The 562,148-nt window shown below is 41.7% G+C and overlaps 3 protein-coding genes across 4 annotated transcripts; all 3 read left to right on the plus strand.

Moving 5' to 3' along the window:
• The first annotated feature begins 1,065 nt into the window (after positions 1 to 1,065).
• On the plus strand, positions 1,066 to 275,767 carry KIF6 (kinesin family member 6). Its single transcript, XM_063441552.1, has 22 exons — positions 1,066 to 1,143; positions 15,461 to 15,570; positions 16,350 to 16,424; positions 86,893 to 87,040; positions 87,689 to 87,798; positions 106,821 to 106,950; positions 114,609 to 114,815; positions 116,675 to 116,818; positions 120,094 to 120,180; positions 121,354 to 121,457; positions 129,342 to 129,447; positions 129,882 to 130,023; positions 133,760 to 133,969; positions 172,386 to 172,491; positions 181,895 to 181,950; positions 231,399 to 231,449; positions 240,986 to 241,070; positions 241,766 to 241,901; positions 257,793 to 257,866; positions 267,299 to 267,370; positions 267,809 to 267,915; positions 275,400 to 275,767. Exons 1-22 carry the CDS (start codon positions 1,066 to 1,068, stop codon positions 275,414 to 275,416), a joined length of 2,355 nt encoding a protein of 784 aa, XP_063297622.1. The 3' UTR covers positions 275,417 to 275,767.
• A 5,446-nt stretch (positions 275,768 to 281,213) lies between these two features.
• On the plus strand, positions 281,214 to 294,406 carry LOC134586450 (potassium channel subfamily K member 16-like). Its single transcript, XM_063441965.1, has 5 exons — positions 281,214 to 281,426; positions 287,140 to 287,254; positions 289,148 to 289,314; positions 292,206 to 292,371; positions 294,189 to 294,406. Exons 1-5 carry the CDS (start codon positions 281,214 to 281,216, stop codon positions 294,404 to 294,406), a joined length of 879 nt encoding a protein of 292 aa, XP_063298035.1.
• A 58,091-nt stretch (positions 294,407 to 352,497) lies between these two features.
• On the plus strand, positions 352,498 to 384,934 carry KCNK17 (potassium two pore domain channel subfamily K member 17). 2 transcript variants are annotated; one of them, XM_063441553.1, is made up of 5 exons: positions 352,498 to 352,812; positions 372,790 to 372,967; positions 380,345 to 380,511; positions 380,672 to 380,837; positions 383,398 to 384,934. In XM_063441553.1, the coding sequence occupies exons 1-5, from the start codon at positions 352,603 to 352,605 to the stop codon at positions 383,784 to 383,786; spliced, it is 1,110 nt and encodes a 369-aa protein (XP_063297623.1). In that variant the 5' UTR covers positions 352,498 to 352,602; the 3' UTR covers positions 383,787 to 384,934. The 2 variants fall into 2 exon arrangements, with proteins under 2 accessions (XP_063297623.1, XP_063297624.1); XM_063441554.1 differs by having other exon boundaries at positions 372,790 to 372,904.
• The last annotated feature ends 177,214 nt before the right edge of the window (positions 384,935 to 562,148 follow it).

Raw genomic sequence — 562,148 nt, forward strand, 5'->3', positions numbered from 1 at the left:
CAGTCTCTCTCTGTATAACACACAGTCTCTCTGTATAACACACAGTCTCTCTGTATAACACACATTCTCTCTGTATAACACACATTCTCTCTGTATAACACACATTCTCTCTCTGTATAACACACACAGTCTCTGTATAACACACAGTCTCTCTGTATAACACACACACAGTCTCTGTATAACACACACACAGTCTCTGTATAACACACACACAGTCTCTCTCTGTAGAACACACAGTCTCTCTCTGTAGAACACACACAGTCTCTCTCTGTAGAACACACACAGTCTCTCTCTGTATAACACACACAGTCTCTCTCTGTATAACACACACAGTCTCTGTAGAACACACAGTCTCTATATAACACACAGTCTCTCTGTATAACACACATTCTCTCTCTGTATAACACACACAGTCTCTGTATAACACACACACAGTCTCTGTATAACACACACACAGTCTCTGTATAACACACACAGTCTCTCTCTGTAGAACACACACAGTCTCTCTCTGTAGAACACACACAGTCTCTCTCTGTATAACACACACAGTCTCTCTCTGTATAACACACACAGTCTCTGTAGAACACACAGTCTCTGTATAACACAGTCTCTGTATAACACACAGTCTCTCTCTGTAGAACACACACAGTCTCTCTCTGTAGAACACACACAGTCTCTGTATAACACACAGTCTCTCTCTGTATAACACACACAGTCTCTCTCTGTATAACACACAGTCTCTGTAGAACACACAGTCTCTGTAGAACACACAGTCTCTCTCTGTATAACACACAGTCTCTGTATAACACACAGTCTCTCTCTGTATGACACACAGTCTCTCTCTGTATAACACACAGTCTCTCTCTGTATAACACAGTCTAGCAGTCACTGCTTGGTAATATAACCATAAAGAGGACAAGCCCCGCCTACTGGATACGCCCACTCCCCCTAGAACACACGCCGGCCCCGCCCCTAAATGTGTCTACTCCTCTTCCGTTTGCTGGTTGAGCGTCGCGCAGTGCACGTTGGGAAGAATACCGTAGTAACGGTTGCTAGGGAAGCAGAATGGCAAGTGTGAGAAACATGGTGAAACAAAGTATCCAGATCTTTTCCCGAATCAAACCCAGCAAGAGGCAGCCTGGGGTAATTCATATATTATTATTATTACTATATTATTATTATATATTATTATTATTATTATTATTATTATTATTATATCTTATTATTATATATTATTATATTATATTATATGTACACCAGCCTGGGGTAATTCATATATTATATTATTATTATTATTATTATTATATATTATTATATTATATGTACACCAGCCTGGGGTAATTCATATATTATATTATTATTATTATTATTATTATATATTATTATATATTATTATATTATATGTACACCAGCCTAGGGTAATTCATATATTATATTATTATTATTATATCTTATTATATTATTATTATTATTATTATTATTACTACTATTATTATATATTATTATATTATATGTACACCAGCCTAGGGTAATTCATATATTATATTATTATTATTATTATTATTATTATTATAAATTATTATATATTATTATATTATTTGTACACCAGCCTGGGGTAATTCATATATTATATTATTATTATTATTATATCTTATTATATTATTATTATTATTATTATATCTTATTATAATTATATATTATTATTATTATTATTTTATTATATTATATGTACAACAGCCTGGGGTAATTCATATATTATATTATTATTAATATTATATATTATTATATTATATGTACAACAGCCTGGGGTAATTCATATACAGATATATGGCTCGGTTACCGAACAACCGCACGAACCAGATACCACCCTGGAGCTTGTTAACACCTATTAACAACTTGTAACGTTTCTCACCGCATTGTTCTAATTGTTCGCCTGGGTGGCCACAATTTCTATGGACAACCACGAGGTGGCGGCCATCTTGTTCGCATGAACGCATGTAGCGATGTTTGGGCATGAATTTCAGACACAGAAACTCCCGAACACCGCTGGACTTCTATCAACGCCTGCGTTTGGTTCTATACAACTTAGAAGGGCACTGTTCGGTCATTTGTCTGGATGAGGGGAACAAGCTCCAGGGTAAGACTATTGACTCTGTTCGGTAGTTTGTTAGTTTTCAAACTACCGAACTTGACCGACCGCAAGCCCTGATTTTCTGGAACTGTTGTAGGCATGGGACCATGCCTGCAGTCAGTCAAATAAATGACTTCCAGGGAATTCCTGAACCCCTGAACTGATATGGGTGATTTTTGGATAAGTTGGTCACCCAGATCAGGGCTATCAGGGTATGTAACTTTTGTGGGGATTATGTGTGTTTTAACCCCTTAAGGACACATGACATGTGTGACATGTCATGTTTCCCTTTTATTCCAGAAGTTTGGTCCTTAAACTTTTGGGGTGTTTGTAAAAAAATTATGTTTTTTCTGTGCTTGGACATAATTAGATTAGATTAGTACAGTTCCTGATACAATTATCTCCCAGCACAGAGGAGGGATTATCTTATTTTGTATGGGAGTTTCCTGGACCTGAGAGCTAATGTGATTGCTTTATTTATATTGTGGTTTACTCTCTGGTCCAGGCGGGAGTGCCCCTTGCATGGTGACTGTCATAAAAGGCCAGTTGTGGCTACCATTAAACTGAGATTTGTTTTACCCTTCATGAAGTCTAGGCTCATGGTTGGGGGATTGGAGAGCTATATTCACACTCTGGGGATTGCTATAATCACTATACTCCTTTGGATCACAACATTTCAGTGTGTAGACTACCCACTGGAAGCTGGATCCTGGTCTTGGGTCCAAGGTGGGTGGAGGACAGTGAGACCCCAACCAAGCTGCGGCAGTTTGTGGGGTTTACGGTGGTTATGGTGTTCCAGTGCAGTGCTTGTTGTCCTCGCAAGTACTAGGAAGCAGCGATTGTCGGAGATACCTGGTTGGGGTGCCAGGAGGTCCGTCACATGCATATATCCCAGCATTCAAACATCAAAACTACATAAAAACACACTCCTACTATCAAATGACAAAACTACATGCAAACTCATCCCTGTAATCAAATACCAACACTACTGTGAAGGATTTTCCATGTACTTGCCTGTGGGCCCTCAGTTAAACCCTCTACCTGCTGTTTTAATGCCTGTATCCGTTCGGTTCAATATGTATAAAATAAATGTATTCGTTTACCGAACAGAGACCACACACCTTGGGTAGCAATCAGCATTAGAACACAGAGAAACCGCAACTTAACTTCTACTAGGTGGCCGCCATTCGACATACGAACACGTGGTGAGAACAAAGGATGGTGGCCATCTTAGAACTCACGAACGCGGTTAGCGGGACTTATGCAGGGATTGCCTGGAACTAATTTCGGCACGGCAACCATGCGAACGCCCGGTCCCCATGGAAGTCCTGCATGAATACGTTCCCCTCCACGAATCAAACTGGCGTTCGGTAGATAGAATCTACCGAATGAGGGGAACATTCACATGTAACCAGCTGCACCATACGAACGGTGGTTTTCGTGTAGTTAGATGCGAACGGAGACCGGCTCTTGCTACTGATTCTATGGAACTCTAGATCGGATACCTCCACATGGCAAGCCGGTCAAACTTCCACACGATGCGACACGGAAACTACCGAACGGAAATTCGTGAAATTTGTATATATGACCACCAGTATCCTCAGCTACCCAGGGATGTTGTATAAACATGTTTGTATGTTGTATAAAAAGTACTTTTCTGAAATTGTTAAAAACTGTAAATGTTCTGGCCAGCAGATAATTGAGCTGTGTGTATTGTTAAAACTCAATTATCTAGCCTGGCCCAGATGAGGAGTTTTATGTTGCATAAATTGTGAGTTCTGTGTGCCAGTAAATCAGTCTTGTTCCAGCATTAAGCTTTGGCTCATGTGTGGATTATTCGGCGATTCCAGGGATATTTCTACTCGTGGAATATTGGGTGATTTTCTTTTATGGGAAGAAGGGAATACTTGACGGAGTAACGGATTGTACCGTCACAACTACAGAAAAAACACAGTCCTACTATCAAATGCCAACACTACATACTGTACAAACACACCTGTGTAATCAAATACCAACACTACATACAAACACAGTCCTACTATCAAATGCCAACACTACACGCAAACACACTCCTGTAATCAAATACCAACACTACATACAAACACACTCCTACTATCAAATGCCAACACTACATACAAACACACCTCTGTAATCAAATACCAACACTACATACAAACACACCCCTGTAATCAAATACCAACACACTCCTACTATCAAATGCCAACATTACATGCAAACACACCCCTGTAATCAAATACCAACACTACATACAAACACACTCCTACTATCAAATGCCAACACTACATACAAACACACCCCTGTAATCAAATACCAACACTACATACAAACACACCCCTGTAATCAAATACCAACACTACATACAAACACACCCCTGTAATCAAATACCAACACTACATGCAAACACACCCCTGTAATCAAATACCAACACTACATACAAACACACCCCTGTAATCAAATACCAACACACTCCTACTATCAAATGCCAACACTACATGCAAACACACCCCTGTAATCAAATACCAACACCACATAGAAACACACCCCTGTAATCAAATACCAACACCACATACAAACACACCCCTGTTATCAAATACCAACACTACATACAAACACAGTCCTACTATCAAATGCCAACACTACATGCAAACACACCCCTGTAATCAAATACCAACACTACATACAAACACACCCCTGTAATCAAATACCAACACTACATACAAACACACCCCTGTAATCAAATACCAACACTACATACAAACACAGTCCTGCATTCAAACACCAACACTACATGCAATCACACCACTGCTTTTAAGAAGCAACAGTAAATATTAACACACAACTGCATTCAAATGCCAACACTATACACAAATAGACCCCTTCATTTCACACACACATACTCCATTTATAAACATGCTTATATCGTTGCGGAATGTGTTGGTGCTGGGGGCAGAATAATTTCTTGCACTGCGGCCCTATCTGCATCAGTTCCGCCTCTGTTTCAACATATGATCTCTTTAGCACTTACTTAAAATCCTGAACACATATTGTCTCATTAATACAGATGCTCTTACAAACTGTTATTGCTATGGTTGGGGAGCTGTATATAGTGTTCCCCCCAGTGACTGACTGCCGTATATCGTGACTTACAATGTACACTAGTCAATGTGTGATGTAATTCCAGTAAAATACAAGTTTAGCAGGCTAAGATTGCCACAAGGCATATGTATGTATATGTGTTTGTAGTATCAGTTAGTTAATTACACGTAGCTAAGATACTGTTATCACTGTACTGACCAGGTGCAGGAATGTAAGAACTGGAATTACGCGTCCCTCTCCTTTGTATCAGATGAGCCACGTGGTTAGACCGGATGGATGAGTTTAGACTCTATTCATTAAATAGGTTAAGGGTATGTGTGGGTGTAGTTAATTGTGGGAGGAGCTACAGTGCTATATAAGGAATGTACTCTATGTATTCAGTACTCAGACTTTGCTGTATTTTGGTGACGCTAGTCCCTCTGAGTCCCGATCGGTGATCCAATAAAGAATCTCTTCCTTCCTGAAGAAACCTGTGTCCATCTCTCTGTGCTTGGCTTCCGTCAGTTTCTCCGGTATCATTTGGTGCATTGGCCGGGAAGCTCATCGTTCAACGGTAGCTGAGAGGCAGAGGCGTGAGACGGTCTATCTTTGCCCACGTTCTCTACGGCTGCACCCCTGAACTTCTGCGTGGACCTCCCTTCGTCTCGGCGCCACTGGTCTGTTGTCCAGGAGATCATCGGCCTCTACGTGAGAAGTGCTGGGGTGTCCCCGTCGATGAGTGTGAACTCAGGTTCAGGAACGAGGAGGTAAGATAACTGCTGTTTTAGACGGCAGGACCCGCTAGGGGTATACCGATTGTGCGGTAGGCCCAAAGGGGTTTTTGAATCTGTATCTGCCCCCTCTGTCGGAGGGAAGGAGCGAAGGCGCACCGCTCGATCGAACGCTCTTTAGTCAGACCGTTTGATTTGGTTAGTCAGGCGGGGTCCTGGTGTAAGATAGCCCTAGCCGGACACCGGTGTCTTGTCTAGACTAGCGTTCTAGGGTGTATATTACGTTCGCTAGGTCGGAGGGACCGGGAGACTAAGCGGCGCCTGTGTAAATTCGGTTCGCTAGTTCTCATCCTATCTGGGCTAAGTGGGAAGGCGTGTAAATTTGGAACCCACTAGACTTTTGATAGTGCGACTAAGAGGCGCCTGTGTAAATTCGGTTCTCTAGCTCGCTATATATGTGGTGATTGGGCAGTGTGGCTAACCAAAACGGGTGTATATAGTTTTAGGTAGTCCATTCAAGGTACTGGCCAATAGTTTAGTTGGGAATTGTAAATGTGTTAACGATTGTTTTAGTAAAGTGTATATCTTGTTAGATAGCGCGAGCTCAGCCGTCTAGCGAGAGTGTTAATAGTGTGTTGCTGTATTATAGTGCACGGTACCATAACCCTGTATATTTACTGACATTATATAATAAGTACTAATCATTGTCGTCCATTGCATGTTTAACACCATAACCACTAATAATTGTATTGTGACCTTAACTTGTGCTTTGACCTATGCTAACCGTACTGTAACCGCTATTTGTAAAAGACGATGTTACTGGGGTGTGTTATAGACGGGTAATTCGTATATAGAGAATTATAGCGTGGGTGACTGTATAGTTACGCCAAAGGGCATAATATTGATTATATAGTGACTGGTGTAACAGCTGTGTGTGTACGGGAATTCCCTGAGTGTTTATTGTTATTGTGTACGTTTCACTTGGTAACCGTACCACGTGGTGCTGTTGCCAGAGGAAACGGGTGTGACTGTTGAATAGTACGCGTGTATAGTAATCGTTGTCGACGACGTTCCACTGTTAAATATGGGTGCGTCGCAGTCAACGATTCCGGATCCCTTAGGATGTATGGTTAAGAATTTTAAAAAGGGATTCAAAGTTTGTGATTTTGGGGTAAAGATGTCTCCTGTACGTTTGGTCACTTTGTGCACTAGGGAGTGGCCTACTTTGGTTGCGGCATGGCCGCCACGTGGCAGTTTGGATCCAACTCTGGTACAGCGCTTACACGTGGCTGTATCGGGTAGGCCTGAACTTTACGGCCAGTTTCCTTATATTGACTGTTGGAGACAGGCCGTAAATGACTCGCCAAAATGGCTCCAGACATGCCACGAGGAGCAGTGTCGCCTCATGGTAGCTAGGACTTGCTCGTCCACTAGGACTGGTGTTAGGCCCATTTTGGACACGCCCCCTGAGTCCGAGATCCCTTTGCCGCCCCCTTACTTTCCGTTAAGAAGAAGTGACGCAAACGCAGGAAGTCCTGCACCCCTCCCCTCATTACCCTCATCCACTTCCGCTTCCTCCTCCAGTACAGGATCCACCCCCCCTCGTACTAAATCTCCCCTTCCGGAACCAGAATCCACCCCCATTAGAAACGAATATCCTGATTTGGCGCCACTTCAGACTTCCGGTCAAGCTTCATCTAGCTCGGCCCGAAGTGTTCTATTTACGACCTTTTCCCAAAACCGACCTCCCACATCCCCATACCCTATCTCTCCCCGACCGGAACCCATGACTGACGCCTCTCTACGTAGCCCCATCCAAACCCGACAGTTGACTGGTGCCCAACAATTAAAGCACTATCAGATGCCTCTTCGTCTGAATCCCGGGTCAGCCTATATTAATGCCGCAGGTCAAATGGCACAAGCTGACCCTGTCTTCGTATATGTTCCCTTCACTACAACCGATCTTTTAAACTGGAAGACCCACAATTCCTCGTATACTGAGAAACCACAAGCCATGACTGATCTGTTCACCTCAATAGTACAGACGCATAATCCGACATGGGCTGATTGCCAGCAGTTACTAATGACTTTATTTAACAATGAGGAAAGGACAAGAATAAATCAAGCAGCCATTAAAGCATTAGAAGATAGAGCCCGTGCTTTGAATCAAGCTAATCCAGCAGCATGGGCCGCAACACATTATCCCAACACTGATCCCGATTGGAACGTAAATGGTGCTGATATGGTTCAACTCAGAGCCTATAGAGACGCTATAATTGCTGGCATGAAAGCCGGAGGAAAGAAAGCCATTAACAGGTCGAAGACAGTTGAGGTGATCCAGAAAAGCGATGAAGCGCCCAGTGTCTTTTATGACCGATTATTGGAGGCGTACCGCTTGTACACCCCCTTTAATCCGGAAGACGCAGACAATTCCCGAATGGTTAACTCCGCCTTTGTCAGCCAAGCTTACGGAGATATTAAGCGCAAGCTACAAAAGTTAGAAGGGTTTGCAGGTATGTCAATCTCCCAACTAATGGAGGTAGCTAATAAGGTCTATATGAATAGGGAAACAGAAAGCAAGAAAGAGGAGGAGCGCAAGATGCGTAAAAAGGCTGATATGCTAGCGGTAGCAATCGCAGGCGTAGATAAACGGGGCCCAGATAGAGGCGATAGTAGATGGAATAGGGAGCCTTTGAGTAGGGATCAATGCGCGTATTGCAAGGAAGAAGGGCATTGGAGGAACGAATGTCCGCAAAGAGAGCAGTACGAGAGAGACCAACCCAGGGCAGGCTACGGAAACTTTAGAGGTAGAGCGAGAGGTAGAGGAGGCCCCGGAGGGAGTAATGGTTATAGAGGGAGTAATGGGAACAGAGGAAGTGTTAGGGAAGACAGGTATATTCCAGCAGCGCAAAGGTCCCGCGATAGAGAAGGTAGGGACTTTGTAGGATTGGCTGACACTGTCATGGAGGACTATTGATACCGACCGGGCTCCATCCCCCTTGGTCGAGCGGAGCCTATGGTCGATGTATCAATAGGGGGGAAAAGGAGTGCGTTCATGATCGACACTGGTGCTGAACATTCAGTGGTGACTAATCTAGTTGCTCCTCCATCTGGAAGGACTATTACTGTGATAGGAGCAACTGGAAGAAGTGCTGAAAAACCGGTTCTTAAAAGTCGACTCTGTACATTGGGAGGCCACGTAGTAAAACACCAATTCCTTTATATGCCTGAATGTCCAGTCCAATTGCTGGGACGTGATATGCTATCCAAATTACAAGCGCAGATTACGTTCCTACCAGATGGAACAACATCTTTAAAGTTTAATGGACCTTCAGGTATTATGACTTTATCCGTACCAAAGGAAGAAGAGTGGCGACTTTATACAGTGTTGACTAGCCAAAACCCTAGGAGTGATGAGACATTGTTTAACATACCAGGAGTTTGGGCAGAGAACAACCCACCAGGACTGGCCCGCAATATTCCACCAATAAAAATTGAACTGAAACATGGGGTTTATCCAGTGAGCCTAAGACAATATCACATTCCGCAGAAGGCTAAGAAGAACATCCAATCCTATCTGGATAAGTTCATACGGTATGGTATCCTAAAATTCTGTACTTCCCCCTGGAACACCCCATTGCTGCCTGTTCAAAAGCCCGGTACAGATGAGTATCGACCTGTACAGGACTTAAGAGCAGTCAATGATGCGGTTGTTAGCATACATCCAGTTGTACCCAATCCATATAACCTGCTTGCTTTAATTCCGGGCGGGGCTACTTACTTCACAGTCTTAGATCTCAAAGATGCCTTCTTTTGCCTCCGAATTGCCGCAGAAAGTCAATGTATTTTCGCTTTCCAGTGGGAGAACGCTGTAACGGGCTCAAAACGCCAAATGACTTGGACAAGACTGCCCCAAGGGTTTAAAAATTCACCTACCCTATTTGGTTCAGCTCTAAGTCAAGATCTACTGGATTTCGAGTCTATCCCAGGAGAATGTGTATTGTTACAATATGTAGATGACTTGTTGATAGCAGCAGTTACAAAAGAAATCTGTCAGCAAGCAACGCACGATCTACTACACATTCTCTGGAAGGCAGGATACAAGGTGTCTAGAAAGAAGGCTCAGTTGTGTTTGCCAACTGTCAAGTATCTAGGATTCCATATCTCTGAAGGTCAAAGAATTATGGGGCCAGAGAGAAAAGAAGCTGTCTGCCAAATACCAATACCCAAGAATAGAAGACAAGTGCGAGAATTCTTGGGGGCAGCAGGCTTCTGTAGGATATGGATTCCCAGCTATGCGATACTAGCAAAACCTCTGTACGCAGCTATCAAAGGTACAGAGCACGACCCCTTCTTATGGACCCAAGAACAGCAAACGGCATTTGAAGATGTGAAGAAGGCTTTGATGAGTGCCCCAGCATTAGGTCTACCTGATCACACACGACCATTCTACTTATACGTACATGAGCAAAGAAGAATGGCTGTGGGAGTATTGACACAGTACTTGGGATCATGGCAAAGACCTGTTGCCTACATGTCTAAGCAACTGGATGCAGTGGCCAGCGGACTTCCACCTTGTCTAAGAGCAGTAGCTGCAGCCGCCCTGCTAGTAGCTGAAGCCGATAAACTCACTCTGGGTCAAGAACTTTATGTACGAGTCCCACATGCAGTACAGACGTTGTTGGATTACAAAGGAAATCATTGGTTTAGTAACAGCCGTATGACCAAGTATCAAGCAATGTTGTGTGAAAACCCAAGAGTGCATTTAGAGACTGTAAACACCTTAAATCCAGCTACCCTTTTGCCGCAACCTACTGAAAGTCAACATGATTGTTTGGAAGTAATGGATGAAGTATTTTCAAGTAGACCAGATCTTCGTGATTTTCCCATCCAGAACCCCGATGTTCAATATTACACCGACGGCAGTAGTTATGTGAAAGAAGGGATCCGCTATGCAGGATATGCAGTGACAACAATAGACAAGGTGATAGAAGCTCGGCCACTGGCGAAAGGAACATCAGCACAAAAGGCAGAATTAATAGCACTAACACGAGCGTTACAATTGGCTGAAGGTTTAAGAGTAAATATCTATACGGACTCTAAGTATGCGTTTTTAACCACTCATGCCCACGGAGCTTTGTATAAAGAAAGAGGACTACTGAATTCAGAAGGCAAAGAAATCAAGTACGCAGCCGAAATCCTACAACTATTGGAAGCAGTGTGGGAGCCGAAAGAAGTCGGTATCATACATTGTCGAGCGCATCTGAGAGGAGATGGTGATGTAACCAAGGGAAATCGGATGGCAGATAGTGCAGCTAAGCGTGCTGCTGAATCAGGAAGACAGGAGTATGTGGGGCATATAGCTGCTCTTATACCAACTCCACTGTCCCAATGGACTCCAGTTTATACAGCTCAAGAAGAGGAGTGGTTAAAGACTGAACCGGGAAAGTATTTGGAGAACAAGTGGTATCAGCTAGAAGATGGAAGAATAGTCATACCAGCATCACTAGCGGTAGAAATTGTCCAAAATTATCACAACGGGACACATTCTGGGAGAGACAGTACTGAAGAATCTCTCAGGAAACATTTCTACATACCAAGATTGTCCAACTTGACTCAGGCCATTGTACGCAGATGTGTAACGTGTGCTAAGAATAATGCAAGACAAGGACCAGTAAAGCCACCAGGAGTCCAGTTTATGGGGGGACTCCCCATGTCCGATCTACAAATAGACTTTACAGTAATGCCTAAATCGGGTGGACATCGTTACCTGTTGGTAATTGTGTGCACCTATTCAGGCTGGGTAGAAGCATGTCCTACTCGTACAGAGAAAGCAGGAGAAGTTGTAAGATTCCTGCTACGAGAAATAATACCCCGATATGGACTACCCTGTTCTATAGGATCGGACAATGGTCCAGCTTTTGTTCACCAGTGCCTACAACAACTGACTCATATGCTTGGTATAAAGTGGAGGCTTCATACTGCATATAGACCCCAGAGTTCTGGTAAGGTAGAGAGAATGAATAGAACTATAAAGAACCAGTTGGCTAAAATGTGTCAGGAAACCCAACTTAAGTGGAACGTTCTCTTACCCATAGCTTTATTGCGAATCCGCAGTACCCCTACCAGAAGGATGGGCCTCTCTCCTTTTGAAATCATGTATGGGCGACCACCTCCCGTACTTGGTAACTTAAGGGGGGACTTGAGTCAGTTGGGAGAAGGAATTACCCGGCAGCAGGTTGTAGAGTTGGGTAAGACTATGGAGGAGGTACAGAAATGGGTACAAGATAGATTACCTGTGAATATTTATCCCCCTGTTCATAGTTATCATCCAGGAGACCAAGTGTGGATTAAAGAGTGGAATAATGTACCGTTAGGGCCCAAGTGGAGAGGTCCTTATGTTGTTCTTTTGTCTACCCCTACAGCGATAAAAGTAGCAGAAGTGACTCCGTGGATACATCACTCCAGGGTTAAACCAGCAGCAGTCGATTCTTGGCAAATTACAGCAGATCCAGAGAATCCCTGCAAGATCCGGTTGAAACGCACTACTCAGTCGGAGTAACGAGGAATTATTGTGGATTACAAATTTTATTGTTACAGGTGTGAGTGAGAAGGCCATAATAAAGCCTGTCCGCTTACCAACACATAGTGTATAAGCCAGGAAAGTCTCGAAGGGACACCTGTGAAGATGAGCAGAACTCCATTCCCTGCAGCCCTCACATCCTGGAAGCTGAGGTTCCATCGCACGGACGAAGACTGAGGATGACGGCGAAAGATGTGCTTTTGATTGTGTTTATTTATATGTGTTTTTATATTCAGGAAGGTAGAGGTACCGACACTCCTAGCTGTGAGGTATGCATTAAGACTACGAGAACAGGTAACCATATTTCCCAAACCCTAATTTGGCATTCACAATACGAATGTAAAGGAGATGTATCGAGATGTAGATACTTAAATATAGATTATAGTGTGTGCCATTTAGGAGTAGGAGAACCTAAGTGCTTCAGTCCAGAGTATCAACCTCGTACAATCTGGTTGACTCTCAGGAATGGAGATCCTCAGGGGACCCTAATTAATAAAACGGTGTTAGAATCCGTACATTCTTCGGGTGTTCTGCTATTTGATGCGTGTAAAGCGATATCGAGTGGTAGAAAACCGTGGAATGTATGTGGGGATCTTAGATGGGAGAGGACGTATGGGTCTAATGATAAATATATTTGTCCCAGTAGTAAAAATAAATATGTGAGTCCTAGATGCCCAAATAAAGACTATAACTTTTGTCCATATTGGTCTTGTGTGGGGTGGGCGACTTGGGGACAGACAGTAGATAAAGACATGATAGTGACTAAGTTGCCGACTAGCCCTTATTGTAAGTCTATGGAATGCAACCCAGTCCATATACTTATTAATAACCCCGACAAGTTCCTAGATAAGTATGGAAATTTATTTGGGTTTCAGATATACGGGACGGGTTTAGATCCTGGGACATTATTGTTTATAGGAATAGAGACTGATACGGTATCCTCCCAGACTCATCAAGTATACCATTCCTTTTATGAAGAGATGAGTATAGATAATAAGATCCCCCATAACGCTAAAAACCTGTTCATTGACCTAGCTGAAAGTATTGCCGGTAGTCTTAATGTTACCAACTGCTATGTGTGTGGAGGTACTAACATGGGAGACCAATGGCCTTGGGAAGCAAAGGAGGTAATGTCCGGTTCTGAGGCAGTTGACCAATTAATATCTACACAAGCCGATTATCATTTGAGTGTTAGAGGTAAATCTGAGTGGAGATTAAAGACCTCCATCATAGGTTATGTTTGCATAGCAAGGAAAGGAATAATGTATAATACTTCTGTAGGAGAATTAACTTGTCTAGGGCAAAAAGCTTATGATGATGATACTAAAAATACAACTTGGTGGTCGGCTTCAAATGTCTCAGAACCATCTAACCCGTTTGCTAGATATGCCAATTTAAAGGATGTGTGGTTTGATCTATCCATCACATCTACCTGGAGAGCCCCAGCAAATTTGTACTGGATCTGTGGTAAGAAAGCCTATTCGGAGTTGCCACAGGACTGGGAAGGGGCATGTGTGTTGGGTATGCTCAAACCATCCTTCTTCTTGTTACCGATTGAAACAGGTGAGACTTTAGGTGTTAAAGTGTATGATGTGAATCATAGGAAGAAAAGGGGACCCATAGAGATAGGCGCCTGGGAAGATGATGAATGGCCTCCCCAGCGTATTATAGATTACTATGGGCCAGCCACGTGGGCTGAGGATGGTACCTTTGGTTATAGAACCCCTATTTATATGCTCAACCGTATTATAAGATTACAGGCGGTGGTTGAGATTATCACAAATGAGACATCACAAGCGCTCAATCTTCTAGCGAAGCATAACACCAGGATGAGGACAGCAGTCTACCAAAATAGATTAGCCTTGGATTACCTTTTGGCAGTAGAGGGAGGTGTATGTGGGAAGTTTAACCTAAGTAATTGCTGTCTTCAAATAGATGACGAAGGGCAAGCAATAGCTGAGCTTACTAGCCATATGGTTAAACTAGCGCATGTGCCTACTCAGGTATGGAAAGGGTACAATCCAAGTAGTTGGTTTGGTAGCTGGTATGAGTGGTTTGGAGGGCTTAAGGCAGTGGTAGGTGGAGTCCTACTGATTTTACTGTTGTGTCTACTCCTACCGTGTCTTATACCCTTAGTAGTTAGGTCTGTGCAAAGCCTGATAGGAAGTATAGCAGAGAGGAAGGCTGCTGCACAGATAATGGCGATATATAAGTATAAGGCTCTAGATCAGGGAGAACCAATGCAAGAAGATGAATGTTGAAGATTCACATCATAAGATAAGTCTGGTCTGGTTCATGGTAACCTGAGGTATATGCAAACCAAGGTTAAGTGATGCCTCAAGTAATTGTGAAATATCAGAGGCATCAAAGGGGGGAATGTGATGTAATTCCAGTAAAATACAAGTTTAGCAGGCTAAGATTGCCACAAGGCATATGTATGTATATGTGTTTGTAGTATCAGTTAGTTAATTACACGTAGCTAAGATACTGTTATCACTGTACTGACCAGGTGCAGGAATGTAAGAACTGGAATTACGCGTCCCTCTCCTTTGTATCAGATGAGCCACGTGGTTAGACCGGATGGATGAGTTTAGACTCTATTCATTAAATAGGTTAAGGGTATGTGTGGGTGTAGTTAATTGTGGGAGGAGCTACAGTGCTATATAAGGAATGTACTCTATGTATTCAGTACTCAGACTTTGCTGTATTTTGGTGACGCTAGTCCCTCTGAGTCCCGATCGGTGATCCAATAAAGAATCTCTTCCTTCCTGAAGAAACCTGTGTCCATCTCTCTGTGCTTGGCTTCCGTCAGTTTCTCCGGTATCAAATGTAAATGGCATTTAATAAGTGACATCTTTGTTTGGTCTATTGGTCGCTGTGTTTTGGGCAGACATCCACTTGTGCTGTTTATTTTTCCAGATATATTCCATTAATGATGAAGACAGCAGTGCTTCCTGTTTGGAAATCGTCGTACCACATGACCTGGCCGATGGATTTGTAAACAACAAGAGAGAAAGTTATAGGTTTAGGTATGTGAGTGTGTGCTTGTTTAATTATTGTTTGTCGTGTATATCAATATATATTTATGTATCATTAGTTGGACCGTATGGCTCCATTTCGTTGTGTTTAGGTCTACATGTTCTCTGAAAAGGCACAAATATGGCATTTCATGCAAATTAAAGGGAAACTCAAGTTTCCTGCAATGCTGAATGCACGGTACACTTTGGAGAGATAAATGCAACTCTACATGATACACAAACCTCTGTTAAAACGTTAAGAAGTGCTCCATAGTAGTAGTTCGTGTTTGTTTTTTTACTGATTGTGCTTGTATGATTTCAGGTTTTTTTCGCATATGTGTAAGGAACGTTTCTGTTAATTCTTTTATTGAGCCACAGCAAGTATTCCCCATAGCACTGGGTACATTATACTAGCAACTTTCCATTCAATGTGGGTAAAATGGCAGCCGCTCTCAGAATGTGTTTAATTTCCTCAGTTTGTTATCTCAGACTCTGAGCAAAGCCTGCTTCTGACCTGGACAAGTCTGTGCTCTGTTTCATAGAAGATTGTATGGGCATGAAGTATAAATAGCGTTTGAGACATTTCCTTAAAGTGAAACCGATTTGAGTGCCCAGACCTAATCTTCCATCAATGTGGGTCTGCTGTGTAAGCACAGGGCACACATTGTTTGATATTGTATGAAGTAAGAGATGACCAATTATGTCTTAGAAAAATAAGACTGTCTGCATGAATCGAGCTCTCTGTTACACAGCCAGGCGATAATGGCTCCTAATTGTTGGACATTTTGCAGATTTCAAGAAACATTCAGCCAAGAAGCCAAACAAGAGGCGATATTCGAGCGCATTGCAAAACCAGTAGCAGAAAGGTACGTTTTAATGGCAAGTGTCTATAGGTTATTTCATAAATAATTCCTGCTTTCCATCTGGAACCCAGCAGAACAGGGTTTTTTGACCCCATGTGCTGTGCTTAATAGCAGAATGTTCCTGGATTGGTTTCTGAGCAGCGTTTGATATTTTTTATTTCTTTCTATAAAAGATTGTACAGATAGACCAGCCTGCTTGAAATACAGCACACGTTTTGTACATTTATGACAAGTGAGCTAGCACTTTACAGATCATTTTGGTTTCAACAGTCTGTTTTTCCAGTAGAAAAAAAAAAACACAAGATATGGCAATATTTCATTGTTAATTGATTGTGTAATACAGGGTTTGAGGGTACCTTGCTGTATGAGGACCCCCTAATCTCAGTTTTCTGTAATACAGGGTTTGAGGGTACCTTGCTGTATGAGGGACCCCTAATTTCAGCATTCTATAATACAGGGTTTGATGGTACCTTGCTGTACAAGGACCCCCTAATCTCAGCATTCTGTAATACAGGGTTTGAGGGTACCTTGCTGTATGAGGACCCCCTAATCTCAGCATTCTGTAATACAGGGTTTGATGGTACCTTGCTGTATGAGGACCCCCTAATCTCAGCATTCTGTAATACAGGGTTTGAAGGTACCTTGCTGTATGAGGACCCCTAATCTCAGCATTCTGTAATACAGGGTTTGAGGGTACCTTGCTGTATGAGGACCCCTCTAATCTCAGCGTTCTGTAATACAGGGTTTGATGGTACCTTGCTGTATGAGGACCCCCCTAATCTCAGCGTTCTGTAATACAGGATTTGAGGGTACCTTGCTGTATGATGACCCCCTAATCTCAGCATTCTGTAATACAGGGTTTGAGGGTACCTTGCTGTATGAGGACCCCCTAATCTCAGCATTCTGTAATACAGGGTTTGAGGGTACCTTGCTGTATGAGGACCCCCTAATCTCAGCTCTCTGTAATACAGGCTTTGAGGGTACCTTGCTGTATGAGGACCCCCTAATCTCAGTTTTCTGTAATACAGGGTTTGATGGTACCTTGCTGTATGAGGACCCCCTAATCTCAGCATTCTGTAATACAGGGTTTGAGGGTACCTTGCTGTATGAGGACCCCCTAATCTCAGCGTTCTGTAATACAGGGTTTGAGGGTACCTTGCTGTACAAGGACCCCCTAATCTCAGCATTCTGTAATACAGGGTTTGAGGGTACCTTGCTGTATGAGGACCCCCTAATCTCAGCATTCTGTAATACAGGGTTTGATGGTACCTTGCTGTATGAGGACCCCTAATCTCAGCGTTCTGTAATACAGGATTTGAGGGTACCTTGCTGTATGATGACCCCCTAATCTCAGCATTCTGTAATACAGGGTTTGAGGGTACCTTGCTGTATGAGGACCCCCTAATCTCAGCATTCTGTAATACAGGGTTTGAGGGTACCTTGCTGTATGAGGACCCCTCATCTCAGCTTTCTGTAATACAGGGTTTGAGGGTACCTTGCTGTATGAGGACCCCCTAATCTCAGCTTTCTGTAATACACAGTTTGATGGTACCTTGCTGTATGAGGACCCCCTAATCTCAGCATTCTGTAATACAGGGTTTGAGGGTACCTTGCTGTATGAGGACCCCCTAATCTCAGCATTCTGTAATACAGGGTTTGAGGGTACCTTGCTGTATGAGGACCCCCTAATATCAGCGTTCTGTAATACAGGGTTTGAGGGTACCTTGCTGTACAAGGACCCCCTAATCTCAGCATTCTGTAATACAGGGTTTGAGGGTACCTTGCTGTATGAGGACCCCCTAATCTCAGCATTCTGTAATACAGGGTTTGATGGTACCTTGCTGTATGAGGACCCCTAATCTCAGCGTTCTGTAATACAGGATTTGAGGGTACCTTGCTGTATGATGACCCCCTAATCTCAGCATTCTGTAATACAGGGTTTGAGGGTACCTTGCTGTATGAGGACCCCCTAATCTCAGCATTCTGTAATACAGGGTTTGAGGGTACCTTGCTGTATGAGGACCCCTCATCTCAGCTTTCTGTAATACAGGGTTTGAGGGTACCTTGCTGTATGAGGACCCCCTAATCTCAGCTTTCTGTAATACACAGTTTGATGGTACCTTGCTGTATGAGGACCCCCTAATCTCAGCATTCTGTAATACAGGGTTTGAGGGTACCTTGCTGTATGAGGACCCCCTAATCTCAGCATTCTGTAATACGGGGTTTGAGGGTACCTTGCTGTATGAGGACCCCCTAATCTCAGCATTCTGTAATACAGGGTTTGAGGGTACCTTGCTGTATGAGGACCCCCTAATCTCAGCATTCTGTAATACAGGGTTTGAGGGTACCTTGCTGTATGAGGACCCCCTAATCTCAGCATTCTGTAATACAGGGTTTTAGGGTACCTTGCTGTATGAGGACCCCCTAATCTCAGCATTCTGTAATACAGGATTTGAGGGTACCTTGCTGTATGAGGACCCCCTAATCTCAGCTTTCTGTAATACACAGTTTGATGGTACCTTGCTGTATGAGGACCCCCTAATCTCAGCATTCTGTAATACAGGGTTTGAGGGTACCTTGCTGTGTGAGGACCCCCTAATCTCAGCTTTCTGTAATACACAGTTTGATGGTACCTTGCTGTATGAGGACCCCCTAATCTCAGCATTCTGTAATACAGGGTTTGAGGGTACCTTGCTGTATGAGGACCCCCTAATCTCAGCGTTCTGTAATACAGGGTTTGAGGGTACCTTGCTGTATGAGGACCCCCTAATCTCAGCTTTCTGTAATACACAGTTTGGTGGTACCTTGCTGTATGAGGACCCCCTAATCTCAGCATTCTGTAATACAGGGTTTGAAGGTACCTTGCTGTATGAGGACCCCCTAATCTCAGCATTCTGTAATACAGGGTTTGAGGGTACCTTGCTGTATGAGGACCCCCTAATCTCAGCATTCTGTAATACAGGGTTTGAGGGTACCTTGCTGTATGAGGACCCCCTAATCTCAGCATTCTGTAATACAGGGTTTGAGGGTACCTTGCTGTATGAGGACCCCCCAATCTCAGCATTCTGTAATACAGGGTTTGAGGGTACCTTGCTGTATGAGGACCCCCTAATCTCAGCATTCTGTAATACAGGGTTTGAGGGTACCTTGCTGTATGAAGACCCCCTAATCTCAGCATTCTGTAATACAGGATTTGAGGGTACCTTGCTGTATGAGGACCCCCTAATCTCAGAATTCTGTAATACAGGGTTTGAGGGTACCTTGCTGTATGAGGGAGCTTACGTCGGCGGGGGAGGAGAGGTCACCAGCGCCGAGGGAGCCCGGCTCTGGAGAAAGGTAAGCTGCTGAAGGGGTTTTAACCCCTTCAGCCCAGCGGAATGGGGGACCATGAGGGTGGGGGCACCCTCAGGGCACTATAGTGTCAGGAAAATCACTTAGTTTTCCTGACACTAGATGATCCTTTAATTTCTTTGCATAGCAGGTGCAGTACAGGAAGCAGGGTTAGTTACTACGGTGTGGGGAGGGAGAGCTATTCACAGTTCAATTAATATGGTTTCTCCTAAAGAAGTGCATTTTGAATGACCCTTTAAAGCAGGGGTTCTCAACCTTGTCCTCAAGGACCCCCTACCAGTCCAGGGTTTAGGGATTACCTGGGTGTCTAAGGTGTTTATTTTCCCTTTTTCCAAACACCTTAGACACACCCAGGTAATCCCTAAACCCTGGACTGGTAGGGGGTCCTTGAGGACAAGGTTGAGAACCCCTGCTTTCAAGGATCATTAAAAACAGTATTATAGTTGTAAGCGTATTATTGGAGATGTAATTTAAGACAATGTTGCTTACCTCTGGGGTAGGGTGTACCTAATGGCTTTTATATATAATGAGATTTGGGATATAAACAATATTAATTGATCTGCTATGTCCCCCAGGGTGGAAACAACAGAATAAGGCAGAGGGGTGTATGTGACACCTCCAATGCTAATAGAAATGTATAAAAGAGCCATTATTTAGTAACATAAATACGCTCTATTTCTTAATACACCTGCCAGAGATCCTTGGTAATACTAAGATAACAGGGTTTTTTCAGAAATGGTTGTCTTTACAGAAAATACAGTTTGGTTTGATATTGTTTTGGTGTCTTAGTTTCCATTCCTTTTCGTAGCTGATTAACGGCATGGTTAATCTAACATGTGGAATTGCTGTCGTTTTGTTTTTTCGTGCCTGCATATTATATGCTTTGATGTGTCATCTCTTTACATTGTTAGATGTATTTTTCGCTCTGGGAGTTCATTTGGCTCAACCGTTGTGTTAGTTAAGAAACGGGCTTTAGGAACCCAAGTTTCTTTTTTGATTACTGTATATTCTCACGTTTATCCATAGTATACATTCTATTTCTATAATACCGAGATCCTTACCACAATGTCCAGAAAGAATCCAGAACATAAAGCATAAAATATCATAGAAGCAAGGATAATTGCAGTGTTTACCCAAACTTCGAGCAAACTTGGGAGAATGTAGTACTACCATCAGGAAATGTAAATATGTTTGGAGAAAGCAGCTGTGGGATATAGTAGATAGGAGAACAGATTTATAGAACATGACAAGTGGCTTATTCAATGTAAACAATATTTGGAAGCTGGCTACACACTGCGCAATATTTATCTCAGAAAAACACAGACAATTCCAGGTAAAGCATACTGCAAACGAGGAGCTTAACCTGCAAAAATACAGATTTGGTAAATTTCAGTTAAATATGCTTTAAATATATAAGAAAAAACAGTGAGCTGAAATAATAAAAACATAAAAACGTTATCCACATTTGATTTGCTGTAAATCTTCAGGCTTTGCAGTATGTGCATTGAGCTCTGCAGAGACAAGGAAGTGACTTAACCAATCATGATGCTCTCTTAGCTGTCTGTGTCATTGGAAAGGTTATCACATCAATTCCTGCACTGCAACTGGGGTTTTTAAGAGTTGTTGTTCAATAGTCAGCATTCTGCTGGTTGTACCTCTTCACTTAATCGTTGAACTAAAAAGCCCACCCCCTCTAAATATAATTAATGCAATTAATAACGTGTGTGGAGTGTCCCTTTAATAATATAAACCCACCCAGTATAACTAACTGTAACCTAACCTACACAGTGCACCTAACGTGTGTGGGAGCCTGGAGTGTCCCTTTAATAATATAAACCCACCCAGTATAACTAACTGTAACCTAACCTACACAGTGCATCTAACGTGTGTGGGAGCCTGGAGTGTCCCTTTAATAATATAAACCCGCCCAGTATAACTAACTGTAACCTAACCTACACAGTGCACCTAACGTGTGTGGGAGCCTGGAGTGTCCCTTTAATAATATAAACCCACCCAGTATAACTAACTGTAACCTAACCTACACAGTGCATCTAACGTGTGTGGGAGCCTGGAGTGTCCCTTTAATAATATAAACCCACCCAGTATAACTAACTGTAACCTAACCTACACAGTGCATCTAACGTGTGTGAGAGCCTGGAGTGTCCCTGTAATAATATAAACCCACCTAGTATAACTAACTGTAACCTAACCTACACAGTGCATCTAACGAGTGTGGGAGCCTGGCGTGTCCCTTTAATAATATAAACCCACCCAGTATAACTAACTGTAACCTAACCTACACAGTGCATCTAACATGTGTGGGAGCCTGGAGTGTCCCTTTAATAATATAAACCCACCCAGTATAACTAACTGTAACCTAACCTACACAGTGCATCTAACATGTGTGGGAGCCTGGAGTGTCCCTTTAATAATATAAACCCACCCAGTATAACTAACTGTAACCTAACCTACACAGTGCACCTAACGTGTGTGGGAGCCTGGAGTGTCCCTTTAATAATATAAACCCACCCAGTATAACTAACTGTAACCTAACCTACACAGTGCATCTAACGTGTGTGGGAGCCTGGAGTGTCCCTTTAATAATATAAACCCGCCCAGTATAACTAACTGTAACCTAACCTACACAGTGCACCTAACGTGTGTGGGAGCCTGGAGTGTCCCTTTAATAATATAAACCCACCCAGTATAACTAACTGTAACCTAACCTACACAGTGCATCTAACGAGTGTGGGAGCCTGGCGTGTCCCTTTAATAATATAAACCCACCCAGTATAACTAACTGTAACCTAACCTACACAGTGCATCTAACATGTGTGGGAGCCTGGAGTGTCCCTTTAATAATATAAACCCACCCAGTATAACTAACTGTAACCTAACCTACACAGTGCATCTAACATGTGTGGGAGCCTGGAGTGTCCCTTTAATAATATAAACCCACCCAATATAACTAACTGTATCCTAACCTACACAGTGCATCTAACGTGTGTGGGAGCCTGGAGTGTCCCTTTAATAATATAAACCCACCCGGTATAACTAACTGTCACCTAACCCACACAGTGCACCTAACGTGTGTGGGAGCCTGGAGTGTCCCTTTAATAATATAAACCCACCCAGTATAACTGTAACCTAACCTACACAGTGCACCTAACGTGTGTGGGAGCCTGGAGTGTCCCTCTAATAATATAAACCCACCCAGTATAACTAACTGTAACCTAACCTACACAGTGCATCTAACGTGTGTGGGAGCCTGGAGTGTCCCTTTAATAATATAAACCCACCCAGTATAACTAACTGTAACCTAACCTACACAGGGCACCTAACGTGTGTGTGAGCCTGGAGTGTCCCTTTAATAATATAAACCCACCCGGTATAACTAACTGTAACCTAACCTACACAGTGCATCTAACGTGTGTGGGAGCCTGGAGTGTCCCTTTAATAATATAAACCCACCCAGTATAACTGTAACCTAACCTACACAGTGCATCTAACGTGTGTGGGAGCCTGGAGTGTCCCTTTAATAATATAAACCCACCCGGTATAACTAACTGTAACCTAACCTACACAGTGCATCTAACGTGTGTGGGAGCCTGGAGTGTCCCTTTAATAATATAAACCCACCCAGTATAACTGTAACCTAACCTACACAGTGCATCTAACGTGTGTGGGAGCCTGGAGTGTCCCTTTAATAATATAAACCCACCCAGTATAACTAACTGTAACCTAACCTACACAGTGCATCTAACGTGTGTGGGAGCCTGGAGTGTCCCTTTAATAATATAAACCCACTCAGTATAACTAACTGTAACCTAACCTACACAGTGCATCTAACGTGTGTGGGAGCCTGGAGTGTCCCTTTAATAATATAAACCCACCCAGTATAACTAACTGTAACCTAACCTACACAGTGCATCTAACGTGTGTGGGAGCCTGGAGTGTCCCTTTAATAATATAAACCCACCCGGTATAACTAACTGTAACCTAACCTACACAGTGCATCTAACGTGTGTCTGAGCCTGGAGTGTCCCTTTAATAATATAAACCCACCCTGTATAACTAACTGTAACCTAACCTTCACAGTGCATCTAACGTGTGTGGGAGCCTGGAGTGTCCCTTTAATAATATAAACCCACCCAGTAAAACTAACTGTAACCTAACCTACACAGTGCATCTAACGTGTGTGGGAGCCTGGAGTGTCCCTCTAATAATATAAACCCACCCAGAATAACTAACTGTAACCTAACCTACACAGTGCATCTAACGTGTGTGGGAGCCTGGAGAGTCCCTTTAATAATATAAACCCACCCGGTATAACTAACTGTAACCTAACCTACACAGTGCATCTAACGTGTGTCTGAGCCTGGAGTGTCCCTTTAATAATATAAACCCACCCTGTATAACTAACTGTAACCTAACCTTCACAGTGCATCTAACGTGTGTGGGAGCCTGGAGTGTCCCTTTAATAATATAAACCCACCCAGTATAACTAACTGTAACCTAACCTACACAGTGCATCTAACGTGTGTGGGAGCCTGGAGTGTCCCTCTAATAATATAAACCCACCCAGTATAACTAACTGTAACCTAACCTACACAGTGCATCTAACGTGTGTAGGAGCCTGGAGTGTCCCTTTAATAATATAAACCTACCCAGTATAACTAACTGTAACCTAACCTACACAGTGCACCTAACGTGTGTGGGAGCCTGGAGAGTCCCTTTATTAATATAAACCCACCCAGTATAACTAACTGTAACCTAACCTACACAGAGCATCTAACGTGTGTGGGAGCCTGGAGAGTCTCTTTAATAATATAAACCCGGGGGCGGGGCCTGGCCGCAGAGCTGAGTGGACGCAGGTTGGAGCTGCTCCTGCTCCTCGTGGCAAACTAGCCTGATTTAAAAGCCTTACACAGACCTCAATCTAGCTGAATGGACCACCAGCCAGGAGCTGATGGCAAGGGCTACATGCCGACACCAAACATGTGGCACCAACCGCAGGAATCCTGGCTCGGCGATCCAAGGCCTACCAGCATGACCGGCGCGGGGGAGGCGGCCGCTCCCCCGTCGCCTTCGATGGCTCACAGCTTGAATCTGGGCCCTTGTTCCCCCCCCTATGGACCGGTGGGGGTTATCCCGGTCCCAGGAGGGCCCCATCGGGCGGCGGGGCAACAATTCAAGCCGAGTCGACCCAGCCCCAATATGGCGGCGACCGGTCCTGAGCCGCGGAAAGCTGACTTCCTGGAGAGGCTGGATGCTTTATTCGAGGCCTTTTGGCGCAGACTAGACAACCGACAGGCTGCTACACACCCACAGATCGAGCACTCACCGACTGCAGCGCCCTCTCACGCGCAGATAATCAGCACGACAAGCCGAAAATGGCGCCGAAACCGGTGCAGCACCTCTCTAACACCCGGACCCATACGACGCGTGCACCGGACCACTGCTAAAGGACCAATTAGGTCGAAGCCAGCCTCCCTCCAGTCCTCACTAAAATCCAGCACCCTGAAGCACCGCGCACGCTGCCAACTTACACCCCATCGCGGGTGCTACGGTCCGCTGCGAGCACCTCCTGCAGGGACGATCGCCTGCAGGCACAATAGTGGGGAACCTCGAGCAGCATGGCAAAACCCAGCAACAGCCCGGAGGGCACTCCTAGACAGCGGAATGGCCCAGATGGTGAGAGCAAGCGGCAACCTCCGAGTTATGCCCATCAGAGGCATTGGGTGAAGTAACTGTGATAAGGGGACTGTCTGCTACCGGTTTGCCGAACATTCCAACAGATGACCAAACTCTAACTGTTTAGTATACTTCCATGTCTACCCATGTGCTTTAACTCATGTTTCCTTTCAATACCTAAGCATTTAGTTCCCTCTTGCATTGCTTAACTTGCCTTGCTAACCTCAGACCTAGCAGAGCGGCGCAGACGCTAATGGAGGGTTAAACTCTTCCTGCCAGTCTCTTCCCAGTTTGCTTAAATGGCTTGTATTCTCCTACTCTAGGGCTCAGTCTGCCAGAGCAACCAGTACGCCTGAATTATATAATCTAATCTGCCTATATACATGTCTAGATCGTTTAACCTTTGTAAACCTATGTTGGAAGCCTAACTTAGATGTGTACTCCAAGCATGTTTCCATAATCCTGGTACCAGTAATGAGTGAAGTACTCTAATACAACAGTTACGACTAATTTGTGTTATTATGCATACGAACTTACTCAAGTATTGATAACCTACCTGCTTAAACAAAAAATAGTGCATGTATTCTCAACTACCCCATTGTTATATGTGTCTCAACATTGCGTGAGGATTGCCGTTGGGGTACCCCACGCACGTGTGTTAACTAAATATGCACTGCAAAAATAAAGAATTTTTAAAAAAAAATTATATAAACCCACCCAGTATAACTAACTGTAACCTAACCTACACAGTGCACCTAACATGTGTGGGAGCCTGGAGTGTCCCTTTAATAATATAAACCCACCCAGTATAACTAACTGTAACCTAACCTACACAGTGCATCTAACGTGTGTGGGAGCCTGGAGTGCCCCTTTATTAATATAAACCCACCCAGTATAACTAACTGTAACCTAACCTACACAGTGCACCTAACATGTGTGGGAGCCTGGAGTGTCCCTTTAATAATATAAACCCACCCAGTATAACTAACTGTATCCTAACCTACACAGTGCATCTAACGTGTGTGGGAGCCTGGAGTGTCCCTTTAATAATATAAACCCACCCAGTATAACTAACTGTAACCTAACCTACACAGTGCACCTAACATGTGTGGGAGCCTGGAGTGTCCCTTTAATAATATAAACCCACCCAGTATAACTAACTGTAACCTAACCTACACAGTGCACCTAACGTGTGTGGGAGCCTGGAGTGTTCCTTTAATAATATAAACCCACCCAGTATAACTAACTGTAACCTAACCTACACCGTGCACGTAACGTGTGTGGGAGCCTGGAGTGTCCCTTTAATAATATAAACCCACCCAGTATAACTAACTGTAACCTAACCTACACAGTGCACCTAACATGTGTGGGAGCCTGGAGTGTCCCTTTAATAATATAAACCCACCCAGTATAACTAACTGTAACCTAACCTACACAGTGCACCTAACGTGTGTGGGAGCCTGGAGTGTCCCTTTAATAATATAAACCCACCCAGTATAACTAACTGTAACCTAACCTACACCGTGCACGTAACGTGTGTGGGAGCCTGGATTTTCCCTTTAATAATATAAACCCACCCAGTATAACTAACTGTAACCTAACCTACACAGTGCATCTAACGTGTGTGGGAGCCTGGAGAGTCCCTTTATTAATATAAACCCACCCAGTATAACTAACTGTAACCTAACCTACACAGTGCATCTAACGTGTGTGGGAGCCTGGAGTGTCCCTTTAATAATATAAACCCACCCGGTATAACTAACTGTAACCTAACCTACACAGTGCATCTAACGTGTGTGGGAGCCTGGAGTGTCCCTTTAATAATATAAACCCACCCAGTATAACTAACTGTAACCTAACCTACACAGTGCATCTAACGTGTGTGGGAGCCTGGAGTGTCCCTTTAATAATATAAACCCACCCAGTATAACTAACTGTAACCTAACCTACACAGTGCATCTAATGTGTGTGGGAGCTTGGAGTGTCGCTTTAATAATATAAACCCACCCAGTATAACTAACTGTAACCTAACCTACACAGTGCATCTAACGTGTGTGGGAGCCTGGAGTGTCCCTTTAATAATATAAACCCACCCAGTATAACTAACTGTAACCTAACCTACACAGTGCACCTAACATGTGTGGGAGCCTGGAGTGTCCCTTTAATAATATAAACCCACCCAGTATAACTAACTGTAACCTAACCTACACAGTGCACCTAACGTGTGTGGGAGCCTGGAGTGTCCCTTTAATAATATAAACCCACCCAGTATAACTAACTGTAACCTAACCTACACCGTGCACGTAACGTGTGTGGGAGTCTGGATTTTCCCTTTAATAATATAAACCCACCCAGTATAACTAACTGTAACCTAACCTACACAGTGCATCTAACGTGTGTGGGAGCCTGGAGAGTCCCTTTATTAATATAAACCCACCCAGTATAACTAACTGTAACCTAACCTACACAGTGCATCTAACGTGTGTGGGAGCCTGGAGTGTCCCTTTAATAATATAAACCCACCCGGTATAACTAACTGTAACCTAACCTACACAGTGCATCTAACGTGTGTGGGAGCCTGGAGTGTCCCTTTAATAATATAAACCCACCCAGTATAACTAACTGTAACCTAACCTACACAGTGCATCTAACGTGTGTGGGAGCCTGGAGTGTCCCTTTAATAATATAAACCCACCCAGTATAACTAACTGTAACCTAACCTACACAGTGCATCTAATGTGTGTGGGAGCTTGGAGTGTCCCTTTAATAATATAAACCCACCCAGTATAACTAACTGTAACCTAACCTACACAGTGCATCTAACGTGTGTGGGAGCCTGGAGTGTCCCTTTAATAATATAAACCCACCCAGTATAACTAACTGTAACCTAACCTACACAGTGCATCTAACATGTGTGGGAGCCTGGAGTGTCCCTTTAATAATATAAACCCACCCAGTATAACTAACTGTAACCTAACCTACACAGTGCATCTAACGTGTGTGGGAGCCTGGAGTGTCCCTTTAATAATATAAACCCACCCAGTAAAACTAACTGTAACCTAACCTACACAGTGCATCTAACGTGTGTGGGAGCCTGGAGTGTCCCTCTAATAATATAAACCCACCCAGAATAACTAACTGTAACCTAACCTACACAGTGCATCTAACGTGTGTGGGAGCCTGGAGAGTCCCTTTAATAATATAAACCCACCCGGTATAACTAACTGTAACCTAACCTACACAGTGCATCTAACGTGTGTCTGAGCCTGGAGTGTCCCTTTAATAATATAAACCCACCCTGTATAACTAACTGTAACCTAACCTTCACAGTGCATCTAACGTGTGTGGGAGCCTGGAGTGTCCCTTTAATAATATAAACCCACCCAGTATAACTAACTGTAACCTAACCTACACAGTGCATCTAACGTGTGTGGGAGCCTGGAGTGTCCCTCTAATAATATAAACCCACCCAGTATAACTAACTGTAACCTAACCTACACAGTGCATCTAACGTGTGTAGGAGCCTGGAGTGTCCCTTTAATAATATAAACCTACCCAGTATAACTAACTGTAACCTAACCTACACAGTGCACCTAACGTGTGTGGGAGCCTGGAGAGTCCCTTTATTAATATAAACCCACCCAGTATAACTAACTGTAACCTAACCTACACAGAGCATCTAACGTGTGTGGGAGCCTGGAGAGTCTCTTTAATAATATAAACCCGGGGGCGGGGCCTGGCCGCAGAGCTGAGTGGACGCAGGTTGGAGCTGCTCCTGCTCCTCGTGGCAAACTAGCCTGATTTAAAAGCCTTACACAGACCTCAATCTAGCTGAATGGACCACCAGCCAGGAGCTGATGGCAAGGGCTACATGCCGACACCAAACATGTGGCACCAACCGCAGGAATCCTGGCTCGGCGATCCAAGGCCTACCAGCATGACCGGCGCGGGGGAGGCGGCCGCTCCCCCGTCGCCTTCGATGGCTCACAGCTTGAATCTGGGCCCTTGTTCCCCCCCCTATGGACCGGTGGGGGTTATCCCGGTCCCAGGAGGGCCCCATCGGGCGGCGGGGCAACAATTCAAGCCGAGTCGACCCAGCCCCAATATGGCGGCGACCGGTCCTGAGCCGCGGAAAGCTGACTTCCTGGAGAGGCTGGATGCTTTATTCGAGGCCTTTTGGCGCAGACTAGACAACCGACAGGCTGCTACACACCCACAGATCGAGCACTCACCGACTGCAGCGCCCTCTCACGCGCAGATAATCAGCACGACAAGCCGAAAATGGCGCCGAAACCGGTGCAGCACCTCTCTAACACCCGGACCCATACGACGCGTGCACCGGACCACTGCTAAAGGACCAATTAGGTCGAAGCCAGCCTCCCTCCAGTCCTCACTAAAATCCAGCACCCTGAAGCACCGCGCACGCTGCCAACTTACACCCCATCGCGGGTGCTACGGTCCGCTGCGAGCACCTCCTGCAGGGACGATCGCCTGCAGGCACAATAGTGGGGAACCTCGAGCAGCATGGCAAAACCCAGCAACAGCCCGGAGGGCACTCCTAGACAGCGGAATGGCCCAGATGGTGAGAGCAAGCGGCAACCTCCGAGTTATGCCCATCAGAGGCATTGGGTGAAGTAACTGTGATAAGGGGACTGTCTGCTACCGGTTTGCCGAACATTCCAACAGATGACCAAACTCTAACTGTTTAGTATACTTCCATGTCTACCCATGTGCCTTAACTCATGTTTCCTTTCAATACCTAAGCATTTAGTTCCCTCTTGCATTGCTTAACTTGCCTTGCTAACCTCAGACCTAGCAGAGCGGCGCAGACGCTAATGGAGGGTTAAACTCTTCCTGCCAGTCTCTTCCCAGTTTGCTTAAATGGCTTGTATTCTCCTACTCTAGGGCTCAGTCTGCCAGAGCAACCAGTACGCCTGAATTATATAATCTAATCTGCCTATATACATGTCTAGATCGTTTAACCTTTGTAAACCTATGTTGGAAGCCTAACTTAGATGTGTACTCCAAGCATGTTTCCATAATCCTGGTACCAGTAATGAGTGAAGTACTCTAATACAACAGTTACGACTAATTTGTGTTATTATGCATACGAACTTACTCAAGTATTGATAACCTACCTGCTTAAACAAAAAATAGTGCATGTATTCTCAACTACCCCATTGTTATATGTGTCTCAACATTGCGTGAGGATTGCCGTTGGGGTACCCCACGCACGTGTGTTAACTAAATATGCACTGCAAAAATAAAGAATTTTTAAAAAAAAATTATATAAACCCACCCAGTATAACTAACTGTAACCTAACCTACACAGTGCACCTAACATGTGTGGGAGCCTGGAGTGTCCCTTTAATAATATAAACCCACCCAGTATAACTAACTGTAACCTAACCTACACAGTGCATCTAACGTGTGTGGGAGCCTGGAGTGCCCCTTTATTAATATAAACCCACCCAGTATAACTAACTGTAACCTAACCTACACAGTGCACCTAACATGTGTGGGAGCCTGGAGTGTCCCTTTAATAATATAAACCCACCCAGTATAACTAACTGTATCCTAACCTACACAGTGCATCTAACGTGTGTGGGAGCCTGGAGTGTCCCTTTAATAATATAAACCCACCCAGTATAACTAACTGTAACCTAACCTACACAGTGCACCTAACATGTGTGGGAGCCTGGAGTGTCCCTTTAATAATATAAACCCACCCAGTATAACTAACTGTAACCTAACCTACACAGTGCACCTAACGTGTGTGGGAGCCTGGAGTGTTCCTTTAATAATATAAACCCACCCAGTATAACTAACTGTAACCTAACCTACACCGTGCACGTAACGTGTGTGGGAGCCTGGAGTGTCCCTTTAATAATATAAACCCACCCAGTATAACTAACTGTAACCTAACCTACACAGTGCACCTAACATGTGTGGGAGCCTGGAGTGTCCCTTTAATAATATAAACCCACCCAGTATAACTAACTGTAACCTAACCTACACAGTGCACCTAACGTGTGTGGGAGCCTGGAGTGTCCCTTTAATAATATAAACCCACCCAGTATAACTAACTGTAACCTAACCTACACCGTGCACGTAACGTGTGTGGGAGCCTGGATTTTCCCTTTAATAATATAAACCCACCCAGTATAACTAACTGTAACCTAACCTACACAGTGCATCTAACGTGTGTGGGAGCCTGGAGAGTCCCTTTATTAATATAAACCCACCCAGTATAACTAACTGTAACCTAACCTACACAGTGCATCTAACGTGTGTGGGAGCCTGGAGTGTCCCTTTAATAATATAAACCCACCCGGTATAACTAACTGTAACCTAACCTACACAGTGCATCTAACGTGTGTGGGAGCCTGGAGTGTCCCTTTAATAATATAAACCCACCCAGTATAACTAACTGTAACCTAACCTACACAGTGCATCTAACGTGTGTGGGAGCCTGGAGTGTCCCTTTAATAATATAAACCCACCCAGTATAACTAACTGTAACCTAACCTACACAGTGCATCTAATGTGTGTGGGAGCTTGGAGTGTCGCTTTAATAATATAAACCCACCCAGTATAACTAACTGTAACCTAACCTACACAGTGCATCTAACGTGTGTGGGAGCCTGGAGTGTCCCTTTAATAATATAAACCCACCCAGTATAACTAACTGTAACCTAACCTACACAGTGCATCTAACGTGTGTGGCAGCCTGGAGAGTCCCTTTAATACTATAAACCCACCCGGTATAACTAACTATAACCTAACCTACACAGTGCATCTAACATGTGTGGGAGCCTGGAGTGTCCCTTTAATAATATAAACCCACCCAGTATAACTAACTGTAACCTAACCTACACAGTGCACCTAACGTGTGTGTGGGAGCCTGGAGTGTCCCTTTAATAATATAAACCCACTCAGTATAACTAACTGTAACCTAACCTACACAGTGCACCTAACGTGTGTGTGGGAGCCTGGAGTGTCCCTTTAATAATGTAAACCCACTCAGTATAACTAACTGTAACCTAACCTACACAGTGCATCTAACGTGTGTGGGAGCCTGGAGTGTCCCTTTATTAATATAAACCCACCCAGTATAACTAACTGTAACCTAACCTACACAGTGCATCTAATGTGTGTGGGAGCCTGGAGTGTCCCTTTAATAATGTAAACCCACCCAGTATAACTAACTGTAACCTAACCTACACAGTGCATCTAACGTGTGTGGGAGCCTGGAGTGTCCCTTTAATAATGTAAACCCACTCAGTATAACTAACTGTAACCTAACCTACACAGTGCATGGACGTTGCCTAGAATCTGCTAATTCAAGAAATCTCTCTATATAACTCTGGCACATGTGGCAGAATGGGAAAACACACATTTTGAGTCCCAGTTAATTTTTGTACTAATTTTCTTGGCTCTCAATGTGGAGTTCCGAGTAAAAAGGAAGCACACAAAAGCTATTCATCCAACTCTTTGGCTTTAATGGAGGGAATAAATGAATTGACTTGGTTATATATATATATATAACCTGCTTACATCTATTAATCTGTCATTAAATTGAAACTTTGCTAAAATAAATAAAAATTAGCCTTGCTAATTGGAAAGCAAACCACTTCAACTTCTGTGCGTGAGGGCAGGCTGCACAAGAAAAAAAGCTTTATTTAAAGGGCCCCTTATATGTTTCATTGTACACTGGTCAGCCACAAGATTAAACCCACTGACAGGTGAAGTGAATAACATTGATTATATCGTTACAATGGCACCTGCCAACGGGTGGGATATATTAGGCAGCAAGTGAACAGTCAGTTCTTGAATTTCATGCGTTGAAAGCAGAAAAAATGGGCAAGTGAAAAGATCTGAGTGACTTTTACAAGGTCCACATAGTGATGGCTAGAGGACTGGGTCAGAGAATCTCCAAAATGGCAAGTCTTGTGGGGTGTTCCCGATATGCATTGGTTAGTACCTACCAAAAGTTTTTCAGGGAAGGGCAACGGTGAACCAGCGTCAGGCTCATTGATGCTTGTGGGAAGCGAAAGATACAGCAAATACAAAAGATAGGATAAGCGCTAAGAAATTAAAGAATATAAACAGTGAAATGAGCTGCAAACACTAAATGTTAGGAATACCCCCAACACCTTACTGACAAGAAGCAAAACAATACAAAAAAACAGGCTGCGCTGAATACTGTTAATGCGCTGTGTGCATCTAGTCCAATAAAACTATTATTTTGTAGATCCTGGCTTGGAATCGCCCATGCTTCAATTGGTGAGGAGTATATATAACTAAACAGAAAATAACCAATAATAGTGAAGATAGTCACAGTGTAGGACACACAGCAAGGATATGTGGGATCACACTCACATTTGTTAGAGCTATAGACCAGCTCTGACTGAAACAGCGTGCAGCAGTATATTCCCCACTGGTGGACATGTAGCTCTTTAGAAGTAATCCAGTATCCAGATGAATATAAAAAAGGAAAACATAAAAAGCAAACAATAGTGCTGTCAGGTTAATTTGTGTATCAGTCAGGGGCATGTCACAGGCTGCCGTCACATTGCAGGATATTGGGGACCCCCCTACCAACTCTCAGCTTGTCCCCAGCGATTCTCACGCCAGCCGCGATAACCTCGCCTCCTTTTATTTCGCGACTAGTGAGCGCCGACGTCATGACGCTGAGAACTCCACGGCCCGCCAAGGTGTTCGAACTGAACCTACCTAAGTGAATACGGTATTTAAAGAGAAACCAGAGAGAGACTCATTGTCCTGTTGTGGTTCATGTTTGACCCAAGAGCTCGTATTCCGTATTGGTATTCTTGTATTCTGACATTGGCTTTGTTTGACTATTCCTTCTTCTGTGTTCCTTTGACCTCGGCTATTGCATTATTGTTGATCCTGATTTCTTGTACCCCTGACCTCGGCTCGCTATTTGACTACTCTTTGTGTGTGTAGTGTTAGTCCGGCCATCATAAGGTCCGGTATACATTACTAGTATTTGCATTCTGCGCGTAGGATCCCTGAACGTTCCTGTCAAGTGCTTACTGAGTAAAACCAAAAACAGGTAAAAATATAAATGGTGATTTACTTACATTTAATACACCCTGTTCCAAATTATTATGCACATTCTATTTAAGTGTCACAAAGATTAAATATTTAGTTTTTCAGTTTAACTCATGGATGGCATTGTGTCTCAGGGCTCTTTTGATCACTGAAAACAATCTCTGACACCTGTGATTATTAGATTGCCAGGTGAGCCCAATTTAAGGAAAAACTACTAAAGGAAGGTGTTCCACATTATTAAGCAGAGCACCATTTTCATGCAATATGGGGAAGAAAAAGGATCTCTCTGTTGCCGAAAAGAGTGAAATAGTTAAATGCCTTGGACGAGGTATGAAAACATTAGATATTTCACAAAAACTTAAGCGTGATCATCGCACTATTAAGAGATTTGTGGCTGATTCAGAGCACAGACGGGTTCGTGCAGATAAAGGCACATTGAGGAAGATTTCTGCCAGATCGGATCAAGAGAGCAGCTGCTAAAATACCATTACATAGCAGCAAACAGATATTTGGAACTGCTGGTGCCTCTGGAGTCCCACGGACATCAAGGTGTAGAGTCCTCCAGAGTCTTGCAACAGTGCATAAACCTTCTATTCGGCCACCACTAACCTAAGCAGAAACGGCTGAATTGGGCATAAAAATACATGAAGACTAATTTTCAAACAGTCCTGTTCACTGATGAGTGCCATGCAATCCTGAATGGTCCAGATGGACAGAGTAGTGGATGGTTGGTGGACGGCCACCCTGTTCCAACAAGGCTGCGACGTCAGCAAGGCGGTGGTGGAGTCATGTTTTGGGCCGGAATTATGGGAAGAGAGCTAGTCGGCCCCTTTGGGGTCCCTGAAGGTGTAAAGATGACCTCTGCAAAGTATGTGGAGTTTCCGACTGACCACTTTCTTCCCTGGTACAGAAGGAAGAACTATGCTTTCCGTAATAAAATAATCTTCATGCATGACAATGCACCATCTCATATTGCAAAGAATACCTCTGCTTTAATGGCTGCTATGGGGATAAAAGGAGAGAAAGTCATGGTGTGGCCTCCATCCTCCCCTGACCTCAATCGTATTGAGAACCTTTGGAGCAAAAGATCTATGAGGGTGGGAGGCAGTTTACATCCAAACAGCAGCTCTGGGAGGCTATTCTGACATCTTGCAAACAAATTTAAGCAGAAACTGTCCAAAATCTCACAAGTTCAATGGACACAAGACTTGTGAAGCTGCTTTAAAATAAGGGGTCCTATGTTAAAATGTAACGTGACCTGTTAAAATGTTTAAAAAGTTAAAATGTTGTTATAAGTTTGATTGAAATAGCTTTTGATTTCAGTAAATATGCTGCAAACACAACAAATGACAATTTTCAGTTCTTTACAACCTATAAAGTGTTTTGAAACTTACTGTGCGTAATAATTTGGAACAGTGCATTGTAAATTTTTTATGTTTAAAAACAATACTGTTATCATTAGGAGGTTTGTTCAATAAAATTTGAATTGTACTCTTAATAGTTGATAACATGAGAATTATGCTGACTTATTTACATCAATTATTTAGGTAAATGAGAAAAATATCATTTGCAAAATAATTTGGAACAGGATGTAGAGCAATAACACCTCTCAAGATATAGTGCTTGGGTGGTATGATCCCCACCAAGAATATAATGTTGAGTATGTTCTCCTGAAGGCAATCCTTGCCAGGGATTGGACGTAGAGCAGTGTTAATTTTGGTGGCAAATTTCAATTTAGTTTTAGTAATAGCCTTTTGATCATTTTAGTTTTAGTCGTATTTTAGTCATCTGAATTGTTTTAGTTTTAGTTTAGTTTTAGTCGATTAAATGCGACACATGGTGGGCAAGTCATTGAACTGTGATGTATATTTATCATTGCATAGGATAGAATAACACTCTATCTAATATTACTAGGTTGTGTCAATAAATTATCATTTAATAATATTTTCTTTAAATTAGAGTGTGGTATCCTTTTGGTATTTTTATTTTATTTGATTTTGGGTCTTTAGAGGTGATCTAGATACCTGCACCTTATGTGTGACTGAGTGCAAGGACTATTTTGGTTTGAACATTCTTAGTATTACATATAATGAGGTCCTTTATTTTAGATTTCTTCTTTGTTTGATTTGACATAAATTCAGAGATTTAGTTTGTTATAGGGTTTGTTGATTTACATACATCTTTTGCACTTATAGAAGCCTCTGAAGTTACATAAAGTGCTGACAGTATTTTTTCTTCATTGGTGTAGCTTTTTGTAAGATAGTTTTTCAGATTGGGCGCTCCCATAAAGATAATTTGGGGGGGGGTATAGGGAATAAAATTATTTAGAGCATCATCTTGTGTTAAAATGTGCCAGTGTTTTTTAACAATGCTTTTGATTTTTCTACTTGTGTTATTAAAATCAAATATGATAGGAAGTGGTGGAGCATCTTTGATATCTTTTGTTTTGTCTTGAAGAAAATTAGTCCTATCTGTTTGTTTCACTACTTCTATCATTGAATCTAAAAGTTCCTCTGGAATTTTTTTTTCTAAAAATAGTTTTTTACGTTTTCTTCTATTTCTTCTAAGCCTAAGGAATTGACTCTTAGAGATGCTATTAAAGGAACATTATAGTTGCCAAAAACATACCTGTTTTGAAAGTTTGATAATATTACTGACTGCTTTGTGACCCTTGCATGCGCATCCAGCACAGCGCTCAGCCAATCAAACTCTTCTCATAGAGATTCATGGACTACAATGAATCTCTATGGGAATCTTTTGAAGCGACGCCGCGTATGTACACGGTTTGCGCATTCACGAGCGGCGAACTGAGTGACATCTCAGCTCACCGCTCACTGTCCTCCTCTAGCCCACCTCGCATTCTAAACACAGAACCCAAACCTGCCCTCACTCTGCCTGGCATCTCACTACCCTACCGCAAGTCCAGGGAAGCAGCCTGCATGTAAGTAAATATATTTATTTTAAAATTATAATACAATATATATAGATATATATTAAATGGATTAAAGACATTCAAAAATATAATAAAACTGTACATACTGTCAACGTGCAGCCAGATTCCTTTGGGGAATATCCTCTTCAGCAGATTACTTTGGGCAAAATCTTCTTCAGCACGCTGTCTTCAGTGAGAGATTCTCTCTCTCACACTGGCCTCCGAGGAATCCAACTCAGCGCGTTCACAGCTCAGCATAGGCTATAATGCAGGCGCGCTTACATCTGAGCTGCCTGCATTACACATGAATAACGTTAGACGTCCTCTTGCAATGGATAAGGACGTATAACGTCAGCTAAGTGCGATCTGCTCAGTGAGGATCGCGGAAGCACCATCTAGTGGCTGTCTCAGAGACGGCCACTGGAGGTGGGAATAGGATTGGAAAAAAACACTTTACTCTGAAACGGCAGTGTATTTTGTCAAACTAATAAAAACACAGGGACCTGGCACCAAGACCACTTCATTGAGATGAAGTGGTCTGGGTGCCTCTAGTGGTCTCTTTAAGTTGTTTACGTGCCCCTGCGATATACATATCTTTTGGGAGGATAACTAACCCACCTCCATTTTTGGCAGGTTTAATGATAATATCTTTATTTTTCAGTAACTGTTTCAGGGCCTTTTACTTTTTTGATACCGTATATTCTAGGTCTTTTGTTGCTAGCTTTTCGAAAACCTTTAGAGGGCCTGATATGTATCGGCTCGATGGAATTTAGATTTTCTTTTAGGTTAGTTGGTACAAACTCAGCATTCAGTACCATTGCTTCCTCTTCAGTTTTATTTGTTGGTTGTGTAGTATTTTCTTGATTTTTTTTTTTACAGTGAAAAATCTTTTAAGTGTGGCTTTCATAAAAAATTGTTGCCATCTAGGTATGCTTGGAAAGACCTAAATGGATTAGTTGGGGCAAATGTTAAGCTTTGGCTTAGGAAGGATAATTGGGTGGCTGTTAAAACGTTTTGTGAAAGGTTAAAAATGCCTTTATCACGTTCCATTTGTGGGGAGCGAAGATTAGCCAGTCTCTAGTTCGATCCCACAGAAGAGCTACTATAGCTTAAATTGCTGAGAAACTTAATGCCGGCCATGACAGAAACATGCTAGAACACACAGTGCATCGCCGTTCGCTGAGTATAGGGCTGCCTAGCAGCACACCAGTCAGAGTGTCTATTGTGACCCCTGTCGATTGCTGAACGTGCCTTCAATGGGGACGTGAGTGTCAGCACTGGACCATGGAAAAAAGGAAGAAGATTGCCTGATCTGATGAATCACGTTTTCTTTTAGATCAGGTGGATGGCTGGCAGCTTTTTTGTTTTGTTATTGTTTTGTTTGTTCATTTTAAGGCTTATTTGCTTATTAATGTCTGATTTCCAAATGTAAGCCGTGCTTAATTCAAACCATGTGACTGTGCTTATAACTGAGTGGAATTGGCGAGGTGGGATACATGTGCGTTTGAGTTTCGGCTGATGGTATTGTGAGATAATCTAGAGAAACAACCATGTATGGACTTAAAGTCTGCTTTGTCTGGGTCTACGGTCATGGTCGGAGTTAGAAATATTACCATTTGTCTTTAAACAAATGGTCTATCCTGGATCCGTTATAAACCGTATTTACTAAAACCTCAGGACTGACTGTTTGTCTCTTTTTGTGTCTGTTGCAAAAAGTTTTGTTAGCTTTTATCTCAGTTCATTGGCGTTGGCCAAGTAGTTGGGGTATCAGATCTTGGGGAGCTTAGCACCTGTCTTTATAGAGTGATGTGTGCTCTCATAATAGGAGTTATAAAACAATATATTTAGGGATTGATACGGTTTAGGGCAAACATCACGTCTCTTGAAATTACACCCTTTAAAATAAAATAATAATATAATAAAATAATTTTAACTTTTCTTTCTTGTACCGCCTCTTGTTTTGTTAATTTATATTAAAGATTGACATCAATTGCACACAATCCAGTTCAAGCCAGGCACAGCCAAGGCACAAATGGTGTTAAAAGAGGAGGAGAAACAGGAAAAATGTTTCTATGTTTCCCCCTCTCTGTATGCTCTCCCTGTGCTGACTGACCAGAGCAAAGGGCAGAGTTTATAACAATGATTGACACGGAGCTAATAATTACAGTTATGTAAACAGCGTCAACAGATTCCGCAGTGCATTACAATGGTTAAACAGGACTAATTCTCACAAAACAAATATGCCCAAGCAAGCTTACACTCTAAAGTTATGATGGAGGCAGTCGTTCTAAGATTGAAGCAAATACAGTCAGTCATGGTGATACCGGAGAAACTGACGGAAGCCAAGCACAGAGAGATGGACACAGGTTTCTTCAGGAAGGAAGAGATTCTTTATTGGATCACCGATCGGGACTCAGAGGGACTAGCGTCACCAAAATACAGCAAAGTCTGAGTACTGAATACATAGAGTACATTCCTTATATAGCACTGTAGCTCCTCCCACAATTAACTACACCCACACATACCCTTAACCTATTTAATAAATAGAGTCTAAACTCATCCATCCGGTCTAACCACGTGGCTCATCTGATACAAAGGAGAGGGACGCGTAATTCCAGTTCTTACATTCCTGCACCTGGTCAGTACAGTGATAACAGTATCTTAGCTACGTGTAATTAACTAACTGATACTACAAACACATATACATACATATGCCTTGTGGCAATCTTAGCCTGCTAAACTTGTATTTTACTGGAATTACATCACATTCCCCCCTTTGATGCCTCTGATATTTCACAATTACTTGAGGCATCACTTAACCTTGGTTTGCATATACCTCAGGTTACCATGAACCAGACCAGACTTATCTTATGATGTGAATCTTTTAACACTCATCTTCCTGCATTGGTTCTCCTTGATCTAGAGCCTTATACTTATATATCGCCATTATCTGTGCAGCAGCCTTCCTCTCTGCTATACTTCCTATCAGGCTTTGCACAGACCTAACTACTAAGGGTATAAGACACGGTAGGAGTAGACACAACAGTAAAATCAGTAGGACTCCACCTACCACTGCCTTAAGCCCTCCAAACCACTCATACCAGCTACCAAACCAACTACTTGGATTGTACCCTTTCCATACCTGAGTAGGCACATGCACTAGTTTAACCATATGGCTAGTAAGCTCAGCTATTGCTTGCCCTTCGTCATCTATTTGAAGACAGCAATTGCTCAGGTTAAACTTCCCACATACACCTCCCTCTACTGCCAAAAGGTAATCCAAGGCTAATCTATTTTGGTACACTGCTGTCCTCATCCTGGTATTATGCTTCGCTAGAAGATTGAGTGCTTGTGAGGTCTCATTAGTAATAATCTCAACCACCGCCTGTAATCTTATAATACGGTTGAGCATATAAATTGGGGTTCTATAACCAAAGGTACCATCTTCTGCCCACGTGGCTGGCCCATAATAATCTATGATACGCTGGGGAGGCCATTCATTATCTTCCCAGGTGCCTATCTCTAAGGGTCCCCTTTTCTTCCTATGATTCACATCATACACTTTAACACCTAAAGTCTCACCTGTTTCAATCGGTAACAAGAAGAAGGATGGTTTGAGCATACCCAACACACATGCCCCTTCCCAGTCCTGTGGCAACTCCGAATAGGCTTTCTTACCACAGATCCAGTACAAATTTGCTGGGGCTCTCCAGGTAGATGTGATGGATAAATCAAACCACACATCCTTTAAACTGGCATATCTAGCAAACGGGTTAGATGGTTCTGAGACATTTGAAGCCGACCACCAAGTTGTATTTTTAGTATCATCATCATAAGCTTTTTGCCCTAGACAAGTTAATTCTCCTACAGAAGTATTATACATTATTCCTTTCCTTGCTATGCAAACATAACCTATGATGGAGGTCTTTAATCTCCACTCAGATTTACCTCTAACACTCAAATGATAATCGGCTTGTGTAGATATTAGTTGGTCAACTGCCTCAGAACCGGACATTACCTCCTTTGCTTCCCAAGGCCATTGGTCTCCCATGTTAGTACCTCCACACACATAGCAGTTGGTAACATTAAGACTACCGGCAATACTTTCAGCTAGGTCAATGAACAGGTTTTTAGCGTTATGGGGGATCTTATTATCTATACTCATCTCTTCATAAAAGGAATGGTATACTTGATGAGTCTGGGAGGATACCGTATCAGTCTCTATTCCTATAAACAATAATGTCCCAGGATCTAAACCCGTCCCGTATATCTGAAACCCAAATAAATTTCCATACTTATCTAGGAACTTGTCGGGGTTATTAATAAGTATATGGACTGGGTTGCATTCCATAGACTTACAATAAGGGCTAGTCGGCAACTTAGTCACTATCATGTCTTTATCTACTGTCTGTCCCCAAGTCGCCCACCCCACACAAGACCAATATGGACAAAAGTTATAGTCTTTATTTGGGCATCTAGGACTCACATATTTATTTTTACTACTGGGACAAATATATTTATCATTAGACCCATACGTCCTCTCCCATCTAAGATCCCCACATACATTCCACGGTTTTCTACCACTTGATATCGCCTTACATGCATCAAATAGCAGAACACCCGAAGAATGTACGGATTCTAACACCGTCTTATTAATTAGGGTCCCCTGAGGATCTCCATTCCTGAGAGTCAACCAAATTGTACGAGGTTGATACTCTGGACTGAAGCACTTAGGTTCTCCTACTCCTAAATGGCACACACTATAGTCTATATTTAGGTATCTACATCTTGATACCTCTCCTTTACATTCGTATTGTGAATGCCAAATTAGGGTTTGGGAAATATGGTTACCTGTTCTCGTAGTCTTAATGCATACCTCACAGCTAGGAGTGTCGGTACCTCTACCTTCCTGAATATAAAAACACATATAAATAAACACAATCAAAAGCACATCTTTCGCCGTCATCCTCAGTCTTCGTCCGTGCGATGGAACCTCAGCTTCCAGGATGTGAGGGCTGCAGGGAATGGAGTTCTGCTCGTCTTCACAGGTGTCCCTTCGAGACTTTCCTGGCTTATACACTATGTGTTGGTAAGCGGACAGGCTTTATTATGGCCTTCTCACTCACACCTGTAACAATAAAATTTGTAATCCACAATAATTCCTCGTTACTCCGACTGAGTAGTGCGTTTCAACCGGATCTTGCAGGGATTCTCTGGATCTGCTGTAATTTGCCAAGAATCGACTGCTGCTGGTTTAACCCTGGAGTGATGTATCCACGGAGTTACTTCGGCTACTTTTATCGCTGTAGGGGTAGACAAAAGAACAACATAAGGACCTCTCCACTTGGGCCCTAACGGTACATTATTCCACTCTTTAATCCACACTTGGTCTCCTGGATGATAACTATGAACAGGGGGATAAATATTCACAGGTAATCTATCTTGTACCCATTTCTGTACCTCCTCCATAGTCTTACCCAACTCTACAACCTGCTGCCGGGTAATTCCTTCTCCCAACTGACTCAAGTCCCCCCTTAAGTTACCAAGTACGGGAGGTGGTCGCCCATACATGATTTCAAAAGGAGAGAGGCCCATCCTTCTGGTAGGGGTACTGCGGATTCGCAATAAAGCTATGGGTAAGAGAACGTTCCACTTAAGTTGGGTTTCCTGACACATTTTAGCCAACTGGTTCTTTATAGTTCTATTCATTCTCTCTACCTTACCAGAACTCTGGGGTCTATATGCAGTATGAAGCCTCCACTTTATACCAAGCATATGAGTCAGTTGTTGTAGGCACTGATGAACAAAAGCTGGACCATTGTCCGATCCTATAGAACAGGGTAGTCCATATCGGGGTATTATTTCTCGTAGCAGGAATCTTACAACTTCTCCTGCTTTCTCTGTACGAGTAGGACATGCTTCTACCCAGCCTGAATAGGTGCACACAATTACCAACAGGTAACGATGTCCACCCGATTTAGGCATTACTGTAAAGTCTATTTGTAGATCGGACATGGGGAGTCCCCCCATAAACTGGACTCCTGGTGGCTTTACTGGTCCTTGTCTTGCATTATTCTTAGCACACGTTACACATCTGCGTACAATGGCCTGAGTCAAGTTGGACAATCTTGGTATGTAGAAATGTTTCCTGAGAGATTCTTCAGTACTGTCTCTCCCAGAATGTGTCCCGTTGTGATAATTTTGGACAATTTCTACCGCTAGTGATGCTGGTATGACTATTCTTCCATCTTCTAGCTGATACCACTTGTTCTCCAAATACTTTCCCGGTTCAGTCTTTAACCACTCCTCTTCTTGAGCTGTATAAACTGGAGTCCATTGGGACAGTGGAGTTGGTATAAGAGCAGCTATATGCCCCACATACTCCTGTCTTCCTGATTCAGCAGCACGCTTAGCTGCACTATCTGCCATCCGATTTCCCTTGGTTACATCACCATCTCCTCTCAGATGCGCTCGACAATGTATGATACCGACTTCTTTCGGCTCCCACACTGCTTCCAATAGTTGTAGGATTTCAGCTGCGTACTTGATTTCTTTGCCTTCTGAATTCAGTAGTCCTCTTTCTTTATACAAAGCTCCGTGGGCATGAGTGGTTAAAAACGCATACTTAGAGTCCGTATAGATATTTACTCTTAAACCTTCAGCCAATTGTAACGCTCGTGTTAGTGCTATTAATTCTGCCTTTTGTGCTGATGTTCCTTTCGCCAGTGGCCGAGCTTCTATCACCTTGTCTATTGTTGTCACTGCATATCCTGCATAGCGGATCCCTTCTTTCACATAACTACTGCCGTCGGTGTAATATTGAACATCGGGGTTCTGGATGGGAAAATCACGAAGATCTGGTCTACTTGAAAATACTTCATCCATTACTTCCAAACAATCATGTTGACTTTCAGTAGGTTGCGGCAAAAGGGTAGCTGGATTTAAGGTGTTTACAGTCTCTAAATGCACTCTTGGGTTTTCACACAACATTGCTTGATACTTGGTCATACGGCTGTTACTAAACCAATGATTTCCTTTGTAATCCAACAACGTCTGTACTGCATGTGGGACTCGTACATAAAGTTCTTGACCCAGAGTGAGTTTATCGGCTTCAGCTACTAGCAGGGCGGCTGCAGCTACGGCTCTTAGACAAGGTGGAAGTCCGCTGGCCACTGCATCCAGTTGCTTAGACATGTAGGCAACAGGTCTTTGCCATGATCCCAAGTACTGTGTCAATACTCCCACAGCCATTCTTCTTTGCTCGTGTACATATAAGTAGAATGGTCGTGTGTGATCAGGTAGACCTAATGCTGGGGCACTCATCAAAGCCTTCTTCACATCTTCAAATGCCGTTTGCTGTTCTTGGGTCCATAAGAAGGGGTCGTGCTCTGTACCTTTGATGGCTGCGTACAGAGGTTTTGCCAGTATCGCATAGCTGGGAATCCATATCCTACAGAAGCCTGCTGCCCCCAAGAATTCTCGCACTTGTCTTCTATTCTTGGGTATTGGTATTTGGCAGACAGCTTCTTTTCTCTCTGGCCCCATAATCCTTTGACCTTCAGAGATATGGAATCCCAGATACTTGACAGTTGGCAAACACAACTGAGCCTTCTTCCTGGACACCTTGTATCCTGCCTTCCAGAGAATATGTAGTAGATCGTGCGTTGCTTGCTGACATTTTTCTTTTGTAACTGCTGCTATCAACAAGTCATCTACATATTGTAACAATACACATTCTCCTGGGATAGACTCGAAATCCAGTAGATCTTGACTTAGAGCTGAACCAAATAGGGTAGGTGAATTTTTAAACCCTTGGGGCAGTCTTGTCCAAGTCATTTGGCGTTTTGAGCCCGTTACAGCGTTCTCCCATTGGAAAGCGAAAATACATTGGCTTTCTGCGGCAATTCGGAGGCAAAAGAAGGCATCTTTGAGATCTAAGACTGTGAAGTAAGTAGCCCCGCCCGGAATTAAAGCAAGCAGGTTATATGGATTGGGTACAACTGGATGTATGCTAACAACCGCATCATTGACTGCTCTTAAGTCCTGTACAGGTCGATACTCATCTGTACCGGGCTTTTGAACAGGCAGCAATGGGGTGTTCCAGGGGGAAGTACAGAATTTTAGGATACCATACCGTATGAACTTATCCAGATAGGATTGGATGTTCTTCTTAGCCTTCTGCGGAATGTGATATTGTCTTAGGCTCACTGGATAAACCCCATGTTTCAGTTCAATTTTTATTGGTGGAATATTGCGGGCCAGTCCTGGTGGGTTGTTCTCTGCCCAAACTCCTGGTATGTTAAACAATGTCTCATCACTCCTAGGGTTTTGGCTAGTCAACACTGTATAAAGTCGCCACTCTTCTTCCTTTGGTACGGATAAAGTCATAATACCTGAAGGTCCATTAAACTTTAAGGATGTTGTTCCATTTGGTAGGAACGTAATCTGCGCTTGTAATTTTGATAGCATATCACGTCCCAGCAATTGGACTGGACATTCAGGCATATAAAGGAATTGGTGTTTTACTACGTGGCCTCCCAATGTACAGAGTCGACTTTTAAGAACCGGTTTTTCAGCACTTCTTCCAGTTGCTCCTATCACAGTAATAGTCCTTCCAGATGGAGGAGCAACTAGATTAGTCACCACTGAATGTTCAGCACCAGTGTCGATCATGAACGCACTCCTTTTCCCCCCTATTGATACATCGACCATAGGCTCCGCTCGACCAAGGGGGATGGAGCCCGGTCGGTATCAATAGTCCTCCATGACAGTGTCAGCCAATCCTACAAAGTCCCTACCTTCTCTATCGCGGGACCTTTGCGCTGCTGGAATATACCTGTCTTCCCTAACACTTCCTCTGTTCCCATTACTCCCTCTATAACCATTACTCCCTCCGGGGCCTCCTCTACCTCTCGCTCTACCTCTAAAGTTTCCGTAGCCTGCCCTGGGTTGGTCTCTCTCGTACTGCTCTCTTTGCGGACATTCGTTCCTCCAATGCCCTTCTTCCTTGCAATACGCGCATTGATCCCTACCCAAAGGCTCCCTACTCCATCTATTATTGCCTCTATCTGGGCCCCGTTTATCTACGCCTGCGATCGCTACCGCTAGCATATCAGCCTTTTTACGCATCTTGCGCTCTTCCTCTTTCTTACTTTCTGTATCCCTGTTCATATAGACCTTATTTGCTACCTCCATTAGTTGGGTGATGGACATACCTGCAAACCCTTCTAACTTTTGTAGCTTGCGCTTAATATCTCCGTATGCTTGGCTGACAAAGGCGGAGTTAACCATTCGGGAATTGTCTGCGTCTTCCGGATTAAAGGGGGTATACAAGCGGTATGCCTCCAATAATCGGTCATAAAAGACACTGGGCGCTTCATCGCTTTTCTGGATCACCTCAACTGTCTTCGACATGTTAATGGCTTTCTTTCCTCCGGCTTTCATGCCAGCAATTATAGCGTCTCTATAGGCTCTGAGTTGAACCATATCAGCACCATTTACGTTCCAATCGGGATCGGTGTTGGGATAGTGTGTCGCGGCCCATGCTGCTGGATTGGCTTGGTTCAAAGCACGGGCTCTATCCTCTAATGCTTTAATGGCTGCTTGATTTATTCTTGTCCTTTCCTCATTGTTAAATAAAGTCATTAGTAACTGCTGGCAATCAGCCCATGTCGGATTATGCGTCTGTACTATTGAGGTGAACAGATCAGTCATAGCTTGTGGTTTCTCAGTATACGAGGAATTATGGGTCTTCCAGTTTAAAAGATCGGTTGTGGTAAATGGGACATATACGAAGACTGGGTCAGCGTGTGCCATTTGACCTGCGGCATCGATATAAGCTGACCCGGGATTCAGACGAAGAGGCATCTGATAGTGCTTTAATTGTTGGGCACCAGTCAACTGTCGGGTTTGGATGGGGCTACGTAGAGAGGCGTCAGTCATGGGTTCCGGTCGGGGAGAGATAGGGTATGGGGATGTGGGAGGTCGGTTTTGGGAAAAGGTCGTAAATAAAACACTTCGAGCCGAGCTAGATGAAGCTTGACCGGAAGTCTGAAGTGGCGCCAAATCAGGATATTCGTTTCTAATGGGGGTGGATTCTGGTTCCGGAAGGGGAGATTTAGTACGAGGGGGGGTGGATCCTGTACTGGAGGAGGAAGCGGAAGTGGATGAGGGTAATGAGGGGAGGGGTGCAGGACTTCCTGCGTTTGCGTCACTTCTTCTTAACGGAAAGTAAGGGGGCGGCAAAGGGATCTCGGACTCAGGGGGCGTGTCCAAAATGGGCCTAACACCAGTCCTAGTGGACGAGCAAGTCCTAGCTACCATGAGGCGACACTGCTCCTCGTGGCATGTCTGGAGCCATTTTGGCGAGTCATTTACGGCCTGTCTCCAACAGTCAATATAAGGAAACTGGCCGTAAAGTTCAGGCCTACCCGATACAGCCACGTGTAAGCGCTGTACCAGAGTTGGATCCAAACTGCCACGTGGCGGCCATGCCGCAACCAAAGTAGGCCACTCCCTAGTACACAAAGTGACCAAACGTACAGGAGACATCTTTACCCCAAAATCACAAACTTTGAATCCCTTTTTAAAATTCTTAACCATACATCCTAAGGGATCCGGAATCGTTGACTGCGACGCACCCATACTTAACAATGGAACGTCGTCGACAACGAATACTATACACGCGTACTATTCAACAGTCACACCCGTTTCCTCTGGCAACAGCACCACGTGGTACGGTTACCAAGTGAAACGTACACAATAACAATAAACACTCAGGGAATTCCCGTACACACACAGCTGTTACACCAGTCACTATATAATCAATATTATGCCCTTTGGCGTAACTATACAGTCACCCACGCTATAATTCTCTATATACGAATTACCCGTCTATAACACACCCCAGTAACATCGTCTTTTACAAATAGCGGTTACAGTACGGTTAGCATAGGTCAAAGCACAAGTTAAGGTCACAATACAATTATTAGTGGTTATGGTGTTAAACATGCAATGGACGACAATGATTAGTACTTATTATATAATGTCAGTAAATATACAGGGTTATGGTACCGTGCACTATAATACAGCAACACACTATTAACACTCTCGCTAGACGGCTGAGCTCGCGCTATCTAACAAGATATACACTTTACTAAAACAATCGTTAACACATTTACAATTCCCAACTAAACTATTGGCCAGTACCTTGAATGGACTACCTAAAACTATATACACCCGTTTTGGTTAGCCACACTGCCCAATCACCACATATATAGCGAGCTAGAGAACCGAATTTACACAGGCGCCTCTTAGTCGCACTATCAAAAGTCTAGTGGGTTCCAAATTTACACGCCTTCCCACTTAGCCCAGATAGGATGAGAACTAGCGAACCGAATTTACACAGGCGCCGCTTAGTCTCCCGGTCCCTCCGACCTAGCGAACGTAATATACACCCTAGAACGCTAGTCTAGACAAGACACCGGTGTCCGGCTAGGGCTATTTACACCAGGACCCCGCCTGACTAACCAAATCAAACGGTCTGACTAAAGAGCGTTCGATCGAGCGGTGCGCCTTCGCTCCTTCCCTCCGACAGAGGGGGCAGATACACAGATTCAAAACCCCTTTGGGCCTACCGCACAATCGGTATACCCCTAGTGGGTCCTGCCGTCTAAAACAGCAGTTGTCTTACCTCCTCGTTCCTGAACCTGAGTTCACACTCATCGACGGGGACACCCCAGCACTTCTCACGTAGAGGCCGATGATCTCCTGGACAACAGACCAGTGGCGCCGAGACGAAGGGAGGTCCACGCAGAAGTTCAGGGGTGCAGCCGTAGAGAACGTGGGCAAAGATAGACCGTCTCACGCCTCTGCCTCTCAGCTACCGTTGAACGATGAGCTTCCCGGCCAATGCACCAAATGATACCGGAGAAACTGACGGAAGCCAAGCACAGAGAGATGGACACAGGTTTCTTCAGGAAGGAAGAGATTCTTTATTGGATCACCGATCGGGACTCAGAGGGACTAGCGTCACCAAAATACAGCAAAGTCTGAGTACTGAATACATAGAGTACATTCCTTATATAGCACTGTAGCTCCTCCCACAATTAACTACACCCACACATACCCTTAACCTATTTAATAAATAGAGTCTAAACTCATCCATCCGGTCTAACCACGTGGCTCATCTGATACAAAGGAGAGGGACGCGTAATTCCAGTTCTTACATTCCTGCACCTGGTCAGTACAGTGATAACAGTATCTTAGCTACGTGTAATTAACTAACTGATACTACAAACACATATACATACATATGCCTTGTGGCAATCTTAGCCTGCTAAACTTGTATTTTACTGGAATTACATCACAATGGATTTTTATACACATTACACATTTAAATGTGCACATAAAATATTTACAAAACCTGGAAAGAGGCCGTTCTTGAATTCTATTCTGATCCTGTGGTTTAATATAAAGCACCTCTATGGTTTAGATCATTTAGAGTTGTTTTCTGTTAACCTGTGTCAGAGTGCAATTAATAACCTTCGGTACGTAGAGATGGTAATAATGAATTATGCATCCTGAGCTTGTATCTGCTAGTTACAGCTCTATTAAAGGGACATATCAAACCCATAAAGCACTTCAGCTTGTCCCTACAGTTTCATGTTTTCTTGTCCCAAGATTCTAATACTGATTTTAACGTTAGAATGTTCCTTTAATAAGGAACTCTGTAATGTAGGATCCTTTGCATTCGTGTGGACTGGATCTGTACTTGCCGAAGGTTTTAGCATTTTTGTTGTGTAATTTGTGTTGGAAGGCGCTGTATTAATAATGAGCAATATAATGTGGTTTTTAGGATTCCTTTCTTAAAAATTCAACTGTAGCAATCTTGTAAAGATTTGAACTCCAACAGAATGCTATAAATAATATGTTGTTTTCCTTTTAATGAGGATTAGAGCTACATCAATGAGCTTAAACATACGGTTTAGGAGTTGTTTTCAATTTATTGCCTTGGAGATCTACCAATAATAAAATGTTTAATATTTTAGGATTCCTTTCTAATTCTCTGCATCATAGCACTATTAATGGTATGCTTTTAATGTACTGTTTTAGGATCATTTTCTGTTCATTTGGGTTGGACCTCTGCTAATGTATGTTTTTTATAAGACACTATTTTGATATTTTCCTGTTAATGTCAGTTAGAACTTTATTAATTTAGGAATCTATTCAACTCTTGTGCAATCTTTTGAGATATTTTCTATTTGACAAGTCATCTGTTTTTTTATATCAAAAGGATGTTTTCTGTTCATTCTTTAACAGTGACTTCAAATGAGCTTTATACAGGGGAATATTTACTAAATACCAAACATTGTTATACAGGGGAATATTCACTAAATACCAAACATTGCTATATAGAGGAATATTCACTAAATGCCAAACATTGTTATACAGGGGAATATTCACTAAATGCCAAACATTGTTATATAGGGGAATATTCACTAAATGCCAAACATTGTTATACAGGGGAATATTTACTAAATACCAAACATTGTTATACAGGGGAATATTCACTAAATGCCAAACATTGTTATACAGGGGAATATTCACTAAATGCCAAACATTGTTATATAGGGGAATATTCACTAAATACCAAACATTGTTATATAGGGGAATATTCACTAAATACCAAACATTGTTATACAGGGGAATATTCACTAAATACCAAACATTGTTATACAGGGGAATATTCACTAAATACCAAACATTGTTATACAGGGGAATATTCACTAAATACCCAACATTGTTATACAGGGGAATATTTACTAAATACCAAACATTGTTATACAGGGGAATATTCACTAAATGTCAAACATTGTTATACAGGGGAATATTCACTAAATACCCAACATTGTTATACAGGGGAATATTCACTAAATGCCAAACATTGTTATATAGGGGAATATTCACTAAATACCAAACATTGTTATACAGGGGAATATTCACTAAATACCAAACATTGTTATACAGGGGAATATTCACTAAATACCAAACATTGTTATACAGGGGAATATTCACTAAATACCAAACATTGTTATACAGGGGGAATATTCACTAAATACCAAACATTGTTATATAGGGGAATATTCACTAAATGCCAAACATTGTTATACAGGGGAATATTCACTAAATGCCAAACATTGTTATATAGGGGAATATTCACTAAATGCCAAACATTGTTATACAGGGGGAATATTCACTAAATACCAAACATTGTTATATAGGGGAATATTCACTAAATGCCAAACATTGTTATACAGGGGAATATTCACTAAATGCCAAACATTGTTATACAGGGGAATATTCACTAAATGCCAAACATTGTTATATAGGGGAATATTCACTAAATACCAAACATTGTTATACAGGGGAATATTCACTAAATACCAAACATTGTTATACAGGGGGATATTCACTAAATACCAAACATTGTTATATAGGGGAATATTCACTAAATACAAAACATTGTTATACAGGAGAATATTCACTAAATATCAAACATTGTTATACAGGGGAATATTCACTAAATACCAAACATTGTTATACAGGGGAATATTCACTAAATACCAAACATTGTTATATAGGGGAATATTCACTAAATGCCAAACATTGTTATACAGGGGAATATTCACTAAATGCCAAACATTGTTATATAGGGGAATATTCACTAAATGCCAAACATTGTTATACAGGGGAATATTCACTAAATACCAAACATTGTTATATAGGGGAATATTCACTAAATGCCAAACATTGTTATACAGGGGAATATTCACTAAATACCAAACATTGTTACATAGGGGAATATTCACTAAATACCAAACATTGTTATATAGGGGAATATTCACTAAATACCAAACATTGTTATATAGGGACATATTCACTAAATGCCAAACATTATTATATAGGGGAATATTCACTAAATACCAAACATTGTTATATAGGGGAATATTCACTAAATACCAAACATTGTTATACAGGGGAATATTCACTAAATACCAAACATTGTTATACAGGGGAATATTCACTAAATGCCAAACATTGTTATACAGGGGAATATTCACTAAATACCAGACATTGTTATACAGGGGAATATTCACTAAATGCCAAACATTGTTATACAGGGGGAATATTCACTAAATACCAAACATTGTTATATAGGGGAATATTCACTAAATGCAAAACATTATTATACAGGAGAATATTCACTAAATGCCAAACATTGTTATATAGGGGGATATTCACTAAATGCCAAACATTGTTATACAGGGGAATATTCACTAAATACCAAACATTGTTATACAGGGAAATATTCACTAACTGCCAAACATTGTTATACAGGGGAATATTCACTAAATGCCAAACATTGTTATACAGGGGGAATATTCACTAAATACCAAACATTGTTATATAGGGGAATATTCACTAAATGCCCAACATTGTTATACAGGGGAATATTCACTAAATGCCCAACATTGTTATATAGGGGAATATTCACTAAATACCAAACATTGTTATATAGGGGAATATTCACTAAATGCCAAACATTGTTATACAGGGGAATATTCACTAAATACCAAACAGTGTTATACAGGGGAATATATAGGGGAATATTCACTAAATGCCAAACATTGTTATACAGGGGAATATTCACTAAATGCCAAACATTGTTATACAGGGGAATATTCACTAAATGCCAAACATTGTTATACAGGGGAATATTCACTAAATGCCAAACATTGTTATACAGGGGAATATTCACTAAATGCCAAACATTGTTATATAGGGGAATATTCACTAAATGCCAAACATTGTTATATAGGGGAATATTCACTAAATACCAAACATTGTTATACAGGGGAATATTCACTAAATGGCAAACATTGTTATATAGGGGAATATTCACTAAGTACCAAACATTGTTATACAGGGGAATATATAGGGGAATATTCACTAAATACCAAACATTGTTATATAGGGGAATATTCACTAAATGCCAAACATTGTTATACAGGGGAATATTCACTAAATACCAAACATTGTTATACAGGGGAATATTCACTAAATACCAAACATTGTTATACAGGGGAATATTCACTAAATGCCAAACATTGTTATACAGGGGAATATTCACTAAATGCCAAACATTGTTATACAGGGGAATATTCACTAAATACCAAACATTGTTATATAGGGGAATATTCACTAAATGCCAAACATTGTTATACAGGGGAATATTCACTAAATGCCAAACATTGTTATATAGGGGAATATTCACTAAATGCCAAACATTGTTATACAGGGGAATATTCACTAAATGCCAAACATTGTTATACAGGGGAATATTCACTAAATACCAAACATTGTTATACAGGGGAATATTCACTAAATGCCAAACATTGTTATACAGGGGAATATTCACTAAATGCCAAACATTGTTATACAGGGGAATATTCACTAAATGCCAAACATTGTTATATAGGGGAATATTCACTAAATGCCAAACATTGTTATACAGGGGAATATTCACTAAATGCCAAACATTGTTATACAGGGGAATATTCACTAAATGCCAAACATTGTTATACAGGGGAATATTCACTAAATGCCAAACATTGTTATACAGGGGAATATTCACTAAATGCCAAACATTGTTATACAGGGGAATATTCACTAAATGCCAAACATTGTTATATAGGGGAATATTCACTAAATACCAAACATTGTTACATAGGGGAATATTCACTAAATGCCAAACATTGTTATACAGGGTAATATTCACTAAATACCAAACATTGTTATACAGGGGAATATTCACTAAATACCAAACATTGTTATACAGGGGAATATTCACTAAATGCCAAACATTGTTATACAGGGGAATATTCACTAAATGCCAAACATTGTTATATAGGGGAATATTCACTAAATGCCAAACATTGTTATACAGGGGAATATTCACTAAATACCAAACATTGTTATACAGGGGAATATTCACTAAATACCAAACATTGTTATACAGGGGAATATTCACTAAATGCCAAACATTGTTATACAGGGGAATATTCACTAAATGCCAAACATTGTTATACAGGGGAATATTCACTAAATACCAAACATTGTTATATAGGGGAATATTCACTAAATGCCAAACATTGTTATACAGGGGAATATTCACTAAATGCCAAACATTATTATATAGGGGAATATTCACTAAATGCCAAACATTGTTATACAGGGGAATATTCACTAAATGCCAAACATTGTTATACAGGGGAATATTCACTAAATACCAAACATTGTTATACAGGGGAATATTCACTAAATGCCAAACATTGTTATAAAGGGGAATATTCACTAAATGCCAAACATTGTTATACAGGGGAATATTCACTAAATGCCAAACATTGTTATATAGGGGAATATTCACTAAATGCCAAACATTGTTATACAGGGGAATATTCACTAAATGCCAAACATTGTTATACAGGGGAATATTCACTAAATGCCAAACATTGTTATACAGGGGAATATTCACTAAATGCCAAACATTGTTATACAGGGGAATATTCACTAAATGCCAAACATTGTTATACAGGGTAATATTCACTAAATACCAAACATTGTTATACAGGGGAATATTCACTAAATGCCAAACATTGTTATACAGGGGAATATTCACTAAATGCCAAACATTGTTATACAGGGGAATATTCACTAAATGCCAAACATTGTTATACAGGGGAATATTCACTAAATGGCAAACATTGTTATACAGGGGAATATTCACTAAATACCAAACATTGTTATACAGGGGAATATTCACTAAATGCCAAACATTGTTATACAGGGGAATATTCACTAAATACCAAACATTGTTATACAGGGGAATATTCACGAAATACCAAACATTGTTATACAGGGGAATATTCACTAAATACCAAACATTGTTATACAGGGGAATATATAGGGGAATATTCACTAAATACCAAACATTGTTATATAGGGGAATATTCACTAAATGCCAAACATTGTTATATAGGGGAATATTCACTAAATGCCAAACATTGTTATATAGGGGAATATTCACTAAATGCCAAACATTGTTATACAGGGGGATATATAGGGGGATATTCACTAAATACCAAACATTGTTATACAATGGCTGGTTTAAGCCAATCAGAGTGCTCTTTGTCATTTTACACAGCGTGGGAAAATTCCAAAGAACTTTCCCACGCTGTGTAAAATGACACAAAGCACTCTGATTGGGTGGCTTGAAATCCATCCAATCACAGTGCTCTGTGTAATTTTACACAGCGTGGGAAAATTCCACAGAACTTTCCCACGCTGTGTAAAATTACACAGAGCACTGTGATTGGATGGATTTCAAGCCCACCAGTCAGAGTGCTCTGTCATTTTACACAGCGTGGGAAAATTCCAAAGAACCTTCCCACGCTCTGTAAAATGACACAGAGCACTGTGATTGGATAGTTTTCAAGCCATCCAATCACAGTGCTTTGTGTCATTTTACACAGCGTGGGAAAGTTCCAAAGAACTTTCCCACGCTGTGTAAAATGACAAAGAGCACTCTGATTGGCTTAAAACCACCAATCAGAGTGTTCTTAGCCTAATTGCAGGGCGGGGCAAGGCTTTATAAGCCTTCCCCCGCCCTGCGTAGCTCAGTCTGCGCGTAGCCCTCCATGGGTGAAGATTATTTTTTTGTGCTCTGGTTTTTTCTTTTTCGTCAGGTTTTTTTTTTTGCACTCAGGTTTTTTATTTTATTTTAAGTTCGTCGGGTATGATGGCTTTTTATTTGGCCTTTTTGGGGGCTGAAAAATTAAGATTTTAGAAAAAAGAAGGCGTCAAATGGTAAGTTTATTTTTTTTTTTTACAGGTTAGTTATTTTATTCCCCCCTCACTATTTTTTGGGTGAGGGGGGTAGGTAGGGGATAGCTTGTATTTGGGTGGGGGGGGGGGGGGGGGGGTGACTAGGGGCTTGGGACCCCTGATTGGGGGGGGATTTTCATTTAGGGCCCCCAGGGGTGGGGGGGGGACAGTTGGTCCCCCACCTTATTGTTTTTTTAGGGCCCCCACTCAAGGGGCCGGGGGGGAGGACGGTAGGTCCCCCCCCATTATTATCTAGGGCCCCCACCCACCGCTCAGGGGTGGGGGCTGGGGGGGGGGACAGTAGGTCCCCCCCTTATTGTTTTTTTAGGGCCCCCACCCACCACTCAGGGGTGGGGGACAGGGGGGAGGACGGTAGGTCCTCCCCCATCATTATTATCTAGGGCCCCCACCCACTGCTCAGGGGTGGGGGCCAGGGGGAGGACAGTAGGTCCCCCCTCTCTTTATTTAGGGCCCCCACCCAACGCTCAGGGGTGGGGGCCGGGGGGGGAACGGTAGGTCCCCCCCCTTATTGTTTTTTTAGGGCTCCCACCCACCACTCAGGGGTGGGGGACAGGGGGGAGGACGGTAGGTCCTCCCCCATCATTATTATCTAGGGCCCCCACCCACTGCTCAGGGGTGGGGGCTGGGGGGAGGACAGTAGGTCCCCCCCCTTATTGTTTTTTTAGGGCTCCCACCCACCACTCAGGGGTGGGGGCTGGGGGGGAGGACGGTAGGTCCCCCCCACCATTATTATCTAGGGCCCCCACCCACCGCTCAGGGGTGGGGATTGGGGGGGGACAGTAGGTCCCCCCCCTTATTGTTTTTTTAGGGCCCCCACCCACCGCTCAGAGGTGGAGGCCGGGGGGGACAGTAGGTCCCCCCTTATTGTTTTTTTAGGGCCCCCACCCACCACTCAGGGGTGGGGGACAGGGGGGAGGACGGTAGGTCCCCCCCCACCATTATTATCTAGGGCCCCCACCCAACGCTCAGGGGTGGGGGCCGGGGGGGACAGTAGGTTCCCCCCCCCTTATTGTTTTTTTAGGGCTCCCACCCACCACTCAGGGGTGGGGGACAGGGGGGAGGACGGTAGGTCCCCCCCCACCATTATTATCTATGGCCCCCACCCACCGCTCAGGGGTGGGGGCCGGGGGGAGGACAGTAGGTCCCCCCTCTCTTTATTTAGGGCCCCCACCCACCGCTCAGGTTGTTTTTTTAGGGCTTTTTTGTGGGTTTTAAAATTCGCCTGCCTATTGAAGTCTATGGCGGTTCGCTGGGTTCGCCTGTTCGCGAACATTTGCGGAAGTTCGCGTTCGCCGTTCGCGAACAGAACATTTTATGTTCGTGACATCACTACTAAAGAAATAATGTTTAAAGGCAGAGTGCTAGCATGCCCTAAGTACATGGGCCACCTGATGGGTCACCTCCTGCATGCGGGCCCTGGTGCAGCTGCACAGATTGGCAATTTTGTCGCTTAGGGGAGACATTATCGCTTTTATATTGTATATGACGTTGCTGGAGGCATTATTGGCACTCATGATGCATATCATGCTAGTGGAGGTGTTATTGGCAGTTGTGATGTACATGATACCTTAATGGCGACATTATTGGCTCTTGTCTTTTATATGATATTTTAGTGGCAACGTTATTGACTGTCGTCATGTATATATGTTATGTTAGTGGAGATGTTATTGGCTGTTGTAATGTACATGATAACTTAGTGGTGACATTATTGGCTCTCATGCTGTATATGATATGTGACGTTATTGGCTCTCGTGATGTATATGATGTTACTGGTGAGTGACGTTATTGGCTATCATGATTTATATGATATGTTAGTGGTGACATTATTGGCTCTCATGATTTATATGTTATGTTACTGAAGGCATCATTGGCTCTCATGATGTGTATGATATTTTAGTGGTGACGTTATTGGCTCTCATGATGTATATGATATGTTAGTGGTGATGTTATTGGCTCTCATGATGTATATGATATGTTAGTGGCAACGTTATTGGCTCTCATGATGTATATGATATGTTAGTGGTGACGTTATTGGCTCTCATGATGTATATGATATGTTACTGAAGGCATTATTGGCTCATGATGTATATGATATGTTAGTGGTGACGTTATTGGCTCTCATGTTGTATATGTTATGTTAGTGGCAACGTTATTGGCTCTCATGATGCGTATGATATGTTAGTGGCAACGTTATTGGCTCTCGTGATGCGTATGATATGTTAGTGGCAACGTTATTGGCTCTCGTGATGCATATGATCTATTAGTGGCAACGTTATTGGCTCTCGTGATGTATATGATATATTAGTGGCAACGTTATCAAAAACTACCTACTAAGCCCTCAGTGAATACTTTTCTAACAACCTACTTCATACTCCTACTTTTACCCCACTCCCTCTAGAATGTAAGCTCATTGAGCAGGGCCCTCAATCCCTCTGTTCCCGTTCGTCCAGTTGTCTGGTTACAATTACATGTTTGTTAGTCCACCCATTGTACAGCGGAATCCGATGGCGCTATATAAATAATAAAATAATAATATGATATCTTATTGGAGATGTTATTGGCTCTCGTGATGGATATGATATGTTACTGGAGACATTATTTGCTCTTGTGATGTATATGTTACTGGAGACGTTACGAGCTCTCGTGATGTATATGTTATGTTACTGGAGACGTTATGGGCTCTCGTGATGTATATGCTATGTTACTGGAGACATTATTGGCTCTCATGATGTATATTATATGTTATTGGAGACGTTAAGGGCTCTCGTGATGTATATTATATGTTATTGGAGACGTTATGGGATCTCGTGATGTATATTATATGTTACTGGAGACATTATTGGCTCTCGTGATGTATATTATATGTTATTGGAGACGTTATGGGCTCTTGTGATGTATATTATATGTTAGTGGTGATGCTATGGGCTCTCGTGGTGTATATTATATGTTATTGGAGACGTTATGGGCTCTCGTGATGTATATGTTATGTTATTGGAGACGTTATGGGCTCTTGTGATGTATATTATATGTTAGTGGTGACGTTATGGGCTCTCATGATGTATATGTTATGTTATTGGAGACGTTATGGGCTCTTGTGATGTATATTATATGTTAGTGGTGACGTTATGGGCTCTCGTGGTGTATATTATATGTTATCGTAGACGTTATGGGCTCTTGTGATGTGTATTATATGTTACTAGAGACATTATTGACTCTTGTGATGTGTACTTGTTACGGGAGACGTTATACGTTCTCGTGACATATATTATATGTTTTTGGAGACGTTTGGGCTCTTGTGATGTATATGTTATGTTACTGGAGACATTATTGACTCTTGTGATGTGCATTATATGTAACGTTGTGCATTAGATGTTTCAAGCGCTCGTGATGTTTATATGTTAAAGTTAATCTCACTCCTTTATATCTTCTTCTCACAATTCATATCTTATACGTTGAGGCATGGTGTTATTGGCAAACGCCCACCACAGCAGGAACGGGACAGCAGTCTACTGAGAGGTATCTAGCTGATTGGAGGAGGGAATAAGAGAAAAAATACCGACCAACTACTGTAGCTACTGAGAAAGCTTTTTCAAGAATTGATTGGCTAACCCTCTATATCTTCAAAATGAAAAAAGACAGAGATATTAATAGTGATTTCCATGTGATCTACATCATAATAATTAAGTTTTGTCTAAAGGATCAGCCGCTATAACCAACTGCATAGCTATTTATTTAAAAATAATCATTATTACTAGCAAAGATCTCCTGCTTTCACGTTAAACCCGTTTCCATAGATTTGTGGTATTTATTTGTTCTGTAGATAGAGATATTGCATAACAAATGATCAATCTGTTAATCACCTCATTCCTTGCACATTGTGCTTTGCAGTCCGTCAGCTGCAGTGTTACAGAGCACAGATTGCCTTGCTATTGGCATGGATTGTTCAAACTACTGCCCTGTTCCTGTTCAAAGAGAGACGACCCGTATGTATCACACGCTAGGACAGAACGTTTCTGGCAAGCATCTCACAGATACAAGACATTTATTAGGCAATGTTTTTTGCACTGATGTAGGTTCTATTCTGCGGAAATTTTATTATAGAAATAAAATAGTATAGATTTAGTTTGGCTGTTGAATAGCGTGTTATTCCAAGTAGCATACAGAATATTGATTTTATAAAATGGATTAAAAATGTTCTTGAATAAATATTCAGGGGAGTCTATCTTCTCTCTCCCTGGTGTCTAACAATATATAATATACAGATAAATAAAAATGGATGTGTGTAAATACGCTTGTGACCGAAGTTCCATGCCATGGACTTTTGGAGGGGCTTGAAGGCCAGTCTCCTGTCCTCAAATTATGGGCCTAATCCGAAGATCAAATAAAAGTGGCTATTGTCACTGTTGGGAGAGGTATGGGGGCCCTGACTGCTTACTGTGCTTCTCAGCCGAGACATGAGGACCTCTATGGATCACCTGGACTCGTTTTACACATCGAACGCCTGACCATGTGATACCCTGAAACACTCTGGAACTGTTCCTAGGATTGGGGCTGTGCCTCGGTCCGGGCAATCATTAAGTGGCTATCACTCAGTTCCCCAACATCCAAGTAGAGTGCTATTTTGAGGGAAGATCAGGAAGACATTTGAAGATACCTGGGACTTAAGAGAGCTCTGTGCCCCAGAGGTCCGGGAACCCCTTTTGTAAGACTGGGTCTAAGCCGCCACACTCCTGAAACTCCTCGCCAAATCGGAGAATAACTCAGTGCGGGTTCTTAGATCAGGGTGCTGTTTGGACAATGAGGGCGCTCGGTGTCAAGCTTTCCAGTTATATATATTGTGTGGGGGTACAATGCAGAGAAAGAGGGTTCTGGCGGACATCTTGTGTGCTGTGCCTCTAGGTCTTTAAGGTCCCAACAGAGAGTTGATTGTGTTAGCTGAGGATAACAGGCAATCAGATAAAACCACAATTTTTCCTCCATTTTTCAGAGTGTTTAAATGTATATTGGTTTCCATAGCAACGCCTGAGCTATGATGTCACACACTATCCTCAGATTGGCCAGAACAACGTGGCTTGCTAAGCTAGCTGTGTATGAGGTTTTTTTTTTTTACACTTTATATAACAGGAGAACAGGCGTTAAACTCATCCCGAGCTGTGGGTGCCGTAGGAGGACATGATTCACTAAATCCATGGTGTTCCTATATAAACATCGCAGGCCTGCTTCTCCGTGCCGGGCATTGCTTCCATTGCTAAAATGAGAATATTTACACAGCTTCCTTGTTGGTTTTCAGTGCCAAACAATACCAGTAAAAAACCTGAACCTTCCTTTTAATATAGAAATAGGAGACCAAATGTATTCTTAACATTGTGTGCATGTTAAAACACTTCCAACCCCCATGGAAAGTACTTAGCACTGACTGCTTTGGGCAGCTTTGTCGGCCCAGACACACAAACCTATAAATGGCAATGTTCTGATATAATGTTACAAAGCATAATATAGTTTGCTGATAATCTGGGTCCAGTGTCATTATTTTGGTTTCCAAGTGATTGGATGAGGCCTTTATTAAAGGGACACTATAGTCACCTGAACAACTTTAGCTTAATGAAGCAGTTTTGGTGTATAGATCATGCCCCTGCAGCCTCACTGCTCAATCCTCTGCCATTTAGGAGTTAAATCCCTTTGTTTATGAACCCTAGTCACACCTCCCTGCATGTGACTTGCACAGCCTTCCATAAACACTTCCTGTAAAGAGAGCCCTATTTAGGCTTTCTTTATTGCAAGTTCTGTTTAATTAAGATTTTCTTATCCCCTGCTATGTTAATAGCTTGCTATTATTAAATTGTAATAATTACATTGCAATACTAAATCCACCTCTAATGGCTAACTTCCTGAGTAAAACTCAGTGACGTCACTAGGAAACCATGAGGAGTATTGGCTTGAACCGTCATGGAGGAGGCCATCTCGCTTAGGGGGGGTGACCTTTAAAAAAACTAGGGATGGAGCACTATTGAGTTAGGAACACAGGTTTGCATTCCTAACGCTTTAGTGTTCCTTTAAGAATAGAGCACTGAATTATGTGTACAGGGGAAGAATGTGTTATACACCTTGAATTAATAGATTGGGTGTATATCCGAGAGCAACTCTGTTAAAGCGACACAATAGCCACCAAAAGCAAAACCGCTTAATGTAGTGGTTATGGTGTCTGTCCCTGGAAGTCTTTATAATATAAATGCTGCCTTTTCTGAAAATCTGACTATCGGATTATTTACTAAATTTTGAATTCAAATTGAATTTCAGATTTGAGACCAGCAAAGCTGAACTGAAAGCATGGCTGATTTAGGCCTCGATTTAATATTGTTGGATAAGTTTTACAAATTATTTTTAGAATCATTTTTTCAGCATTTTTAAATATTTTTAAAAAGTCATATATATATATATATCAAAGAATAGCAAAATATTACAAAGTTTCATATTTTTATACTATTAAGTCATTTCAAAATGTTATCCAAAAATATGAAATCATTTGGAAAGACTATCCAACAATATTAAACCGAGGCCATAGAAATGTTTTCTAGTTCAGCTTTAATTCTCACTCACCAATAATCCTGTGAAACTGGCAATCTCCTTGTCCTGACAAAAAAAAACTAAATTGTCCAAATCAAATGTGTCCAACCTCTACACATGTCCATCTTGCTGGTGGCACGTCGTTAAAACTTACGGTAGCAACCTTTCTCTAATAACCACCTGTCCGATATGTGAAGAGGCTGGATAAGTCTGATACGGATGTCATTTACAGCGCAGGCGATCACACTACACGATTACAGTCTTGTAGTAGCCAAGCATTGATTGCCTGCAGTATTTTAAAACTGCACGTTTGCTGCTGGAACTATATATCCCAGGCATCAGGGGATATCCTGTTCACATACTTGCTAATAGTGTGACTAAAAAGAAAAAAGTGAGAGGCACACAGCGGAGTTAGAAATAGCCCTGCCACTGTCTCTATGGGACCCATGGCTCCCAGTAGCCCCACTTTTGGTGGGACAGTCCTGATTTTGGGATCCTTTACTGCCGTCCTAATTTAGTTCCCTGGTGTGACTCATTTGGGGACCGCAGGAAACTGTCCCAGGACAGCATGGCGTGATCACATCATTAGACACGGTTGGCCGGGCGCCGGACACTAGAACCATGCAGAGAGCAATTTAGCAGCCGTCTCTCCATGGTCCTGTATGTTGGGGACCGGCCAAGAGGCTGCCTGTCTGCCTGGCGTGTTTGATGACAGGTTAGCACTCCCCTTCACCCCACCTGTTCCGAATCCATACCTCCCAGTGCATTACACTGCATTGTAAACATTTGCTTCCAGATTTTGCTGTCAATTTATATTTAGCTACAAGACATTTGTATTGTCCCAACAAAACACAATGGGCTGGAAACTGTTACATATGAGTCAGGGGAGGATATGGAGATTTTCAGATGATATGGTATAAAAGAATGGTGTTTTATTTACTTCCATAAATATTTTAAAGTGGGGAAAACATCTGGATGATCCTAGCATTTGCATGATATTTCCATAGAATTTTCCTGAGGTTTAACAGACCACACTTTATATAGCTGTACAGATGAATTGAGCCACATTCAACCACGGCTTTGTAAGTAGGGGGCTTATTCACTAAACAGGGACTTATAAACCAAATCGAAAAATTTAAAAATGTATGCAACTAAAATGTAATTTAGAAGAAGATCAATGTACCTTATTTACACAGACTGCTTTCTAAACACATTTATTGTAGCTTGAAGACACATTCATGGGAGTATTATTGCTGTGGAGCTCTGTTATACACTCAGACACATTACTGGGAGTATTATTGCTGTGGAGCTCTGTTATACACTCAGACACATTACTGGGAGCATTATTGCTGTGGAGCTCTGTTATACACTCAGACACATTACTAGGAGTATTATTGCTGTGGGGCTCTGTTATACACTCAGACACATTACTGGGAGTATTATTGCTGTGGAGCTCTGTTATACACTCAGACACATTACTGGGAGTATTATTGCTGTGGGGTTCTGTTATACACTCAGACACATTACTGGGAGTATTATTGCTGTGGGGCTCTGTTATACACCCAGACACATTACTGGGAGTATTATTGCTGTGGAGCTCTGTTATACACTCAGACACATTACTGGGAGTATTATTACTGTGGAGCTCTGTTATACACTCAGACACATTACTGGGAGTATTATTGCTGGGGAGCTCTGTTATACACTCAGACACATTACTGGGAGTATTATTGCTGTGGAGCTCTGTTATACACCCAGACACATTACTGGGAGTATTATTGCTGCGGAGCTCTGTTATACACTCAGACACATTACTGGGAGTATTATTGCCGTAGAGCTCTGTTATACACTCAGACACATTACTGGGAGTATTATTACTGTGGAGCTCTGTTATACACTCAGATACATTACTGGGAGTATTATTGCTGTGGAGCTCTGTTATACACTCAGACACATTACTGGGAGTATTATTGCTGTGGAGCTCTGTTATACACTCAGACACATTACTGGGAGTATTATTGCCGTGAAGCTCTGTTATACACTCAGACACATTACTGGGAGTATTATTGCCGTGAAGCTCTGTTATACACTCAGACACATTACTGGGAGTATTATTGCTGTGGAGCACTGTTATACACTCAGACACATTACTGGGAGTATTATTGCTGTGGAGCTATGTTATACACTCACATTACTGGGAGTATTATTGCCGTGAAGCTCTGTTATACACTCACATTACTGGGAGTATTATTGCCGTGAAGCTCTGTTATACACTCAGACACATTACTGGGAGTATTATTGCTGTGGAGCTCTGTTATACAATCAGACACATTACTGTGAGTATTGCTGTGGAGCTCTGTTATACACTCAGACACATTACTGGGAGTATTATTGCTGCGGAGCTCTGTTATACACTCAGACACATTACTGGGAGTATTATTGCTGTGGGGCTCTGTTATACACTCAGACACATTACTGGGAGTATTATTGCTGTGGAGCTCTGTTATACACTCAGACACATTACTGGGAGTATTATTGCTGTGGGGCTCAGTTATACTCAGACACATTACTGGGAGTATTATTGCTGTGGAGCTATGTTATACACTCAGACACATTACTGGGAGTATTATTGCTGTGGAGCTCTGTTATACACTGAGTCACATTACTGGGAGTATTATTGCTGAGGAGCTCTGTTATACACTCAGACACATTACTGGGAGTATTATTGCTGTGGAGCTCTGTTATACACTCAGACACATTACTGGGAGTATTATTGCTGCGGAGCTATGTTATACACACAGACACATTACTGGGAGTATTATTGCTGTGGAGCTATGTTATACACTCAGACATTACTGGGAGTATTATTGTTGTGGAGCTCTGTTATACACTCAGACACATTACTGGGAGTATTATTGCTGTGGAGCTCTGTTATACACTCAGACACATTACTGGGAGTATTATTGCTGTGGAGCTCTGTTGTACACTCAGACACATTACTGGGAGTATTATTGCTCTGGAGCTCTGTTATACACTCAGACGCATTACTGGGAGTACTATTGCTGTGGAGCTCTGTTATACACTCAGACACATTACTGGGAGTATTATTGCTGTGAAGCTCTGTTATATACTCAGACACATTACTGGGAGTATTATTGCTGTGAAGCTCTGTTATATACTCAGACACATTACTGGGAGTATTATTGCTGTGGAGCTCTGTTATATACTCAGACACATTACTGGGAGTATTATTGCTGTGGAGCTCTGTTATACACTCAGACACATTACTGGGAGTATTGCTGCTGTGGAGCTCTGTTATACTCTCAGACACATTACTGGGAGTATTATTGCTGTGGAGCTCTGTTACACACTCAGACACATTACTGGGAGTATTAATGCTGTGGGGCTCTGTTATACACTCAGACACATTACTGGGAGTATTATTGCTGGGGAGCTCTGTTATACACTCAGACACATTACTGGGAGTATTATTGCTGTGGAGCTCTGTTATACACTCAGACACATTACTGGGAGTATTATTACTGTGGGGCTCTGTTATACACTCAGACACATTGCTGGGAGTATTATTGCTGTGGAGCTCTGTTATACACTCAGACACATTACTGGGAGTATTATTGCTATGGAGCTCTGTTATACACTCAGACACATTACTGGGAGTATTATTGCTGCGGAGCTATGTTATACACACAGACACATTACTGGGAGTATTATTGCTGTGGAGCTCTGTTATACACTCAGACACATTGCTGGGAGTATTATTGCTGTGGAGCTCTGTTATACACTCAGACACATTACTGGGAGTATTATTGCTGTGGAGCTCTGTTATACACTCAGACACATTACTGGGAGTATTATTGCCGTGGAGCTCTGTTATACACTCAGGCACATTACTGGGAGTATTATTGCTGTGGAGCTCTGTTATACACTCAGACACATTACTGGGAGTATTATTGCTGTGGAGCTCTGTTATACACTCAGACACATTACTGGGAGTATTATTGCTGTGAAGCTCTGTTATATACTCAGACACATTACTGGGAGTATTATTGCTGTGGAGCTCTGTTATACACTCAGACACATTACTGGGAGTATTGCTGCTGTGGAGCTCTGTTATACTCTCAGACACATTACTGGGAGTATTATTGCTGTGGAGCTCTGTTACACACTCAGACACATTACTGGGAGTATTATTGCTGGGGAGCTCTGTTATACACTCAGGCACATTACTGGGAGTATTATTGCCGTGGAGCTCTGTTATACACTCAGGCACATTACTGGGAGTATTATTGCTGTGGAGCTCTGTTATACACTCAGACACATTACTGGGAGTATTATTGCTGTGGAGCTCTGTTATACACTCAGACACATTGCTGGGAGTATTATTGCTGTGGAGCTCTGTTATACACTCAGACACATTACTGGGAGTATTATTGCTGTGGAGCTCTGTTATACACTCAGACACATTGCTGGGAGTATTATTGCTGTGGAGCTCTGTTATACACTCAGAGACATTACTGGGAGTATTATTGCTGTGAAGCTCTGTTATACACTCAGACACATTACTGGGAGTATTATTGCCGTGGAGCTCTGTTATACACTCAGGCACATTACTGGGAGTATTATTGCTGTGGAGCTCTGTTATACACTCAGACACATTACTGGGAGTATTATTGCTGTGGAGCTCTGTTATACACTCAGACACATTGCTGGGAGTATTATTGCTGTGGAGCTCTGTTATACACACCAACAATATGGAGCTCCTAGAAAAGATGGATAAAGGGATAGAAAGGAGGGATATAGGGATTTGGTTGTAAAGTAGGGACTATCCCTCCTATACAGGGACACGTGGGATGTATGTCTGTAAAAAATGCTCAAATGATAAACAGATAAAAGACGAGAAATAGTCTGACTTGACATCTCTCATGCATGCGCTATAAAGGGAGAGAGTGGGTGCTGGGCTATATTCCTCCCCGTGTTCCTTGCCATGTAAAGGAGCAAGAATTTGTGCTCTGGGGCACAGATAGGCCATGATGTCACATGTGTAACGCTATGGGTTAATAGTCCTTTAACAAATCTGGTTTTGTTCGGTCTAAAAAACGAAATAACATTTTCACTGTAGTTACTTCTGTCCTGGAATTGGGTGCCTCCATCTTGACTCCCCGTCAGTCGTTGTTAATACCTCCTAAGTGGTCCTGCAAATTGGGATGTTGGTCGGAAGGTGGTACGTCTTTGTTTTTTGTTCTCTGTTCATCTATTTTGTTGTTCTGTTCATTAAATTATTTTAAAGATGGTCTAAAAAGTAAAACAAAAAAAAAAACTTCCAAATTTACAGAGGTGGGATAAAATAAGTGAAAAAAAAAAAAAAGAAAATGGCGGTAAAATTGACACATTTGTTTTATTGCCAACAAATGGTGTATATTCAGACATGACCGGATGTAACAGAAGCAAGAGATTAAAAAAAACCTGACAGATTTAACAAAAAGCAAGCAAAACTGTCTGCAACATTTTATTACCGTAAATCTTCCCGACTGTTCCTTCTCCTACAATGTAATGTGTGCCCTGCCACAGTGGTGGAACGGGTTCTCCTTTCAAGGAGCTCTTCCTTCAGTGCATTCTAACACTGCATGCCCCATCCCCTCTGAAAGTATGGCTAAGCAGGGATTACATACTGCATTCTAGCCATACCAATGTGTACCAGCAGTGGGCACTGTGATGGGCTGAAAGCAGTCAGCTGACACTCTCATCCAATCAAAGCTGCCCATTGCTGATAATTTGGATGCTTCCTCATTAACCCAAGCAGTACAGACAGGCGGGGCTGCTGGAAACTCTCTTTTAGCATGAAAACGTTTTAATGCTGAATGCAGTATCGGCACTAGGGAACTCGGGGTACAATAAACAAAGTAAGATGAGGCAGTTATAGTGTGCTTACAGTATGCCTTTAAGCATTCATTTTCAAAGTAGATGGTCCTTTAAGGTGGTTCTAGTCCAAGTTCACAATATCTATAAAATGACATTCACAGTGCCTGCCACCAACAGAATCCACTCCTTCCCTCTTACCGCTCTTCCGACACCTCTAATTGGGTTATTTTGTTTCTTCCTTTCCCGCTACTCAGCGCAAGCCTTTTATTGCCTTGGAAGAACATCCGACCCTCATTGCCAACTAGTACCAATTGTACTTTTTTGTTGCTTGTTTTAATTTATGATTGAAGGAATGCTTCAGATACAAACATAGCTGGAACATGTCTAATAAAAACATGGTGCGTCGCATTCTACCGGGGTTGCAGTTAGTCCGACCTATCCTTGGCAGTTGTGTCCACTTGGAAGCATTTTTAAGTGCATTGTAATGGAAAAGGCGTTATCACGAAGAGTAATTATTCTTTCTATTTTTACCATTTAAAACGTATTAGATGGAAATCTCTCAAAGCCTCTTTCATACTGGTTGTAAAATGTTCTTTGTTCTTGTTGTGAAGGGTTTGGGATGTAAATTTTCTGCCTGGAGGGGATTGCTGGAGAAAGGCTAATACAAATAATAAACAAAGTGCACTAATTGTGGCTCTGAGAAAGAAACAATGTGAATAACAGCTGTGATTGCAGCTTCTAGAGACTTGGGAATCCGAATAAAAAAATCCAAAGAAATGGTTTTAAGGAACTGATGTTTTCATTGACGGAATCCATGAAAGAACAAGGTGCACCTTAAATCCGTTTTCTGATTCCGCTGTTTCTTTACAGATGTGCAACACCTTAGTAAGTGGGACCTCAATGGGTCCATATTCACTGATCTCCTGCCCAGCCATGGCAAGTGTCGGCTGTGCCACAGGGATGTGAGACGTCTAAAAGAGAGCCCACTATTTGTCAGGCTTGACAATCCACTTGTGCTAATACAAAATAATTTAAAATGATTAGGTTTGGAGACTCTTCTAGGACATTGGTAGCATTATTCACTAAACTATTATTTAAAAAAAAAAAATGAAATCCAAATGGCAAAATGTGGAAAAATTCTCTAACTTGGCAATAGACACAATTATTGTATCAGTTTTATTGTCTCACCCCCGTGTGTGTATGGCTAGGTGTAATGAGTGTGTGTGTTGTGTGTATCGACTGGATGCATGTAATGTATTTGTGCTTTGCTAGCATACATAATGTGTGCGTGCTGGCTGTATATAATGTGTGTGTGTGTGTGGTATGTGCTAGCAGTATGTGTGTGTGAGTGATTAGCTTTCCTGGTGGGTTTTCCTGGATTCCTGGTGGTCGAGTCGGGGACATATTCCAAGGCAGTCTAGCAGGGATTCTAGATTCCTGGTTGTCTAGTGGAGAAGCATGAGGTCTGCACCTCCAGCAGGTGCAGACCTCAGTTATCACTGTGTGCCATTCCGGGTCCCAGTGTGTCAGAATGCATGCCTGGAATCCCAGTGGCTGCACTCTTACTCACTAGAGCAGGCATAGGCAACCCTCGGCACCGCAGATGTTTTGGACTTCACCTACCATGATGCTTTGCCAGCCTTATGGGTGTAAGAGCATTATGGGAGATGTAGTCCACAACATCTGGAGTGCCAAAGGTTGCCTACCCCTGCACTAGAGAGTACTAGACCATGAGAGAATGATTCATGAAGTCTGCACCTGCCGGAGGTACAGTCCTCATGCTCTCAACCCCAGACTTGTTTCCCTGCAGCAGCCTTGCCACTTGCCTGCTGCAAGCTACAAATCTACTGTCTGCCAAGAGCCTGGATCTGCATATCCCTAGTGTCGAGCCATACATATTCTACGTCCCTAGGGTCAGCACTGTGAATATGGTACATTTCTACATCTTTTCAAATTCGATGGATGAGTTTCTCCTGACATATTTACTGTTACTTGAATGTTTATGTAAGTACATGGAAAGGGAGACCCAATACACAGAGTGTAGCCAGAGATATGAATAAACATACATAACATTAGAGAATAGTCAAGGACAAGCCAGAGTTAGGGAAAGCAGAGGTCAAAAATAGCGAGGGGCAATAGCTGAGTCAAGGATTACAGAAAGGAGAAAAGTAAATTAGAGCTCAGACCAAAAGCAGGTAGACAATATTAAGTTTATAATGAGTTATTGGGAACCAAAGAACAACCACAACAGGGCATAAAACCAAGCCCTATCTAGCAATTTATAGTGTGACTCCTTAATTAGATAGCTGCGCCCCCAAAACATGCAGAAACTTCAACATTGATGTTGTGTGACGTCACCTGTGTCATGAGGTCATTATACACATATCCCATCATAAAAGGGGTGGAGTCATAGCGGCCAGCTATGACGAAATTTGGAAGAGAGTGATCACAGGAGAGTGATCCTCAGACCTCCAGGAGGGCGTGCCCCAATGACCTGGATGTTTCTACATGTCTGGCTCCAGGAACACAGATATGTCTGCCTGTAATTGTCAGCTTCATTGGGGAACGGTATTCTTTACAACACTTTCTCTCTCACAATGGCCAACTTCCCAGGGCAAGTATATTTATCATGATATCAGGGTGGGAGGCAAAATAACCAGGACATCGGCCAAGTGGAAAAAATGTTTTGTCCACACCCACATATATTGACTGAAGCCCCCTTCTAAACCAGTCTTATACCACATCCTTAGTCCAACATGCCCTGTAAATCACATATTATATACATATTTAAATGCATTGAGAGTAATATATAAACCTATATTTATACACGCCACACTTGGTTAAGTAGCCTTGCATCCCACTGCAATAAAACACTGCAACCAACGCAGCCCTGCACGCATCCCACTGCAATAAAACACTACAACCAACGCAGCCCTGCACGTATCCCACTGCAATAAAACACTACAACCAACGCAGCCCTGCACGCATCCCACTGCAATAAAACACTACAACCAACGCAGCCCTGCACTGCAATAAAACACTACAACCAACGCAGCCCTGCATGCATCCCACTGCAATAAAACACTACAACCAACGCAGCCCTGCACGTATCCCACTGCAATAAAACACTACAACCAACGCAGCCCTGCACTGCAATAAAACACTACAACCAACGCAGCCCTGCCCTGCATGCATCCCACTGCAATAAAACACTACAACCAACGCAGCCCTGCACTGCAATAAAACACTACAACCAACGCAGCCCTGCATGCATCCCACTGCAATAAAACACTACAACCAACGCAGCCCTGCACGTATCCCACTGCAATAAAACACTACAACCAACGCAGCCCTGCATGCATCCCACTGCAATAAAACACTACAACCAACGCAGCCCTGCACGCATCCCACTGCAATAAAACACTACAACCAACGCAGCCCTGCACGCATCCCACTGCAATAAAACACTACAACCAACGCAGCCCTGCATGCATCCCACTGCAATAAAACACTACAACCAACGCAGCCCTGCACGCATCCCACTGCAATAAAACACTATAACCAGCGCAGCCCTGCACGCATCCCACTGCAATAAAACACTGCAACCAACGCAGCCCTGCACGCATCCCACTGCAATAAAACACTATAACCAACGCAGCCCTGCACGCATCCCACTGCAATAAAACACTACAACCAACGCAGCCCTGCACGCATCCCACTGCAATAAAACACTACAACCAACGCAGCCCTGCATGCATCCCACTGCAATAAAACACTGCAACCAACGCAGCCCTGCATGCATCCCACTGCAATAAAACACTACAACCAACGCAGCCCTGCATGCATCCCACTGCAATAAAACACTACAACCAACGCAGCCCTGCACGCATCCCACTGCAATAAAACACTATAACCAGCGCAGCCCTGCATGCATCCCACTGCAATAAAACACTACAACCAACGCAGCCCTGCATGCATCCCACTGCAATAAAACACTATAACCAACGCAGCCCTGCACGCATCCCACTGCAATAAAACACTACAACCAACGCAGCCCTGCATGCATCCCACTGCAATAAAACACTACAACCAACGCAGCCCTGCATGCATCCCACTGCAATAAAACACTACAACCAACGCAGCCCTGCACGTATCCCACTGCAATAAAACACTACAACCAACGCAGCCCTGCACGCATCCCACTGCAATAAAACACTACAACCAACGCAGCCCTGCACGCATCCCACTGCAATAAAACACTGCAACCAACGCAGCCCTGCACGCATCCCACTGCAATAAAACACTACAACCAACGCAGCCCTGCACTGCAATAAAACACTACAACCAGCGCAGCCCTGCATGCATCCCACTGCAATAAAACACTACAACCAACGCAGCCCTGCACTGCAATAAAACACTACAACCAACGCAGCCCTGCATGCATCCCACTGCAATAAAACACTACAACCAACGCAGCCCTGCACGTATCCCACTGCAATAAAACACTACAACCAACGCAGCCCTGCAGTGCAATAAAACACTACAACCAACGCAGCCCTGCACGCATCCCACTGCAATAAAACACTACAACCAACGCAGCCCTGCACGCATCCCACTGCAATAAAACACTACAACCAACGCAGCCCTGCATGCATCCCACTGCAATAAAACACTACAACCAACGCAGCCCTGCACGCATCCCACTGCAATAAAACACTATAACCAGCGCAGCCCTGCATGCATCCCACTGCAATAAAACACTACAACCAACGCAGCCCTGCATGCATCCCACTGCAATAAAACACTACAACCAACGCAGCCCTGCACGCATCCCACTGCAATAAAACACTACAACCAACGCAGCCCTGCATGCATCCCACTGCAATAAAACACTACAACCAACGCAGCCCTGCATGCATCCCACTGCAATAAAACACTACAACCAACGCAGCCCTGCACGTATCCCACTGCAATAAAACACTACAACCAACGCAGCCCTGCAGTGCAATAAAACACTACAACCAACGCAGCCCTGCACGCATCCCACTGCAATAAAACACTACAACCAACGCAGCCCTGCACGCATCCCACTGCAATAAAACACTACAACCAACGCAGCCCTGCATGCATCCCACTGCAATAAAACACTACAACCAACGCAGCCCTGCATGCATCCCACTGCAATAAAACACTACAACCAACGCAGCCCTGCACGCATCCCACTGCAATAAAACACTATAACCAGCGCAGCCCTGCATGCATCCCACTGCAATAAAACACTACAACCAACGCAGCCCTGCATGCATCCCACTGCAATAAAACACTACAACCAACGCAGCCCTGCACGCATCCCACTGCAATAAAACACTACAACCAACGCAGCCCTGCATGCATCCCACTGCAATAAAACACTACAACCAACGCAGCCCTGCACGCATCCCACTGCAATAAAACACTATAACCAGCGCAGCCCTGCATGCATCCCACTGCAATAAAACACTACAACCAACGCAGCCCTGCATGCATCCCACTGCAATAAAACACTACAACCAACGCAGCCCTGCATGTATCCCACTGCAATAAAACACTACAACCAACGCAGCCCTGCTCTGCAATAAAACACTACAACCAACGCAGCCCTGCATGCATCCCACTGCAATAAAACACTACAACCAACGCAGCCCTGCACGTATCCCACTGCAATAAAACACTACAACCAATGCAGCCCTGCAGTGCAATAAAACACTACAACCAATGCAGCCCTGCACGTATCCCACTGCAATAAACCACTACAACCAATGCAGCCCTGCACTGCAATAAAACACTACAACCAACACAGCCCTGCACGCATCCCACTGCAATGAAACACTACAACCAACGCAGCCCTGCATGCATCCCACTGCAATAAAACACTACAACCAACGCAGCCCTGCACGCATCCCACTGCAATAAAACACTATAACCAACGCAGCCCTGCACGCATCCCACTGCAATAAAACACTACAACCAATGCAGCCCTGCACTGCAATAAAACACTACAACCAACACAGCCCTGCATGCATCCCACTGCAATAAAACACTACAACCAACGCAGCCCTGCACGTATCCCACTGCAATAAAACACTACAACCAACGCAGCCCTGCATGCATCCCACTGCAATAAAACACTACAACCAATGCAGCCCTGCATGCATCCCACTGCAATAAAACACTATAACCAACGCAGCCCTGCACGCATCCCACTGCAATAAAACACTATAACCAACGCAGCCCTGCACGCATCCCACTGCAATAAAACACTACAACCAACGCAGCCCTGCACGTATCCCACTGCAATAAAACACTATAACCAACGCAGCCCTGCACGCATCCCACTGCAATAAAACACTACAACCAACGCAGCCCTGCACGTATCCCACTGCAATAAACCACTACAACCAATGCAGCCCTGCACTGCAATAAAACACTACAACCAACACAGCCCTGCACGCATCCCACTGCAATGAAACACTACAACCAACGCAGCCCTGCATGCATCCCACTGCAATAAAACACTACAACCAACGCAGCCCTGCACGCATCCCACTGCAATAAAACACTATAACCAACGCAGCCCTGCACGCATCCCACTGCAATAAAACACTACAACCAACGCAGCCCTGCATGCATCCCACTGCAATAAAACACTACAACCAACGCAGCCCTGCACATATCCCACTGCAATAAAACACTACAACCAACGCAGCCCTGCTCTGCAATAAAACACTACAACCAACGCAGCCCTGCACTGCAATAAAACACTACAACCAACGCAGCCCTGCACGCATCCCACTGCTATAAAACACTACAACCAACGCAGCCCTGCACGCATCCCACTGCAATAAAACACTACAACCAATGCAGCCCTGCATGCATCCCACTGCAATAAAACACTATAACCAACGCAGCCCTGCACGCATCCCACTGCAATAAAACACTATAACCAACGCAACACTACAACCAACGCAGCCCTGCACGTATCCCACTGCAATAAAACACTATAACCAACGCAGCCCTGCACGCATCCCACTGCAATAAAACACTACAACCAACGCAGCCCTGCACGCATCCCACTGCAATAAAACACTACAACCAACGCAGCCCTGCATGTATCCCACTGCAATAAAACACTACAACCAACGCAGCCCTGCACTGTGCCGTGTAATCTACTCCAAGGATGGTGCATTAACCCCTTGAAGGACCAAACTTCTGGAATAAAAGGGAATCATGACATGTCACATATGTCATGTGTCCTTAAGGGGTTAAAGTGGCACTGTCACATATGAGATTGGAGATTTTTTATCTCGCTCTCAGTATTACATTGTTTGTGGGGCTAACACTGAAATGGAGCCATAATTAGATTGTGAGCTTTTCAGTACCCCACTCATGGCTCAAGCCCCTGTCAACCTCCCCCACACAACTCCGCTACTTGATGTAGTGAGAACGTCTTGGCATCACTCCTAATTATTTTTCCTTTCCATGTAGACACCTATCATTAGATTATTTACATAGCAGGGCCACACATCGGTAATCCTTCTTGGAATGCTGTCATAGAGTTCCTGAATTGTACCATAAAGGATAAAAAAGTGGGAAGTCTGGACTGAAAGCATAAAGATTCAATGATGTCTGGGGGGCGGGACCTGACTGCAGAGCTGGAAGGAAGCAAGCCTTAATAGCTCCAGCTATCTGAGACAATAAAAGTTGAATTTCACAACTAGAACAGCGATTACTCTACGCAAACAGGCCACCAAGGGAGAGGTGACATCCAGGGGCACAGAATGATGCCACACAAGCGACAGCCAAAGCAGCAAACACCTGGACCCATGGTGAGGCCTACCACCAGTATAGGCGCAGGAGGGACGGCCGCCCTCACACTGCTGCAACTCGCCGAAAATCAGCACGAGAGCCCCTGTTCCCCCCCCTTGGATCGGTGGGGGTTATCCCGGTCTACCCCCATAAGACACAAGCAAGGCAGAGCATGAGACGGAGCTCCGGCTTAACAAAATATTCCAAGCCTTCTGGCAGAAACTGCATGAACCCCTCTCCGCCAGAGACTTTGTCCACGAACCTACCACACTGCTTGCCCCGAAGGGACAAGCGGCGGGACACCATGACCCACCTTAATAACACCATCACGGCAGACAAGCACCCACAAGGGGCCACCTCTGGAGCACGCTCCCGGAACCGGCCTAACAAAAAGCGCCGCAGACCTCCTCATCCTCGAGCCTGGGAGCAGCAGGAGCCCCGGCAGGGTGAGGCTGACCCGAGTCGGCCGGAGCGGCGGACAAACGCAAGGCCCAAGCGTGCGGCAGAACACGGCAGGCCCTCCCAGAGTTCGGGCAGTCCGCAACAGTGCCACGAGGTGCGCCAGGCAAAAGAACCCGCAGGAAGGATCTCAAGCTTCTCCCGGAGCGCACTCCCGCCTTGCACAGTAACACGAGCAGCATCGAGGCATCCAACGAGCCGACACATCGACACACTCTGGGTTCAGAGGTCCCAGGGAATAGCCTCACAGAAACCACCAAACCAGCAGTGCTCACTCCGCTTGCCTGGCTGTCTTCGGACAACACGTCTCTCAAAGCTGGACTCAGAAGCACCCCAGCGGGAAATTGGCTGACCATGGGGCAGAGCATTGCAAATTTCCTTGACTGGCATCATACCACTACCCCTACCGTTACTTGATGAGTATATTTCTGATGTTCTCCGTGGTTATATTCTCCCTTGAGGGGTACATTTATGACATACCCGGGGGCCCATTGGGGGGCTTTATCACAATGTGTGACGCTCACTGTACCAACGACTTTCTATTTACAGCCTGTTGATAACTCAATGTCGTTTATACAAATAGTATAAAATCGTTTAGACATAACTGCCCAGTTTGTGGCGTCTGTCTATGCTTTGTAATCACCTGCACGTCAAAAAAAAAAGAATTAAAAAAAAAAAAAAAAAGATTCAATGATGTCTGTATCGGATGCTTGAGGAGATCATGGGAGGCATTTCAGTTTATCCAGGTGTCCGTATGGGGACGTCATTAAAGGACGGTGTCAGCACTTAGACTATATCTGTTGGCGCACATCACCCATTCTGTTTCTGAAGATTGACCTCACTAGAGGACCAGCCAGGACAGAGTTTACAAACACGTTTGACTGATGGATTGTGGGTGAATTAGCGTGAAACTGTTCTGCAAAATATGTTGGCGCTAAATAAATCATTGTAATATAAACTGTAGTCCTTGCTTTATATTATGTATAACTAAAAAAAAAATAACCAAGGCAAATTAAAAAAATAAATATGAAAAGGAGAAAAGAAAATTCAAAACAGGATTAAAAAAAGAAAACCACAAGAAACTGCAAAGCGACAGACAGTGCTGCTTTAAACGTGGTACAATTTCTGGAGTGAGATTTATTTTTTCCACAATTGAAATGAACTTCCTGACCTCTATTCCAATCTGCTTCTTGTGGCTGACAATGCCCATTCTACTTGGTCAAATTCTGGCCGTGTTCAGGCTGGACCTAGAACGTGCACAAAGCTCGGTACATTACTAGTTCCTGGTCAGTATTCTAAACATTTCATAAACATCCCACGCATGTCCTGTTTGAATTCATCTATTTACCCTTTTAGTGCAGAATTCTCAGCAGTCGTTACATTGCTTCCGTTTTTTATGCATTGAAGGGGAACGGCCATTTCTCAGGAATTTACACCATGAAATAAAACTTTGAAAAATGCCTAGAACGTGATAATTTAAAGATAAACATCATTTTATTTTACATTTATAATAAAAGATTTAGCAAATGGTTTCAGAGGGCATTTAAGACAAGACAAATCCAGAACAAACACAAACATTGGGGAAAAGTTATGGTCAAATTCCGATATTATTCTGATCCCACTTATTAAATAGTTCTAAACATTATCTAAAATGTGACTGTTTTCATCTAGTAAATTCCACCCATTTTCACAGAAATATCCATTTCAGAAGGCCGCCATTGTTAGAAAGGCAGAAAAAGAGTAGTGAAGGAATACATTTCTGTTGGAAAAAGTAGCAGAAGGACTGATCAATCCGTACATTGGTGTACTTTTACAAGTGATGGTTGGGGCGCAATACGAGCAAAAGATGAAAAAACCCTGACATAGTCAATAAATGATGTCTAATATTCGCTGACAATTAGATCTAAAAGTGTGAGCAACACTTTGTTAAATCTCCTGCATTATTTAAAGGAGCACTATAGGGTCAGGAACACATGTATTCCTGACCCTATAGTGTCAAAACCACCATCTAGCCCTCCTGGTCCCCTCTTGCCTCTGTAAATATAGTAAATATTACTTGTATTCAAGTCTGCAGCTGCTGGTTTTGCCCCTGTTTGCCTGTGAACTGCCTCTGTCATCATCAGAAGTGGTGGTCTGAGCCAATCACAGTGCGTCCCCATAGGATTGGTTGAGACTGTCAAGGAGGCAGATCAGGGACAGAGCCAGCACAAGTCAAACACAGTCCTGGCCAATCAGCATCTCATCATAGAGATGCATTGAATCAATGCACCTCTACGTGGAAAGGTTCAGTGTCTCCATGCAGAGGGTGCCGACACTGAATGGCAGTGACACTGTGCAGCACTGCCTCAGGAAGAAGCCATCTAAGGAGTGGCCAGTGGAGGAATCCATAGGATATAATGTAAACACTGCATTTTCTTTGAAACAAACAGTGTTTACAGCAAAAAGCGTGAAGGGAATGATTCTACTCACCAGAGCAAATGCAAAAAGCTGTAGTTGTTCTGGTGTAAATAGTGTCCCTTTAAGGGTTTCTAATAAGCCTGGGCATACTATGGACTAGTGAAGGATTTATAACGAGCCTGGGCATACTATGGGCTAGTGGAGGGTTTATAACGAGCCTGGGCATACTGTGGGAAATTGGAGGATTTCTAACGACCCTGGGCATAGTGTGGGCTAGTGAAAGATTTCTAACGAGCCTGGGCATACTGTTGGCTATTGAAGGATTTCTAACAAGCCTGGGCATACTGTGGGTTATTGGAGGAGTCCTAACAAGCCTGGGCATGCTGTGGACTATTGGAGAATTTGTAAGGAGCCTGGGCATACTGTGGGCTAATGGAGGATTTGTAATGAGCCTGGGCATACAATGGGCTAATAGAGGATTTTGAATGAGCCTGGGCATACTATGGGCTAATGGAGGATTTCTGACGAGCCTAGGCATACTATGGGCTAGTAGAGGATTTCTAACGAGCCTGGGAGTACTATGGGCAAGTGGAGGATTTTTTTTTTTTTTTTAAATCTTTATTTATAATGTCATGCATGTCTATTGGTTACAACAACATATAGGGTATAGGCTTATGTAGGTACACAAATATGTAACATTTGATATAGGTACATATATATTAACAATCAATGTTATAATAAGTAAAGAGTTACATAAACGGAGCTAGCGACAGTAAATATGAACAGTTTCAGTTATATGACCGTTATTGTAGAGTAGTTTGGTGGTTTGTTTCTCTATTACTAGGCTACTGACCCCTTGCAGAGTTGTGGCTTCGATCTTCGTTCCATGCCAGATATATATTTGCCGTCCATAGTCTACATTCCCGTGACAACTGTGTGCCCACTAGATTTACATATTTGTTGTTCATAGCCTAGCGGAGTGGTCCTATCTACCCTATGTGAACATGAACCTTTTTAGGAAATGACCCATAGATAGGCCAGACTGATAGGTAAGAAAGAAAGAAAGAAAGAGAGAAAAATGAATGCGGGGTCGGAAAAAAGGGGGGGGGGCAGGAGGGACAGGGCGGGTTTGATATTTTGCCAGAATGGGGTGGCCGGCACCCGGGGCCGCGTCCAGGTATTTACGAAAGGCATTTCGACCCTATGTCCAGTCAGTCATCAGCGGTTAGTATAGTCTTCCCATGGCTCCCATGTTTTGAGGAACAGGGGGTATGAGTCTCTTATTTGTGCTGTTAGTTTATCCATGAGATGGGCCTCTTTGATATTACGGATTACTTTTTCCATTTGTGGCATATCGGTGTGTAGCCAGGTTTGTGATATGGCTCTTCTAGCTGCTAGGGTTAGTTTGTTGAACAGTTTTTGTTATTTGTTTATCAGACTGTCTACTGGCCTAGCTATCAAGAATGACCAAGGGTCCGGTGTAAGCGTTTTGTGAAGCACTTCTGTCAGAAGTCGGGCTATTTCCTCCCAAAATGTCACTACTTTGGGGCATGTCCACCACATGTGTATATATGTGCCTTTCTCTCCACACCCCCTCCAGCATGTGTCAATGGTTGTTTTGCCCATGCGGTACAGTTTGACCGGGGTGGTGTACCACCTCATAAGTGTTTTGTAACATTGTTCTTGGTGTAGTACACATATGGATGCTTTTGTTGCTGCTTCCCATATGTCTTGCCATTCTCCCCCCTCTAGTGTTTGTTGTAGGTCGGTTTCCCATTGTGTGACATATGTGGGGGTGTATGTCTTATCCGATGGTGCGCTTAGTTGGGTATTAAGGAGGGTGGTGAGGCCGGTACATGGTCCATCGGACATGCACCGCGTTTCAAAGAAGGTTAGTTTGGCACTGGCTGCTTTCCTCACTTGTGCCCATCCTGCATAGTCCCGGAGTTGAATATATCTAAAGTGATCCTTAGTGGTTAGTGGGGCTAAGGTATTGAGGTCTTCAAATGTTCTGATAGCACCTGCATGGTATAGTTGGTGATATCTTTGGATTCCCGTGTTTTCACTGCCCTTAAAATCCCTAGCTGTCAGGCCGGGTGGGAAGGCCTTGTTGCGTAGGTACGGTGTGAGTGGTGAGATTGGGTGTGTTAAGGAGTATTTGTGGGCTGTAGAGTCCCATATCCTGATCGAGTTCAGGATTGCTGGGCAGGTCATGGAAATCTCCGGCCTGTCAGATTTGGGGACCCATATCAAATATTGTGGGAGATCCGTGTTCATAAGCAGTGTTTCTAGATCAACCCATCTGTGGGTGTCTGCCGGCGAGTGCCACTCTATTATTTGTGCTAATTGTGCCGCTATATAGTAATCCCAGCCCTCCTCTACTTTTGGGTGTATAGAGGGTTTGTCTCGCAATCCTGTGCCTCTTCCCTGCCCATATAAAGTCGTCTATGGCTGTTTGAGGTTTGAGGTCTCCTTTAGTGACCTGTACCGGTAGTGCTTGGAAGAAGAACAGGAGGCGCGGCAGTATGTTCATCTTGACGCTATGCACGATATGGGTTTGTCTTGCCACTTAGTAAGGTCTTTTATTAGGGTGGTCAGCAGGCGTTTGTGATTTTCCGTGTATAAGTCGTTGGGGTCGGGTGGGAGTGCAACCCCCAAGTATTCAATTGACCGTCGGCTAATGTTCAAGTTATAGGTGTGAGCCAGCCAGTTGGCGTCTGAATCGGAGAGTCCGATGGGCATGCCCACCGATTTATCAACGTTTATCTTGTACCCCGAGACGCGTTTATACGTTTCTAGTAGATCGAGGAGGTTTTTGGGTCGGTTAGGGTCAGCAATATATCATCGGCATAGGCCGAGACTTTAAACTCCTCCGTCGCTATCCTGACGCCCTTGATCCCTGGATATTCCCTTATGAGCCGCAGTAGAGGTTCGAGGGCCAAAATAAATAGGAGGGGGGGCAAGGGGCATCCCTGTCGTGTACCATTTTTGAGGGCAAAAGGGCGTTGCGTTGTTCCAGGCACAAGTGTCTGCACTCTGGGGTTTGTGTATAGGGCGTGGACTGAGGTGACGAATGTGTCCGGCAGATGCATGTCGCGCAGTAGCGTGAAAAGAAAGGGCCATAAGACCCTATCAAACGCCTTCTCCACATCCAAGGAGAGGATCAGAGTAGGCGTTTGTTTCCTCCCAGCCCTCCACATGAGATCTGCAGCCCTTCGTGTGTTCTCGTATAACTGCCTTGTGGGGACAAAGCCCACTTGGTCGGCATGTATGCATCTGGTGAAGAGTGGATTCAGTCGGTTGGCTAGTAGTTTAGCATATGCTTTAAGGTCAAAATTTATGAGGGATATGGGCCGGTAATTGGCGATGTGTGTGGTATCCTTATCTGGTTTAGGGATAAGGGTTATGTTTGCTGCCGAAAGGTCTTGATGCGGCTTTTCTCCCTCTGTCCATTGTTTGTACATTTTAGTTAGGTGTGGTGTTAGCTCGTCTTTGAAGGTCTTATAGTCAGTCTATTTGGTGTTCCCGTCCAGATCGGTGCTGTCCACCCCAGCAGGCGTATCCTCGAAGTCTAGCCTGTGCCAAATCTCGTGTGTATGGATAAGGGATGGGGGAGAGGGAGGACGGGGGCAGGGGGATAGGTTGAGATAGATAGGTGAGAGGTTGTAGTGAGTATACAACCTAAGAAGAAGCAGATGTATAAGTTAAATAAGCAAGTCAATAAACTTTGTGAACCAACCAAGTTCACTTTATGCTTTATATAGTAAAACAATCAATACAATTATCCGGGTCTTACCAATCGCCAGGAGCTATAGGGGGTGGGCGTCCACCACGCTGAGGGTATCTCCTCTAACGGGGGGAAGCTCAGCCGGTATGCACCCTGGCGAGGCTCAGACAAAGTATAAACAACCTGTGTCTTCTGGTCAACTTGGAGGGGGAGAGGGGTTGTCCACTAGTAACTTCCCTGCCTGTTCTGATCTTCTACGTTCTACATTCCCGTTTCTGGTGCCGGTTATCCCGTGGTTCGGTGGGGGGTTGTTCCAGGTGTAATATTTAGGTGAACGCATGTCATCTGCGGTGGGGGGGGGGGAGGGGGGTGGTAATGTCAGTTATTTTGTCAGGGCGACAGTGTCATCAGTATCCCCTGTTCACTATCTTTGTAGCTATTAATTCAGGTTCCTCTGTTGAACGTTGGGCCATATATTAGGGGTTCTGTGACATCTGGTCCCATGGGTATTAGTCTCAGGATTGTGCTGCTCATTTTAGGCTCAGTGGTATTATGTGGAACACGTGCCCCCTGTTAGTGCCTGTGTAGGCTGCCCGACCCATTATGTGTCCTCCCCATCCCTGCAGTCATTGGTACAGCCTTGTGACTTGGGAGGGGTGGTTCCCAGGGGGTGCGTTGCTGTCTGGGTGGGCCTTCCATTTTCTCTATCTTAATGCCGCTTTCCCGGGTTGAAGCGGACGCGCCAGGTCTCGTGACCCGAGACTCCCACTCTTCTGACAGTGGCATTATGTTAGGGCCATGGCAATTAATGGCCTCTGTCGTATGTCCTTAATATTACATGCATTGCAGTCCCACATTTTCCTCTGCATATAACATGTAGCCCAATGTGTTTAATCATAGCTAATTGTCTATTATCATTGTTTCTCCCACCTCTATTTCTTTTTTTTTCTACTCTACTTTTCTTTTATTTTTGTCCTCCCCTTTTTTCGGTTTCTCCCCCCCCCCCCCCCCCCCAACTTTGTGCCATAATGATGTTCAAGTGGATCAGTGTGTGGTGTGCTCATGTGTGCATGTGTGGGTAGGCGTAGGAGCTCCCATGTGGCCCTCGTCCTCCCAGGTTTCAGTGTTCTATAGGCCTCAGGTGTCTCCCTCTCCATTCCCCCATATCCCAGCGGTAATACATAACACCTTAATGTAACCCCCTGCCAATAGGCCCTAACTTAGAGCAACAATTTATAAAGTAACATAGAAGATGCTAGTTAACGTGTGCAAGTTCAGAGTTGTAAGATACATTACTATATGACCACGGTTCAGGTCGACCGGCAGTCGTGGTCCTCCCAGCTATCAGGCAAGGGTGGTAGGTCTGTGATGCCAGTTGCCGGTACTTGCAAGTCCTCCGGTACCAGTATATCCAGATCCTTCAGAAAGTCTCGGACGTTGGTAGAGGGCAGCAATATTGCCGGTGACGGTCCATTGAAGACTATGATCTTGAAGGGGTAGCCCCATGCAAATCGGATCCCTTTCTGTTGTAGTAGATCCGTGACTCGTTTCCATGCCCGTCTACGAAGGAGGGTTGCTGGAGCGATGTCCTGGTACAGTTGTAACTCGGCCCCTTCGTGTTGAAATGGTTTTGTTCTGCTGTGTTTAAGGATGGCTTCTTTCGTCGTGAAATAGTGCCATTTCATAATGACATCCCTTGGCGGGCTGGTCTTCGGGCCTTTGGCCCTGAGGGCTCTGTGTGCTCTATCCACCAACCAGAGGTGGTCTGGTATGTTTGGCAATTGTTGGCGGAAGTTTTGCATGAGCACTTGTTCTATGTCGTCTTCCTTTACCGTCTCCGGGAGGCCTCGGATACGTAGGTTGGTGCGTTGTGACCTGTTAGAAATGTCCTCCAGTTCAATCTCCAGGTCAGTAATTTTTTGCTGGAGGGTGTTGGTGAGCTTTGCAGTATCGTTTTGTGCCGTGACCATATGTGCCACTCTGCGCTCCGTTTCGGTTGTGCGGGCCCCAATGGCGTAAATTTTGGCCTTCACTTCGAGTTTAGGAGCTTTTGGTTCAGGTTGGTGCAGATTGCAGTGCGTTTTTGCGAGCCTCTGGTGCGGAGCTCAGACTTTAGGCGGCCATCACGGTCAGCAGTTAGACCACGCCCCCCTAGTGGAGGATTTTTAACGAGCCTGGGCATACTGTGGGCTAGTGAAGGATTTCTAACGAGCCTGGGCATACTATGGGCTAATGGAGGATTTCTAACGAGCCTGGGCATACTGTGTGCTAGTGGAGGATTTCTAATAAGCCTGGGCATACTATGGGCTGATGGAGGATTTGTAACAAGCCTGGGCATACTGTGGGCCAGTGGAGGATTTCTAGTGACCATGGCATACTGAGGGCTAGTGGAGGATTTGTAACAAGCCTGGGAATACTGTGGGCTAGTGGAGGATTTCTAATGACCATGGGCATACTGTGGGCTAGTGAAAGATTTCTAACGAGCCTGGGCATACTGTGGGCTAGTGGAGGATTTCTAATGACCATGGCATACTGGGGGCTACTGGAGAATTTGTAATGAGCCTGGGCATACTATGGGCTTATGGAGGATTTCTAACGAGCCTGGGCATACTGTGGGCTAGTGGAGGATTTCTAATGAGCCTGGGCATACTATGGGCTGATGGAGGATTTGTAACAAGCCTGGGCATACTGTGGGCCAGTGGAGGATTTCTAGTGACCATGGCATACTGAGGGCTACTGGCGAATTTGTAATGAGCCTGGGCATACTGTGGGCTAGTGGAGGATTTCTAATGACCATGGCATACTGAGGGCTACTGGAGAATTTGTAACGAGCCTGGGCTTACTGTGGGCTAACGGAGGATTTGTATGAACCTGGGCATACTATGGGCACGGCGAGAACACTGCATCAATTCAAAGCCAAAACACTGCACTTCCCTTTATGAGTGTCATGCAATGAGACCGAGAATGAAAACAGACAATCTTTATTGTGTATTTATTAAAATCTTTATTTTTCTTTCGATTTTATCAGGCAGTTTTCCCTGTGAAGTTTTAGACAGTTAATTGAGTTTTTCCACTACTACCAGTTAGCATGTATTGGGAGCCATTGCACAATGAAGAATGTCAGCATCGACTTTTATTTCTCTAATTGTTTGTTATAATGTAACATTAGCTTGTGAGGTGTAATCGAATTGCAAGATGGATGGTAAATCTGTACGATGGCTGTATTTCTGGAAGTCATCTTTTTTTTCACCACCCACATTCACTCATGTCGTTTTTCCTAAATTAAAGGATATTTCCATCGCCCCCTCTCTGAATCAGAGAATATCCTCTGACATGTGGCGGAGGATGTGATGATAACTGCTGCAATGTGTCTGCTTATAATATTACAAGTATAAGAATTAAATAATAAACACAAGTACAGATATGTGCTGTTATTTTATTTATCAAACGTATCAATCCAGTGCCTTCCATCCAAAGATAACTGATTGAAGTGGGGCTTGCAGTTTATTTTCCAGTAAGGAGTGAGTGATGTATTTTAACCCTTGGTGCTGTGCTAATTATCCCTCCTTTCTCCACAGTGTTCTTACAGGGTACAATGGCACCATATTTGCTTACGGACAGACAGGCAGTGGAAAGACCTTTACAATCACCGGGGGGGCAGAACGTTATAGTGACAGAGGAATTATCCCTCGGACGTTGTCTTACATTTTTGAACAATTTCAGAAGGTTTGTAATGGATTTGGGAAGCAGGAAAATAAAACTCAAAGTTATTGTAGCCCAAAATGCTTAGATGCACTGTCGTGAAAATGATGCGATGTAGAGCCATTTCTGGCCAGAGTAGGCATTCTGCTGTTTTTCCCTGGACTGGCCAGAGTAGGCATTCTGCTGGTTTTCCCTGAACTGGCCAGAGTATGCCTTCTGCTGTTGTTCGACAATAACATTGATATACACAACACATCAATTATTTTTGATGCAGCTGACTGATAGGATTGTTTATGTTTTTGGCTGATTTAATATCCCCACACATGAGTCTATACAAATATGTGATTGGTTTGTTGTGCAAATGACTTCCCCGGACAGGTCTACCCAGTGTTTGATGATTAGTGGGAAACACAAAGCACACAATCATATACTTAATAAAATCATTTTTAAAGTATGAGGCATCAGACTTTCTCCAATTTAAACGATTCTCAGGACCCTTCTTGGCACACTGGTTGGTGTCACTAGCCTGTATCGAGCTGGGCAATACCTTCTAAGTGTGAAGCTATTAGTCCATTACTTTGATGCTTCAATGTCAATTATTTCCAAAATCTCTGTTATTGAGCTTGGATGCCAAGCCGTCTCTAATAATCTGTTTGTGTTTTTATGCTCCAGGACAGCAGTAAAGTATACACTATACATATCTCCTACCTAGAGATTTACAACGAGTGTGGATATGATTTGCTGGATCCCAGACACGAGGCTTCTAAACTGGAAGATCTGCCGTAAGTGCTCAATTCACATATATTACAAAAGCACCTCACTATGTGGACCTACCATCCCTCCATCAGTAGCCTACACTCTTCCACTAATGGTGCCTGTTTGTAGATCATCTGTGCCATCACATACTGCAGTAATGAGAATAAAAGTGATGACACAGGGTTAACTCGCAGAATGCTACAAAACGTGTTATTTAAGTATTACAAAAACTACATAATATTAAGCATGCAAAAAAAAAATGCTGTATTAAGGCCAAAAACATAAAATGCATACACGTTGTTGGCTGCTTAGAGCGTACCCATAAGCAGTCACTAGACCTTAAAGTCTATAATGTGCCGATAATATGATACTGTGTGTAGTGTGTGCCTTTAGACAGTTACGGTCTCACTTCCACTGAGCTCTCTGGCCAGCAGCCGAGGCAGGGGATAACCACCTGATAGAAAAACACTCAATTTGTTGGAGATAAACATCAGAAATCATTCAGGGCCTTTCCTCCTATGTATAAACCACAAAATATAGCATGATTACGGCATGAATGGGAAAATCACAAAGCGTTTGGTGATCGAGAGCAGAAACAGCCATCTTTGTCATCACTTAAATAATCTTTAATTCTGCCAGCTGTGCTTCATGAAGACTTCAGACCATGCCGATTGAGAGGGAATGGCTCTCACACAGCCTCAAAAATGTCTTATTTTTATACCAATTCTTTTAGATAGGGGTATAATGACCACAAGTTACTCACCTGATATTTTTCATGTTTCCTAGCATAATCCTGAGAGAAAAAAATCATAAAATGTAAATTCATGGTAATGGTCGAATTATTCAATTCTGAATCGTCGTACTGGTGGAGTCTACAGATTAGATCATTTCGGAACTGATTGTTAACATGAATTTTTGGTGGACAAATTGCTTCTACTCTGAACTGGATTATGAAATCCTTGGCTTAATCTGTAACAGAAAATTAAAAGAAAAATTAGAGAAAAAATATATTATCACAGGTTATAGGCAATAGTGTTTCATTTAACGGTGTAAATTCCAGAGAAGTGTAAGCTCTTCTTTAAATTTATGCCACTGTTGGTCATCTTCTGGTAGCATGTAATGCGTGCTCACAACAGATGCCCAGATTTAACATTTTTTCACATTCGTGGCCGGCTGATGTCACTGGGAGTGGTAGAGTTACACTTCCGTCCACAAAGTGCATTTTCTGTGTTTCATATTGACTCCAAGCACCATAACCACTTCAAATCAGTGAGTGGCCATGTGCTAGGAGTAACTCGTGTTTATGTTCATTCTTTATTGCTGTAACATTGTTCAGATAGGAGCTGTATATCTGCCTCATTCACCTCATACAACCCTTAACAAAGAACAAGACTTGTGGTTACTATACAATCCCTACATATTTATAAGATAATATCCCTGCACACGCTGTCCTAGTCTCAACATTAATCCTCCTTGTCTACAATCGAAATATGTTTTTATTTCAAACTAAATAGAACTATTTTTATTTCCATGTTTTCCACGAAAGCCGACGGGCTGGATACAGTTGCTCAAAAGTTGACTAATGTTTCAAATTCAGTCATTTGACAACTTGACCCTAACAAGGTCTTTTTTACTCTTTATGAGGTGACCTATGATGGTTTCAAATTGATTTATTTCTTCAGCTACAGCAGTGTTATATTAGTATAAATATAGCACTTTGCAATTATAGAAAGGGGATATTTAGAGGAGAAGAAGACTCTGCTTAAACAAGCTTGCAATCTATGAACTGGTAGATGGATATATATCCTACGGTGTCTTGCCCAAGGACACTTACTGGTCAGGTGGTCGCAGTTCTAAGGCAGTGATGTTACTGCTGCTCTTACCAGATTACATACTTTTTGTAATTTTTTTTGTTTGCATCTTTTGTTTAGTTTATTCTGTCATGGTGTGAGATATTCACATCTTTAAAAATATTTTGACTCACCATATTCCATATATTTTCGTTCTCCTGGAATCGTCTCAACATGTGTATGAAGGTGGAAATCTAAGGAATTGGAGATCTGTTTTCAGGGCTAGTTTGCGATTGTCTTACACGAGCCCTGATATCTATTTTATTAACTCAGGCTGACCTGTGTTAATTTGAGGGGAGAGGGATCCCTAATATCGTTGTTATCTGACAGATGTGAAAATGTATGCTATAAAGAAGAAGTCTGACCTACCAGTAGCTACAGTTAAAGATCACCAGACATACCACATGCGTAAATTGCTGTTGGTTTCACGACAATGACTAAATATTATTTTAGAAGGCATAGGTCGTTCCCAGAATAGGAATATACTCTGCTGATGAAAAAGAGATAGCAAATTAGTATGAAGCCGCTCTTTAAAAAGCCTGGGCTTGTGGAATATCCACAAGTATTTCAATGAAATATGCTTTCTCACAGTATCTTGTTACTGGTAATAATGTGGAAAGTCAAGAAAATTACAGACGGCATAAAAGGTCCTATATTTATCGATGGTTTCTTTAGACATGGTTTAGACTAAAAGCTTCTATTTTGGGGATCCAGACACCCTTTTCTGCAATGACTCTTAATGTAATGCTTTATGGATTAATAGACGAGGAATGCAAATATCTCCCTCCACGTAATAACATAGGTTGGTGACATTAAACTAGCCGTTGCAAGCAAAGTTAAAAACAACAACCAACTTTCAAATGACAGGGCAGTAAATACCAAGAATGAAGGGAACCTGTCCTCCAGGAATAAATGGCTGTCAGATTCTGGAAACCTTTAATCTAGTAATGTGATTAGTCTGACTGTGACACATAAATCCCTCATGTGTCTAATGGGCATACGTGCAATAATGCCATCAGTCTCAGCGTTAAAAGGCGAGTCTGGATCTTTAAAAACAGTAGCTCTTGGGGGGCGTGGCCTGGCAGCTCACTGCGATGGTCGTGTGAGCCGTTAGCTCCTCCGAGGGATTGATATTACACAGCAATTAGTCTACAATCTTTTGCCCCTATTCACATCCACTGGGATCCACTACAAGCCAGAATACCATGGTGCAGAAATCGTCTAAAAAAACAAAGCTGAAATAAACAAATATAAAAGTTGCAGCTCTGAGGTCGCCAGCATACAAGGCCCAAGATGGTGCTGGAGACCCGCCGTCTCCCGCCGCCTACTCAGACACCAGCGACAACACCTCGATTTCCACTGCTCAGCTGTAGCAATTACGGAAGCGGCAGTACAAAGAATGCTACAGAACTTACAATCCAAACACCAAGCAGAATTCGCCAAATTGACCAAAGATGTCAGATTGGATGTCCAAGCTATTGGCAAACGTACAGCTCACCTCTAGGAAAAGACGGGCAAAATCATTGCGGCACATAACACTCTTGCTGCTGCCTATGAAAATATAAAAGCCCAACTGTCATCACTCACTGCTAAAATTGCCAATCATGAAGACAGAGATCGACATACCAGAAGTGTTTAAACCTGCGGACCTACCAGCATACGCTCTGGAACTATTCCAAGCCCTGCCTACCTGAACAAGATGGCATTCATCTTCTACTGTCACCAAAATTTCTCCTGACCATGCTACCCCGAGACGTCATATCGAGGGTGAAACATAGTGTCATGCAGGCCGCCAGCAATGCTACGGACTTACCTGACAAATTCCAGGAGTAAAGCTGTTTCTTGATCTCTCTTCTACAACGCTCCAGAGATGCAAAGAATTTGCTCCCATCACTGGAGCGCTACGGGACTATCAGGCGAAATGGAATAGACCACACAGTCCTCACGCCAGAAGAAGGTGTCAGATTGCTGAAGGACTAAAATATAACTCCGGCTGTAACACCTAGGGACCGAGCCAGCACATACAGTCCACCCAACAAGCAAGGAAATCTCTGGTCAAGATGTCCCAGGAGTAAAATGATGGCAAGGAACCGGACATGGCGCGGACGCGTCCTCTGCTACTTGGCCTGAGCCGCCTACATAGAAGGGTTCAGCGGTTACGTGTGCATACTAGTACCAGGGCTGGTCAAGCCTTTATCTATTATATTGGTTTATTTTTTACACCGTTATTTTTTATTAATAAGATGTTTACTATGTTTGACGATTATCTAATGATTCACACTGTTGAACCCTATGCAGATCCCACCCAGATACACCATAGGCAGGTCTCGCCATCCCGAGGGGGCTCGGCACTGAGGGACCCCCACAAACTGCCAAAACTTCAGGCCCATTTCTTTGCTCAATTGCGACACCAAATCCTCACTAGAGTCATCCATAATGATCATTTTGGCTTTGTCAAAACTAGACAGGGGTCGGATAACACCAGGGAAATATTGGATATCTTGGCTCATATGGAAACAGAGAACCTGGGAGGCCTTCTCCTGCACTACATGCTGAGAAGGGCTTTGATCGCTTTAACTGGCAATACATGGAACAGGTTAAGTATGGTTTTCCACCTTCCTTTCTAGCTGAAGTAATGGCTCTTCATAAATGCCCCTCAGCGCAAGTGGTAAATGCGGGATTTATTTCGAAACCATTCCACATTACAAATGGTACGTGTCAGGGTTGCCCCTTATTGCCATTGCTGGCATACCGAATCAGGCATCACCCGAGCATTGAGGTTATTGGCATACAATCTATGGAGTGCCGCCTCTCGATGTAAGCGGATGACATCTTACTAACACTTGGCAACTCCACAGAATCCCTTCCAGCCTTTTACATACTCTCAGGGAATATAGTACAGTGTCGGACTATAAATTCAACAAAGCAAAGACACAAGCGCTTCCAATACGCCTTCCCAACACCCAGATCCACACATTGAAAGCTGCACACAACCTCGACTGGAGGCATACACATATCACGTACCTAGGAGTGAAAACAGCTACCACATACCGACAGATTATAAACCATGGACCAATGGTGCCCACCATCAAATTTTTTTTGCATGATTGGAAACAAATTAACCTAAGCTGGCTTGGCAAAATCAATACTGTAAAGATGATCCTCCCAAAAGTTCTATACATATTTTGTATGCTCCCCTTATCGTTATCCTCATCTTTATGCAAGCAGATACAGACCACACTATCACTATTCATATGGGAGAAGAAAAAAACAAGATTGTCACTTGTTACAAACTAGATCACGTGAAGGAGGCCTTGGCTTCCCTAACATCATGGGATACTATAGAGCTTCCATTTTAGAAAATGCTATCAAACTACATGCACCTTACAGTGGGTAGACATAGAAAATAAATTTGCCCCCGCAAACTCTCTCATTGACATTCTATGGACACCAAAACACCTTAGCTGACACGAGAAACCATTCGTATATGGGACCACTTGAGGCAAACACATGGGCATGTGGACAAATTCCACCCCGGGGCACCTATCTCTGCCCTAAAATACGATACACAAGGGTTGAATATCAACATGTGGCAAAAGCTAGGTATCACACACCTAAAACACCTCTTAGACCATACCAAACTATTGACTTTCCAGGAACTACAGGCAAGCTACAAGATACCGAACTCATATGTCCTCTCCTATCTCCAACTATGGAGTGTACTTCACAATCAGATTCACCACTTGGGGACATCACCTACGGTCACTAAGAGTCATGTAGCATTGATGTACAAATGCTGCTGCACAACACCCATTATGCCCAAAGCCCTCTCACTACTGTTACGCCATACTGGATTATCTACCCCACCAAGAATTGTCTTTCGTTGCCCAATGGGCAAATGAATGAGACACAACCCTAGACACCAAACAATGTAAAAATATAATTCTTGCCCTGAATGGCCTAACTACATGCTACTCGCACATAGAAGTGCATAGAAAACTAATATATAGGTGGTACTTCACTCCCAGTCGCCTACACAAGATCTTTTCGACAACACCAGCTACTTGCTGGAGGTGCGGTGTGGAGGAAGCCATCATGACGCATATATGGTGGTCTTGTCTCACCATGCAGGCATTATGTTCCCGGGTCCACTTACTTTTCCAAAAAATGCACCTAAGTGATATCCCGGTCACTGCAACGACCTGTCTTTTCCTCTCATTCCTGCCACTTACCCCAATAGCAAGCAGAAAATTGGCAGCCTATATCGTATTGGCAGCACGCAATCACATAGCATCCTCATAAAAAAACAGACACTGCTTATAGAGAAGATCTAACATTACTATATATATATGACTCAATGAGTGACATCTTACTAATACATGGCAACCCCAACACACTCTAAACACCCTTGGAAACCCTGTTTAGAATATAGGGAATAATACAGGAACCAAACTCCTCACCTATCCCCACAAAGTGAGTGAACTGTGCTTCATTAAACACTCAAACAGGTCATCACGTTAAAAGTGAGTTATCACCCTCCCTTTGCCTTCCTCCTCTTCTTTCTGTCCCCAAGTTACCCTGTTACCACCGTTAGAAGATACACAAACAAACATTAAGGGAAAAGAAACTGCACAGCCACTCATGTCTACATTTATGTATACCTACCATTAGGTAAAGAAAACATACTATTCATGTCGATGATACATGTGCTTGGCGGAGATGTACCGTGTATGCTTCACCCTTTTTGTATTGCACTATATATGTTCCCCTCTTCCTTTCTGTACCACCTCTTTTTTTTACTTGAAAAAAATCAATAAACTTCTATTGAAAAAAAAACAAAAGCAGTAGCTCGTTTCTGTAACCACATGATAACACCCATATAGTATAGAAAAGGTAAAAGACAAACCTCCCTACAATAACACTGTGTATGGTGGTTACATACGCATGTATTTATGATATAAGTGAAGGTATTGGAGTTGGTGCTCTCCCACACAGCTGTCAGACTTGGAAAGCAAACTGCTAGATTTGCTGATTGCCACTCCTCCACAAATCTAACCAGAGGGAAATAAAAATAGGCATTTTTATAGAGCAAATTACTGGCTCTGATTTCAGTTGACCATGTAATTGTTTTGTTAGGAATCCACTGCTTCAAAACAGATGGGAGGGGTTCACAGCTTTCAATCCAGTTTGGCCATTAAGGGTCATTTAAAGAGATACAAAATAACAGTAACAATTATGAGCTGTGCACATCAACCAACACAATCCAAACTGTTTTACTTCTATCTGCCATTTAACATCTTACATATTAACTATTAGCATGTCTTTGATTAGTTACACTCCTGTAGGTGCAGAGCAGTAAAGGCTTCACACCTGACTAGACCATATCTCCCATGTGTCCCTGTTTAGGTGGGACAGTCCCTATTTTACAACCAAATCCCTCTGTCCCTCTTTTCTATCCTTTCTATCCTAATGTCTCTCTTTTCTAGGAGCTCCATATTGTTAATGTGTCTGAGTGTATAACAGAGCTCCTAATGCTCTAGTCGGTGGTGTATTCTGGTTTTGTGCGAGTGCCTTGACAGCCTCACGCTAGATACAGCGCTGGCTATAGTGTCACTAACACTATCTGATGTTTGAAGGATTAAAAACCCTTTTTTCATTGACCTTTTTTTAGTGCCGAGTCTCCCACAATGCTGGCTAGGTCTCCTCCTTTCACAAAGTTCAGAGAGTGTAGCAGGAATCAAGGGAGTATTGTGATATAGCAATCTCCACAGTGAATGTAGTTCTCCAATACCCAAACATGAGCCAAGACTTCATGAAGGGGTAAACAAATCTCAATTTAATGGGAGCCACACTTGGCCTTTTATGACAATCCCCATGCAAGGGGTACGCCTACATGAACCTTGTTGGGGACTCCAACACAAAGACACAGACCAATAAGAACAGTGATTATATACCCGACACTCCCATAACAAACATACAATCCCTCCTCCCTGCTTGGGAGATAATTGGATCAGTAACTGTACTAATTCTAATCCAATTATCTCCAAGCACAGAATATTTTCTTTTTTTTTCCTTAATATTTATTTTGGTTGTGACAGATAATATTACGCAGTTGTTGTAACAGTGTTACGGCTTACGCAGAAGCCATTGTTAGCATGGTATTGCTGTGTCGGTTCGTGCGCTCTCTGCAATATCATGTACTGTCACTTTTCAATTTTATAACATCATTAAAACACTAAAAACAAGCAAAAAAAAAAGAGGTATAGAAGAAGAAAAACATACTTTTTTTTTTTTTTTTTTTAAAACACCCCAAACGTACCATAAAAATGCATAAAAACCCCACAAGTATTACATCCCCTGATAGCCCTGATCTGGATGACCAACATATCCAAAAATCACCCAGATCAGTTCAGGGGTTCAGGAATTTCCTGAAAGTCATTTATTTGACCGACTGACCATAGCTGAAAATAGTTCCATAGAAGTGCCGCTGGAGGACCAACCGGGAACCGCAAGGTTTTCGTGCCGAAAATAGTTCCAGGGCATTTGCTGCTAAGTCCCCCTGAAGTCTATTCGCGGTTTTCGGCCATGCGAACAAGATGGCCGCCACCTTGTGGTCGGCATTAGGAATTGCAGCCACCCAGACGAACACTTAGACCACTGTGGTGGAAATTACAACAATGTATCAATTAAGCTTAACAAGCTCCAGGGTGGTCTCCGGTTCATGCCGCTGTTTGGTAAACGAACCATATAGTCCCAATTGTACAAACAGAGCCTGTATTTTAGCCAGGTATATTGCAGGGGCCATAGTCACAGGGTATGAGGTTGGCAAACAGGCCCCCCCGAAAACCAGTTATTTTCGTCACACTAGGCTTGACCACACTTCCACACACACCCAGAACAGCCAGCACCTTGGCCTCACCTCCACTCACAATCAGAACAGCCCTGTTCCTGGCCTTACTCCCCCCCTTACACCCAGAACAGCCCTGCCCCTGGCTCTCTCCCCCACTCACACTCAGAACAGAAACCCACTTCCTCATAAAAGCGTATCAATTAAACTGTTAATAGCTCCCGACTGATTCCTCTCTTGCAACTGTCATTATTCCAATACTATCTTTATCTTTTGTGTAACTTTACCCCACTCCTGTAAGCTCATTGAGCAGGGCCCTTAACCCCTCTGTTCCTGTGTGTCCAACTTGTCTGGTTACAAATACATGTCTGTTCGTCCACCCATTGTAAAGCGCTGCGGAATTTGATGGCGCTATATAAATAATAACATAATAATAATAATCCATGGGCATCCCCCCCCCACTCACACCCAGAACACCCCTGGCCACACCCCTACTCACACTTAGAACAGCCCCGTCCCTGGCCATACCCCCCACTCACACCCAGAACAGCTCTGCCCCTGGCCATACCTCCACTCACTCCCCTACAATTAAAGTGTCCCCCTCTTTCCATTTTAAATGCTAGACTCATAGGATTCTTTTTGTGGTCCCATAAAATGATGATTTTCTTGGCATTTACTTTCTAGAGCAGTTGCTGCTGCCTCGGCTGCAGATCCCTTAATTAATGGATTGATTAGTGTTCTGCATGGCATTCTCCATCCATCTATTACTGTCTCAGTGTTCTGCATGGCATTCTCCATCAATCTAGTACTGTCTCAGTGTTCTGCATGGCATTATCCATCAATCTAGTACTGTCTCAGTGTTCTGCATGGCATTATCCATCCATCTAGTACTGTCTCAGTGTTCTGCATGGTATTATCCATCAATCTATTACTGTCTCAATGTTCTGCATGGTATTATCCATCAATCTATTACTGTCTCAGTGTTCTGCGTGGCATTATCCATCAATCTATTACTGTCTCAGTGTTCTGCATGGCATTCTCCATCAATCTAGTACTGTCTCAGTGTTCTGCATGACATTATCCATCAATCTAGTACTGTCTCAGTGTTCTGCATCGCATTATCCATCCATCTAGTACTGTCTCAGTGTTCTGCATGGTATTATCCATCAATCTATTACTGTCTCAGTGTTCTGCATGGTATTATCCATCAATCTATTACTGTCTCAGTGTTCTGCATGGCATTATCCATCAATCTATTACTGTCTCAGTGTTCTGCATAGCATTATCCATCCATCTAGTACTGTTTCAGTGTTCTGCATGGCATTATCCATCCATCTAGTACTGTCTCAGTGTTCTGCATGGTATTATCCATCAATCTATTACTGTCTCGGTGTTCTGCATGGCATTCTCCATCAATCTATTACTGTCTCAGTGTTCTGCATGGCATTCTCCATCAATCTATTAATGTCTCAGTGTTCTGCGTGGCATTCTCCATCAATCTATTACTGTCTCAGTGTTCTGCGTGACATTCTCCATCAATCTATTACTGTCTCGGTGTTCTGCATGGCATTATCCATCAATCTATCACTGTCTCAGTGTTCTGCGTGGCATTATCAATCAATCTAGTACTGTGCCAGTGTTCTGCATGGCATTATCCATCAATCTATTACTATCTCAGTGTTCTACTTGGCATTATCCATCAATCTATTACTGTCTCAGTGTTCTGCATGGCATTATCCATCAATCTAGTACTGTGTCAGTGTTCTGCATGGCATTATCCATCAATCTATTAATGTCTCAGTGTTCTGCGTGGCATTATCCATCAATCTATTACTGTCTCAGTGTTCTGCGTGGCATTATCCATCAATCTATTACTGTCTCCGTGTTCTGCATGGCATTCTCCATCAATCTATTACTGTCTCAGTGTTCTGCATGGCATTATCCATCAATCTATCACTGTCTCAGTGTTCTGCATGGCATTATCCATCAATCTATTACTGTCTCAGTGTTCTGCGTGGCATTATCCATCAATCTATTACTGTCTCAGTGTTCTGCGTGGCATTATCCATCAATCTATTACTCTCTCAGTGTTCTGCGTGGCATTATCCATCAATCTATTACTGTCTCAGTGTTCTGCATGGCATTATCCATCAATCTATTACTGTCTCAGTGTTCTGCATGGCATTCTCCATCAATCTATTACTGTCTCGGTGTTCTGCATGTCATTATCCATCAATCTAGTACTGTCTCGGTGTTCTGCATGGCATTCTCCATCAATCTATTACTGTCTCAGTGTTCTGCATGGCATTATCCATCAATCTATTACTGTCTCGGTGTTCTGCATGGCATTATCCATCAATCTATCACTGTCTCAGTGTTCTACGTGGCATTATCAATCAATCTAGTACTGTGTCAGTGTTCTGCATGGCATTTATCCATCAATCTATTACTGTCTCAGTGTTCTGCATGGCATTCTCCATCAATCTATTACTGTCTCAGTGTTCTGCATGGCATTATCCATCAATCTAGTACTGTGTCAGTGTTCTGCTTGGCATTATCCATCAATCTATTAATGTCTCCGTGTTCTGCGTGGCATTATCCATCAATTTATCACTGTCTCAGTGTTCTGCATTGCATTATCCATCCATCTAGTACTGTCTCAGTGTTCTGCATGGCATTATCCATCAATCTATCACTGTCTCAGTGTTCTGCGTGGCATTATCAATCAATCTATTACGTTCTGCGTGGCATTATCCATCAATCTATTACTGTCTCAGTGTTCTGCATGGCATTATCCATCAATCTATTACTGTCTCAGTGTTCTGCATGGCATTATCCATCAATCTATCACTGTCTCCGTCTTCTGCATGGCATTCTCCATCAATCTATTACTGTCTCGGTGTTCTGCATGGCATTATCCATCAATCTAGTACTGTCTCGGTGTTCTGCATGGCATTCTCCATCAATCTATTACCGTCTCAGTGTTCTGCATGGCATTATCCATCAATCAATTACTGTCTCGGTGTTCTGCATGGCATTATCCATCAATCTATCACTGTCTCAGTGTTCTGCGTGGCATTATCAATCAATCTAGTACTGTGTCAGTGTTCTGCATATCGTCCCATATCCCTGCTCCCTTACTCATCAAAGCTTTTGGAAAGACTTGTCTTTACCCGTGTGTCTCACTTCCTTAATTCCAACTCTCTCCTTGACCCTCTTCAGTCTGGCTTCCGCCCTCTCCACTCTACTGAGACCGCTCTTATCAAAGTGACTAATGACCTAATCTCCGCTAAATCCAAAGGTCACTACTCCATATTAATTCTCCTTGACCTCTCTGCTGCCTTTGACACAGTTGATCATGCTCTCCTCCTTCAAACTCTTCAATCACTCGGTCTCTGTGACTCTGTCCTCTCTTGGTTTTCCTCCTATCTCTCCCAACGCTCATTTAGTGTCTCCTTTTCCAAGGATACCTCCTCCCCTCGCCCTGTCTCGGTTGGAGTTCCCCAAGACTCTGTCCTTGGTCCCCTTCTATTTTCTCTTTATACTGCCTCTCTTGGAAAACTTATTGCCTCTTTTGGATTCAACTACCACCTGTACGCTGATGGCACTCAGATATACCTCTCCTCACCGGACCTCTCCCCGGCCGTCCTGCAACGTGTCACTGCTTGCCTCTCTTCCATCTCTGACTGGATGTCGTCACGCTTTCTCAAACTTAACCTCTCTAAAACTGAACTCCTTGTCTTTCCTCCTCCTAATACTGATCCTCCTCTCTCACTCTCCCTTCAAGTCAGTGATATCCACATAAGTCCATCCCTACAAGCGCGCTGTCTTGGCGTCATACTTGACTCTGGTCTCACCTTTGAGTCTCACATCCAGTTTGTTGCCAAGTCCTGTAGGTTCCAACTCAAAAACATAGCCCGCATCCGCCCCTTTCTTACGCAAGATGCTACAAAGGAGCTTGTCCATGCTCTAGTAACTTCCCGCATGGATTACTGTAACCCTCTCCTGATTGGTCTCCCCAAAAGCCGCACTGCCCCGCTACAGTCTGTAATGAATGCTGCAGCTAGACTGATTTTCCTATCCAGTCGGTCCTCTCACACCTCGCCCCTCTGCCAGTCCTTACATTGGCTCCCTGTATCCTATAGGAGTCAATTCAAAGTGCTAACCCATACTTTAAAGCACTGAACAATTCCAGCCCCTCTTATATCTCTTCACTGATCCAGAGGTATGCCCCTCCTCGTACCCTCCGCTCTGCCCGCGACCACCTCCTGACCGCTGCTCGCACCCGTACGGCCAACTCACGCTTGCAGGACCTCTCACGGGCGGCTCCTCTCCTATGGAATAACTTGCCTACTGCCATCAGACTCTCCCCTAGTCTTCAATCATTTAAGAAGGGCCTTAAATCCCATCTCTTCAGGAAAGCGTATGGCTTCCCAGAGTAATCTCTCCCTTACATACCTGTCTCTTGCTCTCCTATGGGATAGTGCTTTGCTCTCTCCTCCAGCTCTGCTTCACTCCTACTTGATATTTCCTATCCTAATGTTTCTAATACCCCACCTCCTATAGACTGTAAGCTCATTTGAGCAGGGTCCTCTTCAACCTATTATTCCTGTAAGTTTTCTTGTAATTGTCTTATTTATTGTTACATCCCCCCCCTCTCAAAATATTGTAAAGCGCTACGGAATCTGTTGGCACTATATAAATGGCAATAATAATAATAATAATAATCTAGTACTATGTCAGTGTTCTGCATGGCATTATCCATCAATCTATTAATGTCTCAGTGTTCTGCATGGCATTCTCCATCAATCTATTACTGTCTCAGTGTTCTCCATGGCATTATCCATCAATCTATTACTGTCTCAGTGTTCTGCATGGCATTATCCATCAATCTATTACTGTCTGTGTTCTGCATGGCATTATCCATCAATCTATTACTGTCTCAGTGTTCTGCATGGCATTCTCCATCAATCTATCACTGTCTCAGTGTTCTGCATGGCATTATCCATCAATCTATCACTGTCTCAGTGTTCTGCATGGCATTATCCATCAATCTATTACTGTCTCAGTGTTCTGCATGGCATTATCCATCAATCTATTACTGTCTCAGTGTTCTGCATGGCATTATCCATCAATCTATTACTGTCTCTGTGTTCTGCATGGCATTATCCATCAATCTATTACTGTCTCAGTGTTCTGCATGGCATTATCCATCAATCTATTACTGTCTCAGTGTTCTGCGTGGCATTCTCCATCAATCTATTACTGTCTCTGTGTTCTGCATGGCATTATCCATCAATCTATTACTGTCTCAGTGTTCTGCATGGCATTATCCATCAATCTATTACTGTCTCAGTGTTCTGCATGGCATTATCCATCAACCTAGTACTGTCTCAGTGTTCTGCATGGCATTCTCCATCAATCTATTACTGTCTCAGTGTTCTGCATGGCATTATCCATCAATCTATTACTGTCTCAGTGTTCTGCGTGGTATTATCCATCAATCTATTACTGTCTCAGTATTCTGCATGGCATTATCCATCAATCTATTACTGTCTCTGTGTTCTGCATGGCATTATCCATCAATCTATTACTGTCTCAGTGTTCTGCATGGCATTATCCATCAATCTATTACTGTCTCTGTGTTCTGCATGGCATTATCCATCAATCTATTACTGTCTCAGTGTTCTGCATGGCATTCTCCATCAATCTATTACTGTCTCTGTGTTCTGCATGGCATTATCCATCAATCTATTACTGTCTCAGTGTTCTGCATGGCATTATCCATCAATCTATTACTGTCTCAGTGTTCTGCATGGCATTATCCATCAACCTAGTACTGTCTCAGTGTTCTGCATGGCATTCTCCATCAATCTATTACTGTCTCAGTGTTCTGCATGGCATTCTCCATCCATCTAGTACTGTCTCAGTGTTCTGCATGGCATTATCCATCAATCTATTACTGTATCTGTGTTCTGCATGGCATTATCCATCAATCTATTACTGTCTCAGTGTTCTGCATGGCATTTTCCATCAATCTATTACTGTCTCAGTGTTCTGCATGGCATTCTCCATCAATCTATTACTGTCTCAGTGTTCTGCATGGCATTCTCCATCCATCTAGTACTGTCTCAGTGTTCTGCATGGCATTATCCATCAATCTATTACTGTATCTGTGTTCTGCATGGCATTATCCATCAATCTATTACTGTCTCAGTGTTCTGCATGGCATTTTCCATCAATCTAGTACTGTCTCAGTAATCTGCATGGCATTATCCATCAATCTATTACTGTCTCAGTGTTCTGCATTGCATTATCCATCCATCTAGTACTGTCTCAGTGTTCTGCATGGCATTATCCATCAATCTATCACTGTCTCAGTGTTCTGCGTGGCATTATCAATCAATCTATTACGTTCTGCGTGGCATTATCCATCAATCTATTACTGTCTCAGTGTTCTGCATGGCATTATCCATCAATCTATTACTGTCTCCGTCTTCTGCATGGCATTCTCCATCAATCTATTACTGTCTCGGTGTTCTGAATGGCATTATCCATCAATCTAGTACTGTCTCGGTGTTCTGCATGGCATTCTCCATCAATCTATTACTGTCTCGGTGTTCTGCATGGCATTATCCATCAATCTATCACTGTCTCAGTGTTCTGCGTGGCATTATCCATCAATCTAGTACTGTGTCAGTGTTCTGCATATCGTCCCATATCCCTGCTCCCTTACTCATCAAAGCTTTTGGAAAGACTTGTCTTTACCCGTGTGTCTCACTTCCTTAATTCCAACTCTCTCCTTGACCCTCTTCAGTCTGGCTTCCGCCCTCTCCACTCTACTGAGACCGCTCTTATCAAAGTGACTAATGACCTAATCTCCGCTAAATCCAAAGGTCACTACTCCATATTAATTCTCCTTGACCTCTCTGCTGCCTTTGACACAGTTGATCATGCTCTCCTCCTTCAAACTCTTCAATCACTCGGTCTCTGTGACTCTGTCCTCTCTTGGTTTTCCTCCTATCTCTCCCAACGCTCATTTAGTGTCTCCTTTTCCAAGGATACCTCCTCCCCTCGCCCTGTCTCGGTTGGAGTTCCCCAAGGCTCTGTCCTTGGTCCCCTTCTATTTTCTCTTTATACTGCCTCTCTTGGGAAACTTATTGCCTCTTTTGGATTCAACTACCACCTGTACGCTGATGACACTCAGATATACCTCTCCTCACCGGACCTCTCCCCGGCCGTCCTGCAACGTGTCACTGCTTGCCTCTTTTCCATCTCTGACTGGATGTCGTCACGCTTTCTCAAACTTAACCTCTCTAAAACTGAACTCCTTGTCTTTCCTCCTCCTAATACTGATCCTCCTCTCTCACTCTCCCTTCAAGTCAGTGATATCCACATAAGTCCATCCCTACAAGCGCGCTGTCTTGGCGTCATACTTGACTCTGGTCTCACCTTTGAGTCTCACATCCAGTTTGTTGCCAAGTCCTGTAGGTTCCAACTCAAAAACATAGCCCGCATCCGCCCCTTTCTTACGCAAGATGCTACAAAGGAGCTTGTCCATGCTCTAGTAATTTCCCGCATGGATTACTGTAACCCTCTCCTGATTGGTCTCCCCAAAAGCCGTACTGCCCCGCTACAGTCTGTAATGAATGCTGCAGCTAGACTGATTTTCCTATCCAGTCGGTCCTCTCACACCTCGCCCCTCTGCCAGTCCTTACATTGGCTCCCTGTATCCTATAGGAGTCAATTCAAAGTGCTAACCCATACATTTAAAGCACTGAACAATTTCAGCCCCTCTTATATCTCTTCACTGATCCAGAGGTATGCCCCTCCTCGTACCCTCCGCTCTGCCCGCGACCACCTCCTGACCGCTGCTCGCACCCGTACGGCCAACTCACGCTTGCAGGACCTCTCACGGGCGGCTCCTCTCCTATGGAATAACTTGCCTACTGCCATCAGACTCTCCCCTAGTCTTCAATCATTTAAGAAGGGCCTTAAATCCCATCTCTTCAGGAAAGCGTATGGCCTCCCAGAGTAATCTCTCCCTTACATACCTGTCTCTTGCTCTCCTATGGGATAGTGCTTTGCTCTCTCCTCCAGCTCTGCTTCACTCCTACTTGATATTTCCTATCCTAATGTTTCTAATACCCCACCTCCTATAGACTGTAAGCTCATTTGAGCAGGGTCCTCTTCAACCTATTATTCCTGTAAGTTTTCTTGTAATTGTCTTATTTATTGTTACATCCCCCCCCTCTCAAAATATTGTAAAGCGCTACGGAATCTGTTGGCACTATATAAATGGCAATAATAATAATAATAATAATCTAGTACTATGTCAGTGTTCTGCATGGCATTATCCATCAATCTATTAATGTCTCAGTGTTCTGCATGGCATTCTCCATCAATCTATTACTGTCTCAGTGTTCTCCATGGCATTATCCATCAATCTATTACTGTCTCAGTGTTCTGCATGGCATTATCCATCAATCTATTACTGTCTGTGTTCTGCATGGCATTATCCATCAATCTATTACTGTCTCAGTGTTCTGCATGGCATTCTCCATCAATCTATCACTGTCTCAGTGTTCTGCATGGCATTATCCATCAATCTATCACTGTCTCAGTGTTCTGCATGGCATTATCCATCAATCTAGTACTGCCTCAGTGTTCTGCGTGGTATTATCCATCAATCTATTACTGTCTCGGTGTTCTGCATGGCATTATCCATCAATCTATTACTGTCTCTGTGTTCTGCATGGCATTATCCATCAATCTATTACTGTCTCAGTGTTCTGCATGGCATTATCCATCAATCTATTACTGTCTCAGTGTTCTGCGTGGCATTCTCCATCAATCTATTACTGTCTCAGTGTTCTGCATGGCATTATCCATCAATCTATTACTGTCTCAGTGTTCTGCATGGCATTATCCATCAATCTATTACTGTCTCAGTGTTCTGCATGGCATTATCCATCAATCTAGTACTGTCTCAGTGTTCTGCATGGCATTATCCATCAATCTATTACTGTCTCAGTGTTCTGCATGGCATTATCCATCAATCTAGTACTGTCTCAGTGTTCTGCATGGCATTCTCCATCAATCTATTACTGTCTCAGTGTTCTGCATGGCATTCTCCATCCATCTAGTACTGTCTCAGTGTTCTGCATGGCATTATCCATCAATCTATTACTGTATCTGTGTTCTGCATGGCATTATCCATCAATCTATTACTGTCTCAGTGTTCTGCATGGCATTTTCCATCAATCTAGTACTGTCTCAGTAATCTGCGTGGTATTATCCATCAATCTATTACTGTCTCAGTGTTGACAAGTAGTGACAGTTTCCTTAATGCCACTTCATATGACAGGCTTGCAGTTGAACCGTTTGTGACCTAGAATGGCAAGCTGTGGATTTCAGAATGGTTAATTCCACCAGCCATTGCAATATGTCTTCCTTAATATGTCCTTATTATATTGATGACACAGAGCTCTGTGTAACACTCAGTCTCAGTAAACACTGGACTCCTGCACATCTCGCAGTGTACGAGCTGTGAATAGTTCTACTTGGCATGAGGGCTCATTTAGATTCTATTGTTGTCCTTTTTCTGCATTGATTAACATACCTTTATTTATAACCTGGATGAAAGTGCTGTATGTCTAAGACAGACTCATACTGAAAGAGAATTGTTAATTTCCAGGATCTTTAGAATAATATTCTCTTATCCATATATTTAACAAATCTGTGTTTGTGAGGTTTGAAAAAGGAATACCGGTAAATGTAGAAACCCACAATGCTGGGCACCTGTCAATCACTGTTATAAGCTCCGCCCTTTGTGGAATCATTCAGCATATATAGAGGAATAAAACCAGAAACATTGTATCTTTCTCCTCTTGGAATGCAATATGTGCCCTGGTGTGCCAGGACTGAACTGGATTGTGATGGCAGTTGCTGTATCTTCAATATATATTTAAAATTAAATGAAGCATTCCATGAGAAATATTAACACACATTAAGGGGGATTTTCATTGTTTTTTCCAATGGTAACATTTGCAAAGAAATGACAATTACCCTTTATGAATGTAACTGTTTATACAACAAGTTCATAATTTTGATTGTAATTATAGTAAAGCTGTCCTTATAACAGTGTAGTGTTATTACAGTTCTGTGCTTCCGTATAAACCTAATGCTAGGGGGTAGGTTGACGATGGGAGGGTGGTGATTGAAGGATTGACTGATAAACATAAAGGAGTGACTGATAAACATAATAATAATAATAATACCCTGTTTGCATATCTACTTACAAATTCTCATGGATTTCAATAATGGTTTGTTTTATTATTTTACTGTCCAGGAAAGTGACCATAATGGAAGATCCTGATCAGAACATTCACCTGAAGAACTTGTCTCTCCAACAAGCGAATAACGAGGAGGAAGCATTAAATCTGCTCTTTCTTGGAGACACAAACCGCATGATAGCAGAGGTGAGACCTGTTTCACGGCTTTTATTACGATTGCATTTCTTATCAGTCTAAGCAACAAAACCGCATCAACTTAATGAAGTGGATTTGGTGTTCAGATCATGGCCGTGCAGTTCAGTTATCTACCATTTAGGCGTTAGATTACTTTATTTCTGTATCCCTAGGGACACAGGGGAATGGCTGTGATTCGTGCGGCCTACCTGCACACTAACTGAAAATAAGAGGCATTTTGGTACCTACCTTAGGTTCAGCCTCAGTATGTTCTCCTAGGACTTGCAGTTGGTGGAGGATAAAGTCGTTCTTATCTCACTGATCAAAGTTAGGAAGTGTTCACAAATGTATATAACTGTCAAAAAAGATTTCCTGTCTGCAGTCTCCTATGTGTGCACTGTGATACATATCGCACATAGAGAATTCATCAACGGCTGCACCAGAACAAACAACGTTTTACACCACAGAGTTACTCCAGATTAATTTGAGTTGTATTCATTAAAATGTCATTTGAGTACGTGACCCAATATTAAATTATGCTTTCTGTGTCCACATTTGATGTCTAAGGGAAACACTTGATTGGTCAGTGTACAACAAGAAAATGTATGGTTTTAGGCAGTTAGGGAATGACATTCTGACACTGGTAAGTAGACTACTTTTTTTTTGCAATTGCATTATTAAAATGCATTAACAAAAGTGCATGTTGCAACCAAGACCTCCCCTTTAAAATGGCCTTGTTTTAAGTAAAATCAGAGAATGTTTCTGCAGAAACGTTTGTTTACATTTAAGCAAATTTAAAGCTGTAACCATTTACGTGTGCAGCTATTTTTATTATGACAGATTGTCTGATGAATAATACACTGTGCCAATCAGAATGTACTTAGTGGCTCTAAAGCTTCCTTTATTTTTGTCTGTTACCCGTACATAACCGTACAACAAAACATACACTTGTGTCATTGTCATCGCAAATGTGTAGTTCAAAAGATGTTTAATGTCATTTCAAAACGTGCAATGTGGGTTTGCAAACCGCCATTGTCGGCTGCATTGTATGCCGGATTATATATTTTTAAAATAAGTCGGTATATTGTTTCTCCTGAGGTGCTGGTGTCAATTATCTCCTGGAAATACCCATTTTTAGGGTTTACGTGGCAAACAGAAGTACGTTTATAATAGCTTTTAAATTCATTCTCTGATTTCACATCTGAGTAAAATTACTGAAACAATACGACGTTTGACGGACACAGCTGAACTTTCCAAATTTCTTTCTAAGAGAACATAAGGAGCCCAGAAGTAGGCTTTTTTCAGCTTTTTGTGTTTTATATACATATTAAAAGCTGGTGCCATAGTTTTACTTTCCTTGTGTTTTCACTCAGAGCCTGTTATTGGTGCACGGTTACGTCATGGCTTACATGCATAAGGCATTGAGTAGTTGTCAGGGGTATATGCTGTGTGCTTGGACAATGCATGGGGAACACATGTTGGCATCTAAAAAGATCAGAGCATCTCTTATTGTTCAGGGTTCTTTCAGACATACTGGCCACTATTGAAGTGGTTTTACTCATAGGCTTTATGTTTATTTAATAACCAACATGTGCAGCAAATGATTTTCAAGAGAATTAAAATAAGCTAGGGTTGCATTTTAGATTTTCCAAGGGTACGGAAAGAACTGAAGAGTGATGAATTTATTTCAGCAGAAACAATGAAGAAATTTTGTCTGAGATTGGATTTCGGCAAAGCCCCCTGACTAGACAAGATCGTTAATTGCTGATATTGTTTATTCTTAATTAATTGAGACCTTCTATCCCTTGTAAACACAAGCAATCAACGCTTAATACACATTACGTTCGGGAATTTGATCTATTTCCCTTAGAACATGAATTCATCTATAAAGTGGTTTGTTGATAAACAAGGCTAATGCTTGCTCTTAAGTTAGCCTCAGTGCCCAGTGATGTCCTCTTATCTTTTATTTATGCCTGTGCTACTTTGGCAAAAAAGAACATTTAAAAACAATGAAGAATAAACATTTCATTGTAATTCATTTAATGCAAATAAAAATAATGGAAAATACACATCACGCTTTGTCCTGTCTTGTCGCGATGATGACTGAACTGCTTGGGAGGTTAAAATTATAGTAAATTTCCCGAAAAAAGAAACTTTATATGTTGTCTGTAACTTCTTAATTTAACTTTTTTTTTTTTTTTAAAGGATTTTAAGTATAAAAAAAAACTCATAAACATTTTGTAAAATATTCATGTGCTCTGGGTAAACAAACAACAAGAGAACGTTTCACTGTAAAGAAATAAAACAGAAATAATGAAGAAATAGAGCACTTGGAAGGTGGAGGAGAAGGAAAAGAAGACCAAGGAGTGACTGTCATGGACCCAGGATTGCAATGCAGGACTTCCTCTTGCTTGAATTTTACAAGGGGCCTCCATTGTGTTCATAAAATATGTACCGTATATACTCGAGTATAAGTCGAGTTTTTCAGCACATTTTTTGTGCTGAAAAACCCCAACTCGGCTTATACTCGAGTCAATATCTGTATTATGGCAATTTATATTGCCATGATACAGACTGGGGGCTGGCAGCGAGCGCTTACCTCTCCTGCAGCTCCTGTCAGCTCCCTTCTCCTCCGCGCCGGTCCGGTCTGCTCCCTCTGTCAGCTCCCAGTGTAAATCTTGCGAGAGCCCCGGGGTCATAGCACGGCTCTCGCGAGACTTACACTATGAGCTGGCAGAGGGAGCAGACCGGACCGGCGCGGAGGAGGAGGGAGCTGACAGGAGCTGCAGGAGAGGCAAGAGCTTCCTGCCAGCCCCCCTCCACTGAACTGCCAATGCCACAGGACCACCAGGGAGTGAGAGCCCCCCTCCCTGCCATGTATCAAGCAGGGAGGGGGGACGAAAAAAAAAGGTAATAAAATATTAATAATAAAAAAATACATAAAATAAAAAATTACTTACAAAAACGAAAAAATTCTAATATTAAAATAATAATTTAAAAAATAATAATAAAAATGCCCACCCCCCCACCAAGGCTCTACACCACACTCTGCATCACACACACACACACTGCACTCGTACACACACTGCACTCGTACACACACTGCACTCGTACACACACTGCACTCATACACACACACACTGCATTCATACTCATACACACACTGCACTCACACACACACACACTGCATTCATACACGCACTGCACTCATACACACACGCACACACTGCACGCATACACACACACTGCATTCACACACACACACACACTGCATTCACACACACACACACACTGCACTCATACACACACACACTGCATTCATACACACACTGCACTCATACACACACTGCACTCATACACATACACACTGCATTCATACACACATACACACTGCATTCATACACACACACTGCATTCATTATATACACACACTGTAAATAAATATTCAATTAACATATTTCCCACCCTAGTCTTATACTCGAGTCAATAAGTTTTCCCAGTTTTTGGGGTAAAATTAGGGGCCTCGGCTTATACTCGAGTATATACGGTATATTTCAGGTTGTTTGACTGATGTTTTGACTCAAGGAGTTATGGGACGAGGACTTGATTGGGAACTGTATGTACTATTACACCATTATATGTTAATAACCCTCTGCAGCACAGCTGCAATAAACTCAGTTCTGTTTTGACCCCTACAAGTACTCTCCACTCCTGGTGTAACGGCTATAATCAATAATCACTGCTATAACCACTTCTATGATTACTCACTGCATTTTTACCCATGAATGCTGGTCAGATTACTTCTAGATGTGCATCTGTGTGCTCCCATTAGCATAGAGTACTTCAACTGGGCAAGGTGATACCAGATTGTCCGTAAATAGTAAAGGAAGCCAAGAAGTAACAGAGGTACTGAACCAGAGTACTAGGTGTCCGTTACAGTGACCACCTGTCATATTACTGAAACAATGTTCAAAATGGGCTTGATAACCAAGTATGACATTGGAGAACCACAAGACCAACAGTATGACATTGTGGATCTACATGGCCATGTTTATCATGTGACTTCAATTAAGACTGGAAGGCCGTTTGGACAAAAGAAGCAGGTGGCATAGAGGTTAGAATCCTTCTCCACTACAGAGAGAGACATAAAGAGAATCATGAAAGAAGAGCGGGCCAGGAGACATGTTTATTGATTGGGTTGATTAACTAGTACTTGTTCTGCTTTCTGCTCCTGCTCATTAACAGACCAGTCCTATACCTGAAACCATAATTGCTTTATTCCCCTCTGCTATCAACGTGTTCATAAAAAAACGAACCCAACGACCCTAACAACCCTAACTTTAGCGGTTCCGTAGTAAATTAGTGGACTGGAATCATAAATTTCATTATTATTTTTTACATACAACTTGTATACAATGTTTGCATGTATTTGGAAATCTTTATCCCTCCCCCCCCCCCCCCCCCAACAGCCCTCAATTATTTAAAAAATTCTTCATCCTGACACTTTGTAACAAAGTTCTAGGAGAGAAGGCCACATGACTGAACCTCGACTAATGGAATGGCTTCCTGTACAATCAACTAATGGAACTCCAGCATTTTAAATGAGTTAAGGGGCCTCAAAACGCTCCAGTCACTCACTGAGTCTGCCACGGGCATCATGTCTGTGTGTATCTGGCAAGATTGCACTAAAATAAGAAAAATAAATCCCAACAATACATTTTTATGTGACTGTTATATGAATCCTGCATCACAGTTTAATATTTCCCAGATGTTTTTAGATTGTATTTAAGTTTAAAAACAAAAACACAGATAACGTCTTGTCCTTAGTGATAGTATAGTGATAGTATAGTGATATGGTGTGTTTAGTCATGTTTCTCCCACCGTATTCCAAGGTATTGCTTATCTTCTAACCTCGGACTTTAAACACTGACACTTCTTTTTCCGAGACCCCAACTTCTGTGTTTTCAAAGTACCCATTTTGACAAAGGGAAACATGTTACTATGTTAATTGATAACTTGTTATGTAAAAATTATAGAAGCAGTTCAATGGGGATTCCTTTAACTTAGAGTGTGTTAAATGGAAGCGTGGTTCTTGTGTGTGTGTGTGTGTCTGTCTGTCTGTCTGTCTATGTATCTCCATCACAACATATGATCTAATACTGCCTGTATGTTTAGAATGATCCTGTAATTTCAAAGTGTCAATTAACTTTAGTCCTGGTTTTTTTTATTTTCCAACATGCAGACCAATTTCTTGTTATTTTAAGGAATTCTTTATTTCGCCAGATAAAGCTAATTGGGAATGTTAATTAGCTTCCAGTGACTGAGCTTTCCATCTTTGCTTAAAATTTCATATGTGTATCTTGACTGTTGGCTGAGCTCAGCAGTCAATGAAGTTATGTGTCTATCTAAGCCAATTATCATTTTTAGTGATGACAGGGCCAAAAGCCAGTGTTTTCCGAATGCCCCTGCATTAAAAAAATAAATTAAAACTGAGCAGCTTTTTTTTAGTAAAGAATGTTATCCTAAAAACAAAAGCATGACAAATCTGCATAGAAGTTTATTTTTGTAAGAAATACAAGACCTATTATTCCCTAAACAAATATATTTTTAAAAATGTAAGTTATGCCAAAACCCACTTACCACACAAATCTTGATCAAATATTCTTGGTTAATGATGTCATTCCCATGTGGTTGCCCAATAAGAATTTCACATGTCAAACTATGAAAGGATACAGCACTTCCAGTCTATACTGTCAGCATAGGACCTTTCAGGCAGGACTGGTACTAGACTATTTTGTGGCAAGATTAGCTACTTGCACCCCTAAAACAAAAATTGCCAACTTTATTCCTTTAGTCTCCTTTTCCCTTCCAACACCACTCTGTGTATCTCCACATCCCAGCCCCTGTCTATGTCTCTTTTCCCCCTTCTCTAGCCCCTCTATGTGTGTCACTGTCCCCTTCCCCAGCCTTTGTATGTCACTGTCTCCTTTCTCAGCCCCTCTGTGTGTGTCACTGTTCCTTACCCCAGCGTTTTGTGTGTGTCACTGTCTCCTTCCTCAGCCCCTCTGTGTGTGTCACTGTCCCCTACCCCAGCGTTTGTGTGTGTCACTGTCCCCTCCCTGTCCCCGTGTGTATCCCTGTCCCCTTCCCTATATCCTCTATGTGTGTCACTGTTCTCTACCCCAGGATTTGTGTGTCCCTTCCTCAACCTCTCTGTGTGTCACTGCCACCTTCTCTAGATCCTCTGTGTGTGTCATTGTCCCTTTCCCCAGCCCCTCTGTGTATCTCTTTGTTCCCACAGATCCTCTGTGTGTCTCTTTATTAACCCTCCCCCCCGCCCGTGTCTCTTTGTCTACTCCAGACCTTCTGTGTGTGTTTCTTTTTCTCCACCCCTTTGGGGTTTCTTACCACCACCTGTTTGCCTCCATGTAGTGTGGCTCCAGGACCACGGTAGATGATTGTGGCGGAACCTACCACCAGATTTGTATGTTTTATCTTTTTCCGTTTCGGATCTATAGTATACGAACACTCTACATTCGACTCCCGTACGAGGACCACCCTAGTACCCCATTAAAACAGTCCCACCTTAAGTGCGAAACTGCAAGGGAACCATTTCATGGTTTTCGCACAGGAACCCCCGAACAGAGACCGGCCGGGACACCCATTTTCCTGGAACTGTTTTGGGCTATCCTCATGTGTCCAGCCAGTCAAAACTGTACCCCGGTAGCGATCCAATTTCACCTAACCGATCTGAGTGATATTTGGACCAGGGCTATAACTTTTGTGCGGTTCCTAGTTATGATGGGGTACTTTTGGGGTACTGGATATTTTGTATAGGTTTTTTGTACCTGAGAGATAATTGAATTATAGTTTTTTTCTCACACAATTATCTCTCACGCACAGAAGACCCTGGGAAGGGAAACCCTTTATTGTTGTGTGGGAGACCCCATGTAGGGGTCTGTGCATAAAAGCCGTGTGTGAAAAAAATTAGTTGACTCCCAGAACTATGTTTCGTCTGTTTACTGGGGGAATGGATGTCTGCTTGTTTAATGGTTCTAGTCTGACTGAGAAGATAAATTAGCAGAGGTAATCAGTCGGATTATCCGTGGTCTGCTGCAATGATCTTCTGTTTCATCTACACAGTCTGATAGGAAACAGCGAGCACTTCCAGGTAGAGGATAAAGAAGATCCTCTACTGCGATTCTCTTGGCTACATTACATGCAGTGACCGTCAGGAGGGAAGTGCTATGCTGTGTGATTCCCTCCTGCTGGTCACCCATCACCCATAGATTGTGCCCCCCAGGCCGGTGCACGCTAGGCAGCTGGTTAGTACTGGAGATTCATAGAGGTTTTTTTTTTTTTTGCATTAGCAGAATATTCAATTATATTATTAATATGTATTTAAACAGTTTGTTGATCCAAGGAGAAATCTTGGATTTCTGCTACACAAAGTAGCATGCCAGCTCGTGGTGATTGAACGGTGTCTGCATCTATGTAGGGGGTGGGGGCGTTGAGATTCCTGGTCTAGCGTTCCTATGAAACAGTTTAAAGTATTGAAAGCAATTATGGAGAAAGATCCAGAACATTATCATAGTGACCTCCCCCCAGTATATCTGCAACAGAAGCTTTCTGGCCATTGTAAACAATATGTGTTATTTTTGCCTTTTTAGACACCAATGAATCAAGCTTCCACTCGGTCCCACTGCATCTTCACCATTCACATCTCTAGCAAAGAACCTGGGTCAGCCACTGTCCGACGATCTAAACTGCACCTGGTGGACCTGGCTGGGTCTGAACGTGTCGCAAAAAGTGGAGTTGGTGGCAAACTGCTAACAGAAGCTAAATACATTAATTTATCACTACATTATCTTGAGCAGGTAAGGACTGTCCTGTCTCCTGCTTTACGTTATTAGGCTCCTTTTGATAAATGTACTTTTGAATTGACTCAGGTTTAATGTGCTGCTTTGAGCCCTCATGAGAAACATAGGGCTGCACATATTAGCCGTCACTGACTTCAGCAGACCATTAACTGAACACTTTGGATTTTATCAACACTTTTACTTCTAAAGTATTTTACAAACTTTATTAACTCTTTCAGTTTCGTTTTTTTGTCTGTTGGTCCTTTTGCTTCCCCCACCATAATTTTTGAATGGTGACATTTGTTTGGCAATGCAATCTTTCTACCATTTTTCTCTTCTCTTTTTTTCAATAACTATGAACAAGGCGGTCTTCTGAAATGAATTAGAACACAGGGTGGAAATTACAATGACGAAAATGTTAATTTGTTAGACTAAGAACACTTTATTAAATACGATAAAAAATTATGATGAAATTTAACTATCATTTTTCAGAACATTTTGATAAATATCCCCCAATGAGTTATATTTGCATTCTTTATTACATACCTATATTATACATATCTATATTGCATTTCTTACAATGTTACGTTTAACGATGCTGTGTCATGGCCAGTAATAGGTAGAACCATCAAATCCTCGGAATCTTTTTAATGCAACATGTATATATTTCTTATTTATCTGCACTTTCTTCTTACCGTAACTGAATATGGATAATTATTGAAAAGACAATATTGTTTGTCCGTAGCCTTCTCGTACTCTCTTTCCTCTATTTTTATTAATGTGACTATTTGCAGTTATTTGAACCTTCCGTGTAGACCCACTAATTGTTTGAAAATAACGGCCTTGCCAGGTTGCAGGGAAAGTAGGCTGGTAGAGATAGACTAAGCTTTGGACATGACGCAGACCTCACACCTGATGGAGGTTCCAGATTGCGGATTAAATTGTGTTTTTCAAATTATTCAGTGAGAGTCCTCTGGCTGCCAGGCTCTCTATTCTTTCTTCTGAATGTGCTTATCTACTGTGTCAAGCACAGCGGGTACTTGTGTTCTATAATCCTTTACACAACACGTTAAAATGTTAAGCAGCTTCCAACTAGGGATAAAATTAACTTCATCAAGGTAAACACACACATTGGATATAAGTGCCCTATTTCATGGAAAACCCCTTGGGGAAATAAACAATTCCAGATCTGGTTGTGTACTTGTAGTATAATAGAAATCTAAATGTGTAATTCACGCGCCAGTATTACAACAGCTTTGGGCTTCGTCTGTATTCTATGAACGTTTAAAGGGAAACGAGTTGTTTAAACATAGTGAGATACAAACAAGTGTAGGTTCCTAAGTATGAAGTATTTGATGGAAAATATTTCAGAATACGGAGGACAGCACACCTAGACTGATATTTTGGAAATTAATCATCATTTCAGGCAAAATTCACATATTTTTAGTACTGATGTTTCTTTGCAAATGAAACTCCTCTAATATCTCAGTTCTTATACTTTAGTGTGTAGGGAAGGCTCCAGACATTGACGTTTCATGTCTGGTAAAATAATGCTGACAACATTTGAACAATTTGTTCCTTAACTCCCACTGGACTACAAAAAAAGGTCTAAAACTACAAAAACCAGGTCAACCTAAGATAGTTGTCAGTCCGACTATACAGATTTAAAATTGATTGATCGTTTATACTAGTGATCATTTCCCAAGAAAAAAAACTACTAATCAGAGTGCTCTGTTATATCAGGAAAGGAAGGAATACAAGAAATGTAAACCTGTGTATTTTATTTAGCACATCACAGACATCTGCTAAATTACTGCAAAATAGTTTCAATATGTCCCTGTTATGACATTCTCTGACCAATTCTCTTATTGTTGCAGGTGATAATTGCATTGGCTGAAAAGAACCGATCTCATATACCATATAGAAACTCCATGATGACCTCGGTGCTCAGAGACAGCCTCGGGGGAAACTGCATGACCACCATGATCGCGACTCTATCGCTGGACAAGAGGAACATTGATGTATGTGAAAATTTCCACCATGTTTGTGTTATTAGGCTGCCTTGAACGTGGCGTTTATGGGAACATTGCATGTGATGAGCTGATCATTCGTCTATATAATCATTGTGTTCATTTTCAGACCTCAAGGGATGTGAACAGGCTAGAGTTTATTAACCAGAGATGGGACAGATATCTTTAATTCAGAGAGCTGTGATTAAATCATGTTGGAAACTTATAGGGCTTTGTCCTTTCATGATCTGTATACATTGGATTCTTGCTGTGAGTTGGTATATGCATTGGTTAATGGCTCTATTCATATTACGCAACATTGTTGATCAATAGTCTAGATCCACCACGTTTCTTATCCTAGTGGGGATGTCAGAGAGAGCTTCAAAACTAAACTGTCCTACCCACAAGAGTGCCGGGAGCATAATGTATTTAATTAGGAGAGTTAGTAGCTTTGTTTAGGCAAAGAACTGTCTGGGACACACAACTGATTAATGAGTAACTAGCCTCATTACCCTTTACTACAAACTAATCCATGAATATAGAGCAAAATATGAATCCATTATATATCAATATATTTCTCCTTACAATCTCTTATGTGAAGATCCTATGCCGGCGTGTAATGTACACTGTATTCACGGCGCTATAACACCCGGCTATTTCTAAATAACTTGGTGCGTTCCATATCAGAGTAGGGTCTCTAAAGGAGTTTTGTCAGCTGCTGACCAGGTCAAAAACATTATTTCTGAAAATTGTAAACTGCAAGCTGGTGGTAGATCACTAGCTCTATAATCAAGCTGGTGGTAGATCACTAGCTCTATAATCCAGGCATCAAAGTATGGTTCTAGGATGGAGCAGACTTTAATAGAATAATATAGAATGATAGAACAGTGTTAAAGGTACAGTTAAGACAATGTGTTTCATTTTAGGAAGGAAGCCTTGCCTCCATTTCTTTCTGTTGCAGCACATGAGCCGGTAAAAGAGAATTTTGTGCGGTGTGAATTCAGTGATTTCATTATGGGGATCCTCGTGGGAGACTGTCCCCCACATGTACACAGACGTTCCTCACAGACAGGCCATGACTACACACATAATACAGCTTAACCTGAGAGGCTGTTTGCCACAGTCTGTGCCACCTGTCAGCCTTGCATATGAGCAGTAGCATTTGAAACATGTTTATTTACAGACAGTGGCGTCACTAGGGTTGGTGTCACCCGGTGTGGTAACTCAAGGTGTCACCCCAACCCCCTTAATAATGTGTAAGCTGTAGTGGTTCTGGTGTCTACAGTGTCCCTTTAATGTGAGGTAAAATAGAGATTAGTGTCACTAATAATATACTGGATTGCCTACTTACCACCAGATGAGGACAAGAGGATGATGATGGGCTCAGGCTGCAGTCTGGCTCCACTGGTCTAATGTAGAACACGCTTTCCGGAGGCTGTTTGTAACAGTGCTCACAAAAATAAACAAACAGGAAGCAGCTCTATTTTTTGGGGCCCCTTACACAGCTCAATGGCTGGGTCCCCAGGGCCTGACCGTGAGAATGCCTAAAAGGCCCGCCCATAAGTCCACCTACATGGCCCACCCATGAGTTCGCTCACAGGGAGGGGAGTGTATGTGTGTACGGGATGTGCTCTGTGTTATTGTAGAGGATGTAATGTGCGTTTTTTTATGGAATGTAGTGTATAGGGATACCAATTTGTGTAAAGGATGTAGTGTGTGTGTGTACAGGGGATGCAGTGTGTGTTTGTGTGTAAGGAATGCATTGTGTGTTTCTCTGTGTGTGTAATGTAATGCAGTGTATGTGTCTGTAAGGGGTGCATTGAGTGTGTGTAAGAGATGCATTTTGTTTCTGTGTGTGTGTGTAAAGAAGCAGTGTGTGTGTGCGTAAGGAATGCATTGCATTGTGTGTTTTTGTATGTATGTAAGGGATGCAGTGTGTGTGTGTGTGTGTGTGTAAGGGATGCATTGTGTGTTTCGGTGTGTATGTGTGTGAGTAGGGATGCATTGTGTGTTTCTGTGTATGTGTAAGGATGCATTGTGTATGTGTGTAGTGTGAAAGAAAGGGTATGTGGGGTATGATAGGGGCTATATTTATTTTTTTTAATATACTTTTTTGTAAAAAAAAATTCTTTAAGTTTTGTGTCTTACCTTTAGTTTATCTCTTACAAGCCCCTTGTGTGTCTCTTAACCACCCTCTTTGTATGTCTCCTACATCCTCCCAACCCCTTTGCGTATCTTACTCCCCCAAGCCCCTTTGTGTCTTACTCTTCCCAGCTCCTTGGTGTGTCTCTTTTCCCCCCTGGCTCCTCTGTGTGTCTCCCTCACAAGTGACTCTGTGTGTCTCTCTCCTGAGCCCCTCTGCATGTCTTTGTCTCTCTTACCAGCCCCTCTGTGCTTCTCTTTCACCCCTTCCTCAGCCTCTCTGTTTGTCTTACTCTCCCTGTCCCTTAATGATCCCTCTCACTCTCCCTGTCACTTAATGGTCTCGTCTCCATTAGTGAACTCCTCCCCTCTCCTCCTTTTCCTTAGAGGTCTCCCCTCCATTCCCTTAGAGGTCTCCCCTCCTTTCCCTTAGAGGTCTCCCCTCCTGTAGAGGCCCTCCCCTTCTGTCCCTTAGAGCTCCCTTAGAGTGGTCCTGTCTCTACCCCAACTCCTTAGTGGTCCTCTCTCCTCCTTCCATGCCCCTCTTAGTGGTACTACCTCCCTCCTCCTCTTAGTGGTCCTGTGTCTACCTCACCCCCTTAGTTTTCCTCTCCCTATCCCCCATCCCCCATTCCATCCTTCCCTCCTTCTTGGTTGTCCTCCTCTTCCCTCCCCCCTTGTGGTTCTTACCTATCTTTGTAGCACGGCGCAGGCAGAGGACCGCGGTACAGGAAACAGATGCTCCTGTACCGCGGTCCGCCGCCTGGCCATGCTACAATGAGTGACTGGCAGTAGGGAGCGCTGTGCGCTTCCATCCTACAGGGTAACTCAAATCTGGCGCCCTCCAGGCCATTTCTCCCTGGGTGTCATACCCCCGTGATGCACCCCCATCATACCCCTGGTCCGCACCCTCCACACCCTCCTTGGGACGCCACCGTTTACAGATCCTCTTATAGTAATGGAATCAGTGTGGGCAATTTGGTATTTGTATTTGTAAGTTGTTGGAAGTGACAAATCACGATTTAATTCACTGATTCCAGCAATCATAAACACATATAAATATTGCATACTACTCCTTTAAATCAGGTGACGATAAATAACTTCATTATGATTTTCATTTAAATGGTAACGATTTGTCTTTTTAGGAGTCCATTTCCACGTGCCGATTTGCTCAAAGAGTTGCTCTAATAAAGAATGAAGCCACGCTGAATGAAGAGGTTGATCCTCAGCTGGTAAGTGAGCTCTAAAACGTCACTTTACAGACTGCAATTCAACATCTACATTGTGTTAAAAACAGTTTAGTAGATACACCCTAAAAAGCGCAAAGCACAGACTATATATCGCAGTATCCTTTATTACCAAAGATAAAAAACCTAAAAATCATGCAAAACTCCAATCCCCCAAATGTAGTGTACTCACATACAACTGAGGGGAGGTAAAATCCAGTAGTCTCCTCGGCTGTGCTCCCCACCGTATGAGAGTCCGGTATGGAACCTCACCAGAGTCATTAAAGTGTAAATATGCGATCATTCACTGCCCGCTCCGACGCATTTCATGAGTTCTCACTTTCTCAGGGAGCTGTGAATGATCGCATGGGATGATTCCATATATAGACATCCCCACTTTCTGCAGTGTACATCAGTAATTAGTTAAAATAGCTGCTTGCTGGAGCCTTATTAAAATATGAGTCCAGAACTTATTTATACAAATAATAAACAATGTCAAGAAAAGAAAACCCTGAATCACTAGACCCCTCAGTTGCATGTGTTGCAACTACGTTGGGGAGATTGGATTTCTGTATGCTTTTTATGCTTTTTATCTTTGGGAATAAAGGATACTGCACCATATAGTCTGTGCTTTGTGCTTTTTTGGTTTTATCTACAAAACTGTGAAAGTTTGGGTGAGTGCAGAGGACACCGTCTGTCTGAAGCTGCAGCATGTCTACTTTGGGGCTTATCTGACTGAGGATCCACGATTCTGATAACAGGATCAATTAACCATAATAACCATCTATTGGGAATATTGCAATAAGGACTATTTGTCTAATTGGAACTCACACTTGGACCTGAGAGTTACTTTTAAGAGAATTTAACACTTTGAGTATTGTTTTCCTTATTTGTGGTGTTTATTTTAGTATATGTATTTTTAATGTACATATATTTTTAAACTGCTTTTATTGCAAAGTGAATGGAAATTTGATTTTCAAAATTCTTATAAAATATTGTTTTTAGCATCTTTGCTAGTTTTTTGTTGAAGTTGGATTTGTAAATATTATTTGTATATTGCATAATGGAATAAATATAAATATTAGACGGTTTTCTTATTAATCCCTGACCATATCACTGATGTTTCTGTGTTTTAATCACAAGTATCCACTACGCTCCCGTTTCTGTGTTTATTCTTAGATGATCGTACGTCTTAAGAAAGAGATCCAAGCACTGAAAGACGAATTGTCCTTAATCACTGGAGAACAGAGGACGGAGGAACTGACCCATGATGAGATTCTAAGGTATTTTTATAAAAATATCTAAAGAAATGATTTGTTCAACTAGTGTCGTCCACCTGGGACCTATGAAAAAACTAGAAAAGTTTGTTTTAATGTGAGGAGGTGCTTTTTGGCTATGGTCGTGTAGAAAAACTGTTAGTTTAGAAGACCTGGTTATGATTCTTATCTGCACAACTTACTGCAGCTACTGACCCACATCTCCTTTCTCAAACCTCTATATGGGCTCCATGGATTTAATACCTTTTTAGTAAATACTGTCAGTAGGTCTCCAACTGCACTTGGATTTTTTGGGAGATTTTCTGTACTGGCTGCCCTTGTCTACATGTCCAATCACAGTTTTTTGTATTCTGTAGACAGTGATATGCTTTGTCTGGAACTGTACGCGCAATACCTATAACAATGCCATTGCTACTCGTAGATGGATGGAAGGAAGGGGGGGCTTAATAATTAGTCCTAGGAAGCCTTGCTTCTTTATTTAATTTACTGTCCACCTGCTAATGGGTGGGAGCTGTCGGGGGACAATAGTAATGGGGGTAGTCCCATAATAATTTAAGGCACCCACCGCTAAAGGGTGGGGGCTGGGACACTAGGTCCACTGTTTAGTTTTGTAGCTCCCACTTATGGGGCACGAGTGGGTGCTGGAGGAGAACACCATGTCCTTCCCTGTTAAATATTGTAATAGGGGGATCTGTGCCAGGCATGTGTGTACCAGGTCCCCCTTTATTATAATTGTGGGGGGCTTTTTTTGCCCGTGCTCGCGGCATATTAGGGGTATTACTAAGTATTTTTTACTTAGTATTAGTAAAGTTGGTCTTTCAGCTTTCTAGTAAATAGCTCCCTAATACTTGTGGGATTTAGGAGGCTATCTTCTAGATGCAGCCACGGCACAATCAGAACTTCATTCTTAATGAAATTCCAAACTGAAATTAATGCCCAAATTTAGTTCAAACACAAATTGACAAACTGTTGACATTCTGTTCGGACAAAATTCTGTCACCTTGGCGGTGCCCTTGTCTGAATGGCAGGACGTTCAGAATTGGCGAAAGGAAACAACGTAAGAACACAGAGCAAGGTGAATATTGTGGGAGAACTTGTCACGGTTCTCACCAGTTAGACAGACAGCCAGACGTGGTCGCTCCTGGAGTTCCCAACAGGGGACTTGAACCGGGGAACTTCTCAGTCCTAGTCCTGCTTTCTGCCTCTGAGCCACAACAGCTTTATACAGTGACTACTGATTACGGTCCAGTTCATCCTGGCATTGCTACTACACCGGGGGTTGCACCTTGACTTGGCTGTGTCTCACCTGACTCTGATCGGTCATCAGCAGGGTATTTAAACCCAGCCTCGCCCTGTGCTCAGGGTCAAGTCTTTGATCCTGTGATCCTGTTTCGTACCAGTGTTCCTGTTTATCTACTTCGTATTATTGACCCCGGCTTCTGACTCGTTTATTCTGACCTCTGGCATCCTTTGACCTCGGCTATCCCTCGACTATCCTGCTGCTTCAGTCCTTGCCTGTCCTGCGTGTTTGGTACTGCATCCTGCACAGCCCCCGTGCACAGACCCACAGGCCAGGTGAATTCTTACCTGACCACCTCGGCCTGTGGCTATCTGCAAGGGTGAGCAACATATCTGCGCTACAGACTCCCAACTCAGGTAAGACCCTGACAGAACTGTGTCGGACACAGGAAATGGAGCATGTGTCAAAGAAGGTCAAACTTGGGAAAAAATACATAAGTAAAAGTAGTCCCTACTAGAGAACTAGATCAGGAATGAAGAAACAAACTCTGAAAGTGAATCTTTAATGAACTGAGAATATATTCTGCTTACACTGCAGTTTCCAAATCTCTGCTATATATGGCATTTCTTTATCCACACAAAATAATATCCCAACCATAAAGGCAATCATTTCTACACGTGAACCAATTCATTCCCAGAATTCAATAAACAAATAATGCACCGCAGATTTAAAAATATCAATACAATATATTAACTATTTTTAGTGCCACATGATTGTGCAAAGTACACATTTGATGACAGAGGGATTTTAAAGGGACCCTGCTGCGCACAAGCCATGTGCCGTGAGACTGATCAGTTTATACTTGTATAAAGTAGTGTTTCTTGTTATAGCTTTCCTGTCTAAAGGCCGGCCTTTTATCTACCATCCTATTCAAAGAAATGACTCCTAAACCAACCCCCTAATGTTTTGGTTATGTCCTTATTGTCTGCCCATGTTTCATGTTTAGTCTTTTAGGTTTAGAAATCTTGTTCTTTGTTTTCTTTCACTTGAATTCCGAGAGATAAAATACTTTGCTGCTATTTGCGAACGTCCTTAGGCTGAGTCTAAGCAGTTTTTAAAGTGTCACTTTATTAGCCAAATGCAAAAACAAACAATGTTTAGTATCTATACCCCAATGATAAAACGCATGCATTTAATTCTACATTTTTTCCATTGGGGTTATATCTAAAAACAGCTTGCAAAAGCTACAGGTCTCTTGTCTGCAGCCTTTGAAAGCCCTCCCCTTCTAACCCCGCCCAGACTTTCTGTGGCTGTCCAATCACAGACTTCCCAATGCAGCTCAGAGAAAGGTACATGGAAAGAGTCCTGCACCCTCTAGAATTCATACTTTGCAGAAAGCAAGTCTCTTAATCAAAGGACCTGCTAACCTACATACATACATTCATGCTCTGTCCTTCAATGTAAAAGCATTATGTGTCCTGGGAAACTGTGCTGGACCTGGCATTTCTAGCTATGGATGTCAATTTCCCATTGTACTGTCTGTCCAGGTATTTTTACATGTAATAACGTAGGTTTGATCTGTTAATGACTGACCCACTTGCCTGAGATTCCGTTTAACGCGACACAGCTGTTTTAGATTTCGCTGCAGTTATATAACAAGATAAAATAGAAGTATGGTTTCCTTACTGATACATTTAATGCAAATAAAATAGATTTAGCAATTTCTTGGAAACACCTTGAAGCAAATAGTTAACGACTGGTTAAACTGCATTCCATTGGGCTACATATTAGCAATAAGCCTGGACTGTTGTAATAATTGGATTTCGAGTTAAAGGATTGTGCAAGTTAAACTCCGCTTTCAGTTTGTGGTTTTATCAGTCTTTTGGGTTCATTTTTGTATCATATATTGAATTCTTGACATAGGTTATTATGATTCAGATTAATCTTCCCACTGGAATTCTGAAACGGGTTTTATTAAGAACAAAAAAATATAAAAAAATGTCAAATCCTTCAAATGTACAAAGCAGGAATGTGTCCTTATCCTCATAAACATTTGTTTAGTGATATGTGTATATATTATTGGTTGTTGGCTTCACACACGCGCCTTTTAACATTTGACATTTAAAAAGCGCAATCTGCGTCCAAAAGCAGCACATGGCGTTTTGTATGCTGCCATTTCAAAGCAATCAATCCATTTATATCTCATCACCTTAATGTTCAAAACATAGTTAGCAGCTGTACCCCTTTCTACCTCCCATCCAAAAAACTGTCTGTTTGCAATGGAACTGATTAACACCAGTAAGTTCCATTGCTGATTTTGGCTCCCATCGTCCTTTACAGCAGTGTGTTATGGTTTAGTTGCACTTCTGTAACCCATTTTACAATATTTTATTTTTAAATCGAGGGATAGTAGTAATGTCTTTTGAATGCTGACCTCTTGAGTATTCTGGAAGAGGAGTGACTCTAAGCTAATTAGAACACTCTATAAAAATCCCCACCACCCGCAAGTAGTCAGTGAACACAAATTTCGGAAATCTTAGAATCTTGGGGTGAATAGTCAAAGCCTTAAGAACACAAAGTCCCAAGATCTTGAGTAGTATTTGCTTTTTATTTTGTTTGTCTGTTTTAGAGTCCTTAGTGAACGTGAATTAAGTTTCTCCTATCGAAAAGCTACAGTTTAGTTTTATTTTGTATATTTATTTTTCTCTAAAGATGTATCTGGGATATAGCTCTTTACTAACCCTGTATAGCCCGTAATAAAAAAAACCCAGATACATTAAAAACGCATTATGATTGTATTGATGATTACGCTGTGTATTGTTTATGTGTTGTTTTTAATTATGTGATGTGTAGCCCCTCTTGAATATTTAATGGAAAGAGGAGTCCCTTTCATGGAACGATGATGTTGGACTTTTTAGGCAAACTGGCACTGTAAAGACTGATAAACATGAGCGAATATAAGCGCGCTCTGGGTGGCTGCCGCACTATCTTGAAAAAGCCTGAAGGTACGGGTGAAACGCGTTGACGCGCGAGCGGCATTATTATTCTTGAGCTTGGCAGGAGAGTAGCGGCTTCCAGCTCCGGCGTCCTTCCACGATCAAGTCATTGTTCCCCGGCCTGAATATCCAGTCAGAACCTGTATGACCGGAGGGGGGGGGCGTTAAAGTCTGTACACCAACGCTTACTTTGTGTTTTTTTTGGAAACGAGTACCAAAAAATGTAAATGTAAGGGTTCACTTTGGGGGAGAGGTTTTTTATGTGCTACAATAAGTACAGTGTTACACTATGTGGATCTCCTTGTATCCTTTTTAAGGTACTGTGTATACTTTTGCAAACACTGCATTCAAGGAGTGTGGATCCAACTTTTGTGGTAATATTACCCCCTATAGATCACCCCAGAACTCTTGGACATTATACCATATGATTTATATATTGGAGTAGTACATGCTGTGTCAAATATGCTGCTAATTCTATTTGTCATTTATTTTTACGAAAACTTCAAGGTGCATATGCTGCTTTTCTACTTCATAGTTTATATGTGGGTTACCCGGATTGTGTAATTAAGGGTTTATTCGCTTGAGCGCTGACACTTTGATTAACATTGTTTTATGTGAACTTTTAAAGTTTGTTATGTGTATAGCTGCTTTTTCTTTATATATTTTTTATATATTTTTTTATATATCTGGGATATAGCTATTTTCTAACCCTGTATATCTGGGATATAGCTATTTACTAACCCTGTATATCTGGGATATAGCTATTTACTAACCCTGCATATCTGGGATATAGCTATTTACTAACCCTGTATATCTGGGATACAGCTATTTACTAACCCTGTATATCTGGGATATAGCTATTTACTAACCCTGTATATCTGGGATATAGCTATTTACTAACCCTGTATATCTGGGATATAGCTATTTACTAACCCTGTATATCTGGGATATAGCTATTTACTAACACTGTATATCTGGGATATAGCTAGTTACTAACTCTGTATATATGGGATATAGCGATTTACTAACCCTGTATATCTGGGATACAGCTATTTACTAACCCTGTATATCTGGAATATAGCTATTTACTAACCCTGTATATCTGGGATACAGCTAGTTACTAACCCTGTATATCTGGGATATAGCTATTTACTAACCCTGTATATATGGGATATAGCTATTTACTAACCCTGTATATCTGGGATATAGCTATTTACTAACCCTGTATATCTGGGATATAGCTATTTACTAACCCTGTATATCTGGGATATAGCTATTTACTAACCCTGTATATCTGGGATATAGCTATTTACTAACCCTGTATATCTGGGATATAGCTATTTACTAACCCTGTATATCTGGGATATAGCTATTTACTAACCCTGTATATCTGGGATATAGCTATTTTCTAACCCTGTATATATGGGATATAGCTATTTACTAACCCTGCATATCTGGAATATAGCTTGTTACTAACCCTGTATATCTGGGATATAGCTATTTACTAACCCTGTATATCTGGGCTATAGCTATTTACTAACCCTGTATATCTGGGATATAGCTAGTTACTAACCCTGTATATCTGGGATATAGCTATTTACTAACCCTGTATATCTCGGATATAGCTATTTACTAACCCTGTATATCTCGGATATAGCTCTTTACTAACCCTGTATATATGGGATAAAGCTATTTACTAACCCTGAATATCTGGGATACAGCTATTTACTAACCCTGTATATCTGGGATATAGCTATTTACTAACCCTGTATATCTGGGATATAGCTATTTACTAACCCTGTATATCTGGGATAAAGCTATTTACTAACCCTGTATATCTGGGATATAGCTCTTTACTAACCCTGTATATCTGGGATATAGCTATTTTCTAACCCTGTATATATGGGATATAGCTATTTACTAACCCTGTATATCTGGGATATAGCTATTTACTAACCCTGCATATCTGGGATATAGCTAGTTACTAACCCTGTATATCTGGGATATAGCTATTTACTAACCCTGTATATCTGGGATATAGCTATTTACTAACCCTGTATATCTGGGATATAGCTATTTACTAACCCTGTATATCTGGGATATAGCTATTTACTAACCCTGTATATCTGGGATATAGCTATTTACTAACCCTGCATATCTGGGATATAGCTAGTTACTAACCCTGTATATATGGGATATAGCTATTTACTAACCCTGTATATCTGGGATATAGCTATTTACTAACCCTGTATATCTGGGATATAGCTAGTTACTAACCCTGTATATCTGGGATATAGCTATTTACTAACCCTGTATATCTCGGATATAGCTATTTACTAACCCTGTATATCTCGGATATAGCTCTTTACTAACCCTGTATATATGGGATAAAGCTATTTACTAACCCTGAATATCTGGGATACAGCTATTTACTAACCCTGTATATCTGGGATATAGCTATTTACTAACCCTGTATATCTGGGATATAGCTATTTACTAACCCTGAATATCTGGGATACAGCTATTTACTAACCCTGTAGATCTGGGATATAGCTATTTACTAACCCTGTATATCTGGGATAAAGCTATTTACTAACCCTGTATATCTGGGATACAGCTATTTTCTTACCCTGTATTTCTGGGATATAGCTATTTACTAACCCTGTAGATCTGGGATATAGCTATTTACTAACCCTGTATATCTGGGATAAAGCTATTTACTAACCCTGTATATCTGGGATATAGCTATTTACTAACCCTGTATATCTGGGATAAAGCTATTTACTAACCCTGTATATCTGGGATATAGCTCTTTACTAACCCTGTATATATGGATATAGCTAGTTACTGACCCTGTATATCTGAGATATAGCTAGTTACTGACCCTGTATATCTGAGATATAGCTAGTTACTGACCCTGTATATCTGAGATATAGCTAGTTACTGACCCTGTATATCTGGGATACAGCTCTTTATTAACCCTGTATACCTGGGATATAGCTCTTTACTAACCCTGTATATCTGGGATACAGCTCTTTACTAACCCTGTATATCTGGGATATGGCTATTTACTAACCCTGTATATCTGAGATATAGCTCTTTACTAACCCTGTATATCTGGGATATAGCTCTTTACTAACCCTGTATATCTGGGATATAGCTCTTTACTAACCCTGTATATATGGGATAAAGCTATTTACTAACCCTGTGTATCTGGGATATAGCTCTTTACTAACCCTGTATATATGGGATATAGCTATTTACTAACCCTGTATATCTGGGATACAGCTATTTACTAACCCTGTATATCTCGGATATAGCTATTTACTAACCCTGTATATATGGGATATAGCTATTTACTAACCCTGTGTATCTGGGATATAGCTATTTACTAACCCTGTATATCTGGGATATAGCTATTTACTAACCCTGTATATCTGGGATATAGCTATTTACTAACCCTGTATATATGGGATATAGCTATTTACTAACCCTGTATATCTGGGATATAGCTATTTACTAACCCTGTATATCTGGGATATAGCTATTTACTAACCCTGTATATCTGGGATATAGCTATTTACTAACCCTGTATATCTGGGATACAGCTATTTACTAACCCTGTAATAAGTTGCTTATTCTTTATTCCTGCAGACTTGAAGAGGAGCTCCAGGCTTATTTGGAAGACAGAGATCCAGAAAGCACTCCAGATATAGGCGCCGACATGAGAAAAATTCAGCATTCCTTTGCTTTTTTCAAGGTAGGAGTCAGTACCTGCATGTCTGTATAGTGTGTAGGATGCTTTGTTAAATATTTCACAGGACTTAATGTTTCTGGTGGGTGACTTGTGCATTTTTCCTGCGTGCCAGCAAGTGCACGACTGGCACAATGCACAGAATGCCCAGTGAACAAGGGCAAGCTGGAGTAACTTAGGCTTTCGATTTCTGCTATATACCCTATGGGAATAAGGTCCAAGAGAGATTTGCTGTATTGACTGCAGGCCAATTTATCGTAGGTAAAATAGTCTGTAAAATAATCTCCTAATTGGCGGGACCCAGTGAAAATTACACTAAATGTGTCCCCATACTGGGAATATCACAGGTAATTGTGGAAAAGGTCAGTTATTCCTGGTTTTATGAAATAGTTCCTCCAGAAAGTCAGTACATGTATCAAGTGTGACTTTCTCTCAAACAGAGACTTTTAATTGACTGGAAGCAACATGAGGGTGGAACAGCCATTTCAGAGACCGCTTCTGAGAGACCTGCTAGTTCTACATCAAAACCCGAAGACATTAAGAAACTCCGGGGTCTTCTGCAGCAAAGAGATAATGAGATCAGTATCCTTTCATTGTAAACGGTTTATCTGCTCACTCCCCTCTCAGCCAACAGTGACTTCTGTTTACCTGCTCACCTGTATCAGTACCAGACATAGTATCTGTTTACCTGCTCACCTGTATCAGTACCAGACATAGTATCTGTTTACCTGCTCACCTGTATCAGTACCAGACATAGTATCTGTTTACCTGCTCACTTGTATCAGTACCAGACATAGTATCTGTTTACCTGCTCACCTGTATCAGTACCAGACATAGTATCTGTTTACCTGCTCACCTGTATCAGTACCAGACATAGTATCTGTTTACCTGCTCACCTGTATCAGTACCAGACATAGTAACTATTTACCTGCTCACTTGTATCAGTACCAGACATAGTATCTGTTTACCTGCTCACCTGTATCAATACCAGACATAGTAACTGTTTACCTGCTCACTTGTATCAGTACCAGACATAGTATCTGTTTACCTGCTCACCTGTATCAATACCAGACATAGTATCTGTTTACCTGCTCACTTGTATCAATACCAGACATAGTAACTGTTTACCTGCTCACTTGTATTAGTGTAGTTAGTTTCACAAACGCACCCTTCTTCAAGAGTGTGCATGACATAGTTGTGGTGGTGAAAGGGTTAAAGTTCACTATTTGTCTGTTCTAGACTGGAAATAATGACAAAACCCCCCTTAACACCATGCACACTGAGACATAATAATATACAGTTGCAAGAAAGAGCATGTGAACCCTTTTGAATGATATGGATTTCTGCACAAATTGGTCATAAAATGTGATCTGATCATCATCTAAGTCACAACAATAGACAATCACAGTCTGCTTAAACTAATAACACACAAAGAATGAAATGTTGCCATGTTTTTATTGAACACACCATGTAAACATTCACATTGCAGGTGGAAAATGTATGTGACCCCCTAGACTAATGACATATCCAAGAGCTAATTGGAGTGAGATGTCAGCCAACTGGAGTCCAATCAATGAGATGAGATTGGAGGTGTTGGTTAAAGCTGCCCTAAAAAAGTCCTGACCTCAACCCAATTGAGATGCTGTGGCATGACCTCAAGAAAGCGATTCACACCAGACATCCCAAGAATATTGCTGAACTGAAACAGTTCTGTAAAGAGGAATGGTCAAGAATTACTCCTGACCGTTGTGCACGTCTGATCTGCAACTACAGGAAACGTTTGGTTGAAGTTATTGCTGCCAAAGGAGGTTCAACCAGTTATTAAATGCAAGGGTTCACATACTTTTTCCACCTGCACTATGAATGTTTACATGGTGTGTTCAATAAAAACATGGCAACATTTCATTCTTTGTGTGTTATTAGTTTAAGCAGACTGTGATTGTCTATTGTTTTGACTTAGATGATGATCAGATCACATTTTATGACCAATTTGTGCAGAAATCCATATCATTCCAAAGGGTTCACATACTTTTTCTTGCAACTGTAACTATTACTATTTTAACGCTGCCACCACAAAGACAATTTATAAATGGGGTGCGTTGGTCCCCCAGGTAAATCAATAATACAAACCCACCAAATACAACTCAGCACAATATTTAAGGAATTGCAAAAATACTAATTATTCTCTTCAGGTAATGCAATTCTTTACCAGACAAAAGCAGAACTTAATAAAGGAATTTTGATTATGAACAAAAAATAGTCACAGCGCATACAAAAATATATATGACAATCAAAATGATTTACAACAATAACAGATAAAAACAAAAGGGATAAAATAACAGAAGTCCCTATCATTTACTCAGCTTTTCAAAGTAAGACTTCTACCCCATCGGGTCTCTGGTAGGAAACTCACTTAGAATTAGATTCTGTCCTCAAGCAAGTGCAATATACCTTCAGGATCCTTAGAGATATACCTTGTGGATTACCACGCCTCACCCAGAGGTGGAGTTAAGGCATATCTATAGAGATACTAAATGACCACCCCCTTGTGTCCAGACTCACATCAATCCAAATGGGAACATTTGGTTCTATCGTCTCTTATGTACTTTCCCACAGAAATAATAATTGCATCTACGAATTTGTTATTATTTTCCCATTCCATAGGCATGTCACACTTCGTACTTGTGACCCACTACGGCGGACATCACAATCCCTTCCCCTATGGTTAAGTTATGCCACTCATGTTTGGGCTTGTTTAGAAGATGGCGCTTGTCACAGAAATGAGTTAATTATTATTCTGTGGGTAAATATCAATGTTTTTCTCTTTTGGATATAAAACGGGAACAAGGCTAATATCCATTAACACATCAAAGAGATTTACTCATCAATTAAGAGGTACATGCCATATGCCTGAAGCCAGACCTTCAGGCTTTTTAAGTGTAGAATCTCACACCTTGCAGGGCATTTGATTAACCACAAGATGTCTTTCCTTTTGCACATTCCTATGCAATTTGCATTACCCTTTCTGTCATGTGACCTCTGTGGGGGTCCCAGCTTCTAAAAGGAATTAAGGCTATAAACACAATCAAATTAACAAGGCTATAAACACAATCAAATTAACCCCTTTTGACATTGGGGTAAATCAGGCAGGAAGATTAAATAGAAGGATAAATATACAAAGATTGTTTTGCATATTAACGGACCTTAGAGTGGCCATGCTTAACGCTCAGGTGGAATAAGGCTTGCAAAATCTGTCTGGAAAATAAGCTAGGTCAAAATATCTAACAGTGGGGTAAAAATACTAGCCAAGTAGGGGTACAGGAGAGCAGAAGAGTCAAGACAGGCAAGTGTCAAAATACCAGAAGAAAACAGTAATAGAATAACACATTTAAGGCTATGAACTACGAAAGGGTAATGGTCCTAAAAGGGCAGCGGTTTAATTAGGACCTCTGTCCCGTATCTTCAACCGATGTTAAGTTCAAGTTGAGCGCTTGCACAAATGCAGAAGGTGGAAAAAGACCTGAAGACGGGTGTTAAAAGATTCTAATAAAAGGTCGCAGCTCTCAGCGTCTGGCGTTAATATTATCATACAAGGTGCCGGAAGTGTTTGACGCAAAGACACCGATAATCTTACAAGCTGATACACAGGCTTCTTCCTATACAACACACATGATTTGTTTACCCAGCATCAAAAAGTATCTACACTGTGTCAGGGTTACTCACTAAAGTGAGAATTTTTTTTATTCTTTATTTGGGTTGTGACAGATACCAAAATACATAATTTATACATTGTTTCGGTTTGCTCAGAAACCAACATTTGCATGAGATGGTTAGTGGTCGTTTTTACAATTTCGGGGCTTACGCAGAAGCCAACATTTGTGTGTTAAGGTCGGTTTGTGTGTAGCAGAATAGATATATATTCACGGTCTGCCCCATTTTTTTTTATAACAATCAAGTACATGTTGCAGGACATCTGAAAAGCAGGACACCCTACTTTTTGACAGAGACCCTTGTGGCTTGCTTGCTTAACCCCTTAAGGACCAAACTTCTGGAATAAAAGGGAATCATGACATGTCACACACGTCATGTGTCCTTAACCCCTTAAGGACCAAGCTTCTGGAATAAAAGGGAATCATGATATGTCACACATGTCGTGTGTCCTTAAGGGGTTAAGGGGTTAAATTATTATTTTTTTGTGGCTATGGTGGGTCCAACTGACTAAAAACTGTGTTTCGAACATTAACACTACATCATATACTTCTTTATGAACTCTTTTATATAAAGGGAAATGCTGGATTTTCTAAACTATTTAAAACAGATATACTGGTTAGCATGCTGAAGAAAGAAAAGAAGAGGGCTGAAGACGCCATATTTGAAATAAATTCCTCTGGCAACCACCTCCGTTTTGGGGTTTCAGATGTCTCTGCTGGAAATGTCAGTCAGCAGTCACCTGGATCAGTTGGTGTCCAAGTCGAGAGAGACGGCTCCAACCTGGAACAGAGATTCACTGCTCAGCACAGGAAAACAGGTGCGTGAAATAAATGGTCTGATAGCCGGCACAGATAATGGACGTGTGTGTATACAACCTGATCCCTTTAAATGTCTCCGGGCAATCATAAAACTAAAAGCGGTTTTAAAACATGACACCATGTTCTTTAAAATGACATTCCACTCCAAAAACGTTATTCCTAAAACCATGGAAACAGACATCCGATTCCAGCCAACTGCTTATATACAGAGATATGTGAGCTTCTAGCCAGATGTATGCAGAATCCGAGCCAGTTATATCGCGTATGCGTCTACAGGATGAAATAGCTTCAGAGAAAGTTGGACAGTAACCTATTTGTTTAAAGTCATCTTCAAATACAATCCTGACATTACCACTATACCTCAGAACATGTGCAGATTGTATATTTTATTGGATGTCTTGGCATATCTTAACCCAGTGGAATTATTGGGTTTTATCGTGTGATATTATCACTCCCATTAAATTCCAGAGAAAATCTGGGGTTCATTCAGCTATATGGGTATAAAGAAAAGTATGTCTTCATCGGAAACCTATTGAGCTTTCCATTCTCTCTGTGTGGGATGTTCTGGTACCCGATTAATGTGTAGTCTCATTTTGTGGAGTATTCTGTAAAGTACCTCACTCTTTTTTAAATGTCACAGAATTCCTCTCTTATATATATGTTTATGTGTAGCCACACAGCCCTTCCACTCGTTACATGATCAATGTAATCAAGTCACATTACAGCAGAAAATGTACATTGGCCTAGCCCAGCTTAGTGTGCAGGTGTAGCAATTCTTAGAGCATATGTGTTTCTTGTATATTCTATATGTGTATACATATATATATATATATATATATATATATTGTTTTATTTTTAGTAAACAAAAAAAGTTTAAAGAAAATACATACATGAAAAAAATGCAAAGTCGTGAAACAACATTTTCTAAAATACATTATGCCAATTCCAACAAGTAATATCAACTCAAATAAGCAGAAAGCGAGACATCGGCATGGTCCGCTGGGGGCGTATGAGAGTAATCGGAGAAGTTCTCTAGCTATGTACATTATTGAAGTCATTGTCCATCTACGCGTTCAGCAACAAAGATCCTTGAGCTTATGGATATTTTCCTCATGTTAAGACCAGACAGGTGGAAATAAAGACAATATAGTGCGAAAAGAGCAGTAAGCTAAACAAACAATACACGGCCACCGATATGCATGTAGGGTTTGCCATAATAAAACTAACAAAGTAAGTTATACTAAACCCAACTGGGTAAATCATTAAAAAGGAGTAACTCCAAATAGAAGAAGGGACCAAGTTGAGGAAAGTGATGACATTTTAGAGAAAGAGTGAAATGAATAGAAAGCTTTGTATGACACATCTATATATGTTTAGTACAAATGTGCCGTAGTACCAGCACAAAAACGCAGAAAAATCGTAAGATGGTTCTATCAGCAGTTATAAGCGAAGGACTGATGACTATGGCCGTTATTTTCCTATTCTATCTAGACCTCTGCCTGGATTTTTAATGGTGGCGGCTGTGCTATGTCAGTACAACAAACAAAAATTGTATTCATGTATTCAATGGCACTAAACATAAAAATCCAGTGCTGCGTAAACGGTCGTCCAAGTGTCACTTTAACACTTCATCCATATGTAAAATAAAGATAAGAACAAGGTGATTGCGCACACAATGGTTAGAATCTTTGACAGCAGACAATGGCAGATAAAACCTATATAATAAAGCCATAAGAAGCCATCATGGAATGGGGACCTGATGTCGAAGAACTTTATCCTGCATCAACCTAAGATTGATGAAATGCCATCTTCTATTGGCTCTTTATTTGTGAGTGTTCCAAATTATTTTAATCCACAGTGTTCGTATATACTACATCATGATGGTTTCCTATGTTTATATTATATAGGTTTTATGTCCTATGTCAGTGCTGCTTAGCCAGGGGTTTGTGTTTTGGGGTACATTTGAGGAAGTGACTTGTTTCATACCTTGTTTGCACCTCCCTTTGGAATTCTATTTATTTTTTGATTTCCCATATTGGTAGAGGGGCTTTTCCCATGATCACAAGTACAACTTATATTTTTTTGCCTCAGAGATATGGAAAAAGCATGCGTGTTTTTCTAGATAAATCTACATCTATTGACTCTGCCATGTCAGTCCTTGAAAAGCTTGAAAACAGATTTTGTGGTATTTTCCTTTTAGTACCTTTTATCCTACCATATGTGTCTCCTGGATCCCTTGCTGAGTCCTGTATCTTATTGTTGTATTTTTGGTGCATTAAATGGAGCGTTATTGCTGCCAGGTACCACCTATGTATCATCGTGTAATATTGAGATTTTCCAAGGATTCAATCCATTTTCTCTGGAAATGGCCCATGTTCTATTTTCCTTGTGGTTCAGACTGAGTTTAGTCAAATTTCTTGGTGTAATAGGGGAGATTTATTGGTGTCGCCAACTCCTTTACAATTTTCTGCACAGTTTATTTAATCTCTTGGTTTTTTTTTTTTTGTTGTTGTTTCTCTTGTGCCCTAACCAATAGTTTTCAATTCAGGCCCTTTTTCGGCAAAGGATTTTCAACCTTACTGCCACTTTTTCCGGCAGAACATTTTTTTTTTTTTGTCAATCTTTCTTTTATTGAGGCATGCGTGAAAAGGGGTACAGAATAAAGAGGAGGGGATGTACGTTTTTTATACAGGTTGGGAGCATGCTAACACAGTGAAACATCTCCTATGAGTGACAGCCTCATTTTGTAGTAATCAAGCGTACCATAACATTAATAACACGTTTAGCTTAATCTAGTAAAAGTAGTTAGATATAAGTGATGTCCAATGGCTTTTGAGTCTGAGTGACTCCTAAACGAGAACGCCATACATGTACCTAAGTACCTCGCAAAATGCTGCTTGATCTCAAGATGCTGAGCTCAAATTAGGTACATAACTAACGATAAGACTGAGACATATCTAAACATGCTAAGTTTAGCATTTCATAACATTAAGAACACGGTTAGCGTAAACTAGTAAAGGTAGCTAGACATAGGCGAAATCCAAAGGCTTTTGAGTCTGGGTGACTCCTATGCAAGTCCGCCATATGTGTACCTAAATATCTCACGAAATTCTGCTTGGTCTCAAGATGCTAAGCTCAAATTTAATATATAACCAACTATAAGACTGAGACATATCTAAACGTGCTAAGTTAAGCATTCCAAAACATTAATAACATGGTTAGTGTAAACTTGTAGTAGTAGCTAGACATAGGCAATATCCAAAGGCTTTTGAGCCTGAGTGACTTGTATGCAAGTCCGTCATATGTGTACCTAGGTACCTCACAAAATTCTGCTTGGTCTCAAGATGTTAATCTTAATTTTAATGCATAGCTAACGACAAGACTGAGACTTATTTGGACATGCTAGGCTTCCCTTCGGTGTATGCAATGGCAAAAATATACCAGTGGGCAGCATGGTGAGTGTAATTGTAAGGTGTGAGTCCAGCAAGGAGAGTCTGTGTGGGCAGTACAGGTTAAGTCCCCAGTTGACCTCAGTTGAGTGTTTTTGGTGGGACTGCCAATTAAGGAGGTTAGCTCAGCCTATACCTTTGCTGGGTAGGACTGCATCGCCGCCTGGTAAAGCAGGGGAGATAGCACCATCGTTCTGGAAGGTCCACAGGGTTGCAGTGCGGTATGACTAGGCAACGGCCGTCCTCCAGGTCATCTTGAAGGCCTGCACCCGTGATCCACCGACTCGGTTACTCGGAGAGGCCGTGTCGTCCCTTTGTTGGGCGCCATTGGGGGCCGGCAGAACATTTTTTTTTTTTTTTATTCTTTATTTTTAGCGTGCAGGAGAATATAACAAGTGGGCTTGACATGCCCCAACAGTTTTTACAAGCATACAAACAGACAGTTAACAGTTGGGTGGCATGTGGGATATTCTGCACAATTTTTATATATAGATTAATATTTGATTAAACATAAGTATGCATAGTTTGGCAGATTAAGTATAACAGTTGCTGTAGGTCAAATACTGAGTGCTAGAAAATATGATTCACTAAGTGTTGATGTGTTTTGCTGACATATGATTTGCGTGGTTTAAATGATAAAAAGGAGAGTCACTAAGCATAACATTGCTATCTTAGAACAGTGCTAAAACATGCTAAGTCTTCTATGACTAATAGCTAAGAGAAGAGGGATAGATCATGCTAACAGGGCTAGCTATCCTTGCACAACGCTAGGCTATGGAAAACATGCTAATGCAGGGTATGCTAGTAGGTGAGTGGGCATTCTTGGGACTGCAACGGTTACTTAGCAGTTAGTATTTAGGACTGTGTACATATTGGAGCATATCTCATAAAGGCATAAAGGCACGATCAGGTAAGTGAAAGTCCCGTAGTGTCCCTCAGGATGGGGTCTGGCAGGATAAACTGGTGGTTGCTGACTGTCCCCATGGAGGTGTGCTCGCTCATGAGGCACCGAGTTAGTCCTTTTAGCCGATGCCCATTGCTGCTACTTGTGTCTTGCCTGTGGTGTTCATCTCAGGGGCGCTTCTGGACCGGGAGTCGGCTCTCTCTGCATGCTGTGGAGTGTGCAGCTTTGCGGCTTCTCGCTTTGCAGCAGTGGCGTGGAGGGGATGACAGGAGCCGTGTCGTGCACCGGTTCCCAGATCAGGTGAGAGGTTTGTGTGGAGGCCCGGTTTTGTTGTGGTCACCTGTGATGTGGGACAGTCCAACAGTATAGCTGAGGGGGCCGTGGAGGTCGTGTGGGGTAGTCGGAGGGGGCTTGGAGTGTGCCTTTTCAGCTTCCTTGATTCCTCCGGTTCCCGCCTCCGGGCTGTAGAGTGTGGGGGTGCGCCATGTTGGTCCCAGGTTCTAGTTTCCTGTAAGGTACACGTTTGTTGAGTTAGGTCGATGTTCCAGCTGCTGTGGGTTTGAGTGTCGGCATGAGTGCCATGTGGTTCCCCTGGCCGTTTTGTCGGTCGCTGTTGTCTGCATTGCTGGGTGGCCATTTTGGGGATTTGAGGCAGAGGCCCATAGTATCGGCGCCGGGTGACCGGGCGGATCCAGGGGGCTACCGTTCTCACCGCTTGTCTGAGGGTTAGACCTCGGTTGCATAGTATCGCCCAGAAGCTCTGATACTGCCGATCGAAAGCATTCAGGGGCCAAGTGGCTGGCTTGGTGCTTGTGTCCATTGCTGTGGTGTGCCGCCGGACCGCCATCATGGGCGCGGCTCCTCCGCGTGCGATGACTCTATTTCCAGAGAGGCTTCGGGGTGACGGCCAGCGGGGACCGGGATGACCCCCACCGGTCCAGAGGGGGGGGGGGGGTAGGAGTAGAGTGTGTCTGCTGGACGCACCAGTTGGCGGGGAAGTCGGCGGCCCTTCCCCCTCTTAGCCGTCTGCAGGCCTCAACTTGCAGCCGCGGTTAACGGTACCGTAGGCTTATGAGAAAGTTACCTGCCGGTTTGTCGCCGTGTACCCAGACTATTTAGCCCAGTGTGGCATCCGTCGCTGGGAGATTTCTGGTTTTTTTCCCCAAAAAAACATCTATCGGTCGGGAGCTCATACAGCACGCGTCCGCTCAGCTCAGAGTTCAAGCTCCGCCCCAGAACATTTTTTATATATTTTTTTCCTAACAATTTGAAAAACATTTATAATGAAGAAAACTACTACTTTTGGAATACTTTAATAGAATTAAGATTGTTGAGGTTGGTTAGGTGGAAAAATGATACAGGAAAACAGGCAGCGCCTAAATAAAACAATAAAGTATAAAGGACAGATTTGTAAGGTATAAACCAGGATAAATATAAAAACACACAAAGCAGGATGAAATATAAAATAAATCGTCCTAATGTTCTTCTGATGATCTAAAATTTTCTGCATCATAAGGATGCAGAATAAAAAGGAAAACAAAAGGGGATACTGATAGTGTAATATGTAACACAATGAGTGAATAACATACAACATAAGATGTGTACGTTCCTACTCACATTTACTAGAGCAATCATACAAGCTCTGGTACTAACAGAGTGTAGTGGTACAATCCCCACTAGTGGATATTGATGAATATATGATCACTCCCATGGGTCACCGTGAAATATGTAAAGACAAAAAACATCCAATAGTGCTTGTCAACATAAAGTGACCTAAGTGCTAAAAATAGGAATTGCTACTGATATGATTGGCTCACATATTCTTTGACAGCGCATGCATATATGGAAGAAAATAAACAGTATATAGTACTCTCTGTATGTAAGTACATATGAAAATAGACAAAGATGTACTTTCAATTGTTGGAGCAGTAAAATTGCTCTATTTTGACAGAGTTAGTGGTACAATCCCCACCGAGGATCAGATGGTGATGTTCCAATTTGTATTTCAGGGTATACCAGGAACTGATGAAGGTTAAAAAATAAAATAATAAAAAACAAATTGGTCCAAATTATTAGTGAACTACAGAAGTTTAATAAAAATAGTTTAAAAACAGAACCAAAATAATCCACAACGCTTTTCACCAGCAATACAGTCTTTATCAAGTGAAAAGTGGGGTACCTGGCATTAGGGTATATATATGGGAAACACAAACTAAAATTTGGAACCTTAACGACGTCATGGTCATGTGATCACATTTTTGATCATGTGACTATGTGTGAGAAAACATATATGTACATAATAAAAGCTATAAAATGGGTGCAATGTGGCTGGAGTAGCCAGAGTGAGCGTATACACTTGAGAAAACATATCATAAGACAGGTAGCATAGTATGATAATGATGAGTATAGTCACGTGATCGGAGGTAAGTGTCAAGTGATCAGGACTGATCATGGTTAAAGGTCAAATTTGGACTGAATTGTGCCCGGATTTGGTTGAAGGTCAAATTTGGGCTGAATTGTGACGGAATTTGTAGCGAAACTCATTGACACGTAGCTTTTCTGCTTATCAGAATGAGGGAAGGCCAGAGAGAAGGCCAGGTGTCTTTCCTATGGACATTTACTGACTTTATAAGCAGACTTTTTCTTAACATGGAAACATGGAAATGCTTCAGCTGCAATTATTGAATTCCTTTACACTCCTCACTCCAGTAAGAACTCAAATAGTATTTACTCCATAGAAGTGCTCTCCTTGAAAGTATCACCTTCTGACTTTCCCTGACCTCACCTGCCATCCATACTCTGTTTGTTTTATGGCACTTGTGATATAATAGGGATGATAATGGAATATAACTCATTTATTAGAGCAATGGCCTTGCTTTGTAAGATCATCGTAATTAAACACATTTCTTTCTCAGTGATGAGTTTCCTGAATATTCACCCAGATTTATATTTCAAAACGGTATAAAGTCATCAAACAAATGAAGGTTTTTCACGACCTGATTGCTGATGGTTTTTAGATGATGTTGAAGAGTTTACGCATTATGAATTCGGGTGCAGGGGAGAGCCCAGTTAATTTGGTACTTAGAGGGAGTCATGCTTGGGACTCATATACTCTGCATTGAGCTCCTCACTGAGCCTGACTTGCTATGTTTTGGGGTTTTTGAGCTTCTCACTGAGCCCAAGTTGCTATGTTTTTAGTTTTTTGAGCTCCTCACTGAGCCTGAGTTGCTATGGTTTTATTTTGTTTGAGCTCCTCACTGAGCCTGAGTTGCTATGTTTCTGTTTTTTTGAGCTCCTCACTGAGCCTGAGTTGCTATGTTTTGGGGTTTTTTGAGCTCCTCACTGAGCTTAAGTTGCTATGTTTTTTGATTTTTGAGCTCCTCACTCAGCTCGAGTTGCTATGTTTTGGGGGTTTTGAGCTCCTGACTGAGCCTGAGTTGCTATGTTTTTGGGTTTTTTGAGCTCCTCACTGAGCCTGAGTTGCTATGTTTTGGGGTTTTTGAGCTCCTCACTGAGCCTGAGTTGCTATGTTTTGGGGTTTTTGAGCTCCTCACTGAGCTTAAGTTGCTATGTTTTTGTTTTTTTGAGCTCCTCACTCAGCTCGAGTTGCTATGTTTTTGGTTTTTTGAGCTCCTCACTGAGCCTGAGTTGCCATGTTTTGGGGTTTTTGAGCTCCTCACTGAGCCTGAGTTGCCATGTTTTTGGGGTTTTTGAGCTCCTCACTCAGCTCGAGTTGCTATGTTTTTGGTTTTTTGAGCTCCTCACTGAGCCTGAGTTGCCATGTTTTGGGGTTTTTGAACTCCTCACTGAGCTTACGTTGCTATGTTTTTGTTTTTTTGAGCTCCTCACTGAGCTTAAGTTGCTATGTGTTGGGGTTTTTGAGCTCCTCACTGAGCCTGAGTTGCTATGATTTTGTTTTTTTGAACTCCTCTCTGAGCCTGAGTTGCTATGATTTTTTTTTTTGCTCAGCCTTGTTTTTAGATTTTCCAGATTCATGTAGCCTTCAATGTACGTAATAAAGATTGATTTTAACGAGAGTGGTTTTGGACAGCTAAGTGATTTCCATTTATTGTGAAATCCATATTCAGTTGTCGTCTCTCACTTTCCTTAAGCTCTTAAATTTTGTTAAAAATCTTCCTACCACCAAAACCTTGCTAATTCAAAATGAAACTAAACTCCTGACTCACCAGAGAGTTTGTGTAGTGTATCCGATCCTAAAAACACTTAGTGGAGCCAGCTTTTTTTTTTGTTCCGTCTGTTTTTATTTTATTAAAATAATGAAAAGCCCTGCTTGTTCAACTCTCAAGCTAACAAAAAGCTCATATTGTTCTCTTTAAAAATAGTAGTGATCTGAGGCATGCTCTTAATGTGACCAGTATATGTATTCCAAATCATCACCTGGAATCATTCCGCGCTCCTAAAACCTCCCTGTGACTCACTACATCCCTTAACCCTGGCATGGCTAAAAGAGCATCAATGCATTGGATCACTCGACCCTTTGGCACTTCGAGGGTTAGCTATTTGGGGTGCTGTGTAGGAAACTGCCAGGAATTTTTAAAGGCGCACAGACACAGATGAGTTTACCTAACCAAGATGTTTTCCATAAAGCTTACAATGTCAGGAATGCTGTCAGTCTCGTAAACCGCGATGATCAACATATTTCTAAGGAGGGCAGACTATCAGAACAGCCACAGAAATATTTTTATGGCAAGTCACACGTGCTATTTGTCATAAAGGAATTCTGGAAAAAAAAGGGCAGAAATGTTTTTTTTTTTTTTACTAGATTACAGAATTGGGCGAAAACACGTTTTGTCATTGCGCAATTTTTCAAGGCCATTATCATTAGACTATTTCTGAAAATGACAAGAGGAAAAATATTCTGCTCTCTATGTCTGTTATTTCACGTTCCATTTCTTTATAGTTACATTGGAACATTGTGTGCTATATGTTCATTATTACTTGTTACTTTTATTTATAATTACATTGGAATGTTCTGTGCTATATGTCAGTTATTTCATATTACATTTATCTATATGTCAGTACACTGACAGACTCTTATTTTTGGCTTAGCGAGTGGTATTCCAGGATGGGGTTGGTGGGGTTAGCCTGGGTTAGCCTGTTTAGTTTGTTACCATTGTAGAACACAGCACTCCCAGAATAGATGAAGTCCGGAGGTTCCTTATAGAATGGAAACCTTTGGGGGGTTTTTGTGGTGAAGTCCGAATCACCCAGAGTTCCTTTCTCTGCAGTATTTCCTGATATATAAGTTTAGTTTAGTAACAATGTGTGTCACCTTGTTCTCTCATTCGTTTCTCTTACTGTATATCTGCCTGGGGTATTTCTAAGGGATGGGTGAGTGTGCCTTTTCCAGGGATTCAGCATTTCTCCTGCTTGTGTGTTTGTCTAATGCAGATATTTGTGTTTTTTTGTTACCTTTTAACTTTGGCCTTTATCACAGCCACAGGTCACTGTGCAGCTTGTTCCCCAACGTGCCGTTTCAGAACATTTGTTGTTATACTATAAGTGCTGTATTTGCACATGTATTTTACCAACTGTGATTTTATCTTTTCATTTAATTTTTCTGAATTATTATTCACATTTTAAGCAACATTTTTTTTGTCGTTTTATTTTTCCCCATTAATATACTTTATGAGTTTTTCAACACATTGTGCAATCATTTTATATCATTTTATTACATTTGCTTTTTTCCCTCTGCTGTTGTGCACTTTCTGATTATTGGATTTTGGTATTTTGTGGGTTTAAAAATACAATAGGTATGATAAATTAATTGCATTTCGTATTTTCCAGAACCAATGAGGTTCCTTTAAAGGGAGACATTAGTCACCAAAACACTACAGTTGATATAATGGTCCTGGGGAACATAGCCTGTCCATGCAGGTGAGCAGTGTAAACGCTACCTTTTCTGAGAAACTGCAGTGATTTAATTGCTGCCTAATGCCACATCTTGTGACTGTCACTCAGACAGCCAATAGAGAGACTTCCAGGGCTCAGTCCTGCAAAGATTGCAGAACCAATGTTTAGCATCTCAACATTCTACGTGGAGAAAAAAGTAAATGCATCTCTATGAGCATATGCTGATTTGCACAATGTGGTGATTTGCTGTGCATGCATATTAGACTTCTAATATGGGGATGCATTGGATTGACTGAGATCATCGAGACTAATGATCTCAGCCAGGCAGACTGCACTGCGTGGACTAAAAGGTAAGTGAACCTGCTTATTTTTATTTCTTTATTTTTGTTGTGCGTGACATAACTAATAACAGATACTCTTGCTGTGCCACAGCAGCATAAGCAAGCATGGTGAAGACAGTAAGTATCATGGCAGCAGAGACAAAACAGCACATTTTTTATATGCAGACTCAGGCTAGGTTTCTTTGAGGTGAACAAGCTAGGAGTTAATGAGTAAACTATGAGAGAATTTTTAGGCTAATCAACATGAAGAAAACACTAAGCTGGTATACAACCCCAGGGAGGTCCAGGGACATAACATTTTGGCTATTTTAGTTTAGCAAGAGGGCTTCAGACTTAGGAGCACTAAAGAAATAGATATAAAATAAAATAAAGATGGGATGGCTTCTAGAGAGATATCTATGCTGTGTATAAACATGCTAGAGTCTCAGCCAACTCCTGTCATGGTTATGTTACGGTGCAAACCGATGGTGCCAGTCTCTTCTATTCCCTGCGTCCTCCCCACTCAGTACAGGTATGTGTAGGCCTGGAGTATTTGCGGTCCCGCGGCCCCGCCCATCCGGCGATACACGAGAGAGGACTCCGGATCAGGCTAGTAGTGCTGAGGATGAGGGGGCCAGGTGCTCCGCATTCGGGGCGAACAGTGACTCCTGCATGGGTGTATTAGATGGAGTGCAGCTTGGGTGATTACTTTATTGCTGAAGAACTGGCTGAGATGCCCGGCATTCCAGTGTTTGCCAGAGGGCAGCTGATGTCCAGCCTTGTCTGGACATCAGCTTGTGCAACATGCGGATGGAGGGGACTCGTGGCATACGCCATGATTGTGGAGTCGCTGGGCTGTTCGTTGAGGGGTAGAGCTGTGTCCTTTTCCTCTTTCAGATTCGGGTAGCTTGCCTGAGTGGGACCGTGATCACCCCCAACGGTCCAAGGAGGGGGCAGGGTAACGGGGTCCTTGCCTCATGGGAGTAGTCGATGTGCCACTCCAGTGTGGGGGATCAGCCACCTCCCCTGCCCGATGCCCACAAGGCCGCGTGCCTCTGTTAGTATGACAATTGGGCTCCCAGTGAGTCACCAACCTCGGCAACATGTCTCAGCCAAGTCAGGAGTCTGATGAGCTGCCAGTTGCTGCCCAGGTCATGCTCTATGGGGCTGTGAAATGCTTTTTATTCCTTAGATTGTTAAGGAGCTTGAGTGAAACACTTCTCTCCTCCATGACAGTCAGGCCCCACCTCCCAGTATACCTGCTTTTTAACTACACACAGGGGTGGGGCACCTTCTAAATATTTAGTATGACATTAAGAATGATGCATGAAACATGTTTGTGTTCCTTTAATATCTAAATCCGTGTAGTCTTGGAAGGGCTTTAATGAAATATCTGCTTTTTTCATACAGGTGTAAATGTATTTTCTTGACTCAGCAGATTGTATTGGAAGAAAGAAGCTGCCAGGGGACATAATGTAGAATGAGATTTGTTTGGTCTTCTATCCCCAGGCCCCAAAGCAGCATCGATAAACCTATTAAACGTGTATAGTTCAGGTTGTGACACATAGCATATGGTACAGGAGGCCTCACATCTTCCCCACCTCATTTTTCTTTACTTTGGTTCGTTAATGAGATAGTGCATGTGCTCGTCCTGAGCGGATTTTGGCTTCCGCTATGTCTACACGTATGTGAAGTCTGTCTCTTCCAAAATAAACAGGTGCAGTGCGTTGTACTGGATGTCTACAAGCATTACCTCACTGCTCACTGATTTCCACTTCCATTGATGTTTTTAAGTCAAGGACAGCAGTTTTGTTTTTTGCTGTAAGTCAGTAATTTTTCTGAAAACAGTATATTTCTTTTAACAAATGACTAAGTCTCTCGAGCAGACTCCACTTTTACAGAGCGTGTCCCCCAGTATAACGGCATTGTGTATGTGATTGAGTAAGCAGATGCTTTATGTGTATACCTCTCCCCGTGGCATTAAATACTGCCCCCAAAAGTTACCTGGTGACGTTTAGGACACTCATTGGTGTGAAAACACAAATAAGATATAGTTCTATTATACCATATACCTCCTGGGTTAAATATCTTTCAATGTTTGTTTATTTTCTATCAAAGTAATATATAAATTGCTTAGTTTCTGGCCAATCTTAGTCTGACTGAGTCAATATTTATAGCAGAATTCATAACCAGTCCTGTTATTCTTACTGAAATGTGTGGAACTATGGGTGAATTGCTGTGAATTCAAAGTGAATTAATAATTTTAGGTGAAAATGAAAGAACTGGAAACACTGTTGACTTTGAAAATTTGGTAATTGTATCATAACATTTGAAACGTACTTTAACAGGGTGATTTACTAAACATCACATTTTGTCCGGGTGAAAAGATTTTGTAAAAACGACCACATTTTGACATAAGAGACAATTCTCATATTTACTAAAGTCAAATACAGTAGGAATTCAGTTGGGCCAACCGGATTTGTAGCTGTCACCCAGATGCATTTGGTGTTCAAATTAAAGTTTATTAATTTAAATTTACAAATGATTGTTTCCTTATTTTTTGAATGATAATTATTTACCCACCAGTGTCCAATATTAACCCCTAAATAACATTTAAAGGGGTAAGTTATCAGGTTTTTAGCTTTGCCCTAGCCAAATTTGGTGTGGGATCTTATCACCTAAACTGTTTTCAATGGATTCTTTTGTTATTTTCAAATTTGTAGTTTTTCGGGGTAACCACGGAGGGTATCAGCTGATCTGTCTTTCCACTGTTGATTAAACGCCTCTATCATCACACTTAGTTGTGGTAATATTATTGTCCACACCCTACTCACAATTAGCGGTATTGCCACTCCCTACCTTCTCTGAATTGCAAGGGGTCCACAATCCCCTAGCCCAATCCATTAAAAAAAAACAAAAAAAAACAAAAAAACATCAAGTTAGCACTGGCTAAACCTACCAATCAGAAAATTTCAACAAGTGCAGGACAGCCTTCATATAAATGACCCTTGCACAGCCGAGGGTTTACAATTTTTTTTTTAAATCTGGGGCCAGATTTGAAGCAGTTGGGTCTGGATTTTAGCCATCAGTTGATTGGAATCCAGACCTAATTCAGGCACATTAAGCGCCTGAATTGCAAAATCCAAACATTGCTGAACTGCCGTCTGAATGACCCTGTTTGTATTTAGTGAATAATAACCATGTTTGTAATTAGTAAATAATAACCCTGTTTGGATTTAGTGAATAATAACCCTGTTTGTATTTAGTAAATAATAACCCTGTTTGGATTTAGTGAATAATAGCCTTGTTTGGATTTAGTGAATAAATAGCCCTCTTTGTATTTAGTAAATAATAACCCTGTTTGTATTTAGTAAATAATACCCTGTTTGGATTTAGTGAATAATAACCTTGTTTGGATTTAGTGAATAATAGCCCTGTTTGTATTTAGTAAATAATAACCCTGTTTGGATTCAGTGAATAATAACCCTGTTTGGATTTAGTGAATAATAACCTTGTTTGGATTCAGTGAATAATAAACCTGTTTGGATTTAGTGAATAATAACCTTGTTTGGATTCAGTGAATAATAAACCTGTTGGTAATTGGTGAATAATAGCCCTGTTTGGATTTAGTGAATAATAACACTCTTGGTAATTGGTGAATGTAAGGAAACCAAGTATATTTAAACCTCCTTCGGTAGTTTCCTCCTGAACCACCAGAGCCTCAGTGAATATAGCTCTCCGTTCGGTATCCCCACAAATAATATGTCCCCTGATAGCCCTGATCTGGGTGACCAACATATTCAAATTTCACCCAGATCGGTTCAGGGGTTCCCAAAAAGTGTGTAAGTCCTTTGTGACCGGCTAACTGTGGGCTGGCTGCCCAAAACAGTTTCAGGAGTTTGGGTGGTTTTGCCGGTCTATTCAGAAAAAGGGAAAAAAACTAACAATTACACAAGTGGATTCCCCTGGCTCTTAGCAGCGATTGTTCCCCTCATTCGTTAGCACAAAAGTACCGAATGGCACTCTTCTAGCTATTCGGTACATATAGATCCAGCGTTCGTTTGTTTGAGACCAGTGTTCGGGAAGTTGAGTGTCCGATTTTAGTTCCAGACACTCGACGACCAAGTCCCCACTGCCTTTGTTCGTCTGAAAAAAGATGGCCGCGGTTTTCTCAGCCACGTGGCGTGTAGTACGAACACTGGCCGCACAGATAGAGGGTTCAATTGAAGCGGCTTTGAAGTTTAATGAGCCAGGGTGGTCTTTGTTCGGTAGTTACATCTACCGAATAAATAGGGAAGAAATATTGAAATAAAAGAGGGATTTCTTCACAGTGAATAATAACCCTGTTTGGATTTAGTGAATAATAACCCTGTTTGGATTTAGTGAATAATAACCTTGTTTGTATTTAGTAAATAATAACCCTGTTTGGATTATTATTATTATTATTATTATTATTATTGCCATTTATATAGCGCCAAAAGATTCCGTAGCTCTCTACAATATTTTGAGAGGGGGGGGATGTAACAATAAATAAGACAATCACAAGAAAACTTACAGGAACAGTAGGTTGAAGAGGACCCTGCTCAAACGAGCTTACAGACTATAGGAGGTGGGGTATTAGAAACATTAGGACAGGAAATATCAAGTAGGAGTGAAGCAGAGCTGGAGGAGAGAGCAAAGCACTATCCCATAGGAGAGAGCAAGAGACAGGTATGTAAGGTAGAGATTACTCTTGGAGGCTATACGCTTTCCTGAAGAGATGGGTTTTAAGGCCCTTCTTAAATGATTGAAGACTAGGGGAGAGTCTGATGGCAGTAGGCAAGCTATTCCATAGGAGAGGAGCCACCCGTGAGAGTGTATAATAACCTTGTTTGGGTTGAGTGAATAATAAACCTGTTGATAATTGGTGAATAATAACCCTGTTTGGATTTAGTGAATAATAACCCTGTTTGGATTTAGTGAATAATAACCCTGTTTGGATTTAGTGAATAATAACCCTGTTTGGATTGAGTGAATTATAACCTTGTTTGGGTTGAGTGAATAATAAACCTGTTGGTAATTGGTGAATAATAACCCTGTTTGGATTGAGTGAATAATAACCCTGTTTGGATTGAGTGAATAATAACCCTGTTTGGATTTAGTGAACCTGTAATAGATACAGAGCATTCCACAGAAACACCTAGCAATTCAAATGTCCTTCAGGACCTCAGGAATAATCTAACCTTCTGTTATAGCTTCAAATTGCCCTCTAATATACAGAATGCAAATAAAGAAATGTGATCAACAACTTTCTTTAATTGATGTCTTCCCCCATTGATTTAAGAAAAAAACTAAATATTTAATGTTTCAAAAGCTAGACGAGTGAGTGAGACCTTCCTCTGAATAGCTGATTTTTGGGCGTAGAGATTATTTTGACTTTGAATGGTCCAATTTTGTGTTTCCCGATTGGCTGAACATCTATAAATTCCTGCCTAGTAAACAGCAGGCTATTTGTACATACAAATTATACAGCAAAACATTCCAGGCCTCCCGAAACCAGAGTCTAAAAATACAGCACTCTGTCTAAATGCAGATTTAACTTCATAATAAGATGATGTAAAATGTGTCCAACAGCTGGAATTCATTCCTTTGAGTGTATATTAATTGAACAGTAACGTTAAATAGTAATTATTTGCTAGTCATCCTTTTTTAACAACTACTATAGAATATCTAAAGGAACAAGTGACATTACCACTACAGTGCCCACCTTTTGTTGACAGTTTGTGTCACTTCGAGGGCATACAATTCCAGGTTGCTGTGGAGTCCCGGGACATGCAAGTTTGAACATTTATTACAATGATTTACAATGATTTGGTCTTTTGTGTTTCAGGATCAGATCAATATGATTAAAAGGAAATTACTAGCTAGTTAGATTAAAATATATACATGGGTAGTTCTAAAGGATATTACACACGGCGTCTTGCACTCGCAATTTCTGAGATTTCCGCAGCTCAGGAAATGAACTGCACCTGTGTGGTACATTAAACGGGAGCAGTCTTCTTTACAATATGCAAAGACCCTAGGGACAGGTGACAGAGCCACTTTAAGTACATCTGTGATTTAATTCTTATAGAGGTCTCGATACCGAATCATTTTGGAAACTCTTACTGTTACTAAAACAACAAAGACTTTAAAACAGTCAATTTTCCATTGGTCTTCTAGTGTCACAGGGCTACTGCTTAGAACTGACGTGCCCCCCCCCCCCCCCGAAAATGGAAATTTTGATAAGATCAAAAAGCTATTTTTGGGGAGGGTCGTTGTAACGGAACTCCACGTACTCCGACCAAGTACCTTCCGTTGATGGACGCTTCCTAGCTTGCGCCGAGGACCACAAGCACCGCACTGGACACCACAATCGCAGCAGACTCCACAACCGCCGTAGCTTAACTGGAATCTTCTGTCTGACGCCATCTTCTGTTCTGTCAGCTTCTGTTCTCCAGGACCGTGTGGGAAAGACCTCTCCTCCAGGAGAGCGTATCAGGAACAAGCGTTTAAAAGAGCTAAGTGATTAAAGCTCAGGGGAGTATGCAGAGCATAGCAATCCCCAGTGTGAATATAGCTGTCCCCTCCAATCACGAGACAAGACTACATGTTGAGAGTCAAGATTAATTGTTTACTTGGCACCAAAGGGCCTTCTTTTATGGAGGTCTTACAGGTCATACAGGACCGCCCACAGTGTTTTGCAGAACAACCAATAAACACGTAGTATACCGTACAAGCACTCCCATCAATAACACACAAATCCTCCCCTCTGCCTGTGATATAATTACTGAACACAATGGATTAAAGTAATTATCACAGGCAGGAAAAATATACTTTCTACACATACACTGTAACTTTAAAAATATACATTCAATCTTCATAAAATTCCATCCAGGGGTTAAAGTTAGGTGGAAGTCCTTTATGACCAACCAGAAGCACATTTTCGGCCGTTCGTGCATTTAGCTTAGTATAGCAGTGAGTTCAAACTGCCGAACGGGACTTAGTCTCTGTAGCTGAAAACTAAGTGTAGGAGAAGGTAAGGGTTAGCGGTGTTCGTTGAAATGTGTAGCCGATTTCAGTTCCATGGATTTGGCTACACATACCGCTGACCTCGTTCGTGTTCGTTTGTCGAATGGCGGCCACTTCGACTACTTCGGCACTTCAGCTGCATCCGAAGTGCCAATTTAAAGCTGCAGAACTGCTCCAATACAATTTAAAGGGGCAGCAAGAGTCTTTTAAAATCCAATCTGCTAAAATAGTCTTTAACAGGCAATATCTTCCAGGGGCCATTGTTCACCAAAGTCACAATGTGCCCACAGATGGTTCTTAAAGGGCCATACACAGTCCATTAAAAATCTATAACCCCAAATGCCGGTTTAAAAGGGTGCAATCTGCCAGGGGCCATAGTCGCAGGGGAGGAGGCTGGCAAGCAAGCCTCTCCAGGACCAAGTGGCGAAGGGCACTTCGTCACAGTCGTATTTTAGGTTTGGGAATTCTGCTAATTTAAAACTATGTTAATTGTCCTAATAATAATGGTAATTCAAAAGCTATCCATGTTTGCCCAGTATCCTCAATGAAGGCTCTTCAACCAATGTACAGATATAGCAAATTATTCGCCCAGGCTCTCTCCAGAGAATCTAGAGCCCAACTACTTCTGAGGACTCCCAGCTCATCCCTTTCATTATATCATCTGATCTACCATCTTCAGCTAACACAAAGTGATTGTCATAGAACCCCATTCCACCATGGACTGAAAAGGTCTATTTTCACTATGAAAAGGGGGCATGGAGACCTCCTAAATGCTTATTCTGCCTCCCAGCTGAAATTGGGGACCTCTGGGGATTGCCTGGACCCATCTTATGCATTCAGCGCCTGTCCGGGAGACACCCTGAAATGCTCTGGAATTGTTTGCCAGATTGAACCTGTGCCAGCATGGGCGTGGGCGCTCCAGTAAAGGAACATATAACATGGGACATATAACATGTGTGGGTGTTGGCCTTCCCGGGGCCCAGGAACCCCTTTTTGTAAGACCGGGGAAAAACAGCCGCCTGCCTGGAACTCTAAGTCAGAGAATAGCCACGACCTGGCTTGGGCATGGATTCTCTGATTCAGTGTGCTATTTGGACAGTATTGGTGCTCAGATGAGAGCTGTCCAAAATACATATTGTGTGGGGTTGCTGTCCAGGAAAAGTTTTTTGGGGGGGACATTTTGTACATTTTGGGCTATATGTTTGCTCTGTCCTGCTTTCATAGGACAGATTCTCATAGAGACTGTAGTTGTTATTGTTGTTATTTTATATAGCTCCATCAAATTCCGCAGTGATTTACAATGGTCACACAGAGCATCTAAGAACATTCCCAGCTAGGTGCCACAGTGATCAGATGATGTCACCAGACACCACCATTGGCATCCCATAATGTCATTACATATTTGAGATTGACTTACGGTTTATTATAGAAAGTTCCCCCCCAACTGCCACTGTACACGATGTGGTCCAAGGGCCCCTGGGTGGTGTCTGCTGGATTTGTCAGACCTTGAAACATGACGATAGTGTCTGAAGCATAGTTAGTGCTCTAAATACATATTAAAAGGTTTATATCCATGATTTTTTTTACTGGAGAAATTATTTGTCAATGTTTCTTTATGTTGTGGATGAGGTTAAGTCATTAAAGCAAGTACACCAGGTCTGAAATGCAATCGGAAAATGATTTGGGATTTCAAACAATGTAAAACCAATCTGTATTTAAACTAATCCCTTCTCTGCGTTGAAATCTTCCCTTAAAAGCACACGCCTTACTGTGGCTTATGGCACAACCATTGAGGGTTTAACGATTGCCAAGATATTGTCACATGAGCCACATGCTGTGAGTTGGAATCTCATCCCAGTGCTCTCAATGTAAGCCCACTCTGTCTGGGGAACCTGCTGCATTAGACAAACTGGTCCTAAAGCCAACTGTTCTCATCTAACTCGTACATCATGAAACCAGTTCATCTACCATATTAAAAAGCTATATGAGTGGCCCATTCATAGGACAATCATCTTAAATATCACATAATCTGTGTGTTGCCCACAGGGAACCATAAAGGGTGTCCTACTTACCATTCCTACACCCCAAATACCACAGCTATTGACAATAACTGAAAAACACAACAAGAATGAGGATAGCTGTTACTGACCTCCACCTTGCAGGTTTCCCTCATTCTCACTAGCCAAATACCTGCACATAGATCACCCCTCTCTAACTGCAGTAACAATGCCCCTCTCTCTATACCTGCAACAACATTACCCCTCTATACCCAAACATACAGTACACAGTAACAAAACCCTTCTGTACCCACACATACAGAACCCAGTAACATTACCCCTCTGTACCCAAACATACAGAACCCAGTAACATTACCCCTCTACACCCACACATACAAAACCCAGCAACATTACCCCTCTATACCCACACATACAGCACCCAGTAACATTACCCCTCTACACCCAAGCATATATCACCCAGTAACATAACCCCTCTATACCCACATATACAGAACCCAGTAACATTCCCCTCTATACCCACACATACAGAACCCAGCAACATTACCCCTCTATAACCACACATACAGAACCCAGTAACATTACCCCTCTATACCCACACATACAGAACCCAGTAACATTACCCCTCTATACCCACACATACAGAACCCAGTAACATTACCCAGTAACATTACCCCTCTGTACCCACACATACAACACCCAGTAACCCCTCTATACCCACACATACAGCACCCCGTAACAGTACCCGTTATTACCCAGACATACAGCACCCAGTAACCCCTCTATACCCACACATACAGCACCCCGTAACAGTACCCGTCATTACCCAGAAATACAGCACCCAGTAACCCCTCTATACCCACACATACAGAACCCAGCTACGTTACCCCTAGCATTTAGTAATTGTAAGCCTTGCAATCAACGCAGAGAACATTGTAGATTAATGAGCCCATTACAGAATGCAACCCCTGTAGCTGTGTTTATGCAGATTGTGCACGGATGTGGTGGGGCACGTGTATGACAGCCAGACACGAGCAGGTTCTGATCTCGGCCCAACGTTCAATATAACAATTCCATGCCGTGTCTGGGCTCTTGCAACGTGATAAACTTTACAGCCCCTCTATGCAAACGTAGCTATGCGGTGTGTGATTGCCATCCTGTTTGGGAAATGTGTGATCCCTGGCTGCTTTCTATTTATTTAGGTGTGGTGGCTTAGCTGGGCGGCTCTGCTTAGATCTTTTGTGGGTTTGATTTTTCCTTGTATTCAATTCTTTGGCTCCTGCCAAACCTGCCATGCTCGAGCTTGGCTCAGTGCACCCCCATCAACCCAGTTATTAAAATCTGCTCTTACTTCCTTTTCTCATTTTCTTGGCATTTATGATTTTTTTTTTGCTTTCCTAGTTAATGACGAGTTTAAATAATTTGCACGTTCGTTTGCAGATAGTCTAGTTTGTTAACCCCTTAAAGGTACACTTACTTCAGTCTGATCCTAATAATAATTAAATTCATCATAATCGTTAAGGTACAGTTTATTGCGTTGGGTTCGCTGTATTCATGACATTTTGTAGATGGAACAATTTTTTAAAACTTCTAATTGACTTTAATTAGGAAATCAGGACTTGTGTCCCTGTGTTCAGGCACACTAATAGTGACTTCAAGCGGTGTTTAATTTCATGGTATAGAATACCCACCCATTTCATTATATAGAATAACCGGCCATTTCATGGTATAGAATACCCACCCATTTCATTATATAGTGTAACCACCCATTTCATGGTATAGAATACCCGCCCATTTCATTATATAGCGTAACCACCCATTTCATGGTATAGAATAACCGCCCATTTCATTATATAGCGTAACCGCCCATTTCATGGTATAGAATAACCGCCCATTTCATGGTATAGAATAACCGCCCATTTCATGGTATAGAATACCCGCCCATTTCATTATATAGAATAACCGGCCATTTCATGGTATAGAATAACCACCCATTTCATTATATAGCGTAACCACCCATTTCATGGTATAGAATAACCACCCATTTCATTATATAGCGCAACCGCCCATTTCATGGTATAGAATACACGCCCATTTCATTATATAGAATAACCGCCCATTTCAATATATAGCGTAACCGCCCATTTCATGGTATAGAATAACCGCCCATTTCATGGTATAGAATAACCACCCATTTCATGGTATAGAATAACCACCCATTTCATGGTATAGAATAACCGCCCATTTCATTATATAGAATAACCGGCCATTTCATGGTATAGAATAACCGCCCATTTCATTATATAGCGTAACCACCCATTTCATGGTATAGAATAACCACCCATTTCATGGTATAGAATACCCGCCCATTTCATTATATAGCGCAACCGCCCATTTCATGGTATAGAATAACTGCCCATTTCATTATATAGAATAACCGCCCATTTCATGGTATAGAATACCCGCCCATTTCATTATATAGCGTAACCGCCCATTTCATGGTATAGAATACCCGCCCATTTCATTATATAGCGTAACCGCCCATTTCATTATATAGAATACCCGCCCATTTCATTATATAGCGTAACCACCCATTTCATGGTATAGAACAGGGGTAGGCAACCTACGGCACTAGTGCCATGCACGGCACTCGAGGTGTCTTTGCACGGCACTCAAGGCTGCTAGAGTCAAACAGGCTCTGGCCTATCAGGAGTCCCAGTAAAACTTTAGATATCTGCTAATCCGAAAAGGTGGTGAAGAACAATCCTCAATTTATGCATTGCAGCACGTAGAGGTAGTGATCTCAGATCACTTCCTCCCAGCACTTGTGAATAGGAAGCCACACTGTAGTAGAGCAGCTCGCAGTTGCTGTTGCAGCTCCTGTCCTTGACATGTACCTGGCCGGACTAGTCCCCACTGGAACCCAGGGAAGTCACCCACACTGCTAGATATACACAGAAATGCAGAATAACCCTCCCCTCATACAAATAATACGGACAGCCCACACACAAACATACACACAATCCGCACAAACGAAACACCACTAACAATCCACATACATGCACACAACCCCACATGCAATACCCCAAACAGCCCCCACACACTACCAAACACACACTTTGACATATCCATCCACACACACACCATTCCACAAGCAGCACCCATACACAGCTTACATTCATATGTATCATACACAATACCATAAACTACTCATGAACATAAACAATATAATAGCTCATATACGCAGGGCCTTCTTTAACGCGGGGCAAACTGGGCAGCTGCACCGTGAGCCCTGCTGGCCTCAACTATTTCTAACCCTCTGGCTGGTAATCTGCACACTAAGGAGGCCCACCGGGTTGCCCATGCACAAAGGACCACCCGCTGGGCTTCTGTCAGCAGGGACCCAGTCACACGCTGAGGTGCTTTAACAGCGCGAGCGGGCCCCTTGCTTTTCGGCAGCAGGCTGGGAGGAAGTGACGGCCACGCATCACTTCCTCCCACAAAGAGAGGAGCGCGCAGGAAAGAAGAGTAGGCAGATTGGAGGGGAGCTGGCCAAGAGCTCTAGACCCCAACTCCCAACGCCTTCAGCCACCAGCAGGAAAGGTAGGAAACTGGAGGGTGAGTTTTAAAGTGTATGTCTGTGTCAGTATGTCTGTCAGTGTGTGTGTGTCAGTATGTTTGTGTGTGTCTCATATCTGTGTGTGTCTCATATCTGTGTGTGTCAGTATGTCTTTGTGTGTCAGTATGTCTTTGTGTGTCAGTATGTGTCAGTATGTCTGTGTGTGTGTCCGTATATCTGTGTCAGTATATCTGTGTGTGTGTGTCAGTATGTTTGTATGTCAGCATGTCTATGTGTGTGTCAGTATATCTGTGTGTGTGTGTCAGTATGTTTGTATGACAGCATGTCTGTGTGTATGTCAGTATGTCTCTGTGTGTGTCAGTATATCTGTGTGTGTGTGTGTGTGTGCTTGCAATCATGCCAATACCACATACAAACATTCCACAAAAACACACAAAAACTGCTTAGTGCTAAATACAGACCTGCAAACATGAGTAAATGGTAGAGCTCCAGCTGTCAATGCATTTCTGGAGTTGCACGACAGATGGGGATCTACCTTTTTAATCACCGTGCAACAGGGAGACCGTCAAGAATTCTTGCACCTCTCTACTTTAGGTCCGCCACTGTGTTGAGGTGGAGGATGTGATTGCATGCCTGGAAAGGGGGGACAGGGTCAAGGGGGCCATAAGCAAATGCTTTGCCCAGGGTCCAGTCATTATTAAAGACAGTCCTGCATATTACGTACAAATACAATGATACAAAGCAATTACAGTAAAAATAACACAAGCAGAATACGGCAGCCTACACACCTCGATTTATAAAAAAATAGGACCGGCACGCTACGGGACATCACAATCCTATATCGGCACAGTGCTGCTAAAAGGTTGCCTACCCCTGGTATAGAATAACCGCCCATTTCATTATATAGCGCAACCGCCCATTTCATGGTATAGAATAACCGCCCATTTCATTATATAGCGTAACCACCCATTTCATGGTATAGAATACCCGCCGATTTCATTATATAGCGTAACCACCCATTTCATGGTATAGAATAACCACCCATTTCATTATATAGCGTAACCACCCATTTCATTATATAGCGTAACCACCCATTTCATGGTATAGAATAACCGCCCATTTCATTATATAGCGTAACCGCCCATTTTATGGTATAGAATACCCGCCCATTTCATTATATAGCGTAACCGCCCATTTTATGGTATAGAATTACCGTCCATTTCATTATTTAGAGTAACCACCCATTTCATGGTATAGAATAACCGCCCATTTCATTATATAGCGTAACCACCCATTTCATGGTATAGAATAACCGCCCATTTCATTATATAGAGTAACCACCCATTTCATGGTATAGAATACCCGCCCATTTCATTATATAGCGTAACCACCCATTTCATGGTATAGAATAACCGCCCATTTCATTATATAGCGTAACCGCCCATTTTATGGTATAGAATACCCGCCCATTTCATTATATAGCGTAACCGCCCATTTCATGGTATAGAATAACCGCCCATTTCATTATATAGCGTAACCGCCCATTTTATGGTATAGAATAACCGCACATTTCATTATATAGAGTAACCGCCCATTTCATTATATAGCGTAACCACCCATTTCATGGTATAGAATACCCGCCCATTTCATTATATAGCGTAACCGCCCATTTCATGGTATAGAATAACCGCCCATTTCATTATATAGCGTAACCGTCCATTTCTTGGTATGGAATAACCGCCCATTTCATTATATAGAGTAACCACCCATTTCATGGTATAGAATAACCGCCCATTTCATTATATAGCGTAACCGCCCATTTCATGGTATAGAATAACCGCCCATTTCATTCTATAGCGTAACCGCCCATTTTATGGTATAGAATAACCGCCCATTTCATTATATAGCGTAACCGCCCATTTCATGGTATAGAATACCCGCCCATTTCATTATAGCGTAACCGCCCATTTCATTATATAGAGTAACCACCCATTTCATGGTATAGAATACCCGCCTATTTAATTATATAGCGTAACTGCCCATTTCATTGTATAGCATACCAGCCTATTTCATGGTATTGAATAACCGCCTATTTCATGGTATAGAATACCCGCCCATTTCATAATAATAACCGCCAATTTCATTATATAGAATAACCGCCCATTTCATTATATAGAATAACCGCCCATTTTATTATTTAGTGTAACCGCCCATTTCATGGTATAGAATAACCGCCCATTTCATGGTATAGAATAACCGCCCATTTCATTATGTAGCGTAACCGCCCATTTCATTGTATAGCGTAACCACCCATTTCATGGTATAGAATAACCGCCCATTTCATTATATAGAGTAACCACCAATTTCATGGTATAGAATACCCGCCCATTTCATTATATAGCGTAACCACCCATTTCATGGTATAGAATAACCGCCCATTTCATTATATAGAGTAACCACCCATTTCATGGTATAGAATACCCGCCCATTTCATTATATAGCGCAACCACCCATCTCATTATATAGCGTAACCACCCATTTCATGGTATAGAATACCCGCCCATTTCATTATATAGCGTAACCGCCCATTTCATGGTATAGAATAACCGCCCATTTCATTATATAGCGTAACCGCCCATTTTATGGTATAGAATACCCGCCCATTTCATGGTATAGAATACCCGCCCATTTCATTATATAGCGTAACCGCCCATTTCAATATATAGCGTAACCGCCCATTTCATGGTATAGAATAACCGCCCATTTCAATTTACAGCGTAACCGCCCATTTTATGGTATAGAATACCCGCCCATTTCATGGTATAGAATAACCGCCCATTTCATTATATAGCGTAACCGCCCATTTCATGGTATAGAATAACCGCCCATTTCATTATATAGAGTAACCACCCATTTCATGGTATAGAATAACCGCCCATTTCATTATATAGAGTAACCACCCATTTCATGGTATAGAATACCCGCCCATTTCATTATATAGCGTAACCACCCATTTCATGGTATAGAATAACCGCCCATTTCATTATATAGCGTAACCGCCCATTTTATGGTATAGAATACCCGCCCATTTCATTATATAGCGTAACCGCCCATTTCATGGTATAGAATAACCGCCCATTTCATTATATAGCGTAACCGCCCATTTTATGGTATAGAATAACCGCACATTTCATTATATAGAGTAACCGCCCATTTCATTATATAGCGTAACCACCCATTTCATGGTATAGAATACCCGCCCATTTCATTATATAGCGTAACCGCCCATTTCATGGTATAGAATAACCGCCCATTTCATTATATAGCGTAACCGTCCATTTCTTGGTATGGAATAACCGCCCATTTCATTATATAGAGTAACCACCCATTTCATGGTATAGAATAACCGCCCATTTCATTATATAGCGTAACCGCCCATTTCATGGTATAGAATAACCGCCCATTTCATTCTATAGCGTAACCGCCCATTTTATGGTATAGAATAACCGCCCATTTCATTATATAGCGTAACCGCCCATTTCATGGTATAGAATACCCGCCCATTTCATTATATAGCGTAACCGCCCATTTCATTATATAGAGTAACCACCCATTTCATGGTATAGAATACCCGCCTATTTAATTATATAGCGTAACTGCCCATTTCATTGTATAGCATACCAGCCTATTTCATGGTATTGAATAACCGCCTATTTCATGGTATAGAATACCCGCCCATTTCATAATAATAACCGCCAATTTCATTATATAGAATAACCGCCCATTTCATTATATAGAATAACCGCCCATTTTATTATTTAGTGTAACCGCCCATTTCATGGTATAGAATAACCGCCCATTTCATGGTATAGAATAACCGCCCATTTCATTATGTAGCGTAACCGCCCATTTCATTGTATAGCGTAACCACCCATTTCATGGTATAGAATAACCGCCCATTTCATTATATAGCGTAACCACCCATTTCATGGTATAGAATACCCGCCGATTTCATTATATAGCGTAACCACCCATTTCATGGTATAGAATAACCACCCATTTCATTATATAGCGTAACCACCCATTTCATTATATAGCGTAACCACCCATTTCATGGTATAGAATAACCGCCCATTTCATTATATAGCGTAACCGCCCATTTTATGGTATAGAATACCCGCCCATTTCATTATATAGCGTAACCGCCCATTTTATGGTATAGAATAACCGTCCATTTCATTATTTAGAGTAACCACCCATTTCATGGTATAGAATAACCGCCCATTTCATTATATAGCGTAACCACCCATTTCATGGTATAGAATAACCGCCCATTTCATTATATAGAGTAACCACCCATTTCATGGTATAGAATACCCGCCCATTTCATTATATAGCGTAACCACCCATTTCATGGTATAGAATAACCGCCCATTTCATTATATAGCGTAACCGCCCATTTTATGGTATAGAATACCCGCCCATTTCATTATATAGCGTAACCGCCCATTTCATGGTATAGAATAACCGCCCATTTCATTATATAGCGTAACCGCCCATTTTATGGTATAGAATAACCGCACATTTCATTATATAGAGTAACCGCCCATTTCATTATATAGCGTAACCACCCATTTCATGGTATAGAATACCCGCCCATTTCATTATATAGCGTAACCGCCCATTTCATGGTATAGAATAACCGCCCATTTCATTATATAGCGTAACCGTCCATTTCTTGGTATGGAATAACCGCCCATTTCATTATATAGAGTAACCACCCATTTCATGGTATAGAATAACCGCCCATTTCATTATATAGCGTAACCGCCCATTTCATGGTATAGAATAACCGCCCATTTCATTCTATAGCGTAACCGCCCATTTTATGGTATAGAATAACCGCCCATTTCATTATATAGCGTAACCGCCCATTTCATGGTATAGAATACCCGCCCATTTCATTATATAGCGTAACCGCCCATTTCATTATATAGAGTAACCACCCATTTCATGGTATAGAATACCCGCCTATTTAATTATATAGCGTAACTGCCCATTTCATTGTATAGCATACCAGCCTATTTCATGGTATTGAATAACCGCCTATTTCATGGTATAGAATACCCGCCCATTTCATAATAATAACCGCCAATTTCATTATATAGAATAACCGCCCATTTCATTATATAGAATAACCGCCCATTTTATTATTTAGTGTAACCGCCCATTTCATGGTATAGAATAACCGCCCATTTCATGGTATAGAATAACCGCCCATTTCATTATGTAGCGTAACCGCCCATTTCATTGTATAGCGTAACCACCCATTTCATGGTATAGAATAACCGCCCATTTCATTATATAGAGTAACCACCAATTTCATGGTATAGAATACCCGCCCATTTCATTATATAGCGTAACCACCCATTTCATGGTATAGAATAACCGCCCATTTCATTATATAGAGTAACCACCCATTTCATGGTATAGAATACCCGCCCATTTCATTATATAGCGCAACCACCCATCTCATTATATAGCGTAACCACCCATTTCATGGTATAGAATACCCGCCCATTTCATTATATAGCGTAACCGCCCATTTCATGGTATAGAATAACCGCCCATTTCATTATATAGCGTAACCGCCCATTTTATGGTATAGAATACCCGCCCATTTCATGGTATAGAATACCCGCCCATTTCATTATATAGCGTAACCGCCCATTTCAATATATAGCGTAACCGCCCATTTCATGGTATAGAATAACCGCCCATTTCATTATACAGCGTAACCGCCCATTTTATGGTATAGAATACCCGCCCATTTCATGGTATAGAATAACCGCCCATTTCAATATATAGCGTAACCGCCCATTTCATGGTATAGAATAACCGCCCATTTCATTATACAGCGTAACCGCCCATTTTATGGTATAGAATACCCGCCCATTTCATGGTATAGAATAACCGCCCATTTCATTATATAGCGTAACCGCCCATTTCATGGTATAGAATAACCGCCCATTTCATTATATAGAGTAACCACCCATTTCATGGTATAGAATAACCGCCCATTTCATTATATAGAGTAACCACCCATTTCATGGTATAGAATACCCGCCCATTTCATTATATAGCGTAACCACCCATTTCATGGTATAGAATAACCGCCCATTTCATTATATAGCGTAACCGCCCATTTTATGGTATAGAATACCCGCCCATTTCATTATATAGCGTAACCGCCCATTTCATGGTATAGAATAACCGCCCATTTCATTATATAGCGTAACCGCCCATTTTATGGTATAGAATAACCGCACATTTCATTATATAGAGTAACCGCCCATTTCATTATATAGCGTAACCACCCATTTCATGGTATAGAATACCCGCCCATTTCATTATATAGCGTAACCGCCCATTTCATGGTATAGAATAACCGCCCATTTCATTATATAGCGTAACCGTCCATTTCTTGGTATGGAATAACCGCCCATTTCATTATATAGAGTAACCACCCATTTCATGGTATAGAATAACCGCCCATTTCATTATATAGCGTAACCGCCCATTTCATGGTATAGAATAACCGCCCATTTCATTCTATAGCGTAACCGCCCATTTTATGGTATAGAATAACCGCCCATTTCATTATATAGCGTAACCGCCCATTTCATGGTATAGAATACCCGCCCATTTCATTATATAGCGTAACCGCCCATTTCATTATATAGAGTAACCACCCATTTCATGGTATAGAATACCCGCCTATTTAATTATATAGCGTAACTGCCCATTTCATTGTATAGCATACCAGCCTATTTCATGGTATTGAATAACCGCCTATTTCATGGTATAGAATACCCGCCCATTTCATAATAATAACCGCCAATTTCATTATATAGAATAACCGCCCATTTCATTATATAGAATAACCGCCCATTTTATTATTTAGTGTAACCGCCCATTTCATGGTATAGAATAACCGCCCATTTCATGGTATAGAATAACCGCCCATTTCATTATGTAGCGTAACCGCCCATTTCATTGTATAGCGTAACCACCCATTTCATGGTATAGAATAACCGCCCATTTCATTATATAGAGTAACCACCAATTTCATGGTATAGAATACCCGCCCATTTCATTATATAGCGTAACCACCCATTTCATGGTATAGAATAACCGCCCATTTCATTCTATAGCGTAACCGCCCATTTTATGGTATAGAATAACCGCCCATTTCATTATATAGCGTAACCGCCCATTTCATGGTATAGAATACCCGCCCATTTCATTATATAGCGTAACCGCCCATTTCATTATATAGAGTAACCACCCATTTCATGGTATAGAATACCCGCCTATTTAATTATATAGCGTAACTGCCCATTTCATTGTATAGCATACCAGCCTATTTCATGGTATTGAATAACCGCCTATTTCATGGTATAGAATACCCGCCCATTTCATAATAATAACCGCCAATTTCATTATATAGAATAACCGCCCATTTCATTATATAGAATAACCGCCCATTTTATTATTTAGTGTAACCGCCCATTTCATGGTATAGAATAACCGCCCATTTCATGGTATAGAATAACCGCCCATTTCATTATGTAGCGTAACCGCCCATTTCATTGTATAGCGTAACCACCCATTTCATGGTATAGAATAACCGCCCATTTCATTATATAGAGTAACCACCAATTTCATGGTATAGAATACCCGCCCATTTCATTATATAGCGTAACCACCCATTTCATGGTATAGAATAACCGCCCATTTCATTATATAGAGTAACCACCCATTTCATGGTATAGAATACCCGCCCATTTCATTATATAGCGCAACCACCCATCTCATTATATAGCGTAACCACCCATTTCATGGTATAGAATACCCGCCCATTTCATTATATAGCGTAACCGCCCATTTCATGGTATAGAATAACCGCCCATTTCATTATATAGCGTAACCGCCCATTTTATGGTATAGAATACCCGCCCATTTCATGGTATAGAATACCCGCCCATTTCATTATATAGCGTAACCGCCCATTTCAATATATAGCGTAACCGCCCATTTCATGGTATAGAATACCCGCCCATTTCATTATATAGCGTAACCGCCCATTTCATTATATAGAGTAACCACCCATTTCATGGTATAGAATACCCGCCTATTTAATTATATAGCGTAACTGCCCATTTCATTGTATAGCATACCAGCCTATTTCATGGTATTGAATAACCGCCTATTTCATGGTATAGAATACCCGCCCATTTCATAATAATAACCGCCAATTTCATTATATAGAATAACCGCCCATTTCATTATATAGAATAACCGCCCATTTTATTATTTAGTGTAACCGCCCATTTCATGGTATAGAATAACCGCCCATTTCATGGTATAGAATAACCGCCCATTTCATTATGTAGCGTAACCGCCCATTTCATTGTATAGCGTAACCACCCATTTCATGGTATAGAATAACCGCCCATTTCATTATATAGAGTAACCACCAATTTCATGGTATAGAATACCCGCCCATTTCATTATATAGCGTAACCACCCATTTCATGGTATAGAATAACCGCCCATTTCATTCTATAGCGTAACCGCCCATTTTATGGTATAGAATAACCGCCCATTTCATTATATAGCGTAACCGCCCATTTCATGGTATAGAATACCCGCCCATTTCATTATATAGCGTAACCGCCCATTTCATTATATAGAGTAACCACCCATTTCATGGTATAGAATACCCGCCTATTTAATTATATAGCGTAACTGCCCATTTCATTGTATAGCATACCAGCCTATTTCATGGTATTGAATAACCGCCTATTTCATGGTATAGAATACCCGCCCATTTCATAATAATAACCGCCAATTTCATTATATAGAATAACCGCCCATTTCATTATATAGAATAACCGCCCATTTTATTATTTAGTGTAACCGCCCATTTCATGGTATAGAATAACCGCCCATTTCATGGTATAGAATAACCGCCCATTTCATTATGTAGCGTAACCGCCCATTTCATTGTATAGCGTAACCACCCATTTCATGGTATAGAATAACCGCCCATTTCATTATATAGAGTAACCACCAATTTCATGGTATAGAATACCCGCCCATTTCATTATATAGCGTAACCACCCATTTCATGGTATAGAATAACCGCCCATTTCATTATATAGAGTAACCACCCATTTCATGGTATAGAATACCCGCCCATTTCATTATATAGCGCAACCACCCATCTCATTATATAGCGTAACCACCCATTTCATGGTATAGAATACCCGCCCATTTCATTATATAGCGTAACCGCCCATTTCATGGTATAGAATAACCGCCCATTTCATTATATAGCGTAACCGCCCATTTTATGGTATAGAATACCCGCCCATTTCATGGTATAGAATACCCGCCCATTTCATTATATAGCGTAACCGCCCATTTCAATATATAGCGTAACCGCCCATTTCATGGTATAGAATAACCGCCCATTTCATTATACAGCGTAACCGCCCATTTTATGGTATAGAATACCCGCCCATTTCATGGTATAGAATAACCGCCCATTTCATTATATAGCGTAACCACCCATTTCATGGTATAGAATAACCACCCATTTCATGGTATAGAATAACCGCCCATTTCATTATATAGCGTAACCGCCCATTTCATTATATAGCGTAACCGCCCATTTCATGGCATAGAATAACCGCCCATTTCATTATATAGCGTAACCGCCCATTTTATGGAATAAAATAACCGCCCATTTCATTATATAGAGTAACCACCCATTTCATGGTATAGAATACCCGCCCATTTCATTATATAGCGCAACCACCCATTTCATTATATAGCGTAACCACCCATTTCATGGTATAGAATACCCGCCCATTTCATTATATAGCGCAACCGCCCATTTCATGGTATAGAATAACCGCCCATTTCATTATATAGCGTAACCGCCCATTTCATGGTATAGAATAACCGCCCATTTCATTATATAGCGTAACCGCCCATTTTATGGTATAGAATAACCGCCCATTTCATTATATAGAGTAACCGCCCATTTCATTATATAGCGTAACCACCCATTTCATGGTATAGAATACCCGCCCATTTCATTATATAGCGTAACCGCCCATTTCATGGTATAGAATAACCGCCCATTTCATTATATAGCGTAACCGTCCATTTCTTGGTATGGAATAACCGCCCATTTCATTATATAGAGTAACCACCCATTTCATGGTATAGAATAACCGCCCATTTCATTATATAGCGTAACCGCCCATTTCATGGTATAGAATAACCGCCCATTTCATTCTATAGCGTAACCGCCCATTTTATGGTATAGAATAACCGCCCATTTCATTATATAGCGTAACCGCCCATTTCATGGTATAGAATACCCGCCCATTTCATTATATAGCGTAACCGCCCATTTCATTATATAGAGTAACCACCCATTTCATGGTATAGAATACCCGCCTATTTAATTATATAGCGTAACTGCCCATTTCATTGTATAGCATACCAGCCTATTTCATGGTATAGAATAACCGCCTATTTCATGGTATAGAATACCCGCCCATTTCATAATAATAACCGCCAATTTCATTATATAGAATAACCGCCCATTTCATTATATAGAATAACCGCCCATTTTATTATTTAGTTTAACCGCCCATTTCATGGTATAGAATAACCGCCCATTTCATAGTATAGAATAACCGCCCATTTCATTATGTAGCGTAACCGCCCATTTCATTGTATAGCATACCAGCCTATTTCATGGTATAGAATACCAGCCCAGTTCATTATATATAGAATACCCGCCCATTTCATTATATAGAATACCTGCCCATTTCATAGTATAGAATACCCACACATTTCGTCATATAGAATACCCGCCCATTTCATTATATAGAATACCAGCACATTTCATTATGTAAAGCATACCAGCCCACTCCAAGTTAATCTCGCTGAGCAATTTAATGTTATTGAATTCACTAAGCCTGGTTATATAGCTTTGCTCTGCAATATTCACACTTGAAAATGCCCATGATAAAAATATGGGCATCTGACCTCAAGCAGGGCCGAAGAGCCTAAAACATCCCAGTCGGCCACCACTGCCGGCACTGTGGGGGCTCTCACTTTGCAAAGAAAGCTTCTGCCTAACTGCTTGGCAGGTACCTACTGTGCTCAGGTATACAGGGGTATGGGCTCAGTATTTACTGGACTTTTCTGCACAGCTCCCTTGTGCTGGCATGTGAGGTCACCCCTGCATCAGCATCAGTGCAATGTGCAGGATAGCACTGTTATTGCATCTGCCCCACTGGACCTCAGGGAGAGGATCTGCTCCAGCTGTACCTACTGCTAGACCTCTTAATAAACACATAAAAATGGTGTTTGTGTGTGTGAAGAAAATAGCATATTATTCGAGACTTTTATTGCCATTCGGGACTTTTTTATGTTTTATTGTTTCGGTAGCCGTAACTACCGAACATCGACCACCCTGCTGGCTCATTATCTTCAAATAAAACTATCCCTGTGTGGCCACTGTTCGTATAGCCGATCGACATGTGCAAGAGAAAACGGCGGCCATCTTGTTTACATGAATAGAGGCAGCGGGACTTGGTTGTCGAGTGTCTGGAACTAAAATCGGACACTCGCCTTCCCGAACACGGGTCAAACCATACGAACGCCTGCTTCCTTTTTCCGAACAGCCAGGAGAGCGCTGTTCGGTAGTTTGGTTCCCACGAACCATGGGAACAATCGCTCCTATGAGCCAGGGGGCTCCGTTCGTGCATTTATTTGATTTTCTGACTTTTCTAAATAGACCGACCGCACAACCTAAACTCATGGAACTGTTTCTGGGCAGGAGCCTCATGTGCGGTCAGTCGAATGGGACTTCCACAAAATTCGAAAACCCGTGAACTGATCTGGGTGATTTTTGGATATGTTGGTCACCCAGATCAGGGCTATCAGGGGATACTATCTGTTTTAGGGTACTTTCAAAGTTTTGGGGAAAATACGTTTTTACTGCCTGGAGATAATTGAGTTACTAAGTTAGCTGACTGTTATCTCACAGGCAGAGAGGAGGGGATTGTCTGTTTGCATTGGGAGTGTTCATCTTTGTCACTGTAATGTTATTGGCTGTAACCTTTGTCCCCCTGTCCCCCACAAGGTCCATGTGGGAGTGCCCCTTGCATGGGGACTTGCATAAAAGCCAGTGTGGCACCCATAGGCGTGCACAGCCTATTGCATTAGGGTTTGCACCCTAAAGGACAAACACTTGCCACATGAATATGTATGTATATATATATATATATATATATATATATATATATACACACACATACATACACTGATGTGTGTGTGTGTATGTGCTGTTAGTGTGTGTGTGTAAGGGTGTTGTGTGTGTGAGGGTGCTGTTAGTGTGATGTTTGTGTGAAGGTGCTGGTAATGTGCCACATAGCACATTACCAGCACCCTCACACACACATCACACTAACAGCATCCTCACACACACACACATACAGCACCCTCACACCACCCTTGTGTGTGTGTGTTTGTGAGGGTGCTGTTAGTGTGCTGTGTGTGAGGGTGCTGGTAGTGTGCTGTGTGTGTGTGTGTGAGGGTGTTTGTTAGGTTCCTGTTATTGTGCTGTGTGAGGGTGCTGTTTGTGTGATTAGTAGTGTGAGGGGGCTGTGTGTGGGTGTTGTGTGTTTGTGAGGGTGCTGTTAGTGTGCTGTTTGTGTGTGAGGGTGCTGTTAGTGTGCTGTGTGTGAGGGTGCGGTGTGTTTGTAAGGGTGCTGTGTTTGTGAGGGTGCTGTTAGTGTGCTGTGTGTGTGTGTGTGTGTGTGTGTGTGTGTGTGTGAGGGTGCTGTATGTGTGTAGGTGCTGTGTCTGGGTGCTGTTTGTGTGCTGTGTGTGTGAGGGTGCTGTATGTGTGTGTGCTGTATGTTTGAAGGGATTGTGGGGGTGGAGGTGGGGGCAGATTAGTAAATATCCCCCTCCCTTCTTACCTTATGTAGGTAGGGGGGATCCTTGCTGCCATGTGCCAATCCCTGGTGGTCCAGTGGAGAGTGAACTCTAGCCTGCGGGGCTAGAGTTCACTCTTACAAGATCTGAGCGTTGCCTCTGCCGGTCTGAATCCAAAGGCACTCCGGGGTGAGTAGGGTGTGCCCAGGCACACCCAGCACACCCGTATGCACGCCTATGGTTGCACCATTCAAATTAATTCCTGTTGTACCCTTCATAAAGTCTAGGCTCATGTTCGGGTAACTGTCTACTTGCTGGGGAGAAACTACTTAAATGCTGCATCTGTCTGGAACTATTCGTATCTACACCCGAACTGCAGTTATATTCACTCATGCTCAGCAGTTCGGGAGGAATAGGCGAACAGGGTATATAAATATACCAGCGTTCGTAACAGTGTGTATATGTCTGTGTGTGTGTGTGTGTGTGTTTGTATGTATGTGTGCAGGAGAATGTGTGTGTTTATTAGATAGCTACCTATTTTTGTATTTTTAAATGTAGCAATCCCTCACAAGGATATGAAATTGGGGAACTATCTAAGATTATTCGTTTTTTATTAGTTTTTAGCTATATAGATGAAAGAGGCCCTTCATCAATTTACAGACATAGCATTTGGCCTTCATGACCCCTGCTCTACTAGGTGCGAGGTGTGAGAGATTATGCTCTTTGTTTAAATATTCTTTGGAATGGCTGACTATGGTATGGGATAGAAAGTCTATTCTGTATGATGCAGGCTGCTGGCACACTGACAGTATCATGGCAGCACCTGCCAAGGGGTAATTACCCGTGTGTTTGCTCTCCGTGTGTCTGGCCTGACAGTGCAATAGACGGCATTGTCTCTGCAGGTATTTTGTATATTAAAGATCAGAGACTGCAGAAAGACGGTGAGCAGGCTTCCTTACAGATATTGTGCCAAGGCAGTACCAGCCTGTCTGTGTGAGTTTTTATACTGAGGGCCATGCCAGGTTCACTTTAGCTGTGATGGGGACGACCCATCCTGTTTGTTTTATTTGGAAGCTATGGCGCGGTCCTCTAAGGTAACTGCTTACTCGCAATTCCTATTGTGCGCGAGCTGTGTTTAGTTCACATGATGTAAAATGAGAAATATTTGTCCACTGTGGAAAAGTAAGGGATACGTTATTACAGATATCTTATTCTGCTTTGCTTTTAAATCTCTCAGACCTAATCATTGTTTAATAATTTATGTCAAGGTTTTTTTTCTCCTTTGGGCTGTAATAAAAATTACAATTTACCACTAACCATATCCTTTGTTTTAAAAATAAAAATGTGGGCTTGTTTTGTTTTAGATACAGCAAGCTTACTTAACCCCAAGGATTATGTTGGCACAAAGCCCCAGGGGTCACCTATTGTTGCAGTGCCAGCATAATTCATTTTTAGAAGAAAATAAGCAGAGAAATTCATAGTAATGTGTGTATTACAGAGCCCCATAGCAAATCGCAGTGAAATGCAGCTCACTTGGACAAACACCGTCTGCGTGAAGATATATGGATATATATACGAGATGTAATTCTGTTTGTGTGTTTCAAACTCCTGATACATCTTATCTCATGGTTACATCACCTGACTTTATAGACATACAGAGCCACATGGAGGGACTGTCCCTTTCCTTTATGTCGCTTCAAAGTGATAGTCCAAGTATGTTAACCACTACAGCCCACTATGGTTTCTGCAGAGCAGCAGAATGTTGATCTTGCTGTCCTTTGATTGTCTAAGAGCATCAGCTGGTCCCCTCTCAGCCATATAAATGAGCGTCTGTGCATGATAGAAATTTACATTGAAAAATGTTCATTTTAACTATGGTAACTCTATCTAATCTAGAGTGATCGGCTGTGAGTGCTGGGTAAACATTGCCATCTCAATCTGTGAATATTCACATTATCTGAGCCGCAGCCTTTGGGCTGAGCTATGTGCACCGTTATAACCCAATTTTATGTCAACATGGTCGGGAAAAAAAAAGAGAAACTACACCCAAAGACGGTTTTGTCACTTCATAACCTTCATATCATTGACAAGTTAAATATGTTTTAAATGTAACACAAACTGATACTAAAAGGTAGATTGTGTAATTAATCTTTTTAATGCCTTAATATGATATGTCTGTCTTTTCCTCCAGCAAGGGATCCTATGTCTATGGGTCGCCAAGAAGCCTTTGAAATTTTCAAGAGAGATTACGCTGACAGAGTCACTATTGAGGACAATAAGGAACTTCTCAAACAAAGGTACAGTCATAACAGATTTGCTTACATTGTGATTGGATTTGGTTAGAATGGATAAAGTTTTGGTTAGAATGGATTAAAATTTGGTTAGAATGCGATCAGATTTGATTAGAATGGATTAAGATTTGGTTAGAATGGGGTAAAATGTGGTTAGAATGGGGTCAGATTTGATTAGAGTGGGGTAAGATTTGGTTAGAATGGGGTAATATTTGATAAGAATGGATTAAGATTTGGTTAGAATGGGGTAAAATTTGGTTAGAATGGGATAGGATTTGGTTAGAATGGGGTCAGATTTGATTAGAATGGGGTAAGATTTGGTTAGAATGGGGTTAGATTTGCTTAGAATGGGGTTAGATTTGCTTAGAATGGGGTAAGATTTGGTTAGAATGGGACCAGGTTTGGTTAGAATGGGATCAGATTTGGTTAGAATTGGGTTAGATTTGGTTAGAATGGGGTTAGATTTGGTTAGAATGGGGTTAGATTTGGTTAGAATGGGGTTAGAATTGGGTAAGATTTGGTTAGAATGGGGTTAGATTTGATTAGAATGGGGCCAGGTTTGGTTAGAATGGGATCAGATTTGGTTAGAATGGGGTAAGATTTGGTTAGAATGGGGTAAGATTTGGTTAGAATGGGGTAAGATTTGGTTAGAATGGGGTAAGATTTGGTTAGAATGGGGTAAGATTTGGTTAGAATGGGACCAGGTTTGGTTAGAATGGGATCAGATTTGGTTAGAATGGGGTAAGATTTGGTTAGAATGGGGTTATATTTGGTTAGAATGGGGTTAGATTTGGTTAGAATGGGGTAAGATTTGGTTAGGATGGGATCAGGTTTGGTTAGAATGGGGTAAGATTTGGTTATAATGGGATCAGATTTGATTAGAGTGGGGGTAAGATTTGGTTAGAATAGGATCAGGTTTGGTTAGAATGGGGTGAGATTTGGTTAGAATGGGATCAGATTTGGTTAGAATGGATTAAGATTTGGTTAGAATGGGATCAGATTTGGTTAGAATGGGGTAAGATTTGGTTAGAATGGGGTAAGATTTGGTTAGAATGGGGTAAGATTTGGTTAGAATGGGATCAGATTTGGTTGGTATGTATGTGGTTAGATTTGGTTCGGATGTGTCATTCTCAATAATTGAACCCCTACCCTTGCTATAATGTGCACTCTGGGTCCATCTGGGTCCACTCTTGCAGTTTGTAATAAGTTAAATCGCAAGAACAAAATCAAATGAATCGCATTAAAATAAATACATATATGAATCTTTGAATTTGAGTGCATGGACCAGAAAGTTATCTGTCCGTGTTCTCTCACTGTTTTAATTGAGAACACTGTGCTTTTTCAATTACTCTCTCCACGGCAGAGATTTCCAGAATAAACATGAATGAAAATACTCAGCAAGTTGGTAGAACAGTAGAGGTCAGCTGACACAATTTACTGAATTGCTTCATTCATATTGTTTATTCTCAGACACACATGCAGTACAGTGAATGTGATGTAAATCACTGTATGGGCCTGTACATGCAATACTAACCGGTAAGAATTGATCTACAATCGCCGTGTGTATCACTTCAAACACACAAATAAAGTGCAAGATACAGTAAGAACAGATGTACAATCACCGTGTGTATCACTCCAATCACACAACGTGCAAGATACAGTAAGAATAGATCTACAATCACGGTGTGTATCACTCCAATCACACAAAGTGCAAGATACAGTAAGAATAGATCTACAATCGCCGTGTGTATCACTCAATCACACAACGTGCAAGATACAGTAAGAATAGATCTACAATCACCGTGTGTATCACTCCAATCACACAAAGTGCAAGATACAGTAAGAATAGATCTACAATCGCCGTGTGTATCACTCCAATCACACAAAGTGCAAGATACAGTAAGAATAGATCTACAATCGCCGTGTGTATCACTCCAATCACACAAAGTGCAAGATACAGTAAGAATAGATCTACAATCACCGTGTGTATCACTCCAATCACACAAAGTGCAAGATACAGTAAGAATAGATCTACAATCGCCGTGTGTATCACTCCAATCACACAAAGTGCAAGATACAGTAAGAATAGATCTACAATCGCCGTGTGTATCACTCCAATCACACAATGTGCAAGATACAGTAAGAATAGATCTACAGTCGACGTGTGTATCACTCCAATCACACAAAGTGCAAGATACAGTAAGAATAGATCTACAGTCGACGTGTGTATCACTCCAATCACACAAAGTGCAAAATACAGTAAGAATAGATCTACAATCACCGTGTGTATCACTCCAATCACACAAAGTGCAAGATACAATAAGAATAGATCTACAATCGCCGTGTGTATCACTCCAATCACACAAAGTGCAAGATACAGTAAGAATATATCTACAATCACCGTGTGTATCACTCCAATCACACAAAGTGCAAGATACAGTAAGAATAGATCTACAATCACCGTGTGTATCACTCCAATCACACAAAGTGCAAGATACAGTAAGAATAGATCTACAATCACCGTGTGTATCACTCCAATCACACAAAGTGCAAGATACAGTAAGAATAGATCTACAATCACGGTGTGTATCACTCCAATCACACAACGTGCAAGATACAGTAAGAATAGATCTACAATCGACGTGTGTATCACTCCAATCACACAAAGTGCAAGATACAGTAAGAATAGATCTACAATCACGGTGTGAATCACTCCAATCACACAAAGTGCAAGATACAGTAAGAATAGATCTACAATCGCGTGTGAATCACTCCAATCACACAAAGTGCAAGATACAGTAAGAATAGATCTACAATCGCCGTGTGCATCACTCCAATCACACAAAGTGCCAGATACAGTAAGAATAGATCTACAATCGCCGTGTGTATCACTTCAATCACACAAAGTGCAAGATACAGTAAGAATAGATCTACATTCGCCGTGTGTATCACTCCAATCACACAAAGTGCAAGATACAGTAAGAATAGATCTACAATCGACGTGTGTATCACCCCAATCACACAAAGTGCAAGATACAGTAAGAATAGATCTACATTCGCCGTGTGTATCACTCCAATCACACAAAGTGCAAGATACAGTAAGAATAGATCTACAATCACCGTGTGTATCACTCCAATCACACAAAGTGCAAGATACAGTAAGAATAGATCTACAATCGCCGTGTGTATCACTCCAATCACACAAAGTGCAAGATGCAGTAAGAATAGATCTACAATCGCCGTGTGTATCACTCCAATCACACAAAGTGCAAGATACAGTAAGAATAGATCTACAATCACCGCCGTCTATCACTCCAATCACACAAAGTGCAAGATACAGTAAGAATAGATCTGCAATCGCCGTGTGCATCACTCCAATCACACAAAGTGCCAGATACAGTAAGAATAGATCTACAATCGCCGTGTGTATCACTCCAATCACACAAAGTGCAAGATACAGTAAGAATTGATCTACAATCACCGTGTGTATCACTCCAATCACACAAAGTGCCAGATACAGTAAGAATAGATCTACAATCACCGTGTGTATCACTCCAATCACACAGAGTGCAAGATACAGTAAAAATAGATCTACAATCACCGTGTGTATCACCCCAATCACACAAAGTGCAAGATACAGTAAGAATAGATCTACGATCGGCGTGTGTATCACTCCAATCACACAAAGTGCAAGATACAGTAAGAATAGATCTACAATCACCGTGTGTATCACTCCAATCACACAAAGTGCAAGATACAGTAAGAATAGATCTACAATCACAGTGTGTATCACTCCAATCACACAAAGTGCAAGATACAGTAAGAATAGATCTACGATCGCCGTGTGTATCACTCCAATCACACAAAGTGCAAGATACAGTAAGAATAGATCTACAATCACCGTGTGTATCACTCCAATCACACAAAGTGCAAGATACAGTAAGAATAGATCTACAATCACCGTGTGTATCACTCCAATCACACAAAGTGCAAGATACAGTAAGAATAGATCTACGATCGCCGTGTGTATCACTCCAATCACACAAAGTGCAAGATACAGTAAGAATAGATCTACAATCGCCGTGTGTATCACTCCAATCACACAAAGTGCAAGATACAGTAAGAATAGATCTACAATCGCCGTGTGTATCACTCCAATCACACAAAGTGCAAGATACAGTAAGAATAGATCTACAGTCGCCGTGTGTATCACTCCAATCACACAAAGTGCAAGATACAGTAAGAATAGATCTACAATCGCCGTGTGTATCACTCCAATCACACAAAGTGCAAGATACAGTAAGAATAAATCTACAATCACCGTGTGTATCACTCCAATCACACAAAGTGCAAGATACAGTAAGAATTGATCTACAATCACCGTGTGTATCACTCCAATCACACAAAGTGCAAGATACAGTAAGAATAGATCTACAATCACCGTGTGTATCACTCCAATCACACAAAGTGCAAGATACAGTAAGAATAGATCTACAATCACCGTGTGTATCACTCCAATCACACAAAGTGCAAGATACAGTAAGAATAGATCTACAATCGCCGTGTGTATCACTCCAATCACACAAAGTGCAAGATACAGTAAGAATAAATCTACAATCACCGTGTGTATCACTCCAATCACACAAAGTGCAAGATACAGTAAGAATAGATCTACAATCACCGTGTGTATCACTCCAATCACACAAAGTGCAAGATACAGTAAGAATAGATCTACAATCAAAGTGCAAGATACAGTAAGAATAAATCTACAATCGCCGTGTGTATCACTCCAATCACACAAAGTGCAAGATACAGTAAGAATAGATCTACAATCGCCGTGTGCATCACTCCAATCACACAAAGTGCAAGATACAGTAAGAATAGATCTACAATCAAAGTGCAAGATACAGTAAGAATAGATCTACAATCGCCGTGTGTATCACTCCAATCACACAAAGTGCAAGATACAGTAAGAATAGATCTACAATCGCCGTGTGCATCACTCCAATCACACAAAGTGCAAGATACAGTAAGAATAGATCTACAATCGCCGTGTGTATCACCCCAATCACACAAAGTGCAAGATACAGTAAGAATTGATCTACAATCGCCGTGTGTATCACTGCAATCACACAAAGTGCAAGATACAGTAAGAATAGATCTACAATCGCCGTGTGTATCACTCCAATCACACAAAGTGCAAGATACAGTAAGAATAGATCTACAATCGCCGTGTGTATCACTCCAATCACACAAAGTGCAAGATACAGTAAGAATAGATCTACAATCGCCGTGTGCATCACTCCAATCACACAAAGTGCAAGATACAGTAAGAATAGATATACAATCGACGTGTGTATCACCCCAATCACACAAAGTGCAAGATACAGTAAGAATAGATCTACAATCGCCGTGTGTATCACTCCAATCACACAAAGTGCAAGATACAGTAAGAATAGATCTACAATCACCGTGTGCATCACTCCAATCACACAAAGTGCAAGATACAGTAAGAATAGATCTACAATCGCCGTGTGTATCACTCCAATCACACAAAGTGCAAGATACAGTAAGAATAGATCTACAATCGACGTGTGTATCACCCCAATCACACAAAGTGCAAGATACAGTAAGAATAGATCTACAATCGCCGTGTGTATCACTCCAATCACACAAAGTGCAAGATACAGTAAGAATAGATCTACAATCACCGTGTGCATCACTCCAATCACACAAAGTGCAAGATACAGTAAGAATAGATCTACAATCACCGTGTGCATCACTCCAATCACACAAAGTGCAAGATACAGTAAGAATAGATCTACAATCGCCGTGTGTATCACTCCAATCACACAAAGTGCAAGATACAGTAAGAATAGATCTACAATCGACGTGTGTATCACCCCAATCACACAAAGTGCAAGATACAGTAAGAATAGATCTACAATCGCCGTGTGTATCACTCCAATCACACAAAGTGCAAGATACAGTAAAAAATGGTGAAAGCATGCGATAAGATAAACTTACCACAATCTGCACATACAGTAGGGTAATCTATATACAAAATATAAAAGCAGGAGCATAGGGTAATAGTTACAAAACACCGACCCACCAATGTATTTATACATATCGTTTTCTGTATTACCCTATATTCCTGCTTTTATATTTTTTTTATATATTCCCCTACTGTATGTGCAGATTGTGGTAACTTTTTATTTTATCGTGTGCTCTCACCATTTTTTACTGTATCATGAGCCTGTACATGTTAGTGAGCGCTCACATGCAGGGGGTACACAGCACAGCCTTGTGACATCACTGAGCGGGGACAACGTTTTTGTAAATGACAGCAGTGTCTTAGTTCTTAGTCTAGTTTCCACAATATTTACTGTCAAAATGTAAAACAAACGATATTGTCTGGAAAGCAGCCCCAGAAAAGTGCCTGAGCTTCTCCCTCATATGTCCTCAGCAAACAAAGAGTTGTGGGGAAATATAAAAGGAATCTGCAGGAGGTCAGTTCTATGACTCAGTTGTTGCTGTTAATTGGTAACTGTACTGACACATGGACTTCGTGAATGCTTAGTCAGACCAGCAAACCCTGAGTAAAACCATACGGTAAACCACAGGGACAACTCCAGAGACTGCAAGGTCAACTTCAGAGACTGCAAGGTCATTTTCAGAGACTGCAAAGCTGACTCCAGAGACTGCAAGGCCGATGCCAGAGACTGCAAGGCCGACTCCAGAGACTACAAGGCCACGCCAGATAGTGCAAGCCGCAAACCAGAGAGTACAAGGCTGGCTCCATAGCAGAAACACATCATATACTGACTCCTACCACTATGACCACTTCTAAAAGCAGGTGTTAGTTGGAGTAATTATTTAATACAAAAAAAAATGCTACACATTATTGAATTGTTTCTAACAGCACATTAACTACGTGCCATCCCTTCTGGCATGTTGTTACACTTTAATGTTAATAGTAAAACATCTTTTGCTAAATTATAAAAGATATCTTCAATATTACACTTCCTACTTTTGAAGATTTGGAAGTACACTGCAGTGTACCCGATTAGGTGCAGTGTACTCGATTAATGCAGTGTACTCGATTAGATTAGGTACAGATGGATTTAACAAACACTGTGTCTGTGGTTCCCCGGTACGGTAGAGGGAATGAGCCGTAGATGATGGCTCGACCACTTTATAGGAACGTGCTTGTCAGATCCCACAGCAGTTATTTTTATGTGTGTTTGTTTAAATAAGGAATGATTCATACAGCCTGTATAACAGCCACAGCTTATGACAACGCTGGCTCATACTGTAATGCGCAAATTTGTATCGAACAGGTAACTTTGTAATACTGGGTACAATAGATAAGAACAAAGAAAAATATATATATTCCTATATCACCACTTAGTGAATAGTGTATACAAGTGAAGAATGTACTTATCTTAATATTCAAATAGAGCAGCCTCCCAGGTCATTACCCAGAATGAATTACCTTTACACAGCAACATATAGAACAACCAGACATATTTGGGATACGGCTGAGAAATCTAAAATTAAAAAACATAAATATACATAGTGTAAATCAGTATCAAATAGTGAGTACATGTTCATGAAATGCACTCACAAGATTAGACGAGAAATAGCGCTCCAGGGTGCCTCCCCTGGTAGTAGTTGTCACGATTCCGGGAACCAAAACACGCTAACACACACACACACAGAAAAAGGTGCAGTACCGGACCTTAGAGTGGCCGGGCTAAGCACACAAAGAATAGTCAGGAGACAAACCGAGTAAGGGGAACCAGAAGACAGAATAACGAGAGACAAGCCGAGGTCAAAGGGTAGGAGAAAGTCGCAAGGTCGGATAAACAAGCCAGAGAGTACGTAATCAGAGAGAACCACAAGTAGCACAGCAATACTAGAAAGCAAAGACCACAACAGGGCAGAGAGAGACAGGAAAGGTAAGTATTTAAACCCCTAGATTAATTCTGATTGGATAATTTCCAATCAGAATTAACAATCATACGTGGGAGATATCTATACCTCCCACTGTGATTGAGGCACTGTGCCTTTAACGCCGGGTCAGTTGGCTGACCCTGGCGTTTATAAAACTGGGCGGTCTCCCAGCGTGCAGTGTCATGCATGCTGCCGCTGGGGGACGGAGAGGAAGGCGCGGGCGGCATCCGAGGCTGGAAGGATGCCGCCCGCCGAGCGTACGCCGGGAAGGGGACCACGGACGGCTGGAGGGTGAGTGCCGCGAGCGGACTGCAGCCTCCCCTCGCAGCCGCCCGCGGGATCCTGACAGTAGTGGGGGGCTATTATCTTCCTCCAGTTGCTCCAAAAGAATGGATGGAAAACAGGACTCCCAGGATGGTGGAAAAAATGTAAAACGGCTTTATTAAGGATGAATCTTCACCCAGCAATAAAAATAAAATATAAACTTAAAATGAGGTCCATTATGGAATATCATCTGGCAACTACATACCTTAATAATACGATGATTTGTGACACATAGTATCACTTGTATAGGCTGTAACACATTTTAACACACTGACCTACTGGTATAGGCTGTAGCACACTGTAACACACGGACCTACTGGAATGGCAGGTATAGGCTGTAACACACTGACCTACTGGTGTGGCTGGTATAGGCTGTAACACACTGACCTACTGGAATGGCTGGTATAGGCTGTAACACACTGACCTACTGGAATGGCTGGTATAGGTTGTAACACACTGACCTACTGGAATGGCTGGTATAGGCTGTAACACACTGATCTACTGGAATGGCTGGTATAGGCTGTAACACACTGACCTACTGGAATGGCTGGTATAGGCTGTAACACACTGACCTACTGGAATGGCTGGTATAGGCTGTAACACACTGACCTACTGGAATGGCTGGTATAGGCTGTAACACACTGACCTACTGGAATGGCTGGTATAGGCTGTAACACACGGACCTACTTGTATTGCTGGTATAGGCTGTAACACACGGACCTACTTGTATTGCTGTTATAACTAGTGTTAGACCCAGTGAGCTCCGCGCTCCCTACACATGTGTTAAGAGACGCGGCCATAAATGGTTTCTAATTTCATATTGTACAAGGGAAAAAGGTTTCTAGTGTTTGTTAATAGCAGTCATTGTTTATTAATGGCATATAATTAATGATAACGTAGTTGTAATTGTTTAATAAAAGCACATTAGTCAGTTTTGTTTAGTAAATAAGACTAGCGGGTAGAATCAGTGAGCCAGCAAGTGCCAGGACTGACTGCTTACATCAGCAGATTCAGGATATCTTCCCAGGGTTACATGTTCCCCAGGGACAATATAATAACCAAAAACCTCATATAAACATTAGTGTTCAAAATGATAATAGATCATCAAGTTTTGTTTTATTTTTATTAGGTTTGCCGAAGCAAAGTCTCTCGGAGAAGAAGTAAATAAAGTCAGGAACAGAATAAGTAAGTAGATTCAACATAAATCTGTATTTTCATGCCTATGTAGGTGGGCATTGAGGTGATGTACAGTTCATGGCAATAGAGAGGAACTCTACACATTGGTCTAATATTATTCCTTTCAATGTGGGATAGAGCGAGCATATTATGAATCCTTGTTCATATGTTTTTAAGCACTTTCAGCTTTGAGTCTGCCTAAATAGTAAGAAGCTGGTTTATTTCTAAAAGGGTCCTGCAGCAGAGCCTAGCCATCATACTGCACAACCCCAATTATAGCCACATTTGATTTATTAGTGATTTAATGGCATAAGGGTCTGTCACAAGCTTGCTTGAGGCTCATTAAATATTAAATTGGGGAAACTGCCATTAACATGTGCCTTTTTTGACTGATTGAGCACGTTTCTCATCTCCTCTGATTCCTGCATGTCTGATTTGTTATGTCGCAAAATGTTGGTGCTTTAAAAATACGATATAATCAGAATCGTACACATTATGCAAACTGATTGGTTTGGAAATATAGTGAAACGTTAGTCTTTCAATTTTCTACAACTGTGCTATAACCTTAATGTCGTAGTTATGTTGCTAACTAATCACGGTAACTTATCCTTACTATTAAATGTCCCTTTAAGGCAATTTCCATGCTAATTTCCTGGGACACCTTATAATTAGTCACTTTAATCATCGAGGAGTCTCTCCATTTCAGAGAGTTAAATGCTTGTGTCTATTTATTACATTAATATCAACTCTTTGTTAATTCTGCCCAATGGGCCGTCAGCCATACATCAATGAAAAGACAGAAGTGAAACAATTCCCTGGGGTTTCTGTGCCTTATGTGTACTTCTCAGTATGGAAATGACAGAGCAGCACCTTGTAGACAGCCTTAAATGCAGGAGATGGTCAGTGGATATGTGGAGATAAAAAAACAAACAATATAGTGTAGTATCAGTGAATGCAGCTCTGTGCATGGAAATATCGGCAGAATTGACATCAGCCAGCTCAGAACTCTTGTGTTGGTCTGGCTAATGATACCCCAATGACGCTATCGTATGTGCATATACAGATTTCAGGTACCATGACCACTTTAAATCCCTGAAGTGCCCATGATGATTGGCGAAACCCTTCAATAGGAACGAACTACCTTTTGTCAATTCTCAGTCAGTGTCAATTTAACTGTAAAGGGTGGCATAGACATGGACCCCTAACTCATTGTGTCTTGAAGGGTGTGGGATTGCTGCATCTCTCCTCAAGATGGACCTCTTGATGTTTTTTTTCTGGACTTTCCCGGCAAGTGGGATCACTCTGATATATTAATACTATAGGTTTCCTCAATTGGTTTGGAGAATTGAGCTTGTTTCCATTTTTTGTGTGCATATCTTTTGCATCTTGTTTATTGTTCATAGTATTGAATTCACTATTAGAATATTTAGAGGGTGTTGCCCATAAAAAAAGGCTTGGTACAACTACTAAGCACTGATACTACACTATATTGGTTTTTTTTTTCTTTGTTCGTGAAGAATGGTTGAGAATGTGGGCTTGATAATGATATCTGTTGTCACCTGTTTTGCATTGAACCGGATAAGCCCTGAGTGGACACAAGTAACATCTACAACTGGATCTCTTGCAATCTGACTAATTCCATACTCTCCTCCTAATTGAAAGAATGTTTGCTTCAAAGGCCTTTTATTTGGGTTTCTGACACGTTCTAGACCAACAGCTTTGGGCTCTAGAAGATGTAGAACAGAATTAGCTTCTAAAGAAAAAAAATACATCTATTCATTTTCTTAAAAGCAAATGATTATTTAAATAAAGTTTAATGTCATGGTTTTTCCTTCAATGAAAGAAAGCATGTCCAGGGGCCGAGCCAGCTGGCCTTAGTCCGCATTAGTCAACGTGTGCAAATGCCAATAGCTGGATATTCTGACATTGTTTATAATATTTCTTCTCAATTAGATCTCAATAAATTTGAATTTTTACAGAGTGGTGTTTGTGGTTGTGACTCAAAGTGTATATTTGTGATCGCTACCTCTATCTTATGGGTGTTGTGTTTGCTTCGTTTAATACTGGTTGTCTATAGTGCTGGCTACCAGCCCTCGCATTCCGCGAATCCTGAAAGAACTCCGGCCAAGTTACGAAGGGTCTCGGTGGACACAGATTTCTATAACTGTTGCAGATGTGATCTGCGTGGGAAAATATAGTTTAAATGGCCCACAGTTCTAGCTATTATGAATATAGTCTGGATGCTTAGCACTGGCCTTGTATGAGGAACTTCACCTTCCCTCACCCTCAGTGTTGCAAATGACAAAAGGTGGACCATGCTATCAGGTGTAGCTTAAACCACGTGGAATTTTTTTCTCCTGCAGACAAGGCTAAATCGTTTAACTTATAGATGCATAGTACACGTCTAGTAAATACTGTGAGTTTTATTGCTGTAGAGCTCTGTGATTCACTCATACACGCTGCACTTTACTGTTAGCTTTATTGCTGTGGAGCTCTGTGATACACTCAAGTACTGCACATTACTGTGAGCTTTATTGCTGTGGAGCTCTGTGATTCACTCATACACGCTGCACTTTACTGTTAACTTTATTGCTGTTGAACTCTGGGATACACTTGTATACACTGCACATTACTGTGAGTTTTTATGCTGCAGAGCTCTGTGATAGAGCCACACACAGTTGTATTTTATTACTGTGGAGAGGTGTTAAGTTCTAACACTGATTGTTTAAACGCTCCAACAATTGAGGAAATTGAGGGAAATCCTACCCTAACTACAATGCAGGGGAATGCAGAGCAGAGAACTAATTACGAATACAGGAGGGCAATAATTAACAAGTCAAGTGTCGTGACTCCTTTATTCTCGATGCTCTGTTCTCATATGAAAACCTGAGATTTAAATTCCATCTCCTGAATTTCTATTCCATTAGATTAAATTTAACCTTGCGTTGTCATCTTGTTCCAAGTTTTACCCGTGCCAGTCTCTAAATGTGAACTTGATTGTTTGCAGTAATGTGTTAAGCAACATTTGGAACAACAAACACAGTGAGTGGCCAGAAAGTTACCTGATAGACCAAAGAAGAATAGAGATTTAGGATTACCAAATTGAATTATGCACTATTATGCCTTTTCAGATGGTACATGACTCCTGTTAAGTTGTTTTGGATGGGTAAGACTATTAGTGATCTCTGCTGGCAGGGCTGTGGTCATCGAGGAATGTTCTTACACATGTGATCGTAGTATCCTATAGTACTTCAGGTCTGGCACCAAATCAATAGTTTATTGGGAAGGGTGTTTCAGAGAACGTTTGACCTAGATCCTTTTTTTTTATGCCTACCAAAAGATATCCTACCCAGGCAATTTCAAAGGCTAAATGATAAGATACCCCTTGGAGCTGGGAGAGTGATCACTGCTAATTGGCTTAAACAAAAGCTGCCCACTAAGCGAGAGGTCAAAGCCAAAGTTGAAGACAACCAGTTAATGGACCAACACTAAAATTCTGTCACAAAATGTGGTCAATTTGTAAGAGGTCCCTAACCTTCTCAATTTCTGTCCCCTTGTTGAATCTTTTGTTGTTTTTCTTAGAATCAATGGTATAAGCGCTGCGGAATCTGTTGGGTTTTATAAATGGCAATAATAATATGTCTAATTGGAGCTTATAGTAATCCACTTCTAACTGACACGCAATCTGTGTTGGGTTTACCTTCATGAAAGAGGGTACCTGGTCTATGAGAATATTTTCACGAGTTGGATGGGTTTGGGGGTTCAACAGGCACAGTTCATTCCCTTTTTATTTGGTTATTATTTTTCATGGAAAATTTGGACTAGACATGTATGTACATAGTGGGGAATCGCGATGCAGCCTAGAACAAAAACTAACCCTATTCATCCCCTTAATAACGACAGACCACTTAGTATGGATGAAACAGGCCACAGCATTTATTATCACAAACTAAATTACTGCATAACACATCCATAACTTTATTTATTACGTATTCTTGCATAGCAAGACCAATTAATGTTATCTCACATATATATTATTCTTATTATAGCCAAATTTGCCACCCTAACTCTTCCCACAGTTTTTACACTACATAGACAGAAATATACCGAAACGTGCAGATTGTTCCAGATCGGATTGCTATTACTTTGTGGAACGTTTCGCCGAATGGTTCACGGAATATCGTCGTTCTTGTGGTGAAATTTGTCCCATAGGAATGAATGGCAAGGCTGGCAAAAGCTGTCAAAAGCTGAAAAATCAGGACATGATTTCTAAACTGCCACCACTCCCTCATTTTCAGGCCCACCTACACAAATCTTATATCAAAACGTTCAGCTATCCCTGCTGCCACTAAAAATGTCAACAGCTAAGCCATAGTCCTGAAAGTTTTCAAAATATGACCATTTGTTTGCAACTCACGCCGTCCATTGACATTCATTGAAACTCCACTCTGCAAAGCTCACATTTGAAGGGCAATTTCTAAACTGCGACTGTGCGTTCATTGTTAATATTGCAGAGACATACTATGCATCAAAATGTAGGTCTGGGTCTTGTGATTCTCACAATATAAAGCTCTTCGCTGTAGGATTTATAGTTTTTAAAATACAACCAATTGAAGATGGCAACCGCCAAAATACTCTGACCTGTGCCTGGCTGGAGCAGCAAGTGATGACACCTTTTGTACACCTGCTAATGTTTTTATAACTGTATGTTTTAATGTAACTGTGAAGCACTTTGAGCAACAACGTTGCAATTAAATGTGCTATATAAATAAATAAAAGTTGAAATGCATTTCTCACTCTTTAAAGGTTGCCGTGTGAACTTTTTAAATTTGATCAATCAAATTGGATCAATTGGTTAGTGTAATGTTTACTATCTATACTCACTCCAAACACTCCACACAGTTACTCCGTCCACTCCAGTTGTAGACTACTGGTGGAGGCAAGAACACTTCACACAATTTCCCCAGAAATTGTAGCTTTTCTAGTTAAATCTCTTCTTTTTCTGTAACCAAAAACGTTAGACATAAATAAGCATAAATGAACATATATACATATATAACTCCACACATAGTGTTATACTTGCCAATAAGCATACAGTGGTTCCTAATCACCACTTCCTCTCACCTCCCCCCTCGTCATAAAATCATATCTTTCCAATGCCCGCCATCAGCCGACCTTATCCACGCTCGATGGGCACGAGACCTCAGGCAACCTAATGTTAACCGTTTGAAGCAGGGGAGGTTGAGACCTTAAAAACTTGTTCATCTCATTCCATATACTTAAACGTAACCCCTCAAACTCAATTGGCAAGGACATACCCCCGGCTAGCTGTGACTAAATATACCAATAGGGCGGGCGGGCGGGATGGAAGCTGTTTGCTGGCCCGAATCCCAAGTGGCACTGAGGTAAGACCTCCCCCACACTAACTTACACAGAACATAATCCCACCCACAGACTCTTTCCCAACCAATCCCATGCATCTATCCCCACACTCCTACATGTGCCCTTGTCCGCTTAGCTGTGCTATTTCCCCAGGGCCTTGTCTGTGTATGCCAGCACTATTGTATGCAACATGTTGTATGTGGAAGAAAGAGAGGGAGAAAACTACCGGTTTAATCAAAGCTTTTATTTTACCACATTTTTAATAAATAAAAAGATGCCAAATGAGGCATTTCTCCTGCAGCATTTCATGATGTCTCAGATCATATTTGCTTTCCCCTTGAAAGCAAGAAGACAAGCATTACTCGTAGTCCCTGTCATTCCCATGGAGAAATGCTGGCTGTACACGGTGGTGAGCATACTGCTGTACATTCACTCCAGTCATTGTGAATAATGATGTCAGAGACTCAGTGGAAGTAGTTAAGGTAGGATTTGTCAGTGGGGGGAGCAGAATAACTAAACAAACAGTATTTTACTGTCCAGACCTGACCAACGTTTACATTCATTTCACCACTAGAGAAGCATTCACATGAATCAGAATGTCTGTGGGAACATTGACTGCGAGATAAGAGTTGGAGTAGATCCAACTTTTAATGACTCCACTTGAAAAGATTTAGTGTAAATACTACAATGTGTTCATAAATGAAGACCGTGAATTTTAAATGTGAGGAGAGTTTTATTTCACCATCATAAAGTGGTAGATGAAGCAATATGTCAACCTACAAGAGGTCTTTTGAAGGCATGATGCCACTAGTGGGACTTCCTGTATCCCAGGAAGATTGTCCCCAGCGCCTTGTGTTGACTTTAATTGCCATCACTTTACACTCTGTATACAAGGAAGAGAAGGTATTCACAAACTTGAGAAAATGGAAACAATAGCAGTACAAAACATTGAGAAATACGGCTGAATACATATATGTTTTAGGAGTGTTTTTTCTTGATATATGTCCCTGTATTCTGAAGTATTAAAATGCACATCGTAGGTAGTTTCACAACAAAACAAAAATATTCAGTTCATGTGAAGTTCCATGAAACTTCTCAGCTTTATTGTCCAATAAGATGGGATGAACCCAGAATAGATGTAAGACCACAGAAAAAAATCTCCCAACCATATTGGAAAACTACTGCCAGTCTTGGTTGCACACTCATTGTCTGCATAATTGAAAACATATTTATCCATTATTTCTTATGTCAATCACAGTTAATAGAAATAATTTAGTTTTAAGCTCTGACAACCATGGACAACATGCTCCAGAAACGGCATTACAGCAGCCTGCGATGCACTATTATGACAATTCACTGGAAAAATGTAAATATCATCAATATAAAGGTCAACCTGATGTCGTAGGACAAAGCATCATTAACTGAGGTTTCCACTGGGTAGTATACCTCTTCGTCTCATTGACATGGTTGTAGTCTTGAGTATCCTGACCCTGTCCTTTCTTTCAGCAATAAATCGATTTTAATGTTTTAATGCAAAACAAGAGTCTTGAGCTTGGGCTAATGAGGAAGCATTAGACTGAGCAGCAATGGGCAACTGTGATTGGCTGAGAATATCAGCTGACTGATTTCAGCCTATCACTGTGCTCATTGCTGGTATGAATTGGTATGGTTACCAGGAAATGTGTAATCTCTGCTTACCATACCTAGAGTTGGGGCCCAGTGGGTTATGGTAGGATGTGCTATGGAGTCGTAAGGAGGAATGGGCTATGGAGTGCTAAGGAGGGATGTGTTATGGGGTGCTAAGGAGGGATGTGTTATGGGGTGCTAAAGAGGGACAAAAATCATGTAATAAGCGAGAGGTGGGAATACGTTATTACATGTGTATGTACCGCTATGGAGGTTGTGGTGTAAGGTCACAGAGTGTTACTGCCTAACCTGCTGTAGATATGGACAGTCCGCTTTCCCTAGTACCAGCCTTGCAACATTTTCTGCTCCAGGACCGAGATTTAATTGTTTATAAAAAGACTGCTTTAACCCCTTCAGCTAGAGGAAAGCTGCTTTGCTGTCCAGTATGACGGCCTATTACACACAATCTGAATAATCAATTATCATTATTTACAAAATTAGCTACTAACTCCTTGGAGACTAAAGAAATTTCACCATATTAACAACGTGTTAAGCCACATTTACCATTCATTACACTACAACAAATAGTCTGTGGTCTTGCATGATCACAGACTGTCATCAAAGTATGGATTGTTCTCTACCTTATCAGTCATGAAAATGCAGCCTTGGGCCATTCGGATCTAGGAAATGACCAATACGTACAAGGATCTAATTTGACATTAAACCCCAAGTAAAATTGCCATGAATTAGCTTTTTTTCCTAATTCGCATGCTAATAAGTGTATTTTGCTCCGGAGTTGTGACATGTCATCCCTAAGACATATGACAGATGTAATGTCTATAAAACCAAGAGAGACTCTTGGGAAGTGGATTTGGGGCCAGAGAATTTGGCACTAAAGTCACCTTCTCATGTACTGTAGTTTAGACTCTTTTCATTTTTTTGGTTTAGTGGCCCTACATCTTGCCATAGTGAACAGGAACGCTGTTCAGTGGGCACACAACACGGTCTTCCAATTACTGGCATGATTCCTGGAATTCCTATAATTAGCACAATTTTAAATACTTTTTTCCCCCCTAGTCTGCTGCATATATTTTAGTTTAATAACTAATACCAGGGACTTCCACCAGTCACATTAATAAATAAACCATGAAACGGGGAACATCTGCCGATTACATCAATTTGAGCAGCACGTGTTCTGTTATATTATAAAAGAATCCATTTCATTGAAGAACATGAACTCTAGGGACGCACAAGTGCAGCCGCTTAGCATCCACATTACGTGATCTCCCAAACGCACTGTATTAAATCAAAATGAAGCCAGAGACGCTGAGAATTGCTGAATTATGTCCCTGGTACAGAGTGTTATTATCATTTAATGCATTAAAGGGAGACTATGGGTCTGATGGGAATTCTGACACCGCAGCATGGTTTCACAGAGTTGAGTCGCATTTTTCGCTGAAGCTCTTTTAGAGCAGTCACGGCCGCAGTGATGTCACTCACAGTGTCCGAGGATTCACTCACAAGCATGTACTCATAAGCCAATATTTCCATAGAATATTTGGCACTCAAGAAATGTCTTAAGGTATCAGATTCCCACTCCACTTTTATATTTACATTTATAAAGGTCTAACGTTTAAGCCGAGACATTGAGAGTAAAGCTCTGTTAGATGAGCCTTGAGTGCTCGGTTTTCTACATGTTTACAAATTGCCTCAGTTGTTTTCATGACAAAATGATGTCATGTTTTTTTGTTTGTCTTCCTTCGTCTGTGCAATCTTTTGTTCTGTTTGTGCATATTCCGATAGTTTTGGAACCTTTTTTTTGACGTTCTAAATAGTGCCACTGTTGATGTACAAAAAAAGGCGCAAGAGTGGGTCTTTTTTTAACACCACTGTTAGATTGACAGATCTCCTGTGACAGGTAAGCATCTTTCATGGTCATTCTCTTTGTTTAAGGAATAAAATAATACTTTCTAGAAATATTAATACAAAAACAAATGAGACAGTGCTAAAATAAACCGATACTATAAACCCTACTTTCCGGATATTCACCTTCTGTACTAGACTTATTGCACCATCATTTTCTCCTCTCTCCACATACGGATCCAAAGAAGCCGTCTCCATTTGGCCCACACCGAGAATATTCCCCTACACAGGCTGTTGGCTGTCCATCTGACATAATTAAGGACTATTTTTTAAGGTTTTTCTTAAGATTGACCACCATATTTTGGACTTTGTTTACCATTAGCTGTACTATAGTCTGTTTCAGCGCAACCTTTTATTTGTCTTGTACTTTCTAGAAATATTACTCTTTTATCTTATATTGTGAATGTAGTCAATGGTAAAACCATCAGGAAATAAAAGTAGCAAACAAATTAAAAGAGGAATAAAAAATGGCAGAAACATGGTTTAGTTTGCAGTATTACAGGAAAAGCAGAAAAAGTCATAAATGTATAAAAGTGGTGTAATAATTATATACATAACATAATGTCGCATGTAACTGATGAAAATTGTGCCACTTACTGTTATGGTTGTATTGTTATATTAAACCCTTGCTGTTATAATTTTATCAACCCATTTTACAGCGCTACGGAATTTGCTGTAGCTATATAAATAATAAAATAATAATAATAATTATGTTGAGCATAGTCTCACAGAGAAAGAGGGACTTGTGTTCTTTGGCAGGTGAGCAGGACATGTGCCAGGGTTCTGTCTGTCTCCACTGTCGTTCTCTCTCTGAAGTTACTGTGCTTCTCTGGTTGTCAGCTAACTGATATCATCCAAATAAATCAGAAAGTTTATAGTATTGGTTGAGGCTCTGTTATTGGGCAAAAAGGACAAGGTGAGGCCTGATAGAAAGCAGTTGTTGTTGGGGGATTCTATCATAAGAGGTGTGAAGCTGGACAATGGTGGTCTTGAGAGATGTCTTCCCGGAGCTACTGCTCACAGAGACAGGAGACGTATTTGTAATATTGTTAAGCGAGCAGAGCAGGAAGGGGAATTGGATGTACTTGTCCATCAAATGACTTGGCTTGCAATGAGGTTTCAGAGGTAAAGGAAGTTTTTAGTGTTTTTGCCAATGATATACGGCAGGTTGCTTCCACACTGTCATTCCCTGAAGTTCTGCCTGTGCATAACACTCAGAACGACAGGCTGATGCGTATTAGGAACTTTAACTTGTGGCTTGGTGAATGGTGTCGGGAGCAAGGATTTGGCTTTATTGCTCATGGTAGCTCTGTTTGGAATGGAAATAAACTGTACAAAAAAGATGGTTTGCATCTTTCTCAAAAGAGAACAAATGTTCTCAGTGAGCAGTTCAGAGGTTTTCCTAGGATGTATTTAAACTAGGATGGGGGACAAAAGGGTGATAAAACATCAATCCAATTGCACCCCGAAACAAGAACAGTAAGTAACTGTAGTGTTAAAAAATGATAAGCTGAGAGTCATGTCTACAAATGCTCGTAAATTAGGGAATATGATCCATGAACTTGGGCAATAATGGCAACTGAGAATGTAGATTTAGTGGCTGTTAGCGAGACACGGTATAATGAGAAAAATGACTGGGACATAGCAATACCAGGGTACTCTTTATATAGAAAAGACAGGGAAGGCAAGAAAGGGGAAGGGGTGGTCCTGTATGTGAAAGATAGCATAAAAACTAGTCAGTTTGAATTACATTAGAATTTGGTAATCACACAGTAACTCGTGTAGGTGTGATTTATGGGCCCCCAGGACAAGTAGAAGAGTTAGATAATCTACTAGTTAAGGAAATAGGTAAAATGATATTGAAGGGGGAAGTTATCAACATGGGTTACTTTAATCTTCCTGATTTGAACTGGAAAACCAAAACAGCTGCTTGTGCCAGGAACACACCTATTCTAAACTTCCTACTGGGATTGTCTGTAAAACAAGTTGTTGAGGAGCCATCTCGTAAAGAGGCCATACTAGATTTAGTGTTAACAAATGGAGATTTGGTATCAGCTATTACTGTAGGTGAAAGTTTAGGATCCAGTGATCACTAGTCAGTGTGGTTTAATATAAGAAAACCGTAAGGCTGAACTTGATGGACGCACGTCTCTTTTCAGCTATGTAACTATGTAACTATGTAAAAGTGACTGCGTTACACTACACAAAACCAAAAGTTTTAGATTTTAGAAAAACAGACTTTTCTAAAATTAGAATATGTGTAAAGGAGTCATTATCAGATTGGAGCAATTTGAATGAAGTCCAAGAGAAATGGGATTATTTAAAAGTTGCACTGCTGAAGGCAATGTAAGAAACCACTGTGGTACTCCGCAGAAGTGGCCAAATAGTAAAAAACTAAAAAGTTAGCATTTAGTAATTATAAAAAAAACAGAGTGAGGAAGACAGGCAGATCTATAAGATTAGACAGAAAGAGGCTAAGCAAGTTATTGCTTAGAGCTTTCAAAACAGACACTGAAGAGAATATAACCCAGTCAGCAAAAAAGGGGATTACACTTTTTTTAGATACATAAATGAGAAAAGGAAAGTAAAACAAGGATTAGTTAGATTAAAAACAAAAGAAGGAAGGTATGTAGAAGAGAATAAAGGTCTAGCTGACTGGCTCAACGAATATTTTTGTTCAGCATTTACAGCTGAAAAGGAAGGAAAGGGACCTAAGTTAGGAATAAGTACAAATGAGTAATTTGTTACATGTGAGTTTACAGAGGAAGAGGTTCTATTTCAACTGTCAAAAGTGAAGACAAATAAGTTGATGGGGCCTGATGGGATACACCCAAAGTTATTAAAAGAGCTTAGTGGTGTACTAGCAAAACCATTTACAGATTTATTTAACCAATCTTTGTTAAAAAGAGAGTAGTCCCTGAAGACTGGAAATTCACAAGAAAGGTAGTAGGGAGGAGTCATTCAACTATAGGCCAGTAAGCCTTCCTTCAGTAGTGGGTAAAGTGGTGGAAACCATGCTAAAAGGATAGGATTGTTGAACTTTTAAATACATATGGATTTCAAGATCAGCGACAACATGGGTTTACTTCAGAGAGATCATGCCAAACTAATCGTATTGATTTTTTTGATTGTGTAACTAAAATAATAGATCAGGGTGGTGCATTACTTACATTGCTTACCTAGATTTCAGTAAGGCTTTTGACACTGTTGCACATAGAAGGCTTATCAATGAACTTTAAGTTTGTATTCCAATATTGTTGAATGGGTTAGGCAGTGGCTGAATGACAGGCATCCTTCTGTTGTAGTCAATGGAGTATATTCGAAGCAAGCTCTAGTTACCAGTGGGGTACCTTAGTGATCTGTACTAGGTCTCATTCTCTTTAATAGTGATATTGCAGAAGGTATTGATGGTAAGGTATGTCTTTTTGCTGATGATACTAAATTTTGCAACAGGGTTGATGTTCCAAAAAGCCAATAAGCCAAATGGCAAATGATTTAGGCAAATTAAAAAAAAATTGTCAGGGTTGTGGCAACTGACATTTTTTTGTTGCAATTTGCATTTTTCTTTATTTTTCAAAGTATTTAAAAAAAAAGAAAAAGAAAAGGGGTACAGAAACTAAAAAGGGATAGGGGTACAATCAGTAGTATTAAATCATTTTAACCATACATTGTTTTACAATATTGTGCATTTACCATATAGTATTTAAATAATATTTAAATCCTGTCCATATTTATTATGTTTAACCTAGTGGATACTAGTGTGTCCACTCTATAATTCCCCTCAGGAAATATTGGACGACTACTATATATATATATAAAAAAAAAAAAAATATATATATATATATATATATATATATATATATATATATATATAATTTACTCCGTAGCATATATGTTTAAGCCGGTCTAACAGTAGGGTCATATATTTAGTTTGGTTGCTTAATATTATCAAATGAATTATATGTCCTGCTTATTGTATATATCTGGGGTTATGTTTTAGCTCGGCCTAGATAAATAATGGAGATTCATTTAACCCCTCAACGACCCACGACATATGTAGTATGTCACGGCTCCTTTTCACTCCAGAAGCCTGGTCCCCAAAGAGCTAGACCATAGTTTAAAAGTTATTATTGATTTTTATTAGTTTTTACTGGGTTATATTCTAAGTTGTATTCTAATAGTAACTAGAAAATAGGTTTAGTTCCTCGCATCTTATTCTCAGTGTATACCTCATGTGTCTATTAAACGTATATCATTCTTATCTTTGTATATAGGTTTTCCAGCAGTTAGCTACTTTTAAGCTTAGTTTCCCAGTTTTGGTCTGGTTCAGATTAAGCTCATAATCTGTAGTCAGAGACATTAATGCTTTAATTTTGTCTGTTGAGAGTAAGCTTGTAGTCTTCCAGTTTCTAGCTATAAGGATTGACACTATAGATAATAATAAAAATATTAGTTTACGCATAGGTTTAGTAATGTTATCCGGAAAAGCTTTGAGAAGTAACATTTTCGGTGTGTGATCCAACTTATAAGATGTCACCTCTTGAATCATTGTTTCGACCTCTCTCCATAAACTGTTAACTCTTTCACACGTCCACCATATGTGAAGCATAGTTCCTTTATAAGAGTGGCATCTCCAACATGTATCTTGTACTTCAGAGTAAATTGCACGAATGTGAGTGGGTACCATATACCATCTCTATAAGATTTTTCGTGATATTTCAAAGTGTCCTATACATGATGACATTCCCATATGTGCCGTAAAAATGTCGTTCCATTCATCTTCTGATATAATTTCTTGGATATCAGTTTGCCAATCTATCATAAATTTTGGTGTTGCTGTTTCTCTTGGATTTGTTAAAGTGTTATAAGAGAGCGATAATACTTTCCTAGGTGGGATAAGTGCTATACACATCTCTTCAAATTTTGTGACTATCTTTCGAGTTGTTCGGTGTCTTACATATAAATGATTGTTAGACAAAAGAGCTTTAATCTGCCAATATGCAAATTTAGATTGTGGGAGGAGTGTAAATTCCATTTGGAGAGCCGAAAAGGATTTTAACCCCTCTATCGTGTAAAGTTTAGAAATATGAGTAATTCCCTTTCTATGCCATTGTAAATAAGGAAATGTTTCATTACAACTATACAGACTTTTTATGGGGGTTTCCAATGACCATGGATGCCCTGAGCATAGGCTTTCTCTATTACTGTCCCAGATTTTAAATAAAAGTCTTGTCGAGTATAATCTCAGGGGTTACTTTCCGTTTTTGTTGGGGAAGCCATATTAAAGAATAAAGGTCCCGGGTCCCACAGCAATGTTCTTCTATTGCCACCCATTGCGGAGTATATCTCTGTGGATTAATAGAAACTATGTTGGTTAAAATTGCAGCGTAGTAATACATTTTGAGGTTCGGGAACCCCATACCCCCACATTTCACTTGTCTCATTATTAGTCCTTTTGGGACTCGGGGATGCTTCCCTCCCCAGCTAAAACATAGTAATATCGCTTGTAAAGATGTAATAAATGTTTGTGGAACCTTAATCTGTAAAGATCTGAATAGGTAGAGTATGTTTGGTAAAATTTGCATCTTGATTGCCGATATTTTACCTATCCATGATAGTAGTATGCTTCCCCAAACTTTCAATTGGCTTTCTATATCTTTAAATAATTTTGTATAATTAGCTGAAAATAGGTCTTTTTCCTTTTTTGTAAATCTAATTCCCAGATACAGAAGATAATCTTCCCTCCATTCGTAATGATAGTCTAGTTTAAGTCTATCTTCTTGAGATTTAGGAATATTAAGGCACATTGCTTGCGATTTGCTTGTATTGAGCTTGTAGTACGAATTTTGACTGTATAAAAATAGTTCTTTCTTTAGTTTTGGTAAGGAGATATGTGGGAGAGTGATCATTAATAAAATATCATCTGCATAAGCGTTAAGTTTGTATTCGCTCCGGCCTATTTGAATTCCCTGTATATCTTTATTTTGCCGTATAGCTGTTAATAAAGGCTCCAGAGCAAGAACGTAGAGCATCGGCGATAAAGGACATCCCTGACGTGTTCCATTAGTAATATTAAACGGTTTTGAACAAAATCCTGAGGTCAATACTGTAGCTGTGGGATTACTGTAAAGAGCTTTAGTGATTGAAAGAAAAGCAGGAGGAAATTTGTATGCGTTCAAGGTTTCGTGTAAGAAAGTCCAATTCAAGCGATCAAAAGTTTTTTCGGCGTCTAAAGATAATATGACACTTTCCTGTTTAGATGATTTTACAAAATTCTAAATGTCTAATACCTTCCGTGTATTATCTGACCCCTGTCTGCCTGACACAAATCCCACTTAGTCTGTATGAATTAAGGTAGGTAAAATAAACTTTAGTCTTTCCGCATATATTTTTGCATATATTTTGGCATCTATATTCAATAATGAGATCGGTCTAAAATTTTGAAAGATCGTAGGGGATTTCCCTAATTTCGGAATGGTAATTACTTGTGCCGCTAAAAATTCTGTAGGGAATTTTCCTGCCTTAGTGCCTTTATTAAAAAAAATGGGTCAGTGGGTCGGCCAAGGATTCCTTAACCCCTTAAGGACCAAACTTCTGGAATAAAAGGGAATCATGACATGTCACACATGTCATGTGTCCTTAAGGGGTTAATCTGACTCTTAATGTGGATAAGTGCAAGATAATGCATCTTGGGTGTAAAAAACCCACAAGGGCAGAGTATTGAATGTACACCATGACACCTATATACCTCATAAGCGAATTTAAAAGAAGAAAAACTACCACAACAAAATCTCCATTAAAATCCCGGAGAAAAGTCACTCAGACGTCCAAATCGGCCTTCATGGATGCCGACACCCGTATGAAATAATGGGGGGAAGCAACCCCGCTAGTCGCTTTTGCTAGGAACCTGTTAAACACCTGCCCCACCTGGATAAACCAATGCGCGAAGTTAAGCCAGCCCACCAACGATTGAAGGGCCCTCAAGGTAACTTTCTTGGCCTCCCACACCTCCGTCACCACCTGCCTGAGAGCCATTAACTTATGGTCCGACAACCGACACTCACTTATCTATCTCCAAACCCAGGAAGGACAGGCAGGTAGTTGGCCCAACCTTCTTATCGCCCGCCAGCGGAATACCGAACACACTAGCCACCCATCCCAGTGTCCTTAAGCCTATCCGACACTCTTCTGAGCTCGCCAGCCCAACAAAAAGGAAATCATCAAGGTAATGGACCACTAACTTGGTGTCCACCTCCAGTTTGATCACCCATTCCAAGAAAGTACTGAATTTCTCAAAGTATGCACATGAGATGGAACACCCCATGGGAAGAGAGAGATCAACAAAACACTGTCCCTCGAAAAAACAGCCTAGCAGATGGTGACAGTCTGGGTGAATGGGCAACAGCCGAAACGTTGCTTCGACATCCGCCATAGTCAATGACGCCCCTTTTCCGAACCAACTCGACTGATCGATGCATACCACACCGAGCAACGGGCCTTGTCAATATCATCGTTCACCAACGAACCCTGCGGATACGATAAATGGTGTATAAGCCGGTACTTACCGGGTTCCTGCTTGGGCACCACCCCCAACAGTGATACCCAAAGATCGCGCAATGGGGGTTCCCAAAATTGCCCAGCAATCCTCCACAGCTGCACTTCCTTAAGACTTCCTTAAGACTTCCTAACCGTTCCTGGAGCCAGGCAACACCTCTCCTCTGGACTGCAGCACGGACACCAGCCAACCAATCTTCCATTCTTCAAGATAGCAGCACCTGAAAGACACAAGAACGAGACACCACACCACCTGCACAAACCAGGTAAGTGAGGATTAATTAAAATGGCCACTATATATACTCCCATAGCCCCAAAACCCCACCACTTTTCTACAACCAAACCCCTACATTAATCCCTCGTATGCCTGTCTCCTAGCCATGTCAAGGCCCATTCCACTTAGCTGCGCTGCTCCTTGGGCTACAGTATGTCTGGGCTGGTCTGTTCTATATGAATGAGAGCCATTCCTTTCTGTATACACCCATTCTGATATGCATTCAGGACCAAAACTACGTGGTACCTTGTCTTTTCCAAGTGAATGGAAGTTGGTGTGCTACGTTATAAAAAAGTAGAAAAAGTCATATAGCACCTTGTGAAATAATAATGAACATGAAAATTATTGAATTAATATTTTGATTTTAACATCTATTAAGTCATATTCTTTAAAACATATACAAGCACAAACGTTATGTAGAGATGTTAACCATAGTTCTCTTTATAAAATGTGCCGGGTTAGTTGCCACCGTACAGTTATGGTATTTATCTTGTATACATCTTAAAGTGTGTGTGTAAATATAGTTACATGTGTGTGTACGTATATATAGTTACATGTGTGTGTACGTATATATAGTTACATGTGTGTGTACGTATATATAGTTACATGTGTGTGTACGTATATATAGTTACATGTGTGTGTACGTATATATAGTTACATGTGTGTGTACGTATATATAGTTACATGTGTGTGTACGTATATATAGTTACATCTATGTATAGTTACGTGTGTGTGTACGTATATATAGTTACATGTGTGTGTACGTATATATAGTTACATGTGTGTGTACGTATATATAGTTACATGTGTGTGTACATATATATAGTTACGTGTGTGTGTACGTATATATAGTTACATCTATGTATAGTTACGTGTGTGTATATATATATCTATATATTTGTAAGAGTTTTTATCAATCTTCCAGCAGGGAACATGTTAAAGCAGCAATAGTGAGATGATTGCGGTGTAAACGGCTATTTCAGGGTATTTTCGCAGGTAATCTTTCCGGTCGCTTGCTGACACTTTAATTAAAGATGTGTTTTTCCGAGGAGGCTGTGACTCATGGCAGTACAATGTATTGCGGGCAGCGAGGGCAGTGGCGGATGTACTATTACAAATGACTATATTATATTTACCTCTAGGAAAGCTAAAACTCGCATGACAGTAAATCTAGTACTGGGACTATTAACCCTCTCCACTGGTCATGGTTATTTTGTTTGTCAACGGGCACCGTTGATCTTTCCATATCTTAACAGCAAAATTGCCTTAAAGGTTGACTCTTAGTACCATAGCAACTTTTCACCATGGCTGTGTCCTGAATCAATGATGTCAGATGGAAATGTACTTCCTCCTTTGTAATACAAGCTCCGTCCAACTGGTGTGTTGAACATGAACTCTCTGCACACAACTTCATGGCATTTATCTACACGGCTTCTAGTCCTGGGTTTGGTAATCACTGCACACAGCAAAACTGTGACCAGGGCTGACGGCAGCCATTGTATATGAATCCTGCTGAGAAACTTTAACTTCGCCAAGTAAAACATGTCCACCAGGCAATCTCAAGTTGCATAAATGGTCCTGCTTTTTCATTAAGGTGGATTGTGATTAAATTAGCTGAGCAACTGAAATGAAACACTGCTTAAAGGAACAAAATAGCATTAGGAATACAAATGCATATTTCTAACGCTATAGTTCCCTGGTGGCAACTGCCCCCAAGGGAGGAAAAAAGTTATTTTACCTGCCTGTTCTCCCTCGCAGTGCTGGCCCCTCCTGCTTGGCTGAGAACATCGAAATCATAGGAAAGCATTGGGAGGCTAGTGCGCATGGACTGCAAAACACAGAGCTGTGACAATCTGATGGTCTCTCTGTCAGAATCTGATAGACATAGCCGAGCTTTACTAGGCTATTTCTGTGACCGCTAATAGAGGCACTTAAACCCTGCAATTAAAATACATAGTCATTCCAGCTGAACGGCAATAATTTCAGCAGCAGGATTAAAATGGAGGGGACCTTTTTGAGATGAAGTAGTCTGAATGCCAATAACTCCCTCCAAGTTCTGCCCACTGTCAAAAACTGTAAAAGAGTAAATTCTCCATAATAAAACCATTCCATACTTTTCATGTATTGCTAACAGAAAACTAAAGTGAAAGTATAGATAACAGTATAGGGTGGCTACTTGCTACCAAGACCCATGCTTCTTGTTTTACGGCAGAGACCCTTGTTTGTTTGTTTTTTATTAGTACGGTTCATTCTTATGATATGGGTTCTTAGGGACCTTCATTGTAGACATGGACACCTGTTATATTAATGTTTGGATGTTGCTTGCTTAGTAATCAGTAAAGACTAGTGTCCCCTGATGTTAATAAATCTTATGGAACAGGAAAACTGGTGGCAAAAATATTTTACCGCTGGTTTTAGTTGCACTTTCTACATCTCACCAAATACAATTGACATAGATTATTTTAAGCAAACAAATATGTTTGAATGACTATCTGTTCCTGTCCAAATCTGAGATGATTAAATTGCGTATACGCAGAAGTAAATTCACACTGACACATGGAGTTCAGGTTAAAAGAACTTCGAGAAAATTTAATGGCATCTGGTTAAAAAGCGGGTATGCAGACCCTTTTAAAGGCAATATTACATCATCATAGAATATCAAGATAACAACAAATAAACATCATTAATTGGTCTATGTGTTAAGTGGTAAGTTAAATGCCCTCCCATCTATATTAGTAATTGGCTTAAGGGTTAAGTGGCTAGTGGGGCATCCTCCCATCATGGGATGTCGTCATCTTTGACAGGGATTGGACATAAGATTCAAGCGCCATTGTTGTTTAGCACGAGGCTCGCTCGATGGGAGGGGGAATCTGGCAACCAGCCATTTTGAGTACTTGGCACCGTTTAGCTTCGAGGTTAGTTTCAAGGCTTTTTTGTAAATGAACATTTCATTAGTGCAGTTTCTCGTGATCTAACTATGGCATACATTGCTACATATTACAGGAACTTGATAATTCCGGTGTTAGTCATATTCTTCTAGAAAATACATTCTCTTTCTAATATTCTAAATGCTGTTAGGAAAATCTATCATATAATGAAGTTGAGTTAATGGAGAAGTTAATGGAGAAATTTAATACAGGTTTTAATAATTCTACAACACTATCACATCTTCTTTGGCTTCTATGTTACATTGTTGGCTTGGTTGTGTTTTTAGGCAATTCCACCCCCACCCCAGTTCCCTTGGTATATATCATTAATAATATGTGAATTTGAACTTTCTTTATCAACGTTTGCAACACTTTACCGAAGTAAAATTCCTCATCTGAGGTCCCTAAATACATCTGAAAGGTAACTTAATTTACTTGAAAGTAATGACACCTAAAAAAACAAAACAATATTTCACGGAGAGAGTGTGCTGGACCATTTTCTGTTATTGCTGTCAGATTCTGTAGTATGGCTGTATGTTGGTATTGAAGGTCTATAGTATGAAAAGACAGGTTCTATATTAATGGTTCCATAGTAAGAACCATGCACAGGTTCTATATTGTTATACCGCTCTGGTGGTATAAAGCCTTGGTGGTGTAATCCCCACCCGAGGATGTGCAGGAACCAGGATAGTTGTTCAGCAGCAAAAAAAACAGACTGGATATGATGTTGTAGAGAATTATTTTTTATATATATATATATATTAGTTAAAAGTAATATTACAAGTAAATAAAATGCAAGAATAAAATATATAGATCTATAGATATAAAGAACTTCTCTAAGGTCACACTTTACGCATTTATCCCAGCAGGGCTTTCTCAGAAGTGTGCATCCTATATTAAGACAACACAGGTTCTATATTGGTATTATGGTTCTATAGTAAGACAACACAGGTTCTATATTGGTATTATTATTCTATAGTAAGGCAACACAGGTTCTATATTGGTATTATGGTTCTATAGTAAGACAGCACATGTTCTATATTGGTATTATGGTTCTATAGTAAGACAACACAGGTTCTATATTGGTATTATGGTTCTATAGTAAGACAACACAGGTTCTATATTGGTATTATGGTTCTATAGTAAGACAACACAGGTTCTATATTGGTATTATGGTTCTATAGTAAGACAACACAGGTTCTATATTGGTATGGAAGGTCTATAGTAAGACAGCACATGTTCTATATTGGTGATTATATAGTAAGACAACGCAGGTTCTATATTGGTATAGTAGGTAAGACTGCAAACTAAATTTGGGAACTTCAGATTTGTATAAGAAGGTTAAACATTCCTAGTCTATAAACTCATTTGGGACACATTCCTGGTGTGTAAGCTAAGTTTGGGCACTCCTGGTCTGTAAGCTAAGGTGGGACACTCCTTATGTGTAAGCTAAGGTGGGACATTCCTGGTCTGTAAGCTAAGGTGGGGCACTCATGTTCTGTAAGCTAAGGTGAGACACTCCTGGTGTTTAAGCTAAGGTGGGACACTCCTAGTGTGTAAGCTAAGGTGGGAAACTCCTGGTGTGTAAGCTAAGGTGGGACATTCCTGGTGTGTAAGCTAAGGTGGGAAACTCCTGGTGTGTAAGCTAAGGTGGGACACTCCTGGTGTGTAAGCTAAGGTGGGACACTCCTGGTGTATAAGCTAAGGTGGGACACTCCTGGTGTGTAAGCTAAGGTGGGAAACTCCTGGTGTGTAAGCTAAGGTGGGACATTCCTGGTGTGTAAGCTAAGGTGGGAAACTCCTGGTGTGTAAGCTAAGGTGGGACACTCTTGGTGTGTAAGCTAAGGTGGGACACTCCTGGTGTGTAAGCTAAGGTGGGACCCTCCTGGTGTGTAAGCTAAGGTGGGACACTCCTGGTCTGTCAGCTAAGGTGGGACACTACTGGTGTGTAAGCTAAGGTGGGACACTACTGGTGTGTAAGCTAAGGTGGGACACTACTGGTGTGTAAGCTAAGGTGGGACACTCCTGGTGTGTAAGCTAAGGTGGGACACTCCTGGTCTATAAGCTATACACCTCTGGTCTGTATACTTAAGCCGCATACTCTTTAATTAACTCTCAAGGGTGAGACACTCCTAGTCTATACATTGAGCTTGGATGACCCTGTTCTATAAGTTAAGATCAGATTCCCCTGGTCTGTAAGTTAGGGTGCTACTGTCTAGGTCTGCAAATTAAGTTGAGACACCTCTGGTATATTAGCTAAGGTAGGACACCCTATACTCTATTACAGACTGCTTCACGAATATCTTGTTTGGGGAAACCTAAGGTCGTAATATTTCCATAAAAATTGATTAAAAGAAGGCACCATAAAGCCAGCTTATTCATTCACCTTAATTAGGACTTGGTAAAGGTTCTCAGAGCAGTTTTAACCCCTTAAGGACCACACTTCTGGAATAAAAGGGAATCATGACATGTCACACATGTCATGTGTCCTTAAGGGGTTAAACATCAGTTCGATAAAAAGAAAACAATGACCACAGCAAGGAAGAAATGTACAAATTCCTTTACATGTTTTTCCAAATTACATAGGAACAATATTAAATATTTCTTAATCTCACTACGAGTGCTTTCAGATATGCCCAGAATTCTTAATGGAATGCAGAATATTCCATTGTTTGCTTAAATAATAAATATTTGTATCAGATGTACTCTGAAGGATATATTTATGTTATAATATTCCAACCGTACTAAAAATGTGGAAACACTCAATAAATAATAGATGTGATCTGCGCGGTTTATGGATAGATAACCACGCAATGGTTATATGCCGTATGGTGTTTCCATGTGCGAAATTTACAGCGGTCTCCAAAACATCTCAGTAAATGCTGTTTTTCTTGGGCCGTTTATGCCGCTATTGGGTCTAATCATCCAGAGGAAAATATGAGACCCATGGTATTTAGAAACCAAACAGCCTGAAAAAAGGATAAAATAGCCAATGTAATATATGTATGCACAGCTGTTCTTTTTTCCGTGTCGAAAACACAAATAATGCAGTTATTAAGGCTGGGATTGGACCTGCAAATCCATGGGGGAAAGTGATGGACGAGGCAGAAGTCCACTGTCAAATAACAAGAATTACACCCTGGAGAATTATCCACAGGTTTGCAACGATCTGTAGGTGGATGTGCATCATGTGCAGACATGCTCATGTTGCAATTATGTAGGTTGTAATGCAGTACTGTTTACATGTGATTCTGAGCCTCTGTTTAGATCTGTCTCTGATTTTTCAACTCTTCATATTGAGCACTAACAGATATTGTATATGTTGTATTTTGTGCCACCTACACATGATATTTGGTGTTAATGTTTTGCACAGTTGCCATGCCAACATTTCTGAGTAACATTGCTGATTCCCAAACATTTCTACTGTCTTATGATCCCTGATAAAATGATGTTCATTATATACTTGTGCACCATGTCTCAATTTAAACGGACACCCTAGGCTACAAAATAAGTTTAGCTTAGCAATGTGGTTTATGTGTATATATATCATGCCCCTGCAGTCTCACTGCTCAATTCTCTGCCGTTTAGTAAATTTCTTTGTTTATGCAGCCCTAGCCACATCTCCCTGCATGTGGCCTACACAGCCTCCCTACACATTATCTGTAAAGAGAGATCTAATGTTTAAACTTCCTCTACTGCACAGTTGGTTTAATTTTGAATGTATTATCTCCTGCTCCGTTCATTGCTTGCTAGAGTGTGTCATTAAACTTTGATTAACAGAGCAGGATATAATAACTTCTAAAGTAAACACACTGTGCTGTAAAAGCTGATTGAAAAATACAACCATTTGTTTCAGACACTGTGTGTCACAGCCAGGAGAGGTGTGATTTAACTCCTAAATGGCAGACAATTGAACAGTGAGATCTATGCACTAAAACTGCTTCATTAAGCTAAAGTTGTTTTGGTGCTTAGAGTATCCATTTCAACTAGCGGTGTTTAATGCAAAGCAAACCAAAATCCAGAGGTTCAACTATTTTAAATGGGGGTAATATATAAATCAATTGTAGGTTATTATGATTGTGCCATAATAACTGTCCTTCACTGCTCCGTGCAATCACACAAATTATGTCTCATCCCTAGTTTACTATCCTGGTGTATCATTATGACATCATAAATGGCATAGAACTCTTGACAAAGGTGCAGCTTAGCACCAAAACGCGCGTTGAGGTAGACACCACTTTTGTGGATTTTACTTAGGACCCCTCTGTTAGCCATGCTACTATGATTTTTCAAATATTCCAGTACCTTGAAGCTTAGCTATCCGTTAGAACTGCATTGAAGCAGTTAGTGCTAGAAGTTTATTTGGGAAGTAACACTCCAATCAGACAGAATCTCGCTGGGCAGTTTTTCACTTAGTCACTACTCTCCTTATCTTTGGATATTTCTGTGATACCTATATACTTCGAACCACATGTCTGGGGAGTAGTTGCAGGGCCGGATTAACATAGGGGCTGATGGAGCTACAGCTCCAGGCCCAGGCCCATGCCCATGGAATAGGCCCATTTAAAAAAAAAAAAAAAAAGTACCTTTTTTTTTTTTTTTTTTTACACACTACTCTGTTTGCCACCTGACTGGTATTTTAAGGCACAGCCGGTATTTGAGGCTGCCTGGCCGTGATGGTATTGCAGTAATACCGGCAATACAAATGCAAATATTTTTTTCAGTATAAACAGAGATTACTCTGCAATACCAGCACCGGCCAGTAGGGGTCACTGTGTGTGTGGAGAGAGGCAGGGATAGGAAGTTACAGCATATCCCTCCCTGCCTCTCTCTACTCATACACAGGGGAGCAGCTACACAGTACAGAGAGTTTAGACAGCAGCTCCCAGCCTGCAGAGACAGACTACAGCTCAGGGAAGTGAGGGATGAGGGGAAAGGCAGCAGGGAGACATGGGGACACTGATACACTAGGGGACACACAGGGACACTGAGACACTGGGAGACATGGGGACACTGAGACACTTGGGGACACTGGGAAACATGGGGACACTGGGAAACATGGGGACACTGAGACACATGAGGATGCTGTGAGACATAGGTAGACACACTGGGACACGGAAACACTAGGGACACAGTGTCTCCATGTCTCCCACTGTCCCCATGTCTCTAAGCCCATGTCCCATAGTCTCCCAGTTTCCCCTAGTCTCCCAGTGTCCCCAAATGTCTGTGTCCCCATGTCTCCCAGCCAGTGTCCCTAGTGTCTGTGTCTCCATGTCTCCCAGTGTCTGTGTCCCTAGTGTCCCCATGTCTCCCAGTGTCCCCAAATGTCTCCCAGTGTCCCCATGCCTGCTAGCCAGTGTCCCTAGTGTCTCAGTGTCCCTATTTCTCCCAGTGTCTCCTACTGTCCCCTAGTCTCCCAGTGTCTGTGTTCCCATATCTCTCAGTGTCCCTAGTGTCTTAGTTTCCCCACATGTCTGTGTCTCCATGTCTCCCAGTGTCTGTGTCCCTAGTGTCTGTGATCACATGTCTCCCAGTGTCCCCATGTCTCCCAGTGTCCCCAAGTGTCCCCATGCCGCTCAGTGTCCCCTAGTATCCTAGTAACACGGGACACACTGAGACATGGGGACACTGGGAGATATGGGGACACAGACACTGGGAGACTAGGGGATTGGCCTTCCAATTCTTTGGACACACATACCCCCTTTTTGGGCATGTTCGCCCATTTTGGCACTTCTGGTTACCCCGCCCATTGAATTCCTGCTTCACTGGACACTGCTGTTAGGGGGTATGGATTTACTTGAAAGATGAAAGCATAAATTAGATAAATAGATTAGCATAGAGTATGTGTTTTCTTATAGCTGCATCCTTTGAGTTTCCCTCCAACACCATCTCCATCAGATGCATGACGCTTGAGAGGTATGACTGTTTTAGTGTTTTTGGTCGATAAGATTCTGTAATTAGGCCCCATCATAATTGTCAGCACCAGGCCCACTGGGCTCTTAATCTGGCCCTGAGTAGTTGACATCTCACGCCTTAAAAGTGATATCTTATTTGGTTTAAATCACACTAGGCAGACTCTTATCGAGAGATCAATTTCCTGTTCATTTGGCAACCATTCTGTAACATCTATAATCTCTAAACTTTATTGGGGAATTAATCTATCTCCTGCTAGCCTGTATATATATATATATTTGTGGTCGGTTAATATCGTATAGTGAAGTACCTTGTGATTGGAATTAAGTCGGTGTGGTGTGCCGGAACCGACGTAGAGGGTAGGCCTGAAAAAGAGGGCCCCCCTGAATGAATTGTATAAGAGGGAGAGGTGGGTGGGGTGAACAGCGTGCGTACGGCAGGTAGGAAGGGGGGGAGTAGCGTTTATATGGAACGCTTAACTCCTCCCACAAATACAGGCCTTACGGCCTTAAAACTTGTGGTCGGTTAATATCGTATAGTGAAGTACCTTGTGATTGGAATTAAGTCGGTGTGGTGTGCCGGAACCGACGTAGAGGGTAGGCCTGAAAAAGAGGGCAAAAGGAAATGCCAGAAAACACACTTATAGCACTATATAAAATCCATGTCTTGCTACTCCTGTGTTGGGAATGTTCCTGTATAATATATAGCCGATTCCTAGTGCCTCTAATGTTTGTTCCGGCGTACTGCTACTGGATGTCGTTCTTATAGAATGGATGTGAAAATAGCAGCTAGTGGTCCTACTTACTCTAATGACGGAATGTGAACGTATAATCGTATTTAGAAGTAGATAGGGAGTGATTAGTGGTTAAGTGTCTCGATTGTCTGGTTCGAACGTTGACGTGACGCGGTGTAGTGTTTGTACCTTCTTAAATTTTCCTTGGGGAGACATGACTTACCTGTCTGATTAGTTGTGATCGTGGAGTTGTAGGGTTCCCGAACCCTTGTATGGTTGCAGGCACATAGATTTTAAGACCTGGTTGTGTGGCACGAATGCTGATTAGGGAGTCTGATACTGCCCGGTATTCCCATCTGTGTACGTACGTTACTGTGAAGCGATAACCAATTATCTTTGATATCTTGTGTAAAAAATGGGGTATGGTTTGAAAGGCTTGTCAGAAACGTGTATGTCAGTTCGGAATAGTGCGATCATGTACGTATGAAGGTTTGAATAAAAGGTGGATAATTTGTAGAAAAGACTACAGGGTGATCAGTATGCCTGTGGAAGTCCTGTTCCACTGCTTCTTGGAAGAATGTCACGATTCTGTTATATGTATCCTAGAGCAAACTAAAAATGTTCTAGATGATAACTTGTGTCGAGCCCCAACAGCCGAGTGACCGGAAGGGGATGCCAAAATGCAGATTATGCGTGAGAGATGCGAGTTGGGTGAGGTACGAGACTGAGCGACTCATGGATAGTCGGCCCTAATAGACACGAAAATGCTGCAATCCCTCGTCTGACGTTGTGTATGTAGGACATCCTGAAAAAGAACATGACAACAACAATGAATCCAAACAACAACAATATGGTTAAGTAAAATAGAACTGGCTGGCTAACTAGTGCCGAAGCGAAAAGCTCACTACCCCGTGACAAGTGAGGCCCTGCTAGTAGCCAAGCGGCTGGTGAGAGGCTCTACCTATGATTTGGGCGTGGGGCTCGAGCCACTAGCGTGGTGGCGGGGTGGTGGCCTCTCGGTGACAGTAAAAACGTGTGGCCGTGTGGGTGAGGCCCTAACTATAAACCCGATAGGTGGGTGAATGCGAGGCACTAACTATGATTTGGGCCGAGGGGCGAAATCTCTGTGTTGAGATTGGGGAGTTGGCCTCGCGGGACCAGCTACGGTGTACAGCTAAGGCCAGCTCCTAACCCTAGATAGCCAGTTCTCTGACCCTAGACGGGGGCTTGATAAGGGGGCAACGTAACGTGCTTGGAAACCCAAGTTGTAGTAAATGATAGATACCCGGATATTCCCAGATAGAGACAGAGGAAACGAAGGGAGAGAGAGGAGGAAGAAAGAAGAAGGAACTGAAGTCGAGGGAAGGAAAATAATGTGCAGTATAGTGAAGTACTATGGAGATATAGCTGATAGTGCAGCATCGATAGACCCCGAGGGTGCTGAAGATTCTCATGATGGTTACTATATAAACCTGAAAGGAGATGAAATGAAGGCGTTGTGCCAAGAAAACGTCGTAGCAGCTGACGGAGAGAGGAGGGTGAAATTAGCAAGGTAGTGAGTAACAAAATGATTGTTACGGGTAGTGATTACGAATGAAGAGTTGTGGAGTGGAGCCGTGGCCTGACGAGGCAAGGCAGGAATCAAGCCCCCGTACCCCAAACATGTAACAACGTGGCCTGGTAAAGGCAGTTGTTAGGAAACACAATGAAACTAAACCTGATAGAAACAGGTGATAATCGTTTAACACAGGCCAATTGTGTAACAATTGTAGGAAATGTGAACGAAAACATATTTATACCAGATAGAAACAGGCGACAATAGTGAACCAGTAATTGTCTACTGCTAGCAGATGAAAAAATGAAACAAATAGTAACTGTGATTGTCGGTTCGATACCTCATCGTGTAACAATGTGGCCTTGTCGAGGCGGTTGTTTGAAGTGTGGATGAAACAAAATTGTACCTGATAGAAATAGGCGATAATAGCGACCTAGTGACTGTCTAATGGTAACAAATGACAGTATGCAACATCAATAGAAATCAGCGGGGAATGTCAAATGGCGGTTACGCCTGAACCTGAGGTAATTCGATGCATGTATAACAGGAGAAGCGTAAGTGTAAACTGGGAGATAAAACAAATCCAACATATACACAGTGTTTAGTTAGTTAGATTGACTTGACCCAATAAAATAGTACATGCATAGCGTCAGGCATTTAGTGTTATTACGTGGGATGCACCAATAGAAGAATCACCAGCACCAATAGCAGAAACATCATTAACAACCTGAAAACAGGACGGTAGAGAAGCTACATATTGTACAGAATAAAACAGCAAATACCATCAAACCACTAGGTGGAGATACCAGCCGAATAACCTAGGACTGTGCACTGATACATGAAAACATAATGAAAGTATGCCCAAATCTCCAAATTAGTAATGTGAAAGGTAAAGTCAAGACTTGCATGACTAACGTAAAAACAGAGTTGCTTAGTGTACATTTACAGAGATGAGTTATTAAATGCTGCCCTTAATTTGACGTATATTGTATAAAACGGATTGCAAGCCAATTGATTCATACCCCCAACCGTTACTGATTCGGTATTTAATTCCCTAGTCACTTTTAACCAGGGGCAAATAGCACCACATCACAGAGATCAAGAACCTATTTAACTAGTGAATGACCTGGGGTCGGAGTATTCCAGGGGCACCCGGGCTGCCAGTGTCCTAAGAGTGCAAGTGAAAGCGTTATATCTGAGAACTTCCACAGATTCCTGTTACACAAAGAGCCACAAATGTGCCAATTGCGTGTCTGGCTCTGCAAAATAAATGTTCTACATTGAAAGTGACATCCTAACAGCAAACATAGTCAGCCTTGAGTCAAAGAACAGCTGTGGTTGGTGCAAGACAATGGAAACAGAGACATGCAATCTCATTAAATACAATGGGACACGGTCTACTATTCGAGAATAGGCTTCCCGAGGGTTAATAATACCTCAGCCACTACATGGGTAAAAAATGCTACAAGCACATGCAACCAAATGGTATTTCTATGTAGAAAAATAGGATTGGGGAAAATGAATGCTCGTCACATATTGTATGGAAATAAGGTTCAAGTGGATGAATGGCAACCCAGTAATGTACATAGCGAGGTAGAAGTGTAAATGAAAAAGAGCACACAACTATTTAACAAGCAATAAACACAACAGTAAAGGAACACATCAAGCACCATAAGCGCACACTGTAGAAGTGATTATGGTGGCAGGAACTCACTGATGCCATGTTAGTGTAAGTAGTACAACCAGTTTTAAACAGTTTGATAATAAGTTCCCTTGGTACAGTACAGTACAGAGCGTAAGTCAGGGTTTAGGAAAGAAGTCTAAAGCTCAGGACTGTCCTGTTGAATCCAGGACAGTTGGGAAGTACTAGCTGGAAATTTGAAAATGTGAACGGCGGGAACAGCGCGAACGTGGCTATACCCGCCGGTACCTGGACTTTCATTTGTTCAGCGTTGCCGGCGCTGGAAGTGTTTCGGCGAAGTTTCCCCGAACCGAGGGGGGAGCTCTGAACCGGTTGGACGTGCGGCCGGAAACCGGAAGTGCGGGGTCATCGAGGAGGACCAGTGAACCCGGAAGTTCAGCTGTCACGGGAGCGAGGTGAACAGCGTGCGTACGGCAGGTAGGAAGGGGGGGAGTAGCGTTTATATGGAACGCTTAACTCCTCCCACAAATACAGGCCTTACGGCCTTAAAACATATATATATATCCACAAGTTTGCCTCCTGTCTTAGCTGTCTTAGTTGCATGCCACTGAGCAAAATTTATTTTGTTTGCAACTGTAGACCAGAGCAATCAATTAAGACACGGGATTTGAGATGCCTGGATCTATATGCTGTATATATGAATGAGTATTCGCTCATCCGTATGATATTGAGAGGGTCCCCACTAACATTCTATAGTTGACTCATAACAAATTTTAGCAGCATTATTAGTAAAGGATACAGTAATAGGGGATTTATTTCATACATCTTCCTCACCACTATTAGCTTCCCGGTAGCAAGTGTTTGATATCTGGGGCTCGCTATTTTGGTTCTCCCCTTGTATCCCTTCACTTCCACTTTTCTCTCAACACCCATCTCCTTACTCTAAGCGATTTATATATACATCGGACGCTTTTGGGTCACTCCTATTACTTGGATATCCATACATCAGGGTGCTTATTTGTAACTGTATGCATAGGATACCATTACCTTCAGTTACATTTTTACCATATCTCCCTGACAAAACATCCGATCCTACTAGTGGTTAGATCGGCTACTTTTATAGCAACATTGTATCGGGTACAATCAAACCTGTTACAATAGGCTATGGTGAATGGTCCTATTTTAACTTAGCCACGTTTCTACTTTATTCCTTTTTTGCACTTTGCAAAACACACCTTTTCTCTTTATTTATTTTTGTCTTATATATGTATACCCAATTAGGGACTCAATAAAGTTGTAACATAAAATGTATTTTCTTTGGGTTTTACAATTTCAGGCAATTCTTTGCTTATATTAAAGCAAAGATGATTTTTATTTCGGGCTTGCCTGCTCAGCCCTTCTTATTGTGTATAGAACCCTTTCATCCATCTACTTTTATAATGTCAGTCTATGTGGTGAATACACACTTGTGAGATCATGGCCCACTGTGACTAATCACTTCCTAATATAGGGTATATATACTCCCTGGTTGCCATTGTTTCCCTGCTTTGTAATGGTTCTTGTTACCTGAGAGTGCATTTATACTGTGTATTGTACTTAATGTTTCTGACCTCAGCTTGTTTGATAATTCTTGCATTCCGTTATCCTGACTTCGTCCTTACTATCGATTCTGTGTATCTCTGTTATCCTGATCTTATCCTGACTATCCATTCTGTGTATCTCTGTTGTCCTGACCTCAGCCTGACTATCCATTCTTTGTATCTCTGTTATCCTGACCTCGGACTGACTATCCATTCTGTGTATCTCTGTTATCCCGACCTCAGCCTGACTATCCATTCTTTGTATCTCTGTTATCCTGACCTCGGCCTGACTATCCATTCTGTGTATCTCTGTTATCCTGACCTCAGCCTGACTATCCATTCTGTGTATCTCTGTTTGCTGACCTCGGCCTGACTATCCATTCTGTGTATCTCTGTTATCCTGACCTTGGCCTGACTATCCATTCTGTGTATCTCTGTTTGCTGACCTCGGCCTGACTATCCATTCTGTGTATCTCTGTTATCCTGACCTCGGCCTGACTATCCATTCTGTGTATCTCTGTTTGCTGACCTCGGACTGACTATCCATTCTGTGTATCTCTGTTATCCTGACCTCAGCCTGACTATCCATTCTGTGTATCTCTGTTTGCTGACCTCGGCCTGACTATCCATTCTGTGTATCTCTGTTATCCTGACCTCGGCCTGACTATCCATTCTGTGTATCTCTGTTTGCTGACCTCGGACTGACTATCCATTCTGTGTATCTCTGTTATCCTGACCTCGGCCTGACTATCCATTCTGTGTATCTCTGTTATCCCGACCTCGGCCTGACTATCCATTCTGTGTATTGCTGTTATCCCGACCTCGGCCTGACTATCCATTCTGTGTATCTCTGTTATCCTGACCTCGGCCTGACTATCCATTCTGTGTATCTCTGTTTGCTGACCTCGGCCTGACTATCCATTCTGTGTATCTCTATTATCCTGACCTCGGCCTGACTATCCATTCTGTGTATTGCTGTTATCCCGACCTCGGCCTGACTATCCATTCTGTGTATCTCTGTTATCCTGACCTCGGCCTGACTATCCATTCTGTGTATCTCTGTTTGCTGACCTCGGCCTGACTATCCATTCTGTGTATCTCCATTATCCTGACCTCAGCCTGACTATCCATTCTGTGTATCTCGATTATCCTGACCTCGGCCTGACTATCCATTCTGTGTATCTCTGTTATCCTGACCTCGGCCTGACTATCCATTCTGTGTATCTCTGTTTGCTGACCTCGGCCTGACTATCCATTCTGTGTATCTCTGTTGTCCTGACCTCAGCCTGACTATCCATTCTTTGTATCTCTGTTATCCTGACCTCGGACTGACTATCCATTCTGTGTATCTCTGTTATCCCGACCTCAGCCTGACTATCCATTCTGTGTATTGCTGTTATCCCGACCTCGGCCTGACTATCCATTCTGTGTATCTCTGTTATCCTGACCTTGGCCTGACCATCTATTTTGTGTATCTCTGTTATCCTGTGTAAGGAAACCTAGTATATTCAATACTCATTCAGTAGTTTTCTTCCGAACGGCCAGAGCATCAGTGACTATAATTCTCCGTTTGGCAGATAAAATAAACGATTCCCATAAGAATGCAATAGCTTTACCAGACGATTCCCTTAGTAAAGCATACGAATACCCAAACATCAGCCAGAGTCTAGAAGAAGGGTACAACAGAACTGAGCTTTATTGTGCCACACTGGCTTTTATGCAAGTCCCTGTGCAAGGGGACATCCCACAGGGAGGGACATGGTGCAGCCAATCATAACAAGAAAAATAGTTATACACTCCCATTGCAAACATACAATTCCCTCCCCTGGACCTGGAGATAATTAAGGAAGATAACATCATAACTTCATTATCTCCAGGCAGAAAAAGTACAGTTTTCCCCAACATTCAGAACACCCCTAAAAACATAGGTCTATTTCGTGAAGTTGAAATAAACGAATAATCCCACGAATGGTTTCCCCTGGCTCCTAGCAGCGATTGTTCCCCCCATACGAATGCACAAAAGTACCGAACAGCGCTCTCCTAGCTGTTCGGGAAACAAAGATCCAGCATTCGTATGTTGGGACCGGTGTTTGGGAAGTCGAGTGTCCGATTTTAGTTCCAGACACTCGACGACCAAGTCCCGCTGCCTTTGTTCGCACAAACAAGATGGCACAGGTAGAGGGTTTAATTGAAGCATGCTTTTGAAGTTAACGAGCCAAGGGGGTGAATGAAAAGGGGAGAAATAACGAACACAAAGAGGGATTTCTTCACATCCTGACCTTGGCCTTACTATCCATTCTGTGTAGTCCCAGAACACCATTCTTCTATTCAGAGTTAAACCGTGTTTAATGGTTTAATGCCAAATGAGAGTCCTCAGCAACTCTTACCCTCTGGGTTAATGAGGAAGCATTAGCCTAAGCAGCAAAGGGCAGCTGTTATTTGTCTAAAAGTGTTTGCTGACTGCTTTTAGCCTATCACAGCGCCAACTGCTAGTATGAATTGGTATGGCTGCAAGGAAGTGTGTAATCTATGTCTTAGCCAGACCCCCAGTGGGGGCCGGGTATGGAAAGCCAGGGACCCTCATTCAGTATTAAACTGCTTGAAAATAATTTAACACCGATTAGAGGTACAGCACCAGGGGGTTCCAGGCACTATAACTACTTCAATGAGATGCCTATTGTGTCCCTTTAAAATCTCTTGTAATCTCAGCAGTACCGCACACCCTAACCACATCTCCAGGCATTCTCTCAAAAGAAAGGTTTCATAAACCTTTCAAGTGTTTTAAGGACCACTAAAGAAACGCAGACCACTTTATCTAAATTAAGTGGCCTGGTTCCAGTGACCCTTTAATTTTAACCCTGCAATGTAATTAATTGCTGTTTTATTAGATCTGGCAAAGCTTGCATTGCAAGGTTAAATACACCTCTAGTGGCTGAAACTTGAATGGGAATTCTGTGACCCTAGCGGCCAATTACTTCAGTTAATAGTTTTTTCACTGTATGAAATGTTATTGTTTCCAAAGTAAAGTAAAACAAACCGTACGAGAAAATTGTAAGGTCCAAGTGTTGAAGGTGTTACAATTTAACCGTGACACAGTCAATCAGTCAATTACCTGTGTTGGTCAGAGGTGAGAACTTAGGGACTGTCCAGGGGGCTGCAGGCCAGTCTTGTTTATTGGTACTACCTGCTAGGTGGTGGTCAATTTCTTGAGCAAGCCTACGATGGGGAGTAGAGCAGTAATCTTCCAATGCTGTACTATGATACTTGTATCTGCTATCAAGATGTGGTTTCTGTGGTTCTATAACATAGTCTGGTAGCACATCTAGGAGGAAATACAGCGGTGAGTGAGGCCGTCTTTAATAATATGACTTACATTCACCCAACAAGAAGATAACTGCCCGCAATCCCAAAATATATGCAGCATAGTACCGGTCTTCTGTTGGCATTTCCAGTTGCAACTGGATGAGCCTAAGGAGATATGTCCAATATGCACAGGGTCTAAGTACCATTTTAGCTTAGTGATGATAGAATACTCCTTTCTTCTGGCCATTGTGGCTGCAGAGAGTTAAAAGTATATCAGTTCCTGGAATGGCTCATGGAATTTACGGACTTTGCAAGCCACATACATAAGTGCCTCTTTCAAGGAATTATAGTGTTGCCACGTAATTACATCTTGTGGTATATCAGCAGGTAATACATGCAATTTAGCAATGTGGTTTGCGCTATGCAGTAGGCACCTAGTGTCTGGCTCACTTGGGGTGAGGGCTTTGAAGAAAGCTAAGTGAGCAATTCATCTCAGGTTATTGTCTCTAGTATAACCCAAATCCTGACATTAACTGGCTCTGTCCTCAGCATTAGCTGCCTTCAGGAGTGAGGAGGAGAGTTATGGTTTGCTTCCAAGCTGGTAATCTTATCTACCACCTCGTAGTGACCTTCACAAAGCATGTCTAATTTGACCTCGAGGTTGTCTGTCCATTTCCCCAGGGCCTGTAGATCACAGTGCAGGTCCACAGTTAGTGTCGAAATTCTCTTGAATTGTTGCTCATAGATCCTTGCATTTCGATGCTGTACAAGTGTCTGAAAGCTTCTCCAAAACCTCAGATTCCGAGGCTGTCAGACATTGATGATGGGTGGTCACATATCCACCACATTGCGGAGGCCACAAGATGTCCCTTTTCTTCTGTCTAGGATCTTTAAAGGGACACTTCAGCTAATTGAAGTGGTCTGGGTGCAGTGTCCCTTTTGCACATAGTGCTGCAATGTTAAACAAAGCTTTTCTATGGGGAGATCTAATGGGCACGCTCGCCTAATGCGGAGCGTCACCCCAGTGCCGAGGGACATTGACGCTGGGAAAAGATAAGTAAATAAAGGGTTTTTAATCCTTTATTTACTGGGGGTGGGGGGAGGAAGGGGGAGCGATAGTGCCAGGAATACAGCTTTGTATTCCTCCCACTATACTATCCCTTTAAGGGTTACGATAGATGTTCTGATGGGTCAGACCTATGAGGGGGGGAGGTAAGTATAAGTGATTGGTGCAAGGATGACTTGCTGACATGCGTGGCGCTGGTTTTGTCACTGTGACATCGTTCTGCGCAGGGTACTATGCCCCTCCTGTTATTACAGTTATACCCAATTCACAGCTTCTCTTCGAACCCAGAGAGAGAGACCCAAGACCTCACCACAGCTTCACAAGACTGACAGGGTTAGCTACTAATGTCAGGATCCAAACTGAATTTTAAATGTAAGGCCTAAATAGCCGAATTAGAAAAATCAGTTTGGTAAGCTATGCTGCCAGTTCGGCTACTATGGTCTAAAACCTGAAATTCACTTAGAATTCTCACTTCACTAAGATCCCTGTGAATCTTAATCTATATTATATGATGAACAGAGCCTATGGCAGGAAGTCACAATATGTAATATTTATTGATGTCACGGAAGCTCACAGGTGGCAGCCAGCAGGGCAGGAGGCAGTGGGAAACTGACCACACAGATCCATGTCAACACCACCAGTATTCATTGTGCTGTGCCATGATTCTTATAAAAAAGGTTTGAAATGCTTGGTGATTTATTCTGAAATAGTTTCCTGATTCCAGACTCTGTAAAATCGAACATTTGTATATATTCTTATTAAATCCCAAGATATTGTGAATCGCTACAAAGTAAAAACATTCGATTTACAGCAGAATATTTACTCTTTAATCTCCATAGGCTAGAGCCGTGCCATACTGAAACCGCAATGTATAACTCTGATTTCAGAAATGACCATGTTGAGTGAAGCTTGCAGGAAATGAATTTTGGACTCTGATCATATATTTTCATTTATTAAAGGCAACAAGAGCGCTCAGATTTATCTTGATACATTTCACGTATACCTTGTCTTGTCTGTTATTTTCTGTTTGAAATCAGGATTCAGAAAACCCCAAGCGGCTTAGATAGGAGCGTTTGTGTGAAACACTATATTGTACTGAGCACTGCCTGGGTTTGCTCTGACAAAAGGTAAAATGACAAGACAAAAGTAAAGACAAGACTTTTCTGACAATTGTTTTACATTTAGGGAACTTAAAAACAAAAATTAGGGTAACTACATTAATTGCAGAGTGTAATCATTGTTAATGTCAGTCAGTGTCTCCAACTTTAATAATTCCTATGATCTTTTTAATTTAATTTGATTTGATTTGATTTGGAATTGTTCTGTTTTTATGTGATGTTAGCTAATTTGTATGTTTTAGGACTCCTCATGTTCAAATTAACATGTAAGTGTATTACTGTAATAATTCATTACGTACGGAAATCGTGTTATATTTCGAGAAGATAGTAATGTGTTTGATGATTTGTTTTTATATTTTCCCTTTCCATTTACTAAAGACATTCCAAGGAAATTATCTTTTTTTTTGGTTTAGTAACGGTTTGTGATAATATTATAAATATGATATGGAGGAAATAGGTGGCCACAGTGAGGGAACACTGCAGTCTGGTTGGCCTGTTAATAAAGGATTGTATTTTGAAGTGACCCATGGGCCAGAACAGCCTACATGCTGGTTATCAAGACTTAGAATGCAGAATTGACCAGAGGGGCGTTTGCATTGATAGTCCTTGAAGACCGCTATCTAGGTTCCTCATGTCATAGACAACCGACAGGAGTGAATTCTCATTCTATGTTCTATGCCTACTTCTAATCATTAATGTGTCAGCGTGCTATTCATTTACAGTCCTATGATTTTATCAGAAGTTTAAGCACCCAGTGCCATCAGCATAGCTGATCATTTCCTTCTACACCAACGTACTCAGTCCTGGGAAAGAAGCAACTCCACCGGAGATAATTGCGTAAGCAGCATTTGATTTGAAAATCTCTAAATGGTTATATATTTGTTATATATTTGTGGGGTTTTTAATATATTCATGTGATGTTCTTATGGCAACGTCTTTTTTTTTTTTAACCATTAATCAGACGGAATTCTTTGCATGTGATTTGCAGATTCTGCATATATTTAATGAGAAAAATCTTTTCCACTAAAGAATCTAGAAAAAAAATCTTGGCTACTTGGTCTGTACTGAAAGCTTTATCTCCATCTGGTCAGCACACTGCCATGAAGCTGACTAACATAAAACAGCCTTGTACCGCTGTATCCCGGCCAGGGACCTGCCTGTTTGCTTGTTTACACCAGGAGAACATCCGTGTTTACTTGCTCCTAATTGTAATAGTTGGTTCTGACTTGCTACTTCCAATCATCCTGTACTATCCTGGCAGAGTATCGAAGAAATGGGCAGACTTCATCTCTACAACAGCCTACTGAGTTAGACTGGATACACAAGGGTACACTGAGCTGGCACCCAGCTGTTTCACCGGGACCGGTCAGACAAATTATGGATGTGGAGTGCAGTCCACATAGAAGTTAGCATGACAACCCGTATATTGGTGAAATTGCCATCTTATCCTTTACAGATCTTAATCTATTCAATAAAGGTTACTTTTTAATGAATGATTCTCTTTCTTGAAGCTAGGCTCCCTAGTGGAACTTGTCTCTATTAGTTTGTTCAGAGATTTTAGTATTTGCAATATTCATTTGTATTCACCTGTTCTGTACTTTGGATATTTTCTTCATGTTGGTCTTCATGATGCTCTCTGAAGTGTTTAGTTTTTCCCATTTCCTTTACTCCACCGCCCCCATCTCCATCTCTGCTACTATCTTTATTAACGAACTTTCACCATTCTCACTTTACTGAATAACCCTATTAATATTTGTAGATAAACTTTTAAAATTATTTTTTCTACATATTATTTAATCTTATATTAAATTAAAGAATACAAATATCATATATAAAACATGGAGGATGCAGATCTAGCGCTGGAGCTGATAAGACCTGTTTCTGAAGAGTTCTAGGTCGACAGCTCTGATTAGTACAAAAATCGTCTGTCTAACTTGCCAATCAAGACACCTATTGCCTCACAACCATTAGCAGTTGGGATGGGGCAGAGATCCAAGAAACTGAGTGGCTCCCAGTATGGGGATCTCGAGGTATTGGGATTATTTGGCCCGTGGTCCGATCAGGCCTGCTGAAAAGATGACCCACGATGAGTGTTCATATCCAGAGGAGCCTGCTTTTAAACCGGTCGGATAGTTCCCTTTTCTCTGGCCTCTACCACCTGTCCTCGGACAAGGACGATGCAATCCCTTCTTCAAAGCTCCCCTGTGGGGATACACTAGCAGGGGGATGTGAGTGATTGCATTCAAACCCAGGCTGCCATCGGGTCCACTCTGTCACACCTTCAGCGAGCCTGTGACACATTGCACACACATACTGTGGCACTGGAAGACAGCAGCCACCGCAGGCACATTAAGATCAGAAATTATCCTGGTCAGCTGTCCCAGCATTACATTTGAAATTCACTCGAATTCATGACAATTCTCACTTTAATAAATGACGGTGTTTCATTTCACAATGACCTTCGTTTATTCATTAAACCAAAACTCATGTTGGTTTGTTAAATAGGTAACAGACGAATTGTGTATAATTTCAACTTAAATGAACACTCTAGAGTCTAGACACATAGAGCACATAAAGTCTGTCATATTAGTGAAAGTTTTTAGAAATGGACACTTGTATAATTGGGGACAGAAACCCCTCCCCTGGCTGAAAGTCACCACAGAGCTAACGGAAGAGGCAGCCGCCCCCCTCACAGTGAGCTGTATTATCGCTCATGGAGAGCATAGGAAAGCCGTGATTGTGTGTACATGTGTGCTTTGTATTGGTGTTTCCCCGGGACAGACTGAAAGGCTGTGTCTGGGAAAGAGGCAAGGGCTCGCAAGAATGCAGACAACAGGTCGGCAGCCTTTCTAAGCAGTTTTTTCATGTAATCCCCCCTAAGAAAAATGCAGAATAAAATAGACATGTTGTCTTTGCGTGTATATTTACTATAAATATAAATAAGTAAATAAACGGAGTGTTCCTTTAAAATATCACAAAACTAGTTGAAGCTCACCCCTTTTTCCTTTTTTTTTTTGTCCACGTTTATACTTTTACTCCAAGGCTTTTGAAAGTTTACATTTTTTCTGGTCAAATAATCTGTTATTTACATCCCTTAATCACAAGCATGCTCCCCATCCGTTCCTAGCATGGCCGTGTCTGCTACACTTTCTTCAGTGATCTTGCCAGTTTTGTAATGAAAATTTTACCCAGATGTACCGCATTGTCTTGTAGTAAGCACATGCGAGGGATTTGTTTACGAACATATTCCAGCATATGCCAGAGAAATGGGCACCGTCTTTCAGAAGAATGGTACGGAGTAATCAGAAGATGGACGTGGACATTTGTGTGCACATTGTGTGAGATTTATCACCAGTAGGCACTCCATTGGTGATATCTCTACTTTTAAATATTTGCACAACGTTTCAGCATGACAGACATTGCATGTTAATCTCCCTCATTTCTTGTTGTTGTCTTTACATGACAATGTCTCTGTGCTGGATGCACATATTTCACTGGGTGCATCCACAGTGTATACATTTCTGATCTATGTTTTTAAAGCAACCCTCCAAAATATGAAGTCTCATTTTTACAGTTTATGATGAGACTGTGCCCTAGCTGGGTGTTTGTAGCCCTGAGAATACCTGAAAAGAGCACTCAGCATCCAGAGACACTCAGACATTGGATTTTATGAGAGAGAATAGGGGAAACCGCTCCCAAAATATAAGTACAAAATAATATACGTACACAGGTCTTTAGGGATTTTCCCCTATTCTCTCTCACAAGGTTTGGGAATCCTTGAACAAGTTATTGCTGCTTATACCTATAATTTGTTATATTCTATAGTGAGCGCCTATTACCCCTCTTTTGCGGTTAGATCTTATATGCAACTTATAACTTATGGCCTAAATAATGAGCTTAACATTTTGCATAGGTTTAAAAAAAAAAAAAAAAAAAGAATGTGCCAATACTAGCCAGAAACGCCTCTTTAACTTTGTTGCAGTTTGGACAATTGCTGTTGTTTTTCCATTTCCATTTAATATTTATATTTGGGCTACAACCTGTTACAAATAACAGCATCAGCAAAAGAATGATGACATTCAAAGTTCCATTCAAAGTGTTTTATAAAAATCCAGGTAGTGGGAGTGAATGTAAAGATGGGAATGAAGTGAGTTATCATAGTTGGCATTAGTTCTTTTACACGTTGAGCAACAAAGTTCCAACAGGTTGTGAACGAGTTCTCCAGGTATAGAAGTGATAATCTTGTTAGAAAAAGTAGGTTGGGTTAATGCGTCCTCCTGCCATATGTAATCAGTTTGAATAAAGTCACCAGTTTCTATACAGGTAAACAATGAATCAGAATTATTAAATAATAATATAGAACGGAAAATAACTGTAAAATAGTACAGAGGGGAAAGCAGAGGAGGGAAGATTTAGGTTAAATAAAGAAACAGACTCCAGACCACAGGTGAACAGACATTGAAATCAGGGGGAATAATGGATTTAATGCTCTGTGTTGTGTCCTGTATGGTTTAGTAAAAAGTAGGAATTAACAGAGTATCTGTATGTCTATGAACTTTGGGTCCCACATTTTCTGGAAGTGCTTGGAGGTATTGTGTACGAGATCTGAGAAAATTTCACCCTAATTATAATTTATGAAGGTGATCATAAATTATACTCATCCAAAGTCAAGTGTCTGCCTATCAGATCAACCAAAGTATATATACAAAAAAAGGGAACCAGCTGGTGATCTAATAATAAATAAACATAGTGTAAATCCACATTAATTGAATATATTAAAAATAGTCTGATTCTCATAAATACTCCAATTATGAATGTGACATAGCCGAATCATTTGTGAAATGTGTAATGCTTTTATGGTCAGTGTTGTTACTATAAAAAAAATGTATTTCTTGGAGATGTCATATGAAGAATCATTAGATATCTGAGAAGAAGGGATCTGGTTTGCTGCTAAGTAACAAACTGCAGGTACAGCGGAATGAATCCAGAATTTTCACATTCTGAGTATCCTGATTGACCACCAAGCTGTGGAGCAAGCCCGTCACTTTGCAGAAGATTCCTCTAATCGTGTTTTTTCCTAATCCCAATCCATTACAAGCACATTTTGTTTATTGTAGCAGTTTTTTCTGCTTTTCTCCTTTAAGAAAATTCTGCCGAAAGTGCCAGACCCCGTCTATCCTCTCTTCACCCCAAGCCGTCTAAAAGTTACACGCCACAATGATTTTCCAGCCCTGCTGGCATTCTGCCCGGAAGTCCAAGTAATCTTAATCTGACCCATTGGTTCGGATTCAGCCTCAATCTGCAATAAACCAGAGGAACGTTAAAGGGCCAACACCTTGAACTCTGGACTCGATCATTATAATATGGCTGGAAATCGTTGCATGCTTTGCCATTAATTCCTTGGCTCATTAGTTTGGCAATTCCATGCTCAAAATAGATTTCATATGTGTTTGTTTTGTACAACGCAGCAGTATTCCTCAAATATTTGTGAAGACTGTCAACAAAGTAGTTTAATTGTGCGTGATAAGCATAAGTGGGCATACAATACGCAATAGATAAATACCGGATGGATAGACACTGGATTTACGGTTCCCCACCAGCACAAGAAGACAAACCCTCCCTTTCCTTCTGAATACACTCAGGGTGAATCTTCTTAACCCTGTATTGCTGCTACATTCTTTACAAAGTATTGCGAGATCTACATAGCTGTGTGATTTCCCTGCAGTACCCAACCAATAACCTATCCCTCCCTGCTTCCAGGGCTTATGTAGGGGTTGTGCTTGCTGCACCTACCTGTCAGAGTTACCGACATTTCGATAGCGATCAGTTAATACTTCCATGATCATGCCTCGGATCATTTACATCTGAACCTCTTGTACAATTATATGAATAAGGTCTGGTATTTAATTAGCTGCCTCGCTCACACAGTTTTCCTTTAAATTGACTGTGGCGAGGGCTTGGACAAATATGTCATGATCTAGATCGTAAGCTTGGTCATCAACCTATTGTTCTTGTACCAATCCTTTATAATATTGTAAAGCGCCATGGAATACGTTGGCGCTGTATAAATGCCGATACTGATTATAACAGACAGGGTAACTTCTATTAAACATATCTCATCGCTCGCCAGATGTTTCACAGGGACAGTTCTGACATAAAATGCTTTTCCAGTACATGTCGGTACTACTTGTGCACTTTGATAAAAATATATTTCATATACAGTCCATTCAGGCTGATTATACTCTTAGAGTCACGCTGAATGGACTTTTAGATGTTCTAGATCCATTGCTCCCCAGCCTGTATTGAGAAGGTGGCTTGCTGCCAAACTTGGAGGTTAGATGATCTTAAACCTTCATGAGTAATGAGATTAAACCGTGCCTGCGCCTATCACTGTCTGCAGGTTTTCCAAGCTTCTACAGACTCCGTGTCATAACAGGACTCTGCTAAATTAGTAGATAGGTTGCAGGACAATTATACAGAGCTTAATAAGAAGTCCCTGCAGATTATGTTTTCCTAATCAATACAGTGCAGCACCAGGCTGTATGGCGGATCTGCTGGCAGGACACATGTTCATTACTGAGACTGAAGGTTGCTTCTCTCTGTAAAGCACAATCCTAGACTACGATGCTTCCACCATGCAACCAGCATTCCACAAGACATTGCACTACATTCATTCTCTGTTTTGCAAGTTGGCAACTCACTACTTTTTGAGAATATTTATATATACGGTGCTAGAGGCGCGTGCAATATTGTGTATTCTTATTGGAATAATTTGTATGCCCTTTAGTATTATCTTCTATGATGTCTAATACCACATATTGCTGGTTATTCAGTCACTATATATATACACACATAATCATCGTTCATAGATAGATAATACATGTTCTCCTATTTGTTTGTGCCTTATAACTGTTTTCTTCATGTAATTAAAAGTTCAGACAAGGTGAACAAACTTGTTGATCATATTCAAGGCTATTGCCATTTTATTTTTAATCAAGAAATACCTTTTTTTTGTTTCATGCTTGGTAAAGCACATGGAAATAGTTCTATCCAAACAGAACAACCCCAGCGGTTTTCCTCTGCCTTGGACAGAATGTCCAGATCGAGGGCCAGAATCCGCCACTCTTGCCAAAATAGATCTGAATCAAGAAAAGCTATTATTTACTTCACCGTTCTGATGGAAACTGTGATGGATTCATCATACGCAGGCCATATTTGGAAACCTTTTTTGCATTTATGAGAAACATCCGTGAGAATTAAAAAAAACCATTCACAAGAATGTTCTTTATGGCTTCTGACCATGGAAACATGCAACAACCTCATCATGGTCTTCATTGGTTTCTTACTTGGTTATTGTCAATAAAATCATAAGCCATGCATTCTGTCGTTGGATTACAACCACAGTACCAGCACTCAGCTAAAAGCTGGAGTGGAATGAGGCACATTATCTCTCAGTGCAGGTCTCTGAAAGTACTACATTCCTCTCATGACTAGGGTTAAGTGCAGGAGAATCCAGGGGTTTTCCAACCAGAATACTTCCTGATGTGCAGTGTAATTACTGGAAATGTCCGCAGCAATGTCTAGCATTCCACTAGGAGATCGAGGGGAATTTCTGGGAACCATACAGGCATTTTACGAGTATGGACCTCTTATGGTCAGCTCATGAATTTTACTGCTGAAGATTTCAAGTTGATTGTGTCTGTGTTAATGATGTTGCGGTTTGTGTGATATTTTTTTCTTCAGGTTTTTAACTCTCCGCATTGTTTCTTCAGACACATGCAGAAGCCTTGGTGCAGCCCAGCATATGATGTTTTTAAACCTATATTGTCTAGTTGCCAAGTAGGAGCTTAGTCTTTTCGTTCTATCTTATTTGTTTATCTATTACCGTACTTTTATAAAGGGCCAACATCTTCCACGGGGCTGTATAATTAGGAAAAAGACCGTACAATGCAAAGAGACCAATACAAAAGGTAAAGAGGGCACTGCCGGTGAGCGGACATCTAGACCCTGAAGTTACTTTATACAGAGCACCTTGCTAGATATCCCTTGAGCTTACAATCTAATGGTTAAAATGGGAAATGAGACAAGAGGTAGCAGGGGGAGGAGGTGACTGACTGTGATGTCAAACAGCTGGAAGAGAATGCAATATAGTTACGAGGAACAGGTGGGCAGGTGGAGTAACAGGCAGGTGGGTAGAGCTTAGCTGCAATGTTTGCCAAGCAAATTCTATCAGCCAAAATATTAAAATGAATGTGTAAGTACAAAATATTACAGTAGTAAACTATAAGTAAAACTTTTTTACATTGTTATAGTAAATAAATAATATGGTAACAAAGGTCAAATAAATCCGGTGCGGTATCTTCCAAATTTCAGTCCGTACTTTAAAGTTGCAGTGAGAGGTGGAATAAAGTGGCTTGGTTTCAGTTGCTTTGTGGTATTGTTTTCTTGAGTGAAGATTGCTATGTACCAATGTTAGAAATCTTCTCCGTTGTTTAATACTGGGATTTTCCCTTATGTCAAGGCATCCCACTTTCTGTACAATGCAAAACTTCTAAATTGAATTATTTTTACTTGGATATACACCTCACGTTCTGTAACATCGAGGCATGGGGTGCCATTGTATTGAGCCCATTTTCCATAATTACATTTTAGATCTTTTACTGGGAGTCTTGGGTGTGTTGCCTACCTGGACTGTAAACCCAGATCTGGCCTAAAATGAGATGCTTTATACAGCCCGGTGGTAATACATTTTAATGACTATGAAAATGTGAACATTTTCATTAATCGTATACTGGCCATGTGAAAAAAACAGATCTCTCATAACTATCAAAGAAAGTACCAATTTAGGGAAGTTGATTTTGGCATCCCGGGTCCACAAAGCTGCCTCTGCTCCAGTGTATGCACCAAGAGACGTCATTGCAGTGACCAAGGATATCATGGTTTGGTCTGCCATAATGTCCCGCTCTAGCGAGTTCGGTACTGTCCACATATATATGTTGAACTATCATTCATGGTACTAGCAGCGAAGTGTCAACTGGCACCGACAGCATGACAGCTGCGACATGCAGAAATTAAGTTCCACTTGGGTGGGGTGGACGGCTCCCTAGTGGTCCCACAGGGCAAAGTCACACTCTCCTTGCCTCCTTCTGGAAATCAGGCCCCTTTCCTCCAGAGACTAAGCCTGCCAGCAGCAGACCCAGGGGAGGCGCACTGCACTAATCTATAGCACACCTCCGGCATGTATAACCCTAACAACAAGTAATACCAACACCTCCCTAGTTGGGGGATTCGCAAATTTGAGTTAACATTAAAATATTTCAAAAGTTGTCCCTTTTCATGACATAGATTACCACAGAGCGAGACATGTATAATATGTTTTTCCCTATATGTTTTCTTTTTTACTTTTCCCTCTCATCTTACTATTTTATTCTACTTTATAGTCAAGATAACTCCAAGACGGGGTTAGCTACCAACTATACTTGATGTTGATCTTTTATGTCTCTCGAGCCTAGAGTATCTTAGAACATCAGTATATTCATGCAGCCTGCCTCATGTATGACTCTGTTTTATTGCTATCGTATCTTCTTTATCATTTTTATAATGTGGGCTAGTTGTGTTTTGTGTATGTATATATATATATGTATTGTTCAAACCGGAACTTAAAGATAAATAATGTCATAGTTCTTGGTTCAACATTAGAACCACAACATGAATTTATAAAGTGAGATTATTTAGACTTTTGTTATTATGATGATCCTGGCAGCAGTACTCGATGTGCCCACACTATCTGCAATGCTTGCGATCCATAAGGAAATAGCCTGCCTGTCACATAGAGGAGGTTTACCTTCTTCTCTGTCTGTTTCAAGGTTGTTAATTCTAAATTTTCCCTCCTTTTGTTTTGTAACGTTCTCGGGGTTTAATGATCTAATTGATGTCAGCACTGTTTCGAGTGAGCGCTATGTACAGATACTCCCGTCTTTTATAGAGAGAGTCCCAGTTTTACAGATAGATTTCCACTATTTTCAGAGAGAGCTCTGCTATTTACAGAGAGTTCTATATCGAGAGCTCAACTATATACAGAGAACACACTATACAAGGAGAATTCTGCCAATTACAAAGTGCTTTACATAGAAAGATTCTGCAATTTACAGAGAGAGCCCCTCTATATACAGAAGGCATGCTCCCCTCTCTGTTTCTTGTTTTCTGCATTCCTGGATATTAATCAAGGTGAAAACCTCCTCTTCGTCATCTTGTCTGCAATCCGTTATGTCTGGAGCAGGTACTGGGTTTTGCAGACTAAGTTGGAAAAAGCCAAATACACTTAACCCTTTGTGTTCCCTGGATCACAGCCCTTTTTAGTTAATGGATTGTGGTGTCAGGCATGTAACAATGCTCAGTTAAAGCCCCGCAATGCCTACCACTCTGTCTTATACAGTAAATCATTCTCTGCTGCGTTCTATGTTTAATACATTAGGATAGAAGAGAACGCCAAAGATTTCAGCACTTTCTATAGGAAACCAAATGGCTTGTATCATACCATAATCCCAGCTATAAAACCTGGAGACAATGATAATACATTATTCTGAGTCCTCATCTTGGACGGGATACCCAGCGCTCATCAAGGCTTAGACAGAGTTCATTGTCTCCAGACAGGTAACCTCATATAAAGAAACAGGAAGGCTGCAACCTGTCTGTTACTGGTTCGTCAGGAAACAAAACTAGATATACTGTAACATGCATTTAATAACTAGCTACACTCTGTACTTCAACAAATGAATTGAAATAAAGCAATAATTAATAGACGTACTACCTTCTGTAACCCATGATGACCTATTTATACATAGTCCCTCCATATTAGTAGATGAAAAACATTTGGTGATTTAGCTGCTCTGCATCCTTCAGAATGCAATATCCCATTACCTGAGCATTAATGTTGCTTATTCCTTCTTTAAAACAAATAAGCCACACTTTGCATAAAACAGGCACAGCTTATCAGTATGAATTCTAAAATAATTATTGTAGCGGACCACAGGTAACCCGACCGGTCACCTCCGCTAATTCCTTCATTCAGCCACTCTGGAACCATCAAATTAAACAGACCTCCATTCCCCCCAATAGCTGGACGAGACACAGCTCTGGGAGTACAAACACACTAATACAAGGGGTCTTCCACACCAAACGATACAGGTCTTCGTCCCAGGATCCTCTGTGCCTGGGAGCATGGGTGCGGGAAAGGGACCTAGTCTCTTTGTTTCCCAGGCACAGAAGACGCCAAAATAGCCAGTGCCCCAAGAGTGTCCCCACCAAACTTAGGTACATTTCCCCAACTGGTCTCCGTTCGTGAGGCTCCTGTTCGAACCCCAGGCAAGGGAAGCGTTTCCTTTTGGGCTACAAATGCTCCCCCTGGTTCACGTTCGTTTATACAAAATGGCGACCACTCATTAAATACATCCATTGCATTTTCGCACTTATGTTACTGGTGTGAACGTTCTGATTAATTGGGGTGAACGTTCTAATTGGGCACCAGGGTGGTCCCTGTTCGGAAGATTCTGTTCGTATGGACGCTCTCGAACAGGAGAACAAGGTACAGCACATGAAATACAAGGGGAAACATTTGAATAAGCAGTGGTTCAGCCACAATTATCACCTTCTGCCAAGTCCTGTTTGCAAGTAAAACTTGTTTATTTCTCCCCAAATGACTGCGTCAAAGATGAACAATTGAGGAATCAGATAAATGTTTCCCTCAGATATAAGTTTGAATTGATTCTCATTGTCATTTTCTTTCTTAATCTAAGATTTTTCTCCTTCTTTCCGTACCTCTACGGTGCCTCCGTCTGAAAGGAACTGCCAAAACAAGGAGATTTTTCAGTAGTGACAGCGGGCAGCCCTTTTTTAAGCGACAGATGGGGGCCCTAAATGACAATTAAGGGGAGGGACCTACTGTCCCCACCCCCGGCCTCTACCCATGAGTGGCCGGTCAGGGCCCCAAGTGACAATAGGGGGAGGACTAAATGTAAAAATAACCCCCCAGATCACTAGAGGTCCCCAAGTTCCTAGTCACACCCCTCAAATAAAATAAAACCCTACCTACCCCTCTCACCCTAATAATAGGGGTGAAGCAATAAAACTAAATCATAACTATCATTAGATGTCTTCTTTTTTCTAAAATGTTCTTTTTTCACCTCCCAAAAAAGGGCAAATAAAAATCCATAATTCTCGTTGAATTTATAAAAAAAAACACAGAGCACCAATAAAACATGTTAAGAAAAAAAATCCCTCTGCCCTTGTCAGACGCTGCCAGAAGGGACATGACACCGGAGGAGGGGGAGTATTACGATGACAACGTTGACAAAAGACAAAGGGTTTGAACAAAATCCATCCTTTGTCAACGTTTATCAACCTGCAGGTTATAAATAAGAAAAAGTAGATCCTACTATAAAAAATATTCATCATTTTAAAAAATTAAAAACGGGGCTGCACAGGAGAAATAATAAACAATATAAAAAAAGTACAGGGATGGTTTAACTGTAAACTTTGATTGGAAGATCTGTACCATAAGTCACACAACAGTGAAAGTCAATCAGTATTCTCATATTACGACAAGGAGGCGTGAACATAATTCTAAATATTACAATATTTACACAATAACCTTCAAATTGGACAAATGGAGTTACATATACTCAGATTAATTTTACAGACATTCATTTAATTTAATAATGAGTAAACACACTAAAGGATTATTTCATGCCAAATGTATTAACTATTTTTCCGCTTGTATAATTGCACTTATCATTACGTAGCGGCGGTTTTCACCGCCCACTGACTGTCTTGCGCTCATGTTCTTAATCTGTTTGTTTGTAGATCAACTAAAAGGCAGCGTGGAACAGCGCAGACTGCAAAGAGCCGCCTTAGGTGAGTCTAATCATTGTTCAGCCACCAATTCCCAAAGCTTTACCATATTGCATGGTTTCCTTGCACATTAGATGCACTGTGTAGGTTAGGTTACAGTTAGTTATACTGGGTGGGTTTATATTATTAAAGGGACACTCCAGGCTCCCACACACGTTAGATGCACTGTGTAGGCTAGGTTACAGTTAGTTATACCGGGTGGGTTTATATTATTAAAGGGACACTCCAGGCTCCCACATACGTTAGATGCACCATGTAGGTTAGGTTACAGTTATATTGGGTGGGTTTATATTATTAAAGGGACACTCCAGGCTCCCACACACGTTAGATGCACTGTGTAGGTTAGGTTACAGTTAGTTATACTGGGTGGGTTTATATTATTAAAGGGACACTCCAGGCTCCCACACACGTTAGATGCACTGTGTGGGTTAGGTTACAGTTAGTTATACTGGGTGGGTTTATATTATTAAAGGGACACTCCAGGCTCCCACACACGTTAGATGCACTGTGTAGGTTAGGTTACAGTTAGTTATACTGGGTGGGTTTATATTAATAAAGGGACACTCCGGGCTCCCACACACGCTAGATGCACTGTGTAGGTTAGGTTACAGTTAGTTATATTGGGTGGGTTTATATTATTAAAGGGACACTCCAGGCTCCCACACGTTAGGTGCACTGTGTAGGTTAGGTTACAGTTAGCTATACTGGGTGGCTTTATATTATTAAAGGGACACTCCAGGCTCCCACACATGTTAGGTGCACTGTGTAGGTTAGGTTACAGTTAGTTATACTGGGTGGGTTTATATTATTAAAGGGACACTCCAGGATCCCACACACGTTAGGTGCACTGTGTAGGTTAGGTTACAGTTAGTTATACTGGGTGGGTTTATATTATTAAAGGGACACTCCAGGCTCCCACACATGTTAGATGCACTGTGTAGGTTAGGTTACAGTTAGTTATACTGGGTGGGTTTATATTAATAAAGGGACACTCCAGGCTCCCACACACGTTAGCTGCACTGTGTAGGTTAGGTTACAGTTAGTTATACTGGGTGGGTTTATATTATTAAAGGGACACTCCAGGCTCCCACACGTTAGGTGCACTGTGTAGGTTAGGTTACAGTTAGTTATACTGGGTGGGTTTATATTATTAAAGGGACACTCCAGGCTCCCACACGTTAGGTGCACTGTGTAGGTTAGGTTACAGTTAGTTATACTGGGTGGGTTTTTATTAATAAAGGGACACTCCAGGCTCCCACACGTTAGGTGCACTGTGTAGGTTAGGTTACAGTTAGTTATACTGGGTGGGTTTTTATTAATAAAGGGACACTCCAGGCTCCCACACATGTTAGATGCACTCTGTAGGTTAGGTTACAGTTAGTTATACTGGGTGGGTTTATATTATTAAAGGGACACTCCAGGCTCTCACACACATTAGGTGCACTGTACCAAACTGCAGTGTTTATCTTTTGCTCCAAAACAGGACATTCTTCTGAACAGGACATTATGACTGGTTTCCTGGAGATTATGATCATCGCATACTACTGACTGCCTTTGCGAGTACAGTGCATGCCAATGGTCACGATGGATGGCCAGTGATAAATCAGAGCTTTGGACACTTGTTATTTTAGGATGGAGTGCACCTTTAACTGCTGTCTGCTGAATATGGGAGGGGGACAATTAACCAAAAACCCCAATATCTTTTACATTAAATTGATATGAACATTACAACTTTACATTGGTATCACTGTAACAAATCTAACTGGTTTTGTCAGAATTCCTATTGTTCTCGAAGCATTACTCTAAATGATAGTAGTGGCAGTGTTGCTAGCGGGTTTCCGCCATGCTGGGTGCAGTATCATGCAATACCAGGGTTCAATGCAGTAAGCAGTGGACTCCTTTCATATAATTCTGCTTCCCCACATCTTCCTGTTTAATGGCTTAATACCCAACATCCGAGACAGACTGACGCTAGCAGCAGTATGTGTGACTGCTCCCTCTAGGGGCCAATTCTCCCACTGCAGTCTAGCATCATATTCTGGTTCTCTCTCTTTCTAATTCAGCATTTAGAAAGATCTGCTTCCAGCACTGTATTCCCTCTAGCAAGCCAGAAATGGATGTGTTTGTGGAGATGCAGCTCGCAGATGGTCTGTGTGTCTCTGTATGTATCCATGCTGTATGCGTTTATCATATAGTTACATTGCTGGCAAGTAAAATGTTTAATATACAGATTTCTGGCTATTTCTTATACAGCGATAAAAGGGGCACTCTGACACCATAACCCCTACAAATTACTCAGGTTTTTTGTGGAGGATGTTCTGCCAACTAAAACCAGTGCTTTCCCTGACACCCCTGGCAGACTGCCCCCTTTCCCGTCACATTGATAATGCGGAATGTACACGTCTCAGGACCTCTGCACCATAGCCGCTCTACTGAGCTGTAGTAGTTATGGTGCTCTGGGTGTTTCTTTAATTGCTAATACCTGGCTGGAACAGGATCTTGCTTTCCCCTTTAAATATCAGTAATAATATAAGTAATAATACCATGCTCGGTAACTGTTCCTTCGGAGCAAGATTGAGTATAATAAGGTTCTATGGATTTAGATTAAGTAAGAGGGTTCCATCGAGCCAGACTGAATATAATAGGGTTCCATCGAGCCAGACTGAGTATAATAGGGTTCCATTGAGCTAGACTGAGTATAATAGGGTTCCATTGAGCCAGACTGAGTATAATAGGGTTCCATTGAGCTAGACTGAGTATAATAGGGTTCCATTGTGCTAGACTGAGTATAATAGGGTTCCATTGAGCCAGACTGAGTATAATAGGGTTCCATTGAGCTAGACTTAGTATAATAGGGTTCCATTGTGCTAGACTGAGTATAAAAGGGTTCCATTGAGCCAGACTGGATATAATAGGGTTCCATTGAGCCATACTGAGTATAATAGGGTTGCATTGAACCAGACTGAGTATAATAGGGTTCCATTGAGCCAGACTGAGTATAATAGGGTTCCATTGAGCTAGACTGAGTATAATAGGGTTGCATTGAGCCAGACTGAGTATAATAGGGTTGCATTGAGCCAGACTGAGTATAATAGGGTTCCATTGAGCAAGACTAAGTATAATAGGGTTCCATTGAGCTAGACTGAGTATAATAGGGTTCCATTGAGCTAGACTGAGTATAATAGGGTTCTATGCTTCGTCCATTCTTGAAGTAGAACAGTAATAGTTGAGGCCTGATAAGCTATTTTTTGTTAGCTTTAATAAGAAGATGCTGCACTCTGGAGCTAACCTATTAAATATATACATACACACATATAGAGAGAGAGAATTAGAAATGATATGAAATAAACAGAGGACACGTCAAACAAAGCAGTAACTCAGCCAATTACAATTATTATTATTATTATTATTATTATTATTGGTATTAAATTGTGCCAGCTTATTCCGCAGCGCTTTGCAATAAAATGCTCACTCAGCCTTCTATAGTACTGCAGAGATTATCCCTTGTATGAGCTTCATGGGAATGTCCGGAATTTCCGGGAGCTGTAACCCGGCTTTCAATATTCAGTCGTGAAAAACTGAACTCCAATTCCCATAATCCTCCATTGTGAACTTGTACAGCAATGTCCTTCTAAAATCTAAATGCTGCACTTTGGGTGTGGGACAGGAAGGTTGGGTTGGTGGAGCTAAGCTGATAATTAAATTAAAGAAAACTAATAAACATTTGTAAACAAAAAGAAAAAAATAAACTGTAACCTAATCATACACATTGCACTAAATACTTCCAATGCCTGCAGCCTCGAGGGATGAAATACGTTCAGAATGACTTGAGTGCCCTCTAATGGTAACATTCCATTATTACAAGCTTTTTATTATGCATTACACAACAATCACTAGCTCTCGTGAGATTTTTGTGTCTTTATTGTAGTCACATTAGTCCAGTTTTTTTATATTTAATTTTCTATTATTTTTATCAGTACAATACAGTAAATTATTTTTTAAATTAACTGTTTCCTTTGACCTGCCCACTGCCTGCTGACATCATCAGAAGTGGTAGCCTGACCCAATCACAATGCTTCCCCATAGGATTGGCGGAGACTGACAAAGAGGCAGATCAGGGGCAAAGCCAGCACAATTCAAACACAGCCCTGGCCAATCAGCATCTCCTCATAGAGATACATTGAATCAATGAAGGAAGATATAATACGGAGGGAGTAAATGTGACTGTATGTGGGGGGAGATATAATATGGAGGGAGAATATGTGACTGCGTGTGGGGGAGATATAATATGGAGGGAGAATATGTGACTGCGTGTGGGGGAGATATAATATGGAGGGAGAATATGTGACTGCATGTGGGGGGAGATATAATATGGAGGGAGAGGAAGTGACTGTATGTGGGGGGAGATATAATATGGAGGGAGTAAATGTGACTGTATGTGGGGGGAGATATAATATGGAGGGAGAAGACATGACTGTATGTGGGGGGAGATATAATATGGAGGGAGAGGATGTGACTATATGGGGGGAGATATAATATGGAGGGAGAATATGTGACTGCGTGGGGGGGGAGATATAATATGGAGGGAGAATATGTGACTGCGTGTGGGGGGAGATATAATATGGAGGGAGAATATGTGACTGCGTGTGGGGGAGATATAATATGGAGGGAGAATATGTGACTGCATGTGGGGGGAGATATAACATGGAGGGAGAGGAAGTGACTGTATGTGGGGGGAGATATAATATGGAGGGAGTAAATGTGACTGTATGTGGGGGGAGATATAATATGGAGGGAGAGGATGTGACTATATGGGGGGAGATATAATATGGAGGGAGAATATGTGACTGCGTGTGGGGGGAGATATAATATGGAGGGAGAATATGTGACTGCGTGTGGGGGGAGATATAATATGGAGGGAGAATATGTGACTGCGTGTGGGGGGAGATATAATATGGAGGGAGAATATGTGACTGCGTGTGGGGGGAGATATAATATGGAGGGAGAAGATGTGACTGTGTGTGGAGGGAGATATAATATGGAGGGAGAATATTTGACTGCGTGTGGGGGGAGATATAATATGGAGGGAAAATATGTGACTGCATGTGGGGGGAGATATAATATGGAGGGAGAGGAAGTGACTGTATGTGGGGGGAGATATAATATGGAGGGAAAAGACGTGACTGTATGTGGGGGGAGATATAATATGGAGGGAGAGGATGTGACTGTATGTGGGGGGAGATATAATATGGAGGGAGAGGGTGTGATTGTATGTGGGGGGGAGATATAATATGGAGGGAGAAGACGTGACTGTATGTGGGGGGAGATATAATATGGAGGGAGTAGACGTGACTGTATGTGGAGGGATATATAATATGGAGGAAGAGGATGTGACTGTATGTGGGGGGAGATATAATATGGAGGGAGAATATGTGACTGCGAGTGGGGGGAGATATAATATGGAGGGAGAATATGTGACTGCGTGTGGGGGGAGATATAATATGGAGGGAGAATATGTGACTGCGTGTGGGGGGAGATATAATATGGAGGGAGAAGATGTGACTGTGTGTGGAGGGAGATATAATATGGAGGGAGAATATTTGACTGCGTGTGGGGGGAGATATAATATGGAGGGAAAATATGTGACTGCATGTGGGGGGAGATATAATATGGAGGGAGAGGAAGTGACTGTATGTGGGGGGAGATATAATATGGAGGGAAAAGACGTGACTGTATGTGGGGGGAGATATAATATGGAGGGAGAGGATGTGACTGGATGTGGGGGGAGATATAATATGGAGGGAGAGGATGTGACTGTATGTGGGGGGAGATACAATATGGAGGAAGAGGATGTGACTGTATGTGGGGGGAGATATAATATGGAGGGAGAAGGTGTGACTGCATGTGGGGGGAGATATAAAATGGAGGGAGAGGATGTGACTGTATGTGGGGGGAGATATAATATGGAGGGAGAGGGTGTGACTGTATGTGGGGGGAGATACAATATGGAGGGAGAGGATGTGACTGTATGTAGGGGGAGATATAATATGGAGGGAGAGGATGTGACTGTATGTGGGGGGAGATATAATATGGAGGGAGAAGACGTGACTGTATGTGGGGGGAGATATAATATGGAGGGAGAAGACGTGACTGTATGTGGAGGGATATATAATATGGAGGAAGAGGATGTGACTGTATGTGGGGGGAGATATAATATGGAAGGAGAGGATGTGACTGTATGTGGGGGGAGATACAATATGGAGGAAGAGGATGTCACTGTATGTGGGGGGAGATATAATATGGAGGGAGAATATGTGACTGCGTGTGGGGGGAGATATAATATGGAGGGAGAATATGTGACTGCGTGTGGGGGGAGATATAATATGGAGGGAGAAGATGTGACTGCGTGTGGGGGGAGATATAATATGGAGGGAGAGGATGTGACTGTATGTGGGGGGAGATATAATATGGAGGGTGAAGATGTGACTGTATGTGGGGGGGAGATATAATATGGAGGGAGAGGATGTGACTGTTTGTGGGGGGAGATATAATATGGAGGGAGAGGGTGTGACTGTATGTGGGGGGAGATATAATATGGAGGGAGAGGGTGTGACTGTATGTGGGGGGAGATATAATATGGAGGGAGAGGATGTGACTGTATGTGGGGGGAGATATAATATGGAGGGAGAGGGTGTGACTGTATGTGGGGGGAGATATATTTTTGGAGGAAGAGGAAGTGACTGTATGTGGGGGAGATATAATATGGAGGGAGAGGGTGTGACTGTATGTGGGGGTAGATATAATATGGAGGGAGAGGATGTGACTGTATGTGGGGGGAGATATAATATGGAGGGAGAGGGTGTGACTGTATGTGGGGGGAGATATAATATGGAGGGAGATGGTGTGACTCTATGTGGTGGGAGATATAATATGGAGGGAGAGGGTGTGACTGTATGTGGGGGGAGATATAATATGGAGGGAGATGGTGTGACTCTATGTGGTGGGAGATATAATATGGAGGGAGAGGGTGTGACTGTATGTGGGGGGAGATATAATATGGAGGGAGATGGTGTGACTCTATGTGGTGGGAGATATAATATGGAGGGAGAGGATGTGACTGTATGTGGGGGGAGATATAATATGGAGGGAGAGGGTGTGACTGTATGTGGGGGAAGATATAATATGGAGGGAGAGGGTGTGACTGTATGTGGGGGAGATATAATATGGAGGGAGAGGGTGTGACTGTATGTGGGGGAAGATATAATATGGAGGGAGAGGGTGTGACTGTATGTGGGGGGAGATATAATATGGAGGGAGAGGGTGTGACTGTATGTGGGGGAAGATATAATATGGAGGGAGAGGGTGTGACTGTATGTGGGGGGGAGATATAATATGGAGGGAGAGGGTGTGACTGTATGTGGGGGGAGATATAATATGGAGGGAGAGGGTGTGACTGTATGTGGGGGGGAGATATAATATGGAGGGAGAGGGTGTGACTGTATGTGGGGGGAGATATATTTTTGGAGGAAGAGGAAGTGACTGTATGTGGGGGAGATATAATATGGAGGGAGAGGGTGTGACTGTATGTGGGGGTAGATATAATATGGAGGGAGAGGGTGTGACTGTATGTGGGGGAAGATATAATATGGAGGGAGAGGGTGTGACTGTATGTGGGGGAAGATATAATATGGAGGGAGAGGGTGTGACTGTATGTGGGGGAGATATAATATGGAGGGAGAGGGTGTGACTGTATGTGGGGGAGATACACATAATTGTGGGTGGGTAGGATGTGGATGTTTTAATAATGAAAGTGTGATATTTAAGAAAGAAAATAAAAGGCGAATATTAAAGTATTTCCATTATAAATTTTAATACCAAATTCCTGTCAGAAAAAAATGGGCAGCTGAATGTTTTACATTTTAAAAAGTGTTACACATTGAAGTATTTATACAATAGTTTCTGAAATCCTCCCCTTAGCCTTTTCTATGTTACTATGCATCTTGCTATCTACCATTTTTTGACACGTGTTGCTATTATCTAATAAAATATCTACTTAATATACAGAGATTGATGACATCAGAGCTTCCAGCCAATGACATTACTCCTGGTGACATAACAATACACTGATTAATGTTTACATCATGCTGTCACTTATTTAAAATGAACACGTTGTCTACAAAGCGAGCAAATTACAGGATGCGTTGCAGATAGGGAATATAATATTATATTATACCATGTCAGCAGCATTGTATAAATTAAAGATAATATACCCGGAGCTTGTCTCTTCCTTTACATACGTGGGAAACCTAGTGAATATGTCCAGACATTAGACAATATGGAACACTGCACCAACCATTTTGGAAAGAAATGGATTGTGAGATACATTGTGGCCGCCATATTGTTCATTTACATTTCTTTATATGTTGAAGGCTCAGAGGCGATAGTTGAAAATAAAAACTAGCATTATTAAGCATGTCCATTTTCCTGTACCATGCGTAGACATAAATGTTATTACATACAAAGTATATTTACATGCCAGCTAAAGTGAAATCCAATGTAGTGTTATTGTGTTGGCCAGTAAATAATAACTTGACTGCTGACCCACCAGTCCCAACCAACGACCCGTTGCCCCAAAATAATACACATAACACCTCGTTCTTCTGGATAACAGTAACGGCCACAGCTTTATTTAAATTAACAATTTAACTCAGTCCAAATCTGCCAGCTGTTGGGTGTGTGCCCAACAGGCAGTTCTCACACACATTCGGTGCCATGAGCCTCAACAGCCAGCTCCTCCCCATCAGCTCCGTGCCGGCTGTTGTCTCCCCAAAGTTCCTTTCTTCCTCTGCGCTGTCCAGGGAAACCGCCAAGCTGTGATAACACAAAAACAACAACACAAGACACAAGCCACAACACCAGAAACAGGGGAGGGGGGGGAAACAGTCAGGAGCCCTCAACTGATTCTGCTGACTGGTAAGTCCCCTCCCTCTCCCTTTCCTTAAGAACCCCAATCTTAGCAACATTGTAACTTCCATAATCCATCCCACTATCTTGGGCAGCAGTCATGTTCCCTTTTCCTTATTGTCCCAGGGGGAATCTATAAACGTGGACCGGCTATACGTTCCTCTTAGGACCCAAATCTCCATTTTTGTTAATGTAGTATTAAAAAATGCATGTTATCTGGCAGCTAAATAAATATGGCTAATGCTGATCACCTTGTTTAAGGCATTACAGTGTGTAATGGTAGAAACCATCTGATCCATCATCCAACCATAGAACATTCTACACTTGTTTAAATGGTTATCATTATAGAATAAATACTGTATGTACCAGGGTATTACTTGACCACATAGCATGGAAATTCCACTTACTTAATGACCCAATTCTCTGATTCTGCTGCTGGTCCAGTTGATTGAAAGCTTGGTTTGGATTATGTTATAAACCTGAGAATGAAAATAAAATCTGCGTTCCTATCATACTGTGTAACCTGGATGGCAGCCATAGAAGATTGAGATTCCCTAATGCCAAATGTCCCTTAGGTGTTTCCAGTTCCTCTGAGCCACTGGATCAGTACGATCCGACAGAAGAACAGCTCCGAGATGAGATGGAAGAAGAGAAAAAACGGTATCTTTATCTAATGGCAACTTGTAGAACGTTTCTTTATCTAATGGCAACTTGTAGCCATCTTTATCTAATGGCAACGGTTTCTTTATCTAATGGCAACTTGTAGCCATCTTTATCTAATGGCAACGGTTTCTTTATCTAATGGCAACTTGTAGAACGTTCCTTGTATTTTTTCTATCTCTAAAGATACACTTTAGACTGTCTTGTTTCTATATCTAGATACAGCAAGTACATCTATCCGTGTCCTGTTTCTATACATAACAGTAATATGTAGAATTTCTGTGTTAATGGATTTCTTAATGGAATTATGCAGAACTTTCTGCATCAGGTTTCTTTGTTGCACTCTTACTGAGCTCTGTGTGTTCAAATAAGCCCCCTTCAATCGTGACTTCACCCCTTAATAATCAGTATTGTAATGGCATGCTGTGATTAGGGTCTCTTTAGTTCCTGAGTTAAGAGAGTAACTAATTTGTTGCAAATGACCGTTGCGGGTAGTTTTATATGAGAGTGCAGATTAATTTACAAATTGCACTTTAGATAACATTTCTATACAGAGCAGCTTCTTCACCATAGCCGGCTCCTAACCTTCTGTTTTAGCAATGAGTTTCCTGTGTAAATAACGCCGGTTATCCACCACAACTCTTCATTTCATTTCAAGACTATGTTTGATGATGGCTTTCTTCTTTGCATGATAGATACAAAGCTCTCTTTAATCGACTGAAAGGTCTGAAGACTGAGATTGAACACTTGCAGCTTCTCATGGAGAAATCCAAAGTGAAGCTGCAGAAGGACTTTGAGGAATGGTGGTCAGAAGAAGAGGCAAACCTGCAGGTAAATCATTCAAATTCCTGCTGCCCTTACACTTTGCTTCATCACCCTGACCCACCATGTGAGCAGCATTCTATTACAGCCTGACCCACCATGTGAGCAGCATTCTATTACAGCCTGACCCACCATGTGACCAGTGTTATATTATACCCTGACCCACCATGTGACCAGCATTCTATTACTGCCTGACCCACCATGTGACCAGCATTCTATTACAGCCTGACCCACCATGTGAGCAGCATTCTATTACAGCCTGACCCACCATGTGAGCAGCATTCTATTACAGCCTGACCCACCATGTGAGCAGCATTCTATTACTGCCTGACCCACCATGTGACCAGTGTTATATTATACCCTGACCCACCATGTGACCAGCATTCTATTACAGCCTGACCCACCATGTGACCAGCATTCTATTACAGCCTGACCCACCATGTGACCAGTGTTATATTATACCCTGACCCACCATGTGACCAGTGTTATATTATACCCTGACCCACCATGTGACCAGTGTTATATTATACCCTGACCCACCATGTGACCAGCATTCTATTACAGCCTGACCCACCATGTGACCAGTGTTATATTATACCCTGACCCACCATGTGACCAGTGTTATATTATACCCTGACCCACCATGTGACCAGTGTTATATTATACCCTGACCCACCATGTGACCAGCATTCTATTACAGCCTGACCCACCATGTGACCAGTGTTATATTATACCCTGACCCACCATGTGACCAGTGTTATATTATACCCTGACCCACCATGTGACCAGCATTCTATTACAGCCTAACCCACCATGTGACCAGTGTTATATTATACCCTGACCCACCATGTGACCAGTGTTATATTATACCCTGACCCACCATGTGACCAGTGTTATATTATACCCTGACCCACCATGTGACCAGTGTTATATTATACCCTGACCCACCATGTGAGCAGCATTCTATTACAGCCTGACCCACCATGTGAGCAGCATTCTATTACAGCCTGACCCACCATGTGACCAGTGTTATATTACAGCCTGACCCACCATGTGACCAGTGTTATATTATACCCTGACCCACCATGTGACCAGCATTCTATTACAGCCTAACCCACCATGTGACCAGTGTTATATTATACCCTGACCCACCATGTGACCAGTGTTATATTATACCCTGACCCACCATGTGACCAGTGTTATATTATACCCTGACCCACCATGTGACCAGTGTTATATTATACCCTGACCCACCATGTGACCAATGTTATATTATACCCTGACCCACCATGTGACCAGTGTTATATTATACCCTGACCCACCATGTGACCAGCATTCTATTACAGCCTGACCCACCATGTGACCAGTGTTATATTATACCCTGACCCACCATGTGACCAGTGTTATATTATACCCTGACCCACCATGTGACCAGTGTTATATTATACGCTGACCCACCATGTGACCAGTGTTATATTATACCCTGACCCACCATGTGACCAGTGTTATATTATACCCTGACCCACCATGTGACCAGCATTCTATTACAGCCTGACCCACCATGTGACCAGTGTTATATTATACCCTGACCCACCATGTGACAAGTGTTATATTATACCCTGACCCACCATGTGACCAGCATTCTATTACAGCCTGACCCACCATGTGACCAGTGTTATATTATACCCTGACCCACCATGTGACCAGTGTTATATTATACCCTGACCCACCATGTGACCAGTGTTATATTATACCCTGACCCACCATGTGACCAATGTTATATTATACCCTGACCCACCATGTGAGCAGCATTCTATTACAGCCTGACCCACCATGTGACCAGCATTCTATTACAGCCTAACCCACCATGTGACCAGTGTTATATTATACGCTGACCCACCATGTGACCAATGTTATTTTATACCCTGACCCACCATGTGAGCAGCATTCTATTACAGCCTGACCCACCATGTGACCAGCATTCTATTACAGCCTGACCCACCATGTGACCAGCATTCTATTACAGCCTGACCCACCATGTGACCAGTGTTATATTATACCCTGACCCACCATGTGACCAGTGTTATATTATACCCTGACCCACCATGTGACCAGTGTTATATTATACCCTGACCCACCATGTGAGCAGCATTCTATTACAGCCTGACCCACCATGTGACCAGTGTTATATTATACCCTGACCCACCATGTGAGCAGCATTCTATTACAGCCTGACCCACCATGTGAGCAGCATTCTATTACAGCCTGACCCACCATGTGACCAGTGTTATATTACAGCCTGACCCACCATGTGACCAGTGTTATATTATACCCTGACCCACCATGTGACCAGTGTTATATTATACCCTGACCCACCATGTGACCAGCATTCTATTACAGCCTAACCCACCATGTGACCAGTGTTATATTATACCCTGACCCACCATGTGACCAGTGTTATATTATACCCTGACCCACCATGTGACCAGTGTTATATTATACCCTGACCCACCATGTGACCAGTGTTATATTATACCCTGACCCACCATGTGACCAATGTTATATTATACCCTGACCCACCATGTGACCAGTGTTATATTATACCCTGACCCACCATGTGACCAGCATTCTATTACAGCCTGACCCACCATGTGACCAGTGTTATATTATACCCTGACCCACCATGTGACCAGTGTTATATTATACCCTGACCCACCATGTGACCAGTGTTATATTATACGCTGACCCACCATGTGACCAGTGTTATATTATACCCTGACCCACCATGTGACCAGTGTTATATTATACCCTGACCCACCATGTGACCAGTGTTATATTATACCCTGACCCACCATGTGACAAGTGTTATATTATACCCTGACCCACCATGTGACCAGCATTCTATTACAGCCTGACCCACCATGTGACCAGTGTTATATTATACCCTGACCCACCATGTGACCAGTGTTATATTATACCCTGACCCACCATGTGACCAGTGTTATATTATACCCTGACCCACCATGTGACCAATGTTATATTATACCCTGACCCACCATGTGAGCAGCATTCTATTACAGCCTGACCCACCATGTGACCAGCATTCTATTACAGCCTAACCCACCATGTGACCAGTGTTATATTATACGCTGACCCACCATGTGACCAATGTTATTTTATACCCTGACCCACCATGTGAGCAGCATTCTATTACAGCCTGACCCACCATGTGACCAGCATTCTATTACAGCCTGACCCACCATGTGACCAGCATTCTATTACAGCCTGACCCACCATGTGACCAGTGTTATATTATACCCTGACCCACCATGTGACCAGTGTTATATTATACCCTGACCCACCATGTGACCAGTGTTATATTATACCCTGACCCACCATGTGAGCAGCATTCTATTACAGCCTGACCCACCATGTGACCAGTGTTATATTATACCCTGACCCACCATGTGAGCAGCATTCTATTACAGCCTGACCCACCATGTGAGCAGCATTCTATTACAGCCTGACCCACCATGTGACCAGTGTTATATTACAGCCTGACCCACCATGTGACCAGTGTTATATTATACCCTGACCCACCATGTGACCAGTGTTATATTATACCCTGACCCACCATGTGACCAGCATTCTATTACAGCCTAACCCACCATGTGACCAGTGTTATATTATACCCTGACCCACCATGTGACCAGTGTTATATTATACCCTGACCCACCATGTGACCAGTGTTATATTATACCCTGACCCACCATGTGACCAGTGTTATATTATACCCTGACCCACCATGTGACCAATGTTATATTATACCCTGACCCACCATGTGACCAGTGTTATATTATACCCTGACCCACCATGTGACCAGCATTCTATTACAGCCTGACCCACCATGTGACCAGTGTTATATTATACCCTGACCCACCATGTGACCAGTGTTATATTATACCCTGACCCACCATGTGACCAGTGTTATATTATACGCTGACCCACCATGTGACCAGTGTTATATTATACCCTGACCCACCATGTGACCAGTGTTATATTATACCCTGACCCACCATGTGACCAGCATTCTATTACAGCCTGACCCACCATGTGACCAGTGTTATATTATACCCTGACCCACCATGTGACAAGTGTTATATTATACCCTGACCCACCATGTGACCAGCATTCTATTACAGCCTGACCCACCATGTGACCAGTGTTATATTATACCCTGACCCACCATGTGACCAGTGTTATATTATACCCTGACCCACCATGTGACCAGTGTTATATTATACCCTGACCCACCATGTGACCAATGTTATATTATACCCTGACCCACCATGTGAGCAGCATTCTATTACAGCCTGACCCACCATGTGACCAGCATTCTATTACAGCCTAACCCACCATGTGACCAGTGTTATATTATACGCTGACCCACCATGTGACCAATGTTATTTTATACCCTGACCCACCATGTGAGCAGCATTCTATTACAGCCTGACCCACCATGTGACCAGCATTCTATTACAGCCTGACCCACCATGTGACCAGCATTCTATTACAGCCTGACCCACCATGTGACCAGTGTTATATTATACCCTGACCCACCATGTGACCAGTGTTATATTATACCCTGACCCACCATGTGACCAGTGTTATATTATACCCTGACCCACCATGTGACCAATGTTATATTATACCCTGACCCACCATGTGAGCAGCATTCTATTACAGCCTGACCCACCATGTGACCAGCATTCTATTACAGCCTAACCCACCATGTGACCAGTGTTATATTATACCCTGACCCACCATGTGAGCAGCATTCTATTACAGCCTGACCCACCATGTGACCAGTGTTATATTATACCCTGACCCACCATGTGACCAGTGTTATATTATACCCTGACCCACCATGTGACCAGTGTTATATTATACCCTGACCCACCATGTGACCAGTGTTATATTATACCCTGACCCACCATGTGACCAGTGTTATATTATACCCTGACCCACCATGTGACCAGTGTTATATTATACCCTGACCCACCATGTGACCAATGTTATATTATACCCTGACCCACCATGTGACCAGTGTTATATTATACCCTGACCCACCATGTGACCAGCATTCTATTACAGCCTGACCCACCATGTGACCAGTGTTATATTATACCCTGACCCACCATGTGACCAGTGTTATATTATACCCTGACCCACCATGTGACCAGTGTTATATTATACGCTGACCCACCATGTGACCAGTGTTATATTATACCCTGACCCACCATGTGACCAGTGTTATATTATACCCTGACCCACCATGTGACCAGCATTCTATTACAGCCTGACCCACCATGTGACCAGTGTTATATTATACCCTGACCCACCATGTGACAAGTGTTATATTATACCCTGACCCACCATGTGACCAGCATTCTATTACAGCCTGACCCACCATGTGACCAGTGTTATATTATACCCTGACCCACCATGTGACCAGTGTTATATTATACCCTGACCCACCATGTGACCAGTGTTATATTATACCCTGACCCACCATGTGACCAATGTTATATTATCCCCTGACCCACCATGTGAGCAGCATTCTATTACAGCCTGACCCACCATGTGACCAGCATTCTATTACAGCCTAACCCACCATGTGACCAGTGTTATATTATACGCTGACCCACCATGTGACCAATGTTATTTTATACCCTGACCCACCATGTGAGCAGCATTCTATTACAGCCTGACCCACCATGTGACCAGCATTCTATTACAGCCTGACCCACCATGTGACCAGCATTCTATTACAGCCTGACCCACCATGTGACCAGTGTTATATTATACCCTGACCCACCATGTGACCAGTGTTATATTATACCCTGACCCACCATGTGACCAGTGTTATATTATACCCTGACCCACCATGTGAGCAGCATTCTATTACAGCCTGACCCACCATGTGACCAGTGTTATATTATACCCTGACCCACCATGTGAGCAGCATTCTATTACAGCCTGACCCACCATGTGAGCAGCATTCTATTACAGCCTGACCCACCATGTGACCAGTGTTATATTACAGCCTGACCCACCATGTGACCAGTGTTATATTATACCCTGACCCACCATGTGACCAGTGTTATATTATACCCTGACCCACCATGTGACCAGCATTCTATTACAGCCTAACCCACCATGTGACCAGTGTTATATTATACCCTGACCCACCATGTGACCAGTGTTATATTATACCCTGACCCACCATGTGACCAGTGTTATATTATACCCTGACCCACCATGTGACCAGTGTTATATTATACCCTGACCCACCATGTGACCAATGTTATATTATACCCTGACCCACCATGTGACCAGTGTTATATTATACCCTGACCCACCATGTGACCAGCATTCTATTACAGCCTGACCCACCATGTGACCAGTGTTATATTATACCCTGACCCACCATGTGACCAGTGTTATATTATACCCTGACCCACCATGTGACCAGTGTTATATTATACGCTGACCCACCATGTGACCAGTGTTATATTATACCCTGACCCACCATGTGACCAGTGTTATATTATACCCTGACCCACCATGTGACCAGCATTCTATTACAGCCTGACCCACCATGTGACCAGTGTTATATTATACCCTGACCCACCATGTGACAAGTGTTATATTATACCCTGACCCACCATGTGACCAGCATTCTATTACAGCCTGACCCACCATGTGACCAGTGTTATATTATACCCTGACCCACCATGTGACCAGTGTTATATTATACCCTGACCCACCATGTGACCAGTGTTATATTATACCCTGACCCACCATGTGACCAATGTTATATTATACCCTGACCCACCATGTGAGCAGCATTCTATTACAGCCTGACCCACCATGTGACCAGCATTCTATTACAGCCTAACCCACCATGTGACCAGTGTTATATTATACGCTGACCCACCATGTGACCAATGTTATTTTATACCCTGACCCACCATGTGAGCAGCATTCTATTACAGCCTGACCCACCATGTGACCAGCATTCTATTACAGCCTGACCCACCATGTGACCAGCATTCTATTACAGCCTGACCCACCATGTGACCAGTGTTATATTATACCCTGACCCACCATGTGACCAGTGTTATATTATACCCTGACCCACCATGTGACCAGTGTTATATTATACCCTGACCCACCATGTGACCAATGTTATATTATACCCTGACCCACCATGTGAGCAGCATTCTATTACAGCCTGACCCACCATGTGACCAGCATTCTATTACAGCCTAACCCACCATGTGACCAGTGTTATATTATACCCTGACCCACCATGTGAGCAGCATTCTATTACAGCCTGACCCACCATGTGACCAGTGTTATATTATACCCTGACCCACCATGTGACCAGTGTTATATTATACCCTGACCCACCATGTGACCAGTGTTATATTATACCCTGACCCACCATGTGACCAGTGTTATATTATACCCTGACCCACCATGTGACCAGCGTTATATTACACTGTGACCCACCATGTGACCAGTGTTATATTATACCCTGACCCACCATGTGAGCAGCATTCTATTACAGCCTGACCCACCATGTGACCAGTGTTATATTATACCCTGACCCACCATGTGAGCAGCATTCTATTACAGCCTGACCCACCATGTGACCAGTGTTATATTATACGCTGACCCACCATGTGACCAGTGTTATACCCTGACCCACCATGTGACCAGTGTTATATTATACCCTGACCCACCATGTGACCAGTGTTATATTATACCCTGACCCACCATGTGAGCAGCATTCTATTACAGCCTGACCCACCATGTGACCAGTGTTATATTATACGCTGACCCACCATGTGACCAGTGTTATATTATACCCTGACCCACCATGTGAGCAGCATTATATTACAGCCTGACCCACCATGTGACCAGTGTTATATTATACGCTGACCCACCATGTGACCAGTGTTATATTATACCCCGACCCACCATGTGACCAGTGTTATACCCTGACCCTCCATGTGACCAGTGTTATATTACAGCCTGACCCACCATGTGACCAGTGTTATATTATACCCTGACCCACCATGTGAGCAGCATTCTATTACAGCCTGACCCACCATGTGACCAGTGTTATATTATACCCTGACCCACCATGGGACAAGTGTTATATTATACCCTGACCCACCATGTGACCAGTGTTATATTATACGCTGACCCACTATGTGACCAGCATTCTATTACAGCCTGACCCACCATGTGACCAGTGTTATATTATACCCTGACCCACCATGTGACAAGTGTTATATTATACCCTGACCCACCATGTGACCAGTGTTATATTATACCCTGACCCACCATGTGACAAGTGTTATATTATACCTGACCCACCATGTGACCAGTGTTATATTATACCCTGACCCACCATGTGACAAGTGTTATATTATACCCTGACCCACCATGTGACCAGTGTTATATTATACGCTGACCCACCATGTGACAAGTGTTATATTATACCCTGACCCACCATGTGACCAGTGTTATATTATACCCTGACCCACCATGTGACAAGTGTTATATTATACCCTGACCCACCATGTGACCAGTGTTATATTATACGCTGACCCACCATGTGACCAGTGTTATATTATACCCTGACCCACCATGTGACCAGTGTTATATTATATCCTGACCCACCATGTGACAAGTGTTATATTATACCCTGACCCACCATGTGACCAGTGTTATATTATACGCTGACCCACTATGTGACCAGCATTCTATTACAGCCTGACCCACCATGTGACCAGTGTTATATTATACCCTGACCCACCATGTGACAAGTGTTATATTATACCCTGACCCACCATGTGACAAGTGTTATATTATACCCTGACCCACCATGTGACAAGTGTAATATTATACCCTGACCCACCATGTGACCAGTGTTATATTATACCCTGACCCACCATGTGAGCAGCATTCTATTACAGCCTGACCCACCATGTCACCAGCATTCTATTACAGCCTGACCCACCATGTGACCAGTGTTATATTATACCCTGACCCACCATGTGAGCAGCATTCTATTACAGCCTGACCCACCATGTCACCAGCATTCTATTACAGCCTGACCCACCATGTGACCAGTGTTACATTATACCCTGACCCACCATGTGAGCAGCATTCTATTACAGCCTGACCCACCATGTCACCAGCATTCTATTACAGCCTGACCCACCATGTGACCAGTGTTATATTATACCCTGACCCACCATGTGAGCAGCATTCTATTACTGCCTGACCCACCATGTGACCAGTGTTATATTATACCCTGACCCACCATGTGACCAGTATTCTATTACAGCCTGACCCACCATGTGACCAATGTTATATTATACCCTGACCCACCATGTGAGCAGCATTCTATTACAGCCTGACCCACCATGTGACCAGTGTTATATTATACCCTGACCCACCATGTGACCAGTGTTATATTATACCCTGACCCACCATGTGACCAGTGTTATATTATACCCTGACCCACCATGTGACCAGTGTTATATTATACCCTGACCCACCATGTGACCAGCGTTATATTACACTGTGACCCACCATGTGACCAGTGTTATATTATACCCTGACCCACCATGTGAGCAGCATTCTATTACAGCCTGACCCACCATGTGACCAGTGTTATATTATACCCTGACCCACCATGTGAGCAGCATTCTATTACAGCCTGACCCACCATGTCACCAGCATTCTATTACAGCCTGACCCACCATGTGACCAGTGTTATATTATACCCTGACCCACCATGTGAGCAGCATTCTATTACAGCCTGACCCACCATGTCACCAGCATTCTATTACAGCCTGACCCACCATGTGACCAGTGTTACATTATACCCTGACCCACCATGTGAGCAGCATTCTATTACAGCCTGACCCACCATGTCACCAGCATTCTATTACAGCCTGACCCACCATGTGACCAGTGTTATATTATACCCTGACCCACCATGTGAGCAGCATTCTATTACTGCATGACCCACCATGTGACCAGTGTTATATTATACCCTGACCCACCATGTGACCAGTATTCTATTACAGCCTGACCCACCATGTGACCAATGTTATATTATACCCTGACCCACCATGTGAGCAGCATTCTATTACAGCCTGACCCACCATGTGACCAGTGTTATATTATACCCTGACCCACCATGTGACCAGTGTTATATTATACCCTGACCCACCATGTGACCAGTGTTATATTATACCCTGACCCACCATGTGACCAGTGTTATATTATACCCTGACCCACCATGTGACCAGCGTTATATTACACTGTGACCCACCATGTGACCAGTGTTATATTATACCCTGACCCACCATGTGAGCAGCATTCTATTACAGCCTGACCCACCATGTGACCAGTGTTATATTATACCCTGACCCACCATGTGAGCAGCATTCTATTAGAGCCTGACCCACCATGTGACCAGTGTTATATTATACCCTGACCCACCATGTGAGCAGCATTCTATTACAGCCTGACCCACCATGTGACCAGTGTTATATTATACCCTGACCCACCATGTGAGCAGCATTCTATTAGAGCCTGACCCACCATGTGACCAGTGTTATATTATACGCTGACCCACCATGTGACCAGTGTTATACCCTGACCCACCATGTGACCAGTGTTATATTATACCCTGACCCACCATGTGACCAGTGTTATATTATACCCTGACCCACCATGTGAGCAGCATTCTATTACAGCCTGACCCACCATGTGACCAGTGTTATATTATACGCTGACCCACCATGTGACCAGTGTTATATTATACCCTGACCCACCATGTGAGCAGCATTATATTACAGCCTGACCCACCATGTGACCAGTGTTATATTATACGCTGACCCACCATGTGACCAGTGTTATATTATACCCCGACCCACCATGTGACCAGTGTTATACCCTGACCCTCCATGTGACCAGTGTTATATTACAGCCTGACCCACCATGTGACCAGTGTTATATTATACCCTGACCCACCATGTGAGCAGCATTCTATTACAGCCTGACCCACCATGTGACCAGTGTTATATTATACCCTGACCCACCATGGGACAAGTGTTATATTATACCCTGACCCACCATGTGACCAGTGTTATATTATACGCTGACCCACTATGTGACCAGCATTCTATTACAGCCTGACCCACCATGTGACCAGTGTTATATTATACCCTGACCCACCATGTGACAAGTGTTATATTATACCCTGACCCACCATGTGACCAGTGTTATATTATACCCTGACCCACCATGTGACAAGTGTTATATTATACCTGACCCACCATGTGACCAGTGTTATATTATACCCTGACCCACCATGTGACAAGTGTTATATTATACCCTGACCCACCATGTGACCAGTGTTATATTATACGCTGACCCACCATGTGACAAGTGTTATATTATACCCTGACCCACCATGTGACCAGTGTTATATTATACCCTGACCCACCATGTGACAAGTGTTATATTATACCCTGACCCACCATGTGACCAGTGTTATATTATACGCTGACCCACCATGTGACCAGTGTTATATTATACCCTGACCCACCATGTGACCAGTGTTATATTATACCCTGACCCACCATGTGACAAGTGTTATATTATACCCTGACCCACCATGTGACCAGTGTTATATTATACGCTGACCCACTATGTGACCAGCATTCTATTACAGCCTGACCCACCATGTGACCAGTGTTATATTATACCCTGACCCACCATGTGACAAGTGTTATATTATACCCTGACCCACCATGTGACAAGTGTAATATTATACCCTGACCCACCATGTGACCAGTGTTATATTATACCCTGACCCACCATGTGAGCAGCATTCTATTACAGCCTGACCCACCATGTCACCAGCATTCTATTACAGCCTGACCCACCATGTGACCAGTGTTATATTATACCCTGACCCACCATGTGAGCAGCATTCTATTACAGCCTGACCCACCATGTCACCAGCATTCTATTACAGCCTGACCCACCATGTGACCAGTGTTACATTATACCCTGACCCACCATGTGAGCAGCATTCTATTACAGCCTGACCCACCATGTCACCAGCATTCTATTACAGCCTGACCCACCATGTGACCAGTGTTATATTATACCCTGACCCACCATGTGAGCAGCATTCTATTACTGCCTGACCCACCATGTGACCAGTGTTATATTATACCCTGACCCACCATGTGACCAGTATTCTATTACAGCCTGACCCACCATGTGACCAATGTTATATTATACCCTGACCCACCATGTGAGCAGCGTTCTATTACAGCCTGACCCACCATGTGACCAGTGTTATATTATACCCTGACCCACCATGTGACCAGTGTTATATTATACCCTGACCCACCATGTGACCAGTGTTATATTATACCCTGACCCACCATGTGACCAGTGTTATATTATACCCTGACCCACCATGTGACCAGCGTTATATTACACTGTGACCCACCATGTGACCAGTGTTATATTATACCCTGACCCACCATGTGAGCAGCATTCTATTACAGCCTGACCCACCATGTGACCAGTGTTATATTATACCCTGACCCACCATGTGAGCAGCATTCTATTACAGCCTGACCCACCATGTGACCAGTGTTATATTATACGCTGACCCACCATGTGACCAGTGTTATACCCTGACCCACCATGTGACCAGTGTTATATTATACCCTGACCCACCATGTGACCAGTGTTATATTATACCCTGACCCACCATGTGAGCAGCATTCTATTACAGCCTGACCCACCATGTGACCAGTGTTATATTATACGCTGACCCACCATGTGACCAGTGTTATATTATACCCTGACCCACCATGTGAGCAGCATTATATTACAGCCTGACCCACCATGTGACCAGTGTTATATTATACGCTGACCCACCATGTGACCAGTGTTATAATATACCCCGACCCACCATGTGACCAGTGTTATACCCTGACCCTCCATGTGACCAGTGTTATATTACAGCCTGACCCACCATGTGACCAGTGTTATATTATACCCTGACCCACCATGTGAGCAGCATTCTATTACAGCCTGACCCACCATGTGACCAGTGTTATATTATACCCTGACCCACCATGGGACAAGTGTTATATTATACCCTGACCCACCATGTGACCAGTGTTATATTGTACGCTGACCCACTATGTGACCAGCATTCTATTACAGCCTGACCCACCATGTGACCAGTGTTATATTATACCCTGACCCACCATGTGACAAGTGTTATATTATACCCTGACCCACCATGTGACCAGTGTTATATTATACCCTGACCCACCATGTGACAAGTGTTATATTATACCTGACCCACCATGTGACCAGTGTTATATTATACCCTGACCCACCATGTGACAAGTGTTATATTATACCCTGACCCACCATGTGACCAGTGTTATATTATACGCTGACCCACCATGTGACAAGTGTTATATTATACCCTGACCCACCATGTGACCAGTGTTATATTATACCCTGACCCACCATGTGACAAGTGTTATATTATACCCTGACCCACCATGTGACCAGTGTTATATTATACGCTGACCCACCATGTGACCAGTGTTATATTATACCCTGACCCACCATGTGACCAGTGTTATATTATACCCTGACCCACCATGTGACAAGTGTTATATTATACCCTGACCCACCATGTGACCAGTGTTATATTATACGCTGACCCACTATGTGACCAGCATTCTATTACAGCCTGACCCACCATGTGACCAGTGTTATATTATACCCTGACCCACCATGTGGCAAGTGTTATATTATACCCTGACCCACCATGTGACAAGTGTAATATTATACCCTGACCCACCATGTGACCAGTGTTATATTATACCCTGACCCACCATGTGACCAGTGTTATATTATACCCTGACCCACCATGTGACAAGTGTTATATTATACCCTGACCCACCATGTGACCAGTGTTATATTATACCCTGACCCACCATGTGACAAGTGTTATATTATACCCTGACCCACCATGTGACCAGTGTTATATTATACCCTGACCCACCATGTGACCAGCATTCTATTACAGCCTGACCCACCATGTGACCAGTGTTATATTATACGCTGACCCACCATGTGACCAGTGTTATATTATACGCTGACCCACCATGTGACCAGTGTTATATTATACGCTGACCCACCATGTGACCAGTGTTATATTATACGCTGACCCACCATGTGACCAGTGTTATATTATATGCTGACCCACCATGTGACCAGTGTTATATTATACGCTGACCCACCATGTGACCAGTGTTATATTATACGCTGACCCACCATGTGACCAGTGTTATATTATACGCTGACCCACCATGTGACCAGTGTTATATTATACCCTGACCCACCATGTGACCAGTGTTATATTATACCCTGACCCACCATGTGACCAGCATTCTATTACAGCCAGACCCACCATGTGACCAGTGTTATATTATACCCTGACCCACCATGTGACCAGTGTTATATTATACCCTGACCCACCATGTGACCAGTGTTATATTATATGCTGACCCACCATGTGACCAGCATTCTATTACAGCCTAACCCACCATGTGACCAGTGTTATATTATACGCTGACCCACCATGTGACCAGTGTTATATTATACGCTGACCCACCATGTGACCAGTGTTATATTATATGCTGACCCACCATGTGACCAGTGTTATTTTATACCCTGACCCACCATGTGACCAGCATTCTATTACAGCCTGACCCACCATGTGACCAGTGTTATATTATACGCTGACCCACCATGTGACCAGTGTTATATTATACGCTGACCCACCATGTGACCAGTGTTATATTATACCCTGACCCACCATGTGACCAGTGTTATATTATACCCTGACCCACCATGTGACCAGTGTTATATTATACCCTGACCCACCATGTAACCAGTGTTATATTATATGCTGACCCACCATGTGACCAGTGTTATATTATACCCTGACCCACCATGTGACCAGTGTTATATTATACCCTGACCCACCATGTGACCAGTGTTACATTATACCCTGACCCACTATGTGACCAGCTTTCTATTACAGCCTGACCCACCATGTAACCAGTGTTATATTATACCCTGACCCACCATGTGACCAGTGTTATATTATACCCTGACCCACCATGTGACCAGTGTTATATTATACCGTGACACATCATGTGACCAGTGTTATACCCTGACCCACCATGTGACCAGCATTCTATTACAGCCTGACCCACCATGTGACCAGTGTTATATTATACCCTGACCCACCATGTGACAAGTGTTATATTATACCCTGACCCACCATGTGACCAGTGTTACATTATACCCTGACCCACCATGTGACCAGTGTTATATTACACTGTAACCCACCATGTGACCAGTGTTATATTATACCCTGACACATCATGTGACCAGCGTTATATTACACTGTGACCCACCATGTGACTAGTGTTATACTACACCCTGACACATCATGTGACCAGCGTTATATTACACTGTGACCCACCATGTGACTAGTGTTATATTACACCCTGACACATCATGTGATTATTGAAACATTATATTAAATCCTGAACCTTCATACAATGTATTTCACTTATTCAAGGTGTTTACAGTGGCTAGCTTTATTGTATTGGTTCTGTGAGTAGAACTATACTATAGAATTTTACTGAACAAGGTGACATTTTGCAATTTATTTTCTCTTAGAATACACAGAGCTTCCCAACAGTGAACAAGATGGCATCTTCAAAATCAGTCCTTGGGCTTCCTCTCTACAGCAGGTACCAAACAAATGGCTATAAAAGGGCAGCTAGGTTTGGTTTCATGGGTGCTGATGGGATCTCTCTAAAGGCAAACTATAGGAGTACACTAATAAGGAGTACGGCTGATTCACAGGTCATATTGATGGTGGCCATAATGCTTAATAAGTCCTTAGCAGTGCAATGACCAGGTATGTCCATGAGGGTGTTATACGGCTGACATGGGTGCTTGATTAAGGCCAAGTGTAATTTAATTTAGTGTCATTTCATTATTTTCCAAGTATGGCTTTTTCACACAGTTACTCATACAGCTTACCCTCAAATGGTCAATCACATTTTCTGCAGTGAGACCTGAAACTTGTTTCAGAGCAAAGCTATAATGGTCTGTGCGACGGTCAAAACAGTGAGTTTTAAATGTTGTGCATTGTTTGTGCTGCTATTAAATAGCGCTATAGTAATACGAGTGCAGTATAAGTACAGTGCTGTTAATAAAAGTCCTATTCTAAATAATAACAGGGTTCATGGATTTAGAGTTAGGGGGTCTCTACCTTCATGATGCTGTGGACTCCCATCACTTTCACTCAGACAGAGGGTTCGGGGGCATAGGGGTAGCCCGGGTAGGACAATAAGCCATTTCATTACCCATATTCTTGTGAAAGCAGCCCTGATACATTAAGTGTACATTGTAATGCTTATTTATAAAGTGGATCTTCTGCCACGGGATGGAAATGTTAACCTTTCTGTGCCAATGCCTACACCCCTCCTGCCACTGGGTTAAATTATACATTGTTGAGGGTTAAAGTAAAGAGGAAACATTAAGCATAATCTCAGCTTTACTCCCCCTAACAGCACAAAAATACCACCTGCTAGAAAAGTGCAAACTGCAGTGAAAATGTTATTACCGCACATCCCACGTGGCTTCAAGTGGAAGACTTGCTGTCACTTTGCTGAGATTGACACCTGCCACCTATAGCACTCGCAGCCTCCGCCAAGCAATCACTCCACAGCTGAGCAAACGTGTCCCGGGTGCAGCTTTACATTGATGTTAAATTCCTGAAATCCCAACAGCTGATTTTAATTCATTGCTGGGGAAAAAAACAGAAATGCTTGTGTTTTATAATCCGATTTCCCTGAAGCTTTGATACAATGTTTGAATATATTCCTATGATCAGAACAATAGATTTGTCTCCATAGACAGGTTTTTCAAGCCCTGATATTGTACTATGGTCACTAAACCTGGCACTAAAATGGGTAATGCTGAGAACTTATTTTGTGGTGTTGTGACTGTGTGTTTATTTTTAACACAGTATCATGTCTGTCCATCATTTCAATTATCTTATCAATCATAGTCCATGATTGTCAGATCCCACCTGTGAGTCTGCCATCATTCAGCAATAAAACAGACCCGTCCGTAGAGTTTGCTGGGATATACGGCATCTTATTTGATGTTCTGTCGACACCAATCTTTAGACAAAACATGCCTGTTCATTGCGTCATACTTGTGACACAAATACCAGCAAAGGTACACATGTGGTCTCTTGCCCCAGAAAACCCCAGGCCAAAATGCTCATCTGTTGTTCCTACATTCGTGTTCTTTGTTGCTTCCTGTTTTTTTGACTCTTAATTTTCTTGACCCTGTTACTTACTGCCTGTCTTGACTTTCAGAACTGTTTACCGAACATGTTGACAATGCTTTCTCTTTCCCCTTTGATACCATGCTTTCCCCTTTGATACCATGCTGCCTTCCTCTATTCACTATTATTCACAAAACATACTCAGGTTCTTTTTGTCTGGTCTTGGTCTCCAGTAAACACTTTGCTCACAATGAGATAACTACACTTCTCAATACTTAAACTTTAGCCTCTGATTCCTGGCATGTACAGCTGAACTCCTCATCCTTATGTAGCCAATTACACATGTACCATTGAATTGGAGAATAAGAGATATAACCCGGGACATACTTCAAAAAAATATATATGAATATTCTGTATAGGTTATGTATCACCAACATGTTATCGTCCTAGTGTCCTTTATCACTGATATATGGCCAAGGATACATTGATATGGACATTCCAGTATCTCTGAGATGTGATCACTACCTAAGTGCCCCTTGTGCCAGACAGTGGTAGTTAATGACATTTTAAGATTGACCCCCACCCTTTCTCGTGATCTCGTGATCTGTTCGGCTTCTATAAATTATCACAATGGCTGTCAGAAAATGTTCCTTTTACAGCAGTGGTTCCCAACAATCCATGATTTATGTATTTACCTTTTCCTTCCCAGTGGAAATACTGGCAAATTCTGGACTCTTGGTCCTTGTGGTTAAATGTTTTGTTTTTCACCCTGCATCTGGGGTTCACTTCCTTGTATGGCCATAAAACATTTTAATGGTTATTTATAAAATCAGAAAAAATAATAAATATTCTTTGAGATGTCAGATATGAGTGTATTATCTTAAGAGATCAATACATATGAGTAAACCTATTAATTCCTGAATGTTACCGCACAGAAACTTAATGAGTGACATTTTTGCAGTGTGTCCAAATTTCAATAAGAGCATTCACAAAATATATTTAGATAATGTACATATATGGCATGTAGTATACTTTCGCTAATTATAAAATACTTTCTTGATGTCATATTGTGACGGACACCTCCGCCGACGGATACTCCTAGCGCTGCTCAAAGACCATCAGCACTGCACTTGACACCATAGGCACCGCAGACTCCACGAACCGCCGTAGCTTGTTTGGGATCTCGCCTCCAAGAGAGTATAGCTGGGGCTCCCCTCCTCCTGGAGGGTATAGCAGGGTCTCTCCTCCAAGAGAGTGTAGCAGTATAGCTGAAGAGAGCTCTTACAAGAGCCAGCAGTGATATAGCTGGTATAGCTGTTCCCTACAACAAGGGACAAGGCTACAAGTTGAAGGTAAGAAGATCTGGGGCATTTCTTTTATACAGTTTTCCCCACAAGGTTACCCCCCTCGTGGACCTTGTTGGGCACCGAAACCACAAACTCAACAACCAATCATTTACAGACACACAGTTAAACACTCCCATTCATTACTGTAAATTCCTCCCCTTTGCTTGGGAGTTAATTAAGTCAATTGCTGTATCAACTCAATTATCTCCAAGCGAAAAATATACTTTTTTACACAATTTTTATAACCTAAGAATTATACATTCAATCCCAATAAAAGATACAAAAAGAACCAGCATACTTAGGGGACACACATATCCAAAAATCATGCAGATTGGTCCAGTGATTCGGGAGATAGCTGGAAGTCACATTTTGACCGACCCCACGCACATTTTCATGCCCAAAAAAGTTCCAGAGATTTGGACTGTGCGGCCGGTGCATTCACCATAGTTCAAATACTGTTAAAATGCACGAACGGGGGCTGTTCATGCAAATAACAATGTTAATGTGGCGTTCGTATTGTTGAACGCTGTTCGACTCCATCCGAAGTGTTAGATTTTCAGAGAAGGTATAAGTTCACCAGTGTTCGTGCCGTCGCGTATCCGATTTTAGTTCCATGAATTCGACGACCAAACACCGCTGAACGCCTTCGACTGAATAAAAATGGCCACCGCCACGTGTTTGTATGCCGAATGGCGGACACTTCGACTATTGCGGCACTTCGGCTGTATCCGAAGTGCCAGTTCAAAAGTGCAGATCCTTTCCCATAGGATTTAAAGGGCCAGACACAGTGTTTTAGAATCCAATCTGCACAAATAGTTTTTAAAAGGCAATACACCCCAGGGGCCATAGTCACAAGGCAAAAGGCTAGCCATTAGTCCTCTCCAAGCACAAGTGGCGAAGGGCACTTCGTCACACATATAAAGTGATGATATTAGAAGTGTGGAGATTTACATTACAAATAGTACTTGGTTTAGCATGAACTATTAAATATAGGACTTCTAGGCTCAGACTGCCTTCTGGGAATTAAATGACACATTTCAAGAATCCTCTCTAGAAGCAGACTGAACATGTCTGGGATGTACACAGACTGGACATTGTTCTAGACTTGCCCAGCTGCTCTCAGCAGCGTATGCTGTACTAGAAGAAGGGTAGTGGAAGGTTTAGTAGTGCAGTACTGTATGGTGTGTTTATGTTTTTGTTTTTATATATAATCATAAAATGGGAATTTGCTAGTAATAAATTTCTACAGAGTTACAAAGCCAGCAGTGCTCTTTTACCACCGGTAATATATTTTTATTTTTATTATTAATTGTCGGGGTGATGAGCCACCACTGGTGCCAGAGATGTGAGTTTTTAATATCACAGAAATGTGGCCATTAAAGGATGTCACAGTATCCCCAATAAGTTCAGTGAGATCCCAGTAGCTGTACAATTTGTTCATTGGCTGAAGTCCAACAGACCTATAGACATAATCATTCAGTAAGATCCTAACCAGGCAATATGGTGTGATCCTAGTATCACCCACATATGATCATTTAGTGATGCAAACTTGGTTATACGGTGAGATCCTAGTATCACCCAGATATGATCATTCAGTGATACAAACTGGGCCATACGGTGAGATCCTACTATCACCCAGACATGATCAGTCAATGATACTGTGACGAAGTGCCCTTCGCCACTTTGTCCTGGAGAGGCCTGCTTGCCTGCCTCCTCCCCTGTGACTATGGCCCTGGACTGTATTGGCCTGGAAAACGTACATTTGGGCATAATGGATTTGTGTATACTGCTCCTGGCCCTTTTAATACTTGGGAGCAGTGTTTCAACGTTTTAACTGGCACTTCGAATACAGTCGAAGTGCCGAAGCCGTCGAAGTACCAAAACCGTCGAACTATCGAAGCCGTCGAAGTGGCCGCCATTTCAGCCGAACACGTGGCGGCGGCCATCTTAAGGCAACCGAACGCGGTCAGCGGTGAACTGTACTTTCCCTTATCCTTCGACACCACGGCTGGAGACTAAGTCCCGTTCGAACGTTCGAACACTCGTTCGAATGGGACTTTATCATCTTTTCAGGGGAAATAGATCGCCACTCGACTAGCGATCACCGCGGAAGTTTTAACCGCATTTGACTTCGACACTTCGGCAAAAGTCGAAGTGCGTTCGAATATCCGAACACCGATTTCGGATGGAACTTAACCGTTTTTCAGGACAGAAATAGACCGACCACACAGCCTGAATCTGTGGAACTGTTTTTGGGCATGCAAACAGGCGTGCGGTCGGTCCAAAGAGACTTTTTAATATTTCGAGAACCACTGGACGGATTCTCACGAATTTTGGATATGTTGTCCCACAATTTATGTTGTGCATAAAAATGTAAGTTTTATTAATGTGCCATGCAAAATGGGAAAGTTATGAAAGTGCATAAAAATGTATAAAAATGTGTAAGTTTTGGCTTGGAGATAATTGAGTAGATATAGTAGGAAACTCAATTATCTCCCAAGCAGAGGGGAGGGAACCTGGGGGCTGTACTATTCTGTTATTGGTTATTTTATGCCTCCCCCTGGGTGTGTCCTGTGTGTACTTTTGGTAATAAAAAGCAGGCTGGGTGTTCCAGACCTCAGACCTCTTCTGACCCTCAATACGTAGCCTTGTCTCGTTATTGGAGGGAATTGCTATATCACACTGGGGATTGCTATGCTCTGCATATTCCCCTGAGCTTTCAATCACTTAGCTCTTTTAAGAGCTTGTTCCAGATACGCTCTCCTGGAGGAGAGGTCTTCCCCACACGGTCCTGGAGGACAGAAGCCGATCCAGGGTGGAAGGAAGACGGCGCGGCTCCAGTTAAGCTACGGCGGTTGTGGAGCCTGCGGTGGTTGTGGTGTCGTCTGCAGTGCTTAGAGTCCTCTGAGAGCGCTAGGAGCATCCATCAACGGAGGGTACTCGGTCGGAGTACACGGAGCTCCGTTACAGATACTAACTGGGCCATACAGTGAGATCCTAGTATCACCCAGATATGATCATTCAGTGATACAAATTGGGCCATAGGATGAGATCCCAGTATCATCCAGACATGATCAGTCAATGATACTAACTGGGCCATACAGTGAGATCCTAGTATCATCCAGATATGATCATTCAGTGATACAAACTGGGCCATACGGTGAGATCCTAGTATCACCCAGACATGATCGGTCAATGATACTAACTGGGCCATACAGTGAGATCCTAGTATCACCCAGATATGATCATTCAGTGATACAAATTGGGCCATACGGTGAGATCCTAGTATCACCCAGACATGATCAGTCAATGATACTAACTGGGCCATACAGTGAGATCCTAGTATCACCCAGATATGATCATTAAGTGATACAAATTGGGCCATAGGATGAGATCCTAGTATCATCCAGACATGATCAGTCAATGATACTAACTGGGCCATGCAATGAGATTCTAGTATTACCCAGACATGATCATTCAGTAATACAAAATGGGCCATACGGTGAGATCCTAGTTTCACACAGACATGATCACTCAGTGATACGAACTGGGCTATGCATCTCAGAAAATCCTAAAACTCCTGAGATGCAAGTAATAACTAAGGTTCCAGGACATCAATCTCTAAGGGTCCAGTTTTTGTAAATTATAAAATTTGAAATTACATAATCAGGACTAACATATTTTACTTTGCCAACAAATTGGTACTTATCCGTTATTATTAAAGTGAGCAACCAGAATTGTCAAGAATCTTTCAGGCTTTAAATATAATTTTCTGCTAAACTAATTACTTGCCTGTTTGTTCCATTATCGTTGCGTTAGGTGAAACAACTGCCTGTATTATTCGCACTCAGCAGATGTGTGTCAGATTAAGGAGGCGTCGGGCGTCAGGATAACGTTTTTTCTGTCATTCACTCATTTGGTGTGTTAGTCACTTGGGAGTTAGGCAAGTTTACATCTTTTAGTGTCTGTTTTTGCCATTTTCTTTAAATCACTTTGGTTCACATGTTGAATGACATGTACGTTTTTTTTGCTCCCGAGCAAGAATGATAATAGCATCCACACTCAATCCCAGCAGCCATCCGGTGCTCCCAAGCAGGATTAGCAATCTCACAACGTTAAGACAACACAATAAATTTTCCAGGCACTCAGTGTTCAAGTCGCAGGAGGTTTTAATAGAACAAAAGGAGCAGCAAAGTTTCGACCTGCTAAGAGGTCTTTGGCTTGACAAACGTTGAAGGTCGAAACGTTGGTCAAGCTTGACAAACACCTCTTAGCAGGTTGAAACGTTGAAAGCTTAACAATGACCTCTTAGCAGGTCGAAACGTTGAAAGCTTGACAAAGATCTCTTAGCAGGTTGGAAACATTGAAAGCTTGACAAAGACCTCTTAGCAGGTCGAAACATTGAAATCTTGACAAAGACCTCTTAGCAGGTCGAAACGTTGAAAGCTTGGCAAAGATCTCTTAGCAGATTGGAAACATTGAAAGTTTGACAAAGACCTCTTAGCAGGTCGAAACATTGAAAGCTTGACAAAGACCTCTTAGCATGTCGAAATATTGAAAGCTTGACAAAGAGCTCTTAGCAGGTCGAAACATTGAAAGCTTGACAAAGACCTCTTAGCAGGTCGAAACGTTGAAAGCTTGACAAAGACCTCTTGGCAGGTCGAAATGTTGCTGCTCCATTTGTTCTATTAAAACTGCCTGCGGCTTGAACACCTTGAGTGCCTGGGGAATTTCATGCGTTGTCTTATTTACTCCTGAGGACACTGTGTTTCGCATATAAAGAGCCGAAGTCCTGAATTTCGGAAGTACCGAGCCGAAGTCCGAATTGCCAAAGTGCCGAACCGAAGAGCCGAAGTCCCGAATTGCCAAAGTCCTGAATTTCGGAAGTGCCAAACCGAACCAATTTTTTTGCCCATGCACATCCCTACTAGATACATGTTTACTAGCTGTTTTACACCCAATTTCCCAGTAAAATGTACTTAAAATAATCGGAGGGCATAGAAATTATTATTTTGTTACCCAGCCCTCTGTAAGGTATATTAGTATCCGATCTGATTCTGAACTGGGCAGATAATCTTGATCTACATTTATATATACCAATATAACTGGACCCTGTTAAACAAAGAACATCTAGAGGTCACAGAGGAAGATTAAGGGGCACTCTCGGCTAGAAGGCATTCTTAGTGCATGTTAAAGATCATTTATGTTAAGAAATGTCTGAAAAAAATAACATTCCTGCTTTCTGTTCAGATCCCTAGATCAGGAGCCCTCAGCCAGTCCTCAAGGCATGCCGATATTGCAGGGTTTGGGCATCTCCCAGTTCAGTTCTTGTGTGTACGTGGATCGTGACATGCCACGGGGTGGGAACCATTCTCATTGACATCTGACCTAAACTCAGCCAACTCTAGGAAATCTCTTAGCCAATAAGAAGCCTCTTTTTCTGGTTCATGGAGTCTGAATTATTGGACATGTTTAGCCTGCCACTAGCTGTAATATTGCATTTGCAGAGATTAGAAATGTGGGTGTCACTAGATTACCGAAAGATAACCTACATCAGTGTTCCGGTCACACATAAATCTGTCAAACTGCCTGTTTGCATGGTAGCAGCATTCACTGTACGCAGCCTCTGTTCCACTCAATGCAGGGGTTTCTAGAACTTGGATTTGAAAAATCAGCTTTCTACTTAGAAGAAACGCTGAACTACAACTCCTTGAAACCTTTGTTCTACTGCCTGCTGACAATTTATTTGGCCCTGCAGGTTAGGATGGGAGGACAGAAAGGAGCTGTGATGTCAGCAAGAAGAAAGACGTTTTGAATGTCTGCCTAAAATTGTGCATGCACTAATACAGTTAATTATTTATACTAAAAGCTATATAATGCATAATCATTGTGTTGGTACCTTGAGTCCCTTTATTAGCCTTTTTCATTTGTTAATATCACTGCCACCTAGTGGCAACCTTTAGATTAACATTGAATGTTTCCAAATTATGAAACAACCAAGCATGTTAGGCATTTCAAAAATCACTTAATTGAAGCCAGATTATTTACTGCACCAGAAATGATTGAGGAACGTTTTCAACAAAGATAGTCATACAAATATTAGAACACCCACATATAAACACAAAACAAAAAAGGTCATTTCTTTTTCTGTAAGACCTAGCAGCCCCCACACTTTGATAGAGTGAACGCAATTCACTATTGTAGTAACTCTGTAACGGAGCTGCAGGTATACGAGCACAGTACAGCATATAGTACTGCTCAATACCCCCGTGCTGTTATCTTATATCCTTAGCGTACCCCTTGTAACAGGCAGTTTTTCTGGTCTGTACATATGGACGCCATCACCCTTGCTCTGGTTAGTGGAGTAGAACATGAATACTCCTTGATATAATTAATAGCCAAACATGGAGGGTGACTGGCCACATATTGGCTGAGAGTATAATTAGATCATGTTTAACCATTTATTTACTTATGTTCTCATCTTCCCTCTACTGAGTTTTCCTTCTAAAGCTTCAGTTTCATTTTTATAACAGCACATCTGACAGCGTGAATTTGCCAAACAGAAGCTACAGGAGCAGCGTAACGGAACCCGTGTCCTTTCAAAGGTTTGTACTTTGATTGGAATCATTGACGACCGTTTAGTGTGAGAGGCTAGTGTAAAATGTGTTGGGCTCACATTGGATGGACCAGATACAATACTGATCGTTGTATCATATTTAGTATATCCAACCTAATTAATTCTGTAAGCACCAGAATAGTATCATCACCTAAATGGTGACTAGGGCTCTATAGCGTTATGGAATATATATTTGTATTCCTAACGCTTTAGTGTTCCTTTAATATTATGTTTTTTTTTACCCTATATTTAAAAAGTATGATTTTGTGAGGTCGATAAAATAAGATTAAATGTAGAAATTCACACTGCTGTATCCTCGAACTGTGGGCTTCTGTAAACAAAAAAATAAATCTCTGGAGCTTTCCCTTCCACATACATCCCCCGCGGTTCATACTACTATTCTGTACAATGTTTTAATATGTTCCAGGGACTCTCAGAATGCCAGCACCCCGATTCCACTAACAGGGGACAGTCAGACTGATTCAGACATTCTGGCTTTCGTACGAGCCCGTCAGAACATCATGCAAAGAAAAGGTACGTATATCAGATCTTTACCGAACAACTTAATTATAAACGTTTTATAAACGAATTACTTTGTCTTAACTTTATTAAATTATGTTTGCAATACTTCACAGCACAAATGAGGCTAGAATGATTTAATGCACAAAACCTAATCAAAGACACAAAATGAAGCCCTGCACACAAAACCCCCATAATATGTATCAGATGTATCAAAAAACAAAACAAAATGACATGCTCACTCTCCCAAATCCCTAGGCCCATTTAGTTAATTTGTGTTGGTGCGTAGGTAACTCTTTTTGCTTTTTCCATGTATTTGGCTGGTTAATGCTATAGCTGTAGCCAGGACTAGTGGGAGTTTGAGTGCAGGGCTTAATTGTGTGGGTGTATATTTGCTTTAATATTACACAGCCATTGCAGTGCTGCCGGCCACCCCACGTGTATCCTATTAGTGGCTGATAAGTGTGTAGGTGTTCATAAGAATACCTCTTTCTGTCTCATTAGAGATTTTAGCTGTAAGCAGCAAGGTGAATTGTTACTAATGTGCACCTGAGAGCAAGGACAGACTGACAGCCTTTCCGGGCCCCTGGGTGACCTTTTGGCCCCTTATACTAGTATTACACACACACACACAAACATGCATGAAGATAAGCTTACTACACACATCTCACTACAGAAAGCTCACATTGACGTACACAGCAAGCTCACTACACACAAGCTCACTGACATACACAAGATCACACAGTTCACTACAGACAGCTCACTGACATGCGCACAATGTAACTACACAAAAGCTCGTCGGCACAGTCACAAGCTCACTCACAGACATACCAGATTACTTATGAAAAATCACTACACATACATACCAAGCTTACTACAGAAAGCTCATTGACATATGCAAGCTCACTGCAAAAAGCTAACTACACACAAACTCACACATCTCATTATAGATAGCTCACTACCCACAAGCTCACTGATACCCACAAATTCACTAAACACAAGCTCACAAACACACAGGCTCACTGACACACACACAGAAGCTCATTGACACACACACAAGCTCACTAGCACACACTATCACTAGACACAAGCTCACTGACACACACATACACGCTCACTACACACAAGTTTACTGACACACAAGCTCACTAAACACAAGCTCACGGACACATACAAACAAGCTCACTGACAAACACTCACAGAAGCTCACTGACACACACAAGCTCACTAAACACAAGCTCACAGACACAGAATTTAACTACACTCAAGCTCACTGATACACAAACTCACTATACACAAGTTTACTGATGCACACACTCACTACACACATGCTCACTACACACAAATTCACTGTCACATGCACACAAGCTCAATGACACAAACAAGCTCAATGACACACACACACACACACACACATACAATATCACTAAACAAAAGCTCACAGACACACACACACAAGCTCATTGACACACACAAGATCACTAAACATAAGTTCATTAACACACAAGCAAGATCACTTAACACAGGTCACTGACACACACAGACAAACTCACTGACACACACATACACACAAGCTCACAAAACACAAGCTCACTGACACATACAAGCTCAGTAAACACTAGCTCAGTGGCACACACACTCACTACACTGAAGCTCACTGATACACACACACAAGATCACTGAGCACAAGCTCACTGACATACACACAAGCTCACTGACACACGCAAACACAAAAACTCAGTATACACAAGTTCACTGACTCACACACTCACTACACACAAACTCACTGACACATGCACACAAGTTCAATGACACACACAAGCCCACTGACACACACACAATCACTAAACACAAGTTCACTAACACACAAGCAAGATCACTAAACACAGCTCACTGACACACACACACAAGCTTATTAACACACAAGCTCACTTACAAATGCAAACACATAACCTCACTGACACACGCACACAAAGCTCACTGACACAAGCTCACTGAGACACATAAGCTCATTACACACAAGCTCACTGACACACACACACACAAGCTCAAAGACACAAGCTCACTGATACAGACACAAGCTCACTGACACACACACAAGCTCACTGCACAGACATTCACTAAACACTAGTTAATTGACACATACAGGCTCACTACACACAAGCTCACTGACACACATACGCTCACTACACACAAGCTCACTGAAACACGCACACAAGCTCAATGACACCAACTCACTAACACACACAAGCTCACTGACATGCACACACGATCACTAAGCCCAAGCTCACTGATGCACAACCACACAAACTCACAGACACACACACTCACAAGCTCACTGACACACAAAAGCTTACTGACACACACACACCTTCACTACATGCACACGAAAGGTCACTAGCACACAGCACACATGCTCCAAACACACCCCTTGCTGTCTATGAAGAGTTGGAAGTTACCCATGTCTTTCCCAGGCTGTTCCTGTCAGCATGGCCGGATGGTTGGAGCTGGGGGTGAAGCATAGGTACTGCTGGCTTTGGCCCCTGCAGATTGTACTTGAGGGGCCACGTCTTATCTTCACAGAGGAGAGTGGCTAAGGGAGGATGTTTCCTCTCCTCTTATCCAACACAGAGGTCCCGCTGGGGAAGTAAATCAGAGACCAGGCAAGCAGAGCATAGCGTTAAAAATACATTGACATTTCAGCTCCAGCCTGGAGCTTTCATCAGGGCAGCAGATGCTTTGTCGATTTATTTTTTTAAACCTAGGCATTATAATGTAGATTTTATATTTTTGAAAAAAAGCCCTTGGGGTGCGGTCATTCTGTGTTTTTTGAACAAAATTCATTAAACAAAATTATAAACGCAACATTTTTGTTTTGGCCCCTATTTTTCATGAGCTAAACTCAAAGATCTAAGACTTTTTTATGTACACAAAAGGCCTATTTCTCTCAAATATTGATCACAAATCTGTCTAAATCTGTGTTAGTGAGCACTTCTCCTTTGCCGAGAGAATCCATCCTCCTCTGGTGGTGTGGTTACACGTGGCCTGGGGTTGTGAGGCTGGTTGGATGTACTGCCAAATTCTCTGTAACGCCTTTGAAAATGGCTTAAGGAGAAATTAACATTGATTTCACGGGCAACAGTTCTGGTGGACATTCCTGCAGTCAGCATGCCAATTGCACGCTCCCTCAAAACCTGCAACATATGTGGCATTGTGCTATGCGATAAAACTGCACATTTCATTGTGGCTTTTATTGTGGCCAGCCTAAGGCACACCTGTGCAATAATCATGCTGTCTAATCAGCATCTTAATATGCCACACCTGTGAGGTGGATGGATTATCTCGGCAAAGGAGAAGTGCTCACACACAGATTTAGACAGATTTGTGAACAATATTTGAGAGAAATAGGCCTATTGTGTACATAGAAAAAGTCTTAGATCTTTGAGTTCATCTCATGAAAAATGGGGGCGAAAACAAAAGTGTTGCGTCTATAATTTTGTTCAGTGTATGTATGTGTATTTATATTTATACATAAACAGTTATGGGAAAAATAAAGTACACCCTCTTCAAATTCTATGGTTTTACATATCAGGACATAATAACAATCATCTGTTCCTTAGCAGGTTTAAGATTAGAGCACATGACATATTACTGTGTCATGATTTTTTTTTTTTTTTTTTTATTCTTTATTTTGGTTGTGCAGGTAGTTACAGATAATTAACGGACGCCACAACAGCGTATTTCAAGGTTACAGTAGTTATGCAGTGGCAGAAATATTGCACACTTTTTATTAGGTAATGGATATCATGCTTAACGCTACGGTTACGTTGTCAACAAATTGTTGATCAGCGTAAAGGTCATGATTTATTTAACAAATTTAAAACCAAAATGAAGAAGTTGTGTGTGGAAAACTAAGTACACCCTTACTGCTTCACTAGGAATTAAGAGGCTAAGTAGCAGACAGGTGCTGCTACCCTAAGACTTTGATGAAATGATTTTCAGCAAGTGTGACCATCTTTAAATTAGCCAAAGCTTTAGCAGTTTGCTATTTGTTTCTGCCCATCTAACTGGGAAGGCCTACAAGGCCATTTCCAAACAATTTAAAGTCCATCATTCTACAGTGAGAAAGATTATTCAAAAGTGGAAAACATTCAGTTGCCAATCTTTGCCAATCTTTCCAGGAGTGGACATGCCAGCAAATTCACCCCAAGGTCAGACCATACTGCAAAAAAAAAAAGAGTTGCATCTCAGACTCAACAGGCCTCAGTTAGCATGTAAAATGCTAAAGTTCATGACAGTACAATTAGAAAGAGACTGAACAAGTACAGTTTGTTTGGAAGGGTTGTCAGGAGAAAGAAAAAAAAACATACATAAACATACATAAAAAAACAAAAAACATAGCAGCATGGCTTGGGTTTGCAAAGTTGCATTTGAACAAACCACAAGACTTCTGCAACAATGTCCTTTGGACAAATGAGACCAAAGTGGAAATGGCAAAAACCAAACACAGCATACCAGCAAAAACTCCTCATACCAACTGTGAAGCACGATTGTTGAAGGGTTACGACTTGGGCTTGTTTTGCAGCCACAGGACCTGGGACACTTGCAGTCATTGAGTTGACCATGAACTCATCTGTATACCAAAGTATTCTAGAGTCAAATGTTAGGCCATCTGTCTGACTGCTCAAGCTTGGCCGAAATTGGGTCAGGCAATAGGACAATGATCCCAAGCACACCAGCAAATCTACAACAGAATGACTGAAAAAGAAAAAAAATCAAGGTGTTGCTATGGCACAGTCAAAGTCCAGACCTCAACCTGATTAAAATCTAGTGACGGGACCTTAAGAGAGCTTTGTATAAACAAATGCCAGGAAACCTCAATGGACTGAAGCAATGTTGTAAAGAAGAATGGGCCAAAATTCCTCCACAATGATGGGAATGACAGATAGTCATACAGAAAATGATAAGGTGTATTTTGTTTTTCACACACGGCTTCTCCATTTTGGCTTTATTTGTGTTAAATATATCATAATACAGTGTAATATGTCATGTGTTGTTGTTAATCTGAGGTTGTATTTACCTAATTTTAAGACCTACTAAGGAACAGATGATTGTTATTATATCCTGTTATGTAAAAAAAATAGAATTCACAGGGGGTGCGCTTTCTTTTTGCCATGACTGTATGTGTGTATATATATAGAAATATTTACTAATAAAAATAAAGTTTTAACATATGTTTCTCTGTGTTCGCTCTGTGTATTCTCTGATAAATATTGTGTTAACAGGGAGCTGCAGATAACAAACTATCAAGTAGTCTATTTATGTCTTAATAATGAGGCTATCATGGCACAGCATATGGTATTAGCATTGTCCTAAAAGGCACTTTAATATCTCCCAGCTTATCATACATTGCTCCCAAGTAAACACATAGACCTTCAGCCAGCCACCTCTCAAAGGCCAAAGCAAATACAAGAGACACTTAGTGCTCCTTGCTCTGTTATCGTAATTCCATAATGCACCCGATTGATGTGCTCCCTGCTGTGGGTATGGACTTAGGAGAAATGGAATTAAATGTTTTGGGGGGACACGAGCTACAAAACCAGACTCCTCAAAAACTCCTCCAAAGTCTGTAAGAATCATTTATTTTATTCGCCATAAAGTAATGGCATCCAGTGACGCTTTACAAAGGTTATAAATAACAAAATGGACTGATCACTTATTTGAACCTTTGCTAAAATGTGTAGATTAAAGATTATTTGTTATCTATTTTTTATCTACACTAGCATGTTCTTTATTTCTGCTTACAATAAATCGACTGTCTAGTAAACAGGCTAACTTGTTGTTTACGGGGGAGTTGGGGACATGTTTAGATGACATGTAGAATGATTAATAGGTGCCCTTCCAGCCCATTACACTGAGTCTGTTCTTTGCTGAGTCATCATGTCAACCACCCTAGAACAGTCACTTCACACCGGATCACTGTTTATCTTCTACTGGAGGTCAGCATAGACCTTGTGACTAGCACAGCTATTAACCAAAAATGATAAAAGTTAATTCATGTGTATTAGTGCAAACCCCCAGTGTGTTTTTGTGCTGATTGGTTCTCAAATAACTACATTTATTCTGCCATAAAAATAATATGCACAGAGTGACTATAGGACCTTGTAAATCCTGATTGGGTCATTAGATCACCAGGAATGTGGCAGAAAACACCTTCACATTATGTGTCTATCCTACCTTGCACTGAAAGAATTCTTACCAAACCTATATAGAAAAATTAAATTCTATGACTTTAATTTGAGACAAAAAAAACTAACAAGAGCCAGATCTCCATTGCCAATAGAGGTTACCACACTCACAGCATGATTGATGGGTGCTGTGTGCGATGTGGATGATTGATGGATACTGTATGCGATGTGAATGATTGATGGGTGCTGTATGTGATGTGGATGATTGATGGGTGCTGTGTGCGATGTGGATGATTGATGGATACTGTATGCGATGTGGATGATTGATGGGTGCTGTGTGCGATGTGGATGATTGATGGATACTGTATGCGATGTGGATGATTGATGGGTGCTGTATGCGATGTGGATGATTGATGGGTGCTGTATGCGATGTGGATGATTGATGGGTGCTGTATGCGATGTGGATGATTGATGGGTGCTATGTATGATGTGGATGATTGATGGATGCTGTGTACGATGTGGATGATTGATTGGTGCCATGTATGATGTGGATGATTGATGGGTGCTGTGTATGATGTGGATGATTGATGGGTGCTGTGTATGATGTGGATGATTTATTGGTGCTGTGTATGATGTTGTTGATTGATTGGTGCTGTGTATGATGTGTATGATTGATGGGTGCTACGTATGATGTGGATGATTGATGGGTGCTATGATGATGTGGAAGATTGATGGGTGCTGTGTATGATGTGGATGATTGATTGGTGCTGTGTATGATGTGGATGATTGATTGGTGCTGTGTATGATGTGGATGATTGATGGGTGCTACGTATGATGTGGATGATTGATGGGTGCTGTGTACGATGTGGATGATTGATTGGTGCCATGTATGATGTGGATGATTGATGGGTGCTGTGTATGATTGATGGGTGCTGTGTATGATGTGGATGATTTATTGGTGCTGTGTATGATGTTGTTGATTGATTGGTGCTGTGTATGATGTGGATGATTGATGGGTGCTATGATGATGTGGAAGATTGATGGGTGCTGTGTATGATGTGGATGATTGATGGGTGCTGTGTATGATGTGGATGATTGATTGGTGCTGTGTATGATGTGGATGATTGATTGGTGCTATGTATGATGTGGATGATTGATGGGTGCTGTGTATGATGCGGATGATTGATGGGTGCTGTGTGTCATTGTTGCTATTTGATTATTATATCCATACGCTATGTGATCCGACCAACCTTGTGATGCACCACTGTATTTATTAACAAACTGACAGGTAATTCAGCATCTTTTTCACAGGTACCGGGACGCAGTGACTGAAACATTAAGCTGATCTGTTTATGTTGTCTTTATTTAAACTGAGAGCATCCTTGCTGTGACCTAACGACTGCCAAGCAAATCTTCCACATCCTACAGAAAGGAAAAAGTACTACGACACAGTTCTCTCCAAGCTAGCCACGCTCTTCGAGTCTTTACGAGTGACAAAGCACTACTCCTACCAACATGGACATCTGACATTTTATAACTTATTTCTCACTAATTCCCTAAACAGTTTGGGGTTTATAGAATAACACAGATTGTTCCGTAATTCAAATGTGCTTTCTTTCTCACTTGGTGTGTACAGAGTGGGAATGGGAGATTCTTCACACCGGTGAGCAGTGAAGGAACGGACATATTTTCCATGGTATATGGGGAACGGAATGGTGTGCTCACACTATGAAAGTCCTCACGGGCCTTCAAATCAAGGTGGTACTCCTGTTGTGTACGATGAAGGAGTATGAGCCAATGTTGCACTATTTAGCTTCCCCCAATAAACTGTTTTGGGCAACAGTTCCATCTTATCTGTTGAACATTGTATACTGGTTGCATCTAGCTCCGGGCTGCTTCCATAAACCGGCGTTGCTTTGCTATAGAAATTAATGTTGTATTGTCTACAACGTGAATACCATTGATTTGTCTGGGCTGTATGCTGTATGAAAGAGATTAGCAAATTACTGTAATTTCCTTGCATAAAGTGCCTTTATCTGTGTATATGTTGTAAATGCCATATTGTCAAAAATAATCAACTGTCATAGATGATTTATATCATGTGTTAATAGTTATATTTTATTTGGTGTTTTTTTTTTTTTTTTTATAAATGCCATTATGTATAAAATTGTGTTATTCGGGTGTTTGTAATAAATGTGTTCTAGCTGAATTTGTACGTATTTTCTCAGTTAACGTTGTTACTTATTGTTTAGTAAAGCATTGAGTTTCTGGTGTTTCGCTGATGAGAATGTGCTATGCATTGTGAGAGCCCTTTGAGGGTCCAGTGAAGCTTTAGTCCAGAAGTGATCTAAGAGGAACAGATGCAGGTCAGCCATCGCGTACAGTGACAGAGACTGTCTGCTTGGCATGACAGACCATTTACATCGAAACAATTCTAGAGGGACAGAGGTAAGTTTATAAACCAAAATCCAGTCTGAGTGACCATCATTGGGCCATTCCTCACACAAACACACAACGTAGAAACTATAAACACAAAAGGTCTGAAGACTGGCACTAATGATAGTATGAGGTGACGGTCACCTGCTTTCTAGTCTATTTTGAAGCTGGGAGATCATTCTGACTATCTATATAGGATCCATCTGGTTGTCCAATTTGATTTATTTTCTATTTTTTCACGTTATCACATTTTTATGTCACTGGTTTTGTGTGTTTTTATATCATCCTTATAGGGATTTACTAAAGTTGTGAATTATACATGTTTAAGGTTTTCTCATTCCAATGTTGAACTAGTACTTTAATAAGGGTAATAGGATTGGTAAAACCTTTTTTTTCAGGGTGTAATTACATTTTGTTTGGTGAGCTCATAATGAAATTGCTTATGTATATATAAAAGGTTGTACAATTTACTAAGGCTCCTATAGATCTGTTTCCATTACTGTGCAACCGATGGCAGCAAGCTACTGGGCAATGTGCACGGTAAACATGGTGACTCCCGTCAGCACTTCTACCATATGTCCACATTGGCCAGCTCGAATTAAACGCTGTGAAAGTGCTGAGACATTAGCAAACAGTTACCCTGCCCGTACTCCTTATATTTCTCCTAATGTGTTACTTAGAGTGGAGGCTGGTGAAGTCACGTGTCTAAATACAGGAATACTGTACAATCTGCTGGTGGTATTGACATCTAACACGATATTCTCCTTGAAGAATGAAAGTATTGCATAGCATTACTAAGCTTAAATTATTTATGCAATAAATATGATGTATTCACCTGTAAATGATAAAGTATCTCAGCTTTCTTGCTTTTAAATATACAATAATGATAAAGAAGCGATCTCTGTGTGCATGATGTGACGTGGGTGCTCTATGACTAGATAAGATGAAAGGACATTCACATTTCAGTATTTACATAGCAGGGGAGAGATTTGCATTTTGTATAGTATTAGCAGTACTGATAGTGCAGAGGATATTTAGTAAAAGGTCAGTTTTAAAAGATGTTTAATGTATATTGTATGGAGTATATGTAAAATCACTGGTCCCTTTAAAGCACACACAGGGCCTGCAGGTGTAAGTAACTGAAACAGATTAGCACAACCTATAGCTAGCGTTTTGTATGACAATCTCACGTGCGACCATGCTTCTCTAAAACCATGAAGTCAATTGTTATTGACTCAGAAGAAAAATTAGATCAACTGTTGTATTCAGTATTGCTTTGTGCTGGTGAATATTTTCCCAACCTATATGTATAAAAAAAAAACAGAATTCTTTCGTTTCTTGACACCACATGGAATTCATTGATATCTCTCAAGGGCTTTAAGCATTACAAAATATGCATCTTGAAGGCCATGTAATATAGTTATAAATATATACAGTTGTAATTGAAATTATTCAACCCCCATTTTCAGCTGTTTGCAATGAACAAATCAAACAAAAGCAATTAAAATAGCTCAACACAATGAATGCTTCAAGTGGTGGAAACAGATGTACCCTGTTTCTTGTTTGTGAAGGGTGATGATCACTACTCTTAACTTTGTGCACCCATTCTCTTGACTTACCTATATTTCTAACATGTAGTCATACATGACACTCAACAAATCCCTAGCAAGTTCAGGTATTTCAAGTTTTCCATCTCAAATACACCTGGTTCAACTAATGAAGCCCTTGACAACCACTTGAAGCATTCATTGTATTGAGCAATATCAATTGATTTTCTTTAATGTGTTCATTGCAAACAGCTGAAAGTCTATAAATGTTGACAATAAATCTGATTATTTAACGGGGGTATAGTAATTTTGATTACAACTGTGTGTATATACACTACTATAAAATTATTTATCATGCCCTATTCATTAGCAGGACTGCACCAATGATGAAAGATCATACAGTAAAATTTGAAATAAAGAGATTTCACCTGCAACAAAGGACAGCTGATATTTTTTTTCTTTTTTTATCACATCCAGCAGATGTATTAAAAACAATATTTTATTGTGTATTTATTATAATTTATATGGGTGTTAAAGAAAGAATCCGATAAAAATATATATATTTAATAATGTAGTCGATATGCATGCATTTTATTTTGCATGTTTTCTTTAGGGTTACAGATTTAGTGTCTACAGCTATTGCATGCCCTCCCCTCTTCCCCTGGCCCAGACCTTCTGTCTGTGTCGGCTGAGGCTTCTTATTGAAAAGCATCTGTGGTCTAACTGGGGAGGTGTTTCAGCTGTGATTTATAAGAGTGTATTTATTGATTTATAAAAGTGATGATTTCTGTTGAACTCTGTACTGTATTTATTTATTGATTTATAAAAGTGGTGATTTAAATTGAATTGTACTGTATAAATTGAAATAATGTTCACGCTACACATATATGTGTACATATGCTTTACAGGTTTGTAGTATTCCCTCAATACCAGTTTGTTGATCCAAGCAAAAAAATAAAATAAAAAATCTGATTGTTTTTTTATACTGTGTTCGTTCACAGTTCAAGTCAGGTTGTTGTGTTTGCTCGATCTGGGTCCTGTCTTCGTCGGTCCATGTATAGGAGAGCACACTGAAAGAACAGGGTGAGGAAGAATCAGAGTGTTGGATAGGCTTCATCCAGGAGACCGTTCTGCCACACCATCCTGCAGCCAAAATCGATTAATGGAATCTGAGCTTTCGCAAGCAAATAAACCACGGACACAGATAAGTCCGTTATCACCGATTCCATGAGGTCTTTTGTCTCAAAGGGTGAAAAAAAAAATCAATGAATCTGCCAAATCAGTTATGAAAGATGGCAATATTTCTGGATTGTTTCCTGCTGTTACCGAAAACTGAAGAATTGATAAGGCTGAGCAAATATTCAATATAAATATATCAATATAAAGATATTAGGGGAATGCATATCTACAGATTCTGTTTAGTCAAATAAGTTTCTTAAATAAACATTTCCTGTGATGGAGAAAATCATTCTTTATTGATATGAAACGGCGGTTATTTTTGTCACCCTGCGCAAACAATATTTGTCTTTAGACTTTCATAGCGAGATCTCATTGATAAGTCGTTTTTCGAACTAATTACATTTGTTAATTCATCACGTTCTCTCTGCTCGTTTCATTGTAACAAACTTTCTCCTGCCTTGTGTTCAGATGATTTCTTACAATTATAAATGCTTGTTTGAAGAATATTCAAAACAATGTTTGACTAGTTTAGCCTAACTATTGCTAGTAACCGAAATTCACCACAACTTTATCTATAGTAAGTAAACCCCTTAGAATTTATTTAGTACAACTCTTATTTAATATATTATAAAGAATAGTCAATTTGATGGATTAAGGATTCCACACTCACAGTATAAACAACAGAATTGGGTGAAAGAATAATGAATCAGAATGTGATTGCATCCTTTAGATAAATAATTAACGATAATAAAAAATGGCATACAATCATAATAAAATAAATGGGTGAGAGAGCTGGGTTTGTCAGACACACTGTATGAAGTAACACCTTCATTCACTGTGAAAACTAAAAAATAAATCTTTGCCGGATGCCTGTGAGGTTCACACTTGTTTTGTTTGCCTAATTTGTTAATTCCATGCACGGGATATAGCCCTCATCTGAAACCGATGTAGTGATTCTCAAAGCTAATTATAGAGAAACATGTCACGAGTAGCAATGTTATTTGTAATGTTTTTCCATTTAAAAGCACTGTCTGCATGCTTTATAATATATATATGCAGATCAAGTAGAGTCCTATTACTCTACAGATGTTGGAAATGTCATCTAGTGGGTACAGTTTGCCCCATTCCCTCCCTCCCCTCACCCCCTGTGTGCTTTTAAATGCTATACTTTGGGCTTTTTAATGTAAAAATGTTTTTTGCTTTTTTCACTGACCGTGTTATTTAATTATGTCTGTAGTAAAATTTATAGACACCAAACGACTGAAATATTGTCTTCTCAAAATGATTATTTTCTTCTTAACTAGTAATTTTATTTAACAAAACATTACGATATTTTATCCAAATTTAAAGAACTGTCTGTATACTCCACTCCACAGCTAATGTCAGATCCTTGTTCATAGTGATCTACATGACCTGTCTCTCAGTAGCTAAAAATTAACCAACTTCCTTCCTCCTGATTATTTAGATGATGCATGAGGCCTAACCATTATCTCCTTGGTCATATGAGCCTCGCTATTATCAGGTGCTCTGGGGGTTTTTCAATTGTTAAACCAGGCGAGAGAAAGAGTGCCAGAGAGTCTCAGGTGATCAGCAAGAGCCGTACTAGTGAAAACAGCCTCAGTACAGCTATCCAACTGCACGGATTAAAAGACGTCTCCTCTGGCACAATCCAATGGCTCTGCCAAAAAGGCTCAAATCTTAACTCAACTTATACTTCAAGTCGTAGAAATGGAAATTACGTAGACACATCACTCAGTAAAATGAGTCAGCTCTTGATTTTACAGAGCAGACAAGTGAAAATAATTGGGGTTCGATAGTTGCTGACTTACGGACTTCTATGTGGTACTTGGAGCAGAAGACATTAAGAAACATTGTAACATAAACTGCGGTCAAGATGGTAGTTCGGCTTAATATATAATATCTTAACAGTGAAACACGAGAAGACGGGCTTTAAACTTCGATAATGTCCCAGGATTATCTGTGCAGCCGGCAGACTATGCTGGCCGTTGCCCTTTCTTTAGGTTATTTCATGTATTTGTTCATGGGAGCGATGATGTTCCAGATTCTAGAGAAACCAGCAGAGACCAGTACGAGGGACCAGTTCCAAATTGCAAAACTCAGTTTCCTCCAGAACTACACATGTTTGGATGTGAAAGCCCTTGAGCAGTTCGTACAGGTATGAGAAATGCAACATACTTTCCTTGGACATGTTTACATCAAGTGCTTATGGTATTAGCATCCGTACGTTCCCTTTAAATTCCTAATTCAGCTTTGTATTGCTGTATGAATTGAAGGTTAAAGGGAGCTCCGGTGATTTTCCCAACAAGGTAGATACCTACAACCTTTTCCTAATATGGTCAGTGGCAACAAAGCTAAATGAAATCATGACTTTCATCCTACAGGAATTCAAAAATCAGTCTGCACATTGTAGCAAAACAGTTATAAATACATTTTCAGAGAATATATATTTTTTAGGTTAGATTCTCTTATTGGTCATATATGATAAGTTTTTAACTGCCCACTTATACCAATGAATCAATCTTCCCATTCATCTTGAGATTTGGCCAATTCGTCATAAAAATGTATGAGGGATTTATGGGGATTTTCCATTGTTCCCTGATATTCCGCCCATTCAGTCTGGAAATCTGTCCATTTATATTGAGACTGGAAATCATTCCATTCACCCTATCACCTATCAGATCCAAAGGATCTACACATTCACCATGAGACATAGATAATCTACCCATTCACCATGAGACATAGATAATATACCCATTCACCATGATACATAGATAATCTAACCATTAACCATGACACAAAGATAATCTACCCATTCCCCATGACACACAGATAATCTACCCATTCCCCATGACACACAGATAATCTACGCATTTATTATGACACACGGATAATCTACCCATTCACCATGAGACACAGATAATCTACACATTCACCATGAGACATAGATAATCTACCCATTCACCATGAGACATAGATAATCTACCCATTCACCATGAGACATAGATAATCTACCCATTCACCATGACACAAAGATAATCTACCCATTCACCATGAGACACATATAATCTACCCATTCCCCGTGAGACACAGATAATCTACCCATTCCCCATGAGACACAGATAATCTACCCATTCCCCATGAGACACAGATACTCTACCCATTCCCCATGAGACACAGATACTCTACCCATTCACCATGAGACATAGATAATCTACCCATTCACCTTGATTATCTGTGTGTCATGGTTAATGGGTAGATTTTCTGTGTCTCATGGTGAATGGGTAGATTAGCTGTGTGTTATGGTGAATGGGTAGATTATCTGTGCGTAATAATAAATGGGTAGATTATCTGTGTGTCATGGTGAATGGGTAGGTTATCTGTGTGTCATTGTGAATGGGTACATTATCTGGGTCTCATGGTGAATGGATAGATTATTTGTGTGTCATGGGGAATGGGTAGATTATCTGTGTGTCATAGGGAATGGGTAGATTATCTGTGTGTCATGGTGAATGGGTAGATTATCTGTGTGTGTTATGGGGAATGGGTAGATTGTCTGTGTGTGTCATTGGGGAATGGGTAGATTATCTGTGTGTGTCATGGGGAATGGATAGATTATCTGTGTATCATGGTGAATGGGTAGATTATCTGTGTGTCATGGTGAATGGGTAGATCATCTTTGTGTCATGGTGAATGGGTAGACTTGGGCACAGTGAGAAAATGTGGTTAAGCAGACAGTTTTGATCCAATGTCGGTTCGGCTCTGCCAAATGGTGGTTTGGAAACCAAATCTGGAGAACAAACCAAAAAGGTGCGAAAATGGGCCAATTCATGGGCTGAAAAATCTGACCATAATATAATATGAATATTATGTATCTATTTTCCAGTACACTGATAGCATATTTTTCCTGCAACGGGGTTCACAGATCAACTGAGAAAATGGAACCAATAGAGGAAAAAAACTGGATTAGTAGCAAAACAAAATCTCTATTTATATATTACATAATGTTTTCCCCTCTATCACTTAATCTGTGAATAAAATAACATTTAGTGACTGTCCCCTCTAACCATCAATCATCTTTTTGTTCCCCAAAAATGAGTTGTTATTATTTTGCACCACAGGTTTTTATTTGGCACCAACTCATAAAACACTGGTTTTGGCTCAAGTAACCCTTGCTGTGGTGAGCTGCCCCTCCCGAACGAATAAAATACCAAAATAAACCCTAACTCATATGGTAATTTTGCACAGGATTCACAACTCTTGTTCTGGGCTGTCTAATGACGCCCCAGTGACACTACTTGGGGTGGAGTTACCTCTATCGGAGAGAGATACAGCAACTCGGGCGATTATTAGATAACAATCTGTCTTGGAATTCGGCTCAATACGTGATTAAAGGGCATGATTTGCATACTCTGTTCTTTCGTGGCGTTCTGATCGCATATCATTGTGTTATGTTCTATACAAACTTATTTTCCCAGCATGCAATGCAACACCTCATGAAATTTTGCGCACAATGCCTGATGGTAAAGAAAGTCAATAGACCATGCTTTAACAATATAACAGAAACATATATTTGTATGGCAAAACCTTAATGATTCTAACGGATTATAAGCGTCCATTGACCATTTTTGGCCAGACCAAGGATTACCACTGAGTAGAATGGTTACAATCATATACGGTATTTCTGGGGCTTGTTCTCATCAGGTTTAATACAAGACATATAATAATATGGGTGACATATCTACATATCTACAATGTCAGCAATCTTATTATCGTCTATAAAACTTTATCTTAGAAAATATTGTATCAACTTCTCCAATGTGTCTACACTAAATGCCCACAAATTGTATTAGAAGTACTGTGTCCACAGTCTGTATTGACATTGTAGGACCCATTGATGGTAAAGTGTATCTGCTCATTGCAGACGCTTATTTGAGAAGGCTTTCAATGTCTACATTAACATCCACTCCAAGAGTGGGACTTCCTCAACCTTTGCTCTTCCTTCGTTTGGGTAATGGGTCACAGGTTCATCAGGAGAATTCAAACATTTCTTGGAAGCGCTAAATCATACATGAAAGATTAAACCTTTCCAACGGTTTGTTGTTATATATAAAAAATAATTATGTTGTAAATGTTTTAATGGAAACATCCATGAGATTTTTACGGAGTCAAAGAACAGCACATGATTCAATACCAGAATCTCCACCACAAGTAATGTTTGACAGATTATTGGAACAGCAACTAGACATATTGTAACCAGTCTCTGCATGTTTAAAATTATCACGTGGATGACTTTATTGAGCAATATGTGAGTTTTATCCTGTTTTTATGTGCTATCTGTGCACCCTATGTTTTAAATAAATTATTTTTTTTATTTTTAATTAAAAAGTGCCTGGTAGAAAGGATTCATATTTGAAGACTGTCATGTGCTTTTCTTAAATGTGTCTCTGTAGTAAACGTGCAAAAAGTAATTTTAAAATCAATTTAACGTCAAAATAAAATTCCTGCCAATTGTCGAACAAATTGATTCTTAAAATTCAGTTTGTTCACCAATCAAAATCCTTTTTAAAACGATTTTAATTTGGAAGATTCTGATTTCGTTTGCTTGTGAACTAACTGAATTTTTAGAAATGATTCACTCGAGTAAACTCTTAAAACTAGTTTTTGCACGTCTACACCTGTAGCTAAAAAAAAACAAAAAACGATGTGAGTGTCATATGTTTCCTTAATGTTTCTAACTGAACAAAAAATGCAAGTACAAACTGTGCCCTGAAAATGTACCTATGCACTGTCTAATTGTGTGTTACATGAAGAACAAATATATTATGATAATGCAAGAAAGAAATTAGTAAAAAATGGCTGGATGAAAAGTATTGGCATGCCACGTGTGAGTCCATTTTTATTACATATATATACACATTTGTTGGGGTTATTGCAAACAGTGGTCTGCCAAACATATTGTTCAAAGGGGCTGTTGCTCCATACAAGCTGAGTTACTTAAAGGGACAACCCAACCCCTGACGCACTTTATCTTGCTGAAATGTTTTATTTGAAAAGTGTGTCATTTTTTCATTTTACAAAAAGTGCAGATTTCAATGGAAATTGGTACTTTTATAAATTAACCTTGTTACATCTACCTGGCTGTCAATCAGACAACAGATCATATTACTTTCTGGTTTGGTTAACCAGTGGAGATAAACTCAAGAGGCAGCAATTGCCCAGAGCACCTGCCTTGCAAAGACTTCTTATTGAGCTGCAATGGGAGGCTGTGATTGGACAACCACAGAAAGACTGGGCGGGGTTAGAAAGGGAGGGATTGCAAAGGCTGCAGACAAGGCATCTGCTGCTTTTGTAAGCTGTTTTTAGATATATCCCCACAACATGCATAATTGAATGCACTGATGCATTTATTGAGTTATATCTACTAAACAGTGATTTATTTATTTTTTGTATTTGGGCATTGGAGTATTTGAAGTGTTAACCTGGGGTCCTCCAGGGGCTGTTCCCCAACAACGGAGACAAGGAAGCTGCTAAGCAGGAATTCCATTAGCATCCTTAGCTTAGCTGTGCAGTGCAAGACTTAGCTCTTTGGCTGAGAGTGTCAGCTGATCTATCTGTGCCAATGTTTGAATATGAGTATATATGTATGTTGAGATCTATTTTTTATGTGTTTACTCACCGTGTCATTTTTACCTCTCCCTCCTCTAACGATAACTCTTCTTATCCCCCTTACTCTTTGATTGCTATACAGGATGTTTAGGATCCACCAGAAGCATTGCCTCCTAACCCTTCCGATTTTTGGGTCCTGTCCCACTGTCCCACCATAGTTTCCTGTTGTTCCGCTTATGGGGACACTAGAGAACTGTGCTTAACAATCACAGTTATGTTTAGGGCTTAATCAGTGCTCCCTGCATGTCATGCCCTCGTGGGTCGGCTTAGTGATGGACAGGCAGCCTGATGTGTATTCATACCAGGCTGACCTGCCATTAACCCGTCCACTTTCCGATAGGACTTCTATTTTGCGTGTGGAGCTAGTAACACAATTGGATCACTGGTCCGTCCCTTTACCTCCTTCCACCAATTCTTAAGACACTGGAGTTGGGAGGTATGCCCCGAAAAATGCTGTCTATTTCTTTCTTTTAGACTCGTAGCCTAATTTACGCTATGTACTATATGCTGTGATGTTGATTTAACCCATGAGGTTTCTTTATCACATCGTAGCTTTAAATTCTTTGTGTCATTTAGGTTATCAGTGTTTTAGCCTTGACAAAGGGAGGATCTCCTGAAAGCTTGTCTTTAGAAAAATCACATCAGTTAAATAAAAATGGTGTAAACAGACAATGCTGTAATATATAATTATTACATCTCTCCCTCTCTCTGTCCTTTCCCTGCTGGAATAGGTTTTTGACATGTATTCTTTAAATAGATTAGTTTAACCATGCACTGCGTTATGATACAATATTAGCCCTCGCTGGCGATTATTCATCACTTGACTCATTACACGCATCACATGTTTAATAATGACAGAGCTGCTATAACATTAATTCAAGATTCTACCCTAATAATATCCTCATGCCTAAAGTCAAACACTTACCGTAACCCTAATCACATATGTTCCCATCAAAACGTACCAAAATACCTCAATCCCTTCTGAAACTGTCCAACGAAACGAAGCTTGTCAAACTGTCTATGAATCTATTACATGGTGTTACATGGTATTGGTGTTTAAGAAAAAATACATTATATGTTTTATAGTTTTATCGAATACAATTACCATGTTTAATTTAAAGTGATAATGATCGAGTGACGGGATTCTGTTGTTGGATGATACAATGTTACATACAATATCTAACACCATCGATCTTCCTCAGATTATAATGGAGGCCTGGGAGAAGGGCTTGAATCCGAAAGGAAATGCCACCAATCCAAGCAACTGGGACTTTAGCAACTCCTTCTTTTTTGCTGGAACCGTCATCACAACTATAGGTAATTGGCAGGAATTGCAAAGAAAATGAGGGTCACAGGTCAATGACTGTAAGAGTCCCAGAACAATGACGAACAGAATCACAGGTCAATGACAATAAGAGTCCTAGAACAATGACGATGAAAGTCACAGGTCAATGACAATAAGAGTCCTAGAAAAATAACAATGAGAGTCACAGGTCAATGACTGTAAAAGTCCCAGAACAATGACGGTGAAAGTCACAGGTCTATGACAATAAGAGTCCCAGAACAATAACAACGAGAGTCACAGGTCAATGACTGTAAAAGTCCCAGAACAATGACGATGAGAGTCACAGGTCAATGACTGTAAGAGTCCCAGAACAATAACAATGAGAGTCACAGGTTGTAACGAACTCCTTGTACTTTGTATAGTACATTCGTTTTCACACTCCTGAACTGCTAGAGGCTTAGGTGATTATAGCCATTCGCATAGCACGCTAATTCGTACTCTTCCGAAATCCAAGCAGTTCGTAGGAAAAATCAAGCGCTTTTTAGTTCGCATACCCAAACATCAGTCGAGACTCGAAGAAAGGTACAACTGGAATGTTTTATTATGGCCATATGGCCCACCTTTATACACAGAACCCCAGCATGAACATAGTAAAACACGCCCAGGAGTCTCTGTGTCTGGGAGATAATTGAGTTCACTTTGCTTAACCTAATTATCTCCCAGGCACTAGAGTTACAAAATATAAAACATAAGACAACCCAAAGCATATATAATATTAATAGGGACCCCAGAAATCCCATATCCCCAGATAGCCTGGATCTGAGCGCCCAAAGTGTCCAAATAGTGTTCAGATTCCACGAATACAGCCAAATCGCCCCTTGGGTAAAGTTTTGACCGACCGCACACATAGAGTCTGCCCAGAATAGTTCCATGAGAAAAGTGGTAGCAGTCACTTTCGGTAGTCCCAAAACAAATAAAATACCAAACGGTTCCCCTGGCTCATAGGTAGCGAATGTTCCTCTGGTTCATGAGTACCTTTTTCCAAAATAGTGCTCTGCTGGCTTGTCAATAATAGAAGCAGTTCCAGGTAAATGCAGGAAAAAATAACTGGGGCAAGGGAAATTACAGGGTTTGTCACACAGGTCAATGACAATAAGAGTCCCAGAACAGTGACAATGAGAGTCACAGGACATTGACAGTGAGAGTCACAGGTCAATGACTATAAGGGTTCCAGAACAATGGCAATGAGAGTCACAGGACATTGACAGTGACCATCACGGCTCAATGACAATTAAGGTCACAGGAGAAGGAATATGAAAGTCTCAAAGTAATTATGATGAGGGTCCCAGATCCATGACCATGAGAACCACAGGACAATTAAATTGTCAGGGAAACTCATAAAAACAGCAATTTCAAGTTATTTATTTCAGTATTGAAAGCAGCAAATAATTATGTCACTACACACACTCGTATATCACAATATTCCAAATACCAGCACTCTAAAATACTAAAAAAAAAAAAAAAACTATTCTTACTTTATTGTATCAAAAGAAATCTAGGTCAACTTTTCAGTTCTCTTACAGAACTTTTATCAGGGCAGAGTGCTGGCATTTGGAATGTTGATATACACACACATATATATATATTTATTTATTTATTTTTTGCATTTATTGCCTTAATAAACTGATACTGAGAATCGAGGGGGAATTGCAAATATTAGGCCAAGATTGTGAATTGTAAAGAATATTTACACTCTGCTATATTTCCAGCTTGAATATTTTATATTTGCCCATAATTTTCCAACTGTTAGTCCTTTAATTAATAAATTATAAACTAATAGTTTGATTCTGCTGGGAATGGTATCTTCTCATGCCCGAAAGAGTAATCATCTGGGCACTAATTCTCAATGTTCTGCTTGTTTTCAGGTTATGGTAATTTATACCCCAGCACTGTTGCCGGACAAGTCTTCTGCGTGTTCTATGCATTGTTTGGGATTCCTCTCAATGTGGCATTTTTAAACCTTATTGGGAAAGGGTTAAATGGCCACCTGCTGGCACTAGGAAGATGTGCACAAGAACCTGACGGCTCGGGGGTATCTATCCTACAATAATGTTCCATTATCTCGCCTGTACAGTTATCAGCCTCACATTCCGCTGAGACAAGTGGTGCTCCTGATCCTTGAAATCTCAGATTCATTATTCTAGAAGGATTCCTCTGGGATCTTAATATGAACGCACACAGTAAAGTAGAATAAAACCATCAGTGTCAGTTAAAATCGTATAAAGTCTTTATTGTGTCTCAAAAAATATAAAATTAAGAGGTAGAATATTCTAGACATTACAAATTGAAAGAACTGAACTAGATAAACCGAGCTTTGTGCTCTGAGCGACACATAGTCATAAGCAGTTTTCTTAAGGGGAAATACCACTGTTTATCACTGACTTTAATTTCTGTATTAACGGCTTTGACCCTTAAAGGATAATTAAATAACGGTAGAGTTTATAATAGCAGCCTGTTTATTGTATTGTCTACAGGGCCAGAGTAGGAGCCCATTGGGCTGACAATTATGATGGGCTTAATTACAGAATCTTATCGACAGGAAACACTAAAACAGCCATACCTCCCAAGCGTCATGTATCTGGTGGAGGTGGTGCTGGAGGGAAACTCAAAGGATATAGCTATCAGAAAACACATACCCCATGCTAATCTCTCGCTTTCATCTTTCAAGTAAATCCATTCTCCCTAACAGAAGTGTCCGGTAAAGCAGGATGTCGGTGGGCGTCCGGTGATGAAAATCACGTAACCAGAACATGCCCAAACAAGGGGTGTAATTGCCCAAAGAATTAGAATTAGGCTGGCCAGCTAAGGGCATACTGTGCAGACAGCACCCTGAGCTTGGCATAAATGCGTCTAATGATGCGCTCGCTCCCCACTTTCTAAGGATTGACCCCTAGCATTCACTTGTCCGCTCCTCTCCTAACCTTCTAACTAGCAGGCAGAAGCTCCTGGTATATAGTCTGAGACAGAGAAAAGTATATGCTGTGAGTGCAGAAGAAAGGGAACATGCCACAGTGTTAGAGAGACTTAAGTAACAAGAGTGTTTGCATAGTACGCAAAATTTACCTTAACTTAATTTCATTGTCAGACAGCTTACACAACATTTGTTCCCCAACATCCCTCTTAAGTTTCCATACTTAAGCAAGAGCATGTGAAGAGTAGTTAAGTTTTTTTACATTTTTTTTCAATCAATGGGCCTGGAGATGCAGCTCTATCAGCCCCTATGTTAATCCAGCCCTGATTGTCTGTATATTCCTGGCTGCGGGAGAGGGTGGTGGGATTAGTAAAATACTGAAGAGTGAACTTCTACCCAGGTGGTCCCCATCTCTCCATGTCTGAATGAGTTATGGCATTTACCTATATTTTAGGCTCATTACCTTAATCTAGCACAAACCTGTAACACGTTACTTTTTGTTTTGGATTGAAAGTTAATAGTAAGGTTATTCCCTCTGCAGAAACAGACTTTGTGTATTTTTGTGGTTTGATTTTGAAATGCGGTATAAACACCACCTTCCCAGAGCAGCTGGTGGAGCTTCCTGCGAGATCCAGCGGCCGATGTAGGAGGTTTGGAACCATTTCCTGGTTGCATATTCCTCTCACTCTCACTGCCCCTATTTGACCAATGTAATATCTAAATTATACATGATGCAAAGCTATAAGTTATATAGTACCAATATAAACTTCAGCGCTGTGGAGCGCTGTTTTACAAGTATGAAGCAACAAGTAATTGATAAATAAAATATTATCACAGAACTATGAAGAAATACAGGCCCAGCCCACGTGAGTGGACATTGCATGTCTTGTTCTATTTTTACACTGTGTAAATCAATCAGCGGATGTCATAACTTGGCACCAGATATCATTCAGTCACACTATGACATCGAGAGAGGGAGAGAGAGGTATCTGCTGTGGAAAAATGGATAAACCACCACCGCAGCCACTGTATCACCAGGGAAAAAAGTCCTCGTTCACGACAAACCATAAGCAATTGGAAACAGGATTCTATGAAAATCACTGGCTAATAAAAAATTACCTTAAATTTAATCATGAACTCTTGCCCAACGAACCAGGGAGCACTAGCCAGGTTTACCAGTAATTAACTCGATGTCATGCTATTGGCATTCGTACTGCTGCAGTGTTATATGTCCTACATATTATATGCAAATGGTATATATTATATGCTATATTATAAGGGTGGGCCAAAATTCAGAGTAGGGTTTAAGAAGTCAATAACTTTTTTATTAATTAACCAATATCAATGATATTACACACAATGAGTGCTTAACGTGTCGAGATTTTGTTTGACTAGGGACGGAAGATGACATCTCTTAAAAGACCTCCATTTGCCGCCTCGCTGAACCGGTGTCAGGGTGCCCGGAACCCAGACACTGTCCAGGCGGTGGAGTGAGGACCGGGACCCAGTATGCCTGATGTTCAGAGTAGGAGACACAGTGTGGAGGTGGATTAGCAGGGTAACCGCACGCCCCCTGGTGTTAGGCACCAAATAAGGAGCTGAAAGGTCGGGCGAACGTGGCGGACATTTAATCTGGGAATTTCTTGAAATTATCCACTCACTGAACAGTGGTCTCAGTTTTCAAAATAAAATTCCACTATTTTTGCTTGTTGTTACTGCGGGAAAGCACCCATGATTAATCTCCGAAGACTCTCCCATGAATCTCCCATGAGAGTTATAATATGTATCTGCAACAAAACATGTAACTACTAACAAATAAGTTATTTACCTGTCAAATACTACTCTGAATGATGGCCCATCCATTTTACATGCAATATTGTATGTGTTCCATATTATATATAATGTTATATATGTTACTTATTATATATCACGTTATATGTTATTCTCTGAGTGCATTGCAATGATCCATATGTCAGGGATTCCATTGATTGAGACTAAACTTGGATTTTCAGATAATGAAGATAATGATGATGGCGGTCTATCTTACCACTGGCTCCCTGTTATTCCTGGTCTTCCCTCCCATGATCTTCAGTTACGTGGAAGGCTGGAGCTACGGCGAGGGTTTTTACTTTGCGTTTATCACCCTCAGCACCATTGGATTTGGAGATTACGTGTTAGGTATGCCATTCCAACCCATTCACATTGTCACACCATGTTAGTGTGCCCTGAAATCTATCATTCTTTTGCAATTCTGTGCAATTGTTGAAAAAGTCTGGTGTCACTGGAATTTACAATGTGCGTAATAATTGCTTGGCATGAAATAGATGTATTTCTCCTTATCCTGGCCAGTGAGGTTTTGTTATAGTGCTCCTGTCATACCAAATGGATAAAAAAACATGTATAGCAACTAGCAGACAAAAATAAATAGACATACACTGATCAGTCACAATATTAAAACCACTGACAGGTGAAGTGAATAACATTGATTATATCATTACAATGGCACCTGTCAAAGCATGGGATATATCACACAGCAAGTGAACAGTCAGTTCTTGAATTTCATGTGTTGGAAGCAGGAATAATGGGCAAGTGAAAAGATCCGAGTGATTTTGACAAGGGCCAAAAAGTGATGGCTAGAGGACTGGGTCAGAGCATCTCCAAAGGCAAGTCCTTTGGTGTGTCTCTGATATGCATTGGTTAGTACCCACCAAAAGTATTGTTGTGTCAACCAAAAGCGGTACAAGATAGGACAACCGGTGAACTGGTGTTAGGGTCATGTGCGCCCAAGGTTCATTGATGCATGTTGGGAGCAAAGGCAAGCCTGTCTAGTCCGATCACAAAAAAAAGAGCTACTGTAGTCCAAATTGCTGAAAGACTTAATGGTAGCCATGATAGAAAGGTCTCATAACACATAGTTCATCTCAGTTTTCTGCGTACGAGGAGGAGTTGCCGCAGACCAGTCAGAGATACTTCCCATGATCCCCCCTGTCCATCGATGACAGTGCCTTCAATGGGGACGTGTGCATCAGAACTGGATTGTGGAGCAATGGAAGATAGTTGCCAAGTCTGATGAATTACATTTTCTTTTAGACCAGATGGATGGCCGGGCGTGTGTGTGTCCTTTACCTGTGTTAAGCTCTGGGAAATGTTCTGCTGGGAAACCTTAGGCCCTGCTATTCATGTGGAAGTTACTTTGACACATACCATCTACCTAATTGTTGCAGACCAAATACACCCCTTCATGGCAATGGTGTTTCCAGATGGCATCTTTCAGCAGGATAATTAACCCTACCATGCTACAAAAATTGTATGGAATGGATTTAAGGAACATGACAAAGAGTAGAAGATGTTCCTTTGACCCTCAAATTCTTGGGATGTGCTGGAACAACAAAACCAATCAATGATCTCACAACATGCAGGACTTAAAGGATCTGCTGCTAATGTCTTGACGTCCGGTACCACAGAAAACATTGAGAGGTATTTTGGAGTCAATGTCTCGATGCATTTGGCAGCACAAGGGGGATATAAGGCAGGCAGTTTTAATGTTATGGCTAATCAGTGTTGTATCTTGAGAGCCCTGAGTTCAAACTACTAAATCTCTGTATCAAAGTTCAGGTGCGATCGCCTAAATTTTGGACCTGAGTCCCAACAGTCTGGATTAGTTACATCAGAGAAATCTATTTAATTGTATTAAAGGTATATTTTCATGTGAGTCATTGATTACAATTGTGCATGCACTAGTGTATCAGCAATGCTTAGTGCTTGTGTGAGCACTTAATTCGCTATGCATTAGCGGCTGGTTTGTAATGAGCTCACTGGCAGCACGCAACTTACACTCAATGTTTCTGTTTCCCGTTGGGTGATGTGCTTATTACCCTGAAAGGCTGTTCCAGGTGCACAATGCACTTTCCCTAAAATAATATTTAACATAAAAAAATATATATACACCATGAAAAATAACAGTTTTAACCCTATTTACATTCTTATTTGTGTAGGAACGGACCCAAACAAGCATTATATTTCCATCTATAGGAGCTTAGCGGCGCTCTGGATTATATTTGGCCTTGCGTGGCTCGCTTTGGTTTTTAATCTCTTGGCCAACTTGGTGGAAAAACTGATTCATCTCAAAACTCACAGGAACCAAACTATAAGAGAGGACAACGCTGTGCAGAAGTGTGAAGACCACCCAGGGCAAACCAGAGTCCAGAAATGAAATAACAAGGATGAGCTCTCATTTCTCAACATACTCCAGTTAAAAGCACACAATGAGGACTATCATGTGACTTGTTCTTGCAAATTCTTCTGGCAGAACTGATATCCAAATCAGAAAGAAAGAGAAAACCAGTTATATTGGTGGAAACTGTAGTTTAGACTATTATGTGAATATTTTGTAATATTGCTTTTGTACAGGCATGCGGCAATTAACTCTGTTAGATTTCCCTTACAGCTATACATATAAGATCGTTACCAGTAGCTACAGAAACACATATTCTGCCTTTACAAGTACATAGGACTGATCCAGAGAGGTTAACTTTATGTTATTTCCTGACACATTTAAGCTGGTAAAGGGACATTCTAATCACGAAAATAGCTTTAGCTTAGATCATGCTCTGCAGTTTCACTGCTCAATTCTCTGCTGTTTAGGAGGTAAGTCACTCGGTTTGTACACACTAGCCACACATTCCATAGCTGTGAGTTACACAGCCTCCCTCCCTAGAAGTCCCTGTCTTGTGAGTTGTTAATTGCCTGCAGCCTACTGTGTGTGGTTAAAGTTCAGATAACAGAGCAGGATGTATGAACCTCTAAAGTAAACACACTGTGCTGTAAAATGATTTTCCTTTTTTTATGTGGGCTATGTCAGTCACAGCCAGGGAAGGTGTGACCAGGGCTGCCTAAACAAAGTTATTTAACTTCTAAATGGCAGAGAAATGAGCAGTGAGGCAGCAGGGGCATGATCTATACACCAAAACCCCTTCATTAACCCCTTAAGGACACACGACGTGTGTGACACGTCATGATTCCCTTTTATTCCAGAAGTTTGGTCCTTAAGGGGTTAAAGGAACACTATAGCGTTAGGAATACAAATATGTATCCGTAGCGCTATAAATCCCTGGTCACCGTTCCGCTGCGAATAAATGGTTAATTAACCATTTGTTTTGATTACCTTAATCCGCGCCCAGGCTCCCTCGGCACTGGTGACTTCTCCTTCTCCATCAACGTCAGCTTCCGAGTGCAGCCGAATGCGCATGTGGGGTCAGAGGCGTGTGCAGATCCAAACCCGCCCAAAGGAAAACATTACTCATTGCTTTCCTATGGGGATCTTTTTTAACACTGGACTCCGTGAGGACGTCCAGCATCAAATAAGTGCGATTTCCTCCGTGTAAATCGCGGAAGCTGCCTCTAGTGGCTTTCAGGGAGGCAACCACTAGAGGCTGGATTAGCCCTCGGTGTAAACATAGCAGTTTCTCTGAAACTGCTATGTTTTCAGCTGCAGGGTTAAAACTAGAGGGACCTGGCACCCAGACCACTTCATTGAGCTGAAACGGTCTGGGTGGGCCTTTAAACTAACGCACAACCCCAGAAGCATAAGGAATGATATATTTGGCAAGCCCCAGAGAAAACCAATGGCAGAAAGGAAACAAGATTTAAGATAGGATACAGAATAGAGGAAAATTAAGAAGACAGTTCTAGGTTTTTAGGGGCTCAGGTTGGAGTTACTTTTACAAAAACTGTGGAATCTAAAACTGATGTTATATATTTTTTAAATAAAGAATAAATTAGCAGTATTCTGATAAATCTGTTTCACGCCTGCTTTGGATTCATCCCTTATGTATTAGAATTGACTTCTCGGTTGACTGGGGACTAAAAGACGGTTGTATGATAGCGCCACCTACCGTATGAGATTGAACTGCACACTGAGCAGAATTGAGGTGTTAAATGAGAAGCTAAATTGCTGTGTTCTAAAGCCATAAAAGAGAATACACGTATCAGTTCCTCCCATCATTACATCCCAAACCAACTGGTAAACTTGTCCCAACAACGAGGGAGGAAATTAAATGCATTATGTACTATTCAGTTATTGCAAATATGGCACAAAGTGACCGTAACATGGTGGTTACAACTATGGTAAAAATCCATAAGTCTCTTGAAAATAAAAAAATTGTAAACCTGGCAAAAAAGATAAACCTATTGAGGATACTTCATACTGTCCATGGCAGACCCCAGGTTGACCTTGAAAAGTGTACCAGAGTAACCCTTACCTATAAAAAATACTACAACGTGGAGGTGTAGCTAGAGCCCCCTGCAATAACGGGGCAAGTTGGGAACATGTAAGACCACTGAGAAGTGGATTACAGTAGTGAAGGCGAGAGAGGACAGCGGCATGGACCAGCACCTTTGCCGTATGAGGTGTTAAGTAGTGACGGATGCGAGGTATGTTTTTGAGATGGAAGCGGCAGGATTTGGTGATTGACTGGATGTGAGGGGTGAAGGAGAGGTCGGAGTCAAAGAGAACACCTTGGCAGCGAGCCTTAGAGGTAGAACAGATGGTAGCGCCATTGACTTGGAGGGAGACAGACACAGAATAGCAACACTTGATGGAGGGAAGACCAGAAGTTCTGTTTTGGACAGGTTCAGTTTAAGGAAATGAGCAGCCATCCAGTTGGAATAAACTAATTATCCAGGCCTCATCTTTTTGGTTTTTCCTTGATTAAAGAATTTAATACAATTCCTTCCAAGGAAGCACTTTATATGCACTTTCCAACAATATTTACAAGTAATACGTGTGTATGAAAGCATCTTGGGTCTGCAACCTTAGCCGGATACACAGCCGTAGCGAGTAGCTCAGGCACTCTAATAGTTAATGTATCAATGGTGGGAAGAGGTTAACACAAGTAGCACATATCAGCTCTTTTTGTAGTTGAAATGGAAAGGTAAAGCAATTTATTCCACCTTCCAGAAGATAAGACAGAGGGCAAACAATAGCAGACATCTGCTGACAAACTGATAAAGTGCAGTCCAGATTACAGGCTATTTATCCAGCAGCATTAGAGGACCCGAGTGTGTGTGCATATTAGTTTAATATATTGGGCCTCAATCAATCACACTAAATAGAACATGTACGGCCAGTATGAACCCCTTCTAATTATATACCATACGGCTAAAACAGCAAAGATTTCATTTTTTGGATTATTTAACGCTGACCAGCCTTTTAGTGATGCTTGCAATATTTGTTCAGACTCATCATTTTGGAATATATTCTGAAGATCCGATCCGGTGTCAGAGAAGATCTCAGGAGCTTAAAAACTCTGAAATTCACTTAATCATCTAGAAAGTATTTATTATATATTATTATTATTATTGAAGTATAAAAATGTAAACCCTTACAAAGTATGGTGATTTATTTAAGTTAATTCTATGAAAAAGAGGCAGCTGCCTGCTTGGTTCTGTGTAGCCAGGATTCCTACTCCCATCATGCGATGCTTGGGGGACATTTCCCACCTGGCAATGGCCACAGTCTGAATTTCCAGATCTGTAATGTGTTCATGGGTGCATATAACTCCTTCATGCTAAAGAACAAAATATGAAAATTACGGTATACAGCGTTCGTATGCTACAGGAGGGAAATCAGTTACTTTTAGGAGAAGTTTTAACACATCTGCCGGGCCTCAACATCACAACCCGGGTCGGATAATTCATGCCCTTCCCTAACACCATGCAGGATGAGAAGCTCTGTCCTACCATTCTGGACCCAATTAATGGCAACTTCTAATAGAACTATGGCTTCAGTTGCTTTCAAATAATTTAATATTTCAAAAAATATTTTAATATTTTGTTTTTTACATATACATATATACAGTTCTTAGGTTTTGCACTCCAGCTTCCCAGTCTTTTTGCCCGGTGCTCGGCTGCACAATATACAACAAAAAGTAGATAGTCAGCACTCAAGGTCTTGTAAGAAATGAATTTAATAATACGAAGATCCCACAATCGGTCAACGTTTCAGTTCAATGCAAAGAACTTTCATCAGGACAAAGTTTCAAAAATAATTCACAAAACCGCTCTATATAAGAAGAAACACACTAATCAATACCCCAATAACCTGTGTGTGAGCATCTAACCTTCCTCCATGCGTCTACGTAAACATACCTTTTTTCCAGCGACGAGGCCAAGTTCTTCCTATGCTGATGCTACTCCACCTCCCCAGATGGCAGACGGAGGTGGGAACAGCGGTAGGGATTGCCGCCATTTGCTCTCTGACGCCAGCATGATGACGTCCTGCCATCAGTTTTGTTCAGAATTTATATTAGCCAACCCGGAACTAGTTATGTTTTACATTTTAGTTGTCTGGGGTAAGTCTATTTAGTTTAGTTTTTTATATATTTACCAGAACCGACATTGGCTCCAATTTAATATTTTGTTTGGTAACTTTTTCAAAAGATTTAATACTTTTGGATAAACTTTTAAAATTATTTGATATTTTGATATGTCTTTATGTATGATATATTTTCTGATATTTTAAAAATGTATCCAGCAATATTAGATCATTTCTAAAGCCTATCAAAATATTAAATCAATACCTATGTTATCAGGATATCTTATGGTTTTGGTGCATTTCAAGAACCAAAAAGTCTCTCTTTTGACGTTGGGCTCCAATATTCAGTGGCTGGTGAGTTTTCCATGATGTTCTGATAAGCATTTGCCTAATTTCAGCCTCAGTGAAAGCTTTCTAATGCAGTGTATCGTTTTTGTAGACCCACCCAGGTAATCCCTAAATCCTGCACTGTCAGGTGTTTTTGATACATATACTGACCCACATCAGATGCACAGATATACTGATACACATGCAGATATACAGACACACACACTGCCACACATGCAGCTACATAGACAAACGGATACAATCACTAACACACATACAGATACAGACACACCAATACAAACACTGACACACATGCATATCACAGACACAGTGTATTGGTAAGTGTATTCAGGGCCGCCCTGTGGCCGACACAGCTCGCACATGGCCGGTGTCAGGGGAGCTAAAATAGTTACCCGGGTGGAGGATTAATTATTCTCCACCCGAATCTATAAAAAAAAAAAATAAGAAGAAGGATTGAGGCAGCGGGGGCAGGGCTTAACGACAGGCAGAGACGGGGCTTATTGTGAGGCGGAGGTGGGGCTAATACCTGAAGCCCCTGCACAGGAAGAGGGATGAAGGAAGGACAACAACCAAGTGAGACTGTGTGACTGCCTGTCTGTCTGCCTGTCTGTGTGAGTGTGAGACTGTCTGCCCGCCTGTGTGCCACTGTCTTGACTGCCTGTGTGTGACTATTTGCCTGTGTGTTTGTGACTGTTTGCCTGTTTGTGTGACTGCCTGCCTATCTCTAGGTCTATCTCTATTTATCTATCTCTTATCTATCAATATCTGTCTTTCTATCTGTGACGAACTGGACCTCGTCACTGGTCCTTGGGTCCTTATTTATTAAGGATTTTATATGGAAAATAACTTTATGTTAACGGCATATAAAATAAAATTATAGATAAAAAAAAATATTTCAAAATATAAACCCACCCAGTATAACTGTAACCTAACCTACACAGTGCACCTAATGTGTGTGTGAGCCTGGAGTGTCCCTTTAATAATATAAACCCACCCAGTATAACTAACTGTAACCTAACCTACACAGTGCACCTAACGTGTGTGGGAGCCTGGAGTGTCCCTTTAATAATATAAACCCACCCAGTATAACTAACTGTAACCTAACCTACACAGTGCACCTAACATGTGTGGGAGCCTGTAGTGTCTCTTTAATAATATAAACTCACCCAGTATAACTAACTGTAACCTAACCTACACAGTGCATCTAGCGTGTGTGGGAGCCTGGAGTGTCCCTTTAATAATATAAACCCACCCAGTATAACTAACTGTAACCTAACCTACACAGTGCATCTAATGTGTGGGGGAGCCTGGAGTGTCCCTTTAATAATATAAACCCACCCAGTATAACTGTAACCTAACCTACGCAGTGCACCTAACATGTGTGGGAGCCTGGAGAGTCTCTTTAATAATATAAACCCACCCAGTATAACTAACTGTAACCTAACCTACACAGTGCACCTAATGTGTGTGTGGGAGCCTGGAGTGTCTCTTTAATAATATAAACCCACTCAGTATAACTAACTGTAACCTAACCTACACAGTGTACCTACCGTGTGTGTGGGAGCCTGGAGAGTATCTTTAATAATATAAACCCACCCAGTATAACTAACTGTAACCTAACCTACACAGTGCACCTAATGTGTGTGTGGGAGCCTGGAGTGTCCCTTTAATAATATAAACCCACCCAGTATAACTAACTGTAAACTAACCTACACAGTGCACCTACCGTGTGTGGGAGCCTGGAGTGTCTCTTTAATAATATAAACCCACTCAGTATAACTGTAACCTAACCTACACAGTGCACCTAACGTGTGTGGGAGCCTGGAGTGTCCCTTTAATAATATAAACCCACCCAGTATAACTAACTGTAACCTAACCTACACAGTGCACCTAACGTGTGTGGGAGCCTGGAGTGTCCCTTTAATAATATAAACCCACCCAGTGTAACTAACTGTAACCTAACCTACACAGTGCACCTAACGTGTGTGGGAGCCTGGAGTGTCCCTTTAATAATATAAACCCACCCGGTATAACTAACTGTAACCTAACCTACACAGTGCACCTAACGTGTGTGGGAGCCTGGAGTGTCCCTTTAATAATATAAACCCACCCAGTATAACTAACTGTAACCTAACCTACACAGTGCATCTAATGTGTGTGGGAGCCTTGAGTGTCCCTTTAATAATATAAACCCACCCAGTATAACTGTAACCTAACCTACGCAGTGCACCTAACATGTGTGGGAGCCTGGAGAGTCTCTTTAATAATATAAACCCACCCAGTATAACTAACTGTAACCTAACCTACACAGTGCACCTAATGTGTGTGTGGGAGCCTGGAGTGTCTCTTTAATAATATAAACCCACTCAGTATAACTAACTGTAACCTAACCTACACAGTGTACCTACCGTGTGTGTGGGAGCCTGGAGAGTATCTTTAATAATATAAACCCACCCAGTATAACTAACTGTAACCTAACCTACACAGTGCACCTAATGTGTGTGTGGGAGCCTGGAGTGTCCCTTTAATAATATAAACCCACCCAGTATAACTAACTGTAAACTAACCTACACAGTGCACCTACCGTGTGTGGGAGCCTGGAGTGTCTCTTTAATAATATAAACCCACTCAGTATAACTGTAACCTAACCTACACAGTGCACCTAACGTGTGTGGGAGCCTGGAGTGTCCCTTTAATAATATAAACCCACCCAGTATAACTAACTGTAACCTAACCTACACAGTGCACCTAACGTGTGTGGGAGCCTGGAGTGTCCCTTTAATAATATAAACCCACCCAGTATAACTAACTGTAACCTAACCTACACAGTGCACCTAACGTGTGTGGGAGCCTGGGGTGTCCCTTTAATAATATAAACCCACCCGGTATAACTAACTGTAACCTAACCTACACAGTGCACCTAACGTGTGTGGGAGCCTGGAGTGTCCCTTTAATAATATAAACCCACCCAGTATAACTAACTGTAACCTAACCTACACAGTGCATCTAACGTGTGTGGGAGCCTGGAGTGTCCCTTTAACCCCTTAAGGACACATGACATGTGTGACATGTCATAATTCCCTTTTATTCCAGAAGTTTGGTCCTTAAGGGGTTAATAATATAAACCTACCCAGTATAACTAACTGTAACCTAACCTACACAGTGCACTGAACGTGTGTGGGAGCCTGGAGTGTCCCTTTAATAATATAAACCCACCCAGTATAACTAACTGTAACCTAACCTACACAGTGCATCTAGCGTGTGTGGGAGCCTGGAGTGTCCCTTTAATAATATAAACCCACCCAGTATAACTAACTGTAACCTAACCTACACAGTGTATCTAACGTGTGTGGGAGCCTGGAGTGTCCCTTTATTAATATAAACCCACCCAGTATAACTAACTGTAACCTAACCTACACAGTGCACCTAACGTGTGTGGGAGCCTGGAGTGTTCCTTTAATAATATAAACCCACCCAGTATAACTAACTGTAGCCTAACCTACACAGTGCATCTAACGTGTGTGGGAGCCTGGAGTGTCCCTTTAATAATATAAACCTACCCAGTATAACTAACTGTAACCTAACCTACACAGTGCACTGAACGTGTGTGGGAGCCTGGAGTGTCCCTTTAATAATATAAACCCACCCAGTATAACTAACTGTAACCTAACCTACACAGTGCATCTAGCGTGTGTGGGAGCCTGGAGTGTCCCTTTAATAATATAAACCCACCCAGTATAACTAACTGTAACCTAACCTACACAGTGTATCTAACGTGTGTGGGAGCCTGGAGTGTCCCTTTATTAATATAAACCCACCCAGTATAACTAACTGTAACCTAACCTACACAGTGCACCTAACGTGTGTGGGAGCCTGGAGTGTTCCTTTAATAATATAAACCCACCCAGTATAACTAACTGTAGCCTAACCTACACAGTGCATCTAACGTGTGTGTGAGCTTGGAGTGTCCCTTTAATAATATAAACCTACCCAGTATAACTAACTGTAACCTAACCTACACAGTGCACCGAACGTGTGTGGGAGCCTGGAGTGTCCCTTTAATAATATAAACCCACCCAGCATAACTAACTGTAACCTAACCTACACAGTGCATCTAACGTGTGTGGGAGCCTGGAGTGTCCCTTTATTAATATAAACCCACCCAGTATAACTAACTGTAACCTAACCTACACAGTGCATCTAACGTGTGTGGGAGCCTGGAGTGTCCCTTTATTAATATAAACCCACCCAGTATAACTAACTGTAACCTAACCTACACAGTGCACCTAACGTGTGGGAGCCTGGAGTGTCCCTTTAATAATATAAACCTACCCAGTATAACTAACTGTAACCTAACCTACACAGTGCACCGAACGTGTGCGGGAGCCTGGAGTGTCCCTTTAATAATATAAACCCATCCAGTATAAGTAACTGTAACCTAACCTACACAGTGCATCTAACGTGTGTGGGAGCCTGGAGTGTCCCTTTATTAATATAAACCCACCCAGTATAACTAACTGTAACCTAACCTACACAGTGCATCTAACGTGTGTGGGAGCCTGGAGTGTCCCTTTAATAATATAAACCCACCCAGTATAACTAACTGTAACCTAACCTACACAGTGCATCTAACGTGTGTGGGAGCCTGGAGTGTCTCTTTAATAATATAAACCCATCCAGTATAAGTAACTGTAACCTAACCTACACAGTGCATCTAACGTGTGTGGGAGCCTGGAGTGTCCCTTTAATAATATAAACCCACCCAGTATAACTAACTGTAACCTAACCTACACAGTGCATCTAACGTGTGTGGGAGCCTGGAGTGTCCCTTTATTAATATAAACCCACCCAGTATAACTAACTGTAACCTAACCTACACAGTGCATCTAACGTGTGTGGGAGCCTGGAGTGTCCCTTTAATAATATAAACCCACCCAGTATAACTAACTGTAACCTAACCTACACAGTGCATCTAACGTGTGTGGGAGCCTGGAGTGTCCCTTTAATAATATAAACCCACCCAGTATAACTAACTGTAACCTAACCTACACAGTGCATCTAACGTGTGTGGGAGCCTGGAGTGTCCCTTTAATAATATAAACCCATCCAGTATAAGTAACTGTAACCTAACCTACACAGAGCATCTAACGTGTGGGAGCCTGGAGTGTCCCTTTAATAATATAAACCCACCCAGTATAACTAACTGTAACCTAACCTACACAGTGCACCTAACGTGTGTGGGAGCCTGGAGTGTCCCTTTAATAATATAAACCCACCCAGTATAACTAACTGTAACCTAACCTACACAGTGCATCTAACGTGTGTGGGAGCCTGGAGTGTCCCTTTAATAATATAAACCCACCCAGTATAACTAACTGTAACCTAACCTACACAGTGCATCTAACGTGTGTGGGAGCCTGGAGTGTCCCTTTAATAATATAAACCCACCCAGTATAACTAACTGTAACCTAACCTACACAGTGCATCTAACGTGTGGGAGCCTGGAGTGTCCCTTTAATAATATAAACCCACCCAGTATAACTAACTGTAACCTAACCTACACAGTGCATCTAACGTGTGTGGGAGCCTGGAGTGTCCCTTTAATAATATAAACCCACCCAGTATAACTAACTGTAACCTAACCTACACAGTGCACCTAACGTGTGTGGGAGCCTGGAGTGTCCCTTTAATAATATAAACCCACCCAGTATAACTAACAGTAACCTAACCTACACAGTGCATCTAACGTGTGTGGGAGCCTGGAGTGTCCCTTTAATAATATAAACACACCCAGTATAACTAACTGTAACCTAACCTACACAGTGCATCTAACGTGTGTGAGAGCCTGGAGTGTCCCTTTAATAATATAAACCCACCCAGTATAACTAACTGTAACCTAACCTACACAGTGCATCTAACGTGTGTGGGAGCCTGGAGTGTCCCTTTAATAATATAAACCCACCCAGTATAACTAACAGTAACCTAACCTACACAGTGCATCTAACGTGTGTGGGAGCCTGGAGTGTCCCTTTAATAATATAAACACACCCAGTATAACTAACAGTAACCTAACCTACACAGTGCATCTAACGTGTGTGGGAGCCTGGAGTGTCCCTTTAATAATATAAACCCACCCAGTATAACTAACTGTAACCTAACCCACACTGTGCAGATAGATGGGTACTTGTAGGTATTTGTCTACAGAATAAACATTGTTAAAAAGAAAGGCAGCAGGGATAGATCTTTGCACCATAACAACTCCAATAAGGTGAAGGTGATGCTTAGAGTGTCTCTGTTAGTTTATCAACACATGTGACATAGAATCTTAATTGAAGCAGCAGAGAATGAATCTAAACTGAGAAACACCACACGTTAATGGCTGTAATATATTGTATACCAAGTGCCACCTACTGGCCATGTCTGAAACTGATGGGAAAATATTGTCTGATGGCAGAGGGTTGAGACCAAATATAGACGCTCCCTGCAGTAAGTCTATATATATTCTTGGCTTATTTCACAAATATCCCTGGATGGCCACCAAACTTGGCTGCACAGACATAAAAAAAAACTGTTTTATTTTACAAGCTGGTCACCGTTTCTGTTTCTGATGCTCGGAGACGGTTCTTGCTGAGCACAACGCTGCTTTCATTACACAGCCTGGTATTAAGATACTTTGTAGACCGGGACATTTAAAAGACTAACCAAAGATTTCATAAGACTCCAATTAGCTGTGTGCACACGTCTGGTGCGCCACGTTACATCTGAAAAAAAAAATGGACGTTTCTGGTTATTGGGAATTCATTTATTTGGCACTAGACCAAATTTCATCCAAGCAGATATAGCGTGACAAATACGATTCTGACAAAGCAAAATGGCGCAACAATAGGCAGTTTACGGCAAAATATAAATATTATGTATATATTGTGAAGAACACTGAAAGGTGTATATTCGCACCATTAGGTTCACAAGTAAAGTGAGTAACCAACCAACAGAGGGAAACAATGAGAAGCTATAAAATATCTGTATAATATTTATTATATATTTATTAGATGTATAACGTAAATCTAGATTTGTTTTAACTGCTCCTAATTTTCTCGCTATTGGTTACTTCTTCTCACTTGATTTGTGAATAAAATAGCCATCAATCATATTTTCTCCCCATGACTGCTGTCCCATATCTACAACCCACCGTTGACCCCCCAATAACATGCTGGACACCTTTTTAAGTGGATAAGGGCAATGTCCACAACTTTATTAAACCATAACATAATATTCTTAAACCCTGACAACTGTGGGATGAAAGTCCAGACGGTTCTCCATCTTTCTCCAAGAATAGGGAGGGAGAGTGGGGAATCCAATAAGGGTTCCTTAACTGATCCTCCTGACTGGTAAGTCCTCTCCCCTCTGCTCCTTAATTTTTTGTAACATTGTTTCAATCTCAGTACCAGCCCACTTCCATGGGCACCAGTCATGCTACCCTTTCCCCATTTGTCCAGGGGGAAACTTTAATCATATTTTTTGGTATCACAGTTTGAACTCAGAATCACAAATCAAGGGAAATGGTTTACTGCATTGTCTACTATGTTTGTTTTGTTCATATAACGTTTCAGAATTCAGGATTTACAATAAACAGGCAGACCCAACTTCACGTTTTGATACGGCTCATAAAAAAAATCCATAGACATGAACTGAATGTTAGTATTGTATTATGTGTTTTTTACATATAGCCTGTGAGGTCACTGACTCAACTTGTTATCTACACATTCTGCTTACTTACGATTCATTTTCCTTTTTGCTGTTTTGTATTAAGACTTGTATTGTTCTGTCTTATTTACGGTTTGGGCTATCTTGTATGAACGATAATCTGAGATCTTATCTTCCTTGACTGATATCTGCAGTAGGAGCTCATATCCAAGTTGTTAAATATCAGCATTATTACATACCTCTCCACACATTACACTACAACCAGCTGATAATATTGATGTAAGCCAACATAGGGATTCAAATATTTAACATTTACTTCAATTTTTAGCCCCCTTTTTCTGTAAAATTATAAATACTTAACACTTTCACAGAGCAAAAAGAGAAGATTTACTCATACTTCTAGTTGTTTTTATTTTCTCGGTAATGGACCACGGCAGGACTATTCCTGGGTTAGCTTTGCCCACCACTCCCACTGGATAGGAAACTAAAATATTTTCTATAAATGCTCCTCCTATAGATAGATCCCACACTCCAGTTTCTACAAAGCCACACATATCAGTGCCGCCGTTAACGAGGAAGGAAAATATCGGTAAGTATCAGTAAACTTTCTCTTTTCCCGGCAATGGCCATGGCACACTACTCCTTGGACATGCCCAAGCTAAACCAACAAGGGAGGGGAAGGAAGAAACCAACAACATAAGATTGCTGCAAAAAAACAAAACATTTATTTAAATTATAAAGCAGATAGGACAGATGTGGCAAATCCTGTTTCTTGAGAAGATCTGACATGCAGTTGGTAATGACAAATGAAGAGGTGTTGGGATGACCATGTGACTGCCCTATAGATCTGGTCAGAAGGAATATGTGCTGCAGTTGCCAAGGGCCCTGGTGGAATGTGCTTACAATTCCCCAGGGACTGGTATCTCCTTGTATATAGTCGTAGCATTGAATCTGGAGATAGTTTTAATGGATGTCTGTTCACCTTTATTTTGTCCACCTGGAATAATGAAGAGCCTTTGTAATTTACTCCAATTCTGAGTTCTGCTACGATAGACTGATAAGCACCCAGCCATGGTAATAAATAAACCCAGAGCACACCAAGATGAATTGCACATAAAACATATTTTTATTCATACAGTTGATCAGTAAAAGTAATTCAAAGTGCAATTGATAGTACATGCATGAAAACAGCTAATACCATAACCACAGCAACTTCAGTATAAAGTGCTCAACCTTAAAACCCATACACCAATTGGTTCACAGGTATACTGACCTAAAACGGGAGATAATCAAACCCCAACGTTTCGGCGTCTAGACTTGTTTAGGAGGGATCCTTCTATGCAAACATCTAACCAGGTCTAGATGACGAAGATTTATTTCCTATTCCAAAGAAGGGGAAGAGTCCTAAAGTAAAAGCTCTTGATTTAGATGAGAAGATGGCATAACGTTTGGTTTGGATTCCGGTACTGTCCTGGAAAAAGGACGTGTACCTCTTGTAAGCAGAAAGAGCTCCCAACTCAGAAACCCTGCACCCAGAAGTAAGGGCTTTTAGAAGCACTGTATTGAGTGACGAAAAAATAGGAATAGGTCAGAAAAGAAGACAGGGGAGCATCGCCTTCTGGGTGTCTTTGAAGTTTGTATGTTGGTGAGTCAATATGGAAAATATGACTATTCTACAGGTGGTGAGGTCAAATAAGAGAAATGCCACTTACAATTATCTATATTACTATACTATATTACTATATTATTGTACTATATTACTTATGTTCAGCTCCAGATATGAGAGTCTGAGCGGTATGATTCCTGCCTGTGGAAATGTCGCTCAGCTTGGTTCCTTGTAGATGATAGTTCAGGGTCAAGGGAAAGTTTAAGAGTCGAGCATTCACGGGTGTTTCCCTCTAAATTACAATGTTACAGACATTCACTAAATACATAACATGAGAATAAAAACAGAAAATAGTGCTCTGTTTTTGTTGGTGTAAAAGCAAATTAAAAGGAGGTTTACTCACATAAGGAGAGCAAAAATTTAGTTTTTGCTCAATCTTGTGTAGAGTAGGTGGTTTACTCCCCACCAAGGAGGTAAAAAGTGTGGCTCCTCCGGAAAAAGTCTTCAGGGATAAAATAAGAAAGGTACAGGTAAGGTAAAATACTAGTTTTATTTAAAAGAAAGATAATAAAGCCAATTATGTAAAAAACTAAAAGGAACTTTCTCAAAGTGTTAACTCTGTAAACCTTCCCGAGTTTATCCCTGAAGATGTTTCAGATCCTATAATAAGCTGATATGGTATACTTTCCGGCCTGTAATAGGGTAGAAATGACTACATCTGAGAAACCTTTCTCCCTTGGCCATTTCATCTCAAACTCCATGCTTCACTTGAAGAGGCTTGTGAGCTGGATGAAAGCGAGGTCATTGGGATAGAAGGCTTGGCTGCAAGTAATGGATCTTCTATCGAACGACTCCTCAGAAGAGGGAACCAGGGCCTCCTCGGCCAAAATGTAATCACTGCAATCACTTCTAAGTGTTCCCTATTGAGCAGCTTGAAGATGAGGAGGAAAGACATACCCCCTCTTGAAGTTCCATGGGTTGAAGTTGGGGATGAGGATTCCTTGAAAGGAAATTTTTGACTTGTCTGTTGTTGAAGGATGCCATGATGTCTATTTCCAAAACTCCCCATTTCTCCACAATAATACATAATACACATTGGGCCAGGCAACATGCCTCAGGTTTATCTGGTGTCTGCTGAAGAAATCTGCATGTGTGTTAGAGGTACCTGGAAGATGAACTGCAGACAGGCCTGTGACAAACTCACTATTTTCCCTGTGTTCAAGACATTTCCCTGCTAGTTTTCGTATATTATGTTTCCCAAACCCATTCACATTTCCCCAGTTCGGGAGCTGCAATCTACCGAAAACCAGCTGGCTCATTAACTACAAATTAACCACAAACTTAAGTGCTCTCCCTGTGTGGCTGCCATTAGTGTAACCAAACAACATGTGCTGGGAATGATCTTCATCATTCTCACACTATGGGTACTCCCTTGCTGGTTGATGTAACCTACAACTTAGAAGTTTCATCCAGTGATATTGTTTCTGCTTCTGAAGACTGCCATCAACTCCAAAACATTGTAGGAACTCTTCTTCATGTCTTCTGGCCATTGAACAAAGAAGTGGCCTGAATGGGCTCCCTATCCTGGGAGACAGGCATCTGATGTTATCACCTTCCCAGAGGGAATTCTAGAAACAGATTTGCATCCTGTCTCCACCAAGATAATGCCCTCTTAACTCTGGGAGTGAGGAGGATTTTCTTCTTGAAGGATAGTTGCCTGAATTGTAACAGAAAGGAGATTTGTGGGATCCTGAGATTCCACTGAGCCCACCTTGTCAACCCTGATGTGGACTGGGACAGAACATAGATGGAGAACCTCCGCAATTTTGTTCTGCAATCTGACTGCTCTGTCCTGTGAAAGATGAACTATCCCTTGATTCATGTTGAAATACGCCCTACGATATACCACCTGCTGTTAGGGATTCAGGTTGCTTTTTTCCACATTCAGTCTCCATCTATACTGTTCTAGGAAATTCCTTTTTCTGTTTCGATGAGACATCAATGTAGTCTGACATCTCCCCACCAAAGCAGGTCATCCACATAGTGATAAATATGAATCCCCCAATGAATGATTTCTGCAATGAGGGATATTAACACTTTTGTGAAGACTCTTTGTGCCAAGCTATGGCCAAAGGGGACCGCAGTGAATTGTAGATGTACATTGTTGAGGTAGAAACATATCTTACATAGGAATAAAACACATTCTGGATAATACCGAAATAAAATGCCTGAGAAAAAGGCAAAACAGGATTGCCAGATCTAAAATAGCCTGCCAAAATAGTTTAAGGGAAAGGCCATTGCCTAGCAATGATAAAATGTAAGTGTCAAATTTTCCCCCTCAGAAAATTAGAATTTCGACCTAATTTTGAACAAATTTAGCCGAATTGCAGACGAATTTCAGTTGAATGCCGACATAAATGTATTCCAGGTTGCAAGTAAAGTACCAGCAACCTAAATACACAGGCTTCCCAGCACTAAGGAATTATTAGAGCTGTTCCCTCCAGGTAGCCTAGATAGGATTCATACTGGGTCTTATGCTCTTCGATGCTTTGCAAGTGTCACTGCAGCATATACCCCCAGGGGTCTGCAGGGTGTCGCTGTTGGTGATGTGATGTGTACTGCACACGAGAGCCCATGCCACCCCGACAGATAGCAGAGATCAAAACGCACCGTGCTGAGGCACCAGACGAGCCCCAAGTAAAACCAGAGGCCGAAGCCCATTCGGTCCCAGGCCAAGAAGGGTCGCATTGCCAATCGTGGACGACAGTGCAAAACGTACCTCCACCAAACCAGCTCCTCCCAGGGACGATATGCGTCCCGAGAGCATCCTGATCGCAGAACCACGCATCCCATTTTCAGGGAGCCCTCTCCCTGACCATGCTAACCAGAACACGTGGTGCACCCGAATATGCGCCATGGAATGTACCCGACCACAGCATGCACCCCACGACCCTCCCGGAGCCCCTAATGTCCCTCTTAGTCAAGGGACCCCCCGTGGCAGGAGGGAACATACCTGCAATAAAAAAAAAAACCTTCCCCCATCTGCTCCCTATTATTGCGCGCAAGCCAAGCGGGCCATATTAGCTCAGCAGCACGCAGAGTCACGTGAACCTGGGAGGCACCGCCGGCACTAACGGCTGCGCCAGACGCTGCAGGAAAGCGTACTTAAACATATGATACATACGGAAAATGAAAAGGGGGGGGGAAGCGCTGTCCATCTCCCAAATAATCTTTGTTTATTATCTTTCCTCTAGTTTTATGAAAACATTTTTTTTGCTGTGAGTAGTCATCACCATGTACTCGACATAGTAATTACGTTTTTTTGTTTTTTTTATTCATGCCATGTGGTAATTTACACAATATATTAATGTTCTGTAATTTTTATTTTTCTTTTTTTAATTGAATATATTTTCTGTGCTAAGAGGACTAGCCTGAATGAGGAAGGAACAACGTAAGCACGCGAAGCGCTAAAAAGAAGGAGGGAAAGTACTCACCTTTCGCAGCCTGGCGATCCAAGCCCGGCACTGCGCTCACAGAAGGCTGAGGCAAAGAAACATCAGTACCAGCATCCACAGAAGACATCAGCTGTGATTCAGCCGCCACCTGCTGGACGGGTCCATGAACTGCAGCAGTATCCTGAGAAGAGAGCAGTGGAGAAGACGCGATCCCCTGCCCCAGAGGAGATGGCCGAAGTAAGTGACCTGCAGGGGGGGGGAGGGGGCCCAGACAAGGCAGAGGGGGGATGGGAGAAAGGAGGGGGGCAGACAGGGAGGGATGGGGACCAGAAGGGGGGGGGGGAGGAAACACAGAGGGGGAGAAAAAGAAAGAATAGGAGGGGGGGGCCCACCAGAGGGGCGGCGGAGGGGGGGACTGAAACTGGGAAGGAGGATGGGGGCAAGCTGGGCCCCCTGGGAGAAGCAGAGTGGGCAGGGGAGACAGAGTCCTGGGAGCCTTCCTCACTGGCAAGGGGAAGGGGACCCCCTAAACATCATCATTGCATCCGGGCGGATGGTGTTGGATTGGGAGGATGCGTAGGCCGCGCGGCAGCCGCACTAGGAGGCCGAGCGGCAGTAGTAGGCCGCATCCCCGGCCTAGGAGTAGTAGGCCGCGCGGCCGCGGACTCAGCAGGCCGCGCGGCGGTAGGAGGCCGCATCCCCGGCCTGGAAGTACCAGGCCGGGTGGCAAATGAAGCTGAAGGCCGCGCGGCAGTGGCAGGCCTCGTGGCAGAAGGCCGTGCCACGCGCAGGGGAGGCAGCACGGGAAAGACCACAGGGGGTGCTCCAGGGGAGGGTAGGCCGCGGGGGGAGCCCACACCGGTAGCCATACCTCCAGTAACTCGTGCAAATTGCTCCCACAGGTGCCGGCCACCATCCAGCGCAGCAGCAGCCCTGAGGGACGACAGGATCGCCTTAATATCCATCCCTCAAGCTGTGGAGACTAAAGGCCCAGGCAAACAGGAGCAGGAGGACAGGAAGCTGTTTGCTGGCCCGAATCCCAAGTGGCACTGAGGTAAGACCTCCCCCACCTAATTTACACAGAACATAATCCCACCCACAGACTCTTTCCCAACCAATCCCATGCATCCATCCCCACACTCCTACATGTGCCCTTGTCCGCTTAGCTGCGCTATCTCCCCAGGGCCTATCCCACTAGCGATGGTATGGGGAAGGATAAGGAGTCTATTTTTTTATCAAAATAATAATGACAAATAAGATTTAATGTAGTTTGCCTCAAAAGGATTTTAGTAGCCAGAATTACTTGGACAAACTGGCATATTTTTGCAAATGTTATTGCTCCTTATCGAGTCAAGCCCTGGAGGGTAATTTATTTATTTACTTTTTGTGCCCCTCCCAGCTTGCATGACGAGTCAGTTAAAGTTGCATTTTATAATAAATTATAAGACATGGGTTGTGTACTTGTGAAATTTTGGTACAATATTGCAAAAGTCATCTAGACGTACTGTGCCACTCGCAATGGCCAATGCGAACAGGCATCTTCTAGCATAATCCAATCGGTGTCACTGATCTCTACATAGAAACATAGAATGTGACGGCAGATAAGAACCATTCGGCCCATCTAGTCTGCCCAATCTCAGTATCTCTCAGTATCTTCCAGAGACCTATACTGAACTCTTGCTTATGCAAAAGTGCTAAGATCCCATGAATGACACTGTCGCTTTAAGCTGTATAACCTTACTGTCTAATATTCCAGGTGTTTGGAGTGTCCTTTTAAGGGTAAGATAATCAATTTATTACAAACAGATCACCTACCCCTCCCCCCCACCCCCCATTAAAGAAGGTCTACTGTCACTGTCCCCAATGGCCATGCAATTAATTCCCATAATGCATTGCTGCAACCCCAGCAGCATTAACCCATTGTGAGAACTGGTACACAGAGGGTTACGAGATTCCTGTGGAAGGATGTGAATGGAGTTTGCGAGACATATTACTGTTTATCCTGCTTGTTGGAAAACTGCAGACTGTTTATATAACGAGGATGCACATTTTACAGCAGCCTAGAAATCGTATAGAATATAAGATAAGGGATGCAAATATAACATCTCTCTAATTAGATTTATGATCTCACTCTATATTCCGTCCCACACTATTCCAGTAAGTTAAAGACGGAATTCGTGCCCATACACACTGCATGATATCATCATCTAATATCATGCATTACTGAGAAACGAATGCACCACCCCACGTTATACACAGTCACCAAATGGAAGCATTGCACAATCCCTGTTTAGGAAGCAGGATTTATTTATTATTACAGCAATTCACACAGGACACCAGGATATACAAAGCAGCATGCTTTATAAAATACATATATATAATACAGACTATGCATTATGGCCAGATATAAACCATCTCAATCTATTATACATACTGTGCATTATGGCCATATATAAACCATCTCAATCTATTATACAGACTGTGCGTTACGGCCATATATAAACCATCTCAATCTATTATACAGACTGTGCGTTACGGCCATATATAAACCATCTCAATCTATTATACAGACTGTGCGTTACAGCCATATATAAACCATCTCAATCTATTATAAGGACTGTGCGTTACGGCCATATATAAACCATCTCAATCTATTATACAGACTGTGCGTTACGGCCATATATAAACCATCTCAATCTATTATACAGACTGTGCGTTACAGCCATATATAAACCATCTCAATCTATTATACAGACTGTGCGTTACGGCCATATATAAACCATCTCGATCTATTATACAGACTGTGCGTTACGGCCATATATAAACCATCTCAAACTATTATACAGACTGTGCGTTACAGCCATATATAAACCATCTCAATCTATTATACAGACTGTGCATTACGGCCATATATAAACCATCTCAATCTATTATACAGACTGTGCATTACAGCCATATATAAACCATCTCAATCTATTATACAGACTGTGCGTTACGGCCATATATAAACCATCTCAATCTATTATACAGACTGTGCGTTACGGCCATATATAAACCATCTCAATCTATTATACAGACTGTGCGTTACGGCCATATATAAACCATCTCAATCTATTATACAGACTGTGCGTTACGGCCATATATAAACCATCTCAATCTATTATACAGACTGTGCGTTACGGCCATATATAAACCATCTCAATCTATTATACAGACTGTGCGTTACGGCCATATATAAACCATCTCAATCTATTATACATACTGTGCATTATGGCCATATATAAACCATCTCAATCTATTATACATACTGTGCGTTACAGCCATATATAAACCATCTCAATCTATTATACATACTGTGCGTTACAGCCATATATAAACCATCTCAATCTATTATACAGACTGTGCATTACGGCCATATATAAACCATCTCAATCTATTATACAGACTGTGCATTACGGCCATATATAAACCATCTCAATCTATTATACAGACTGTGCGTTACAGCCATATATAAACCATCTCAATCTATTATACAGACTGTGCGTTACGGCCATATATAAACCATCTCAATCTATTATACAGACTGTGCGTTACGGCCATATATAAACCATCTCAATCTATTATACAGACTGTGCGTTACGGCCATATATAAACCATCTCAATCTATTATACATACTGTGCATTACGGCCATATATAAACCATCTCAATCTATTATACAGACTGTGCGTTACGGCCATATATAAACCATCTCAATCTATTATACATACTGTGCATTATGGCCATATATAAACCATCTCAATCTACTATACAGACTGTGCGTTACAGCCATATATAAACCATCTCAATCTATTATACAGACTGTGCATTACGGCCATATATAAACCATCTCAATCTATTATACAGACTGTGCGTTACGGCCATATATAAACCATCTCAATCTATTATACATACTGTGCATTACGGCCATATATAAACCATCTCAATCTATTATACAGACTGTGCGTTACGGCCATATATAAACCATCTCAATCTATTATACATACTGTGCATTACGGCCATATATAAACCATCTCAATCTATTATACAGACTGTGCATTACGGCCATATATAAACCATCTCAATCTATTATACAGACTGTGCATTACAGCCATATATAAACCATCTCAATCTATTATACATACTGTGCATTACGGCCATATATAAACCATCTCAATCTATTATACAGACTGTGCGTTACAGCCATATATAAACCATCTCAATCTATTATACATACTGTGCGTTACGGCCATATATAAACCATCTCAATCTATTATACATACTATGCGTTACGGCCATATATAAACCATCTCAATCTATTATACATACTGTGCATTACGGCCATATATAAACCATCTCAATCTATTATACATACTGTGCATTACGGCCATATATAAACCATCTCAATCTATTATACAGACTGTGCGTTACGGCCATATATAAACCATCTCAATCTATTATACATACTGTGCATTACGGCCATATATAAACCATCTCAATCTATTATACATACTGTGCATTACGGCCATATATAAACCATCTCAATCTATTATACATACTGTGCGTTACAGCCATATATAAACCATCTCAATCTATTATACAGACTGTGCATTACGGCCATATATAAACCATCTCAATCTATTATACAGACTGTGCATTACGGCCATATATAAACCATCTCAATCTATTATACAGACTATGCGTTACGGCCATATATAAACCATCTCAATCTATTATACAGACTGTGCGTTACGGCCATATTTAAACCATCTCAATCTATTATACATACTGTGCATTATGGCCATATATAAACCATCTCAATCTATTGTACAGACTGTGCGTTACGGCCATATATAAACCATCTCAATCTATTATACATACTGTGCATTACGGCCATATATAAACCATCTCAATCTATTATACATACTGTGCGTTACGGCCATATATAAACCATCTCAATCTATTATACATACTGTGCGTTACAGCCATATATAAACCATCTCAATCTATTATACAGACTGTGCATTACGGCCATATATAAACCATCTCAATCTATTATACAGACTGTGCATTACGGCCATATATAAACCATCTCAATCTATTATACAGACTATGCGTTACGGCCATATATAAACCATCTCAATCTATTATACAGACTGTGCGTTACGGCCATATTTAAACCATCTCAATCTATTATACATACTGTGCATTATGGCCATATATAAACCATCTCAATCTATTGTACAGACTGTGCGTTACGGCCATATATAAACCATCTCAATCTATTATACATACTGTGCATTACGGCCATATATAAACCATCTCAATCTATTATACAGACTATGCGTTACGGCCATATATAAACCATCTCAATCTATTATACAGACTGTGCGTTACGGCCATATATAAACCATCTCAATCTATTATACATACTGTGCATTATGGCCATATATAAACCATCTCAATCTATTGTACAGACTGTGCGTTACGGCCATATATAAACCATCTCAATCTATTATACATACTGTGCATTACGGCCATATATAAACCATCTCAATCTATTATACAGACTGTGAGTTACGGCCATATATAAACCATCTCGATCTATTATACAGACTGTGCGTTACAGCCATATATAAACCATCTCAATCTATTATACAGACTGTGCGTTACGGCCATATATAAACCATCTCAATCTATTATACAGACTGTGCGTTACGGCCATATATAAACCATCTCAATCTATTATACAGACTGTGCATTACGGCCATATATAAACCATCTCAATCTATTACACAGACTGTGCATTACGGCCATATATAAACCATCTCAATCTATTATACAGACTATGCGTTACGGCCATATATAAACCATCTCAATCTATTATACAGACTGTGCGTTACGGCCATATATAAACCATCTCAATCTATTATACAGACTGTGAGTTATGGCCATATATAAACCATCTCAATCTATTATACAGACTGTGCGTTACAGCCATATATAAACCATCTCAATCTATTATACAGACTGTGTGTTACGGCTATATATAAACCATCTATTATACAGACTGTGCGTTACGGCCATATATAAACCATCTCAATCTATTATACAGACTGTGCATTATGGCCATATATAAACCATCTCAATCTATTATACAGACTGTGCATTACAGCCATATATAAACCATCTCAATCTATTATACAGACTGTGCGTTACGGCCATATATAAACCATCTCAATCTATTATACAGACTGTGCATTACGGCCATATATAAACCATCTCAATCTATTCTACAGACTGTGCATTACGGCCATATATAAACCATCTCAATCTATTATACAGACTGTGCATTATGGCCATATATAAACCATCTCAATCTATTATACATACTGTGCATTATGGCCATATATAAACCATCTCAATCTATTGTACAGACTGTGCGTTACGGCCATATATAAACCATCTCAATCTATTATACATACTGTGCATTACGGCCATATATAAACCATCTCAATCTATTATACAGACTGTGCGTTACGGCCATATATAAACCATCTCAATCTATTATACAGACTGTGCGTTACAGCCATATATAAACCATCTCAATCTATTATACAGACTGTGCATTATGGCCATATATAAACCATCTCAATCTATTATACAGACTGTGCATTACAGCCATATATAAACCATCTCAATCTATTATACAGACTGTGCATTATGGCCATATATAAACCATCTCAATCTATTATACATACTGTGCATTACGGCCATATATAAACCATCTCAATTTATTATGCATACTGTGCGTTACGGCCATATATAAACCATCTCAATCTATTATACAGACTGTGCGTTACGGCCATATATAAACCATCTCAATCTATTATACATACTGTGCATTATGGCCATATATAAACCATCTCAATCTATTATACAGACTGTGCGTTACAGCCATATATAAACCATCTCAATCTATTATACATACTGTGCATTACGGCCATATATAAACCATCTCAATCTATTATACAGACTGTGCGTTACGGCCATATATAAACCATCTCAATCTATTATACAGACTGTGCATTACGGCCATATATAAACCATCTCAATCTATTACACAGACTGTGCATTACGGCCCTATATAAACCATCTCAATCTATTATACAGACTATGCGTTACAGCCATATATAAACCATCTCAATCTATTATACAGACTGTGCGTTACGGCCATATATAAACCATCTCAATCTATTATACAGACTGTGAGTTATGGCCATATATAAACCATCTCAATCTATTATACAGACTGTGCGTTACGGCCATATATAAACCATCTCAATCTATTATACAGACTGTGCGTTACAGCCATATATAAACCACCTCAATCTATTATACAGACTGTGCATTATGGCCATATATAAACCATCTCAATCTATTATACAGACTGTGCATTACAGCCATATATAAACCATCTCAATCTATTATACAGACTGTGCGTTACAGCCATATATAAACCATCTCAATCTATTATACAGACTGTGCGTTACAGCCATATATAAACCATCTCAATCTATTATACATACTGTGCGTTACAGCCATATATAAACCATCTCAATCTATTATACAGACTATGCGTTACGGCCATATATAAACCATCTCAATCTATTATACAGACTGTGCATTGCAGCCATATATAAACCATCTCAATCTATTATACAGACTGTGCGTTACAGCCATATATAAACCATCTCAATCTATTATACAGACTGTGCGTTACAGCCATATATAAACCATCTCAATCTATTATACAGACTGAGTTACGGCCATATATAAATCATCTCAATCTATTATACATACTGTGCGTTACGGCCATATATGAACCATCTCAATCTATTATACAGACTGTGCGTTACGGCCATATATAAACCATCTCAATCTATTATACATACTGTGCATTATGGCCATATATAAACCATCTCAATCTATTGTACAGACTGTGCGTTACGGCCATATATAAACCATCTCAATCTATTATACATACTGTGCGTTACGGCCATATATAAACCATCTCAATCTATTATACAGACTGTGCGTTACAGCCATATATAAACCATCTCAATCTATTATACAGACTGTGCATTATGGCCATATATAAACCATCTCAATCTATTATGCAGACTGTGCATTACAGCCATATATAAACCATCTCAATCTATTATACAGACTGTGCGTTACAGCCATATATAAACCATCTCAATCTATTATACATACTGTGCATTACGGCCATATATAAACCATCTCAATCTATTATACAGACTATGCGTTACGGCCATATATAAACCATCTCAATCTATTATACAGACTGTGCGTTACGGCCATATATAAACCATCTCAATCTATTATACATACTGTGCATTATGGCCATATATAAACCATCTCAATCTATTATACAGACTGTGCGTTACAGCCATATATAAACCATCTCAATCTATTATACATACTGTGCATTACGGCCATATATAAACCATCTCAATCTATTATACAGACTATGCGTTACGGCCATATATAAACCATCTCAATCTATTATACAGACTGTGCGTTACAGCCATATATAAATCATCTCAATCTATCTACAGACTGTGCGTTACGGCCATATATAAACCATCTCAATCTATTATACAGACTGTGCGTTACGGCCATATATAAACCATCTCAATCTATTATACAGACTGTGCGTTACGGCCATATATAAACCATCTCAATCTATTATACAGACTGTGCGTTACAGCCATATATAAACCATCTCAATCTATTCTACAGACTGTGCGTTACGGCCATATATAAACCATCTCAATCTATTATACAGACTGTGAGTTACGGCCATATATAAACCATCTCAATCTATTATACAGACTGTGCGTTACGGCCATATATAAACCATCTCAATCTATTATACAGACTTGCGTTACAGCCATATATAAACCATCTCAATCTATTATACAGACTGTGCATTACGGCCATATATAAACCATCTCAATCTATTCTACAGACTGTGCATTACGGCCATATATAAACCATCGCAATCTATTATACAGACTGTGCGTCACAGCCATATATAAACCATCTCAATCTATTATACAGACTGTGCGTTACGGCCATATATAAACCATCTCAATCTATTATACAGACTGTGCGTTACGGCCATATATAAACCATCTCAATCTATTATACAGACTGTGCGTTACAGCCATATATAAATCATCTCAATCTATCTACAGACTGTGTGTTACGGCCATATATAAACCATCTCAATCTATTATACAGACTGTGCGTTACGGCCATATATAAACCATCTCAATCTATTCTACAGACTGTGCGTTACGGCCATATATAAACCATCTCAATCTATTATACAGACTGTGAGTTACGGCCATATATAAACCATCTCAATCTATTATACAGACTGTGCGTTACGGCCATATATAAACCATCTCAATCTATTATACAGACTGTGCGTTACGGCCATATATAAACCATCTCAATCTATTATACAGACTGTGCATTACAGCCATATATAAACCATCTGTGCGTTACAGCCATATATAAACCATCTCAATCTATTATACAGACTATGCGTTACGGCCATATATAAACCATCTCAATCTATTATACAGACTGTGCATTATGGCCATATATAAACCATCTCAATCTATTATACAGACTGTGCGTTACAGCCATATATAAACCATCTCAATCTATTATACAGACTGTGCGTTATGGCCATATATAAACCATCTCAATCTATTATACATAATGTGCATTATGGCCATATGTAAACCATCTCAATCTATTGTACAGACTGTGCGTTACGGCCATATATAAACCATCTCAATCTATTATACATACTGTGCATTACGGCCATATATAAACCATCTCAATCTATAATACAGACTGTGCGTTACGGCCATGTATAAACCATCTCAATCTATTATACAGACTGTGCGTTACAGCCATATATAAACCATCTCAATCTATTATACATACTGTGCATTACGGCCATATATAAACCATCTCAATCTATTATACAGACTGTGCGTTACGGCCATATATAAACCATCTCAATCTATTATACAGACTGTGCATTACGGCCATATATAAACCATCTCAATCTATTATACAGACTGTGCATTATGGCCATATATAAACCATCTCAATCTATTATACATACTGTGCATTACGGCCATATATAAACCATCTCAATCTATTATACAGACTATGCATTACGGCCATATATAAACCATCTCAATCTATTATACAGACTGTGCGTTACGGCCATATATAAACCATCTCAATCTATTATACATACTGTGCATTATGGCCATATATAAACCATCTCAATCTATTATACAGACTGTGCGTTACAGCCATATATAAACCATCTCAATCTATTATACATACTGTGCATTACGGCCATATATAAACCATCTCAATCTATTATACAGACTATGCGTTAAGGCCATATAAAAACCATCTCAATCTATTATACAGACTGTGCGTTACGGCCATATATAAACCATCTCAATCTATTATACATACTGTGCATTATGGCCATATATAAACCATCTCAATCTATTGTACAGACTGTGCGTTACGGCCATATATAAACCATCTCAATCTATTATACATACTGTGCATTACGCCCATATATAAACCATCTCAATCTATTATACAGACTGTGAGTTACGGCCATATATAAACCATCTCGATCTATTATACAGACTGTGCGTTACGGCCATATATAAACCATCTCAATCTATTATACAGACTGTGCATTACAGCCATATATAAACCATCTCAATCTATTATACAGACTGTGCGTTACGGCCATATATAAACCATCTCAATCTATTATACAGACTGTGCATTACGGCCATATATAAACCATCTCAATCTATTACACAGACTGTGCATTACGGCCATATATAAACCATCTCAATCTATTATACAGACTATGCGTTACAGCCATATATAAACCATCTCAATCTATTATACAGACTGTGCATTATGGCCATATATAAACCATCTCAATCTATTATACAGACTGTGCGTTATGGCCATATATAAACCATCTCAATCTATTATACATAATGTGCATTATGGCCATATGTAAACCATCTCAATCTATTGTACAGACTGTGCGTTACGGCCATATATAAACCATCTTGTAGCGGAGAGCTGATTTCTCGCAGCTATTCTCCACTTTAGATCCAAGGGAGGCTCAGGAACAAGTCATTAGTAAATCCACAGCAGAGTTTCCAGCAGGTAAAAAGGTTCAGCGAATTCCCCACAGCACTCCCAATAACTGGACGACACACAGTTTCAGGAGTAGAACTGACAATCGTTTATTCCAAGGTTTCTTATAAAGCCTGCTCCCATGCAAGGGAGGGAACTACAGTAATTATGACAGTAACCAATACCATTCTTGTTACCTCCCACACATCTCCTCCCCTCAGAGTGAGTCATAATCCCCTTAAGTTGTACAGTACTTTACCCCAAACTTGGATGTACCCCTAAACCATCACATATCCTTAATATCAGGGTACCGCTAGGTAGCCCTGATCTGGGTGAATATAATATCCAAAATTCACCCAGATCGGACCAGGGGTTCGGTAGTTACAGGCAGGGGAAGTTTGACCGACCGCACACGAGTTGGTATCCGAAAAGGGTTCCACGAGAATGGGCCCTGCGGTCGGTCTCCGTTCGGCAGTTAAAACAGGCATTTATAATTGCCATCCACATTTACATTCACCTAGATAGTGATTCCCTCATTCGGTACTTTATTACTACCGAATGGGGATTCGTTGTGTTTCTCCGTTCGGCAGTTACGGAGCTCTGGAGGTCTCAGCGGTGTTTGGTTGTTTGAGTGTCCGATTTGAGTTCCAGGCACTCGACGACCAAACACCGCTGGGATTTTCATGCGTAAGATGGCCGCCGCCACGTGTACGCATGCCGAATGGCGGCCACCCAGATACAATGCTAATGAGCCGGTTAACTTGCGGTTGGAAGGAATGTGAACTTTAATAGCCGGCACACTTCTCTCTGGGGTGGTCCCTCCGTTCGGTAGTTTCCATAAGTATATAGTACGGATGGAAACTACCGAATACCATACAATTCACATAATACACACACGAATAGCAATTTCAACATAGGTAAAACATATACAAACACAGTCACACAGGCATTTTGCAGGACAGGCTCACTGCATTCCGCTACACTGCTCCCCCTTGCCCACAAGCCGGCATACACAGTCTGATCCCACACGGATCGGCTTGGGGATGACCGGGGTGCTCACGGATCATTTCTCCAGATCAGTTTGTCGTGACAACCCGTCGGCGTTTCCATTTTGCTTACCCGGGCGGTATTGAATGTTAAAGTCAAAAGGCTGCAGCGCCAAACTCCAGCGCAGCAGCCTGGCATTGTCCCCAGCCACCCGGTTCAGCCAGACTAACGGGTTGTGATCCGTGAGCAGCGAAAAAGCCTGTCCGTACAAGTAGGGTTGCAATTTCTTCAAGGCCCACACCACAGCCAGGCATTCCTTCTCGATGGCGGCGTAGCTTACTTCCCGGGGTAAAAGTTTGCGACTGATGTAAGCCACGGGATGTTCTCCGCCATCGGCCCCGACTTGGCTCAATACTGCCCCCAATCCAAACATAGAAGCGTCTGTGTGAACAAGAAAACGTTTAGTTGGATTGGGAGCGGCCAAGACAGGGGCATTAACAAGTGCATCTTTCAAGTGTTGGAATGCCTGCTCACACTCCGGGGTCCAGGTTACTTGGCGGGGAAGGTTTTTACGTGTCAGGTCCGTGAGGGGTTTGGCCAGGGCACTATAATTGGGGACAAATTTCCGGTAATACCCTGCTGTCCCTAGGAAGGCTAACACCTGGGTTTTAGTTGTCGGGGTAGGCCACTGTGATACTGCCTCTACTTTGGCGGGTTCCGGCTTCTGCTTACCACAGCCCACTCTGTGGCCCAGGTACTGTACCTCGGCCATCCCAATACTACATTTAGCTGGTTTTAGGGTCAAACCAGCCTCCCGGATCCTGTCTAGAACCGCTCCTATATGGGCCAAGTGTTCCTGCCAGGTATCGCTAAATATGGCAATATCATCGAGATATGCGCAGGTATAGTCTTGGAACCCATCTAGGAGGCGGTCCACCATCCGCTGGAAGGTAGCCGGCGCGTTTTTCATCCCAAACGGCATGACCTTAAATTGGTACAGGCCGAATGGGGTGACAAAGGCGGACTTAGGGATGGCTTCCGGGGCTAAGGGAATCTGCCAATACCCTTTGCACAGATCAATCGTGGTAAGGTATTGTCCCCTGGCCATCCGGTCTAGTAATTCATCGATCCTAGGCATCGGGTATGCGTCGGATACGGTCTTCTCATTCAGTCTCCTGTAGTCCACGCAAAAGCGGGTCGTGCCGTCCCGCTTTGGTACGAGGACCACTGGAGATGCCCAGGGACTATCTGAAGGCTCAATCACTCCTAACTGTATCATCTCCTCAATCTCTTTGCGCATATTCTCCCGGACCGCTTCAGGGATGCGGTATGGGGTCTGGCGCATGGGAAGTTGACCGGGGGTGTCTACTCGGTGGGTGGCCAGAGGGGTGTATCCAGGTACATTAGAAAAGGTCTCCTGCTTTTCCTGCAGGAGTTGTTGTACCTCGATACGCTCCTGTGGGCTCAACCGATCCCCCAATACAACTGCTCCTAAATCCCCAGCCAGCTGTCCATCTTCTAACAGATCGGGGAGGGGTAGGCTGTCGCTCTCTTCAGAGGTGGGGGCGCAGATAGCTGTCACCTCCTCTGAACGCTCCTGGTAAGGTTTCAGCATGTTCACATGGATCATGCGTCGCCCCCCATTCCCTGCGCAGTGGCCAATTATATACGTGGTGTCACATCGTTGTTCTACCACTTTATAAGGGCCTTGCCAGGCGGCCTGTAGCTTATCGTGTCGGACAGGTTTTAAAATTAAAACTTTCTGTCCGACCTGAAAGCTGCGGTCCCTGGCGCCCCTATCGTACCAGGTGCGCTGACGCGTCTGAGCTGCCTGTAGGTTTTCCTTTACCGTCTTGGTGAGTGCTTCCAGGCGATCTCGGAGGGCCAACACATATGGTACAATAGGGGTACCGTCCACGCTACGGTCTCCCTCCCAGTGCTCTCTAATCAAGTCTAGGGGTCCCCTTACCCTCCTCCCAAACAGCAGTTCAAAGGGGGAAAATCCTGTAGATTCCTGCGGCACCTCCCTGTAAGCAAACAGTAAGTGCGGCAGGAATTTTTCCCAGTCTCGGTGAGTCTCGGCGAAGGTTCGGAGCATCTGTTTTAAGGTGCCATTGAACCGTTCGCAGAGCCCATTAGTCTGGGGGTGGTACGGAGCACTAATTATAGGCTTAATTTTGCAGAACTTCCAGAGTTGTTGGGTAACCTCTGCCGTGAACTGAGTGCCCTGATCCGAGATGATCTCCCTGGGTAACCCCATCCGGGAGAAAATCTGCATCAGCGCCTCAGCCACCGTCTCTGCATGTATATTCGTTAAAGCTACCGCCTCGGGGTAGCGAGTGGCATAGTCCACTACGGTCAGGATGTACCGTTTGCCCGAGGGGCTAGGTTTCCGAAAGGGGCCTACAATATCTACGGCAACCCTATGAAAGGGTTCTTCAATTATGGGTAGGGGGTGCAGCCTCGCCTTACGCTTATCCCCCCTCTTTCCCACCCTCTGGCACGTGTCGCAGGTATTACAGTACCTGCGTACCTCCTGGCTAATCCCTGGCCAGAAGAAACTTTGGGTCAATCGATATCTGGTACGGCTGACCCCCAAATGTCCGGATAGCGGAATATCGTGCGCTATCCGGAGTAATTCGGTTCGGTACCTCTGAGGTACCACCAGCTGCCTTGTAGCAATGGGGTCTGACCCATCTATCTGTTTACTTGTTTCCCGGTACAATAGCTGTCTGTCCCATACAAATCTTTCCCCCTCTGCCCCCGGTTGGATAGAGGTGACCTTGTCTCGGTATACCTGTAAGGTAGGGTCAGTGATTACCTCGGCTACAAACTCGTCAGGAGGGGCCCAAGGGATACAGTCTAGGGAAGGGGAGGAATTTCTTACCTGGACCTCCGGCAGTGCGTTGTTTTGTTGGGTGCGGGCCTGTTGCCTGGTGACTACTGGGTGTGCTTCTTCAGTAGTTTGTGGTTCAAATGCGGAGGTGAGTTTGCCCAGATCATTCCCCAGGACCACCTCAACAGGTAATTGCGGCATTAGTCCCACTTCCACATTCCCGAACCCCGCACCCCAATGCAAATGTACCCTGGCTGTGTCTAGCCGATACACGGCTCCCCCTGCAACCCTGACAGCCACAGTCTTATTCAGCTTGGCCTTGTCCGAAACCAAATGGCTTTGCACCAGGGTGATAGTGGCTCCCGAGTCTCGGAGCCCCTGCATAGGCTTCCCTTCCAGATATACGGTCTGCCTATGGTGCTGGCGGTTATCCGCATGTGCCTGTAAGGGGTTGGCCTCATGCAGCACTTCCCACTGTTCCACAGTCGTGACTGGAACGGCAGAGCTGTAGGGGAGTGGTACCTCGTCCTGGTAATGATGTGCTGCTGCTCTTAGTGGTGGTGGTGGAGGCCCTGGTCGGATCCAGGTGTTGCGTTCCCTGGACTGCGGACAATCTCGCTGGTAATGTCCCCACCTCTGGCATCGGTGGCATTGCACAGAAGCAGGTGTGCGGTATCTCTGCTGCGCTGCTGCTGGTGCTGGTGGAGGAAGGGGTCTTGGTGGGGGTTGAGGGTTAGGAGAAAATGAATTTACCCCTAGTGGCCGCATGGCCGGTTTGGTACCCACTGCCTTGGTTTGTCTGCGAGCATCCATAAAGTCATCTGCCTTTTTGGCAGCCTCGGTGAGGGTGGTGGGGTTACGATCCCTCACCCATTCCTGTAGTTCTGAGGATATACCCTCATAAAACTGCTCCAACAGCAGCATTTGTAACAAGTCCTCCATGGACCTCGCTTTACTCGACTGCATCCACCCAAGAGCTGCCCTTTCTAGTCGGCAAGCCCACTCTGCATGTGAATCTTTGTCCACCTTTTTCAATTCCCTGAAACGTCTCCGGTATGCCTCTGCTGTTATTGCATACCGGGCCAGGATAATCTCTTTCACCCGGTTATAGTTCCTAATTTCCACATCTGGTACAGTGCGGTAGGCTTCCGCTGCCCTTCCTGACAGCCGTCCTGCTAATATGGGTACCCACTCTTCCCTTGGTATGTTATGCAGTGTACACAGTCTCTCAAAGTCCTGGAGGAAGGCATCTATATCCTCCTCTGCTTCCACATACGTTTTAAAAGCTTGATAGGGAATTTTGGGCTTACCCTCTTGTGCCACAGCTCCTGCTGTACTTCTTTCTGGTGTTTGTGGTCTCCTATTTCTCTTCACAAACTCCTGCACCTCTGTCATGGTTTTAGAGATGATCTCTGTGGGTGGGTTTTCCCCATAAAAGGCCAGTCTGTATTGTAACTGCCTTTGGAACTCCTCCTGTTCTGTTTCAGGTCTTTGTTCCGTGGCCTGGACCTCCTCTGCTCTGTATTCTGCCATTACTTCGGTGATAAGCGTTGCTTTGGATTTGCTGCTGGCAGAAACCCCTTTCGCTTCCAGAAGGTCTTTCAATGTGGTTCTTTTTAGCGTAGAAAGGTCAATCTCCATTAATCCTTGTTCCTCTGTGAGTCTGGATCCCACCGCTGCCAACCAATGTAGCGGAGAGCTGATTTCTCGCAGCTATTCTCCACTTTAGATCCAAGGGAGGCTCAGGAACAAGTCATTAGTAAATCCACAGCAGAGTTTCCAGCAGGTAAAAAGGTTCAGCGAATTCCCCACAGCACTCCCAATAACTGGACGACACACAGTTTCAGGAGTAGAACTGACAATCGTTTATTCCAAGGTTTCTTATAAAGCCTGCTCCCATGCAAGGGAGGGAACTACAGTAATTATGACAGTAACCAATACCATTCTTGTTACCTCCCACACATCTCCTCCCCTCAGAGTGAGTCATAATCCCCTTAAGTTGTACAGTACTTTACCCCAAACTTGGATGTACCCCTAAACCATCACATATCCTTAATATCAGGGTACCGCTAGGTAGCCCTGATCTGGGTGAATATAATATCCAAAATTCACCCAGATCGGACCAGGGGTTCGGTAGTTACAGGCAGGGGAAGTTTGACCGACCGCACACGAGTTGGTATCCGAAAAGGGTTCCACGAGAATGGGCCCTGCGGTCGGTCTCCGTTCGGCAGTTAAAACAGGCATTTATAATTGCCATCCACATTTACATTCACCTAGATAGTGATTCCCTCATTCGGTACTTTATTACTACCGAATGGGGATTCGTTGTGTTTCTCCGTTCGGCAGTTACGGAGCTCTGGAGGTCTCAGCGGTGTTTGGTTGTTTGAGTGTCCGATTTGAGTTCCAGGCACTCGACGACCAAACACCGCTGGGATTTTCATGCGTAAGATGGCCGCCGCCACGTGTACGCATGCCGAATGGCGGCCACCCAGATACAATGCTAATGAGCCGGTTAACTTGCGGTTGGAAGGAATGTGAACTTTAATAGCCGGCACACTTCTCTCTGGGGTGGTCCCTCCGTTCGGTAGTTTCCATAAGTATATAGTACGGATGGAAACTACCGAATACCATACAATTCACATAATACACACACGAATAGCAATTTCAACATAGGTAAAACATATACAAACACAGTCACACAGGCATTTTGCAGGACAGGCTCACTGCATTCCGCTACACATCTCAATCTATTATACATACTGTGCATTACGGCCATATATAAACCATCTCAATCTATTATACAGACTGTGCGTTACGGCCATATATAAACCATCTCAATCTATTATACAGACTGTGCATTACGGCCATATATAAACCATCTCAATCTATTACACAGACTGTGCATTACGGCCATATATAAACCATCTCAATCTATTATACAGACTATGCGTTACGGCCATATATAAACCATCTCAATCTATTATACATACTGTGCATTATGGCCATATATAAACCATCTCAATCTATTATACAGACTGTGCGTTACAGCCATATATAAACCATCTCAATCTATTATACAGACTGTGCATTATGGCCATATATAAACCATCTCTGCATGTATATTCGTTAAAGCTACCGCCTCGGGGTAGCGAGTGGCATAGTCCACTACGGTCAGGATGTACCGTTTGCCCGAGGGGCTAGGTTTCCGAAAGGGGCCTACAATATCTACGGCAACCCTATGAAAGGGTTCTTCAATTATGGGTAGGGGGTGCAGCCTCGCCTTACGCTTATCCCCCCTCTTTCCCACCCTCTGGCACGTGTCGCAGGTATTACAGTACCTGCGTACCTCCTGGCTAATCCCTGGCCAGAAGAAACTTTGGGTCAATCGATATCTGGTACGGCTGACCCCCAAATGTCCGGATAGCGGAATATCGTGCGCTATCCGGAGTAATTCGGTTCGGTACCTCTGAGGTACCACCAGCTGCCTTGTAGCAATGGGGTCTGACCCATCTATCTGTTTACTTGTTTCCCGGTACAATAGCTGTCTGTCCCATACAAATCTTTCCCCCTCTGCCCCCGGTTGGATAGAGGTGACCTTGTCTCGGTATACCTGTAAGGTAGGGTCAGTGATTACCTCGGCTACAAACTCGTCAGGAGGGGCCCAAGGGATACAGTCTAGGGAAGGGGAGGAATTTCTTACCTGGACCTCCGGCAGTGCGTTGTTTTGTTGGGTGCGGGCCTGTTGCCTGGTGACTACTGGGTGTGCTTCTTCAGTAGTTTGTGGTTCAAATGCGGAGGTGAGTTTGCCCAGATCATTCCCCAGGACCACCTCAACAGGTAATTGCGGCATTAGTCCCACTTCCACATTCCCGAACCCCGCACCCCAATGCAAATGTACCCTGGCTGTGTCTAGCCGATACACGGCTCCCCCTGCAACCCTGACAGCCACAGTCTTATTCAGCTTGGCCTTGTCCGAAACCAAATGGCTTTGCACCAGGGTGATAGTGGCTCCCGAGTCTCGGAGCCCCTGCATAGGCTTCCCTTCCAGATATACGGTCTGCCTATGGTGCTGGCGGTTATCCGCATGTGCCTGTAAGGGGTTGGCCTCATGCAGCACTTCCCACTGTTCCACAGTCGTGACTGGAACGGCAGAGCTGTAGGGGAGTGGTACCTCGTCCTGGTAATGATGTGCTGCTGCTCTTAGTGGTGGTGGTGGAGGCCCTGGTCGGATCCAGGTGTTGCGTTCCCTGGACTGCGGACAATCTCGCTGGTAATGTCCCCACCTCTGGCATCGGTGGCATTGCACAGAAGCAGGTGTGCGGTATCTCTGCTGCGCTGCTGCTGGTGCTGGTGGAGGAAGGGGTCTTGGTGGGGGTTGAGGGTTAGGAGAAAATGAATTTACCCCTAGTGGCCGCATGGCCGGTTTGGTACCCACTGCCTTGGTTTGTCTGCGAGCATCCATAAAGTCATCTGCCTTTTTGGCAGCCTCGGTGAGGGTGGTGGGGTTACGATCCCTCACCCATTCCTGTAGTTCTGAGGATATACCCTCATAAAACTGCTCCAACAGCAGCATTTGTAACAAGTCCTCCATGGACCTCGCTTTACTCGACTGCATCCACCCAAGAGCTGCCCTTTCTAGTCGGCAAGCCCACTCTGCATGTGAATCTTTGTCCACCTTTTTCAATTCCCTGAAACGTCTCCGGTATGCCTCTGCTGTTATTGCATACCGGGCCAGGATAATCTCTTTCACCCGGTTATAGTTCCTAATTTCCACATCTGGTACAGTGCGGTAGGCTTCCGCTGCCCTTCCTGACAGCCGTCCTGCTAATATGGGTACCCACTCTTCCCTTGGTATGTTATGCAGTGTACACAGTCTCTCAAAGTCCTGGAGGAAGGCATCTATATCCTCCTCTGCTTCCACATACGTTTTAAAAGCTTGATAGGGAATTTTGGGCTTACCCTCTTGTGCCACAGCTCCTGCTGTACTTCTTTCTGGTGTTTGTGGTCTCCTATTTCTCTTCACAAACTCCTGCACCTCTGTCATGGTTTTAGAGATGATCTCTGTGGGTGGGTTTTCCCCATAAAAGGCCAGTCTGTATTGTAACTGCCTTTGGAACTCCTCCTGTTCTGTTTCAGGTCTTTGTTCCGTGGCCTGGACCTCCTCTGCTCTGTATTCTGCCATTACTTCGGTGATAAGCGTTGCTTTGGATTTGCTGCTGGCAGAAACCCCTTTCGCTTCCAGAAGGTCTTTCAATGTGGTTCTTTTTAGCGTAGAAAGGTCAATCTCCATTAATCCTTGTTCCTCTGTGAGTCTGGATCCCACCGCTGCCAACCAATGTAGCGGAGAGCTGATTTCTCGCAGCTATTCTCCACTTTAGATCCAAGGGAGGCTCAGGAACAAGTCATTAGTAAATCCACAGCAGAGTTTCCAGCAGGTAAAAAGGTTCAGCGAATTCCCCACAGCACTCCCAATAACTGGACGACACACAGTTTCAGGAGTAGAACTGACAATCGTTTATTCCAAGGTTTCTTATAAAGCCTGCTCCCATGCAAGGGAGGGAACTACAGTAATTATGACAGTAACCAATACCATTCTTGTTACCTCCCACACATCTCCTCCCCTCAGAGTGAGTCATAATCCCCTTAAGTTGTACAGTACTTTACCCCAAACTTGGATGTACCCCTAAACCATCACATATCCTTAATATCAGGGTACCGCTAGGTAGCCCTGATCTGGGTGAATATAATATCCAAAATTCACCCAGATCGGACCAGGGGTTCGGTAGTTACAGGCAGGGGAAGTTTGACCGACCGCACACGAGTTGGTATCCGAAAAGGGTTCCACGAGAATGGGCCCTGCGGTCGGTCTCCGTTCGGCAGTTAAAACAGGCATTTATAATTGCCATCCACATTTACATTCACCTAGATAGTGATTCCCTCATTCGGTACTTTATTACTACCGAATGGGGATTCGTTGTGTTTCTCCGTTCGGCAGTTACGGAGCTCTGGAGGTCTCAGCGGTGTTTGGTTGTTTGAGTGTCCGATTTGAGTTCCAGGCACTCGACGACCAAACACCGCTGGGATTTTCATGCGTAAGATGGCCGCCGCCACGTGTACGCATGCCGAATGGCGGCCACCCAGATACAATGCTAATGAGCCGGTTAACTTGCGGTTGGAAGGAATGTGAACTTTAATAGCCGGCACACTTCTCTCTGGGGTGGTCCCTCCGTTCGGTAGTTTCCATAAGTATATAGTACGGATGGAAACTACCGAATACCATACAATTCACATAATACACACACGAATAGCAATTTCAACATAGGTAAAACATATACAAACAAAGTCACACAGGCATTTTGCAGGACAGGCTCACTGCATTCCGCTACACATCTCAATCTATTATACATACTGTGCATTACGGCCATATATAAACCATCTCAATCTATTATACAGACTGTGCGTTACGGCCATATATAAACCATCTCAATCTATTATACAGACTGTGCATTACGGCCATATATAAACCATCTCAATCTATTACACAGACTGTGCATTACGGCCATATATAAACCATCTCAATCTATTATACAGACTATGCGTTACGGCCATATATAAACCATCTCAATCTATTATACATACTGTGCATTATGGCCATATATAAACCATCTCAATCTATTATACAGACTGTGCGTTACAGCCATATATAAACCATCTCAATCTATTATACAGACTGTGCATTATGGCCATATATAAACCATCTCAATCTATTATACAGACTGTGCGTTACAGCCATATATAAACCATCTCAATCTATTATACAGACTGTGCATTATGGCCATATATAAACCATCTCAATCTATTATACAGACTGTGCGTTACAGCTATATTTAAACCATCTCAATCTATTATACAGACTGTGCGTTACGGCCATATATAAACCATCTCAATCTATTATACAGAATGTGCGTTACGGCCATATATAAACCATCTCAATCTATTATACAGACTGTGCGTTACAGCCATATATAAACCATCTCAATCTATTATACAGACTGTGCATTATGGCCATATATAAACCATCTCAATCTATTATACAGACTGTGCATTACGGCCATATATAAACCATCTCAATCTATTATACAGACTGTGCGTTACGGCCATATATAAACCATCTCAATCTATTATACAGACTGTGCGTTACGGCCATATATAAACCATCTCAATCTATTATACAGACTGTGCATTACGGCCATATATAAACCATCTCAATCTATTATACAGACTGTGCGTTACGGCCATATATAAACCATCTCAATCTATTATACAGACTGTGCATTATGGCCATATATAAACCATCTCAATCTATTATACAGACTGTGCATTACGGCCATATATAAACCATCTCAATCTATTATACAGACTGTGCGTTACGGCCATATATAAACCATCTCAATCTATTATACAGACTGTGCGTTACGGTCATATATAAACCATCTCAATCTATTATACAGACTGTGCGTTACAGCCATATATAAACCATCTCAATCTATTATACATACTGTGCATTACGGCCATATATAAACCATCTCAATCTATTATACAGACTATGCGTTACGGCCATATGTAAACCATCTCAATCTATTATACAGACTGTGCGTTACGGCCATATATAAACCATCTCAATCTATTATACAGACTGTGCATTACAGCCATATATAAACCATCTCAATCTATTATACAGACTGTGCATTACGGCCATATATAAACCATCTCAATCTATTATACAGACTGTGCGTTACGGCCATATATAAACCATCTCAATCTATTATACATACTGTGCATTATGGCCATATATAAACCATCTCAATCTATTGTACAGACTGTGCGTTACGCCCATATATAAACCATCTCAATCTATTATACATACTGTGCATTACGGCCATATATAAACCATCTCAATCTATTATACAGACTGTGCGTTACGGCCATATATAAACCATCTCAATCTATTATACATACTGTGCATTACAGCCATATATAAACCATCTCAATCTATTATACAGACTGTGCGTTACAGCCATATATAAACCATCTCAATCTATTATACAGACTGTGCATTACAGCCATATATAAACCATCTCAATCTATTATACAGACTGTGCATTACGGCCATATATAGACCATCTCAATCTATTATACAGACTGTGCATTATGGCCATATATAAACCATCTCAATCTATTATACAGACTGTGCATTATGGCCATATATAAACCATCTCAATCTATTCTACAGACTGTGCGTTACGGCCATATATAAACCATCTCAATCTATTATACAGACTGTGAGTTACGGCCATATATAAACCATCTCAATCTATTATACAGACTGTGCGTTACGGCCATATATAAACCATCTCAATCTATTATACAGACTGTGCGTTACAGCCATATATAAACCATCTCAATCTATTATACAGACTGTGCGTTACGGCCATATATAAACCATCTCAATCTATTATACATACTGTGCATTATGGCCATATATAAACCATCTCAATCTATTGTACAGACTGTGCGTTACGGCCATATATAAACCATCTCAATCTATTATACATACTGTGCATTACGACCATATATAAACCATCTCAATCTATTATACAGACTGTGAGTTACGGCCATATATAAACCATCTCGATCTATTATACAGACTGTGCGTTACGGCCATATATAAACCATCTCAATCTATTATACAGACTGTGCATTACAGCCATATATAAACCATCTCAATCTATTATACAGACTGTGCGTTACGGCCATATATAAACCATCTCAATCTATTATACAGACTGTGCATTACGGCCATATATAAACCATCTCAATCTATTACACAGACTGTGCATTACGGCCATATATAAACCATCTCAATCTATTATACAGACTATGCGTTACGGCCATATATAAACCATCTCAATCTATTATAGAGACTGTGCGTTACGGCCATATATAAACCATCTCAATCTATTATACAGACTGTGCGTTACGGCCATATATAAACCATCTCAATCTATTATACAGACTGTGCGTTACAGCCATATATAAACCATCTCAATCTATTATACAGACTGTGCATTATGGCCATATATAAACCATCTCAATCTATTATACATACTGTGCATTACGGCCATATATAAACCATCTCAATCTATTATACAGACTGTGCGTTACGGCCATATATAAACCATCTCAATCTATTCTACAGACTGTGCGTTACAGCCATATATAAACCATCTCAATCTATTCTACAGACTGTGCGTTATGGCCATATATAAACCATCTCAATCTATTATACAGACTGTGAGTTACGGCCATATATAAACCATCTCAATCTATTATACAGACTGTGCGTTACGGCCATATATAAACCATCTCAATCTATTATACAGACTGTGCGTTACAGCCATATATAAACCATCTCAATCTATTATACAGACTGTGCATTACGGCCATATATAAACCATCTCAATCTATTCTACAGACTGTGCATTACGGCCATATATAAACCATCTCAATCTATTATACAGACTGTGCGTTACAGCCATATATAAACCATCTCAATCTATTATACAGACTGTGCGTTACGGCCATATATAAACCATCTCAATCTATTATACAGACTGTGCGTTACGGCCATATATAAACCATCTCAATCTATTATACAGACTGTGCGTTACAGCCATATATAAATCATCTCAATCTATCTACAGACTGTGCGTTACGGCCATATATAAACCATCTCAATCTATTATACAGACTGTGCGTTACGGCCATATATAAACCATCTCAATCTATTATACAGACTGTGCGTTACGGCCATATATAAACCATCTCAATCTATTATACAGACTGTGCGTTACGGCCATATATAAACCATCTCAATCTATTATACAGACTGTGAGTTACGGCCATATATAAACCATCTCAATCTATTATACAGACTGTGCGTTACGGCCATATATAAACCATCTCAATCTATTATACAGACTGTGCGTTACAGCCATATATAAACCATCTCAATCTATTCTACAGACTGTGCGTTACGGCCATATATAAACCATCTCAATCTATTATACAGACTGTGAGTTACGGCCATATATAAACCATCTCAATCTATTATACAGACTGTGCGTTACGGCCATATATAAACCATCTCAATCTATTATACAGACTTGCGTTACAGCCATATATAAACCATCTCAATCTATTCTACAGACTGTGCATTACGGCCATATATAAACCATCTCAATCTATTCTACAGACTGTGCATTACGGCCATATATAAACCATCGCAATCTATTATACAGACTGTGCGTTACAGCCATATATAAACCATCTCAATCTATTATACAGACTGTGCGTTACGGCCATATATAAACCATCTCAATCTATTATACAGACTGTGCGTTACGGCCATATATAAACCATCTCAATCTATTATACAGACTGTGCGTTACGGCCATATATAAACCATCTCAATCTATTATACAGACTGTGCGTTACGGCCATATATAAACCATCTCAATCTATTATACAGACTGTGCGTTACAGCCATATATAAACCATCTCAATCTATTCTACAGACTGTGCGTTACGGCCATATATAAACCATCTCAATCTATTATACAGACTGAGTTACGGCCATATATAAACCATCTCAATCTATTATACAGACTGTGCGTTACGGCCATATATAAACCATCTCAATCTATTATACAGACTGTGCGTTACGGCCATATATAAACCATCTCAATCTATTATACAGACTGTGCATTACAGCTATATATAAACCATCTGTGCGTTACAGCCATATATAAACCATCTCAATCTATTATACAGACTATGCGTTACGGCCATATATAAACCATCTCAATCTATTATACAGACTGTGCATTATGGCCATATATAAACCATCTCAATCTATTATACAGACTGTGCGTTACAGCCATATATAAACCATCTCAATCTATTATACAGACTGTGCGTTATGGCCATATATAAACCATTTCAATCTATTATACATAATGTGCATTATGGCCATATGTAAACCATCTCAATCTATTGTACAGACTGTGCGTTACGGCCATATATAAACCATCTCAATCTATTATACATACTGTGCATTACGGCCATATATAAACCATCTCAATCTATTATACAGACTGTGCGTTACGGCCATGTATAAAACATCTCAATCTATTATACAGACTGTGCGTTACAGCCATATATAAACCATCTCAATCTATTATACATACTGTGCATTACGGCCATATATAAACCATCTCAATCTATTATACAGACTGTGCGTTACGGCCATATATAAACCATCTCAATCTATTATACAGACTGTGCATTACGGCCATATATAAACCATCTCAATCTATTATACAGACTGTGCATTATGGCCATATATAAACCATCTCAATCTATTATACATACTGTGCATTACGGCCATATATAAACCATCTCAATCTATTATACAGACTATGCATTACGGCCATATATAAACCATCTCAATCTATTATACAGACTGTGCGTTACGGCCATATATAAACCATCTCAATCTATTATACATACTGTGCATTATGGCCATATATAAACCATCTCAATCTATTATACAGACTGTGCGTTACAGCCATATATAAACCATCTCAATCTATTATACATACTGTGCATTACGGCCATATATAAACCATCTCAATCTATTATACAGACTATGCGTTAAGGCCATATAAAAACCATCTCAATCTATTATACAGACTGTGCGTTACGGCCATATATAAACCATCTCAATCTATTATACATACTGTGCATTATGGCCATATATAAACCATCTCAATCTATTGTACAGACTGTGCGTTACGGCCATATATAAACCATCTCAATCTATTATACATACTGTGCATTACGCCCATATATAAACCATCTCAATCTATTATACAGACTGTGAGTTACGGCCATATATAAACCATCTCGATCTATTATACAGACTGTGCGTTACGGCCATATATAAACCATCTCAATCTATTATACAGACTGTGCATTACAGCCATATATAAACCATCTCAATCTATTATACAGACTATGCGTTACGGCCATATATAAACCATCTCAATCTATTATACAGACTGTGCGTTACGGCCATATATAAACCATCTCAATCTATTATACAGACTGTGCGTTACGGCCATATATAAACCATCTCAATCTATTATACAGACTGTGCGTTACAGCCATATATAAACCATCTCAATCTATTATACAGACTGTGCGTTACGGCCATATATAAACCATCTCAATCTATTATACAGACTGTGCGTTACGGCCATATATAAACCATCTCAATCTATTATACAGACTGTGCGTTACAGCCATATATAAATCATCTCAATTTATCTACAGACTGTGCGTTACGGCCATATATGAACCATCTCAATCTATTATACAGACTGTGCGTTACGGCCATATATAAACCATCTCAATCTATTATACAGACTGTGCGTTACGGCCATATATAAACCATCTCAATCTATTATACAGACTGTGCATTACGGCCATATATAAACCATCTCAATCTATTATACAGACTGTGCGTTACGGCCATATATAAACCATCTCAATCTATTATACAGACTGTGCGTTACAGCTATATTTAAACCATCTCAATCTATTATACATACTGTGCATTATGGCCATATATAAACCATCTCAATCTATTATACAGACTGTGCGTTACGGCCATATATAAACCATCTCAATCTATTATACATACTGTGCATTACGGCCATATATAAACCATCTCAATCTATTATACAGACTGTGCGTTACGGCCATATATAAACCATCTCAATCTATTATACAGACTGTGCATTACAGCCATATATAAACCATCTCAATCTATTGTACAGACTGTGCGTTACGCCCATATATAAACCATCTCAATCTATTATACATACTGTGCATTATGGCCATATATAAACCATCTCAATCTATTATACAGACTGTGCGTTACGGCCATATATAAACCATCTCAATCTATTATACAGACTGTGCGTTACGGCCATATATAAACCATCTCAATCTATTATACAGACTGTGCATTACAGCCATATATAAACCATCTCAATCTATTATACAGACTGTGCGTTACGGCCATATATAAACCATCTCAATCTATTATACAGACTGTGCATTACGGCCATATATAAACCATCTCAATCTATTATACAGACTGTGCATTATGGCCATATATAAACCATCTCAATCTATTATACAGACTGTGCATTACAGCCATATATAAACCATCTCAATCTATTATACAGACTGTGCGTTACAGCCATATATAAACCATCTCAATCTATTATACATACTGTGCATTAGGGCCATATATAAACCATCTCAATCTATTATACAGACTATGCGTTACGGCCATATATAAACCATCTCAATCTATTATACAGACTGTGCGTTACGGCCATATATAAACCATCTCAATCTATTATACATACTGTGCATTATGGCCATATATAAACCATCTCAATCTATTATACAGACTGTGCGTTACAGCCATATATAAACCATCTCAATCTATTATACATACTGTGCATTACGGCCATATATAAACCATCTCAATCTATTATACAGACTATGCGTTACGGCCATATATAAACCATCTCAATCTATTATACAGACTGTGCGTTACGGCCATATATAAACCATCTCAATCTATTATACAGACTGTGCGTTACGGCCATATATAAACCATCTCAATCTATTATACAGACTGTGCGTTACAGCCATATATAAACCATCTCAATCTATTATACAGACTGTGCATTACGGCCATATATAAACCATCTCAATCTATTCTACAGACTGTGCATTACGGCCATATATAAACCATCTCAATCTATTATACAGACTGTGCGTTACAGCCATATATAAACCATCTCAATCTATTATACAGACTGTGCGTTACGGCCATATATAAACCATCTCAATCTATTATACAGACTGTGCGTTACGGCCATATATAAACCATCTCAATCTATTATACAGACTGTGCGTTACAGCCATATATAAATCATCTCAATCTATCTACAGACTGTGCGTTACGGCCATATATAAACCATCTCAATCTATTATACAGACTGTGCGTTACGGCCATATATAAACCATCTCAATCTATTATACAGACTGTGCGTTACGGCCATATATAAACCATCTCAATCTATTATACAGACTGTGCGTTACAGCCATATGTAAACCATCTCAATCTATTCTACAGACTGTGCGTTACGGCCATATATAAACCATCTCAATCTATTATACAGACTGTGAGTTACGGCCATATATAAACCATCTCAATCTATTATACAGACTGTGCGTTACGGCCATATATAAACCATCTCAATCTATTATACAGACTGTGCGTTACGGCCATATATAAACCATCTCAATCTATTATACAGACTGTGCATTACAGCCATATATAAACCATCTGTGCGTTACAGCCATATATAAACCATCTCAATCTATTATACAGACTGTGCGTTACAGCCATATATAAACCATCTCAATCTATTATACAGACTGTGCGTTACAGCCATAGATAAACCATCTCAATCTATTATACAGACTGTGCGTTACAGCCATATATAAACCATCTCAATCTATTATACAGACTGTGCGTTACGGCCATATATAAACCAGCTCAATCTATTATACAGACTGTGCGTTACAGCCATATATAAACCATCTCAATCTATTATACAGACTGTGCGTTACAGCCATAGATAAACCATCTCAATCTATTATACAGACTGTGCGTTACAGCCATATATAAACCATCTCAATCTATTATACAGACTGTGCGTTACGGCCATATATAAACCATCTCAATCTATTATACAGACTGTGCGTTACAGCCATATATAAACCATCTCAATCTATTATACAGACTGTGCGTTCCAGCCATATATAAACCAATTCAATCTATTATACAGACTGTGTGTTACGGCCATATATAAACCATCTCAATCTATTATACAGACTGTGCGTTACAGCCATATATAAATCATCTCAATCTATTATACAGACTGTGCATTACGGCCAGTTGGCCATATATAAACCATCTCAATCTATTATACAGACTGTGCATTACAGCCATATATAAACCATCTCAATCTATTATACAGACTGTGCGTTACGGCCATATATAAACCATCTCAATCTATTATACAGACTGTGCATTACAGCCATATATAAACCATCTGTGCGTTACAGCCATATATAAACCATCTCAATCTATTATACAGACTGTGCATTACAGCCATATATAAACCATCTGTGCGTTACAGCCATATATAAACCATCTCAATCTATTATACAGACTGTGCGTTACAGCCATATATAAACCATCTCAATCTATTATACAGACTGTGTCACTATAGTGAGATTTGTCAGGAATGCAAAGTGAATTCTGAGCAAGTCACCGTACACACGTACAGAGTAAGTGGGCACTCAGGGTAACACTCTTGTCCCGGATAGTGGTAATAGCTCAGATATTTTTGGCCCATTGGATATAAATCAGCACAATGTGTGAGAAAAAGGAAACAAACGGCACACCATAGACAATAACACCGAGCTAGACACGGTTACACTAACCAAATGCAGAAGTGCAACTTCAAACCCAGATTATTAATAGGTAAAAATAAACGGTGAATGTTATAATCGTGTGCGATCGTGTGTAAGGGAAGAGTTTGCAAACATATTTCTTATTACATCGCTCATGATAACCTGCGCCACAGAAATTTCCCTTAATATGTTAGATGTATGATCTATGCAGATACATAGCTTTAACTGTTATTGTTGCAGACTGCTTAACAAACAGAGCAGACAGATTGTTCTTTAAAATAAGAGAAAACGAACATCCAGCACACTCCCTTATACACTAAACAGCAACTTCGGTGACAACCGATTTTGTTAGTTTATTAAAAACACCTAATCTAGGCAAAAAATAATGGGGATTTAGTTACACTATATGATCATACATTGCATAAGCCTGCCAACAACGCCAATGTACCCCATCTTTGGCAGGTCCTACTCTAACAGCCTAATGTCTGCTCTTATGAGATTAACCCACTTACTGGGGGGAATAAATTCCATCTGGGGGTCTCTGCAGTACAAGGCTAAATAGGGCCCTGGGATGAGGCACCTGTGACAGGGAGGGGTGCAAAACCAAGGAGTTGGCTAGACTCCCAAATATATATAGGAAACTCACCTGAACATGCATAAATGGGGTGCTACTGGGAGCCAATAAGTATTCCATTAAAATGAAAATCCAGCGCACTCCCTTATCTACTAAACAGCAATTTTGGTGCTGACAGATTGTTCGTTTTTTAAAAATATATATCTCTCATATTTATTATATATATATGTTTAGGAGTCTAGCCAGCTCCTTGGTTTTGCAGCCCTCCCTGTGACAGGTGCCTCATCCCAGGACCCTATTTAGCCCTGTACTGCAGAGACCCCCAGATGGAATTTATTCCTCCCAGTATTCCTCCCAGTTTCATTATTTTTTCATGAAACACATTTAGTGCAAATAGTGTTATGATCAATAGCATTGTTGAAGCTGACTTACAGCAGCCATTCATAGACCTAAAATATTTTTGCTGATGTGGGAAGCGTGTATCCTCTTTTTTAAAAAAATTATTATCAAAGCAAAAAAATGTTTTTTGCGCAAATAATTAAATGCAAAGTGTTTATAAACAATAAAGTGCAAAATGTATAACTAAATGTTACCTTAAAAAGGCTTATGATATCCAAAATATAGAACTCTCGGATTGTTTATATATAGGAACACATACGAGAGAAAACACGAAGAGAAAAAACGTTTAGTGTAGTATTTAATACTATATTAAAAGGTACAATTCAAATAGGACAAACACAAGGTAAAAGCACAAATAGAATTGTGCTAATTTCGCATTTCCCACTAGGGGGCAACTTATCTCTGGTAAGGTGCACACTGTGGGTTCAGGGAATCATTCACAAGTTTATAAAGTGAATGTACAGCAGTTTCCAAGTGCCGAAAGACTCGAATTCGCTAACAGTTCAGCACAGTTCCCTTGGAGTTTTTCATCCAAATTGGTTATTCGTTTTGTCCGCATCCAGGACTTTCTCAAGAGTTTATGAATGAACATTGTTGCACCCTGTCAATCAAACAACCAGTTCTGTTACTTCCTGGTTTGATTAGCTCAGTAGACCTAAACACAAGAGGCAGATATTGCACAGAGCGCCTGCCTTGCCATTGAGCTGCATTGGGAAGTCTGTGATTGGATGGCCACAGAAAGTCTGGGCGGGGTTAGAAGGGGAGGGCTTGCAATGGCTGCAGATAAGAGATCTGCAATGTTTGCAATTGTGTTTAGATATACCCTAATAAAAAATGCTTAACTAAATTTATCCGAGTTTTCATTTGGAGTGTATCTACTAAACTGTGTTTATTTTTATTTATTTTGTATTTGGCCAGTGGAGTATCCCTTTAATTATATTTCCAAACTAAATAAAAAAAACAGTTAACAAAATAATGATACATAAAATGAGTAATAAAGTTAACAGGAGAGGAGAAATGTATAGGCAAGGAGTAAGGAGCGTGATAGAGAGATATACTGTTACTAATAGGGGTTATTACGCAATTAAGGGGATTTAAAGGTATACTATAAGTGCCAGGAATACAAAGTTGTATTCCTGGCACTATAGCTCCCTCATGCAGGATGCAGGAAGCGCCTCCAGTGGCTGTTTGGGATACAGCCACTGGAGGCACACTTAGTCCTACAATGTAAACATTGCAGTTGTTCTGTTTAACATTGCAGCACTAAAGGCAATAGGGACCTGTACCCAAAATCCCCCTCCCCCACCCAACCCTTCCTCCCGCCCCGCCTTCTAAATACACACACACACACACACACACACAGATTCACTGACAGATACGCATACATTAGCTAACAGAAACACACACACACAGTCAGACACACACACACACACTAACAGACACACACACTAGCATACACACACACACATACTAACAGACACTCCCTCACTAACAGACACACACAGTCAGACACACACAGTCAGGCACACAGAGTCAGGCACACACACTAACAGACACACACAGTCAGACACACACACTAACAGATACACACACTCACACACAGTCAGACACACTCACTTACAGACACACTCACACTCACTAACAGACACACACACTGACACACACACACACTAACAGACACACACAGTAACATACACACACACACACACACTAACAGACACACACACACACACAGTCAGACACACACAGTCAGACACACACACACACTAACAGACACTCACTAACAGACACACTCACACTCACTAACAGACACACACTAACAGACACAGTCACACTCACTAACAGACACACACTAACAGACACACACACACTAACAGACACACGCACACTCACTCACTAACAGACACACACACACACACACATTAACAGACGCACACACTCACACACATTAACAGACGCACACACTAACATACACTCACTCACTAACAGACACTCACTCACTAACAGACACACACACAGTCAGACACACACACAGTCAGACACACACACTCACTCACTAGCAGACATACATACACACACACACACACACACTCACATTAACACTTTTTTTTTTATTTACCCCCCCCCCCCCAGCCTCCTTACCTTTAGGAATGCTGGGGGGGATCTCCCTGGGTTCTAGTGGGGCTGCCGTGGGGCTGCCGGTCGGGCTGCTGGGCTGGTTGCTGGGCGGGCGGGCGGCTGGCGAGAGAGCACTTCCTCTGAGCTGTGTGCACAGCTCCCTCGCGCGCCGCAGAGTGAGGCTGGGAGCCGGAATATGACGTCATATTGCTTGCCTCGCGGCTAAAACGTCCCTACCTGTACCCAGACCACTTCAATTAGCTCTTTTAGGAAGACAGATTGCTGACATTTTGGAAGATTGCAAGCTTTATGGTTGTATGTAGGTGTAATATCCACATTCAGTAAAATAGATACTTGACCAAAGCCAGTAATCTGTAAGAGAATTGTAATAATATATGATGTGTTCTATAAAGTGCCAGAGCCCTTCCCAGTGGCTGGAGCATAGAGTGGCACTCCACGCTATACAGAATCTATGAAATACATGTTTTGACTGAGTTGGAATTTCACTGAATTACAACCCAGTCAAGATGTGTACTGAGACAAAGTAAGGATTTCCGTATGCCTGACACGTCCAGCCTCTGGGCAGAGCTACCGCCGTCTGAAAGTGTCAGTCCCCCCAGCTGTCACCAGTTATGGCTGCAGGGAATTGTCTCTGTTCATCTATGTAGGATCCTCCATAGACCTCAATGCTGTATTCTTGCACATGTGCGAGAGTTCAGCAGTGACGTCGGCTCCTGTCGCTGAAGTGAAAGGAGCTGAAGAGGACCCACTGGAGGAAGATGGGACATGTTCAGGTAAGTTAATATCACCTTTACCTGCTCTGCAAGCCAGCGGACCCCAGAGGTGATGTCACTGTTGGGGGTCTTTGTGAATTCTGCAACATCCCCAGATGGTGACAGTGCCCCAGATGGTGACAGTGCCCCAGATGGTGACGCTGCATGTATTTTTCTTTTTTTTATTGCCGAACTCATGCATGTGTCATCAACAAATCAGGATGATTTAATAAAGCTGTATAAAATCCATAGTATCCTTTCAGGACTCTCTATGGTCTTGTTAAAGAAGCTGTCACAAAACAAAATATCGATCACATTATGAAGGAAGCAGGGCGACTGTTACATTGTTATCATGATAAAACAGTCACACCGCGATGCTTTGCTATGGTTGTGGTTTGTTTCAGTTCCCACAGAGTGTTTCTCACGTGTCACAGCAGCAGCTAATGTGAGGAGATAGAAACATATTCTAAAACATTAGCAGATTTCACAGTTTCCATATATCAGTGGTCCGGTTATCATGTGAGGGAATAAAGGTTTTACAAACTATGAATTGGATGACAAATATAATTTGGTAATTATTATTATGTGAGCTATTAGTGACCGGTAAGATCATAATCTCACTTTTTAAATATTTTTCATATGTCCAAACATTTCAAATGGGCACAAAGGTACACTTTAATTCTAGGGGTCTGAATGGGAGAGTGGCCTGGGTCGGGGGCTGTTCTATATGAGAGTGGGGGTGTGGCCTGGGGCAGGGCTGTTCTGACTGAGAGTTGGGGTGTGGCCTGGGGCGGTTGCTGTTCTGACTGAGAGTGGGGGTGTGGCCTGGGGTGAGGCAGTTCTGACTGAGAGTTGGGGTGTGACCCGGGACCGGGCTGTTCTGACTGAGAGTGGGGGTGTGGCCTGGGGCGGGGCTGTTCTGACTAAGAGTGGGGGTGTGACCCGGAACGGGGCTGTTCTGACTGAGAGTGGGGAGTTGACCTGGGGCAGTTCTGACTGAGAGTGGGGGTGTGGCCTGGGGCGGGCTGTTCTGACTGAGAGTTGGGGTGTGGCCTGGGGCGGTTGCTGTTCTGACTGAGAGTGGGGGTGTGGCCTGGGGTGAGGCAGTTCTGACTGAGAGTGCCCCCAGTTGGCCTGGGTCGGGGCTGTTCTGACTGAGAGTTGGGGTGTGACCCGGGACCGGGCTGTTCTGACTGAGAGTGGGGGTGTGACCCGGAACGGGGCTGTTCTGACTGAGAGTGGGAGTTGGCCCTCAGTGATGGGTCAGGCTCCTCCTCCGTGCTTGCATTAGGCTTACCCATAGGAAAACATTTTTTCAATTCTTTTGTATGGGGATTTATCAGGCGCTGGCCGCTGGATGTCCTCATGCACAGCGTGAGTACGTCCAGCATCAGTTGGGCGACTTTTGGTTGCCTAACCCCCTGGAAGGAGTTAACCCCTCAAGGTAATCTCCGAAACTGCAATAATTAAACTTGTAGGGTTATGGGATGCGGACACTGCACCCAGACCTCTTCAATGAGCTGAAGTGGTCTGGGTGTCTATAGTGTCCCTTTAAGCACACACTCTGACACACACACATTCCCCACAGTGAAACAGACAGACTCACTGATTTGACACACACAAATTCCCCAACAGACACACACTGGCAGATACGTACTGACAGTCACACACACACACACACTCAATGACAAACACACAGATGTCACTGACAGACACAGACTGACACACTCATTCACTGACAGACACAAACACGCACACTGAAAGACATGCACACTGACAGACACACACTAACAGACACATTGACAGACACACTGATAGTCACACACATACTCTCACTGATTTGACAGACATATGACAGACATTTACAAACACACACACACACACACACACACACTGATAGACACACACTCATACACTCACAGAGACACACACACTCCCAGACACACACACACAAACTCACACGTACACACATACACATACACTCAAAGACACACACACATACACTCACTAATTATTAATATTATAATACTTTCAATACTTTCCTGGAGAGGTAGCCTGGGTCAGTCATTGGAGGTCCAGTATGGCTGCTGTAAGGCATGCGGCTGTATTGGAATCAGAGGCGGCGAGGGAGCTGTGATCTCCCTGCTCTGCTCCCTCGTGTCTCGTGGGCCGCCTACTGATGCGGGGAGCCGGAATGACGCCATAATGACGGCATCAGTAAACGGTGCACGAGGGAGCATAGCAAGGTCATCACAGCTCCCTCGCCGCCTCTGATTCTAAGACCTGGCCTGCTGGCCACCATATGGCCAGGTCTTAGAACCCCCCCTTGACAGGGGGGAGCAATGGGGACGCCAGAGTGGGCATTTGGGGGCGGCATTTTTCAGGCTCCCTTTAAAGACATATTACTGGGAGTATTATTGCTGTGGAGGTCTGTTATACACTCAGAACATTACTGGGATTATTATTACCGTGGAGCTCTGTTATACACTCAGATACATTACTGGAAATATTATTGCTGTGGAGCTATGTTATAAACTAAGAAACATTACTAAATGTGTGTGTGTGTGTGTGTGTGTGTGTGTGAGAGAGTGAATGAGTGTGTGTATCTGTGAGTGTGTGTCTGTGAGTGAATGTGTGTGTGTGTGTGTGTCTGAGTTGTGTATGTATGTGTGTGTGTCTGTGTGAGTGAGTGTGTGTGTGTGTGTGTGTCTGTGTGTGTGTCTAAGTGACTGTGTGTGTCTGTATATGTGTGTGTCTAAGTGTGTGTGTGTATGTCTGTGAGTGAATGTGTGTGTATGTGTCAGTGAATGTGTATGTGTCGGTCAGTGAGTGTGTATGTCTTGGTCAGTGAGTTTGTGCGTCTGTCAGTGCGTGCGTCTGTCAGTGTGTATCCGAGTAATAGTTTGTCTGTCTATCAGTGTCAAATCAGTGAGTGTGTGTGTTTGTCATTGTTTGTCAGTGTATATGAGAGTGTGTGTCTGTCAATGAGTGTATGCATCTTTTAGTGAGTGTGTGCGTCTGTCAGTCAAAGTGCGGCCTTGACTGGAAGGGGTGGGGAAAATGTAAATTAAGGGGGCAAGTGAGGGTGCCCGAGCATTGTCCTGCCTAGGGCAGCACAAATCCTTAATACACCACTGGGTACATACAAGTGCTGAAAGCAAGTGAGCTTCCTGTCCGTAATGGGAAATCCTGCCCTGGTTACTATAGAGAATAGAAAAAAACCAAGGCACACCAGAATTTGCACATAAAAATTATTTTATTCTTGCAATACAATCCTATAATAAACAGACTTGACAGGAGAAAAACATATTAGAACAACAGTTCCAAAACCACTATTAAGCAATAATAAAGTGCTAAAAGTATCTACATACCCCCATACAAAAACAGCATACTAACCAAGAGCAGGAGAAATGATAGCCCTGATGTTTCGGCCCTTAACCCCTTAAGGACCAAACTTCTGGAATAAAAGGGAATCATGACGTGTCACACATGTCATGTGTGCTTAAGGGGTTAAACCTTCCTCTGGGGGAATCCTGAGTTATCAAAATGAAATGGCCACTATAAAATAAATTGAGCAATATAAAATAAAATAGGTGCAATATAGTGCAACGAAACAGTAAAAGTTTAACGTATCATGTATGGCAAAAATAACTGGTAATAGTAAGGAAAATATAAAAATAGATGTAGATAATTAAACTGATAGAGTCGGGCGATGTGGACTGAGGGGCTGCTGAAGGAGGGATACTGATGTTATTATTGGGAAAGTTCTGGGGGACTAAATGACTCATAAAGTGGGGGAGAAAAATAATGCCGAGCAGAAAATGGTACATGACACGTGGAAGGAGCAGACTGCAATGGAGGGTGTAGAGGTTACAACTGATTTAGAACTGTCAGGAACCAGGATAGGACTAAACAAGTGGGATTTATGGATACAGAGATAATACAAAATGGATAATGGTGGGGACTAATGGTGAGACTGAGGCCCATGAAACAGAAACCTAGACTGGGAAAACATTGTGATGTAAGTAATGAAAATCAACAATTAAAAAAGAAACAGGAAGAGGAACTAAAGGTGTAAAGGACAAGTTAAAAATTAGGTCTGGGCACTGCCATTGTGGTCCATTCTGTAAAGATGTCTCTGATGACGTCCTCTCTACCATCACTGGTCCATCCTGTAAAGATGTCTCTGATGATGTCCTCTCTGCCATCACTGGTCCATCCTGTAAATATGTCTCTGATGACGTCCTCTCTACCATCACTGGTCCATCCTGTAAAGATGTCTCTGATGACGTCCTCTCTGCCATCACTGGTCCATCCTGTAAAGATGTCTCTGATGACGTCCTCTCTGCCATTACTGGTCCATCCTGTAAAGATGTCTCTGATGACGTCCTCTCTGCCATTACTGGTCCATCCTGTAAAGATGTCTCTGATGACGTCCTCTACCATCACTGGTCCATCCTGTAAAGATCTCTCTGATGATATCCTCTCTGTTATCACTGGTACATCCTTTAAATATGTCTCAGATGACGCCCTCTCTACCATCACTAGTCCATCGTGTTAAGATGTCTCTGATGATGTCCTCTCTGCAATAACTGGTTCATCCTGTAAAGATGTCTCTGATGATGTCCTCTCTGCCATCACTGGTCCATCCTGTAAAGATGTCTCTGATGACGTTCTCTACCATCACTGGTACATCCTGTAAAGATCTCTCTGATGATATCCTCTCTGTTATCACTGGTACATCCTTTAACCCCTTAAGGACACATGACATGTCTGACACGTCATGATTCCCTTTTATTCCAGAAGTTTGGTCCTTAAGGGGTTAAAGACGTCTCTGATGAAGTCTATAGGCGATTACTTTAAGTATAAAAGTGCTTTTTCCATTATAGATACATTTTATTTACTTTTTCATGTTGATTCACGGTTTTGCAGTCTTTATTTAGAGAAGAAGCAAGAGATTCAGGGACTCATTCATGATGGTGTTTGTATCTCTCTGTCTCCCCTCTCAGTCCCCCAGTGTTTGTATCTCTCTCTTGGTCTCTCCTCTCAGTCCCTCAATGTTTGTGTGTCTCTCTCTCTGTCTCTCCTCTCAGTCCCCCCAATGTTTGTGTCTCTCTCTGTCTGCCTCCCATCTCTGTCCCCCAATGTTTGTATCTCTCTCTCTCTCCTCTCAGTCCCCCAATGTTTGTATCTCTCTGTCTCTCCTCTCAGTCCCCAATGTTTGTATCTCTCTCTCTCTCTCCTCTCAGTCCCCCAATGTTTGTATCTCTCTCTCTCTCTCCTCTCAGTCCCCCAATGTTTGTATCTCTCTCTCCTCTCTCTCTCTCTCTCTCTCTCTCTCTCCTCTCAGTCCCCAATGTTTGTATCTCTCTCTCTCTCTCCTCTCAGTCCCCCAATGTTTGTATCTCTCTCTCTCTCTCCTCTCAGTCCCCCAATGTTTGTATCTCTCTCTCTCTCCTCTCAGTCCCCCAATGTTTGTATCTCTCTCTCTCTCTCCTCTCAGTCCCAAAATGTTTGTATCTCTCTCTCTCCTCTCAGTCCCCAATGTTTGTATCTCTCTCTCCTCTCTCTCTCTCTCTCTCTCTCTCTCTCTCCTCTCAGTCCCCCAATGTTTGTCTCTCTCTCTCTCTCCTCTCAGTCCCCCAATGTTTGTCTCTATCTCTCTCTTCTCTCAGTCCCCCAATGTTTGTATCTCTCTCTCTCCTCTCAGTCCCCCAATGTTTGTATCTCTCTCTCTCTCTCTCTCTCTCTCTCTCCTCTCAGTCCCCCAACGTTTGTATCTCTCTCTCTCTCTCTCTCTCCTCTCAGTCCCCCAATGTTTGTATCTCTCTGTCTCTCCTCTCAGTCCCCAATGTTTGTATCTCTCTGTCTCTCCTCTCAGTCCCCAATGTTTGTATCTCTCTCTCTACTCTCTCTCTCTCTCTCCTCTCAGTCCCCCAATGTTTGTCTCTCTCTCTCTCTCCTCTCAGTCCCCCAATGTTTGTATCTCTCTCTCTCTCTCTCTCTCTCTCTCTCTCTGCCCCCCAATGTTTGTATCTCTCTATATGTCTATGGTTACTAAGTATATTTCCTCTGACTATGTATACAGCCTTCCTCTCCTCCTCCTTCCTTGAGTTGAGCTCAGTGTCCCTCCTCCTCCTCCTCCCTCACTAGTTCAGTTCGCAGTTCCCATGCTCTCTCTGAGTGTGTAGTTTGTTAATAATGAGAGCCAGCTGAGTGAGTTCCAACTGCAGTGACAGTGTAGCCCCCAGCACTCTGTGTGGACTGACCATGCCCACCATGTCCTGTAAATGCAGGGTACCAGTCACCCTCATCCTGCTGATGGTCTATTTCTGCTATCTGCTGGTGGGGGCTGCTGTCTTCTGGGCTCTTGAGAGCAAGGCTGAGGTGGACCAGTCCCTCATCTTCAAGCAGGAGAAGTGGGAACTCCTGAAGAACCACACCTGCATGGACAATGACACATTGGAGCAGTTCATCAAGGTAAGTGAGAGTGGTGTCCTTCCATAGAACATGGGATACTTCAAGTAAGCCACTTCATGTGTGGTCTTCAAACATCTGGTGGGAGGAGAGCAGGACCTGCCAGGTGACAAGAAGCAGTGGCATTGCCCTTTGTTACATTAATGTCACATTATGTTTTGCGCTGTCATCTGTTTCAAGATGTGACTTATCCAGATTAATTGTCTACATGATATTTTATTTCTTCAAATCCAGCTTGAGACAAAATGCAGTGAAGTATGGAATCATAAAAAAGTAAGCAAGGAGATACTAAAAGTTGATGTGTGGGATTCGTTCCAAGAGCTTCCAATCTAGTATCACTGCCATACATTATTACTATAATTATTTTATTATTTATATAGCACCAACATATTCCGTAGCGCTGTACATTAGAGCCGTAATTGTTGGGGACTGACATGGTAGTCGGCTACATACTGGTATATCGTCTGGTTAGAGTAGTGGTAACATCACGGCCTTAGAACTGGGGATACCCATTCAGATCACCTCACCAGTAGGTGTCCTTGGGTAAGACACAGTACGGTATATATCCACCTTCCTCAAATCCTGATAGAGTGTAAGCTGGTTTGAGCAGGGCCTTCTTAATGTCCAAATAGACCATTTCTATAATTGTAAAATGCTGCTCAATATGTAGCGCTATATGAATAATAGTAATATTTGCTCTATATATATTTCAGTCAGTTAAATTGTAAGGGTGATTATGCATCATTTACGTTTTCTGTGGGGTGCCTGTAAAATGTTATGTTATGCTGTAATGTATCTGAATGTGGGGTGTATCCACTAAACAGTGTATTGTGCTGATTGGAAAGACAAAGTCCAACATTTAGGACAAATTATCTGCCTTGGACGAATAGAATTGGAGATTTATTTCCTATTTTCTGTTTTGAGTTAAAATTCTATTTTTCAGTTTGACTCAATTAAGTTTAGTCATTATTTAATTTAGTGAGTACGGTAAATTGGTATTTTGTAACTGTTATTGTTTTAATGCAGCACACTTTACAGTTTAGTAAGTAAACCCCTAAAACACCAGTGTTATTTTCCCCTGATGCCCAGTAGTTACTAATATACTCTGTGATTGTTAGGGAAATCCTGGAACCCTCCCTTGCATTGTCTTGGCGTCATACTTGACTCTGGTCTCACCTTTGAGCCTCACATCCAGCATGTTGCCAAATCCTGTAGATTCCATCTTAAAAACATAGCCCGCATCCAGGGCCGGCCTTAGGGGTGTGCGAGCTGTGCGGCCGCACAGGGCGCCATGGTGCAGGGGGTGCCCTGCGGCCGCATAGCTCACACAGCATGTCTGTTAGCCGCAATGCTAACAAGGCATTTGCCTTGGGCGGCATTTTCCAGGGGGCGGCAAAAAAAGCCGCCCCCAAATGCCCAAGGCAAATGTCTTGTTAGCCTTGCGGCTAACAGACATGCCGGGCTGCTGGGCGGTCGGGCGGCGCTGGCGGGCGGCTGGCGAGGGAGCACTTCCTCTGAGCTGTATGCTCAGCTCCCTCGCGCGCCGCAGAGTGAGGCTGGGAGCTGGAATATGACGTCATATTCCGGCTCCCAGCCTCACTCTGCGGCGCGCGAGGGAGCTGAGCAAACAGCTCAGAGGAAGTGCTCCCTTGCCAGCCGCCCGCCAGCCGCCCGCCAGCGCCGCCCGCTCAGCCCAGCAGCCACTGGACCACCAGGGAGGAAGAGATCCCCCCCCAGCATTCCCAAAGGTAAGGAGGCTGGGGGGGGGGTGTCTAAATAAATTTAAAAAAATGTGTTAATGTGGGTGAGTGTGTGTGTCTGTTAGTGTGTGTGTGTGTGTGTGTGTTAGTGTGTGTCTGTGTCTGTTAGTGTGTGTGTGTGTGTGTGTGTGTATATGTTAGTGTGTGTCTGTGTCTGTTAGTGTGTGTGTGTGTATGTTAGTGTGTGTGTGTGTATGTTAGTGTGTGTCTGTGTATGTTAGTGTGTGTCTGTGTCTGTTAGTGTGTGTGTGTGACTGTCTGCGCGCGTGTGTGTGTGACTGTCTGCGCGTGTGTGTGACTGTCTGCGCGTGTGTGTGTGTGACTGTCTGCGCGTGTGTGTGTGTGTGTCTGTCTGTGACTGTGTGTGTGTGGCTGTCTGACAGTGTGTGTTTGACTGTTTGTCTGTGTGTGTTTGACTGTTTGTCTGTGTGTGTTTGACTGTTTGTCTGTGTGTGTTTGACTGTTTGTCTGTGTGTGTGTGACTGTGTGTGTGTGTGTGGCTGTTTGCCTCTGTGTGTTTGTCTGTCTGCCTGTGTGTTTGTGTGTGGCTGTGTGTGTGGCTGTCTGCCTGTGTGTGTGTTTGTGTGTGACTGCCTATGTGTGACTGTCTGGGCAGACTAGATGGGCCGAATGGTTCTTATCTGCCGTCACATTCTATGTCTGTGTGTGTGTTTGTGTGTGGCTGTCTGTGTATGACTGCCTGAGTGTGTTTGTGTGTGTGTGTGTGTATGGCTGTCTGCCTGCCTGTGTGTGTGTGTGTGTGACAGGGTGTGTGGGAAGGGGTAAGGAGTGGGGGAGGGGGGGTGGGCGCTGTGAAGATTTTTTGCACAGGGCGCCCAAATGCCTAAGGCCGGCCCTGCCCGCATCCACCCCTTTCTTGAACCAGATACTACCAAGGAGCTTGTCCATGCTCTAGTAATTTCCCGCATGGATTATTGTAACCCTCTCCTGATTGGTCTTCCCAAAAGCCGTACTGCACCCCTACAGTCCGTAATGAACGCTGCTGCTAGACTGATTTTCCTCTCTAGTCGTTTCTCTCACACCTCACCCCTCTGCCAGTCCTTACATTGGCTTCCTGTATGCTATAGGAGTCAATTCAAGGTACTAACTCACACCTATAAAGCACTGAACAACTCTAGCCCCTCTTATATCTCCTCACAGATCCATAGGTATGTCCCTTCTCGGTCTCTCCGCTCTGCCCGTGACCACCTCCTGTCCGTTGTCCGCACCCGTACGGCCAACTCATGCTTGCAGGACTTCTCGTGGGCGGCTCCCTTCCTATGGAATAGCCTGCCTACCGCCATCAGACTCTCCCCTAGTCTTGCATCTTTTAAGAAGTGCCTTAAAACCCATCTCTTTAGGAAAGCTTATGGCCTCCAAGACTAACCCCTACCTCACATACCTGTCTCTTGCTCTCTCCTAAAGGGCAGCCCACCTTATTTGATTGTAAATTCCTGTCCTAATGTGTTTTACACCCCACCTCCTATAGAATGTAAGCTCGATCGAGCAGGGTCCTCTTCAACCTATTGTTCCTGTAAGTTTATTTGTAATTGTCCTATTTATAGTTAAATCCCCCTCTCAAAATATTGTAAAGCGCTACGGAATCTGTTGGCGCTATATAAATGGCGATAATAATAATAATAATAATAATAATAATAATTATACTGGGATTTTTTCATCTCTACTGACATTTTGTACACTTATATCTTGCCAAAAGTCCCTATAAAACATGTGCATGCAGTTTTACTCAGTTAGAGGGACACCCTCAATACCTTAACCCCTAATGTATGTTATGGCTTATTGCATGTCTTATTATATGATATGACTTATTATACAAATTATTGTACGACTTATTATTATATGATATGACTTATTATACAAATGATTGTACGACTTATTATTATATTATATGACTTATTATACAAATTATAGTACATTATATTGCATGGCCTATTGTACAGCTTTAGAATGTCCCATGCAATAAACTGTACAATAAGCTGTACAATAAGCTGTACAATAAGCTGTACAATAAGCTGTACAATAAGCTGTACAATAAAACGTACAATAAAACGTACAATAAAACGTACAATAAAACGTACAATAAAACGTACAATAAGCTTTAGAATAAGCTGTACAATAAAACGTACAATAAGCTGTACAATAAAACGTACAATAAGCTGTAGAATAAAACGTACAATAAGCTGTAGAATAAAACGTACAATAAGCTGTACAATAAAACGTACAATAAGCTGTAAAATAAAACGTACAATAAAACGTACAGTAAAACGTACAATAAAACGTACAATAAGCTGTACAATAAAACGTACAATAAGCTGTACAATAAAACGTACAATAAAACGTAGAATAAGCTGTAGAATAAGCTGTACAATAAAATGTACAATAAGCTGTACAATAAAACGCACAATAAGCTGTACAATAAAACATACAATAAGCTGTAGAATAAGCTGTACAATAAATTGCAGTGGTTTTGGTCATTGAAGTTCCTCTTTAACTGTTTCAGATAAATACTAGGTTCAGTTTTTCTTGGTTGCAGGAGAAAACAATCTGCTCCTGGGTTTAAGACAATTCAGCAAACCCAAGAAATAATTGTGTAACTTACTAATTAAAAAATTATCAGCTGACAGTTTTTTTCTCTCGTTTATATTTGGTTGTAAATATAATCTTTCAGATGTAAGAGGAGCCTGGGTCAGCTGATTTCGTATCTGTTTGTTCGAGATGTGAGATACTAATGTTTGCATTTACTTTGTGGCCCCAATTGTAAGAGAACACTGCAAACCACCATAACCACTACAGCATGATGTAGTGGTTATGGGGCCAGGAGTGTCATTGCGCTTCGCCATTGTAAACAGTTAAATCATTTTAGAATGATTTATCTTCTTACTCGTGGTCCCCAAACTGCCTTCACAACATCCAACAGAAACCCCGAGCTAAGCACCACAGTGCAAAGCAAGCTTGCTGGCTGAGAGTGCCAGCTGATCACTCTCAGCCAACCACAGACAGCTTCCTGCTCCCTCTAAGATGTAATGGAGGCAGGGAGCTGTACGGTAAGCGGTAAGAAGTCATACTATTCCTCCATGTTCTGTAGTGGTTATGGTGCTTGGAGGGTTCCTTTAAGCCATCTCTAATTCTACGCTGACTATGCTGGCTTTAGCAATAAAATAATTATCACGGGAGAGTTAAGAAACTATTGAAGGATGTTTCAATTATGATAAATCGATTGCAGTTTGGAGGATAAAATTCAATGATTTGTGATCTGGCAAAATAACAGGATAAATGTAAATCTTACCGGGACATTACATTTGGTCTAATAAGGAAACATGAAATATCTCATGTCTCCTGTTTCTAATGTTCACATTACCAAAATATTAAGTTTTGTATTCTAATATCCCATTACAGTCAGCTTTACTGTGCTAGAGACATTGTTTATATAGCCCTGTCCAAAGCACTGCTGACACAATGTAGCTGGACTGTCGTTTTTAGCAGCTTCTGCAGTGAGCCCTCCCTAGACCAGGAATTGGCTGATGTGCAGACGTTTTCTCTGGAGTTCCTGGACATAGCTCCTCATCACTAGATGTTTATAAAATATGTATTTCAGCAATTTCATTCAGCTTGCCTTATGGCTCCATTCATGTTTTCCCATAAAGGGAGCTGGTTGCACGCACAGCCTGTTAGACATTGTCAGGATCTGTTTTCTAGGTAATAACTGATGTAGCCATATCAACGGGGTGATCTTTGCAATTATAAGCAAGTGTGTGGATGTCTGGGGATATCGTTTGCACTGTACATTATACAAGAGTAATAAGCTATTGTGGTGCCAGACGTTTCCCTTTGAGATAAATCTTCTACAAAATGTAAAATAAATCCCCCAAATCCCAAACACTGCTCTGTGCACCTAGTTTAGATAATTTAAAATTCACATTTATAACGTGATTAAATCTGCACTCTGGAAAAAGTAAATTTTTAAATAATATTATACAAACGTTGCTTATGCACAGTGTGTTATACTGGCAAAGGGCCAGATTAAAGTCCTTTATCTGTGTGTAAAGCACAGGATATATGGCTGGAACAGTCTGAAGGATTCACACACTGGGAGGATCACTCAATCATTCTTTGGGCCTGTCACATTTCAGCTCAGTAAAACTCACAATTTAGTAAGTAAATTTCTATAAAAGTTGCATTGAAAGTTTTACGACTTGTCAGAGCTGTTAATTTTTTTCTTCTGGGTATTTTTGATTGGTGGGAACTTCTACAATGGTTTGCGTTGATCTGATCTGGATAACAATATTTATTAAAATAACTTTCATGAAGAGAAATGATTGTGTCTTGCAAAGGCCATGGCTCTATTGCCTTTAATTGGGAACTTTAAATTAACAGACACACAGGGGTCTCCTCCAGGTAAACAGAGTGGGCACTTGAGTTTTGCCCAGGAATTAAAGGAGCAGAATTAGCAGTAAAAGGTCTGTGCCCAAAATTCATAGTGATGAACTGGGTTTCAGTGGGCCCACTCCCCGTGTCTGGAATGAAAATGGTTTGGCCCAGATGTAGTCTGTGAATTGTGGAGTCTTAGGAACAAACCCGGCAAATTTCCAACTATGCCAATTTCAGAGACACACAGTAGGCAGTGGAGGGGAGAACTGGTTCCTTAGAATTCAGAAGTAAGTTTCAACCCTTGATGGTCAATGACATCATAACTGGGCGCCATTTCAACCTCGCCTTTAATGATTTTTTTCAAAGTGCAATGTCCCAGCAGCAATGCTGGATTGGTGTGGGCCAGATAGTGATAACAGGATGAAAGGCCACTGGTCCTTCAGGGGAAAACACATTTACTGGAAAAAAAAACTGTTTTAGAAATGGTTATAGTTTTTGTTATTAAAAAAAAAACAAATATGTGTGCCCAGTTTCCTTTAAAATCAGCGAGCGCTTTACTTTAATTAATTCCCTTTTTATTTATTTATTTATTTATTTATTCTCTATTTGTCTTATTAACACAATGAGCAAACAGATATTGCCTTTTATGTCATCCTTAATGACTTGGTTTTAGCTGATTGAAATTCCTGACCCAGAGCAAACACTGCTCATCTCGCGCTCCGTGACAGCTGTTTGATGTTATATCTGGCAAAGTAAAGAGGAATATTGCCCGCTTCCTCACCCATGCAAGGGGTTGTAGGCTGCCAAGGTGCGGGCACATTTGACATCATTAACGCACACACCCAGCCGTTATAATGGATGTTAACAGTGCCAGCAGCACAGCTACTTCGGACTCACACATACAGGCCACACCCAGGGGGAGGCATAAAAGAACCAATGACATAGATGTTACCTCCCACACATCCCCTCCCCTTAGTGTGACACATAATCCCATTATGCATACAGAGTAAAATATACTTTTACACAACTTTCATAACTTTAAAACCATACATCACATTCACATAAAAATACATATCCACAATCAATCCATTCAGGGGAACAACATATAAAAAAATGGCATGAATCCGACCAGGGGTTCAAAAGTTACTAAAAGTATCTTTTGGGCCCTGGCTTGCAGCATGGCACAATCTGGCTCAAACAGAAGTAAAACATCCCCCACAATGCATCCCGGCTTCCTCCCTTCTGCCCTGGAGATAATTGGAGAAGTAATCCAATTATCTAGGACTAGAGTCAGACTCCATTAACCACATGGTTGCAAAAAGACAGTAAAAGACATAAAATTACATACTGATACATTTAACACATAAAACACACATTTCTACATATCCCCAGTTTAACTGAACACATAAATACCTACATAATATTTAAGACAGTATTACTGTGATATGTTACAAAGTCTTAAAGGGACATTAGTCCCAAAAGTCCCAATATGTCCATCGCTGATTTTAAAGGGCCAGTAGCAGCAATATAAATTATTACATGCCCAAATATAGTGTTTATAGAGCAATATGTCCATGGGCCGTAGTCGCAGGGCAGGAGGCTAGCAACCAGGCTTCTCCAGTTCACAGTGGCGAAGTTGGTTTCGCCACAAGGTGTATGTATATGTCTTATACAAAAATTTATGAAATGTTTATTTTAGTAACCCTTTAAGGACCAAACTTCTGGAATAAAAGGGAATCATGACATGTCACATGTCATGTGTCCTTAAGGGGTTAAACATAGTTTTGAGGTGACTGTTGTCCTTTAAGCCTTCATTTTGTCGTTCAATTCACTACAATTTATTTTTGCTCGGTCTGAGGACCCTGGGCGTCCCCCGGATAAGGTAAGTACCGCCACAGTTTCAGAATGTCCTTACTGTGTTCTTGTCAGGGTGGCGGTCCGATGCCCGGGACCCAGACACTGTCCGGGCGGTGGTGCAGGACCAGGACCCAATATGCCTGATGATCCGAGTAGGAGTCACAGCGTGGAGGTGGATTAGCAGGGTCTGGTGCAGGGTAACCGCACGCCCCCTGGTGTTGAGCACCAGCCTTTGTGCGGCCACAAACCAAGACCCTGTAGCAGCTTAGTGGAAGCCAGAGCAGACATATGCTGAGATGTATCCAGTACTAAAAACAAGATAAAGCTAGGATAGACACCAAACAAGAAAACAAGACAGAACTAGTAGAACCCAGAACCAGAGAAGGATAGTAAGCTAAACCCAGAACATATACACAAGACATGAGGAAAACATGAACATAACATGGGCAAGACTGGACAGGACTGTACATGGACTGGGTATACAAACTAAAACAAGACAATATATATTAGGCAAAACAAGAGGAGACATAACTAAGCACTAATGAGAAAAGTATGGGGATTTAGTTACATTACATGATCATACATTGCATAAGCCTGCCACAACGCCAATGTACCCCATATTCGGCAGGTCCTACACTGCCTAATGTTCACTAAAAGAACCATACTAGACCAATAGTACTTACCTGCAAGAAAGGGCAGAAGTCTTGAGCAGCTGCCAGCAGGAACTCTGGAACCAAAGGGAAAATGGAAAACAACGGATGTGGCAAAAAAACAAACATTTAAATGAAACCAAGAGACTGGGAAATCCAGGGACGGAATATAAGAATGAACCCAGACACCCAGCAATAAAGAAAACCAGACACAGAATAGAGAACCAAAAAACACTAAACAAGAATAGTAAAAAGAGTACTGGATACCAGAAGCCAAGTCCAGACATAGAACAGAGCAGAGCAGATCATGACAGTTCTACAGTCTGAACCGAGCAATAACAAGTAGGTGTATACAGCTAGTCTGGGCTGGCTAGAGGGAAGTTAACCCTTAAGTCGCTCCGTACTGATTAGGTCCTACAGGTTCCGAAGATTCTCGTGCGTCGTTATGGCCGATTGTATAGACTGTGACCCAATCCTGTGCATCACTACTCTTAAAACAGAAGACACGGAGAGCTATACACTTTCCCTTTTTGAAAACAAAAACTTCATCAAGAGACGTCTATAGACTTAGTCTTGTAAAGTAGACCAGATAAAGACTGGAGATGGAGATTCTGTCACGGTGTAATACCCCAACACACAGAATTTAGGATAGCAAGGGACAAGACTAGGAAATAACGTATTACCAGGCTGTAGAATAGCTGGACTAAACGTTAGACAGAGAAAGAGCGTAATCAGAGCCGAGCCGAGGTCAAGGTAATGGAGAGACACCGAAAACAAGAACTAGCCAGGTACACAGTAATCAGTCAGACGGGCAAACAAGACAGGAAAGGGTTAAAGATAAATTCAGAGTCAGATACAAAGCCAAGGTCAATATCAGAATAAAGAAATCAAGGAATGCACTAAAGGGTACTGAAACAGAAACCACGATAGGGCAAAGTGGATAGGGCTATGGAAGTTTAAATATCCTTAACTAACATTTGATTGGCCCACGTCATGCCCACAAAAAACATGTGTGTGGGGGCGTCGGAATGACGTGGGCCAATGGGAGCCTGAATCTACTTTTGGCTCCCACTGCCCCTTTAAGAGCGCGCTCCTAGTGCCAGACGGGCCGCGTGACCGCTCATTGTGGTGAGTGCACGTGGCGTGCTCAGAAGGGAAGATTGAGCCACGCGCCCCCAGGTAAGGTAAGTACCGCCACAGTTTCAGAATGTCCTTACTGTATCTACATGTGTTGTGACCAACACTGGAGCTGGGGCGTTTGCTGGGGTCTTCTGTAACTGCTCATACTAAGTATCCAGGGTGCCAGATGTTCCAGATGTTCTGGGCAGATCCGCTCCTTCCACCAGGTGAAGACAAAGCTTTATCTCGAAATTTCACAAACTCCTTTCCTGTTGCTGTACTCTTCCATGGGGAACACTGCTGTTCATGACAATATTAAGAGTTCTAGTATTTAAAGCAGTGATAATGAACCTCAGATCAGGATCCTATATCTGTCCTACTCGTTATTTTACTGGGTCACCAAAGATAGCAAAGGAAACATCATATTTATCAGGCAACTGCCCAGAATATATCTACAGATGCATTGTTGCCTACCTGGGGTCCATGAGGGCCTTGGACCCTGGGGAGAGTTTAATGAAAGTGAAATAACTTTAACTAATTTTAACATTGAGGAATGTATCACCTAATATTGTAATACATATTAATATGTATATTAAGATTTACAGCTTTGGAAAAATGAATTAAAAAACAACTTTTCAGTTTCAAAAGGAATGGGTCACCAAGTTCATGCTGTGTTCATAATTTGGATCCAGGTGAAAAGGCCTAACATGCACCCCTCCTTCACTTCATGAGATATCACCCCTTCTGACTGTGACTCTTGCCTTGTTCCTGTTATTAGGTGTGCTATTGGCGTAGTGGGTGAGGTTCACCTTCTAGGTCTATCCTGTCTGCATCATGTTTGAATAAGTAAGCTCCGTGTTACATTTTTAGTAAATACTGTTTACATAGTGTAAGTCTTGTTCTGTTAGCTGGTGACACAGTGACACAGTGACACATTGTATTGCTATGAGGAGTGTTTTGTCTCTTATGGTAACATTTCACACGTATCGTCATTTTCTCTGCAGTGCAAACAGGATAGTCCATCATTGTGATGACATAAAACAATATCACAAAGCAGAGACTCTGGGTTCCATGAACGTCACTGGTTGTCACAGAATAAATTACAGAATGTTAGCTGCTCACTCTTTGAATGGCTCCTGGACCTCTACTCACATGGCCTGGAGCAAAGGTCACACATCTTGCCACACATCATACCTCCTAGCCCTTTCACCATACTGTCATTGCCAGGAGAAGGAAGGGTTAATTAACCAGGTCCATCATATGGTAGAAGATATGAGCCCTGTATGTGTGTGCACGTAAGGGGAGTTTCTTCCCCATTTTGTGTAAAAAACACTGAAGTGATTTGATGAAAGGTGGTGTTTTCCTGGCACCTACAGCTCTACATAGATGAATAAAAGATTTGGAGATAAAACCATGAGTATTACGCTGGAACACAGACCCTGGGGTTAAACCGTTCGAGAATGATTTAATCCCTTAGCACAAGGGATATCCAACCATAACAACTTAATTTCTATGATGCTTTTATGGTGCCTGGAGTGTTCTTTTAAGGCCAGAGTAGCCAAACTGAAAGCATAACTGGCTTAGAGAATTTGTCAAGTTATATTCACCTATAATTTAAAATTCACTCTTTTGGAAATGACCCCGTGTGACACTATCACCCTCTCACACTGAATGTGTGGACTTTGTTGTAACAAGTGTGTATTGCACGGTTTATACCTAATATAGTTTTACAGACCCCTGTGAATGAATGGGCTGTTTACTCAATGTTTAGTGATATATGTGGATTTGTTTCATCAGACCATGTGAGTCTGTGTGTAATTGTTTATATTCATTGATTGACAAACGCTGTTGTAAGTGGAAACGTCCTTTCAGATAACACAATGAGTCTACACATTTGCTTTACTCATATATTTAATGGATTATTCCTAAAGTACCGAATAAAAAAATCAAAAGTTTTGCACTAATCAGAGAATTTTTTTTCAAATTAACATTAGTATCCCCCTCTTATTGGGTATCACAGGAATATTCAGAAATGCTGGATTTAACCGTGCAATGTAAACATTGCTGTTTCTAAATAAGGACAGGACACCTTCAACCAGGCCACTTTTGGATGAAGTGGCCTGGGTGATTTTAGCTGTCCTTTAATTGTGGTAATCTACCCTGCATGAAGCTTGGGTGAGAAGTCGTACATCTTAAAGCCACTAAGAGCCTGTGGAATGACTTATATTCTGTACTAAGATCCTTAGAACTGACAGTAAGTGAACACCTATGTGAAGTTCCTACTTGAGTCAAGGACCTGGGATTTAGCCAGCTGACTTCTGACCATGGGCCACCACGACATTGATCTCTAAATTATTGTTGACTAGTATCAATGACCCTAATAACATTTATTGGCAAAACAAGTGATGTTAATGAGGTTAAGGTTCAATAGATATCTCTTCTCTGAAGACTTGAAGAAGTGGTTACGAAATCTGAATACTTTAATATTAAACCATAAAAAATAATGCCAGCAAATCTGGATAAACAAAAAGGAAAAAGCACCGGGCTTGTGAAATCTGCACTCGTTTCCTGTAATGATTTATAATTCTCAGTACATTATAAGTGTTTACTATTTAATGATGTCTGGTGATTCTCCTACACTTTTATTTCCATCCGATTGGAGCAGCTACATTGTTTCAGATAAATGTCAGAAAAATTGAGGACCATTGTCTTATTTTCTGACCCCGTGTCACCTTTTCTCCATGTGGTAAGGGATATATTGCTGCGTTAGTAAGAATGTTACCATGGCTCAGCTACTAGGGTGTAATATCTCTGTGTCCAGCCTGGGGGACCCAGCACTGAGGGGAACCTTGTTATCCCAATCAGTAGATGAAAATGCGTTACTACAAACTGTAAAGCCGTAGTTCTGGTGCATTCTTGGTGTGCATTGACCATAGCTATGTTTTCTATTCACATATTGTCCCCTGTCAGTGTAGGCTCTGTGGCTGTGTCACTTCTAAATCCTGCTACGGTAGTGTAATATTGCTGCTAATCTTCTAGTATCAATATTTGTATTCTGATTGTCTGTCTGATGTGACCTGGTTTTGTCTTAATATGTTTCTGTCCTCTGCTATCCTGATTTAAGTTATAGATGTTACTTAATGCCGCCTGCAGCATTAAAGGGACTCTCCAGTGCCAGGAAAACAAACCCGTTTTCCTGGCACTAGAGAATCCTGGAGTGCCCCCCTCCCTCCTCACCCCCATCCCATGTAAAAACCCCTTCAGTAACTTACCGGAATCCAGCGCCGATGTCCCTCGGTGCTGGATCAGGCTCCGCCCACGCTCTCCCCTGCTGATCTCTGCCAGCGGGGGAGACCTAATGCGCATGCACAGCAATGACTGCGCACGTGCATTAGACTTTCCCATAAGAAAGCATTATTCAATGCTTTCCTATATGGATTACGGCAACGCTGGAGGTTCTCATGCATAGCGTGAGGACGTCCAGCGTCGTTTAGATGACCAAAAGTCGTCTAAGAACCCGGGAGGACTTAACCCTGCAAGGTAATTTTTGCGGTTTAAAAAAACTGCAATAATTACACTTGCGGGGTTAAGGGTGATGGGAGTTGGCACCCAGATCGTTCCAATGGGCAGAAGTGGTCTGGGTGCCTGGAGTGTCCCTTTAAGGAACAACTAAAACCCAAGTTATTACTTGACTATCTATAGCAGTGCCCGGGTGTGTCTAAGGTGTCTTAAAATAAACAAAACAACTAAAAACACTTTAGACTCTATGGTGTTGTTTTTTTTCTTTTTCTAAACACTTTATACACACCCGGGTAATCCCTAAATCCTGGACTGTTAGGTGTGCCTTGAGGAGAGGGTTGAGGAGCACTGGTCTATAACACAATGTTTCTGACATTGATTGAACTTTGCTCGCTTCTTCAGTAGTTATGGTGTAGCCCATAAGCCAAAGTGAATCAGTACAAATGCTGTATGCATACTGAAGGTCATACAATTAATCGAAAATAGATAGAAAACAAATATGTAAGCACATAGGTGGAATTTGCTGAATATTTGTTTTATAATAAATATCTGCAGGTGGTTTAATGTTTGTTTAAGGTCCAGCTTTTGGACTGACAGCTATGGCTCTGCTTTCACACCGTATTTTGTCATTTTGATAAATTTGTCAAGCAAACGTCTCCAGGGACAGGGTTTTGGAAGCAGTAAGCTAAAGTGGTTATGGTGTCTCCTTTTAGAGGGTAGCCTCAATTCATAGGGTTTTTAATATGATGTTTACATATCTGTTTTACGAATTTGTTATACATGAAAAATACAACTAAATGTGGCTATCCACACCTCCTTGTCCTGCAACTGGGCGCCTCCATCTTAGCTCCCTGTCGATCTTTGTTATAAGCCCTGCTGTTTGCATCCTGGTATTCAGCACAGAGAGAGTATTGTGAGAAAAGGAGAAATGAAACAATGTTTCTGTTACTCCTCTTTTAATGCACTGTGCCCTGACCGTGCCAGGACAGAACTGGATTGTGATATCATTTTCAAAATCTTTAAATAATGGAAAATGGAAAATAAAATGGAAAATCACACGGAATAAAGGATAGCACTAGTTATAGGTGGTTTTCGATGTTTTATTCAGTTGTGTAAATCCCAGAGAAGTGACACTTCCGTTTAGGTTGTGTATGAAATGACAGTAACACTTTCATGATGTGTCATGTTTACCGGCTGCTCTGTCATTATCAGGGAGCTGGATAGAGACAAGGCTGCTGAAGAGATAGCCAACAGAAGAGAGATTTCTGTGACCTGACGGAAGATGTTTATTGAGTAACATCCAGTTTAGATGAAGATGTTGAATTTCTCAGAACCAGCAAACAGGAAATAAACTCTGTGTTAAAGAGCGTGTGTTTCAGTAAAAGTGCAGCCTGCAGGTCGAACTCACTCTAAGAATACATTGTTTGTCCTTTTGACAGTCAGAGGTTTATTCGCTAAACAGGAAATTGCTCATTGATGCACGTGGTGAGAAAAGGAACAAACATAATCGTGGCCATGATAGATAGGTGTCAGAACACACTGTGCATTGCAGTTTGCTGCTTATGGTGCTTTATAGCCACAGACCAGTCAGTATCTGGTGGAGTGTGTAAGCCGGCCTCCTGCCCACTGACTATGGTCCAGGTCTGGGACACTGTTTGGGACTTACCCTGCCCCCAATAGCAGCTTTCCCTTGGTGCCCCTGGTTCGGCACTTTCCCAAGTTGAACCGAACACTAGCCCTCTGGCGGCCCATGAATATGGAACTAATTTCGGCATGAGGACTTCGTGGGTTCTTAGTCGCATCAGCGGGACTTAGCTGCGAATGTTATGGATCTGTTTTCAGCATGAGGTGACCGCGCGGTTCACGGACAACTTGGTTTGCAGTTTTGAACCACTTTGAAATCCGCCAGGAGAGCGCTTTTTGGAGGGATGGTGCCTGAGACTAAGGTAAACAAACGCTACCTAAGAGCCAGGCAGAGCACCCTGTATTGCGGCCGCAGGAGCTCCCGAAGGTTGACTGGCAAAAACCTACACTGCATGGATCTGAGCGCCATTAGGAGAACTTCGGCGTTCAGATCAGGGCTATTTGTGGAGTTATTGCCATTGGAAGCTCCTTCAAGAGAGAGGACCAGGATATCATCTTTCAATGTAGGGTAATAACTGCTTGATCCAAGGATAAATCTGACTGCCATTCTGGGGTCAAGAAGGAATTTTTTCCTAGCTTGTTGCAAAATTGGAAGCGCTTCAAACTGGGTTTTTTTTGCCTTCTTTTGGATCAACAGCAAAAAAAACATATGTGAGGAAGGCTGAACTTGATGGACGCAAGTCTCTTTTCAGCTATGTAACTATGTAACTATGTAATGACCATGCTCCGTGTTTTATGGAGTTTTGGGGTACTTTTTATGTTTTTATTTTTTTTGTGGTTGGCTGTTCCTGTGAGATAATGAGCTTACCGGTCTTTAACGCAGGCATAGAGATTCCTGGAAGGGACTTGTCTTGAATATAATAGAGCTGGGGTCTGTGCATAAAAGGCAGAGTTTGGCTCATTAAAATCAGTTGTACTCCCAGAGCTATATTTTGTCTAGTTACTGGGAGAGGAAAGGGCTAATCACTGTTTAGCACTTTGTTCCATCTCGTGGAGGATTCGGTGGCTAAAGTCCTTGTAAGGACCAGAGCTCCCAGGACTGTGTGTCATCCAGTCTCTGGGAGGGAACAAAGCTAGTCCTCTATCCTGTTCCAGGATGGAGAGGTTTCCGGAGGACCCAGGTCAAGCCAAGGTGACTGGAACAGAAGTGCTGAGATTTTCCCCTGTTCCAGCTCGGAAGCGGTCCTTGGCTGAGGTACCCAGGGTACAGGGAGCTCCACTACAATTTGCAACCAACAGATGGTTCCACACCAAAATCCACATAGTTAGTAGAAAGAGAAAGCATCAGTAGGACAGGAGAGCACACAAACATTTAACAATAAACAAAACGGGGCGGGGCATGACTATCAAGGAGGCTCCTCCATAAGCCTGCTTTACACTGCCTTCTGTGACCTTAACGGTTCATACAACGATGACCCCTGGAGAGATTTAAACTCCCAGATCTTTGCGGCACTCCAGGAGACAGTATGTGGCTCAATAGGGCTCACACAACCTTCCAGAAAGCAAGAGGCCTACTGCACACTGAGCTTGGAAGCTTGGAAGCGCATGGACGGAGTCACCACAGAGCACATGCCCTATTACCCCCTCCTTTGGACTGGCGGGGGTGATCCCAGTCCACCCCAGGAGGGTGATCCAGACTCAGCAGGAGCGTGGGGTGACACCTTACACCTTGGCGGTGTCCACCACAACTCACCAAATATGGCGGAGGCCACACACTTCCCTACCTTAATCGATGATTCGCTCAATCTTGAACACAAGCTGGACAGACTCTTTGAAGCTTTTTGGCAGAAGCTGGAAGGAAGAATGCGCCAGAATGCCCGGCTACAGCCAAGTGGTCTCCCACAACTCAAGCCAGCACCATGTGCATTTCAGCAGTCATCGTGGCTCCCTGTGCAGAAGGCCCTTGGCGGAGGTACCCAGGGTACAGGGAGCTCCACTACAATTGACAGCAGGTCAGACAGGGAAGCTCACCTAAATGCCCTGCACCTCAGCAACGTACACTGTAGCGAACCACAGCTGGACCTCCAGAAAAGATGGGCACATTACAAGAAGCCCTGATCCACTGTATGTCCTGTTCCGCCACCTTTCGCATTGGTTTGCTGGCCTGAAGAATTAATATGCAGTGTTGATCCTGGTCCTACCCATAGCTGGCATTAGGTGGTCCAGGACTTATGGACTGAGCTGTACAGCACTTCTGCTCCCTCAGTTTGCCATTGGAAGCTCCTTCAAGAGAGAGGACCACGCTGTTATGTGATGTTAGGGGTCATTACCAACAATGGTGCACTACTATGACCTGTTGTTATATGTTAATCTGCCTCAATAGCCACTCATGATGCCTCATCCCCTGACATATACTGAGCAAGCCTCTGTCTTATAACAAAAACAGTGCAGTCTTATCATATCCCATGCAATTGTTTTTTTGCCTAAGCTTGTTCTTGCTGTTGTGGCATTGCAAGCATGTGGGAAATCCTAAGCACAGACCAGAAATAAAGAATGACAAAAAAATAAACAATAAACAATACATTTTACAAACTCTGCACCTATAAGGGGCGCAGGGTGACTTAGACATAAGAATATCCTGGGGACCTACACACAGTGTCTGTCTCCAGCCCCCAGTGATGGTGACCGATATATTGTGAATGTACGTCTTTAATTCAATTAAAAATGATCAAACAATATTTTTGTTCTCTTGGCGTGAGTCAATTAACTCCACATTTTCTAATAAGTTGTGAAGATAATGTGCTAAATAAGATACAGTAAATAAATCATTTAAAATTAAATGTTTTAGAGCAGTGAATTTTTATTTTCGCTTCTATTTTTAATTAACTTCTATTTCTGTGGAAATGTTTGCCTAGTATTTAGCGGGAGAGCACGTATTCCCTTAATAGGCCCTTCCTATTTGGTTTTAATTCACAAGGACTTGTAAAGTAGAGCAATAGCTTCTCTGAGCAGGATCATTTCATATGAACTTAACAGTCCCATAAATACCATGTTTTATGGCCATAAAATGCAATTTGAAAGTAAAGGCTTACCCAGTAATTAAATTTACTACAGACACAGTAAACCTCGCAAGAGGTAATTAGGGAAATACACGGCTGATTCTCCTGATGTTGGTGGAACAGCAAGTATTGCTCAAACAACGAGTTCACCTGAGAGAAAGAATCTTCTAAGCACGTATTAGGGATTTGTAAAATATGAAACTAAATATTACATACATTTATTATGTAGCACGTCATGGAAAGTAAATGTTGCTTGCCTGCTAAACTTGGTTAATATTAAAATTCATAACTAAGGAATATATCATATAATGACATAGATTGTAAGCTCATCTGCCCATAATTAGGGATATTACTCTTTATTTTCTCACTGAAAAAAGTTAACCGAAACCCCAATGTACACTTTTAAAATAGCAGAGAAGAGATTTATCAAGGCAAAACAAGGAGGTAATCAGGGGCAAAGTGCTAAATTAGGAGCAATCTGTTATTTAAACATTTACATTGGGATATGGGTTAGCATGCAGATATTGTTTTTGTTTTGTATACAGTGCGGCCGAATACCATAATATATGTGAATTGATCTGTTTTTCTTTCGTTGGAGTTTTTTCCTTTGAGTACAACAAAGACGCTTGTCTAGAACAGGTGATATTACAATCTATGTAAAGATAGGAAAACCAGTCTTTAAAAATATTGGCTTGTTGCACTAATTTAATATTCATTATTAAGGTTTAGATGCAGGTGATGTGTTCTTCTCAGGTTGTGGCTGAGTATTGGTGTGTATTCCTGTGTTGCCTTCTACATTATTAGAGTAGGATGAGCAGGTATAAAGAGATTTTATATAATGGCAGAGGAACAATATCGTACACACATACTAGGCTTCTCTGCTTCGCGCTCTGGGGAAAAGGCGACGCAAAAAACCCACGTATTGTTATTACTGGAGAATTATTCTAGAATACCATTAGCATTCTAGAATATTATCTCAACAATGTCACCCATAATTAAACACCTTAAATATGTCAGCTAAGATCAACTTATCGGCAAATTGGGAAGTTCAGTTGGATTTTCATTGAGGTGCAACTGCATATTGTTAGTGGAGGTATTGATAAGACATTATGAGAAGGGTAAACGTAGAATCACAAAGGCTTTATGTTCATTTTAAAAATACATTTTTGCCCAATGAAAATGTAAACAATCCAATAAATTGTGATATCTTTACAGAGAAATGTCCATTTGTATCTTTGTCACTGCGTACTGAGCGCGACTCTTGCTTAGAATGCCGCTCACAGTGTATACAGTGTCATCCTTAGGAAATTACTGCTTCCTGTGCTAGATACTCCAACAATCTCACACACCGGTTCTCAGGGACACCGACAAAAATAAAATAATAGCATGTGACAGCGCGCAAATATTAACAAAACTGCTGGAGTACAATGCCGAAGGTTATTTACGTGGGTTGATTCATATTTACCAGTAGAGCTTCCTACAAAGTCACTAGAATGCAGGAATAATGACTGTGTATGAGTATAATGCCCGCATACAGCAAGTATAATTATACCGAGTGTCTGTGCTGTACAGGACATGTAGTGTGTAAATATAACCCATAGTGTGCTCACCTCCTCCCTTCCTCTAATTATTGTTATTATTTATAAAGCGCCAACGAATTCTGCAGCGCCGTACAATGGGAGGACTAACCTACCACAGATTGGTACAGAATGGGAGGCGGGCCAACTTCTACAGAAACGCAGAGGGACATAATTGGACATTTACGGCGAAATTGGTTTTCCTGCAGGCTGATCGCCAGTGCTGGAGCACAGGGAAAGTAAAAAGGGTTTTCATTGATTTATTCTGCAAAATGAAACATAGCACGTGAATGTGCACCGATGGGAAGAAAGGGTTTAATGATCTACGAGTACCGTGATTTTCTTTCGTAACACATGATATAAAGTCCCTTTAATTCAGGTGACAACCTTTTCAAGCAGCACCGATATCTTAGAACATGTTGGTAAACGATGACTGATCTGTTGGTTTTATGTCTCCTTTCTGAAGGGTATCATCGCTGCCTATAAAAATGGAGTGAGCATTCAGGAAAATGATACCAGCCTGGAGACGTGGAGCTTTGCGGGATCCTTCTTCTTCTCAGTGACCGCTATAACAACAATCGGTGCGTACGGAATTAGCTTTGACCACAGCACTGACTCCATCTGCCCACGAAAGGCCACGGAAAGTCTGCTCTCAAATGTTTGTTGCTAGTAGACTTTTGTGTCCCACACCCCCTTGCTCTGTAATAAAAAAGGGATGCTAGATCATTCAACCTCTGCTTTTATTTCTAGAGGCTCTAAATATTTACATATGTTACTGTCATATTTGTTTAGATCCTGAATTTGTAGTCCATGGAACCTTGTAAGGACAGCACTTCATCTAATATTTACGTTATTGGGTGGAATGGATGACTGATCAGTATATATTTACCGGTGTGGGGTGGAATGAATGAATAATCAGTTTATATATTTACCGGTGTGGGGTGGAATGGATGAATGATCAGTATATATTCACCGGTGTGGAGTGGAATGGATGAATGATCAGTATATATTTACTGGTGTGGGGTGGAATGGATGAATGATCAGTATATATTTACCGGTGTGGGGTGGAATGGATGAATGATCAGTATATATTTACCGGTGTGGGGTGGAATGGATGAATGATCAGTATATATTTACCGGCGTGGGGTGGAATGGATGAATGATCAGTATATATTTACCGGTGTGGAGTGGAATGGATGAATGATCAGTATATATTTACTGGTGTGGGGTGGAATGGATGAATGATCAGTATATATTTACCGGTGTGGGGTGGAATGGATGAATGATCAGTATATATTTACCGGTGTGGGGTGGAATGGATGAATGATCAGTATATATTTACCGGCGTGGGGTGGAATGGATGAATGATCAGTATATATTTACCGGTGTGGAGTGGAATGGATGAATGATCAGTATATATTTACCGGTGTGGGGTGGAATGGATGAATGACCAGTATATATTTACCGGTGTGGGGTGGAATGGATGAATGATCAGTATATATTTACCGGCGTGGGGTGGAATGGATGAATGATCAGTATATATTTACCGGTGTGGAGTGGAATGGATGAATGATCAGTATATATTTACCGATGTGGGTGGAATGGATGAATGATCAGTATATATTTACCGGTGTGGGGTGGAATAGATGAATGATCAGTATATATTTACCGGTGTGGGGTGGAATAGATGAATGATCAGTATATATTTACTGGTGTGGGGTGGAATGGATGAATAATCAGTATATATTTACCGGTGTGGGGTGGAATGGATGAATGATCAGTATATATTTACCGGTGTGGGGTGGAATGGATGAATGATCAGTATATATTTACTGGTGTGGGTGTAATGGATGAATGATCAGTATATATTTACCGGTGTGGGGTGGAATGGATGAATGATCAGTATATATTTACCGGTGTGGGTGTAATGGATGAATGATCAGTATATATTTACTGTTGTGGGGTGGAATGGATGAATGATCAGTATGTATTTACCGGTGTGGAGTGGAATGGATGAATGATCAGTATATATTTACCGGTGTGGGGTGGAATGGATGAATGATCAGTATATATTTACCGGTGTGGGGTGGAATAGATGAATGATCAGTATATATTTACCGGTGTGGGGTGAAATGGATGAATGATCAGTATATATTTACCGGTGTGGGGTGGAATGGATGAATGATCAGTATATATTTACCGGTGTGGGGTGGAATAGATGAATGATCAGTATATATTTACCGGTGTGGGGTGGAATGGATGAATGAGCAGTATATATTTACCGGTGTGGGATGGAATGGATGAATGATCAGTATATATTTACCAGTGTGGGTGGAATCAATGAATGATCAGTATATATTTACCGGCGTGGGGTGGAATGGATGAATGATCAGTATATATTTACCGGTGTGGGTGGAATGGATGAATGATCAGTATATATTTACCGGTGTGGGTGGAATGGACGAATGATCAGTATATATTTACCGGTGTGGGTGGAATGGACGAATGATCAGTATATATTTACCGGTGTGGGGTGGAATGGATGAATGATCAGTATATATTTACCGGTGTGGGGTGGAATGGATGAATGAGAAGTATATATTTACCGGTGTGGGTGGAATGGATGAATGATCAGTATATATTTACCGGTGTGGAGTGGAATGGATGAATGAGCAGTATATATTTACCGGTGTGGGTGGAATGGACGAATGATCAGTATATATTTACCGGTGTGGGGTGGAATGGATGAATGATCAGTATATATTTACCGGTGTGGGTGGAATGGATGAATGATCAGTATATATTTACCGGTGTGGGTGGAATAGATGAATGATCAGTATATATTTACCGGTGTGGGGTGGAATGGATGAATGAGCAGTATATATTTACCGGTGTGGGTGGAATAGATGAATGATCAGTATATATTTACCAGTGTGGGGTGGAATAGATGAATGATCAGTATATATTTACCGGTGTGGGTGGAATAGATGAATGATCAGTATATATTTACCGGTGTGGGGTGGAATGGATGAATGAGCAGTATATATTTACCGGTGTGGGTGGAATGGATGAATGATCAGTATATATTTACCGGTGTGGGTGGAATGGATGAATGATCAGTATATATTTACCGGTGTGGGGTGGAATGGATGAATGATCAGTATATATTTACCGGTGTGGGGTGGAATAGATGAATGATCAGTATATATTTACCGGTGTGGGGTGAAATGGATGAATGATCAGTATATATTTACCGGTGTGGGGTGGAATGGATGAATGATCAGTATATATTTACCGGTGTGGGGTGGAATAGATGAATGATCAGTATATATTTACCGGTGTGGGGTGGAATGGATGAATGAGCAGTATATATTTACCGGTGTGGGATGGAATGGATGAATGATCAGTATATATTTACCAGTGTGGGTGGAATCAATGAATGATCAGTATATATTTACCGGCGTGGGGTGGAATGGATGAATGATCAGTATATATTTACCGGTGTGGGTGGAATGGATGAATGATCAGTATATATTTACCGGTGTGGGTGGAATGGACGAATGATCAGTATATATTTACCGGTGTGGGTGGAATGGACGAATGATCAGTATATATTTACCGGTGTGGGGTGGAATGGATGAATGATCAGTATATATTTACCGGTGTGGGGTGGAATGGATGAATGAGAAGTATATATTTACCGGTGTGGGTGGAATGGATGAATGATCAGTATATATTTACCGGTGTGGAGTGGAATGGATGAATGAGCAGTATATATTTACCGGTGTGGGTGGAATGGACGAATGATCAGTATATATTTACCGGTGTGGGGTGGAATGGATGAATGATCAGTATATATTTACCGGTGTGGGTGGAATGGATGAATGATCAGTATATATTTACCGGTGTGGGTGGAATAGATGAATGATCAGTATATATTTACCGGTGTGGGGTGGAATGGATGAATGAGCAGTATATATTTACCGGTGTGGGTGGAATAGATGAATGATCAGTATATATTTACCAGTGTGGGGTGGAATAGATGAATGATCAGTATATATTTACCGGTGTGGGTGGAATAGATGAATGATCAGTATATATTTACCGGTGTGGGGTGGAATGGATGAATGAGCAGTATATATTTACCGGTGTGGGTGGAATGGATGAATGATCAGTATATATTTACCGGTGTGGGTGGAATGGATGAATGATCAGTATATATTTACCGGTGTGGGGTGGAATGGATGACGGATCAGTATATATTTACCGGTGTGGGGTGGAATGGATGAATGATCAGTATATATTTACCGGTGTGGGATGGAATGGATGACGGATCAGTATATATTTACCGGTGTGGGATGGAATGGATGAATGATCAGTATATATTTACCGGTGTGGGGTGGAATAGATGAATGATCAGTATATATTTACCTGTGTGGGTGGAATAGATGAATGATCAGTATATATTTACCGGTGTGGGTGGAATGGATGAATGATCAGTATATATTTACCGGTGTGGGGTGGAATGGATGAATGAGCAGTATATATTTACCGGTGTGGGTGGAATGGATGAATGATCAGTATATATTTACCGGTGTGGGTGGAATGGATGAATGATCAGTATATATTTACCGTGTGGGGTGGAATGGATGAATGATCAGTATATATTTACCGGTGTGGGATGGAATGGATGACGGATCAGTATATATTTACCGGTGTGGGATGGAATGGATGACGGTTCAGTATATATTTACCGGTGTGGGGTGGAATGGATGAATGATCAGTATATATTTATTATGCTGCTTTGTGTTTTATACGAGTTTGGTGTTTTAGCGTTCTTTAGTATTAAGTCCACCAGGGGGCAGCATATCTCTTTATGAAATAATCTACAACTTTCATTCTTGCCACAGTGAAGCTTAGTCAGGTCCATGCAGCTGGCTAGGAGTATAATAATAAGGCAAGAGGTCATGTGATACTAGGAGTATAACTTGGGAGAAAAATACTGAAGAAAAGAAAAAACAAAATCTACCAGCATGTATCTCTTAATGAAGAGGGAGAAATTACAGATATAGTGCCACGTTGAAAAAACTTATCTCTAATTATTATTATTATTATTATTGCCATTTATATAGCGCCAACAGATTCCGTAGCGCTTTACAATATTTTGAGAGGGGGGATGTAACAATAAATAAGACAATTACAAAAAACTTACAGGAACAATAGGTTGAAGAGGACCCTGCTCAAATGAGCTTACAGTCTATAATTGAGAAAGTAGTACCATTTAATACCAAAGGTTAAACCTCAACTTTTAATGTTAATTTAGATTAAATAATAAAGAAATCAAGGGAAACAATTAATAATAATATTAGAGCTGTTCAGTCCATATTGTATCTAATGTAAGATACTATTGTATCAAGGTATTTGTATCTAATTAAAGATACTATTGTAGCAAGGTAACAGTGAATCTGTGTTGACTATCAATAAGCAGGTAAATATGCTATTATTTGGACACTGTAACACATACTACGGAGTCAAGGCTGAGGCAGAGGGAGAAAGGAGAGGCAAAATAAACTAGCTCCTATATTGGTAGGTATCTAGTGTGCCTTCGTGGGCCCCCCTTAAAAAAAGCCTGCCCTACCTCTGAAACCACCCGCTATTCTTTCAGGTAGGCCGGGTAGGCGTCCTGAGCCCCTTTAGGCGTATCCTAGGTGTCAATACTCACTGCCGTCTCTCACAGCCATGGAACTTTCATTCCGTGTATTGACGTCCTGTTACTGGATGTTCAATTCCTTATTACTATTTCGTTACCTGAAAGAATAGCGGGTGGTTTCAGAGTTAGAACAGGCTTTTTTAAATTAGTTAGTCAATTATCTTTAATTAGATACAAATACCTTTCCATGTATATGGCTTTTTATGTTGCTGTTACATCCGTCAATATAGGTATAATTCGTGTTATTTTTATATACTGATTTACCATTTTCCATTCAAAATAAAATGCCCCTAACAAGGGGTTACTAATTCCAGTCCTCTACGTATAGGTTGCATTACAACTCCTAGTATTCTGAGCCAGCTTCACACAAACCTTGGACACCCCAGCCTTATTGCAGAATTAAGGTTTTTGTTTTTTCTACCAGTTTTTTTTTATTAATTATAATTATTATAATTGGAATTTCCGTAGCACAAATGTTTTTACAATTTTACAGTGGGGATAATTAACAACACATAATTGATAGACACGCTTAGTAACAATAATACCATTTCTGGTCACTCCGATAAACCCCCTCCTACTGTCAGGTCTCAACGTTTATAACGTTCCCATTGTACAGCGCTACGGAATCTGATGGTGCTATATAAATAATAAAATAATGGTAACATAATAACAGTTTATAAAGAATGAGAAAGTAACCACGAATGTGGGATCCGGTGCATGCATGTTACAAAGTTTGAAAAAAAGATTCAGCCAGAAATAGAAACAATATAAACACAACTTTATCATTAAAACATTTAAAAATAAACAGCTGAACATTTGTTTTCGGGAGGTTCTGCCAGCGTCCGACCCAGATTGTGCAGTAATTCCTGTAGGAACATGCTGCCACCTAGTGTTTGAATTGGGGACAGATGAACAGGTGTACTTGAAAATGGCTCACTGTCCCTTTGCTGATTTTATTCAGGACTTTATTATAAAAAATATATATATATGGCACAATTCTTAGTGAAATAACAAAGAATCCATGTTTGGAAAAACTGGAAAGAGATTAAGCACTTTAAAAAAGCGATTTTATTTGTTTTAAACAAAATAATTGTGTTGTAAACATTAGATTTTTCTGGAATGCTTAACATATTTTAAAATTGTGTCCATTTACATGAAAGAAAATGTGTTGGGCCATACATAGAGAAATATTGTATGGGAAGTATTAAAGACGATGTTCAGTATAACAGCTTCCGAGTAAGCACAGTATATGCTCTAGTACAGGCACCCCTTGCAGTGCCAGTCTTATTTTATGAAATGGTTGTGTTTGTTGCCATATTCTGTTTGTGTTGTTTATGGGTGCTGCTGTTACTTTGTAGCAATGCCTTTGTGTGTATGTGGCCTGTTACATTGTATATATTCATGAGTAGTTTGTGGTATTGTGTAATGATACCTGTGTATGGCGGCTGTGTATGGGGGCTACTTCCGTAATTGTGTATGTGTATTATATGTCACATGGTGTGGGGTAGCTTGTGGTATTGCATGTTAGAGGCTGTTTGTGGGGTTGTGTGCGTGTATATGGATTGTCAGTGGTGTTGTTTTTGGGGGTGGCTGTGAATGGGCTGTTTGTATTTTATATATTGGGAGAATGGGGGGGGGGGGGGGCTTAGTCTGCAGCTCAATGTATATCTAGCAGTGTGGGTGGCTTCCCTGGTGCCCCACTGGGGACCAGGCTGGCGAGGTACAGGTCAAGAACAGGAGCTGCAATAACTGCTGCGGGATGCTCTACTCCAGATTCCCATGTGTGCTGACAGGAAGTGATCTGAGATCACCTCCGGTAAGTGCTGCAATGCGTATAGTGAGGATTGTCTATCACCACCTGCTCGGTTTGCACTAGCAGAGGTCTGAAATCCCACAGGGACTCCTGATAGGCCTGAGCCTGTTTGGATCTGGCAGGCTTGAGTGCCATGCAAAGACACCTCGAGTGCCATGCATGGCACACGTGTCATAGGTTGCTGACGATTGAAATACTCAAATACCATCTTATCAGTCATTTTAAAAGGACAAGCTAGCCATTAGGAAAATCCAACTTTAAAGCATTATACAGATAATGTGCTAAAAATGTAAACATAAAAATTATGCCGACCTATGAAAATACCGTGTGTCATTTGCAAGGGAAATTCAAAATTTAGATTCTGCTTCTGGTGATATCTGGTAACGTGGAAAAAGTGTTGTGACAGTATATATAATAGTAATTCCTTCATTATGTTAATGTTTGGACAGTAACATGGAAACCTGTTTGTAAAAGGACTCTTCTGTTTTCTTTATAAAGGTTACGGGAATATTAGTCCGGCGACTGTGGGCGGTCGGATCTTCTGCATTTTCTTCGCTCTGTTTGGGATTCCACTGAACTTGATTCTTCTGAATCGGATTGGGCAGAGAATGCTCGCCGCAGTGCACAAATGTGCAAATCTACTGGAGGAAAAAATTCATCAGCAGGTATTGACTTAACGAAATGTTTAATTTACTGCGATGGTGTCTTGTAATCATTTTATTAACTGGATTAATATAAAATCTCCATCAATATTAATATCTATTAAAAAGTGCGTGATTGTATAATAAAAATCTTGTTACTTTTGTTTTGTTTATGATATAAAAGACAGCAAAGATCTTGGCGTATTTCTTTGCTCTTGTGATGGGTCTCCTGCTGTTTTTCCTGCTTCCACCGATACTCTTTAAAGGCATCGAAGGATGGACGTACGAGGAAGGATTTTACTATGCCTTTATCACCCTCAGCACAATAGGCTTTGGAGACTACGTAATCGGTGAGTATCCTGAATGTACAGGAAAATGCTTTGGGGAAGGGGAGAAATACAGTGTAACGTTTTCAATACTGAGTAAAAAGCGGTTAGATTGACATTCTTAGCACTTTTAAAGCAGTTTTTCTGTACAAGCAGTTGGTCAGGAATACCAGAAAATATGACACAATTAAAATGTGAAATTTACATTTGATATAATTCTTATATGAAATGTAATTAATTAACAAATTCATTATTTACAGAAATGTTGGGGTTAAAATGATTTAGACAGTCTATAATGTTATATGATGTTTGTATCTTCAATGTTTCAGACAGGGGCGTATTAGCCGCGAGGCAAACAAGGCATTTGCCTTGGGCGGCATTTTCCAGGGGGAGGCAAAAAAAGCCGCCCCCCAAATGCCCAAGGCAAATGTCTTGTTAGCCTTGCGGCTAACAGACATGCTGGGCTGCTGCTTGGCGGTCGGGCGGCGCTGCTGGGCGGGCGGCGAGGGAGCACTTCCTTTGAGCTGTCTGCTCAGCTCCCTCGCGCGCCGCACAGTGAGGCTGGGAGCCGTAATATGACGTCATATTCCGGCTCCGCCTCCCAGCCTCACTGTGCGACGCGCGAGGGAGCTGAGCAGACAGCTCAAAGGAAGTGCTCCCTCGCCGCCCACCCAGCAGCGCCGCCCGACCGCCCAGCAGCCACTGGACCACCAGGGAAAAAAGAAGCCCCCCCCAAGCATTCCCAAAGGTAAGGAGGCTGGGGGGGTTAATGTTAAAAAAAAAGCCACTGGACCACCAGGGAAAAAAGAACCCCCCCCCAGCATTCCCAAAGGTAAGTAGGCTGGGGGGGTTAAAGTTAAAAAAAAAAGCCACTGGACCACCAGGGAAAAAAGAAGCCCCCCCCCCAGCATTCCCAAAGGTAAGGAGGCTGGGGGGGTTAAAGTAAAAAAAAAAAGCCACTGGACCACCAGGGAAAAAAGAAGCCCCCCCCCCCCCAGCATTCCCAAAGGTAAGGAGGCTGGGGGGTTAAAGTAAAAAAAAAAAGTGTTAATGTGAGTGTCTGTTAGTGAGTGTGAGTGTGTGAGTGTCTGTTAGTGAGTGTGAGTGTGTGTGTGTGTCTGTTAGTGAGTGTGAGTGTGTGTGTGTCTGTTAGTGAGTGAGTGTGTGTGTGTCTGTTAGTGAGTGTGTGTGTGTGTCTGTTAGTGAGTGTGTGTGTGTGTGTGTCTGTTAGTGTGTGTGTCTGTTAGTGTGTTTGCCTGTGAGTGTGTGTGTGTGTGTGTGTGTGTCTGACCGTGTGTGTGTTTGCCTGTGAGTGTGTGTGTATGTTAGTGTGTGTGTCTGCTAGTTTGTGTCTGCTAGTGAGTGAGTGTGTGTCTGTTAGTGAGTGTCTGTTAGTGAGTGTCTGTTAGTGAGTGTCTGTTAGTGAGTGTCTGTTAGTGAGTGTGTTTGTCTGTTACTGAGTGTGAGTTTGTCTGTTACTGAGTGTGAGTTTGTCTATTAGTGTGTGTGTTTCTGTTAGCGAGTGTGTGTTTCTGTTAGCTAGTGTATGCGTATCTGTCAGTGAATGTGTGTGTGTGTATTTAGAATGTGGGTGGGGGTGGCGCGCGGGGGGGGGGGCGCCTGAGTTTTGTTCTGCCTAGGGCAGCACAAAACCAGGATACACCACTGGTTTCAGACAGGTTATAAATTATAAGTATAGATCAGAAATACCATTTATATCCCATGTTGTATGTGGGACAAAATCTAAATGGGATGGGGATATATGTATATTAGTCACACATGTAAAAATCACACTTGACACCTTGTTGGCCAGGACAGCGAAGGAGGGTTGTGGACAAGGACTTGCAGGAGGTGGGCTAGAGGCACAATTAGCTTTTACTGGTCCCATGTGTAAAGGGGGATGTCATCCTGATAGATATGGGCTAATTCTCCTCTACTGCATAGCGAGCACAAGTAGACGTGCAATAGTGCTAAATCCTGCTCCTGCTGTCTCACTGCTCAAATCTCTGCTATTTAGGAGTTTAATCACTTTTGTTGCTGGTTATGCTGCCCAAACCACACCTCCCCTGGCTGTGATTCACGCAGCCAACGTGAAAATTATTGTTTGCTTTACTTTAGAAGTTATCTCCTTCTCTGTTAATTGATCTTTAATCACACACCTGCAGGCTATTAACAGATTAGGGCCCAAGAAATTCTAAATTAAACAAACTGTCCAATAAAGGAAGTTTGAACGCTAGATCTCTCTCTACAGAAATAGTGTAGAGTGTAGGTCACAGCAGGGATATGTGACTAGGGCTGCATAAACAAAGTGATTTAACTCCTAAATGGCAACGAATTGAGCAGTGAGACTGCAGGGGCATGATATATACACCAAAACTGCTTCACTAAGCTAAAGTTGTTTTGGCGCTTATAGCGTCCTTCTAAACTATCATAGAAGAATTAGTAGTCAGCAGTAGAAGACTTTGACATTGTCTCCATTCTACTTGTAGTGTACTTGTAACATTCGTGTAATAGGTTGATTGTGTTAGTTACTCATGGCCTGTTTGTTTATGGTAACATGTCACATGTCTGTATTTTCCTTCAGGGCAGGTTCCTGATAAACAATATCCTGGCTGGTACAGGAATTTGGTATCCGTATGGATTCTCCTTGGCATGGCGTGGCTGGCATTAGTTATAAACCTTTGTATAAACTTACTAGAGAGTTACAGTGAGGTGATCCACTGCTGCAGGAAGAAGGAGAACAAAGTGATGGACTCAGAGCTCATGGACATTGTCCACGGAGGAAGTATGCCAACTGCACCAAAAGAGAAAGCGGATGTAAAGGACACATTGGCTGCACTAAAGGAAAAAGAGGCCATGAAGGACGCACTGCCTATGCTAAAGGAAAAAGAAGAAGTAAAGGACACAGCTGCGATAAAGGAGAAAGAGTACATGCTTAGTGTTATTGATACAAAACTAGAGTCTCCAGACTGAGAGGCCTGCACGGACGGTTGTACGATCATAATTTTAGAAAAAAATACTTTGGTTAATGGAAAAGGGTCAAGGATTTTTATTAGACAAACATTGGTTATGTGAATGGGGTCAGGAAATTCAACTCATCTGAACAAAATATAAGCAGCATATGGTTGAATCCAGGATCCAGAGCTTGAGAAACGCTATCGACATAGTCCAGCGCTCTTAATAAACTATCTTTTATCCATGTTAATCATCTTTCATACAGATCAAAAAAACAAGAACACATCGGTGATAAGAATATCAGTTAGTTTGACATAACTTAAGTAATTATTGCCAAATGAAGGCACCAAACAAGTTCATTAGCAGAAGGACCTCTTCTTCTGGCAGATCTTGTGTTGAATTCCACCAAGAAAAGAGATAAGTATGGTTCCAGTTTCTCCTGATCATCGGATTGTTATCAACCACAAGACGAGGAATGATAAGCAGCACAAAGGATTATCTACAGTAAACACAATTGTTATTTCACTGTAAGGTTACACTTGTTTGTGGCTTGGTAATGACACAAGTGGAGTGTTTGCCCGGGATTCATAGAGTGACTTAATGTTATATATTGTATACACATTTTTTATATTTTCTACTATTTGAAATATATTGACTTTATGCAGCAAGTTAGCCAATGTCTTATTTCTCTTTTCTGTGATTTTTTTTTACAAGCTATAAGTGTTTGAAATAACACAGGCTGTTTCCATTGATGCTTTGACAAAGGGAATTTCCAGTTATTTTGTCATCGGAACTGAGAATGTCCATTATAAAATGATGGTAAAAGGTAAGTTATAACACCATACAGTACTCGAACTAGAAACATGCAATGGCAACTAGACACCAAAGGCAATACAAAGTATTATAACAATATACAATCCAGGGTGTAATATTTAAATAATGTCCTCAGGGGGATTTTCAGCATGTGCTCTCACTCAACAATTATCGTCGGAAAGACAAGGGAGGGGATATGATAGAATGTGTCAGCAGGGGATGCAGATATGGACCACCAGGGAATGTATGCCAGCCAGCAGCAGCACAGCCTGGCCCACCAGACTAGGCAGTAAACTCTCTGCCCAAATAATGGAGGCAGGGTTGCAGGCAGGGTACAGGGGGAGACAGTAAAAGCATGCCCCCCCTCCCCGCCCGCCCCCCCCCCACACGCACTTACTCTGCACGGGCTGGGGCCACAACACACTGCTATGTTTCACTGAGGGTTAATCCAGCCTCTAGTGGCTGTCTCATTGACAGCCGCTAGAGGAGCTTCTGCGATTCTCACTTCGAAAATCACAGTGAGAAGACGCTGAACGTCCATAGGAAAGCATTGAGTAATGCTTTCCTATGGGTGGTTTGAATGCGCGCGCGGCTCTTGCCATGCATGCGCATTCGGAGCTGAGAGGCGGATCGGGGCGGAGAGATCCCCAGGGACACACACACACACACTCTCATGAACAGGCGCATACACACTAGCTAACAGACACACACATGTACTGACAGACACACACTCAGTGACAGGCATACATACACACTCACTGACAGACAGACACACTCACTCACTTACAAAACACACATTCACTAACAGATGCACACAAACTAACACACTCAGTAACAGACACACACAGTAACACACTCACTGACACACTCTAACACACACACACACACACACACACACTCTAACACACATTAACTGACACACTCTAACACTAACACACACACACTAACACACACACACACAAACACACACTAACACACACACACTCTAACACTAACACACACACTCTAACACTAACACACACACTAACACACACACCCACACACACTAACACACACACACACACACTCTAACACACACACACACACACTAACACACACGTTTTTTTTCAAATGTAATCCCCCCAGCCTCCCCACCTTTGGGAGTGCTGAGGGGATTCCCTGGGGTCCAGTGGTGTCACCCAGCGGACAGGCTGGCGGGCGCGCGAAGGAGCACTCTCCCCTCTGTGCTCCTTCTTCAGCTCCCTCGTCATCTTCCGTCTCCAGTATCAGTGCAGTGCTCGAGGGAGCTGAAGAGGGAGCACACAGGGGAGAGTGCTCCCTCGCGCGCCCACCAGCCTGTCCGCCGGGTGACACCAGGGCCAGCCTCGGGGTTCCCTGAGGTGGCCAGCTCCTGGGCTCCCCAGGAGAAGAGGCTGGCCACAGTGGGTACATACCGGGTCGCAGGGCGGCCGGGACCCCTGGTATGTGCGCCACTGTGTCAGTGTTTGTGTATCTAAGTGTATGTAAGGTTGCATATGTGTCAGTGTTTTGTGTGTCTCAGTGTTTGTATATGTGATTGTGTGTCAGTGCCGGTCATTTTATGCATATGTGCATGTGTGTCAGTGTTATGTGTATGGCAGTGTATGTATCTGTGCTTGTATGTCAGTGTATGTCAGTGTATGTATCTGTACATGTGTGTTAGTGTTTTGTGTGTTTCAGTGTATGTATCTGTGCTCGTGTGTCAGTGTTTTGTGTGTGCCAGTGTATGCATCTGTACACGTGTGTCAGTGTTTACGTGTCAGTGTATGTCCGTTAATGCATATGTTCATATGTGTCTGTGTGTATCAATGTATGTATCTGTGCATGTGTGTCACTGTTTATGTGTGTCAGTGTATGTATCTATGCATATGTGACAGTGTCTATGTATGTTTGTGTATGTATCTGTGCACATGTGTCAGTGTATGTATCCATGCATGTGTGTCAGTGTATGCATCTGTGCACGTGTGTCAGTGTTTATCTCAGTGTATGTATGGTTGCATATGAGTCAGTGTATGTATCTGCATGCTTGTCAGTGTTTTGTGTCTGTCAGTGAATGTATCTGTGTTTGTGTGTCAGTGTCTGTCATTGTATGTATCTATGCATGTGTGTCAGTGTTTGTGTGTCAGTGTGTGTGTCTCTTTGCATGTGTTTCAGTGTATGCATCTGTACACGTGTCAGTGTTTGTGTATCTCAGTGTATGTATGGTTGTATATATATATATATATAGGTGTTTTGTGTGTTTCAGTGTACATATATGTGCTTGTGAGTCAGTGAATGTGTCTGTACGTGTGTGTCAGTGTTTTGTGTGTGTCAATGTATGTATCTGTGCTTGTGTGTCAGCATATGTGTCTGTGTTGTGTGTCTGTGTGTTAGTGTTTTGTGTGTGCTCAGTGTATGTGACGGTATATGTATGTTAGTGTTTTGTGTGTGTCAGTGTATGTATCTGCGCATAAGTGTCAGTTTTTGTGTGTTAGTGTATGTAATTGTACATGTGTGTTTGTGGATCTGTGTGTGTGACTTTGCGCATGTATGTCAGTATGTGTCAATGCAACTGTGTATGTGTATCAATCTGTATGTGTATCTCTCAGAGTGAATCTGTGTGTTTATGCATATGTGGGCATCTTTTTGTGGCAGTCTATTTGTGTTTCTGTGTATGTGCCCCTTTATGTGTGTGTGTGTGTGTGGCGGTTCATAGGTGGTGCATAAGCATATGCAACCGATGTGAGAATCTCAGGGTATAAGTGCATCAGAATAATGAGCTGTTCAGACAGAGGGAGGTGCTGAATCTATAGTATTAATATTAAATATTTATATTGATATTATTCTTATATATAATGTCTACTTATGCTTCCAGTGGTTAAAATATAAATAATGGGTAACGGCAAACAGGTTTGGCGTATTGGAACAAGAAGCAAAGATAACTGTTGTTCAAATGGTTAATTATACAAAAATCAAAGGTGCAAAATATCAAAAGGTAAATATAGCTGACTAAATGTTTTAACTGTATATTAAAGTTATTTATATAAATCTACAAAATCTCGAAGTCATGGATTAAGAGGACAAATAGATGTTGGCAGACAGTTGATTTACCAGTTGTAAGAGATTAGATACATGGTAACTGATGTAAGTAAGGGGGTGGTCAACTGATAGTCTTCCTGAAATAACTGGTGAATAGTGATGTCGCAAACATAAAATTTTCGGTTCGCGAACGGCGAACTTCCGCAAACGTTCGCGAACCGGGCGAACCGCCATAGACTTCAATGGGCAGGCAAATTTTAAAACCCACAGGGACTCTTTCTGGCCACAATAGTGATGGAAAAGTTGTTTCAAGGGGACTAACACCTGGACTGTGGCATGCCGGAGGGGGATCCATGGCAAAACTCCCAAAGAAAGACAGTTGATGCAGAGTCTGGTTTTAATCCATAAAGGTCATAAATCACCTAACATTCCTAAATCACAATGGATATGGATTGACACCTGACATATGACATATTGACACCTTGACATATGGATTGACACCTGTCCTCAGAAACCCTGATACACACTGACACAGAGCAGAATAGGGACTGTTCCCCCTACATAGGGTCACTTGGCAGATATGGATTGACACCTATCCTAAGGATCCCTGATACACACTGACACAGAGCAGAATAGAGACTGTTCCCCCTACATAGGGTCACTTGGCAGATATGGATTGACACCTGTCCTCAGGGACCCTGATACACACTGACACAGAGCAGAATAGGGACTGTTCCCCCTACATAGGGTCACTTGGCAGACATGTATTGACACCTGTCCTCAGAGACCCTGATACACACTGACACAGAGCAGAATAGGGGCTGTTCCCCCTACATAGGGTCACTTGGCAGATATGGATTGACACCTGTCCTCAGGGACCCTGATACACACTGACACAGAGCAGAATAGGGACTGTTCCCCCTACATAGGATCACTTGGCAGATATGGATTGACACCTATCCTAAGGATCCCTGATACACACTGACACAGAGCAGAATAGGGACTGTTCCGCCTACATAGGGTCACTTGGCAGATATGGATTGACACCTATCCTAAGGATCCCTGATACACACTGACACAGAGCAGAATAGGGACTGTTCCCCCTACATAGGGTCACTTGGCAGATATGGATTGACACCTGTCCTCAGAGACCCTGATACACACTGACACAGAGCAGATTAGTTACTGTTCCCCCTACATAGGGTCACTTGGCAGATATGGATTGACACTTGTCCTCAGGGACCCTAATACACACTGAGGGGGGGACCTACTGTCCTCCCCCCGCCCCCACCCCTGCGTGGTGGGTGGGGGCCATAAAAATAATGAGGGGGGACCTACTATCCCCCCCGGCCCCCACCCCTGGGTGGTGGGTGGGGGCCATAAATCACAATGGGTTGGGGGGACCTACTGTCCTCCCCGCCCCCACCGGTGAGCGTTGGGTGGGGGCCATAAAAATAATGAAGGGGGGACCTACTGTCCTCCCCCCAGCCCCCACCCCTGCGCGGTTGGTGGGAGGCCATAAATCAAAATGGGGGGAGGACCTACTGTCCTCCCCCCACCCCCACCCCTGCGCGGTGGGTGGGGGCCATAAAAATAATGAGGGGGGACCTACTGTCCTCCCCCCCTGGCCCCCACCCCTGCGTGGTGGGTGGGGGCCATGAAAATAATGAGTGGGGGGACCTACTGTCCTCCCCCCGGCCCCCACCCCTGCGCGGTGGGTGGGGGCCATAAAAATAATGAGGGGGGACCTACTGTCCTCTCCCCCTGGCCCCCACACCTGCGCGGTGAGTGGGGGCCATGAAAATAATGAGGGGGAGGGACCTACTGTCCTCCCCCTGGCCCCCACCCCTGTGCGGAGGGTGGGGGCCATAAAAATAATGAGGGGGGACCTACTGTCCTGGCCCCCACCCCTGCGCGGTGGGTGGGGGCCATAAAAATAATGGGGGGGGACCTACTGTCCTCCCCCCCTGGCCCCTACCCCTGAGCGGTGGGTGGGGACCCTAAAAAAACAATAAGGGGGGGACCTACTGCCCTCCCCCAGCCCCCACCCCTGAGTGGTGGGTGGGGGCCCTAAATAAAAATCCCCCCCCCAATCAAAGGTGACTAGGGGTCCCCAAGCCCCTAGTCACCCACCCAGCCACCCCAAAAGAAGTTACCCCGTACCTACCCCCCTCACCCTAAAAAATAGTGACGGGGGAATAAAATAACTAACCCGTAAAGAAAAATTCAACTTACCATTTGACGTCTTCTTTTTTCTAAAATCTTCTTTTTTTCAGCCCCAAAAAAGGCCAAATAAAAAGCCATAAGAACCGACGCAATCATGGAGGGCTCCACGCAGACTGAGCTCTGCAGGGCGGGGGAAGGCTTATAAAGCCTTGCCACGCCCTGCAATTAGGCTAAGAACACTCTGATTGGCTGATTTAAGCCAATCGGAGTGCTCTTTGTCATTTTACACAGCATGGGAAAATTCTAAAGAACTTTCCCACGCTGTGTATAATGACACAGAGCACTCTGATTGGTTAGATTCCAAGCCCACCAATCAGAGTGTTCTTTGTCATTTTACACTTTGGAGTGTGAGCAGGAAGAGCTTTTAATGGAGGCACACTGGCCTTTTATGCAAGTTTCCCAACAAGGGCGACACCCAGGTGGACCTCGTTGGGCACAGGGACACAAAGTGAATAAACCAATAAAAACCGAGTCATACTTTGAGACACTCCCATACACAAACAATAGAATCCTTCCTCTGTGCTTGGGAGATAATTGAATCAGGAACTGTACTAATCTAACCCAATTATCTCCAAGCACAGAAAAAAACATACATTTACGAAACCCCAAAAAGTAGCTTAAAACCACACAAAACCCCATAAAAGGGGTCCCTTGATAGCCCCAATCTGGGTGAACAACATGACCAAAAATCACACAGATCAGTTCCGGGGTTCAATAATTTCCTGGAAGTCATAGTTTTGACCAACCGCAAGTATGGCCCCATGCCCAAAACAATTCCAGAGAAATCAGTGCTAACAGTCGGTCAAGTTTGGATGTGTTTTACAGGTTTCCCTGCAGGGCCCATAGTCTGTGGGCAGGAGGCTGGCAAGCAGGCTCCTCCAGGAGCTCGTGGCAAACTCACTTGGAGAGGGGAGTTTGTCACAGTTTGGTTGTATATTGCTTGTTTTGATTTCTTTGTTGTATTTTTTATATTTAATTTGATGTAACCCATTGTGGTATCCCATACTGATTCTTAGAGATTGTGTCCTTTTCCTTTCAAAGATAAATACTTTTTTTAATGACTTAGAGCCCATAGATTGCAAATGCCTGGAGGGCCATTATTTCAATACTTTTGCTCTATGGGGTTTGTACGACAAGATGAAGAGTTACGTGATAACTCACATTATTTTGCAGACCCCACAAATTAGCATGAGATATGTTACTTAATTCTTCATCTGTATGTTCCTAGAATTTAAAACGGGAATAAACGTTTGACACATGTTGCCATTTAGCCATTTTTCCCCATGAAATTTGGATATAAAACCAGAATTGTACTTAAATAATCCATCTTTGTAAAATTATGGAATGTAATTACAGTGTGTTAGCTATTGAGGATGAGACGTTTGTTTATGTTTAAGTAGAAGCTGTCTCTCAACTCACATGTTCGAATAATTTCCATAGTGGAATAATACAGGTCTTTTTCCAGCCATGTATCTCTGGGCACAATACACTCCCGTTGTAAAATAGGACATCACTAGTTTGATTCATTATTTTACTAATAAAAATGGACGACTTCCTACTTCTTGGTATAGTATACTACTCCTTTTATTCCTCACAATAGGCTGTTTCAATAGTTGCACATAGTGTAGCTCGAAGGCATGAATCTTTAGAGGAAGCAGACTAGTAAACAGATTGGTGACTCACAGGGAGTCACGAACATTCCACATCCATGTCTCACACCACATGTGATTGGCCAACATCCGATGAAGCTTAAAGGGTCCCTATGTGCCTACAGGAGTTTGGTTCTTCTGTCCTTAGTCCCCATTGTCTTAAAACTGCATCGGAGCAGCACCTGTCTCTGATTATCTATCTCCCTCTAATTATCTTTCAGGCTAGGTATCTACCTATCTATTCTAACGCACACGTGCGAAAGCAAGTTTCCAACACACTTTCAGTGATTGCTAACTGGCCCATTGAATGAAAAACAGACAGCTGACCCTCTCAGCCAATGAAGGGCTAGCAGGATTGACTTTCTTTTTTTTTTTTTTCATTCTCTTTTTATTTTAATTTTATCACCAGAATTTCATTGTACAAAAACATGTTTAAAAATTCATATTCATACACATAAAGACTTCGACACAAAACACAACACATCCCACCCCCCCACTAGAGCTCCACATACTTTCCAATTTTTACTTCCTTTTTTTTTTTTTTTTTTTCAAATGGTATCAATGGTTTCAAATATTACATTTGTAATAATTTTTTTTCCCAATTTACCCATAGGCTCAAATTATCATTCAGAAACTTGCAGTGATCCTTTTCCATTTTGATTTGGTAAATCAACTGAATTGTTATTAATTTAATGTTAAATGCGGTATCTCCCTTCCAGTTCCTTGCTATTATTATTTTACAGGCTGTTAAACAATGAGTAATTAAAAATTGATTTATTTTATTTAAGTTTGGCCATTGGTAGTGTAATAGCATTGTTTCAGGTTTTAGAAATATTTTTACTCCACACAGTGTATGGATGATAAATTGAGCCCACTGCCATATAACGATCACTTTTTTACATGACCACCACATGTGGATATAATTTCCTTTTTCCTCTCTACACTTCCAGCACTTTAAGTCCATGGATGTATCAAATTTAGCTATTTTAATTGGAGTCATATACCATTGGTAAGCCAACTTGAAGTGTGCTTCTATCAATATAAAGGAATGGACATATTTATTGATTTTTTGTAAAATAGCTATCCATTCGTCTAATTCTATATTTATTTTTAATTCAATGTTCCATTTTTTAACAGCGCTTGTTAGGACTGAATCATTCATTGGGACTAACATTTTAACACATCTAGAGAACAGCTGCTTTGTTTTATTCTGGTATAAAATTGATTTTAAAATGTCGTACATTTTACCCTCTTTTACTAACTCCACTTTCTCCAAAAAATATTTTACTCTAAGGTACGTATATACATCTTTAGCAGAGAACTTAAACTCTTCTATCAACGTTTTATAGGGTTTGATTTTACCCTCTTTAGTCAGATCTTTTAAAGTATTTATTCCTTTTTCCTTCCAAGATTTTAGGGAAATATTCTCCATATTTATTTCGATTATGTCTAACTTTTGGAAATCACATATTTTATTTACCAAATCGATTTTTTTTCCTTATTTTTTTCCATATTGGAATAATCTGTCCTAGAATATATGATCTGGATAAGTTGCATTTTTTTGTTGTCCAGAGTAAGTCTAGAGGATCTCTTACTTGACTAGATTCTACTTCTGTCCACCACCATACTTCCTCTTTATTTTGTTTTATCTGTCCAGCCATGACATGCATTATAATCCCAGCCTCATAATATTTTCTTATATGTGGATATCCCAAGCCTCCCTTCTTTATTCCTCTTGATAATACTTCATTTTTAATCCTGGGTTTTTTCCCTCGCCATACAAAATTAGAGAAGGAATTGTTAATCATTGTTAACCATGCACTCGGGATTTCCAATGGGAGCATTCTAAACATATAGATCCATTTTGGCAAAACATATGATTTCAAAATGTTTATTCTTCCTCCCCAAGATACTTCTAGTTTTCTCCATTCTTTCAGATTCTTATTAGTTTCTTTTAGCAGATCCATGAAGTTTATTCTCATAATGTTTTCTACTTTTCTGCTAATTTTGATTCCTAGATATGGGGACGTTTTAGCTTTAATAAAATGATATGTTTCTTGATAAGCATCTATTTCTTGCTTCGACATATTGATATATACAGCCGTTGATTTTGTTTTATTTAATTTATAATTTGATACTGCACTGTACATTTCAATTTCTGTCATTGCATTTGATATTGATGTTGACGTATTACTTAAAAATAGAATAGTGTCATCTGCGTAGAGAGATATTTTAAGTTCTTTCTGGCTTGCTGTGAATCCCTTAATATTTTCGTTATTTCTAATTCTGTTAGCTAACACCTCTATAGTTACTATAAACAGTAAAGGGGACAACGGACAGCCTTGTCTGGTCCCGTTGTTCAATTTGAACCAGTCTGAGCATATGCCAGGGCCAATTGTTCTCGCTGTAGGGTCTTTGTATAAATCTAAAATTGCATCAAGCAACCATCCCTGTATACCTAGTTCTTCTAGAGTAATCTTCATAAAGTCCCAGCTGACCCTGTCAAAGGCTTTCTCAGCATCTAAAGACAGGATCAGCATGGGACTTTCTCTACGTTGTGATATATCTAGTACATCTATCAAACGTCTGATATTATTGCTTGACATTCTGTCTGAAACAAAACCTGTTTGATCAGGATGTATCTATTAGCTATAATTGCAGAAAATATCTTTATATCTACATTTATTAATGATATTGGGCGGTAGCTATGAACTTTAGTTGGATCTTTCCCTGGTTTCAGTATGGGTAGAATATTTGCTTTAAGCATTTCTTCTGGGAATCTGCCCTTTTTAACTGCCGTATTAAAAGTATTTTTTAGGTAACCTGTCAGTTGGAGTTTCATTATTTTATAGAATTTGTTCCCAAATCCATCCGGACCTGGCGTTTTATGATTTTCTAGTTTATCTATTATTGTATTGATCTCTTCTTCTGTAATTTCTTTGTTTAAATTATCTACTTGAGTTTCTGTTATTTTATTAAATTTTGCTGATTGAATATATTCTTTTATTATTTCTAAAGGGGTATTTACTGAATGACTATATAGATTAGCATAATACTCATTAAATGCTTTCCCTATCTGTTCTGGGGAAAGGAAAATAGGGAAAGCAGTATACAAAACAAGGATTCCCCAACCTTGTGAGTGTGTAGTAGAGAAACAAAAAAGGAGGCGTATACCGCGCCTAGTAATTTACATATGTAGAAAATACATACATGAGTCTTTGAATTATCCAATAAATCGTAACATTTAGATGAGCTATAACAGAGCTCTGCTGTGAAGCGCCTGGACGGTACGATCCCCGTCTATGGATTTGTAGTGGTCTCCACGGATGTTTCCAAAGTGCAATATGCGTAGTTGATATAAAGGAAAGATAGCAGCAATATGGTGAAGTAAGTACCAATATTGTAAAAGATAATAAATAGTATTGTACTTACACTTTCCAGAGCATGTGACCTGCTCTAGTGTAAACAGCTTAGGTGGTATAATCCCCACCACGGATAATCAGGATACCAGGAAATGATAAAAATTATGAAAAAGGAACTTAAAAAGGCTTCTTCAGAAGTGTGGTATAATTTCAGAAAAAGTCAGTTTATATATCCTCATTGATGGAGAAATTGTATCCTGGTGTGTTAATTTCCTGGTTCCGGTTTCATGCTGGAACGCACGCGTCATACCGGAAATGATCGCGGCATCAGAATTAAAGAGGAGAGTGTGTTTATCTGACGCCTTGGAACGCACGTATCACCAATAAATGGTGTGCGTAGCGTTCCGAGCGTCTCCCACCCTGATGGCCAATGGTAAAGGGATATGGGCAAATCATAATATGAATATGGCGCGGCGGCCATCTTTAATGAGGGCAACATTCAGTATTCTTACTTAATAGAGCAGAATAGCAGGATTTCTTCTAGGTAGCCATAAATAAATAATAACTATTACACAAATAATATATACATAACGAAGGAGAGTTATCTTTACAAACTACACATAGACCAATATTACAATATATGTGAAAAGAGAAAAAAATCTAACAATAGTCTACAGCTATAATGAATATTAATATTATATACAAAGCAAAGAATTTCACGAAAGGAAACACTTTCACAATAATCATCAGAGCTCATTAGATAGATCTCCCAAGTACAACACAAGAAATGAGAGACAAAACACTAGATTTGACAAACCCTACACTAGGTACTATCAAAACACTCAATATCAAAACACTCACTTTCATAACAAACCATCTACTTCACACCATTCAGGAAAAATTGAAGAACACAACAAACACAAATATTCTAGACATCACGGGACTCAAGAGTCACCTCTCGTTGTGAGACCCAAAACTCACAGACACACATTCATACCAGACTCTCCTAAACAAAAACAAAGAAACAGAAAGTATTCTTGGGAAATCCCCCAAAAAAACTTATAAAAGACAAGACGATAACAAACCATCACCATCACAAGATCTAATCAAAAACAACAAATACCATGTTTTGTCTTTTTGCGATCAATTTGATGAAACATCTTTTTTAGAGATTGCCTCCAACAGAGAAAGACAGACCCATCATCTCAACATCTCGCCTATAAAAAGTCGCAAGAGAGGTTTAGAGGGAGAAGATCAGGCAGAAGACAACAAAAAAGGAAGGTTAGAAAGCTTCTAGATCAGACAACACAGGAGGCACCTACTGGTATCTTCAATCTATCAGATAAAGTTTTGAGTACAACAGAAACGAATATTCTGAAACGAGGTTTAAAATTTGCCCCCACAAAGCCATATAACTCCTTCCTAGCCTATATAGATGTGAATAAATTTGTTAGGAATGCGACTTTAAAATGTTTTTTTGTTGATAAAGACAATTCTAACCAAACCACTAAGACGGTAAATATTAACACAAAGGAATATAAAAGTAGTGACTTAAAAAATAAATCCACCTTTTATCCTGCACATTTCAAATCTAGCGCTCTAGATATATTTGAAAAGAAAGTCTGTAAGGACCTAAAGATCCTAGATACCAAAAAAATAAGAGATAAACCAAATATGAATAAGAAAGAAATGAAAATACTAAAAGAGCTATATAATGACACCTCAATAGTAATTAAACCAGCCGATAAAGGCGGAGGCCTTGTCATTCAATCCAAGGAAAAATACGAAGCAGAAGCCTATAGACAGCTTAACGATCAGAACACCTATACTAAATTGGAAAATGATCCAATAATGAATATAAAATCTGAGTTTTATGATTTTTTAAAAAACGGAAAGGACACAGGAATTATAAGTGAGAAGGAATATAATTATATAAAGATCCAATTTCCTAAGACCCCAGTTATATATTTCCTTCCAAAAATTCATAAGAACCTAATTGATCCACCAGGACGTCCTATTGTGTCGGGAATAGGATCCCTTCTCTCTAATTTATCAGAATATATCGACATAATGTTGCAACCGTACGTTAAAAAAACAAGATCATACTTAAAAGATACAATAGATCTTCTGAAAAAAATGGAGACCATAGTTTGGAAAAATGATTATGTACTTATTACATGTGACGTGCAGTCATTATACACGATTATTCAGCATGACAAGGGATGTAGAGCAATAAGATCTATTTTAGAACGAGACGATTCTATGCCTCAGGAGCAGACAGATTTTATTATTGATGGTATAAACTTAATTTTAAAATATAATTATTTTTGGTTTAGAGAGAGCTTTTATCTACAGAATACTGGGACAGCTATGGGTACCAGGTTTGCACCCAGTTATGCCAACCTCTATATGGCGGAGTGGTAAGATCGGTCCGTCTGGAGGGGGCATGACTGGGTGGAAAGCCTGGTATCCTATTCACGCTATATAGACGATCTCCTGTTCATTTGGAAGGGGTCTATTAGTTCAGCGAGGGATTTTATTTCTTTTTTAAACAACAACGAAGAAGGCATAGTTTTAACAGCAGATTTTAGCAGCACTATGGGGACTTATTTGGATTTGAATATATATATTGAAAACAATCAAATTCAAACAAAAACACATTTTAAAGAAGTAAATGTAAATAATTATATAAGCACAGATAGTTGCCATAAGAAAATATGGCTGGAAAGCATACCCAAAAGTCAAATGATGCGCCTTAAAAGAAACTGCTCAGAAAAATCTGTGTTTTTAGAGCAAGCTAACACATTAAAGACAAGTTTCATACAAAAGGGCTATAATGCTAATAACATTGATTCAACTATTAATCAAACCATTACCACTAATAGAAACCAACTTATACATAAGGTTAAAACTTCAGTGAATCAAAACAATTGTGATTTTACCTTACCAATTGTATTAGATTATAATAATAAAAATAGACAATTGAAGAAAATTTTAACAAAACATTGGCACTTATTAAAGGAAGATGAAATATTAGGAAAATTAATCCCTGACAAACCAAAAGTAATATTCAGAGGAGCCCCTAATCAAAAAATAGTCCCAAAAAAATCAATAATTTTATGGATAAGAAAGGTTTTTATAAATGTAACTGTTGCATGGCCTGTAGGAAAACAAAAACTACTAAAAGAATTATTACTGATTTTAAATCAAATAATACCAATAAAATATATAATATAAAAGAGGTCATCACATGCAATAGCAAAAATGTAATCTATCTATTGGAATGTTCGTGTGGCCTCCAATACGTAGGTAGGACGATCAGACCACTAAAAACTAGAATTGCAGAACACTGCAGGAATATAGAAAAAGGATTACATAATCATTCCATACCAGCGCACTTTTGCATGCATAACAATGACCCTAAACATCTCACGTTTATTGGGATTAAAATTGTCAAAAATCACTGGAGAGGGGGAGATATTATAAAAAAGATTGGACAAACTGAAATGCAGTGGGTATACCAATTAGATACCCTACACCCCAAGGGGTTAAATGCTGATTTTGATTTATTTAATTTTTTATAAATTTTTTATAAATTTCTAATTCTTTTTTATGCAGTGTTTTATCTAGTTTTTATCCTTTTTTATCCATCTTTTTTATAATATGCCCCAATACGGACACATACAATTTGGTTCACTTGTTTTCTGATATTCCTTATAATTTATGTCTCTAAGCTGCTAATTATTTTGATTATTATGTTAATTATTTATACTATCTGTTTGATCTATTCAAAATTGCCCCATAGTGGTGACATCCCCTTTTTTTAATCTACTATTTTCCTTTATATATTCATTATAGCTGTAGACTATTGTTAGATTTTTTTCTCTTTTCACATATATTGTAATATTGGTCTATGTGTAGTTTGTAAAGATAACTCTCCTTCGTTATGTATATATTATTTGTGTAATAGTTATTATTTATTTATGGCTACCTAGAAGAAATCCTGCTATTCTGCTCTATTAAGTAAGAATACTGAATGTTGCCCTCATTAAAGATGGCCGCGCCATATTCATATTATGATTTGCCCATATCCCTTTATCATTGGCCATCAGGGTGGGAGACGCTCGGAACGCTACGCACACCATTTATTGGTGATACGTGCGTTCCAAGGCGTCAGATAAACACACTCTCCTCTTTAATTCTGATGCCGCGATCATTTCCGGTCTGACGCGAGCACCGCGTCATTTCCGGTATGACGCGCGTGCCGCGTCACTTCCGGTATGACGCGTGCGTTCCAGCATGAAACCGGAACCAGGAAATTAACACACCAGGATACAATTTCTCCATCAATGAGGATATATAAACGGACTTTTTCTGAAATTATACCACACTTCTGAAGAAGCCTATCAGGCGAAACGCGTTAAGTGGACTTTATATTTTATATTTTACCTTTTATTACTCTGTTTGTTTATATTAAAGTATACTTTTTAAGTTACTTTTATTCATTATTTTTATCATTTCCTGGTATCCTGATTATCCGTGGTGGGGATTATACCACCTAAGCTGTTTACACTAGAGCAGGTCACATGCTCTGGAAAGTGTAAGTACAATACTATTTATTATCTTTTACAATATTGGTACTTACTTCACCATATTGCTGCTATCTTTCCTTTATATCAACTACGCATATTGCACTTTGGAAACATCCGTGGAGACCACTACAAATCCATAGACGGGGATCGTACCGTCCAGGCGCTTCACAGCAGAGCTCTGTTATAGCTCATCTAAATGTTATGATTTATTGGATAATTCAAAGACTCATGTATGTATTTTCTACATATGTAAATTACTAGGCGCGGTATACGCCTCCTTTTTTGTTTCTCTACTACACACTCACAAGGTTGGGGAATCCTTGTTTTGTATACTGCTGCCTGATCACTATAGTGAGCGCCTATTACTTCCTTTTTTCCTTTACAGGTTACGGCAGGGGAGGCTATCTCGAACATGGAGGAACCAAATCTGGGAGAAAGAAGAAGAGAAAAAAAAAAAAAAACAGAAACAAAACAGAGGCTAAGCCCTGACAATTGTCTTAAGTATATTCTATTCTCTTATTTTCTCTGGTGTCTTCCCTTAATTACTTTGATCATTTAATCCCTTTTTAATTCGTCTCTATTACCCCTTAATCCCTTAATAAACACCGCACACAAAAAAAAATAAAAAATCTTTTTACGTGGTTATCCTTCCTTTCATTTTGCTTTCTTTTTTTCTGTATTCGTGTATATATATTTTCTATTTACATTCTTAACTATAAGTTATTTCTTAACACTTCTGTGTTTCTATTTTCTTTTGTGTTTCATATTTGTTTAACTTTTTCACACCAATAATTTTCTACCTTTACTATTTTTGCCTTGTGCTGCACTTCAATTATTTTAATTTTGTGTTTCTCTTTTGTGCACAAGGGGAGAAAAGAAAAATGGACTTTACTTCCCTACATTAATATAATAAATTCTTCTTCTCTTTTCTTTCCTTCCCTCTAACTTTCCATTCTTTAATTACAAGTGTGCATTTTGTATTTCTAAGTGTACCCTTTTCTCCACAAAAATTCTGTGTGTCTTCTAAAATATCAATTCTATTTCTTTACAAAAAAAACAGTTGACTATTCTATACGTGCTTATCTTTTAACTTAGGATTTCTTCTCTATTTTGATTTCTCCTTTGTTTACAGTCTATTCTCTATAATTTCAGCCAAGATGTATCAGCGTCCTTTGTTACTTTCTGACTTTCTTTAGATCAATTTATTTCTTCTTATGCTTTTTAGTCTTCAGTGACTTTGCTTCCTCTTCTTTTTCTTCTTCCCTTCTTCTCCCTCGCTTTTCTCTTCCTTATCCATTTTATACAGTTATTTCTTTTTCTTCTTTAACCATTCTTCAATCTGAGATGGAGTCGTGAATGTCTCTGGTATTCCTTCTGTAATGATCTTTATTTTGCTGGGGTAGATCCACGAGTATTTTATGTTTAAACTTCTTAGTGAGCTTGTAGCCGTCATAAATTTCTTTCTTTGTTGTCTCGTATAGAAAGATAAATCTTGAAATATCTTGATGTCTCCAAATTTTTCTGTATTACCGTATATACTCGAGTATAAGCCGACCCGAATATAAGCCGAGGCCCCTAATTTTATCCCAAAAAACTGGGAAAACTTATTGACTCGAGTATAAGACTAGGGTGGGAAATGCAGCAGCTACTGGTAAATTTCTAAATAAAATTAGATCCTAAAAAAAATATATTAATTGAATATTTATTTACAGTGTGTGTATAATGAATGCAGTGTGTGCGTATGTGTGTGTGTATGAGTGCAGCGTGTGTGTATGAGTGCAGTGTGTGTATGAGTGCAGTGTGTGTGCGTGAATGCAGTGTGTGTGTGCATGAATGCAGTGTGTGTGTGTATGAATGCAGTGTGTGAATGCAGTGTGTGCAGGGCCGGTGCAAGGATATTTGCCGCCGTAGGCAAAAAACATTTTGCCGCCCCTCCCCCCCCATATGTCCTGACTTCCCCTCCTCCTCCCTCAGTGGTCCTTACCTCCCCACCCCCGTGTTCCTTCACCCCCCCCCCCAGTGGTCCTGACTCACCCCTCCCCTAGTGGTCCTTACCCTCCCCTCCCCTAGTGGTCCTTATCCCACCCCCTCCCTCTCATAGTGGTCCTTATCCCCCCCCATCCCTCCCATAGTGGTCCATATCCCCCCCCATCCCTCCCATAGTGGTCCATATACCCCCCCTCCCTCCCATAGTGGTCTTTATACCCCCCCTCCCTCCCATAGTGGTCCTTATCCCCCCCTCTCCCTCCCATAGTGGTCCTTATACCCCCCCTCCCTCCCATAGTGGTCCTTATCCCCCCCCTCCCTCCCATAGTGGTCCTTATACCCCCCTCCCTCCCATAGTGGTCCTTATCCCCCCCTCCCTCCAATAGTGGTCCTTATACCCCCCCACCCTCCCATAGTGGTCCTTATCCCACCCCCTCCCTCCCATAGTGGTCCTTATCCCCCCCTCCCTCCCATAGTGGTCCTTATCCCCCCCCTCCCATAGTGGTCCTTATTCCCCCCCCCTCCCATAGTGGTCCTTATACCCCCCTCCCTCCCATAGTGCTCCTTATACCCCCCTCCCTCCCATAGTGGTCCTTATCCCCCCCTCCCTCCCATAGTGGTCCTTATCCCCCCCCTCCCTCCCATAGTGGTCCTTATCCCCCCCCCTCCCTCCCATAGTGGTCCTTATACCCCCCTCCCTCCCATAGTTGTCCTTATACCCCCCCTCCCTCCCATAGTGGTCCTTATACCCCCCCCTCCCTCCCATAGTTGTCCTTATACCTCTTTTTTTTGTTATTATAAATTTTTTATTATTATTTCTTATTTTTTTATTATATTTTTTTTTTCGTCCCCCCTCCCTGCTTGATACATAGCAGGGAGGGGGGCTCCTTCCCTGGTGGTCCAGTGGCAGTTCAGTGGGGGGAGAGGGGGGCTGGCAGAGCTGTACTTACCTCTCCTGCAGCTCCTGTCAGCTCTCTCCTCCTCCGCGCGGTCTGTGCAGCTCCCTCTGTCAGCTCCCAGTGTAAGTCTCGCGAGAGCCGCGGCTCTCGCGAGACTTACACTGGGAGCTGACCGAGGTGCTGAACGGACCGGCGGAGGAGGAGAGAGCTGACAGGAGCTGCAGGAGAGGTAAGTACAGCTCTGCCAGCCCCCCTCTCCCCCCAGTCTGTATTATGGCAATGCAAATTGCCATAATACAGACTCTGACTCGAGTATAAGCCGAGTTGGGGTTTTTCAGCCCAAAAAATGGGCTGAAAAACTCGGCTTATACTCGAGTATATACGGTAATCTGTTTTGTTCGAGCTGCGTGTAATACTTAATGCTTCCTTAAATTGAAAGGACTGAAAATTGATTATTAAATCTCTTGGCAATTGCTGGGGGATCGATCTAGGTTTGCTTAAGCGATGGTATCTCTCCATTTTAGCATTTAGGGTCGACAGATCTAGATTAAATGTTGCCCATAAGGTATCAAGATATTCTGGTATTTTATCTTGTGTAACTGCTTCTGACACATTTCTTAATCTCAGATTGTTTCTTCTTCAGCGATCTTCTAGATCTCCTAATTTTCCTTCTATTTGTCTCATTTGATTGTTCAGCTGCTCATTTTGTTCTTTATATGCTCTGCTTTCAAATTCCAAAGCTGAGATTTTTTCTTCACTTTGCTTTAGCTTTTCCATTATTTCCTGAAACTGTTTTTTTGTTTCAGCTGTATTTTTATTGAATTCGGCAGTTATTGCCACCAGCTGCTCTTCTAAACATTGTTTTAGAAACTCTGCTGTAATATAATTTTCTGTTTGGCTGGATGGACTTTGAATTGATTCTTCGCTTTTTGAAGAGTACATTATTGAGCTGTCTAAATTTTTTTCTACAGTAGGTTTGTGCCCTGGTGAAAAGAAACTTGAGGGATTTTTTTTTTCTATTTGTTGATCTTGCTTTGCTGCTTTCTTAATGGCAGCTTTTCCTGATGACTTAGTTGCCATGATCTTTTTTTCCCTTTTTTTTTTCCTTCTCCTTCTCCTTTATTTATAGTTTTTCAGAATTCAAAGTCTTTCTCTCTCTTTTTTTTTCCTTTGTCCTTCCTCTCCCCCTCTTTTCTTCTTTTTCTTCTTTTATGTTAAATTATATTTACAGTTGTATTTACAGTTCTCCTTTATTTTTTTTATTTTTTTTTTACTGTTCAATTTTCCAGATTTTTCTGACTTTGGTGCTTTAATTTGTCTTCTTTTTACCTGCTTTTATGTTCACAGTACTTTCCCTTTAAACACAGGTCCACTGTTAATTTCCATTAGTTGTTTAATTCTTCTTTTATATTAATTATATTTACAATTCTCCCTTCTTTTGTTTTGTTTTTCAATTCACCAGCACTTTCTGCCTTTGGTCCGTTTATCTATCTTCTTTTTTTTCTGCTTTTTTCTGCTTTTCTGTCCCCAGTACTTTCCCTCTAATCAGAGGCAATTCATATCCAAAAGTCGTTTGATTTTAATCAATTAGGTCTGATTAGTTTCCTTTATAGTATGGCTTTTTTTTCCCTATTTTTAAACTTTACTTTTCTTTACTTCCCTTATCTCTCCTCCTTAGCATTCCTTTAATTCTCTCTTTTTCTTTATTTTTTATCCTTAAATCAGTCCTTTCAGTCCTTTCACTACCTTATTCTCTTTTCCCCTTTATAACTTAATACTTCGTTTGTCTTATTTTAATTTGGTTATAGTATTTTTCCAATGGCTGTTTCTCCCCCCCTTTTTTTTTTCTTCTTAGTCTCTTCTCTCTCGGTTCTCTCTAGCCCAGCTTAAAAAGTTGTATAGTAAAAGGGAAGTACTTAGCTTATCTTCATTTCATATAAGCTGTGTAATTTCGTTTTCTCTGCGTCCTGTCCTTTGCAATTTTTCCGCTTCAATCAGTGCCTCGTGTGGGTTGTAGGACGCCGCGTTCCTCCTCCATTCCGATCTCAGCCTCCCCGCCTCAGGATGCGTGCATGCGTACCTCCGCCCTCCTCTACGTCATCACGCCTCCGTCTTTTCACCTATAGTAAATCCTATAGGATTGACTTTCAACTTCTGCAGCTCTGCAGAAGCCAGATGTCATCAATGACCACAGAAGGACAGTCAGCGCAAAGCAGGGACCCATATAAGTAGGAGAACCATTTCCAAACTGCTTGTCCCATTACCAGGAAATGGGGCCAGGGTACTATTGGCATCATAGTCATTACAGTAGGCTATAATAGCTGTAATACTAGGAGTAACCCTTTAAGATATCACTTGAGTCTCTAGATTAATGTGACTGATGGTTTGGAAAAAGACAACCCATGTGGTTTGTTACATTTTTTAATTTCTCGGAAGTTACCGAAATGTCATGTTTGAGGAGAGATTGATTTATGTTGACTTCAAAGATGTTGGGTTCATCTGTTTATTTAAAAACTTTAAAAACTACAGCAAATGTGTTTGTTTTTTCTGTATAAACCTAGTGGGATATGAGTTTACATCATGTGATCTTCCTCCCATTTATTTTGTAAAATAATTTTGTGGTCCCTGAAAAAGCTGCAATCAGAACATTAGTAGGAGTTTATTTTTTGAGTTGTTGGCTTTGTAGCTGGACCTTCTGAACTTTATTTCCAGTGAATAAAGAGGAAAATCCATTTTGTGGTGGTTGACGTTGGTCTGTGTCAATATGTGTTCAGTGACACACAGGTGTAATATCTCATTTTGTGGTTTGAACTTTCTGAAGTTTTGTGTGACTTTAATAGACATTTATTTAAACAAAATGTCCATCTAAATCTGCTGCATAAAGAGCTAGTTTATTTATCAAATCTGTGGGAAAATATGATAATTAAAGTAATATAAAATTAAGTAAACTGAGCACAAAATCCTAAAAGGAAATTTGTACAAACTACTTTTCTGGATATAAGCGCTAAAGGTAGAGTAAATTGCAGGAAGAATCTAGTGGTTTCCATGGTGATTCCTCTTTCAGGACATTGTCATTGCTCATTGTCATGGAGCCTATTCGTGTAATAAAAGACTTTGGCTCCATGGCAATTGAACTGTATGTGTGTGGTCTGAGAGCCATTCAGTAATAATGTGCGCTCAGATCTAACCTATCTCCAGGATAAAAGACTGTGGAACTGGTTTGGGGCAGAAAAGCCCTGCTTCCTTTGGTCACAAAGGACTTCGATCTAATTTTTGAACCAATGGACCAATGTGGATGATTTTGACATATGTTCGTATTTGGAGTATGCTGATTCTGAAAATGTGAATGTGATGCATACTTTTAAAGTTATGAATAATGTGGAAAAACTGTATTTCTCTGCCTGTGATAATCACATTACCCATTGTGTAAGGTAATTGTATCACAGGCAGAGGGGATGATTTTGTGTGGGAATGTCCGAGTGTATTGTACGTGTTTATTGGTTGTTTTCCAAAACCCTGTGGTGGTACTAATGTGTATATAAGAACAATAAACACACAACTCTGTCTGTTCCTGCTTGACCCTCAAAACGGAACTGTAGCGTTACTCACCTTTCCCAGGGGCCGGCCGCGGTCCTCTCTTCAAGGCGCGCGCGGTCCTGCGGCTGCAAGAGCCGCGCGCGGCTCATCCGACGCTTCAGACAGGAAGGCGGGCAGTGACCGCGAGATGCGGTCACATGTCCCGCCTGAATCTAAGAGCGCGCCGCGAGTCTCGGGCGCGCTCTTAAAGAGACAGTGGGAGCCTAAATTGCAAAAAGGCTCCCATTGGCTCCTGTCATGCCAATCATCCCATACACTTACCTTTTGGGGGTGTGGAAGTGACAGGAGCCAATCACATTAGTTTAAAGGCTACTTATACTTACCCTTTTCCCTTAGTTCCTTGCCCTATCGTGGTTTCTGCTACAGTTCCCTTTAGCGCTTGTTGTGTTCAGTTGTGTTCCTCCGTATTTGACCTTGGCTTTGTATTCTGACTTCGTTTTCGCTTTATCCTTGTCTGTTCTGTTTGCCGGCTTGCTGATTCCTGTGTACCAGACCCCGGCTAGTTCTCGTTTACGCTGTCTCTTTGTGCCCTTGACCTCGGATCGTTCCTGACTCTGTACTTCTCTTATATACGTCGAGTCCGGCCACTCTAAGGTCCGGTAGACGTATCTCTCCTCTGTGCTGTCTTCTGTTTGGCTGGATCCTGCGTGTAGGGGTATATTCTCGTTACAGGAGCCTTGTCTCGTTCTTGGGGGGATAGCAATCAGTGGTGGGATTCAGCCAGTTTGTGCAAACCTGTTACTGACATTTAACAAGTTCGCTGAACTGGCGGCGAAACCGGCCCCCACCTGCAGCACAAAAAACAGTTTTCAGTCTGACAAATAATTTTTGCTCTTCCCTCTGCCTGCATGCAGCGTGGCACACTAAGCCGGCTGAGGAGCACCTCCCCCAAGCGCTCAGCGTAGGAGCGCCGGGTGTCACGTGACATATGGATGACATGGAGGGGGGAGACACATGGATGGCAGGGGACATGGAAGGGGAGGCACATGGAGGGGGGACACATGGATGGCAGGGGTAAGGGACATGGAGAGGCGAGACACATGAATGGAAGGGTGAGGGCAGGGGGAGAGCCATGAGATGGAAAGGGATTGGGACATGAGGGGAAGGGGAGAGCCATGGATGGAAGAGGGAGACACATGGATGGCAGGGGTAAGGGGACATGGAGGAGAGGAGGGGGGACATGGAAAGGAGGGGGGCATGCAGAGCGGGTGAGGGGAACAGAGACACAGATGGAAGGGGGGAGAGAGAGATGGATGGACGCAAGGAAGGAGGAAGAAACCAGTGGCGGATCCAGGGGGGGGGCAACGGGGAAATTGCCCCCTCCGAGAACAAATGCTCTCTCCTGCAGGCCGGTGCTATCCAAGCGCCGGCCCTGCTGGGTGCCTTCATGTATCAGAGGGGAGATCTCCCTCCCTAGTCCGCAGGCACATTGCTGACAGCCAGAGAGAGGAGACCCGGGAGCTCAAGCCAGCTGCGCCGGTTCTCCACTCGCGAGCACGGAGCGTTCCTGTGGTTACCATGGTTACTCCGTTCTCGCGAGAGTGAACCCTAGCCTCAGGAGGTGCAGGCTAAAGTGCTCATTCCCCGCTAGAACCTCCAGGGATTCCACCAGACCACCAGGGATTGGAAATAATATCCCCATCCCAGGCAAAGGTAAAAAAGGAGGGGGGATTATAAATAATATTTTTTTAATTAAAAATAAAATAAAAATGTGTTTTCCTCTGCCCCCTCCTTCAACTACACACACACTGCCCCCACAGGCCCCATTAACACACACTTCTCCATACACACAGTGCACCCCATGCAAACACTGCACCCCCACACACACTACAACCCCATACACACAGTGCTCCTCCATACAAACACTGCACACCCATACACATTACAACCCCATACACACAGTGCTCCTCCATAAAAACACTACACCCCCACACACACTACAACCCCATACACTCAGTGTTCCTCCATAAAAAACACTGCACCCCCACACACTTCTCCCCCCCCCCCACACACACTACACCCCCATACACACAGTGCTCCCCACACAAACACTGCACCGCCACACACGTCTCCCCCACACACACATCTCCCCACACATATCTCCCCCACACACACACACTGCACCCCCATACACACAGTGCTCCCCCACACAAACACTGCACCCCCACACACGTTACCCCCATACACACAGTGCTCCCCCACACAAATACTGCACCCCCACACACTGCAATCCCATACACACACTTCCCCCACTACACCGTCATGCACACACTGGCCCCATACACACAGTGCTTCCACTGTACCCCACATATACATACTGCACTCCCCTGCATACACACAGTGCTCCCACTGCACCCCCATACACACACTGTCCCACATGCACTGCCTCCCGTACACACACACACTCTTCACCCCTCACACACTGCCTCCCATACCCACCCTGCATCCCTCACACACACACACACACACACACACACACACACACACACACTACTAGAGGTCCTATCCCCTACTACAGCCCCTATCCTGGCAGACCCCAGGTAAATTGTCAAACTGTTCTTAAACAGTTTGACTATTTACTCTGGGAGGGCGCCACGGCACTCCTGGCACCATAACCACTACACAGAGTTGTAGTGGTTATTGTGCCTGGATTGTTTCTTTAAATAATCTATGAGTGCCCCTCCCAAGATAAGACTCTGGATCTGCCAGTGGAAGGTGGGATATCACCCTCGCATACATACACTGTCACCATCCCACTCAAACAGTCACCCACACACACACACTGTCACCCTCACTAGAGGCAGAGAGAAGGCACAGAGAGGCTAAGGGCAGAGACATGGCACAGGGAGGCTGGTGGCAGAGAGGTACCACTGGCAGGGTGTTTGATGGCACATGGCACTAGCAGGCGTTTTGGAGGCACATGTGGCATGATATACAAATTTTATGAATTTACTGGCATACTATTTTGGATTTATGCATTTACTGCTCGTTGGCATGATATATGCAGTTTTTGTATGTATTGCTCATTGGCATACTATACCAAGTTTATGTATGTATTGCTCATTGGCATGATGCACCAAGTTTACGCCTTGAATGTTCATTCTCATTTCTCATGATAAATCCTATATCTATCTATCTATATCTATATTGCTCCAAAGGGTATATATGAGTGACTGCGTGTATGTGCTTGCATGACTGTGGCGGGGGATGAACGTCTCGGATCCAGGCAGCACAATGTCTTTGACTGGCCCTCTGGAGTTGGAAACATCGGAACTGGTTACTAAAATGTTTGAATCCCACTACTGGTAGCGATATACTTAGAATGTTTCACTCCAGCTATTATAAAAGCACAGCTCTAATTATCTCATTGCATCACTGAGTTGTCCGGGTTGTACAGTGCAGAGAGTCTGGAGGTCTTGCCCCGATACTCGGATGGTCAATCAGAGACTAACTGAATCCTATTACCCGTCTTTTCAAATTTTATTGAATTCCTTTCAGTGCATTCAGATGATATAGAAAAGGAAATGGGATTTTAAATTCATTAATAAAAACTTACAATCAGCAGTCTATTTTTAACCTAAAGTACGGAGTCAGTTGACTCAATCAGTTGATTTAACCTGACATCACTTGTGAGCACGTCTAAAAATACCAATATATGATTCACCTCTGTGTGCGCACTTCCCACCTCGCGCCAGTTTTCTCATTGCCTGCTCCACCAATAGGAGGCCGGCAATGCAGACAAGCCTCCCTGGGAGTCAATCGGACAGCAAACACAGCTGACTGATAACAGGATGTCACTGTGACAGAGGGGGCTTGGGCCACATTCCAGGCAAATGTAATCAATAAACTACAATGCATTCAATAACGGGCCAAACAAAGGTTATATTTGAATTGCAAAAAGGTAATACTATGTATTAGCAACAAAATGTATAAACCATGAGATAATTGTTAAGACTGGGTAAATGGACAGGTCATAGCAGGTTACAGGCTGGGTTTCAGCAATGTATTTAAAGGGACACTCCAGGCACCAATACAACTTTAAAGGTACACTACAGCCAGTTAAACAACTTTAGCTTTATGAAGTTGTTTTGGTTATAGATAACGTCCTTGCATGCTCACTGCTCAATTCTCTGCCATTTATTAATAAATCACTTTGTTTATACAGCCCTGGACACACCTTCCTGCATTTGACTTACACAGCCTTTCTAAACATTTCCTGTAAAGAGTCATCTAATGTTTAAACTTCCTTTGTTGCAAATTCTGTTTAAAGGAACACTCTAGCATTAGGTATACAAAACTAACACTAACACTACAGTGTCCTCCTGCCCCTTCTCAGTGTTCAAAGGGCTAAACACATTATTAACACTTACCTTAATTCCTGCATCAAGGCATGTATTAGAATTTCCACATATGAAAGCTTTGAATCAATTGGGATAGTGGTTATGGTGTTTGGAACTTTCCTTTAAGCACCTATTTAACAAGAACGTCTCTACTGTTTCCCACATTTCAAGCTGGTAACTTACTATAGAAAATGTTTTATTTTCATGTCTAGAAAATTCTAGGTGAGATCTTTATTCTGTTAGAGCATCCACACCTCCCAATATCCTAGTACTAACCCCTCTTCCTATTCAGCTTGGAATGATGGGAGCTTTCCTTGTCATGTTACTCCCTCCTTTTAAGTTATGATGACAAACTCCAAGGTCTTTTCCTCTTCTGTTGGAGTCAGTAAAATCCATTCAAAGCTTATGCAGTGTCAGTGTCAGTGTACCCTGAATGAAGAATGTATTTTATTTTAAATCTTACATTACTTGTTTGAGTAGAAGAACAAAGACCATGTATAATGTGGCACATCTTTGTAACTGCAAAAATGCACTGATGTATCACGAATTAATGAATATACTGAAAGGAATAGTCCCAGGAATGTCGTACCTCATCCTCTCTTTTAAAATTCACCATGTGTTACAATGCTGCCAGGCTTACTTACTAAAAGTTAATATCAGGCCTCCAACCATCCCATTTAGTAGGACTGTCCCAATTCGAGGGTCCTGCTCCACCTTTCCGACTTTGTCACCTTCATGGGCTGAAGACATGCTCACACTATGCTCGGGGCACTAAGACCTTGCAGAGTGCCCTCAGTGGGCTAGCCAGTATAAGTGAAAGGAAACAGGACATGCCTTTACACAAGGCTGACTTGCCAATCCTTCGGGAGAACCTTAGTTCAGTGGCAGTGAAGGGATATGTGTCACTGGTCCATACCATCTTACCCCGTTCACCTGCATCCCACTTCTGGAGATGCCGATGATGGGTGTTTGGAATTTCAAATTTTAGACCAAAATACCCAAACTGGAAAATTTCTCCAAACCAATGTTTTCAGTTCGGCTTATTTTGACTTACATTTGCAATTCAGTTTGAATTCCTAACAATTTCTTTTAGCGGAACTCCAGAAGCGCTATCGTGATTATAACCCTTTCCCCCCAGCAACTAGATGACAAATAGTTCTTGGAGTCAACTCAGGTTTATTGTGCCACACTCTGCTTTTTATGCCCAGTTCCCCAGCATGGGGTCTCCATAGAGAAATGCACAATTCCTTCCCACGCGCCTCTTTGTTTGAGAGATAATTGAGTCCAAAGCAGGATAACTCAAAACACCCCAAAAGCATATAATAAATTATACAGGAACCCCACAAAAGTCATATCCCCGAATAGCTTGGGTTTGAGCGCCCAACTTGTCAAAATAGTGCTCAGATCCGTTTGGTAGAACGGAATCACCATTCAAGTAAAGTTTTGACCGGCCACGAGGTGATATCGGAAAACAGTTCCACAGAAAATTCCTAAAAGCCGATCTTCTTTCGAGGGCTTTTAGGAAGCAAATGTTCCCACTGTTCAGTAGTTCCTTTCTCCTGAACGCCATTCTCCTAACTGTTCGGGAAGTTGGACAAGTAGCGGTACAAGATTCCCCGGCGTTCGCGGGGTCGTGTAGCCGACATAGAGTTCCATACACTCGACGAAAGTACCACTTCCTGCGTTCGGATGACAAAATCTCTGCCACTCTTTGGAGCATGTGTGTTCATATATGCGAATGGCAGCAACCAGGGAAAATACTTGAGATAATTGCTTATTTGTGGTTAACAGCCAGGGGTAGTCGGTGTTCATGGGGTTATAAAAGGGGGACCACACATATCGGGACCCGAACAGAGGGGATATGGACAGCCGAACAACATAGGAATAAAATATGTTCGCTACATTCATTTTATTTATTTATTTTTCATTTTTTATTTTTCATGTGCATAGCATAACAAACATGCAAGTATATCACTGTAGAATATCATTCGGCTTTATATAATAAGTATTAAACATTTGGTGTGCACATTTTTATATTTTATCCTGAGGGTATCCCCAGTAAGCGTTTGTCTAACATGGTGTGTAAGTACACATGTAATCTAGGGAGGATGGTGCCAAAGATATGTGTTCCGAGGTATGTATAGGTAGTTGTAGGCCATTAGTATTGGCTCTCATCTGCCTTAGGAACACAGACGGGTTGGTGGAGTAATAGTATGTTAAAGGGAAGCATCTTATGAATGGGTGCTGCTTGTGTGCTTCCCTTCTTGCAGAGGGGTGTCCAAGTATGTGCGTGTCTGACCACTCAGGAGGATTTTTATGGAAGCGGACCAGGGCCATAAATTGCGCTATTATGCTTATGCAGTATTGGGGTAAGCCAGGAGCTCCCTATTCCTGGGCGTCCCAAGCCCAATGTAGTAGTGTTGGGTGTAGCTGTGGGTGTAGCTAGTCCCCGGTCTGGATCTGCTGTGTGCGGGTTTGGATGGTAGCGAGGTATCGAGATGTATGGCAGATTGTGTTTTAGGGTATTGGAGCATTTAGAAATGGCGTCTGGTCTGGTTAATGCCAGGCTCTGCTCCCCTACATTCATTTTAGTAATTAACCTAGTGAATGTTTAGTGAATAAACCCGTATATCATATTGCTGTTAATACAATTGTTTGGTAAGGAAATGTTTTAGCAATAAATATCTCTGACTCCATTTTTAATCTTAATTATGATAAAACATATTGTTCTGATGGCTCATTGCTTATAAAGGAACATTGAAGTCCGGCTGTAATAGAGAAACATTATGGAAGCAAACACTCCATGTGACACATAATAGTTCTTCGCTATCAAATCGTCTTGTGAAATAATCACAAAAGCTGGAAGCACGATTAATAAATGGATATATTTACCATCAATGTTTATACCGAAAATCTATTCTGAGCAATATATTTGCATGCCGCATCATGCTCAATATTTACATTATTTCTTACATTTCGGAAATTCCAATATTTACATTCTGCATTCCTGCGGCTGTAATGAGCTTGTCAGCATATGGTCTTATGTCAGACTGCTTATTTCACAAAAAATCTGATGTGCAGAATAAAATAATGATCATCCGACTACCTTCACCTTACACACAAAAATGATTCGTTTCCACTTTAACACTCAATTTTCTTTACGACCTGAGCAATATATTGATTAGTTTCATTTTTGACCGCGGAGGAATAATAGGATTTAATAGCATTATAATAGAGGTTAATATGGCGTGTGGTATTAATAGGGTTTAATAGAGTGTTTCGTTTTAGAAGGGTTTATTATGACAGAGGTTTATAGGTTGTGTAGTAATTATAGAATTTCGTAGACATTGTTACTTTGTTGCGATATAAAACAGTGAGTGGAACTTTTTGACAGCAGATCAGTCTATGGTCTGCATCCCACCAAACAGCACGCCACCAGACAAATGTTTTCCATCTCCCCCGCTGGACCCCAGAGGGCCCCAGAGCTCCTTTCTAGAGCACTGTCTCATATGGCAGACCAGTCTGAGTCACAATCCTTTACTAACAGTCCTTCAACTCAGACAAAAGTAATGGTTCCAGCTGAATGTTTCACGGGGAAACATTTGTTCTGCTTCATTGGTTTTCTTGAATAATTTGTGATGAACTGGATTTCTGGGATGAAATGTTGACATGACTTCCACCGAGGTCATTGAAAGGCTTCAAATGAAAACATGCCCTCGCTGGCTTTCCATGTAACTGTTTATTTGGTTATTTATTTTACAATTTGTAGACTGGAAATCATTAAGCTTTTTTACAAAGTTTTGCTAATAAAAACATAAATTGTAACATTTTAGGGCCATGTGTCGGAGTCTGAGGTCACTAGATACTGTATTCTCTGCTCCATTAATCGCTACTTCAATACAGCTAAAACAAACAACTCCCGTCCCACCAATACCAAAACCAAATATCTATCTTGGAAAAGGGAATATAATAACACACGAGAGTCATTATATATGAAGCTTGGATGGGAGAGAGGAGAAGTAAATGAAGAGTCAGATTGGAAGCAGAGACAAGTAGAGAACTTGGAGGTCGTGATGGTGCTGGAACGGAGGTGGATGGAGGAAATGAATGCAACTACAGGGCAAAATAATGAATCAAGTGACGTGTTTTAATTTAAGATATAAACTTCATTGAAAATGCTATTAAAGGACCACTATAGTGCCAAGAAAACAAACTTGTTTTCCTGGTATTATAGGGTCTTTAGGTTCCCCCCACTGTCAGGGTCCCACTCTCGCCGGGTTAAAGGGGTTAAACTCTTACCTTTCTCCAGCGCTGGGGAACTCTCCTCCTCCTCCAGACGTCGGCGCTGAATGTGCATGCGTGGCAAGAGACATGCTCGCATTCAGACAGTCCATAGGAAAGCATTTTTCAATGCTTTCCTATGGACGTCAGCGTCTTCTCACTGTGATTTTTGAGAATCGCGGAATCGGCCTCTAGCAGCTGTCAATGAGACAGCCACTAGAGGCTGTTAAACCCTAGTGCAGTGTTTCCCAACCCAGTCCTCAAGGCACACCTACCAGTCCAGGATTTAAGGATTACCCAGTTTTGTCTAAGGTGTTTTTAGAAAAAAAAAGAAAAAACACCTTAGACAAAACTGGGTAATCCTTAAATCCTGGACTGGTAGGTGTGCCTTGAGGACTGGGTTGGGAAACACTGCCCTAGTGTATACATAGCAGTTTCTCTGAAACTGCTATGTTTACAGCTGCAGTGTTAAAACCTGGGGGTCCTGGCAACCAGACCACCTTATTGAGCTGAGGTGGTCTGGGTGCCTATAGTGGTCCTTTAAAGAACTTTGTACTCAACTATAACGTGTGTTATCCTTATTAGATGCACTATTTAAAATATTAAAAATAAATTATATTAAAGATTTAGAAATTGGCATCATAATCCGGTTCAGACAAGGCACACTTTGCAAATGAAGAGGGAAAATAGAAACATTATTTCAATTCTCCTCTTCTCTGTCTGCTCTCTCTATGCTGCCTGCCAGGTGCAAAGGGCGGAGCTTATAACAATGATTGACAGGGAGCTAAGATGGAGGTGTCTCTCTCTATGCTGCTTGCCAGGTGCAAAGGACGGAGCTTATAACAATGATTGACAGGGAGCTAAGATGGAGGTGGCTCTCTCTATGCTGACTGCCAGGTGTAAAGGGCGGAGCTTATAACAATGATTGACAGGGAGCTAAGATGGAGGTGGCTCTCTCTATACTGACTGCCAGGTGTAAAGGGTGGAGCTTATAACAATGATTGACAGGGAGCTAAGATGGAGGTGGCTCTCTATACTGACTGCCAGGTGCAAAGGACGGAGCTTATAACAATGATTGACAGGGAGCTAAGATAGAGGTGGCTCTCTCTATGCTGCCTGCCAGGTGTAAAGGGAGAAGCTTAGAACAATGATTGACGGGGAGCTAAGATGGAGGCGGCTCTCTCTATGTCGCTTGCCAGGTGCAAAGGGCGAAGCTTATAGCAATGATTGACAGGGAGCTAAGATGGAGGTGGCTCTCTCTATACTGACTGCCAGGTGTAAAGGGCAGAGCTTATAACAATGATTGACAGGGAGCTAAGATGGAGGTGGCTCTCTATACTGACTGCCAGGTGCAAAGGACGGAGCTTATAACAATGATTGACAGGGAGCTAAGATAGAGGTGGCTCTCTCTATGCTGCCTGCCAGGTGTAAAGGGCGGAGCTTATAACAATGATTGACGGGGAGCTAAGATGGAGGCGTCTCTCTCTATGCTGCCTGCCAGGTGTAAAGGGCGGAGCTTATAACAATGATTGACAGGGAGCTAAGATGGAGGTGGCTCTCTCTATACTGACTGCCAGGTGCAAAGGACAGAGCTTATAACAATGATTGACAGGGAGCTAAGATACAGGTGGCTCTCTCTATGCTGCCTGCCAGGTGTAAAGGGCGGAGCTTATAACAATGATTGACGGGGAGCTAAGATGGAGGCGTCTCTCTCTATGCTGCCTGCCAGGTGTAAAGGGCGGAGCTTATAACAATGATTGACGGGGAGCTAAGATGGAGGCGTCTCTCTCTATGTCGCTTGCCAGGTGCAAAGGGGGGAGCTTATAACAATGATTGACAGGGAGCTAAGATGGAGGCGGCTCTCTCTATGCTGACTGCCAGGTGTAAAGGGCGGGGCTTATAACAATGATTGATGGGGAGTTAAGATGGAGGTGCCTAGTTACAAGATAAAGAGATGTGCGTTTCTACACTGAATATTATTTGTCAAGCCTTACAAATACATTTTAGTTAAATATTTCAATAAACATGATATTAAAATGTCCTGGGACGTGGAAGTTCCCCTTTTAAACAATAACAATATTTTTTAACAATTGAAATATGCTCAGCTGAGTTTAGAAAATGAGCTACGGACGCGTACAGTGTATTCATTGCTCAATACATAAATAAATAAATAAAAATGCTGTAATTCTGAATGTAACAGAAAATGTTGAATCAGCTCAGGCCTTGCAGACGTATCCATCAAGCGGCTCAGGTTCTTCAAACCAAGGGCGTTTAATCAGCTGTTCTAGTAAACTAGTAAAAAGAGAATTACCATCATTTTGATCTTAACAAAACAGTATGCGACGCAGAATACATTGGGTTCTCGTCTCCCATGACTAAGCGACTCAAATTGTTTGCCGATAACCATCAGTGATTTATCTTCTTTGGACTAAAAATAAAAGTTTGCTTTCGGGTTTCCGGTTTTAGGCTAATTAACAGAATGTGCATGACGGCAGCAATGCCGAATTACATGAGTTAGGAGCCAATTCTCCAAAATTTCTCTTAGTGTCAGCAATTGGTCCAATTAAATTAAATTAAATTGTTAAAATGCCAACTGTATTTAATTCAAGAAATTAGTTACACTATCTAACGTTCACCAGTGGTATTGGCACTGCCTTAGAACCGGGAAACTCAGGGTGGAATCCCGGTCAGACCACCTCACCAGTAAGTGTCACTGAGCAAAGAAACTATCGCTTTAGATCTGGCAACCTCAAATCCTCAAAGATTGTTGGCTTGTTTAAGCAGGGCCTTCTTCAGATCCCTTTCCATAATTGTAAAGCATTGTGGAAGATGTTGGCACTATATAAATGCTAAAAACTATTTGGTCCTCACTTTATCTGTCTGAGCTGCTGAATCAGGACGGTTGGGAGTCTGATAGAGACGGTTCATACTGCTCTTAACCCAGCACCTATCTACAACCTTACACCTAACGGTGTATATTAATGTCCCGGCTATAACTGTATATGAAAGCAAGGGGATGCCCAATCCCTAATCTAATAACCCAAGAGGATGCCCAATCCCTAATCTAATAACCCAAGGGGATGCCCAATCCGTAATCCAATAACCCAAGAGGATGCCCAATCCCTAATCTAATAACCCAAGAGGATGCCCAATCCCTAATCTAATAACCCAAGGGGATGCCCAATCCCTAATCCAATAACCCAAGGGGATGCCCAATCCCTAATCTAATAACCCAAGGGGATGCCCAATCCGTAATCCAATAACCCAAGAGGATGCCCAATCCCTAATCCAATAACCCAAGAGGATGCCCAATCCCTAATCCAATAACCCAAGAGGATGCCCAATCCCTAATCTAATAACCCAAGGGGATGCCCAATCCCTAATCCAATAACCCAAGGGGATGCCCAATCCCTAATTCAATCCGTAATCCACTGAGCAATTAATAAAAAAAAAAAACACAGCTGCCCTTCCCCTCCCAAATAAAACCAATAAATATTAGTATTCACTAAATTCTCTAATTATAACTGGTAAAGAACATGATACACATACTTCTTCTCATCGTTTTGCTGTAAACTCGTCCACGCATCCATCCAGCCTTAAACAATTGCTTTGTGTGGAAATCATTCTGCTGAGTCTGGCAGACCGTTTGGGGAAATCTAAAGCAAACAGCGATATTTCTTGTACCGCGTTGTGCAATGCTAACATTCTGTGATGTTCTTAAATTCCCTCTTTGTTTTTCATATAAAATTTCTTCCTGTTACCAAATACCAGCTTCTGTCTGTGAAATTCTGCAGAATATAACCAGATATAGACCACAAGGATATTGTTCTATCTATACCTACCTTGATTTAATCTACATACTTTTATTATTTTTCCAGAAGTGTTCTCCTAAAATTATTACCCACTTTTAAACATAGATTTCCAACAATACTAATAATAATGTAAGGTGAAAAATTGCTCCAACCCATCACTCTCAGCCAGTAGTGTAATCCCAATGCTGGAAAATGACACAGACCCATCACACTCAGCCAGTAGTGTAGCCCCAATGCTGGAAAATTACTCAGACCCATCACTCTCAGCCAGTAGTGTAATCCCAATGCTGGAAAATGACTCAGACCCATCACTCTCAGCCAGTAGCGTAGCCCCAATGCTGGAAAATGAATCAGACCCATCACTCTCAGCCAGTAGTGTAGCCCCAATGCTGGAAAATGACACAGACCCATCACTCTCAGCCAGTAGCGAAGCCCCAATGCTGGAAAATTACTCAGACCCATCACTCTCAGCCAGTAGTGTAATCCCAATGCTGGAAAATGACACAGACCCATCACTCTCAGCCAGTAGCGAAGCCCCAATGCTGGAAATTACTCAGACCCATCACTCTCAGCCAGTAGTGTAATCCCAATGCTGGAAAATGACTCAGACCCATCACTCTCAGCCAGTAGCGTAGCCCCAATGCTGGAAAATTAATCAGACCCATCACTCTCAGCCAGTAGTGTAGCCCCAATGCTGGAAAATGACACAGACCCATCACTCTCAGCCAGTAGCGAAGCCCCAATGCTGGAAAATTACTCAGACCCATCACTCTCAGCCAGTAGTGCAATCCCAATGCTGGAAAATGACACAGACCCATCACTCTCAGCCAGTAGTGTAATCCAATGATGAACAATGACTCAGACCCATCACTCTCAGCCAGTAGCGAAATCCCAATGCTGGAAAATGACTCAGACCCATCACACTCAGCCAGTAGTGTAATCCCAATGCTGGAAAATGACTCAGACCCATCACACTCAGCCGGTAGCATAATCCCAATGCTGGAAAATGACACAGACCCATCACTCTCAGCCAGTAGCGTAATCCCAATACTGGATGTAACGGACCGTTTCGCTCACCAGAGATTAAAAACCGTTCAGGCGATAATCCCCTTTCAGATAGACCAGCAGCTACTGCAATCACCAATCTCCCGAACTGCAAACACACGGATTCACCAACTCCCGAACAGGAGACACACGAACACTGGAAGCAGCCGAACAGGAAAAGCCCTATGAACAGCTTACAGTCCTGGCAATCGGCATACAATCCAAATCCCCCAATAACAAGACGACACTTCATTTTGAGGGTTAAGCAGGAACTCCTTTACTGGGGCTACCTGCCCAGCTTTTATGCAGGTTTCCCACCTGGTGGACACTCCCCTAGGGGACCAGATGGGAAACTGGGAAACATATAGGACACTGACCAATCACAGACATACACCTTTAAACAATCCCACAATGCATCACAATCCCTCCTCCCTGGCCTGGAGATAATTGGAGAAGTAATCCAATTATCTCCAAGGACAGATGCAAAACTCCATTACCCACATGGCAGACAAAAGGACAGTAAAAGACACAAAATTACCCACTGACACATTTAGTACACAAAACACATACATGCAGCATATCCCCAGATAGCTTAGATCTGAGCGCACATTATTACCGAATGGCGCTCAGATCACATACATATAGTTAAATCGCCATGGAGCCAAAGTCTTTCACATAGTCTTTCGTTACACGAAAAGGCTCCATGGCATGGCTATCTGGGGTGAGGCTGTTCATACGGTCAAACTACTGAATGAACAGCCAGTCGGTTCCACTACTGAATGCCGAGGTAAGGAGGCTGGCGGCTCAGCGGTGTTCGCACAATAAAGTGTCCGTTTTCAGTTCCATAGTTTGAGCGCTGAACACCGCTGGCCGTTCGGGAGTTAAAATGGCCGCTGCCACGTGTTCGGCAAATGAACAAAGGCCACCCAGCGTTCATCAATTAAGTTGCGGTTAACTGCAGCTTCTGGGCGGTCAATTGACGGCACGCTCCAGCTCCTAGGTGGTCCCTCGTACAGTAGTTTGTTCGGTAGCTGGAATCTACCGAACACCCCGGCAGAAAGGCACGAACAAGCCTTTCTGCAGGGAAAATAAAAGTTTTAACCTGCAGGGCCATAGTCCAAAGGGAGCAGGTGAGCAACCAGGCTCCTCCAGTGCACAGTGGCGAGGTTGGTTTTGCCACACTGGAAAATGACTCAGACCCATCACACTCAGCCAGTAGCGTAATCCAAAATACAAAAAAGAAATAGTGTGTATTCAGGCGCTTAAAATAGATTATAGTGGAAAAAATTGTGCTGCTACCACCAGTGTGCAATCCTCTCACAACTTAGCACAAATACATCAAATGTGGTGGTAGACTGAGTGGTTAATGAACCGACACCAGTCAATAGGTGGAGAGCTCAAAGTGAGGTAACTCACCCCCCTCTTGGGCTGTTTGAATAACCTAGAGGTGGGGATAAAACAAACAGCAATATCGTGTAATACATTTTGGGTGATAATGGAGTGGTAATAAAAGATATAGACCCACTCACATGGTTCTGGGCCTTAGCAGAATAGGCTCAGATCACTTAGACAGGCGTGTTTGGGATAACACGAAACCTTACAGTAGCGTAATCCCACTGCTGGAAAATGACTCAGACCCATCCCACTCAGCCAGTAGCGTAGTTCCACTGCTGGAAAATGACTCAGACCCATCACACTCAGCCAGTAGCGTAGTCCCACTGCTGGAAAATGACTCAGACCCATCACACTCAGCCAGTAGCGTAGCCCCAATGCTGGAAAATGACACAGACCCATCACACTCAGCCAGTAGCGTAATACCAATGCTGGAAAATGACTCAGACCCATCACTCTCAGCCAGTAGCGTAGTCCCAATGCTGGAAAATGACTCAGACCCATCACACTCAGCCAGTGGCGTAATACCAATGCTGGAAAATGACTCAGACCCATCACACTCAGCCAGTAGTGTAATACCAAAGCTGATGTTTAAAATAAATGGGAATACTAGCCTTTTAACAATTACCCCCCTTCCCCCCCATAAATAATCTTGTAATTCCATATATTGATTCGTCCTTATTCCTATATTAGTTCTGCTGTTGTAGGTATTTATTTGAATGCTGTTATCATATCCCTTGATGAGACGCCTCTTCTTTCCCCGGTCTAAACAAATTAAACTAAATTTCCTTTCTTTACAAATGAGATTTCTATTTCTCTTTATAATAATACAATTCTGCACCTAAATGCTGGTCTTGAGAACTGGCATCTTATCATGGCTTTTGAATCTATACTGATCCCTCAAAACTATGTTTTTTTTGTTTGTTTAGGAAAGCTATATTTATCTCCCTCACATAACTTGGACTTCCTCTCTGCTTCCCGACATTTCACCATTCTACCATACACCAACTGTACATTTGTTTAGGTAGTTGTAACGGATCACCTTCCGTTGACGGATGCTCCTAGCGTTTCCTGAGGACTCCCAGCACTGCAGACGACACCACAACCACCGCAGACTCCACAACCGCCGCGCCGTCTTCCTTCCACCCTGAATGAACCTCCAGCATTCAGGACCGTGTGGGAAAGACCTCTCCTCCAGGAGAGGGTATCAGGAACAAGAACTAAGTGATTAAAGCTCAGTGGAGTATGCAGAGCATAGCAATCCCCAGTGTGATATAGCAGTTCCCTCCAATAACGAGACAAGGCTACGTATTGAGGGTCAAGAAGAACTCTGGTTTAATTACACACACTCTGCTTTTATGCAGTGCTCCCCTGCAAGGGAGACGCCCACATCCAATTAAGCATTACCCAACCATACAATGGTTACTGTGGCGAAACCAACTTCGCCACTGTGGGCTGGAGAAGCCTGGCTGCTAGCCTCCTGCCCGCTGACTATGGCCCCTGGACATATTGCACTCTAAAGACTATATTTGGGCATGTACTAATTTATATTGCTGCTACTGGCCCTTTAAAATCAGCAATGGACATTTTGGGACTACTGTCCCTTTAAGACTGTGAAGCCTATCCTATTGTACTGCCTGTATATTGTATATGTATTTATGTATGCAGTTAACCTGGGTTATATATATATATGCAGTATTCATCTGATTGTTCGGTAGAATCACTCCATTCATTATATTGAGGAAACTACCGAACAACCAGACCACCCAGGACTAAGTGTGCCTCCAATTACCGTTTGCAACAATGTTGCAAACGGGTAATTGGCAATCAGTGCAGTGTGGTCTTTGTCCTCTGGGTGGCCGCCATTCGGGAAACAAACACGTGGCGGCGGCCATCTTTAACTACCGAACAGCGGTGTTTTGCCGTCGAGTGTCTGGAACTGAAATCGGACACTTGACTAGGCAAACACCGCTGAGACCTCCATACTTCCAGAAATTCGTATGGAAACTACCGAATGACCCCCCGTTCGGTAGAAAGAACCCCACAAACAAGGGAATTCATTCAAACCCTCTCCAGGCTCTATAACACAGGCAATTCGTCTGTTTTCATTCCCTTGTTTGTGACCGACCGCAGGGCCAAAATGCATGGAACTGATTTCGGATACTTTACCCATGCGGTCGGTCAATACTTTAAAGTCCCATAACTCCCGAACCGTTTATCCGAATGGGCTGATTTTAACATATGTTGTCCCTCCAGACTAGGGCTATCTGGAGATATTGGATTTGTGGATGTACCCCAAGTATTTAGGGTACATCCAAAACTTGGGTAAAAATATGTCCCTGTTAATTGTATTAACAGATATGTTGGAGGGAGGAGATGTGTGGGTTGTACCTTAAACTGGATTGGTGTACTGTAAACCCCTCCCTTGCATGGGAGAATCTCATATAAGCCTGTGTGTGAATAAATCAGTGTTGTTGCTGTTTAACCCTGAAGCTGGAGTGTGTCTCTTTCTTGGGGGAAAGGGGACTGTATGCCGACTGCCAGGAGTGTAAGCTGTTTGTATTGCTTTTCCTGTTCGGCTGCTTCCAGGGTTAGTGTGTCTGCTGTTCGAGAGTTGGTGAATTCGTGCAGTTTGGGAGTTCGGGAAGTTGGTGCTTATGGTAGCTGCTGGTCCATCTAAAGGGGATTATCGCCTAAACTGGGTTTTATCCCCTTGTAAGTGAAACGGTCCGTTACAATTGGTGGCAGCGGTGGGATCGTTCCTACAACCAGAGGGACAGCTACAGACAACACCATTCCTGGATTACAAAGTGAGGGCAACGCCAGTAACCGTACAGCGCCCCTATCTACAAGGAACCAACTGCAGCAGAGCAAGCATGGCACCCAGCTACACTCAAGAGGCGTATGACAGAGAGGTCACCAAGATACTGGCTTTATGCGGACCCAACCCCTCAGAATATAGAGTGCAGCGTGTGAAGCAAGCAGTGCGAGAGTACTTGCCGTGGGAATCAGAGCGGGCCAGGGGGTTTGCAGACCTCCCTCCCCAGCGGCAATGTGTGGCCCAGGGAGCTGATGGTGTCGTCCATCCTCCCCAGCAGCCGTGTGTGTCCAAGGGAGCCGAAGGTGCAGTCCTTCCTCCCCAGCGGCAGGCTGAGTTACAGGGGGCAGAGGTTGTTGTTCCTGCCCCCCAGCAGCAAAGTGAGATGCCAAGAAGGCAGTGTGAAGTGAAGGGAGAGGAGAGCAGCGTCCTCCCTCCCCAGCGGCAATGTGTGCCCCAGGGAGCTGATGGTGTCGTCCATCCTCCCCAGCAGCCGTGTGTGTCCAAAGGAGCCGAAGGTGCAGTCCTTCCTCCCCAGTGGCAGGCTGAGTTACAGGGGGCAGAGGTTGTTGTTCCTGCCCCCCAGCAGCAAAGTGATATGCCAAGAAGGCAGTGTGAAGGGAAGGGAGAGGAGAGCAGCGTCCTCCCTCCCCAGCGGCAATGTGTGCCCCAGGGAGCTGATGGTGTCGTCCATCCTCCCCAGCAGCCGTGTGTGTCCAAGGGAGCCGAAGGTGCAGTCCTTCCTCCCCAGCGGCAGGCTGAGTTACAGGGGGCAGAGGTTGTTGTTCCTGCCCCCCAGCAGCAAAGTGAGATGCCAAGACGGCAGTGTGAAGCGAAGGGAGAGGAGAGCAGCGTCCTCCCTCCCCAGCGGCAGTGTGTGCCCCAGGGAGCTGATGGTGTCGTCCATCCTCCCCAGCGGCAGTGTGTCCTGCAGGGAGCAGAGACAGTCAGTCTCGCACCCCAGCAGCCGGACAAGAGAATGAAAGGGGAGACAGCTGGTCCCCCTTTCCACCAGCAGAGAGAGTGGCAGGGAGAGGAGCCTGCTAACCCCCCTCCCCAGCGGCAGTTTACCGTCCAGAGAGAGGAGCTTGTTACACCCTCTCTCCAGCGGCAGCCTAACCCACCAAGGGGAGATGTTAAGCCCCACATCTGTGCAGATGGGACCGTAGTCTCTGCACTTACAGCACAAGGGATAGGGACGGTCGGTCCTGTCCCCCAGCCACAGAGCGATATATCTAAAGGGGAGACAGTCGGTCTCCAGCAGCCAGGCTCCCACCAGACTACTCCCGTGGTAGTGCTGGCAACAGGACAGAGTACCGCTGGTCTCTGCCCCCTCAGCAACCCACCAAGGCAGCCTATCAGTCTCTCACCCAGCCGTGGGGAGGCACCTGAACTTGGACAAAATTCTCCCTCACCCAGGTGTGGTAACTGTTTATTATGGGTGGGCTGCTCTACTACTTCTGTTCTGTGGGTGGGTTGCTGGACTAACCAGGGCACTGACCGGCAGGAGGTCAGATACCCTGTTAGTCTAATTGGTAAAGGGGAGAATTGTGGCGAAACCAACTTCGCCACTGTGGGCTGGAGAAGCCTGGCTGCTAGCCTCCTGCCCGCTGACTATGGCCCCTGGACATATTGCACTCTAAAGACTATATTTGGGCATGTACTAATTTATATTGCTGCTACTGGCCCTTTAAAATCAGCAATGGACATTTTGGGACTACTGTCCCTTTAAGACTGTGAAGCCTATCCTATTGTACTGCCTGTATATTGTATATGTATTTATGTATGCAGTTAACCTGGGTTATATATATATATGCAGTATTCATCTGATTGTTCGGTAGAATCACTCCATTCATTATATTGAGGAAACTACCGAACAACCAGACCACCCAGGACTAAGTGTGCCTCCAATTACCGTTTGCAACAATGTTGCAAACGGGTAATTGGCAATCAGTGCAGTGTGGTCTTTGTCCTCTGGGTGGCCGCCATTCGGGAAACAAACACGTGGCGGCGGCCATCTTTAACTACCGAACAGCGGTGTTTTGCCGTCGAGTGTCTGGAACTGAAATCGGACACTTGACTAGGCAAACACCGCTGAGACCTCCATACTTCCAGAAATTCGTATGGAAACTACCGAATGACCCCCCGTTCGGTAGAAAGAACCCCACAAACAAGGGAATTCATTCAAACCCTCTCCAGGCTCTATAACACAGGCAATTCGTCTGTTTTCATTCCCTTGTTTGTGACCGACCGCAGGGCCAAAATGCATGGAACTGATTTCGGATACTTTACCCATGCGGTCGGTCAATACTTTAAAGTCCCATAACTCCCGAACCGTTTATCCGAATGGGCTGATTTTAACATATGTTGTCCCTCCAGACTAGGGCTATCTGGAGATATTGGATTTGTGGATGTACCCCAAGTATTTAGGGTACATCCAAAACTTGGGTAAAAATATGTCCCTGTTAATTGTATTAACAGATATGTTGGAGGGAGGAGATGTGTGGGTTGTACCTTAAACTGGATTGGTGTACTGTAAACCCCTCCCTTGCATGGGAGAATCTCATATAAGCCTGTGTGTGAATAAATCAGTGTTGTTGCTGTTTAACCCTGAAGCTGGAGTGTGTCTCTTTCTTGGGGGAAAGGGGACTGTATGCCGACTGCCAGGAGTGTAAGCTGTTTGTATTGCTTTTCCTGTTCGGCTGCTTCCAGGGTTAGTGTGTCTGCTGTTCGAGAGTTGGTGAATTCGTGCAGTTTGGGAGTTCGGGAAGTTGGTGCTTATGGTAGCTGCTGGTCCATCTAAAGGGGATTATCGCCTAAACTGGGTTTTATCCCCTTGTAAGTGAAACGGTCCGTTACAGTTACCTCCCACAGATTCCCTCCCCTTAGCCTGAGAGGTAACCCAATTATAACATACAGTTTAAACATACATTTTCATACATTTCTATAACTCTAAAACTATGCATACAGTCTTCATAAAAATATTAATAATCAGCATACTTTACTTACAAACATATCCAAAATGCAGCTAATTCCATCCAGGGGTTAAAGAGTTAGCTAGAAGTCCTTTATGACCGACCGCAAGCACATTTCCCTGCCCAAAACAGTAACACAGATTCAGGCTGTGCGGTCGGTCTATTTCTGCCCTGAAAAGTTACAAAGTCCCATCCGAAGGCGCCATTCGAATCGTCGAACTCACTTCGACTTTTGGCGAAGAGTCGAAGTGAAACCGGGGTTGTTTCCGTGGTGTTATATTGTCTACCAGAGGTCTGTTTTACACCCAGAAATGACAAAGTCCCGTTCGAACGTGTGTTCGAATCTTCGAACGGGACTTAGTCTCCAGCTGCAGTGTCGAAGGGTAGGGGAAGGTACAGCTCACCGCATTCGACTGGATTAAAATGGCCGCCGCCACGTGTTCGACTTAAATGGCAGCCACTTCGACGGCTTCGGCACTTCGACGGCTTCGGCACTTCGATGGCTTCGGCACTTCGACTGCATTCGAAGTGCCAGTTCAAAAGTTGGAACACTGCTCCCAAGTATTTAAAGGGCCAGGAACAGCATACAAACATCCATTGGGCCCAAATACAAGTCTCAAAGGGCAATACCTTCCAGGGCCATAGTCGCAGGGAAGGAGGCTAGCAATAAGTCCTCTCCAATGCCCAGTGGCAAATGCAGTTTGTCACAGTAGTATGCCAGCAAACTCTATTACATTAGGGAACCATTGCCCTTACCCCTGTGTTCTTATATCTAACTTTCTCTAGATTGGAAACTCCTTTTTCATAGGCCCATGATGTTACCGTAAATTAATTATTTGATTCCTCTGTACACTGTTGGGGAACAATGTACAATGTATACTAATAATGTCTTATTTGCCAGATTCACCAATTTATTTCCTTGAGATGAACTGCTGGTTACAATATTTCAATCAATGTCGATAAATTCAAATCTTCTGTCTGTCACGTGGCTCCCCCTTATGGAGGAGGGGGTGAATCTTCCTCGCTGTTTGTGCTTCATCCAGACACCACAATCACAACACGGACAAAACTAAGACAGGAAAGGAAGCACGTTTCACATAGATACATATATAGATGAAAACCCAGAGCACCTCTCTAGCCGTAACCTTCAATAATAGAATGTCACACTGTCTGGAAGGCTGGGCGATTTGATCACAATAAGGGCACAATGTATAAAGTAACTTACAACTACAAAAAAAATACAAAATTAGAAACTTTAATTCTTACATTTACATCAATCCGCATGACTTAAAGAGGTAACCCATCCAATGTTGCTATGAGGTCAAACTGTCTACAGCAAGGTAATAGTGGCTGAGCGGTGAGAGCCCAGTGTCCATCCACCCACTGAAGATTGGATTGCTAGAGTCATCCGTTCCATGGGATTTATTGAATTGGACCAAAATCAAGAGAATGGTTTCAAAGGAGATGAATTGGGCAGCCGAGACGAGAAGGTCTTCGTGCTAAATTATAGACAAGTTTTAAGGTTTTCATTAGTAAAGGAGTAGGGGTATAATCTAAAGCAATAATAGGAAACCCAAAGGATTAAAATAAAAAATATATATGTATTTTAACCTTGGAGTGTTTCTTAAGAGTTCACAGTCTATCGTACATCCCGTAGTACAGTGTAAGGAATGTGCAATCTGTTTCGCAGCAGGGAGCTATCAGCAAAAAAAAAAAGGTACATATGCTGTCTGCATTTATTGAATGTTGAATTCTGGTTTGATCACTCATAAGCTAATTTACTAGTTTTGTAGTTGTATCTTATTACATTCAACATTATGCCCATTAAAGGCAGCAGTTTGAATCAGTCTGCAGCGCACATTGGGATTCCGATAGCTATCTCGTAGAGTGGTTTAACAAAATAGACCTGGATTGAATTAAATTGTGTGTCTTGTAAAAAAAAAAAATAACAAAATCTTTTTACTATTATGTCTGAGATTCGAAAAAGGAAAACAGCTGATAAGATCTATTGCCACGATTTATACAAACCAAAAATGCATGTTTGGGATTGAGTTACCATTAAGTGTCCGCCGAACGCGCAGTAGCTCACTTATTTGAGCCAATATAAATATTTTTTTGACATGAATATGTGAAAAACTTGCACCGCAGAACTTTCCATTTGTCAGAGAGCTATCAGCGTGCAATGTGATCCATTCTAGATTATGCAAGCGGCTCTCAAACAGGGAGCCCACATGAATGAAATTAGGAGTTTGGCTTTCAAATCCGCAGGAATGAAACCTTTGAAGAGGAATGAAAACACAACGCGATCCGCAGAGTGAATGGAAAATTTGAGAAACACGGATACAGTGTGTTTTTCCCATCAGCGAACATCAAGCGAGTAAATAAGGAAGCTGATGTCTCCGTATCGCATAATTCATGCTGTGCCAATGTATGTTTCCGAAATGGCCCACATTGCCCACATTCACAGACAATACAAGTCACTTACAGGAAGGCGGACATTTGAACCTGTGCTAATATTTAAGATGGATTCTCTAATTGTTATCTACACCTTTGTTTTTCACGTACCACTTGAAGCATTTGTTGTGTTGAGCTATTCCCATTAATTGTGTTTGATTTGTTCATTGCAAACAGCTGAAAGTCTGTACATTTTGAAAATAAACCTGATTTTCAAAGGGGGTTGAATAATTGTGGTTGCAACTGTAAATGCCAGGGTGTCATATTCTTTGTGAGTAAGTGATATAGTGGATATGCACAAATAAGAGTAAAAAATAACCAAATGGGCAGGTTGTCATTATATTCTGATAGTTATGTACATCCAAAAGTCTAGAGTATAAACCCAATTTAACAGGACAGTAAAGTCAGGATGGTCCCGTGCCAAATGGGACATAACCATTCGGCTGCGTAAGTGGCCATTTGGACCTGCAAAATCCCAACATCCCAACAGACATTGTTCAGGCTAATCAATAACAATATCCGGATTTTGCAATTCAGGCCCGAATGGTCTGGTTTTCAGCTGGATCTAATATGTTCTGAATCCAGACACATAAGCATAATACAGTATATACTCATAGTCTAGAACAATAGTTCCCAAACTTTTTGGATTAAAGCACACTTCAATGAGCGAACGCAGTGACCTGGTATAGTAGGGAGAAATTATATGTCCTGAGCATTTTTATTACAGAGGACTTAACTGCTGTCTGTGTGTCCAAATGGGGTCAATTACCTCTCCTACAAAGTAAGCCACAACCAAGCAAGAAAGAAAACACTGTCTATTTGCAAAAGTGCAAGTCAGAATAACGGAGCGCTATAATTCTGATAAGTTATGAAACATACACAGAGGGCACCAGATGGCTTGAAGTGTGTTGAAGAATAGTGCTTCATCACAGGCTTACCATCCTGAACATTTTAAACTGAACTACTGAGAGCAGTGTCCTCATTTTCACTTTTAAAAGTTTTTGCAACTTTTTTCATTTTGGGGGGGAAGGGGGGTTGAGAGACATGTCGGCTGGAGAGACATTAATAAAGTTCATGAACCAGGGGGAAAAAACTAAGAAACTGTTACTTGAACATTGAGATGATAAACTCTGTTAATCAGCTTGTTACCAGCATTTGTCAAAGAACAAAACCCCATGGTGATGTTTCTTTTCATGGAGACATCGAGACTAGTATGTATTATTTGTCCTTCTAGCAGTTCTCACTTCTTCCTTAACCTCCTGAAATGTTATGTTTAAAGGCTGACCCGGTGAAAAAGCCTCCAGGGAGTATGAAATATTCCTGTAACATTATTATGTGTTTGTTCTTAAGGAGAATGTCAGTAGTCAGCATTTTATGTGTGTTATGTTTCACATTTTAACAAGTCTTGTTATATCTTTTAGATGAGGTTTGTTTATTTTTTTGACCCATCGATCTAATGTCAACGTACCACCAAGGAGATTGGTAGATGTATGAGCAATCCTTGGAGTTGGGGTAGCCAAAACGAAGAACCACAGCTGTAGAAAGTATCATGGCAGTCCTAGTTCGTTAGGATCAAGCTATTGGCCACCCATGCTTTGGAGAGACCATGTCTAGACGTATTCAGCTACAGTGACATGAGGTCTAAACTTCTCAACATATTCTTCTGACATTTCCTCAGTGGTGGGACGGAGGAGAGAACAGGAATGTATCAGAATAGAAATGGAGTGACATTTCCCCTCTCAGAATACTTAATTCAGCACTTGGCAAGCAGCTGTAATTACAAGATACAACCTTAGGGAAACATCAAATCAGACAGTTTTAACCACTTTGATGAAATATGGTTTTAAAAACGAAATCTCTATGGCGTTGATGTATGAGAGATGGTTTTACAAAGAGTGGATGTTTTTAGAATGTGAATTTCATAACTATATTTTTATTCAGAGATCTATTCAGATTGCAAAGTCCTGTAAAAATCCCAAATTGTGTAGTTCGGTTTGCCGCTAATTATAATTTAGAGGCACGTTTTTGAGATGTACTTCAAAAGTGCTAATTAAATTAAAAATTATACTGTGTGTATGACTTTGTACCCGCCAACAAGACTAATGATCAAAGTGACCCCAAACTTCCTTAGAATTTTAGTTTTTCTGCATTGCACATGGAAACATGAGGTTATAATTTGTGATTTTAACCCCTAACGACTTAGGACGGTTCAGGACTGTCATCGGCATTTTTGCCTTGACGACCGGTGACGGTCCTGAACCGTCCTAACGATAATATGTACTTACCTGATCGCCGTTGTTCCCCCGGCGGCGATCGGCGGTGCTCTAGTTGTGGGTAGACTGCCTGCAGCCCAGATAGTCTCCCCGCGGCAGATTAGGACCCCTGGGGCCATGTGATCGCTCAACACAGCGATCACATGGTCACAATAGGTGTCAATGTGTCTGCCTGCAGGGGGACTGTCTGTGCTGACAGGCAGTCTTCCTGCTAGTGTAAAAAAAAAAAAAAGAATAAATAAAGGTTAATGTTAATAAAAAAAAACAATAATTATATATGTGTGTATATATATGATATATAGACATATTATATCAATATAAAATATGTCTATATATCACATATATAATGTCATACTAAGTGTATTTTTATATTAATATGTACATATATTAATATAAAAATACACTTATAATTAAATTACACATGTATATATATAATATATATAATAACTATATATATTGTAAATAAATATTATTATAAAATACAAATAATAAGTAATTTAAATTAAATAAAAACATGTAAAAATAATAATAAAAATTTTAAAAAATTATATATCTATATGAAATTTTATTCTAACTGTATTTTGATAGTAATATATATATATATTTATATAAAAATACACTTTGAATGAAATTGTATATGTATCTATGTATATATAAATAAATAAAAATAATACAAAATATACATATGTCCATATACAAAGTTACATAAATAATTATATAAATATACACGTAGACTTCAAATATATAAATATGCATATATATTTAAATTCTACGTGCGTATTTATGTAATATTTTTACATAATTAAGTAATTTTATTGATTGCAATTTGAGGGACCTGCCTGCCAATCCAGGCCAAAAGTCCAGAGAATTTAATTTGCTAGCACTATATTTTACCCTGTAACATTCTATGACACCCTAAAATCTGTACATGGATGGGTACTGTTTTACTCGGGAGACTTCGCTGAACACAAATATCAGTGATTCAAAACAGTAAAACATATCACAGCGATGATATTGTCAGTGAAAGTGACTTTTTTTTTGCATTTTTCACACACAAATAGCACTTTTACTGATGATATAATTGTTGTGATACGTTTTCCTGTTTTGAAACACTAATATTTGTGTTCAGCAAAGTCTCCCGAGTATAACAGTACCTCCCATGTACAGGTTTTATAGCGTTTTTGAAAGTTACAGGGTCAAATATATGGGTCAAATATTTTTACATTGAAAATGGCCAGGTTGGTTACGTTGCCTTTGAGAGCGTATGGTAGCCCAGGATTGAGAATTACCCCCATAATGGCATACCATTTGCAAAAGAAGACAACCCAAAGTATTGCAAATGGGGTATGTCCAGTCTTTTTTAGTAGCCACTTAGTCACAAACACTGGCCAAAATTAGCTTTCAATTTAGTTTTTTACTTTTTTTCACACACAAACAAATATAACTAACTAGCTAACTTTGGCCAGTGTTTTCTACTAAGTGGCTACTAAAAGAGACTGGGCATACCCCATATTGAATACCCTGGGTTGTCTACTTTAAAAAAAATATGTACATGTGGGGTGTTATTCAGAGATTTATGACAGATAATAGTGTTACAATGTCACTATTGATAAATTTTAAAAATGTATGTTTTGAAACCACAATATCCTACTTGTATCTATAGCCCTATAACTTGCAAAAAAAAAGCAAAAAAGCATGTAAACACTGGGTTTTTTTAAACTCAGGACAACATTTTGAATCTATTTAGAAGGTTTTTTTTATTAGCTTTTGTAGATGAGTAAAAGATTTTTCAAGTAAAAGTAAAAAAACATGTATTTTTTTCAATTTTTCATCATATTATTTAAAAAATTTTTAAATTAAATGACATGAGATTATATAAATAATGGTATGTAAAGAAAGCCCCTTTTGTCCTAAAAAACCCAATATATAATTTGTATGGGAACAGTTAATGAGAGAGCGGAAAATTACAGCTAAACACAAACACCACAAAAGTGTAAAAAGAGGCCTGGTCGCAAATGTACAACATCGCAAAAACTGTCCAGTCCTTAAGGGGTTAAACTAGCTGTGAACAAACATTATAACACTGAAGGAAAGTCAGATCCAATGCATCTACATGCTAAATAAAGTGGTTGTCACCCACCAAATATTTCTACGGAGAAGTTCTCTCAAGGGGACACATTGGATTCAGTGTTTCTCTAAATGAGAAGCATCAGATTGGTGAAGAGCAATCAATTGGTGAAGGGTAGTCACTGTTGTAAGAAGACTAACGAGGGCCTGGATACAGGTAAGTTTAATGATGGTTTTATTATTATATTAGTATTCTTTGCTTTTTTATTTTTAATAGAATTGGAACCTGGATCTACAGCGTAGACACAATGTATTGATTTTTAACTTTAAAGTGTTTCTTAAAATCAGGTTAACCCATACATGGATATGTTCACTGACTACAAAGTTAATGATATAATTTATATATTAAATGATTGCATATTAGATCCTCAGTCTGTGCATTTCTTGGGGAAATTTGGAGATATTTTAGAGAGGGCTTCTAAATATATTTCTGCTATTTTCAAACATCATCACAGTGTCTATGTTTTACAATTCATGTGGCAAACATTTCTGACATACAAACTTGCTCTTATTATTATCACAGTTTATAATACCATTAGAACATATTATATGGTGTATTATATTATCTCAGTATATTGTGCAGGTTATTGTATTATAACACGTTATTGTCTTATCAAGTCATTTATTATTACAGCTCATAGTGCAGTTTATTGTATTATTGGAGCAAATTTGACAGATTATTGTATTGTTGTAGATTATTGTATTATTGTGATTTATAGTTTTTATAGCTTTGTCTGTATTGAAGAATTCATATTGAATAAGATTGCTACTCGGAGCTCACATTCTGTCACTGCAATGCATGTTAAATAAACTGTGATGATTCAATAAACTGAAACAATATAAAATGAATCCGATGTCCAGTAAACTGTCATATCAAAATATTTGTAATAGTTTAAGCTGTAATACAGTACCTTGTGACTGTATTACATAGAAAAATAATCTGAAATAATAAAACAAACTATAAACAGCTCTAATGATACAATAATCTGCAATGATACAATAATCTATATCTATACAATAAGACATAATAATACTGGAACATCTAAAAATGCGATAAACTTTAAATAAAATAAGTTAGAACGATTCAACAAGTTGTAGTTATACACCATGCTGTATTAAAACGATGAGCTGTAATAATACAATAAGCTGTAATAATACAATGAGCTATAATAATGCAAGATGATGTAATAATACAATAAGCTGTAATAATTCACTGAGTTGTAATAATACAATTATTATTATTATTATCGCCATTTATATAGTGCCAACAGATTCCGTAGCGCTATACAATGTTATGAGAGGGGGATTTAACTATAAATAAGACAATTACAAAAACTTACAGGAACGATAGGTTGAAGAGGACCCTGCTCAAGCAAGCTTAGAGTCTATAGGAGGTGGGGTATAAAACACATTAGGACAGGAAATAGCAATGAAATAAGGTGGGAGTGAAGCAGAGTTGGAGGAGAGAGTAGAGTGCTGCCCTTTAGGAGAGAGACAGGTATGTGAGGTAGAGGTTACTCTGGGAGGCCATAAGCTTTCCTAAAGAAATGGGTTTTAAGGCACTTCTTAAACGATTGAAGACTATGGGAGAGTCTGATGGCGGTAGGCAGACTTTTCCATAGGAAGGGAACCGCCCGTGAGAAGTCCTGCAAACGCGAGTTGGCCATACGGGTGCGAGCATCGGACAGGAGAAGGTCATGGGTAGAGCAGAGAGACCGAGAAGGGGCATACCTATGGACCTGTGAAAAGATATGAGGGGCATTGGTCAATGCTTTATAGGTATGGGTTAGCACTTTGAATTGACTCCTATAGGATACAGGAAGCCAATAAGCTGTAATAATTCTCTGAGCTGTAATAATACAATAAGGTGTAATAATAGACTGAGCTGTAATAATACAACAAGCTGTAATAAGTCACTGAGCTGTAATAATACAATAAGGTATAATAATACACTGAGCTGTAAAATTACATTTTACAATTACAATTATTTATAAAGCGCCAACATATTCCGTAACACTGTACAATGGGCAAACAAGACAATCATTTAATTCACGTATGACACGTGGGCATTGCCGAAAGAAGATTACATTCTAATGGGATGAGGGACAGCTACAGAGAGGGAATTGGGAAGTCAAGTGATCTCTATGTTCTGGAGGATGGAAGGTGAGTTTGGGAGAAGGGAGCACATTTGGCTGGAGACGGCAGAGGAAGGTTGGAGGGGATGAATAGTAAAGGGTCAAGCTGATCGGCTTCTCATAACAAGTGAGTTTTATGGGATTTTTTGGAGGACTTCAGAGACTTGGTCAAATGTGTCACAGAAGGGCATTCCATAAGGAGAAAGCAGCCCTGAAAAAGTCCTGCAGGCAGGAGTCTGGGGTGCGAGAATGGGACAATAACAGGTTGCTGGTGGACAGTAACAGGTTGCTGGTGGACAATAAAAGGTTGCCGTTGGACAATAAGAGGTTGCTGGTGGACAGTAACAGGTTGCTTGTGGACAATAACAGGTTGCTGGTGGACAGTAACAGGTTGCCGGTGGAGTGAAGAGTCTGGGCTGGAATATATCTGCAAATGAGTGAGGAGATACAAGCAGGGACCGCTAATGGAGAGCTTTGAACTGAATCCTAAATGGAACAGGAAGTTAGTGTGGAGACTGACAGACGGGTGAGGTGTGAAATATTCTGCAGGTAAGATCGATGAGGTGTTCATTACAGACTGTAGAGGGACAATATGGGCACTTCTCAGGTCGGCAAGCAGAGAGTTACAATGATCAAGTTAAGGAAACAACAAGAGCATGGACAAGCATCTTAATTGTGTCCTGAGTGAGACAGGGGCCAATGCCAGATATGGTTTTTAAGGTAAAAGCAGCAGAATTCTTGATAGATTGTATGTTAGGAGTGAAGGAAAGTCAAAGAGCACTCTAAGGAAACGCACGTCTGGTGGAGAGGTTATGATTACACTGTTAGCTCGGAGTACAACATTAACAGACGTAGCCTTAGAGAGAGGAAAGACAGGGAGTTCGGTGTTGGAGAATCGTGAAGTCATTCAGTCAGAGACAGAGGATATGCAGTCAGTGTTTTATAATACAATCAAATGTAATGCTATAACTACCTATAATAACACATCAATCTGTATAATAACCTGTAAGTCTATAATAACTATAATTATAAATTAGCTACTGGTTGTGCTAAATTGTATTAAAATGATTTCTAGTTTGATTTATTGAAATGTACATGCTTTACTGGGCAATGCTGTACTAAGAATGCAAATGAATTAACTCTTGCAGTGCAATATTGATGTCGCATGCGTGTGTATGGTAAAGGTGGAGAAAAAGTTGAGCCCACATGGGATTTGTCTATCGATGCCCGAGTGTGCTCAAAGCATCAAGGAGCTGCATAGTCACCCACAATGAATGGAGATTGGAAGTTACCTAGAGGTAATGTTAGAACTTAGCACCACCGGTTTATTCATTCATTACTCAATTAGCATTTACTGGGTGAGGAGACAAAGAATTATCACTTCGCTGGAAAGGACAGTACAGAAATATCTCTTCTGTTTCCATTTTCAATTCTGTTGTTATGTTAAATACGCGTTATACATATTATTATCAGTTTCCTTGTTTAAAAATAAAATGTTATTCCTCATTTGTGCCAAAAATTGCATCAAAAAGAATGCTGTAATGTGACTTACCAGCTGTACTAACTCCTTTCGGGACTGAATTCACCTATTTCTAGGTCTTCGGCCAGCAAATTTCTCCTTACTTCATTCTTCTCCTCCATCTCCTCCATCTCCTCCTTCTCCTCCATCTCCTCCATCTCCTCCTTCTTCTCCCTCTCCTCCATCTCCTCCATCTCCTCCATCTCCGCCATCTCCTCCATCTCCTCCATCTCCTCCTTCTCCTCCATCTCCTCCATCTCCTCCTTATCCTCCATCTCCTCCTTATCCTCCATCTCCTCCTTCTCCTCCATCTCCTCCTTCTCCTCCATCTCGTCCTTATCCTCTATCTCCTCCATCTCCTCCATCTCCTCCTTCTCCTCCATCTCCTCCATCTCCTCCTTCTCATCCATCTCCTCCTTCTCATCCATCTCCTCCATCTCCTCCCACCACTGAATTTTTCTTCTTTATATCACTACAACATATTTTTTCTTCTTGGATTTAACTTTTATTTATTTGGGTTTTTTTTCTTCATATATCGGGCTAATTGTCTAATGATTCACTCTTACTAATTGTGTTTCAAATAAAGCACAGCTTCCTGCTCTATATTTCGAACTTTACTTTCTTATAGGCCGCATTGTTTCCCTCAATCTATTAGAGACCGGCGTTAACATTGTTAAAAAAAATATTGTGTTTACATTTTTACGAAAATTGCATTTACTAGTGTCCATAACCAGTTAGTTAATGCTGGCATAGAAAACTCTCTCAGCTCGAGTCAGAGAGGCCAACTGCTGTCTGAAAAGAAACATATAAATTGCCTTCATGAATTGGGCGTGCAGGCAGGCTGCCTTAGATAGCGCAGTGCATGGAAATTGGGTCCTAGCAGGACTAACATATTAGACATTCTGTTCAAAGTAGCTTCAATAACTTTGTAAATGTGTGAATAGATAGGTAAGCTGCACCCCAAATATAAATGGGGTAAGGCTTATTTTCATAAAAGCGTGCATATCAATGCTAAAACGCTCCAAGCCTCATAACCACTGCAATGTTATGTAGTAGTTATGGTGTCCTGGGTTTCCCATTGTAAATAGTCGCAGAACAGTTTTAGAATGGTTTGACTTCTTCCCTATAGTCTGACGGGCGCTTCTTCCTGTCTCCACTACAGCTCAGAGTGAGCTAGATCGAAGCCCAATAGTGCAGGGTTGACCTAACTGGCTGGGAGCAAGCCACTGATTCTCTTAGAAAATTACCTAATGCTGCACTGTAAGACTTAACTCAGGAGAGCTAATGGGAGCTCCTAACAGGAGCTTCCTGCTCTCACTTCTGTCTGCAGGAAGGCAGAGAGCGACGGCTGGTAGACCCTAGATAAGAAGTTAAAATGTTTCAAAATGGCTTAACTGCTTACATTGGGCGTTGCAAAGTGTTGTAGTGGTTATGGTGCTTAGAGTATTCTTTGAATGGAATATTTACGTAATGCAATAAAGGGTTCATTTTGGCTGTAATGTCCCTTTATGTCAGACGGTCTCAGGCTATTGTTAGTTTTAGCACATGCTATAGCAAGCAAACTCTTCCAATTGCTCTTTAAGACAGTCCATAGTCTGCCTAACCTGGCATCACAGCAGCTGGAGAGATTCGATCTGTAAAGTTAAATCTCTCGTAGAACTTCGTTCCAAGAATATAATGTTACCGAATATATCTGCTCAGTACAAAAAATGGTTCCCTTATCTCCGTCAGCTATCTCCTACTGAACTCTATGGCTTTAATTTATAGAAAAAAAAATTATTAAAAGCACGTAACAGGTTTCATCTATACAGCTTCACTTAAACTGAAACATGATAGGAGAGATAGAGCATAGTGTTGCAAATGGAAAGGTTGGGCAAAAGTTTAAGAAGGAAAAAAATCTATAGAATTTTCCTGTTAATTCCATTGGCTACCACGTCGATGACCCAAGTCTTAGGATCTAATCCGCTTTTCTGATTAAACACTTTCATAAATCTCTTGTTTTTGAGATAGATTTCCACACTCCACCATTTTACACGGTTTAATGTAAATAATACACAAGCTGTAAATTGAAATGTACTTTATAAATGTAGAGAGAACCAAGCAAGGAGTATGAACAGGAAAGCAGAAGATATTTACAATAAGGGGGACGATGGACGCTTTTGTATCAGCACTTGTTAAGGAGAATTGAAAGAAAAGTATTTCATCGCACCTTGTGTAGTGTGATAATGCCGATAGGAATACGTAGCACACTGTATGCTTTAGATTGTAAGCTCACGGGCTCTCTAGCTAAGAACTTTGTATAAAAGAGTTTCAATGGCTAGATATCAGCTTACGGGCAGAGCCCTCTCTACCTCTTGTATGCGAGCCGACAGCCGCTTCTCCGCATCCTCCGACCGTCGCGCCCGGATCCAAAATGGCGCTGACCGCGTGGTAGCGCCTTAACTTAGCTCCGCCCCCGAAGTTTATACTGACGTGCGCGTGACGTCACGACGTCAACACGCACGCACGTTTTTGGGTCAGAGGTCGCCCTCTGACCAATCAGACCTTTGAGAGGGATATTTAAATCCCTAGCTCACTCCAGTACCTTGCCCTGTCGTGGTTTCCTGTTCCTGGTTTCCTGAGAGTGCTTTATATTTGTGAATCTGATTTCCTGGTATCCTGATCTTGGCTTTTCCCTGGTTATTCTGAATTCTGGTTTCCCTGACTTGGCTTGTGTTAACGGTATTGTGTATTTTCTGGCTTCCTTGACCTCGGCTTTCCCTTTGACCATTCTCTGTCTCTAGCGTATTAGTCCGGCCATTCTAAGGACCGGTTTACGCTCTCTCCTTTTATTTTCCTTTTCTTGTCTATGTATATGTTTACATAGTTTCTGCGTGCTGGACCACATTACTAGTCGTGACATTACGACAGGGCCATGGATCCTGCAGAACTATGCAAACATATGATTGCTTGTGAGAATAGGGTGGAGGATATGGACCACAGGCTAGACCAATTTGCTCAGGCATTTCAGACCTTGCTCCAGAGGACTGCCTATTTAGAGGCACCTCCTGTACCACCTGTGGTTCCACCACCTGTAGTGGCTCCCGTGCCACATAAACCACCGTCGATAACCCTTTCACCTCTCCCTCGTTATGGAGGTGATTCCAAAGAACTTAGAGGTTTTTTAAACCAAATTGAGTACCACTTCGAAGCTTCCCCCGGTTCATTCCCTACAGATAGATCGAAAATCTGATGAACCAATTAACAGGAAAGGCCTTAACCTGGGCTAACCCCTTATGGGAGAGTGGAAACGCAGTAGCCCGTGATTACAGTGTCTTCCTCACAGCATTTAAGGCTACTTTTGAACCTAAAGGCAGAGAAAAGAACGCTGCCAAAGCCCTTATGAGGATAAAACAAGGCAGTCGCTCTGTTGCCGATTACGCCATAGAGTTCAGAACACTGGCGTCCGAGGTTGACTGGACCAATAGTGGTTTGGTGGCTGCCTTCTCTGAAGGTCTAGCTGAGAGTATACAGGACGAGACCGCAGCTAGAGACCTTCCGGTTAATCTCAATGAGTTTATTGCGTACATGATAGATATCGATAACAGGCTCAGAGAAAGAGAGAAAAACAAACAACGTAATAGACGTCCTAACTTGTCCATAGCCCCTCGTTTCTCTAACCCAGTGGTGATTAGCCAAGCTCCACCTCCAGAACCTGAACCCATGCAATTGGGTATTGCTAAACTCACTGAGGCAGAGAGACAACACAGACATAATGAAGGGTTATGTATGTATTGCGTCAAGAAGGGACATCAAAGATTTTCGTGTCCGGTTCGGCCGGAAAACTTGCACACCTAAGGCACGTACGGGGACCGACTTTAGGTGTGATGTATATGTCCCCTAAATTGACTAAGAACTGTTTCCTTGTCAGAGTTACCTTGTCCGCTGTACAGTGTGAGGCTATGATTGACTCTGGGGCAGCGGAGAATTTCCTAGACAAAGAATTCTCTGCAAATTATCTCCTGCCCTTAAGACAGAAAGAGAGACCTATAGCAGTCGAGGCTATTATTGGAAGGCCTCTTACCCAGCCTTTCATCACACACGAAACTCTGCCAATCACTGTCTCAGTGGGTATTCTTCACTCTGAAGAGATGGTTTTTCAAATCATATCTTCACCTCCATGTCCGATAATACTCGGTTTCCCTTGGCTCCTGAAACACAATCCACGTTTATTGTCAATCAATTTTTATTGAAGGTTTTTTTGTTATGTCAGCGTTTGGTTGGATACAGAAATAAAGAAGGGTAGGGTGCAAAATACATTACTTGAGACAAAATATGTCTTGGATTGACAATCGGGTCATAAAAGTAACAAGTAACAACCAGTCATTGACATTGTAACATGAGTAATTAATAGCTGAGGGAGATCAGCATTAGAATATGTGTCCACGGGTTCGTGATGAAAGATCCTAAGAGTGGTTCAGCTGTCTTCTAAATATACCCCTAACCTAGGGGGCAACGGGGGGGGAGCGGGGAAGTTATTGGAGTGGGAGTGCGCTTCACAATACGTGGGTGTGCACTCTAGCATCTGAGAGCCGGAGTATCTCACTAAGGGTGTGCAAGCTCCTTTGAGCTAACTGGTCTGGTGTGGGCAAGGAGGGTAGTTACGGGCCTACTATAGTCCGAGTAATGGGAAACAAACTGGCTAGGGAAACAGGAAAAAACTGTGTGCGCTGTTACATTAATCACAAAGAGTTCGAACCGCTTCTTCGTGACTTGCGATGTCTGCTATGTTCAGGTCCCCGGCGAGGGGGTCTGAGGCTTCCCTGGGGTGGGGGGGGCATCTCTCTGTGGGTCCCGTGTCTGCAGGTTTGATCGTTGTGCAGGGGTTGACTTCGGAGCCAATAAGCCCAGTTTCCGTAGGAATTGTGGTGCTTCTGCGGGAGTGGATATTTTATGTATTGTCCCTTCGTGTGATACAACAAGGAACCTAGGTGATCTCCAGTGATATTCAATGCCCGCCGTTCGAAGCTGGCTGGTAACAGGATTCAGAGACCTTCTCCACTGCAGAGTTGACCTGGTAAGATCTTGATAGAAGGAGAGTGTGGCGCCTTCAAATGTGAGTGGGGTCTTGCCCCGTAGTGCTGTCAGCAGGGTTTGTTTATCTTGCGCGGTGGAGCAGCGGACTATGACGTCTCGGGTCAGTGACGCCCGGGCATTACCCGGTATAGGCAAGCGGTAGGTTCCATCCAGGGAAAACTTCTTTGCCTGGCTTGGTGGGAGCACCGAGGCCACCAGCCTCCGCAGATAATGCGGGAGTTCATCAGGAGTGATCGGGTCTGGTATGCCTCTTATTTTTAGGTGGTTGCGCCGTGACCTGTCATCTAGGGCTGTGAAGTGGAGTGCCAGGGCTTGTTGAGTCGAGTGCATGGATAGAACCGTGTCCGATAGGGCCGACAGATCCCTAGCAGGGTGAAGTACCTGGACAGGAGCGGTGACAGGCTGTTTTCCCTCCGCACCGGCCTCAGGCTCCGTTGCCGCCATTTTTGTCAATGGCTGCCGCTGGAGCATGGTCCCAATGTCTCTGGATCCCGATGGTGTCTCTTGACTCAGCTTCTGCGTCCGGCGCCCCATTGTTGGTGTCTGGGTAGGTGGCGGGTCGGGCAGGTAAACCTCTGTGTCGGAGTCGTCAAGGGGCTCAAGGCCGTGGAGTAGTGCTGACAGGTCCAGGCCTGTGTGGGATCTGTAGGCCCCGGATCTCCGTTTCTGGCGTTTTGCTTTGGCGGAGTGTAGGAATGGCATAGATTGCCTCTTGGCGGGCCCCTTAGGTCGGGCCGGTGTTTTCGGGCACGAAAATGGGGTGAGTCCCCCGAAAATCGGCAGTTTAATCGAGTTCGGGATCGGAACGTTGCGAGATGGCGACCCCTCCGGCTCGAGGTTAGGCTACAATCCACGTTTAGATTCGGTTGAAGGAGAGATTGTGAATTGGGGTGAGAGATGCAGAGGTGTTTGCTTAAAGCAGATACCACAACCAATTGGTACCATCAATGTTCCCATTGCACCTCCCCTGACCACACAGATACCGCCGCAGTATTTGGACTTAAAGGAGATGTTCAACAAGGCCCAGTCGGAGGGGTTGCCACCACACAGACCCTATGACTGTGCCATAAATTTATTACCAGGTACTATGCCAAAGGGAGGAGTATATGCTCTATCCCCCCAAGAAAATATTTGTTTAGAGGAGTATATAAAGGATGCTCTCAGAAAGGGTCATATCCGTAGGTCCTCCTCACCCGCCGGGGCTGGGTTCTTCTTTGTCTCTAAAAAAGAAGGAAACCTACGCCCCTCTATAGACTATAGGGGTTTGAATAGGATTACGATAAAAAACGCCTACCCTATTCCCCTTATATCAGAGTTATTCAACAGGTTGAAAGGAGCTCGAGTCTTCACTAAGCTCGATCTCAGAAGTGCGTACAACCTAGTCAGGATTAAGGACGGTCACGAGTGGATGACCGCATTGAATACTAGAAAGGGACATTACGAATACCTGCATATGCCGTTTGGATTATGCAACGCTCCAGCGGTATTCCAGGATTTTATTAACGATGTCCTAAAAGAGTACCTCCACATGTTCGCTCTAGTGTACCTAGACGACATTCTCATCTATTCCCCAGACCTAGAGACAAATCACGAACATGTGAGAGTAGTACTCAAAACCCTGTTAAAGAACGGTCTCTACTGTAAGCTGGAGAAATGCCAGTTTGACCAAACGGAGATACAATTTCTTGGATATGTTATATCTCCATCCGGTTTCCAGATGGATCCCCGTAAGCTGGAGGCAGTCTTACAGTGGCCGTTGCCCAAGGCCTTAAAGCTACACAACGCTTTATAGGTTTTGCGAATTACTACCGCAAATTTATTAAAGGGTTTTCTTCTGTAATTTCTCCTATAACCAACCTAACCAAAAAGGGAGCAAATTGCAAATCTTGGCCCAAAGAAGCAAGAGAGGCATTTGAACAGTTAAAATCTTTATTTTCCTCAACACCTGTCCTGACCCATCCTGATCCAACCAAGCCATTTATTCTAGAAGTGGATGCGTCAGAAACAGGAGTTGGAGCCATTCTGTCTCAGAGAGAAAGTCCTGATACGCCTTTACATCCCTGTGGATTTTTCTCTCGCAAACTCACACCTGCAGAGAAGAACTATGACATAGGGAATAGGGAACTTTTGCCCATTGTACTTGCCCTTAAGGAATGGAGGCATCTCTTGGAATTGTCCTCTCCTCAGGCTAGATGGTCATTGTTCCTCTCCCGATTCAACTTCATAATTACTTATAGGCCTGGGACTAAGAACACAAAGGCAGATGCACTTTCTAGACAGTTTGAGACAGATGAATTTCCTGAACAGGAGGTATTTCCTATCATACCTACAGAATGCCTCATTGCCACCACAGTTTACGAAGGGTCTTCTCCACTCCTCTGTGCCATAATAGCAGATCAAACTCAGGCACCCGTGGGAAAACCTCCGGATAAACTGTATGTGTCACCTCCATTAAGAAAAAAGGTACTTGATTTATTCCATGATAATCTCACAGCTGGTCATCCTGGAGTCCATAAAACCCTCTCTGCTATCTCCAGGAGGTGTTGGTGATCTACTCTTAGGAACGATATCAAAGATTATGTGGGGGCATGTCAAATATGTGCCGTTTCTAAAGTTCCTCCTAGATCACCTCTTGGACTGTTACAACCACTGCCCATACCTAATGCTCCTTGGACCCATTTAGCCATGGATTTCATTGTGGATCTACCCAGTTCAAACGGGTTCAATACAGTCCTTATGGTCATCGATAGATTCTCGAAGATGGCACATTTTATTCTGCTTAAAAAATTACCATCTGCTCAAGATCTCGTTCAGATATTATTGAGAGAGATGTTTCGGTTGCACGGTGTGCCCAAAAACATAGTGTCTGACAGAGGTACCCAATTTATTTCTAGGTTTTGGCATTCCTTTTGTAAACAATTGGGTATCGAACTCTCCTTTTGGTCAGCATATCATCCTCAAACAAATGGAGCAGCAGAGAGGGACAATCAGTCTTTAGAATCCTATTTACGTTGTTTTATCAATGCCAATCAGTCTAACTGGTATGAGCTCTTACCCATGGCTGAGTTTGCCAGGAACAACGCGACTCATGAATCTTCTAATCATAGTCCATTTTTTGTAAATCAGGGTTATCACCCCACAGTTTTCCCTTCTGAATTCTCAGACATGGACATTCCTGCTTTAAACACCCGTTTAGAATCTATTCATGATACTTGGTATTCCGTTCATTCAGCTCTGCAAAAGGCTTCGATACGTGCGAAAGTCCAAGCTGACAAGAAACGGGGTGCCAATGCTGTCAATCATCCGGGTGACAAGGTGTGGCTATCCACACGCCATATCAAACTTAAGGTTCCTTCCATGAAATTTGCCCCTCGGTACATAGGTCCTTTTCGAGTCATCCGACATATCAATCCAGTGACTTATTCCTTGGCACTTCCTGCCCATATGAGGATTGCCAATTCATTTCATGTATCTTTACTCAAGCCCCTTATTTGCAATCGATACACTAGAATGTCCACACCTCCTCCCCCCTTGGTAGTGGGTGACCAGGAGGAGTACGAAGTTCGTTCTATACTGGATTCCAAAGTGTCCAGAGGTATCTTGTCCTATCTTGTTGACTGGAAGGGGTATGGTCCCGAGGAACGTTGTTGGGTTCCTGCTGACCGGGTGCATGCGCCCCGTCTTGTCCGGTCGTTTTTACAACCGCTTACCCCTTCCCGCCTGGTGGGCGGTCTTCGAGTGTGGGGTACTGTTGCGGTTGCCGGCTCGCCGCGTGGCAAAGCTGTGCCCGACCGGCATAGTCTAGCCGACGGCACGAGCTTACCTGCTCACCGGCGAGCCAACAGCCGCTTCTCCGCATCCTCCGACCGTCGCGCCCGGATCCAAAATGGCGCTGACCGTGTGGTCGCGCTTAAACTTAGCTCCGCCCCCCAAGTTTATACTGACGTGCGCGTGACGTCACGACGTCAACGCGCACGCACATTTTGGGGTCAGAGGTCACCCTCTGACCAATCAGACCAGTTTCTGAGTGCTGGACCACACTAGTAGTCGTGACATTTGTGCTGATATAGAGTTAGAAAAGATAACCTAAAATTAAAAATGATTACTCCAACGTGAAAACAAAGCACTCATAGGCTTCACAATAAACAAAGGTGCAGATTTATTTTAAGCAGACGTGCCTTTACATGTAATCAATGTTTCAGTCCAACTACCTTGACTAGTGATGTCCCGAACGGTTCGGAGGCGAATAGTTCCTGGCGAACATAGCTTGTTCGCGTTCGCCACGAACGGCAAACATATGCGATGTTCGGTCCCCCCTCTATTCGTCATCATTGAGTAAACTTTGACCCTGTACCTCACAGTAAGCAGACACATTCCAGCCAATCAGGAGCAGACACTCCCTCCCACCTTCTAGACAGCATACAATTTAGATTAATTCTGAAGCTGCATTCTATTTTTTTTGTTTGTTTTTTTTTGTTTGTGTTTATTATACATTATCCTCCATAGCCAGTAACCTGTGTTTATTATACATTATCCCCCCATAGCCAGTAACCTGTGTTTATTATACATGATCCCCCATAGCCAGTAACCTGTGTTTATTATACATAATCCTCCCCATAGCCAGTAACCTGTGTTTATTATACATTATCCTCCCATAGCCAGTAACCTGTGTTTATTATACATTATCCTCCCATAGCCAGTAACCTGTGTTTATTATACATTATCCTCCCATAGCCAGTAACCTGTGTTTATTATACATTACCCCCATAGCCAGTAACCTGTGCTTATTATATATTATCTCCCCCATAGCCAGTAACCTGTGTCTATTATACATTATCCCCCCACAACCAGTAACCTGTGTTTATTATACATTATCCCCCACAACCAGTAACCTGTGTTTATTATACATTATCCCCCCATAGCCAGTAACCTGTGTTTATTATACATTATCCTCCCCATAGCCAGTAACCTGTGTTTATTATACATTATCCCCTCATTGCCAGTAACCTGTGTTTATTATACATTATCCTCCCATAGCCAGTAACCTGTGTTTATTATACATTATCGCTCCCATAGCCAGTAACCTGTGTTTATTATACATTATCCCCCACAACCAGTAACCTGTGTTTATTATACATTATCCCCCATAGTCATTTATCGTTGGACCTAGGCAGCATGATGTCTTAGGCCGGTCCAGAGAGTGAGTGAGTGAGTGAGTGAATAATATAATATATATGTTCAGAAACATATTAGTAATAGATGTAAATCGGGTTCATGCAAAGAGGGTGAAAAGGTATTAAAGAAAAACACACTTATTGCATCAAATTTACAAAGCCAAACTTTTAAAAGCTTTCCTCATTTCTTTCTCGGGATGAGGAATATATCGGTTGTAGACTGAGGATTTCCATCTGCCCAATCTTTTAATAATATGCACTGGAGTGTCAGTGTTGAAGGAGACCGAAGTTGCCCCTATTCTAAATGAAAGACCCGAGACATGGATACAACCCAATCTAAGGAGTAGTGTTCTGATGTAGAAGATGAATTTAGCCGTAGTCAGAGGGATTCAGTGAGAGTAGTGGTGAAATGTGTGTGGCATGACTGAGTGTGGGTAAGTAAGAGTCAAGTATTTTAACTGGGCACTAGTTCTAGGTGGGATAAAGTGGTAAAGCGGATGGATGAGTAGTTTGGTTCGTTTTAGAGGTTTGTAGAGAAAGTATATAGTGATCATGATTTTTAGCGATATCCAATATTTTTAAGGTGGTCTCAAACAAACATAAAATGCTATATAAAATTTGTGGGAATATCGAATAGTCGTGTACAGTAAATCAGAGAGGGCTCAGAATATCGAACCATCGATCGGTAACCTGGATGAAGTAGGGGGTCTATCTGTTTTATTAAATACGCGGTAATATGCTTTTAATGGGATAGGACGTTAGGAAAGGTGTGTGATTGGGATAAGTGGTTGTGGCTGTATCTACCTTATCCTGGGACCGACCTGGCTCCTAAACTTGAACCACGCGTGGCTGGATCACTCCTGCCTCCACTTCTGATTTAGCCACGTGCACTGACCGCAGTGATCGGTCATGTGGCCCGTCTGGCACTAGGAGCACGTCTTGAGTCACGAGCTCGCTCTTAAAGGGGCAGTGGGAGCCAAAAGTTGATTCAGGTTCCCATTGGCCCACGTCATTCCAGCACCCCCACACACAAACGTTTTGGGGGCACAATAGCTTGCATTTAAAAAAAAACCAAAAACTTTTTTGACTGTAATATAATAGCAGTCAGTTTCCTTCACACGTGTGCGTTTCAGGGCCTGCCAGGGCACAGTGTCACACCAGTGCAACTCATATCTGGTGTAACAGTAGTGTACATAAAAAAAACTAGAAATTTGACTGTGAAATAATAGCAGTCAGTTTCCTTCACACGTGCGCGTTTCAGGGCCTGCCAGGGCACAGTGTCACACCAGTGCAACTCATATCTGGTGTAACAGTAGTGTACATTTAAAAAAAAAAAATACAGGGGGCTTCTTGTCACCTTTCGGGGACCCTTGGTGTTTTACGTGGCTGGGTGGAAGAAGAGACCTTCAATGACATCAGTGAGGACAAGGAACGGGACATGGCTAGCTTGCTATCCAACCTTGTGCAAATGGGGAGTTTTCGGTTGTGCAAATGGACTGTTTGCGGTTGTTTGCGGTGAGTTAAACGGGGAGTTTGGTCTGTCACTGTGAAGCGGGCATAACCCTTACACTACCTGATCGATACAACATCATACCTGATGTTTTAAAGCACGTTATTCCAAACAATTTAGGAATGTTAGGTGATTTATGCCCATTATGGATTAAAACCAGACTCTGCATCAACTATGTAATTTTCCATGGGAGTTTTGCCATGGATCCCCCTCCGGCATGCCACAGTCCAGGTGTTAATCCCCTTGAAACAACTTTTCCATCACTATTGTGGCCAGAAAGAGTCCCTGTGAGTTTTAAAATTTGCCTGCCTATTGAAGTCTATGGCGGTTCGCCAGGTTCGCCCGTCCGCGAACATTTGCGGAAGTTCGCATTCGGCATTCGCGAACGGAAAATGTTATGTTCGTGACATCACTAACCTTGACATATTAAGGAAAGCTTGGTAATGGGACTGAAATGGTGAATGTATGTAGGGCACAACTGTAACAAATGACGATATCTTGTTTATTTTGAAGTCCTGTGCGTGCACTCTTCACTTTAAATATGTTATTGTGCTGGAGTATATCCCCTCTGTATGTTTCTTTCTCCCCCTCACTGCTCCTCTGTGTCCATATCTCCCCTCTCCTCCCCAGTCTCTCTCTTCCCCCTCTGTCTCTTTTTCCCCTCCCCTTGTGTCTCTCTTTTCCCCCGTTTCTTTCTCACCCCTTCCCTGTGTCTCTCTCCCCCTCTGCCTCTTTCAAACCCTCCCTCTGTGTGACTCTTTCCTTTCTCCCCCTCCCCCTGTGTGTCTCTCCCTCTGTGTCTCTCTCTTCCCCTCTGTCTCTTTCTCCCCCCTTTCCCTGTGTCTCTCTCTCCCCCACATCTCTCTTCCCCTCGGCCTCTTTCTCCCCCTCCACCATCTCTCTATTCCACCTCTTTCTCCCCCTGTGTCTCACTCTTCCCCCTCTGTCTCTTTCTCCTTCCTTTCCCTGTGTCACTCTCCCCCCCCCCGTCTCTTGCCTTCCTTTCCCCATGTTACATCGTTACATAGCTGAAAAGAGACTTGCGTCCATCAAGCTCAGCCTTCCTCACAAATGTTTTTTTCCAAAAGAAGGCAAAAAAACCCAGTTTGAAGCACTTCCAATTTTGCAACAAGCTAGGAAAAAAATTCCTTCTTGACCCCAGAATGGCAGTCACATTTATCCTTGGATCAAGCAGCTATTACCCTACATTGAAAGATTATATCCTTGAATATCCTGTTTTTGCAAGTGTGCATCCAGTAGCTCTTTGAACATCTGTATGGACTCTGATAAAACCACTTCTTCAGGCAGAGAATTCCACATCCTGATTGTTCTTACAGTAAAAAAACCTTTCCTTCGCCTTAGACGGAATCTTCTTTCTTCCAGTCTTTCTTCATGTGTCTCTCTCTATTATCTCACTGTCTCTTTCTTCCCTCTTCCCTGTGTCTCTCTATTCCACCTCTCTGTCTCTTTCTCCCTTTCCCCTTGTGTCTCTCTATTCCTTCTCTGTCTCTTTCTTCCCCCTCCCATTTACCAAAAGAACTCAGAGGAGGCCGGACACGTTCCACGCTGGTGCTGCCTGGCTGGGTGGCAGCTTAGCCGGTCCAGCATCACACACACACTAATGCTGACAGCATAGGAGGACTGAAGGAGGGAGCATGTCTCTCTATCATGCTTCCTCACGGTTCCCTCAATTCCCAGCACAGTAGGATGTGGCAGGAGAGGTTAACAAGGGTCCATAAGTTCAGAGGTGGGTTGGTTCGGTTTCTAAACAGTCTAAGGGAATCCTATGAACCCAGTCTTTTAATAGCGTTTTAGCTGGGCCCATAGTCAGTGGCCATTAGGCTAGCCTCCACACTCCTCCAGGAGCCAGTGGCGAACGTCCAGGCAAAGGGGCATTCGTCACACTGGTATTCTAGAAAATGGAAGTAGAGGAATTTAAAGCGATTAAACTCACATTAAAATATACATTTTATAACTGATAGTTTTTTTTGTGCTTGTAATATTTGATTACACATGTATTTAATAAAACATTCATTCTCACTAACCCATGGTATGTGAGTGAAATGACACCTTCCGATTTCTCTTCACTTACAGGATTATTTACTAATGGGAGAATTATGAATATCAAGTTTAAGGCCTGTCTCTTGCTCTCTCCTATAGGGCAGCACTTTACTCTCTCCTCCAGCTCTGCTCCACTCCCACCTAATTCGATTGCTATTTCCTGTCCTAATGTGTTTTATACCCCACCTCCTATAGACTGTAAGCTCACTTGAGCAGGGTCCCCTTCAGCCTATCGTTCCTGTAAGTTTTCTTGTAATTGTCCTATTTATAGTTAAACCTCCCCTCTCATAATATTGTAAAGCGCTACGGAATCTGTTGGCGCTATATAAATGGCAATAATAATAATAATAATAATATTAATAAGGCCAGAATAGCCTAACTGAAAATGTTCTCCAAGTCAGCTAGTTTGACCTTATATTTGAAATATACCTTGAACTCCCAACCATTCTCACATTAATGAGTAACGGTATGTGCATTTTAAACTTCAAAATATGGAACATTTAATTTTGCTATTTAAACCCTGTTTCCTGACAGAATAACGTGAATTGTGCTGCTTTTCCCATATTTATCGATTTTGTTTAACGGTTCAATCTAAGCCCAGTGCAGTGATACCGTTGCCTGGAGTCTCTGGGCGCTGTCACCCACTTTTATATCAAAACATTTAGCAGTAGTTTAACAAAAAAATTGAGTTTCCTCTCGGCACACATTTTCCTTACGTTACAGAGTTCTGAGTCAAATCTGTTTTTGGGATTGGATTACAGGTCCCAATAAACTTGAGTTTTGCAGCAAAGCACTACGGCTGACCGTAAGTGAGATGAAAATTCATTTGTATGAGACAGGAGTTTTGCTAAAGTCTGCTTTTGGCAGGAATCTTGTTTTTTAACGTGCATCTTGTAGGATAAAGCAGCCCGCACTGTCGAAAATATGCAGCTTATATTGTATTCGGATTCATTGCAGTTAGCGTTTTGTTTTTTAAAGGTTGGGGATTATATAACAATTTAAATCATGTCAGAAATGTTCGGCATAAATTGGCAAAGTTTTAGCAATCTTAACATTCCATCTTTCTCTAAAAGAAAAAAAAAATAGGAAATATATTTAACCTTCTGAGTGCTGAAATTAGTAAACTGTTACTATGCGTAAAACTTCTCTCCAGCACGCCAAGGGTTAAGCCATGATGTTCATAAAGACAATCTGCGACATGAAGAGACCAGGAATTTGATGCAGCAGGCTAACCACGTTATCCGGTCCTTCCCAATAGAATGTGTCGTTAATAAGGATGAGGAGGATTCGCTGACTGCGGTGTGGTGGAAAACTTGAGATAGACTTTATACTCTGCGGGCTCGAGAAAAGATGCTAAACTAAACAACACAGGAAAGAAATGAAGACTTTAAGAAATTACAGACAAAATCCTGAGCTTATCCAGTGGAAATAGGGAACTGCACCCAGTCCCTGTTGGAAAAAGTGTGATGATTCATGAAACTATATATTATTGCCAAAGTTAATAGACGAGTAAAAGTAAAGGAGTATTGGGTGGCCGAGCCACGGAACCCAAAGGATGTGGTTCTAACAAAAAAGGAAACTTTCACCAGCATAATTTCTACTTTCTCTTTATTTGATTTATTTTGTGAAGGAAATTCGAAAACCGCTTTCAACCATTAAAAATACCATTTGTATACATTATACAACTGGGTTTCGAGACGCAAATACAAAACAAGTTCCAGAATCCCGTGTTTTGTTTTGCTTTGTTTATCAGCAAGCTGGGGAAGACATTTTGTATGTACGCTCGCATCTGAGCATTTCCTGTAGAGATTGCTACAGTGATACATAACAATATGTGAAATATATTGCTTCCTCCAGCCCCCAGAGAGCTATCTAGAACCCATGAAGGATCATATTGCCACTATTATCCTGGCATGTTTTCAGTAGCAGCTGGATCGGCCTTTCTGATTGGACAAAGATGGTTTCCTGGGTACAACCGCCAGGGTTCGTGTAAATAAGGGAGAGGGCATTTCCTTGTTTAGTTGGGGCATGATGGACTTTACATCCTGCTCTTATCATTCCTAACGTACTTATAGTTTAATAAAGGGCGTGTTACATTAACCTGTAATAATGACAACGTTTCTAATATTGAAAACATGGCCTCATGACTATTCTTAGGCTGAATAGTCAAGGTGCGATTGCATGACAGGCCTAAAGCATGGGACTCTCTAAATGTAGAATTAGTCTAACTGGCTGTTTAATAAACTGAGAATTCAGATTAATTTCAAGTTTAAGTCCACGATAGCTGAATGGAAAGCAGAGCTGACTCAGACAATGTTTCCTGTTTAATTGTTTTGACCATAAAATCTGGAACTCACTTTGATTTCTCAGTTTCATAAATAACCCTGTAAATGTGGGGTACTCTAACAGCTGATTTGTGAGCCTCACCAATAGTCAGAGAAGGTCTATCAGGGTTACTGTGACTTTGTATCCAAGTGGAAGGAACCATTGAACCGCCAAGTTCTATGTTTCGTGCAAAGAGTAGGAATTAAATGTAAATATTGATGGATCAATCAAGAATAAAAATTATGGAAGAAATTAAATAAATAATCACAGACATCGGGTGTTGTTCCGCAATCGACACATTAATTCTGCTAAAGGTCATTCTCATCCTGAAATGGCTGAGTTGAGATTTATAAGAAGGTCCTGGGGAGATATCTACACGTAGGACATCTAGAGAACGTTCAGGATTTCTCCTCAAACTAGCAGGGGCTCAAGGACGTTTAATAAATATTTAGAATCATTGAGTAAGTCAGCGTTTTCAAGGTCATTAGACAGGTTAATGGCCTTTATTACTCTCATTATCCTACCTTTACAAACAGGCCTCTACTCTCTAGATACCAAGGTCTTGATTTAAATATTTATCGATTTCTAATGATCATAATTTGATCAAAAACTTTTCTAATGATTTATTTGCAGAAGTCACCATTGAAGTCTATGGGAATGTTTCTGGAAAAATCCTTTTAAAAGTTTGTTTAAAAAAAAGAGATTGTGATCATTTGCCAAGCTTATCCAAAAGTATTAAATCGAGACTTGGTTGAAATGTTTTTCAGGTGCGTTATGCTCTGCACCAAGGACTATGTTGGCATCTCGTCACCGATGATGATGGCGGCAATAGTAAGAGCCCTGCTGATTAACAACGTGCGGTAAATCAGTGAGAGCAAGTCTGGGTTATGACTAAATGCATTTAATTAGAAAACGAATGGATTCCCCACTGTCATTATTCAAACCTCATGCTCGGGTCTCTGTTAATCTTCCGTGGAAAATACAATTAGCTCGCGCTGAGAATGGGCTCAACTGCTCTCACAAGAAGAACACTGTTTACTTTTTGTGGTTGACCGCACCAAAGCCAAAGTTTTTTGATGAGCTTTGTGTGTCATACATATTTCATTAGATTTTGGGATATTTTTCCTGTACATTTCTAGCATGTGACGGGCATGTGCAGCATCAATGAAACAGACGATCGCCGTTAACGCTGTCACAAGTAAAAACTTACCGTAACCAGCAGAACATGATAAATGTTTTATATGGCGTTTAGCAGTATGGGTTTTAAAGCAGATCTGTTTCTTGACATATTTAACTTAAAGGACCACTATAGTGCCAGGAAAACAAACTCGTTTTCCTGGCACTATAATGCCCTGAGGGTGCCCACACCCTCAGGGTCCCCCTCCCGCCGGGCTGAAGGGGGAGGAAGGGGTTAAAGCCCACAGATGCCCTGGTGTCCAACCAGAGGGATTTGTCAAACCATTTTAGTTACACAGATCTCCTGCAGTAAAACTGGATGTCTTTACTGAACTAAGCAGGTGTAATATAGAACTGTGCACTTGTTTTGAGTGCCAGATCACACCACAGCAGGCTGTACTGGTTATGGTGCTTGGGGTAATTATTTTCAGGGTTCTATAGGCACCAAAACAACTTTTGCTTAATGAAGCAGTTTTGGTGTGTAGATCATGCCCTTGCAGTCTCACTGCTCAATTCTCTGCCATTAAATCACGTTTGTTTCTATTTATGCAGCCCAAGCTACACACCCCTGGCTGTGACTGACAGCGCCTGCATTAAGAAAATGGTTTCATTTTCAATCATATCTGACAGCACAGTGTATTTATTTTAGAAGTTTGAAATTGTAAATTTAATTTTAATTGCACATAGGATTCTACTGCAGGTTCTTGCAGGATATTAACAGAGCAGGAGATTTAGAATTCTACATTCCGTAGACTGTGCAATAAGGAAGTTTAAACATTAGATCTCTCTTTACAGGAAGCGTGTAGGGAGGCTGTGTAAGTCACATGCAGGGAGGTGTGACTAGGAATGTACTACACTACAGAATATGTTGACACTTTTTATAAATGCCAGTAGCAATAATGTTAATAATATTAAAATAATAATAAAGTCCAGGGACAGCATACATGTGCATCATAATTTGGCCGCCTGCGTGTCCCAGACATTGCAGCATCCAATGAATTATCCCAGTGGCAACACTGGTAAAACAGGACAACACTGAGGTTGAGATTCCACCACCCTATGTGCAGATCCATGCAGTGCCGGACTGGCAAACACCACGCATAAATCCAGTCTGCTACCTTATTCCTGCCAGTTTGTACGATCAGCAATTCCAACTCTTTTCCTGCTATTTTAATCTATATATTATGGCACATGATTTTAACCCATAGCTACTTTATTCTAGTAACCCTAATAAATTGCCCCCTGCCAGCCCTCTCACGCATATGATGTGGCTATATTCTCAATTTTTTTTTTGTAAACTGTATAAGATCTGAAACTGTATTTTGTGTGTATGCTGCTCCCCTATTGTACAACGTCACACCACTCAGACCTAGACAATAAACCGATCAGCCACAACATTAAACCCACCGACAGGTGAAGTGAGTAACATTGGTTATATTGTTACCATGGCACCAGTCAAGGGGTTGGATATATTGGGCAGCAAGTGAACAGTCAGCTCCTGAATTTCATGTGTTGGAAGCAGGAAAAATGGGCAAGTGAAAAGATCTGAGGGACTCTGACAAGGGCCAAATAGGGATGGCTAGAGGACTGGGTCAAAGCATCTCCAAACGGCAAGTCTTTTGGTGTGTTTCTGGTATGCAATGGTTGGCACCTACCAAAAGTGGTGCAAGAAAGGAAAATCAATGAACTTGCATCAGGGTCATGGGCGCAAATGGGGAGCGAAGGCTAGCCTGTCTGGTTCGATCACAATGGAGAGCTACTGTAGCTCAAATTGCTGGCCATGATAGAAACACAGAAACATAGAATGTGACGGCAGATAAGAACCATTCGGCCCATCTAGTCTGCCCAATTCTCTAAATACTTTCTTTAGTCCCTGGCCTTATCGTATAGTTAGGATAGTCTTATGCCTATCCCACGCATGCTTAAACTTCTTTACTGTGTTAACCTCTACCACTTCAACTGGAAGGCTATTCCATACATCCACTACCCTCTCAGTAAAGTAATACTTCCTGATATTTTTAAACCTTTGTCCCTCTAATTTAAGACTATGTCCTCTTGTTGTGGTAGTTTTTCTTCTTTTAAATATAGTCTCCTCCTTTACTGTGTTGATTCCCTTTATGTATTTAAATGTTTCTATCATATGCCCCCTGTCTCGTCTTTCCACCAAGCTATACATGTTACGTTATTTTAACTAGAAATAGAAATGAGTCAGAACACAGTACATCACATGCTTCATAAGGGGCTACAGACCGGTCAGAGTACTCTTGATGACCCCTGTCCACCATCGAATGAGCCTTCAATGGCGATGTGAACATCAGAACTGGACCACGGAGCAATGAAAGAAGGTTTCTTATAGATTAGGTGGATGGCCCGTGGCATGTGCAATGTTTACCTGGGGAAGAAATTGTATCAGGATGCACTATGGGAAGAAGATATGCCAGCCATTCACGGCAATGGTGTTCCCTGGTGGCAGTGGTCTCTTTCAGCAGGATAATGCACCCTACTACACTGCAAAAACTGTTCAAGAATTGAGGAACATGACAAAGAGTTCAAGGTGTTTCCTTGGCCTTCAAATGTTCCAGTTCTCAATCCGACTGAGCATCTGTGGGATGTGCTGGAAAAACAAAGGACTGCTGCTAATGTCTAGTCAGATACAACAGGACACGTTCAGAGATCTTTTGGAGTCCCTTTGTCGACGCATTAGAGCTGTTTTGGCAGCACGAGGGGTACACACACAATATTAGGCAGGTGGTTTTAATGTTGTGGCTGATCAGTGTATATTCTTCAGACAAATGCAGAATTAATTCAGATTGCATTGTACAGCCCGATCTCATTACCTGAAAACCAAGAGAGAATAACGTATTCATGATTGATATCATAAACACATGGCAATGCTATGGGGATAACTTTCCACTCTCGTGTTATTACATTGTATATTAGGGAATTCTGAGAACATGCGTCTTCTTTCGGAAGACAGATATTGGCACAAGTGCTGTTTTTGGACTCCAGCATTAAGAAATATCAACACATTTCGAGTTTTGTTATAACAAGATATTTACATTCATTTTCTCATATATATTCCTTGCCCTGAGGATGTGTGAAGGAATTATCAAATTCTCCATAGTATCAAAACACGCAATTGGGAGACAGTTATTGTGCTCTTACAATGGCCTGCCTCATGTAACAGATACAATAACATTTCCTCCTTCATTGCTGGAAAGTTCAAAAATGTCTGGAAGACATACAGGGAAACTTTCCACCGCTCAGGTGAAAAGATTCCACGACCTTTTACACACATACCATGTATCACCTATACTGCCTCTGTACTGTCTGGTGTTTAATTATTGTATTTAAAAGGGCAATAAAATCAGAGATGAAGAACAACTTATGGATCCAATTTTGCAGCACTGTGTCAGTACGTCCACAAATGTTATTTCTTTAATAAACACAAACCAGTACTTATAATGCTTTAGTGTCCCTGTTCCTAGTTATAGAGGTGTCCGGGGGTCCCGACATTTTCCCAATAAATTTAATAAATTCCAATAAATGTTAATAAAGTCAAGTTTTATTTTGCTTACCTTTTTCCAGCAGCAAGACTCCCCTGCCTTCCGCGACATCATGGAGGCATGGCCTCTTCAGCAATGGTCCAGTCCAAAGCTCTTTATAAAGCAGCGAGCACTACATGAGCATCCATGCTTCCCTATAGAAAACCATTTAATCAATGCATTCTTATGGGCTTCTGGCTGACGTGAGCTAGTTTTACATGATCAGTGTCGTGGAAGCCCTCTAGTGGCTGTCAGTATGATGGCGGATAAGTGGATTTAACCCTGCAATGTAAACGTTGCAGTTTATAAAAAACTATAACTATACATTGCATGGTTAAAAGGACCGGACCATTGGACTCAGGCCACAGTGACGTCTGACGTGCTGAACGCGATGACATCAGAAGTGATGGTGTGGTTCGAAGATCAAATCAGCTTCTTCTTTAGATCTACCATGCTATAGCTGCCAGTCATATTCAAGTCCATCCTGTAAAATTCTGACATTCAAGCAATTTCATTGGTTGTATTGTAAAACCTTATGCATCTCTGACTTTTTGGGCGACACACGTCCACGGGATGGACTTAAAAATTACGGGCAGCTATAGCAGGGCAGATCTGAAGAAGCCAATTCAATCAGCTAAATTCATCAACGCATCTGACGTCATCGTGCTTGGTATGTCAGACGTCACTGCCCACCGCCTCCCAGAAAAGATTTGGAGCTAGGATTTCAACCGAGAGCCTTATGGAAGCCGGCACCCAGACTGGGACATTGCACCTGCTCCACCAGGGGACTGGGGTTTTATTTACTTACATTTTATTTGCATTGAAGCTGTTTTATTGTAATAAAGATTGTGAAGACTTACCTGGTTGAGTGGTCTGCTACATCTTTTTGGTCCACCTACAATTTTAATGCACAGCAGGGGTGGAGAGGAGCATCCATTGATTCTTGCATGTGTGTGATTCGCTTTACACTAACAGTGCATTGATTTGCATTAACACTTCTTTAGTGTAATAGAAAACCCTTTTATTGCGCAGATTAAGCATTCTAATTGTGCACGTTCAAAAGGTCACACATTGTAATTATCTTAGAGGCACAGCTCGCACTTTTTTTTTTCTTTTCATTTTTACATTTCAGTTCATAAGAGATGAAAGAAAAAGTTGCCTAAAAAAAAAGTTGGCCTAAAATTTAAATTTTGCCTTTTATTTCCAACAATTCACAATTTATTCAAAAACTTTGCAATTAATTATTTTGATTGTCTCTGATATAATGGGATTTAATTACTAAAACGTGAACAGAAAACAAATTGAAGTCCACAGGTGTTACAATGTAGGGTGAAGGTAGAGGTATTTTTTTTGAAGATCCAACGTTCCGTTTCTACAAGGCATTAATCATGTATCGTCTATCATGCATCACGATTCAGGCCTAAAGTCCGAAACATTGTATCTTTTTGCCCTTCGATCTTCCTTCACCCCACATTGTGATGCCTGTGTGCTTCAACTTTTATGCTATTCCTGGTGAATGGTGGACCACCCTCCACAGTGCTCCAAAGTGCTTTTAATCAAGGATAAATGAACGCAGTGGCCTAAATGCAGACATTTCAGTTTAGCACAACGGATTCGTTAGTATAACATTTCCAATGTATCTTTTTATCATTTTTTGGTCAGAAGGTGCACTGGTGTCTAATATCAATCCCTCAGTTTTCAAAAACTGTTCTTTGATCAACTAAAAGGTGAAGTCCCCTCAGAGAGGACCCCTGAATAGCACAGGACAGAGAAGATATTTTTTGAAAACGTAGTGTGTGTGTCAGCAAGTTCTTTTCTATGAATTACGCATACTTCTTTTTAAAGACGTACATATCTGATTTAACACTTGAACTTTGAACTAGTTTACATTTTCAATAGCCACGTATTGACTTTCTAAACAAAAGCCCATTCAGTTGACTTTGTACATTTTTCTCAAACAGATTGTGGGTTTTCCTTGCTAAACGCTTTGCTGAATGTGGTACAGTTGCCGAGTTCCCATATTGTATCTGTTAGAACAGCTGTGTGCTTGTAGGGTTAAATCTCCGATCTCCCAGTTTGTGATGCTTAGACCTTCCTCACTGGCGTCCACTCGGATTGCTGACAGTGACTGGGAAGTGTTACTGCTCTCTCTTTGCACCCAGAGGACCTTGACTGTGAATTCACCTCTCTCTAAATAAGCCAGGGCGCTCTATATTGTTATCTAATAAAAACGCACTGTGAGCCTTGCAGCTGTCACTGGCAATATTGTTTGTTTGCTGCCTGGAAATTTTACAAGGACTCCTACAAAAATTGGCACAGCTTGTTTCTTCTCCACCCCTGTGTATCTTTATCATGCCTCTGTCGAACAAAACAGAAACACGCTAACAGTGAGAAAGGCCTTTATGGCTTGTCCGAAATACTGGAAGTCCAGCAGCAGTTTGGACGATGATGTTCGTCATCCCCAGCTGGCTAGCTCTTTGCCAAGTAATCAGAATGCGTCTGCAGTGCTTAACAGGTGTATAAGCCACCAATCACTTTCTAGAGCATGTTTAATGTTTAGCACAGAATATGATTAGATAGATTTAATGGAAAACTGGTAGCACATTGTATTTTGGGTTGTGATCCTGTAAATGTGTGTTAATGCCTTGCAATTCGGCATTAAGTAAATGTACTCCATTCTGTTCCAGAGGAGATATCCATAAAATCGCCACTATTGGGGATTGTTGCGTTATCCTAAGGTACAATATATTGGGTTCTAAGAAGATTGGGTTGGGAAACCCGAGGTGGTTAAGTATAGTGTTTATCCTATGGTCACATAACTGTGTGTGTTTTTTTTAGTTCTTCCTAGGAATGAGTGTGAGTAGAATTCAGTAATAAACAGGAAAGATTCACCTAATCCACAATAAAGTGGACGAGGTAAAACTCGAAAAATGTAATCAGTATCCAGAGGTAAATGGAATCACAGTCCACTGTGAACCAATAGTGAGAAAAGGTGGGAAGGGAATGTGTACCACTGTGTACCAATACATACACAAACCACATGTATCCCCAGTGCAAGTGAGATATACTATCCGTGTAAGGCTACTCCCCTACCTAGTATAGATAATGGATAACCATTGCATTATCCAGACAGGTGCTAAAAATATTAATACACACCCTTTATTAATTTGGCTTATTTGTGGCACTTTTGATAACCCTTTGTAGGTAAGTAATGCATTGGAAAATAAACCAGTGTAACAAGGTAGACAAGCAGTTAAATCATAGTATTAGTGCTAAAACAAACAGGGATTAACTAGAGGTTAAACTATAGTTCTGTCCGAAATAAAGCAGCAAATTAATTGTACCTTCGTTAGCCCTTGGTAAGAAAATAGTGCACTGGAAAGGTATACCAGTGTACCCAGCTAGTGTACCCAGCTAGTGTACCCAGCTAGTGTACCCAGCTAGTGTACCCAGCTAGTGTACCCAGCTAGTGTACCCAGGTAGTGTACCCAGGTAGTGTACCCAGGTAGTGTACCCAGCTAGTGTACCCAGGTAGTGTACCCAGCTAGTGTACCCAGGTAGTGTACCCAGCTAGTGTACCCAGCTAGTGTACCCAGGTAGTGTACCCAGCTAGTGTACCCAGGTAGTGTACCCAGGTAGTGTACCCAGGTAGTGTACCCATGTAGTGTACCCAGGTAGTGTACCCAGCTAGTGTACCCAGCTAGTGTACCCAGGTAGTGTACCCAGCTAGTGTACCCAGGTAGTGTACCCAGGTAGTGTACCCAGGTAGTGTACCCATGTAGTGTACCCAGGTAGTGTACCCAGCTAGTGTACCCAGCTAGTGTACCCAGGTAGTGTACCCAGCTAGTGTACCCAGGTAGTGTACCCAGCTAGTGTACCCAGGTAGTGTACCCAGCTAGTGTACCCAGGTAGTGTACCCAGCTAGTGTACCCAAGTAGGGTACCCAGCTAGTGTACCCAGGTAGGGTACCCAGCTAGTGTACCCAGCTAGTGTACCCAGCTAGTGTACCCAGGTAGTGTACCCAGGTAGTGTACCCAGCTAGTGTACCCAGGTTTTTTTCCATAGTGACTATGGTACTCTTTGAATATATTAGAAGAGCATCCATTTTATACTCGAAGTTATATATGGGGTCTTGAAGTATGATTAAAATAGCTACAAGAATATAGTCCCAATATAGATAGCTCAGATTACCTAGGGACATGCACATAGAGTGCTGAAATATCGAGGTAGCCTAATTAATCAGACTGTCTTTTGGTTAGCTGTAGACACTACACTACTAACTATCCATTGTGATACAGAGTCTACACATTAACTATATATTAATTGTGTCACTTCCACCATCTTGGGGGGTCAATTTAGGCGATCTGCCCTTGTAGGCAGTAGCTACAGATGATGAGTACTCGGCGCAATTCTAATCGTTCAGCAGTCTGAACTCCCATTGTCATAGATGGAGTTCCATAGTGACCCATGAGGGCGGTACAACACATATACTATGGTTTAACCCCTTGTCTGCCTTGGTACACTGGTCTATTTTCCAGTGCACTACTTACCTACAAAGGGTTATCAAAAGTGCTACAAATAAGCCTAATTAATAAAGCTTGTATATTAATATTTTAAGCGCCTGTCTGGATAATGCAATGGTTATCCATTATCTATACTAGGTAGAGGAGTAGCCTTACACGGATAGTATATTTTACTTGCAGTGGGGATACATGTGGTTTGTGTATGTATTGGTGCATGCAGAGTGGACTGTGATCCCATTTACCTCTGGATACTGATTACATTTTTCCAGTTTTTACCTCGTCCACTTTATTGTAGATTAGGTGAATCTTTCCTGTGTTATTATTATTATTATTATAATTATTATTATTTTTATTATTATTAGGGTTAAGCCCTTTGGACACTACTGGAGTGTCTACACTTATTCTTTTGATTAGCTAAACTGAATTCTAGAATGAATTCTCGATATAAAAATCATATGAGAAAAAAAATGAAGAATGAAAATAGCATATAAATCACCTTTAGGATTACCGATGTATAATAACATACTCTGCATGCACACAGAGCGTGGTCCAAGTAAGCACGTAGCTCAGTACATATTTACACATATACCAATACTCTAAGAAATCGAATTTAGTACCAATACACATAATTTATACTACAGAACACATCATCCCGAAAATATTGTATCACCAAGAAAATATATCCAGAACTGACGATCAATTGGATTGTTAATACCCCAGACTCCCCTAATTTGTATCTTTCTGCTGGCCATAACCTCCGTCCAACATCTCTCTCCACAAACTGCGATTGAACATCTCCATCTTCATTAACAATGCTCCCTAAATCTCATGGCATTAACTGGATTGTGACTCGTACTGACAGTGTAACCTCAGCCTCATTACCCGCCGTGGACTTTTACACTGTGAGACTATAATGGTGGTGACTGGTGAAGTTGGTTTATTATTTTCCCAGCACTGAGCTTTTCAATCTATACCCAACTCTATCGCTTGTCCTTCTCCTCATTGGAAACTCAATTTATCACTTTTCAATTCCATCACTGATCACACTGTCATCTTGTCTTTTTCCTCATCTCTCCTTAGATTCCTCTTGAAATGTCTCTCATAAAAATCCTCCTTTGGTCTCAATGACTAACTAATACACATAGCTGGTAATACCTTCTTTAATCTCCAATCAGTGCACCATTTACAGCTTCTCTAACCCCAGATTTCTTATCTTTTATCAACATCTCCTAACCAGGGCCATGAATAAATAAATAAACCCAGGAGGGGTGATAAAATCTATTTTATACATATAGTTATCAAATACCAATATATTACTTTTATGCCTGCAATGTGCAGTTCATAACTTCATGAAAGTCAATTTTCCCATCACTTATTTTTGAGGGGTGGGGGTGGGGGGGGGGGGGCAAGTGGAGCCTTAGGATTTTGTGCCTACAGGCGCCTGATGTAAATTTGACCCTGCTCCTAACGTGTGATCTCATGGTGCCTCATCTAAATTACAACAAATCTATACCTATTTAAAATGTCTACTTTCATTGATCGAAACTTTCTAACAAAGTCCTCAGAACTCTCTCCTTCCTACCACCCTCGATACAGCAGCACCAACCAAGCCTAGATCGTAGGTGGTCGCAGCCCAAGCCTTGGAATATAAAACTTACCCTTTAAGGTTTTCGAATGCAACTGATGAAGTCTTGCACCAACCAGACTTTATGTTTTACAGCTCAGCCATCTCCCTTCCTAAGCGGTCACAGCTTACTTCCCCTGTAAGTTACTAATGTATCATGATCCTGTAAGCATTTAACTGGCCAATCTCAGTCCCACATTCCTCTAACCACACAGCTAGCAACTTTGCAAGTTATTTTACTGACAATACGTATTAAATAAGGAAATAAACCTCCTCTCCCACTCAACTATACCTCAACTCTGTTTCATCAACTCTAAATTCCACCTCCCAGGGGCAAAGATTTCTGCATTCAGTCTATTATCTCAACCTGATGCTCCTCATTCCTTACACCCTACCCAATACGAATTCTCTAATTTTAATCCATTCTTAACTCCCGTATTCAAACTTTCTTAATTCTATCTTTCTCCTTTCGAATCACTTATATTCTCGGAATTCTAACTAAAATGACCAATGATTTTTATTAAAACCAAAACTCATTACTCTTTATTATTACTTAACTCTGACACGTTTGACTCTGATGACCCCACTCTCACCCTTCGCAGTCAAATGAGAAGATGCGCTATCAAACTCTATAGAAGCCTATTAAATGTCCAACACCTCGCACAGTAATATATACATATATATTTATATCTGATTTTTCTACCATTTATACAGATTGAGCTTTTTGTTTTAGCCAATTTTCTGTCCTCAAAATGTGCAAATTTCTGTGCAAAAGTGGGATTAAACGTGAAGATTTACACAATAAAATCACAGTAATAAAAGTGAGAAACATTAGCACATATATGATTACACTGAGACTTTATAGCTAAACTCATGGCACCAAAAAAAACTTTTTTATATTGTTTTTATATTTTATTTTATTTTAGTTAATGATAGAGTTGTAGAACACAAGGTGGATATTAGGGATTCATGGCTGGTTAACTCTGTTCCTACTGGTACCTGCATGTAAATGGGTTAAGAAATATTGCAATAGGAAGAACAATATAACAGATATTGTGTGATTTTCAGAGTCCTGCATTGTGCAATGAAACATTTTGTGTCACATTGTCGAAGAGACCTTCATCAATGAACGATGACCTGCATTCCATTCATAGAAGAATCTCTTCATCTCCTGCTATATATCTTCCTGAGTGGCGAAGTGAAGGCCCATCAGACATTGCTGGCCTTGAACCAGATTCATCAAAGACATTGAGTACATTCCACTGTTACATGACATATCACTACTTAAAGGAACACTATAGGGTCAGGAACACAAACAAGTATTCCTGACCCTTTAGTGTAAAAACCACCATCTAGCTCCCCTGGTTTCCCCCTTGTTACCTTAAATATAGTAAAATCATACATGTATTCCAGTCTGCTGCTGCTGGTTCTACCGCTGATCTTCCTGCTTGGCTGACATCATCCATCAGAAGTGGTGGTCTGAGCCAATCACAGTGCTTCCACATAGGATTGGCTGAGGCTGTCAAGGAGGCAGATCAGGGGTCGAGCCAGCACAAGTCAAATACAGCCCTGGCCAATCAGCACCTCCTCATAGAGACACATTGAATCAGTGCATCTCTATGAGGAAAGTTCAGTGTCTGAGTGCAAATGGTGGAGACACTGAATGTCAGTCACACTGTGCAGCACTGCCACAAGAAGCACCTCTAGCAGCCATCTGAGTGGCCAGTAGAGGTATCACTAGGCTGTAATGTAAACACTGCATTTTCTCTGAAAAGACAGTGTTTACAGCAAAAAGTCTGAAGGGAATGATTATACTCACCAGAACGAATACAATAATCTGTAGTTATTTTGGTGACTATAGTGTCCCATTAATAAACTACTTGAAAGACAACCAGAAAGAGCCCTTTAGTAACAGTTAGAAAGAACCATGAGGGTGTTATTAACTCGTCTAGAGTTAAGATGTTTAGGAATAAACCTTGTGGTGTGTTGAATGATTTAGATAGATTTGTGATGGATGAAGCCTGATCGTGATCAGTAATATTTATTGTATATTTGATGTCCACCATATACTGCAGAACTTTGAGGACAACGGACAAAAGCTTAGAGGAAGTCAGTATCTGTACCTTCAGTAAATCCCTGCTCAGGTCTCAAAATAGTTTTTGCTCACTTGTGCCATTACAGAGAGAATCAGTTCCAAGACACATCATACTGATCCCAACCAAAAGGGCCGTCCAGAACCGAAGTGCCGGCACAAGAGACTGATCATTTTGGCCTCCTACACCTCACTGACAAGGCCCAAGTAAGATCGATACAATAGTCTGGGCTTGCCGTATCTCTCAGAGTTCTTATATTCTTTATTTTTAACAGCTGATTAGTTTAGGGAGCACTGACATCTTAAGTATGGCAGTTTTAGCCAGCCACGACAGATCAAGATGTTTACATTCCATTGTTTTTTTCAACTAAGTGTGATAATAGAGAGGATTAGTGTTGTCGCGAACCCAAAATTTTCGGTTCGCGAACGGCGAACGCGAACTTCCTCAAATGTTCGCAAACCGGCGAACCGGGCAAACCGCCATTGACTTCAATGGGCAGGCGAATTTTAAAACCAACAGGGACTCTTTCTGGCCACAAAAGTGATGGAAAAGTTGTTTCAAGGGGACTAACACCTGGACTGTGGCATGCCGGAGGGGGATCCATGGCAAAACTCCCATGGAAAATTGCACAGTTGATGCAGAGTCTGCTTTTAATCCATAAAGGGCAGAAATCACCTAACATTGACACCTGTCCTCAAAGCCCTGCCCTGATACACACTGACACAGAGCAGAATAGAGACTGTTCCCCGTCCTCAGAGACCATGATACACACTGACACAGAGCAGAATAGAGAGTGTTACCCCTACATAGGGTCACTTGGCAGATATGGCGGGGTCGTGGGAGGGGGAGGATGACTTTCACCTCTTCCCCTGTTAGATTCCCGTTGTGCTGTGACATCACCCTTATACGCTGTGTAAAGCATACTATTTAATTTGATCAGCATGGCCACTTGAGTTTTTATAGTTTTCACGCTGCTTGTAGTTTATATATGGTTCACAAAAATCAAACAAATGATAAAGTAAACATGTAAGGATTCAGAATATTCTTTCAAACCCTTACACATTGTGTGTACGTATTTTTTGTCTTAAGTTTGTGGCTTTAAAGAGGTTCACGTTGTTTCTATGATGTGCATAACATGTTCTTGTAAATGTTTGTTAAATTTTTCCTGGAATTGTAATTTTTGAATCTGAATAAAGATAGTCAAATCCCTGATACACACTGACACAGAGCAGAATAGGGACTGTTCCTCCTACATAGGGTCACTTGGAAGATATGGATTGACACTTGTCCTCAGAGACCATGATACACACTGACACAGAGCAGAATAGAGACTGTTCCCCCTACATAGGGTCACTTGGCAGGTATGGATTGACACCTGTCCTCAAAGCCCATGATACACACTGGGTGGAGCTACTGTCCTCCCCAACCCCTGCGCGGTGGGTGGGGGCCATAAATCACAATGGGGGGACCTACTAGGAGTGGTGAGTTTAGTATTGTTCTGATCAGTTTAATACCTTCCGCGTCTCCTATCAGTGGACGTGTAAATGGCAGCGATTTTTAATTGTGGAATCACCTCCCCTTTTTAGGCCAAGGTGGGAAGATGCTTAGACCACTGGTATATTGGTGCCATCTTGGAGGATTTTTTTTTGGTTTGGTTTTTGAAGCCACAGTGCTGCACCAGTGGGCCTAAAAATTAGGCATGTACACATGTCTGAAAAATTTGGTATTGTTGCAGCCGCTGCTGTAGCAGCGGCCAGAAAAATTGATGTTTGTTTCACAGGCAGAAAGTGCCCTAAAACATGGCGGCTTGAACCCTAGTTGGTGGCGGATAAGTCACGCAAGTCAAACGTCATTCAGAGCTAAAATACAGCAGCGTGGGGGGCGGAGCTTAACCAGCGAGCTAAACGGACGCCATCTCGACAAGCTCCCCAGTAAACGGGCACAATCCATTAAAAATCCCAACACCCTCAGCCGATCCAACCTCCTCCAGCCCCCAGCTGAACTCCCTACCTACTCCCGAGCCGATCGATGCCCTTCTTTGCGGCTTCCACCCAGCAGAAGCGGAGACGGAAGGTTGGGGCCTACCCCACGCTCACAATCCCAGACCTGGAGAAACTACTCGGCGGCTACGGAGCGTGACAAGCGCGGGACGAAGCCTCCCTCCAAAGGTCAGACCATCCGGCACACACACCAGCCATGGGCCGCCGCTCACAGCGCCCACAAGGCATAGAACAAAACCGGGACATAGGGACCATGCTTCAAAGGCCTGCTCCGGCTAAAACTACTCCTGCGGACACGCCGCGTACGGCGCCCCACTACCAACACACGGATCAACCGAGGGGCAGAAACAACCTCAGAAGCCCACATAGGGCCACAACACCAACTAGACCCTCCAGCAGACATGACCCCAACATCCAGGCATGATTTAAAAATCCTATTTTCGGACTTCCATAAAATCCATCAAAAAGGACATCACTGCCACTATAAACAGGGTACACACTAATGAAAAACACATTACAGACATGCAAACTCACCTAGCTGAGCTGCAAGAATCAATGCACCACCTTCAGGTGCAACAAAGAGCCATAATGGCACAGCAGACAACCATGGAGGAACGCCATCGGCGCACTAATATAAAAATTAGAGGCATCCCGGCAGCCATCTTGCCAGATGAACTACCGCACTACACAAGGCGCCTTCTGGCCACTATTCTGCCTCACACCACGGTCAAGAAGATGGTCACTGAGGAGATCTACCGCCTGCCTACGTCCTCAAAGGTACGCTCAAACACACCCAGAGATGTGATACTCAGGTGCCCAAATGTACACGACAAGATTCAGGTCATGTCTGCATTAAAAGGTAAAACACCCCTGATATTTGAGGGCGCTAGCCTAACCTTTTTCCAGGATCTTACAAAGTCTACCCTGATGTGGCACAAAACCTTCAGCTCCCTCATCAACAGACTGAGGGCAGCAGACATCACCTATCGATGGGGGGCACACGGATCCCTGGTGATACCACAGAACGGATCACAACTCACACTTGCCTCCATGGAAGAGGCACCCACAATAATACAGGCCTTGGGACTGGACCCACCGACCGCCAACTCACCCTCAAGACCCTCTACTACCAATTGGGACCCAGAGCGCACCGCAACGTTTGTACCGCGGAACAGAAGCCCTCGGTCCTCGGACCCAAGACAGCCTCAAGGGACTGGCTGACAATGAGGCACAGTAGGGACACCTTCCCAGCGCTCACCTTTACCTCAGGTCTAAAGACTGCAAAGTTATTTTCATTGAACGTTTAACATTTCTTATAGTACCCCATTGTTCTTGGGGGCAACAATATATATATATATATATTTTTTTTTTTTTGTGAGCCCAATTTTGGTAACCAAGTGCCGTTTTGGAAACGTTACCATAATTCCTACAGTTCGTACACTCAATGCGAAAATCACAATTGTTTATTACCTTGTTCTTTCTCCTGAACCCTGTTTTTGCACACCCAAGTGTCATAACCATGGAGGCACCACATACTCCATAACTACTTCACACACGGAACGCGGATACCAGCACCAAATATACGACTCAAACACAAAAATAACACAGGTTAAGCGGTTAATGACCCGGATCCAAGTTATTGCTTGTATTTTATAAAATTATATAATTGGTGCAGTCTCACCAGATGCAAGATAAATATGTTGATGCTATATACTGGAAATTATGACTTGCAATGTACTGTTTTACTGTCATGCAAAGCACCGCAAAAATAAAGAATTAAAAAAAAAAAAAAATACAGCAGCGTGTGGACCATTTTTAGCCCAAGGCAGCTCATCTCATCAGGCCTTTTTTAATCGAATGTATCGCCCAGTGTCAGTCCCTTCGGGATCCATCCCTCATTCATCTTAATAAAGGTGAGGCAATCTAGACTTTTTTGACCTAGGCGACTTCTCTTCTCAGTGACAATACCTCCTGCTGCACTGAAGGTCCTTTCTGACAGGACACTTGAAGCGGGGCAGGCCAGAAGTTCTATCGCAAATTGTGATAGCTCAGGCCACAGGTCAAGCCTGCACACCCAGTAGTCAAGGGGTTCATCGCTTCTCAGAGTGTCGATATCTGCAGTTAAGGCGAGGTAGTCTGCTACCTGTCGGTCGAGTCGCTCTCTGAGGGTGGATCCCGAAGGGCTGTGGCGATGCATAGGACTTAAAAAGGTCCGCATGTCCTCCATCAACAACACGTCTTTAAAGCGTCCTGTCCTTGCCGGCATGGCCGTGGGAGGAGGAGGAGGATGACTTCCACCTCTCCCCCTGTTAGATTCCCGTTGTGCTGTGACATCACCCTTATACGCTGTGTAAAGCATACTTTTTAATTTATTTTGCAAATGCTGCATCCTTTCCGACTTGTTGTAATTCGGTAACATTTCCGCCACTTTCTGCTTATACCGGGGGTCTAGTAGCGTGGACACCCAGTACAGTTTGTTCTCCTTCAGCCTTTTTATACGAGGGTCCCTCAACAGGCAGGACAGCATGAAAGACCCCATTTGCACAAGGTTGGATGCCGAGCTACTCATTTCCCGTTCCTCCTCCTCACTGATGTCATTGAAGGTATGTTCTTCCCCCCAGCCACGTACAACACCACGGGTACCAGATAGGTGACAACGAGCACCCTGGGATGCCTGTTGTGTTTGGTCTTGCTCCTCCTCCTCCTCAAAGCTACATTCCTCCTCTGACTCCTCTTCCTCACAATCCTCTTCCAGCGTTGCCGCAGGTCCAGCAAGCGATGCTGATAAGGCTGTTTCTGGTGGTGATGGTGACCACAACTCTTCCTCTTCCTCTTCACGCTCATCTACGGCCTGATCCAGCACTCTTCGCAGGGCACGCTCCAGGAAGAAAACAAATGGTATGATGTCGCTGATGGTGCCTTCGTTGCGACTGACTAGGTTTGTCACCTCCTCAAAAGGACGCATGAGCCTACAGGCATTGCGCATGAGCGTCCAGTAACGTGGCAAAAAAATTCCCAGCTCCCCAGAGGCTGTCCTAGCACCCCGGTCATACAAATATTCATTAACAGCTTTTTCTTGTTGGAGCAGGCGGTCGAACATTAGGAGTGTTGAATTCCAACGTGTAGGGCTGTCGCAAATCAAGCGCCTCACTGGCATGTTGTTTCGCCGCTGGATATCGGCAAAGTGAGCCATGGCCGTGTAGGAACGCCTGAAATGGCCACACACCTTCCTGGCCTGCTTCAGGACGTCCTGTAAGCCTGTGTACTTATGCACAAAGCGTTGAACGATCAGATTACACACATGTGCCATGCACGGCACATGTGTCAACTTGCCCAACTTCAATGCCGCTATCAAATTTTTTCCGTTGTCACACACCACTTTTGCCGATATCCAGTTGCTGCGGAGTCAGCCACTTTTCCACCTATGCGTTCAGGGCGGACAGGAGTGCTTGTCCGGTGTGACTCTCTGCTTTCAAGCAAGTCAAACCCAAGACGGCGTGACACTGCCGTATCCGGGATGTGGAATAGTACCTGGGGAGCTGGGGGGGTGCCGTTGATGTGGAGCAAGACGCAGCAGCACAAGAGGACTCAGCCGAGGAGGTTATGGAAGAGGATGGAGTAGGAGGAGTAGAGGAGGTGGCAGCAGGACTGCCTGCAATTCGTGGCGGTGTCACCAACTCCTCTGCAATGCCACGCATTCCTTGATTGTCAGCCGTCAGCAGGTTTACCCAATGCGCAGTGTAGGTGATATACCTGCCCTGACCATGCTTTGCAGACCAGGTATCAGTGGTCAGATGGACCCTTGCCCCAACACTGTGTGCCAGACATGCCATGACTTCCTTTTGCACAATCGAGTACAAGTTGGGGATTGCCTTTTGTGAAAAGAAATTCCGGCCGGGTACCTTCCACTGCGGTGTCCCAATAGCTACAAATTTTTTGAACGCCTCAGACTCAACCAGATTGTATGGTAAAAGCTGGCGGGCTAATAGTTCGGACAAGCCAGCTGTCAGACGCTGGGCAAGGGGGTGACTTGGTGACATTGGCTTCTTACGCTCAAACATGTCCTTAACAGACACATGACTGTGGGCAGATGAGCGGGAACTGCTCAAGGCGGGAGACGGAGTGGCGGATGGTTGAGAGGGGGCAAGGAGGACAGCAGTGGTTGACGTGGCTGAAGATGCTGGACCAGGAGGAGGATGGCGGCTTAGAGTAGGCGTGCTGCTTGTACTCATGTGTTGATCCCATAGGCGTTTGTGATGTGAGATCATGTGCCTACGCAAAGCAGTTGTACCTAGGTGGGTGTTGGACCTCCCACGACTCAGTTTCCTTTGGCACAGGTTGCAAATGGCATCGCTGTTGTCAGAGGCAGACACACAAAAAAATGCCACACTGCTGAGCTCTGCAATGACGGCATTCTGGTGGTGGACACAGCATGCGTTGATTGGCGTGCTGTCGGGCTGACCCCGGGTGCCGATGCATGCTGTCTGACTGTGCCACTAGCTCCTTGCGACAACCCCCCCCTGCTTCCAACTCGTCTCCTCCTCCTCCTCTCTGTCTCCCCATCTGAACTTTCGCCCTGTTCTTCTTCTTGCCGAGCGGGCACCCACGTGACATCCATGGACGCATCGTCATCATCAACCGCTTCGCTTGTATCTGACAACTCAGAAAAGGAAGCAGCAGCGGGCACAACATCATCATCATCACACCGTACCATGTGTTTAACCCCTTAAGGACACATGACATGTGTGACATGTCATGATTCCTTTTTATTCCAGAAGTTTGGTCCTTAAGGGGTTAATGCTGCCTGCCTGAGACATATCCCTGTTATCTACATCCTCTAGCAATAATGGTTGCGCATCACTCATTTCTTCAAACGGGTGTGTGAATAACTCCTCTGACATACCAAGTAAAGCGGCTGTGGTGCTAGTTTTGGTGGTGGCGGCAGGCGGGTGAGTGGTATCTTGAGAGGTGCCTGAAGCTAAGCTGGAGGAGGATGGTGCGTCAAGGTTCCGAGCGGAGGCTGTACAAGATTGGGTGTCCTGTGTTAGCCAGTCAACTATGTCCTCAGAACTTTTCAAGTTCAGGGTACGTGGCTTCTGAAAACTGGGCATTATTCTAGGGCAAAAGGGAATCACAGCACCACGACCACGACGGCCCCTGCGGGGTGGCCTGCCTCTGCCTGTCATTTTTTGGGGGATTAGTGGTACTATGCGTGCAAGCTACTGTGAGACCAGATATGATTGGCAATGTGAACTGTAACAGTTCTGCAGAGCACACACTGTAGGCCTGACACACCCGCTTGAAGACAAGTAACTGCTATTCAATCTATAACAGTGAAAAACAAATTTTGTTTTTAAAAGCACGCTATAGAGACACCAGATATGATTGGCAATGTGCACTTGAACAGTTCTGCAGAGCACACACTGTAGGCCTGAGACACCCGCTTGAAGACAAGTAACTGCTACTCAATCTATAACAGTGAAAAAAAATGTTGTTTTTAAAAGCACGCTATAGAGACACCAGATATGATTAGCAATGTGCACTGGAACAGTTCTGGAGAGCACACGCTGAAGGAAGGACTGACAGAGCCGCTTGAAGGACACTGACTGGCTGCTATTAGCTTACACTAGAAACCTTTTTTCTTTGTAAAAGCACGCTATAGAGACACCAGATATGATTGGCAATGTGCACTTGAACAGTTCTGCAGAGCACACACTGTAGGCCTGACACACCCGCTTGAAGACAAGTAACTGCTACTCAATCTATAACAGTGAAAAAAAAATTTTGTTTTTAAAAGCACGCTATAGAGACACCAGATATGATTGACAATGTGCACTGGAACAGTTCTGGAGAGCACACGCTGAAGGAAGGACTGACAGAGCCGCTTGAAGGACACTGACTGGCTGCTATTAGCTTACACTAGAAACCTTTTTTCTTTGTAAAAGCACGCTATAGAGACACCAGATATGATTGGCAATGTGCACTTGAACAGTTCTGCAGAGCACACACTGTAGGCCTGACACACCCGCTTGAAGACAAGTAACTGCTATTCAATCTATAACAGTGAAAAACAAATGTTGTTTTTAAAAGCACGCTATAGAGACACCAGATATGATTGGCAATGTGCACTGGAACAGTTCTGGAGAGCACACGCTGAAGGAAGGACTGACAGAGCCGCTTGAAGGACACTGACTGGCTTCTATTAGCTTACACTGGAAACCTTTTTTCTGTGTAAAAGCACGCTATAGAGACACCAGATATGATTGGCAATGTGCACTTGAACAGTTCTGCAGAGCACACACTGTAGGCCTGACACACCCGCTTGAAGACAAGTAACTGCTATTCAATCTATAACAGTGAAAAAAAAAATTTGGTTTTAAAAGCACGCTATAGAGACACCAGATATGATTGACAATGTGCACTGGAACAGTTCTGGAGAGCACACGCTGAAGGAAGGACTGACAGAGCCGCTTGAAGGACACTGACTGGCTGCTATTAGCTTACACTAGAAACCTTTTTTCTTTGTAAAAGCACGCTATAGAGACACCAGATATGATTGGCAATGTGCACTTGAACAGTTCTGCAGAGCACACACTGTAGGCCTGACACACCCGCTTGAAGACAAGTAACTGCTATTCAATCTATAACAGTGAAAAAAAAATTTTGGTTTTAAAAGCACGCTATAGAGACACCAGATATGAGTGGCAACTGTCAAAGTACGCTGGCAGGGTTGTGCAGGGCACACGCTGAAGGAAGGCCTGACAGAGCCGCTTGAAGGACACTGACTGGCTGCTATTAGCTTACACTGGAAACCTTTTTTCTTTGTAAAAGCACGCTAAAGAGACACCAGATATGATTGGCAACTGTCAAAGCACGCTGGCTCAGGTCTGCAGAGCACATGCTGAAGTAGGCCTGGCACCCAGACGCTTGCAGACAACTAACTGCTCTTCTATTACAGTGAAAAAAAATTATTTCTTTTAAATCTAAAGCTTAACCTATTGTAAAAACAGATATGAGTGGTGGCACTGACTGTGCAAATGGGCAAGGCATCCAACCTGACACAGAAGCTGGCAGGCAGGCAACTGCTCTTCTATTACAGTGAAAAAAAATTATTTCTTTTAAATCTAAAGCTTAACCTATTGTAAAAACAGATATGAGTGGTGGCACTGGGCAAGTGGGCACAGTATCCAATGTGAACCTCACACAGAAGCTGGCAGGCAGGCAACTGCTCTTCTATTACAGTGAATTTTTTTTATTTATTTTAAATCTAAAGCTTAAGCTATTGTAAAAACAGATATGAGTGGTGGCACTGACTGTGCAAATGGGCAAGGCATCCAGCCTGACACAGATGCTGGCAGGCAGGCAACTGCTCTTCTATTACAGTGAAAAAAAAATATTTCTTTTTAATCTAAAGCTTAAGCTATTGTAAAAACAGACATGAGTGGTGGCACTGACTGTGCAAATGGGCAAGGCATCCAACCTGACACAGAAGATGGCAGGCAGGCAACTGCTCTTCTATTACAGTGAAAAAAAATTCTTTATTTTAAATCTAAAGCTTAAGCTATTGTATAAACAGATATGAGTGGTGGCACTGGGCAAGAGGACACAGTATCCACTGTGAACCTCACACAGAAGCTGGCAGGCAGGCACCTGCAATTACATTACACAGAAAAAAAAAAAAAAAGCAGCCTGATGTTCTAGCCCTAAAAAGGGCTTTTTGGGGTGCTGTCCTTACAGCAGAGATCAGATGAGTCCTTCAGGATTGTAGTGGACACTGAATACCCTAGCCTAGCTATCAATTTCCCTATCTAATCAGCAGCAGCTAAACGTTCCCTCCTCTCACTAAGAATGCATCTTCAGAATGAATCGAAAATGGATGCTGGGAGGGAGGTTGGAGGGTGTGGAAGGGAGGGAGTGCTGCTGATTGGCTGGAATGTGTCTGCTGACCGAGAGGCACAGGGTCAAAGTTTGTCCAATGATGACGAATAGGCCGCGGTGGCGAACGCGAACACGCTAAGTTCGCCGGGAACTGTTCGCCGGCGGACACTTCGGTACATCACTAGAGAGGATGTTTTGGGGTATTAAAATCCCTAAGTATGTAAGATAGGATACCTTTCACGCATATTGTTATAATAATGACATCAAGCCCATTTAGAGACCTATTGGAAAGGCCTGCGATTCTAAACAATTAATTATATGGTACATGACTCTTCCAATACTTCCTGGAATACAGAAAGGGATTTAGTAGGATTCATTAGAGCTACCATAATATCGTCTGAGACTGTGGAAATTGGCTATGTAACCCCATCAAACGCTTTTCAGTGTCAAAAAGCCTGTGAGCGTGGTGGAGAATGTTGATGAATTTTCTTGTATTATCCAAAGGCTGTCTATGTAGGACAAAACCACTTGGTCAAGGGGGAGAATCCATGGAAGCAGATGATTGATACTGTTTGCTAAAATTTTGGCATAAAGTCTGGTATCATAGTTTAGCAGAGAAATAGGGGGAAAGCTTTGGTAGAGTACCGGGGCTTGCCTGGCTTGCTGAGTGTGATTAGGTGAGAACGTAAAAAAATCCTTTGGTATCGATTTGTCGGTGTTAAAGGAGTTGTACATAGAGTGTAATAACTAGAACAGGACTTTTTCAAGGTTTCAATGTTTTGATTGCTTTTGTTCTTCCATAGATATTGAGGCCGATAGATCGCCCAGGACCGAATTTGGGATTTTGGGTAATGGTCAACTGTTCCAGAAATGCATGAACCTCGCCCCTTGTAGGTGGTGAATCACAGGATCCTCCCTCAAATTATACAATTTAGAATAGAAAATAGCAAATAAAATAACAAACCCCTCTGCAAGTTTAACTGGGTTCTACAGCTTTACTCCCGGGGCTGAAGAAACACGTGGTATAGTGTTCTGCCGGCTTTATTGCTGCTGCTATAATGTGATAATTGTAATGCTTTCAGAGCTTGATTTTATCAAGTAAAGAGGTATGTGAGGATATTTTGTAGGAGAATGTAAGGGTTTCTAGCTAAGTTTCCAAACGGGATATTTAATGTAATCGTTCATTTTATAAATTCCCTAAAGTACACTTTGTGTGCATTCCATAAGGTAACTGGTGAGAATTCTGGTGAGAATTCTGGTGTTAGAGCAAAACATTCCTTTAGAAAGAAAGTAAAATTTACCTGGGTCAATTTTCAAACAGTAGAGAATCTTTGATGCTCCACATTCCCTTTGCTTGAAAGGCACTCAAAGAAGCTAGGTGTTGGATTATTGCTTCATGATCTGACCAGTGTATTGATGAGAAGACACAACTTGTAACTCTTTCTAATAAATATCTATCTACAAAATAAATGGTCTAGCCAGAAAAGCTATCACAGAGTAAAAGGTGTAGTCTCTCACCGAGGGACTCATGGCTCAACAGGTGTCTAACCAAGCATAGTCGTGACACCTTGAAAACAATCAGGAGCCTAGGTTAGTGAGTAGACATGTGCAATTCATAGTGGTAGGAGTTAGGTTAGGGTTAGAGGTAGGGTTAGGGGTAGGCTTAGGGAATTGCCCAAGTCCCAAAGTGACAAAGTCCGGAAGTGCCGAATTGCCGAAGTCCCAAATTTCGGAAGTGCTGAACCGAAGTGCTGAATTCTTGAATTGCCGAAGTCCCGAATTTCGGGAAGTGCCGTACCGAACCGAAGTGCAGAAGTCCTGAATTGCCAAAGTCCCGAATTTTGGAAGTGGTGAGCCGGAGTGCTGAATTCCTGAATTGCAAAAGTCCAGAATTTGAGAAGTGCTGAATTGCCGAAGTCCTGAATTTCGGAAGTGCCGAACCAAATTTTGCCCATGCGCATCCCTATTAGTGAGACAGTGTAGTGTAGACTTAGCGTGTTCCACTGAAATGTCTAACAAGTGGTCTGGAGCTGCATTAAAGTCTGCACAGATTCCAATTTGTCCTCTACATTTAGCTTGTATGTTTCTGAACAGTTTTGTTAGAATTTGAATTTCTTTGGTATTTGGAACATATAATTTTACTATACTATAATCTTGATTGTTAATTGTGCATTTTAATATAGCCCGTCCATTGGGGGTACTTGATCTTGGAGTGTATCTGGAAAGTTAAGGATTTATGGAGGATGGAAACACCATCTGATTTTGTGGGGCCCGTGGATACCGGATAGTGAGCTGAGTATAAATATTGGTGTTTTAATATAGTCTCCTGCACAAACTGCATGGTGGTGCAAATAATAAAAGAGCTGGTAATGTTTAATCAGGGTATTTAAACCATTGGCATTTAAAATGAAAACTGTGAATGTCAGTTTAAAAGGGGAGAGTGAGTTTAAATGCGACTCGCTGGGGGTTAAACTTTCTTGTACTCTCATGACGTTACGGGATCACACCTGCTGCTCAAACCGCAGAATAGGAGTCTAAAAAATTAAATCGGCATAACATGACCAATAAACAATTTCAAAAGAAAGTAGTGAACAAAAACAATTGTCAATTTGTGTATGTTTAGAAACAGTATCAAACACAATATATCAGTGGTGCCCAACAAAAGGATAACATGTATTCCCCAAAGGGCCATCTCTTAAATCTCGTTTGTGTTTGGGTTACATTTAGACAGCATGTTTTTTTTTATATATATATTTATTTTGTATGCTGCATATTTGTTTCCTCAATGTATTCTTCTATATTATAAACTTTCTAAAGACTGTATAATATATGTCATTCTTTTTTTTTCATAGTGCTATCTTTTCTTATAAGATCAATAAAGATGATATAACACACATCTATTTAAAAAAAAATGAATATCTTTACACAGATCATTTAAGAGTACGCTTGGCCGTAGGTCAACTTGATTGTGAATAAAACTCTTCGGCAGCCTGCGTGTTAAGTTCTATCATCTAATCACAGTGTTTTTAATTTGATTAAACAAAACAATAGCCATTAGCAGTGACTCAATGGGCATCACTATCATAAAAGCTTGATCTGTATACAAAACTGTTAATTTGTAATCCTAGCTGAAGGCTAGTCAATGAGGGTTAGATCCAACTACATGTCAACACAGATCAGTCTCTCTCTCTCTCTCTGTCTGCACCCTTTCCTTTAGAAAGCTAGAAGCACCGATTGTTTGTACAGATGAAGATCCAACACACACATCCCATTGCAACAACAAACAGACCAACACAATTCCTAAAGAGATTAGAAGGACAAGAATACAGTGAATGCACGGCGGTGGTCAGACACATCGATTGAAGGGACCAAATGAAACTAGTTTGGGCTTTTATATTTACATTATTAAAACAAACTAAATATGCTGGTCTAGAACAAATCATACAATTATACAGTTGCAAGAAAAAAGTATGTGAACCCTTTGGAATGATATGGATTTCTGCACAAATTGGCCATAAAATGTGATCTGATCATCATCTAAGTCACAACAATAGACAATCACAGTCTGCTTAAACTAATAACACACAAAGAATGAAATGTTGCCATGTTTTTATTGAACACACCATGTAAACATTCAGAGTACAGGTGGAAAAAGTATGTGAACCCCTGCATCTAATGACATATCCAAGAGCTTATTGGAGTGAGATGTCAGGCAACTGGAATTGGGATGAGATTGGAGGTGTTGGTTACAGCTGCCCTATAAAAAACACACACCAGTTCTGGGTTTGCTTTTCACAAGAAGCATTGCCTGATGTGAATGATGCCTCGCACAAAAGAGCTCTCAGAAGACCTACGATTAAGAATTGTTGACTTGCATAAAGCTGGAAAGGGTTATAAAAGTATCTCCAAAAGCCTTGCTGTTCATCAGTCCACGGTAAGACAAATCGTCTATAAATGGAGAAAGTTCAGCACTGCTGCTACTCTCCCTAGGAGTGGCCGTCATAGAGTGTCAGCTAAAGGCTTACAAAAGTCACTGGCAAATGCTAACATCCCTGTTAGCGAATCTACAATACGTAAAACACTAAACAAGAATGGATTTCATGGGAGGATACCACAGAGGAAGCCACTGCTGTCCAAACAAAACATTGCTGCACGTTTACAGTTTGCACAAGAGCACCTGGATGTTCCACAGCAGTACTGGCAAAATATTCTGTGAACAGATGAAACCAAAGTTGAGTTGTTTGGAAGAAACACACAACACTATGTGTTGCGAAAAAGAGGCACAGCACACCAACATCCAAACCTCATCCCAACTGTGAAGTATGGTGGTGGGGGCATCATGGTTTGGGGCTGCTTTGCTGCGTCAGGGCCTGGACAGATTGCTATCACCGAAGGAAAAATGAATTCCCAAGTTTATCAAGACATTTTGCAGGAGAACCTATGGCCATCTGTCTACCAGCTAAAGCTCAACAGAAGATGTGTGTTGCAACAAGACAATGACCCAAAGCATAGAAGTAAATCAACACCAGAATGGCTTAAACGCCTTCTGAAGTGGCCCAGTCAGAGTCCTGACCTCAACCCGATTGAGATGCTGTGGCATGACCTCAAGAAAGGGATTCACACGAGACATCCCAAGAATATTGCTGAACTGAAACAGTTCTGTAAAGAGGAATTGTCAAGAATTACTCCTGACCGTTGTGCACGTCTGATCTGCAACTACAGGAAACATTGGTTGAAGTTATTGCTGCCAAAGTAGGTTCAACCAGTTATTAAATACAAGGGTTCACTATGATTTTACTTGTCTTAACGTGGTAAAACACAATGTAAAAGATAGCTACCCTGGCTCTACAATGGATACTCATGACCCAGACGGGAGTAATGCACATAAGCAGAAATGTTATGTTTCCCTCACTGACTCAACTATCTTTAATAGAACTTACAAATGTGTTGCCTGCTCATATGCCACATTATGTTTACTGTGAAGGTTATTACACTGATTGTTCCTGTGATTGAGGCTGAACAAACCTGTTAAACTTTACACAATCACTTACACTCACACATAACTAGCTCTCCCGGCCTCACTCTCTTCCCTATGTGCCAGACCCGTGCCACGTTGTATCTTGTATACTGTTAGGTACCTATTGAATATTATCCATGGTGCCATGGGTCACAGCTCTAACTAGTCTTAATATTATGCAGCTTGTCACACCCACATCACATTTTATGCCGCATAACCCTACAAGTAGCATTTAGTCATGAAGGTTTAGTCTTTGATGCATGTTCTTTTCCTTGATTTTTAAAAAAAAAAACTGTGCAGAAATCTCACATGTCACATTATGCGCTGTATGTTGAAACACCATATATCATGCTACCACTGCTGTGACGTATTGAAACTATTTGTTAATTTGTGCACAACAAAAATAAAGAATTTATATAAAAAAAAAAAATACAAGGGTTCACATACTTTTTCCACCTGCACTGTGAATGTTTACATGGTGTGTTCAATAAAAACATGGCAACATTTCATTCTTTGTGTGTTATTAGTTTAAGCAGACTGTGATTGTTTAAGCAGACTGTGATTGTCTATTGTTGTGACTTAGATGATGATCAGATCACATTTTATGACCAATTTGTGCAGAAATCGATATCATTCAAAAGGGTTCACATACTTTTTCATGCAACTGTAGATAATCCATGTAAAAAGACAGAAATCGACAGGATTTAAGCGTTTATTATGGCCCTGATACATAAGGCAGACATCCACTTCCCTAGGAGAATGTTTCCCTAATTCCCAGGAGACAGAAAGTAAGCCGTCATTGGTGAATGTTGCCAAAAATCTGACAAAATGGTCTAATGGAGTCATGGCAAGAATAATATAGGGATTATTGACGTGTCAGCTTTATGTCTATCCTTTGAATACAACATTAACAGGTGTAACAGACACTATAACACACTGTAACAGACACTGTAACACACTGTAACACGCACTGTGACAGACACTGTAACACGCACTATGACAGACACTGTAACACGCACTGTGACAGACACTGTAACACGCACGGTAACAGCCACTGTAACACGCACTGTGACACGCACTGTGACAGACACTGTAACACGCACTGTAACACACACGGTAACAGACACTGTAACACGCACTGTGACACGCACTATAACAGACATGGTAACAGACACTGTAACACGCACTATAACAGACACTGTAACATGCACTGTGACATGTACTGTGACAGACACTGTAACACGCACTGTAACACACTGTAACACACACGGTAACAGACATTGTAACACGCACTGTAACACGCACTGTGACACACACTGTGACAGACACTGTAACACGCACTGTAACACACACGGTAACAGACACTGTAACATGCACTGTGACACGCACTGTGACACACACTGTAACACGCACTGTAACACACACGGTAACAGACACTGTAACATGCACTGTGACACGCACTGTGACAGACACTGTAACACGCACTGTAACACACTGTAACAGACACTGTAACACACTGTAACACGCACTGTGACAGACACTGTAACACGCACTATGACAGACACTGTAACACGCACTGTGACAGACACTGTAACACGCACGGTAACAGCCACTGTAACACGCACTGTGACACGCACTGTGACAGACACTGTAACACGCACTGTAACACACTGTAACAGACACTGTAACATGCACTGTAACAGACACTATAACACACTGTAACACACACTGTGACAGACACTGTAACACGCACTATAACACACTGTAACACGCACTGTGACAGACACTGTAACACGCACTGTAACACACACGGTAACAGACACTGTAACACGCACTGTGACACACACTATAACAGACATGGTAACAGACACTGTAACACGCACTATAACAGACACTGTAAAATGCACTGTGACATGTACTGTGACAGACACTGTAACACGCACTGTAACACACTGTAACACACACGGTAACAGACACTGTAACATGCACTGTAACACACACGGTAACAGACATTGTAACACGCACTGTAACACGCACTGTGACACACACTGTGACAGACACTGTATAACGCACTGTAACACACACGGTAACAGACACTGTAACATGCACTGTGACACGCACTGTGACACACACTGTAACACGCACTGTAACACACACGGTAACAGACACTGTAACATGCACTGTGACACGCACTGTGACAGACACTGTAACACGCACTGTAACACACTGTAACAGACACTGTAACAGACACTGTAACACGCACTGTAACACGCACTGTAACACACACGGTAACACTGTACACAGCATGACACTTCTAGCAGATTATATATTTAAAGACTTTTACAGACAATTCTGAGGATCACAGTTCAGTTTGAATAAGTAACATATTTACAGTTTACTATCAGAGTAACTTTTATATGATTTTTTGTTTTTCTTTTACTATGTTATATGTGGAATTTACAGCTGACGGTCACAGTGTTGTAACTAATTGGTGATGTGATAAGGAATGATCACGTCACATGGGAAGTTATGGAATGCGGCTGGCTGTGAGATTAGTGAGAGGAGGTGACTGTGTAATAAGTAAACAAGACAAACATTTCATTCTAACAAAATATGTTTGACATACGAGAACAGTAAGTGAAGAGGCAGGGCCAATCCTAGAGTCAAAGACGCTGGGTGCAGAATTTTTTTGGGGTGCCCCGATGTCGGTGTGGTCATTTAAATAACTCCTCCCTTTTGCAATTGTTCAGACATGCATGCTTCTATGGCAACAACTCCACTTTTATATCACACACTCTCAATGAGAGAGAGACACTGACAAACATATACTGGCAGACACACACTCTCAATGAATGAGAGAGAGACACTGACAAACATATACTGACAGACACACACTCGCAGTGAGAGAGAGACACTGACAGATAGTGATGTCCCGAACAGTTCGCCAGCGAATAGTTCCTGGCGAACATCGCGTGTTCGCGTTCGCCACGGATGGCGAACATATGCGATGTTCGGTCCGCCCCTATTCATCATGATTGAGTAAACTTTGGCCCTGTACCTCACAGTCAGCAGACACATTCCAGCCAATCAGCAGCAGACCCTCCCTCCCAGACCCTCCCACCTCCTAGACAGCATACAATTTAGATTAATTCTGAAGCGGCATTCATTTTTTTTTTTTTGACTTATTTTTTTTTGTGTTTATTTGTGTTAATATTATCCTCCATAGCCAGTAACCTGGGTTTATTATACATTATCCCCCATAGCCAGTAACCTGTGTTTATTATACATTATCCCCCCATAGCCAGTAACCTGTGTTTATTATACACTATCCCCCCATAGCCAGTAACCTGTGTTTATTGTACATTATCCCCCATAACCAGTAACCTGTGTTTATTATACATTATCCTCCCATAGCCAGTAACCTGTGTTTATTATACAGTATCCCTCCATAGCCAGTAACCTGTGTTTATTATAAATTATCCTCCCATAGCCAGTAACCTGTGTTTATTATAAATTATCCTCCCATAGCCAGTAACCTGTGTTTATTATACATTATCCTCCCCATAGCCAGTAACCTGTGTTTATTATACATTATCCCCCCATAGCCAGTAACCTGTGTTTATTATACATTATCCCCCCACAACCAGTAACCTGTGATTATTATACATTATCCCCCCACAACCAGTAACCTGAGATTATTATACATTATTCCCCCACAACCAGTAACCTGTGTTTATTATACATGATCCTCCCCATCATAGGCGTGCGCAGCCTATTGCATTAGGGTGTGCACCCTCAAGTTCAAGCACACGCGGCGTGTATATATATATATATATATGTATGTATATATATATATACACATATATACACACACACACAAAGCTGTGTGTGTGCTGTGTGAGGGTGCTGTTAGTGTGATGTGTGTGTGCTGGTAGTGTACTATGTGGGTGAGGGTGTTTGTGTGTGCGTGCTTGTGAGGGTGCTGTGAATGTACTGTGTGTCAGGGTGCTGTTTGTGTGTGTGTGTGTGTGTGCGTGCTTGTGAGGGTGCTGTGAATGTACTGTGTGTCAGGGTGCTGGTTGTGTGTGTGTGTGTGTGTGTGTGTGCACTTGTGAGGGTGCTGTAAATGTACTGTGTGTCAGGGTGCTGTTTGTGTGTGAGGGTACTGGTAGTGTTTTGTGTGTGTGTGTTTGTTAGGGTCCTGTTTGTGTTTGTGAGGGTGCTGTGTGTGTGGGTGCTGTATGTGTGTGTGGGTGCTGTATGTGTGTGGGTGCTGTATGTGTGTGGGTGCTGTATGTGTGTGGGTGCTGTGTGTCTGTGGGTGCTGTGTGTCTGTGGGTGCTGTATGTCTGTGGGTGCTGTGTATGTCTGTGGGTGCTGTGTATGTCTGTGGGTGCTGTGTATGTCTGTGGGTGTGCTGTGTATGTCTGTGGGTGTGCTGTGTATGTGTGTGGGTGCTGTGTATGTCTGTGGGTGCTGTGTATGTCTGTGGGTGCTGTGTGTGTGTGCTGTGTATGTGTGTGTGGGTGCTGTGTATGTGTGTGTGGGTGCTGTGTATGTGTGTGTGTGCTGTGTATGTGTGTGGGTGATTGTGGGGGGTGGAGGTGGGGGTACATTACTTAATATCCCCCCTCCCTTCTTACTTTATGTGGGGAGGGGGGATTCTTGTTCTTTGTCCCTGGTGGTCCAGTGGAGGTGAAAGCAGATCAGTTATCCCCCCTCCCTTCTTACCTTATGCCTGGGAGGGGGGATCCTGCTGCTGCTGCCATCCATCCTGGTGGTCCAGTGGAGAGTGAACTCTAGCCCCGCAGGGCTAGAGTTCACTCACGCGAGATCTGAGCGTTGCCGCGGCAACGCTCAGATCTCGCGAGAGGAACCCGGCGGAGCTGCTGGCAAGAGCTCCCCGGGTCCTCTCCTGCCTCCCTCACTGCCTGTGAGCCGGTGAGGGGAGGCTGAGAGCAGAGCCGGCGCTCGGATAGCGCCGGCTCTGCATGAGCCGGCAGGGGAGATCCTGAGATCTCCCCTGCCAGTCTCAATGCATAGGCGTGCCGCGGGGATTAGGGTGTGCCCAGGCACACCCGGCACACCCCGTGCGCACGCCTATGCTCCCCATAGCCAGTAACCTGTGTTTATTATACATTATCCCCCCATAGCCAGTAACCTGTGTTTATTATACATTATCCTCCCATAGCCAGTAACCTGTGTTTATTATACATTATCCCCCCATAGCCAGTAACCTGTGTTTATTATACATTATCCTCCCATAGCCAGTAACCTGTGTTTATTATACATTATCCTCCCATAGTCAGTAACCTGTGTTTATTATACATTATCCCCCCATAGCCAGTAACCTGTGTTTATTATATATTATCCCCATAGCCAGTAACCTTTGTTTATTATACATTATCCTCCCATAGCCAGAAACCTGTGTTTATTATACATTATCCCCCACAACCAGTAACCTGTGTTTATTATACATTATCCCCCATAGCCAGTAACCTGTGTTTATTATACATTATCCCTCCATAGCCAGTAACCTGTGTTTATTATACATTATCCCCCCATAGCCAGTAACCTGTGTTTATTATACATTATCCCTCCCATAGCCAGTAACCTGTGTTTATTATACATTATCCTCCCATAGCCATTAACCTGTGTTTATTATGCATTATCCCCCCATAGCCAGTAACCTGTGTTTATTATACATTATCCCCCATAGCCAGTAACCTGTGTTTATTATACATTATCATCCATAGCCAGTAACCTGTGTTTATTATACATTATCCCCAATAGCCAGTAACCTGTGTTTATTATACATTATCCCTCCATAGCCAGTAACCTGTGTTTATTATACATTATCCCTCATAGTAATTTATCGTTGGACCTAGGCAGTATGATGTCTTAGGCCGGCCCAGAGAGTGAGTGAGTGAGTGAATAATATAATATATATGTTCAGAAACATATTAGTAATATATGTAAATCAGGTTCATGCAAAGAGGGTGAAAAGGTATTAAAGAAAAACACACTTATTGCATCAAATTTACAAAGCCAAACTTTTAAAAGCTTTCCTCATTTCTTTCTCGGGATGAGGAATATATCGGTTGTAGACTGAGGATTTCCATCTGCCCAATCTTTTAATAATATGCACTGGAGTGTCAGTGTTGAAGGAGACGGAAGCTGCCCCTATTCTAAATGAAAGACCCGAGACATGGATACAACCCAATCTTAGGAGTAGTGTTCTGATGTAGAAGATGAATTTAGCCGTAGTCAGAGGGATTCAGTGAGAGTAGTGGTGAAATGTGTGGGCATGACTGAGTGTGGGTAAGTAAGAGTCAAGTATTTTAATTGGGCACTAGTTCTAGGTGGGATAAAGTGGTATAGTGGATGGATGAGTAGTTTGCTTCGTTTTAGAGGTTTGTAGAGAAAGTATAAAGTGATCATGATTTTTTGCGATATCCAATATTTTTAAGGTGGTCCCAGTGCCACCACTCATATCTGGTGTCACAATAGCTTGCATTTAAAAAAAAACCAAAAAACTTTTTTGACTGTAATATAATAGCAGTCAGTTTCCTTCAGACGTGTGCGTTTCAGGGCCTGCCAGGGCACAGTGTCACACCAGCGCAACTCATATCTGGTGTAACAATGGTGTACATTTAAAAAAAAAAATACAGGGGGCTTGTTGTCACCTTTCGGGCACCCTTGGTGTTGTACGTGGCTGGGTGGAGGAAGAGACCTTCAATGACATCAGTGAGGACAAGGAACGGGACATGGCTAGCTTGGTATCCAACCTTGTGCAAATGGGGAGTTTGCGGTTGTGCAAATGGACTGTTTGCGGTTGTTTGCGGTGCGTTAAACGGGGAGTTTGGTCTGTCACTGTGAAGCGGGCGTAACCCTTACACTACCTGATCGATACAACATCATACCTGATGTTTTAAAGCACGTTATTCCAAACAATTTAGGAATGTTAGGTGATTTATGCCCTTTATGGATTAAAACCAGACTCTGCATCAACTATGTAATTTTCCATGGGAGTTTTGCCATGGATCCCCCTCCGGCATGCCACAGTCCAGGTGTTAGTCCCCTTGAAATAACTTTTCCATCACTATTGTGGCCAGAAAGAGTCCCTGTGGGTTTTAAAATTTGCCTACCTATTGAAGTCTATGGCGGTTCGCCATGTTCGCCCGTTCGCGAACAGAAAATTTCATGTTCGCGACATCACTACTGACAGACACATACTGTCAGACACAGACTCCCTGTGAGAGAGAGACACTGGCAAACACACACTCTCAGTGAGAGAGAGACACTGACAGACACATACTGGCAGACACACACTCTCAATGACCAACACAATCTCACTGATTTGAAACACACTCGCTGACACAGACCCTCAAGGACAGACACACACTCTCAATAACAGACAAACAATCTCACTGATTTAAAGCACACTCACTGACACTAGCTGTGCTAATTTTTCATTTATTTTTATATGTTACTAATTATAATACATATACTTAATTTTACCTTCTCTAGAAAGTTCCTGATTCAAGCAAACAATACTACATGTTTGGGACTTCCATCTCTGGAGGAATTCAGTTTGTGTCCTTGAGGTGACACTAAAGCCTTATAAGTTCACAGCCAACGTTTATGGGCTGTGAAAATTGTGAGCGTTCCTATTGTAAAGCATCTATTTTTCACATTGTGTTTACAGATTACACTTTGTCTGTTCCCTGTGTTTATTTTATATAGGACATTCTAATTACCTTGCCAGAGAAACGTTTATATTATATCAAATAAAAGGTAATGACATTCTCTGTGTGCGCACATCACCTTGCTTTTTCCATTTCTACTACAATTTAAGTGTATCTGGTGGCAATACACCTGGGTGTTCACGTAAAGCGCCACTTACTCCTATTTTAAATGATAAAACTTATATCGTACTGTGCCTTTTTACCTGTACCAGTTGTACCTTGGACAGCGCTGCGGAACGCAATGTCGCTTTATAAATTAAGTATAATAATAATAATAATACCAAAAGAAAGCATTACCGTGGTGAATACTATAAACAAATCTGCAAAAATAGGCATATTGCCTCTGTCCAATATATGTTATGTCCGTGTAAATATAGAATCAGTGTAGAAATGAGCTATATAACACAGCAAAGAAAGTGTTTACAGTGAATACGCAGTAGGGGAAAATGATGAAATATGGTGTAAGGGAATGTCACAGGAGTTAAAGTACAACAACAATAGACGAGAATAGAAACATTTAATTCAATTTAAGTGACACAAGTATGTTTTTTTTTTAAATAACACAGAATTCTTCATAAAAGGGATATATTAAAAATAGACTGTATAACGTTACTTTGTTTATAATACCTACACAGTTTATTTTATTAAATTAATTTAATCAAAATTAGTCAATCATTACAGAATTGCTGGAATTCACCAACTTTGCAGACACCTCCACCCAAAAGAAGAGTAAAACAAGATGGAAATGAAGTAACGAAGACAAGCTAATCAGATCTAGAAGGGTCGTATAGATGTATAGAATGAAATTCTGGATCAAAAAAAACAAAAATCATTAGTATTATAAATTAAAACTTCAAATTTCAAAATAAAAAACAGAATAAAGGATAGAATAAAAAGTATCTTGCATCCCCACAGTGGGGAAAATGTCTGACCATTTCTTTAAAAATGGAAAAATCATCTCAAGGAATACTTTGCCACCAAGTAATCGTGGCTATGTTTCATTAGTTTTTTTTATTACAAAACATTAAAATACCGTAATCATGTTCCCCCTTCAGTTATATCATGAAGATGTCGGCATATGTTGGCGCCACAAGTCCAGGTCAAGTGAAGTTAGAAATCTGGAAAATAGAGACATTTTTCAGTTCTGATGTATTTAGCCGTGTTTATTTGTTTAACTCCTCTTTTTGCACAGTTTGCTACAGTAACACAGTTAGATGTTTTATTTGTATTCATCATGGTAACACTTCAGTTTAACCCCTTAAAGGAACACTACAATATTAGGAATACAAATATATATTCCTAATGCTATAGAGCCTGGTCACCTAAACAGTCACTAGGGCCCCGCTCTGCGGCAAATAAAGGGTTAATTAACCATTTATTTAATTACCTTAATCCAGCACCGGGCTCCCTCGGCGCTGGTGACCTCTCCTCCTTCATCAAAGTCAGCTCCTGAGTGGAGCCGAATGCGCATGCCTATGGGGATCTCTTTTTAAGCTGGACCCCGTGAGGACGTCCAGTGTCAAATAAGTGCGATTTACTCCATGTAAATCGCAGAAGCGCCTCTAGTGGCTGTCAGGGAGACAGCCACTAGACTAGAGGCTGGATTAACCCTCAGTGAAACATAGCAGTTTATCTGAAACTGCTATGGTTTCAGCTGCAAGGTTAAAACCTAGGGCTCCTGGCACCCAGACCACTTCATTGAGCTGAAGTGATCTGGGTGCCTATAGTGGTCCTTTAAGAACTAAAGACAGTTGTACAAGTTGTGATCAAAACAAAACATAAACAAAACCTTGAATTTAATTTGCGCTATATGTCTGTTCAGGCTCAATTCACCTCTTTCATATTATGTGCACCCACACGTATTCTATATCATACAGGGCTTTCATGTCACATCAAATATGTGTATATTAAACATAATTAAATATGAATAAAATATTTTTAAGAAATTGAATTTTTTTTAGTTCTGCGTGGCATTTTAACTGTGAATGTCACAATACTGTTAGCTGTTACTGCAATAAAGTACACATATTTGTATTTAGGACGGCGGGGACGTTCTATGCCGCACGCCGGCGTTTAGGACCGCCTAAAAAAGGATAGAATGTCCACCGTCCTTAAGGGGTTAGTCTTCCAGTTCTCAGTTACGTTACTCAGTGGAGTAAGGAGCCGCGCTGCTGCTAGAAAGGATTGCGCTCGGGTCAGTTTAACGATATTTAACATCAGAGCTCATGGGGTGAATGAACTCAGGCAGCGGATTACGTAATCCCATAAATTATAACTTCAAACAGTGACTCTTTATTACTGTTTGCAGTATATAAATAGTAAATCGTGAGTGTAACAAGTAAAACTTGAAACAAAAACCTTAATAAAATGTTTTGTACTAAGCTTAAATTGGTGAATCTAATACTGATGCAAGTTATAAATAATTAACAGTCTCCCATTTGTAAGGGTAAATTATAAAACTTTTTAGTGAAATTAGCCTTCAATCTCCACCACCTTAAAGGCAGACACCCCAATCCTATACATCCCATAACCCTAACCTCCCTAAGACTAAGGGGGAGATCAGTCGAAGTGTTCTGTTTTAAGAAGTGTGTTTGTGATGGAGCTCCTGTACTCCGACCGAGTACCTCCACCCAGTCAGCTTCCTAACTGCTTGCAGGGACCCTTGAAAACTCCAGCCCCAGCCGCCGAAGCTTGACGGAGGTCCTTCTGGAGCTTTTTCACCTGACAAGTCTGCAGCTCTCCTTCCAGGCAGATATTATCCCCCTATGCCTCTTCTGCTGCAGCCCTTCTTCCTGGCAGGTATCCACATCCACCTGCAATGTCTTCTCTCTAGTCTTTAAAAAGAAACTAGCAGCTCTCAGGCCTAGCTCTCTTGCTGTATCCTAAGGCTAGAGAGATCTTGCAACCAGCAAACAGGTCTGAATACTCTGTGATTCAGATCCACACAGGACACATGTTCCAAAAGAAACTGACAACAAAACTTACATTTTTCTTGGGACTAGCCCATATGTTCATTACATATAGATTACTGTGACAACTCAATAAAAATACAAACAGTCAAATCACATTAGACAACATACAGGAACTTATAATAACATAATGACATATTTATAAAGAGGTGGGAAATATCTCTCTTGCCTGCAGAATTAGCAATATGTAAATCTACCCGAATATGCAAATAAGCAAGCTTTGCTACTCAGGTAGTGCCTAATTGCTTATACAGGTAGCTGTTGCTAGATCCTTGCAACCAACAGGTGGCGCTGTACAGGCTCCACAGCCAAATCCACCTAGTTGATTGCAAGCATCAGCGGGACAGGAGAGCACACCAACATTTAACCCCAAACAACCACATTACACACACACCCTGCACCCACAATGGGCACAGGGTGACTTCAACATAGGAATCACCCAGATACATCATTGAATTGTCCATCTTACGTGATGGTGACTACAGTGTTTAACTATGAAAAGTGGGACAATCACCACGGAAACCAGCAGAACAAACAGCAACTTTCTATTGGTGACCCCCTTCCCCCCTCCCCCGCTCTTTTTAGAGCAGAATACTTTGATAAATCACCCCCCAATTAAACCCCCATCATCAGATCTTTGTGGAAAGGGGTAGTAACAAAGTCACCATCCTAAGGCGGCAGTATCAATACTAAATCGTTTTTATAACGGCACGCTCTATTATAATAACTGTTTAACTTGCACTTTGAAAGTGAAAAAAGTAACGGAGTAAGAGTAAAGAAAAGCAATACATTCATTAAAAAAAAGATTATTTATAAATTATTTTAATTTCTAAAGAAAATTCAGTGAACTACAAAAAAAAATAAAAAAAATCTCTTGTTTTCTGACTGTTCCTGAAAGATATTTAAAATGATGTATCATTAGCTAGTTACAAAATACAAAAATGAAAAACTTTACATTTCTGTTTTAAAAGATTAGCATTCATTGAAAACAACATTTATTTTACCAAATAGTGAATAGAATGTAAACGAAAACAGAATTTACAAAATCTGATCGCAATATTTTACGTTTTTAATTATATTCCTATTAGCTATTTGATCATGATTTTTTTATGATTTTTCAATTTACTGTTTAGTTGTTATACCCCTAAGTGTTGTGGCATATAGAAATTATATATAAATAGTTAATTTCTGAGATTCGTCAGTCATTAACAATTTTCCAGTACCTACGTTTGTCCTTTCAAGAGCTCCTAATTTAATTAAATACTTGGGATTTAGCACACCCTTGAAAATTAAGAAGCTTTAAGTCAATTATGAGCAATAATTAACAGAATTCTCAGAGAATTAAATAGGAAAGTATGTGATCCTTATGTTCAGCTACCAGGATTGGCATCTTAGCTGTGACCTATAGCTGGTCTCATAAATACTACCTAAGGGTATTGTCTCTCAGTATTTATATAATAAACTTTTCAAAAGTAAAATCATTTAAAAAAAAAAACACTTTTTTTTGTAAGTTTTTTAATCACCTCCTCATTCACTAGGTAATCAAACATAACATTTAGAATGACTTCAAAAAAAGTATTTTATTTTTACGAGGTAGAATAGAAACATTGTAGGACTCATGATGAAACATGATATAAAATATGATATCCTATCAAACGGGCAGTAATTGTGCAGAATATATCATCTAAATCCAGATTTATCGAGCATCATAGCTTTTTCTGGGAACCTGGTAAAATATCTCATTCTGTTATATTATTTCTAAACAGACAAACAGAGTACAAACAGATATAAAGTGTCCTAGATCTGGGTTTGGAAGTTGTTATATGCCCACAGGGTAGGAATAACACACAATACAAAAACAATATATATTTAAAAAAACAAAATCATAAAAAAATGTATCATTAGATGACCAATGGCGGTCCCCTTCCCTCCGTCCTGCCCAAGTCCTCCTCCTCCAGAACTGAGGGGGTATGGCATTCACTGGAGAAGGATTGTGATGCAGGGAGAACCCCTATCCTTTCCCTCCCTACCTTCCTCCCCCTTTAGAATTCTACACTCAGCTATACAGGAAGTCTGGTGGGTAAGGGATGGTGGAGAGAGAAGACAGGAAGTCCATCTAGGGGATCTGGAAACCAACGGTTTAGAAATTACTGAAGATACTGCATGGCTTCTATAACTACAGAATGGCATGAACAAGGAGAGAGGAACAGGGAACATATTACATACAATGATAACCTGCCATGATGGTCAGTAAATACAGGTAACACTGAGCCCCTACATGGTCTGGTACATGTTGGGGGCGTCCCATGCCTAAAATGAAGGAAACGTATTCTGAAAATGGAACTGGTACTGACATTGGGACAGTTACACAAAACACGTCATGCATGGTAGCAGCATGGTATGGTATCCCCTCACATAAAATTTCCAACAATATCTTCACCCTAATTGTGTTATCTTGTCACCCATTCCATGGCTTCCAATACAGGTTGCTAGTCAGGGCCAGAAAACAAACATTAGTGTAGATTCTGTAGATATGTTACTCCAGGTACAGGTCCATTTCAATGGGATGATATTTTAAGTGATTTTGATTGTCTTTTCTTATTTACAGTTTCCCAACTGAACTCGGAAGTCCATTTGCTGGAAACATCTCCAGATTTGCTGAGATCCATCAGTAGATATCTGGGAAAGCTTTCCAGATTACAAGTCATTACATGGCCTGCATGGCTTTAGTCTAGAAAGTTATCCAAGCTATCTATCCTAGAAAACCTTTTTACAGAAACTTCTGATTTTATCTCTCGTTTGGGCTGATAGCTTTTACAAAGTGCTTCGATCAGTTTTCAGACTGAGCAAATCTGGTATTTCCAGTTCTAACTGTTGAAAATATTATAGGATTTGAAATACGAGAGAAACGACAACTAAAACTCTCAAATTACAATTTGACTAGTGTTGGCCCCGAGGCACTGCCTTTCAACCTACAACTCTGTAATCTTGGACAACATTCTGAGACAAACAGTAAAACCTTTCAGGACCTCTCCACACATAGAATAACATTAAAATAAAATCTGTTCTTACCTATATGAGAAGGCATATACCAGGTACACACAGAGGAGATATCATTCAACGAGGCCTCTGGGACATTATTCACTAAACTGTTTATTTGCCATAAATTAAAAACCAACAATCAAACCAAAATACTCTATTTGGGAAAATCTTTGATGACTACAATGCAGCAAGTTTGCTGTAAACACAACTTTTAGTGAATTTTGATTCCTGCTCTCGGCACAATAGGGGTTTTGTTTTCCCTAGTTTAATCCAATTTGTATAATTGTTTCACTCATTAAACTCTACTCAATTTTGACTTATGATACAATTGAAATCCTTAAATAAATTTCAGCCAGTCTCTAGAATAGTTCAATCTCTTGGATGTATGTGAATTTGGTGGGTGTACTTGTAGAGCACATTGTTATTAAATTCCTTGTATCTCGTATCAGCTGTGGGTTCTTGTTTTCATTCTGTGGCTTTGAACAAGAGGTAAACAGCAGATTCTGGATAATTCAGGCTATATTTTACATCTGATATTCTGTAATCTCAGTTAATCTGATGATACACTTCGTAGAAGGCTAAAGTAAAAAACATCAGGCACACATAACCCTAAAAAAACAGTATTAAGACTTCTCTGTACTATTTATTTTTATATTGTTTAAAACATCTTTTAAGACTGTTATTCTTCGGATCTATTTGCCTAAAAAAGCACAACATTGAGTGCCCTTCATGGATGCAGTTCAGATTTACAGGAACATCTAACTTTCTTTTCATTTCAACAAATCAGCAAGTCTTGTGAGTTTTCGCATTTGGCCTCTGAAAACCCATTAGCACTTTGGGAGCAATTTCAGATTTGACCTGAACTTCTACTTTCGCAAGGATTTCGACCGGCTACTCCCAGTGTACTTAAAGAAAACTCAACATTCTTTTCTGGGAGATAAGATCAGATTGTCCCTGATCACTGTCTTGTGAAGACACGTCCAGCATTTGAAGATAAGTGCTCGAATTGAGAGACAAGATTGAAAAAAGGAAGCTATGAAGTGACACAGGTAAATAAAGGTTCGAATGGCGAAATAACTATTGTTGGATCTAAGGAGAGCCTTTTATTTACAACAATACAAGAAATTCCTTGAAAAAGTTATTTTGAAAAAAATAAAATGTTATTGCAACAAAATTATCAGGTTCGTTAATATCTGGATTTATACTGAGCTGTCTAATTCAATATTGTACGGTCTGTAACCATCTTACATGTGTTTAATCACTCTATTTTTAAAATGCAGTTGGCTACATGTGAAGGAGATATATAACATAATATACAGTTATTTTAACGTGCACCTATAAATTCAGACTGTTTCATGCTCAGTTGTGGATAATAGGGTAGACAGAGATGTCGTGACTAGAATGTCTAATGTCAAAAGAAGTTATGGCAGGAGCTATACCTGGACTATCACCTCTATAACAAGGGTTAGCTGAGGCACAATCTATTGTGATTTGCCTGATTTGTCATCTGTGATAACGGAGTTAATGTCACTTTTCGGGGTGACAATTTGCATGTTTTCTGTTTAGCTTTGTTCTCTCTAGGAAGTCAGAATCCCTTCAAAGAAGCGCCATTTCAGAAGATGGTGGGCATGATTAGGGTGTGTCGGTGCCCAGTGCACATGTATGTCTGTGCAAACACACAAGATGGAAAGATACAAGCTGTGTGAGTAATTACGCAAATAACTCTAGATGTTTACATTCAATTTTTAGTAGGTTTTAGTAACTTTCTCCAGTGTCCCAACAACAAGGTCCAACTCCCAAGGAATATTCTGCGATCAAGTACCTTTCCCTTCGTGCTCACCCATTGAGATGTGACAAGCCATCGTAACAATGCCTTCATATTCCTACAGAACATCTTCACCTTTCCACAGGTAGTTAGCATTCCAAAATGGTATTGTGGTGGAATCTCGGTAAAAATAAATTTAGTAGGCCGAGATTACCACGTGGCATGTGTACGTGCATATGCTGACGTATCGATCAGTTGGTTGCACGAGGCAAGATACGATCAGTAGTGTACGGAGCATGTGCAAGAATACAGGATATAGTATTCCCCTCCTCCATTGTGCTGGACAAGCCATGCGGTCAAGCAGGAAGTTAATTCTTATTTGTATTGATTGGTCAAGAGAATGTGCGGGTGGAGCTTAATATGGGAGGAGTTATGTGCCTATATAAGGAGCCTGCACTATTGTCCGGGGCTCAGAACTTGCTGTATTTTGGTGACATTAGTCCCTCTGAGTCCCGATCGGTGATCCAATAAAGAATCTCTTCCTTCCTGAAGAAACCTGTGTCCATCTCTCTGTGCTTTGCTTCCGTCAGTTTCTCCGGTATCATTTGGTGCATTGGCCGGGAAGCTCATCGTTCAACGGTAGCTGAGAGGCAGAGGCGTGAGACGGTCTATCTTTGCCCACGTTCTCTACGGCTGCACCCCTGAACTTCTGCGTGGACCTCCCTTCGTCTCGGCGCCACTGGTCTGTTGTCCAGGAGATCATCGGCCTCTACGTAAGAAGTGCTGGGGTGTCCCCGTCGATGAGTGTGAACTCAGGTTCAGGAAAGAGGAGGTAAGACAACTGCTGTTTTAGACGGCAGACCCACTAGGGGTATACCGATTGTGCGGTAGGCCCATAAGGGGTTATTTGTGTATGGAATCTGCCCCCTCTGTCGGAGGGAAGGAGCGAAGGCGCACCGCTCAATCGAACGCTCTTTAGTCAGACCGTTTGATTTGGTTAGTCAGGCGGGGTTCTGGTGTAAATAGCCCTAGCCGGACACCGGTGTCTTGTCTAGACTAGCGTTCTAGGGTGTATATTACGTTCGCTAGGTCGGAGGGACCGGGAGACTAAGCGGCGCCTGTGTAAATTCGGTTCGCTAGCTCTCAACCTATCTTGGCTAAGTGGGAAGGCGTGTAAATTTGGAACCCACTAGATTTTTGATAGTAATCGACTAAGAGGCGCCTGTGTAAATTCGGTCCTCTAGCTCGCTATATGTGGTGCTTGGGCAGTGTGGCTAACCAAAACGGGTGTACATAGTTTTAGGTAGTCTATTCAAGGTACTGGCCAATAGTTTAGTTGGGAATTGTAAATGTGTTAAAGATTGTTTAGTAAAGTGTATATCTTGTTAGATAGCGCGAGCTCAGCCGTCTAGCGAGAGTGTTAATAGTGTGTTGCTGTATCACGGTACCATAACCCTGTATATTTACTGACACTGTATATAAGTACTAATCACTGTCGTCCATTGCATGTTTAACACCATAACCACTAATAATTGTATTGTGACCTTAAATTGTGCTTTGACCTATGCTAACCGTACTGTAACCGCTATTTGTAAAAGACGATGTTACTGGGGTGTGTTATAGACGGGTAATTCATATATAGAGAATTATAGCGTGGGTGACTGTATAGTTTCGCCAAAGGGCATAATATTGATTATATAGTGACTGGTGTAACAGCTGTGTGTGTACGGGAATTCCCTGAGTGTTTATTGTGTTATTGTGTACGTTTCACTTGGTAACCGTACCACGTGGTGCTGTTGCCAGAGGAAACGGGTGTGACTGTTGAATAGTACGCGTGCATAGTATTCGTTGTCAACGACGTTCCATTGATAAGTATGGGCGCGTCGCAGTCAACGATTCCGGATCCCTTAGGTTGTATGGTGAAGAATTTTAAAAAGGGATTCAAAACATGTGATTTTGGGGTTAAAATGTCTCCTGTACGTTTGGTCACTTTGTGTACTAGGGAGTGGCCTACTTTGGTTGCGGCATGGCCGCCACGTGGCAGTTTGGATCCAACTCTGGTACAGCGCTTACACGTGGCTGTATCAGGTAGGCCTGAACTTTACGGGCAGTTTCCTTATATTGATTGTTGGAGACAGGCCGTAAATGACTCGCCAAAATGGATTCAGATATGCCACGAGGAGCAATGTCGCCTCATGGTGGCTAGGACTTGTTTGTCCACTAGGACTGGTGTTAGGCCCATTTTGGACACGCCCCCTGAGTCCGAGATCCCTTTGCCGCCCCCTTACTTTCCTTTAAGAGGAAGTGACGCGAATGCAGGAAGTCCTGCACCCCTTCCCCCATTGCCCCCACCCACTTCCGCTTCCTCCTCCAGTACAGAATCCACCCCCTCTCGTACTAAATCTCCCCTTCCGGAACCAGAACCAACCCCCATTAGATCTGAATATCCTGATTTGGCGCCACTTCAGACTTCCGGTCAAGCTTCTTCTAGCTCGGCTCGAAGTGTTCTATTTACTAATTTTTCCCAAAACCAAGCTCCCACATCCTCATGCTTTATTACCCCCCGACCGGAACCTTTAACTGACGCCCCTCTACGTAGCCCCATACTAACCCGACAACTGACCGGTACCCAACAATTAAAACATTATCAGATGCCTCTTCGTCTGAATCCCGGGTCAGCCTATATCGATGCCGCAGGTCAAATGGCACATGCTGACCCAGTCTTCGTATATGTCCCGTTCACGACTACCGATCTCTTGAATTGGAAGACCCACAATTCCTCGTATACTGAGAAACCACAAGCTATGACTGATCTGTTCACCTCGATAGTTCAGACACATAACCCGACATGGGCTGATTGCCAGCAGTTATTAATGACTTTGTTTAACAATGAGGAAAGGACAAGGATTAATCAAGCGGCCATTAAAGTGCTAGAGGATAGAGCCCGTGCTTTGAATCAAGCCAATCCAGCAGCATGGGCCGCAACACGTTATCCTAACACCGATCCCGACTGGAATGTAAATGGTGCTGATATGGTTCAACTCAGAGCCTATAGAGACGCTATAATTGCTGGCATGAAAGCCGGAGGAAAGAAAGCCATTAATATGTCGAAGACAGTTGAGGTGATTCAGAAAAGTGATGAAGCGCCCAGTGTCTTTTATGACCGATTATTGGAGGCATACCACTTGTATACCCCCTTTAATCCGGAAGACGCAGATAATTCCCGAATGGTGAACTCCGCCTTTGTCAGCCAAGCTTACGGAGATATTAAGCGCAAGCTACAGAAGTTAGAAGGGTTTGCAGGTATGTCTATCACCCAACTAATGGAGGTAGCGAATAAAGTATATATGAATAGGGAAACAGAGACTAAGAAAGAGGAAGAGCGCAAGATGCGTAAAAAGGCAGATATGTTAGCGGTAGCGATCGCAGGCGTAGATAGACGGGGCCCAGATAGAGGCGATAGTAGATGGAATAGGGAGCCTTTGAGTAGGAATCAGTGCGCGTATTGCAAGGAAGAAGGGCATTGGAGGAACGAGTGTCCACAAAGAGAGCAGTACGAGAGAGACCAACCCAGGGCAGGTTACGGAAACTTTAGAGGCAGAGCGAGAGGTAGAGGAGGCCCCGGAGGGAGTAATGGTAATAGAGGGAGCAATGGGAACAGAGGAAGTGTTAGGGAAGATAGGTATTTTCCAGCAGCGCAAAGGTCCCGCGATAGAGAAGGTAGGGACTTTGTAGGATTGGCTGACACGGTCATGGAGGACTATTGATACCGACCGGGCTCCATCCCCCTTGGTCGAGCGGAGCCTATGGTCGATGTATCAATAGGGGGAAAAAGGAGTGCGTTCATGATCGACACTGGTGCTGAACATTCAGTGGTGACTAATCTAGTTGCTCCTCCATCTGGAAGAACTATTACTGTAATAGGAGCAACTGGAAGAAGTGCTGAAAAAACGGTTCTTAAAAGTCGACTCTGTACATTGGGAGGCCACGTAGTAAAACATCAATTCCTTTATATGCCTGAATGTCCAGTCCAATTGCTGGGACGTGATATGCTATCTAAGTTACAAGCGCAGATTACGTTCCTACCAAATGGAACAACATCCTTAAAGTTTAATGGAGCTTCAGGTATTATGACATTATCCGTACCAAAGGAAGAAGAGTGGCGACTTTATACAGCGTTGACTAGCCAAAACCCTAGGAGTGATGAGTCCTTATTCAACATACCAGGAGTTTGGGCAGAGAACAACCCACCAGGACTGGCCCGCAATATTCCACCTATTAAAATCGAACTAAAACTTGGAGTTTATCCAGTGAGCCTAAGACAATATCACATCCCGCAGAAGGCTAAGAAGAACATCCAATCTTATCTGGATAAGTTCATACGGTATGGTATCCTAAAATTCTGTACTTCCCCCTGGAACACCCCATTGCTGCCTGTTCAAAAGCCCGGTACAGATGAGTATCGACCTGTGCAGGACTTGAGAGCAGTCAATGATGCGGTTGTTAGTATACACCCAGTTGTACCCAATCCATATAACCTGCTTGCTTTAATTCCGGGCGGGGCTACTTATTTTACAGTCTTAGACCTCAAAGATGCCTTCTTTTGCCTCCGAATTGCCGCAGAAAGTCAATGTATCTTCGCTTTCCAATGGGAAAACGCTGTAACGGGCTCAAAACGCCAAATGACTTGGACAAGACTGCCCCAAGGGTTTAAAAATTCACCTACCCTATTTGGTTCAGCTCTAAGTCAAGATCTACTGGATTTCGAGTCCATCCCAGGAGAGTGTGTATTGTTACAATATGTAGATGACTTGTTGATAGCAGCAGTTACAAAGGAAATATGTCAGCAAGCAACGCACGATCTACTACACATTCTCTGGAAGGCAGGATACAAGGTGTCTAGAAAGAAGGCTCAGTTGTGTTTGCCAACTGTCAAATATCTGGGATTCCATATCTCTGAAGGTCAAAGAATTATGGGGCCAGAGAGAAAAGAAGCTGTGTGCCAAATACCGATACCCAAGAATAGAAGACAAGTGCGAGAATTCTTGGGGGCAGCAGGCTTCTGTAGGATATGGATTTCCAGCTACGCGATACTGGCAAAACCTCTGTATGCAGCTATCAAAGGTACAGAGCACGACCCCTTCTTATGGACTCAAGAACAGCAAACGGCATTTGAAGATGTGAAGAGGGCTTTGATGAGTGCCCCAGCATTAGGTCTACCTGATCACACACGACCATTCTACCTGTATGTACATGAGCAAAGAAGAATGACTGTGGGAGTATTGACACAGTACTTGGGATCATGGCAAAGACCTGTTGCCTACATGTCTAAGCAACTGGATGCAGTGGCCAGCGGACTTCCACCTTGTCTAAGAGCAGTAGCTGCAGCCGCCCTGCTAGTAGCTGAAGCCGATAAACTCACTCTGGGTCAAGAACTTTATGTACGAGTCCCACATGCAGTACAGACGTTGTTGGATTACAAAGGAAATCATTGGTTTAGTAACAGCCTTATGACCAAGTATCAAGCAATGTTGTGTGAAAACCCAAGAGTGCATTTAGAGACTGTAAACACCTTAAATCCAGCTACCCTTTTGCCACAACCTACTAAAAGTCAACATGATTGTTTGGAAGTAATGGATGAAGTATTTTCAAGTAGACCAGATCTTCGTGATTTTCCCATCCAGAACCCCGATGTTCAATATTACACCAACGGCAGTAGTTATGTGAAAGAAGGGATCCGCTATGCAGGATATGCAGTAACAACAATAGACAAGGTGATAGAAGCTCGGCCACTGGCGAAAGGAACATCAGCACAAAAGGCAGAATTGATAGCACTGACACGAGCGTTACAATTGGCTGAAGGTTTAAGAGTGAACATCTACACGGACTCCAAGTATGCGTTTTTAACCACTCATGCCCACGGAGCTTTGTATAAAGAAAGAGGACTATTGAATTCAGAAGGCAAAGAAATCAAGTATGCAGCTGAAATCCTACAACTATTGGAAGCAGTGTGGGAGCCGAAAGAAGTCGGTATCATACATTGTCGAGCGCATCTGAGAGGAGATGTAACTAAAGGAAATCGGATGGCAGACAGTACAGCTAAGCGTGCCGCTGAATCGGGAAGACAGGAATATGTGGGGCATATAGCTGCTCTTATACCAACTCCACTGTCTCAATGGACTCCAGTTTATACAGCTCAAGAAGAGGAGTGGTTAAAGACTGAACCTGGAAAGTATTTGGAGAACAAATGGTATCAGTTAGAAGATGGAAGAATAGTCATTCCAGCATCACTAGCGGTAGAAATTGTCCAAAACTATCACAACGGGACACATTCTGGGAGAGACAGCACAGAAGAATCGCTCAGAAAACATTTCTACATACCAAGATTGTCCAACTTGACTCAGGCCATTGTACGAAGATGTGTAACGTGTGCTAAAAATAATGCAAGGCAAGGACCAGTAAAGCCACCAGGAGTCCAGTTTATGGGGGGACTCCCCATGTCCGATTTACAAATAGACTATACAGTGATGCCTAAATTGGGTGGACATCGTTACCTGCTGGTAATTGTGTGTACCTATTCAGGCTGGGTAGAAGCATGTCCTACTCGTACAGAAAAAGCAGGAGAAGTTGTGAGATTCCTGCTACGAGAAATAATACCCCGATATGGACTACCCTGCTCTATAGGATCGGACAATGGTCCAGCTTTTGTTCATCAGTGCCTACAACAACTGACTCATATGCTTGGTATAAAGTGGAGGCTTCATACGGCATATAGACCCCAGAGTTCTGGTAAGGTAGAGAGAATGAATAGAACTATTAAGAATCAGTTGTCTAAAATGTGTCAGGAAACCCAACTCAAGTGGAACATTCTCTTACCCATAGCTCTATTGCGAATCCGCAGTACCCCTACCAGAAGGATGGGCCTCTCTCCTTTTGAAATCATGTATGGGCGACCACCTCCCGTACTTGGTAACTTAAGGGGGGATTTGAGTCAGTTGGGAGAAGGAATTACCCGGCAGCAGGTTGTAGAGTTGGGTAAGACTATGGAGGAGGTACAGAAATGGGTACAAGATAGATTACCTGTGAATATTTATCCCCCAGTTCATAGTTACCACCCAGGAGACCAAGTGTGGATTAAAGAGTGGAATAATGTACCGTTAGGGCCCAAGTGGAGAGGTCCTTATGTTGTTCTTTTGTCTACCCCTACAGCAATAAAAGTAGCCGAAGTGACTCCGTGGATACATCACTCCAGGGTTAAACCAGCAGCAGTCGATTCTTGGCAAGTTACAGCAGATCCAGAGAATCCCTGCAAGATCCGGTTAAAACGCACGACTCAGTCGGAGTGACGAGGAACTTTGTGGATTACAAAATTTTATTGTTTCAGAGATTTGGTACGTGAGTGAGAAGGCCATAATAAAGCCTGTCCGCTCACCGACGTATAGTGTATAAGCCAGGAAAGTCTCGAAGGGACTCTTGTGAAGACGAGCAGAACTCCATTCCCTGCAGCCCTTACATCCTGGAAGCTGAGGTGCCTTCGCACGGACGAAGACTGAGGATGACGACGAAAGATGTGTTCTTGATAATGTTTATTTATGTGTATTTTTATATTCAGGAAGGTAGAGGTACCGACACTCCTAGCTGTGAGGTATGCATTAAGACTACAAGAACAGGTAACCATATTTCCCAAACCCTAATTTGGCATTCACAATACGAGTGTAAAGGAGATGTATCAAGATGTAGATACCTAAATATAGAATATAGTGTGTGCCATTTAGGAGTAGGAGAACCTAAGTGCTTCAGTCCAGAGTATCAACCTCGTATAATTTGGTTGACCCTCAGGAATGGAGATCCTCAGGGGACCCTAATTAATAAGACGGTGTTAGAATCCGTACATTCTTCGGGTGTTCTGCTATTTGATGCGTGTAAGGCGATATCAAGTGGTAGAAAGCCGTGGAATGTATGTGGGGATCTTAGATGGGAGAGGACGTATGGGTCTAACGATAAATATATTTGTCCCAGTAGTAAAAATAAATATGTGAGTCCTAGATGCCCAAATAGAGATTATAACTTTTGCCCATATTGGTCTTGTGTGGGGTGGGCAACTTGGGGACAGACAGTAGACAAATACATGATAGTGACTAAGTTGCCTACCAGCCCATATTGTAAGTCTATGGAATGTAATCCAGACCATATACTTATAAATAAACCCGACAAGTTCTTAGACAAGTATGGTAATTTATTTGGGTTTCAAATATATGGGACGGGTTTAGATCCTGGGACAGTATTGTTTATAGGGATAGAGACTGATACGGTATCCTCCCAAACTCATCAAGTATACCATTCCTTTTATGAAGAGATGAGCATAGATAATAAGATCCCCCATAATGCTAAAAACCTGTTCATTGATTTAGCCGAAAGTATTGCCGGTAGTCTTAATGTTACCAACTGCTATGTGTGTGGAGGTACTAACATGGGAGACCAATGGCCTTGGGAAGCAAAGGAGGTAATGTCCGGTTCTGAGGCAGTTGACCAATTAATATCTACACAAGCCGATTATCATATGAGTGTTAGAGGTAAATCTGAGTGGAGATTAAAGACCTCCATCATAGGTTATGTTTGCATAGCAAGGAAAGGAATGATGTATAATACTTCTGTAGGAGAATTAACTTGTCTAGGGCAAAAAGCTTATGATGATGATACAAAGAATACAACTTGGTGGTCGGCTTCAAATGTCTCAGAACCATCTAACCCGTTTGCTAGATACGCCAATTTAAAGGATGTGTGGTTTGACCTATCCATCACATCTACCTGGAGAGCCCCAGCAAATTTGTACTGGATCTGTGGTAAGAAAGCCTATTCGGAGTTGCCACAGGACTGGGAAGGGGCATGTGTGTTGGGTATGCTCAAACCATCCTTCTTCTTGTTACCTATTGAAACAGGTGAGACTTTAGGTGTTAAAGTGTATGATGTGAATCATAGGAAGAAAAGGGGACCCATAGAGATAGGCACCTGGGAAGATAATGAATGGCCTCCCCAGCGTATTATAGATTATTATGGGCCAGCCACTTGGGCAGAAGATGGTACCTTTGGTTATAGAACCCCTATTTATATGCTCAACCGTATTATACGATTACAGGCGGTGGTTGAGATCATTACTAACGAGACATCACAAGCGCTCAATCTTCTAGCGAAGCATAATACCAGGATGAGGACAGCAGTATACCAAAATAGATTAGCCTTGGATTACCTTTTGGCAGTAGAGGGAGGTGTATGTGGGAAGTTTAACCTGAGCAATTGCTGCCTTCAAATAGATGACGAAGGGCAAGCAATAGCTGAGCTTACTAGCCATATGGTTAAACTAGCGCATGTGCCTACTCAGGTATGGAAAGGGTATAATCCAAGTAGTTGGTTTAGTAGCTGGTATGAGTGGTTTGGAGGGCTTAAGGCAGTGGTAGGTGGAGTCCTACTGATTTTAATGTTGTGTCTACTCCTGCCGTGTCTTATACCCTTAGTAGTTAGGTCTGTGCAAAGCCTGATAGAAAATATAGCAGAGAGGAAGGCTGCTGCACAGATAATGGCAATTTATAAATATAAGGCTCTAGATCAGGGAGAACCAATGCAGGAAGAGGAGTGTTGAAGATTCACATCATAAGATAAGTCTGGTCTGGTTCAAGGTAACTTGCGGTGTATGCAAACTAAGGTTAAGTGATGCCTCAAGTAATTGTGAAATATCAAGAGGCATCAAAGGGGGGAATGTGGTGGAATCTCGGTAAAAATAAATTTAGTAGGCCGAGATTACCACGTGGCATGTGTACGTGCATATGCTGACGTATCGATCAGTTGGTTGCACGAGGCATGATACGATCAGTAGTGTACGGAGCATGTGCAAGAATACAGGATATAGTATTCCCCTCCTCCATTGTGCTGGACAAGCCATGCGGTCAAGCAGGAAGTTAATTCTTATTTGTATTGATTGGTCAAGAGAATGTGCGGGTGGAGCTTAATATGGGAGGAGTTATGTGCCTATATAAGGAGCCTGCACTATTGTCCGGGGCTCAGAACTTGCTGTATTTTGGTGACATTAGTCCCTCTGAGTCCCGATCGGTGATCCAATAAAGAATCTCTTCCTTCCTGAAGAAACCTGTGTCCATCTCTCTGTGCTTTGCTTCCATCAGTTTCTCCGGTATCAGTATCATAGAAAGATAGAGACTCAGACTAGTGGGCCCGTCCTGGACCTTGTAAGACAAATATAGGGGTAATAACAAAATAAGGACGGGAGAAACGACAGAACACCCCTAAATGTTTTTTTATAAATTAGTAAAGTGATAATACAATGTGTCAGTTGAAATGCTTTTTAGTGAAAATATTTTATTTACCAAAACTCAATAAAAGACCAAGTTTAGTTATATTTTCTGATAATTCATGTTTTAGGGGATACCAAGTATATTGTTAATTTCTCTAAACAAATGTCCATAAAAAATGCTATTTAAAACAAAACTCTAATGCATTCTTAGCTTGCATCTTAGCACTTTGCTCAAAGTTGGTTACATTGTGACAGACAGGATAATTTATCGCCATCAATCTTACTTTGTAATCTGTCAGTATGATACCAATCTGTGGGTTCTGAGTACATGTTGTTACAAAAAACTAAAGAAAATATCATCAGAAGATTACGTTAACCATCATTCATTCTACAAACATTCCAACTGGAAGGTACTGTCCATAGACATGTTGCTACTCTGGCCACATTCCAATGAAACTGTCAAGTGTCCAAGTCAGGAACAAAGTGCGCAACCTTTGCATAGATAACGCAAGATCAGACTTTTGTCAGAATACGCTCTAGGCAGTTATCCACACAGTTTGATTTTGGTGATTTAGTTGCCCTGGGCAAAATTACAAGCTATAGTTCAATTCGCTAGTCACATCCATGCCTGATTTAATTCTACCAGTGCCCACTTACATTACACTAATATTTTTCCATAGTTATCAATGGTATTCTTTTGTACCTCTTCCCAACAGGGTCATTACCTAAGCCAACTGCTACTGATCACCATTGGAATTGTCCATAGATAGCAGGTGACAGTAAGTGACATAGGCAGTAGTAATGCGCATTTATTTTCGGACAAATTGAAAAATGACCGAAAATTTTGTTTTTTTGTTAATTTCGCCTGAAATTAGTCTGACGAATAACTGGATGAACAAACTGTCAGTTGAATGGATTTTGTTCAGCACCATTAGTTCCTTCCTTAAAGAAACTGCTGCTGTTCTGAGTGAACGAATATCCCTATTTAGGGAGCTGTGACTACAACCTCGTGGATTCTTACATTTATTATTATTATTATTATTATTATTATTATTGCCATTTATATAGCACCAACAGATTCTGCAGCGCTTTACAATATTATTAGCGCTGCGGAATCTGTTGGCGCTTTATAAATAGCAGTAATAAAGAAATAAATTAGAGGGGGGATTTAACTATAAATAGGACAATCACAAGAAAACTTACAGGAACAATAGGTTTAAGAGGGCCCTGCTCAAACGAGCCTACAGTCTATAGGAGGGGGGGGCGGGGTATAAAACACATTAGGACAGGAAATTGCAGTCAAATAAGGTGGGAGTGAAGTAGAGCTGGAGGACAGAGTAAAGTACTGCCCTATAGGAGAGAGCAAGAGACAGGTATGTAGAGGTTAGTCTGGGAGGCCATAGGCTTTCCTAAAGAGATGGGTTTGAAGGCACTTCTTAAACGATTGAAGACTAGGGGAGACAGGGGAAGGCTGGCAGCCTCAGGCCTGGGGGGCCAATCCAGTCAAGTGGCCCATTGCACCCCCGAATCAGCTCACCATCCATGCCCACCTTTTCCTGGTTTTATAACGGATATTGATGTTTTGCTAATCAGTAGCTCTTTGCCATACCCACTCCTTCACAGCTCTGACTTTCAATGTTGTTAGAGCGCAGGCTGAGAATCTCTGAGCCTGTGCTCTGACTCACTAACTGAGCACCGGAACCACGAGGGAGAGGATATGATCTAAGGCACCTACTGCTGGTGTGCACCAGTGGACCACTAGGGAATCATTTAAATTAAAGGGACACTCCAGTGCCAGGTAAACAAATCAGCTTCCTGGCACTGCAGGTTCCCTCTCCCTCCCACCCCCATCCCATGTTGCTGAAGGGGTTAGAACCCCTTCAGTGACAAACCTGAGACCAGCGCCGATGTCCCTCTGCGCTGGTTTAGGGTCCGCCCACGCTCCTCCCCCTGTGACGTCATCCGGCAGGGGAGACCGGTTGCGCATGCGCGGCCCCCGGCGGGGGAGACCTCTCCATAGGAAAGCATTGAAAATACTTTCATTGCTTTCCTATGGGGATTTTAGCAACGCTGGAGGTCCTCACATAGCGTGAGGACGTCCAGCGACGCTATAGCACAGAAAACATGTGCTATAAACCAGGACGTAGAACTCCTCCTCTAGTACACAGCCACTAGAGGAGGAGTTAACCCTGCAATGTACTTATTGCAGTTTATGAAAACTACAATATTTACAGTTGCAGGGTTAAGGGTAGTGGGAGTTGGCACCCAGACCACTCCAATGGGCAGAATGGGTCTGGGTGCCTGGAGTGTCCCTTCAATGTGCGGGTGTCCTAAACTTGTGAGCTGTGTTGGCCACCGGGCGCCTCTGTTGTCATGGCACCCTATGTGACCCCACAGCTTGCACACCTCAAAGGCTGGCCTGCTGACAGACACACTGACACTCACTCTCAATAACACACACACACAAACCCTGAAAGACAAACACTCACTGAAAGGCAGACACATACACACACACACACAAACACTGACAGGCAGTCACACACTCACTTCCAGACACACACACACAAACACACACTTACTGACAGACACACTTACTTTCAGACACACACACACACTTACTTCCAGATACACACACACACACACACTTCCAGACACACACACTCAGCTTGCACACCTCAAAGGCTGGCCCTGCTGACAGGCACACTGGCACTCACTCTCAATAACACACACACACACACACACAAACCCTGACAGACTAACACTCACTGACAGGCAGACACACACACACACTTACTGACAGACACACTAACTCCCAGACACACACACACACACACACACACAGCACACTCACTTCTAGACACACACACACTCACTTCCAGACACACACACACTTCCAGACACACACTCACACTTCCAGACACACACTCACACTTCCAGACACACACTCACTTCCAGACACACACTCACTTCCAGACACACACACACACACTTCCAGACACACACACTTCCAGACACACACTCACACTTCCAGACACACACTCACTTCCAGACACACACTCACACTTCCAGACGCACACACACTCACTTCCAGACACACACACTCACTTCCAGACACACACACACTCACTTCCAGACACACACACTCACACTTCCAGACACACACACTCAAACTTCCAGACACACACTCACACTTCCAGACACACACACACTTCCATACACACACACACACTTCCAGACGCACACACACACACACACTTCCAGACACACACACACTTCCAGACACACACTCACACTTCCAGACACACACTCACTTCCAGACACACACTCACACTTCCAGACACACACTCACACTTCCAGACACACACACACTTCTAGACGCACACACACTCACTTCCAGACACACACACTCACACTTCCAGACACACACACTCACACTTCCAGACACACACACTTCCAGACACACACCCACACTTCCAGACACACACACACACACACACACACACTTCCAGACACACACACACACTTCCAGACACACACACACACACACTTCCAGACACACACTCACACTTCCAGACACACACACAAATTCCTTGTTGCTCCTACCTTTAGGAGTCTTCTAGGTCCTTTCAGACAGACACACTAACTCCCAGACACACACACACACACACACACACAACACACTCACTTCTAGACACACACACACTCACTTCCAGACACACACACACTTCCAGACACACACTCACACTTCCAGACACACACTCACACTTCCAGACACACACTCACTTCCAGACACACACTCACTTCCAGACACACACACACACACTTCCAGACACACACACTTCCAGACACACACTCACACTTCCAGACACACACTCACTTCCAGACACACACTCACACTTCCAGACGCACACACACTCACTTCCAGACACACACACTCACTTCCAGACACACACACACTCACTTCCAGACACACACACTCACACTTCCAGACACACACACTCAAACTTCCAGACACACACTCACACTTCCAGACACACACACACTTCCATACACACACACACACTTCCAGACGCACACACACACACACACTTCCAGACACACACACACTTCCAGACACACACTCACACTTCCAGACACACACTCACTTCCAGACACACACTCACACTTCCAGACACACACTCACACTTCCAGACACACACACACTTCTAGACGCACACACACTCACTTCCAGACACACACACTCACACTTCCAGACACACACACTCACACTTCCAGACACACACACTTCCAGACACACACCCACACTTCCAGACACACACACACACACACACACACACTTCCAGACACACACACACACTTCCAGACACACACACACACACACACACTTCCAGACACACACTCACACTTCCAGACACACACACAAATTCCTTGTTGCTCCTACCTTTAGGAGTCTTCTAGGTCCTTTCCCCGGGGTCCAGTGACTTCCTGCTCTTCTCTGCTCCCTCGCGCAGTTTAGTGATGTGGGGCCGGAATGACGTCATATTCCGGCTCCCGGCATCAACAGAGAGGGCGCGCGAGGGAGCAGGAAGATCATCAGCAGAGGCAGTGCTTCCTCGCCGCCTGCATCCTTCCTCACGTGGACGGTATATTCCTGCAGAGTAGGCACCTGCCGTCTGGGACAAGCAGGTGCCTACTCTGCCTTGCTACCGGGGCGCCCTAGGTGGCCAGCTGACCACCTGCTGGGCTCCCTGTAACAGGCCATCAGCCTGCTCCGCGCGGCACCCCCCCTCCTCCTGGCGCCCAGGACAGCACTGCAGCGGCCGTTTTGCAAACGATTTAGGGCGGCCTGGGGGGCAATTGCCTCCCTGCCCCCCGGCCCAGCCCGCCCCTGAGGGGAGAGTCTGATGGCGGTAGGCAGGCTATTCCATAGAAAGGGAGCTGCCCGCGAGAAGTCCTGCAAGCATGAGTCGGCCGTACGTGTGCGAGCAGCAAACAGAAGAAGGTCATGGGCAGAGCTGAGAGACTGAGAAGGGGCATACCTATGGATCTGTGAGGAGATGTATGAGGGGCTAAGATTATTCAGTGCTTTATAGGTATAGGTTAGCACTTTGAATTTACTCATATAGGATACAGGGAGCCAATGTAAGGACAGGCAGAGGGGTGAGGTGTGAGAGGACTGACTGGAGAGGAAAATCAGTCTGGCGGCAGCGTTCATTACACACTGTAGCGGGGCAATACGGCTATTGGGAAGACCAATTAGAAGAGAGTTACAATAATCCATGCAAGAGATTACTAGAGTATGGACAAGCTCATTGGTAGCATCTTGTGTAAGAAAGGGGCGGATGCGGGCTATGTTTTTGAGGTGGAATTGGCATGATTTGACAACAGACCGGATGTGAGGCTGAAAGGTGAGGCCAGAATCAAAAGTAACACCAAGACAACGTGCTTGTAAGGATGGGCTGATATGGGTACCACCAATCTGAAGGGAGAGTGAGAGAGGGGGATTAATATTAGGAGGAGGAAAGACAAGACGTTCTGTTTTGGAAAGATTCAGTTTCAGAAAGCGGGAGGACATCCAATCAGAGATAGAAGAAAGGCAGGCAGTGACACGTTGCAGGACATCAGGGGAGAGGTCCGGAGAGGAGAGATATAGCTGGGTGTCATCAGCGTACAGGTGGTATTTCTTCAGAGAATAATGGCCACCGAAATTAATTTAATAGATTTAAAATGTTTTATCGAATTTCAGATTAACAGAATAGACATGTGAAAAAAACTGAACATTTTGGAATCCAATTGAAAAGAAAGTTCTTTCTGTGCACATCGGCAGCAAGATACCAATGAGAACATACTCAATGGTGTAAGCACAACCCAAGTGAAACTAGTGAATGTGCCACGTAGATGGATGTAATGGATTCAGGCTGTGTGTAAGATGGATGTTAATGAAGTGTTTCCAGCTGGCACAACAATCTGACAGCCAACGGACATTACAGGAGGTCAATCACACTCCGGGGCCGAGGAAGGCTGGCCAAGAGGAAAAATATTGTTACAGGAAGAATGTAAAAGGATACACCAGCATGACCCAGAAATGTCCTGTAAACTTAATAAACACGCAATATTCTCAGTTTCCGTACGGAGGTTAGTTGATTTCTCTGAAACACACATATGCCCTCGTTAAATACCTTCACTTTGTCCTAGGCTGAAGATTTATCTTTTGGCAAAATTCCTGAACCCGGGCATCGAGCATCACATTCTCATTATCTTGGATACAAATATCACATAAAACAGCCTCAGTTTATTATTATTATTAAGAATTGTCAGCTTGATAATCACAAAACGGTTTGAACGCTTTGGACTTGTTTCCATGATTTTTCAGCTGTAATTCTTAGCCAATAAACCAGCCCTGTATTGGGGGGGCTTAGTTCAGACTGTACTGCAGCTTTATTGGAGGTGTGAAGTGGGACCAGGCAGACTTCTGGCACCATAACCACTGCATTGTATTGTAGTGGTTATAGTGTTTGGAATGTTCGTTTAACAAGTGGTACTTTCTTATTTTATCTTTTATTTTTATCATTTTATAAACTTTGGCCTGCTTCTTTATTTGTATCCAGTCCATATTATTCTCTGACATTGCTGCTAAGTCCTTTATTATATTTACAGCATGTGAGTTTCAGTTGAGACTTTATTTCGGCTCTCCAAATGTAAATTTGCTCAGATAATGTTACATTGTTTTGTTTCGTCATTAATAACAGTGGCCATGCTTCGATTAGCCGATGTAGTGGATCAATGAGACATACAAATAATTTCATCAATACAAATATAACTAACATTAACAAACGGAAGTGAGGATTCTGCTCAAAAGAGCTTGCAATCTAAAGGAAATTTACACAATATCTTATAATAATAACAAAGTATTTAACCAGGAAAGGTACATTCAGATTATTCTGGTTTCCAAGTACGTTCTGGGGATGTTGTTACCTTAGCCCAACATCCAGGGGTTGTTACTATTACCCAATTTAATGGTACTCATTTTATCTACCTCAGAAAGATGAAGGGCTGAGTCTAGTAGCTGTTCAAACAGCTACTAGATGCACACTTGCAAAAACAGAATATTCGGGGATATAATCTTTCAATGTAGGGTAATAACTGCTTGATCCAAGGATAAATCTGACTGCCATTCTGGGGTCAAAATTGTTGCAAAATTATGTTTCAAACTGGATTGTTTTTTGCCTTCTTTTGGATCAACAATACAAAAAAACTCACAGGCACTCCAACTTCAAGCCGCAGGCAGATTTATTATGACAGAATGCAACGCAATAATAAATCTGCCTGCGGCTTGAAGTTGGAGTGCCTGTGAGTTTTTTCTTCTTGGATTATTGTACTGGGATTGCTGGTCCTGCTCTGGAGCACCCTTGGCCGTTGGGACTGAGTGCGGTTCTCATCACTTACTCTGTTCTTTTGGATCAACAGCAAAAAACAAATGTGAGGAAGGCTGATGGACGCAAGTCTTGATGGACGCAAGTCTCTATTCAGCTATGTAACTATGTAACTATGTAACCCTGCCGGGAACCTGCAACCCAAGGGCTGAACAGATTCTACTGGTGATGCATTCGCCCACTGAGCTAATACATTTAATGCAAAGTATCAATGGTTTGCTAGGTGCACTAGTAAGAGTAAACTATTTGCATGGTTGCCTCAGTCATTCAATCCTGTAATCGCAAAACAAATGCTGTCTCTAACAGTAGTTTCTAGCAGCAATTACCATGTTACAAAACGTAGTGTTTAGCAGCTGGTAATAAGCATCTTCTGAGAATTGTATCCCATAAAGATCAACAGAAGATTAATAAAAGATGCTAAATGCTAAGGAGTCCCAGGTATCAAAGCTAGAAGAAAAAAACTAACTCGGCATTGTAGGCCCGTATCTCACATTAAATGCAGAGGATTAAAGCAACACTCGATTGTAAAAACAAAACAAAACAAAACATTTTATTTATGTTAGCAAGATACATTCTCAGTGGAATCATGTACGCATTCAAATATACATTGTTTCATTCGGTTATATCTAAAAACAGCTGCTGATCTCTTGTCTGCAGCCGTGGCTTGCCCTCCCCTTCTAACCCCGCCCACACTCTCTGTGACTGCGACAGGCAAGCTAGGTTTAGCAGATACAAGTAGAGTCTGACCCAACATGTCTGCTCAGCCTGATAAAAGGAGACATTTTCTAAATATATCAATGGAGTTCATTTACAAAAAAAAATGAACTTTCATTAAATATGTCACTGCTTGCCTTTCATCCCTCTCTGACTGGATGCCCTCCCGCTTTTAAAACTCAATCTCTCTAAAACTGTCTTTCCTCCTCCTAATACTGATGCTCCTCTCTCTCCCTTCAAGTCAGTGGTACCCACATCAGTCCATCCTTGCAAGCGCACTGTCTTGACGTTATATTTGATTCTGGACTCAGCTTTGAGCCTCACATCCAGTCTGTTACCAAATCCTGCAGATTCCACCTTAAAAACATAGCACAGAGGACAATGGGGATTCATGAAGACAAAAGGGAGAATATGGTGTGTGGAAAAAAAAAAGCAAATTGGTCAGTAGATATGCCTTCCTAAAGAAGGGGCTTTTTAAAGTTTTCTTCAAAGATTTAAGACTAGGGGAAGGTCTGTCAGGCATATTATGATAGAAAATATGAATATTATTCTACTACACAAACTACGGGTAACAATTGTTCCATTTTCTTATAGTTCATTATATCTTACTAGCAATGAATGTGAAGGGAAACGTGACAATAATAAGAGGTACTCTACTTCTTTCATAACACAAGGCATCCTCCGGATCCAAATCCTCCTGCCAATCTTGTTGGACCTCTGGGTCTGGAACGCATTATGCTTGGCTCCCCCCTGTGGTGATGTTCCCCATGTAGATGTTGTTTATACTAATAAAGCTTCAATGATTTGTGTATTCTGCTGGAGCATGGTGTTTCTCTAGTAACCCAGAGCCAAATTAAGATTGCCCAGTGCCCTAGGAAGGGTGCTAGAATGGGGCCTCTCAGAGCTCTGGGATCTGTTTCTGTGAGTGGTTTGTGTGTGTCTGTAGGGTTGTATGGGGGTAGTCTGAGTGGTGAGTGTGTGTATGCCCCCCCTTTCTCCTGCTTACCTTCCCTGGTGGTCCAGTGGATCCCTCGTGGTCTGGTGGGGAAATCCCACTGTTTGGACCAATATTAGGTTTAAGAGTGCCCTCACGGTTCTGACCCTCAATTAAGTACTCAGTCATGTGAGTCATCCAGAAGCACCGGGGGTCCATGAGGGAGTTCTTAAAGCAGTCTGTACTCAATATTGGTACCGAACACACTCCCTCAATGAATTGAGGGACCATAGGGCCCTCCAGGGAGATCTTTTGATCTTCCAGATGGCTCAGCCTGGGGCCTAGGTGGCCGCCTTGGTCACCTAAAGGGTAATCCTTCTCTGTGATGACTAGCCCAGTGTTTTCTTTGTCTACAGACCTCATTTTGTTGTTAATTGAGTTCTTCTGATTTATCCTTGTATTTCTTTATTCATGTACAGCAATTAATACACTGCACTGAGCACTATCTCCTCATCTTCTCAGAGTGTTTGCTGCACATGGAGACACCAAACCTCAGTCCTGCAGTCATCAGAGAACAGCATCCAAGAAGCCCCTCTAGTTTCTGTCTGGGGGAGTGACTGATTGGTTATCCAAGTGACAGCCACTAGAGGTGGGGTAAGGCATCAATGTAAACATCGATATTTCTCAGAAAATGCTCAGCCTGCAGGTTGATGCTCTAGATCCACAACATTAAGCTGTAGTGGTTGTGGTGTTTATCGTGTCCCTTTAACAAATCTGAATCCATGGTGTCCATAATACTTTATAACACGCCTGTTATTCAGGATTATATGATAGATATCGAGTAAAAATAGGAAGTCCCACCCTAGATAGGATATTACTAAAACGTATTATTTTAGGAGAAGCCTAGGTTATGAGGGCAGAGGCAATTGTAATATGGCGATTGCCAAATGGCTCTGTCAAATTAATGGTGAACTCTGCTCTAATTTCCATAGCAGATTCTGTCATACCCTGCCAATAGGAAGTAGTCCGAGAGAGGAAGTTCAGGAAAAGTTTATACCAGAGCGAATCACAAGAAGCAATTTATTTACAGTACGAGGTGACGTTCGGGAACCCCTGTAGATGTTTTTCTTTGCCCTCAAACATGATCTGATTTTGTTTTTCAACTTAACGTTAACGAGAATTTTTATCCTACACGTTTATCCAACATTCATTGTCTTCACTGGAGAAAGTAGGTAAAGTTGTAGATATCGTAAATGCTGCTTCCACCTTTAAAGCAATAAATTTAACGTGACTATTCCTGGATCCGTTGCTCAATCTCAGACATTCCCCCGGAGGTTTTGGCAATGGCTGTTAGAAGCTATTGTTATTTCTACACTATATTGCGGGAACCTGCTTCCATCAGAGGATGACACCAAATTTAATTTACATTTCTGTTGTAATGTTGTTACCTTTCATTAAATATTTCTCACGCATGCACAAAGGTTCACTCTTTATCTCCTTTGGACACGGTACATCCTGTCGATTACCATGTTACCCATTGAGGAGGTCCTTGGCAAGCTTAGACCTGGTGGCATCATTCAGTGTTTTACAGATGTTAACCCAGGTATACTCCCAAGGAAACCATATTTATTTAGATCACTGACATTAGCTATCCTGGGAGACGCTTCCAGAAACAAAGATCCTGTTTCCAGTGCTATCGACGCTAGCCTACAAGTAGCGGCAGATTACCAACTACAAAACGTAACCAGTAGTGACAGGGAGTTACCGGCTGCCGCTACCTGAAGCCAGTCACTATGTAGTGAATAATGGCTCCCATAATTCTCTATCAAAGCTGCTAACCACTACTAACGACTACATTTTGCTAATTACTCTCTAACCTTAACTCCAGCTTCTTGCCTGTTGCAAAGAAATTAAGAGTTACTAACTCCCCGTGCATCTTATGGGAAAATACCTGTTAGCTATGTGTCATTTCCTTGAAACCATAAAACCCGTATCAAATCAAGAGCCCATACAGTAAATAGAAATGCTGATATATAATGTAAAAAATGAGATAATTCTTTATATAAGTAAAGTGCATAGTGTTACTTGAATGGACAATTCACAAAATAGAAAACAACTACAAGGATTCCATAGATTTGTATCAGGCACGCAATCCCATTTTAATGCATTATATACAGTGTCGCTACCTCAAGCTACGGCCAATCACAGGGTGAGGGACGCATGCTCACGTTCAGCCTTATTTAGCGGTAGAGTGTGACACCTTGAACAGCGTGTGTTTAGCAGTGAGTGGCTAAACGGAGAGCAGATGTTATTGGCAGACATCTGGTTCGTGGGGAACTGCAGCCGCCCGATACTAAGTAGCGACAGCTTATGGCAGCAATTTACAAACAAGGTTATAAACGAGCACACAGTCATTATACTGGGATTTTAATGGCTTCCTGGAGTATTCTATATCCGCTCTTGAAGTGACTGTAGTTGAACGAGCACTTTACACTGTAAATGATATTAATGTTAATGATTTGATTCCACTGCTCTCTGCCTGATTATAGCTAAAGTTATCAGTGTATACCCCTTTCCAGCCTGTGGAGTTTCTTTGTGACTAGCCTCACAAAACAGAGTTAGTTTGTCCTTATTGTGTAGAGATTTTTCAGATTAATGACCCGTATGTCAACACCTGATTGATCTGAATGTGGAAAATCCGATTCAAAGAACAAGCTCACATTGAATAATGTTGCAGCAAAGAATTTGTGAGGGTTTTCAAGAAACACAAAATAGTCTTTTAATTTTCGTTGAATTTGATGTCTTTCAGATCACTGTCCACCCCCATGCTCACACCTGTAAAGAGTGGGTGGGGGCTATAACATTAAAAAAAAAATGGAGGTGCATTCTAATGACTGTGGGAACAAAAAGTTAATTAAATAATGTGGCAGACTATGACTCTATCTCCCAAATCTTCCACAAAAGACGTTATCACTATCCCTGGCTCTCACGACCTATTCCTCCATGCGCCTCTTCCCAGTACCGGCAGATGGTTCCACAGACCTGGAGAAAACCGCGAGAACTGTAGCGAGCATTAGTCCTATTTCTCTGGAACTTTGGCTCGGCTGTGGTCACCAACATTGGCCGGTCTACTTTCACCTCTGTTTTCCCCTACTTCCCTGAAAGCCAGGAGAACTCTTTCCTTTCAGTCTGCAGGAACTCCCAATATTTGTCCAGCAAAAGAGACAATTGATATGAAACTCTGTTCGGCGTAGACTTTGATTGTGGATTGTCAAATATCCCCCCCCCCCCCCCCGATGGCGATTTGCCAATTCTTAATGGTTCCAAGTGCTATGTTGTCAACATGGGCGATCATATCAGAGATATCCGGGGATGTATCACATGTGGGGGTTCCTGCCTATTTTATTGTATTTTGGGGGTTATTTCATGTTAGGATCTCTGTGTCTGGGATATAATTGATTTAAGCGAGGACTAACCTAATATTTTCCCAGACACAGACACACCAGGACAGGATCATGCTTTGTATGGAGACCCCATGCTGGGAGTCCATGTATAAAAGAGTGCATTTTTCCAATAAAAGCAGTTATACTTCCATAATCATGTGTCGTTTAATTACTGAACAAAAGGGCTATATACACTAAACAGTGCTACTTCGAGCTAAGAAAGGATTCCAGTGGCGATATCCAGCTGGGATATAGGAGCTCCACTAAAAATAATAAACCAGGAGAACTTAGTGTCACTCCAGAACCCTCTAGTGGTCAGCGGGTGTGGGCTCTAGTTGAAATAAACATGGGGTTTATAGTCCCCTCCAGCCCCACCCCATGAGTGGCAGGGGGTATAATTTAATTAATAAACTGGGGTGGGACCTAATGTCCCCGCTAGTCCCCATCCATTGGTGGCAGATGGGGGGCTCCTTATTAAATATAGGAGGGGAGTGAGCAGCAATTGTCCAACCCCCTACCCCAGAATTTTACAAAGCTTTTTCCCTGGTGGCTAGGAATCCCCAAGCACCTAGCTACTCCCCGATGAATGAAATCTCTTCTTCCCAATAAATAAGATCACTGCAAAACATATACTTACCATCAGATGTCTTCTTTCTTCTTAAATCTTCTTTTTTTAAACCCCAAAAAAGGGTCCCCATAAATGTAGTAAGTTACAACGAAACATTGAGTGCTAAACGTAAACTGAATTTACATTGGCAGAGAAAATATTGTTTACAGGTGATGTCATTAAATTAAAGCCTGGGTAGAAGGCAAAACAAAAGTTTATTTTTCTCATATTTTCCAATTTTTGGCCATCTCGATTATCCAACAGGTTTATCCAGCCATAGAACAGGTGAAGTTAACAGGTCATGTTATAGAGATATTTATTGGATGTTGTAAACTTTGTCTAGATAAACTTTATTCTGGTTTATTTCTACCACGAACCAGAGACCAAATTAAAAGAATAAGCAATTACATTCTCAGGAGTTTTTCATATCGCTGCCGAATATATTCCCTAATTCTTGCTTTACTCAATTTTCTTCATCTTCATTTTTGAAAAGTTTTATGAAAATCTATCCCTAAATATTGAAGATTTCACTAGAATCACAAAGCTATTTACAATGTTGAGTTAATGAGCAGCTCCTCCTGCACTCAGCTATGCCACGAGGATCCTGCTCAGCCAAGACATCGGCTGAATTTCTACAGAGCGTAAAGTCCTCTCCGATGCCATTAACTTCTCTGCCCAGCAGATCCTCTGGCTGTGAATTGTACATTTGCAGTGTTGTAATTGTCAAGTTCTTCCAAGGATGAGCCAAGTTCCAACTCAACGGTAAAAAATCAGCATGCATAACACGCTGAGTTTTTCTGAGTTTGGGTCTTAATCCAGAGACAAATTTAAAAAAGGAATTCACACAGACGGTATGACCCTAACCTGACCCAAACAGCTCCTTTGAACTCTGTGTTATAGGAGCAGATGGTAGCATTTCTATGGACCGTTTTCCAGACCACAGAAAGAAAACGCTGGACAGGCAGACTGTACATTTGCACTACAGATGTTTCCTAAAATAGTTCAAAAGTAAATAGAACAAGCTTGTATTCTAAACAGAGAATAGACGGTATAAAGAGATTTCATGGCTTCTGAAAACTTACTAAACCAGCAGACAGGGCGCACTCTGTTACAGAAATCAATGGATAGAACGAGGACATGTCTAGGCTTGTGCCCAAATTAACAACTTTACAATTTCCATCATATCTGGAAAGCATATCCAAACTGAAAGTGAAACAATGGACTCGGATGCATCCTGGCACTTCAGATCTTTGCAGATATGCAACTATGAGGGGGGGGTGAATGTTGGCATCGGGTGTCTGTGGGAGAGGTATATTGTATTTTACATCTCCTGGAGATTAACGCTGGCACTTAACTGCTGCTTCTATTCTGTTAAACATGAAATGTTAAATAGCTTCCATAAACGTTACTCCTCGGAATCTTTATCCCATAATCAATACGTGCTCTGGGCTCCTGCATGTTTCATCAGTGCAAGGTGAAGTGCAGTATACAGAAAATGACAAACAGTTATAATCTGAACAATGGGCTAAGATTTCTCAGGAACGTTGCCCGAAGCTGGTGTCTGGCTCAGCATCTCGTTTACAGCAGGTCATAACAAGAAATGGTGCTCTACTAAGTACTAAAGATGCTTGCCATGAAGGGGCAAATTCTGCCTAAGCCCAACATTAAAGGAAAAGATTGTACAGCAAATGCTGATGCCAATCATTGATTATGGGGATGTAGTATATGCACTTGCACCGCAAACTCACCTTAATAAACTCAACACATTGTATAACTCGTTCTGGCGATTTGTGCTACAATGTAATTATAGGACCCACCATTGTGACATGCTAAAAGAACTAAACTGGCTGCCGCTGGAATCCAGACGCACCCTTCATCTTTCCAGCCTTGTGTTTAAGAGCTTTTCTGGGAAACTCCCGCCCTACCTGAACACAATGCTCTCCCTGGCTGTTCCCACTTCCTATAACCTCCGATCCAGTACCAGCACTTTACTTAGTCTACCTCAATACAAAAAGAAAGCAGCCCGATCCTCCTTCTCCTACAGAGAGCCGCAATTATGGAACGACCTCCCGCACAATTTAAAATCTTCCCTAAGCCTAAAGTCCTTTAAGAGATCTCTCTCTACATACCTCAAAACAGAATGCACCTGTCAGGGTTGATTATATATTTCCTACCTGTTCTATGTTAAATTTTGTATTTATTGTGTATTAATATTGTTTTTATATTTTATTGTACCCTAATGTAACAATGCAATGTTTTGTGGACCCAGGACATACTTGAAAACGAGAGAAATATCAATGAATCTTTCCTGGTAAAATATTTTATAAATAAATAATAAATAATTTTGACACTGGAGAAGTTGTTATTTCAGTTGAATTTGTGGAAACCACTAGAAGCATTCATTGTGTTGAATAATTTTGATTACAACTGTATTTCTCTGCAGTTCACGGATTTCCTGCAGTTTTCTTTATTCATTGAGCTTCTCAATCATTATTTTTCATGAACAAAACTCAGTAAACCGCTCTATTTATGTACATGTGCTTATGGGTTTATTTTTTTGTAAATAAATCCTAACTGAAATTTGTATTTAGTTAAGTCCTGAGCACGGGGTGTACAGGGGAGCATTAAGATAGTGTTATTTTCTGCTCAAAATCGTGCAACTGGCCCTTTCTGGAGGGTCACATTATTTTAGCCTGAGACCCTCTTCCATGCATTCTTGCAGCCGAGGCCGAAATGCCTGGTGTCTTGCTTTACAATTTGAAAAAATCAGGCGTATTCACTTCACTGTGAATAATTCACCAAGGAATTTCCTTTTTATGAAAGTTTTCAGTTACTATAGTTAGGCTGGAAACAAGGCTGGTTTGGAGACATTTTCCAATTCTGTGGCCTATATTTTACAATAGCCTGGTGAACTTCCAACGATTCCCAGTTTATGTCAACAAATTGTGACATCGTAAAAAGTGATAACGTACAAGAAATCCGCTAATTACCTGACAATACGCACAAGATGTAAATGAAATAACTACAAGAAACGGACAATCATGAGTGATGGCATTTCAGCTGATAGGCATCTGGTTAACAACATTTCCCTTTTTATGTAAACAAATGTTGTGTGTCTGTGAGGATGCAATCAATCGGCATTTAGTGACTCATTTGTTGTGGGTTCAGCCAGAAAGATTCTCATTCTACCCCAAGGAATTGAATGCAGGCGATCTACAGAGGTTTGTACTGAGAGCAATGATCTAAGGCTGAATTCGAATGCTGACTCTTGGCAATATCTAAGCTTTATATACAGTAACTGACTTTAGTAGCATTTCTACACGTTTTGTAGCTCTCAGGTGGGGAGTCAGGGACTGTTATCTGATATATCTCATTTATGGCCTTTATTATTATTTACATTATTCTTGGAAATTATAAAGCACCAATTTATCCCACAGTGCTTTACAATATTATGGAAAGGGGAAATGTAACAATTAATGAGACAACTACAAAATGTTGCAGGATCAATAGGTTGATGATGACCCTGTTTGAACAAGCTTACAGTCTAGAGGAGGAGTACATGTTCTTCAAGTAGTGTTCATCTAGTGTGTCTGCAGAATATAATCATACCTTTTGTGTCACTCCCTCTAGCATGTAAGCTCATTGAGCAGGGCCCTCAACCCCTCTGTTCCTGTGTGTCCAACTTGTCTGGTTACAACTACATGTCTGTTCGTCCACCCATTGTAAAGCGCTGCAGAATTTGATGGCGCTATATAAATAACATAATAATAATAATAATAATAATAAGAGACGAATAATTATAATATTGGACAATCTTGCCAGGTTTCATTACTCCATATCTATATTCAGTCCTCAATGGTTAATGATTGTGTTTGAAATGTTTCTTGTAGAGATTTATAAATAAGGGACGCACATAAAAATCTATATAGGTCCCCCTCCTACCGTTTGCAATAACATTTTATTTTTTTAAATGGATTTACTTAACTTTTTACTCTGGGCCCCACTCGACTCTCCTCTTCTCACAATGTCACGAAGAAGGCATGGCTTCATCTGGCGTGGTCCAATGCTCCTGATAGTGGAGGCATGGGTGGTGAGCTCATGCACAGCTAAGCCTTCCCACATGAATGCATTGTACTCTTTTTTGTATCTTCTTTTGTGTCATGTGATGGAGTTTTACTCGGCTGGTGCAGCGGAAGCGCCTCTTGTGAATGCAAATATAACAGCAATAAGAGATGGACTCAACCCATCAATGTAACAGTTTCTAAAAACTGCAATGTGTTCAATTGAAGGGTTAAAAAGAGAGAGCCACTGCACCCACACCACATCATTGAGATGGTCATTGAGATGAAATGGTCTGGGTGTCTATAGTGTCATTTTAATTGATTGGTTTAGTTGTAGACATTTTAAAACCATTTTAAATCGGTAGTTGTTCTTGGTAATGTTGAGCCAGTTTGTCCGATGCTCTTCCAGTCCTGTGTAGCACCAGTCTCACTGCGGCTGACTCCCTTTCAATGGCTGAAATCAACAAACTTGATGATCTCATAGGAAAGCATTGTGAGGCTAGCACGTGCACGGCACAGGGTTCTGAACAAATACATCTCTATATGGAACGTTCCGCGCCTCCATGCAGAGCGTTGAGATGCTGAACGTCAGTGCTGCACACTGGGAAGCACATCTAGTGGCCGTCTGAGTGATTACCACTAGAGGTGTTCCTAGGCAGCAATGTAAACACTGCCTCTTCTCTGAAAAATCTGTGTTTACATTAAAAAGTAGGCAGGGACTGACTATAGACACCAGAACCACTACATTAAGTTATATACTGTACAATTAGCTGTATACTGTACATTAAGCTGTAAATTGTATATTAAGCTGTATACTGTACATTAAGTTATATACCATACATTAAGCTGTATACCGTACATTAAGCTGTATATTGTATATTAAGCTGTATACTGTACATTAAGCTGTATACCGTACATTAAGCTGTATATTGTATATTAAGCTGTATACTGTACATTAAGCTGTATATCGTACATTAAGCTGTATATTGTATATTAAGCTGTATACTGTACATTAAGCTGTATACCGTACATTAAGCTGTATATTGTATATTAAGCTGTATACTGTACATTAAGCTGTATACCGTACATTAAGCTGTATATTGTATATTAAGCTGTATACTGTACATTAAGCTGTATATCGTACATTAAGCTGTATATTGTATATTAAGCTGTATACTGTACATTAAGCTGTATACCGTACATTAAGCTGTATATTGTATATTAAGCTGTATACTGTACATTAAGCTGTATACCGTACATTAAGCTGTATATTGTATATTAAGCTGTATACTGTACATTAAGCTGTATACCGTACATTAAGCTGTATATTGTATATTAAGCTGTATACTGTACATTAAGCTGTATATTGTATATTAAGCTGTATCCTGTACATTAAGCTGTATACTGCACATTAACCCCTTAAGGACCAAACTTCTGGAATAAAAGGGAATCATGACGTGTCACACACGTCATGTGTCCTTAAGGGGTTAAAGGACCACTCTAGTGCCAGGAAAATATACTCGTTTTCCTGGCACTAGAGTGCCCTGAGGGTGCCCCCACCCTCAGGGACCCCCTCCCGCCCAGCTCTGGAAAGAGGAAAGTGTTTAAAACTTACCTTTTTCCAGCGGTGGGCGGGGAGCTCTCCTCCTCCGATCCTCCTCTTCTCCTCCCCGTCGGATGAATGCGCACGCACGGCAAGAGCTGCGCGCGCATTCAGCCGGTCACATAGGAAAGCATTCATAATGCTTTCCTATGGACGCTTGCGTGCTCTCACTGTGATTTTCACAGTGAGAAGCACGCAAGCGCCTCTAGCGGCTGTCAATGAGACAGCCACTAGAGGAAATAGGGGAAGGCTTAACCCATTCACAAACATAGCAGTTTCTCTGAAACTGCTATGTTTATGAAAAAATGGGTTAACCCTAGAAGGACCTGGCACCCAGACCACTTCATTAAGCTGAAGTGGTCTGGGTGCCTAGAGTGGTCCTTTAAGCTCTATATTGTAAATTAAGCTGTATACTGTACATTAAGCTGTATAACGTACATTAAGCTGTATATTGTATATTAAGCTGTATACTGTACATTAAGCTGTATACCGTACATTAAGCTGTATACTAACTGCACATTAAGCTATATATTGTATATTAAGCTGTATACTGTACATTAAGTTATATACTGTACAATAAGCTGTATACTGTACATTAAGCTGTATACCATACATTAAGCTGTATACCGTACATTAAGCTGTATATTGTATATTAAGCTGTATACTGTACATTAAGCGGGGTACTATACATTAAATTGTATACTGTACATTAAGCTGTAGTGGTTCGTGTGACTATAGTGTCCTTTTAATATCAGGCTGTGGGTCTAACAATCCTAATTAACAATATCTCTGACTGGAACTATCATTAGTCCAGTACATTTCACGTTTTATATAATTATAGAGATTTATTGTTTCCGTGTCATGATGAAGCAGCGATTGTGATTCAGGAAGAATTTTTCCCTAGTCTGCTATATAGCTGTTTTATAATCAGCGTTATTGAACAAAGATTTGGCACAGCGTAGACAAGCAGCTGCGTGGCCTATCAATACAGAGTGCCCAAAGAGCATCACGTCGGCCTCATGTCTTCTGACTCTTGTAAGGGAATTATAGGAGCTTGTATTCATTATCTCACATCTGAATGCAGCTTGTGGGAGAACACACAATAACCCCTCTATATTGCCATCCCTCAAGCTGGGACTATTCAATAACTGAAGGGGGACAGTCCGAGCAGCTGGTTTTCAGAATTATCTTTAACAATTGGAATAAAAACCCATGTCTGTTAGCACGAATAGAAGACACTCGGAAGAATGCGGATGCCCATGAAGGCTTTAACATATTTGTGTAATTTGCAGATATTTTATAGATATTTAATCAATCCATCAATAATTTACCCCCAAAAGAAACCTCCCTGGGTGCGAGAAATGTATGTTAATATATACCATGACTCTGGAGGACATAATATTGCTGCCTTTATTATTACTTATTTATAGAGAACTCAAAACAAGCAAATCAGACAAGAATTGCGCCAACACAAGTTAATAATAATAAATACTATTTATATAGCGCCTTCCACCCAGTGGGACTCAAAGTGATTTTCAGTTCACGCTGTCGGAATTAACCAAATCGGCAGCAGTAATAGATGATATTATTACCCAATTGATTGTACTCATTTTATCAACCTCGGAAGGATGAAGGGCTGAGTTGACCCTGACGGAATTTGAACCTGTGACGTTGCATTTTGAACAGGCTTTTTGGTCAGCTACCTCACCAGCTTGAATTCGAAAATGGTGAGGAGGACCTTCAATTATTAGTATTATTATTAGTATTATTAGTATTATTATTATATAGTGCCAACATATTCGGCAGCTCTCTGCAATTATAGAAAGTGAACATTTGAAGGTGGAGAAGATGCTGTTAAAGAAAAAAAAAAAAAAAAAAAATGTACTATGAGGATTTGAGGTAGGTTGGTATATATTGTAAGGACACTTACTGGTGAGGTGGTCTGACCAGGATGCGATTTTACCACCGCTTTAACATGCCAATTTAGAGGAAGTGCCCGATAAGAAAACAAATGGTAAAAGAAAATGTATCCACACAGAGTGATTGCCATATACTCTACTACCAGCCATACAATGTATCCACACAGAGTGATTGCCATATACTCTACTACCAGCCATACAATGTATCCACACAGAGTGATTGCCATATACTCTACTACCAGCCATACAATGTATCCACACAGATTGATTGCCATATACTCTACTACCAGCCATACAATGTATCCACACAGAGTGATTGCCATATACTCTACTACCAGCCATACAATGTATCCACACAGAGTGATTGCCATATACTCTACTACCAGCCATACAATGTATCCACACAGATTGATTGCCATATACTCTACTACCAGCCATACAATGTATCCACACAGAGTGATTGCCATATACTCTACTACCAGCCATACAATGTATCCACACAGAGTGATTGCCATATACTCTACTACCAGCCATACAATGTATCCACACAGAGTGATTGCCATATACTCTACTACCAGCCATACAATGTATCCACACAGAGTGATTGCCATATACTCTACTACCAGCCATACACTACCAATGTATCACAGTGAGATGTTGTGTCACTATTAGACAGAATTAAGTGACACGAAAGGATAGGGGAGCGATAAGGGAGATAGTGATAACGTGGGCAGCAAACAAGCTAAATGGGTGAGTGTCCGCGTATCCTCAGCAAAGTACAGAAAATAAATATAGATTACGGTAGTTGCGTCAAAATGTATCAGTGTATAAAATAAACCAACTGAATGTGAGCACATATATACACGTCTCCACCAAACACATTCTTTTGGTTTATGTTTCATGCAGATAGACGCAAGTCGCACTCTCTATTTTTATAGATTGAATGAAGTGACTAAAACAGAGCAACACGATAGAGGTGGACTGGACACAAGTATACCGAGATATTTGGAGAGGAATTACATAGCAGTTTGTGTCCTCCCAATGAATTGGACTTTTAGAAATGTTTATTAATATTTTTTTCAATCTTCAAATACCGAAAAGACAAACAGAAAATGACATATAATGTACGGTTCTGGTATAATAGTCATACAGAAAAACTTTCATGAATATATTAAAGCATAACATAGCTGCTTAAAAATGTACATACACAAAAACTAAACAAATATATATCAAGCAGGCAGCAATCACTGCAGATTCTTACATCACAATAACCCAACCAGAATGTGCCGATGGTACGGAGACTATAACCGGTTAAAGTTTTTGGTATCACAGGGGTCCTATAAGAGGAGTAGAGGAGTAAGAGGTAAAGCGTCTGCAACGTTGCAGTAATTGGTTAGTTAATCCGGATCACAATGTTTAAATGTATTCTAGGGTAACCAAATATCTTTAACAATTCATATTTTGGTTATTATATATATAGAATGATTTTTCTATTTGGTATTGCAAATCGATCTGATATTTAAATTTGTGCCAAAGGGCCTGGACAGAAGATCTCCACTTTCTAGCGATACAATATTTAGCAGATACAAATATATGTATCATCAGAGGTTTTTTTTTACCTGCTAGAGAATGGCAGGTCTGAAAGGAATAGAAACATTTGTGGGGACAACTAAATGTCTGATGAGAACAACCCTTTTAATAATTTCCCAATCAAATATTAAAATGGAATTAGTCTATCACACTCCCACCAAGTATGGTACTTAGAGCCAATAAACCAAAATTACATCCCAGGAAATGCTGGAGTTTGAATATTGTAATTTATGAAGACTAGTTTGAACCAAGTACCACCTATATAAGATCTTATATTGCAGTTCAATGAGACTGATACAATGCATGTACAGTGAGGGAAAAAGTCATTTGATCCCCTGCTGAATTTAAATGTTTGTACACTGACAAAGAAATTGTAATCGTAGGTGTATTTTAACAGTGAGAGACAAAATAACCACAAAAAAAAAATATCCAGAAAAACGCATGTCAAAAAAGTTATAAATTGATTTGCATGTCAATGAGTGAAATAGGTATTTGATCCCCTATCAATCAGCAAGATTTCTGTCTCCCAGGTGTATTTTATACAGGTAACAAGCTGAGATCGGGAGCACTCTATTAAAGGGAGAGCTCCTAATCGCAGCTTGTTACCTGTATAAAAGACACCTGTCCACAGAAGCAATCGATCAGATTCCAAACTCTCCACCATGGTTAATACCAAAGAGCTGTCCAAGGATGTCAGGGACAAGATTGTAGACCTACACAAAACTGGAATGGGCTACAAGACCATCGCCAAGCAGCTTGGTGAGAAGGTGACAACAGTTGGTGTGATTATTCGCAAAAGGAAGAAACACAAAATAACTGTCAGCCTCCCTCGATCAGGTGCTCCATGCAAGATCTCACCACGTGGAGTTTCAATGATCATGAAAACAGTGAGGAATCAGCCCAAATCTACATGGGAGGAACTTGTTAATGATCTCAAGGCAGCTGGGACCATAGTCAGCAAGAAAACTATTGGTTGCACACTACGCCGTGAAGAACTGAAATCCTGCAGCGCCCGCAAGGTCCCCCTGCTCAAAAAAAGCACATGTACAGGCCCGTCTGAAGTTTGCCAATGAACATCTGAATGATTCAGGTGAGAACTGGGTGAAAGTGTTGTGGTCAGATGAAACCAAAATTGAGCTCTTTGGAATCAACTCAACTCGCCGTATTTGGAAGTGGAGGAATGCTGCCTATGACCCCAAGAACGCCATCCCAAACAGTTTTTCTGCTAAGGGGACAGGACAACTGAACCGCATCAAATGGAGGATGGATGGGGCCATATACTGTCAAATCTTGGGTGAGAACCTCCTTCCCTCAGCCAGGGCTTTGAAAATGGGCTGTGGATGGGTATTCCAGCATGACAATGAGCAAAAACACACAGCCAAGGCTCAAGAAGAAGTACATTAAGGTCCTGGAGTGGCCTAGCCAGTCTCCAAACCTTAATCCCATAGGAAATCTGTGGAGGGGGCTGATGGTTCAAGTTACCAAACGTCAGCCTCGAAACCTTAATGACTTGGAGAGGATCTGCAAAGAGGAGTGGGACAAAATCCCTCCTGAGACCAACTATATGGAACGTCTGACCTCTGTGATTGCCAACAAGGATTTTGCCACCAAGTACTAAGTCAAAGGGGTCAAATACTTATTTCACTCATTGACATGCAAATCAATTTATTTTGACATGTGTTTTTCTGGATTTTTTTTTTGTGGTTATTCTGCCTCTCACTGTTAAAATACACCTACCAATTAAACTGTAGACTGATCATTTCTTTGACAGTGGGCAAACGTTCAAAATCAGCAGGGGATCAAATACTTTTTTCCCTTACTGTACTTCCAATAAAAATCTCTGCAACCAATCTTCCTGAGAGATTTATTCCCATTTTAGAATTCTCTTCCAGTATTACTGAATGTAAAAGTAAGTGATCTAGAAATTGTTTTGTTTCTGGAACCTTTATCCAGAAACTCTTCCAAAATGTGCCATTCTGTAAGGTTGCAACCTCCAATAAAATTGTAAACTTTTGGGTAGGATGTGATTCCCGCAAATGAAAGATCAAATCTTTGTCGAATGTCCGTGAAATGTAGAATGTGGTCATTCTATTTTAGTATTTAGTTTGAAAGGTTAGGTGAAGTGTAATATAAATAGTATCAGATCAGATACAATCTATTAATTATCTCTGATACGTTCTTTTTATGACACTTCATCCAACCTTCCAAACTAATAACTTTGATGAGAATCTGTAAAACCCCTATTGGGGTAAAATATCACATTCCATCTTTTATCTGAAAAAGTTATAGTTAAAGTTATAGTTTTAATGATATCTTTAATTATAGGATTAGGTATAGCAGTGTTTCCTTATTATGTCCCTGTTGACCAATAACATGGTTTAAGGTTCAATAGAATGGCTTAAGGTTCCCACAAGCAGCTTTTTCCTTATTCAGCAAGGAATGTCTTGGTTGGGAAAAATTATTCCAAGCCAAAGGTACATTCATTATGTAAGCAAAACCCATCAGGATAACAACTCTCCCCCTCCCCTGATATATTCCTTTTAAGGATGTTTTGATCGATTCTAGGTTTCAAACTTTGCCAATTAAATTTCTTAATTGGCTGTGGATTAAGTGGAAGTCTTATGGAGGTCGGAGGACATTCTGTAAGAGGATAGCTCTAGCTGAGTACTGGAGGACCGAGTATGAATGGAGAAAGGCAGGCTTTCCAAATGATTTCATATTTCTGGATAAACTTTTACAATTATTTTTCAAAAATACATCATAACATATATAAAATAAATAAATAAATATAAATCATGAAATAATTTTAAAAGCGTATCTAACAATATTAAATCGAGGCCATAGTTTGGGAATGGCTGTGAGAAGCATTGTACAGTAGTTATGGTTGGAGAGGAGGTCGCTATGTTAGAGGCCGCCTGGGATTTGGTACAAAGCGAGACATTGAGAGTATAGCAGCCCTCAATAATTACTTAATAAATGCATACAACAATAAAAAAAAGGCTTGGTGGGATAGGTTGTAGCTTTCCCACAGAGAGTCCATTTGGACTCAGTTCGGCGCTTATTTGTGTGAGGAGAATTGAATAGCAGCAGCAGCAGCCTTACGTACAAACACCCTCTATTTCAATACAGGTAAAATTAAGGAGCGTTGTGCCTTTAAATATACTACAAACATTCAATATAGTGAGTAATGCTAACATATAAACTGATTAATACATTAATCTCAAACGCATTTATAAAAAACAAAAAGTGTAAATAAATGACTGTGTAAACATATAAAATCAATTTAGCAGACAAACCCCCATGTACAAACACAAGCAAGGCTCGAAAAATATAAAGTCAGTGATAGCGATCATGCGAATAAATTCACTTACAGACAAACGTTTAACAGAAAAACACAGGAGGAAATGCTTATGGGATAAACAGACAAAAGAAAAACAACACAGTGTGAAACTAGTTAAAAATGTAAATGTAACAAAGAGAGGGAGGATGGGGTTAGAATGCCATTGGGATAAATGGATTAATTTATTAATTAGTTTTAATCACTATATTAAATATTTATAGTTTAAAGGCATAGCACATCTCAATGTTACAAGAACTGCAGAGATGACACTATGACCGACTAGCATGTGCCCCTACTTATGACGGAGAGCCCCTATTTTGTCCACAAATCCCTCTGTCCTTCTTTTCTAGGAGCTCCATATTGCTCCACAGCAATAATACTCCCAATAATGTGTCTGTGTATAACAGAGCTCCACAGCAATAATACTCCCAGTAATGTGTCTGAGTGTATAACAGAGCTCCACAGCAATAATACTCCCAGTAATGTGACTGAGTGTATAACAGAGCTCCACATCAATAATACTCCCAGTAACGTGTCTATGTTTCTATGTTTCTATGTCTGAGTGTGTATCAGAGCTCCACAGCAATAACACTCCCAGTAATGGGGCTGGGTGTATAACAGAGCTCCACAGCAATAATACTCCCAGTAATGTGTCTGATTGTATAACAGAGCTCCACAGCAATAATATTCCCAGTAATGTGTCTGAGTGTATAACAGAGCCCCACAGTAATAATACTCCCAGTAATGTGTCTGAGTGTATAACAGAGCTCCACAGCAATAATACTCCCAGTAATGTGTCTGAGTGTATAACAGAGATCCACAGCAATAATACTCCCAGCAATGTGTCTGAGTGTATAACAGAGCTCCACAGCAATAATATTCCCAGTAATGTGTCTGAGTGTATAACAGAGCCCCACAGTAATAATACTCCCAGTAATGTGTCTGAGTGTATAACAGAGCTCCACAGCAATAATACTCCCAGTAATGTGTCTGAGTGTATAACAGAGATCCACAGCAATAATACTCCCAGTAATGTGTCTGAGTGTATAACAGAGCTCCACAGCAATAATACTCCCAGTAATGTGTCTGAGTGTATAAACGAGCTCCACAGCAATAATACTCCCAGTAATGTGTCTGAGTGTATAACAGAGCTCCACAGCAATAATACTCCCAGTAATGTGTCTGGGTGTATAACAGAGCTCCACAGCAATAATACTCCCAGTAATGTGTCTGAGTGTATAACAGAGCTCCACAGCAATAATACTCCCAGTAATGTGTCTGAGTGTATAACAGAGCTCCACAGCAATAATACTCCCAGTAATGTGTCTGAGTGTATAACAGAGCTCCACAGCAATAATACTCCCAGTAATGTGTCTGAGTGTATAACAGAGCTCCACAGCAATAATACTCCCAGTAATGTGTCTCTGTATAACAGAGCTCCACAGCAATAATACTCCCAGTAATGTGACTCAGTGTATAACAGAGCTCCACAGCAATAATACTCCCAGTAACGTGTCTGAGTGTGTATCAGAGCTCCACAGCAATAACACTCCCAGTAATGGGGCTGGGTGTATAACAGAGCTCCACAGCAATAATACTCCCAGTAATATGTCTGATTGTATAACAGAGCCCCACAGTGATAATACTCCCAGTAATGTGTCTGAGTGTATAACAGAGCTCCACAGCAATAATACTCCCAGTAATGTGTCTGAGTGTATAACAGAGATCCACAGCAATAATACTCCCAGCAATGTGTCTGAGTGTATAACAGAGCTCCACAGCAATAATATTCCCAGTAATGTGTCTGAGTGTATAACAGAGCTCCACAGCAATAATACTCCCAGTAATGTGTCTGGGTGTATAACAGAGCTCCACAGCAATAATACTCCCAGTAATGTGTCTGTGTGTATAACAGAGCTCCACAGCAATAATACTGCCAGTAATGTGTCTGAGTGTATAACAGAGCTCCACAGCAATAATACTCCCAGTAATGTGTCTGTGTGTATAACAGAGCTCCACAGCAATAATACTCCCAGTAATGTGTCTGAGTGTATAACAGAGCTCCACAGCAATAATACTCCCAGTAATGTGTCTGAGTGTATAACAGAGCTCCACAGCAATAATACTCCCAGTAATGTGACTGAGTGTATAACAGAGCTCCACAGCAATAATACTCCCAGTAACGTGTCTGAGTGTGTATCAGAGCTCCACAGCAATAACACTCCCAGTAATGGGGCTGGGTGTATAACAGAGCTCCACAGCAATAATACTCCCAGTAATGTGTCTGAGTGTATAACAGAGCTCAACAGCAATAATACTCCCAGTAATGTGTCTGAGTGTATAACAGAGCTCCACAGCAATAATACTCCCAGTAATGTGTCTGAGTGTATAACAGAGCTCCACAGCAATAATACTCCCAGTAATGTGTCTGAGTGTATAACAGAGCTCCACAGCAATAATACTCCCAGTAATGTGTCTGAGTGTATAACAGAGCTCCACAGCAATAATACTCCCAGTAATGTGTCTGAGTGTATAACAGAGCTCCACAGCAATAATACTCCCAGTAATGTGTCTGGGTGTATAACAGAGCTCCACAGCAATAATACTCCCAGTAATGTGTCTGTGTGTATAACAGAGCTCCACAGCAATAATACTGCCAGTAATGTGTCTGAGTGTATAACAGAGCACCACAGCAATAATACTCCCAGTAATGTGTCTGAGTGTATAACAGAGCTCCACAGCAATAATACTCCCATTAATGTGTCTGAGTGTATAACAGAGCTCCACAGCAATAATACTCCCAGTAATGTGTCTGAGTGTATAACAGAGCTCCACAGCAATAATACTCCCAGTAATGTGTCTGAGTGTATAACAGAGCTCCACAGCAATAATACTCCCAGTAATGTGTCTGAGTGTATAACAGAGCTCCACAGCAATAATACTCCCAGTGATGTGTCTGAGTGTATAACAGAGCTCCACAGCAATAATACTCCCAGTAATGTGTCTGGGTGTATAACAGAGCTCCACAGCAATAATACTCCCAGTAATGTGTCTGTGTGTATAACAGAGCTCCACAGCAATAATACTGCCAGTAATGTGTCTGAGTGTATAACAGAGCTCCACAGCAATAATACTCCCAGTAATGTGTCTGTGTGTATAACAGAGCTCCACAGCAATAATACTCCCAGTAATGTGTCTGAGTGTATAACAGAGCTCCACAGCAATAATACTCCCAGTAATGTGTCTGAGTGTATAACAGAGCTCCACAGCAATAATACTCCCAGTAATGTGTCTGAGTGTATAACAGAGCCCACAGCAATAGTACTCCCAGTAATGTGTCTGAGTGTATAACAGAGCTCCACAGCAATAATACTCCCAGTAATGTGTCTGAGTGTATAACAGAGCTCCACAGCAATAATACTCCCAGTAATGTGTCTGAGTGTATAACAGAGCTCCACAGCAATAATATTCCCAGCAATGTGTCTGAGTGTATAACAGAGCTCCACAGCAATAATACTCCCAGTAATGTGTCTGAGTGTATAACAGAGCTCCACAGCAATAATACTCCCAGTAATGTGTCTGAGTGTATAACAGAGCGCCACAGCAATAATACTCCCAGTAATGTGTCTGAGTGTATAACAGAGCCCACAGCAATAGTACTCCCAGTAATGTGTCTGAGTGTATAACAGAGCTCCACAGCAATAATACTCCCAGTAATGTGTCTGAGTGTATAACAGAGCCCACAGCAATAGTACTCCCAGTAATGTGTCTGAGTGTATAACAGAGCTCCACAGCAATAAAACTCCCAGTAATGTGTCTGAGTGTATAACAGAGCTCCACAGCACTAATACTCCCAGTAATGTGTCTGAGTGTATAACAGAGCTCCACAGCAATAATACTCCCAGCAATGTGTCTGAGTGTATAACAGAGCTCCACAGCAATAATACTCCCAGTAATGTGTCTGAGTGTATAACAGAGCGCCACAGCAATAATACTCCCAGTAATGTGTCTGAGTGTATAACAGAGCCCACAGCAATAGTACTCCCAGTAATGTGTCTGAGTGTATAACAGAGCTCCACAGCAATAATACTCCCAGTAATGTGTCTGAGTGTATAACAGAGCCCACAGCAATAGTACTCCCAGTAATGTGTCTGAGTGTATAACAGAGCTCCACAGCAATAAAACTCCCAGTAATGTGTCTGAGTGTATAACAGAGCTCCACAGCACTAATACTCCCAGTAATGTGTCTGAGTGTATAACAGAGCTCCACAGCAATAATACTCCCAGCAATGTGTCTGAGTGTATAACAGAGCTCCACAGCAATAATACTCCCAGTAATGTGTCTGAGTGTATAACAGAGCTCCACAGCAATAATACTCCCAGTAATGTGTCTGAGTGTATAACAGAGCTCCACAGCAATAATACTCCCAGTAATGTGTCTGAGTGTATAACAGAGCTCCACAGCAATAATACTCCCAGTAATGTGTCTGAGTGTATAACAGAGGTCCACAGCAATAATACTCCCAGTAATGTGTCTGAGTGTATAACAGAGCTCCACAGCAATAATACTCCCAGTAATGTGTCTGAGTGTATAACAGAGCTCCACAGCAATAATACTCCCAGTAATGTGTCTGAGTGTATAACCGAGCTCCACAGCAATAATACTCCCAGTAATGTGTCTGAGTGTATAACAGAGCTCCACAGCAATAATACTCCCAGTAATGTGTCTGAGTGTATAACAGAGCTCCACAGCAATAATACTCCCAGTAATGTGTCTGAGTGTATAACAGAGCTCCACAGCAATAATACTCCCAGTAATGTGTCTGAGTGTATAACAGAGCTCCACAGCAATAATACTCCCAGTAATGTGTCTGAGTGTATAACAGAGCTCCCCAGCAATAATACTCCCAGTAATGTGTCTGAGTGTATAACAGAGCTCCACAGCAATAATACTCCGAGTAATGTGTCTGAGTGTATAACAGAGCTCCACAGCAATAATACTCCCAGTAATGTGTCTGAGTGTATAACAGAGCTCCACAGCAATAATACTCCCAGTAATGTGTCTGAGTGTATAACAGAGCTCCACAGCAATAATACTCCCAGTAATGTGTCTGAGTGTATAACAGAGCTCCACAGCAATAATACTCCCAGTAATGTGTCTGAGTGTATAACAGAGCTCCACAGCAATAATACTCCCAGTAATGTGTCTGAGTGTATAACAGAGCTCCACAGCAATAATACTCCCAGTAATGTGTCTGAGTGTATAACAGAGCTCCACAGCAATAATACTCCCAGTAATGTGTCTGAGTGTATAACAGAGCTCCACAGCAATAATACTCCCAGTAATGTGTCTGAGTGTATAACAGAGCTCCACAGCAATAATACTCCCAGTAATGTGTCTGGGTGTATAACAGAGCTCCACAGCAATAATACTCCCAGTAATGTGTCTGTGTGTATAACAGAGCTCCACAGCAATAATACTGCCAGTAATGTGTCTGAGTGTATAACAGAGCACCACAGCAATAATACTCCCAGTAATGTGTCTGAGTGTATAACAGAGCTCCACAGCAATAATACTCCCATTAATGTGTCTGAGTGTATAACAGAGCTCCACAGCAATAATACTCCCAGTAATGTGTCTGAGTGTATAACAGAGCTCCACAGCAATAATACTCCCAGTAATGTGTCTGAGTGTATAACAGAGCTCCACAGCAATAATACTCCCAGTAATGTGTCTGAGTGTATAACAGAGCTCCACAGCAATAATACTCCCAGTGATGTGTCTGAGTGTATAACAGAGCTCCACAGCAATAATACTCCCAGTAATGTGTCTGGGTGTATAACAGAGCTCCACAGCAATAATACTCCCAGTAATGTGTCTGTGTGTATAACAGAGCTCCACAGCAATAATACTGCCAGTAATGTGTCTGAGTGTATAACAGAGCTCCACAGCAATAATACTCCCAGTAATGTGTCTGTGTGTATAACAGAGCTCCACAGCAATAATACTCCCAGTAATGTGTCTGAGTGTATAACAGAGCTCCACAGCAATAATACTCCCAGTAATGTGTCTGAGTGTATAACAGAGCCCCACAGCAATAATACTCCCAGCAATGTGTCTGAGTGTATAACAGAGCTCCACAGCAATAATACTCCCAGTAATGTGTCTGAGTGTATAACAGAGCCCACAGCAATAGTACTCCCAGTAATGTGTCTGAGTGTATAACAGAGCTCCACAGCAATAATACTCCCAGTAATGTGTCTGAGTGTATAACAGAGCTCCACAGCAATAATACTCACAGTAATGTGTCTGAGTGTATAACAGAGCTCCACAGCAATAATATTCCCAGTAATGTGTCTGAGTGTATAACAGAGCTCCACAGTAATAATACTCCCAGTAATGTGTCTGACTGTATAACAGAGCCCCACAGCAATAATACTCCCAGTAATGTGTCTGCGTGTATAACAGAGCTCCGCAACAATACTCCCAGGAATGTGTCTGAGTGTATAACAGAGCTCCACAGCAATAATACTCCCAGTAATGTGTCTGAGTGTATAACAGAGCTCCACAGCAATAATACTCCCAGTAATGTGTCTGAGTGTATAACAGAGCTCCACAGCAATAATACTCCCAGTAATGTGTCTGAGTGTATAACAGAGCTCCACAGCAATAATACTCCCAGTAATGTGTCTGGGTGTATAACAGAGCTCCACAGCAATAATACTCCCAGTAATGTGTCTGTGTGTATAACAGAGCTCCACAGCAATAATACTGCCAGTAATGTGTCTGAGTGTATAACAGAGCTCCACAGCAATAATACTCCCAGTAATGTGTCTGTGTGTATAACAGAGCTCCAAAGCAATAATACTCCCATTAATGTGTCTGAGTGTATAACAGAGCTCCAGAGCAATAATACTCCCGGTAATGTGTCTGAGTGTATAACAGAGCTCCACAGCAATAATACTCCCAGCAATGTGTCTGAGTGTATAACAGAGCTCCAGAGCAATAATACTCCCAGTAATGTGTCTGAGTGTATAACAGAGCTCCACAGCAATAATACTCCCAGTAATGTGTCTGAGTGTATAACAGAGCGCCACAGCAATAATACTCCCAGTAATGTGTCTGAGTGTATAACAGAGCCCACAGCAATAGTACTCCCAGTAATGTGTCTGAGTGTATAACAGAGCTCCACAGCAATAATACTCCCAGTAATGTGTCTGAGTGTATAACAGAGCCCACAGCAATAGTACTCCCAGTAATGTGTCTGAGTGTATAACAGAGCTCCACAGCAATAAAACTCCCAGTAATGTGTCTGAGTGTATAACAGAGCTCCACAGCACTAATACTCCCAGTAATGTGTCTGAGTGTATAACAGAGCTCCACAGCAATAATACTCCCAGCAATGTGTCTGAGTGTATAACAGAGCTCCACAGCAATAATACTCCCAGTAATGTTTCTGAGTGTATAACAGAGCTCCACAGCAATAATACTCCCAGTAATGTGTCTGAGTGTATAACAGAGCTCCACAGCAATAATACTCCCAGTAATGTGTCTGAGTGCATAACAGAGCTCCACAGCAATAATACTCCCAGTAATGTGTCTGAGTGTATAACAGAGCTCCACAGCAATAATACTCCCAGTAATGTGTCTGAGTGTATAACAGAGCTCCACAGCAATAATACTCCCAGTAATGTGTCTGAGTGTATAACAGAGCTCCACAGCAATAATACTCCCAGTATTGTGTCTGAGTGTATAACAGAGCTCCACAGCAATAATACTCCCAGTAATGTGTCTGGGTGTATAACAGAGCTCCACAGCAATAATACTCCCAGTAGTGTGTCTGTGTGTATAACAGAGCTCCACAGCAATAATACTGACAGTAATGTGTCTGAGTGTATAACAGAGCTCCACAGCAATAATACTCCCAGTAATGTGTCTGAGTGTATAACAGAGCTCCACAGCAATAATACTCCCAGTAATGTGTCTTAGTGTATAACAGAGCTCCACAGCAATAATACTCCCAGTAATGTGTCTGAGTGTATAACAGAGCTCCACAGCAATAATACTCCCAGCAATGTGTCTGAGTGTATAACAGAGCTCCACAGCAATAATACTCCCAGTAATGTGGCTGAGTGTATAACAGAGCCCACAGCAATAATACTCCCAGTAATGTGTCTGAGTGTATAACAGAGCTCCCCAGCTATAATACTCCCAGTAATGTGTCTGAGTGTATAACAGAGCTCCCCAGCAATAATACTCCCAGTAATGTGTCTGAGTGTATAACAGAGCTCCACAGCAATAATACTCCCAGTAATGTGTCTGAGTGTATAACAGAGCTCCACAGCAATAATACTCCCAGTAATGTGTCTGAGTGTATAACAGAGCTCCACAGCAATAATACTCCCAGTAACGTGTCTGAGTGTATAACAGAGCTCCACAGCAATAATACTCCCAGTAATGTGTCTGGGTGTATAACAGAGCTCCACAGCAATAATACTCCCAGTAATGTGTCTGGGTGTATAACAGAGCTCCACAGCAATAATACTCCCAGTAATGTGTCTGTGTGCATAACAGAGCTCCACAGCAATAATACTGCCAGTAATGTGTCTGAGTGTATAACAGAGCTCCACAGCAATAATATTCCCAGTAATGTGTCTGAGTGTATAACAGAGCTCCACAGCAATAATACTCCCAGTAATGTGTCTGAGTGTATAACAGAGCTTCACAGCAATAATACTCCCAGTAATGTGTCTGAGTGTATAACAGAGCTCCACAGCAATAATACTCCCAGTAATGTGTCTGAGTGTATAACAGAGCTCCATAGCAATAATACTCCCAGCAATGTGTCTGAGTGTATAACAGAGCTCCACAGCAATAATACTCCCAGTAATGTGTCTGAGTGTATAACAGAGCCCACAGCAATAGTACTCCCAGTAATGTGTCTGAGTGTATAACAGAGCTCCACAGCAATAATACTCCCAGTAATGTGTCTGAGTGTATAACAGAGCTCCACAGCAATAATACTCCCAGTAATGTGTCTGAGTGTATAACAGAGCTCCACAGCAATAATACTCCCAGTAATGTGTCTGAGTGTATAACAGAGCTCCACAGCAATAATACTCCCAGTAATGTGTCTGAGTGTATAACAGAGCTCCACAGCAATAATACTCCCAGTAATGTGTCTGAGTGTATAACAGAGCTCCACAGTAATAATACTCCCAGTAATGTGTCTGCGTGTATAACAGAGCTCCGCAACAATACTCCCAGTAATGTGTCTGCGTGTATAACAGAGCTCCGCAACAATACTCCCAGGAATGTGTCTGAGTGTATAACAGAGCTCCACAGCAATAATACTCCCAGTAATGTGTCTGAGTGTATAACAGAGCTCCACAGCAATAATACTCCCAGTAATGTGTCTGAGTGTATAACAGAGCTCCACAGCAATAATACTCCCAGTAATGTGTCTGAGTGTATAACAGAGCTCCACAGCAATAATACTCCCAGTAATGTGTCTGAGTGTATAACAGAGCTCCACAGCAATAATACTCACAGTAATGTGTCTGGGTGTATAACAGAGCTCCACAGCAATAATACTCCCAGTAATGTGTCTGTGTGTATAACAGAGCTCCACAGCAATAATACTGCCAGTAATGTGTCTGAGTGTATAACAGAGCTCCACAGCAATAATACTCCCAGTAATGTGTCTGTGTGTATAACAGAGCTCCAAAGCAATAATACTCCCAGTAATGTGTCTGAGTGTATAACAGAGCTCCAGAGCAATAATACTCCCAGTAATGTGTCTGAGTGTATAACAGAGCTCCACAGCAATAATACTCCCAGCAATGTGTCTGAGTGCATAACAGAGCTCCACAGCAATAATACTCCCAGTAATGTGTCTGAGTGTATAACAGAGCTCCACAGCAATAATACTCCCAGTAATGTGTCTGAGTGTATAACAGAGCTCCACAGCAATAATACTCCCAGTAATGTGTCTGAGTGTATAACAGAGCTCCACAGCAATAATACTCCCAGTAATGTGTCTGAGTGTATAACAGAGCTCCACAGCAATAATACTCCTAGTAATGTGTGAGTGTATAACAGAGCCCACAGCAATAATACTCCCAGCAATGTGTCTGAGTGTATAACAGAGCTCCACAGTAATAATACTCCCAGTAATGTGTCTGAGTGTATAACAGAGCTCCACAGCAATAATACTCCCAGTAATGTCTGAGTGTATAACAGAGCTCCACAGTAATAATACTCCCAGTAATGTGTCTGAGTGTATAACAGAGCCCCACAGCAATAATACTCCCAGTAATGTGTCTGAGTGTATAACAGAACTCCACAGCAATAATACTCCCAGTAATGTGTCTGAGTGTATAACAGAGCTCCACAGTAATAATACTCCCAGTAATGTGTCTGAGTGTATAACAGAGCCCACAGCAATAGTACTCCCAGTAATGTGTCTGAGTGTATAACAGAGCTCCACAGCAATAATACTCCCAGTAATGTGTCTGAGTGTATAACAGAGCTCCACAGCAATAATACTCCCAGTAATGTGTCTGAGTGTATAACAGAGCTCCACAGCAATAATATTCCCAGTAATGTGTCTGAGTGTATAACAGAGCTCCACAGTAATAATACTCCCAGTAATGTGTCTGACTGTATAACAGAGCCCCACAGCAATAATACTCCCAGTAATGTGTCTGCGTGTATAACAGAGCTCCGCAACAATACTCCCAGGAATGTGTCTGAGTGTATAACAGAGCTCCACAGCAATAATACTCCCAGTAATGTGTCTGAGTGTATAACAGAGCTCCACAGCAATAATACTCCCAGTAATGTGTCTGAGTGTATAACAGAGCTCCACAGCAATAATACTCCCAGTAATGTGTCTGAGTGTATAACAGAGCTCCACAGCAATAATACTCCCAGTAATGTGTCTGGGTGTATAACAGAGCTCCACAGCAATAATACTCCCAGTAATGTGTCTGTGTGTATAACAGAGCTCCACAGCAATAATACTGCCAGTAATGTGTCTGAGTGTATAACAGAGCTCCACAGCAATAATACTCCCAGTAATGTGTCTGTGTGTATAACAGAGCTCCAAAGCAATAATACTCCCATTAATGTGTCTGAGTGTATAACAGAGCTCCAGAGCAATAATACTCCCGGTAATGTGTCTGAGTGTATAACAGAGCTCCACAGCAATAATACTCCCAGCAATGTGTCTGAGTGTATAACAGAGCTCCAGAGCAATAATACTCCCAGTAATGTGTCTGAGTGTATAACAGAGCTCCACAGCAATAATACTCCCAGTAATGTGTCTGAGTGTATAACAGAGCGCCACAGCAATAATACTCCCAGTAATGTGTCTGAGTGTATAACAGAGCCCACTGCAATAGTACTCCCAGTAATGTGTCTGAGTGTATAACAGAGCTCCACAGCAATAATACTCCCAGTAATGTGTCTGAGTGTATAACAGAGCCCACAGCAATAGTACTCCCAGTAATGTGTCTGAGTGTATAACAGAGCTCCACAGCAATAAAACTCCCAGTAATGTGTCTGAGTGTATAACAGAGCTCCACAGCACTAATACTCCCAGTAATGTGTCTGAGTGTATAACAGAGCTCCACAGCAATAATACTCCCAGCAATGTGTCTGAGTGTATAACAGAGCTCCACAGCAATAATACTCCCAGTAATGTGTCTGAGTGTATAACAGAGCTCCACAGCAATAATACTCCCAGTAATGTGTCTGAGTGTATAACAGAGCTCCACAGCAATAATACTCCCAGTAATGTGTCTGAGTGTATAACAGAGCTCCACAGCAATAATACTCCCAGTAATGTGTCTGAGTGTATAACAGAGCTCCACAGCAATAATACTCCCAGTAATGTGTCTGAGTGTATAACAGAGCTCCACAGCAATAATACTCCCAGTAATGTGTCTGAGTGTATAACAGAGCTCCACAGCAATAATACTCCCAGTATTGTGTCTGAGTGTATAACAGAGCTCCACAGCAATAATACTCCCAGTAATGTGTCTGGGTGTATAACAGAGCTCCACAGCAATAATACTCCCAGTAGTGTGTCTGTGTGTATAACAGAGCTCCACAGCAATAATACTGACAGTAATGTGTCTGAGTGTATAACAGAGCTCCACAGCAATAATACTCCCAGTAATGTGTCTGTGTGTATAACAGAGCTCCACAGCAATAATACTCCCAGTAATGTGTCTTAGTGTATAACAGAGCTCCACAGCAATAATACTCCCAGTAATGTGTCTGAGTGTATAACAGAGCTCCACAGCAATAATACTCCCAGCAATGTGTCTGAGTGTATAACAGAGCTCCACAGCAATAATACTCCCAGTAATGTGGCTGAGTGTATAACAGAGCCCACAGCAATAATACTCCCAGTAATGTGTCTGAGTGTATAACAGAGCTCCCCAGCAATAATACTCCCAGTAATGTGTCTGAGTGTATAACAGAGCTCCCCAGCAATAATACTCCCAGTAATGTGTCTGAGTGTATAACAGAGCTCCACAGCAATAATACTCCCAGTAATGTGTCTGAGTGTATAACAGAGCTCCACAGCAATAATACTCCCAGTAATGTGTCTGAGTGTATAACAGAGCTCCACAGCAATAATACTCCCAGTAATGTGTCTGAGTGTATAACAGAGCTTCACAGCAATAATACTCCCAGTAATGTGTCTGAGTGTATAACAGAGCTCCACAGCAATAATACTCCCAGTAATGTGTCTGAGTGTATAACAGAGCTCCACAGCAATAATACTCCCAGCAATGTGTCTGAGTGTATAACAGAGCTCCACAGCAATAATACTCCCAGTAATGTGTCTGAGTGTATAACAGAGCCCACAGCAATAGTACTCCCAGTAATGTGTCTGAGTGTATAACAGAGCTCCACAGCAATAATACTCCCAGTAATGTGTCTGAGTGTATAACAGAGCTCCACAGCAATAATACTCCCAGTAATGTGTCTGAGTGTATAACAGAGCTCCACAGCAATAATACTCCCAGTAATGTGTCTGAGTGTATAACAGAGCTCCACAGCAATAATACTCCCAGTAATGTGTCTGAGTGTATAACAGAGCTCCACAGCAATAATACTCCCAGTAATGTGTCTGAGAATATAACAGAGCTCCACAGTAATAATACTCCCAGTAATGTGTCTGCGTGTATAACAGAGCTCCGCAACAATACTCCCAGTAATGTGTCTGCGTGTATAACAGAGCTCCGCAACAATACTCCCAGGAATGTGTCTGAGTGTATAACAGAGCTCCACAGCAATAATACTCCCAGTAATGTGTCTGAGTGTATAACAGAGCTCCACAGCAATAATACTCCCAGTAATGTGTCTGAGTGTATAACAGAGCTCCACAGCAATAATACTCCCAGTAATGTGTCTGAGTGTATAACAGAGCTCCACAGCAATAATACTCCCAGTAATGTGTCTGAGTGTATAACAGAGCTCCACAGCAATAATACTCCCAGTAATGTGTCTGGGTGTATAACAGAGCTCCACAGCAATAATACTCCCAGTAATGTGTCTGTGTGTATAACAGAGCTCCACAGCAATAATACTGCCAGTAATGTGTCTGAGTGTATAACAGAGCTCCACAGCAATAATACTCCCAGTAATGTGTCAGTGTGTATAACAGAGCTCCAAAGCAATAATACTCCCAGTAATGTGTCTGAGTGTATAACAGAGCTCCAGAGCAATAATACTCCCAGTAATGTGTCTGAGTGTATAACAGAGCTCCACAGCAATAATACTCCCAGCAATGTGTCTGAGTGCATAACAGAGCTCCACAGCAATAATACTCCCAGTAATGTGTCTGAGTGTATAACAGAGCTCCACAGCAATAATACTCCCAGTAATGTGTCTGAGTGTATAACAGAGCGCCACAGCAATAATACTCCCAGTAATGTGTCTGAGTGTATAACAGAGCCCACAGCAATAGTACTCCCAGTAATGTGTCTGAGTGTATAACAGAGCTCCACAGCAATAATACTCCCAGTAATGTGTCTGAGTGTATAACAGAGCTCCACAGCAATAATACTCCCAGTAATGTGTCTGAGTGTATAACAGAGCTCCACAGCAATAATACTCCCAGTAATGTGTCTGAGTGTATAACAGAGCTCCACAGCAATAATACTCCCAGTAATGTGTCTGAGTGTATAACAGAGCTCCACAGCAATAATATTCCCATTAATGTGTCTGAGTGTATAACAGAGCTCCACAGCAATAATACTCCCAGTAATGTGTCTGAGTGTATAACAGAGCCCACAGCAATAGTACTCCCAGTAATGTGTCTGAGTGTATAACAGAGCTCCACAGCAATAATACTCCCAGTAATGTGTCTGAGTGTATAACAGAGCTCCACAGCACTAATACTCCCAGTAATGTGTCTGAGTGTATAACAGAGCTCCACAGCAATAATACTCCCAGTAATGTGTCTGAGTGTATAACAGAGCTCCACAGCAATAATACTCCCAGTAATGTGTCTGAGTGTATAACAGAGCTCCACAGCAATAATACTCCCAGTAATGTGTCTGAGTGTATAACAGAGCTCCACAGCAATAATACTCCCAGTAATGTGTCTGAGTGTATAACAGAGCTCCACAGCAATAATACTCCTAGTAATGTGTGAGTGTATAACAGAGCCCACAGCAATAATACTCCCAGCAATGTGTCTGAGTGTATAACAGAGCTCCACAGTAATAATACTCCCAGTAATGTGTCTGAGTGTATAACAGAGCTCCACAGCAATAATACTCCCAGTAATGTCTGAGTGTATAACAGAGCTCCACAGTAATAATACTCCCAGTAATGTGTCTGAGTGTATAACAGAGCCCCACAGCAATAATACTCCCAGTAATGTGTCTGAGTGTATAACAGAACTCCACAGCAATAATACTCCCAGTAATGTGTCTGAGTGTATAACAGAGCTCCACAGTAATAATACTCCCAGTAATGTGTCTGACTGTATAACAGAGCCCCACAGCAATAATACTCCCAGTAATGTGTCTGCGTGTATAACAGAGCCCCACAGCAATAATACTCCCAGTAATGTGTCTGAGTGTATAACAGAGCTCCACAGCAATAATACTCCCAGTAATGTCTGAGTGTATAACAGAGCTCCACAGTAATAATACTCCCAGTAATGTGTCTGAGTGTATAACAGAGCTCCACAGCAATAATACTCCCAGTAATGTGTCTGAGTGTATAACAGAGCTCCACAGCAATAATACTCCCAGTAATGTGTCTGAGTGTATAACAGAGCTCCACAGCAATAATACTCCTAGTAATGTGTGAGTGTATAACAGAGCCCACAGCAATAATACTCCCAGCAATGTGTCTGAGTGTATAACAGAGCTCCACAGTAATAATACTCCCAGTAATGTGTCTGAGTGTATAACAGAGCTCCACAGCAATAATACTCCCAGTAATGTCTGAGTGTATAACAGAGCTCCACAGTAATAATACTCCCAGTAATGTGTCTGAGTGTATAACAGAGCCCCACAGCAATAATACTCCCAGTAATGTGTCTGACTGTATAACAGAGCTCCACAGTAATAATACTCCCAGTAATGTGTCTGAGTGTATAACAGAGCCCCACAGCAATAATACTCCCAGTAATGTGTCTGAGTGTATAACAGAACTCCACAGCAATAATACTCCCAGTAATGTGTCTGAGTGTATAACAGAGCTCCACAGCAATAATACTCCCAGTAATGTCTGAGTGTATAACAGAGCTCCACAGTAATAATACTCCCAGTAATGTGTCTGAGTGTATAACAGAGCCCCACAGCAATAATACTCCCAGTAATGTGTCTGAGTGTATAACAGAGCTCCACAGCAATAATACTCCCAGCAATGTGTCTGAGTGTATAACAGAGCTCCACAGTAATAATACTCCCAGTAATGTGTCTGAGTGTATAACAGAGCTCCACAGCAATAATACTCCCAGTAATGTCTGAGTGTATAACAGAGCTCCACAGTAATAATACTCCCAGTAATGTGTCTGAGTGTATAACAGAGCCCCACAGCAATAATACTCCCAGTAATGTGTCTGAGTGTATAACAGAACTCCACAGCAATAATACTCCCAGTAATGTGTCTGAGTGTATAACAGAGCTCCACAGTAATAATACTCCCAGTAATGTGTCTGACTGTATAACAGAGCCCCACAGCAATAATACTCCCAGTAATGTGTCTGCGTGTATAACAGAGCCCCACAGCAATAATACTCCCAGTAATGTGTCTGAGTGTATAACAGAGCTCCACAGCAATAATACTCCCAGTAATGTGTCTGAGTGTATAACAGAGCTCCACAGCAATAATACTCCCAGTAATGTGTCTGAGTGTATAACAGAGCTCCACAGCAATAATACTCCCAGTAATGTGTCTGAGTGTATAACAGAACTCCACAGCAATAATACTCCCAGTAATGTGTCTGAGTGTATAACAGAGCTCCACAGCAATAATACTCCCAGTAATGTGTCTGAGTGTATAACAGAGCACCACAGTAATAATACTCCCAGTAATGTGTCTGAGTGTATAACAGAGCTCCACAGCAATAATACTCCCAGTAATGTGTCTGAGTGTATAACAGAATTCCACAGCAATAATACTCCCAGTAATGTGTCTGAGTGTATAACAGAGCTCCACAGCAATAATACTCCCAGTAATGTGTCTGAGTGTATAACAGAGCACCACAGTAATAATACTCCCAGTAATGTGTCTGAGTGTATAACAGAGCTCCACAGCAATAATACTCCCAGTAATGTGTCTGTGTGTATAACAGAGCTCCACAGCAATAATACTCCCAGTAATGTGTCTGAGTGTATAACAGAGCTCCACAGTAATAATACTCCCAGTAATGTGTCTGAGTGTATAACAGAGCTCCACAGTAATAATACTCCCAGTAATGTGTCTGAGTGTATAACAGAGCTCCACAGCAATAATACTCCCAGTAATGTGTCTGAGTGTATAACAGAGCTCCACAGCAATAATACTCCCAGTAATGTGTCTGAGTGTATAACAGAGCTCCACAGCAATAATACTCCCAGTAATGTGTCTGAGTGTATAACAGAGCTCCACAGTAATAATACTCTCAGTAATGTGTCTGAGTGTATAACAGAGCCCCACAGCAATAATACTCCCAGTAATGGGGCTGAGTGTATAACAGAGCTCCACAGTAATAATACTCTCAGTAATGTGTCTGAGTGTATAACAGAGCCCCACAGCAATAATACTCCCAGTAATGGGGCTGAGTGTATAACAGAGCTCCACAGTAATAATACTCCCAGTAATGTGTCTGAGTGTATAACAGAGCCCCACAGCAATAATACTCCCAGTAATGTGTCTGCGTGTATAACAGAGCACACAACCTGTTAATATTTATAGTGGAAGTGCCTGGTGCCTGTTTCTGCCATTTGACTAATACGGCTGAGGTTTTAGTTTTGTCAGAAAGAAAGAAGTTTGCATAAAATTAAATGACTTTTGCTGACTGAACTGGTAAAGTGTTCTGCTATTTCCAATCATTCATTTAGAAATGATCCCATTCTGCAGCAAATTTACAAGTTTCACAATAAGTTTCCCAATAATCCGAGATGTGAAGCGCTGCGTCTACTTGATATATTACCACATGGACTTCAGGATTCACATAATTTGGGCTTTGCCAAAAAAATAGAATGATGGGAAACGCTGATTGATTCCAGTGACTCCCCTAACGATTGTTAACCCTTCAAGACACGAGGATCAGGTAAATCCCCTCATATTATGGCAATCCTGGCCAAACGCCTGTCATAAAATGGTTAATCTGATGCCTATTTGGTTAATTCCATGTTAATTAAAAAGCCCACTGAGACCATTTTAATGTAAAAGAGAAATAAAACTAAAATAATGTGGGTTTTGCAAACAATGCAGAGTGGAAGAGGAACTCTCCCTTCTCATATTTATTTATATCCAACATTTAGCAAATACAGTTTGTGATGGTCTTAGGAAAATTACATTAAATGTAGAAATCCACAGAACTATACTGGAACTGTGCGCCTCCATGCTGGCTCCTTGTCAACATGCCTGTCTGTTTCTCCCTATTTGCATTACGTGCCCTGACTGTGCCAGGACTGAAGTGAATTGTGATGTCACTTATTAATCTTTAATATACACTATAAAGGAAAACAGAGCATCGCATAACACAAAACATGAGTAATTGGTGTAATAATCAAGGTAGTGAAAGGTTCCCAGTCTGGTGCAGAGGACGTGGAGATATAAGCAGACATTTCTTACAGTAAGATTATCCTGTATAGTATGGGTGCTTGGTTCCAGCCAGGTCATTGTACATACTGTACGTGGGATCATTCTAACATACAGACATTGTATCACCTTTATGGCATTTATTAAAAAGTCATAACTCTAATAAAGCAAATATGTTCCTTACAAATGTCTACCCGCAGGGTATGCTATCATTTATACCGGTATATGTTTTTGTCACATCTTTTAAGTGACAAACCTGCTTATTTGCTAACATTTCATTCAGACCCTGTTTGAAATCTACCAGGTCTCATATAATCTCTAACACATTTTCTTACTGCAAATATTCCAGTAAAAGATCAATGAATGAATTCAAGTATAAACATTTTGTGTGCATGTCATATTATTCAATAACCCTCAACAGCAAAGTTAGCTCACTATTCACCCACGTTTAAAAAATAAAAAACAATTAAAAAATAGTTAATGTAAAAAAAATGTAGTGAAAGAGTTAATTGAAGTTTTGCACATTTCTGAACGAAAGGCCAACTTCTCCAAACTGATCAGCGGTTAAGGACCTTCTTCCATAGAGGGAGGAAACCCACAGCAAGGACTACATTTAGAGTTGTTAACCACAAGGGAAACTGTAAAGTAGATGGGACCAAGCAAAGGCTGCATTCCATCTTTATAAAGTAGCGGGACTCGAACGTGTAAATAGAATCCCTGCTTTCTCTATAAACATCACACCTGTCTCCACTAAAACCAATTAAGGGTTAGTCACTAAACAAAACGTTGCAGTGAATTAAAAAGCAGATGATAAAATTCAGACTAATAGGGTTTATTTACTGAAGTGACAATTCCAAGTGAATTTCACATTTAAAGTCAAAATAGCAGAAATTTAAAAATTCTTGCTTTCGGTTTTGCTACTCTGACCTTTAAAGAGACACTATAGTCACCTAAACAACTTTATTTCAAAGGGACACTATAGTCACCCAGACCACTTCCGCTCAATGAGGTGGTCTGGGTGCCAGGTCCCCCAGATTTTAACCCTTCAGATGTAAACATAGCAGATTCAGAGAAACGTTTACATTGCAGGGTTAATCCAGCCTCTAGTGGCTGTCTTCCTGACAGCCGCCAGATGCGCTTCTGCGATGCAGGGTGCATAATTCGCATCCAGCGTGCAGAACGTCCATAGGAAAGCATTGAGAAATGCTTTCCTATGGACTGTTTGAATGCGCGCGCGGGAGCTGACGTCGGCGGGGGTGGAGAGGTCACCAGTGCCGAGGGAGCCTGGCACCAGATTAAAGTAAGTAGCTGAAGAGGTTTTAACCCCTTCAGCACCAAGGGAGGGGACCCTGAGGGTGGGGGGTCCTAAGAATGCTATAGTGTAAGGAAAACGAGTTTGTTTTCCTGACTATATAGTGATCCTTTAATGAAGCAGTTTTGGTGTATAGATTATGGTCCTGCAGTCTCACTGCTCAATTAACTGCCCTTAGGGGTTAAATCACATCGTTTACACAGTTTTAGTCACACCTCCCTGTATGTGACATACACAGCCTCACTAAACACTTCCTGAAAAGAGATATCTAATGTTTAAACTTCTTTTAGTGTAAATTCTGTTTAAATATATAGTTTCTTATCACCAGCACTATTAATAGCTTGCTAAACCTATCAGGATCCTTCTGTGTGTGATTAACTTTCAATTTACAGAGCAGGAGATAAACATGTCTAAAGTAAGTTAAGACCTGATTGAAAATGAAACATTTTTTTTCATGCAGGCTGTGTCAGTCACAGCCAGGGGAATTGTCACTACAGCTGCAAAACCTGAAAAAAAAAAGTGATTTGACTCCTTTAAGTTCGAAATTCACATTGAATTCATTTTGAATTCTCACTTTAAAGGGACACTATGGTCACCAGAACAACTACAGCATATTGCATTTGTTCTGGATAGTAGAATCATTCCCTTTAGGCTTTTTGCTGTAAACAGTGTCTTTTCAGAGAAAATGTAGTGCTTACATTATAGCCTAGTGATAACTCCTCTGGCCACTCCTCAGATGGCTACTAGAGGTGCTTCCTGGGGCAGTGCTGCACAGTGTGACTGACATTCAGTGTCTCCGTCCACTGCATGCAGACACTGAACTTTCCTCATAGAGATGCATTGATTCAGTTAATCTCTATGAATAGATGCTGATTGGCCAGAGCTGTGTTTGACTTGTGCTGGCTCTGCCCCTGATCTGCCTCCATGACAGTCTCAGCCAATCCTATGGGGAAGCATTGTGATTGGCTCAGACCACCACTTCTCATGATGTCAGCAGACAGCAGGCATATCAGAGGCAGAAGCTGCACACTTGAATACAAGTAAGATTTTACTATATTTAGGGAGGCAAGAGGGCGCCAGGGGGACTAGATGGTGGTTTTAACACAATAGGGTCAGGAATACATGTTTGTGTTCCTGACCCTATAGTGTTTCTTTAATAAATAACACTGCAAAATAGCCAAGGTATATCTATAGCTGATTTATAGATTATTTTCAAAAAATTTTAGCATGAATTTTGCAATTTGTTCTCCACTTTACAGCATTGCAGAGAATCATTTGAAATATGTGAGTTTTCCTCAGCATCAGAAGAGTGTCCCTAATAATATAATAATATAATGATAGCATTCACTCACAGAGGCAGGTAATAAAATGCCGAAGTCAGCTTTGATCCAATTCACACTTCTAGGTAATACCGATCATTAATCTGGGAAATCCCGCTATTGACTGTAATGCAAATACCAGGTAAAGCTCAGGTGTTAACGTTTGAACACAGTTTCTAGCCGTCCCGAGGTGAGCCGCACGGTGCCCCAGCAAGCAGCAATAAAATGAATTAGAACATAACAGGAACTGGACCAGACATATTCCAGCCTCATGCACGCTCAGTGCTTTACGGAAAATGATTCTATTTCACCCTGATGTTTTTATTTGATTAATAAACTGTGTTGAGAACATGAGCTTTGTCTAATGCTCTGCTGTTTATCATTTAAATACAGAGACATGTAGCATGTTTTTTTTGTTAATTTTACCCTTTATCTAAGTGTTTTTATAAATCTTTTTTTTTTTTAAATTCGCAGAGAAAAAACTGTTTTAAGTGCTATGTTTTTGTCTATTTCTTAGTATTTTGAAAGCACACTTGGCAACGCGCACCAAAAGGGTTTAGAACTGCTGATGTAATCGCTGTAATGAGTGGAGACAGTTTAGGATAATGTAGCAGACGGAGAGCATCCATATGACATGTTTCTAGCGGACTTCCCATGATCACATACAATTCAAAGCAAATCAAACTGAAAGTGGAAAAAGACGGTTTATCTGCCTTTAAAATCCTTAACTAAAAGGAAAATGAACGGACGTCATCAGATCCTTTAACCCTGGGCTGCAAATAATGGGAATGGGAATGCACGCACCTTGCTTCACTAGAAACAATTGTTACTCGAGATCTCTAAGACAATTTACAGAACAGACGTGAGATGTTAAGATCCTGAGAAGAATCTCCACACACAACATTACTTCTAGGGCCATAGCTGCCAGCAATCCTGATTAATGTGATACAGTATCGAAAGAATGGCCTGTGCCGTGCGACAACTATTATTGCAGCAAAGCAGGGACTCCTCAGACTTGTGTTCTTTATCCTCTTCTTTGTCACAATTTACTTTTCTGATTTTTTTTAAAATATTTTTTGCACAACGAATTTATGGGATTTCCAGAGAAGCGACATTTCTTTCTATAGCGACACTGATGGAAGGCAGGTCATATTATTGGAGTGACGGATAGATACATCCTTCCTCACATTCTAATTTTATTCAATTACTTTTAATTTACAATTTAACAGCAGTGTGAGCAAAGAGAGATCGACAGTCTTGGCCCTGCACAAAACAACTCTCAAAATCTGTCTGTCTGCCTGTCTGTCTGTCTGCATCCCTCTCTATCTGTCTAGCTGTCTCTCTGTCCGTGTATTATTCAATTTAAGCAGCACATATAGAGGACCATCCCCTCTTGCGTCCAAACACTAAAAGGGTATTTTGTTTTTAGCATAGTCTCCTTTGGCACTGTCACTGTTAAAAGAGGTAGATATATTTTTATGAGGGTAAAATTGTGACATTACTGCAGCTGAATGAACGCAGGGTGAGGCGGCTAAGACACGTACATCTTTTCGATGCATGTCACTCTTGGCTACTTTGGCGCCTTGCGCAATAGAAACTAATTTGGGGAGTTGGTTACTTGGAGCAATCGATGAAGAGTCACAGGACGAGCTTTCTGGCAGCAGAACTAGTCCTGTTCCCAGTGTCCAATCAATGTGTTTGGTCTCAGGTGGCGTAAACATATTTGGCGCAAAATATAGATTTGTTCTTCTCAGAACAAGAACTTGATTAAAACAGCCCCTACTTTGATACTTTCCAATAACGCAAAGTGATATAAACATAAACAGCTTTCCAACAATGTTAAAGGAATGTTAATGAAACCTATTTGAGCCGAGCGCCTGGTTTTTACTTTCTTTTGAAAGCCCAGGAAAATCCAGAATGGATTATGGTTAAAGAACAATTATTAGAGCAGTATCTATGATGAAAGCTCCACGTTCCGTATGTTACTCCAGACAAAACCCCCAAATCAGCAATAGGCTTTCAAAACAGGATCGATCTAAGCAGTGGGATTTAAATAATAAAACGTGTCACCATCAGTCTGAAGAGGCGAACGATGCCCCTTATCAACGTGGAGGAAACAGCATACTGCTACAAACACTGAAACAATAAAAACAAACCTTTAACTGACTTGGTCTAGATAGTTGGCACAGTCTGCACCAGGACACAACCCCCATTAACGGGACTCTATAGGCACCCAGAGCACGTCATTTGATTTATGTGGTGTGGGTGTAGTGTCCCTGTCCTCCGTAGCTCTCAAAGTGGCTGTCACCAGGGGCCACAGGGGCAGAGGGACATTATAGTGTTAGGAATATAAAGATATCCCTTTAAATTGTCAATGAAGGTTTTTGCTTTTTCTGAAATATTATGCCATTTTAAAGGGACACTCCAGACCCCTAAAGCACTTTCACTTGCTGAAAAGCTTTATGTGTGGAGAGTATGTCCAATTTTTTTTCATTTAAAAAAAGGTGCAGATTTTAATCAAAATTGCCCCTTTTATAATTTAAAAATGAATTAAATTAACATCTCCTAGCTGTCAATCACTTACTGGTTTGTTTAGCTCAGTGGAACTAAACTCAAGAGGCAGCAATTAGCCAGAGCACCTGCCTTGCAAAGACTTCTCATTGAGCTGCATTGGGAAGTCTGTGATTGGACAGCCACAGAAAGTCTGGGCGGGGTTAGAAAAGGAGGGCTTGCCAAGGCTGCAGACAAGAGACCTGAAGCCTTTGCAAGCTGTTTTTTTCTATATTCCCAATGAAAAACTGTATACTTAAAAACATGGAAGTTTTATTTTGGGTATATCTACTAAACAGATATTTTTTATTTATCTTGTATTTGAGCAGTGGATGGTCCCTTTTAGGGAACGTACAGCTCCTGTGATCTCTGTACTTATATGATAGTACAGTAGGTCATGTCTTTACCATATTTCCCATTTCCCATTTCCCATTTCATACAGCAGGTTTATCAGGACCTCAGCTTTCTCAGAGTATGCCAGAACAAAGTGTGGACCAGAAAGTGTAGTGGGGGCGGGAGGGGGGGCTGGGAACAGGGGGGGGGGGGGTTGGCATTAGATATTCACTTTATAAGGGACAAATTGTTATTTTACTTAAGCTTTGTAAAGATCATACAATAAACAAGAGGCACAAAATGCTAATTAAGTAGCACATGCAAACTGTATAAATGATATAATGTGCAGATAAGGATATACATTGGGAGGAGTTAGAGTAATTTAGTTTCATACCTGTATAAGGGTGTACCTCATTTTCAATACTCTGGCTTGTCTACTTTTGCAAATGGTATGCATGATGGGGTTAATTTTCATTGCTGGACTGCCATACGGTCTCAAAGGTAACATAACCAATCTGGCAACTCTTAATGTGTAAAAACTGAAAAGGGGAAAGTCCAATATTTAACCCTGTAACTTTCCAAAACTCCATAAAACCTGTACATGGGGGGTGCTGTTGCACTCGTGACACATTGCTGAATACAAGTATGTGTATTTTATTGCAGAAGAAGCTAACAGTATTATGACATTAACAGTTAAAATGCCATGCAGAACTGGCCTAGTGATACATTGTAATATAGGGAGATCTAGCCCCCTCAATCTATTCTCATGCTAAATGTCCTTAGAGTTCTCTAAGTGTAACTGACAGGACATGATTCATATTCTCATTGGTTGCATACAATGTATACGTCATATATCTCATTAAATCACACTGATTGCATGATTTAACCCCTTCATAACAGATTACACGTCAGGACCTGCCATCATAACATAATGAGATGTGAGTAACTGTTGTCACGAAGGGGTTAAAGTAGACGTGCCATCTGAAACAGTTTGACATTAAGCAATCGCACTGTTAAAACAGACAAAGTGTTTTTAAAGTGTTTTGCTGTTTTAGCCAGTTTAAATAATATACTTGTTCTGACGACACCTGAGTCTTCGGCTGAAAACAATATTTAACTTATACTCTTTATCCTTGTTTGTTTATTTGTATAACTTACTGTAGTTAAACAGTTTAATTTAAAGTAAAAAAAAAAAATTATTTCTATACATTGTTTAAAATTAGTATTTTAAGACCTTTTTTAAAATTCATATAAATGAACTTAGAGAAAAATAATTACTAGTGCAACCCTTTTTTCATTGTAGCTGCTGTGGACTGACTTTGCCAATTGGCTGACTTAGCATGATAGGAGCAGCTGGAGAGACAAAGGCTAATCATTGTGGATTTAAAGCACTGATGGCCGGCCGAGGATAATTGGAAAGGTCCTTCACAATCATTCTAATCCCTCTCCCATACAGACAATGTGCTGGCAAAACTGAAAGCCATCTAGAATTAGACTTCCGGGTTGGGCTGAGTACAGAGAGTTTCCTCGCACTATCACAGGCATGCATTGCGAGACTCTCCACTCACTAGTCAGAATACAGACCTTCCATCGTTGAAGTACTTGACATCTCAGTGCTGATTGCGTTTGGGCGCAGGTGAAAAACTTCACAAGTGATAATTGAAAAGCACAAACAATGTTCGCTCAATGAATTTGCTATCAGTATCGTTAGTATAATGTAATTAAAACTGTATGCCAAGACATGTGTGAACATGTGGAGGGCCACCATCAAGGGATGCGCAATGACTCTACGGAGGGGACTGAACAGAATCATGGGGCCCACCAGGACCTATCATCAGGCTATTGCTCTGTGCTGTTTTTATGCAAATACAACTAAGTGGCTAAGACCAGCAGTGGTGGTGTGTCCCTCCAAGCCTAGTAAAACCACTCTTGTGTCACTGTGTGAGATCTTTGTAAAGTCTTGGCCATGCTGCTCTGTGTGCCGGTCTCACCACGAACGTTTTGCGGAGGTAACAAGGCTCCGGAAATGGCTAATCTTATCGTTCTAGGCCACACAAGATCTCACGGCAGCCTTGGTGGCACAACAAGTGTATTGTAGTGTTGAAATATGAATAAGAAAAAATAACAAACAGCTAAAAAACAAAATCATTTTTATTTATTTCAATGGTCGGGTGAAAGCTGACTTGCAAAACTTAGGCCAAAAACCTAGTTAAAAAATCTCTAACAGTAACCAAACAACAGAATGTTTGTCAGTGATTAGCAAGTTCTGCAGGGTTGTGTTTCTTAACGACTCGTGTTAACGTGATTGTGGAATCAGCCAAGCACATTAGGACTCGGAATCTCATAGTCTGGCAAATCGCTAGTTAACCATTTGAGTTATTATGTGATGCAGCTTCGATGGCATTTCTGAACTAGCAACGTGTCTGCGGTCACAGACAAGGCAGCGCTGTGATTGCTCACTAAATCATGAACCCTGGAGGCTTCCACGGCAGTCCACACTATCTGCAGGCCACACACGCGTTTTCACGGCCAGGCTCACGCTATTGGATCACCATTTTCACCAGGAATACTTTCTTTCTTTTCTGTGACCATCAGTGATTAAATCTGGTAAATAATACCCAGATACATTTATCACTAAGCCATATATAGGGAGAGTTCCTAAAAAGATATCACAGACTTACATCACTCAAAGCAGAAGATCTTTATTATTCTTAATGTAAAGAACTCTATCTGCTGCTATACGTGAAATCTCCTTTAGAGCAGTTATGAATGCCCTCTTGCTCTCCGTACAGTACTGCTATTGAAGAGGTATAATGTATAAGGTATAAAGCCCTGTTAAGAGGCCACTTCTAGTCTTTCTTGTAAATTCTTTAATTTCCTTTATTCATGTCATGATGTTCCTAGAACGGGGGTGCGCAATTGCCATCCCATCCTTAGTGGTGTCTTGTAATTCGTAATAAATTTAGTAAAATGATTTCCTGTGATTCAATACCTCTTTTGATTCATGCCAATTCCATATAAGACCTTGCAGACTAACATTCTTCATGGTTGCTAAGTCTGTTCAGAGTTATTTTTTGCTAAGTGCTTCTTAATGAACAGTTTTCTACTGTTACCCCACTTAGCGTATAACCTGTAAGAGAGAAAATGGAAGCAGGACTGGGCGCATGGCGGAGACGAGTGGCGGTTATCGAGGTATGGGAGTAGAGACAGAGGGAGATGGATGAGGAGAGGTAGAAAAGCAGGGGATTTAGTGGGATTTAAATCCCGCAGTAAGGAATTTGAATAAGATCTAATGGGTTGCAATACTGGGTGATAAGACTAAGGAAGGATAATGCCGTGTGAAGTAAAGCTAATGGGTGGGATAGCAATATTGGAGCCTGGCGATGCGTTGGATAAGATGTTTAGCAGCAGAGACATCAAGCGATGGAAAAGGTGTATGGGGCAGGAACACATTTAAACAAGGAATGTGCTAAAAGTGTTACCTGGGTGAAAAGGTGGGGGACAGCAAAAGGGGGGTGGGATATAGAGAGCATGAAAGGGGAGGTGATTTTGAAAGATTGGGTTTATTTGAAGAAACTGTGAGGACATCAGCAACTCCTTGTCAGATTTCATTAACAATTAACAGGAGGTGGGGAGGCTCCCGGGAGGCGGGGGAGAAGAGGTAGGCACCCATTCTCTCCTTGTGGGAAATTTTACACGTTTACTGTTTATCAAATGTTAATTAAAAATACCAGTGAAACATATAAATAAATTCACTGCTTGCCTGAAACCGTTTATCTTTCAAGTCTCTAGTTTTCACTTTGCGGGATTTTGCATTTGATTGGAAAATGTGCTGTTTTTGTCATTTTATGGGGGGCCCTCCAAATCTCCGCTATGGATTTATATCTCCATCGATAACCACTTACATAAAGTATTCAGTGCTGAAATGTTATTTTGACAAAGATAATGAAACTAATTGTATTGTATTGTGTAACAACCTAATAGCCCCACTACAATCCCCCTGCAGGCGGTTCGTTAACCCCTTGATACATCTTATATAGGCTTTACTAAAACATCCAGGAAACCAATGGATTAATCAAGGCTCAAACTCTTTATTCATACATTGATTTCACTCCAGTAGTTTGAATCATTCATATTACAGGGCAACATCTTCATGTTGTGTACATGAGGCTCATAACGTTATTTAGGCCCAGGAACAAAAATGGTTTAATGCAATATAAACACTACTGTAAACAGTGATTGTAGTGAAATATATATACAAATACTTAGCTTGATTGCTACAATGCAGCCTCCCAAGATCGTTACCCAGAGAAGACGACCTTTTCATATAATCACAAACACTACAACAGAACTGCGGGATACGGCTGAGAGTAATTCTAAAAGGAACATACAAAATACATAGACATAGTGAAGTACAATTTTAACACATATCATGCGCTGTATAAGAATGCACTCACAAGATAACGGAGAATAAATCGCTCATAGGGTGCCTTCCCCGGTAGATATGGGTGGCTGATGATCCCTTGATTCCTCGTTGGATATCTTAATGATACTCAGGACTTCAAATGGGTGGTAGTAGAAAAAAAGATGTTTTTATTGATAAAAGGTGAATTATCACCATCAATAAAATATATTAAAATAAATATAACAACGGTGTGGTCCTACGCGTTTCGTTCTATAAAGAACTTCTTCAGGGACCGTGTGTAGAAATAAAACAATATACAATTATAACAGATTAGAAATACATCCTCGATAATATTAAGGGAATGCTCTGACATTTGATTTGCTATATTCGTTTCCCTGTGTGTAGTCCATAGGATAGCTGTGGTCCTACATAGGGCCCAATGTTATATATGTATGTGAGTGGAAAATCACAGAAAAATGATATCTAAACACACCATACTATTGCTTTGATATTTTTTTCTCCTAATATCATAAAGGTTATATTTTCGAGGTGTAAAAAAATCTTAGCGTCTTTACACCATTGCTAACAGTTTCACTGCAGTTTTTAGTTCCACAATTGGGCATTTTGTCCTTAAATGTGGAGTTTCCTGAGTCAGTCAATATCCCTAACTGACTATACACCACCTGGGACAGAGTACAATAATCCAATCTATGTTCACATTTTTGCAGCTCTCACTAGTCTGTCATGCATAGTTTGTAGATAGGGGGGCTTATTCACTAAACGTCACATTAAAAAGAATTGGGGACAAAACTTAATTGCAAACTTCTTGCTAAACAGCCAAACTTGTGACTATTATTAAGGTGAAAAAACAGAAATTTTAGCTTAAAATGTGCAACTTGGTTTTAGATGCTCTAAAATATTGTACTAAAATCTAACGTGTGCTCACTCCAAAAGCAATGTGTAAAATGTAGGATATGACTCAAATTTACACTTACTCCCCCTCTCCCCTCCTTCTCCATCATATCTCATGTGGTATCAAGAGAGTTCAGACTTTCTCTTATGAAACACTTTTTTCTTTAGCATTTAAAGCCTTGATAATGATGTATTGTGTTGTGAAAATGTAGTTGATTTGTGGAATAGCCTTCCAGTAGAGTTGGTAGGAGCCAATACACCTGGCAGGAGACAGGCTTGTTTGATAGAGAAGATACAGATTCTGAGACTGGCACACAGCATGGTTACAATACTGACGATAAATTCCAAAGGTGTCCCAGTCCCTATGGGAACAACCCGAACGTTCCACTTAGAACCTTTCCCTCGAATTGCACTTTTTAAACACCCTCTATGTCTGACAGATACTATACTGAGTCTC

The sequence above is a fragment of the Pelobates fuscus genome, chromosome 2 (genome assembly GCF_036172605.1).
Source record: "Pelobates fuscus isolate aPelFus1 chromosome 2, aPelFus1.pri, whole genome shotgun sequence".
NCBI classification, from domain to species: domain Eukaryota; kingdom Metazoa; phylum Chordata; class Amphibia; order Anura; family Pelobatidae; genus Pelobates; species Pelobates fuscus.

Bases quoted from the DNA above. Each gene is read 5' to 3' on its own strand.
- LOC134586450 (XM_063441965.1), top strand. From the start codon at position 281,214: ATGTCCCAGGATTATCTGTGCAGCCGGCAGACTATGCTGGCCGTTGCC. The intron at 287,255-289,147 runs GTAATTGGCAGG...GCTTGTTTTCAG, and splicing joins AACCGTCATCACAACTATAG to GTTATGGTAATTTATACCCC. The intron at 289,315-292,205 runs GTATCTATCCTA...TTGGATTTTCAG, and splicing joins AAGAACCTGACGGCTCGGGG to ATAATGAAGATAATGATGAT.
- KIF6 (XM_063441552.1), top strand. From the start codon at position 1,066: ATGGCAAGTGTGAGAAACATGGTGAAACAAAGTATCCAGATCTTTTCC. The intron at 16,425-86,892 runs GTACGTTTTAAT...CTTTCTCCACAG, and splicing joins GCAAAACCAGTAGCAGAAAG to TGTTCTTACAGGGTACAATG. The intron at 172,492-181,894 runs GTACAGTCATAA...TATTTTTATTAG, and splicing joins AAGGAACTTCTCAAACAAAG to GTTTGCCGAAGCAAAGTCTC.
- KCNK17 (XM_063441553.1), top strand. From the start codon at position 352,603: ATGCCCACCATGTCCTGTAAATGCAGGGTACCAGTCACCCTCATCCTG. The intron at 352,813-372,789 runs GTAAGTGAGAGT...TCCTTTCTGAAG, and splicing joins CATTGGAGCAGTTCATCAAG to GGTATCATCGCTGCCTATAA. The intron at 380,512-380,671 runs GTATTGACTTAA...ATGATATAAAAG, and splicing joins AGGAAAAAATTCATCAGCAG to ACAGCAAAGATCTTGGCGTA.